This window comes from Anthonomus grandis, chromosome 1, assembly GCF_022605725.1.
Source record: "Anthonomus grandis grandis chromosome 1, icAntGran1.3, whole genome shotgun sequence".
Taxonomy (NCBI): Eukaryota; Metazoa; Arthropoda; class Insecta; order Coleoptera; family Curculionidae; genus Anthonomus; species Anthonomus grandis.
The window spans coordinates 23,409,863-23,962,551 of NC_065546.1; the positions used below are offsets into that span (position 1 = coordinate 23,409,863).

Consider the following 552,689-nt stretch of genomic DNA (forward strand, 5'->3'; position numbering starts at 1 on the left):
TACCGTCAGCTTCATTTCTTTTCTGAACTGGTAAATTTTTGGATTTGGTTTGTTTTCTTCGTAAATTCAAAAAGTAGGATGATTTTAAGAAAATACTACTGCATAATTGTATAATTTTAAATCGTATTTTTTCTAATAAATAACAACTATTTGTTTTCCTAAAAAGTAGTGTTGCGCTTTTGTCATAATTCATATTGTATAAGCGTTTCGATCAAACCTCAGCTACCACGGTAATGGAAGATATGTATTCATTGTCATCAATATTCTCCCCTCCCTTATGACAATTTTAGCTTCTTCTTTCGTTACAGTCGCCTTTGACTTCTACAGACTTTTACAAATCATCATGAGCATATTAATTCCTGCACTTCTTCTTCATTAGCCTTCTCCAATCCACATTTATGCCGATTTTGGGCAATTCTAAGCCAGTCTTTACCAACTATCTCCCTGATGTCATCCCTCCATCTTCTCTGTGGTCTTCCTCTGTTTCGCTAGGTCACCACTTTATCACTCTCGTGATTTATCATCGCTCATCTTGTCTCGCTACGTCACCCGTCCAGGTCCATTTCAACTCGGCAACTCTCTTGAATATATTAACAACTCTAGTTCTACTCCTTACCTCCGAATTTCTTATGACATCCCTTTAAGAGATACCCAACACTGCTCGCTCCATTCCTCTCTAAACGCATTTCCTGCTAAAAGCAGGAAATAACCAGACTACTAAGTTCTACTTCCCCAGCTTAACAAGCTGTGCGAGGTAAATGTATTGTAATATATATGTAAATAATTTGGTTATCTAGACCGATCTGAATAACAAGAATGTTAGTATTCATTTTTAAAGCTATGCTCTTAGAAGCTTCGCTCAACTATCGTAGCATTTCTTCCGGTTCTTCCGAGCTGTTTCAAATTATTACAATATCATCAGCAAATCACAAATGGCTCAAAAACATTTCGTCAATTTTAAACCCTTTCTGTTGCTATTCTAATTTCTTGAAGACATCCTCAAGCGACAAGGTAAACAACTTTGGTGATATTGTGTTTCCTTTACGCACTCCTTGATTCTATTAAATTTTTTCGGTTTTTATATTTTCATCAATTTTTACATACATGTTGCATTCTCCTATATATTTTTAATAAGAGTGCTATATCTTGCGTGTATTTTGGCATTATTCAATGCATCGAAGATCTATTTCTATTGAATCAAAAGCTTTGTGAAAGTCCACAAATATCAGACATATAGGAATATTGCTTTCGGTAGTTTTTTCTATTATATTTTATAATATAATATAATAATATATAATATAATAAAATATATTATATTATTTTCTATAGGGTACATAATGTCTGTAAATGGTCGATTAAGCTGAATCCGCTTCCGAAATCTGCCTGTTTTACTGCCTGGTAAAAATCTAGAAGTGTCTCTTTCTTGCGATTAGCAACAGCAACCATAAATATGTTCTTAGTTGCCCATTCGAAACCGCCGAATAACCATTTTCCGTCAATAATGCGCTCCCTATTATATTTACGTTTGAATAAAATTACATTTCATGTTTTTTTTTCTTTTTGTGACCAACAAGATCCTTTTACGCGGCTAACGCCAAAATAATTCTTTACTTTAAGTTTGCATGGTTTTCCATATTCTGTGCAATCCATTGACTGGTGTCATATTTTCGAAAATTAAATAACTGGTCTTAATATCGCGGTGTTCAATTGCGGCTAAATCTTGAAACGGAAAAAACCTTTAATAGGAGGAATGTTAAGTGATTTTTGAAAATTAATTTGGTTGATCCGAAAAAAGCGTGGTACATAATTAATTTTTTTTTTGAATGGGATCACTTATTTTTTTTATTCTAAAATGGGAGTCTCATTGGCTCTCTCTTTAACCCTAAAATTGTTTTGCCCTAAAATGCAACGTTGCCTAATTAATAAGAATTAAAAAAAAATTCACGAAAATCAATGTATTACTTAATATATAATATTTATCAGCGACGTTTTTTCCTTTATTGAAAAATCTATGTAGAGCAATTTTGTTGGTGAATGCTAATTTGATTTCTTTATTTAAAACTGTTTTTGTTCCAGTTTGTTTTTTGTACTCTATCCGCCGCGGAATATTCTGTTCATGATAGTAGCGTGCGTAGCATGATAGTAGCGTATCTGAAGATAACATTGAAGAAAAACAGAAAGAAAACTTACTTCAAAATTTTGAATCAATGATTATAAGTGATTTTGCGTTGGTAGAAGTCCAGGAAACAAACAAAGCCTTCTTTTCTAGCCAAAAATAAATAGCAATAATCTTAGTCATAACTAATTGCTATATCACCTGATTAAGGCTTGAAGTGCACTTTTGCTGCTTATAAATATTACAAAGTTATTATTCTCCTCATAATTTAAGTAATATATTAAGGCTCCCCAAATAGCCCAATGGTCAGCAGTACATTCATTTGTTTAACAAAGTTAATATCTTAATGAAAATAGCTAGAACATGCCATCTTCCAATTTAAAACAGACCCATAGAGATAAAAACAGTCACGATTTGCGTAGATCATTTTTAAAGCTTCCTTAAGCTTTCGGACATCTGCAAAACGCGTTTTTGTTTTGAAGACTTATTACTAAAAAAGGGCAATATGTCGTTAATAAAAGTTGTTTTAAATTATCTCAAGAAGATTGGATAAGTCAATATTTAAAAAAAATTAAAAGTGTTAGGAAAAAAATTCTTCCTATTTGTTAAACCAAATAATATACATTAATAATAAATATATAAATAATATTTATATATATAAATAATATTAACTTTCCAATATTCTACAGGTAATAATAAGAACATTTTATCTAAATAGTTTTCCAAAAAATAAACCACTATTTTGGTTAAATGAAAAATGCGATTTTCGTTTAAAAATTAAACACATTTATATCCATCTCCGTAAAGTAAGTAGCATAATATATATACGTACACTATAATTTTAATAACCCCACCACTGGGTTCGTCTGTCATTCTTGTCGGAAGTCACTTTAGTTTTTACTCAACTCGTATGTGCATGTTGCACACTGATAAAACTCTTGTTTTTGTAAATTTGGTTAGAATCTTAGAATATAAATTATTATCACATCTTCATTAAATTATGTTTATTGAGGAGAGCAAGAAACAAGCCAGCAAACCGGTCCTGGGAAGGCCCACGCCGACACATTGGGCTATCGAGTCGGATATATTCTGTCGGTTAGATGGAATATAAATAATTAATAATAATTATAGAAAATACAACAGGTTTATTAAATACAAAAGCAGCAATCAAAGTAAATTTTAATCATATTATCAATATACAAAGAAGCAATCTCTCGTTGAAAATAGCGAAAGGCCAGGAACAATCGCAGGCCGCGTCGTCGTTAGCATACGTTAAAAGACAAATATGCCCAGCCAATAAGAGCATTTCGGCACTACAGAGGCGTAGCTTGCGTGCCGCCAAAATTCAAAATACGAATTTTTCGATGCCTGTCGTTAAACAGCGAGATTTGGCATCTCTGACCTATATATTTGCTACTATAGGACTTTGTTTTGTTAGGCATTTAGATCGAAAAAGAAATGCGATGTGCATATAAAGGACGCTCAATAAAGAAATATTTGTAGCTGTTATAGATTAGTAAATTATTGATTTTTTTATTTATATTTACAGTGTGATCAAGATTTTTAGGAAAATAAAAATAGACAGTTGTTGCATGGGGTCAGAAATTAAAAAAAAAAACAGAAACCAGTTATCCTCAGGACACTAAGTCTAGGTTTCTTAATAAATAAGTACAAGTGCATGAGTGAGAACAGTATATATACCGTGTAACGGTAACATTAAACCATCCATAAATTATGGCATTATTATTAATGATAACACTTAAAGTTTTTTTGGTATTTTTATTTTAGCTTGTTTTATAGATGTTTTTTATGGTATTATATTAAAATTTAGTGTAGAATTACTTGTTAGAATTAAACCGATACCAATAGCCATATTCCTATGGGTATCGGTAATTTAAACTTTTCATAATATAATAATTGTCAATGAACATTTGAAAAGCATTTAAATTAAATAGCCAATTATACATTACTTAGGAGATTGAAATATGTGGATCAGATAATATCGAGTAGGTAGATGATAAAGATTGCCAGGCAATAAACAACTAAAACTATATGAATTTTTAAGAAAAAATCACCATATAAATAACATTTAAACTTTTATTTGACAATTAAAATCAAAATATATAAAACTTATAATCCTAAAAAATATGTGTATTTATTTTAATTTTTAAACTGTTTAGGCATTGTTTTGATAAAATCAATGATGACAAAAAATGATGATGCATCATCATAGCGGCCAAAAGAAGTAAATATTTCATAAATATTTTGAGGTTTGAGTATTGTGATGAAAGTTTTGAAATTAAACAATTCCCATCATATTTATTAAATATCTTAATGTCGACTAGCTTACTGAAATGTTTTAACCTTTAGCAAATATACTTTAAATTTTATAATAACATATTTTATAATAAACTATACTATGGACTCTATACTATATTAAAATGTATTATATTATATTATATCAACAACTTAAAACTAAAATGGTAGAGAAGAAACTAAATCCATCTAGCTTGGTTATAACCATATTATAAATATGGTTATATAATATTATAAACTAGCACTTCTGATCACAACTGATCCTACAAAGGATTAAAATTATGAATTAGTCTAGGAATATAAAAATAAATGCAAAATTACCATTCTTTAAAACCTTAACTAAAATTCTTGAGGAGCATGTCCCTTGATGCATATGCTTCCCCCAGACTTAATGTTTCTCATTTTACATAAGCTATTAAATCCTAAAAGTAAACAACAAAATATACAATTATGTCTGATAACTAAGAGTTTATATAACCTCTGATGTTTCTCCTGTTACAATTGTAAAATATATGTTATCCTCCATTCTCAAATTTATTTTGGATCTGACAAGCATAATCGACTTCCCTATTACTTTGTTCTCTATAAGAGGTATATTCTTCAAAATTCCTAAAATTTAAAAATGATTGTTTTATCTTTATTTTGTGGATATTAAACAAAAATGTTTGTTTAAACTATTAAAATAAGAAAATGTCTAGGTATCGTTGGTACACATTAATAATGTGTTCATACAATGTGTTCAATGTGACATATAATGTGTTCCTTGTATGCCTGGTCAAAAAATTCTGGGTGAAACTTCCTTCCTGAAACTCGCAGACTTCTCAGATTGCTTTTTGTTGGCTAAAAAATACATAATTCCGATTAAACCTAAAAAAATTATATCTTACCTTAGTGTTGCCATAATTATCGTAAACAGACACTGCAGCAGCTAAAAAAGAAATTATAGAGGAAAGAAATCACTGAACAGTTTACTAGAAATTAAAAATCAAACACTAAAATGTTTGTTTTTGAACTCAAAATTAGCGTAGCACCGAATATTATAGACAACGCCGACAACGGAGTCAACACTAAGCACTATGACTGCTGTGAGCACTGAAATAGTGGCAAATTCGATATAAATAATAATTATCGGCGATAATTAAATAATTCAGGAAGCAAAGCAAATAAAATAAAATTTGCAATCTAGGTTAGGGAAAACAAAACAAAATTAATATGCCAATGCCAATAGACACGCGAAATTTTACGGACGTAAACGAAGGGATCAATCGGTATTTGGTCCCATCTTCAATTCTCATTGGCTGGGCATATTTGTCTTTTAACGTATGCTGTCATCGTTTTGGTCGACGCCCATACCCTGCGATCTCGGATTACCAAAATGAATTCATATAAAGCTTTCTTCAATCTCCCTAGATGGCGGTAGTATGAAGGTAGATGTAGGGAACTGCGTTTCCATCACATGTCTATCTCTGTCCTCGGTTATATCTGTCTCTTTTTATTCAGGTTAATGGATGTGCGAGGTACGCAACCCACGATTATTCGTGTTTGAGAGCTCTCTTGAGCTTGAACTCTTAAAGTAACTTGAGCGTGTGGCAATAGGCTAAATGTCTAAATTAATTTATTAAGTTGCGAGAAATATAATAAGTTGTTGTGAGTTATGTGTGGTAGTTTCCATTGAACGGATTAATCCCAACATCGTAGCGCGTCTTAAACTGGCGATCACATTATTAGATTAGACGTAGTAGGCCGTCGACAAGAACCCAGATGCCTACATTTGGTGACCCCGACGTGATTTGCTAAAAATGACGCGATGTTTAGTTCCTTTGGGTAACTGCTAACATATTATGGACATTTTTCACAACCGCCGTTGGAATTTATGGTCTGGTATGAACAAATTATCCTAGTTTGGTTTTTGATTGCACGAGGTAGCCGCATGACGTATTTCCGGTCCGCCATTTTTGAATTTCCATGGTGACGTTGACATTTGATGACGTTGACAGCTGGAGAAGGAATCTGCTGTACCGGCTACATCGGTAAAACAGGAATCTACCGTCCGCCATATTATGCATATCGTGTATGCAACCCGTAATACACGCATGCATTGGTGGTAGTATAACCACAAAGTGTTCACCATAAAATGACTAATTCCACCATTTTGATATTTTTTCATATATAACTCGAATTTGAAAGCCCTGCTGCTGCATTTGCTGCTTTTAACTATCATTAAGGATGTTGACCTGGTAATGTGCTGTTTTGGACCTGGACTAGGATTACTGCTGCCCTGCTGACTGGTGTACTGGATCTCCTGGAAGCATTGAACTATTTTTGATGCTGAGATGATAGACCTTTGATGTCCCGCCCACATTCCTGCAGTTCTTCTGTGACAGCCTTCGCTGGATTTTATAGAGGTTTTCTTTAAAACTTATTTTTAAAACGGTTTAAAACTTAGGTATTTTTAAAATTTTGTGTATATTTTAGAATTATTTGTTTACAATGGCCGATGATGAAGCTTTGGCTACTGCTCTAGCGCAAATTGCTCGTTTGCAGGCGCAAGTAGATCAGCTCACGGTTGAGGCTGATCAGCCTGCGGTTGAAGCAGCTCCTGCTGCAATGCCGGGCATAAATTTTAATGGTAATGGTGAGGCTGTTGGTGCTAATGGTGTGAACGTGCAGTCTTCATTCCGCTTGGACCATTATAGAGTTCCCAAATTACCTCCATTCTCGCAAGTGGACCCTGCCCTTTGGTTTATTCAGGCTGAAGTGTCCATGAGAAATGCCCGTATTCTTATTGAATCCACCAAAGCTGACACTGTTCTTGCAGCATTAGATGTGGAAGTCTTAGGTTGTGTTAGGGACATTATAATCATGAATCCGCCACCTGTAAATATCTATGAGCAAATTAAAGCCCGTGTTATTGCAACTTACGCTGAGTCGGATGAGATGAAGCTGCGTAAACTGTTGAAGGGGCAAGTAGGAATTGATGGCAAGCCGTCGTTGATGCTAAGCCGTCTTAGAGGTCTTAGCAACGGCACGGTCGATGACAATATTATTAGATCAATTTTTCTTGAACAGCTCCCTCGAGAGCACCGTGCAATTCTCGTTTCAGCAGGTGTCTCAGACCTTAATCGTCTAGCTGAGGCTGCTGACCGCATTGCCGAATGTGCATCTACTAGTTCAGAGCCTTATATTGCTTCTGCCTCTAAGCCATCAGCTACCTCAGTCCCTGCAGTTTCAGAAATGAAGCAACTTATGGATAGTATTGCCGCTCTCAACAAGAAAGTATTACACCTTGAAAAAGAGCTTAAGAAAACACGTTCACGCTCGTCTTCGAATTCTCGTAGAGCGTCAAACTCTAGAGAAGATTCTTCTTCTCTCTGCCGCGCTCATACTCAATACCCAGATAATCCAACCTCTTGTCGGAAGTGGTGTTCTAAGTATGACGATTGGGTCAATAAACCAAAAAACTAAGTGAACCTTCCCGGTTGGAGATGGTCGGAGAAGGTGTTCGAATTTCTAATCGTCTCCACGTTCGTGATCGTACTAGTGGTCAGTTATTTCTGATTGACACTGGTGCTGACATTTCACTACTTCCTGCCATTCCTAAAATTAAGGGAAATCCCTCGGGAATACAACTTTTTGCTGCGAATGACACTCGAATCGACACTTTTGGAGAATCTTTTAGGGAACTTGATCTTGGTCTAAGGCGTCCTATCCGCTGGAATTTTGTTATAGCTGCAGTCCCTTATCCCATTATTGGTGCGGATTTACTTTCGCATTATGGTTTGACGGTGGATGTTAAGAAGAAATGTATTATTGATACTAGAACTTCCGTCCATTTAAAAGCAATCGACAGACCAGCTGCCTACCAGTCTATTAATAAGCTCAGTTCCGACTTTAGTTTTTGCGAGGTCCTTGCCGAATTTCCGCAATTGACAGGCGCTTCTCCTTTGAGCCCTCCTGTTTGCAGTGATGTATTTCATCATATCATTACCTCTGGTCCTCCTGTATCTGATCGTGCTCGTCGTCTCCCTCCTGCAAAACTTAAGGCCGCCAAAGACGAATTCCAAGCTTTAGTCGAGGCAGGTATTTGCCGCCCTTCTTCTAGTCCTTGGGCAAGTCCTATTCATTTAGTGCCTAAAAAAGATGGTTCTTGGCGGGTTTGCGGAGATTATCGACGCTTGAATGCAGTAACTCTACCTGATAAATATCCTACGCCGCACCTGCACGATTGCACAGTCAATTTGCACGGTAAGACTATTTTTTCTTCCTTAGATCTGCATAGAGCCTACAATCAGATCCCTATGGCCCAAGAAGACGTTGAAAAAACCGCATTAATTACGCCATTTGGTCTATTTGAATTTCTTTATATGACTTTTGGTCTTAGAAACGCAAGCCAATCTTTTCAGCGTTATATTAATCGTGCGTTGAGCGATCTGGATTTTGTCTTTATCTATATCGATGATATCTTAGTCGCCTCTTCTTCACTAGAACAACATATTGATAATTTACGAACAGTTTTCCAGAGACTACAGAAATTTCACCTTCGTTTGAATATTAGCAAATGCGTTCTTGGCGTTCCAGAACTTGAGTTTTTAGGTTATATGGTTAGTGCTGAAGGCCTACGTCCAACTCCTGATAGAGTGACTGCCATTTTAGAAGCCCCTAAACCTAAAACGATAGCTGACCTTCGTCGATTTCTTGGAATGGTGAATTTTTACCGCCGCAATATTCCTTATGCTGCGAAAACTCAAGCTCCTTTGAACTCTTTATTTGTCAATTCAACTAAAAATGACAAACGTGAGATTGCATGGTCTGACGAGCTTATTGAGGCGTTTGATAAAACCAAACATGATTTTTCTAACGCAACAATGCTTGTTCATCCCCGTGCTGAGGCAAATCTCCGCGTGGTGTCTGACGCTTCTGATTTTGCTATGGGAGCAGTGGTAGAGCAGGAGAATCAGGGTGTTTGGGAACCGTTAGCATTTTTTTCACGCAAATTTTCTCCCGCTCAACTCCGTTACAGTGCTTATGACCGTGAACTTACTGCTATTTTTGAAGCTATTAAATATTTTCGTTATTTGCTAGAAGGTTGCGATTTTAAAATCCTCACCGATCATAAACCTCTCATATATGCATTTAAGCAACGCTCTGATAAAGCTTCTCCGCGACAGTTACGACAATTATCATTTATTGCCCAGTTTACTACCCATATTGAGCATATTGCAGGCTCTCAAAATTTGGTGGCCGACACCTTGTCTCGTATTGAACCTGTACAGTTGCCTCCTGATTTTAATTTGAAAGAACTCGCGGAATTACAAGACGGTGATGATGAATTAAAATCGATTTTTACTTCGTTGGATCATCCATTAAAGCTAAAAAAGCTTCAGTGGGGTCCAGACTTGGTTAGTGTGTATTGCGAATTATCAGGTGAGACTATTCGTCCTTTTATTCCTGTCAGCCTTCGCCAAAAAGTTTTTCATCAAATTCATGATCCAGCTCACCCTAGTAGTAGAATTACTGATCGGATGGTTCGGCAACGGTATGTTTGGCCTAACATGCATCGTGACATTGCAACATGGTGCAAGAACTGTTTAGAATGTCAACAATCCAAAATTAGCCGTCATGTGAAACTTGTTCCTGAACATTTTTCTGCTCCTGATGGACGATTTGATCAAGTTCACATTGATATAGTTGGTCCTCTTCCATTGTCTGAAGGATTCTCTTACTGCCTGACAATGATAGACCGATTTTCTCGCTGGCCTGAAGCAATTCCTATTAAGGATACGTCTGCCCAAACTATTGCTAGAACTTTTTATGATACTTGGATTTCGCGTTATGGTACTCCTAGATTGCTTACCTCGGATCAAGGAACTCAATTCGAATCACGCATTTTCTCGGCCCTACTCTCTTTAATTGGTTGTCAGCGTATTCGTACTACCCCTTATCACCCTAAATCGAATGGAATGATTGAGCGTTTTCACCGCGTACTAAAGGCCGCTATCATGTGCCATACTGAATCCAAACAATGGACTCGTTCTTTATCCACCATTTTGTTGGGAATTCGTTCCCATGTTGGAGCAGATATTGAAGCTTCACCGGCAGAATTTTTGCTTGGCTCTACTCTACGTCTTCCTGGAGAATTCTTTCTTCCGGACGACGTTACTCCAGATCCAAACATTTTTATCGAAGAATTTAGACAATATATGCGTGAAATTCGACCTGTGCCTGTTGCACATAAATATAAAAAGCGAATTTTTTACTTTAAAGATTTGTATAACTGTACTCATGTATTTTTTAGAAACATAGCTAAGAAGTCTCTCGAAAGGCCTTATACTGGACCGCATAAAGTTTTAAACCGCGTCTCTGATCGTGTTTTTGATATTGACATCAATGGTAAATCGAAAAGTATCTCGGTTGACTTATTAAAACCAGCATTTTTTATTGCTGATGAACTCAACGGCCCAGTGGAACCTTCCGAAAGCACTTCTAATCGGGATGGTACTGTGAAACCACCTCTTCTTAGAACTTACCCTCGTAAGAAAGTCACTTTTGCACCCAGTGTAAAATAATTATATTTTGTTTTTTTTAGTTGATAACTATATAATCAATGTTTATTTTAAGGCGATTTTATTTTAAGACCTAAGTATGTTACATCTCATCTAACACTTAAGTTTTAAGCTTTTATAAACCTTTGTAAATCTATTTTATTTTCTTTAATGTCGTTGTCACTGGGGAGGGAGTGTGTAGGGAACTGCGTTTCCATCACATGTCTATCTCTGTCCTCGGTTATATCTGTCTCTTTTTATTCAGGTTAATGGATGTGCGAGGTACGCAACCCACGATTATTCGTGTTTGAGAGCTCTCTTGAGCTTGAACTCTTAAAGTAACTTGAGCGTGTGGCAATAGGCTAAATGTCTAAATTAATTTATTAAGTTGCGAGAAATATAATAAGTTGTTGTGAGTTATGTGTGGTAGTTTCCATTGAACGGATTAATCCCAACATCGTAGCGCGTCTTAAACTGGCGATCACATTATTAGATTAGACGTAGTAGGCCGTCGACAAGAACCCAGATGCCTACATAGAAGTCAGGCAACACTCGCGTACCTTTACTACAACCCCTATAAACTGTTTATCTATGTCGACGCCGCACTGGTTGTTTGTCCACCGCGTATCGCTATTGAAGAGAAAAAAAGGAGGCTTGAGCACGGCTTACCCACGTAGATGCAAAGGCGACAGCAACATATACGCTTAACCAGGAGGACTAGGAAGAAATATTTGTTAACGTAGCATAATAGTGTATTTGTTAGTTCTATGTTTGAAAAATAAGAAAAATTTAAATAACTAGACCAAGGCTGACTCACTGTTGAGAAATGTAGACTGTAATTTTTGTTTGAAAATAATAATAAAAAAAAAGGAAATGGTTGTGCGATCTTACCTGGTTTTCTCTCGAAAATAGTTCACCTCGGATTGCCTTTTCACTCATGTTATCTGGCCGCGTATTGCCAAATGATATTACGTTTCAGATCGCTGCACTCTGATGAGTAATATATTTTGGTTAGGTTTTTACACGTCGCATCTGCCTTTGCTATGCCAAAACATATTGCGATTCAGAACAAGAAATTTAAATCACTTACGTTAATAGGTACATAAAACGCTAAATCGTACCACAGTATAAAGAACAAGACAGTAGGTTCACTCTCTTGCGGCCGTTTGAAGTAGGGACTTCTAAACAGTGCCGACTTTTTTTACGCGGTCGTAAATCATTATTTAGTTTCGACGGCAATCCTTTACGATACGGGGGGGTTTGAAACATTTTTAATAAGGAATATTTACGTACATCGCGGCGGGCAGCGTGTAATATATGGAATTTTTTGAAATTAAAGGCACTTTGTATTATTGTTAAAATGAAATTGAAAGAATATTATTAAGTATCTCTTTTGAACAAATGACTGTAAGAAAAACACTTGGTAGATAGCTTTAAAATTAAGTTTATTAGAATGTACACAATTAAATCTTAGCTTTACGTTCCTTTCATGCTCTTTTCTTAACTGACCAAGAAGCTACCTACCTAATATTACATACACTTAATTAATAATAACTTCGTTAATATGCCCATTTTTTAAATATTTAATAAAATTTACATAATAATGTGATAACAACACTCAGCATATGGAACTCGGTAACAGTGAATTATAAAAAGGCAGTTAAATAAAAAAAACTTATTAAATGCCTAATTATTTGCTTTTTAAATAGGGGATGAAAGAACAAACCACTAAAATTCAAATAAAACGAAAATAGGTGTTTTACAACCTAGAATTCATATAAATATGAAAAATAAATATAGTTTTACATTGGGGATTATAGTACACATCAATATTTTGAAACTTAAACCCTTAAAAACCACCCTTAATGACGAAAAAAATGCAGTTTTAAGTATGGTTAGACGGTATAAGTGGCTAAAATTTATATCATTCAAATGATTGCAATGCAACTAATAATAAATCGGATAGCTTTCACTATTAAAAACCACCACTAATAACAGAATATTACCAAAAATTTTGCATTTTTTTAGATTAAAATCACGATTTAAAAAAAAATATGTACTCTAAATCGCTGACACTTTTTGAACATATTATTGGTACCTATATATAGTCCTTTGTAGAAGGCTACGCTTTAATTTTTTAAATAAATACATAATTTTTTATGATAAATGTTTTTAAAACTGCAATTATTTTTATTTTATTTCTAACTTTTTTAATTTTTATGCTAATGACTACAATCAAGTTTATTTTTAAAGTTTTTGATAGTACATACTTGAAAAAATGTGCTGGATATTTGTCTAAAAAACGTTATTTTAACAGCGTTTATTAAACGTTAAATTATTTCACGTTATTATTTTACGTCATTATATTTTGTTATCTAAAAAAAGGGGTTATGTTCACACAGTTGTATCTTAACGCCTATAGCACCTAGATAAATCAAACAAAAGCCAATCTTTTGTTTTTAAACCAACTTTTGTTTATTAGATTTTTTTGTAGGATCTCAATTTTCCGAGATATTTAAGAAATACTGAAGAAAAGCGTGTATTTTTTTTTGACTAATCCATTTTTATTTAAAAAAAATGTATATCCCCTTTTACTCCTGCAGCCATCTACGCAACATATCGCCGGCATTTTTAAAGTACAAAATTTCCGCACAACGCTATTATAGTTCTAATATTGACGCCCCTGTATAACGCAGTCGCCACCGGGCAGCAAAAAAGAGTAGCATCAGAAAGCGAGTGAGAAAGGCAACATTTTGGGCGGCGCTTAGAGTGATCCTTCTATTCTAGTTTATGTTCGGTGATCGTACCTACAATTAAGGGAACTATATAAATGTTGAAATTTATTTAGCGGATAGGATTTTGAGACAGAATGTCTCAAAATTATGTAGTTGATTTCTTCAGGTTCTCCTTTATTAAGTACCTACTCGTATATTTATGAACAAAAAAATATTGTAACGTAAAACAGAATAAAATTTAAAATATACATAATAAATAACAAACACTCTTGGTTAATGTTTTTTGGCATTAGGAAACTAAATGTTGGAATTTATTTAGCGGATAGGATTTAATGAGATAGAATGTCTCAAAATTATGTAGTTTATTTTTTTAGGTTCTCCTTTATTAAGTACCTACTTGTATATTTATGAACAAAAAAACCTTGTAACGTAAAACAAAATAAAATTTAAAATATACATAAAAAATTACAAATACTCTTGGTTAATGTTTTTTGGCATTAGGCCTGGATGATCCATTTAAATTCCTCGTTTCTTTCTGCGTGCCATAGAGGTTGGTTGGATTTTGATGATTTTGGATCTGTCGCAGTGAATTTTTTCTAAAGCGAAGCATTTCACCTAAAAAAATTAAATTAAAGGGTTTCTCCTTAAAACACAAACTAAAAAATAATATTTTACCTGAGATATAGTTTTCGTTTTGTTTAGTGTTTTCACAAGTCTTGCTAAAGTCAAGGTATTGTGTGGTGAAAAATTTTGTTGAAAAATATCGCATATGCGCATAAATTCACTGCGTAGCTCAGTAACATATTCATTATGACGTTGACGACTTTCCTCGTCATTTATTTTTATTATTTGTGGGCCGAACTCCTCAGCTTGTTGTATACTATTGGTTGCGAAACTTTCACCTTGAGATGTGCAGGGTTGAGGTTCTTGCAGACAATATTCATTACTAAGAGACATATTATTAGATTTTTCAATAGCTAGTTCTGCATAGAAATGCTCTGGTATATCATCGCCCAATGCGATTTTGGCAAACTCAATCCTATCTTTCATAGTAATATGGGGGGACGTCTTAAAGGTCATATTTACCCTTTTTTCAAGAACACATAGATGCTTACAGTACTTACCTCTTTTACCAGCGGGACAATCGCAGCATGCTATATCTACTATACTCTATTTCAGAAGTGTATAGAGCAATAAACTGGGGAATTCCGTTCTGTTTGGCTACATTTCGTGGTAGTTCATAGGCGCAGGTACTTATAATATTTATGAATTTAATTTTCACGGATTAAATGCCTTTATTTTGAAAGAGATTAAATACTAAATAAATACTTTTAATCCTTTTGTATAGGTACCTATCTTTTAACGCTTTGTAACATGCAAAAATGGGGTCAGGTAATATATACAGACTATAAATACTTTTAAATCATATTTTAAACGTTAGTAGTCACTGCTACGCTGTAGTGTAATCACAATATTATTATCCCAATATTTAAAAAATGGAGGTATTCAGTCCAACGAAAAGATGTACTAAAAATTCTTCACTATCGCTGAGTGAAAAAGTTATTATTTTAAATGTACATGATTGCATAAAACACGATTACCCTAGTTTTACTGTGCAAGAAATTGTTGAAAAATGTTCTCGAATGAGTGGAATTGGAAAGTCCGCCATTTTCAAATTGTTGCGGGAAAGAAAAGTAGCAGGTCAAGTGGAATCTCCCAAGCAAAAGCCAGGACGACCTACAAAAGTCCTTGATGAAAATGCTAAATGTATAATTCGAAGAAAAGTTCACTCTTTTTATTTTAAAAAGGAAATACCCACCCTAGACAAAATTTTAATGGAGCTTGGCCGAGATGACAGTATTCCGTTGATAAGTAGAAAACTTTTATGGAAAACTTTAAAAAATATGGATTTTGCCTGGGAAAAGCATAACCGCAAAGCACTTTTACTGGAGAGCGACGAAATTGTTTGTTGGAGACGACAATACTTGAGAAGTATCAAGCAGTACCGCAGGGAGCAAAAGAAAGTTTTTTATCTTGATGAGACGTGGATTAACGAAAGTTATATAGTCCAAAAAATGTGGCAAGACAAAAATATAACCAGTGCTCGCCAAGCTTTCATAGAAGGCCTGTCTACGGGTATTAAAGTACCTTCGGGAAAGGGAAAAAGACTTATAATCACACATATCGAAAGCGAAGAGGGATTTTTAAAAGAAGGCCTGCTAACCTTTGAGTCGACTCGCACAGGAGATTACCATGAAGACATGAACTCAGACGTTTTCGAGGACTATTTTGGTGAAATGATAAAATTTCTTCCGGCTAATTCGGTGGTGGTTATGGATAACGCAAGCTATCATTCACGGCGAATAGAGAAGGCGCCAACTTCAAGTTGGAGAAAGCAAGAAATTATCGATTGGCTGACTGCAAAAGGTATTGCGTTTGAAGCAAATTTGATAAAAAAAGAACTGCTGGCAATAGCAAACTTACACAAAACTCGTTTCATGAAATACGCCGTGGAAGATATAGCCGAAAAATACAATATAACTGTACTGCGCTTACCGCCATATCATTGCGAACTAAATCCTATAGAACTGATATGGGCGCAGGTAAAAGGATTTGTAGCAAGACAAAACACGACTTTTAAAATGAAAGATGTTAAGCTACTGTTTGATCAAGCCATTACGGAAGCGATACCAGAGAATTGGCGAAAAGCAGTCCAGCATGTAATTAAGCAAGAGGACAAAATGTGGGATCTTGACAACCTCATCGATCAGACAGTCGATCCTTTAATTATAATGTCAAGAGGTGATGACAGTTCGTCAGATGACGAAGAAGACTACAATCTATTATAATTTAAAATTGTTATACACTGTTCAAAAAGTGCCAGATCCAAAAGTGACATTTTCAACTGTTTTACTCTACATATTATGTTCAATAAATTTGTGAAAAAAATATATTATTCCATTTAAACAAAAGTAACTTTCTAAAATAAAATAGCATTTAAGTACATTAATTATAAGGTAAAAAACAAGTCCCAGTTGCACGCCTTTGGCGAACCGTTTTCAATGTTTATCAGTGGGTAACAATGGGCAAAACTCATAAATTGACCCAAAACCGGGTGGCACTACCTGCAATCAACGAAAAGAAAGAATTTTACATTGAAACTAATACCCAACTAAGGTAGTGGCATAAAATATTGGTGGATCACCAGGTACCACTTTTGCATACCTAATGAGGTTTTATTGCTCTACACACTTCTGAAATAGAGTATAACACTGTATAAAAAACCTGATCATTTTGGGTAGATTTAACTTTATATTCATTGTCGGATATCTGGTAAAACTCTTCAATAACAGAAGATTTTTCTAAAAATTTTGAGTACTGAAGGGCATTACTCCTACGCGTATTTGCAAATTCTAGTAAGCGCAATTTGTGGTAATTTTTAAATTTACCGCATATAAATTCTACTAAGGCGCAACTATTAAAAACTTTTAATCTGTGCAAAACGACATCTTCAAACACACCAATTGATGCTTCCATATAATTATTGGTATTATTGCCTCTTGTTAATACATTTTTCCTTAATGCGATACACTATTCTTGGTGCCGATGCCATAACCTTTTCATGTAAGACTGCAATGAAAAATTAGAAGTCACTGCGACACTACACATGATTTTTTCGCAATACTGTTCAGCTTGCTCTTGATTTTCTGCATAGAATATACTTTGAAATCCTTTCATAACATCTCGCCTATCAAATTTGGATACTTTATTTCCTATTTGCCATAACCAGTGCCACATTGCTTGACAAATGTGAAAGGTACATAGTAAAAGTGTCGAGTTAGGAAAAATACAACGTAATGCGTTTCTTTCGGCCGAGCAATCATCCGTCATTATAACTAAAGGTACAAATTTTTTTTAAGTTCCTTCTTCTAAAGCTTCTTTTGCCGCTAAAAATGATGCTGTGAAGTTGGCTTCAGTTTCTTCTGTATGTAGAATGCAAGCTAATGGTGCAGCAGCAATCTTGTGAGATGTAAAAATCAATGTAACTTGTGTACTGGTTTGATCGCATGATCCACTTGAATCCACATATATCATTTCATCACCTGAGCCATTTAAAAAAAGTCGCCTCATTATGGGTGTAATAATTACCACGATTGTTGGATTTTCTTTTATAAGAAATGTGCAACCTTTTTTAGATAGAATGTTTGCTTTTTTTTTAAGTATAGATACAACATTGCTTTTATCGCGATTACCATAGTTATCTTTCCGCCACATCTTATTTATGACCTCGCATGGTAGGATTTATTTGAGCGTTGGCAAGATTTATTGCAGAATCTGGTCCTTCTAATTCAATAATATTCAGCTCGTGAAATTGTTTGGCCACTGCTGGTATCATACCTTGTTCAAAATATTGTATAAATGTATTTTTTATTTTATAATCACATCGTAATAAACTAAACGCAGAAGCAACCTTAATTCTATGAGTATGCTGACAAGTTAAATTGATTAGAATGTTTAAGTTTTAGTAATTTATCGTTTTTTATAGTGTTTTTGTTTATTTTCTTTACTTTAAAATCGATGCTGGCGCAGCATTTCACATCTCTAATTTTTCCACTATTTTCTTCTTCGTGTTTTTTATGACTCTTATGTAATGAAGTATGCTGACAGATATATAACTTACGATATTCAAGTCGTTGAGCTGGTGGTGTTGACTAAACTATCCAATTAGTAGAGGAAAATAATGAAAACTTTTGCATAAAAATTCGACACTCAGCCTGTCGCGTTTCACAAGGTGGTAGTTTACACTGAACTTTTGCACAAAATGCTTACTCAGTGATGTTTTTGTATTCTACAATACGGAAGTCCTTGCACACCGACTTCAAGAAATGTTCAAGTCTCTTAATGTCATACATTCTGAAAGTCGAAGTCATATTTCCAACACTTTAGTCATATGTAAAAAAAAGAAGTTTTGCACATGCCATTGTTTGACAGGTGACTAAAATGTTAGTCATAAGACTTCTAAATTTCACAAACTTTTTATCAACAAATCAAAAAGAATTTGAAAAATAATAATATATCAATAAACACGCCGATCAGTGTTGCCAGACGTACCATAATTATGGAATTGTACCATAATTTTGCAACATTTTTTGCTTGCTCCATAATTTGTACCATAATCAGAAATGTATATACCATAGTTGTACCATAATTTTGTTTTTTTTTTGGGGTTTTATAAATTTCTATAATTATTTTTTATATTAATATGATATGAACAGTTTCGCAGTAAAATGCGAAATGTACATGAAAAATCCCATTAAATACACAACTACATTAAGACACAACCCTTCTAAACGTCAACGTCAACAGTCTGTCATTTGTTTTTATTATTTGAGGTTAAGTTGTTTTGTTATTATTTTTGTTTGCTTTTGGCCATAGAGAAAATAAGAAGAGGGTTTAGGCCCTCTTCTTATTTTCTCTATGCTTTTGGCTGTTGAGAGTTGGGGGTGAAATAGAACTAAAGAATAAAGCTTCAATAATTATTATAAGATTATGACCTTCAACTCCGGCTTAAAACGAAAACATAAATATTTCTGATTCTGAATCCGAAGATAAAAATAGTGAACGAAACTTAAAACAAGTAAAGTTTGGAAATAAAAATAGACGAGCAAATAGACCCCAAAGCTATCGAAAGGATTGGGAATTAGATAAGTCGTTTCAGGGTTGGTTAAAATTACAAATACAAATATTACAATATACAAATTTGTATATGTATTTGTGTTAATGTTTATCTATTTTTTATTTAGATTTTGAGTGCAATGTTTTGTTCATTTTTCAATAAATTACTATCTTTGTTAAAAAAGTATTTTATTTCTACTAGAAATCGTTCTTTTAATTAAAAGAAATGTTCAGAATAGGAAATTTGATTAAATTAATTTCTTTTTCGATTTTTCTGCATGAGCAAGATGGTGTCGCTTATATATAACCTAAACATCTTTTTTTTTCTTCCCTATTTTCTTTATTATGTATGCTTTAGGACGCGGCTGAACAAAAGATCCGTGCTCAAGTAATTTGTCCTTGTTTGAATTATTCTACCAATGGTTTTTAAGCAAGAATTTTTAATATTAATTATCCATTACTGTGTATATTTCGCATTCCTCTTGGAAAAAGGAAGCGGCTAGAATATAGGTCTGTGCAGTACATAGTATACAGTATATAGTCTATATGGTATATAGTACATAGTTTGTCTGTACATAGTATTTATGTTTTAATTTTTTCCAATTTTTTTATTTTTATCCAATGTAAATAATAAAAAGTTAACAACCAAAGTAAAAAGTAAAGTTTTAAGTAACACAACACAACAGACAACACACGAGAAAGTACACCACTGGAGTACCCGAGATGATTTTATTGGATTTATAAATAGTTAGCTAATTCCTATTTTGTGAAGAGCATTAATCTCGTTTGACAGGCACTGGACACTAAATATTAAAGGGGATAATAAGTTTGTATTATTTATTACTTTAGTATCTCAATTAAATGTCTTTAGGGAAAATATTGAAATCAAAATGACGTATGATGTAAGGATGGCGATGGCAATAGCAGCCAAAACAGAAGACCAATCGGAAAAAACCCAAGTTAAAAAATACAGAGTGCCTCAACTATGGGATAATAAATTAAACAAAACAGCTTCTGCAACATCGATCGGACAACCTCAAAACAACCCGACACGCTCCTTCCATTTAACTCTCTTTTCTAAAGGAAGATTTTCTGTGACAGAAACACAACCGGGATATAAATTCAAGACTTGCACATCAGGGCCCTAAGGGCTTGGGTGAAACACTAAAAAGCTTCTACTCCTCGATAGTTAGATAGCGCTAAGAATGCAAAACTACTGAAACCGCTTTTACCGATGCTGCATGGACTCTCAAATTTCGTTTCATTCCGGAAATATTCTTTTTTTTATATTTTAGAATTGCATTTATTCAAGTACCAAATTGCACAATTTTTCTCTAATTTCACTGACCTCGTCTACCGCTTCCAGCACCTCATGTACCTCATCCTTATCTTGAACACCCTGTATTATTAAGTTTTTGAGATTTTTGAATTTTGGTATTAAGGCAAGTTTAGCTAAACCGCAATATTCTTGGTGAATCCTGACTAGTTATTACTAAAAAGACCATAAAATTAATAAATTGGTTTAAGATTTTCTTGACGAATTAAAAGAAAGAGAAACAGAAAGTAGCTCTCATAGAAAATGAGAATATTATAAATCAGAATCTTAATTAATAACTGTAAGTATTTATCAATCTGCCATGGACATAGGTTTTATCTAATAATATTTTATACATTGACTTACATAAATGATTACTTACTTTTACAGCATGATAAAGTTCATTAAATGAGTTTATTGTTTTGTATATAAATTTAAAAAATTCCCCTGCCCAATGATTTCTGCAATCTAATATTAATGTTATATTACAAAGCAAGTCGAAACTGCTGAACATTTGACTTTTCTTTTTCTTTGTATCTACAGCTATTTCTTATTATAGAAATTAAATTCTAGAGAGGATCTTGATCAAGGTGGCTAGTTACAACATATTTACAATGTAAGGCGTTTGTTGAATATTCAAGTAAAACAAGGACTGAATTAAGAATCCAAATAAATCCATGAATGCAGTGAATATTTGTTTTTAAATTATTTTTAAATACTTCAGTTGAGCTAAAATAATTAAGACCAAATTTAAAAAAAATAAGAATTTAAATTACTTTAAGTAATCCATGATGAATAAATTATTAAATACGAGAATTGACTAAAATAAGTAAAATACTTTATTTATAAAACGACGTCTGAGGTATTGAACTAATATTTAAATAGTTTTAATTTTGCTTTTCTAAATCTATATTTTGTATAATTTTTTTATATCTAATTAGATCAGAAATAAGCTACCTAAAAATAATACCTAATTGATAATAGTACGATTTTAGAAACTTCTTTTCTTTAAATTTAATTAAACAAATAGCACTGTTCTGAAAAGGCTAAGGTATCTAAAAGAAAAATTGAAACAAAATAGCTTGTATTAATAGGTTAAATTCAATTCAATATTTACAACTACAGTAAAAGTCGCGCATAGCGACGTCGCCTATAAAAACGAGTCGCTTATTACGACGAAATCTAAGTTTGGTTGGATTTATATGTAACGCAAGTCTAAAAAAGTTTGCCTATAACGACGCCGGTTATAGCGACCAAGTCGCTTTTAGCGTCCTTATGTAAAAGATTTTTCGTGTGGAAGGCCGGCTTTTCTTTGTTTATGTACTCTTTATTTAGTGCAGGAATTTTGTGCATACGTATAGACGTAGCGTATTACGTAGTGTTAAAATGAATTTAAAAAAAATTTTTGTCCATTGAGGAAAAAGGCTTAATAATTTGGAGACTTGAGGAAGGTGAATCCAATATTGCTATTGCAAGCGAGTAAGGCTTATCGCATTCAAGTGTTTCTACAATTTGGAAGCGCCGGGATAGAGTAAAAAATGCATTTAATGAGAATTTGCTACCAAAGAAGAAACTTAGGTTATCCAGTTATGCAGATATAGATAAAGCATTATTTAACTGGTTTAAAGTTGAAAAAAGTAGAGGATCGCCAATTAGTGGTCCTATACTACAGGCAAAAGCGGAACATTTCGGCAGGGTACTGAATAAAGGACCGGAATACACCTGCACGGAAAGTTGGACAAAACGTTTTCGAAAAAGGCATAATATTGTTTATGGAAAAATAAGTGGTGAATCTGCTAGTGTACCTCCTGGAGTGACAGAAAACTGGCTTAAAACTGTATGGCCTGAAATAGGAAAAGGGTATACAAGTGACCAGATTTTTAACACAGATGAGACAGGTCTGTTCTACAAAATGCTTGAAATTTAAAGGTGAAAAGTGCAAGGGAGGGAAAATGTCCACAGAAAGAATTACTCTTTTTGTTGCTGCCAATATGTCTGGGTCAGAAAATCGTAAGTTGATTGTTATTGGAAAATCACAAAACACCCGTTGTTTTAAAAATGTTAAGACATTACCTGTTACCTACATATCTAACAAAAAGGATGGATTACTTCAGACTTGTTTATTAAGATCTTACGAGATTGGGACTCTGAGTTAATGAAGAAAAAAAGAAAATCTTACTCCTAGTAAGAAAGGAATAGGGTATCACAAGAACAATCATTAATTGTTTTAAACATGCCGGATTCCTAGAACAGACATTGGAAATTGCCGACTCTAAAGACGACATTCCTTTAGCCGAGTTGGCAAGAAGAATAAGTAATGACTTTGATACAGAAGATTATGTGCCTCTAGCTGTAATTAAAGAAAACTTTAAATTAACTGACGAATTATGGACTAATTTCATAGATGGACTAATTTCATAGACCCATGTTCAGTAGTCTCTTCGCCGTCGTTATATCTGACTTTCACTGTACATATTTTGGGAAAATTCTATAATAAATGAACTTCTCGATTTAGTGAACAAAAAATATATATTAAAGCTTTGTTTTGTATGTTCTTATATGTAAATATCATTTTAAAAAAAAATATTTTTGCATACCACTAATCTTTTGCAGTGTGTTCCCCATCAAAAAAATTTCCATATTTCTACAGATTTAAATCCACTCAAAAAGTATTTGACTTAGACCTAGAGTTGCCAGATTTTAAAATTTAAAAAGCGGGAGGTGGTTATAGTACCTTTGAGAAGAAAATAAATAGAGTCGCAGTAGGACAATTTTTTTGAGGTGACTCGCCTTGTTGCAGCATTTTAACTAAAAAGTATGAAAATGTAGTCTATTAATTCGGCTTTTAATGTTTTTATGTCCAGTCTGTTTCTCTCTTTTTTCCATGTCAAATCCATTAAATTAAAAATTCATTCGCTCATAGCATTTGAATGCAGAAGAGCGTATTTTAAAAAAAATTGGAGCATTATTTCTTTTGAAATAGGCTGATCTGCAGTAAGCTCCTCAAAATTTCTCGAAAATTGTTCTATGAAATCTAGTAAGGTCCATTCTTCAATTATTCTGTTATCATCCTACTTTTTTAATTCATAAAATTCTTGTTCCTTTTTTAATTTTAATGAGCCTCTAAAATCCTATACGTAGGTTGGCCGCCAAAACATTAAAATCCCCAACCGAACGACGCGTGCGCTGTTTTGTTTTAGTTTGTACTAGTATAGTATACTAGTAGTACTACTCGTACTAGTAGTAGTATACTACAACTCAACCAAATCCAAGTGACCGATGAGATGCGCAGACAAAAGGGTCAGTGTGCAGGATCAAAAAACTATAAACTTAATACAATATTGTAAATTCCCGTGTTTTTATTGAGTTTACGCTCGGCATTTATAAACCGAGAAATTTACGAATATGTTTAACTTTTAACAATATTTTAAAATAAATATAGTATCTATTATAGTAACTAAAATTCAAAGGTTTTATAATTTTTCTAGGTGTCAAGAAAAAAAAACCTTTGTCCTTTTTTTTAAGAAAATTATACCGGTTATAATAACCCAATAGGAACAAAATATGCTTAAAATAAAGAAGTTTTTATATAAAATGCTTATTTAAAAAAAAATCTGAAATATATCAAAAATTGCCGATGACATATTTTACAACGATTTTTTTTACAAAAATTTGTAAAATTCTTTTGTTCTATTTTTGCAGTTTACTCTCTAGCGTAATATCTTCCCAGGTAAAAATTTTTACAGTGTTTGTACTGAATTTTTTCTAATGTTAAATTCAAATATTTATCTAATAAATAAAAGAAAAAATAATATTTACAAATCTATATAATATTTTTAAGTCAAATAATGGTGAATAAAATACAAAATAATATTATTTACAAATATTATATATATTTTAAGTCAAATTTACAAGTTAAGTTAACCTTTTGCATTAAAGAGTTCATCTATTTTATAATGTTTATAGTTTGGTTTGTGAAGCTTTATTATACGGGGTGTCCCAAAAGTATGGATACACCCAAAAATCTTGGGAAATATGGGCGCTAGAAAAAATCTTTAAATACAAAAGTTTTGGGGAATCAATCGGTGCATCTGATGGTGACCTTAAACTTGACCTTGAGCTTGACCTTCAAGGTTATTTGAAGGTCAAAGCAATTTTTTTAAATGGGAATCCCTATTTTTGACACCGGATTCTGAAAGAGCGGAAAATTTTACGTCCGGATATGTATTGAGGTTTGAGGTTGAAGTAATCCCAAGAGGTCAAATAGAGGTCAAATAATGACTTCTTAAAAATCTCGCGAGTTCAGTGGTAAAAGAAAACTTCGTTTCGAAAATGCACAAAAAACACCTTTCCCTATTATTTAATTGATCTCGATTATACCATTCGGCTATAATACTGCGATGTAAACTAACAGGCCTCTGCTCCGGAGCTCTTTAAAAGAGCTACGGTGTTCATCAAAGGGTTTTTGACGATTAACGACTTGTCGACGAAACGCTTGGGTATATCGTTTCCACAACCTTCTGGTAATAATAAAGGCAGAGGAAGTATAGTTATCATTGAATAGGCAATTTTAGTATGTTAAGATTTTATGCCACAGATTGTTACCAAAGGAGCATTGGACAAGATTTTAAATTTGGAAATAGCGAAACGGCTACAAATCGTTGGATCGATAAAACTACTGAAATTATTAATAATCACCTTGCTGACCGATTCATTAATTTCCCAAATATAAGAGATGAGAGACAAATTAATAAATTAACATTTATCAAGAGATCCAATTTCCCTGGTGTTATAGGACCTATTGATTGCACCCATGTTGCCATATTAAAACCAAACGTGGATGAACACAACAAGTTTTTGTGATTTTTCATGAATTCGATTATTATTTCTCAATAAGTGTGAGTAGTGGTGGCTTTAAACGACATTTTTTTTAAATTTATAATTATATATCATATATTTAAATAAAAAAATATGGAGTTGGTTTATCAATAGAAAAGACAATTAACGTTTCCATCTGTTAAATATTAGAGAAAATAACAAATTTATACCAAGAAACATAAATCAAATCAAATAAAACGAGTTTAGCCGACGATTGAATCGTCTTTCTCGTCACGACTGAGTCGCGATCGAATCCGAATCGTGATCGTACCAAGTCGTGATTTTAGAATCCCAGTCCTGCACTGGGATTCTAAAATCACGACTCGACACGATTACTCGATATGACTGATTCTAAATAAAATTTTCAGTCGTGAGTGTCTTGCGGATTGCCTAGTTTTTAACGATTTGTCGACGACACGCTTGGATATATCGTATATACCAGACGATATAGCTTTTTCCTTTTTTAATACGTGCATAATGTAGCAGCATCCTTTTTTAAACGTATTTGTTTCATTTATTGTTTACCAATAGTTATACCAGGCATTTTTAGTTATTATATATTATCTATGATACCAGGTTTTCATTAGTATATCAAGAAGCTTTCTTAAACACAACAACTAATAGATTTAATTCGACCCTATTTTCCACAACCTTCTGTTAATAATAGAGGCAGAGGAAATAGAGTTACCATTGAATGGGCAGTTTTAGTACATATATTAAGATTTTATGCCACATATTATTACCAAAGAAGCATTGGACAAGATTTTAAATTTGAAATTAGCGAAACTACTACAAGTCATTGGATCCATAAAATTACTGAAATTATTGACAATCACCTTGCTGACCGATTCATTAATTTTTCAAATATAAGAGATTAGAGAAATTATTAAATTAACATTTCAGAGAGATCCAATTTCCCTGGTGTTCTAGGTCCTATTGATTGCACACATGTTGCCATATTAAAACGTTTAAACATACCAAAAGTGGATAAACAACAAGTTTTTGTGATTTTCCATGAATTCAATTATGATTTTCCAATGGATAGTGATGGTTTTAAACGACAATTTTTTATTTTAAAGAAATAATATGGGCATATATTTAAATAAAAAAACACGAAGGCGAAAAAAATTAACAAAATAAATGAAAACTCTTGTGTTTATCAATAGAAAAGACAATTGACGCTTCCATCTGTCAATTATTAGGGAAAATAACAAATATATCCCAAGAAACCTAAATCAAATCGAATAAAACGAGTTTAGCCGACGATTGAAATTTAGAATCACCCTTGTCGTCACGACTGGGTCGCGATCGAATTCGAAGTCGTGATCGTATCGAGATCGAGTCGTGATTTTAGAATCCCAGCCCTGGTCGAGGGAGTCGGGAGGTTAAGTAAATAAGCGGGAGCCTCCTGTCTAAATCGGGAGGGTTGGCAACCCTACTTAGACCCTGGGATTTAAAAAAACTTACATTATTGTTTTTTTCTTTCTTTTTATTATAACGTATAACGTCCCTTATAAACAATAATTATATAAAATATAAAAATTATATAAATAAAATTATTTTGATTTGTTGCCCGCATAACTGTGTATATTATCATGTTATTAAGAGAAACAGCTTTTAACTATGATACTAAAGGTAATAAATTAATATTTATTACCCAAAATGTCCGGAAAAATTTAAATAACCTTTCGAATTACATCTGTTAAAAACATATTTTTATAGATATTAACTCAAAGCGCCCGAGTTTTCAGGGCGAATTAAGCAAAGCAAGCAGATAGTAACTGTCACAGAATACAAATATAGAGATATGCGTGTTGCCTAATGAACAGACAGAAATTCTGTTGACGACTTTATTGACGTTGTTGACAAAGACGGAGGCAACCATCTTGGGTGGCGTGTGGCGGGAAATTTAATTATTAAATTAAATAAATTACAAACATACCTAAATAAAAAATTAAACATATATATTTTTTAACTATCTATACAATTGTAACAAAATAATATATAGCCACATATTATGCAAAACAAAATATAAACTCTTATAACAGAAACTGAACCTATCTCTTGAAATAAATCTGGCTTCTCATTGTAAAAAAGTTAATTAATAATGACTAGACAAAACACAAATACACATGTACAAGTTGATATGCATGTTTTTTCTTTTTTATTTTTTTAGTATAAGCCAGTAAAAATAAAATTTGACTTTTGATTTTTGGTTATAATTAGTTTGGTTATAGTCACAATCGGGTAAAGATGTCACAAGTCAGTAGAGTTGCCTCCAGTAAGTATGGAACATGAAACATAAGAAAACAGATTAAGACAGTATATTGTGTATACAATATTATATTCTAATCGGGTTAAATTTAAATATCCTAATAAGTATTTCATCCTAATGATTCAAAATACATAAGCCTTTATTATTAGTAAGTATTAATTATCACAGTAGTTATGATTACAATTAAGGTTCTAAATAATACATTAAAGGATTTTATATTAGTCTCTACTTTTACTTTAGGCAAATACCATGATTTTAATTATGGGTCGGTAAATAAAATAGGTGTGGTAAAATACGCTTCGTTGGTGTAAATTGTAGCAGAGTGTTCCTAAAACATTTACGTTTAAAGTTTGAAGCTTACTACAAGGCCCAGTGTTTTCTGAAGCCGGGCAGTTCAAGCAGTGAAGTGATTAGGACAGCATCAAATTTAGTTAGGGACTTTACGAAAGAAGATTTTTTAATAGTAATGTTAAATGAAATTTGTTCTTCATCTGATGTTTTAAAAAATTTAAATCAAAATCATGTTGATACAAACACTTTAGTGATGACAAGTCCTTATACTTAATTAAACCATAATGTTATCTATAACAGTAATAAGACCCTTTTCATTCATACCTATCGTACTTTTCATGCAAATAATATAAATCTGTATGGGATTTTAGAGTCTAATCACGCCAGTAACTTTGGTTCAGACTTGGCATCATTATTACATGCACATATTTTCAAATATTTTAAAATTAATATTTCATCGAATAAATTGTCTTTGAATCATCAAATTAATGAGTCTGAACTAATTACTGATAGTGAATTGAATTCTTCTTTTTTATAAACATGTCCACGAAGGTTGAATCTCATTCATGTTTATATTCTACTAGTAAGATTGAAATTAGCTCTTCGAAAAGCTTAAGTATCTTTATTCTTAATATACAATCCCTAAGAAACAAGATGGATGAGCTTCATCTTTTGCTGGACACATATAATTTTCCTGATATTGTACTTCTGACTGAGCACTGGTTGAGGCCTAGTGAATGTTTTTTAATATCTGGTTATGTTCCTATATCAAATTTTTGTCGTCAACAATCTATACATGGAGGAACCATGATCTTGGCTAGGCAAAAAACTGAAACGATTTTTTGTAATATTGATAAGTATGATAATCTTCTGTTAGAGAATGTTTTTGAATTCTCTCTTTTTTTTTGTAAGCGTTTTAATTTATATATTCTTTGTGTTTATAGGCCACCTACAGGAGATAATGCTATGTTTCTGGACAAACTTGATTCTCTTTTATCCCAGTTGTCCCTACACTCTAAGGTTATGTTGGCTGGTGACTTAATTATCAACTACACTGATAAAACCTTGCCACGTACTTCTCTTTTAAGTATTTTAAATTCTTACGACTTGAAAATGCACGTTCTTTCTCCCACACGAATAACTTCTTCATCTGCAACTGCAATTGACTATTTCTGTACAAATTTTGATGACGTTTTATGCACAGTACTCCCATCTGGTATTTCCGACCATGAAGCTATTCTTGCTGAAATGCCATATAATACTGTATCTTCATCTCATTATATGGGAAGAATCTTCAGCAGGAGAAATTTCAATGCTTTTTCTGCTGCTACAGCTTCGGTAAATTGGAATGCACTTGAAACGGCTTCTGACCCACTTACTTTATTTTTTCAAGTTCTGTGTGATAAGATCAATCAGTGCTTTCCTAAAATGAGGCTTAAAAGTAAGAAACGAAAATCATGGGTTACAAGAGGCCTTAGAATTTCAGCTAAAAACCTCCGTTTTTTGACTAAATTGTGCAAATATACCACAAATGAAAATATCCTTGTATATCATCAGAAATACCGTAGTCTGTACAGAAAGACAATTAAAGCAGCAAAATCTAATTATTATAGGGATCGCTTAAATATGTCATCAAATAGGCAAAGAGAGTGTTGGTCGATTATTAATGATTTTAGACATTGCCATAGAAAAGTATCTGAACCGGAGTTAAGACCTGACATTTTAAACGACTATTATTGTGATATAGCCCTTGCTCAAGGGCATTCGCAGTAACATTGATCCCTTACACTATCTTCAACAAGTGTCGGTTGAGCATTCATTTTTTTTCATCCTGTCGATCTTACCGAAGTAAAAAATGAAATCAAACGCCTGAAAAACCATAAATCATCTGGAGCTGATGGAATATCTTCGAGGTTGTTACTCTTTTTGCCTGATTCAGCCTTAAATGCTTTAGTTTCTGCCATAAGCAATTCTTTACATATTGGCATTTTTTCTTCATGTTTAAAAGAGGCAGTGGTTATCCCTCTTCATAAGGATGGAGATTTGGATCAGCCTTGTAATTTCTGTCCCATTTCTATTTTGTCTACCCTCTCTAAGATAGTTGAAAAACTTGCAAAAAGCAGAATTTTGTCTTTTTTATATCATAATGGCATTTTGTCTGCAAATCAGTTTGGATTTTAAGCCGGTAAAGGGACTCATGATGCTGTTTTTAGCTTTTTGGAGAGCGTCTATGTGTCCTTGAATTCTGGAGAGTCATCGACGGCTGTGTTTTGTGATCTATCCAAAGCATTTGACTGTGTGGATCATGGAATACCGTTATCCAAGCTCGATAAATATGGTTTTAGGGGCGTAGCATTGCGATGGCTTGAGTCCTATCTATCAAATCGTACTCAGAAGATTACAGTGTCTGGGCGTTTGTCTGCTTCTAGATCCCTAAAATGCGGCGTTCCCCAGGGTTCAGTGTTGGGACCACTGTTATTTTTACTGTATGTGGATGACTTGAGTTCATTGAAACTGCAGGGCAAGGTGGTTCAGTTTGCTGATGATACCACCATACTATGGAGCCATAAAAATTCTGATTATATTAAGACTTGTATCCTTGAAGACCTTCAGATTTTATCAGGGTGGTGTGCTTCCAACAGGCTCGTGTTTAATGTAAGAAAGACGTCTATTATGGGGTTTAAGTGCGATGTTCAGGGTCTGATGTATGACGAAAATGCCTTCTTGCAGAATAAAAAGTGCTGCAAGTTCCTAGGAATTACCATTGATGGTCGCCTTCGGTTTGAAGATCATATTTTACATTTAGCTGGGTAATTATCTTCTGGATGTTTTGCAGTAAGAATGGCAAAACAAGAGCTGGGAGGGGTGATTGCACGTTCAGTGTACTTTTCACTTATTGAATCTCATATTCGGTATGGCTTGCCTTTTTGGGGTTTAACCAATAAGGGGCTAGTTAACATTGTCTTTGTTATTCAAAAAAAAAAACAGTTAGATATCTGTGTTCTGCTAAGTTAAGAGATTCTTGCAAACCCCTCTTCATTTCTGAAAAAATCCTAACTCTTTTTTCACTCTTTATCTTAGAAACAGCTGCTCTTATTCACAAAATTCCCAAATTACCCTCTGACACTGGCCATTTGACTCGTCGTGTAAATGATGTTCCCCTACCTATTCCTACGTCTTCTCTTACCAAAAACTCATTAATTTACATAAGTAAAAAAATTTACAATCATGTTCCTCTATGTGTTAGACATATATCGGATGTTAAGAAATTTAAAAGAGAATTAAAGACGCTTTTATTGGCTAAGGCATATTATAACCTGGATTACTTGTCTAATGATAGGTTTTAACCTTGGACAAGTTCTTTTTTCCTTTTTTCTTCTCTAGTTTTGTCAACAAGTTTACCTTTATTTAGTAATTGATTGTTTTATTTAGTTATCTTTAATTCAAGTATGTTCAAAAAGTTTTGTCTTCTTGTGTTTAATTTTGTTCATTGTTTTGTCAATTTTTGAAATTGTATTTTTGTTTTGTTTTCTTAGCTTGTAGGATGCTTGCACACAAGATTATTCTTACGTAATATAGCACATTTTCTTTCTTTCTTTTAAATAAAGCATCTAAAAATGAAACTTTTTTGTCTCTTAAATTTTTTGCGTATAACATAGAATTTTTTGTTTCGTTAAGAAATAAATAATTAAAAATCATATCTCAGCACGTCTCGGGCCTCCATAAAAAAAAAAAAAATTCTTTAAAATTAACTGACAAATTACCAGCATGTTTATTATTTAACAACTAAGAAAAAAACCTAAATAATTTTTTTTGCAAAACGCATACTTGACCGAAAACAAAAATTAATAAGATGCTATTTTTGATGTTTAAATTTTAATGCAATGGCGTCGCAAATGGTTACCTATTTAAAATTTATTTGTTGTTTGTGTACGCCACCATTTTTTGTGCGAGATATTTGTGCAAATTTAAGCAATTAAAAATACGATCTCTTAATTTTTGTGAAAAATAATAAAAACTTACTTTAGTTTTAAATATCATCAACATTTTATTAAATCAAATGCTCGAAATGAGAACCACGACTGTCAATACAAGCACGCAATCTTCTTCCCATCGACTGGCGCACACGTTTGAAAATTCCTGGTGTGTTGCGTATGACATTAGATGAGTTTACAATCCGGTTTCTCAAATCGTTTCCATCCACAACTGGCGTTGCATAAACAAGCGATTTCAGATATCCCCAAAAGAAATAGTCCAGAGGATTCAGGTCTGGAGATCGTGCTGGCCATAGCTGAGGTTCCCCCCGACCTATCCATTGCTGAGCAAAAGTAACATTTAGATAGTTTCGAGCGACAAGACTAAAATGAGCAGGTGCACCGTCGTGCATAAACCACATGGTATTTCTTGTTGCTAGTGGTACGCCTTCTAATAAATCTGGCAATATTTCTTCTAGAAATTGTCTGTAAGTATCACCATTCAGCCTAGGAGGGAGAAAGTGCGGTCCAATAGGATGATCACCGATAATTCCGGCCCAAACATTCACGGAAAACTGCTGTTGAAATCCACCTTCTCCAATGGCATGGGGTTTTTCAAAGTCCCAAAGATGGTTATTGTGGAAGTTTTTGATGGCTTCCCATGAAAAACAGGCCTCATCTGTGAAAAGAATTTTAGCCGTAAAATTTGGATTCTGGGCAGTTTTTTGAAGAAACCACTGGCAAAACTCTAATCGTGCAGGAAAATCTGTTGGCAACAGTGCTTGCACCAGCTGAATGTGAAATGGATAAAGTAAATTTGTGTGCAAAACCCTCCAAACACTTTCGTGGCTGATGTTAAATTGTAACGATAATCTTCGCGTGCTAATTGACGGATCGTCTTCCACTGCTTGCAGAATTGCTTCCTCTAGTTGTGGCGTCATTATTACCCTCGGTCTACCAATGCGCTCAGCATGAGCATTGACATATCCAGTCTCACACAGACGGGCATAGAGTCTTATGAAAGTTCTTTCTGCTGGAATTGGTCTATCGGGAAAGCGTTCATGATAAATTCGGGCATGACGGGCTTCTGCACCATTTCCATCTGCAAGGCCATAAATGAAATGCATTTGAGCTAATTCGGCGTTATTCATAGTTATCTGCACTGTAAAACACATATATATAACACTACCCAGTACCTGGTGGATGTTAATGTAAGACATAGGAATGTTCTTATCAGAGAAATTTTTATACATACCTGCATAAATATGTAGTATTCCCAATAAAATCAATTTTGAAGCATTTTAGGTTTTTTTTATGGAGGCCCGAGACGTGCTAAAATATGATTTTTAAAATTTATTTCTAAACGAAGCAAGATACGAAAAAGAATTAAGAGACAAAAAAGTTTCATTTTTAGATTTAGTTTTTATTTTAAAAAAGTATCATATTTACAAAAAATGTACCGGGCGATATTTTTTTTACAAAAAAATCATCCGACTTAGCCCGTGGGTACGCCCCTGAAATTTCTAGGCCAGATGAGAGAATTCCAAAAGGTACCTTATAAAGTGAGTAACAAAATGTAAAGATTTCAACAAATTCGGTAAATGCGTTTATGAGATATTAATAAAAAATCGATTTCAAAAAAAAAGTTTAACACCCTGTATCTTGAAAACGAAGCGTTTCCGGACATATGTTTATATGAACTTTTTTACTTAAAAAATGACAAGGAAGCAACCCACGCTTGCATTCATTGAAATGAAAAACAAAGTAACAAACTCAAATGGTATGACAATGACAAATGATGTTCTATCAGTCAATGTCAACAACTGTCTCAGCTCCCTGTCAATTTTGCCAAGCAAGATGGCCGACATACGATTCCGATTTTCACCATACAAGTGCTTTCTATTTTGTATTTTTGTAAACATAACCTCTCAAAAACTTTAATTGTTTTGTTTCCGTACAATAGGCACAACGGCCACAACAGACGCCACTAAAAAGCACCCGATTCCCGTCATCATTCGGCTATCTCCGACTGTCCCATTCGGATATTTAAATATGTGAATGGCGGGCAACCAACAAAAGAGCAATGTTTGCTGCTAGAAGCAACGGTTTCTGGCAATAAGAATAATTAATGTAAATAATAATTAATGGAATAATTGAATTAAAATAAAAAAAAGCGTTTTTGGAATAATAATAATTATTGATTCTTTAAATAAATTAAATATAAATAAAGGATGCAAACAAGAAACTTGAATTATTAATCTTATACATAATACCCTAATATAAGTATCAAAAAAATGCAGTTTGGTTGAACGATCCAATGGAATGGAAATTGAATTATTTTTTTTTAATAAATATTTTGAAAAATTTCTTTGGGCGGACATGGATTTATTTGATTTTGGATATTATTTAAAATTACTATAGTTTATTTTTGAGGAAGTGTTATTTAAAAAATTTATTTTTCTACTACCTTATAAGAAAATTTTTAATTTTATTTCCCTGCATAATTGAATTTTTTTATTTGACTATATCTTGCGTACTATTTTTTATGAAATTAATGTTTACATTAAATTGTGCTTATTAATAAGAATGAAAGTAGAAAATTATGCACTGTAGAAGCAGTGTCATTTCCCCTCTGTGGATGCTTTTGCTGGATCAAACTTCACCCACTTAAGGAAATTATGCACTTTGCTCCCTTTCGTTATACAAATAACTATTATTTTTTTAAGTTCTCTATATGTGGACATATCAAAAGGAAAAGCCCAACTTAAACAATAGGGTATGTATATTTAGAAAAAATAAATAAATGGAAAACATAATTTATAAAATATTGTAGTATCGTACTTTAATTTTAATCTTAAATATATAAATGTTATTAATCTTTTTGAAATAAGTACCTATTTTTTTAAATAACTTTTATACCTAGGGAGAGAGGTAATTTTGGTAAGTGAAAACACAACGGATTTAATTAGTTATGCTGTTATATAAATGTATCATATATTAACAATTTTTATTTTATAAATGCTGCAAAGACATGTATATGACTGATTTGAAAAGAAACTTAATTATTTTATGCTAAAATACTAATTTACAATTCGCAGTTTCGATTAATACTCATAAGAAGAAACTGCAAGAAACTTAAAATATTTACTTCAAATATTTGCCTAAAACTTACATAAAAAATTATAATACACATATACATACATATATAGTTAAACCTATAAAAATATACCTACTATTATATAAAAAAAAATACTGATAAATAGAAAAAATATACATTTAATTATTTTTATTTACTGCTCCTTCTTCTTCTTTGATGGAAAATAAACTTGTTTGTCTATTTTTCGTTTACTTGTATTTGTCTTATTTATCTGTTCCATCATTGATGTCAGTTGTCTCATGCACCTAGACATTTACAGGTATATGTTAATATATTTTATATAATTTTATAAAAAGATAACTTACTTATCATAAGTTTCATCATTTAAAGATCTTAAAAAGTTTGATACACTTTCAATTTCTCTTGTTGATTGCTTGTTCAATCGTTGAACTGCTACTTGTTGATTTTTAGTTGTCTTTTCATTAACAAATGTTTCAATTTCTAGACTATGGCTAGCTTCAATATTATTGAAAGAACATTGCCCGAGGAGTTCACCTAAAACAGAATTGCTTCCCTTCCTTTGCTCACATACCATAATGAACAATTGAAATTGCTACAAATTACCTCTAAAATCACTTCGATTGCAACAATATACTTTTTTAATCTTGTCTTCAATTTTCCTTGTGCGAACAAGTGCATAGTTTGTGCTTATTTTATGCTCTCTTAACCATTCCTCAAATGTTTCTTCGCTGGAAAAATGGAAAGTTGAGGACTCTATTTTGATATCATGACTTAACCTTTAAATGAGCTTCAAGTCTTTAATAAGTCTCACAAGAATACTTAGTCTCTTTGCATAAGGGACAAGAAATGTGTGACTTTGGGTTATCTGGGAGCTGCTGCTTATGAATAACTTTAATATGTTTGTTCAATGCTGAAATGGAAGAAAACATTTTACTGCATAAGTGGCACAAATTTTTGTTGATAGTTTGGTCCTGATTCTGATAGTTTTGAGTAGGGCCGTCCATCTTTACAGCTAAAATCGCTGAATTGGAATTGATACAGCTTTTCAGGTATTATTTTAAAACACTATAAGCAACAATATGGTCAATATTTCACAAAGAAACAAATTCAGTATAATCGCAATAATTGATCAAATTAGTTGGAGCTTTTTTACGTAAGTAAACAACTAAAAACGCGGGAACATTCGTGTCGTTATTCTTGTCATTCACGTCAAACGACCGAATTTTTCTCCGAACATACACGATCACCGCCGGGAATCGGGTGCTTTTTAGTGGCGTCTGCCACAACTGAAATTTGTCAAAAGTGACCAACATCGAAAGATTCGAAAGGACACAGTCACGCAAAATGGCGGTCCCCTAGTAACCACTAGAACATCATTTGTTATTGTCATACCATTTGAGTTTGTTTATTGTTACTTTGTTTTTCATTTCAATGAGAATGAATGCAAGCGTGGGACGTGGGTTGAGTTTGCTATTTGTTTTAAGGATGTTATTTTAAATTCATTACTTTTTTTCTAAAAAGTTCTCTTTCAATATTGGGAGTAATGTTTTAATTCATTTGCAGCAAGTAACTCCAGGTTTCTGGGAAGAAAATCTGATTTTATTTATTACTATTATGTTTTTGTATTGTCGATCTTTAGTGTTTAATGAAATCGAATTCAGTTGATTTCAATGAAGAAGTTTCATTTTTCAAGTATTTCTTTTTTAATTTGGTTATTATAAATACATATTACAAAATGTCTGGCCTCTCATTTTCTATTCAACAATTAAAAATTGATTTAAAATTTTACTGACAATTTCCTTGATGTAAGAGTATGTATATTTTAAATGGTTCTGAGAAACGTAGTAACAAAAGATTTTTTTAGTTTCCTTCAGTTCCCATTACAAGAAAAACATGGAGAGCGATATGCAATGTAAATTTTAAAGACTTTAAGCTATAGAATTTCTATGATCAATTCTCTCCACAAATTTTAATAATGCTGATACTGCACGCTTTACACTACAATACACATTCATTTAAACATTTATTTTGTCTTTTTTTCACATGAATCATTTAGTAAATTAATTATTAACAGTGCCTATTTTTTTTGTTTTATTTTATGCTTGGATCATACCACTTCCTGTGTTCACTGAGGCGAGACATAGGTATAGAGACTAAGAGACCTGAGGACTTGGAATGGATCAGAATTAATATTTTTCTTACAACTTGTGTTTTTTTAAGAGTTTCTTTTTATTTTATGTAAACATTTGTCCTTGAATTAAGTTTTTATTAATATTATAGTTCCAAAATAGAAATATGTTGTTAGTTCAGTACTAACAAAATACTTTTAGACATTTTTAGATTAATTCTAATTTATATAATGTCTGTTATAATAAATTATTGTATATTAAGTATATCATTTTAAGTTTTTTTTTCAGGAAAATTAAATAATAAATGTATTAAAGAAAAACATTGTTTTATTTCCATTTGTCCGATTGGTAATATGTCATACACTATTGTTAATTGATTATTGCAGTAAATTAACTCATTTAGATATGTAAAATAAAGCTGAAAAGTTTTATTTTTATTCAATCAATATCTGATGCTAACACCTAATCAAAAAGGCTCTTTTCTCTATGAGTAATCTTTTTGATCAGGCGTTTGCTTTAGATATTACGATTAAATGATAAAAAATAATGATTAAAATTAGACAAGTTTCAATTAATTTGGGATAGTCAATGTAGTGTTTCCACATTAATAGGTACAACCATCTATAAAAATAAAAATATGGATGATTTTATGAGGGTTTGTAATTAGCAAGGGTTTGTAATTAGCAAGGGTTTATATATTAAAAATAAACAACTTATACAACTATATATTCACAATAATTCGGTTTTGAAAAACAAAACTGAACCAAATACGAAGGTGAAGTGAACCAAATACGTTTCAATAAGGATGGTGATACATTACCCACATATTAAATAAGGCAGCATCGCATGTTGCAGACGATAATATATCCAAGTGTCGTTTATACAAATCGTCAAAACTAGGCAATTCGTTATACTCACAATTGAGAATGTTATTTAGAATCAGCCATATCGAGTGATTGTGTCGAGTCGTGATTTTAGAATCCTAATGATGGGTTAAAAACAATGTCAATGAAAAAAAATAATTTAGTTTGCGACAGGTCACACGTCAGCGTCGTCAACTTCATTACCCTTATTTATAATATATTTTTTGTTGCCAACACTGAAAACATTCAGAGTGACCAATATCAAAAGGACACAAGCACTATAAAAAATACCGGTATAATAGTCTAGGTATATTTATTAAGTCCTTGGCCCCGCCACATTTAACCTCCATACTGGTGTAACTGATGGCACATAGACACATACCTTTGCAAACTTCGCGGCGATTGAGAATTCTCAAAACTCACCGAGAGCGACGTGACGTCACCAGTTCATTGTCGGGTACATTTTCGTTCATAAGGTTGCCCATCTTCTCAAATATTCAATCAACGTTATTACACACCAACAGTAATAAACTATGGATAACTTTTAAGAATTCGTCCAGAAGAAATGTAAATAAAGTACATAGATGCAAAATCAAATTAAAACTAATTTTTTTTCATCAACCAAAGGCAAATAGCAAATAAAGCGTCAATACTATTCGGCTAATCGGGTTCAATAAAACATAAACGATACGAACATTAAGAATGATAATACTAATTAATATTGTTGAAAATCAAACCTGGTTTAAAATTAAATATATCGTTCACACAAAACAAGACGGAGCTTTTCTTGGCTATAGTGATTTCCATTTCTTTTAGGATATTAAGTTTAACCCCATTCTTACAGTGAGGCAACAAGGTTGTATCCTCAATGCAAGAAGAGTGGCCAAAAGTGACAAGATGGTCTGCAAAAACTGACTTCGTTTCAACTATATCTGAATTTTTAGATTTCTGTAGTAAATTGAGGAGTTCACGAATCCTAGCAGAAACCATCCTTTCCGATTAGTTTACGTAAATCCCTGGGCAGTCATTATAATTACAATTCAATGCATATGCGCTCGAGTTTGACAGAATATGACCTTTGTCCTTTATTTTATTTCCTGATATTTTTTTCTTCATGAGGTTTGTTAACAGCAATTAAGACATTTAAATCCTTAAAAAAAAATGACCAGCCCTTGTAAGATATCCAAAAAGTTAGAGGCATCTAAAGATTTTGCTTGTTTTTAGGTGCATGAATTAAATTGTATGAAAGTTTATATTTATTTGAGAATTTATATGTAAATTCTCAATTCTAAAGAAATGTCCGTCAGATCTACTTCTGCTTTCATCTATAAGTTCTGGTCAGAGATTTATTTTAATCGAAATATTTGCTTGAAATAAAAATTATGAACAAAATGTCTTATCAAAATTATCTTGTTTTTTTTTGTCTGAGAAGAAAATTTGACTGACAAGAATGACTTGAGTTTTGGAACTTCATCATAAACTGGATTCAATTATCACTGTAGTTCAAGCAAAAATTTTTGCATTTGCAAATTTTTTAATACAGGGTATTACAAAATTCGGTGCTAATATTTTAAGAGCGTATTGCTGGAGTAAAAATAAGACGTTTTTTTTTTCTATAAACATGTGTCCTAAAATGCACCTCACAGCCTGCGCAAATTTGTTAAAGAAAATAGATTATTTGGAACACTCACTACAGTTATGCATTAAATCTCTGTTACCTAAATATTATTATGTACGCATTTAATTTGCCTTTCATATTCAGCGGTAGCCTTACTAGAATGTATTATGTTAATGAGATGTTGGAATGTGTTAATATCTGTTCCGTTTATTTGTTGTTGAAATCATCTTTTAAACTTTTCATTCTTATAATTCCTTTAACAGTATGTATCATTTTGACGTTAATCTCTTAAACTTTTTCATCTAAATAAATAGTTAATGTTTCATGATCCGATAGCGCATTAGGATCAGTTAGTACATGGTCTAGAAATTCATTAGTATTTTACGTAATTCGTGTAACATTTAAAATATTTATTTTGTTTTTAATATGAAAGTTGTTAAGGGTTAGCATATTTTTGTAATCAATTATTTCCCTATTACAATTGTTTAAGAAATCTACATTAATATCACCAACAATAACATGATTCTTTAAATAACAACTCATATTATTTTCTAATTTGCTTAATGATTCAGCAAATGAATATGTAGGTGGTCTATACACTAAACTAATAATTAAATTTCTGTGACCAACATCAATACATACCAAACTAAAATTATAATTGATATTGAATATATTGATATTTGCAGTACCTTAAAGTCTAAGCAATTCTTCAAATATATAGAAGATCCTCTCTTTTTTCTCTACATGAATGGATGGGATACCAATCCATTCAACTCAAGTAAATGCGTTTCATCATAAGAAAGCCAAGTCTCAGCAAACATAAAAAAATCTACATACAACTTTTGCATAACATTGAATCTCATCAAACTTATTCCTTATACTGTGTATATTTAAATAAACTATACCTAGCTTCTTTTCGGCTAGTTTTTTAAATCAGAATCCATTTTCGTGTTTCTATAATAAAATTGACCCAACACCAAAGTATTTAAATTGTACTTTTTAGGAGATTTCATAAGTTTTTTCTTAACATCTTTTTAAGGTTATTTTGATTGGTGTCTTCTTTCCTTCCTTTCTGGTTCCAATTCTAAAGCTGTGAAATTATTTTCTAGTTCCACTTGAAGTTCTCTTTCAATTTTACAGATCAATTGCTGCAGCTTTTCTGTAGATTTATACAGGACACCATGAACAATAATATTATTAGCCAGCTCATTTTGTTCCTTCTTATTTATTTGGTCTTTTATATTACTAAGTTCTAATTTTAGCTGCTCATTAATCTTAAATAATCTGCTCATCTTTCTGGAAAAGAACATCATACTTGCTTTCCATGCTTTTTAAGGCATCCATGACATCATCCTTGGGATCTCGTTTCTTACTTTTTTCACAATTAACGCAAATCCATTCGGTGTTGTGTTGATTTGCTTATCTTCTGAAAGTGCCTTATAGAGAGGCATAGCCTATGTTTCCCAAGAAGACATTTATCACATAGTAAACAATCTTCATTATCACCCACATTTTTATTACATATGTATATCACAAATTTCTATTTCAGGCATATTAGAAATATTCTATTATTACTATTATTATTATTACTATTATATAGCATATTCTATTAAATATGAGATAGGACGTCCGGCAACCTCGCGACGATGTCACATTCATAAAATGTAAACAAACACATATGTTTTCAGAAATATCGGGCTATAAGGGATTATTTATATCTGAACTTACACCTTACACCGTAACTATATTGCTTGGAAGTTTTATATATTTAATTCGCCTTATAACTTTGGAAACAACTAGTTATTATGCACAATGAAATTAATTAGCTACACACCGTCGCCACTAAATTACCTTAACATTTGGCGCATAACTGTAGTTGCGGTTCCAAATAGTCAATTTTCTTTGAGCAATTTGCACGGGCTGTAGCTCTGAGGAGGAGCATTTTAAGACACATGTTTATAGAAAAAAAACCTTACTTTGACTTCAACAATACGCTCTTAAAATATTTGCACCGAATTTTGTAACACCCTATATATATTATTACTAAGAAAAAAAGCAGAGGATGTCCGTAGTGCCCGGCGCTTTTTATTTTGCCTCTCAGTTCTTTTTAAATTGTCATTCATTTAACCATGCATTTTTGAACATTATCTTAAATATCCAAGTATCACATTATCCACAAGTATCAAGTACCCAGTGTGCAGAGCTAGTTCACCATCTACAAAAAAGGAGTAAGTGTTCTACAAGTATATTTATTACTAATTTAACAATAGACGTGAATAATTATTAGATAGTAATAGAGCCTAATCATTAAAACATTTCTTAACTAACTAAAGTTTGGTATACCTACTGCACATTATTCTTGTGTTACAAGACAAAAGCCTGTGAGTCAAAAAATTAAGGAAAACTGTATTTAATATCTAATAATGTAATATCTACTTAAAATAAATGCCACAAAAGTTTCAGCAGAATTTGCATAAATTGGCCTTCCTATTGAGTTGATCTCTTGAACAGCCCCTGTCAACAAATATTTTAATATAAGCATTTTTGAAGAAGTAGTCCATTCTTGCAGTGGAGTTAATAGATCAATGGATAACTAAAAGTATGTCGGTCATCCTCCACTTAATTTATTTAAAAACTATTAATCCAACATGTTTCAGACATATAACATGTCCATCAGGGATAACAAATTAAGGGGTTCTGTCAATTCATCTTATATGTTCTAGTTAGACAAGATAAAAAGGTTAAAAAGAATAATAATATGAATAAAAATGGCATATTTAATATGCCATAATACATGCGAATGGGACAAAACTTGGATTTACAAAAACTCAAAACGACATACCTAAAGCAATAGGTCAAAAATAATAATAGAACTATTGTTTTGTAAACAAAAACAGAGAACAAAAAAAGTTTTTTTTTTCATATTTTAATTTTTATTCGTTTTAACCTTGTCGGAGGCACTAGAACAATAAGGTGAATTGACAAAACCCCTTAATTTGTTATCCCTGATGATGGACATGTTATATGACCGAAATCCTTTTAGTTACCATTGATAAGCATTATTACTTTTTGTATGAAGAAAATTAAAAGTTACAAAATATCAAAGCCCAAGCCAAGATTGTAGTAGAAAAGACAATTCTAGTTTTCTGATCCTTTGTCATACGATTAAAGACTATTTATTAGCAATTTTCTTAACCACAAAATATCCCCCAATAATAATAACTATAGCAGTTGCAATACTGACCCCCAAAATAAGTGGCATTTGTGCTTTAAAGAAAATCTTAATAAGGCTGAAAGCTGAAGGCACAGTTTTTTTATAGGAGTCTCTTTCCTGGACCCTGTTGAAATACCGTTCACAATGTGGTCTTTTTCCATTTGTCCAATAGTAGGGTTCCATACCGATCTGGTATATGCGCACCATCAAAATTGATAAGGATATATCAGCTACTGTAAAAAGTTCTGAACATAGCCACCAGTTTTTCTTATCTGGAAAAAAAAACGGAACTAATGTAATTTTGCAATTTAATTTTTAAAGTTATACTGGATGTTGGAAAAATATGTTATATGGTGTTAAAAAATGGTTCGAGATGCCTTAAGACAACCAAAATAAAAAAATATATATTTTTATGAGTTTATTAAAAAACTAATATTAAAATAAATTATCTATCTGCCCTGAATTTTTCTCTACATTATGGCGTTTCTAATTTGTTTAACAACTTTGTCATCCAATGTTTCATTTTTTAACTTATTTTTCAATTTATATTCAGTCTTTGAATTACTTTAAATATTCTCGATATTCTTTTTCCTCGTCCTGCTATAGACAATAGGCAAATATTTATTTCCATAGGCTATAATTATCAAATACTGTTAACTAAATCTTATAATACTACAAATTAGTAGTTTAACACACAAACAAAAGTATCTAGTTGAGTTGCCACAATTCTCCTAAGATTTTTATTAAATAAACTTTTATAAGTACTAACACTTTCAATCAATCAGTTATATATAATTCAATTAGTAAAACCAATGTGGGATTTGCTACTTTGGTTAGTTTATATTTGGGTAAATTCAACTTTAGATTAACTAGAGTAAAAATGTAGTAGGTTTAGATCCTCAATTAAAACTAATTTTGTTCCAGAAGAAATGCCGAGGTTTCGGTCTTTATTGAGACGATATTCAGCTTGCTGGTTGCAAATTTCGCAACCAAATAAACATTTAATTGTATAAACGAATTAAATGAATAAACAAGAAACACTATAAAAACGAGCAGTTTTATTTTTTATGACCTTATACCGAATAAAAGTACAGCACAAGGATGGTGTTAAAGTGTAGATGCCTATTTCTGTTTTAAAAAATAGTTGTGTGAAAAAGTTAGATAAGAAGTGATGTAGATGTAGATGAGATGTAGATGAGAAGTGAAATAGTTGTGTAGAAAAAATGTTGAGTGACAAAATAAACATTAGGGAGCCTCTTACAATAGACATATGATAATAATAGAAATGTGCAGTTATGTTCTTTTATTGGTGGCTTCATGTCATGTTTATAAATATATAGCAATTGGTTATGTTGTGCCTTATTAATTTGATGGCTCTATTTCAAGGCAATTGCCTAGACGATTTGGACATTCAGGCAAACCGTCGGGTATGTACCCTGTTCCCTGAATCGAAAACTTTCTTGAAAACACAATTCTTACGATTTCTTGTACGATTCTTATTGTATGGTGACGCTTCTTCTACGATGCATCTGTCCTGGCTACCGGCGTAAATAGGGTCAGCTACCACCGACAAGGATAGGAAAGGAGAAAGAACAACCACGTGTTTTAATAATAGTATTTCTTATATTTTCTCGAAAAAAAAGTCTTTTGATGTACGGAAAATTGAAATATTATACTGATTCACATTCTGTATAAATAATGAAATTCTGAACTTCTAATGTGCCGTGACCGGTAAAGTAAACCGTTGGCTCCATTCTGAAGTGGAGTCCATATAACATTAAAAAGTTAGTACGGGAAGTCTTTTGTCCACAAATAAAATTAAACAAACAAATAAAATTAATACACACAAATTATAAACAATAAATATTTGTGATTGTTTATAATTTGTGTGTGTGTTAAGTAACTCTAGTCTGATGATGACAAGAACACTTGCCAAAATGCATCATTCCTGAAATTAGAGGATTAGCATTTTATTTGTGGAGAAAAGACTTCACCTACTAACTTTTTATTAAAGTTTAAGTGAAGTTTTAAGTATTCAAAGACATAAATACTGGATTCTTGTTTAAAATTGTAAAAAAATGGATTGTGATCTCGATTTAATATATGGAATTAATAAAGATATTGGAGACTTATATAATAAATATATTGAGAATTAGAACTGCATGCACCACATAAGTAGAAAGTTTATATTTATAGAAAAATATGTCCTTTTTTTATTTTTGCCACTAATTGTTATTTTGATGTGCGTAATTTCGTAAAAACAAACTCAAATAAAATCCACTAGAGAGTTTTTATTCTATAGAAGGTTGATCTGCAGTATTTAAGCACTCATTTTTATGTGCAAATTTGTAAAACTATGTATAAAAAAAATTTCAGATATATTCGGAACATTCGAAATCCACCTCGACATGAAACAGTAAACACCACTAAAATACTAAGTACGTTTATTAATTTTCAACTAATCACAATAAAAAAAAGCTACTTCTATAATAAAAAAAATTGTAGAATGATCAGAACAGATCAGAAATATTATTTAAACCATAGCTAAACCAAATGCAATTCTGGAACCTTATATTTAATAAGATAAATCGTACAGTTTTTGTACAGTTTTCTAAAAACTAAAATACAAATTGAAAAGTGTGTATAACCGACAACTGTGGTATGATCACGTGCTGGCGACTAGCTGGCGGAGATGTGCTGGAAATCGACTATGCAGTAAAAACAGGCTGATGACGATTCTTCAGCGGATCGCTGGCGCTTCGCTGGGAGTTTCTCTAGCAAATCGCCAGCGATTGACTATGAACACGGATGTGTTATTATTAAATAAAGTTAAGAAATCGTGGATATTTTTTGGGAGATAGACTAAAATCGTATCATCCACGTCTTCATCGTATCATCCACTACTTCAGGTCAGTACTTAAAAGAATATATGACTGCCACTACCAGAGGATTGGCTCAGACCGACTTTTGTTAGCATTCCTACGAAAAGTACCCCCAAACAGTGTGAGGACTTATTAGCCTAATGAGCTTAAGGCTTTCCTCAGAATAATTCATCATAGGATTCATGTTTACAGGATATATAGGATATATCATCATATATGATGTGAAGAAAGGAGCGGTGACACGCAGTACGGCTTCATTAGAGGATTGGGAACAAGAGAAGCTTTGTTCTCGCTAAAGCTTTTGGTACAAAACTGCTATGATCTACAACAGCACATCTTTCTCTGCTTTATTGATTACCAAAGAGCTGCCTATAATGTCAAACATGATTTACTTCTGTACTATGATGATTAGAATGATATTCAAATCATGAAACAACTATATTGGAACAAGAGGCCCGAGGTGAAGATGCACGACATAGTATCAATCGAGGCTTTCGATAAAACCAAGAGAGCGTGGCAAAGCTGTATTTTGTCTCCGATGCTTTTTAACATCCATGTGAAAATAAACCATCCTCGAAAATAAACCCAGGCTTCATCATCTATTAAACAGGATAAATAAAATCGGCGGTAAGACCTGCATATTAACATCTCCAACACAAAATCCATGGTGATCATTAGATGAACCCGAGAGGTTACTTTCGAGGTAAAGGGTGAAAACATCGAACATGTTAAGAGATTTATGTAACTCGGATCTATCGTTAATAGAGAGGTGTGTGACGAGGAAATGAAAGCTGGACATGGCCAAAACAGCAAATTGACAACTTCAGGGTATCCTTTTACAGAAATGCTTGCCCCTAAACCTCCGACTAAAAGTGATAAAATGCTATGTGTGTCATACCTGGGACACATCCCGAGAGAGTTTCGCTATACCAATCCTGAAGCTGATCCTAGAGGGCAAGATGGAAGGCCGAAGGGGACTCGAACGAAAATAGCACTAGTCGCTCCGAAACATCAGACATATGCAACCACCACATCTAGCCACATATATCGTTAGGCAGAAGACGACATCTTTACGATCATTTGAGGAATGTACGAAAGATCCCAAACGTGCAGGATGCATATAGGACTGAAAGAAGAAGTAAAGAAGTAGAGCAAATTAATATTTTATTACATAAATACCAGATAACATATGCATAATTGAGAGTTTCTTTAAGGCTATATAATAATAATTATTATAATACAATATAATATTAATATTTAAAATTGCGTGAATATCATAAATACATTTCTGCAAAGATATAAGGGAGGCAAGACTCTCGAAGCTAAGCTACCTAAGCCCTTTAAAGTAAAAAATAAAATATGCGATTTATTAACGAACAGCTATTTAAATGTGCGCTTATCTATAGAGTAGAAAAAACTACTTACAGAATGATTAACTTCACGATGTATTGTATTCTATACAATATATTGATATATTGTATTGTACTCTACAAAAGAAAGTAATTTAGAAGCTTTATCCAGTAGTAAGTATAGATTTTTTTTTAGGTAGAATGTAGATAATGAAATTGCAACAAAAGAAGTTATTTATAATAATATTAATAATAATAATAATAACTTTTATTAATCCACATATACATATGTTTACAAAGCTGTAAAAAAACATCATTGTAACAAAAAATGACAGACAAAATGCGAATTAAAAGGCATAATTTCAGCTTCCCAACGCAGTTGAGGGCTGTTGTAGCCTATAAAGTAGAATAAGTATCTAAGATCAAAAAAGTAACTAATAGTAATTACCCAAAGAAAAATAAATAAATAGTGCACTAAAATCGAGGAAACACATTTAAAACATTTTTAAATAAATAAAATGAAAAAGAGAATATACGAAAATAAAAACGTATAACAAATCCGAAATTCATATTTTTAAATGCATTGCTCTGTTTTTAAATATTATTCTGGAGGTTAGATTTCATGCATTTTCGGAAGCCGTTTGTCGTTAGCGAAAGATCAGTGATATATTTATTTACTACAGATGCAATATTATAAGAAAATGATCGTTTAAAAATTTCTTTTCAATGTCGTGGAATATCTAAACGCCGTTTATTTCTAACGTTAGCCTGATGATGAATATCAGCTCTAAATACCACCCTATCCAATAGATATTGTGGGCACCTCATCTTGAGAATATTGTAGCAAAATACCACATAATGTAACTTTCTCCTCAATTACATATTAAGTCACTCAAGATCTTTCAACCTGTGCCACACTCCATATGGCCTGCGAATACCAAAAATAAACCTTATACATGCATTTTGAACTTTTGTATACGCTTTTTATCTCTGTTATCTAAACAAGGGCCATACACAGTATCACAAAGTTAAAATGAGAAATAATGAGAGAGTCGCACAGCATTCGCTTAGTATCCACACTTAACTCATGGCGATGCGGATATAAAGTTTTCAACATTGAATAGGCTTTCTGCAATTTTGATGTCACAACAAACAACCGAGATTTTGACCTTTAAATTTTTCAATAGGTGTTGCCTTAAATTTTGTTTGGTAAACAACATCGCAACAGATTTCTTAGGGTTTAACTGTAAGCCATGTTTTACAAATAAATTATATAGACTTGACAAGCCTTCATTTAAACAGTCACCAGCATTGCCCGGATTTGATGAATCAAAAGACAACATCAACTGAGTATCATCAGCATAACTATGATGTTTACTATACTTTAAACATTTAAACAAAACGCACGTATAAATCAAAAAAAGAAGAGGACCAAGAACACTGCCCTAAGGAACTCCCATAACTACGGCCATGTCTTCCGAAAAATTGTCATTTAAACAAACTCTTTGCTTTCGATGTGTGATAAAGCTTTCCATGAGTTTCATTGCAGCATTAGAAAATCCTACAAAGCCAAGTATCGACAATAAAAGCTCGTAGTTAAGCATATCGAAAGCTTTGCTATAATCTAGCATCACTAGTACAACGGATTCGTTTTCATCTAAAGATCGAATAATATTATCCGTCACATCGAATAGAACGGTCGCACAGCTATCTATGATTAGAACGGCATCCGGAACGGACCACTTCAAAGGAAGGATAGAATTGCTGTTTAAAAACAACGTAATTTGCTGCTCAAGACATCTCTCTAGAACCTTCGATAATATAGGCAAAATCGAAATTGAACGTAAGTCGCTAAATTCTTTTGGATTTTTTACTTTAGGCGATGGAAGTATATTAGCTAGTTTCCAACTGGTCGGAAATATATTTGATGACGCATGAATTTATCAAATGAGTAACATGTGATATTATAAATGGACCACAGAGCAATTTAACCAGAGTAATTTTAACCAAGTTTAAATTATCACGACCAATTGCTTTTGACTTAAGTTTTCCTTAAATTTTTAATGACGGTATTTTGTGACTGAACATTAAACTTAAATGAATTATGTGTTAGACTATTAGTACGGTAATAATTAAGAAGCCCTATATCGATGTTAAATGGCTTGACAGAAATATTGGAAAAATGTGAATTTGCGTCATTTAAGTTTTTTGATAAATTATCAGGTAATGTAGAGTTTTTGGACTTACAAATTCCTATTTTTCTCATTAAATTCTACTTTTCCTTAGTATTACTATGTTTTAGTTCATAATTAAGAAAAGCCTTTTTTTCAGCATGAATAGCAGAAGTAGTATAATTTCTAAGTTCTTTGTAATACGACCTGTGATTATTATTTTTTGTCTGTCGAAACCTATTTAAAGCTTTATTTCGTAGTTTAATCATTAACCGAATATTCTTAGTTATCCACGGTGCATAGGGTTTCTTTTTTACCTTTGATGGTTCTTGTTGGTGCATGACGGTTAAAAGGCGGAAGCAATTTGTCTGTAACGAAATTCACCTTTTCGTCAATATTGTTGGTATCATAAAAAATATTCCAATTAATATTCCGCCAATCAAATTATAATTTATCTTTATCAATGTTTCGGATGTCACGATAAGTAAAACTATAGGTTGGAGGTTTTAACAATTTTTTCAAAATGCAAACTGATTATTTCAAAATCGATTCCAGTTCAGTATGTAACGCCAAGACCTGTTTAAAAATTTCTCAAATATATTATAGCATTAATCAAATATATTATTATTTTTTTTTAAATAAGTAGTACCTCAACATTTTTATTTCAAATGTCTTTTTAGCTTTAAAAATAAAAAAATTCGTTCTTATTTACAGTGACTGAGTTTGTTGATTAAATAAAAAAGAAACAATCGCGTTTTATATTTAAATTTCTTGGTATTAAATCTTTTAAAATTATCAGGTATGAAATTATATAAAGTGATTGCATTATATGAAAAGAATCTTTTATAAAGTCCAGTTCAGAGACCCATTAATCTTTGATGTGTGCAGATGCCGCACTACAGTCCGTGCGCCTATATCGTATGATATACATGTTTAAATGGCATAATTTTATATAATTTATATATGGAATCATTTTAAATATACGTAAAGCCCCATGTTTTACACTATTTTTTATTTTTCTTTCGAAAATATACATTTTTAAAAAGAAAATAATATCACAAGAAATTAATATAAAAAAATTGACCGCAGACTAAAATCCAAGCATTTTACAAAACATTTTAAACACTCCTAGCACTCAGAGACTTCCACCTCTTTTAGCCAGTCTATTAAACAAAGATAAAACACCTGCATTCTGGCGATTCCTACTTTGGGCTGTGCAAGTGATTGTGTATCTTTCTCTATCCCACTGATTTTGAGTGTTACGGGGCTGTACCCAGATAAATTTTTGGGCTGTTTTTGTACTTTCGTCGTGTTTTTAAAGATATCTTTAAGGATGGGTCTATCGCCTTTAAAATTGTTCTGTTGGATGGGCCTATCACCTTTAATAGTTGGGAGGGGGTCATGTGAGGTTATTATTATTTGATGGGTTTTGCTTTTTACACATTTATGAAAGTGGAGAATTTAGAATTTGGCCTGTATTCGTCTAAATTTTTTGCAGTTTTTACTGTGAGGAAGTGTGTTTTTTATTTGTGTCTGTGGATTTGTTTTGATATTATACTTAAAGACCTTAAAATGTTTCGACCCTGGGAAAATAGGCAGGAAAATGTGGCAAATGAAATAAGGACAGTGTTTGTGCGGGTTTATGGAGACCGTGGGTGCACAAGAAAGACAATAACATTTGTGGTGAAAACAATAAGAATGATCTGGACAATGATTTAGACTCATTTTCATTTTCCAGTATTGAGGAAGCAGAGGAAGAAGCCAGGGAAATAAAAGCTACAGGGAAAAATCAGGGAGTTTTGAAACGTAATTTGTTTAAGTACAGACGCCAAACAAATTTGTTTAAAGGTCTATACCAATCTAAGGAATGATCCTCAGTTCACAAATGATTGTAGTGCTTTGCAAAAAAATAGCGTTGTTAACAGGGGTTTCGCATAGTACAATATGCTATTTTGTAAAAAAAGAGATTAAAGACAGAAAAAAAAGGAAATATGCAGGACAATCAAAGGAACTTGACACGAATATTGCCAAATTGGTAAGTTGAGTTGTGTATTCAAAATATAAAAAACAATAAGGTTCCAACTATAGAGATGGTTAAGAACACCTTATCGACAAGGGACAAACATTTTTTAGTCTCAACTTGCTGAAAAAATCACAAACACATCTTCACATAAATTGGAAATTGAGACATTTTTATTAAAACATGATCTCTATTATCATGAATCTTATACAAAGAAAGGTTGTAAATACCAAATCATGGGAAAAGCAGTATGTAGTAGATAAGATAGCTAAAAAGTATGAACATACTGTCCTCAGACTTCCACCGTATTATTGTGTATTTAATCCTATCGAGTTGATTTGGGGACAACTAAAAAGGAGAATTTGCAGGAAAAAAAATCCAAAATTTGATAAAAAAGTTATAAATTTGATTAAGGAGGAAGTTATGAATTTAGGAGAGGAAGAGTAGAGAAAGCCTGAGAAAAAAATTATAAGTTATAAAGAGGAATATAAGGAGATGAAGTTGGAATCTATAGCGGCATCAGAGAAACTGTTCCTTAATGGAAGAAACTGCTAAAGAAAAAAATGCGTACTCCTTTTGAGTACGCGACATCTCCGCACCCAATCAGGCACAAGATTCCTATTCTTTTCACGTTCGGTTAATTTTCGCATATTTTCTACAATATCAGCTACACTAACAACACAATATCGGTAATAAAGTGTAGTTACTAATAAAACGCACGATGACAAGAAGAAGAAAAGGCGAAAGCAGCGCCTCTTCACTTTTTGGCACTGACAACAACAACGATAACAACTAAAAAACCAAAATACCAACATTTAATTTAGATAGGCATTTCTTTAATTTTACATTTTATCATCATTTTTTATTTAAAATTGCTTATGTAACCACTATTCATTTGTATCATATCCTTTGTAAAAACATGCGTTCTTTCTGATTCTGCACTAAAAAATTGTGGTTTCCATTTAAAAAAACATATTGATGACGTCATATCTTTTTTTGAGTCACCCTGTATATTTAATTTCCACGTAGAAAAACCCTAAACCCAATATTATAATCGACGGGTTCGGACTTTTTTTTTCAGAAACGGTCCATTTCATTTTTATTGAATTTATCCGCTACGTTAGGGATGCACTGTATATACTATATAGGGATAAAGAATTTATTTTTGTTCCTAATATTTTGTTTATGAATGATTGATCGTCCTTGGCAGAAATTTATTTTCAAGAGTATTCTGTGTGTTAATGGTATTAAGAATATTATGCACAAAATTTACGAGATGGAGTTTTCCATATTGGGCCAGTTCGATTCTACAATTTTGTGAGTAACATGATCATGCTTCCTGATTCTATAAACTAATCGACACCATACTTTATGTACCCTTTATATTTTCTGTTTGCCGAGAGCTGTAAGATATGGACAATATACAGTGTGTTACAGAGTAAGATGTTGATCCTTAAGGATGTTAATCTATAATATTGATTTTAAGAAGAAAAGTTCAAATGAAGCTCTGTTCTAAGCCCGTTAACCTTTAGGCTAGAGTGTGCTAAAATCTTAAGAAAAAAACGGTTTTATAACTTTAATACTTTCCTAGATACATATATGATGTGTACATACATACAGATCGTGTTTTCGTTCGTTACTTATAAGAAACCGCATAGAGGCGAAATTTTGCAACGTCGCGTGTGTACGAGTGCCTGCGATAGAGCACCGCCCCGGCCGGCCCGAAGACGGAATTAGTAAACATCTGACTTTCGCGGGACCTGCGTCGTTTGGCAAGAAAATGTCCCAAAATATTACGCGAAAATCCAGGCATTTTAAAAATATTTATTCTAATGCGGGTTTTATAGACATGACAATGTGTAAAACCCGCATAGAATTGTAAACTTAAAATGTTTAATATGCTGTGTTTTGCATAATGAAAATTAAAGCGTTATTCTAATAAAAAATAAAATATCAACTCTGATAAAAATATAATAAAAAATCAGAAATAAAACTCTAAAAAACAAACTTAACAACATATCATTTTTTTAAATAAAAGGCTCAAAAATAACGCTCAAAAATTATTAATGCAACGTGCGGTAACACAGCAAAGTGAGGTCTGCTGACTCCCGGTTCAAAAAATAAAAACAAAAAATTCCGCCGCCTGCAAGCCCCAACCAAGCGGTGTTGCTATTATTTTGGGTAATACGTAGCTCACGTAACACGATCTGTATATATGAGTATGCTGCTTTTAGTTTAAACAGTGGCATCCATCATTTTTTCTTAAAAATTACCTAAGGATTAACACCGTTAAGAATCACTATTTTATTCTGTAACACCCTGTATAAGGACGCCATAGTTAAAATGTAAAAGCTCTAATAAATTACATAAAATTTTGTTCATTATATAGCTAAGAATATGCTTATTATTAGGTTTATAATAATTTTAGTGCAGAAAAGCTTTTTCTTGTAATATTCTATAGGTACGTGCGCACTAAACCTGAGATGATGATTTATCAATCATTTATTTTTAGTTTGAAGTTATTTTTAATAGAGTTTCTTTTGATTTTACTTCCAGTACAAAATAGATAGTTTTCTCAGAATTTAAGTTTGAGTTATGTTCAGCAGATAATTCTTTAATTATTTTAAGATCAGCGTTTACTTTATTGGCCAATTCTTGGGATTTGTTATTTTTAGAAGAAAGATAGATTCGTGTGTAATCCGCGTACGCTTGTATTTGACTGTATTTACGAGCAAGAATTATATCAATTGGATAAATCATTAAAAGAAATTACACACCAGATAGAATATCCAATGCATCCGATATAATATTATTATAGATTACCTTGTGTGACCGGTTGATTAAAAATTAATTTTCTTATTGAACAGAGTCCATGTAGAAACCATAATTTTTGAGTTTAGCTAATATGAGACGGTAATCCAGAATATCAAATCTGTAAGAGATTTCTTTAAAACTATATATATATATATACTATAAGCCATAGTAAAACCAACTAAGATGCTCGTCGATTAATATACCTAAGTTTTTAATAACTTTATTTTGTTTTATTCTTTTGTTATGCTATTTAACGAGTAAACTTTTATTTAAATTAGGAGGTTGAAAAATTTCATCTGGGTTTTGTCTCATTAACGATTATACTGTTCGTATTGCAGAGATCCATCCTATGGTTGATCACGCTAGGTGACATTTTAATGACTGTTCGGACTCTCCAATTGATCAAAGGAAGAGAAAGTATCCTCAAAGTCAAAGTCTCACAAATCAAGCGTCTATTTAAAAGGTTACCCGTTTCGCCGCATTAGGGCATCATCAGACCTGTTTTTGAAGGTGGTAGACAATGGTACAGTGAAAACATCTTGTCGGACTTGCATTGTCTTATTTATTTATTGTAACACGACGTTTCGGTTGGTAAGTATCTCCAACCGTTATCAAGTGTAACCAGTTTACACTTGATAACGGTTGGAGATACTTACCAACCGAAACGTCGTGTTACAATAAATAAATAAGACAATGCAAGTCCGACAAGATGTTTTCATCATCAGACCTCATCTAAATACAAAAACTACTCACTTACTCTCAGTAACATAAATAAAAATATAAAATATAATATGTCTACATCATCGTGTACCATTATTGACTACTATTGTTGGTCATATTTCTAAGTCTCTTTGAGAATAATGCATGATTATTTTGAATCTCTAATTGATGTTTATATGATCACATCATCTGGAAATGCCACTAGGTGGCAAGGAAATTTATCAAGAAATATAATGAATAACAATAGCCCTAGAATGCTGCCCTGGAGTACACCACTAATAACTAAAACGGATATAGAATCATAAAATCTGTCATTACAATATTCAAATTCAACATTCATAATAATTCAATATCCATTACATCGAATGCTTTGTGTGAGAATTACTCCAAAAGCTAAGAGAAACATTTTTCAAATATGGTTGAAAATACGACAAATAAAGATATACCATATTACTAAAAACTCAAAAACATATTAAAACATGACCTAATTATGTAAAGAATTTCACAAAAACACCCTGCACATTATTAAAATGTCTATCGTTATTGTCAGTGAAATATTAAGGTCGATTGGAATACCCTGAATTATTGGTATTATTTTAATGCCATTATCAAAATTTTTGCACACAAAATTTTGAAAATGTATGTATGCTTAGCCATTTGAATTTTAAACTCCTGTTGTTTTTATAATTTTATGTCTTTTAAAATTATTTTTGTTATGTGGTTTATTTATAACTTTTAAATAAATGCCTTAAAATTTTTTTTACAAGATCATCTGTCATGCTCGGCTAGTAGGCGGTTAAATCTTTCCAAGAGCAAAAAACAGCCACAGCAGTTTGAGGTTTATTAATTAAGCTGTGAAATTTAGACTATGGAATCTGTGTACTATCAGGCTGCAAAAGCACTAAAATAAGCTGCATAAAGTGATCATATATTTTTATTTATTAATTCTTAGGTCACAAAAGGTAAATTAATTTTTTTTAATGCAATCTAGGCAAAATGCCTCCACCTATCATATCAAAGAGTAAGAAATAAATGTCATAATGATATTATGATAAAATAAATAGTCACAATGATAAAATAAATATTAAAAGAATTGCCCCTTACATAAATGGGACTTTTTGTTAATAATGCTTCTCGAATAATTCAAATGAAAAATCTTTCTTTGCCTTATGCTCCCACACTTTTCCATACAAGCCTGTAATGAAGTTACAAGATTTTGTTTTTATTTTATAAAAATATGGGTTAGCTCAGGCAATATTTTACCAGAGAATTCAGATAGTTTTGAACCGGTAACATTTCATTCCGGAATGGATAATTTACCTAAAAGTGATGTATATTTCAAAGCCTTACATATGCGTTGTAGGTAAATTGCACCTATAAGCTACAGGGATAAAGCAATTTAAAGAGGTTTTTGGACTAGTTAGTACCCAGAATAGATTAGATTTCTAATGGGTTGTACCCAGTTCTCCGTCAACTGTGTTGTGATCCCTCGTCTTCGTTATTTTCAGTCTTAGAACAATGAAGAGCACTGAATGCCTTAGTTTTTAGAACCGACAGTTTTTCATCACTAGAGTTTATGTTTTTCAGTTATTTTCATGAATTTTCTTTCATTTTATATACATTGTTCACATGTTATATACATTGTTCCCTCTGTTTTCACATAAAATACCTGGTTTTAAGGACTGAAATTAAGGTTATTTACTATATAATGTCTCCTCTTGTTCATTCATACCGCTTTCGCGATGAAAAACTCAATTTCCTTTGATTTTCCTCAATTGCATTTTTTTTGACCCGAATGTTAACCTCGAAAATGGTTCGTTAACGACGTTTTTGACTAGTTGCAGTAAACTGCACTTAATGCGAACTCGAACAGAATTACAATTTCGACTGGTAGAAACCAAGAAAGAGTAGTGTTAGTGCGTGTTCGACTCGCTGACCCGGTACGGATTGGTTTTTTGTTCGTCTGCATTAAAGCAAATTCGTAGGTTCGTTCATCATTAATCAAACATAGAGATAGGTAATTGTCGAGTTCATACGATTCATTTTCTAGGATCAGTTGTATATACAAAAAAAATCAGCCGTACCTATCTATATTAATATACTATATTATCATACAATTTTTTTTACAGATATAATGGCAATGATCTGCTTAATGATTTATCTTTAGAATACTCTAGAAATTTGAAAATTTTTGTTGGATTGTATCTGCAGATTTCGAAATTCTGGTGCAATCAATAGGCACATCTATAACTAAACGGACCACTAACATGAGGCGTACCATTTCGGCTAAAGAAAGATTAGCTGTAACTTTACGATTCTTTGCTTCTGTAGACAGTTATCAGAGTTTGAGTAATTTATTTAAAATCTCACCGCAGCTCATATCCTTCATAAGTATGTAACGCACTACAAAAGGCACTTCGAGAGCACTTCCAAGTACAGGTAAGGAATATGTTTATTGTACTTTTATACATTTATGTCCTTTAAGATTTAAAAAAAATTATATTGAAAAATGGCCTTAGTTCAGGATGCTTTGCTTAGTTCATATAAATATTTTAAAAAAGTAAAGAAATTATATTTAAATAAATAATAATAATTTATATTTAGTTATATCATCAACGAAACTTTTATAAAATTCAACAAGTATAGGTGTGCTAGTAGATGACTGCAATGTATTATAAATTAAATATTTATTTATTTAATAAATATTTAAGATGACTTTCTTGACTTATTATAGACACTTTCGAAATTGCTAGGACTGATATTAGGATATTCTTTCTTATGCTAAATATGTCTTTTTATTTTATTTTCACTTTCTAGATAGTTAATTACAGTGTACAATTCATGAAGGTTGTTAATGGATTTTTCGTGATCTCATATTAACTAATACATAGTCCTCTATCTTTTTGGACCTTCTTCAAAGCTTTAAAATTTGAAAAAGTTTCTAGGGCGTTGTCACTGTTGATGTCTACAGTAAGGTTGTGCACCACATTGGTTTATGAGAAACTATCATCCGATTATTGAGATTTCTTATTTTTCTCCCTTTTCTCTTTTTTTTTCCTTATACGGCTTCCTTATACTTAATATATTTAAATATTCTTTGTCAGCTTCATAGTAAGAAATCTTATTTTTTATTACAGTTTCTTTGGAGCATATTTCAGTGGCAAAATTCCATTAAATTCTGAAAAATATGGTGCCACAGGGATGTTGTTCTTTTGGTAGTAGGCCATTATCAGGGCTTTTAAATGAATGTACAAAAAGGCGTGAACAGGTTCAAAAAATCATTTAAATTTAATTTCTAGATAATTTTTTATAATAATTTTATATATATGAACTACTATGTACTACTACTATATATATATTCTACTATGTATTGCTGTAAAAAAATTATCTGGAAATTAAACTTCAATGATTTTTTAAATCTGTTCACGCCTTTTTGTACATTCACAGCCCTGATAATGGCCTACGACCGAAAGCGCTAGGCAAATATTAGATATATCAGTAATTCTTTCTTAGGCTGAATAGGTGTTTTTATTTTATTTTTACTTTCCCGATAAGCAATACATTGCCAAGATAAAAATGGAATCTTGTAGCATGTAGCATGTCTTTTAAGGCAGACCAATAAAGTAGCTGGGTTTTTCTATATCCACAAGTTGATGACATCAAGACAGTATATAGCAACACCTCCACTATGATTTGATTCCCTGGAAAAAGATGCTGCTCTTTTGTATCCAGTGAACCAATTTCTTCAGCAGACAACCTATAATTAACCCACACATTGTAAAAATCTTTAATTTTGATTAATAAAGATGTTAAATTCTAAATTCCTCTTCTATTTGAAAGCTTTTGAAAATGACTTTCAAATGGCTAACTTCTGTAACCAATACTTTACCAATGTTGGTAATGAAATGGAAAAGAAAATTCCAAAACCCAAAAATGTCCTATGCCTTCAAAAAACTCTCAGTCGGTCTGTGTTTTTATCTCCGGTTACTAAAAATAAACTAATAAAACATATTCAAAATCTCAAACACAGAAGTTGTCCAGTAATGGTATAACTCATTAGGGTAGAGTAGAAAATTATAAATTGTAACTAAGGGTACCTAACCCAAAAAATTATACAATTTTAATTCAAATGATGTTCCGAATAACTATTCTTAAATTTTGTTATACAAACTATAACTAAAAAACTTAAAATGTCACAATATACATTTAAGATTTTAGAACATCCTAGCATAGTTATCGGATATTCTAGGAGAATCCCGTGTCAATTATAGACATTTAAAATATCATTTTCTACTATATCCTATCAAAATACATGTTTTCCTAAAATTTTCGAGAAGAGTTTAAAAGATCGAGTATTAAACTTCCTAAATAGGCAAGGGCGCAATGACACTTATAAAAAATTATTTACAAAATAGACGACAATTTGTAAAGGTCAATAATATATTAAGCAATATTGAAATTATAAAAATAGGAGTGCCACAAGGTACTGTACTTGGACCACTTTTGTTTCTAATTAACCTAAATTCTCTTCTTGATATCAAACTAACAAATGGAACCATTGTTTCATATGCAGATGATACTGGCTTACTTTTTAATGGTTCGAGTTGAGATCAAACAAAACAGTATGCTATAGAAGGCCTGAATAAAATAAAAAACTGGTTGGAAACTTATAAATTAAGCTTAAATGTAGCAAAAACAAATTACATTGCTTTTTCTCTCACTGGGGTAAACAGACCAAATTATTCATGTTTTTCAATTGAAAATAGTTATGAAATAAAGGAAGTTTCACAGACTAAATACCTTGGAATTTTTATTGTCCAAAAACTTAAATGGCATATACATACTGCATATCTGGCAAATAGACTTAAAAAGTGAATTTACAAATTTGATATTATCAAAACATTTTTAAATTCAAAAGAACTTATCATTTATAAATCCTCAACTGAGTCTTATACAATAATGCATTGCATAAATTAAATATTGTACATTTTAAAAAATATATACAAGCCAAAACTTTACCCCACAGAATATCTATTTACGGAACAAACCATCAACATAAGAACTTTATATATAACATTTGTTCACACATTCACAACCATGATATTGCTAAAAACTAAATAAATCACAATCATAATACAAGAGCAAGAGCTAGAGGTAACTTAATCATACCAAATAATTTCAAGTATTAACCTAAAATTTTTAGTTTTTAGTGTTCTACCACCTGAGTAAAAGGGAGTAAAAAACAAAAAAATTAGAGAAGAATGTAAGTATGTGCACAACAAATATAATATTTTCTCCTCATTTTGCTAGGAATTTAAGTAGGTATTATAATATAGACCTTTTTCATAGATTGTTAAGTAGTGTTAACTAATAAATTAGATATTGTAGTATTTAAGGTACTTAAATTTATTTGTTTCTGTAAAAATAACAATCACAAGCGATATTTAAAAATTGTACTTTACCATTAATATATTGAGACAATTCTTCTTCTACTTTGTTAAATACTTCCTCAGTTTGGTTGCATATGGCTGAAAACTCTTCTTTTTTTAACAGTTTTTCTCTCTTTTTCTCCTGATTCTCAGCCTTTTCCAACAACATTTCCCTTGCTTCAGGATTTTCTTCTGCATACTTTCTTAAATTTTTTGCTAAGTTAGTGTCTGATTCTAAAAATAATAGGCATTCTTATAATTCTAGTTTTAAATGTTGTTTATGTAAGTCATTCTATCTAATATTATTACTCACTTATTAGTGCATTACGAACAGGTGCAATAAAAGGGACTTTCTTAACCCCAGCAGCAAACTCAGGATGAATGAAAGATCCCATTGTCAACACATTTCCATTTATTTTATCTATTAGATTTCGAAAATATATCACTTTCTGTCTAACTTCAGGGTTTTGGTGTGTTGGCATTAGTCTTGGAGTATCTCCTAAACAAATAGAATATATTCATAATATACAATATTTACATGGACACATCCTGTGAAAATTGTAGGATAATTTACCATTGCTAAAGTTATCCTCTAAATAATCTATAATTTTAGCAGAATCTGCTATAATTTTTCCATTGTTTTGTAGAACAGGCACTTCACCTTTTGGGTTAATTTGTAGAAATTTAGGATTGTATTGTTGCTCATTGTTTAAATCAATATCTTTAGTTTCAAATGGGAGGTTTTTTTCATGAAGAGCCATAACAACCTTAAAAAAATAAAACAACTTAATTTTAGAAATTGTGAAATAATTAATTAGAAATTAAATTAGAAATATATATATATATATAAAATATAAAATATAAAAATATATAGCCTATACTATACAAGCTAATGTCAGGTTCAACTGTTACTATAACATACCACAACATTATAAACAAAAAATTAGGCAAGCTGTGTCCCTGCCAGAAAATAATTCTAATTCTTACTTTTTGTGAATAGAAGGAAAACATATTGTAGTATAAGAGTAGTCCATTTTTCTCAGCACCCCTATTCATTTCTGAGGCTATTTCGGAACTGGCACTTGAACAACTGTTACCATTGGTGGCTGCCGTGCTTAGAGATATACAAAAGGTGGGTTTACGCAATAAGAAAATGAGAGGTAGTGTACGTCTGATGCTTACCAGATTGACGAAAAGAAACGACTTGCTCTTTCTCATATTTCAAGCATTAATGAATGGAGATGTTTGGTACTAATTTGTTATTGGAGCAAAAGGTTACTTCTAAAAAAAAATATGTGTGTGTGTGAAGCTAGCGCAGGGTTGCCAGATCAGTCAGCGGAATTTACCCAATTGATATTTAAAAATCCCCTATATTTAGGATTCAAAAGTAAAAATTCCCAATTTTTTTAAAATAATAATATATAGTAAATTCAACCGATTTTTTTGAAAATAATGTGTTTTCTACATTCGCATAAAATCCCTAAAAATAGGATGCTCAAATAAATCCCCAAAAGTAGAAAAATAAATTTCAATGTACCTATGCAATGTTAATACATTATTTATAGTAATACGACTTAGAAGAAACATAATAGTACCTAAATAAACAAAAGCTTACACAAAATATCGTTGGTCTATTGGTCTAAAACACAAATAACATAAAACTAATATCTAAGGACATACCTATATAAACACAAAAATACATAAAAAAAATATAAGTAATATAGGTAAAAAGTTTTGGTAAAATTCATACTTCTATATGTATGCATCTAATTATCATTAATGTCATAAAGCATTTTCGTTTTCCTTTTTATTAATATGCATGTCAGAATTAAATTTGTTTAGCATGGCTTTTGACGGTAGAAAAGCTACACAACTGCTACTTGGTTCGGTTTCGTAATTAATCTTTAATTATATAGACATTATTGAAAACGCCCGTTCTACTATAGCGTTAGAGAATGATAAAGAAAGAAGCGATAAAGCAATTTTGAAATATATACTGAAACCGATTTTCACCTACGGCATTTTTATTTTGGGCGACTTCAACCCAAAAAGTCTCAGGATCTTTGGAAGGTGTCCACTCTATTCCGTGACGAGCATTCCACTCGTTAACAGTGGAATTAATATCATCGCAGATTAGATTTTTAAAATGGCTGGCTAACTTTGTTATGTTTTCTAATTTTCTCTCTATTTTTTCTTTGTCAGGTTTAAAAATTTATGACGTGGCACTTTCTTGGTTTAAAAAGGCAATTTTTTCCAAAATGTCAATGTTTAATGGTAGTCGGCATTGAATTTGAAGACAGAGAGTAATTAAAAAATATTTACGTCTTTCTCGAATGACTGCTTTTTCGTTGCTGTGAAGTCCTATTTGCGACTCATTAAATGAATATCCGAAATTCATGATATCTGCGCTCATCACATACTCCTGAAAGTTAAAGGAAAAAAGATCCTTATCAAGAATTTTATCTAGGCGCATGGGTGGTACGAGAATGCATAGGTACTGTCTTAATAAATGCAAAAGCTCTTTCATTAGTTTAAGGGGATTTGCTTTCTCACTTTAAAAGGCGGTATTGAGTATAATCAAATCTTTTAAAGTTACATTCAAAAAAACCATGTATACCATATTCTGTTTTCATCTGTCAACATTTCGTAAAGTTGTTGGGCAGTATAGCATCTCTCATTATCCTTTGCTTGCTGAAAGTGTAGTTTTAAAATGTCCCACTGATCCAAAATTTTAATGATGGCATTATATCTTGCCAGCCACCTGGTGCCGCTTAATTTGTCAATTTTTGTTGGGGTTGCCTCGTTTATTGGAGTCCCTTGAAGTAATTCGGAATCACTGTCTAAACTATTAAGTAGTTCGCTTAAATGGTCCGCTGTTTTTGTTGAACAATGTTCTGCTATAAATGCAGCAATCTTTAATTAAGCAATTTTTCTTTTTTGAGTAATCTGTTTTGGCATAAATGCTGGTAATTTTTTTACTTGGACCAGCATTAAATCTATTTCCTATTGAATTATCAGTGGATAATTTGGGGATTGAAATGAAACGACACGCGGTTCAGATAAGATCGTGACAACTACAACTTTATTTTTAATACTGACAGTTTATATTACAAGCGGTTAGGCAACACGACATACTGAATACGGCACTTTACTCAAGCTACCAGTAGATGGTGTTAATAGGTTTAGATATCTAATATTAACACTCCCACTTATCTAAACCAATTAATCACAACTTAATCTAAGTTCACTGTAAACATCTAACAACCTAAGCCTAATTCTGTCGTAAACCTAGCGTGCTTTACAGAACATAATGCTTTTGTTAAGACATCCGCCAGCATTTCATCCGTAGATAAGTAATTTAACTCTACAAAACCATTTGCAATTAATTCTCGGACAAAATGGTAACGAACGTCTATATGTTTAGAACGCTTGTGACATATAGGGTTCAAAGCTAATTTTTGTGCACTTTGGTTATCATTAAATACACTTATGCACAAAAACTTATCGAGAATTTCAGATAACAAATTCCTAAAAAATACAGCTTCTTTAGAAGCTTCTGTAATAGCCATATACTCGGCTTCAGTACTACTTAATGCCACCGTTTTTTGCTTGTTACACTCCCATGAAATAGCCCCACCAGACAACATAAACACAAACCCTGTATATGACCGCCTATCCATTTCATTACTTGCAAAATCTGCATCAACATATCCCTTTAAGTCATAATTGCTATCTTTTTTATAAGCTAAACAATATCCCTTGGTCCCCTGCAAATATCTAAGTAACCTCTTAGCACACTTCCAATGTTGTTCGGTATAGCAATTATTGAACTGACTCAAAAAATTGACAGCAAATGTAATATCTGGCCTTGTTAATACTGAAATATACATAAGACTACCCAAGAGCTGTTGATAAGGCAGTTCCTTTTGACAAACACTAGGATCTGGCTTATCAAAGCAAAGTCCCTTTTCCATGGGTGTATTTACTGGCTTACAATCGCCCATATTAAACCTATCTAGAACCTGATTTATATACTGTTCTTGGTCTAATAAGATTTCACTTTTGTCATCATTTATTCTAACCCTCATGCCTAAACATTGTTTAACCTGGCCTAAATCCTTGATTTTAAATTTTCTAGATAAATGACCCCTGACAAAATTGATTTCATCTTTACAGTTAGAAAATAAAAAAAAATCATCAACGTATACCGCAATGATTGTAATGAAATTACCTATACGTTTTATAAATAAACATGACTCATTATCACATTTTTTATACTCTAAACCTACAAGTACAAGTTCAACTTCTTTATACCATACACGAGCAGATTGTTTGAAGCCATAAATAGCACGATTTAATTTTAACACACTCTTTTCATTTGTGCTGATTTTACTATTAAAACACTCTGGTATTTCCATGAAAACCTCTTCTTCCAGTTTGCCATTTAAAAAGGCTGTGACAACATCCAAATGGATTATTTCAAACTGAAATTGCACAGACAGTGCTAGTAACAACCTTAAAGTTGAATGTTTTACTACTGGGGAGAAGGTTTCATCGAAATCTATACCCTGTTTTTGACTAAATCCCTTGGCAACTAATCTAGCTCTGTAAGTCACATTATCATTGTCATTACTATACTTAGTTTTAAAGACCCACTTACACTTCACTGGTGTATGTCCCTCCGGTATGTCCACAATGTCCCATGCGCAGTTCTCACTAAAGCTGTCCATTTCCCTGGTCATAGCTCGTAACCACTGGCTGCGGTTAGGACTGGAAAGAGCCTCCTGGACCGTCACTGGATCTCCCACTGGAACTGAACTCTCTGGCCTCCCTGTAAAGTAGCTGACAAAGTCATCCCATGTCCTTGCCTTTCTGCGCCTTTCAGATTTCCGAACAGCCTCCTCCGCAGCAGGAACATCCTGATCTGGGGTGTAGCTCGGATCACTCTCATCACATACCTCGTCCTCAGTCTCCCACTCAGACAGCACAGGTGTTTCAAGTGTAGAGCTGGTCTCCTCCTGAATCTGGATATGAGCACCATTCAAATTCTTTTCCATGATATGGACATCTCGGCTTGTACATATTTGCCTTGTAGTAGGGTTATACAACCTATAGCCCTTTGTGGTATCAGAAAATCCCACCAATACCAGCTTCTCTGATTTTCTGTCCCACTTCACCCTCTTTTCCTTAGGAATATGTGTCATGGCTGTACTGCCAAACACTCTGACATGACTTAGGTTGGGTTTCTTACTATAAAACATTTCATAAGGCGTTTTAGGTAAGTTACTTACCATAGATCTGTTTCTAAGATAGCAGGCTGTGTTGACAGCCTCTGCCCAAAAATTCTTTTGAAGATCAGCCTCGTAAAGAAGACACCTAGCCTTCTCAACCAATGTCCTGTTTAGTCGCTCGGAGAGCCCATTCTGCTGGGGTGTGTACGGGTTTGTGGTTTGGTGTACTATTCCTTGCCTCTTCAGATACCTCTGGAATTCACCACTAATGTATTCGCCACCATTGTCGGTACGCAACACCTTCACCTTCCGGTCCAGCTGTTTCTCAACTAAACGTTGAAACTCCTTAAACTTCTCGAAGGTTTCATCCTTCGTCTTAAGAAAATACACAAACGACATACGGGTATGATCATCCTGCATGGTCAAGAAATACCTCGAGCCTCCTATAGATGGTGTCTCCATCGGCCCCGCCAAATCACTGTGGATGACATCTAGCGCCCCTGTAGCTCTGGTACCTTTATGGCTAAAAGGTTGTCTGGACTGCTTACCCTCGCAGCACACCACACAGTTCTGCCTGTCAATCTCCACCCGACCAGGATAATCAATGCCATCAACTAGACCTTCCTTCATCTTGTTTAAGAAGGTTGAATTTATATGTCCGAGCCTCCTATGCCAAATTTCACCACTGGTGACTTGTCCAGCAAAACCATCTCCTGGATATGTAGTGTCTAGTTTGTAAACCCCATTACTTAAAAATGCTTTAGCCACAAGAACATTCCTACTGTTGAAAATCCTGCAACAGTCCTGCCCAAAATCAACATGATTGCCCCTTGCTATTAACTGGCTGACTGAAATTAAGTTTGTTGTTAATTCAGGTACATACTGAACATCTTTTACCTCAATTTCAACAGTATCACTGCACACATTTGTGTAAATATTCACATCACCACAGCTGTGCACCGGCAGCTTCGTACTGTTAGCCACAACAATTTCTTTCAGGAATGGAGCTCTTGTATTCTCAAGCCAATCTTGCCTACATGTAAGGTGTACACTGGCACCTGAATCTAAGTACCATTCCATGTTGTTATACTGGGCACTCAAAAACACAACATTGAACGCACTTTTAATTTGATTTGGACTGTCCTTGTTCGTTTTTTGAGCAACTTGTGGGCATTTCGACATGTAATGTCCCGCTTTTTTGCACCGGTAACAGATTACTTCACTTAAATCCCGTTTTTTAACAGAATTTGTGCTTTCACAACTTTCCTTGGGTTTATTTTTGTTTTTATTTACATTCTGTTGACGTTTGTGAAACCCAGCGCTCCCTATAAAAGCACCAGCTGACGAGGAAGTCGCGAATATGCTGCCATCTGGCTGCATATCGAGCAACTTTGTCTTAATGGCATCGACGGTAATATCGATCCCGCTATGCTCCAGCGCCATCACCATCGGAGCGAAATGTTCAGGCAACCCTGCCAACATTAAACTGCCTATTAGCTCGGAATCCAACTTGAGCCCCGTACGACCAAGTTTCTGGGACGTTTCGATAACTTGGTTCACGTATTCTTCCATGGAGCTACAGTTTTCCAATCGCAACGAAATTAAACTTCGAAGAAGTCCAATCTTTCTCGTAAAGCCCTTGTTTTCGTAGAGATCTTTTAGTTTATCCCACACATCTTTTGCTGTAGTCGCCTCTTTAACATGGACGTATAAAGAAGGATCAATGGACAAAACAATCTTGGCCTTGCACTTAGCAACTTGCACGGAATCGGTCGCGGTTCCAGCTATGCAATTACTTAGGCTTTCTAAAACTAGGAAATTTTCCATCGCGAAGCACCATTCTTCGTAGTTTTCGCGGCCATGAAGCTTCGAAATTGACGACAAATAGTTGTTTGCTGCCATCTTGAAAACTGCGACACTGCAAAACCGCGGTGAACAAGACCCGGCGCGACGCTTTTCCGGCACAACTATACTGTTTTTCGACCAAAACTAGCCGTTTTCTGCACGAAAACTGAACAAACTCGCGTAACTTCGTTATTTTATCGCCCTGGGCCCATAACCTATTGAATTATCAGTGGATAATTTGGGGATTGAAATGAAACGACACGCGGTTCAGATAAGATCGTGACAACTACAACTTTATTTTTAATACTGACAGTTTATATTACAAGCGGTTAGGCAACACGACATACTGAATACGGCACTTTACTCAAGCTACCAGTAGATGGTGTTAATAGGTTTAGATATCTAATATTAACATTTCCGAACTAATAAGTTTTTTTGACTTTTTGTGTGCAATTAATGAACAATTACATAATTTGCATATGGCTCTTTTTTCATCGTAAGGGTCAGGAGCAAGCCATCCTATTAAAAACATATCATCGTTTAGTGAAAATGTAAAATATTTATTTAAAAAATATTTTAGACTTACCCTTAAAAGCAACATCTTGCTCCCACATACTTCTGTATTTATTAGACATTATATTACTTCAAAAACTAATTAAAATATAGCAATAGCCATTGACACATCGGCTACAGTTAAATAATGAATTAAGAAAATAAACACGTTTGGGAATCCCGGAATCCCGAAATATGCCGAACGCTGGTTCGATCTTATAGAATCCTAATTTTCTTGTTTAATGCATCAACATGAGATGGCACCACTAAGAAGCAGTTTTCACAGTTAATTTGTTTCAAGTTATATTTTCATGGCAGCGCTTTTATCGCTGGCGACAGGCCTAGGGACCCTAAAAAGCTGGTTTAGCTTTTTGGCGTGATTGTCGGTTTCTGACATCGTGTGCCGTGAAAAAAATTAGAATTAAATATATGTCGGATCGAAATTAACTTATAAAATATCAAAAATTATTTAAACGAAAATTGTCCGTGCAATTTAATTGTGGAAATGCCGAAATATATCGTATTTAAATGACAAGACACCTCGCATCACCATGCGTCAGATATCGCAAAAAAACCACTAGAACCAGCGACGGCCATGAAAAGGGCCCTTTATTGCATTAAGATAAGATAGCGCCTCGATGCGATGTTTGCATTTAATAGAAATTAGAATTTATGTAGAATAATTTCAAGAACATAATATATCCGGAAAGTTTAAATTATAAGTGATAAAATCTTAAATACCCCAAACAAAAATTATTTTCCTTAGAAGAAATCCCCAGAAAAATAAAAACCCAAATAAAAAAAATCCCCTGATTTTTGGGGAAAATCTCCTAATCTGGCAACTCTGAGCTAGCGTCTGATCGATGTCCAGCGACCAAAATCGAGAACGCCGCATATGTCGATGTCGATGTATCTCCTGAAATTTCCAAGGGATTTTAATAATTTTTTTGTCCAGATGTTATCAATGAATAACTAAATCTACTGGCAGTGGTTTCAAACCACTACAAACTAAGGTTTTGTTGTGAAAATTAATTAAAAAGTCAAATGTTAAAGAAATGAAAAAGGCTCTAACTTCCAAAATTCCCAAAGGATTTGGATAAAACTTTTTTATATAAAAGATAATAAATACCTAAACTGAGTTTAGATGGTTGCAAACCTATACAAACGAAAGTTTTTTGATAAAAATTATTGAATTTATAGATGTACAAAAAAAATAAAGGCTGTAACTTCTAAAACTTCCAAAGGATTCAAATGAAACTTTTTTGTGTAATTAATAATAAATATCTAAACCGATTTCAGATGGTTGCAAACCTCTCCAAAGGAAAGTAATTATTGGGTAAAAAATGACTGAATTGTTAGATGTACAAAAAAAACGTAGTGGCTATAACTTTCAAAACTCCCAAAGGATTCGAATTAAACTTTTTTATGTATTTATTAATAAATATCTAAATTGATTTCAGATGGTTGAAAATCTCTACAAACAAGAAAACTTTTTTGGTAAAAAATTTTTGAATTGTTAGATGAACAAAAATATAAACGGCTATGAGTTTCAAAACTCCCAAAGAGATTCGAATGAAACTTCTTTATGTATTTAAAAATAAATATCTAAATCGATTTCAGATCGATTTCAGACAAACGAAAGTTTTTTGGTAAAAAAATTATTGAATTCAGATGTACAAAAATATAAATGGCTATAAGTTCCAAAACTCCTAAAGGATTCTAATGAAACTTTTTTATGTATTTAATAATAAACATCTAAATCGATTTCAGATGTTTGCAAATCTCTACAAACGAAAATTCTTTGTTAAAAAAATTATTGAATTGTTAGATGTACAAAAATATAAACAGCTATAAGTTCCAAAACTCCCAAAGGTGACTCTAAAGATAACTATAACTATCATATTAATAAATATAATAAATACATATTATTTCTTTAAAATAAAAAAAAAATGTCGTTTAAAACCACCGCTACCCATAGGAAAATAATAATTGAATTCATGGAAAATTACAAAAACTTATTGTGTTCATCCACTTTTGGTTTTAATATGGCAACATGGGTGCAATCAATAGGACCTATAAAACAAGAGAAATTGGATCTCTCTATAAATGTTAATTTATTAATTTGTCTCGCATCTCTTATATTATAAAAATTAATGAATTGGTCAGCAAGGCGATCAAGTATAGATCAAGATAGTGATGTGCAACGATGACTTTTATAAGTATCGAGTAGATACTGATACTTTATATCTAAGTATCAGATACTTTGTATTCGTTACAAAGTAGTCATTACTTGTATTGTATATGTTACTTGTACTATAGTTGTTAGTGAATATACAGGCGAATATTAAGATTTTATATGAATACCTAAATTAAATTTAGGGCTTGCTTTGGCGTTTGTTATATTTTTGAGTATAATAGAGGGTTGTCAAGTTTTAGTAAGATATTACAAATGCTACTTTAATACTTATGCTAATAAAAAGTAATCAAGTAATCGGGCAAGACAAACGAATTCAAATACTTTTACCTAGAACAAGGTATCGAGTATCGAAGTATCAAGCAAGTACGTGGCGACTGGCGACAACGTCGGGTAAATATAAATAGGTGTTATTCATAGAGAAATGAATATTAAATACTTTTAATTACTTTATGGTGTTATTGATTAATTATTGTTGGACCTCTCGGCAGCGGTTTATTTCATTTTATTAACAATATTGCCATATTTTACTTATAAAATATATTTAGTACGCAGAAGCAGCCACCGATGACTTGGAAATTTAGGATTCAAAAAAGTATTCGAGTAACGAGTAGTTGGGGTCGAAGGATTCGATTACTTCAAATCTTCGCATGTATCAGATATTAAAGTATCGAGTTCGATACTATCCGCACATCTCTACGACTTGTAGTAGTTTCGCTAATTCCAATGCTACTTTGGTAACAATCTGTGGCATAAAATCTTAACACACATTAAAACTGCCCATTGTGAAAAATAGGGTCGAATTAAATCTACTAGTTGTGTTTAAGAAAACTTCTTGATATACTAATGAAAACGTTTGACTTTTGGTAAACAATAAATAATAAATGAAACAAATACGTTTAAAAAAGGATGCTGTCAGATTATGCACGTATTAGAAAAGGAAGAAGCTATATCGTCTGGCGTATACACATACCCAAGCGTGTCGTCGACAAATCGTTAAAAAATAGGCAATCCGCAAGACACTCACGATTGTCTAATTTTTGATGTACATCAAATATGACAATAGTGACGTTAATGACATTTTAACTATCATATTTAACGATTGTCTTTTTTTTTTTAAGTTTTCTTTGGGTCCGTGGAAAACATAGAGAAATGAATATTAACCATTATACTTTTAATTACTCTATGGTGGAAAACAAGCGAAGCCTCATGATTATTTCCCAATTTAAAGTTTTTAAGTAAATTTATAGCTTTTTGTAGTTTTTTTGAGTCCTGGGTTGATAAATTATTTTACGAACGTGCCAACATAGAATCATCGTGATACATAGAGCAGGAGAAGGGTAAATTTCAATTAAGACATATCTAAGTGTTTTCTAATAATGTTTAGGTGTATCTTCACAGATTTACAGAATATTGTATATAGTACATATATTGTATATAGTATTCTGTAAATCTGTGGTATCTTGTTGTATTATCATTTTCCAGGATATAATTATAGATTTAATCCGATTTTGGACACATCTATGCCACACTTCTCAATTTAACTTTTTTTTTACAATTCAGTTTTAATTCTTGAACCTTCACTGGGAAAATATCAAGTATTTCCTTTTCCTTGTCTTCATCTAGATTAAGATATTCATGCAAATATCCTTTATTCACTAGTTTGTATATTAGGAATTGTCCAGACAGTCACAGAAATCACAATTTCCATTGAATCCATCTTTACAAAAATCTTGTCTGTCATGTAAGTCTGATTAAAAATGTCACCAATTATTGAGTTTGCTCCAAACACTTTTCTGGTTCTTGAGTATAGTGCACATGGAGTAGAAACACAACATCTATTTGTTCAATTTAACAAAAATGATGACACATCCAGATTGACATATCCTTCTCAAACACTGATTTCCCTAATCGACTTAATCCACCTTAAGTTATGCACATTTATGGATAGCCGTGGTCATTAAGTCAATTTAGAGAAAAAGTTTCTGTTGGTTTATAAATATTTAAAGGATAAAATCAAAAGTCAACTTCAAAACCACAACAACAATCTTTAAGTGTTGGTCATTCTATAAAACAGAAAAAGTTTTGATAATCTAAAATGCCTTCAAAAAAACAAAAATCTTGAATATCCTCATTTAATACTCATAATACACAATCAGAACAATTTTGTTTTTTAACTTTTTAGATAATAATACTAAGATTTTAGTAACTAATATCTTATTGTTTAAAATACCTAAATTACCTGAGACATTTTGATAGTAAATGCTATGCTTTTTACACTCCTATTTCATTTACTGACCCATAATTAAAATCATATTGTTAGCAAAAATTATAGACTAATATAAAATTCTTTAAAGTATTATTTAGAACCTTAATTGCAATCATAACTAATGTGAATGATCGATACTTACTAATAATAAAAACTTATGTATTTTGGATTATTAGGATGAAATACTTATTAGGAGATTTAATTTTAACCCAATTAGAATATAATATTGTATACACAATACCATGTCTTAATTTGTTTTCTTATGTTTCATGTTCCATACTTACTGGTGACAACCCCACTCACTTGTGACATCTTTACCCGATTGTGACTAACCAAAAATCAAAAGTCATATTTTGTTTTTATTTGCTTATACTAAAAAAATAAAATGGAAAAAAACCTGTATATTAACTTGCACATATGTGTTTGTGTTATATCTAGTAATTATTAATTAACTTATTTACAATGAGAAGCCAGATTTATTTCAAGAGATAGGTTCAGTTTCTGTGTTTATAAGAGCTTATATTTTGTTTTCCATAATATGTGGATATATATTATTTTGTTACAATTGTATAGATGGTTACAAAATATATATGTTTAATTTTTTATTTAGGTATGTTTGTTACATATTTCTTATAATGTTTTATACATTTATGGAAACAAAAAAAAAGGTAATTTTTTCTGAAACTCCAGAAATTAGGATTTTCAGTTAAAATATGCTTTATACCTGCAACAATTCTATTTTTTACATAAAAGGTCTTATTAATACCATACTTACAGTTTGCAGTATTTAATTTAGAATATATTGTAACTTTTTTTATGCATTTTAAAACCCTTTGTTAAATTTATTTTAATTCATCTTAAAATAAAATATTTAAAAGACAATTTAGTTTTGTTTTTTTTTTATTTAAAATTTGGTCCCATATCAATCGTGCCAATTTATAATTCTTGGTAAGTATCTATAGCTAAATATCTTAAATAAGCAATGTCTTGAGAACCAAATTTAATTAATATTTTTGTTGATGTGTTAATTCTTGATTAAAGTGATGAGGGATGTCTGAGATGCAATATTTTTATTTTTTCTCAACATTTAAAACTAACGATTTTAATTAAATGTGGGTATTTCTAAACTGATAAGCAAATTGTTTTTTCAAAATAAAATAAAATTCTATTTAAATATATCTCATCACTCGTCAGTTAACGCATCAAATTTTGTAATTCTGCAAATTACTTGAAATTTAAATATCAGGCGATAGATCAGGCTTAAATTTCCCGCCACATGCCACCCAAGATGGTTGCCCCCGTCTTTGTCAACAACGCCAATAAAGCTATCAACAGAAGTTCTGTCTGTTCATTAGGCAACACGCATTTCTCTATATTTGTGTTCTGTGGTAATTATATTGTTTTTGCATGGTGTCTGCAACCTGCATCTATTTTTTATTCTGATTTGTTTTTATTAAGTAAAGCCTCAAAAATGGATAGTTTTATTATTCCGGATGATTATGGTTTTATAAAAGTGAAAACGCGATCAGATGTAAAATAAAAACGAAAAAAGAGGTAGATGTAAGTGTATTTTGTTTGTGTTTATTGTACGTATATAGATAGGCATCATCCACCCCGATGTCAGGCGTTAAAGTCCAGTTCAGAGATCTATTAGAATCTTTGATGTGTCGCAGATGCCGCACTAACTAGTCCGTGCGCCTATGTCATATTTATTGTTGCATGATATATATGTTTAAATGGCAAAATTTTATATTGTCTATCTATGAAATCATTTTAAATATACGTAAAACCCCATGTTTTATACTATTTTTTATTTTTCTTTCGAAAATGTCAATTTTTAGAAAGAAAATAATATCACAAGAAAATAATATCAAAAAATTGACCGCGGACTAAAATCCAAGCATCTTACAAAATATTTTAAACACTTCCAGCACTCACAGACTTGTCACCTCTTTTTTGCCAGTCTATTAAACAAAGATAAAACACCTGCGTTCTGACAATTTCTACTTTAGGCTGTGCAAGTGATTGTGTATCTCTCTCTATCCCACTGAATTTAAGAATTACGGGGCCGTACCCAAATAAATTTTTGGACCGTTTTTGTATTATTTTCGTCGTGTTTTTAAAGAGATCTTTACGGATGGGTCTATCGCCTTTAAAATACTTGTTGGATGGGTCTATCACCTTTAATAGTTGGAAGGGGGGCCATGTGAGGTTATTATTTGATGTGTTTTGCCGGTTATGCTTTTTACACGTTTATGAAAGTAAAGAATTTAGAATTTGGCCTGTATTTGTGTAAATTTTTTGCAGTTTTTACTCTGAGGAACAGTGTTTTTTTATTTGTATTTGTGTATTTGTTTTGGTATTATACCTAAAGACCTTAAAATGTTTCGACCCTGGAAAAATAGGCAGGAAAATTTGGCAAATGAAGAGGAAAGTGTTTGTGCCGGCTTATGGAGACCGTGGGTGTACAAGAAAGACAATAACATTTGTGATAAAAACAATAAGAGTGATCTGGGCAGTGATTTAGACTTACATAGTTTAGATAGTTCATTTTCTAGTATCGAGGAAGCAAAAAGAAGCAAGGGAAGTAGAAGCTACAGAGGAAATCAAGCAGTTTTAAAAGAACAAATTTATCTAAATATCTATAACAATCTAAGGAATGATACTCAGTTCACAAATGATTGTAGTGCTTTGCAAAAAATAGCGTTTTTAACAGGGGTTCCCTATAGTACAATATGCCTGTAAAAAAAAGGATTAAAGACAGAATAAAAAGGAAAGATGCAGGACAATCAAAGGGACTTGACATGGATATTGGCCAAATTGCTAAGGAAAGGTGTGTATTCTAAATACAAAAACAATGAGGTTTTGACCATAGAGACACCTTATCGGCAAGGGACAAACATTTCTCACTCTCAACCTTGCGGAGATACCTGATAAAACTTGGATTTAAGCTTAAGATGGTTAACAAAAGAGCTGCTGTAATGGAATTGTCAGGTGGTGTATAGAATATTTGAGGAAAATTAAAAAAATTTGGGAGGAAGAAAGATCCATATATTATTTAGCCGAAACATGATATGATACATTTATGATTGATGTATGATTTCCATTCTCTGGGAAAAAAGTCCCTTTTTTGCCATAGTAAGAAAACCATATTTTTATTAATAAAACAAGTTTAAAATTTTGTTTTTTACAGCTTACTGCCCCTGTTGTCCTTCAGTGATACAATAAAGACTGCTTCTTCCACCATTCTCTGGCAAAAACCCTTTTTTGCTATGGTAAGAAAAACACTGTTTTTAATAAGAAAACAAATCTAAAATGTTGTTTTTTACAGCTTACTACCCTGTTGTCCTTCAGCAACACAATGAAGACTGCTTCTTCCTCCATTCTCTGGAAAAAAGTCCCTTTTTTGCCATAGTAAGAAAATCCTATTTTTATTAATTAAACAAGTTTAAAGTTTTGTTTTTTTCAGCTTACTGCCCCTGTTTGTCCTTCAATGACACAATAAGGTATATATAATGTAATGCTTTAGAATCCATATGCTGATGTGCGAGATGAAGTTGGAATCCATGGCGGCAACAGAGAAACTGTTTCCTTCCTTAATGGAAGAAACTGCTAAAGAACAATGGCAAAAAAACAGAATTTACAAAATTTGTATTAACTTTTTGGGCCAGATTCAAAAGAGTGGTTAAATTTATAAAAGTATTTAGTATCCTCACTGTAGTTTTAGGATCCAGTATACTTAAAATGTAGTGTTTTGTATAAGATTTTTAGTTTTTAGTATAAGCATTTATTTTTGTTAATTTTTATCTAATCTCTCCTAATATGCATAATAACTAAATACGAGGCAAACAAATTAATAAATACGTTCAGGATGTAAAGTGTGTTTTTTTTTATAAGTAAAACTTGTGTCTTTTAAAGGCATAAAGTATAGACAGCCAGATGATTTTTAATGTAAAAGTTTATTTTAAAAAATATACTTCCAATTTTCTGACTACATAATTACTTTTTATCAAAAGAAGTTGGTACTAAATATAGAGATGGGGGTTTTCATGAGTATATTATTATAATAATATATCATAATATGTATTAATTAAAAAAAACTATAATAAAGGACATCGAATATGGCAGTCACAATCCCCATTAATAATCACCATCATGTAAAAATAAATCTCAATTCCCAAAAAAAGGAAATATATAAAATTTGAAGACAAACCAAAACATTTTACACTTTTGTGTCAAAAAGTAACTATTTAATGCCTTAATCCACAGAATAAATGGGCCTAAGTAATTTGTCACCTACTCTCTCATTAAACGCAAAAATGCTTTATTGTCAATATAAACATAGAAGTTGTAGACAAAGCCAATAGACTACATTAAAGGAATAAAAACGAGAAACTAATTTAAAATAAAACTAAAATTATATAAAACTTTGAAAAATACTTAAATGCTAATCATTAAAAATTCATCATAGTTTAGGTGCTACATAGTTTAGTACGCTTTACTAGCAAGAAATATTTTCTTCCTTGTACGTAGGCTTTTTTCAGTCTTAAGTTGTCTTATTTCTAGTGGAAGTTTATTAAACAGCTTTCTACCTCCATATATGATAGAGCTACGGACAAGTTCAAAATGAGGAATGGGTAGCCTCAATAAATAGTTTTGTCGCGTATTATAGTGGCTTCCTAAGTGGAGTTCCTGTTTATATTTTCTAAAAACTAAGCAAACTGTTTCGAACATACAACACAGGGTTAAAATATTATGACTTACAAAAAGCGGGCGACATGAATCACGAGGCTTGGCCCCACATAGATATCTAATGGCCCCTTTCTGGAGTACAAACACTGAACTAAAAAGTGAATTTTTACATGAACCCCAAAAGCAAATTCCATATCGAAGGTGCGACTCGATAATCGCGAAGTATGCAGGCGATGTAGAAATTAAGACTGGTGGCAATAACCCTTAGGGCGTAGCAGCCTGATGAGACTTTTCTACATACATTCACGATATGGTCTTTAAATTTAAGGAACTTGTCTATGGAAAGACCCAAAAACTTACTGAACGGTGGCATGTTGATGGCTTCATTACTTAAACATATATCATTTGTATTACATTTAAGGATATTTGTTTTGGAAACATTAAATGTCAAAAAATTTGCATCACACCAGTCTTTTATTTTTAACAAATCTGCACGTATATTGGCCTCCATTTGAGAAACATCAGAGTCGTGCCAGAGGATGGTGGTATCATCGGCACACCAGTTACCTGCAGTTGTGGCAGATCGTTCACATAAATGAGAAAAATTAAAAGACCAAGTACTGATCCTTGCCAGTGGCGAAGCGTGAACTTTTTTTTCGGGTAGACAAACAATAAAAATCGTTAACCTTTCAGCGGTCGCGCCCATTTTCAAGAAAATAGTGGTCGCTGCGGACTCAGAGTCCGCAGCAACCACTTGTAGCTAAAAAGATCATTTCTTTTAAAATAAAAACTAAAAATATTTTTGGTTTGAATAAAAAATACATTTTAACGTTAGTAACATTTATTTCAACTGTTTGTTTTTTATTCTAACATAATTGGCGAGTAATTATACAAGAGAAAAAAAATAAACGAGATTCAAAAAACCTAAAACTAAAAGGTCAATTTTCCCACTTCGCTGTTTCAAAGCAATCTGGACATGTGGTGATAGCATGCTCTAAGCATACAGCTGCATTGCATTTTTTGCAAAAATATCGGGTAGGACGATTTTTTTTTCTGTCGCATAAAATACAACGTCCGCGTAGATTTGGTTCATTTTCAACTGGATTTTTTGAAGTCTCTGTTCCAAGGATCTCGTGGATTCTGAGTTTGGTAACTTTTAATATATTTGGAATCTCTACACGAGCTTTAAGTTGAGCTTGAATGAAAGTTGACGTAAAAATTCTTTACGCTTTATTTTTGCATCTGGATCATTAGCTTTGTACACAACTAATTAATTTATTCCGGCAACATTTAACATACTATAAAATATGACCATTGGCCATCTTCGAGTAGCGCGGGCACAATTATAAACTGAACATAACTTATTCACCGTATCGACCCCTCCTTTAGTTTGATTGTACATTGTAATGATCTCCGGTTTTCCATTTTCAGAATCCAAAGCATCATCCTTGTGTAAACTGGACATTAGCAAAACATTTTTACTCCTCTTGGGTATATAGGATACAAGTGTACAGGTTTCATTAAATCCAAACATTGATGAAAATTCGATCGGAAGTTCTCTTTTATTTTTTCTTACTGTTCCCATTAAAGTTAGTCTAAAATTTTGCTTTAAATTCTCTATAAGGCTGAACCTGGTAAACCAGTTATCAGTTGTATTACATTCCTACCAGTACCTCTAATTGTTTCACACAATCTTTGTACAACAGCATCTGGAGAGTTGCTAGCTTAAAAAGGGCCTTCAGGTTGTTTACCCACATAAACTTCCATACTACATGTATAAAACACCTTTGAGTCACACATAGCGAACACTTTTAGTCCATATTTATTCGGTTCGGACTTACTTATATTTACTCGGTATGTATTGGAAAAAACTACACCGACCGCGAAAGGCTTCTAGTTTTTCATCCACAGTAACATAGTGAAATGGAGTAAATCCAGATTTACATTTTTGCACGAAGTTATTAAAAACAGCCCTTATTAACGACAACTTTTCTATGGCTCTACGAGTTCCACGTGTCTCAATATCGTCAAAACGTAAATGTCTTAATAAAAAGCGAAATCTTTGTAAGGACATTGTAAGCCTAAAAATTTTAACACCAGTGCCATCGGTTTTTCACAAATCTTCAGCATTTAAATGACTGCTTTTTAACAATCCACCTAAATAAAGAGACCTATCAAAGCAAGCAATTCAGCAGAATCTGTGGGTTTAGCATCTCCTTCGCGTGAATAATTGCCACAGATGGATTCAATATGCTGGTTTGTATAATGGACAATGGTATTTACTGTCTTTTCAGAAAAAAAGTGCTGCCATATTTTTGTTAGAGATTTTTGATTTTTTAAATCTCCTTTGAGACCAGGCAAATGCGTAACCAAATTTTCGGCCGGTGTTCGGACAGCTTTTGAAGGACAATGCTTTCGCCACTTTGTGGTCTTGTCTTTGCCTATAAAAAAGGGACCTTCATTGTATTCATTTACTTTAATTTCAGTATCCGAAATATCCTGTTCACTATCAGGATCATAAACCTCTGTTTCGACGACACGTTCTTCTTCATCATCAGATTCATCCAGAGGCAATTCTTTTTCAAAGTCATTTTCCAAACATTCCTGCATTAATTTTTCTAGTCTGTCTTGCTCCTTTTCATACAAAGCCATTCTAAAGGTTAAACAAAAGTAAACTATTAGTAAATAGATCGAAAATAGGCAATATTTACATGCCTTTTAGCAATAAAATAATTATTTACTAAAAATGATTTTCGACGCGCCGCTAGTCGCTGCGGACTGATACTCTGCAAATATAAATATCTCTCTAACGCACTACAACTGAACCCTCCCGAGTTTAGCGGTACACTAATAATAGTAATAATGCTATTTCATTAAGATTTTGAAAACCGCAGCCCGAGGTGCGCAGTAACTTTTAGTCAATAACCAAAAACATTTTAAAATGGAGCGAGAGTCCGCGCGCGACCATTGAAAGGTTATTTAGAAAAAAATGTGTATTCAATATTATTCACTTTATTGAAATAGAGAATAAAAGCGCATGAAATATTAACTCAAAGAGAAAAATTATGTAGTGACATAAAAAAGAAAAAAATTATTACTACTAGCATAAAAAGTTAGATAGATTAAAATAAATACTACTTACAAAAAAACACAACTAAAATACAATTGCCAATATCGAACAGTCGTTCATAAATAACCACTAAAAAAACCTTTTTTATACACCAAAAATAAAAATACTAATTATTAAATTACTATAGCACGCGCCCCCACCAAATGCCAAATGCAGATTCATCAAAACAAAACAAAACTGAAAATGTATTGCGGCCGACCAGATCAAGCGTGTCCATAAACAATAACCGTCAACAGCATAATAAAATAGCTGGTCGACTTCGATAGACAAATGCTCGAATGTCTTTCCCGCGAGTAAATTTTGTATACGTAATAGGCTGAATGCTGATGCGGCCGGACTCTATAGTCTGCTTGACGCGTATTTGGTTCGATTAGATGCTCCAAATTTCGGAAGACAAATATCAATGTGTCTTCCTGGGGCTCGTATACATTAATTGGGTGTCAGCCCTGCATTTTTATCTTAATCGGTGCGGCAGGCGGGGCGAGCCTTCGGATTAATCATGTTTAGATACTATATAATAATAGTAAGGATAGCGACTACGTTCTGTATTAATTTTTTTTTTAAATTTTTATTCAACAATTACGTGATAAATTAATGACAAATAACTGGATAATTTTGGGTAGACAGTGTCTACCTTGTCTACTCGTACGCTTCGCCACTGATCCTTGCAGAACACCCACATTTATATTAAGTTCCTTAGACATACCACCATTAAATTTGACAGCCTGGACACGATTTGATAAGTAGGAACGAAACCACTCAAGGGCAGTTCCCCTGAAACCATAGAGCTCCAGTTTCATCAGCAGCACTCTGTGACTCATGCAGTCAAATGTTCTGTTGGAGGAATTATTTATCCTCCTTTGAAAGTAGGTCCACTTAGCCATTCTGAGTTTCTGTAAATCTTGCGGTATCTGTTATAATAATTTAAAAATGTTGCATTGTTCATAGCGTATTTCCTAATGTAAAAAAGGAAGCGCATATTTTTCCCAGATACTCGTAAACCCTTAGTATATCAAGGTTTTCTATTTCGTTTCTTAATATTGACAACAGGAAAAGCAGTGTTAAAATTGTTTAATACTATTTGATGAAAGCTATGCAGTGGGTTAACAGTAGTCAATGCATTATTCCAACTTGACGTATTGCAAAGCAAAGAGACTTGACTTGTTATAAGGGACTGATGGCGCTAAAAACTAAACTTATGAAATTAAAATTTTTGGTTAAACTCATTTAACGTACTTAAATCTTATATTTAAATTAAATATTATCTTGCTATCAACTATCCTGAATTTCTAACTTAATAAAACTAGACCTAAAAATCCCGAATAATAAAGTTTTAAATGCAAATAAATTTTAAGGCCGGACCTGTGCAACTTTTCACGCTTGAGTGGCTGTGACTAAGGTCAGGCATTTAACAAAATAGTACGTGGGCGCATGTAGTCACATTTTACGAATCAAATGTATAAATTCTTAAAAAAATGCTTAAAACATTTATTTATTTAATGAAATGATTAAATATCGCTTAGAATATTACTTTATGACTCTTTCCACATAAAATTTTGCGATTTAAACATGCATGTCATGCATGTGTGACAATACAAGCAACACCGGCACACGGACTATTTGGGGTACATCAAAGATTCTAATAGATCTCTGAACTGAACTATAACGGTTTTCTTATTACTTTTATAAAAAGCCAATTTTTAATGACACTACACGCTACTACACACAGGAGTGTATCACTGCAAAACAGCTAATTCTTTAAGATAAATAAACGAAAAACAAAAATATATTTGAAAGGTCAATGACACATAAAGTAAACAAGAATCTTTCACCGCGTAACGTCAAAGATTCGCAAGGAGCTTTCGCGCGAGGAGATTTCTTACATTAATGTTAATTCATAATTTTTGTTAAACAATTAAAGTAGTCGTTTTACAAATATTCAAAATATAAGAAAAAATAATAGGGGTGTCAAAGGAGTTGGGGTTGGCTTTTTGGAGGATAATTTTGTCGGGAGTATTTTTTAAAATACTTGTGGGTAGTGCCCCTATAACTAAAAAAAAATATTTTTTATTTCATTTTCTTTAATTTTTCACAATTTTTATTCTTTTAAATAAAAAAGTTATAGCCTGTCAAGTTGATTGTGAGACACCCTCTATAAATCTATAATCTAAAATCTATTTTATTCGTTATGACGCGTGTTGTTTTAAGAATGGAAAAATCTTAAATTTTTAGAGCAGCCTTAAATAATTTAATGAAAATAATGTCTATTAAAATTAACCCTAGTGTAAGAATAACAGACAATGACCTAAAGGAACACCCCAATTCCAAGTTATTGTTATGCACCTTCCAGGTTCTCAAAGCGGTTTGGAAATGGCTCATGACTGCATATAATGGGATAAATAAAGACGACCGTCAGGGTTTATACAAACTTTTTCACTTGATATTAATGGCTCAATTTGGTTACGAATTCTGAAAAATATCCCGAATATAGAAAATATGTTCAAAATTTATTAACTAGAAAGAAATTGTGGTGTCTTTTTTATCGAAAATCTTTAATTACACGTGGCCCGAATATAAATAATTATGTTGAAGTCATGTTTAGACTTTTTAAAGATATACCCCTTGATCGGACAAAAGCTTATAGTGTCACGCAACTGACTGATTTTATAATAAGTAGTTTTTGTAGCTAGTACAAGCAAAGGATACTGGGTGTAATAATGGGTAAAATAGATAAGACAAAAATGCAAAAACTACCAGATTCCAAAGATTACTCCATTATAGCTGTTCCAGGAACCTTGCATTATTATGTTAAAACTACTATCTCTAAAAATACAAGTTATTTCGTCGATATGAGTGGAGTTTGTTCATCTTTTGAGGAAAGTTCCCGAAAAATATGCAAACATCAAGCAGTCGTAATTAAAATTTTTAAAATAGAAAATGGTTGCAATACTTTAACTACACAAACGAAGGCATTGTTATTTAAAATTACAACGGTACTGATGCTCCTCTAATTTTTTTCTACTTCTGTTAGAAGTACCTGGTACCCAATCTCTAGAATAGTGGAAATAGAAAGTCAACCCAGCACGTCAGGTATAAATAGTTCTTCCTCAAAAAATTAAGCAGTTTCTGAAACCAATGGGCACAATGAAATATCTGAAAATGTAAAAGAAATGGCTGCAAATTATGCATGTTTTTTAGATGAAATTAAAGAAATGATCTTGAAAAATTTGAAGGAAGATCCGGAACATTTTCAACCAGCCATAAAAAATATATTAATAACTATAAAACAAACGTCAAAAATCATTTACATTTGCAAAGCTTATTGCATACTTCCTTTAAGTACGTACACTATTCTGGACGTAGTCAAAGAGGGACTCTTAAAAGAGGAAAAAATATCCGTTCCGCCTACAACAAGAAGCAAGTCAAAATATACTGGTTAGCATAATATAATAATTTACATATATTTTAAATATAACGAAACCATTTTTAGGAAAAAGAAGATTCTAAGGTGGTGGAAGAAAGAATCCAAACAGAAGTCTTGTACCGCATTCCATCGCACAGCGCGTCGAGAGCAATGTAAGATTGGGAACAAGAAAATTTGTAAAATAGTTTTAAATTTTTTTTAACTCGTTAATAATAAATATCATTTACTTATTAATAATGTAAAATACATATTTATACCTTTTTTATTTGATTATGGTATTATGTATTTATTTGTTCATATATATATTGTATTTATTTGTTCATGCGTTTTAATATTTAGATATTATTTACACAATAATAAATTATGCTAATACTAATATGATAAGTAACACTCGATAGGTTTTCGAGAATCATGCTATAACATGTGCTACATTCAAAAAACCGAATGTGTTGCCGAATGGGTTTCGGGCGTCGTATTGAGCTATAATGAGTGCGACTTACCTCCATGCATCCCGGACAGCTATTACAATAAGAGAGAAATTCAAACAATTTTTTGAACACCTTATAAATAGGAATACATAAATTTGATTTTATTGTTAATAATTTTGTACTTAGCTGTCGTTCCCATGACTTCACCGACTTTTTTCTAATCTCTCTGCGTTAATAGTCTGTTGTAATAACTCTTATTTCTCTTGTCTTACAAAATAGGAAGTTTCTGTATTAAATTAATTTCTAGACCCATGCTTTGATTTAGTGCTTACAATCACGTGCGGATCGCGCGAATTTATCAACCCAACTGATTGTGTCGCATCCCTTTATATCGTATGTACGCCGCAGGTCTCGTGCAATTCCTCACGTACGCCATGCCATATTAATGACGGCCGTTTGATTTTGACACATCCCATCGCTTCGCTCAGCATCGCAACTGATCGCTCACGTAGGACAATGCGTAAGCGATAGCCTTAACCGTGACGTCATTTGACATTTTTGACAGTAACCGTTGGTTCTTACCAGTGCTGGGATTCTAAAATCACGACTCGATCTCGATACGATCACGACTTCGAATTCGATCGCGACTCATTTTCAATTTCAATCGTCGGCTAAACTCGTTTTATTCGATTTGATTTAGGTTTCTTGGTAAATATTTGTTATTTTCCCTAATATTGGACAGATGGAAACGTCAATTGTCTTTTCTATTGATAAACAGTAAACACTAATAATTTTCATTTATTTTCTTATTTTTTTTTCACCTTCGTGTTTTTTTATTTAAATATATGCCTATATTATTTCTTTAAAATAAAAAAATGTTTAAAACCACCACTATCCATTGGAAAATAATAATTCAGTTCATGGAAAATCACAAAAACTTGTGTTCATCCACCTTAGGTTTTAATATGGCAACATGGGTGCAATCAAAAGGACCTATAACACCAGGGAAATTGGATCTCTCTATAAATGTTAATTTATTAATTTCTCTCATCTCTTATATTTGAAAAATTAATCGGTCAGCAAGGTAATTGTCAATAATTTCAGTAATTTTATGGATTCAACGACTTGCAGTAGTTTCGCTAATTGCAAATTTAAAATCTTGTTCAATGCTTCTTTGGTAGTAATCTGTGGCATAAAATCTTGACATACTAAAACTGCCCATTAAATGATACCTCTACTTCCTCTGCCTCTATTATTAACAAAAAGTTGTGGAAAATAGGGTCGAATTAAATCTACTAGTTGTTGTGTTTAAGAAAGCTTCTTGATATACTAATGAAAATCTGGTATGACTATTGGTAAAGAATAAATGAAACAAATACGTTTAAAAAAGGATGCTGTCACATTATGCACGTATTAAAAAAGGAAGAACCTATATCGTATGGTGTTTACGATATACCCAAGCGTGTCGTCGACAAATCGTTAAAAACTAGGCAATCCGCAACACACTCACGACTGAAAATTGTATTTAAAATCAGTCATATCGAGTAATCGTGTCGAATCGTGATTTTAGAATCCCAGCCCAGACTATCGCTTGGAAAGGCTATAAGCAGGTGCACAAAAAGTGCACAGCAGTTTTTGTGGTTTTCCATGAATTCAATTATGATTTTCCAATGGATAGTGATGGTTTTAAACGACAATTTTTTATTTTAAAGAAATAATATAGGCATATATTTAAATAAAAAAACACGAAGGCAAAAAAAATTAACAAAATAAATGAAAACTCTTATGTTTATCAATAGAAAAGACAATTGACGCTTCCATCTGTCAAATATTAGGGAAAATAACAAATATATACCAAGAAACCTAAATCAAATCGAATAAAACGAGTTTAGCCGACGATTGAAATTTAGAATCACCCTTGTCGTCACGACTGGGTCGCGATCGAATTCGAAGTCGTGATCGTATCAAGATCGAGTCGTGATTTTAGAATCCCAGCCCAGGGTTACTCGCGGTTAAACCGATGACGTCAAATGTCGCTTGTATGAAGTGGTATTTAGAGTAATAATTTAAGTAATTTGACAAATACTTGGCAAGTGTCTATACCAGTTTAAATCAAGTTTACTCCAAGTGCCTTTTTCTATTGCGGGTAGTAAAAGTAGTTTTCTTTAAAGATTTGACGAAAAGACAAGTAGTTTATAAAACTAGAGAAAAGTAATCCAATATATGGAGCTGCTTTTATCCACTTTACGTTTAACTTTACTAAAGAAACACAAACAAAAAAGCAAACCAAGGGGAAGTAGGTATATATGTACATGTCAAGCTTATTTTAATATTAGTCAAATTATAATACGCCGAGGCTTTGCCTACAATTTGACTAATAATTTAAATAATTAAAGTACAAATTAATATTTTGGATTATTTCTTACAATATAGTCCGCGCTCGATTTGAGCATAACGCTGCTCTGTTAAAAACAGCAATCTAGAGACATAACAGACAACTTTTTTGTTTCCCGTGGAAGAAGCATCAGCAGAGATGATAATCTTCTGGCTGGCGTCAAAATATTTAAGACAAGGACTCTCTTGTAGTAATTTCTTAATTTTCTCGAATGCCTGAATTTGAGCGAGATTCCAAGAAAAAGAAATATTCTTCTTTAATAAGGAAGTAAGAGGTTCTAACACATCAGATCTATTAGGAATGAATCGACGTATTAACCATACCTAAAAAACGCTAATTTTTAAGTTCATTTTTATCAGAAGGCTCGGGAAATTTGACACTCGCGCTTATAGGCTCGCGATATCAGGTAAATTTCTTTACCTGATATTATGTAATGACTCAATAGTCGGGGCGTGTATAAGAATATCATCGATATGGGATACCACGTTATCAGGTCCCTTGAGAATTTTATTTATTAATAAAGAAAAATATTCAGATGCACAGGTTATACCGAATGGCAACCTCTTGAATTTTAAACATCCAAATGGTGTTATGAAGCACGTTAAATCCTGACATTCTTTTCCCAACTTAATTTGATAAAATCCGTATCTAAGCGACTAAAGTACTTAGATCCCTGAACCTGAGCAAGAAGTCTTGCAACTTTCCCTATAGGAAAATGCGTGCGCATCACGGATTTATTTAATTTAGTGTACTCAACACAAAGACGGATTTACTATTATTTTTTCGAACAATAACAAAAGGACTGACAAGAAGTATGATATTCGACATGTTCTATAATATCCAATTTTTGTAAACGTTCAAGTTAATCTTTTAAAGGTTTAAGTAATGGAATGGGTACGACTCTTTCAGTTTTGAAAATGCCCAGTTGATTAAAAATTGTAGGAAACTTTTGCTCAGTTTGTTCTAATTAAAGAAAATTCACAGAACAAAATCCATCACCCTATAAATAGTAATAAATAAATTGCAATATATGTAAATCAATAATTGCCCATTGACCCAAAATGGGTTTACATAGGTCTTCAATGGCATAGATATCAGTAAAACATTTATTTTTGGAATTACTTAATATACCATGCATAATGCCCCCATGATGAATATTTAATCTTTGGCCCTGTCACGACCTTAGAAGTCATATGTAATCTTTGAATTACATTTTCATGTAATAAAAAAACAGGTATACAAGTTATGTCAACACCAGTGTCAATCATGAATTTAAATTCTTTATTTAACTCTGCACAATTTTAAAGGAATTAACCATTCTTTCTGATTCTGAGATGTTAAATTTCATTTGATCGAACCTAAAAACTGGCCTGAAGGGCTAATATTGTTAGAACAATTTTTATAACATAAAGTAGAGTTTGTATTACAATCACTACTTTCTACAACATATTGAATAGATCTAACCTTTCTCCCTCGACAAACAGCAGCCCAGTGCCCTTTTTTGCCACAAGAACGGCATGTTGATTGCTTGGCAGAATTCTTTTCCCTGGAATGCTCTGCTAACCTACAAAATTGGCATTTCCTGGCACCATTCTTTTTATTTTCCTCTTCTCTCCTGTTTTTGTCAGAAAAACGGAAAGAGCATTTTCTCCTCGCGAACTGCACCCTTGTACTGCAATAGGATCACTGACGCCATCATGGTGCTCTCGCAGATAAATCTGCTTGTAAGCCACCTGGCTTCTTGTGACTGAGGTCACCGTACCTCCTCGCAGCTCCGCCTGCTTTACTGCTATGATGCAGTCTGGAAGACTCAAATTTGACTGTAATTCCAGCCTTTTCGCTGGTTTCGTAATCCAGCATGCCCACGACAATACGATCACGTATCAATTTATCTTTCAATTGGCCATATTGGCAGTGCTCTACAAGTAAATGTAAACTTGTAATAAATAACTCTATGGGCTCACCTACCTATTAGCATCGGTTATTAAATTTATAGCGTTCAAATATTAGATTTCTGCGGGGAATAAAATGATTTTCAAAGGTCTGCATTGTCGCTGCATAGATTTTAGAAACTTGCACAAATTGCAGCATAACTTATTCAGCTTCCTCGCGAAGAATATACATTAATATATTCTTCAGCTTGTCCAGACACTGACATGAAGCGCTCAAAACGTTTTCACCACTGGAACCATGCTTGAGGCATTGAAAAATCAAACTTTTGTGGTGGAGACACCAGCACAAAAAGTTTAGTAGCCATTTTAGCGTCGTCGATAGAGATATCGCCAGGAAAAATCCACGGTTTAGAAACAAAACCCTCGCTACTTTTTACGCGTAAACACCACAAACCAACAACATTAACACCGCTGCCACCATGTTCTGTTGGGTTCTTTTAATAAAACTCGATAGTTGTTGGCTTAAGCCTGACAGAACAGTTTTTATTTGTATTTTACAATAATAACTTAATGTTTTGTGTTGCCATGTAAAATGATTGTCGTATAGTTGAAACCTTTGGTGTGATACTCAAATTACGAGAGTGTTTTACCACTAAACTTCTAATTTCACGTTCTCTATAGTTTAATGTAGTCAGATTAAAAAAATAATCAAGTACGGGTTAGTTTTCGGGAGTACTTGCTTGACTACATCAAAATGACTGGTAATTCTTGAAGGAAATGTTTTTTTTTATATCAAGAATTTGATTTCATACTTTATGAAAATGATCGACGATCTACAAAAGGAGAGCATTTTTAAGTTGTCAAAAAAAAACACTTCGAATGTAATAATTATCTAGCTATTTTGAGGCAGAAGTGTAATTTATTTGAATATTTCCCGCATTAATTGAGAATTTGAATCAAGTAAGCCTAAATATTTTATTAAACAAGTTGAATTTAATAATATTTTGCTTTGTTGATGCAGTTAACGTGCGTGAGCTTATTAAGGCTGGAGTGGTTCTCATTCATCTGAATCTAAGGGGTCACTAACTGGATTTTTAAGTGTTCCTTGTGGAATTTGTAGGCTGAAACAAACTGAGTTTTGTTTTTCTGCAGTTCCTGTCGTAGTTATTTCTGCTTAGCATCCTTGACATCATGGGCTGATTTGATTTGAATGGATTGAAAATAATATTGTAATAGTTGTGATAATTATTTATCAAGAATTTAAGGATAAAATTATATAGCTTATTGATAGTCCTATACTTTATAGCGCTCATCATTTTGCTTTTTACATCATACGCTTAGTTTTTCAAACTATATGCCACTTTTGGAACATTAGCGTTTTATCAAGTCATAAACTGCGGTTAAACATTATTGTGAATTTATGCAGTATTTTCTGTTTTATTTTAGGAATAAATTCTTAGAAATTTTCTCAAAGCAAGAGGTTAGGTCATTATAAAAAAATCAATTTCAATCAATTTTCTGCTTTTGCAGTTCAATTACCGCTGTAATTATTCGATAAATACACTCTTATGGATTTTTTTAAATACTCACATATTCCCCTATCCCCAAAATATTTACATATTCTAGGCGTATAAGACTAATTTTACAATAAACCTGTGACATACACAGCAAAAATTCCGACCTGATTTGTATTTCCATTCTCCATCGCATCCGTACTACATTTAGGTACCGAGTTATCGCCGATTAGGCAGATGAAGTAACGCTAGCACGTAAACGTACGTAGGCGCACGTAGATATACGAATTATCAATTCTGTGTAAATTGTTACCTTTCCTTATATATTTATAGGTTTTGAAACGGAAATCAAACAAAAACTAATTATTTGATTTTTATTGTGGTGTTTAATTATGGACGAAATTCTCAATGCAGCCGCTATTGGAGATTCAGATTTCAACCACGATAATGTAGATCTTCTTCTTTATTGTTTATTTTAAAACGAGTCCTTGGGCAATAGCCTAAAAATCTATGTTTGGATTTGACAATCAAATAGCTGATGTAAAAACCCGACTTATTCGGTTATAACTTATAATGGCTACTGTTCTCGAATAATCGCAGCTAAACGTTTAATCAAGGAAAAAGTCAATTCTGAAGTAGAGTCAATGTACCTATTATTGAAAAGTTTTGTAGGGGAAGGCTATTAAGCTATTAGGGGAAGACTCCACAATTAAAATGACAATTCTAATATTCGAAGTGATGCATTTCGGCGAGTGTTCTTGCCATCATCAGTCTAGAAAGCTGCTAATTGCCTTTACACATTCACAAAACATATTCAACATTTCTGGGGAAACAGAATATAGTAACTTCTAATACAATTTCTTATAATTATCAGGTTCTAGAAAATCTGTCAAATTGTAACACTTATTTATATAACCATTTGACATAATGACTTGCTTTTTACTGACACGGGTGATAATAATCCTTTGTATTCCTCATGTGATTCATCATTTTCTTGTTTTTTTAAATAGGTATAAGTAGCCTTCCCTAAAAACCCACTAGCCGCCACTGATACATAGTTCTTTAATTCGTTTAACGTATCCGCATTGGTGCACGCCATATTTGTTAATCATTATGAGTATGTAATATTTGACCACACTTATCTTCTTTAAGTCGTCTAAGAAATTAAATTTACGGATTTAATTTCTTAATAATTAATAATTTAATGCTTTCTTCTATGACGCCGATTAGTCCAATACTAGCTCCAATACTTGGGGACAATTTAAATGGGGATCAAGAAAAGAATATATCTTCTCTACTGCTTTCTTACATGCCTTAACTGAAATATTGCCGCTACTGAATAAGCACTTTAAAAAGTTGTAAGCCTTAGGATAAAGCCTAATCACAAAAAACTTAAATTTAAAGTACCAACATCATCATGAGAAGAGGAATAGTCATAATCTATTTTTAAATCAATTTTATACAACGAATGGCACAGTATGTTCTATATAGAGAATACTTCATGGACGAGCAAGAATTGAGGTGTTGGCCTCTCTATTAGAGGTTTCATTGCTGTCTGCTTTTGTGCAATTTAGATGATGTCTAGATCTAATTTATTATAAGATAATACTATTTTTTTGCCTAGGACTAACAAAATAATATAAATTTAATACTTTTGTAAGAACATAGATTGAATCTGTCAAGCAATTATAGTTCGCTTATATAGCATATTTTCTTTTTCTTTTTATATTGATTATTGACTGTGTCACTGTAATTTGTAAAGGTATATAATAAACAATTAAATTTAATCTGGCAAAAAAAACGAACATAGATATATACATATATTAGAACTTTTATTAATCTAATTCTATTTATCAATTTTTATACAAATATTATTTTTGAAAGTAAGCCTTACAAAAAAGATTGTCTTTATGATAATCAGAATTACACATTGAGGATAACAAATGTCTTGATTTTTTTCAGAATTGTTATTTTGGTATAGTCTTATTATTTCCCTTCAAGGTCTTTAAAATAAGTCTAATCGAATGCAGCTCGTCGTTATTTAATTTCTTTGAAATATATGGCCCTGTAGATGTTAATGGATATATAATGGATCGTCTTTTTAAAACTTGTTGTTTTGTATGAATAATCTAAAAAAGCAAGTTGAAGAAATATTGTAAGGTTAGGAACTTAGGAACTGCTGGAAAAACTGTGTTTCTGTATAAATAAGAATAAAGCAATTATTATATCTTATTCAATTTCAGGGGCACTTTTCTACTGTCTCTACAACCAATCGACCAAAGCAAACAATTCACGTCGGCTATCGATCCTTTAGCTTTAGCAGTAAGCCGCCTCCGAGTCTGCTGCAGGTTTACTGGCCACTGGCGCCATTAAACATAGCGTAAACACAGCGTCGTCAGTTTATGTTGTAGCACCAACCTATACAGTGTCCTTAGATAATTACCGTGCGAAAAAAATTTGGTTTTACTTTTACCAGTGTTCGTGCAGTGTCAACAACATTGCTGACCTCGTAATAATATGGATCAGCATACAGATATTATTGGTGTGTGGAGGCTGGTAAGTGTGACTAAGCTATTCGGTTTGTAATAATTAAAGTTTGTAGTTGGAATGAGGATGGATATTTTCATTAACTATCAGATATGATAAATGGTATGCCGTCTCCCACTTTTGTGTCTAGATAAATTTGTGTAGGTGGTTGTTTTACCCTTAGGTTAAAGGATCCTAGTTCAAAGGATAAAGCTATTGAAAAATAAGTTTTAATATTTATAAAATATTTTAAATTTTTCATAATCAAAAACCGAATATTTTCTTGATCGAAAAATGTTATAAAATTTGCTTAAGACTAAGCTAGTCAATGCAATTCTATATTAAAGTCGTCTCATACTTACTTAAATGAGCAAAAAATTATGCATCAAAAAAACATACAGGGTTCTGCCGCCATCCCAGGTGTATCATTGTCAAAATAAAGCTTTAAAGCAGTACGACAAAATAAGATTTTTATTTTTTTTCGAAATAGTTTTACTGACTAAACCGCTTTGATTTGCTTGAATTTTCATATTTTTTAACGAAATTTCTTGGTAATAACAGATTTATTATTAATAACAGATTTGTTATTAGTATTTTTTTATCTTGCTTACATGAAATTTAAATAGAAAAAAATGTTATTGGTACTAACGTTATACACTAATTTAGTGTAGGAAACCAAACATAGATAATAAATAGCAAATAAATAATTCTCCAGATATAAGATATATTTTAAAATACGGATTAAAAATTTATTCAACTTCAAAACTTTTTTATTTGTCCTCAAGTTACAGAGTTATAGTTACAACACAATAATAATAAAAAAATGACAAATAGGAACCACCTCACGATTATATAACCGATTCACAAGACTCGTTTGAATACAAGATTGTGTGAAGTAGCCCTGCTTTCTATAATACTTTACAAGTAATATCGAGGTGTAGTTCAAATATAATAGATTAGAATCAGGTTAACACATAAAATAAAATTAAATATAATTCTGACATATATAAGTGTAAATTAGAAAGAAAACTTATCAACTTATACATCGTAAAGGAAAGAGACGCGAAAGGGAACAAGAAATACAGAAAAAAGTGTGCAAAAGGGAAGAAAAGATCACCGAGAAGCAGGCAAAAACAAAGTAATGAAATATAAATTTGAATTGTTAGTGGAAACTCAAGATATGCATAAGGCAGGCGAATATTACCAATAACAAAAAATAAATAATGTAAAAAATTATTTAAATTATAAGGAGCTTTTTTAAACCACTAAAGCATATGCAATATAAATATATCAACATGCTTAAAATAAATAAGTTTAAATTATCTCCTTTGCTCCTCCAGAAGACGTGATTTAATAAAGTCCTTGTAAAGGTTGGGCGACACTTGTTTCATATCATGTGGAAGACTATTCCACATCTGTATTGCAAAATAGCTAAAAGATTTTTGGAAATTGACTGATTTATGTTATCGAATATTAAAATCAGCTTTATTTCTAGTAGAGTGAGTATGGTCACGAGCACTAAAAAGTGCCTTTAGATATGATGGATCTCCACTTTTTATTACTCGGTATATAAACAAAAAAATATGATATTTGCGTTTATTAAACGTTGATAAAATCAAATTATTATTTAAATGTGGGGTAATGTGATTTCTGAAAGCTATATCAAATGAAAAGAGAAGTAAAAAGAAGAAAAAGTAGTTTATTTTCCTTAAACGTATATATGCTATACCAAGTTTTTGTTTAATGTAAGTTTGAAATGAGAGGGCATTATGCAAAAACATTCCCAAATTTTCGCTTCGGTAACTACTGGCAGAGAGGTGTTTATTTCAATATTAATAGTGTCAGATAATTCTATTACTTGATTTTTATTGTTACCAAAAAGAATAATCGATGATTTGTTTGTATTAAGTCTTAAGTTGTGATTTTCCGCATGCTGATTAATCACGTGAATTTCGTCATTAAAAATTTGTTAAAATATGGGAAAATCACTCGGAGAAAAAAAAAGGTATATCTGAGAGTTCTCAGCGTATTGCTGTATTTTAGCTTGTGTAAGGACGTTGTGCAAATCTACTACTACTACTTGACTGATGTAACTAAAATTATTAACTTTTTTTCGAATTGTAACAATGGAGAGGATATTTCCTCCCATGATGAAATTGAATTTTACAGACAAAATATATATCACAAAATGACAAATAATTTTTTTATATCATTATTAGTCAAAACAAGTCTATTAAAAATTGTGATTTCTATAAAAAAATGCAACCGGTGAAGATGGAATTTCTATACGTGATATTAAACTTTATTTTACATTTTGTAAAAAGCCTCTTTTAAACATAAATAATACTTATCATCTATCTTAGAAAACGTATTGCCAGATATATGGAAACAAGCAAATATTATACCGTTACCTAAGATATCCAATCCTATAAATTTTAAGGATCTAAGACCAATTAGTATTTTACCTACAGTTTCAAAAATATTAGAAAAACACACCTAATTATTCATCTTCACATCTAATCAATTTATAATTTTTTTTAAATCAATGTGCGTAATTCCTGATTGTCAGTCTGGTTTTCGACAAAATTTCAGTACTACCACATCTCTAGTAAAATTTATCAATGATATTAAAAAATATAAAAAAGAAATAACATGCGTTGGACTTAGATTTTATTAAGGCTTTTGACACTATTAATTATGAAATGCTTTTAGCCAAACTAACATATTTTGGATTATCTAAGGATGCAATATGTTTTTTTTAAATCGCATCTTAAAAACCGAGCGCACTGTGTTTGTTTAAAAACAGAATTTGGCAATACCATCAAATCCAACTTTTTACCTATGAATCCAGGGGTACCACAGGAATCCATATTGGGGCCACTCCTTTTCTCTGTTCGCAGTTCTCGATTATATTGTAAACCTGAGTCTCTTTTACCTTTCAGATAATTATTATAAGCTTTATCCCGTGGTCTATTTTCTCTTTCAGTAGTTTTTTTTTCTGAATAATAGGTGCAATGCTTATTGACAAAATTTAAAATGTTGGAGTTAAATAATTCTAACTTTATATAAACATCTCTCACGTGATAAATATCTTCCAATGGCAAATAATATGCATCTAATTCAAGGGTGTTATAATGGAGATTCTTATAGTTTCTATATTCCAAATACCTTTCCCTTACTTCAACAATTAGATCAAAAACAAGTTACTATTTGATATAATTACATCTAGAAGAATGTTGGTTTGAGCATTAATATTTATCCGAGTGGGGTCTGTAATATGCTGATTTAAATTAAATGACTAGAGTAAAGTGTAAAATCTTGATCTAGAGTTACTTTGCTGTAGTAAGTTAATATGTAGATCTCTTGTGAGAATTATGTGATCATAAAAGGGTACTGACAAATTTAAAAGATCTTCTAAACTATCCATGAATAAATTTATGTCGGAGGAGGATGGGCGGTAGATAGAGGCAAAAAAATTTTGCTTTTTGTTGTGCTGAATCTTAATGCCAATGATTTTACAAGCATTATTTATATTGTCGAGTTCTATTTTCTTAAATTTAATATGGTCTTTTATATAAATCCCAACTTCTTCGCCGTTCCCGCAAGATCATTTCTTAATAATGTATACCCATTGATCATAAATGTATTAGTCATGTTCGGGTATCAGCTACGTTTCTGGTAAGCCAAACAAATGAAAGTTATACTTAGAAATATAGGTAACAAGTTTATCAAACCTGGTATTTAGGGATCGAACATTAAGATGTGTACAGATGATCTTTTGTAAATATTCTTTGCCCATTTGCATGTAAAGATTCAAAATCATCCATTTCTGTCACCGAAATTCCAGATGTCCATCCCACCACCCACTGCACACACCAATACTCCCGCTCCACCAGCAAAGTCAAATTTACTTATTATTATAATTGTATTACAGTTACATCCTTTATATTTATCAAAATCGTGACAAAATACTATTATATTACCTAATCCTAATAATACACGTATAAATAATATTAGCAACATGGTAATTACCGAAAAAATAACCAAATGGTTCTATTAATATAACAATAAAAAACTATAATTATTTTGTAAGAAAAAAAATTAAATTTAATTATTTTTAATAATTTGGATATGTATATAGTAAAAAAAATTATGCTTTACAAACTATTAACCATTTAAGCCAATACGAAAGTCATAGCTTTTAAAATTCCATAATTTTTCCATGCTACTCATTGATTTCGCACTCACTACCCGAACCATTTTCAACAATTTTTTTAACTCTTCCAATGAATTCACAATCGTTTTTGACCCCTTAGAACACAGAAACACTCTACCCCTTGCAGTCCAACAAGAATTTTGGAAATCCACACGCGTTTATTTAAATAATTTAAGATTATTAGTTGTTAGCAGCTCAGTAAATAAAATAAAACTTTAAGTTTTGTTTTACGGTACTATATTTTGTCCCATAGCCACTGCTGACAAATACAAATGACAACTGGGTTACTGGGCTTGTTTGGTTTTGGTTTGATTTGGTTTTGATTCTGCTAGACCGTCTATCAGCACTTTGTTTTGGTTTATTTGCATCCGTAAATCCGTCTTTAATCGCGCTACTTTCTATTGCAGGCTCTTTAAAGACTCTATAACAGATTTTTCAAAGGCGGTAAACATCTGTGCCACTACTCATACTACGCAATTTAAGATTTTTTGATGGTTTTTCCTGTAGATCTTTTTTAAATGTCTCCAACTCGGCCGTAAACTAGGCGGCTATTTGCTCCATGCGTTCGCTGAGTTTGTGATACTCAACTGTTTGCTTCTTAGAAGGATCTTCGCTTTATTTGCACCTTAAGTCATTTTAAGAACTCACAAGGTTATCGTTCAGACACAATTACGTAATTAAATAACAAATAGATTAGCGAAAACAGTAATATTTTACGACCAATGTTACCAGTGAACTTATTCGTAACGCACGCCCAACATCTCTCACTAGAATTCATTCAGCATAGATGAGTTATACAAGTTCTCCGTTTTTCTTATAAAAAATATAGAAACAGAAACATAGTAGTTCTTTATTGTATCTTTTAATAGTGTAGTACTTCCATCACTATTAAACATATTTATTTCACTTATTTTCTTATGTACCAAAATATTATGATGTTTATGAAACAAAAATTCCTAACAGTAGCAAAAAAACAATCAAAGAGTTGTCGAGTGCAGCACTCTCCTGCTGCTAAGCTCCACGTCCCTCTCGCATCAAGCTCGATTTTGCTGATCTTACAGATAACGTAATCGTGGTCTTAGATTTAAAGATTTTTTATAACTTTGTTTTTTTTAGTGAAGAAATAACAATTTGTTTTTTTTTATTCGCCTAGGTAGTCCCTGATTAATCTACAAGTACATTATACATCTTGTATGCACTTGTTATATACACTATCAGACAAAAGTAGAGCAACTCTTTAAAATCCCTTATATTGTAAAAACCTTTAGTATTTAAATTACTATTTCCTGAAAATATTGTCGCGTTTTTCCATTACATTCCATTTTCGTATTATCAGCTTTTTATTTATAGCATGAATCCATATATTTTAGGTTGGACATAAATAGAGAAACTCATATAAGAATTAACCAAATTTAGTAACTTAGAAAAAAGATATGTATAGAAAAAGTTGTAAATGGTCATTTACATCATTTACAACTTCTAAGAAGCATCGTAAGTCGACTTAGGTTCTTTTTTACTTGTAAAAGCGTCGAAGATTGGCCTCAAATCCATCAAGTGCAAACGTGCATAGACTTAGATCCTCCTTCCCTTGCTCGAGCGTCACGTTTCGTTACACGAAAAAAAAGGCCTCTGTCTTCGTTCGGTCTCGGGAAACGAGCGAGGAAACCCGAGGGTCATCAGCTGTTTTCCTGTTGTCAGTGGCTTAGAACATTGAAAGGCTAGAACACATGGATGAAACTTGTATGGTGAAAAGCGGAATCGTATATCGGCCATCTTGCTTGGCAAAATTGACAGGGAGCTGATAGACAGTTGTTGACATTGACTGATAGAACATCATTTGTCATTGTCATACCATCTGAGTTTGTTTTTCATTTCAATGAATGCAAGCGTGGGTTGAGTTTGCTATTTGTTTTAAGGATGTTATTTTAAATTTATGATTTTTTTCTAAAAAGTTCTCTTTCAATATTGGGAGTGGTGTTTTAATTAATTTGCGGCAAGCAATTCCAGGTTTCTGGTAAGAAAATCTGATTTTATTTATTACTATTATGTTTTTGTATTGTCAATCTTTCGTCTTTAATAAAATCAAATTCAGTTGATTTCAATGAAGAAGTTTCACTTTTCAAGTATTTAATTTTCAACTTGATTATTATAAATACATATTACAAAATGTCTGGCCTCTCATTTTCTATTCAACAATTAAATATTGATTGGAATTTTCCTGACCTTGATGTAAGAGTATAATGTATGTATTATAATTATATATAACAAAATATCTGCATATATCAGTTATATATATAATTATATATTTTAATTTATATGTATATTTTAAAGGTTTCTGAGAAACAGTAATAAAAGATTTTTTTAATTTCCTTCAGTTCATATTACAAGAAACACATGGAGAGGGATATGCAATGTAAATATTATTAAGACTTTGAGCTATAGAATTTCTTCTGATCAGTTCTCCACAAATTTTAATCTGCTGTATAGCGTCTAAGAGACCTGAGCACCCGCAATGGATCAGAATTAATGTTTTTCTTACAACTTGTTTTTTAAGCGTTTCTTTTTATTTTATGTAAACATCTATCCTTGAATTAAGTTTTTAGTAATATTATAGTTCCAAGATATGTTGTTAGTATTATAAGAGACCAACAAATATATTCTATGTAAGTGATATATGTGTATACTAAAAAGTTGTTTTCATTTTGAAAGAGTTTATTTTGTTTGGTCGATGGATATATTGTTTCTTTTGATAATAAACTGTTATAGAATTTTTAATTAGTTTTAAAAATTAATATTTAGATTATAATTTAAATAATTTTAAAATCTGTTAAATTTTTCTTTAGGAAACAGATACAAGTACATATTAAATAAGAATAATTCATCCTCTCTTGACTCTATGTGTTAATAAAATGAGGATATTATTAACCTAATGGGAATGCCTTTAGATGTATTATGAGAAAATAGCACAAAAATGTTGACAACCTTTTCTAATCTGTATAAAATTAGGGTAGTTCAGTGCTAACAAAATAATTTTAAAAATTTTTAGAATAATTCTTATTTATATAATGTCTGTTATAATGAATTATTGAATATTATGTATATCATTTTAAGTAATTTTTTTTCCAGGAAAATTAAATAATAAATGTATTAAAGCAAAAAAAACATTGTTTTATTTCCATTTGTCCAATTGGTGATATGTCGTACACTATTGTTAGTACACTTTCGTAGATTATTGCAGAAAATTAACCTATTTAGATATGTAAAATAAAGCTAAAAAGTTTTATTTTTGTTCAGATAAATATCTGATGCTAATACCTAAACAAAAAGGCTCTTTTCTCTATGAGTAACCTTTTTGATTAGGCGTTTGCTTTAGATATTACGATTAAATGATAAGATTGTCAGATTAAATAAAATGTCATTTCCCGCCTTAATTTGGCCACGCCTTTCTACCATTTCGATTGGTCCAATTAGACACGTTAAACTGTCAAGTTAGTTACAACAGTTTCCGCTGCCAAGCGAGAGGCCGTTAGCTGATTTGTTAGAAGAATTTCTTTCAGTTTGTATGCAACCACCACTTCTCTATATATTTGTGTTCTGTGGGCTAGAAGTGGCATGTCGTGGAACTATGGGCAAATTTGTTTGCTTGCAACATCTCTGATGCAATGTGCATGATGCATTTCTATTTAAGCATTTGTTATATAGAAATGGCAAAAATCACTTAATAATAAATAAATATAATAATCTCATAACAATTTTTGTATAGTTGTTTCCGAAGGTACAAAACAATACTACTGCTCCCCAGTGGCGAAGCGTGAACTTTTTTTTCAGGTAGACAAACAATAAAAATCGTTAATTAGAAAAAAATGTGTATTTAATATTATTCACTTTAATGAAATGAGAATGAAAGCGCATGAAATATTAACTCAAAGAGAAAAATTATGTAGTGATATAAAAACGAAAAAAATAATTACTACTAGCATTAAAAGATAGAGAGATAAAAATAAATACTACTTACAAAAAACAGAACTAAAATACAATTGCCAATATCGAACAGTCGTTCATAAATAACCACTAAAATATCCACTAAAAAAACCTTTTCTATACACCCAAAAATAAAAATACTAATTATTATTAAATTACTATAGCACGCGCCCCCACCAAATGCAGATTCATCAAAACGAAACAAAACTGAAGATGTATTGCGGCCGACCAGATCAAGCGTGTCCATACACAATAACCCTCAACAGCATAATAAAATAGCTGGTCGACTTCGATAGACAAAAGCTCCAATGTCTTTCCCGCGAGTAAATTTTGCATACGTAATAGGCTGAATGCTGATGCGGCGGGACCTCTGTAGCCTGCTTGATGCGTATTTGGTTCGATTATATGCTCCAAATTTCGGAAGACAAATATGAATGTGTCTTCCTGGGACTCGTATACATTAATTGGGTGTCAGTCCTGTATTTTTATCTTAATCAGTGCGGCAGGCGGGGCGCGCCTTCGGATTAATCATGTTTAGATACTATATAATATTAAAGATAGCGACTACGTTCTGTGTTTTTTTTTTTAATTTTAATTCAACAATTACATGAAATAATTACGTGATAAATTAATGACAAATAACTGGATAATTTTGGGTAGACAGTGTCTACCTTGTCTACTCGTACGCTTCGCCACTGCTGCTCCCCTTTAATAAAATATCAAGCGACTAAGTACATTAGATTAAATAGTTTATTAGTAGTAATACACACTTTTACAAGTCAAATAAAATATGTAATGAAACTTATAAATTAGGCATTAAATATTAAAAAAAATAAAGTTGCTACATAGTTTGTACATATTGAAACGGTGAAATCATCAGTGCTTAGGTCCCCAGGATACCATTTTGAGTTTACCCTAGAATAATGTACATAAATATATAGTATTACCAAAATTTAAAATGTGTCAATTTTTTAAATAATTATATATGAACTTATATAAAAAAAAACTTACTTTTTGTGTGGTGGTGATATTAATGTTATTAAATTATTATCTTTCTCCAAGCATACCTCTACATCTCTAAGTCTAAAAGCAAAAACGAAAAGAAAAAACTAAAAAAAAAGTATTATGATATTCCAATTGATCAGTAAAATGTATGTTATTATAAAGAACCTTTATAATATCGCATATATTAATTGCATCTAATTAAACAAATATAACACAATGAAATACTATATCACTTTTAAATAAGAACTGCCATACTTAGCATAAAACTCTTATTTGTACTTAGAGAAAGAGTTGAACAATAATTTTGTAAATGAGCTATATTGATGTCTATTTTGAGAGTATTTTTACCTTTTTCTTGGCGGAGTCAGGGAGTGTGTAGCAGTTGAACTAAAACGGCTTAGATGAGAAATAGTAGTTGTTGACCTAGACGCCACGGTTACTGTAGAACTATTAATCTCAGATGCAGTTATCGTTGATGATGAATGATTCAGAATGCATCAGAAATCCTAGTAAAAAAGTACTTTTACACACATACCTAATTCAATAAGTACCAGAAGTCCTACTGATAATATCATCTCCCTCATGTAAGAAATCACTTCTAAGGAAGTAATCTGAACAAACAAATATGTTCTTTTTAATCGTGTTGATTTCCAGTAATGAAATCCATTGTTTCCTTTGGGCATGGTCATTAGGCAATCTATAATAAGTATTTGACATTTAATCAAAAAGCAAAAAAAAATACAGTAATAAATTAATATGTGGTGCCAATTACTATATATATTATTGTAAGTTTCATTAAAGTAAAAAAAAAAAAAAATTTACGGAAAGACAAAATTAACTTTATACATAGATATCAATATCTTAATAAATTTCAAAATTCTTTAAGGCGAATAAAAAATTAGTAATTTCATCTATCTACCTAATGTCTATATTAAAAAAATATAACTACATATACATGTCTTTTTTTAATATTATGCCTTTTTTCGCCAAAACAACAAAAAGAAACATAAAATCCTGTTAATAAAACCATGGACAAAACTCTAGTTTTAAATTTTTTATAGCCTATTAATAGATGAATATTTTCAAAAAAATATTTAGATTTAAAAATATAAAGATTTTTGTATTTAGCACACTTTCACATTTAAGGTTTTATTAGGTCTATTTCTATAAGATCCCCTCTATTCTACGTTTATGATCATGGTAGCCCCATGATATGATGTTATGAAAGAATCGGTACTTACTTGTGACAAGATCGGCTTTAATCGTCTTTTTATCTTGATGTGGCACAAACGACACACGTTTTTGCCATCCTAGCAATTTAAAAAAACACTAAAATGTGACCTTTTTCCTTTTTAAACCAAAAATGAAAGAAAATACACAAGTCCCAAATATAAACAAAAAGCCGTTTGACAGATGACACTACGCGTATCGCTCAGGCAATTAAGCTTCCGGTGTTGTCGCTTCAAAATTTTTAGAAACAGTTTTAGGAATAAGAATGTTAATAATTTTGTTTTTTTTTTGGTTAAGGATATTATATTAATTCTTAGAATAGGCTAATTCTATTTACACATTTTATTTTAAATTTTCCTGTAAAATACAATATAAATAAGTTAAATTAACTTTATAATGGTTGTTAATATATAGCTAAAAATTTCCTCCGTTGGAAATTTGTGTGGACTTGACAACAGAGAATCGGCAAAGATGTATGTAAACAAAACACCCCTCTTGCCCCTGTGCACATGTTGGACTCAAACCACGAACTTAATAAATATACCTGGACTGCCAATTCAATGCAAAGTAAATGACCACTACTAGGGGGCCGCCATTTTGCTTGATTGTGTCTTTTCGATGTTGGTCACTCTGACAAAGTTTAGTCGTGCCAATTGTATGGAAACCGCAGTGTTGCCAAGTCAAAAAATAAAAAATCACCAGGTCGGAGCCAAAAAAGTTGCCAGATTTACATTATTTTTCACCAGATTTTATTCAATCAGTAATAATTGTTTTTAAGATGTTTTAAATTATTTGTCGCTTTTTTTAAAGATGATTCAGTGGTACATATTATTATTATATAAGTTAAAAACGCTTTACTCGAAAATAAATAAATAAAAAAACTACTTTAAGTATTTTGTTTCTATTTATTTATTATTTAGTACAATATGCAAGGTTCTTTTTCCCTCAAAAATATTACAAAAAATAATATTCTATTAAAAAAAAACATTGAAAACAGGCCAACAAGATATTCAAATGTATATAAAGATATATTTTATTTAGGTATACATATTATCATTACGTTTTGATGTAACAATTTTTGGTATGTTATAATCATAGCAGTTTTTATCAATCAGTCTTTTAGTATGTAAAATACCACTTATGGTTACTTCTCCTAATTTGTTTCTCAATTTTGTTTTATTAAGATTGATAGTACTAAATACCCTTTCGACGCACGCGCTGCTATGAGGTAAAGTAAGCAATATTTTAACAAATTTGGACAATTCCGGATATTCATAGGTATCATCGCCTTTTTTTAATAAACATATTTTTTTCCATAAATCAAAATAATCTATTGTGAAGTCAATGGAACTATTTTTTAATAATCGAAACTCTCTATCCAAACTATTTATGTCATTTACCACATTTGGAAAATTAATAGCAGCAGACGCTATACTATCCACGTTTGGAATATTTAATGGATTCAAAAATTAAATCTGTTTAAGAATGTTCATTTCTCTACTATTAAACGGGAATCTCTGGTAAATTTGATGAGCTGCTTTAACGTAAAAATCCAGGCATTTGATCAAAAATGTTGTTTTTTCCTCATTACTTATCTCATTTTGTTGAAATGCGCTAACTATTTTGGGTCCTAAATAAATAGATTCTAAAGGCAAGAAATTTTCCGGATTTCTATACTGTAGTTTGGATACTTCAGTGTTTTTTAAATACTCCGGTTTAATATAATAGCTCAGTAAAAGTTGATATTGGGTAGTTATTTTCTCATATAGTAAATGAATTTTTGGGGTTTCAGCTTGAAACTCTAAATTTAAGTTAGTAAACGTTAGCAAAATATATTCCCAGAAAAAATTAGTATAATTTTGCCGTGGGATCAGAAAGGGCTGTATGGATCTCACTTGCTCCCAAAGATTGAGATTCAAATGCTTCTATTCTAAAATACAGCTTTAGAGCGTCAAATTGCTCAATAACTTTTACAACCACAGCATTTAATGACAACCACCTTGTTTGAGAGGGTTGCAAGAGCTTATGTGGCTTAATAGTAAGAAATTTTTGAAATTCTTGTTGCCTTTTATAACTATATTGCAAGAACGAAAAAATGTTCCTTACAAGTTTCTCTACGGAATTTCGTATTTTTTCGCAGGCATATGACGCACACAAAGCAAAAGAATGGCAAACACACTTAATTACAAATAAATTCGGAATATCTTTTATTAGTAGAGTTTTAAGAGAATGATTTCTGCCCATCATTGCATTTGCGCTATCTGCCGCGAAACCGACTAAATTCTGTTTGTAAGGAATAACATGTTCATTGAAAAAATCTACTATAACATTATACAAACCCTCGGCAGTTGCATTTTTAACAGGAACAAGTGATAGAAATTCATCTTTTATAGTAAAATATTCGTTGAAACGTACTACCATTGCCAAGTTTTTAATAGCGGATTTATCAGTAGATTCATCCACCAATAAAGAAAATTTGTTACATCTAAGCTTTTCTACCAAAATGTCAAAACTGCTTTTGCCCGTTACATTGTTTATAATAGCAGTACATTTCGTTCTTCCGCATGACATTTTCGAAATTTGCGTATTATTCATTTTAGAATTGCAGATGGTCTTAATAAGTTCTACTAAATGATCTGATACCATTATTGGAATATTATGCTCCGCAATAAAACTTGCAATTCGTATTTCATTTTCTTTAACAACTCTACTATCAGAAAGCTGAAAAGATGTGGATGAAAGTACATGTTGTTTTTTTAAAGCAGACATATTTGTCATATGTTTTTTCGAATTTGCATGTTTTTTTTACTGCCGCTATCCCGCCGATAAAATGTTTATCACAAACCTTACAAGAAAAATATATGTCACCCTTATTACTACTACAAATCCAAGATTTGAATTCGTTCATTTCCTCCCATGATAGATTGTATTTGTGGGCATATTGCTTCTTTCTAGCACGAGGGGAACAACATCACAATCCGAATCTGAGTCGTCAGAATTTTTCTTACAACGGATTTCATCTTGCTTCTATTCTGTTTGACCTGATGACTGGCTAGTCGACGGTTGAGGATCGTCAGATGGAGATTTTTTTTCCTGACATTTCAAAAATTTTCTTATCTTGACACCTTAAAAGATTTATTATAAAGTAAATGACTCCGTATAGCTCGATAATAAATTAAAATTTGCACATTAATTTTTATAAACTGCTAATTAATATCTACCTATATAATATTACAGAATTCAATAAATAGCCAAAAATCATAAACATATTTTTTAAAATTACATACCTTCTTGTATAACACGTGCAATGTTGAATTATTTTAACACAAGACAGACAAAGCGATGCAAAAATTGCAGCTATAATAATGAGAGTACGAGAGACAAGAGACGAGACGCGACCTGCTAAGCTAAGCCATGAACAGCGTTTTTGCATAATGCATAGTACAGCGTTTGCGAATCCCGGGAATCCCCGGTTATATTAAGATTACCTTAGTGATGTATTAAATACAATAATAGGAATGGCCAATGGGCAAATTCGCTCTAAAATAAAAATAATTCTTGTAATTAAATATATAACTACGATTTTGTTAAATACGATTAAGGAAACCGATTTATGTTTACACAAGTTGGAAAATCACCAGATTTAAGATTTTAGGAAAAGTTTTTCACCAGTCACCAGAAAAACCTAAAAATCACCAGATCTGGTGAAATTTCACCAGACCTGGCAACACTGGGAAACCGACACAATTAATGTTTTTGAGAGGTTATGTTTACAAAAAAACAAAATAGGAAGTTACATATAGGTAAGAATTTAAGATAGTTGCGTTAGAACTGTGATTTTCCTTGTACTTCCTTAAGAATTTCATTAAAATTTATGAAACAAAATAATTCTCACCTAAAATGAGACAAAGTTTCAATCAATGAAATAGATGCATGCACTTTAAAATATTTGTTTTATTATTCTGATAATCTTGAATCTTATAAATCTAAACTTAAATTTGAATCTTATAAATCCTAATACCATGAAAATGATGATCTTCATTTAAATTTTTGCTTGTATTTACTTAACATATTCAGTTAAAAACACTTTTATTTTATTTCTATTTTTACTATTAAGAGTTTTACTTTCCTTCCATGTACAGCGTGTTTCCACATTAATAGGTACAACCATCTATAAAATTCAAAATATAGATGATTTTATGAGGGTTTGTAATTAGCAAGGGTTCATATAGTAAAAATATATTATTCGGTTTTGAGAAAGAGTGTACCAAATACCTTTAAATAAAGATGGTGATACATTATTCACGTATTAAATAAGGAGAAAGATACATCGCCTGTTCTAGACGATATACCCAAGCGTCGTTTACAAATCGCCAAAAACTAGGCAATCCGTTATACACAAACGTCAAACGTCAGTGTCGTCAACTTCATTACCGTTATTCAATATATTTTTTATTGGCAACACTTCAGCCATCAAAAGGACACAACCACTATAAAAATGGCGGCCTCCAGGAAGTGGTCATTTTCGGGTATCGTGACCATATGCATTAGCAGTCCAGGTATATTTATTAAGTTCGTGACTCAAACAAAGTTGATGTTTACTAATTCTAGCCTTTCAATGTTCCTTTCAAGGTCACCGGCAAACATTTCATCAGCGAAATGAACATCAAATATTTGTCAATTGATACTCCGTGTTAATATAATCAATAATCTTTGAATCTTTATGAAATCCGTTTTTTTGTCACTCATAAATTCAGCATCATGCATTTAAATTATGAGACTTTTCGTGTCAAATAAGGTATAATTTTTCTTTCTTCAAATATTTATTAGAACGATTGATTTTGAATATTTATTTAAGCGAATTATCAATAGGATTACGATTTGCAATGTTCGTCAACATTAAACCGGGCGATAATTTCAATGAATAAAGAATATATTAATTAAGTGAATCGAGAATATAAATTTTAGGTTATATAGTAGCTGACGTCATCAGAGTTCGAACTTGGTAGTTCTTTGCTTGTAAGTGGACGATACTCGAGCGCTTTTACAAGCAAAAAAGCCCTATGTCGACTCGAGACTTTTTTCGCCTATTTTGATTATTGCACGGACGTAAGCCGTTTTTCTTAATGGAAATAACAAAAATTATTAAAAATTTTAAACGGAATCGAAAAGAGCATTATCATTTATTATTAAAAATGTTTTATCCAGTAGGAAAAGATAAAATTTTGATATGTATTTGAAAGAAAATAGTTTTTGTCGATTTTCTCCGTTTCCAGCTGACCAGACTATAGAATAGTAAAATCAAAATGTTTATTAAAAAATAAAAACTAAACCGTTATTCTACTAAATGTACATAAAAATAAACTTAACAAATATTAGTTATTTAAATAAAAGGCTTAAACATACTTTCTTTGTTAGCTAAACCTAAAAGCCATTTCCTATTTCGAAAAGAGTATCTGGTGAAATAGCATTTTTGTTTTTCTACAAAATGTATTTTTTAATGATTTTGAGACCCCAAAAAATTAAGTCTTTTTGAGACAAATCTGTACATCCAGAAAGTGGATAAGATGGATTAGGAAAAGCATTTTTTTAAAATTTTCTTACTATAACCGCATTGCAGGACAGGAATGCAATACAGGTATCTTGATGAAAATACACCGATCCCAGATCTAAATCGGAGAGAATTTAAATGGCAGGACGAACTTATTTTGTAGCAACCCAAGGTATTTTTCGGCGTTTATCATGAAAATGGCCCTATAATATGGTCGCCAAATATTCAATTTTTGAGGATACTGAGAACATTTCCTAAAAAAATGTAATTTTCATTTGCTTTTTCTATTTTGGTTTCACAAAATTCCTTTCTTCCTCACCGGTCTTCGAGAAATATCTCCTAAGTTTGGACATTCCTTGACACATACCTTCTTAATTATATTAAAATATTGTTCCTGGTATTAAATAAATAGTTTAAACTCTTTAAGGCGGTATTGGTAAACTAAAAAGTCAAATAAGCATACCATTTATCACGCCAGCCCAAGCATTTAATGAAAATCTATTATCTTGAAATTATCTAGAAAATCTATTATCTTGAAGTGTATTTTCTACGGTCTAAACAAGACTGTTATAGATATTTTACACTCCACCTTGTGTAGAGATGCCTTCGTCTATGCCAAAATTTATTTTGTAAAATCTCTAAAAGCTCCTGAAAAAAATGAAATTCTTTAAGGATGATATTCAGGTTGTAAGACCCCTGTACATCATAATAATAATAATACTGTTAAACTAAATTTACATACACGGGGCCGAATAATTTCTTCAAGAAAATCTTTCCGCATGCAACCTGCATGTTGCGGCTGTATTTGATTGGAACTCTCCATAGGTAAGTACTATGTTCAATATTTCATTGTTTTCTTAAATATGGGCTATTTTTACGCACAAAATAATCAGATAAATGAAATACGCACTATCAAAAGACTCATACAACTGATTGAACCAAAGATTCATTCTAAAAATCACACAATTACATAAATTTTGATAAACGGAAGATTAAATAGTAGTATACAAAAATCAGATATTTTTTCTTATGTTTTCAATTTTTTTTATGTTTTACTTTCTCTTTTATTATGCAAGTTTTAGACAGATTTTTGGTAGATCAACTCCTTTTGAAGAGTCCAGCAAGTAGTTAAAATAAATGACTTAACTTTCAAAACCCCTGTTGTACATATACTGTCACACTTTGAATCAAGAATTCATAGCACTAAGGCTTTACACAATATTCTCACTTTAAAATTTTTTGAATATGCCGTTTTTGGGGAAATTATATTAAATAAGATATAACATAGGAATAAGATATAAAACATAAAATAATAATAAATAAATAAATGCGTCTTTATTTTATACTCGGCGAAGTGCAGCATAGCTGTTTGCTTAACCGAGCATGCAAAAGGAAAATTAAATACAATTCATCTATATATAAGCTTTAAAATATCTAAAATAAATCTCTCAATCTTACTATTACCAAAGGCTAACTAAGGAATTATACGTTTTGTGTTTTAACTTTAATTTGACTAAATCAAATACAAATTGGCATTTATGCCCTGGCTCATCGAAATGTACACAGTTAAACACAAAAATACAGATACACAATTACCTTACATTAATATTTTGACAGTAAATAATTTTTAAATTTATTCTTAAATAAGTTACAGGATAAGCTGACAAAAACATTTTGCATATCACTATTAAATAATTTGGGGATAACATTTAAGAAAGAACGCTGAAAAAGAGTAGTTCTATGACAAGGTACATTGACTAAATTATTGTGGTGTATCTGGCAGTTATGAGTGCTGGAGCGAAATGTGAGCTTTCCATATAAGTACTTGGGCTTCCTTGTCTCAAACAATTTATGCAAAAGACTTGCCAAATGAAGCTTAAGCCTATCTTGCATATTTAGCCAGTTTAATAAGCTCAACTTGTGACTTACATGCTCTCTATTTGTAAGGGAAATTATAAAACGAATACAAGAATTTTGTATTCTTTGTAACCTAGCTTTAGAGTGGACATCCAAGCAGGGACCATACACAATATTTGCGCACGAACAGTGGAAAAAAACCAATAACTCAGAAAATTGTTTTTTAATGATAATATTTAATATGTCTTTATTTTTATAGAGATTGAAATGCAGGAAATAGATAATGAAATTGAATGAGTGAACATATATATATCTTCGCACTTTTTATCTTCTGAAGATAGGTGGGGAGGCCTAGGAATTTCCTCTAGTTCCCAGAATGTTCGCAATTGTATATCGAGATGAGCATCTAAGGATACGTGACAATTAACAAGAGTATGAGAAGGGGATGAAAATAAATTCGAAATGCAACTTGTAGTTTTGCTTTGTAAAATGTACCCGAAAATGGTTTCTAGAGCTATCGGTTGATTAGGGTATCCACTAATTTTTCCTGTCTTAAAGATAAAAGGAGTTAGTATCAAGTAGTACTCTGATGTTTGCAAAATTACCACGGTTATCCTTTATTTCAACTTCACATGTAGATAACAAAACCGTGTACTGAGGGACAGACAAGGCAGTTGTAATGCAATCATTGGTGACGTAAGTATTGGCAAGAGTGTTTGTCACGAGAATAGTGGGGTTAACCTCAAACGAGGGCTCAACAGAAGTATTGGTATGAGTTGCCAAATTAGAACTATTCTGTTGGGAAATTATAAAATTACATTTCTTGTCAAAATGCAGAGTAGTATGATGAGGGTTTATGCAAATACGACACTTATGAGGCGATCCACAATTTTTGAATGCATGAGGAGAAACTAAACAATTACTACTAAACAAGACACAAAGATTGTGTTGTTTAGCAATTCAAAACCTCTCTTAAGGTGTTTTAGAGCGAAATATGTCACATTTATAAATCACATGTGGTAATGAACTTAAAGTGCATTTCGCTTGTTCACATGAATTTTGGCCTGTGGAAATCATTAAATTAGAAAGGTGTTTTTTATTTTTAGTATAACGCCTGGGCTGGCCTTTATTATTATTATTAAAATATAATGATGAGAAAGTATATTGAACAGATTCTAATGCTAGACATTGCCTTTCTAAAAAGGAAGTTAATTGTCTATAAGTTGGCAAATCTTGACTGAGACTATTTTCAATTTTAAAATCAGATCTCGTTTTTATATAATTTATTTACAAGCAAATTAAATAATAAAGTATCCCAATGATCTACAGGCAACTTAATAATTCTGAGAGCTGTAACGTTTTCAGAAATAATATTAAGAAGTTTTCTTAGTTCAAAAGAATTGGCTTTAGAAACTACAGAGGCATTAAATATTTCATTATAATAATGACTAGCTAAAATTCGTTTATTTTGGTACCGCTTTTCTAATTTTTCGTAGGCTATCACATAATTAGAAACCGTAAGAGGTATTCCTTTAATTAGAGCCAAAGTTTCCCTATCTAAGGATGTAATGATGTAAATAAATACTGAAATTTTTTCACATTGGATAGGTCTGAATTATTATGGATGAGACTATTAAATAAATCATAAAAAGTTAGCCTTATCTTAAAATTACCATCAAAATGAGACAATGAGATTTTAGGAAGATTTACTACACTTCTGTGGTTGGAATCTATATATTTGTGTTTTGTGGTTGGAATGGTCACCAGCAGACACATTGGCAGATTGAGATGACGAGTCATTTAACAAAAAAATTATGTTTTAAAGATAAAACGCCCTAATAAGCCTTATAAGCATTAATTCTCATTTCATCATAAGAAGAAAATTATTTATCACTAATCAAGGAAATAACCGTTTTATGGTTCCTTTGAAATTCATTGTTTAGTTTAATTTTTTTGTTTTTTTTTCAAGTTTAGTAGTTAACGATAGTATTTGCTCTAACAAGAACTGTACAACATTAAGGCCACACTCGTGAGCTTCCAGTAATCTTTTAAAGGCAGTAGTTCTTTTTTAAATTAGCCTTTGTTAGTTTGTCAGCCATGTTTTAGAATTATTAGGATTAAAAATAAATGCCTTATACAACTTGCTCAACTGACAAAAAAAAACATAAATGGTCGTACTCTACCAATAATTTAGTTTTATGAAAAAAAATCAAATAAAAAAGAAAACGCTTGATAATATTAAATAATTTTCACGCTCGTCAAAATCAAACAAAATCTGCAAATGCAAATGGCCCGCGATTGCACACAAAACAAAACCAGATTTACCTGGTACTTGGGCCTATGAGGCACTTATAAAAATTTACAAATAAAGATAATAATTTCGTAGTCCCTCAACGTGAATTAGTAGTTTAAAGAAAGAACCAAGCGACCGGTTGGATTTTGCAATTTAAAATAAAATAAAATAATGATTTCTAAACAGAGATGTATGAGTGAAATATAATATGATTGACCTTTGCATAACTTTGCTTATTGGGTTTTAAACCTTAAATTATGATAAAAAATAACTCCAAGATTTTTATATTTAAGAACATTTGGAATTAAAGTACTGTTCATATAAAGTTGCATATTTTGTTGAGCTAAGTCTTTGTCTGGACCAAAGAACATCACAGCTGATTTGGATGGATTAAGTTTTAACCCAATATTGTGAGAATATGTGTAAATAGATTCGAGACATTCATATTTTATAATTATAGCGGTGTCATTAATTTTATTTTTATTAAAGCTTATACGCAATTGTGTATCGTCTGCATACCTTTGTATATCACAATTTCTCACTCACCAATCCATATCAAGTGTATATTAAAATCAATGGGCTAGTATGGATCCCTGAGGTACTCCTCTAATCACAAAAAGTGGATCAGACATTTTCCCGTCAATAAGTACCCGCTATGTTCTATCTATGAAAGATAGTTCCTGAAAAAATCTAATGTATTGTCAGAAAATTCGTAATAATGTAATTTTGCACATAAAACCTGTGGTTTAGGATATCGAATGCTTGCATCTATTTTTATTAGTACTGAGGCTGTGCTATAGTTCTTTCGAAATCCTGACTGAGTCTCCGGTAGTAAATCATTTTGTAGCAATTATTCTAGTACCTGTGAATAAATTACTTCCTCAAACAGTTTTGATACAACCGGCAGCAAACTAATGAGACTTAATTCGGAGATGCAACTAATATTAGACTCTTCGGAAAGTGGTAAGATAACAGCTGTTTTTCATGTTATTGGAAAAGATGAAGTACTTAAACATTGGTTAAAAATATGGGTCAAAAAAGGCGTTATAACAAGGGCACAAAGCTTTATCATTTGGAGAGAAATACTATCGGACCCAAAAGCATTAGACTTGAGCTGCTTAACTGTATTAACAATGTAAAGGTCGCTAATTTGTTTAAAAAAGAAACTGCTTAACGTGATTTTATTTGTTAGAAAATTTTATATAACACATTTTATAAACCATTTTCGCCATTGAATCTACAAAAAATTGGTTTATTTTGTTTGCATTTTTTAAGGTATTTGGAATATCACTAATATTTCTTTTTTTATTATAGACGTTTATCTGAGATGAGGTATTCCAAATCGATTTTGAATTTTTCGTCTGAGCTACATAATTGAAATAGGCTTTCTTTTCATTTCTCATGGCCTATTTAAATAAATTTCTCATCTCCTTGTAGACATTCCAATCAGATAAAGCTTTAAGTTTAAAGCTTTAGTTTTTTTATATTTAGGTAAAAGATTATAGCGATGTTTTTTCATAATTCGCAGTGTATCAGTAAACCAAGGCGTTTTGGGCCTTGTTACCTTGTACAAAGGCTGATTTTTTAGGGGCATTAACGTTTAACAGAGCGATAATTTTGCTATTTAAATGTTCAACATATTGGGTATAGAGCCAGCTTCAAATATTAATGCCCAATTCATATTTACAAGATCAGTAAAATAATCATCATGATCAAAGTTTTTAAAATCCCTATATTCCAGAACTTTGAGTGCCCGTCGCGACGGGGAAAATTGCAGTTTAACTTGCAGCTAATAACCTGATGATCAGTACTTTTATGCATATTATAATGCCGAACTTCGCCTTTAAGTAGAGTCTTATTCAACAAGATGATAAAGTCAATGAGGCTATGAGAAGTGCCAACTGAACGAGTCGGAAGAGTGACAATTTGTTCTAAATTATTTATGTCGGCTCTACGTATTTTGCTAAGAACATTAAGATAAGGATTTGTTTTGATTAGTAATAGGCTTGGTGTTAAGTTACTGCCAACGATCGGCGGATCGCGTCCATTAATTATTTTTATGACTCTGGGTACATGTTGATTTTTAGTGAAGTTTGTTTAGAAATAAAATAAAGGTCATGACTTAATATCTTTTAAGAGATATCGAGAGAGTGGAACGAAGCCGGGAATGAATGCTTGGGGAAGCATAAAGAAAAAAAGGCAGTCTTTTGAGAGAACTGATGATAGACAGACTGGCTTCGGATCACTAGTTCTTTTATTTTATTCGCGACGGTACTTGTATTATTTTATTTAGTTGTAGACGTTAGTTTACTTTTTTATTTAGTGTAATTCGTGTTTATTTGTCAATATAGTAATTATGTGTGTTTTTTCACGAATAACGAATTTTACTTACTTATAATGAACATGTCCGCCAAAAATAATGAAAATGAGTCTCCGACATATACAGCGTGTCTCAGGATGAGCGAATTTATACGTAAAAATGACAGAAAATTTTGAGGTTGAAAGTTGACCGTTTGGCATTCAGCCCTGTTTGATTAAAAAATAAAATTTAGCATATTTTTATTTTTTAAAAATCAAGCATGTCGATATGAGCATTTTTTAAATTTTATGAATAGGTAAAGAAGTATTTCTAGGCAAGATATAAAAAAAGTTTATAAGAAAAAGTTATTTAGAATGCAAAATTATGACCGAATTTCGAATTTCACAACCAGTTTGATTTTTGCGTTTAAATTATTTATTATTATTTATTAATTATTATTATACTATATATATTATTTATTATACTATAAAACATTGTCACTGTCGAAGTTATTTACAAAAAACGTACTTATGTCATTATCTTATTGTAAAGTTTATAAAAGTTATTAATAATATTATCAGAATTTACAGAAAAATGTTTAGACCAGAAAATTTTCATTGTGCAATCGTATGGCAGTGGAAATAGTATGTGGTTAAAGTACGTTTTGAATCTTTTTCGTGAAAAATATCGGCAAGTTGAAGTAACAATATCTTCTGCGAGACAACTAATTAAACTTTTTGAGGCCACGTGTAGTGTTGAGATTAAAAAAAGCAGAAAAAGAGATACGATGATAACGATGCTGGTACAATCCTTACTTTGGAGTCAATGGCTGAGAACCCTTGGATGTCATTGAGAGCTCGGCGGTGCTGAACATAAGCAAATCTGAATTACAAAGATTTATCATGCTAACAATATTAAAACATTCAAACCAAGGTATTCGCATACTTTAGAAGAAGCGCGCCGTTTATTATTTTCTGCTTGGTTAGGCGATAAAATTTTAGAGAACAGAGATTTTCATTAAAAAATAATATTCTCGGACGAATCTACTTTCACGACAAATTGTGTAATTTCATCCCAAAATTGTCGGTTTTGGTCCAATGAAAAGCCAAACTTTGTAATCCATGGCGAGAGGCAATATTTTCAAAAAGTCAACGTATGGTGCACCATATCTTACCATTTAGGTATTATTGGACCATACTTCTGATTCCTATTTATGGGGCCGGCTCAAGCAAATTTGAGCAAACTGTTTATTCTGAACCATTACTAAATGACAGGGAATTACTAAAACAAAGAATTAGAGATGTTTGTAATTTAATTTTCATTAAAGAAATTAGAAATTCTTTTTAAATGTTTAGGAAAGATATTGAAATATGTTTCTGTAATGGAAGTAGCTACCTACATTTAATAATTTTAAAATAAGTATATGAAATAAATTTTCCTGTTATATTAGACGTACTACATTTACATTTTATTACAAAAATATTTTTGAGGATGGTTTGTAACTCTTAGATCAGTGGTTTAACTATTAGATAAATAAATTAGTTAGTTTTTCTCTAATAATTAAATATGAATAAAAAAAATTAATTGGTACACAAAATATAAAAATCAAAGTAGGCCTATGAATTACGGTATTCGGGCATAATTTTGCATTCTAAACAACTTTTTCTTATAAACTTTTTTAATATCTAGCCTAGAAATACTACTTTACCTGCTCATAAAATGAAAAACATGCCCGTATCAAGGCATGCTTGATTTTTAAAAAATAAAAATATGCTAAATTTTATTTTTGAATCAAGCAGGGCTGCATGCCAAACGGTCAAATTTTAACTACAACATTTGTTGTCATTTTTACGTATAAATTCGCTCATCCTAAAACACACTGTATTAACAAAAAATCTTTTAGAATATCAGAGCTACTAAATTAACGAAAAAGATTTATATGTCTTAAAATCACCAAGCATTTTATCACTCAACCACATTAAGTTTAGGCGGCCTGTAAATAATACTCAGACTAAATCGAATTTTGTTAATGCAGAATATGACCCGAATTTGTATAAGAGATTCTAATTGCTCGCTGACATCTAGCAGATTAAAGGATAAGTCATTTCTCACATACACTCCCACTCTACCGCCACGCGATCCTGGATCCACTCTGTAAAAATTAAAACCATTTATACACACGGCGTCATTAGGCAAATCATTCGACAGTTAAGTTTCTGTTCCTCCCAAAATATCAATATTTAAGTCAATTACTAGATTCCGCATATTTACAACGCTTGGTAGGAGAAAGTGAATATTAATGTGAGCAATATTAGATTCATTTCAAATAGATGTAAACATAAACAGTATAACAGTATATAGTACCTAATGCCTAGAACTAAATTTATTCTAACAATTTGTTTAAAATATTTTCGTTTTTAATCCATATTGCTTTTTCGCCGTCTTCCTTACGAACGAAGGTTCTGCCGCTGCGATGCCATATGTATCTGTAATTTTTTTCCTTGAGATTTTGAATAGAGCATAACTTTCCTTAGTAAGTTCCTCATTTACAATAAATTGACGTGGCTCTATTCCGAGATCCAACTTACGGATTGTAATTTTACCCTTTTGGTACCTGACATACATACATATGATTTTTTAGATCCTGATTTGGCGGCACAATGGTAGCCTTAAGTCCAGATTTTGTCTCAAAAAGACGAATGTTGTTGACGTCTTTTTATGATATTGAAACCTCTAAGTAATTCATAAGTGCAGTAATCTGTTCGTTGACATTATTTTCATTGTTGTTATGAATTAAGCCGCTGATACAAATATTATTTTTAATATTTTCAAGTTAATGCACATTTAAGGCGGTTTCCAGCTTCTCAACTTTTTCTCTTAGCTGCTTATTCTCTTTTGAAACTTCAGTCACCATGTCTGAAAGTATTTCGTATCTTTACCTTTCATCTTCGAATTTCTCATTTAGAAAATCTATTGAGTTACGAAATTCACGTAACTCCCCTTGCAACTCCCGAATCATTAGCTTGAGGTCGCTAATACCTTGATTGTCATAATTAGGACCAGTAAAAGTTGTAGAACGTCGAGAAGAAATATCCCTCTTGCATTCCTCACACTCTCATGGAGTTTTTTCTTGTTGCATTAGCCGCGTATCGACTTCGGAGACGTTGCCACACTCTAAGTGAAAAAATCTTTTGCAACTTTGAACCACAGTTGAACTTTGCACCACAGTTGAACAATCAGATATTTAGATGGACGTGACAACGTCGCAAGAATGCTCCTGCAGCGCAGATATGAGTCAAGGTACTCACAAATCGATATGAACTGGGCGTCACAAATTTATTTCCATTTTTACTAGAGATTCTTGGATTTTATGGAAACTCACTCACCAGCCAAGTCTCAGAGCTTCTTAGGATTTGTCTATGAAGGCCAAGCTTATTAAACTTTAAAGAAGCACACGAAAAACTAGTTTCATAAGTAGAGCAAATTCTAAACAAAGCACATAGCTTGGAGCCAATGTTGCCAAATAAAAACCGTAAAGCACAAATCAAAAGTTACGTTACGAGCCAGTTGGTAATTATGGAGACAATATTAGTTTTTGGTTGAGATTAACACGAACTGAGATCGAACCTTAACAGAGAAGAGAGATCAGCAGACACGCCATTTGGCAATTCATATGCACAACCCCAACATGATCGTGCATTAGAGGTACGCGGAGATTGATCCGTTAAAAAAAGTTAGTGCTAATTTATTTTCAAACTTATTATATAAAGAGTTTTAATATATTATAATTTAAAGAATCTTTCATTATCGATTTCAAAAACTTATTTAAAGTTTACCTAAACCTACTTTAAACAAACTTATCAATTTTCTTTTGAGTAGACTCGTTAATAGGAATTTCTAGTCACAAAGTTATACTGGGAATTTAAATTACTAATTGATAATTAATAATGTTATATTTATTAGTATTCGCTAAAATCTTAAGTTTCATTCAAGAATTTTTCACAAACCTAAATTGAAAATTCTAAGGTAACCTGTTGACTGACGACGGTTCGAATAAAATAAAAGGCCTAAAGAAATTCAACTCTTTATTCGCTTTATGGTAACAGTTTACAAATGATTCGCACTGAACGCTTAACAAAAAACAGCAGTTGAGCTGACAACTAATTATCAAAAAACACGTGAACGTCGGAAAAACAGGCAAAACGCAAAAAAGAAACGACATTCTCAAAAAAACGCCGCCGTTCCGTACAACCAAACCATGTCGCGCTTACGTGTCAACTAAAAACGATCGATTTTCCGAGCGGTGAATCACTGAAAGAGCAGGATTGTCATATTACCGATAAATAATTTAAAAAATTAAAATTACTGAACGGCTCAAAGATGCAAACTTAAAAAACATAATTTTCTATTTATAAGTACCTGCTATTTAGGCACTTTAGTTTCATGCCCACTACGCGTCACACGCGATTTAATTACGGGTATTCTGCTTTTCACTCCAGAACACTAGTTTTCATTGATTTTTACACAGGACAATGTCCTTCCACACATATATCCTGTTTTCTTAGTGAAGGAGTCCTACAAAAGTTATCACCTTCCACCACGAATCTATCCAGGTCACATTTCAAAGAACATAAGCTTTGAATCAGTCTTAACAAAGAACTTTTGGCAGTACCAACTCCAGTGGCGAAGCGTGAACTTTTTTTTCGGGTAGACAATCAATAAAAATTGTTAATTAGAAAAAAATGTGTATTCAATAATATTTACTTTAATGAAATAGAAAATGAAAGCGCATTAAATATTAACTCAAAGAGAAAAATTATGTAGTGATATAAAAAAGAAAAAAATATTTACTACTAGCAAAAATAGATAGATGGATAAAAATAAATACTACTTTTAAAAAAACACAACATAGGTATAACAATTACCTATAAATCCATAATATCCATTATTTTAAAATTAATGAAAGACAAATAAAAACACAACTAAAATACAATTGCCAATATGGAACAGTTGTTCATAAATAACCACTAAAATATCCACTAAAAAAACCTTTTCTTATACACCCAAAAATAAATAAATAAATAATAATAAAAAATAAAAAAATAAATTATTATAGCACGCGCCCGCACCAAATGCCAAATGCAGATTCATCAAAACAAAACAAAACTGAAGATGTATTGCGGCCGACCAGATCAACCGTGTCCATAAACAATAACCCTCAACAGCATAATAAAATAGCTGGTCGACTTCAATAGACAAAAACTCGAATGTCTTTCCCGCGAGTTAAATTTCGGAGACACTGATGCGACCGGACCTCTGTCACCTGCTTGATGCGTATTTGGTTCGATTAGATGCTCCAAATTTCGGAAGACAAATATCAATGTGTCTTCCTGGGTATCGTATACATTGGGTGTCAGCCCTGCATTTTTATTTTAATTGGTGCGTCACGCCTTCGGATTAATCATGTTTAGATGCTATATAATAATAGTAAAGAGAGCGAGTGCGTTCTGCGTTAATTTTTTTTTAAATTTTAATTCAACAATTATATAAAATAATTACGTGATAAATTAATGACAAAAATGACTGGATAATTTTGGGTAGACAGTGTCTACCTTGTCTACTCGTACGCTTCGCCACTAACCAACTCTCACCAGGCAAACCCTTACCAGGAATCACTTCAGGAACACGTCCTAGCGGCCATTGAAGACGTTATCAGCACCTTTTTCTATAGACGCAATTTCTCTTACGTAAATTTGCATACCAGGTTTTCTGCAACTCTATGACTTTAACTGCCCCAAGTATTCTGCTCTGAACCTCTGTCTCAAATCATTTCTGTTTGTGCTGAAACCGTTTACATAGAAGTTTACCATCAACTTTATCGCAATCCGGCACTCCAGCACCAATTTGCTCTTACAAGAACATCGTACGCGTTAAAGCAGCAAGTTGTTTAGTATCAGTAGATACATAAGTGAGTGGTCGTAGGCTTATGATCGATTCGCAATCACACAAAATAGTTATCAGGTCCTCGTATGTTACACAAGCCTTACTAAGAACCTTGCGTAGAATTTCCTTCATTGTCCGACCATTCTTTCTCAGAAACCGCCACACCAACTCGCAGTTGAAGGGTTAAACCGCCACAAAACTCTGTTGACACAAAAATCCGCGATTTTTCTTTGCCAGTCCAGTCTATTAAATGCATTCTTGGTATCGACAAAATTCGTGCCACTGTCACTGTATATAGTTTTTGGATGGCCGCGACGTGCTTGTATAAAACTAGATGTAGACAATCCTGTGCACAATTCAAACTGTACCACTCGACAAACGGCACAAGTAAAAAGGCATACCTATGCTTTTCCCCCATCTTTTAGAAAAAGTGGTCCTGCAAAATCCACCCCCGTTATTTCGAATGCAGTAGCATTCCGAACTCGATTCAATGATAGCGGAGGTAAACTTGCCAATATTGCTTTCCGTTCTGTCGCTTGCAAACTACGCAATTTGAAATGGCTGATTTAATAACACGAAGCCCTCAGAGAAACCAATAATTCTCCTGCAAGAGACAGATCAAAACTCGAGTACTGCTCAAATATCAGCCTACACACCAAAGTATGTTTTGCAACTACCAAAACTATCCAGCAAAACTACCGGAAAACGACAATGTTTACTACATTTTCGATTACTAATTCTAGGGCATCCACGTTCATCTCTAAAAGAATTCAAATTTCTAATTTCAAATTTCTAATCGAGAATTGTTTTAATCAGTAAAACATTCCTGTTGAATTAATTTTAAAAGTCTTAGCAGTCTCTATTTCTTTTACAAAGAGCTCTCCTTATAACTTGCCGGGTACCTTATATTGTACAAAAATCTAAAATCTACCCAACCATTCTCTAAGTCATAGTAAACTTTAAAAAAAATTTCAGCCTAGATTCAGCAAGGGCAAAAAAATTGGGTAAGGGTGGATGACCCTCCAACCATGCCAACAGAACCTCATACCTTCCCTCATTATTGATGTCGACAGTCTCTAAGAACATTGGTTTAGTCGCTAGGGCCAATCCGTTGCGTGACATCCTCTCCACATCTTTCATACCCAAAGTGTCCATTTCCAAAGTTGAGGCAATGACAAATCCTTATGAAAAAGGGCTATAGCAAAGATTTCAATAGCGGAATCTTGCCCATCAACGTCCGGGTTCGACGTTGATAAATGTCTCAACAACTACTAGCTAGAAAGTCCGAAAGTCCGCTAGAAAGTACATGTCTTTTTCCCGTATATAATGTATCCGCTACATCTTAACCTAGGAGTATATCAATGTGTGCACTATCATCGTTAGAATTATCTGAAGGTTCAACACCAAGCGAGTTGTGTTCTTCAACCCAATCGACCCATAAAACACAGGTGGAACCTTGGAACAGATGACAGACTGGCCCAAAACCTACAAAAGGACAAGTTAAAAATGTCCCAGTGTCAATCATTATTGCCTTCTAATCGAATTCCCAATGTCTTCATAAAAACATGGCTAATGGGGCTATTGACACTAACTAACTCATTAGATGACACCAAATTACTAGCCGAATTATTTACAACCCTCGGCGTTTCTGGATCGTTCTGCTTGATACAGGTAAATTCGGACACATCAGGGAGACATGGGCCTTATGACAAACAACACGCTTTAAAGGCACCCTATATTTACGCGCTTGATGATAGAGTTTTAAGCTGCAGAAATAACCCTTTTATTCCCTAAGACGGACTTTCTTTCATCAAACGATAAGTCGTAGGATTTAAAATAGTCGGCGAATTCATGTGAATTATTACAAAAAATATATTTTATCACACTCGAATTAAAATTAACAAGACCTGCAGCAGTGAGTACCCCTTGATTTGAAGATATAAATTTATGCTGAGATAACCCCCGCCCAGATTCTCTTTGACCAACAAATGTCTAAACTCTTCTCACGCTAAACTAATTCTTTGATCATTTTCCACTTCGGTTTGCAAAAAGGACCTAAGGCTATTTAGCTTCACTTCCCTACTTGGATGTAATGAATCCCTCCAAATTAGTTTGCGAGGAATTAAATTCTAAAATATGCGGCGAAAGCTCCCAAACACGCAGTAAACTCTCAGACAAGCACGACCCTATCAGTGGTAAAAGTATGCCTGCATATTTATCTCATTTTATACCTAAAGTCTTTAAAGCACTTAGCTGTGTCTCTATACAGAGAAATCGCAATAATGAAAATCAACTTGAGAAACTTCTGCGTCGTCATGAACTTTTTTGAACTGTGACCAAAATGGCAATCACTCTTATGTTTCCATCAAAAACTTTAGGCTGGATAGTAGGTAATTTTAATTTTCGGTTCTTACCTGGCATGCTGACTGATGAGTTATTACCTGGTAACGAGCCTTGGGACTGACGATCTCCATTCTTAGATTTTGTGGCATTCTGCACCATCTCTTCATAGCACTGTAAAAGACATATATCGCTTGGTGCTTCGCTTCGCTCGCGCTTCGCTTCCTTCCATTTCCTTAAGCAAATTGTCCTCAGAGGCATCTTCTTTCAACAGTGTATCGTACACCTCACCATCAGCAATTTAAAGCGCTAATGCCCTTGGAAAAGTTAGTAATTTTAATTTGCCGAATCTTTTTCTCATCATTCTCAAAATCGTGAGTGCTCTTGGAAAACACAGAGCATAAAACTTTTCTATGTTTTCTTTTGGTATCTATTTTTATAAGATAATGATAAAAGACTACGTGACTTACACTCGTTTGCCTAAAAAAAATACAAGAGCCCGGTGCGTTAAAATCTGTAACCCAAAGCCCGATAAACTGTTCAAAACTACACTCGTTGGCATAAAAAACTTACGGCAATCCGGTGTTTATCTATCAGCATCTCAGTTCAACGAAAGCACAACAAAACTTACAACGCGGCAGAAAAAAAACACTACTGTGTGTGTGCTTTCGTGCTGCTATGTTTAGTTAATTCTTCTTTTTCACGCTTTCGTTTTCTGTACTGTGCTCCAGAAAGCTTTTTTCGATTATCAGACATCTATAATAAAACAAATCCAAAATTAAAATATATCCAAGTTATCCTATATTTTGCCTGAATGAATAAAGAGATATATTTTTAACGTTTCAAATTAAAAAAAAATAATTATTAAGGTTAAATGCTACTTTTTTATTAAGCAAATAACTAATATTTGAAAGGTGAGTACCCAAACGGAATTAGTGGAGGAGTGCGACTACTGGCTATTCATAACGCATATCATTTTTTCCTCAAGTTCAAAATTAATTATTTTTTTTAGCTATTATAATATTTGACTCTAAATAAGTCAACATTACTTTTTAAAATAAAATTAATTGTGCTAACAAAAATTTTAAAAATCTCAAGAGTAAAAAAATTGGGAGATTTCTAATAGGAGTAATAGGTATCTAAAAAAAGGAAAAAAAACTCCTTAAATTTCAGGAAAAATAAAAAAAATATTATGCATTATAAATAGGCAGTAGGTTCAATCATCCACTATTTCCGTTTGGCTACCCATTTTCCAAACATCCTATATATTTCAAAAATATAAAAACGATATTTAAATTTTATATGACAGCTCAAAAAAAAATGTAATCAAATTAACGAATGTGTAGAGATACTTACCTTTTTAATTTTTACTGTCTGTTTTACCACAATGTTAAACAAAAGCTTTTAATAACGTTGCGATTTACAGGACTACATGCTACACGCTTAAAATTTAAAATGAAACAAGTGCACGCACTACACGCATTTATATGCCTTGACCACAGATAAATATTTTCCTGAAAAATCTCCGTCGCGACATATTTTTTCCAACTCGTTGCGACCTGAAGCGCACTAAAGCGTATATCTAGGTATACCTATTAAATTTGAATCGGAAATATAACTAATAATATTTAGAATGTTATAAAGTAACTTTAATACATTAATTAATAATTAATAATATTTACATATGTATAATATTTTAAAATAATGTGTGTATAAAAGTTTTTGAAACAAATTATTAAATTTTAAAAAATATTTATTTAGTTTTTTTTTAAAAAGCATTTTGAACGGAAAATAATATAATATGGAGTTTTCTGATATGAACAACATAAAAAATGCAAGATAAATGAACTGAAAAAAAATTAAAGCAAAAACCAAAAAAAAAAATCACAATAAAGCGGAAAAAAAAACACCATATTCAAGTTGTTAACTTTCTTTGATCAATTCAACACATTTAGATTTTGAACCCAAGTTAAAAATAAAAGCACTTACAGTAGTAATTACTCGGGTCCTGATTGTTGTCCTTCTTCCTCGTAAGTTCACCCAGTTTGTCTTCGGAATTTATTAGCACTTTAACACCTTTATGCACAACAAACACTTGCCCCCCTTTGGTCCAGCAGGAGTTTTTATATTGAACTTGAACTTTTTTTAACAAACTATGCTGGGAAACCGTAAGCAGCTCGGATAACATGACTTTTGTTCCCTTCAACGACCGTTTACTGTAGAAAATTTTATCGCGCAAACATCTCTGGCAAAATGAGACCACAACTGGCCTAGGTTTTAAGGCTAGCTATAAAATTTATATCATATTTGCGTACCGGAATATTTATTTTTGTAGAAATGAGATCAACAATACCGTCGTACAGATCGTCATTTGAATTTTCTTCGATACCGTGTTGTATTATTGGTCGCTGTACTGTGTTTTGACACTTGAAGGTTTAATTGCGTAATGTTTTGACGGATATTATTTTTGTTTTCTAATACAGTTATTTCAAAGGTAGAAAATCTTACTGATAACTCAGCAATACCCTCCAAATAAGAGTTATCCTTTGAGGTGGATGTCGATGTGGTTCTTGCTTTTAGATTCCTCTTAAAGCTGTCAAATTTGGTTTTAAACTGGGACGCCATTTGCTCTACTCGTTCATTCAACTTTTGGATTTCGGGATTTTTACTTGGCCGTTTGACGAATTAACTGTATTTCTCCTCATGACTGGAACTACTTAAAATAACACCTTAAACACTTGTAACTAATTATTTTTACATTAATAGGACATAAATTAATGAAATCTACGGACCGAGGTGACCGAACGTTGTACTATCTACGCCGGCGCATAATTTTTTTTTATTTGGTACTGGTAACGCAAATAAATGGTAATATTGAAATGAGTCTTTGTCAACCAATGGAAATTCAAAAATAAATATTATTTCGAATTAATTTTCACTATTTACTTTTATAGGTAATTTATCATTCATTGTGTAAATGTTTATTTAATTATTCTATTTTTTAAAGCAATTCACCTGGATTGATTATTGAATTATGTAAAGTATTTAGTTTAGAAAATGTCGAAGCGACTTCACTTTTGTCCAAGAGGTTATAAATCTATTGATAAATAGAAGTTATTTGACTAGTTATAGTGAACATTCTTAAATATTCATGTAATTCAAGATTATGGAGGTCATTATTTTTAATAGACTCTTCGATTTGTGAAATTCTTGCCTTTATAATTTGTTCATTATAAGTGATGTTTGAAATCATATTTTTAAATTTGTCAATTGCTTTATCCAACAAAGAAATTCGATTGAGCGCATCGATTTTTAGTTTATTTTGATTAGCTTGTAATGTTTCGATATTTTTATCGATTAATTCAGCGTCTGTTTGATCTAAATTTCCTGTTATACCTTTTATAAGTGATCCTAATGGATTAAAAATACCTCGTTTTTATCTCTGTTGAAATGCATAGAGAAATATTTGATTTAACAGCATAGAAATGCGGTTTTCTAAGGTTTTTAAAGGTACTCTTCGTAAAATTCATTGTTAATTTTTAGTTTTAATGATAAAACTTTCAATGTCCTTTTATTGAGTTAAATTCATTAATTATTGGTTTTAGGTCAATAGTCTGTAGAAATGTCCAGTGATTGGTTACTAGTTGTGTTGTACCTAGTTTGTAAGGTAGTATTCGGGAATTATCGTTTAGGTCGTTGAACTTGACGCTGCTGGCATAGACTGTCCAGGTCCATCTGCAATAATGAGGACTAATTTAGTCTCGTTCAGGTGGACTACTTCTTTCTTTTTAGTTTTCGGGTTTTCAATTTCAATTTTATTGTTTTCTAAAATTTGAGTTATTTTAAAAGAACCTAAATAGCGATTTTTAATTTTTCCGGATCTTTTATCCACTTTTTTATAAATTGTGGCACCTACTTCTGGAATTAATAGTTTTTTCGATTGATTGGTTTTATCGATAATTTTTTGTTTTAATGCTGTCGAATTTTCTGCGATTTCATTATATAATATTTGGGTTTTATCTTTATGATTTTGAATGTATTCAGTGTATACGTGGGAGGCAACTAAATTCATGGGGTCTCTACTATCAGTATGACCATGTACTAACTCAAAAGGGGTGAAATGGGTACTCGAGTGAATTGTGCTGTTATATGCTATTATCGCATATGCCATGAGTAATGCAACGTCACTATTAGAATCTGTTTGTTTTAATAAGCGGATATGTTCTATAAGAGTTGAATGTAATCTTTCTATGGGTGAATTGGATTCATGATGGTTAGGGGTTGTGAAATGAATTTTTATATTATATGCTTTTAGTAATCCACTGACTACTTCGTTTTTAAAATCTGAACCATTGTCAGATATTATGAGTTTTGGTACACCTACGAATAAGAAAAGTTTTACGAGTTGTTCACTGCAAGATACAATCACTGCAAGTACATTCATTAATATAGTCAGTTACATACTTTTTCATTGCTTTCCAATAATAATTGGCTTTTAAAAATGTAAGAGTTTCATCGATACCTCGGTGATTAGTTTTTCTTTCGTGTCTATACTTAATCATTAAAGTTCTCTCATCTATTTGTACATTATTAATAAATTTTGTACATTCAATTAGCTAAAAATTTTGAAAGTGATTAATTAAAGCTTGATGAACGTATGTTCTCAATTCTTCTGAGAGGAAATATATATAAGATGGTGAATGAGTCAAGTATTCTTTAAGGAATTTTATTATTTGGGTCATATCAGTTGGAATTGTTGCGTGTATTATTTTATTTTCGTCAAATGTTTCATGAGTTATTTTTACATAAGTTGGATCAGGAGATTTTTTGAAAATAAATTGGTGTGATTTATTATTAATTATCTCATCTAATAGGGTCATAGAAACTTAATTTTGAACAGAATTTGTTGAATGTATGCATAGTTTCATTGTTTTAAGGTAAATCGTTAAATATTAAAAAATCTTGGTTTGTTATGACAGGATCAGGGGGTCATATTTAGATATTTTGTAATATTTTTTATCTTTTTTGGAGCTTTAGGAATCTCTAAGCTCTTTAATGTTTCTGCTACTGATTCAGGGTCAAGTGATTGTGGGTCAAATTGTTCAGCATTATTTAAAAATTTTGCTATATTAATATTAATGTCTCCTGGATTATTAAGGTTAGACTCAGTTTCTATAGCGTTTAATTCTGTGTCAGTTTCCATTTTTTTTGATAAAATTAAAATCAGGTTGGTGTGAAATTTCAACTTGAAAGGGTTCTAACTATGTAATTTTTGTTTCTTTTTCAGATGAATTCACAATGGTTGTGTATGCATAAAAGTTATCAATGTTAAGTAAAGCTTCTGGCATTTCTGCTGGTCCAAAATTAAAATATTTTATTATGCCTACTCCGGATTTAAAATTTACTGGGAACTTTAGACGTTCTCGCGGGTATAATAATTTTGCAAGGTTCGCAATGTGTTTGCGTGGCTGTTGAATTCCGATTCTCGAAATGCAAGGGCAAGATTGCATTTTGCGATTCTAGTGAAGAATTTTTTAAATTAATATTCGCATTTATTTTTGTTAAAAAGTCAATTCCTAATAATCCATCAACTTTTGGAGAAAAGTCAAAAAGATAGAATTTATAATATTCATTTGAGTTAAATGAGGGAAATATAGGAATCTGCGCGACTTCGTTATGGGGTGAAGTTGGGTGTACAGTTTTAATAGTAAAGAGTTCATAAGATATGGAATTACTATATTTTTTATAGGCTAAATCGGGTTTATTGAAGCTTTTTCCGCTGCCTGTATCAATTAAAAATTTAACTTTAAGTTCCGGTAAATAAATTATTGGTAGATCAGAATTTGAATTGGTATTTAATAAAATTATGTCACATCGTTGGCTTCTGGAGGTTCTGGAATTTTTAAATAATTAATATGTGTATAGATAAAATATACAAATAAATCTTTACAAAAATGATAAATATAAGGTTTAAAATTAAGCAATCAAATCAATAATATACTATCTTGCGTACATAAATATTTGCAAGTAAATATATTAATAAATCAATAATTTAAATTCTTCAATATTACTTTCTTTCTTGTTAATACACCAAATAAACAAAAATCAAATCACTTACAGTGTTAACAAAAGTATCTTCATTCCAATAGGACGGATGAGCGATGCTGTCTCTTCCCTGGAGTACTACTTATGAGACTTGGACGATGCTTGTTCCGCCTCTCGTACCAATAGGACGACTTTCCTAGGAGTATGGATTGGACGATGCTGTTCCTCACTCAGTACCGTCGTATCTTCGTATCTTCCCTGGTCGTTGATCCCTTTGAAACGCACTACCGTTCGCGAAATTTTTATTTTTCAAATTTGGGTATGCACCATTAATTGTTGAAACAAAAGCGACGATTGATCAGATCGCTTGATGCATCATATTCCGACTGCGCCAGTTTTGTTCGTGAGGTTCAAAACAAATTTTTTTAAAAATAATTTTATTTCGACTGACAGCAAGTACGTTAACAAATGAGCTGGTTAAACTTAAAGGTATTCTAATTTATAATTAAAAAGTGCTTAATAACTAAATCTTATCTGTGCAACCAATGCATCCGCCTACGTCTGGTTTATACAAAGTATTTATTATATACAGAGCGTATAACTGGAGCAAGACGCCATACTTTAAAAATCGCGTACGTCGAGTGCCGATAAGGTCCCGACCACTTTGACCCCGAAATTGCGTCGTCTAGACCGTTGTTGCCACTTATTAGTGATTTGAAAACGAAATATTCCTTGGATATTTTAATAAAAACTTTAATTTACCAAATAGACTATTGATAGTATAAAACTGACAATAATATCTAGATATTTTTAGCGAGGTTAGTCCTATCCGAAAGAAATTTTAAGACATGTTTAATACAAAAATTTATAAATTATAGATAACAAAATACATAAATGAAGCCTGACAATCTTGTAAATGCCACAGATTTTTGTTTCCGGCATTCTTTAAATTCTGTCCGTCCACGTCTATTCTCTGGGCGAACAATAAGCTTTACAACAATATTATAATAAGATTTTAATAATATAAATTCTAAATTTGTTAAGCTAAAAAATAGACCTAGAATTAATAAAAATTTAATCAGATCAAAGTAGACAAAGATAAATAGTAAAACTATTATAAAAAAAACTGAATTGAAAATCTGATGGCGGCAGGGTTCAATAATTTTTTTTGCGGTCGCTCAATATTTGGCTCCTTCAAGTACGAATAAAAAGACTATACTAGGCTATAGTAGACCTTTGATGTTAAATTCTGGATTAAAAATGAAACGTAAAAATAGATAAATCTTAAATATAACAACTTCAAAACGCAAAAAAATATAATATTCTTATTCCTAAACATTCTTATTCCTTATTCCTAATGGCAACACCGCAAACAATGTTGTCATCAATTCAATTCTGATGTCATCTCTCGAAATGTCATCTTGTCAAACGGCTCTGTGGTTACATTCGGCATTTGTGAAGTTCTGTGTTTTTTCTTTAGTTTTTGGTTGAAAAATTTTAAAGGTTTTTGTGAACTGGTATGTACAATGGCAAAAACGTGCGCCGTTTGTGCCGCACCATGGGAAAAAGACGATTCAAGCTGATCTTTTCAAATAAATACCGATACCAACATATCTTCATATCAAGGGAGAACCGTCATCATAAACGCAAAATAGGGTATCATAGAAATAAACCAAAATGAAAACTTATTAAGAAACCGATAATAATTACATAATTATAAAAATTTAATTTCTATAAAAATGCTTTCTATTAGATACTTTAACTCTAATGCAGTACGTTAAAGCAACGCATAAAGAGTTCAGAAACGATAACATTGTTTATATTATAAAGCATAATCTATTGTTAATAAATATTTATCACGTGAATATTTTTTGACGATGTCAGTGGTAAAGATTCCTTGTATCGGTGGAATCAACAGTGTTGAAGGTAACAATTGTTTCCTTTTTCTCTAATATATGTAATCTGCATTCATTTAGGTTGAGGTTACATATATTGGAATTCTAAAGCCTTCAGTTCAGGAATAACTCACATCTCCTGCTTGTTTGATGTGCATGATATGTTTAATGAAACAACCTTATACGTCTGTTATGTTAAATCGTAACTAAGAACAAAGAACTTAGAGCCAAAAAGTAAAGTCCAGTTCAGAGATCTATTAGAATCTTTGATGTACGGCGAATAGTCCGTGTGCCGGTGTTGCTTGTATTGTTACATGTCATGCATTTTTAAATCGTAAAATTTTATGTGCTAAGAGTCATAAAATAATATTCTAAGCGATATTTAATCATTAAACAAATAAATGTTTTGAACGTATTTTTTTTAAATTTACACATTTGATTCGTAAAACTTGACTTCAGACGTCCACGTACTATTTTGTTAGACGTCTGACCTCAGTCCTAGCCACTCAAGCGTGAAAAATTGCACGGGTTCAGTCTTAAGATTTATTTGTATTTAAAATTTTATTATTCCGGATTTTTGGGTTTAGTTTTATAAAGCTAGAAATTCAGGATAGTTGATATCAAGATAATATTTAATTTAAAGATATGATTTAAGTACGTAAAATCAGCTTAACCAAAAATTTTGATTTAATAAGTTTAGTTTTTAGCGCCATCAGTGGGGTGTTTATAATAAGTGATGAGAAAATAGGCGGTACAAATTACTTAGGCCCATTTATTCTGTGGATGAAGGCATAAAATATTTACTTTTTGATATTAATTTTTATTTGCTGGTTATTATTAAGGGGGATTTTGGCTGCCACATTCAATGTCCTTTATTATTGTTTTTTTTTAAATTTATACATATTATGATATATTATTATAATAATTTACTCATGAAAACCCCATCTCTATATTTAATACCAACGTCTTTTGATAAAAAGTAATTATATGTAGTCAGAAAAATGCAAGTATATTTTTTGAAATAAACTTTTACATTAAAAATCATTTAGCTGTCTATATCTTATGCGTCTAAAAGACACAAATTTTACTTATGAAAAAAAAAGACACTTTACATCCTGAATGTAATATTTATTAATTTGACTCATATTTAGTTATTATGCATAATAGGAGAGATTAGATAAAAATTAACAAAAATAAATGCTTATACTAAAAACTAAAAATTTTATACAAAACATTACATTTTAAGTATACTGGATTATAAAACTACAGTGAGGATACTAAATACTTTTATAAATTCAACCACTCTTTTGAATCTGGCTCAAAGAGTTAATACGATTTTCTAAACTCTGTTTTTTTGCGATTGTTCTTTAGCAGTTTCTTTCATTAAGGAAGGATTCAGTTTCCCTGTTGCTACTATGGATTCCAACTTCATCTCGCACTAAAGCATATGGATACTAAAACAGATTTTAAAAGTGTACACGAGTAGCAGAAATAATTTTTAAATTTAATTAATAATAATAAATTTACAATATTTTTTTTTAAATAAATACAACTCAGATGTAAAATAGGCTTTTTTCTTCCACTGAATAATATTCTATTCACCACCTGATAATTCCATTACAGTAGCTCTTTTGTTAATCATCTTAAGCTTAAATCCAGTTATCCTTAGTTTTATCAGGTATCTCCGCAAGGTTGAGGCTGAGAAATGTTTGTCCCTTGCCGATAAGGTGTCCTTAACTATCTCTATGGTCAAAACCTCATTGTTTTTTTATTTAAAATACACACATTCCCTTAGCAATTTGGTAATATCCGTGTCAAGTACCTTTGATTGACATTATTGATATCTTTCCTTTTTTTCTGTCTTTAATCCCTTTTTTTTACAAAATAGCATATTGTACTATAGGGAACCCCTGTTAAAAACACTGTTTTTTGCAAAGCACTATAATTATTTGTGAACTGAGGATCATTCCTTAGATTGTTATAGATATTTAGATAACTTTGTTTGGCGTCTGTACTTAAACAATTACGTTTTAAAACTGCTTGATTTTTCCCTGTAGCTTCTACTTCCCATGCATCTTTTTGCTTCCTCAAGACTAGAAAATGAACTATTAGAACTATGTCTAAGTCTAAATCACTGTCCAGATCACTCTTATTATTTTCATCACAAATATTATTGTGCACCCACGGTCTCCATAAGCCCGCACAAACACTTTCCTCTTCATTTGCCAAATTTTCCTGCCTATTTTCCCAGGGTCGAAACATTTTAAGGTCTTTAGGTATAATACCAAAACCAATCCACAAACACAAATAAAAACACACTTTCTCACAGTAAAAGCTGCAAATTTAGAAAAAAAATTTAGACGAATACAGGCCAAATTATAAATTCTCCACTTTCATAAACGTGTAAAAAGCAAAACCTGCAAAACCCATCAAATAATAATAACCTCACATGACCCCTCTTCCAACTATTAAAGGTGATAGACCCATCCAACAATTATTTTAAAGGAGATAGGAATCGCCAGAACGCAGGTGTCTTATCTTTGTTTAATAGACTGGCTAAAAAGAGGTGAGAAGTCTGTGAGTGCTGGAAGTGTTTAAAATATTTTGTAAGTCGCTTGGATTTTAGTCCGCGGTCAATTTTTTGATATTATTTTCTGTCCAAAAATTAACTTTTTCAAAAGAAAAATAAAAAATACTGTAAACATGAGGTTTTACGTATATTTAAAATGATTTCATAGGTAAAATATATAAAATTTTGCTATTTAAACATGTGTATCATCATAGTGCGGCATCTGCGACATATCAAAGATTCTAATAGATCTCTGAACTGGACTTTACCTCTTATTTATTTTAAAATTAAATAACTAATAGACCAAGTCCTTCCAACAACCTTTCTTTCTTGGCGTGATCAGCAGAAAAAGAACAAATCAAATTAAGTCATCTGTCATGACTGTCATGTCAATTATAAACGAAATGCAACGAGGTAAGTACAAAATAGTACAGGCTAGAAATGGCGTTCTTAATTTGTAAGTTTAGGGCAAAGTAATTATTATAAACTTTAACACTCCTCCTTAATCATTACTTTACTCTTTAGTCTTAAATTTTCAAAAGTAGTTCGGCTTAAGGGTTTAGTTAAAACATCGGCCAACTGATCAGAACTTGAGACATGCTTTAATTCAGTTGTGCCAATGTGTTCTTGAATAAACCTAGAAATTTCAATATGCTTTTTACCCTTAGTTATCTTTCCTTCATGCACGTTCTGTAGCATATGTATAGCTGATCGATTATCAATACACAACAGTGTTGGTTGGCTTGTATCCAAAAAATGTAACTCTCCTCCTACTCTTCTAATCCAACAAATAACATCAATTGATGAAACAGCCGCCCGATACCCTGCTTCCGCACTTGATGTAGCAACAACTCTTTGTTTTTGTGTGCTCCAAACTATTGGACCACCTCGCAAAATAAGAATCCCAGAAGTTGAATGCCTTGTAGCTAAATATCCACTATAATCCGAATCATTATAAGCAACCAATTTGTCATTAGGATTAAAAAATAACCCATATTCAATAGTACCCTTTAAATACTGAAATATGGCGTTTTACCATTTGCCAGTGACTTGTCACTGGACTGCTTGAAAACCTACTTAAATAATTGACTGCGAAATTTATGTCAGGTCTAGTGAGTGTTGCCAAATACAATAGGCTTTCAATTGCTTCCCTATAAGGTTCGGTAGGACAAAACTCTCTTCGTTAGTTGCATTCCCTTTTTTATTGGAATGGATGCCTGATTCGTTAGGTCAATATTAAAACGTTTTAAAATCTTCTCTGTATATTTAGGTTGATTGACAAAAATACCTTTACTATCACACTTAACTTGCATACCCAAATAACAAAAAAAACTCCACTTTTAGCTATATCAAAATTATAATCATTATAATATCAAATTTCAAATTTAACTTTTAACTGATTGAGAATTTTAATCATTTCGATCTCATTATAGTCGGCTAGAATACCGTCATCCAGAAAAAGTGCTAATATTATAGTTCTATTGTCGTTATGATAAACACAAGGGTCGTCATCCGTATTACAAAATCCAAAGGATCTTACAAAAGAAAAACATTTCTCATCCAATATCTTTGGAGCTGTTTTAAACCATAAATGCTTTTGTTTAATTAACTCTGTCTGTTTTATCTTTAAATCCTTCAGGCTAATGCATAAATATGTCTTCTTGATCTCCATACAAAAATGCAGTCTTGATATCAAATTCATTAATTTCATTTGATTTGAAGCTGCCAGACTGAGAATTAATCTAATTAAAACATAAAGAGCTACTGGACTAAAAGTTTCTGAATAATCTATATCATACTTCTGCTCAAAACCTCTTGCGACAAGCCTTGCCTTAAACTTGCCATCCTGCTTTTGTCTAAGAACCCAAAAACACGTTAATGGTCTTACATTCTTTGGTTTCTCTACCAAATCCCAAGTTCCCATGTCAATCAATGACTTGTATTCATCTGTCATAGCTTGTTGCTAGTTTTTATCTTCAAGAGCTTCAGGGATAGAAATGTCCTCTACTTCACCAATCATGGCTTCATCTTCAAATGAGCCATCCAACAGATAGTCTTTAAATTTCACCGGTCTTTTCAAATTTCTTCGTTCACACAAGTTTATTGCAGGATTTTCTTCTTCCTGTTTGTGATTTTCCTGATGTTCCAGATACTGCCTGATCGTCAGAGTTGTCAGAACTTTTAACAAAATGTTGACTTTGCTTTTTAGCTAAAGGCAGATCAATTTCATTCAGAATTGCTTCTTTATGAATCTTCTTATGAAAAATGACATTATCAGAACAAACTATATAATTTTTCTCTGGAATAAAAATTCTGTAACGTGGTGAATCTAAGTCATACCCTACAAATACCTTTTATGGATTAAAGCACAATCCTGATACCATAGTTCATGACAGTTTTGCTTCGACTTTCTTGCTGTCCATGTTTGATGATGTCAGACCTATGCCCTGAGGTTGATGTTCATTTTATTTCTTGCAACATTACATCACTAGTCTTTCCTTTTTGGCAATCCTTAGCGAAATGCCCTTTTGTTTGCATGTATTGTAGCTATAATTTTTTGTACAGTATTCAACATATATAGCACATGATTTGTTTGTACATACTTCGTTCTAATTTTTTGACATGGCCCTTTTTGCCACACTTAAAACTCTAAAGGCTTGAGGAGTTTGACTGATGCTGCTGAGTGGCTTTTTTTATTAAAAGTGCATTCTGTGATAAAATATTTTGGCATAATTTATCTTCTTCTAACCGTAATTTATGAAATAAAGTGGCTAAGTTTTTGTCAGCTGCATTTGCATTGTCATTGTGCAACCCTTGTCATCACCTAACCTTCTTTGACCTCGTCACATTTCTAAGAGTTTTTATTAGAATCTTCAACTAAAAGTTCAATTTGTGATCTTAATGTATCCATTATGATAACCGACTTACACTGGCAAAATGTTATTAACAGTCCCAAATAATACCCAGACTAAATTAAATATACCGGTTTAAAAAATTATTACAGGCTGATAAAAAGCTTTTTGCTGCGACACCTATATTTACTTTCTCACATTACTTACTATAAAAAGTTATTTTATTTTAAACTCCTGAGAAATTAAGTACAACAAACACTGTTTAAATTATACTGACATATAGTATTATATTTATCCTTCTGACTACTTCTTACTGGGCCCTTAGAGTGCTGCCTGGGCCCATAACCTGTCGAGGTTACATATCGTGGAATTCTAAAGGCTTCAGTTTAGGAATAACACAAACATATCTCCTGATGATATGTTTAATTAATCAACCTTATACAGCCTGTTACTATCTTAACTTCCTTTCTGTTATGTTAAGTTGTAACTAAGAACAAAGAATTAAGAGCCAAGAGGCACCTCTTATTTATTTTAAAGTTAACTAACTAACAAAGTCCTTCCAACAACCTTTCTTTCTTGGCGTGATCAGCAGAAAAAGAACAAATAAAATTAAGTCATCCGTCATGTCAATTATAAATGAGATGCAACGAGGTAAGTTTATAAAACAGTACAGGCTAGAATGGCGTTTTCGGTTTGTAAGTTTAGGGCAAAGTAATTATTATAATTTTTAACAATTTATATATTATATACTTTAAATATTGACTTCATTATAGAGTATCATATCATATTACATTAAAAAAAAGTACTTCATATTTTATTAAAGATGAACACTAGCATTGATCTGTACTTGTCTTACTTTTATTTTTATAATTTACTAATTTTTTACAACTATTAATTTTTGTAATGAAATATATACGTAAGTGCGGGACCGCCAGGTTACCAGGTACACCACTGCATGTGCCGGTGCCATTAAACAAAAATCCTTAGAACATTCAAAGGCTAGAATTAGTAAACAACTTTGTTTGAGTCACTGACATAATAGAATGGATGGGCCCTCATTCATTACGCGCCGTGTAATCTTTTGGCTCGAACATATGAGAGAGAGAGGTCCGAGAAAGAGTAGGAGCTAATTTGGGCAAACGCAGGTTGAAAGTCGTTATTTTAAACGGTGTTTCCTATGTTTGTTTGTCTAGTTAGAAGTGTTTGTCTTCTAGTACCAAAGGAAGCTTGAAATAAGCACAAAATAGTTCAATATTATGCTGCTATAAACTGTACAAATAGGTGGAAAAATAGGGGAAGCAAATTTCACAGGTATAATAGTACAAATTATGTTTTACTGTTTTAAGTGTTTTATTGCTAATTTTATGAAATTTGTTTGTTTTTAATGTTAATTAACATATATTTATACATATTTTTAAACGTAACAAAATACCTATGCTCATAAAACTTTTAGTACTTAAGTTTGATCATCCTAATAATAAAAAACCATACCTTATATAAAAAAGTTTATAATAAAAATCTCTCATTACTTAAATAATGTGTTTTATTTTAAGATACTTTATTTATATACCTTTAAATATAAGTAATAATATTTGTGGGTAAAACATCTCGCATATGATCATTAGACTTTATATAGAATTATAACCATTCAATAAAGCCAAAAAAATGATAAAACCTATAAAAAAAATCAAAATTCCATTTTATTAATTAATACAAGATTGTTCTTATTTCAGTAAAAACTGAAAGAAATGCAAGAAATAATAGTGACGGACACCTGAAAAACACTAAAAATTTCAAAAAATACTTTGTTAAAGAACCTTGGTAATTAGATATACCTATATGATGTTAGAAGACAAGAATTGAAGAATTTCAGTTTTTAATTCGTCATAAAATATTGGTTAAAATAATTATTACGAATAAATTAAATCTAACACATCTTTATCTTCTCAACAAATAATTTTTTATTACATTTTCATCATTATTGGTCACTTCCCACACATTATTGATTTCTTCTAATATCACTTTCTAAATTTCTTCTATTTTCTGAATGTCTATGGGGAGCAATAATAAGGAGGAATAAAAATTTGCCCAAATTAGCGCTATCCTTCTCATGCTCTCTCTCTCACACTGCGATGGGACCGATGTCGTCGCGCGGGGGCCAGTCCATTCTATTATGTCAGTAGCTTGAGTCCCGGAGGTTTGAGAAGCGGCCTCTTGCTGGAAATATATTTCAGACGACGAGTTTCCAGATAAATGGATAGGGCGAAGGGGGCCTATAGAATGGCCTGCTAGATCTCCTGATATAACGCCGTTAGACTTTTTTCTATGGGGTCATTTGAAATCTATTGACAAATCTCGTTTTTAACAACTCCTCGACCTGATGATGCGATAAGATTGTAATCGCGAAACGGTCGTCATAATAAAAAAGGAATTTCTGGTGAAATAAGACGTTTATTTTCTACCCTATTTACTTGCAAATACCTACCTAATGTATAGATGAAATTACTAATTTTTATTGCCTTTAAAGAATTTTAAAATTTATTTAGATATTGATATCTAAGTATAAAGTTAATTTTGTCTTTCCCTAAAATTTGTTTGATTTTTTTTGTTTTACTTTAATGCAACTTACCATAATATACATGGTGTTCATTTGAAAACTTCCTACCACGGATTTATCGAAAACCACTGTTTAAAAAAAAAAAGTCGAAATACGTCAAAAGGTTTGTCAATGGGGACAACTTAAATTACTTCACTTAAAAATTTTAAATGGCAAGGGGTATCGAATAATAGCTTGTTCGAAAAGGTCTTTCGAAGTCTTTTATTTTGACGTTTGATTTTTTAAATTGTTGGTCGATTCGTTTTCGAGAAAATTAGAAAAATAAAATTTGTTTATCTAAATAACAATCTTAATACGTGTTCAAAATGTTGCCCGTTAAGGTTTACCAAATCTACAATTTGCTTATAATTTAAAACGGAAACTACCATAATAACATAAATAGCAAATAAATAAACAGCAATTCCGAAGATTAGACGTGGAAAAAACTAAATAACAACCTGAATTTTTTTTCTGCATTCTTTTCATCAACACAGATATCCTGGGCGAACTGTATTTATTGTTATACCTGCTTATTTATAGTTGCTAAGGAAAATAAAGAATTTATTTTGCCGTCAGTTTCATTTGTGACAGTCTTGGAATAGTGAAAATTTATGTTAGCAATAAATGCGCCGCCTTACGAAAAAAATTAAGAATAAGCCAAATAGGTCACGTAGACCTAACTCGGTACGCGAGGTCAGCGAGAAAGAATAAGTCAGTCGTTTTCGAGGAATCGAGGAATTTGCAAGCCAGCTTCGCGGTCGCCATATCCTAACTGATATTCTTATTTAGTGTTATTTCTCGACGTGAGAAATATATATTTTTTTTAATAAACATTCGTTTTGGGTTTTATTCACTTTTAGTTCAGAAGTGGGATAAACTTACGGCTCTAAGACATTGCTAGTAGTTGTGATTTGTTTGTGATTGTGTAGTGAATTGTACTTAACAACATGCCGAAATCAAAATAACATTCCCATTCTCGTCACGGCGGTAAAAGAAGTAGATCCACTTCCTCTTCTAGTAGCTCCTCAACTTCCAGCGGGAATACTGAACGAGAAAGGTTATCTCGCTCTAAGCGACGCAGCTTTATTCAAAGTCGAGGTGAACGGCAAGTGATCCTGTCTCGAATAGAGATACCTAAAACTTGCACAAGTGTATCTACCGAGAGAAGCGTAGATCGATATGAGCAGCGAATTAAAGATGTAGAGGAAATGGTTCGCGACTTAAAGAACCAAAATTCAAACAACAATATGCAGCACAAAATACACCCGCGTGTCGATGCAAATTGTGTGCCTGAATTTTCGCCGGAAAAATCTCATCTTTCGGCATTGAAATGGCTGGACAAAATTGAGTAATTGGCACTCATCAATGGATGGGATGATGCAATTAAAATTTATGTCATGCAACTTCGATTTGCAGGAATTGCCAAGAATTGGTATGAAAATTTGGATAATTACCACCTGCAATGGGATGAGTGGAAAACGCTAGTACTCAAAAGTTTTCCGGATTATTCAGATTTTGCAACCATAATAAAAAAATGCATCGCACGAATAAAGTTATCAAACGAAACGATGACTCAATATTACTATGCAAAAATGTTACTTTTGCGGGCTTGCAAAATTACTGGTAAAAAGGCCCGTATTATTGATGGGTTGACAGACCCTACTCTACAAACAGGAGCTAAGGCAGGGAGGTTCGTTACTCCTGAGGCACTTTATGAAGAGTATTTGTCGATCAATAATGAAAAATCTGACGGTATGGTCAAACTAATGAGGGAAAAAGCAATTGCTAATATCAATACAAGATTTGACAGACGCTCAAATTTTTCCCATAATCAGCCAAGTACTTCTGTTTTCATAAGAACATCAGAATTACAAGACATTAAATGTTACAATTGTAGAAAGAAAGGACACCGCTCCAGAGAGTGCCCTAAACCACGGTTGGAATGTTCTCGCTGCAAAAGACTAGGACATGAAATAAGCAAATGCAATCGCCACCACAAAACAGGCTCATTTATCAATGTGATTTGTAATGAGAAGTCATTAAATAGTACAAAGTATAGTTACTATACCGATTGTCATGTCAACGGAGTACTGGCAAAAGCATACATCGATTGTGGCAACGAAGCCATTACCATCACGGAGGAATTTGCAAATGATTTAAAAATCACAATGTTACCTACAAATACTATTGTAAGTAGTTACGGAGGTGGTAAAAGTTTGGCAATTGGAGAAGTTAATATTAGTCTTCAAGTGGACCAAGCAGAGGCGAACGTAAAAGCCCTGGTTGTGCCCAACAATATACAGAAGATTCCTATTATTATTGGACAACCATTTATTAATCACAAAGACGTATTATTTATGGTGCATGAAAATCAGGTACGTCTGCTACAATCTCGCACCGCACCACTCTCGCACAGATCCCTAAAAAGAAAATTCCTATTTGGGCAAAAGCTGCCACAGTTATTCCTCCTAATCATGTTGGCCACATTGAGGTGAATACTGATTGCGATCACGGTGAAATTTATGTGGAATTAAATGTCCGCTCTTGGGATATAAATTTTTATATTTTACCACGATGCATCATGTGAAACAACAGTTAATAATTAATTAGTCATAATACCTGTAATGAATGCAGGTAATATTCCGTTAACGTTTTAGCGGAATCAAGTTATTGCCAGGGGTGAAGCGTGTCAAGAAATTGCTGAGACATCAAACGAGACCTCGTGGATGTAACGACCCAGTTCTCTCGGCTGAAGTGACGGAGATCACACCAGATGAAGATATCCAAAAATCTCGGGCTAACGTTAGCCTACGAATCTCTGCTGATCAAAATAAGCAAAAGAAACGCTTTGATCAGACAAGACATAAAGTATCGTTTGATGTTGGAGAACAGGTAATGGTATTACGAAATCGAAGTAATAACGATGGTACAAGTCGAAAGTTAATGCCAAAATACGATGGTCCATGCGTGATTAGCGAAGTGCTAGATCATGACAGATATGTTGTAAAAAGTATTGCAGGTTCTTCACGATTTAAAACACCTTATACGGGAGTGAACCCCAGGCAGAAAATAAAGAAATTTTCTATTAGGTGCACTAGCCCAGAATCAGATGTGTCACAAGAGTCAAAAGAGTAGACCACCAGCTGATTGGCCATCTGCTGAAAGGTGCACGGCGCCATCCAACCTGGATATACGAAGATGTAAACGATTGCGTCACTACGATGGTTACAACGAAGTAACGAACTCGATTTGGTCTCAAAAGACAAGAATATGACATATCAAATGTAAAACCTCTAACGCGAAATGAGGCATTGGAACCGCTAACGACAATGTGGTTCTACATGACTTTGTTGTTTATTTACGTACTAATAATTGTCTCTATTTACGAAGCTGATGCAAAGCACGAGGGCGTGAAAAATTGCAGGACGGCCGACTGTTAGCAATAAATGGCGCCGCCTTACGAAAAAAATAAAGACTAAGCAAAATAGGTCACGTAGACCAACTCGGTACGCGAGGTCAGCGAGAAGGAACAAATCAGTCGTTTTCGGGGGATCGACGAATTTGCAAGTCAGCTTCGCGGTCGCCATATCTTAACTGATTATTCTTATTTAGTGTTATTTCTCGACGTGGGAAATATATTTTTTTAATAAACATTCGTTTTGGGTTTTATTCGCTTTTATTTATTTGTTGAATTGAAGATTTTACTTCCAAAATGGTTTACACACTAACCGAAAGAGTGGAAATTATTCTAATTTATGGTGCCCAAAATCAATGTGCTCGGCAAACTGCCGTCACGTTTAACGCCAGACATCCGGAGAAGATAACTTCGCATAGGTATGTTTTGGACCTTGTTACTAAGTTTACTAAAAGTGGATCTGTTGCAAATAAAAAACGTGATCATCGGCGAATTTTGGATGAAGCCGCTTAAGTTGAAGTTTTGGGTCATTTTGGAATAAATCCTAATACTTCATTATGCAAAATTGTTGCTGCCACTGGTATTTCATTAGGCTCTGTTCACACAGTTACCAAATTTCATAAATTTCATCCATTCGAAATAAAAATATTGCAAGAGTTAACCGAAGACGATTTCGATAGGCGAGTTGAGGTTTGTAAAAATGACTGAAGCGATAAATGATAATACTATTCATGTAAAGAAAATCTGCTTCAGCGATGAATGCACATTTTATCTAAATGGATTTGTTAATAAGCATAACTGCAGCTATTGGAACAATGAAAATCCTCATGCATTTGTAGAAGGGCATACCCAGTACCCTCAAAAAATTAATGTATGGGCAGGCATTTTAGGAAATAGAGTAATTGGGCCATTATTTATTAACGGAAATTTAAATGGAGACATTTATTTGGATATGTTGGAAAATACCATCAATCCGCTTATCACTGAATCCATTGAAAACCAAATCGATGATTATGGAAACCCTATACTTGATGAAGCTGAAATATATTTCCAGCAAGTCGGCGCTCCTCCTTACTATGTTCTTCCCGTTCGGCAATGGCTAGACGACGAGTTTCCAGATAAATGGATAGGGCGAAGCGAGCCTATAGAATGACCTGCTAGATCTCCTGATATAACGCCGTTAGACTTTTTTCTATGACGTCATTTGAAATCTATTGTGTTTACTTCCCAACCTGAAAGTTTGGATGAACTTCGTCAACGCATCATCGACTGCTGCCATGATATCCTACAACATGTTTTCGAAAATGTCCGTCAGGAATTTGAACATTGCCTGAATGCCCTAAAGGGAAAAAGCTTGACCTTCTGGAGAGGATGGAAATTACTAAAGCCAAGAAGAGTCCTTTTCTTGTCTGTGTTAACGACGTATTTAATTTTGAACCCAACCTTATTTTTAATAATCTTATTTAATCAATTTTATATTTACATAATCTTTTCCAGCTGAAATAAGTTTAATATTGTGTTAAAATGCCTTGGCTTAACAACAAATGTTTTGAACTTCTCCTCAGCGTTCCGGTAGCCCTTAGGTTATAGTCTCTGGCTTGTAAGGTTGTTGTCGCGGGTTCGATTCCCAATAGGTGTGATATTATTTTACAATTTTTTATTTTTTATTTTTTGATTCTAAATAACTGTATAGTCATCCTAACCTTAAATGTATGTGACTTTGTGTTTTTCATTGTTTTTCGTCTGTCGAACAAATTAAGATAAACAAAGATTTTTCTAATTTTCTCGAAAACGAATCGACCGATTTAAAAAAATCAAACGTCAAAATAAAAGACTTTGAAAGACCTTTTAAACAAGCTATTACTCGATACCCCTTGCTATTTAAAATTTTTCAGGAGATGACCCTCGGGGGCAATGGGTGAAAGGGGGTGAAGTAATTTTAGGTTAGATAGTTGTCCCCCTTGACAAACCCTTTGACGTATTTCGGCGTTTTTTTTTAAACAGTGGTTTTCGATAAATCCGTGTGGGAAGTTTTCAAATGAACACCCTGTATATAGTAATTGACACCACATATTAATTTATTACTGTAATATTTTTTTGCTTTTTGATTAAATCAAATACTTATTATAGATTGCCTAATGATCATGCCCAAAGGGAACAATATACTTCATTACTGAAAATCAACATAATTAAAAAGAACATATGTACAGGGTGTTTCAAATTCGAGCCACATCATTGGGATTTCGGAAACGGTAAGAGATACAGGGTCGGTTAAATTGGAGCAAAGGTGCGTATTCTTATGCTTAACAAAATGCCGTTTTAAAATTTAAAAAATTCCGACTACGTACGAAGTTATTCGGAAAATACCGAAATTTTGGAAAATCGTTTTTATTTTTTTGTGAGGTTATTTGAAAACATATTTTAAAATAATTGACACTTTATTATTGTCATTTTTTCTCCTCTACCAGATGGCGTCATCAAATTTAAAATCCGACGTTTCGTCTTTTGGCAACCATCATCAACTTTATTTTTTTAAATACGGCCCTGGAATTTTTTTTACTCATTTTAATTCCCCTTTTTATTCTTAGAGAAATGACATATCACATAGTTTAATTTTCCAATATTTTGTAAAAATTGTCTTGATGTTGTTTTTCAATCAATAACATGGTAAAAATATTGCTAATATGTTATATTATATTATATTTTCACAAATTTTTCTGCAGGCCTGATGTCTAAGTCTCCGGCTGAATAACTTGAAAATTCTTATTAGCAAAGATGGCTTTGAATTAGAAAAAAATGGACGACCATCTGTCATTAATTGTTTATATCTGTTTGACATTTGGCTTTTTCGATATTTTGTGAAATCAAAAATGGTATTCTCCAGTAGCGAACAACGTGATATGGTCCAAATTTACTATTCTTTGAATAGAAATTCGCAACGCTCCTGCCAACAATATCTGGAGCAATATCCAGAGCGCCCCCAACCTAATTATACGTATTTCGGAGCTTTGGACAGGAACCTTAGCCTCTATGGAAGTTTCACTAAACCTCGAAATATGTATGGGACTCGAGTGCATCCTGAAACCGAGCAGGCGATTATTAATGCTGTAAGTTTTATAACGATATACTTTCACAATAACTTTTTATCAAATAGCTTTCGTTAAAGGTTACCCAAAATCCGCAAGGTTCAACCAGACAATTTTCCCGTGAATTGAATATGCCAAGTACCCGTATCCACAGAGTATTGAGAAAAAATCGCTATCGCCCCTATAAACTTCATATCAGTCAAGAACTTAGGCATGGAGATACCGATAGAAGGCTTCAGTTTTGCAATTGCTTGAACGAAAAACTGCAAGATGATAAAGACTTTTTAAACAAAATAATTTGGACAGATGAATGTAACTTTTCGACCAACGGGCTATTTAATCGGAATAATGAACATTTTTATTCAGTCGAAAATCCGAGACAAAACCGCGAAGTAAGAAGACAGGGGCATAATTCTTTCAATGTTTGGGTGGGTCTTTACTGGAATCGAATTTTGGGACCTATTATATACGACGGTATTTTAACTGATGAGCGCTATTTAGATTTAATTCTGCCAAATATATTCGATGTTCTTGAAAATGAATCTCTTGATATTATCCGCGATTTGTGGTGGCAGCAGGATGGTGCACCACCCCATAATGGAAAGAATGTCACACGATTTTTAAATCATAATTTTCCTAATGAGTGGATTGGAAATCAAGGGGTGGTGCGCTGGCCAGCTAGAAGTCCCGATCTTTCCCCGTTGGATTATTTTCTTTGGGGCTATTTAAAGAACAGACTATTTAAGAACACCCCAAATGATATAAACATTCTACGTGCAAATTTATTGACAGAATTAAGGGGTATACGAGCCAGGACTATCCAGCGGGCAGTGTCTGGAAATTTACGTAGAAGGATACAGAAATGTATTGAGGTGCAGGGTCAACTATTTGAATATTTACTTTAAACTTAAAATATTGCATTTTTTCGCATTAAGTTCTATTATTTTTAGTTTGTGTTGTTCAACATAAAAATTAGTAATAAATTATAGTTGTTACTATTATTATTGTTAAAATTTAGTATAATATATCAAATTTATACTATTTTTACCATGTTAATAATTAAAAAATTTCGTCAAAAACATTGATTTATTCAATAAATGATAGTGTTAAGATAAATTATTACTTTTTATTTCAAACAACAGGACAGTATTAACTTTTTTTTAATAAAAGTAAATTTTTGACATCAAAATATTGGAAAATTAAACTATGTGATATGTCATTTCTCTAAGAATAAAAAGGGGAATTAAAATGAGTAAAAAAAATTCCAGGGCCGTATTTAAAAAAATAAAGTTGATGATGGTTGCCAAAAGACGAAACGTCGGATTTTAAATTTGACGACGCCATCTGGTAGAGGAGAAAAAGTGACAATAATAAAGTGTCAATTATTTTAAAATATGTTTTCAAATAACCTCACAAAAAAATAAAAACGATTTTCCAAAATTTCGGTATTTTCCGAATAACTTCGTACGTAGTCGGAATTTTTTAAATTTTAAAACAGCATTTTGTTAAGCATAAGAATACGCAAGTTTGCCCCAATTTAACCGACCCTGTATCTCTTACCGTTTCCGAAATCCCAATGATGTGGCTCGAATTTGAAACACCCGGTACTTAGAAGTGATGTCTTACATGAGGGAGATGATATTATCAGTAGGACTTCTAATACTTATTGAATTAGGTATGTGTGTAAAAATACTTTTTTACTAAGATTTCTGATGCACTGGTTAAAAATACAGCAGCCGATAATTCAGTTAATTTACCAAGTGATTTACTCCTGAAAGTTCCTATTAGCAATAGCATTATTCAGGAAAGTTCTTTAGCTTCCAAAACAATACATAGTACAAACAGTGAAGCTAATATAGACAAGTATGGATAATCAAAATATTCTTGATACACCAAATTTTGTGTAATTACAGATCTGATCATTCATCATAATAGTTCTACAGTAACCGTGGGGTCTAGGTCAACAATTATTATTTCTCATCCAAGCCGCTTTAGTTCAACTGCTAAACACGTAAAAAAAACGTAAAAACGTAAAAAAAAAGAAAACGTTAAAATACACTCAAAATAGACACCAATATAGCACATTGAAAAATTATTGTTCAATTCTATTTCTAAGTACAAATAAGAGTGTTATGTTATGTAGGGCAGTTCTTATTTAAAAGTGATCATCATTAGTTCTTTATTTAAAAGTGATATAGTATTTTATTGTGTTATAGTTGTTTAATAAAATGCAATTAATCGTTAAAATGTATGATATTATTAAGATTCTTTATAATAACATACATTTTATTGATCAATTGGAATATCATAATACACTTTTTTTATTTTTGTTTTTAGACTTAGAGATGTAGAGGTACACTTGGAGAAAGATATTAATTTAATAACATTAATATCACCATCGCACAAAAAGTAAGTGTTTTTTTATACAGGGTGTCCCGGGTCATGTGGGAAATCTCTCGGATTCAGGTAGAACATCGAAAAATAATACCGAACGTTCCTATAAAAAAAATTCCTACAGACCTTCTTTACGAAGATACAGCCTCCTAAAGGACGCTGCTGGAAATTGGTTTTTCATAAATTACTTTTAAACTACCCAGTAGAATTTAATAAAAATTTTAGGTGATGAACACTATTAGGGACCTCTTAAAATGACATCCTCAAAATACATTTACCTTGTTTACTTTACCAGAGGCGGACTAGGTTGTACACTTTAATGCGTATATTTTTAACACCCTGTATGTTAATGTTAAAAAAAAATATTTTGGATACCTTGAACCCTAGGCTAAAAAAAAGGTACTCTTGTTCATTATCGATAAAATGAACCGTTTTGGAGAAAAAAAATAATAAACGAGCCAATGTTTTTTTTTCTTATTTTTTTAAATGAGATAAGTACGCTAGTTATTTAAAGAACAGAGAAATTTCGATGTAAGTCATTTAATTTAAAATAATACATGTTCCTAAAAATACAGTGGTGTCCTAAAAAATACTTTTACAAAATAATTAAAAAAAACCTATGATGAGTGTATGTTTTTAAATTAGAAAAAACAACTTACAAAAAAATGCCAAAAACCAAGTAAACAAAAGTTAAATTCTTCAATGCGAGCAACAAACAATTAATTATTAAAAACTTCATGAGTAGGTTCGACGTGGGCTCCGTGATTTCATTCGCGGGCACGACGAATCGAGGACTGCTGCACTCGCCACAATAACCCAAGATTGTTTTTTATATTATCACAATGAAATGTAATTCTTTGGAGCAGTTCTTCCCGAGTATCGACTGGGGTGGAATACACCAAGGTTTTGCGGTGACCCCATAGATACAAATCTAATGGCGTTAGATCGGGAGACCGAGGAGGCCAAGCAACAGGTCCTCCTCTACCTATCCAACGGATTTCAAAAGTATTATTTAAGTGGTGTCTTACAGCAAGGCTAAAATGGGGTGGGGATCCATCATGCATTAAATACACATCTCGGCGGGTTGCAAGAGGCAAATCTTCTAATAAATCTGGAAGATTGTTCTGGAGGAACTCCAAATAAAGTTCTCCGTTTAAACGTGGTGGTAGTTCAAATGGCCTAATCAAAAAATTGCCAATAATTCCTGGCCAGATGTTTATTGATTGGAATTGATGTTGATGATGAGAAATAATAGTATCACGGGGATTTTCATCAGCCCATACATGCGAGTTATGTAAGTTTTCAATTCCATTTTTGATAAACCCTGCTTCATCCGTAAAAAGAATCGTGCTGATAAGGTTAGGGTTATTTCGCTGCTGATCTAACAGCCAGTTTGCGAAGTGTATTCTAGGAGCAAAATCTCTGGGCAGTAGTTCATGCACTTTTTGTAAGTGATATGGGTACAACAGTTCTTGAAGTACCATATGTACAATTGTTTTGGACGAATGAAGCTGAGCGGCTAATTTTCGAGTACTCGTTGTAGGAGTGTCAGCTACAGCGTCTAAAATATTTTCTTCCAATTGCACTGTACGTGCTGTTCTCCTCCGGCCACCATTATTCTTTTTTTTTCAAAACATCCTAAAATTGCATTAAGGAAATTTAATAGTATTACCTCATTAAGTGGAAAACAGAAACCTACCAGTTTCCCTTAGACGTTGATCAACACATTGAAATGTTTTCTGATCCGGAATAATGCGATTGGGAAATCTTTCTCCGTACAATCTTTTTGCTTCCAATGCATTGCAAGACGCCAGACCATACATAAGATGCATATCTGCATACTCAATAAAAGTAAACTCCATATTTTGACGTAATTTAAATTAAAAGTTACCAAAAAATACAAAAATTAAAAAAATATTATCAAATAAAGGATGAATATGTTGACAAAGATTAGGTTTAAATGATAGGTATTTGCTAAATTTGGAGTATAGCAACGTTTGTAACAATAATGCGTTCAAAAATGCAAAAATTCCGATAAATAAGTCAGGTACAATACAATTGGTTTGCATTATTTTTTTTGTTTTTTTTATGTTTAGTTTTTATCTTAAGAATAACAAAAAAGAAATAAACGTATAATAATAATAAGAAATATTTTGTAAAAGTATTTTTTAGGACACCACTGTATTTTTAGGAAATTTTCTGGTCTTTGAATAACTGGCATACTTATCTCATTTAAAAAAAAACATTGGCTCGTTTTTTTTTTCTCCAAAACGGTTCATTTTATCGATAGTGAACAAGAGTACCTTTTTTTTGGCTAGGGTTCAAGGTATCCAAATTTATTTTTTTTAGACTTTAACATACAGGGTGTTAAAAATATACGCATTAAAGTGTACAACCTAGTCCGCCCCTGGTAAAGTAAACAAGGTAAATGTATTTTAAGGATGTCATTTTAAGAGGTCCCTAATAGTGTTCATCACCTAAAATTTTTAATAAATTCTACCAGGTAGTTTAAAAGTAATTTATGAAAAACCAATTTCCAGCAGCGTCCTTTAGGATGCTGTATCTTCTTAAAGAAGACCTGTAGGAATTTTTTTTATAGGAACGTTCGGTATTATTTTTCGATGTTCTACCTGGATCCGAGAGATTTCCCACATTAACCGGAACTCCCTGTATAATAAGTTCATATATAATTATTTAAAAAATTGACACATTTTAAATTTGGGTAATACTATATTTTTATGTATATTATCTCGGGTATTAAAACGATATCCTGGAGACCTACATATTCTCAAACCTATTAAGTCACAATTTGGAATAATTTACGTGTAAACTTGTCAACTCGCGCACGTTGAGTTTGAGAATAGGGGATTGGGTCCGCGTATTGAATATTTGGTACTCGCGGTGTAAACTAGGCTAATGAATCAAATAAGTATGCATTTAATAAGGAATTTTGGTAATTGGTTTATTTCGTTTTTTTAAAGCAATACGATGTTTTAAAAATCATGAAATTTAGATTTTTCAATTAATTATTTAATAACTACTTGTTTACTTTTGAAACCCCATAACTTTCATAAGTTTATGTTGTTTAACCAGTTAGCAGCCCATCAGAGCAAACTTTTTGCCTTCAATTTTCTCGAAAACCATCGTTCTGGGCGATGTGCAACAAGAGTACCTTTTTTGTAGGAAAAAGTATGTAGTTTTTAAAAAATGAACCCACGTTGCGAAGAAAATAACCTACAAAAAGTTATTCACGAATTAACCCCCTACCCTTGCAAAAACTACCCTTTCCGATTTTCCAAATTATTTTTCAGTATCACCATTTGATTTTGGGTCAAAATTTATGGCAGAGGATTTTTTTTCGAAATTTTATCTCGTTTTTTAAGCCTACAATTTCAAAAAACCGTTTTTTAAATTTACCCTTTCAGTGCCCCTAACTCCCTTAATATGCATTTTCCGCCCTATAGTTATAGGAACTTTTTTTAAAATTTTTAGGAGTACTATCACCCCCCGAATTTTTTTACACCATTTCAATGACACCCTGTATATTATGAACTTATTATATCAAAAAAACTTACTTTTTATGCGGTGGTGATATTAATGTTATTCAATTAATTAATCTTCTACATCTTTAAGTCTAAAAACAAAAATGAAAATAAAGAATAAAAAAAGTGTATTATGATATTCCAATTGATCAATAAAATGTATGTTATTATAAAAAATCTTTAAAATATCATACATTTTAATGATTAATTGCATTTAATTAAACAAATATAACAGAATAAAATACTATATCACTTTTAAATAAAGAACTAATGCTGATCACTTTTAAATAAGAACTGCAATACATGACATAATACTATTATTTTTACTTAGAGAAAGAATTGAAAGCTAATTTTTAAATGTGCTATATTGGTGTCTATTTTGAGTGTATTTTTACGTTTTGCTGGCTTGGATGAGAAATAGTAATTGTTGACCTAGACCCCATGGTTACTGTAGAACTATTAATCTCAGATGCAGTTATTGTTTATGATGATTGATCAGATCTGTAATTATACAAAATTTGGTGTATCAAGAATATTAATCTATTTTAATTATCTATACTTGTCTATATTAGCTTCACTGTTTGTACTATATACTGTTTTGGAAGCTGAAGAACTTTCCTGAATAGTGCTAGTATTAATAGAAGCTTCAGGAGTAAAACACTTGGTAAATTAACTGAATTACGGCTGCTGTATTCTTAACCAGTGCATCAGAAATGCTAGTAAAAAAGTACTTTTACACACATAATACCTAATTCAATAAGTATTAGCAAACCGGTGGCCTGATTCCTTTACCATGGGAACCGCTGACACCGCTGTGTAAGTTTTAATAATTATTTTAATTAAATAATAATTATCTTATTAAATAAACCTCTTTTCAAAAAGCGAAATCGAGTTTCAAAGTGATAACAAATATATTATTGTAAGTTGCATTAAAGTAAAACAAAAAAATATATTTAAAAAAATTTTAGGGAAAGACAAAATTAAGTTTATACATAGATATCAATTTCTAAATAAATTTCAAAATTCTTTCAAGACAATAAAAAATTAGTAATTTCATGTATCTACCTAAAGTCTATATAAAAAAAACATAACTATATACAGATAGGTACATAGGTATTATGCCTTTTTTCTACCAAAACAACAGAAAAACATAAAATCCTGTTAATAAAACCATGGACAAGACTCTAATTTTATATTTTTTATAGCCTATTCATACATGAATAATTAAAAAATATATTTAGATCTAAAAATATAAAGACTTGTATTTCAGGCACACTTTCACATTCAAATCTTTATTAGGTTTATTTCTATAAGATCCCCTATTCTACGTTTATGATGATGGTAGCCCCATGAAATGATGTTATGAAAGTATCGGTAGGTACTTGTGACAAGATCGGCTTGAATCGCCTTTTTATCATGATGTGGCACAAACGACATAAGTTTTTGCCATCCTAGCAATTCAAAAAAACACTAAGACGTTGGCTTTTTCCTTTTTAAACCAAAAATGAAAGAAAATACACAAATCCCGAATATAAACAAAAAGCCGTTTGACAGATGACACTATGCATATCACTCAGACGCTTAAGCTTCCAGTGTTCTCGCTTCAAATTTTTTTGAAGCAGTTTTAGGACTAAGAATGTTAATAATTTTGTTTAAGGATATTATATTTATTCTTAAAATTGGTTAATTCTATTTATACTTTTTATTTTAAATTTTCCTGTAAAATACAACACAAATAAGTTAAATTAACGTAATAATGGTTGTTAATATATAGCTAAAAATTTACCTCCGTTAGAAATTTGTGTAGACTTGACAACAGAGAATTTATGAATATGTATGTAAATATAACCCCTCTTGCCCCTATGCACATGTTGGAGTCAAACAAAGTCGTTGTTTACTAATTCTAGCCTTTCAATGTTCTATGTTAGTCCCTAATTTATAAGTTTCATTACATATTTTATTTGACTTGTAAAAGTACTTGTTTGTATATTACTACTAATAAACTATCTAATCTAATCTCATGTACTTGTACATAGTCTTTATTCTTAGGTAAGCTTTGTTTTTTAGTATACATTAATATGATATAATTGATATTAGGATTATTAGGTATGATAAAGGTCAGTGTTAAATGTCGCAACCATTGTACAGACTAAATACCCCTTAATAAAAATCTTATAACCTGTAAAAAACCTGCAACTCCTTCACAATTTGAACATCCTTGTAGTTCTACCTGTTTTCGCTGTAGCAATACTGTCCCTTTGAAAAAGTACGCACCATAGAAGTATAGATTATGTGATATAAAATAAGTGATGTAAAAATGAGTTTTGATCAATACAATAAAATTTTGCAAAATGTTAAAAATTTGTGTGTTAAAACATGATTTATTAAGAAATCTATAATAATAATAAAATATGTAATTTTCATGAAAATCCTTTTTATTAGGACCTTCCTCTAATGCAGTCCGTTAAAAAAACATAAATACCTCATAAATGGTAATAACTTATACCCGAACTCTATTTTAATTAATAAATATTTATCATGTAAATATTTGTTGATGACGTCACTGGTAGAGTGCTTGTATCGGTAGCATCAACAATGCGATCGAGCGGCGTTGCCATGCCATTACCGTTTTCTCTATATTATATTATATTAATATACTTTATTTACATTTATTTAACGTTGTATATTGATTCGATATAGAGTATCTTATCATATTTATCAGGATGACTCAATAATACACGGATGTGCTTTTTATGACTCGTCTATTAAAACTAAAAACTCAGTATATTTTCTCAGCCTGTTTCCAAATAAAATCATAACACTAAAAGTCTTTCATCAGCACATCAATACGATTCCATGAAACCCATCTTAAGAACCGAAATTAATAACCAGCCTAGCTTTCAATAAATATCGGGTTACCACTTGAGGACCGTGGGTCGGTGTCGGGCCATATTTTACTTTGCCTGACAGTCGGCCATCCTACATTTGTTTCGTCCCGAAACAACCTTTTCTCCAAGTGGACCAACCATCCTGTATCTCAACTCATCAGAAACCTGCCGACAATAAAACTATCGTTACACCGAATCAAAGACAATATAATTTATTCGGGCCAGAATTCTAATCCACATTAATTTATACTAATATTCATTTGACATATGTAGAATACAACATTGTCAATCTCTTTTCCAAATCATTTCCAGTACCTACTTTTGTAACTAGAAAATGCGACAACATTTTCTCAAACAGGGTTCTCTAACTCATACTTAGAGCAATCCCACCAGCTTTATCCAAAACCAGGATCTACCACTTAGTGTGCTATACCATGCTTTAACCATCAAGAACAACTCAACTTCATTTAAAGCAAGAATCAACACTAAGATACTTTACACAACCTTATTAACACTCTTCATGTTACAGCTTTGGCTAACACATAGCCCCTCTCAGTATAACAGAATACAGATATACTAATTCACCTTTTCGCATGAACAGAATACAGTCATGCCTTTGATAGCCTTAATGTCGATCAGAATTCTGACCGATTTTATTATTATATACACTCCAGTATACTTTTATTTAAATTACACATCAAAATAAAAAGGAAATATCAAGAACAGCCAACTGGGATTCTCAGAACCTTTCAATCAATTTACTCAATATAGACATTAATCATTTATCCATACCATAGAAATAAAATAATGTTAAAATAAGAATCTGTAACTTCTTATTTCCAAACCTGTGGATATTACTTTAATTACTTTATAACCTTAAGTTTTCTTCGACAAAATCGGGGATCAAAAACTTTTCAACAGATAAACATTATATTTACCATGTTTAATATAGGTACCATGTAGTACATCATACACTACTTAATATACCACTATACTTAATTTTTTTAAAAAATTTTTTTTTTAGTACATATACTACCTAATCTAAGTTTTTATCATCAAATGGCAAATCGTTATCACTATTTAATACTACCCAAGGTTTAATTTTATCTATTGCTACAACGCTAATACAAGCCCGCTTTTTATCCCTTAAATCTTCTACTACATAGTGATCATTTGGCAACACCGCCTTTATTTTAAAAGGCCCTTTAAATATTGGTTGCAACTTTTTACTACGGCCCGTAGCTACATCACTAGTGATTTTTACCATTACCAGATCTGCCTCTTTGTATACCTTGGGACGGAACCTTTTAACATCAAATTTCACTTTCTGTTTTCGCTGAGCCTCTGTTATTCTCTCTTCCGCTCTCTCACGCAGTTCTTTTAAATCGGTTTTCTGTATGTCTATCGCAATTTCTTGCACTATTTTTGCATCAGCAGGACAATTGGGAGTTATTCCCATTAACAACTCATAAGGGGTCTGTCCTGTAGTTTTGTGCACTGAAGTATTAAGACTTAATTGGATCAATGGTATATGTTTATCCCAAGAACAATCGTCTTTGTCATTGGCACTTAGATACCTTAAAGAGTCGAGTATCGTCCCATTAAATCTTTCGCACTGGCCGTTTGCTCGGGGAGTGCAGACTGCATTTAAAACATGTTTAATGCCCATAGAATTGCAGAAATTATTCATTGTTTTTGATGTAGAACAAGAACCTCTGTCAGATATAATCCTTTTAGGGACACCAAAAAGATAGATAAAATGTTCAAGTGTCTTGTTTACGTATTTTATTTCAGTAGATCGCACCGCTTCTAAGAATACAAACTTGGTAAATCCATCAACAATTACCAATAAATCAGCTTTTCCGCTAGTCAGTAAGATATGTCAAACGTATACTCTTGCAGTTCCAGCCACCATCTTGCTATTCGCGGCAGTAGATCTCGCTTCGTGCTTCTCGCTTCGTGCTTGTTAATGGACTTGTAATTTGGGCATAGTTTTTAACAAACTTTCTGAAATATCCAGATAATCCTAAAAATCGTTTTTAGGATTCCTAAAACTCTTTTTTATTCTTAGGTTCATGTAAATTAATTAAAGCTTGTATTTTTACCTTATCGGGTCGCACTCCTTCATGAGATATTTCTCTTCCCAGATAATTAAGCTTCTCCATAAAGAATTTGCACTTTTTCAGTTGTAAGGTAAGATTATATTTTCTAAATAAACTAAGAACTTTTCTTAATTGTTCCAAAGAATGTTCGTAGCTTTCTGCAGGCACTATGACGTCATCAATGTATCCAAATGCCGTTTCAGGTGGTAGTTCTTGTAGAATTTTATTAATCATTTTTTGAAACAGAAAAGGGGCATTACACAGGCCAAAACTCATGCGTAAAAATTCAAATTTTCCATCCGGAGTAATAAATGCGGTTTTTTCTATAGAATCATTAGCCATCGGAATTTGGTAGTAACCAGAAAACAAATCCAATGAGTTGAAGATGGAGAATCGCCTTAGTTTGTCTATTTGGTCATCTATGAGTGGAAGGGGAAACTTTATTTTCTCCGTTATACTGTTTAATTTCCTGTAGTCGATACACATACGCAGCGATCCATCAGGCTTAGGAATTAGTACTACCGTACTAACTCAATATATTTTCTCAGCCTGTTTCCAAACAAAATCATAACACTAAAAGTCTTTCATCAGCACATCAATACGATTCCATGAAACCCATCTTAAGTACCGAAATTAATAACCAGCCTAGCTTTCAATAAATATCGGGTTACCACTTGAGGACCGTGGGTCGGTGTCGGGCCATATTTTACTTTGCCTGACATATTTTATTTTAAAAAATGCTTGATATTTTAATAAAGGGGAGCAGTAGTATTGTTTTGTGCCTTCGGAAACAACTGAACAATTTTATGATATTATATTTTGTGAAGTGATTTTTGCCATTTCTATAATATGTATAAGCATTTGGCATCATTGAATCAGAGATGTTGCAAGCAAACAAACCTGCCCATAGTTCCATGGCATGGTACTTCTAGCCTTTCAATGTTCTAAGTAAATAATCAGATTTTTTGCTGAATTGGCTTATTCTTCAACAAAAATTAGGGATATTTTTTACAGAAAATTAGATTAAACATGGACCCGAAATGAACGCCGTTCGTTCATTCAACTTTTTCTTCAATTTATTAAAAAAATCAGTTTCTAAGGTCTGTACCACCAAGTGGAAAGGTGTGTTAACGTCGCCTTCTACACTCCTCCATCGTTCCATCTCGCCGGACGTGTTCCCACTCCACGCTAGTGCAATTCACCGTGAGCACCGCGAGGCAGGAGCAGTGAGTATTTCATTTACAGTTTAATCGGTGCGCGTTATCATAGTATTTAAAAATGATACGGTAAAAAGTATGTTGGGTTGCAGATTTCGAGTCAGGCGCTTTGTTTTGACGTTTTACCTGTGTTGTGTGTGAGTTCGACATTTAGCCCATAATTAGTAGGTTTGCATTATCTTAGATCTGCCTAATCTAATCTGTAGCCTATAGGCCTAGTGATGTTTTTGGGTGGTTAGGGTGAAGTGACGGTAATACCTATATGTAAGTGAAACGTGGCGTACGTGCGTAATGTTTTGTTTTTGTCTGAGTTGCGGTTTCGGATTTTAAAGCTTCAAGAGGAATTTAATTATTTTTTGGTGAAATTGGAGGTGTTTTTTAAGTATCTACCTAAACATCGGGTATGTATTTTATTTTTTTTGCTATGATGAACGTTTTTGCAATGCATTTAAGTTGTAAGTATGTGTACCTAATAGGTTTCAATCAACTAAGATATTTGTATTCAAGTAGAGCACTTTCATATTTTTACCGCCTAATACCAAGGAAAATAAACAAAATTAGGTCAAGTGTCTAAGTTCAGCATAATTATGAGAGGTTATGTACCAGGCCTTTATCTCTTCATTTTATTTTCTGTTATGGATATGGCATTATTTTATTTACTTCATGTCAGCTGTGTGCGACAATGTTAGGTTGTGAGGGAATAATTGATTTAGAAATACCTATATATATTATTATATATATTATATTACTATATATATATATATATATATATATATATATATATATATATATATATATATATATATATATATAGTATGGATAAATGATCTAATAATAACAAACTTGTTACTTTGTCTTTCGTTAATGGATACGAAAGACAAAGTAACAAGTTTGTTTATTTTCAAAAGAAAGTACATGACAAAAATTAGCACAAGTTAAAACAGTTTTTGGAATAGGAATCCCTGAAGTCCTAGGACTATAATGTTCGAAATAGTATATTCAATTATGGGAAACATAAACAAAAAGTCACCATGAGATATATATTATGAGATTTTTATACAGTATATGTGCAAACATGGTTTTTTAGGGCTAACAACAGATGAACAATTTGATTCCTAAGTTATTAGACTTTAATGTATCATTGTACTTATTTATGTTGTGTTGAAACCATTTATTAACTACATGGCTCTATTATACCATAGTAGAAACAGCAAACATTTACTTGAAAAAAACACAACTTCAACAAAAACTTTGTTTTTTGTATTGTTTTTAACTTTATTTGTTATTCACATAAGTAAAAACTCTTATTGGCTTAACTCCTTGATCTACTGAATCCATTTTTGTTCTACACTTGCACACTTATGATTCATCATAAATTATATAATAAGTATATTATTCAATTTGACAGTTACCATTTTAAGTATTTATTAACTACATATGACCTCAAATAGTATTAAATTAGAATTATAATATTTATTGACACATTTTCTTTTGTAATAAGAAACATTTTTATTCTAAGGTACTCAGTTGTGAAAGATAACAAGTTGCAGTAAATGTGCAATATTATTCAAGATGTCCATTTTGGAAGTCGAATGATTAGTTGATGTTTCCTTGTTTCAAAAGTGATGCATTTCAATAAGATAATTCATCATCATTGGACTCAACTCTTAAATATATTTGTTTTACAAAAATATAAATCCATGTCTTAGTATAAATTAATATAAATACTACATAATTAGTATAAACAAAAATATTGTGAGAAACAAAATAATGAATAAAAAGCAGGAAAAGTAACCAATTATGCAAATATTTAACATTATTTTTGGAATATGCTAATGCTACTAATCAAATGTGTCTGTGCCTACAATGTACTTCACCTTAGCTGAAAACCCTTATTAAACCTTATTAATTTAATTGAAAAACTCACACTGATTAACTGACTTGCAGATTGCCTTTTTGCATAACACTTTAAAGTCTTTAATTAGACAATTACTTTCAATGGCATTGAATTGTATAAATAATAAATCACAAAAAAGATTATTGTATTTTTCATAAAAAATAGAGTGTCACAGGGCACAGTGTTAAGTCCTCTCTTGTTTTTACTTTACATTAATGATCTATCAAACTGTCAGGATGACTCTAAACTTTTTGCGTATGATACAATCCATTTTATAAAGTATCACCTTGCAGATCCATTGGTTTATGATATCCTCGAAGTGACTAAGAGGATTGGTTTATATTCAATAAAGTAATCTCAACAGGTCTAAAGCTCAAAGTGAATTTAAAAGTTCACCATTCATCAAAGTAATCCTATTCTGCCTTTTTAAGGTTTCTTTTTTTCTAAGTTTCTTGAAATTACTTCTGATCTCTCCTTAAATTGGGAACAGCATGTCCTGCAACTAAGTAATAAGCTTTCCAAGATCATTTTTCTGTTAAGAGCATTATTGGGCTTTGTATCTCTTCCCATTCTTTTAACAGTCTACCATGGGTACATATTTTTCTTCTCATATGTCATATGGAATATTGAATTAGGAACATAGTCCTCATGCAAAGAAGATTTTGTGACTGCAGAGAAGGTATGTGAGAATTCATCTCTCCTCCATCTCTATATCTATATATGTCTAGTCTATATTAAGGAGAACATTCCTCAATCTTCATTGCATAGTTAAACATAATCCCTGATTTCTGCAGGCTCTCCAGCACTTCGAGAGGTACAGACTATTTTTGCATACATTTCTTTAATGCCTATATTATTACTATAATGCTTATTTGTGTTAAATTCCAATATGTAATAGGGTATGTATAACTTTATATTTAACTGTGTTTTTATGTTTTACAATGAATTTTAACCACATATTATGTGAGTATTCCAATATATAATAGTTTGGTGATGTTATTTAAAAAAAAATTTATGTACTTAATATGTGTAACATGAAATTATATGATTATCTATGGTGTACAATTTTATGTATTGATCCTAATAAATATTCGATTAGATTAGATATTCAAGAGATTATAATTTGGTGCTGTTTTGATTAAATTTAATTACATGAGTATATAAAATATTTTATATATCTTATCTGTAATCAAGTTGGGTACAAGCAGTTTTTATTAAGAATAATTTTGAGTATGTATCTTTGTATTCAAATAAATTTGTCAAATTCATTATTATAAAATCTACCACAACAATATTCTAAAAAAAAACAATTATTAATATGTTTATTGTTTTATCATGGTTATAAAGTAGAGAAAACTATTTTTTAGTATTATTTACATATTTAAAATCTTATTTAGAGTTAAATAAAAAATGCTCTGAATCATAAATTTTAAAATGAAAAATTCTTTTACTTTGTATCTTGTATTTGGTAGAGATATGAGAAAAAGGTCCAATATTACATTTATTTAAGATAAAATAATTTTTCATTCATTTAACATTAATGACAGGATTATTATAGCTAATGGAATAACTTTTTGTTTGTTTGTTTTTGTCTTTTCGTTTGTTTAAAAGGAAAATTTTTTAAAAACAAGATCTAGGTTTGCTAGGGAAGGGTGAAGGGAGGGTTTCTAATTCTCGAACTAGCAAAGGTTGACAATTATTACAACTGGATTAAATTTGGTATTTTCATTTCTAGCCTATTGCTAAAACGAGCAATATTTTTTATTCTAATTTTAGACAATGTCTGTATTCTATGTCCCCGTTACTAAAGCAAGTAAAGTTACAGGTTAGTTTTGGCAGTGATACCTCTGTTAACCCTTTGTGGCCTGAATTATTTCGTGTTTTTTTGAAAGTAATATTTTAAAGTTTTTTTAGGAAATACTATTTAAAGGGATAAATAAAATGAAATTATGACTCAAAAAATAAGTTTTATTATATAGAGAAAAGAAAAAGATGTGGTTCCACTATGGAACCACTAGGAATGTACATGAATGCATTATTTTTTATGAAATGCGTGAAAACAATTGGATTTATCAGACAAAGTCCAACTTGACACATACTGCAAAACCACCTAGTGGTCCACACTATGTGGTTTTGACCTAGTACTGCAATGTGCACAACAAACCTTCGGACCATGAATGGGTAAATGTGCAACTTTATCGTATCTTACCTCTGACGGCACTATTACTTTAAATTTATTTATGGGTGGATCTGAACTTCTTCTGCCTCTTTGTGGAGTTTCTGGATCTGCTCCTATAAGGCCACAAGCCACAGCAAAGCGAAACTCTTTTAAAGTAATAGATTTGCACAAATTTTATATTTTTGCGCACGATTTTTAAAAATAATGTATGCATTGACAGTGGTAAGGTCTAAAAAGTTCCAAAAAAGACGGTGCCACCACTTTCTAGACTTGCGGTCAATTCTATACGTAGCAATATGCATATCTGATTTATCAACATAATTCATATGTACGTTATAATCTTTAACTAATTGTAAACAGGAAAATTCTTTCGAGGTTCCATCTTTTTGTTTTCTTGAAATAGTGGTAACATCGTCGGGATTATGAAAATTACTTAAAAATCTTACTGATTTTGAATCCATCCATTTGAGATAGATATGCCCTTGTTTGTAATTCTCCAATCCGAATCTCCTCTCTTCATAACCTTGTCCTCTTTTAAATCTTTTGGTTCCAGTTTTCTTCCCTTTCTAATGGTTCCGCAGGCGTAAATCTTATTGCTGAGTAAATCTTTTTGTAGTTGGATATCATTAAAATAATTGTCAAAAAAAATCCTGTGATAGTTTCTCATTAAAGAACGGGTCAAGTCTTTGACAACTCTTGAGCCTAGATTCCTCTCAACAGTATCAATTTTACCAGTATAAACTTGGAATTGTGACACAAAAGCCGATTCATCGGCTCTTATCCAAATTTTGTATCCTCGCTTTATAGGTTTCATTGGTAAGTATTGGCGAAAACTAATCCGTCCTTTAAATTTTACCATTGATTTGTCTACTGTTTGATTTTCTTGTGGCTTGTAAGAGTTTAAAAATGTATGCGACAATGTTTCTAGTAAAGGTCTAATTTTGTACAGCTTATCATATCCAGGTTCGTTTTTTTTGGTTGAATGGAATTATCATTCATGTGGAGGTGTCCGAGAAGCCAACTAAAGCGGTCACGTGACATAGCCGACGATATAAAAGGATCTCTCATTTGCATTTTTGAAGACCAATAGTCCTTGTAACTGGGTTTCTTTGTTAGTCCCATTATTAAATTTATTCCCAGAAAACACTTAATTTCTTCAAAAATTGTAGGAATAAAACGGTTATTATTAGTCACCTGTGTTGCATATAAATTTGTTTCAAATGCAATTTTTTCTATAAGCTCTTTTGTAAACAAATAGAAAAATATATCAATAGGTGATTCTGCATCTTCGGGGATATTTGGTCCACTGGTTTGTTCAAAACTGCGGGATATTAGCCTGTTCTCAATTACTAGTCCACTGGTGTATAAATGTTGATAAGGGAAGTTCATCCTCCATCACTCCATGGACTATGACTCCTGTCATAGTCCAAACTTTCTCCGTTGGTTGGCAATGGCGAGTCAAGCATATTTTCTTGCAAGTCTTCTTGAATTGGATTCAACTCATCTGCGTCAACTGCATCGATTTCATCCTGTGATGGTGCCTCTGAAGTGATGGAACCCGAATCGGACGGGATCTCATCCAACATAGTAAATGCCAAGTCAGAGGTCATGTTTCCCAAATTCGAATAATAATTTCCTAAAAATAAGAAAAGTACCCAATTGATATATTATTATGGCCTAGTGGACACAAATGGAACCACATTCATTTTAATAAGAAATTATACTTCTATAATAAAAAAACCATAATTATTTTCACAAAAACCTACACTAAAACTAATATTTAAAAAAATAAAACAAAAAACTTACGTGACATGATGTTTTTTCTTTAAAACTCATGCATAAGTAAACACGTGTAAAAAGAGTTATGCGAGACTGACAGACAACTTATCACAAAACACCGACAAACAAATAAACAGATCGCGCGGCATTTGAAATAGAGTGGGGAGGTGACGCGTAGCCGATCGAGAGTTCTAGCCGTGACACTGGTTTCGTGGCGTCAAAATTGAAGCCGAGATTTGGTGGCGCACGCCGTACAGTGGAACGACTAAGTGGAGATACCGCGGGACCTAATATTTTACATTTTAGTGCGGGTATACACGATCCGGTTTCAACGGATGCGGTAGAAACGGATGCGTTTCTACCGCATAGGATATACGCGATACACACTGCGTTAAAAACGGATAGGTATTAAAAAAAATTCAAAAATTTGATTGCTTCGAGACTTTCATCGGGAAATAATGTTTTCATTGCAAGATTCTTCATCAAGAATTATTTGTGGTCTTGAAGCAAAAGATTTTTTGCGAGAGTCAGTATAACGTGAAAACATTGAAGGCATCCATATTTTGAAAGTGGTGTAGAAAAAAATCGACAAATTTCATACAAATATTCGGCAGTATCATAATAAGTTTTTTAATTATTACAGAATGTCTAAAAAATCATTTGGCGAATTGTTGACTGTGTTAAAACAAGATATATAATGTAATAATTTGGGTGAAAATAACTAAAAACGCGCGTTACAACCGGAACGTATATCGCGATACATTGAAGTACGTGTGTTGCCCAGGATGATCCGGTTATCCGGCGCGCGGTCTTGCCGCAGCAAGCTGCGGCGCTGATCCGTCGATCCGGCATTGACGCATCCATGTATCGTCTTCTATTAAAACCTATGTGTTGTCGTGACGATCCGGCGCCGGACTGTTTTCGCCGGACCGTTCATACCGGATCGTGTATACCCGGCCTTACAAGATAATATATTTTTTTTATTATTACGTATTTTTAGGTATATGATAAATGTTTTAAATATTTTTTATTATTTATTTTATTGGAAAAATATACATAAACGGTGTTTCAAATTCGTCTACCCTCAAAATACGAAAATGGATAATTTACCCCAAAGTTGCACATTATTTACTTGTAGAAGAATATGCCATATAAAAAATATATATATTATATTTTATGTAGTTTTGAAGATTATTGAAAAAAAAAATTTTTTCAAAAACTTATTCTTGACACTTTTGTGGGTTATCTTGGTTGCTATGGGAAAGTTTTTGCATTGCTGTATTACTTTTTCGTAAAAATGTTAATGCCGAAAACAAAATTAGGTAGGTATCTACGCCAAACTTTTGTTGCTTATTTAAAAAATCGAAAATTTGTATGATTCCAGAGATAATTAAAAAAAAGCAAAAAAAAAATTTTAAATCCATTTTAATTTTTTCTGAGCTTAAACAGGAATGCAGCAAGAGGTAGGCATCATTCTAAATAAAATTAAGATTGTAAAATGTAAGTTAAAAATAAAATTGTAAATTTACCCACCTAATTTAAATACCGAATTTGTATTCTTTTTAAAACTCAAAGCGAGTATCAAAATAGTTTGGCAGTTTAAAATTTTAAATGCGTAATCTTACTATAAACTACAATAATAACTGCAGTAAAATATTATTTCGAATCAACGCAAAATATGTGCCCCAGCGCGGAATTTTTGCCATCGCGATGCGGTCGTCGCCTCGCATGATTTCGGCTTCTGTTGTGAGGTATCGATGGAAGCGGGGATAAGTGTCCAGGCTAGAACTATCGATCGGCTACGGGTGACGCCGAAGCGTTGATTGAATATTTGGGAAGATACGCAATCCTGTGTTAAAAAGTGTACCCGGTCGACTATCGGATTGCCGTTCAGTTTCGTGCACCGTGTGGTGCTGCCGCAAAGCGTCAAATCTAGGAACGATTTATTTTAGCTGCGTGGACCTGGCTTTTGGCTTCTTTGAGTCAGGTTTTCAACGACGATGGAATCTCCGGTTACGCGGCCGTGTTGGATATTTTTTTAAGATATGGGATGATGCTGCCAACTATGTTTTTATTATTTTTTTTGAACATACAACACAGTGTCATTTATGTAGTGGTCAAGTGATAAGTGATATACTTAAGGGTGGAGGCATATTGAAATTTCTTAAAAGTTAAATTTTATAAACAAATAATTACTTACCAAAATATGTTTTTGAGACAAAAATTAATACAAAAATATATATAAAAAGCTATTTTTACAAAATTACCAAAAAAGTTTAATACAAGTTATAATTCCAACAAACATTATGTTTCCTTCATTTTGTGTTCAAGAGGGTCAAGTTTTTAAATAAAAAGCCCGTTGCACTTAATTAACTAAAAACTAATATACAAAAAATATGTGGAACAAATTTTAAGATATAAGTAGGTTTCACGTAAATATTATAAGGAATAATTTAAATAATTCATAAGACTTAATACCGATGGTAATATAACTTCTTGATCAATAATTTTTTGTAAAAAGTAACCCATTTTGTCATGTGATTCAATATCTGAAAAATTGTGCAGCTTAGTGAGATCTGTAAAGTAAGGGGTTGTGAGTGAGGATGTTAATAGAAATAGAAAATAGGCCACATTTTAAGTTTTAAGCGACACAGGAAAATTCTCAATTACCAGTTGTTACAACTATACCTAAAACTATAAAAAGATACCTAGTAACAAAAAAAAAACATTTTGTTTAAAGACCCCGCATCACGGTTATACAGGACGTCAATAGAGATGGTCAATTAGAGGAAAGTTGAGCAATATAGTGTCCTTTTATAATAAAATCTAAATACTTCCTAAATTTTGCAAAAAACTGAAATTTGGCAAAATCATTTTATTTTTTTTCTGGCGTTATTTCAAAATATATGACAAAAGTATTTATTAAATGAATAAATTATTGGGACCACTTTTTCTTGCCTATACGATGACACCTTTAAATTTAAAATACGACATTCTGTCTTTAAAGAGCCATTATCAACTTTGTTTTTCTTTGTCGGCGCTATATTGACCATTTGCAGTTTAACGACGCGGGAATCTTTGGGCGCCCGGCCGTTTTGTTATTTTTTTAAGACAAGGGCGATGATGATAACAGCGCTTTTATTTATTTTGTTATTGCCGATATTTAAATGTGCTGTGATCTCGCATAAATAACTAGATAAATGTGGTGGTCAAGTAATGTATTGGAAGGTGCTATCTCTTACAACTTAAATTTTATTAACAAATAATAAATTACTTACCAAAATCCTTTTTTGAGACAAAAATAAATAAATAAAAACAAAAGAAAAATTCAATAAGCTTTTATTTATTAATTAGAAAATTAACAAAAATATTAAATAAAGGTGATGATATAGGTAGGTTTCACGTAAATATAAAGAGTAAATTAAATAATTAAAGATTTAATATCTATATACGATACTATAGTTTTTTAGAGTGAATAATTTATTGCAAAAAGTAGCCCGTAATATGATTTTTGACAATACGGGTTTGTGAAACCAGCCAATATCTCAAAAACTGTGTAGGGTAGTGAGATCTGTGAAGTACACTTTTTTTGGACAAAAATATTGAAAAATAGATACCTTTAACTGAAATTAATATAAAAATAAAATCGCAAAATTTAAAAGGTTTTGAATAAGGGTGTAACAACACTATAAAATATAGAAAATAGGCCACATTTTAATTTGCAATACAGGCAAACACTTAATTACTAATTCTTAAAACTAGAAAAAGTTAATAAGAAAAAAAACAAATATTTTGTTTAACAGTATGAACGGTCTCATCGCGATTATACAGGATGTCCAAAATAAGGATGAGCAGTAAATGGTTTAATTAGGCGAAAGTTGCGCAATATAAATGCAATGATTGAATAAATGCAATCTAAAAATTGGAAAAATGCCAAATACTTCCTAATAATCAGGAAAAAGGTGAAATTTGGCAAAATGGTTTTTTTATTTTTTTCTGGCGTTATTTGAAAATATAAAATAAAATCATTTATACATTGTTGTAAACACTTTCTCTTATTTACAAGTTAACATCTTTAACTTTTAAATACGACGTTCCTTCTTTAGAGAGTCATAATCAACTTTGTTTCTTCTTGTCGACGCCATGTTGGCCACTTGCAGTTTTGAATAACCCTTTTAATTACTTTATCAACGAGGTAATTTCTAGCTAGTAGTTGGAATCATCCCTATTTCGAATTTCAAAAAATTCAAAACATACTTTATTCATAAATACATGGTACCTACTTGTTGACATGGTACTTTTATGATATAAAATAGGCACATTAATCGACATATTACTAACACATAATTTAAAAACAATACACAATAGTGGGTTCAACATACTAGTATAAACACAAAATGTATTTTCAATTTCAAAGCAAGACGACTTAAAATTTTTTTAGAGTAACATCACAAATTCAAACCTTTACATCTTTACTAAAAACTAATTATATAATATTGGCCTATTCCTAACTATCTTCAAAAAATTCTAATGCTATAAAAATATTTGCTTTTAAGAAGTTTTGTTAAGGACTTTTTAAAGCGAGGAGACTTTTATGACATTTGGAAAATGATTAAAAATTTTTATGCTCAAGTAAATAAGAGAATTCTTAGTTCACTTTTCGGGATGGGCATTGGAATATTGTATTTTTTTCTGATATTATAATGTTTTAAGGAGCCATTATTTTGAAGATACAATTTATATTTTTTGTATATTAGTCAAGCAGACTCAACAATAAACAAGCAACACAAGGAAAGTATCTTTAAATAGGGGTCTGCATGTCCTGTGGAGATTTATGACACATATATTTAATGGCTTGTTTTTTAAAAACAAACATCGAGTCAAAAAGCCGTTTACTAATGCAACTCCAAAATGTTATTCCATACTGTAGGTATTTTTGTATGAAAGTAAGTTCCAACTTTCGACAAAAAAAATATCAATCTCAGTTCATTTAAAACCATTCTAACAGCATAACATCGTCTAGCCAGTTTTTGCTTCCTGACATATCTCCATAAAACTTAGGTTTATGATCGATAACAATTCCAAGAAATCTGTTAAAATTATTCACTTCCAATTCTTTGTTGTGAATCATGAACTGCTCTGAGCATAAAAACTTAACAATTTAGTCTTATCTATGTTTAAAGACATCAAATTAGCATCAAACCACTGTTTAATCATTAATAAATCTTTAGAAATTGTTCTAGGTTAATGTGCTTTTATTATTGTCCATAAGATAGTGGTGTCATCTGCAAAAATAGTGAAGAATCCTCTTATCTGGAGCGACCCCAGGTCATTTATATACAATAGAAATAAAATAGGACCGAGAAACGAACCCTGCTTACTACACAAAGTTCAGACAAACTGCCATTTGGCCAAACAAACTTTTTTCTGTCTTACAAAACAAAATTTTAACCATTCTAGAGCAACTCCCCTAAACCCATATCTAGAAAGCTTACCGAGCAATATTCCATGGTTGACACAGCCAAAGTGTTTAGAGAAGTCGCAGAATACCGCTGCAGCAAAGTGACCTTCTTCAAGCTCAAATATAATCTCTCCAGGAATGAAAACATTACTCGACATTCATTTAATATGTTATTTTTTTAATTAGGAAAGCTACCATTCGTACTATAACCAGTTTCTCAATAACTTTAAAGGCTTTTTAGGCTTTATTTTTATCTTTTTCATGAATGAATTTCATCATGAAAACAATTATTGAAAATACTTAAAACACTAAAGACCATAAACATAATATATTGATTTAAAATTTTCTTAAAGTAAAAAAAAGAAAAAGAGAAAATGGCTCTCATAGACATGAAGAGACAGTATTTTTAAGAGTTCGGATTGATTTTTGTAGATAAAATAGATAATTTTCTGTGAGGTTTATAATTAGATTTTTTTAAAGATTTTCTAATAAGATTTTGAGATTCCCATATTAGGTTGTTATAAATCAAAGTCTTAATTAATATACGCACACTGATTAATTTTGCCTAAAGAAGCCATCGTCTCACAAACTAAACACATTTACATATATCTATCTATTTGTGATTATGATATCCAAGAAAAATTTTTAACAACTACCAAATTGCAATACGGCAAACACGAACCTGTGCAAAAACTCTCCCACACGACTCGGACGATCGGCCGATTACTAATGAGAAGCGACGGACGAAATTATTTTCGCGCATACTGGAGAGAATCGCCATCTATTTTTCACGCATATTTGCGGTCACGTTTTAGCCCATAAGGTTGCGTATCTTCCCAAATATTCAATCAACGCATTTACTATGTGGTCCCGGCATGCGACTACTAGGCCGCTATACGACAGCGTTTGAAATGTGGTCCCAATAAGGCACCACTAGTACACAAAGTGTTAAAGGGTGCATTTTTTTCTAAATAAGCCAGAACTAAAGAAGGGTTCCATATTATTTGGTATTTGGGTTGTTGCTGGTTCTTAAAAGTAATGTCACCATAATTGGAAAATTTTGATTATTATTATTATTATTGTTTAAACTGTTACTTAAAAATCACTTTTTTTCCAAATTCTAATATAACTGACGCACATTTTTCGTCCACTGTCCTGGCATCTTAATTATTATTAATTAATCAATCTGAAATTATGGTATCAGATTTAATTACTCGGTTCTTTCTCAAATTTTATTAAAATGGCTCTTAGAACATTGAATGGCCTTTCAAATGGCTATAATTAAGATTTATCTTCTTCTTCTGCTTTATTTATGAGCTCGCGTCATTTTAGACGCCCGCCAAATTCGATCTAATAGACCTACAGTTGGGTTCCGAACCACGAACCAATTTTTTGTAAAGACAAACATAAACAGTCATGCCAGGATTCAAACCTGAGATCACATGATCGCATTACGAATATTTGCCCACGGCTAAGATTTTGTGAAAATCCCATTTTGAGATAGCGATCGTTCTAGAAACGGGAAAATAATTTCCAGTAATTTCTTATGGTCTCTTTGCCAGAGGTAATTTACAATATTTTTTTTCCTGAGGACGAGGCTGATTCTACCCGCTAAGCCGATGCGATTCTCAGTGAGACACCCGGTATATGTAAATCAACGAAATCAATACGAATATTGATTCTTGTAAAACTCCAGACAACTTTGGTTTTCAAATGTATATCATTGTAATATTATAATTTTGTTTATATGGCTTACATATATTTATATTATAATTTATTAAATTAATAAAGACATATCGTTCAATGATTTTTTGTTTTTAAATGTAAGCCAAGAGGAATTAACTTGATTTTTTTTTTAAAACTTTCTATATAGGAATTTTACTTCACTATTTTATATTTATTTTTGTAGAAGTAGCATAATTACAAGTCCATAGAGTAAAGGCCCATAGGTTTAAGGTAAAACAGTTTATGTTGCTAAATTTTCAGCAAAGGTTAACCTTTCATTTATCACAAATTTCCAAAGTACCATCAACCTGTAACTGAAACCTGTATTAAAACATGTACAACATGAATTTTAAAATTACTTACAAATTGAATTTCACAATGTTATTAAGTCTTTTCCTGGGAGCAGAAGGGCGCAACCTGCCTTTAGCTTCTTTTTTCTGGGCGGGCTTTATGATATAAAGTTCAATACACAATATAAATTGTTGATATATATTATTCTACTAAATACCACAATAACAAATTTCAAAAAGCTAAACTTAAACACTAACACCAACTAAAAACAAATACGAGTAAAAGACGCAGACTTCTCCGTAACCTCAAGATCGAGCTAAAGTTATCGTACGACTGACATTTGCAGTTGGTGGCCTAATAGCATATTAGGCAAATGATACAGCTTTTTTTTTCCAGCTCAGCGCCGCACGCTTTGAGGCTTACAAAAAATATAATTTAATTAATATTAAAGTTAAATCTACGTCCGACAGTATACAAAATACTTCCACAGAAAACACAAGAAACCACAAAGAAGAAAATACAGCTAGATCGGCGACATAATATATTCGGATTAAATTATATCAGGAAGGGCTCAGTAGTTCTGTAATTTCATTGTCTAAATTTCATAAAAATAGGTAGTGTTTGGTACTAAGCCGTTTTTGGATTTACGACTCCAACATTACACAATTAATTTTTGAAAATAGGGTTTTAATTTAATTGTTTTACCAGTCGATTTCTCAAATTCCAAAACAAAAATCCCAATTCTGATTCAACAGAGACATGAGAAATATGTATTTTTGTTTAATAGTTTTCAAATTATACTTTTAGCTTAAACCGTGCAGAAAATATACCGGATATTCAAAACATTATAAAGCCCATATATTTATTTTGGCGAGTGGTGGTCTCTTAAAGTAGAAATTTATTATATTTACAAATTTTCGTTGTACCTTTTCAATTTGGTCAATATATTTGTGATACATCGGATTACAAACTATACTGTCGCATATCCTATAGTCGGTTTAACAATTGCATTGAATAGCAATATTGATGTTTGATTAGTGAAACCCTTTCTAATTCGAGATATAAAACCTAGATTTTTTAGAGGTTTTCGAATAATGTTTTTTATATTAATTTCGAACAGCAGTTTGGAATCCAATGCCACAGCCAAATCCTTAATACTTGATTACTTGGACTATATTTTGACATAAGATAGAAGACATAAACTCAGAAGTACCAATAAATTTTAAAAAATCCTATATATTGCATCAGAAACTTATACTAACTACTCCACATGTCTTTTTTAATTATTATCATAAGTATACTAAAATAATAATAAAATAGTTTTTACCTGCTGTAGTGCTGTATGAGCTAGAATATATTTAAAATTCTTTGAAACAATATATAGACTAGACCAATTTATTTTTAGTACTATTTCATGGTCTAAGATTTTATAAAAGAGCCTTATCACTTCAGGGTTATTACTACCACCCATCAGCATGGGCAACTGACTAAAAAGAATATAATAAATATAAATATAAATAATGAATAAATAATATAATGAATAAAAACTTTTTATTATTTTATAATTTTAAATTTGTTCTTCAAATCATCACTCAATCATCAAATTGAGTACCAAATTTGATTGGAAAATTTTCTATTAAACTTTATGCTTCTAATTTCTGAATTTGCCAATTTTGCAATATTTCTCATATCCTCAGATATAAAATGTAACTTTCTGTAGTTATCAACACACAAGCAATAAAAATATTTATGAAAATATTAAATATGTAACTTTATTGTGTACTTATATTGAGAAAAGTCAATGTTCTATTGTAGCATTTTTACAGTTCGTTTGAATTAAAACACTTAATGCCCAAAAACAGTAAATTGATTTTACACAATATACACAATACCTTAGGACTACTAAAAACACTTAAGTATCCTGCATTTATTTTCTACTATTTACTTCGATTTTAGAACATTGAAAGGCTAGAATTAGTAAACAATAACTTTGTTTAAGTTCAACATGTGCAGAGGGGCAAGGGGAGTGTTTTATTTACAAACATATTCATCGATTCTCTATTGTCCAGTTTACACGCATTTTCAAAAGAGGAAATTTTCAGCTATATAGCATATGAACACATATAATAATCTTAATTTTACTTATTGATGTTAGATTTTCAATTAAAAATACAATTAGGTATATGTTATTCTAAACACAAAAATAACATCTTCAAAGCAAAAAAAAATTATTAACATTCTTATTCCTAAAACCGATTCTAAAAAATTTGGAATGGTAACACCGCAGGCATAGCTGATGTCATCTTGCGAAATGTCATCTTGACAAACGGCTTTGTGTTTACATTCGGCATTTGGGAAGTTCTGTATTTTTTCTTTCGTTTTTGGTTAAAAAAGGAAAAAGGTTGAATCATTTCAGAATTTTTGTGAATTGTTACGATAGTAAAAACTTGTGCCGCACCATCGGAAAAAGGCGATTTAAGCCGATCTTTTCACGAGTAAATACCGATATTGTCATAATATCATATCAATGGACAACCGTCGCCATAAACGTAGAATAATAAAAACTTATTAAGAAATTTATTATAATTATAAAATATTTAATTTCCATAAAAATGCTTTTTATTAGATAAGTAACTTTATTCGAATGAAGTACGTTAACAAAAATGCATAAACAGTTCATATACAGTAATATTATTTATAATTTAAACCATAATCTATTAATAATAAATATTTATCATGTAAATATTTTTTGATAACGTCCCTGGCAAAGATTACTTGGGTCGGTGGAATCAACAATACGATCGAGCGACTTTGCGATGTTGTTGCCTTTTTCTCTAATATACGTTCTCTACATTCATTTAACTTTGAATGTTGACTTCTTTATAGAGTATCTTATCATATTTTAGGAAAAAAAGCTTCAAGACGAATAGTATTGCTTTGCACCTGTCAAAATAAGTGACAAATATTTATGATATTATAAAGTGTCTTTTTTTTGCCATTCCTATATAAGCATTTGGCATCATTGTATTAGAGATGTTGCAAGCAAACAAACTGCACATAGTTCCACGGGAATGCTAATTCTAGCCTTTCAATGTTCTACAACTTCGATTTACAAGTCGCGCCAATATTCCGACTTGAATTGGTGTCCTATCGGCGAAGGTTTTTTTATATATTAGCTAGCTTATTAGACAGTTATCAAAGATGCATATGTTTTGACGCTTAACATAGACATAAACATTATCTTAACCGCTGTTTGACAGGACCCCAAAAAGTGTTTTCGGAATAGATGGCACCTTTATCGCTAACCTTACGATAGCAAAAAGCTTTATTTCCAAGAAATTCGTTTTCATGGTTTTCTTTGTGATTATTACTGCTAAAAATTTCTAACCTCATTTTTATTTGATATTAAACAAACTATAGATATTTTATTAATATTTGGGCTACAATATTATATCTAATTTAATTAGGTAGCATTATTTAAAAATTGAAAAGTACCCAAAGTTATAATATGATTGAGGATTTTGCAGTCCTAGAATCCTCCAGCTATGACAGCGACTTAGATTATGCCCTGTTAGAAATAATTAATCCAGCTATTAAAAATCTAAACCGAGCCAATATCTATGGCATAACCAATATCTATAGCATGTTTAAGATGGACTCTGCATTCTTTTAAGGAGATGATCCTAGCCCATTAGACCAAGTGAATTAGAACCCTTCTTTGGTAAATCAGCTCCAGCATTATCCAAAATAATTGATTATAGTCCAGTTCAGAGATCTATTAGAAACTTTGATGTGCCGCGAATAGTTCGTGTGCCGGTGTGGCTTGTATTGTCACATGAAATGCATGTTTAAATCGCAAAATATTATGTGGAAAGAGTCATAAAGTAATATTCTAAGCGATATTTAATCATTCCATTAAATATATAAATGTTTTAAGCATTTTTTTAAGAATTTATACAGTTGATTCGTAAAATTTAACTACATGCGCCCACCTACTAGTTTGTTAGACGTCTGACCTCAGTCACAGCCACTCAAGCGTGATAAGTTGCACAGGTCCGGCCTTAAAATTTATTTGTATTTAAAAATTTATTATTCGGGATTTTTGGGTTTAGTTTTAAGTTAGAAATTCAGGATAGTTGATAGCAAGATAATATTTAATTTAACCATATGATTTAAGTACGTAAATCAATTTAACCAAAAATTTTAGTTTAATGAGTTTAGTTTTTAGCGCCATGAGTGGGATGTTTATAACAAGTGATGAGAGACTAGGTGGTAGGAATTACTTAGGCCCATTTATTCTGTATGCCCATTTATTCTGTGAGTTATTTTTTCTTGGTGGTTATTATTAACGGGGATTTTGGCTGCCACATTCAATGTCCTTTATTATTGTTTTTTTATTTAAATTATTACATATTATGATATATTATTAAACCCCCATCTCTATATTTAGTACCAACATCTTTGGATAAAAGTAATTATGTAGTCAGAAAAGTATATTTTTTAAATAAACTTTTACATTAAAAATCATCTAGCTGTCTATATCTTATGTGTGTAAAAGACACAAGTTTTACTTATAAAAAAAACACACTTTGCATCCTGAATGTAATATTTATTAATTTGTGTACCTCATATTTAGTTATTGTGCATAATAGGAGAGATTAGATGAAAATTAACAAAAATAAATGCTTATACTAAAAATCTTATACAAAATCTTAAAATTACAGTGAGGATACTGAATACTTTTATAAATGTCACCACTCATCTGAATCTGGCCCAAAGAGTTAATATGTTTTCTAAACTCTGTTTTTTTGCTGTTTTTCTTTAGCAGCTTCTTCCATTAAGGAAGGAACCAGTTTCTTTGTTGCCGCTATGGATGCCAACTTCATCTCGCACAGTCGCACTGAAGCATATGGATACTAAAACAGATTAAAAAAGTGTACACGAGTAGCCGAAATCATTTTTAAATTTAATTAATAATAAATTTACAATTATTTTTTTTAAATAATTACAACTCAGATGCAAAATAACCTTTTTTCATCCAGTGAATTATGAAAGAAGTAGTCTTACCTCTCTGGGACAGAACAAGTGTGGCAGTAACTGTAAAAAAACTAATTAAACTGGTTTTATAGTGCCTCTGTAAGACCGATCATGGATAAAAAAGTGTAAAAAAAAATAACTTGTTTAATAAATTAAAAAAAGGGTTTTCTTACTATGGCAAAAAAGGGACTCTTTCCCGGATAATGCAAGAAGAAACAGTCTATTGTGTCCCTGAAAGACAAACAGAGGCAGTAAGCTTTAAAAAAAAAATTAAACTTGTTTAATTAATAAAAAAAGGGTTTTCTTACCATATGCAACAATAACTAGTTTAGCCACAGATCTTCAATTTCTGCATCAGACTCATCATTATCCCAATTTATAATGAAACGGTCCCCTCCATTGAAAATAAGCTGATGCAAATTACGATATTCCTCTTCATATCTTATAATTTTTTCCTCAGACTTTCTACTCTTGGTAAATTCATAACTTCCTCCTTAATCAAATTTATAACTTTTTTTTATCAAATTTTGGATACTTATTTTTCCTGCGAATTCTCCTTTTTAGTTGTCCCCAAATAAACTCAATAGGATTAAATACACAATAATATGGAGGAAGTCTGAGGACAGTATGACCATACTTGTTAGCTATGTTATCTACTACATACTGCTTTTCCCATGATTTGGTATTTACAACTTCTCTTTATATCCCATATCTCCAATATCTCTTTGTATAAGATTCATGAAAATAGAGATCATGTTTTAATAAAAATGTCCCAATTTCCAATTTATATGAAGGTGTGTTAATGTGGGATTTTTTTAGAAAGCCTTGAATGGTATGATGCATTATCCATAACAATCACACTATTTTCCTTTAAATTTGGAATTAACGTTTTCTTAAACCAGGTTTCAAATATATCTGCATGCATCTTTCTATGATAGTCCACATTGCACTCTTCTATTTTTTTGCCACACACTTTCAGTCCATCTTTCACCCAACCTTCTTTTGAACCACAATGAATAATGATCATCCGAGATCTCCTGTTTGGTGGAACATCTTTTAGGACACATTTGTTAGAACTATCAGTCCAACTCTTTTTTACTATGTCATGTGCATCATAACATGTTTTGTCTAAATAATATATGAATCTTTCTTCCCAAAATTTTTTAATTTTCTCCAAATATTCTATACGCCACCTGACAATTCTTAAATCTTAAATTTTATCAGGTATCTCCACAAGGTTGAGACTGAGAAATATTTGTCCCTTGCCAATAAGGTGTCCTTAACGATCTCTATGGTCAGAACCTCATTGTTTTTGTATTTAAAATACACAACTTCCCTTAGCAATTTGGCAATATTTGTGTCAAGTCCCTTTGATTGTCCTGCATCTTTCCTTTTTTTCTGTCTTTAATCCCTTTTCTTACAAAATAGTACATATTGTACCATAGGGAACCCCTGTTAAAAACCCTGTTTTTTGCAAAGCACTACAAGCATTTGTGATCTGAGCATCATTCCTTAGATTGTTATAGACATTTAAACAAATTTGTTTGGCGTCTGTACTTAAACAATTACGTTTTAAAACCCCTTGATTTTCCCCTGTAGCTTTTTTCCCTGGATTCTTCCTCTGCTTCCTCAACACTAGAAAATTAACCATCAGAACTATCTGAGTCTAAATCACTGTCCAGATCACTCTTATTGTTTTCACCACAAATATTATTGTCTTTCCTGTGCACCCACGGTCTCCATAAGCCGGCACAAACACTGTCCTCTTCATTTGCCAAATTTTCCTGCCTATTTTCCCCGAAACATTTTAAGGTCTTTAAGTATAATATTTATCAAAACAAATCCACAAACACAAATAAAAAAACACCCTTCCTCACAGTACAAACTGCAAAAAATTTAGACGAATACAGGCCAAATTCTAAATTCTCCACTTTCATAAACGTGTAAAAAGCAAAACCGGCAAAACACATCAAATAATAACCTCACATGACCCCTCTACCAACTATTAAAGGTGTTAGACCCATCCAACAGAACTATTTTAAAGGCAATAGACTCATCCTTAACGATTTCTTTAAAAACACAACGAAAGTAATACAAAAACAGCCCAAAAATTTGTATGGGTATGGCCCCGTAATTCTCAAAATCAGTGGATTCAGAGAAATCAGAAGTCAGAGAGAAATCAGAGAGACATACACACTTAAACAGCCTAAAGTAGGAACCGCCAGGTCGCAGGTGTTTTATCACTGTTTAATAGACTAGCTAAAAAGAGGTGACAAGTCTGGGAGTGGTGGGAGTGTTTAAAATGATTTGTAAAATGCTTGGATTTTAGTCCGCGGTCAATTTTTTGATATTATTTTCTTTCTAAAAATGTACATTTTCGAAAGAAAAATAAAAAGGAGTCAATGGAAACATGGGGTTTTACGTATATTTAAAATGATTTCATAGATAAATGATATAAAATTTTGCCATTTAAACATGTATATCATGCGACAATAAATACGACATAGACGCACGGAATATTTAATGCTATCTGCGACACATCAAAGATTCTAATAGATCTCTGAACTGGACTTTATATGTTTCGTTATGTATATGATAATTTTGGGCAAAAACTGTCTAATCTAAGAGATTTGCAATGGTTGAATCTTGATAGATTTAGGCTTTATGCTAATGCAATAAATATAAAAGCATACCAATTCCCAATTGATATGCTATCGCGGCGTACCCCGTTAATATGCCGTTTAAGTGTTGTGCACCGGGATACCGCGGTAATTTCGATAACGGACCCAAAAATGCCGAGTCAAAACAAAAATGGCTGCGAGCTATTCCGCGAGATGATTTAGTGCCTAATAAAAACATTGTATCCATACAAAGCAAGGTATGGATAAATTCCAAGCAGAATCCTGTTACAGGTAGGATTATTTCAGTCACTTTGAAAAAAACCTCGCTTGAAGGAAAATGCCACACCAACTATTGTTCCAAATTGCCCTAATTACTGCTCAAAAAATCTATTATTTCGTATAAGTAGAGATAAAAAATCTAAGCAACTAGAGGAGCAACAATTTCTTAAACCATTAGAGGAAAGTAAGGAAGATTACCCTGCTTTTAGGGTAATCTTCCTTACAGTTGTTTTGCTAGGCCAGTTGTTTTGAGACTTTTGAGGAAAGTATATAAAAATTTTCATATTAAAGGAGGATGGTTCTTAATAAAGGGTTGTCCCTCAGATTCTGAAAACACTATTGAAAATTTGACATTGTTTAAATTAAAACATACACCGGCCCCTACAATAACATAGGAAATTGTTATAGATTAAAATTTAAAGCTAGAGTAATTTTTATATGGCCAATCTGTTTGTGTATCAATTTCTAATTTAAAATCACAATACAAATAAATTTGAAAAAGACTTAATGCTTCAGAAGAAAGGTATAGGTACTCACCCAGCAAAATTGTCTTATGCTTTATTTTATTTACTATTAGTCCTCATTCATACAAATATTTAAGAAATCATGCTCCTATTACTTTACCACATCCTGACACTATCAAATCTATCTGCAATAAATTTTTGACCGAACCGCATGTTGATGAAAGAAATTGTTTTAACTTATGCTCATAATATTCATCAATATTTAACAGAAAAGACAAATATGTTGTGTTGCTCCTTAATGAAATTTACATTGTGCCTTATTTAGATTACAAGGCTGGCAATACAGTAGGAACAGCAGTAAATAATCATAATTTAGAAAAATCTGCAGTGGCATTTATGATAATCAGCTCATGCTCAAGCCTTTATCACTCAAGAAGTTATTCATATATCTCCTGTGTTTGTGATAAATTCTGAAATGTTATATATCTTTATAACAATAGTAGAAAATTTGGAGATTGGTTACATAGTTTTGGTGTAGTAAGTGATAATGCAATAAACAGTAAATCAATGAGCAATTTTTCACCCCTTAATCAGTTAACTATAGTTTTCCTACATCCTATTGACTCCATAAGGCCTCTTTTTTACCTTTTTGACACTGTTAATTTACTTAAGTGTATTTTCATTAACTGGCTTAATTCCAAACCTGGACAAACATTTTCTTATCCCAACTTTGAGACAGGTGAAACAAATTTTTCACTGTTAATTTTTTTACACTACTTACAATAATAACACTAAGAAAATAAACTTTTAAGTTATATAGTCACAGTTTTTAAAAATGTTAAAATAAAATAAATTTGGTCTACTATTTAATTTGATGAAAATATATCTTAATTTTTTGAGTTGGGTTTTTGGTTTGAAATTTCGTTTTCCTGGAAAAAAAATCGAATTGTGCGCGACTATGGGTTCAGTTCATATCTGGCAGCCCTGTGTTTACCTTTAAACTCTTAATACCTATTAAATATCCCATATCAAACTCCTTTATCATAAATAATATCTTAGTGCTCATTTATAATGCTTAATAATATCAGCCTACGTTAAATGACGTCACGCGCAAGCCCTGAGGCCTTTATTCTTAAGGAGGTGTTGATACTACTCCGGACATAAACGACATCATTACATAAAATTTCAAGGTTTTACCTGTCCAGATGGAATAATTGGAAATTTAAAAGGTACCTATGAGGGTAGAAAACAAGATTCTATCGTTCTAAGGGAATCTCAGCTTCACAACCAGCTAGAAGAAGGTACAAGATTTCCTGATGGGGAGAGCTTTATTGTTTATGGTGAAGGGATATAGAATCAGGCAGTTGCTGTTAACCCCATTTCCAGCTGGTCTGAATCCAGAGAAAATTTAACGCAAGAATGAGTCCGATCAGAGTTGCAGTAGAGTGGGAAAGGTTATAACTGAATTTGCATTCCTAGATTAAAAAACAAGCACAAACTTCTCTTGCAAGAAGTAGGCCTCATCTGTAGTGCTGCAGTTATTAAAAAAAAATGTCATTCCTGTTTATACAGGGTGTCCCAGAATGTAGAAAATCTCTCGGATTCAGGTAGAAAATAAAAAAATAAGATACGATTTGACTTGAATACTGTATATATAGTAATCAAACAGCCCAGTCATTAATATTAATCCTCTAGAATTAGAAGAATATCTGCGGTAACCAATATGTAATTTATATATCAATGTTTGCTCTACAGTTATCTCAATATGACAAATATTTTTTAATATACTCAAAAACTCTAGAGTTTTCTTAGACAAATCATGTTACAGTATTTTATAATATAGTTTTTTGTGAATGTTAAATGTTAATAGAAATAAAATTGATAAAATTATAGATACATTGATTTTTATTTACTCTTATCTAACTTAAGATCTAATGTTTGATAAAAAAGGAACATTAACAACATATAAAAAATGTAGAGCTAAAGGCTTATCCTTATCTACTACCTATTTAGGTAAAACCTTTTTTAAAATATCATTTACAAGGGCTTGTTGGGTTTTTAATAGATGCCTCAAAGCCTGTATTTCTTCTTTCGCTATGAAAAATTTTGCCTGCCCAAAAACCAGTCTTGTTTTTTTTTATTTCCCACTTCTCTGATTCTATTTGTTTTTTTCCTCCAAAAATTGTAAAGTATTCTTTTTAAATTCGTTTGTACTGCTATGCTTTTTTTTTTCGTCTTGGGCCTGAAATACACCAAATTAATGACAAGTTTTTTTCACTAAATGAAAGGATAACATAACAAAAAATTATTATAAATAATAGTTGGTATTAATCATAAAACTATCTTGAATGTTTGATTGTGCTTCTCTCGGAAATTCATTAATTACTGGGCGATCCAAAAAGTGATCCTTTATTGGTATTGAAGATTCAATATTAATTGGAGATTGAGGTTCATTATTTGGAATCTCTTCTCCTGGAGGCAAAAATATAGTAAACTCTATAGCTAAATGTCTATATTTAATTTCTTATTAACTCCAAAATTTGTGAAGGTGAAGGCTTTGCTGTATTAAAAGTTAATCAAAAATATAAATACCAAATATATATTTAATATTAGGATAGCCTGGATTCCAATCAAACTTCTGCTGTTCCCGTTTCTCTTCATATGGAGAAGAAAAAATAGACCTACAACTGTCTGTTTATCCAATATATAAATGACCACATAAAATATATTTTCTATATAATAATTTTTTTAATAAGTTCTAAAACTTCTTGAAGTAATACGTTCAAGCCAGTATATAGTTCCTAAACTCCTGATCGTTTCAAAATTATAAAATTAATATTACCAACCTTAAAATTTGCTGGATCAACATAGGGATTATTTGCTAGGATATCCATTGGAAGTATTTGGTCATCTTCATCATTAGATCGGACAATACTTAAATTTTGTCAAGACACTGGAATTTGATTTGGGTTGTTGGTGGTCATTGTTAGGCAAAACAAAATAAAAAACCAATTTCTTTTTACTGTTTCAGACAAAAGGAGACTAAATAAACTTGAATTATTAATTATTATTTGACAATAATGTAAACAACATTTGTTCGGAACTTTTATATCGATAACGAACCTCTTACTATTGCGTATCGATCGTGGTCTATCGGTGAACCAAGCAGCTGAAGCGCGGTAGCGAAGTCCGTTCATCGCAGCCATCGGACGTTGCGCTCCAAACCACTAAGCAGTTGGCTGACTTTAAAGGGAGAACTGCGTCGCCTTGCTCAGCAACTAAACCACGTGATTTTCTTTAAGTTAATGTTTTATGTTTTGAGTTCCCTCTTTTACCAAATGTTTAGCTGTACATACTAACGAAGTGTGTTTCATTGGTAAACGGGTATGAGTAACAAACAAGGAAATAACTAAAGTATAGTCCACTGTGAAAGTAAAAGGGGAATAATTTTCCCACTATATTAATACGCATGCGTTTCGCTATGTTTATGGCTGTCTATCGTCCGTAAGATAGTGTAGGGTGCCGGTAGGGATATACGATAAATGCTATACATGTCAATTAGTGGTTCCCGGTAATACTTTTTAATGGTTTCGAAAACGGTATTGTTACGGATAGTTCGCTACTTGTGCCACCGAGATGATTTCCGAATGATGGAGAATAGCTGGTCTATTCACGGCGGATAAACTGGATAATCTGCCGACTCCCTAAGACTCATTTTGCTCTGAAATGGTTTAAAAGATGATGGATGTTGATATTGTCAGAAGGTCCTCCTCTTATAACAGGACCTCTTGTCCAAATATAAATCCACGCTTTTCTCCAGAGAAGGATGTTGAGGAGTGTAAAAGCACTTCAGAACTTTCTTGTCTGGAAACTTGAAGACTGGTTGAAAAGGACTTTTTACGCGCTATTTTACGACGTATAAAAGATTTAGCCCCATATTTTGAAAATCCCTGTAGTTATCGTGGAAATTAATGTCATGTTTGATTGGGCTTGGAACAGCGCAACTTTTCCCCTATTTAAGTTATTTACGAAATCTCCGTGTATATCATTTTATCTGAGACACACTGTAAGTAGTCCTCATTTTCTTGACTCCGAGCGCCATGCAGATATTTTGAAATAAATTGGATTTAAAATTTTTCCCTTGGTCCAAATGAAGCTTCAAAGGCATACCGAAGCAGCAGAACCATTTTTTACTAAAGCGTACGCGTCATTAGAGGCTTCCTGGGTTGGTAGAGGTTATGCCTCAATCCACTTGCTAAAGTAATTTATCGCGACAAGGATGTACGCATTCTTTGCTTCTGATTCGGAAAACGGGCCAAGAAAATCAATAGCAATTATTTTTAAAGGACTCTACGTTGTAATGACGTATCAAAACCTTCTGTTTCTTCTGCGGCCGAAGACTTCCTCACATACAACGTATTTCCTGGACCAGTACGTTATGTCTGCCTTGCTTTTGGCCCAGTAAAATCTTTCCCTCATTTTTTTCTCTTCGTTACTTCAAGATGTCCTCGTGACACACCGGTATGAATTTCCAATATCCATTCTGAAAACCGACATTTAGGCACAACGATTTGTCTTGTACAGAGCATAGATGGTCATAATTTTCTTATACCTAAAGATGCCACGACATGATTCTAGAAAATGCGGTCATTATTCTAATAAGACGTTTCTGTATTAAAATAATTTCTTGAGCCATAGAGTTAGAGGCCCAAAAAATTATACCATACCATGCCTGACACACCGGTATGGATTTCCAATAGCAATTCCGAAATCTGATATTTAGGCACAATGTTTGCCTTCATTTTTTTTGCCATCGTGATCAACTATTTTCCGGAGCAAGAGTAGGGGATGGTTCAGGTTAGGTGTGCTTTTTAGACCCTTTTTTATGTAATAAAAAGCTTCCTAACAGTTTTGGGAATTTTCATACTCCTTATGTCAGCCTGGTCAATGGTGTTACGATGTTGGTATAATCTTAAGAAGCTCCGTAGTTCATGCTAGCCTTTAGGAACTGACCAATCTTGCTAGTCTGGATCTTTGCCTTGTAAACTGCATAGCCCTTTGAAACAGATGACGGTTCTTTGGGGTCAACTTCGGTCCAAAGTTTTTTAGACTCAGGAACACTCAAGGTTTCTCATGTGGTCCTCAAAGAGTTTTCCAACCACAATAATGTCATCAAATAAACCAGACATGTCTTCCAGGATAGTCGTATTAAAATCGCTTAAAAAGTTACAGCATTCGACAGCCCAAATGCCATTGCGTTAAATTGCCATAATTCAGCACCCACCGTGAAGTAGTCTTTTCCCGATCATCAGGGGCTAACTTAACTTGCCACTATCCACTTTTCAGGAATAGCAAGGAAAAGATCTTTGATTCTGCCAGGGAGTCCAAAATGTCAATGCGAGGAAGAGGATTGCTGTCCTTTTTGGCCACGTTATTAAGGTACCGGTAATTTACGCAGACTCTAGTCGAGCCTCTTTTTTTTTACCAGTACCACCGGTGAAACAATAGACAGTGAAACCATGGTCCTCCCTTATTTTGCAGTATCCAAAGCATCTGGATATTCTTGAAGATTCTATTCATTCTTTCCAAATGGCTTTCCAGTTGGTTTCTTTAATAACACAGGATAGACAGGATTGATATTTATTACCCTCACATGAATACTGTTTTCAGCACGTTCAAGAAGCTTCTTCCGAAGTTTCTTTCTGACTACTATCCCTCGACCAATAGTCATGCATTGTAGGTTCGAACATGACTATTTTACATCTGTGGTGCCATCAACGCGGCCGGCCAAACGACTTCACTTCCTTGTGGTATCAAAGTTTCCTCCGGAAGTAGGACTCTTAATAGGTACTCACGATGTAACACAACTTCCTAATCAGGACTCCCTCCTTAAAGTTTAACTTGAAGCCCTTGGTATCCATTATGTCCGTCTTGATTATTGATTGTTAAATTGTGGCTTTTCTTATTGTAAACGTGACGGTTGTTTCTACAAGTACATCAGTTTAAGTTAAAGCTGCTAGATTCTATACAGAAGAGAGCTATTCGATTTATCGATAAACCAGAACTGACAAAGAGTCTGGATAGTCTGGAGCACAGGAGAAAGGTGGCTGATCTCTGTTTATTCTACCGTTATTATCACGGTAAGTGCTCCTCTGAGCTGGCAGGCCTGATTCCACCCAGGGCTGTTCCGGCAAGAAGGACGCGTCTAGCAGTGGCGGCTCATCAACATCGAGTCCACCTGCCTACCCCAAGAACGTCGCTGTATCGGGACTCATTCATCTAGAGAACATCTTCTTTGTGGAACGGGCTTCCACCTCACATATTTCCCGACGCATACAACCTGCAGCGATTCAAGATAAATGCCCACAAATATCTTCGCGCAAGCACCACTCCAAGAGTGACATTGGACTTTCCTCTTGTGCTTGTGTTTACAATAAAAAAAAATAAAAAAAAACTTTTTTTTGCCCGATTTGCCGTCGATGTTCGTAGCGTTAATTAGGCGCATATCAGCTGCAAATTTTACTTTGTTTTATTATCGTCTTTGTCGCACCTGTATCTAGCGGTAAACACGGTTAATATTATGTTCCGCTCTATAGCGGAGTCCACCCAGGAATGCTTGCACTGCCAAACGTTTCATGATTTTTTCCTAGACATCTGGATATAGTCGAACCAAACGTCGAATATCAGCTTCAAATTTTTGCAAGAACTACACTGACTTCTGCCAGCGGTTTTTCAACTGCGTGCGGTAGACATGTTTCAGGTGGGATAGCTCATCGGAACTCTTAACGCCCAATATTGCGATTTCGTTATAAATTTTCTTGATTTTGTTTTCCTCCAACGAAAATATTCGCTTTTTCACTAAAGAATATTTTTCCGGAGTTTCTATTTTAATTCTTTATTGTTTTCCAAAATGTTTTCTTCCAACCTGGCACAATTTTTCAGCAAATTTGTTTTCAGACCTTGCAACATTTGACCGATATCAATCAGTCATCGTCTTCCTCAAGTAATGAGTCAAGTAATGTCGAGTTCGGTTTATTTCCCGTCGTGTTGCAGTTCTTTTCCTCCAGCTCCTTTAAGCTCAGTAAGTTTTAAGTCCAGCTTTGCCATTTTCAGATACTAATAGTCCGATTTATGTAGTTTTCACCAATGTTCAGTTGACTAACGTTTTTACTTGACTTAACGTTCGTTTAGGTGTGAATTAAAATACTCGAGGTACCAAATTGTCAACTGATTTTTTACACATGTCACACTACTAGAAATATTTATTTACAGTGTATTGTTTCGATTTAAAAGTCGCGCCAAGATTTAGGCTTGAACTGGCCTAACGAAGGCTCCTGATATATCATTTAGACCATTGTTCCGGAATATTTGCGCTGATTAAAATATAATTAGGATTTATTTTTTTGTACATGAATTTTGTTGAATTTTTGCAGTACAGTAAACAAATAGCCGCCGTTTGTTCGTCAATTGCTTGAATAGACAGGACTTTAAAAGTATCTATATACGAAATCTATTTGTTTAATTAAATCAATAACGTCTGAGGCGATTCAATTATTATTTAAATGTCATTTAATGTTACTTGTTTTTGAAGAATCTTTTAAGGATTTACAATTAGATTAGTTAATTATTGAAACGTATTTATGTCGTTATTATAAGGGTTACTTCTGCAAATTTGTTCTAAAATGTTGTAATATTTAAGCCTTTTATTTGAAATTTTGAGTTTTTTTTTTCAAACCTATTTTTTCCTTAAACTCTCTATCTAAAGCTCTATGATCGGAAATTGAAGAGTCAGCAATACCAACCTGACATCTATAGTTTTTAACGATGAACTTAGAACGTGATTACTTAGGTCTTAGGGTATGAGAGGAGGCGGTCACGCGTGTTGAATTTGCTATCATTTGAATTTTCGTCAATCTTAGCAACTATGTGAAACCATTCAGAGCTAGTAAATTATTATATTCTTTAGTATTTTTGGAATTAGATATCAAGACTATTTACATTAAAGTCTCCAATGATAATGTGATACTAGGATGTCGGTTGAACATGATTAATAAAATTTGATCTTGCTGGTCATTGATGAGTGTAACCTGTGTGTTTCAGATTTCCTTAGAAATATTTTTCTAATATTTATACAAATACATTTACAGTTCCCTTGTCTTGTTTTCTATTTTTGATAAATGTTTGCATTTTCTATTCAAGAGAGATTTATTATTCAACATTTTAGAAAATGAAATAGAAATAGAAACATTATATTAACAAGTTTGCATGAAAGAGCAGACTTTTTGAAAGAATTACGAGTACCTAATTCCACAACTTGTCAAACGTTTATAATTTGAAATGCACTAAATAAACTGGATCTCAGATAAAGTAGGTGTAAGTGTTAAATTTAGGCATATTCCATTTGGAAATAATAAATAATATATTATTAGGAGATAGAGGATACAACAACAATTACTATAACATCCCAAAGCCTGAGTAATTTTGCATTTGAAGAGGACACACGAGGGAAACAACCTCTAACTGAGGAATCAAATAGTAAATCCAAGGTGAAAAATACCATTTTGACACCTTTGCTGTTAAATGAAAAGACGCCTATAGACATTATTAATCTTGCTTTGTCATTCTTCAAAGAACCTTTACCCGATTTTGACCTAAAGAGCCTTTTAACCACATCCCCATGAGGAAAAAGTATGTTAATATACTATGAAACCAACAAAATGATAGACAAATGCCACAGAAATCGACTAGTCAAAAGTATTGTTCAGCATACAGTGCTTTCATTTCAAAACGATCCGCCCTTAATAACTTTCTTAAAAAAAAAAAAAAAAAAACACGTCAAATTAGATAGATATACGTTTAATTATGCATTTACTGAAGTTCTGTCAATCATCTCCTCACCTCCAGCTAACCTCACTTTAATATGTCAAATGGGAACCCCCATCGTGTGATACATCATAGTAAGGAGCATAAAATTCTCTATTCAACGGTACCAAAAAAAAAATGAAATCGGTAAATGTGTAAGCAAATAGTTAGCGAAAATGTCTAGAAATAATCAATATTTTATTTACACCAAACTTTGGTATGTCAAATGGCTACCCCATGGTGTGATACATTATTTTAAAGGGCATTCATTATGCTATCAATGGTTGTAAAAAAATTAAATTGATTAAGAAGCAATTAAAGTGTAAATCAGTAGGGTAGAAAAACAAATTTAATTAGTTTAACAAATTTATTTTATTAAATGTTCAAAATGCGTGCCGTTATTAACAAGACAATAAAAAAGCCTATTTTCAAACTCCTTACGAACATTGGCAAGGGTCTGCCCGCTAATTTCTCTGCATTCTTGAAATATTCTATTTTTTAAATTCTCAATACTCTCAGGTGGGGTTTTATAAACTTTGCTTTTTAAGTAGCCCCAAAGAAAAAAGTCTAGTGGGGTTAGGTCCGGATACCGCGCAGGCCGATTGCACCACGTCTGCCAATCCACTTTTCTCGAAAATTTTCATCAAGCCACTCTCGAACTACCAAAGTGTAGTGCGCGGGAGCTCCATCCTGCTGAAAATGTATATTATTTTCATTCAATAATATAGCACCATGTTGATCTACTTGATTTTCCATAGATTGGATGATGGAAGGGTATATTGCATTTTCTAAAAAGTTTAAATAAATTTCGCTAGTCAAATTTTCTTCCAAAAAAAATGGCCCGATTATTTCATTCTCATAAATTCCTGCCCAAACATTAATTTTTTGGGGATATTGGGTATGGCCTTCCCGAAAAACATGCGGATTTTCATTATCCCAGTATCTACAGTTATGTCTGTTGACCAGGCCATTTAAAAAAAGGGTCGATTCGTCACTGAAGCAAATGTTCTTCAATAAATGGGGATCATCGTCAATTCGCTGGCACATCACTTCACAAAATTGAATTCTCCTATCAAAATCATCTTCTCCGAGTTCATGAAGAATATGAATTTTATAAGGAAAGAACTTATTTTTTTTTAAAACTTTATGTACGGAACCAGTGGAAATATTTGTTAGTTTTGCGGCCTTTGGTATAGACAAAGTTGGATCTATAGCAAATTGTCCTAGTACTTCAACTTGGCATGCTTCATCGACAACTCTATTTTCATATTTTTTCTTATTGCAAATCGATCCCGTCTCTTCAAATTTTCGTATCAATTCTAATACGTATTTATGGCTCATGTTTTTATCTTGATACCTTTCATTAAATGCTCTCGCGGTTCTGTGAGCACACCGATTTTGAGCTCCATAAAGGAAAATTATTTCTATTCTTTCGGCTAGCGTATACACCATTTTATTAACTCACTGTTTTAACTAAAATTGAAAAAATGCACGCGTCAAACTGACAGTTTTAACAATAATAAATCGCCTGCTTTTTAAACGCCTTAAAAATGTAAGGTATTGCAGTGTTTTTTTGTACCTATTAGGTAGGTTTTGCAAAAAATATAAGTGAAATAAATACACATACAAAGTTATAAGACTGCAAAGATTTTTGCCAAAAATTTGAGGACACTCTTTTTTCTCGCAAATAACGGTACACATTCTTTACTTAAAAAAAATAAATAATTTGCTTGAACTAAATGTACTGTTTGTTACCACACATTTTAACTTCTAAATTGCTTGTATTTTTTTTTTTTTTTTTTGATGATCTATTATAGAAAATGTAAGAATTTTAAAATGATATAGGTACCACACTAAAAGTATTCATTTAAAATACAAAAGTTTGACGTAAATAAAATATTCATTATTTCTAGACATTTTCGCTAACACTATTTGCTTACACATTTACCGATTTCATTTTTTTTGGTACCGTTTAATAGAGAATTTTACTGCTTACTATGATGTATCACACGATGGGGGTTCCCATTTGACATATTAAAGTGAGGTTAGCTGGAGGTGAGGAGGTGATTGACAGAACTTCAGTAAATGCATAATTAAACGTCCCCCTATATATCTAATTTGACGTGTTTTTTTTTTTTTTTTTTTTTTTTTTTTTTTTTTTTTTTTTAAGAAAGTTATTAAGGGTGGATTGTTTTGAAATAAAAGCACTGTATAAAATTCTTACAAAATACTGTATTGTAAAAAAACTTAATTTCTGTCTAAACTACACAAAATTCGGATAGGTATTAAAGTTACCTTTATTTCTCCCAAGGAACCTAAAAATATATGGGGCGTCCCATTTTAAATTCTGGTGTTAAAATCGGTGCAGCACTTTTTGAATGCCCTGTATAAATGAAACTCAAATAATTTAAAAACTCGCTTAAAACAGAAACACTTGTAAGAAATTTGTTTTGCACAATCTGTAGATTCGGAGAAAAGGTATATGCCTCTAATAAAATGGCCACCCTGTACTTATGCTACATACGAAAAAAATGTACTTACAGGTACGCAATATGCAGAATGCCAATATGCATCTTTTTTATTTTTTTGACTTTTTATTTTTTCTGTATGAACTTGAGGCTATCGATAATATTTTGTGAATATAGGTTTAGTATTTCCTGTATCTATTGAATGTTTTATGTCACGTGAAAATGTAAATTTGAAAATCTAAACGAAGGTTGGTATTTGCTGCTTTTTCTTCAGAATTTAGAGGGTCGAGTCTTAATTGTTGTTTTATTGAATACAGATGGTCTTTTTGTTGAAAATTGATATTTTGATAACATTTATAATTATTTAAATATTAGAAAAGATTAGGAAGATATGGATATGCAATATATCTGGTTTTAACAGGACAGTCGTAGCTGCCACGTAGCAGGGTAAAAATATACAGAGTGTCCTTTTGTAGGTTGTCTGGGTTGCTATAGGAGATAAGGCCTTGCGCTTTTTGCAATACTGTGCTACTTTTTTATGAAACGAAATATGCCATTATCAGAAATTTGACAGATATCATAGTTTGTTTCGTTCTCTCTCCTTTTGTTACTTTTTTGTTAATTTTATTTATTTTTAGTTAACATAAGTTATCTTTAAAGTTTAAGATATTGAATAATTAATTCGGTAATACTTTGTTTATTTTGTTTTATTTACATTGCTTTTGCATATAAAAGTTCACCGGGTATAACATACGCGTTTCTTGGTAAATTGTTAATATTTAAACTCGACCTATCTTACATTTCCTTACTCTCTTACTCCAATGTCTCTTCGATAAAGCTCTTTTCTCCTACTTTACCTTATGGACCCCTCGCGGCGAGAGGAATGAGCTATTTGACCGAGGTCATCCGCGAAAACTTAAAATACGGAACATGTGTGCGATACCGGAAAGCAGTAGTACTACATAGTGATGGGCTAAACGGTTATTTTGGACTACCAGTTATAACCGCGACTGTTATTCATAAATAACAGTTAATCTTACCAGTTATCCTGTTACTGGCATAATATAGGTATACTAATGACCTAATAAGATAATACAGGTTCAGAATTTAGATTCTATACAGCTGTTACTGGTTGAAGTGGTCCTGTTTTATTTGGTTTTTAGTAAATGCTTTGAAAGGTTATTGAAATGCAATATAGATTTAGATAAAATATTTATCTACTAATAACATGTGACAGTGGCGTATTGTATATTATATTATACAGGATTAATATTTTTATGCAAATATTTTTATTAATTTAATAAACAAGTAACATAAAATTATTAAAATATTCTGATGTCAATAAGTGTATACATAAAATAATATATTTATTTCTAACAAAACAAAACTTTAAATAAAACAATCTAAACTTAATAGCAGACTAAAAGGAATTTTATCAATAACTTTATATGAATTATTGACAAAATTTACTAATAACGTTTAAAAATAATAATTTTTCTACCTTTGAAGCACTTAGACGACTTCTTCTGTCACATATACTCTTCTCTCTTCGGCAATTAAATTTACAATATGTTCAATTATCCTTTTTTTGTGTTTTCTGCCACTGCTGTATTTGAAAATGCCAACATTTTAAATCTTGGGTCCACGAAACTCGCTGTGTCCAAAGTATTACTAAATTCTACCGTTTCAAGACGCTCATAAAATTGCTTTTCAATAAGATCTATAACATTATTTATTATTTTTAAAAAACCGTTTTTGCTTAGATTTTTACAATTTTAATAAAGGCCATTAACTATTGATATAATATAGGAGGCAGTGGCATAGTTTTCACCACTAATCATTTTGGTAAGTTTATTATTTATTCAAGAAAAAAATTTCTTACAAATATTGCAGCTTGACAGGCAGTCGGCGTTTTCCAAAGGCGTAAAAAAAGTTCCATATTTCACTTGTTTTCGCCCTCTTTGCCCTTGGAGCACTTGACCAAAATTTTGAAAAATATCATGTGTTAGTTTACTTCGTACACAACAATACAGGTCTCGCGATCTCCTCAGAAAAACGTCTATTTAAACCATTTTTTTACTTTTTTAATATGTTAAATAATAACGGGAATACAAAAGGAGTCCCAAAATCCAAAATGTTCAAAATCACTCTGCAGATTAAAAACTATGACAGCCGTTAAATTTTTGACAATGCCATATTTCGTTTCATAAAAAAGCAAAGTACTAATAGCACCGTAATGCAAAAAAACACTATCTTCTATAACGACCGGGATAACCTACAAAAGTGTCTAATTTTGAACATTTTGTACAGTTACTCAAGTTTTTTTCTAGGTCGCAATGCTTCACGTAACGACACGCGACATCAGTTGGTTGCAGCGAGTTTTAAACTCAATTGCAGAATGCCTATCATAATAAGGTATTGTTCCGATTCCTAGTAAAAACATAAAAATAAAATATGTTGATATTGCTTATTCTGCAAATTGATGCTATATAATTGTAAGTGGCTTATACACATAACTCTTGTCCCGAAGAGTAGTCTTATTTCGAACGAATTGATCACGTGATGCGACCTTAGCTACGACTGTTATTTACTTTATATTTTTCAATTATCTTCAAAGAATTTTTAATTGTTATTTTTGAACACCTTTAATGTGGAAATTCAAATTAAATAAGTTTTTTTCTTGTTAATAAATACTATGGGTACAATAAAAAGGCTGTCTAGTATAATTAAAATTTTATAATAAACATATTCATTGACATATATGTTAATATTTAATACATACATAATCATAAAAGATAAAACGTAATTTTCTGTCCTAAAGGTCAAAACTACCACGGTTCAAACCGAACATGCATTAAAATTTGAACAAAAAATTACAAGTTCTCCTTTTATTTGCAATAAACTATAGTTTTATTGACCTTAAAAAATCCGGCGTTGAATAAATAAAAATAATTTTCCTTTTTCTTACTAGATCGAGGAAAATCTTACAGTTTTGAAAGCTGTTAAGCGTAAAAGCCTTTTTTAAGTCAACGAGATCCTTATAAGTTGTTAGCTAAACTGTCCTATTTCAATTAGCAACGGATGAAGGTGATAAATATTTACGAGAAAATTATGATTTTAAAAATCTAAATATAGCAACATTCATATTGGAATTGTTACGTGTGTGTGCATATTAAATTTGAAATCCGTCATTTTCTGTTACAGGTCTACCTTGAAGTGGTACGGAACGTATTTGCTGATATCTATAATGGTAAGTTCATTTTTCCTTTTTTGGTTTACATATTACCGTAACGAAAATATCAAAACATAAAGCGATGTCTTTACCTCAAACAAACTATAAGGGTTTATTAAATAAAATATCACAAGTGCAGTTGAATTCGGCTTATTTTCCGGAGGCTGTTTTACATCACCAATATTTATTATACAGGGTGTCCCGAAAGTAATGGGACATATAACAACAGTAGATTCCTTACGTCAAAATAATGTGGCTGAGGTCAACTTGCCTTATCCTAACTTTAATAGTAACTAAATACATGGTGTCAAAGTATTATTTGATTTATCGTTTTTTTCTCATAGGTCCTGAACCAAATGACATACTTACATGAAATTTAGAACATACGAGTCTTTTAAGAAAAAGAAAAATAAAATTTCGTATACAGTTTTCGTGTTTTCGGTAGAGGGCGCTCGTTGCGTTAGTTTTTACTTTTTTAAATCGCACAACTTTTTTGCAGCTCCGTATATATCCATATTGGTTTGAAAAGCAACAAAATAATTTCCTTTTTTAATATTACATAAAAAATTTATTCCTTGTTGAAGTCGCTAGGAGCAACCATTTTCGAAATGATCGCACTTTTAGATTTTCATAATATGTGAATGACTTAAATTTACTAGATTTTTAGCAATGCAATCCTATATAAAATTAATACCTAAGATTATTAATATTTATGTAAAATTAGAATAGTTACTAAATAAAAAAAATATTACGACTTTTTTGTTAAATCTAATATTTATTTTTTTATATTTTATTTTCAAACAAATATACCAAAAACAATAATAAACAAAGAAACATACAAATAACGCTACTGTAACAACTCTTCAAAATGCTCTCCATTATTTTCAGTGCATTTTGAAATACGTTTAACAAATGACTCTAAACTTAACTTATGACGTTAAAAAATAATGAAAAGATCTTCATTATTATTTAACATAATTTCAGAATTTACAATTTTTACATTTAGTTCATTTAGATTATTTAAGGGCTATCATAAACAATTGATTTAAAATATCCCCAAATACAGAAGTCTATGGGGTTTAAGTCTGGACTACGCGTAGGCCAAAGCAAAGGTCCTCCACGGGAAATCCAACGTTCGGCATATTGTTAGTCAAAGTAATTGCCTACCTGTCGAGCAAAATGCGCTGGCGCCCCATGTTGCAAACATGTTGCATGTTCTGCCTAATATTTAATAGTATATCTTCTAAAAGACCTCCAAGTTCATTTCGTAAGAAATTTAAGTACGAGTCTCCGTTCAAAGGAGGTGGTAGTTCATGGGGGCCTATTATATGGTTTCCAATAATACCACACAAAATGTTAACTTTAAATTCATGCTGGAAATGATAGCTGAATGGGGGTTCTCAGTATCCCACATATGAGCATTTCTAAAGTTAAATACGCCGCATCTAGTAAATGTAGCCTCGTCTGTGAATAACACTCTGCTATTAAGCATTGGATCTGCGGTTTGCATATTTTTAAACTGACGACAAAACTGCGTTCTGGCTGGCAAATCTGGTGGGATCAAACACTGAACTGGTCTAAAGTGGTATGGATAGAGGCCTTCTTTCTAAAGTACTTTACCAACACATATGCTACACCCTTAGCTGCCACTATTCGCCTAGTACTTAACCAGGGATTTTCTGCTACGCGGACTAAAATTTCTTCTTCCTGTTCTTGGGAAATATTTTTTGGGCGGCCCAAAACATGCATTTTTTGCCGAAATTATCCAGTATCTCCTAGACGGCTATAAATTCCTTGGAATAATTTATGGTTTGGTTGTTGTCTAACTGGAAATATTTCCTGATACCTGCGTCTTGCATGCCGACCATTAAAATTTACTTGCGCGTAAACACGAAGCATATCACGTATCTTCAATTTGGTAAACAAATTATGCCTAGGCATTACTTAAAATGATTAAAATTAAGAGAAAAAACTTTTTTACTTTGAAAGTTTTATATGACATTCAAAAAGTTTTACATAAATAATACAAACACTTGTCTTCAACGCTAACTGCCAAAGATGCGATTTAAACTTAGAACATTGAAAGACTAGAATTAGTAAACAACAACTTTGTTTGAGCCCATGTGCATAGAGGTAAGAGGGCTGTTTTGTTTAAATATGTAAATATGATTCTCTGTTGTCAAGTCTACACAAATTTCCAACAAAGGAAATTTTTAGCTATATATTAACAACCATTATAACGTTAATTTAACTTATTTGTGTTGTATTTTACAGGAAAATTTAAAATAAAAAGTATAAATAGAATTAACCTATTTCAAAAATAAATATAATATCCTTAAACAAAAAAGAAACTAAATCATTAACATTCTTATTCCTAAAACTGCTTCTAAAAAATTTGAAGTGATAACACCGGAAGAAAAAGGTCACGTTTTAGTGTTGTGTCTGATGTTCTGTCTGTGATGTCTCAAAACTGTTGTAGAGGCTAAATACCCATAACAAAAATCTTATTAAATAACTTATTAATAACCTGTAAAAAACCTGCAACTCCTTCACAATTTGAACATCCTTTTAGTTTTAACTCTTTCCGCTGTAGCAATACTGTCCCTTTGAAAAAGTCAGCACCAAAGAACTATATATTATGAGATATAAAATAAGTGGTTTTAAACTTTTGAGTTTTGTTCAATAGAATAAAATTTTGCAAAATGTAAAAAATTTGTGTCTTAAAACATGATTTATTAAGAAATCTATAATATTAATAAAATATTTAATTTCCATAAAAATGCTTTTTGTTAGGTAGGTTACCTTCCTCTAATGAAGTCCGTTAAAAAAAAACACATTTGAGTGAGGTTTGAGGTTGGAGTTAAGGTGAGACGCTGGAAACTCCGGTTGCTAGACGCTGAGTTGGTTATTTCTTAAAGATAAAAGCGATGTTGCTAACTACGTTTTTAATTATTTTTTTTCAAAGAAGCGATATGTAAATAAGCTGTGATTGGCCATACATATTATAAATCGGATAACAAACAATATAATGCTGTCATTTAAGTGGTCAAGTGATGTATTTAAGCCTGGAGTGCTTAAATATCTTACAAGTTAAATGTTATTAACAAATAATTAATTACTTACTAAAATCATTTTTGTGAGACAAAAATGAATAAATAGAAAAATATTAAAAAGCTTTTATTTATTTACGGAATCTAGTAGCATTTAAAACTTTATGCATAAAACATAAGTTGAATAATGTTTTTCGTGGCTCTAATGTGGGTGAGTTTAGGTTTATCCCTGACCCACTGATAGTAATACTCCTGCCTCCTGTAACCACATCTAGAAGCAGCCACTCTTAAAAAAATATTTTCAGTTTTTCAATCTGTTCAATGTAGCAGTTATATGAAAGGGACTACACAATTAAGCCATATTCCAAGATGAGCCTAACAAGAGAGCAATAATTCAGTCTAAAAGTAGACAAAGACTAATGAGCTATAGAACGCTGGATAAAACCGAGAATTTACATTGCTCTACCTACCGGTTACCTAATTGGTGTGACTTTTAAAAGACAACCCGGAGTCAATAAATATTCCTAAGTTAGAAATCTCTGTTTTAACACCAATTGCTACATTGTTTATTTTTATAAAGAACAGTAATGGGGTCTCTTTGCTTAGAAAAAGTAATCTTATCGCACTTTATTAATATTAAGGAACATTCTATTCAAGTGGCATCAATCAAAAAACAAATTAAGGTCTTCCTGTAGGAGCATAACATAATATACGGATGTGATCAGCCTAAACAGCTTGGCATCATCAGCGAAAATTAGCACACGACAATTTTCAAGTTTATAAACTAAATCAATCAAAAAGAGGCAAAACAAAATAGGGCCAGAGTGGGAGCGCTGTGGAACCGCAGGTGGCACCAAAATTTCAGTGGAACATGTGCCTCCAAGATTAACAATTTGGGTTTTATCTCTGATGAATTCCGAGATTCACTGAAGAAGAGGCTCCACAATACTTAAAGCCCTAAGCTCCTGCAACAGTACTCCATGATTAACCCAATTAAAAGCTTTGGAAAAATCTGTATATATCGAGTCAACCTGAAGTCATTTCTACAAGCAGCTCTAGAGGTAGTTGACATACAGCACCAAATTAGAGTCAGTAAATCTACCTTTTATAAATCCAAACTGCTTAGGATTAAATAAAGATTTAAACGTCCATGCAATCCTACCTTTAACCAGGCAATCACGCAGCTTTGGCAACTCAGTTTGGTCACACACAGCCCGATAATTGGAAATTTCATTTCTACTACCAGATTTAAAAATGGGTTTTAGAAAACGTCTTTTCCAGAGAGTGGGAAAAGAACCACTACCCAGAGATTTATTAAAAATGAACAGCATCGATTTCGTAAGAACACAAACACATTTCATCAGGAAGAATGTCGGAATCTCGTCTGGTCCACCACAGAGCTTATTCTTAGAAGAAGTAATAACCTCATAAACATCCTGCGTTGACAGAGTTAAAATGCTCAAACAAATTGATTTATCAAAATCAAAAGATGGTATGTCATTAACCTGCTCATCTGAGTAGACGGATGAAAAGTATTCTGCAAACATCGGCAGTATCCGAGATAGTGCTAGTCCTGTCATACGATGCTAGTCGTGTCATTGTATATTATTCTGGAGGGAAGGCTAAAACCAGTTCTTTTATTTTGGGGTGTGTTCGAAAAAAAAACGCTCGGACACGTCGATTTTTATTTTTTTTCGCTCGAGATTTTTTTCATGATGAATTCATTGCGAACCAAAATAAGTAACGACCTTCAACTTCAATTTTTTAAATTTTAATACCTATTTTTTATTCCATTTTTGAATTCTGCATAGAATTTTAAGAATATTTTGTATACCATGTCTTGTACCTAATAGTAACATTATTAATAAATTTGAAACTGGGTCATTTGAGCGTAATCAAACATGTTTTTTCATAATTTTTTATCAGGTATATTTGATTGTTGACACCTTGTCACGATTTTATCGCATGAAAACAGTATGTATTACTTAAATGTCAGTAAGTGCAGTTGCAAAGTTTAAAAGTATGGCGCGTTGAACTGAAAAACAAAGAATTTAAATTTTGATGGATTTTTTATGGCGACAAGACTCAAACACAGGCCGAAGTTTGCTATCTGTTTAACAATAAGTACTCGGAGACGCCTATTACACGTTCGGTAGTAAGCAAAATTGAAAAAATGTTTAGAGATTTTGGTCATGTTAGAGCAAAATATGACCTGGACCGTCCCACGCTTCCAGAAAACAGACAATTAGATATTCTGCTCGATTTACAAGAAAATCCACATAAATCAACTAGACAAGTTGCTGCAGATCAGTCGGTTAGTAAATCATGTGTTCTAAAATAATTGCATGAGAATAAATGGCATCCAATTCATTTAATTCAGAAGCTTATTGAAAATGATCACATCCGCAGAATAGACTTTTGCGAAATAATGATGAATAAATGTAATGAAAACCCACAATTTTTAGGTAAGATTGTTTTTTCCGACGAGGCAAGTTTTTTTTAAATGGTTCTGTAAATAGGCAAAATTTTTATTATTGGGCACCAGAAAATCCTCTCTGGAGTATGGAGAGTGATACACAATTTCCCTAGTATTAAGTTAAACGTATCGGCGGGAATTGTGGGATTGACGTCAATTGTGGGTCCACATTTTATTGAGGGCGCACTTACCTCTGAAAAATCATTAGTTGCTTCAAAATCAGATAGTACCTAGTTTAATTGCACTTTATCCAAATGGTGAAAACCCATTTATACCGGCAGATTCGATATGGTTCTAACAGGATGGCGCCCCCTTACACTATTCGCGAACAGTACCAGATTACCTTACCAACATTTTCCCAAATAGATGGATTGAAAGCGGGGGTTTTATTGAGTGGCCAGCAAGGTTGCCAGATTTAACATTGGATTTTTATCTAATCTAATTTTATTAAAATCTAAAGTTTATTTTGATAAACCTGAAAGTTTAGAAGAATTAAGAAATAGAATTAGAGCCGAAATACAACAAATCCGGCCTCAAACAATAAGTAAAGTATTACAAGAATTTGAATATCGACTTGGTTACTGTCAGGAAGTTAATGGTCAACAATTTGAACATTTATTTAATTTTTTTTGTCTTAAACTGTTTCAAAATTTCATAGTTATTTATAAAAAAATTAATTGTAAATTTCTTAATAAGTATTGAGGTTAGGCATAGGACATGGTATACAAAATATACTTAAAATTTTATACAGAATTAAAAAATAAAATAAAACATGGGAGTTTCTATTTAAAAAACATAAGTTGATATTCGGAGCTCATTTTTGGTCCACCCTAATACATGAATTCATCATCAAAAAAATCGCGTTTTTTCTCGAACACACCCCTGAATTTTAAATGAATTTGTTTCAACTTGCGTGTCCTCACTGTATAGCTGAAAGTACCTCGGATTACCAGCGCGATTCATTTCCACCTTATTAAAGTATAGCTGATAACACAACTCTCTTAAGTCGAAAAATTCATCCATTATCCCAAATATGCTGGTCATACACTTTTATAAAAGGTAAAAATCTACAGCATCACAAATACTTTCTTAAGTACTCACATTGATGTCTCAAAAATACAAATTCTTGTGAATTCGTTTCTTTCTTATGATCAAACTGGGAAGCTCTAAAGAAAATCAAGATGGAAAAAGAAGAACTTTTGTACTTCTTTAGAGGAATAAACCTTTCCATCAAGGAGTAGATCACATTATAGAAAATTGAAACTATGACATATATCAATAAACTCCCAAAAACAATTGATCGCAGTCTATACCAGCAACACAATCATTAATTGCCATGGAATCTCCCTTACCAAAATCATGAAAAATATGCCTCATATATCGTACCAGTAGAATTTTCTGCACAACAAAAGTCAAAACTAATTGCTGTATGGTGGAAGCTATTGTCAAAAATCTTGTCTACTGCACGTTCAACAATAATTAAATCTGAGCTACTAAATACTAGATCTAAGGCAACCCCATTGGTATTTAACACCCCATTTACCTGAAAAAACTTATAGAAACTAAAGCAGTTGGCCAGAGAAATTACAAACTCCCTGTCATTCTCAAGACAACCACCAACCACCAAACCAAGATCATGATTTTCCCATCTAGCATGTGATAAATTGTAATCACCTGCCAAGACAAACAAGCTATTTCCATATCTACTGTATATACATGTTCAACGGATTCACAATGGCTTAAATAGGCTTGAACTGTAGGTGGAGATGGTATATAAATAAACCAAACAACAACAAAGCTTTGATTGTTTATTGTGAAAGTCAAATATATCTGATAAGTATCTTCATCAAGAGGTGGGATAACAATTCTTTATATACATAAACTCTTTTTAGGCGCAGTCAATACACCCCTCCACGAGCCTTGGTAGTATTCATACCCATTTGACATATCTATATACATCATAGTTTGATACTTCAATTTTGGCATCTTAATATTCAGATGTTAACCAAGTCTCTGCAATCATAAGAATATCATAGCAGCAGCAAATAAGTGCCTGCTCATAATCTTTTAATTTAGTTCTCATACCACCCGTATTAGCATAATACGTTGCCACTACATTTTATGTTCGTATGCGAATGAAATTTCGAATGCTGTTCAAAAATGCACTTTTTAATTCGTATGCGAATTATGCCGCTCTTCGTTCGCATTCGAAGATCTTCGCATTGATTGAAAAATACGGCTCCAGGTCGTGATTAAGATTGTTAAAAATTAAATGTGATTCGGAGGTAAAAATATCATTCACACAAGACAGTACAGGAATTATTTTTGCCCTTGTGATCTCCGATTTCTCTAATAAGTCAAGCTTCTTTCTTTTGGGGCGAAGGATTTTTACATTTTCCGGGATGTCAAAGTAAGTGTTTGAAGACAATAAATGGCTTGCAAAAGCCGATTTAGTCTCGGTGATTTCCGTATTTTTGTGTTTCTTATATTTTTTTAAGTGTTAAGCAGTTAAGTGAGTAAACTCCCGATTGGGTTAAGGGTTCTGTTTTATATTTAATGTTTACAAGCTTGTTAAATAATGTGTTATAAGTTTTAAATGCTGTAAATTATAACCAACTCTTTTTGAAAGGCGCTTGCTGATAATGGTATTTTAAATAACCGGTAGAAAAAAGAGTTGAATGCAGTAAATTTATGAGAATAGGGGGAATTAGAATCAAAATGCATAATGTTGTCTGTCAAGGAAGGTTTTCTATAAATCTCAAGGTGATTTTGTTTTTTTCTCTAGTCAGCAAAAGGTCAAAAAAAGGAAGCTTACCGTTTTTTCCTTTTCTAAGGTAAAAGTTATGTGAGGAGAAGAGAGTTTAAAGAATACAAAAAATTATTAAGTCCGAGTTCACTCCAGGCCAAACAGACATCATCCACATACCGTTTGTAAAAAACAACGTATCGTATCTTAACATTGTAATTCGTGTTTATGCATTGTTGTTTTTTATGCTAGGGTTGCTTTCTACTTTTAGATCTGATGATGATGATGATCGCCTTAGGGCGAAACACGTGTAATAGTTTTTTTAAAAGTTATAACTTGGTCTGGAGTGATCGCACTACTGGGTGGAGTTATATTTTATGAATAGGATTATATCGATTTTCTGTGATTAATTGTATAAATAATAGTCATTCGGAACAATTGTGTCTAAAATTTATGATTGGTAGTAATAAATATACATATTATTGGACTGTTTTATAGACCTCCTGCTGGTGGTCTTAGCGTGATGTTTGAACACCGTACAGATATTTATATTTGTCTAGATCAGGGAAATTGAATTAAATAAAGGTATGATCAAAGGTTTGAGATCTTCTAAATACGTAAATGGGCCTATTTTGCTCTTCTTTTTAATAATTGAATAAATGAAATGATTCTAAATTCATTATTTATTAAAATAATGACATATGAATTTGTCACAACAATATCATTTTAAATTAATTTGTCCACTTCCATAATTGGGTAATTGGACACATTTTCTTGTATTTAACTATTTATTTTGAAATAATTTTTCTTTTTTGTGGTCACGATTTTCCTCGCAAAATAATTATTATATATATTTATAGAAATTAAATTAGTTTATCACGTACCACTTATTTTTTGGAAAAATTATCAAACTTTCTCATTGTGTATTTATTTATCAATGCAGCATTATATAGCAGTGAAGAGCAAATTCTAAGGTAACTACTTTCGATTTTCTACGTTATAAAATATCCACCGTGTCTAAGCGGTATTACGGTGCGATGACCTCAAAAATAAAAAAGAAATTTCCGCTCAGATCATTGCCACGATCATTACCATAATTATTATTGTATTTATTGTTTACATATTTGTTAAATAAAAATATAAGTTTAAATGAACCGACGCTGGTTTATTTCCTACTCAGCGAACAAACTCTTTTTGACCAAATAATTATTGAAACATGAGTATGATGATTCGATTTGTCACTACTAAACTGTTAGTTTTCATCGATCTATCGTCTGTTGGACGTGTTCATTGGACATGCAAAAAGATTCCCTCAGATTCTTTGGTAAGAGAAGTATTTTTTGCTGATATTTTGCCAGGATTACTATCTACTATGGTTTTTTCCGTAGGAGCAGAAAAACGGATTGCACATCAAAAAAGCCATGTTCGTATGAACAATGAAGGACCAGAATTTATCGTTTTTTTATAGTTTCCAGTATATTAATTTAAGTCTAAATCTGCGAAAGGACGCAAATATATTCTTTTAAGCATATATTCATTTTTTTAACATTAATTAGTAGGTAACCAAACAGATATTGACAGATAAGAGAAATATGACTAGGAAAACATTGTTATTAAATCTTGTAACAATAAATACTTATTTGAGGCAAGCCATTCGGTTAACGCGCTAAAATAAACGACCTGTTTAAAATTTAACAAAAGTTAAGATTTCCCCTTTCTTACCATGAACAATTATTTTATTTTCATTAAAAAATAATGTTTTGCTTGAATTATTTAATTTTGTCAGTGCTTCGAATGAATGAGGTCAGTTACACGCTTCAATTTCTAAAAATAGTTGAGAATGATTTTAAAATCCGGTTGTAGAATACAAAATTCGAATATTTTTTTCAATTCGATATACTCATTCATTACAAACAAAATAAATCACCTTTAATTTCATCTAACTAGACAACACCTAAACAGACTTTGATCAGTTATCACAAAAAAGAACATTGTATTTCAAAAAATAGAAATATGACGCTTTCGACCTTGAGGCTATATGCTTGCTTATATAATTTGTATGTTTATCATAAATTCAACAATACCATGTTGTTTTTAAAACTACTTGTCTCTATGATAAAACTAACGTGCCCGGTTGACCATAAACTGTTTCATTATTAGCCAAAAAAACGATGAGAAATGTTTTACAAAACAATAAAATACAGTATTACAGTATTGTAGTAGAGAAAATGTTTAATACAGCAAAAAAATATTGTGTGCCGATCTGTGATTTGTGTGCTGTTTTTATTACTTGCATGCCAACTCTCTCTTGATCTTCTTACGCCTACTTCTGCGAACAAATAATCTTAAAGGTTTAAAATTAATTTATGTGAAATCTATATAGAATATTGTTGTGACGATAGGAAAGGCAAGATATCTCAGCAATATGTGGTTTAATTTTACTTTTAAAAGTAATACAAATTACTAATTACGCATATATTAGTAATTTATTATGATTCGAAGTGATTTTGAAAACTGAAAAATTACTCTAAACATTTTTACAAATCTATCGCCATATTGGTTAGGTAATGTATATTTTCTGTTTTACAAGAAAAAAATGCTGTCTTAATCCGGTACGCAAACGAAAATCACACGTTTCTCTCCGACGAAATAGCAATGTTGCATTTCAGCAAGTGTCAGCAAGGATTTCTTTACTATTAGCAAGTCGCTAATAGTAATGAAATCCTTATAGTTAAAGTCAAAACAACGTCTTAAAAAAAGTGAATAACTAGGCTGCAACTATCCACAACATATTATGGATATTTGGATTTGCGACCTATAAGCATCTCGTCTTTAATTTCAACAGTGTTAGAAAGTGTCCATCCAGTCCTACAAGTGTCCTTTTGAATATTACTGATAATATACCTACTTAGCGCCTTAGATTAAAAAAAAACTTGCAGCGGTCCTAATGCGGTGTTAGACTACTCCAAAGCTTTTGATGTAATTGATCATGCTTTTTATTTCCAAGTTGGCTTATTTTGGTTGAGATTATCTATATTTATCTTTATACAACTCTTATTTGTCCAACATACCGGGTGGTGCGTCGCCGAGCGGAACATGGGAAATCCCATGTAAACCGAAAATTTGGTAATTTTGCAATTACATTTATATGAATAATTCAAGATTCGCTTATTAAAATTTTTTGAAACTTTGCACGAGGGTTTGCTAGATTGGTCTCTTCAAAAAGTTATGTTACATTTTGTCTGTAAAATGTACAGGGAAGCCAATAATTGACCTCCTTAAAATTTACATGGGATTTCCTATGTTCCGCTCGGCGACGCACCACCCGGTATAAGCATTGATAATGATTATTCTGACCAAAAGGGGGACCTAAGAGCTCTGTAGTCACACCATCCTTGTTTTTAATATACGTATCCGATGTCCCAAATGCTACGTTTGAGATACATTCAGGTTGTACATTCCTTCGTTCCTAAAATTCTGAGTTAGCTGAAGAATGTATAAATTTAGATCTTGAGCAAGTTATGATATTTTCCAGGGACCACATCTTGCAGATTAATCCGAATAAGACCAAAGTTCTGCTTTTTGCAGCAAAACTTCAAAGGGCTTGGACCTAAATTGTTATTTTAGATGACAACGAGTACGAAATAAAATTTACTCTCGGTTTGTTAATAATTTGAGGAAATATGATCATGTGTCGCAATCCATGCACAGACCTAAATGGTTAAAGGTTTTTGAGACTTTCAAATAGCAGTTTGTTTGTTTGTTTGTTTAATATGCTTACAATGCCGAACCATACCATATGCCTTGTGTGAATGTGCCTTTACCTTTCAAGATGTTAGTTTTTATAAACGTTGTAAACCACACTATATCATTTTTATTTCTATATAGCTGGAGGGTTAATCGATATAATGGACTGTATAAATAAATGTAATCAATAAAAATAGAAATAGGTATCTACACTTGACTGGTTATAATATTAAATCGAATATATTTTATGACAGAGAAGTTCAGAGGCTAACTTAAAACTAAAACCTATAATCACATACATAAGCACGCGCACACAAAATTGTCCGAAATCTATATTTAGTACAAAATAGCCCACTACGATGGTATCTGGACCCCGCCAAACACGATAAACAACGACAGCGTTGTCGGCTTTAATTCTTTGGCAATAAATGCCAACAAACCTGCAGAATACCAGAAACTACAAACTAATAATTCTTCAATAGCTATCAAAAGATGTATATGAAGCTATTTTTGGATAAACAAATTGCCATTTAGCCACTGTTCATATTAACATTTGTTTTTTCAGAATTGCTTGATCTTTTACTGAGATGTCTTTGTTCGTACTTTTTTTTTAATAATAGTATATCATTAATTTTCTTTTTCTCTCCCCTTTTGGTTTAGTTTTCCTTTAATGAATTTGTCTATTTTTTAGTTTTTAAGTCTGTAAGCTAGTTAAAGAATAGCTCAAAGCTAATCTTCTCATAATGTAATTTGCTGAATAAAGACGATCTAATATTATAATTTTGCCAAGATGCCCGACGATGGCCTCGATTTCCGCTATTCATACCACTGTGATACTAAGACGGTTGTTGCAACCTCTACTTACTTCTCTGAAGTAGGTACAGGTGAAGAGTCAATATGCTCTGAGCAACCAAATACCGAAGTAGTTGTAAACAGTTATGTAGTAACTTAACACGTTAACTGCCATGTGTACCATATATGGACACAGTCAATTTTTATTCAGCGCCATGTGTACCACCAGTGGACACAGAACTTCTTACCTTCCAAGTTTTTCGAAATAATATGACACAAAATATTGACGTTTTTAAATGTTACGTTTATTTTTTCAATTGGCAGTAATTTAACATATAAAATTGTTATTTATAATTATAAAATAAACAAACTAATTTTAAAAACAAAATACTTCAAAATGAAAAGATTATTTTATATTTTTAAAAACATGTTTTTGGAAAAAACAGTCCATACAAATAAAAATATTTTCGTCTCAACCTAGACATACGTAGGAAACTCTTTTGGTTGTTTTTTACAGCATAATTACGCCCCTGTTCTTGTGAGTTTTTTTCGTAGCAATATCTGCACCTGCCTCTTTTTAGCTTTTTCTCGTTATCTGTCTTTTCGGAAACTTTGTGCTCTTTTGAGGGATTCTTTGGGATTGGCGGTACTGCCGTTTCCAAAAGTTACATGGCAAGATTTTCTTTGAAAGTCGTTATTGAAATTTTTTTCTCGTTAATTTTATTGTACAGATTTAAGGCATTTACGACTGAGGTACCTGTGATAAATTCAAAAGCCAATATTCTGTACCATTTAATTGACTTTCTAAGAGAATTTGAATAAGCTGACATTTGGTCTGACATATCAACAAATGATTTGGCCTTATTATAGTCGATTATTGCAGAAGGTTTGAGCCTAGGACCCTCTCTATGGTGTACTTCCTTTAGTTCATCTGTATGTTTTGTCGATAAGAAGAGCACGTCCCTCTTGTCATGCCACTTTATAACAACAACTTTATTTTTATTTTGTTTTGCAACAATTTCCCCTTTTTTTAATTTTGCATCAACTACAGACTTTGGTAGGTTTCTTCTGTTTTTACGAATCGTTCCAACTAGATGAGTTGATCTATTTTGCAAATTTTCCGCAAGAGGAATAGTGTACCAATTGTCTGCAAAAAGGGTCCGGCCACTATCAAGCAATGGTTGCAACATTTCCATAACAATAGATTCCGCAACCGATTGTCCATTTTTTTTCTCTTTACCATTATATACTTTCAGGCTGTAAGTAAATCCTCCATCTAGACGTACTTTATAAAATTTAATGCCGAACTTATGTCGTTTTCCTTTTATATACTGTCGAAAGGATAATTTACCTCGGAAAGGTATCATGGTTTCATCGATGCAAAGAGACTCTTCTGGAATAATGCAGAAAGAAGCATTCTTGTTCAGCATATCAACAAGGCATTGAATTTTATGAAGCCGGTCATTGGGAGGACAATCTTCATTATTTGCCAAATGAAACATACGTAAAAGCAGCTTAAATCTATTCCGCGGCAAATAGTTTGATATTTCGTTTTTATATAATGGATGTTTGCGCCAATAATCTTTTAGTGATGGTTTTTTATCCAATCCCATCCAAATTAAAATAGCAATAAATGTTCGTATTTCGTTATAATTAGTATCCACCCATGCATTTAGGCGAGAATATTGGCCAATATTTTCATTCGTTATGGCAAGAATAATTTGCTGTTCCGCGTATCTATTTGTTTCGACAACGATCTTATTAATAACATCGTCGGATACAGGTAATTCAAAAAAATTAAGTTCATCCTTACCGCGCATTTGGGTCTGCAAGGCTAGTGAAATTCCAATATTCATTGGTAGAGTGAATGTCGAAAAATTTCCTGAAGCTGGTCTCCACTCCGGTCTTTCATCATTGCCTAAAGAATCTATGTCTATATCTAACTGAGCAGATGTTGAAGGCTCGGAAGTATCTAAAAAAAAATGGAGGGTAGTGTATAAGAAAATAATCATTACTAGGAAGAGAAAATATGAATTTTAGACGTTAAATTTGATATACATAAGTACTCCACTTAGTTTTGTACGCGAGTTAGTATATTGAAACTTTTTACAACACTGTTTTTTTCTAATAACATTTTAGAAAACAAACTATGTATAAAAAATGGAATTGCCAAACCTCCTACGTACCTAACTGACGTACATACTTCATCTTTTTCTTTTTAGGGCGGTCTTCTTCAGAACTGCTTGAAGATATCTCGCCGGCCAAATATGTCAGATCCAAATCAGAATCTGAGATATTTGAAAACTCGTCACTCATGTCGAGGTCTTTATAAATCTCTATTTCTTCTGCTGCAGCCTCCACTGCTTGTTGCATCTCAGTATCAGAAATAATTCTTTTTTTTGCCGCCATTGCTCCTCCAAATTATAGCCCACAAAACAACGTGTTTTTACACCGATTTTTATAGAAAGAATGACTGAAGAAGGCAACAAACATAAAAGGCATGTGGTATTTGCGCTTCTAGTGAAAACTGTACAACTGCTGCCATCTCTCCAGGCGAATCAACATTGGCCTTGTACGTGTCCAGATAAGGTACACATGGCACACGACATCAAAAAATAAAACCTGTACAATCAGGTGCCATGTGTACCATATTTGGACACACCTTTTTTAAACTAAAAAAAGCAAAAATTACATAAATTTTTACACATGCATTCGTTTTGATGCACACAGACACCGTTTTTAATAAAAGAGTTACGTGGCCCGTAGGACCCGGTAATTTTTTTTTCTAATTGGGACTGGCAGTTAACGTGTTAATTGATTGCTAGGTGAATATTCAGGAAAGTAGAAATGTTCAGGGATCAAAACATATTTTTATACTTCGCAATTCCTTGTCAGAACCTACTTTGATAAAATTCGAGATGATTTTTGCCACTATCAACTACTTCATTAAAAACTACTTTCGGTTTTACAAGTTACGTTAGTCGGTTTCGTAACTTTCACTAATATATTCCTATGAAAGTCTTTGCTGGTGCTCGATCATCAGTTTTATAGCAAGTACCAGTTGTCAAAATGTTTTATCATCGTCTGTTTCTAATTAATATTAGAAATTTTACTTCGATTGTATAGAAATTATTAGAACACTGCTAGACTATTTACGCCTATGATTGGTGGGAAAATGTACATTATCCTTTTGGTTATTCAATTATATTCATTAATGGTTATTCAGTTAAAATACAATTTTAGATAAGATAGCTTTCGATCCTCAAAATACTGAGTTAGCTGAAAAATGTATAAATTCAGCTCTTAAGCAAGTTATAAAATTTTCCAGCGACCACAACTTGCAGATTAATCCGAATAATACCAAAGTTTTGTTTTTTGCAGCAAGACTTCAAAGGGCTAGCATTGGACCTGAATTATTAATTTAGTTCAACGAGTACAGAATAAATTCAGCAGATTTCAGAAAATCAGGCTACGCGAATTAAAAAAAAATAGCTTATTATATTTTGGCGAAAAGGTGCGCTGCAAACACTTATTTAATGTAGACGCAACTTTAATTAAGGTGAAAAACATGAAAATACATTTATTACGTACGTGGCAAATTTAATTAAAACCTCATTAAAGTTTCTATTAATTTAATGTATTATAGTTGCCGTCAACGATAATCTACATATTTTCTTTGATTTGGGCGGAATAGAGCCTGTGTATCAGCATTTTTGTCCGCTGCATATTTAGATTGTTCCCAATATTTTTTATGAAACACAACCCAAAGTGTCCTTAAAACCTATTTTAAACAACTCCGAAATCCGTATAAACGCAGATTTAACTCTTTTGCAGCGCCATGAAATTAAAAACGCATAAGAAGAGCTGAAAGTCTCTCATATTAATGGGATGCCAAGGGTCTTGAACAATAATAGCCACAAATAAGAAAACTACTAAATTGCGACGTAGTGTTAACTCTTGTGTTTATGACATTTTAATGATTGTCGAGTCCTGGCTTACTGCTGATATTACTTGAATTAAGATTTCAAGATTTTAACATCTTTAGGAATGATCGTAATCCAACCATAACAGGGAAGGCCAGAGGTGATGGTACAATGGTGGCCTTGAGAAAGTATATTATGAGAAAAAGGCTAGTGAAATTAAAGTAAATAATACCTCAGTTGAACAACTATTTGTGTAAATATCCTATGTTTGTAAAAAGATTGTTCTAGCTGTAGTTTATATTCCACCGGCGTCTCCTATATCGGTCTGTGAGGGTTTTGCTCAGACTATGTTCGAGGTAGCCTGTATTTATGCGGAATGTGAAATGTTGGTTTGTGGTGATTTTAATTTACCGGATGCTACTTGGTTCAGTGCTGAGGGCAAGTTATGTGTAGACAGTTTGCAATCAACAAGCGCAACTAATCGTCTGTGTTTAGTCTGCAATTATATGAAATTATGATACTGATTAAATATTTGTAGCAATAAATTGAAATTAAAGATATATTAATAAAAATTTAAATAAGTGAGACAAATCTATGGTTAATAATATTTAAATAAATGGCATAAACTGGCCTGTATATTCCTCCAAGAAATGAACGGCTAGCCTTCAAAACCGAGGCTGTGAATGTATGCCATTTGTAGCTCAGCTATCTGGACTGGGAATCTCTAATACTAGCTCTAACTCTGGCTCCAGCTCCACCGCTTTCAGCAATTTCCCGGGGAAATCAAAAGCTTGCAGTCATCAACAATTGAAGGAGAATAAAGAGGAAAACGGAAAAGTAAAACCCTTGCTAAGTTTCATTCTCTATCCATCGAAATCTTAGGCATCCTGCACCAGAATTATAAATTAAACGGTTCCCTAAAGGAACAAGATTAAGGACTATAAATTACAAACCATATTGGCCACTTCCTGCTTCACAAACTTCGGAAATAAAAAACTGAAACTGGCCTTTAACGTGTGCTTCTACCCGCAACACGGGAACAAGTCCTCGAAAAATGGATGCAGTAACGACCCCACCTCTCGCCTAAGCTGTCAATATCAGCCAATCAGAGAAAACATTAATTAAGACCAACCAGAAGAGTGACGGAAAAATTTGTCAAAAAAATTGTCAACAGAAAGCATGAATAAATTAAACCATGAGAGTGATGCGTTACAGTAGTAATATGTCATTGACAGTGTGAATTTAAAGAAATAGGAATAAAAGAAGTTGACTGAAATTATTAATATAATTATTGAAATTAATGAAATGTCAATGGAGCGTTAGTGAACATAACGAATAAAAAAATAAAACGCTACATCCTAACTCATACGGGAACTTTTTTAGATCGTTTTTTTACATTGTGGGGGTAGAAAGTCTCAATTGCGTCCGAAACACACTCCTAGCTTATGAACTATCACTTCCTGTTAATAACCTTAGTAATTTCGAATATGTTTATTGTTATTTAGATTTTAAAAACTGTGATTACTATTCTATGAATAACTTTTTGCCTCTATTCCTTGGGAACTGGGGGTTGATACAAATGACGTAATAACTATGTCAACTATTTTTACAGTATTCTCTACTACGCTCTTGAAAGGTTTGTTCCAGTGTGAACTACAAAAATTAATCACAGAGAAAAGCAGCACATAAAAAATATAAATCAACCAAACTTGAAGTGGATTACATAGTATTTTCCAATTTAAGAAGTAGGTCCAAGGTTATAAGCGATAATTCCTATACATCCTACATTGCTAAAAATAATCATGATGTAGCCCAAAATTCAAATATTTTTTGGAAACATGCATGTAAACAATTTACGAAGATCAAACTCCTATCCCAATATTATGCAGCTGAATGGCAGATTTGCTGAAGGCAGTCAGGATATAGTTAATTTGTTTGCTCATAATTTTTCCGCAACTTACAAAAAACATAAAGGTACAGTCCCCAATTATAATTTTGGTTACAACTTTACAATTTTGATTAAATCTTAATCAAGATTAAAAATCTTAATCAAAATTAAGATTGTAACCAATTAAAACCAAAATTTTGGTCGTTCTCTAAGATCAGCTGTTACACAATAAGTGGCTTGGTTCTCAGATCTTCTACTTCTGTTAGAGACTTGGGTGTGTTACTGGTCAGTAAATTGACATTTGTGCCTCATTATGATGAGATTGTCAATAAGAGTATGCGTAATCTTGGCTTTGTTGTGCGTAACTCTGGTAAATTGTCTGTCTTTTGTTTATTTAAAGTTGCTCTTTGTTTAAAGATGCTCTACTAATTGTTCGTTCTGGACTTAAATATGCCTCACCTCTATGGTCACCTTTTTATTCTAACCACGTGGAAGCAATTGAAAAGAGAGTTCAAAAAGCATTTCTTCGTTCCCTAGCCTTTAAGGATGACATTAATATTTATGAGAATTTTCAAATTAATTATAAGATAATAGAGGATATATTTAACATTTATAGTCTTACAGCAGAAGGACTCGATCAGATTTACTCACATTTTATAAGATATTAAATGGTATTTTTTATTGCCCTGATATTTTGCAAACTGTACCATTCAATATCAATATTAATAATAGATGTCAGAATCCTGGCTATGTTCCGTTTGCTTTTCTACCATTTACAATTACGGATTCTTTTCTCCAATCACCAGAATGACGAGAGCATTTAATAAGTTTAATCTTGACACCTTCGTAGATAGGTCTGTTAATACATTAAGACTTAAAAGGCTAAAGTGCTGAAATTATCTGAACGGTTATGATTTATGTCTTTATATTTTTTGTTTTTTTTTTGTTCTTTTTGCTATAATTCCATTTTTATATTTATTATTATTTATTTTAGATTTATATTATAAGTTGAGGTAATTCAAGCCAATGCCCTAATATAGCGCCATGTGGTGACGGTTCATTTAAGTGTAGCTGTCTGAAACAGCCAGATTAGGGTTCCAATACTGCTTCCAACAAGTGTCTTAAAGGTCTGCGTGTTCACATATCATTTTCTTTATTGTTATTCTAGCCGATAGTGACTGTTAAAAAATTGAAGTTAATTTTTCTGTGGTTTTTGCTTTTCAATCAAGTGAAATTCAATATTTACCTGATATTTTTATTAGTAAGAAGTAATGTAACGACTTAACGTAGTGTGTACTCGTTGAATAGGTAAGCATATAAGTATTGTCGCTTGTAAACTATTATTCTTGTCCTTATTGTTGTATATACCAAATTAAATAAAATATAAATTGTATTATTGTATAATTTAATTAAATGATGATTTCATTTAAATTTAGTTTTATATTTGTAATTTTATTCTAGTAAAAAATATAAATTTTTTAAACCACCCTTTATCCAAAATTACTACGAATAATGTATTTATTAATATACCGTTCAAAAAAACCATAGATGATCATGCAGGATGAAAAATGAGATAAATTAGGAACTGAAGCAGTAAAAGACTGGGAGTCATAGATAATAATAATTCTATTTAAGATTTATATAATTTTTTAATCTTCATACATAATGATGATATTAGCATTAGTAGCCGGTTTGCGTACAGAAGTCGATAATGCATTTAATGTTTTTTATCATTAAATATATTGTTAGATTTTCTCTTCCCAATCGCGGTCAGTGTCAGGCTCAGGCAGTGACTGCCGCGGCGACGTGAGCATACGTTAAAATACAAATATGCCTAGCCAATGAGAGCGCTTCGGCATCCGCGAGGGCGTGGTATGCGAACCGCTAAATTCAAAATAGGAAATTTTCAATGTATGTAGAGTTTTGCTATTCATATTTATATTTAATTAGGTTTTTATGATGCGTATATATTTTAGATGAAGAAAAGTGCAATACGCATTAAAAACATTTAATAAGAAGATATTTTAGCTATTATTAGTAAATGGATTATTGTTTTTTTTTATTATTATTTACAGCGTGTGGTCAATTATTATTTTAAAAATATTTTATAAATACTTGCCAAATTTGGTTTTTATAGCAAATTATCTCTTTTATTGACGAAATTTGTTAATCATTTGGTATAGCGGTACGTGTAAGCGCAATGTATGAATTATGTAATTATTATTGTTAGTTAAATATTAAAAATGGGGTGATACGAAATTGAATTGGTGTGTAGAGCTGATAAATTAATTGTTTAATAGGTGGATGAGTGGATAAATAAAAAAGTTAAAAAATAAAAATAAATGGCAATTAAATTTTTTAACAATATACGGTGAACATTTTAAAGTTCGCATTTTTACATACCTCTATGTCATAATTCTAATATGCACCTTAGTAATATAATAATTGTCAATAGTTATTTGAAAGTACAGTGAGGTCTCGATAATCCGGATCAATAAAAACAACGCTGATCCGGATTACCGAAACACTATGTTAAAATTGAGGATATTGCCCTAACCTATTATAATTATTAAATTAAAAACATGGAAATGGTGTTTTATCAAATTTTCTTTATTTAAAACAAAACAAACACATTTTTTATAACGAATAGAAAATTATTGGGTAATATACATATAAATACATATGTATGTATGTACATAATGTACTTAAATGCAGCCATAACACATACAGTAGGTCAATTTTTTTATGACAATAAAATTAGTTTGGGTTAGTAAAAAAATGTGTAATTTGGGTCTGCCTACAGGTTTTTAAATTTTTTATCACTGCTATCTCTCTCAGCCTCCTTAAGGTGACAAGTTCTGGCAGTTCCACGTCATTTTCTTCCGCCCATTGCAGACACACATTGAAACTCTTAACTGCATCCTGATGCTTCACAGTATTTTTAAGTTCAGGAACAATTTCCACCTCTTCTTCTGAATTCTCCCCACTTGCTAAGTCTGGAACTAGCTCCTCATCTGCATCAATCCACTGATTTACATCCAAATGTGTAAATGAAGTTTCTTTTCCTCCTAGTTGATTAAGCATGCCAGATATGTTATCTTGAATGTTATCGGTTAAGTTTTGTTGGCCAATTTTTTCCTTCAATACACTTAGTGGCATCAAATCGTCGGAATCATACTCTGTATCAGATGAAACAGCTTGGGTGGTTTTTGATAAAATATTGCACCAGCATTTTTCTATGGTCTTTGAAGGAATTTTGCTCCATGCATCATTTAAAATAAACATAGCATCTTTAAGAGTCACTGACTTTAAGCTTTTGGTAATGTCTTGTTCGTCTGAAGAAATAATGGTAGCCAAAATACTATTGCGGTAATGCATCTTTGTTAAACGGATAACATTTTGATCCATTGGTTGGATTAATGCTGTGCAGTTGGGAGGCAAAAACATTGTCACTATATTTCCATCTTCACTAACTAATTCTTCTTTTGTTGCATGAGAAGGCGCATTATCAACAATCAACAAAGCCCTTTCTTCCAGGTTTCGACTTCTTAGAAAAGTTTTCACTTGCTTTACAAACGATTCGTGAAACCATTGTTTAAATAAAGCAGATGTCATCCAAGAGTTCTTAGTTGACTTGTATTCAAGTGGAATCTGAACATTCTTAAATGATCTAGGGTTCTTAGCCTTTCCAATAACTAACAAGTTTAGTTTGTGGCTACCATCTCCATTGGTACATACCAAAAAAGTTATTCTCTCTTTACAAATTTTTCGGCCTGGGGCAGATTTTTCTTTAATATGTGCCAACGTTCGGTCAAACAACATTTTCCAAAATAGTGCTGATTCATCAGCATTGTAAATTTACCGGGGCGATAAATTAAGTTCTTTAATCTTATCTTGGAGCTCTACTAAAAATGGCTCAACGGCTTCTGGGTTATTGCTTAGTTTTTCGCCACTCACTTTTAGACAACGCAAGCCATGTCGCTTTTTAAAATTTGTTAGCCACCCTCTACTTGCAAGAAATTTGTTATCACCATAATGTTTTTGATAAAGCTGTTTAGCCTTTTCGGATAGTATATCTGAGGTTATAACAGCATGCCTCTGCCTTTGAATTAAAAACCAATTCCGTAAATACACCTCCATTTCGGGATATTCCGCTTTGCGTAAGCTTTTTTTGGTGCCTGGTCCAGTAACACAATGTCCAATAAACCTAGAAACAATAAAAACAACTTGAAAAACCCCCCACATATAAACATGCATGCAATTTATCTTTTATCATGAAAACTCGTCCATGCAAGTCAAATCTTTTAAAATAAAATGTCATGCGTCCACATTTTTATCTGTCACACAACTTTAACTCTCAGAAAAAAAAAACAATAAAAACTTACTCTTTTATCTTATCAGAATGCTTCTTGATGTCTGATATTGTCGATGTTCCAACGTTATATTCCATAGCTAAATTTTTAGCCATATATCCTTTCTTTAACTTTTGAACTATATCATATTTCTGCTGAATAGTTAAAGCCACGTGTTTCCGTTTTGGAGCCATCCCTACACTGTCCTACACACGTAATGGTCAAGCGACTAATAACAAGTAATAAGCTGGAATAAAGCGTTCTATATTGTAGCAATCATACGAGCAAAATCATAATTGGAAAAATTCTTGATTCGGATAACCGAGGAATCCGGATTATCGCAATTCGGTTTATCGAAACCTCACTGTATAATATTATTTTAATTCTTTTAAATTGTCCACTATCACTATACATATTCTGTACATTATACTTTAGTGGTTGATATAAAGTATATATATGGTTGGAAAAGCTGGATAAAGGGTAAATATGACTAAAAAGGCAAAGTATAAAAACAGAAAACAAAAAAAAAACGTAGAAATTATATTTTAACTTTGTTTATTTCAAATAATAAAAATCTATAAATTTATTTGTTATTTAAATATAATAATTTATGGTATTTTTAATATCAACAACCTCAAAATTAAATGCAAAGAGGCAAAATGTATTAATCTGGTATATAGTATGTAGACTCGCACTTCTTTAGCTTGTTTGTCATCTCTGCTGGTCATGTATATACAGCCCAAACCATTCAAACTTCCATTCAATTTTTCATTCATTCAGTTTTTTTGTAGTAACATGAAAAAAAATTACTGCTCTGTATACATTTTAATTAATAAATATTGTTAGAGATAAATAAATGTTTTATTTTTGACGAATTTTAAACAACCATGTAAAACAAATAAGTGTATTATAGAACTTAACAATTTAAACGTCACGTAAAGACTGAAAACTAAACTAAGACCAGAGCTATTCATGTTTTTTTCCTTGTTCAGCATTCTCGCCATTGTTTAGACTGCGATGTGGTTAAGGAGACCGCCAATTGATAAAGAAACATTTTGTCCTGATGAAAGAGAATTATATTCGGCCTTGTTCACAATATATACTCCCAGAGGATCTTCCCCCTCGTTCCATGTCAATTTCAAGTGAATCCAATTAGCTTTTCTGCACTCCTAAAAAATATTAAAAAGATAGCAAACAAAATGTAATAGAAAATGATTAGTTGAATATTAACATACAAAATAAGCTAACATTTTAGTCTTAAAATAAAAGATACTCATATAAAAATAGTTATACAGAAACCAACACCTATGACGTCTTAAAATGTATATTTACAATTTGAAACCTGCACTAAAACCTTACAAAAAATATACTTAGTTATATTATACTGATTATAACACAAATCAATTTTCAAAATTTTAAATGCCCTGAGAATTTTCTTCCTCCAGCTCTTTATTTTTAAATTTGTTGATTACAGCCATAAATCTGGCAAATGCATTTTTATCTAAACTTCTACCATAGCTACAAATTTCTTGCAATGCAATCTTAAAATAAGTATAAATGATGTAATAAAAATGTAACTTATATTTTACTCAAACTACTTCTCGATTTTCTTCAATTTTTCTTCCATTGCAGAACTATTGACTTTCATTTTTGAACTCTCCTGAATAAAATGGTTTATATATATATTATGCACTATAATACCATAGTGTTCAAGCAAGTGGAAAAATGCTTCGACAAAGCCCACAACACCAAAAAAATATATATTTTTCTCAAATATTTTTTATTTTTATAATCGTTTAAAATGATGGGGATTCCAAAAATCATGCAGTTTTTTCAAAATATTCTGGTATGGGCTTTATTAAATTTATTAAAAAATAATATCCTAGAAAGAATATAAGTAAATCAGGAGCATTTTATAACACAAGTATCAAACTTAATGTATACCTTTTGTTTAAAATTATTTTAAAAAACTATATAAAGATCTAAAATACCCTAAAAATAGGTCAAATAAGTTAAAGAGTAAAACCTGTCTTTTTAAACCATTAAAATTTTAATTTTCATGCTAACTTTCTATTGAGATTTGTTTTATACCGATTTAATTAATTTTTATCTGTGGAGTTATTTTTTAAGGGATTTTAAAGAACATAAAGAACTTTTGAAAAAAATACATAAAAAAACGAGTAATTTCTATTAGGGTATCATTTGAGAAAATTGATTAAGCTCCAAAACTTGAATTGTCTTTTAAAAACAGAATAATGAAACATCAGTCAGTAGACATATTTTACAATATTTTTATATTTCTCTCTACATTAATTTCTCACTACATTTCTCCTTTTAGTGATATAAAAAAACTAGTAATTAATAACAAATATCACTTGTTTGTGTTAACCTGGATAAGTGACCAATACCCTGGTCATATAGTTCGTATCTCGTAGACTGTGCAAACCTTATATAATGGGTACTATACAAGATGTTATAAAATTGGAAAAGAAAACCATTAATAAATATAAGCGCACACTTACTCAGGCAGATAAGAATTATTACCTAGATCTTAGATTTGCAATAGAAGTGGAAAAACGAACTTATATGGCTTTAGTTGAACAAAGTTAAAAATGATTTAAAAAAACTTAATCAAAATTAAATAATTGGAGTATTCTTTGCAAGCAGTCTTCTGACATAGCCAATTATCTAAGGGATGTCACTGCTATAAGTGATCACTTTACCAACATAGGTAATCTAATAGGGTATATAAGGTAATAGGTAATGCTATTGCTGCTAACAGGGCTCTTTTAACTTCTTACTCTTTTAACACTCTCTTAGCCCCTAGTAAAACTTTTCACTTTAAAGTAATATCTGAATATGTATTTATAAATCATTCTCTCGCATGAAATCATAATGCAATAATATTGACGAAATAGGGTATGATATTTTTAATCTTTATTTGGAAATGGAGAAATATCCAGGCAAAAAAATCCACTGAGGCCTCTTCCCAAAGCGCAGCAAGGATTACCGCATTCGATGAGCTTAGACCTATAAGCATTCTACCTATCTACTATCTAGAGAAATGCTAGAAGTGCCGAATCGGACATGATCAATGACTTTGTTGCACCTAGACATATATTGCCTACAATTCAAACCGGTTTTGGCTTGTCATAATTCATCAACAGCATTTAGCAATGTTACCGGTGACATCTCCAAGAACATAGATGCCTCACTCATATATTGCTAGACTGCAGCAAGGCATTTGATCTCATCAATCAAAAGGTGCTGGTATAAGATGCATTATTTTTTAATAAACTAAATAAACCTAAAACTATAATCTAGTAAGTGCGCATCTTAAAAACTAAGTGTAGATGGTTGCCTAAAACCGCTGTTCATGTAGCCAGTACCAGCTATGCATACTATTGATTTATATGTTCATCAATTTATGAGTAAAAATGGAACATACAACATGGAGATTACAGTTAAATATTGAAATATTCCACTGTAAAAATGACATGTGACATTATATTGGATAATTTGTTCGTCGATCTATAAAGAACGCACTAAATATAATTAAAAATCTTTCATAGATAAAACTTCATAAATTATGAAACATGAATATATTACCTAACTACTATATTTTTTTCTAGGCCCGAATTATATCACTTGGCTTATCTAAACCGCCGACACAAACTTGTCTGTCCCCAGCGCAACGATTCGAGAATTATGACACTACCGGTAACAGTACGTCCGCTGCGCACTGCCCCCGATAACCGTCCTACGGCGCATTTAAACCGGCGCAAAACCGCCTCCTGTCAGACGCGCGAGGACGTGGTCAGCGGCGGGAGGGTGCAGCCGCCCTTAACAAAAATCACCAATCAGACCCAAAACCGTAGATCGTGGCACGTCGGATACGGCGCGCTTCACGACAGAGACACAACGATCACGACAAGTATTACCATCGAAGCCGTGGCGGGGGCGATTAGTGGTGCTAGCAGAAGAGTCGAAGGTTGTAAAAAGGGTAAGTGTAGTATTGAATAAGATTGATCACAAAGAAAAAAAATAAAATCATGACTTCACAAAAAATATATATAAGGATGGCATCCATCAAGCTTTGATGCCGGTACTCGTTCAGTACGAGGCCGTGGTTTCGGGCCGGAAACTACGAAATATGAATGACAGAATTTAACCCTGGAACAGAACAGTTATTTTATCTTACGTACAGTGCACAGTGGGGTCTCGGAACCCCACTTGTTTTTTACGTTTAAATAACTATTATTCATTGTTTTTTTTATGTGTGGATTACAGAACAAAAAACATTGTTTTATTATCAATAAATGTTTATTAAAAGAAAAATCATAGAGTACAAAAATAAAAATAAAAAATATATGTAGGCAAGTGCCTTCTCTTGCATTTTTTACAAATATGAAGCTATAACAAAAAAATATAAATAAAACATCAACAAAATGTAACTAGTTTCTCAAAAAACCTTAAAACTAAAGGAAAACCTAAATTTTGTGACGAGAAAAGTATTTTGTTTTCTTAGCCAGGCACTTCAATTTTTGTTCTGACACTCACAGCATAGTTCAGCCCTATGCTCCAAACAGTATGGTTTGTGGCACATTGCACAGGCAAAATTTGTTTTTCGATCTTTACCATGTGGACAAAAGCAGCATCTGACCTTTTTAGGCAAATTAACATCGAAACGTTCCCTTTGAGGTTCATCTACTCCTAATATTTCGGTTATTTTTAGACGTAGCGAGGTTTGCAAATTGGTAACTTGTAAGCGTTCCTTTAGGTGCGGTTCGATTAGTGCCATTGAAATTTCTTTTAGAAATGTTTTTCTATTGTTTTTTCTTTCTTCTTTCCATTGAGGATTTGCAAGTGAAAATAGTACCATAGCATTTATTCCGCTAGCATCCAATATATTAAAAAACATTCTAAGAGGCCAGCGTCTGGTTTTCCGAGAAGTGGTGTAAGAGTGACATATCTAATCAAAGATCTGTATAAACTTCAGAGGTATTTCTCTTTTATTTTTTCGCAAAGTTCCAAGGATTGTTAGCTGATACTGTTCCAACATTTGTTCACTTAGAGGTATTGACGTGAATCAATTATCAATCGTAATGTTACGGTAAGTACCGTGTATTGGTTCAGAAAGTTTTCTAACATAATATGTACGTACTGGCTCATTATTCTCAACATTAACTTTTCCAACGTATGGGATAGCATTGAGCAAATAAAATGTTTTTGAATCGTTAATCATCATCACTTTCATTCCGTATTTATCTGGCTTGCTTGCCATGTATATGCGGAATGGACATTTTCCTCGACAACTCACAAGCTGTTCATCAATGCTGTTCATCAATAGTATGATTTGCAGTTATTTATAAAAATATCCCATATTTGTCGAATATGAGTAAACTTGTCTACCAGTTTTCTAGCATTTCTGTCCATTTTATCGTCAAATCTTAGACAAAGAGCTATAAACTGAAATCTTTGCTGGGGCATGGTTGCCCGAAATAGTCCATTGTCGTACTTTATTGACCAAAGTTCATCTAAATTACAATTTGAGACACGTAACGCACCAGCAAGATACAGTAGACCAATGAATGCCTTCAATTCTGTCGTATTAGTTATTTTTTGTAACTCTGAGGCAAGTCGCTCTGACATTTCCTACGAATTTCCTGATTGGTATGCAGTACAATTATGTCCAAAATCTCCTCGGTGAACAGTAAATTCCATGATTCGACAAGGCTGTGAAAATTTCTTGCCTCTTTCTTTGTGCTGGGCAAATGTAAAACAATGTTGTCTCGTCTTGGACGTCCTTGGCGTGCTGGCGCCTATGTGGTCCAACGATGCCCATTTTTCCAAGTATACTAGTGACATTTCTTTGTGACGTACTAGGGCCTCCTTGTTCTTCCTCTTCATCTTCACTTTGTTCATTATCGGTGTCAGACTGTTGTTCAAGAGCATCGTTTTCTTCTTCATCTGATAAGTCTCCAAAAATATCTTCAATGATCTCGGGTTGTTCTTCATTTGTCCACAGATTTTCAGCTTCAAACTCTAACTCTTTTTCCGTTAACTTACGACAATTTTCCCTCTTAGAACTATCCATATTAAAAAATGACAAAAAAATCACCTCGAAACTTTAACAGTCCTTAACTGCACACTGGGGTCTGACGTTCCCACAGATCCACTAATATCGTAATTGCAAAGTAATGGATTAACGTATTCGGCGTAGCGACTGGCTCTTAACGCGGTCGGCTCTCTACTAAATTTACGTGAAACGGTTGGTCAAAAAACGCACGACTGCGCGAGTTACATTGAACAACTTGAGCGCCTGGGTTTTTTAGACCCTACTGTGCAGTTCTAGGGTTAATGATAACAGAGATTTTATCAGACCATATCTATTTTTTTTAACAAAATAGATGGTCCTCTAACATTTGCGGCAGATCTTCTTCTGAAGAAGGTGTAAATATAATTGTCAAAAGAGTTGTAAAAAAGTACATATCAAAAATTAAATATTATCGCAAATTTTTTTCCTCCTAGATTCGGGATTCTTCTCTTTTTGAATAAGTAATTTTGTGTAAAATTATACTTCTTTAAGTTTCGGTGGCTTGTTTTTTTTTCAAATATTCAATATCATGCCTAAACTCTAAAACATAAATCGGGATTTCAAAAACATCTTTAATTTTTAGAAAATACGGTGGCGCACTATTTTTTTCTTTGTCAGTTCGAACTCTGTACGGACGCCACTGATGAAAATGTAAAAAACTACTTTATATCAAAAAATGCTTTTTAATGACGAAAACCCTTTTTTTTCTTTTAGTATAAATTGTTGGGGTTTTATTATAATATATCAATAATATAAACTGTAAAATGTCTTAAACGATAGAAAAAAATTAAATTATTATTTTTTATTTACATTATCAAATTAAGGAGTAATGGAAAAACAGTCAGAATTAGGGTCTTCGTCGAATTTTTGTTTCGTTAAATATTGTGTATTCTGAAAATATGCTATTCTTATCGAATTAACATTTTCAAACGAAAAATAAAAGGAAAAATATAATAAAAAAATTATTAAAGATTTTAATTTACGTTGTTGTACCTTTAGTAGTCGTGTAATGTGTTTCGGTGTAAAATTAATTATTACATTCTGATAGATATTAAAGTAAATTTGTTTTACATATTTACTATATTTTACTTTATTTGCTTCTTTAATACTGGAAACTGAACATAGGGAGTTTGATATTGGGGTAATACAACTTTTAATAATGCATAACTCATAACTTTTAATTTAAAATATAGCGTATCATTAATTCACAACCCATAACAGCCTAGTGATAATTCATAACCTTTTTTCGAGGGCTATTTTTTAATTGCATGATTATTAACTCATAATAATTAAATAAAATTTTTAAAGTTCTATAAAAGAACTTCATCCGTATTTCTTTGATACAAACATTATTAAGTTAAGATGAATTTAAAAATTAATAACACCCATATTCATAGTCGTTGGTCGAGCGAATCGCCAGCGCGTTGTCAACGGCCGCCTCGCCAGCGTGTTCGATATCAAGTTCATATAGTCCAAGAGCTAGTGAACCCTCCGACTAACGATCTTCCTGTAAGGCTAGAAATTTGTGGAGTGATGAGTCATAGTACACCAAGGCCAACAACAATGACCTGGCAGGCATCAGCCCTGCACGCCATTAGCCCTTTTATTTTTTAAAATGTAAAATAAATAAGATAAAAAAAACTTACTTCTGTAAGCTTCAAAATTTAATACAATTTAGTTTGTTTATTGATAATTATGGAAAAAAATTTACGGGCGATTTTAGTAAGCAAGAGTATCTACCAGGTGAATTGAAAGGTGCATAGTTTAGGGGATGAAATAAACTTTCTCCTGTAAAGTTGAAATTTAAGTATGTGTTTGAGTAAGTCTTTTCAAATAAATGTGTACAATGACAGGCGGTTCTGAACAGCATAAGACCTTGCCAGGCGAGGTGAAATTAATTCGTAGCACTACAATATAATACGTCTGCGCACATAGAAATCATTGCCACAACTGATGACAACTCAGCGTTGCCGCGACCAAAATCATCTGATCGATTAACCGTTAGTCGGAGGGTTCACTAGCTCTCCTACTAATAGTGAAACTTCGGCGAATTGCCAAGTGGAGGGATCTCCGGCGCATACAGCAACTATTCATCCTAAATATATTGAATTGTTCTATGAGAATCTTGGGGGACCGATGTTTATGTAGTTTAAGGAATGCATTTTAGCTAAAGAATTCGAAGTTGTGCGTTAAAAATGTCTCAAATAATTGCCTATACAGCTGAAGAAAAAGAGATTCTCAAACAATTAATAATAAAATACCCCACTATTGAAGAAAAAAAGACTAACGCAACATCCATAAAGAAAAAAACGGAAGCATGGGATCGTGTAATGCATCAATTTAATGCGTATTCCCAAAATACGAAGGTATGCTATACAGAGTAGTCTATTTATGGCGGAGGTCCACCTATACCAGAGAAGAAAAATCAAGTTGACGTTGCTGTGCCGCATTTATCATATGAAATTCAGCATACACTTGACAGCGATGGGCCATATTTTAATATTGAGAAAAATGTTGCAACTACATCTTCGTTGTCGGAAGAAACGCAAATTACTTATGCTACCTTGCAAAACACACGAGAAACAATAATCCCAAGTAATTTAGTCATTGATGAGGAATCAAATTTTACCAATAACCAAACTATTAGTAATAGTGAAAGTATTATCAAAACGAGTCAAAACACGACACGACGCAACTGATGCTATATTATCAGTCCGAATTAAAAATTCAGAAACCGAAAGGCTTCAGTGCGAAGAACTGCACAAGTTGGAAATGAAACGGCGGAGGATTTTGAAACTGCGAAGTTAAAGCGGAAAGCTGCTGAATTGAAGTTACAAGCTGCTGATATCAATGAATAACTTACGTTTGGCGGAAATAGCATTACTATTTTTTTGTAAATATAGAATGTCAGAAATAAGACTTTTATTTAACTTATTAAATCTTTTCTTATGCTAAATGTTAGGAGTAAGAACGTTAACTTGACATTTTTACCTTTTGAATATCTCGTTTTGTTATATAAATTAATGTACTACTAGTTTTGGGAAAATGGATTAAAAAATATTGTTTTCAGTTTGTGCCTTTGAATTTACATTAAATCTAACAACAAAATAAACAATATTTTCTTAGGTAGGTACATATTATATTATACATATAGTTCTTAGCGTAATTAATTAATTGTTGAAGTGACGTTGTATTAAAGCACGCCTTACACCAAATCCTAAACCTGCATTCAATGCGCGCCTATTAGGAATTTGTTGAAGCTCATTTACAGCATCGTGTTCAAAATCAATAATAAATTCATCATTTGTCATTTTTCCTATGTTATATAAAACTGCACAAGCAACTATTATTGTGCAACATTTTTCTGGTTTGCTGTTTAACGTCCTTAACCAGGCACGGAAATCGGCGTTTCCATACTCCAAATAATCTTTCTATAGCGTTTCTAGTTCTTATTTGAGGACGATTATATGTTTTCAGCAGCAGTAATAGGATTATCCAGTGGAGTCATAAGATATGGCAAACAAGGATTTCCACTATCTCCTAAAAGATATCCTCTCAATATTCCGCGTTCAAATTTAGTCCTTACTGAACTAAAATTAAAAATAGTTGAGTCGTGTTCCCTTCCTGGCCATCGTGCAACAATATCGAAAATTTGTAAATTTGGGCCACAAACAACTTGGACGTTTATTGAGAAGTAGCGTTTTCTATTTCTAAAGACTTCCGCAAAAGGTCCTCCAGGATTTTTGATCCGAACATGGGTGCAATCAATACATCCTGAAACTTCGGGAAATTGTGCAATATTATAAAACATCTGTCTTGTCTGATTAATTTCTTCCGCTGAAGGAAATCGGATGAAACGTTGACATTTTTCAGCAATTTGTCTGGATACGAAGTGAAACATCACAAAACAGTGGACACATCTACAAACAGAAGGCTGTGAAATCCCCTTCAGTCACCACGCACAATCGTATAATTAAAATACGTTATTTATATGTATTTACATCACAGTATATAAAACAAAATAGTACCTGAAAGTTACTTGTACTGTAGAAACGTAATGTTGCAAGAAGTGACAAGATAGGTGGTAATGGTAAACCTCTATTGTTTACGAACTGCGGCCAATTTATCAAATGCATAATACAGTCCATCACTGTGTGCTTCTCAAAACGATAACGCATTTTAAACTCTTCATTTGAATAAAATTCCACAGGATTAGCTGCATCTCTTATATATCTTTTTGGCAATCTGTTATATTCCGTGTCATTAACAACATTAAAATCGACAATTACGGCATGTATTAAATTTAAATCACCTTCCATTATTAATTTTTTCGGTTCGCAAAAATGTAACTACTGCAAGGTGGCGAGTGACTGGAGAAGGTAAAAGCTTCCTCCGGCGAATTGCTAAAAGTTATTTTAATGCGCATGTTACGTTTGGCGACGCACCGTCTATGAAGTGGACGGGACACACATGCCCGCAACGAGTCCGCACCGAGCACGCACCGTAGCACGGCCGTGTCTCGGTTGTGAATTGTCGTTCGTAATCATATGAAGTAGTCTTAACATGACCGCACCGTGCCCGTGCGCCGACTCCGCAACGAGTTAGAATAGTTTTGTTTAATTTTCAACGGTGACGGTGCGTTGTACGGTCTCGAACGAGCAATAAAATTTAGCTATTCAAAATGTAAATTGAAAGGTTAATGGAGGAAGTAAGGAAGTTTCTATCACTGTATGATTAAAAAAATGAAAAATATAGGAATACAGGTTATAAAGACAGAGTGTGGAAGAAAATTTCTTTAATTAAATTAAATTATTTAAATATTAAAATAATAAATAATAAAATTAAAATAATTAATTATTATTATTAATTAATAATTAATTATTATTAAATCATTTTATATTAAATATTAATAAAAAGTAAAATAATATAAGAAAATTAAATTATTTAAATTGCCAGGGCTGTATTTTCCTGCCAATCTACGCTGCCCTCTATAGAACTAAAGAAATCATTTAGTTGTTCTCGTATTGCGAATTGATTTGTTGATCATTACCAAATTTCGAAAACATTTTTCTTTGAAATAAATTTGATGTACCAACCCAATTAAGTTTCGATCCAAACTGAATACTTTAAAGTGCGTCATGACGGTCCAATGCGATGCGGGATGCGGCCGTGTGTCGGAGATGTGTGTTTTGGGAGATAACGCACCGAGACACGGCCGAGCTACGCTGCGGGCACGGTGCGGTCTCGGTACGGATATGTGTGCCCCGACCTTTAGCCGTAGCCGATCGATAGTTCTAGCCTGGACACTTATCCCCGCTTCCATCGATACCTCACAACAGAAGCCGAAATCATGCGAGGCGACGACCGCATCGCGATGGCAAAAATTCCGCGCTGGGGCACATATTTTGCGTTGATTCGAAATAATATTTTACTGCAGTTATTATTGTAGTTTATAGTAAGATTACGCATTTCAAATTTTAAACTACCAAACTATTTTGATACTCGCTTTGAGTTTTAAAAAGAATAAAAATTCGGTATTTAAATTAGGTGGATAAATTAACAATTTTATTTTTAACTTACATTTTACAATCTTTTAATTTATTTTTTTGTTTTTTTTTAATTATCTTCGGAATCATACAAATTTTTGATTTTTTAAATAAGCAACAAAAATTTGGCGTAGGTACCTACCTAATTTTGTTTTCGGCATTAACATTTTTACGAAAAAGTAATACAGCAATGCAAAAACTTTCTCATAGCAACCAAGATAACCTTAGAACATTGAAAGGCTAGAAGTAGCATGCCGTGGAACTATGGGCAGGTTTGTTTGCTTGCAACATCTCTGATACAATGATGCCAAATGCTTATAGAGAAATGGCAAAAATCACTTTATAATATCATAAAAATTTTCAGTTGTTTCCGAAGGCTCAAAACAATACTATTGCTCTCCTTTAATAAAATATCAAGCATTTTTTAAAAATAAATTTGATAAGATACTCTATATCGAAGTCAATATACGATAAATAAATGAAAATAAAGTATGAAGAAACGAGAAAACGGTAATGCCATCGCAACGCCGCTCGATCCCATTGTTTATGCCACCGATACAAGCACTCTCTACCAGTGACGTCGTCAACAAATGGTATATAGTACCTGTTAAATTTTTATTAATTATTATAGAGTTTGAGTATAAGTAATATTACCATTTATGAGCTATTTATGTATTTTTTTAACGGACTTCGTTAGAGGAAAGTCCTAATAAAAGGCAGTATTTTTGTCAAAGCATTTTTATGGAAATTAAATATTTAATTAATATAATATTATAGATTTCTGAATAAATCATGTTTTAAGACATACATTTTTAACATTTTGCAAAATGTCATTGTTATTGTTATATTGAACAAAACTCAGTTTTACATCACTTACTTTATATCACATAATATATACTTCTATGGTGCTGACTTTTTCAAAGGGACAGTATTGCTTCAGCGGAAAGAGTTAAAACTACAAGGATGTTCAAATTGTGAAGGAGTTGCAGGTTCTTTGTAGGTTATAAGATTTTTATTATGAGTATTTAGCCTGTACAATGGTTTTGAGACATTTAACAGTGACCTATATAATACCTAATACCAATTATTATATCATATTAATTTATACTAAAAAACAAAGCTTACCTAAGAATAAAGACTATGTACAATAGATTAGATTTGATAGTTTATTAGTAGTAATATACAAACAAGTACTTTTACAAGTCAAATAAAATATGTAGTATGTTGGGCTTTTTCGAAAATCATGTTATTATTTCTTAAGTATTTTAATAATGACTTGAGACATCTAATTCAATTTCTTTGGCGCAAATTTGTTGCAATCGTCGAATGTTGCTTTGTTGTTTTTTGTTCTTTTTTTTTCCATAATTTGGTGACAAGTGATTTAGCTTTTGAAACGGTGGAATCATCAGTGCTTAGGTCCTCAGGATATCATTTTGATTTTACCCTGGAATAATATACATAAAAATATAGTATTACCAAAATTAAAAAGAAAAAAATTAAAAAATGTATTATGATAATCCAATTGATCAATAAAATGTATGTTATTATAAAGAATCTTTGTAATATCATACATTTGATTAATTCCATTTAATTAAACAAATATAACACAATAAAATACTATATCACTTTTAAATAAGATATATAGAATAGGATGTTACATGGCATAAAACTAGTAGTCTATTTTGAGTGTATTTTTACCTTTTCCTTGGCAGAGTCAGGGAATGTGTAGCAGTTAAACAAAAACGGCTTGGATGAGAAATAGTAATTGTTGACCTAGACCTAGACAGTAACAATTAATCTCAGATGCAGTTATTGTTGATGAATGATCAGATCTGTAATTATACAAAATTTGGTGTATCAAGAATATTAATCTATTTTAATTATCCATACTTGTGTATATTAGCTTCACTATTTGTACTATATACCATTTTGGAATCTAAAGAAGTTTTTGCACTCTTCAAGAAAACTACCCCTGCAGCTTTGAAGGGTAAATCACTTGGTAAATTAACTGAATTATCGGCTGCTGTGTTTTTAACCAGTGCATCAGAAATCCTAGTAAAAAAATATAAAATATAAAAATTTTACACACATACCTAATTTAATAAGTATTAGGTATAAATAAAGCTTATATGAGTAACACTAATACTTTTTGTGACGATTTTTTTATACTAGGAAAATATATTTTAAAAAAAATTACCTTTAAGGTAGAGCTGATTTTTTTAATAAAGTCTGGCTACTGATAATATTATCTCCCTTATATAAGAAATCACTTCTAAGGATGTGATCTGAACAAACAAATATGTTCTTTTTAATTATGTTGATTTCCATTAATGAAATCCATTGTTCCCTTTGGGCATATATTAGGCAATCTATAATAAGTATTTGATATTTAATCAAAAAGCAAAAAAATTACAGTAATAAATTAGTATGTGGTGCCAATTACTATATATATTATTGTAAGTTGCAATATGGTAAAACAAAAAAAAATTATCGACCAAATTTTAGGTAAAGACAAAATTAACTTTATACATAGATATCAATATCTAAATAAATTTCAAAATTCTTTAAAGGCAATAAAAATTACTAATTTCATCTATTTACCTAATGTCTATATTAAAAAAACATAACTATATATAGATAGGTACATGGGTATTATGCCTTCTTTCTGCCAAAACAACAAAAAAAAAACATAAAATCCTGTAATAAAACCAGGGACAAAATTCTAGTTTTATATTTTTTTATAGCCTATTGATAGATGAATATGTTCAAAAAAATATTTAGATTTAAAAATATAAATATTTTGGTATTTTACGCACACTTTCACATTCAAGTTTTTATTAGGTTTATATCTATAAGATCCCCTATTCTACGTTTATGATGATGGTTACCCCATGATGTGATGTTATGAAAGTATCGGTACTTACTTGTGAGAGGATCGGCTTGAATTATCTTTTTATCATGATGCGGCACAAACGACACAAGTTTTTGCCATCCTAGCAATTTAAAAAAACACTAAAATGTGGCCTTTTTCCCTTTTAAACTAAAAATTAAAGAAAATACACGAATCCCGAAAATAAACAAAAAGCCGTTTGACAGATGACACTACGCGTATGGCTCAGGCGCTAAAGCTCCGGTGTTGTCGCTTCAAATTTTTTAGAAGCAGTTTTAGGGATAAGAATGTTAATAATTTTGTTTATTTTTTGCTTAAGGATATTATATTTATTGCTAAAATAGGTTAATTGTAGTATTTATACTTTTTATTTTAAATTTTCCTATAAAATACAACACAAATAAGTTAAATTAACGTTATAATGGTTGTTAAAATATAGCTAAAAATTTCCTCCGTTGGAAATTTGCGTCGACTTGACAACAGAGAATCGGCAAATATGTTTGTAAACAAAACACCCCTCTTGCCCCTGTGCACATGTTGGACTCAAACAAAGTCGTTGTTTACTAATTCTAGCCTTTCAATGTTCTAAGAAGATAACCCACAAAAGTGTCAAGAATAAGTTTTTGAAAATTTGTTTTTTTTTTTTCAATAATCTTCAAAACCACATAAAATATAATATATATATTTTTTTATATGGCATATTCTTTTACAAGTAAATAATGTGCAACTTTGGGGTAAATTATCCATTTTCGTATTTTGAGGGTAGACGAATTTGAAACACCGTTTATGTATATTTTTCCAATAAAATAAATAATAAAAAATATTTAAAACATTTATCATATACCTGAAAATACGTAATAATAAAAAAAATATATTATCTAAAAAATATAAAATGTAAAATATTAGGTCCCGCGGTATCTCCACTTAGTCGTTCCACTGTACGGCGTGCGCGGGACCGTCGACAGTCTATCGGGCCGGAGACTGTATCCCCTCTACAATGATTGCGTCACACTAGTGGCCGGCGGGAATCGCGCATCGCACCTCGCTTTTTAAATATTACTATTTCAATAATACTACACAGTGAGCGTTTTGGCGCCCGGCCCAAATGGAAAATTCGTTTTGAAACAGTTTTTCAATATAACCGATACTTCAATACTCAAAGCATCAGTGATTAACAGTACCACTACTAATACTATTATTAATACATTTAATGATTTTTTGTTGTATAACGAAATAAGCATATCTGATAATGATTTAAGATATGACTCGAGTATGCCAAAGATTATTTTAATAATATAATTATAACCATGTACTCTTTGTTTCAAACTATTATTTCTGAATGATACGAAAATACATTTTTAAATTTCACTGAATTTTCCTACAAAATCATTTTTAAAACACTTGCGTTAAAAAAACTGGAGGTAGCAAATTTTGAAATGGATAAATACAATTGTGACTGTGGTAATGACTTAATGAAAAATGTATTAACACCTTTGCAAATATCCTTTTAAATAATTATAGCAAGGCCAAAAATAATATTATCGAGGAAGATTTATTAAAAAAAAGAAAGTTGGAAAAAAAAGAGAATTCGAAAATGTACTGAAGGCCAATAATCCTTAATTTGCTATTTTTTAATTTGTTTATGTTTTTTTTATGACTAATTTACCCACCTTTTCACTTGATGAATTTAAACTTTTATTTGATTTAGTTTTTGTAGGTAATTATTTTTGTTTAGATAATTATTAGGTATATTTATAAATTATTTTTTTGTTACCTATATATTTTTGTTTTTGTACAAACACTTTAAATAGGTTTGTGTATAATATTTTGAGTTAATTTTTTTTTCCGGAAAATATATTATTTGAAATAAAACGTGTCTAATAATTATCTTGTTTTAACATAACTTTATCCTAGGCAATTGTGAGATATTATGTTCATTTTCTTGAAATAATTAGCAGTTCAAAATTTTAGATATTTTTTTTTACTTACTGTTAGGCTTAAAAATAAAAAGTAACTTTTTAAATTTATGGCTAAAAATATTCCATGTCCAATAATTTTTACTTCAACTTACTACGAGTAATTGTTTCCAAGATATTTAAATTTAAATATATTTTCGACGCCGCTCTGTGTGTTAATTAAACGGGGCAAAGCTGCAATACACGGCCACTAACGTGACGTCACGCCAACCAGTCTCCGGCCCGATAGACTTTCGACGGTCCCGGCGTGCGCCACCAAATATCGGCTTCAATTTTGACGCCACGAAACCAGTGTCCCGGCTAGAACTCTAGATCGGCTACGACTAAGCGCGATTTCCGCTGGATTTCCACTAGCGAATCGCCGGAGATTGAATATGAATATGGGTGTAAGATTAATGGATATGCACATGGTTGGAAAAAATAAGCCAAAAAAAAGATTTGGCGTATGGATCTAAAAAGCCATAAACTCTTTCTATATGATTATTTTTCTATATGATTTGTTCTTGCTGCCAAATTAAATTTCGATCTTCCTCCAGAGGCAATTTTTGTGGGATTTTCTTTAGCCTGGTGATGTGCATTATGTCTACTAAATATTCCCAAGGTGGAAAAAGTAGGCTCGTGTGTCCAAATACTTTTTCTCTTCAAGAAAATGCAAATCTGTTTTTTACTCATATATTTAAACCTAGCGCGCGGGAGTGCAGGGCACTCCGCATTAACATGGTTTGCAGTTTCATCCCCTTTTCAATATCAGCGGCATACCGGGATGTCTGCAATACCTATTGTGTGCAGATGACATCTTAAATGCCATGTGAATTTCGCGTCTTTTTAAGTGCAGTGTTGTCTGGTGAGATACGCAGAGGGCCCATCTATGTGTGCCTTAGCCTGTTTTAAGCCAGGTGCTTCCATCTCCACTTGTCCAGCAGGCTTTTCGTTAATGCGACAGTTACAGTATACATTTGGCTATACCGATTCCAGTCCAGTGGGTTCGCAGAGAGTCCGCTTCTTCGTTTCCGACCACATGGCCATTTCCACATGCCATTTGATACTAAGCATTCCCTTTTGCTTCAACGAACTCATAGGATCACAGAACATTTTGTTGAATGTACCCATGAAAAAATTATCATAGGGGGATTAATACTTATTACATCAAAAGTAATAAATAAAATATGATAATATACAAAATAATTTCTAAGAAGATGCGTTGGCAAGAGTTAAATATAAACTATTTTAATCTGTATAATTTTGTTTACTCAATAAGAATAAATAGATATGTACATTGAAATTGTATCATTAACATCTCAATATTAACGTTTTGGTGGTACAAACACTAAAATAAGGTCTAGTAAAATAATTATATATTAGCCTAGGTGGATCGAAATAAAAGGAACATTTAATAACTTCTTTGCATTTTAAACCAAGGAAATTATATTAGATATGTATGGCAATCGAATCTAGGGTTGCGGGGCATGGTAAGACAGGCCCAGTTGTAAATAAAGCATGACTGATTCCATTCATAAAAAACCCATCGACGTATGCAATATAATCAAGATCATATAACACTAAACCAACTAACTTAAAAAAAACCCGAATGGATAGGAAACCCCGACAATACTTAATACTGAATGTGGGAGCACGCGGGATCTACAGTTGTGAACAAAATAACAGCACAACGAAGCTAAAATGTCGTTTAAATTGGTTACGTATAAATAAAGCGAATACATTTATATGTAATGAAAGACGCAATAACATGAGATAGGTCAATATTGAGTAAATACTATTAGGAAATTAATAATTAAAACAAATATATAATTTATATGTTTGTATAAAAAAAAAAATAATAAATATTCTTCTTATTGTATGTTCGAAAAGATAACAGTGTTTCTAAAAAAATATATATATTATCTTATAAAAATGAATAAATTTGCATCCAGAATTTAGATTACCCTTTAATATTTTATTGCAAAGCCCTTGTTTGTAATTACTGCTTCACATCTGGTGTCGTGGCATAGAGTTTACAAGATCTTGGCATCTTGATAAGGGATACTATGCCAGGAATTTCAAATAACTGTCCACAGTTGTGCTATTTAATATTGACAGTGCCACTAATAGAGTGGTTAGGAAAAGTATTTGTTAAAAATTCTTTTACTCTAACCGCATTATGATCGGGACCACTATCTTGTTGAAAATACACTTATCCCAGATCTACACCAGGGAGAAGTTGAATGGCAGGAACAACTTGGTTTTGTAGCAGCTCAAAGTATTTTTCGGCATTCAAAGGACCCCCAATGAAAGATGGGCCAATAATATAGTGACCCAAATTACCAGTCCAAACTTTCAACTTTTGAAGTACGGAACTGAAAACTTCTGTGCTCGTTTTCTGAGACCAGTAACGATCAATGGAAGAATTGAGTTTACTATGCAATGGAAAAGCGGACTCATCTGAAAGAAAATATTTTATTTTAATAAAAATTTAATATAAATTTTTATTTTTATTTGCCTTTTCCATCATGGTTTCACAAACTGTCATTCTTCTCCACTGGTCTTCAAAAAACACCTCCTGAGTTTTGGAATATTTGAAACATTTGTGTCTATGTTTTTTCCAAATACTCGTCACAGTTTTATGGTGCATACCCAGTTCCTCTCCAACACTTCTGCTCGATCATATTGAAACCAAAACTAAAGCGGTACAAACCATTTCTTCCCGCCGTTCTCCTCGACCCTTTCAATAGGTAGTTCTTGTGCTTTGATTTGACAAATTCTACATTCTTGGAGGTAAAAAGATGTCTCAAAATTTGACACGCCATTTAAAATAGTCTTAGCATAAGGAATTGGTCTATTTTCAAAATTTACTGAGATAAATCCCAGCATTGTACTGCCGAATTGCGTCCATAAAATCATTGGACTTTTTCAGACGGGGTATATAAACAGCCATAATGATAAAAATGTTAAAAAATTAAAATAGGGTTTTAAGAATCGACAGTGCAGTATGCAATCACACAGCAAAATGAGGTCTGCTGATTATGCGTGCCGAAAATAGCAGTAAGCGGAGAGACATCAACCAGAAAGTAAGCGAAAAGCGGTGTTGCCATTTATAATGTCTACGTGTAGTCTTCTATTCGCCTACCTGTATATCAAACATACTCAGTAGATTAGAAGAACTAAGCGAATCCTACAAGCACCTAATAACAAATAATAAACTTTATTATTTTGACCATCTAAAACTCACGTATAACTCCCAATCAAAAATATAGATAAAATATGTTGGTTATCGTCTCTTAAAACCCAGGTAATTTTTTAGTACTTCGTTGAGCGATAGTTTTCAATATCGTATTTTTCAACAAATATTCTATTATCTTAAAACATTAGATTATCTGATTTTGGCGAAATTTAGCAATATAATTTTTAGTAATTGTGACAAAATATTGGATCCACAACCCAATTGTTTTTGTGTCTCGCTTTATTATTTATAGAGAAAAAACAATTTATTACACCTTTATCACAAATTGGGTGCAAATAAAATTCGAAAAATTTAATGACACAAGCCTTATTATTATAAACCATACTTGTATAATAATGTATTAAAGATGTGGTTCTTAAAGGTGTTGCTAAATAATTAAATATAAAATAATTTAGGGCTTTCGAGATCTGATTTCTCTCACGATCATTACTATAATTATTGACACCGTTTCCATTATAGTCTTATCATGCAATGGGATATCTTTTTGTTCATATGATTATGTTCCGAAGCTCCGTCGTATAATATCTAAATATAATTCAGATAAGATATAAGACAATTGCGATCGATAACAATGCTCGGCACATTTATGTTTACTCTATTGTACTTTGCAATTGAAGAAAAGACGATAATTTGACAATCGCACTTATGAGTTCTTATGATATATACGTTAAATTTGCGGTCACGTGATTCAAACGGTCTGCGTGATGAATACCTAAAACCAATGGACTATCGTGGTAATATTGTTCTATTAGACCGGTTCTATAATTTTTTCCGCTTCAATTGTTAGTGATTATAGTAATTGGTCTAGTTCAGTTTTTATTTATCGGATTTTAGTGCCTAATTATGTTGCCTAGGATAATACCGGAAAAAGGTGTTTTTTTAGTTTTTTTTTATAATTTAGGGTAAATATAGTATACATATATATAGTTATAAGTTTATATAGTAAATATATAAATTAAAGGTATTCTATCCTATATATGATCTGTCCTCTTTGTAATATTCTATTCTAATTTTTAGGATCTATTGAGTGTATACTACATATATAGTATATTTTGTTCGCGCTTAGGTAAAATCTGTATTTTAAAGAAGTTTTAAATTATTTAAAAGAAGAAGACCAACATTTATATTCTATATAATTAAAAAAAAATACTATGCCCAAGCAATATATAAGACTTAAAAATGATATACAGGTTGACCAATAGAAGACGACACATAGGCATTATAAATGGCAACACCGCTTACTTTTTGGTTGATAAGCAGCAGGGCGATTCCAATCATCTGATTTGCTATTTTCGGCACAATCAGCAGACCTCATTTTGCTGATGATTGCATACTGCACTGTTGAGTTTTCAAGAGCTATGTTATTTTTTTTTTATTTTTTTTTTAATCATTAAGTCTGTTATGTCTTCCGAAAAAGTTCAATTGGTTAAATGGTTTTATGGAGGCAATTCGGCAGTACAATACAGAGATTTATTCTAAGTATCTTTTGAAAATAGACCGATTCCTTGAGCGTGCTAAAACTATTTTAAATGTCGTTTCAAATTTTGATACATCTTTTTGCCTCCAAGACTAGACATTTTTACATCAAAGCGCAAGAACCACCTATTGAAAGGGTGCAGGAAATAGAACGGCGGGAAGAAATGGTTTGAAAAATAAATAAACTAAATACAAAAAACACCAACGTTAGCCTTAAGATTAACAAAGATAAACATTAAGAGTTACAGTGCGCGGTGATAACAAAAATATGGAACACATTAAATTACAAATATTTAAGAATATAAAAAAAATATATATATTGTAACGAAATTCGGGAACATTTTTATTGTCAACGTCAAAAACACTAACCTAACTCGCCTTGACTATCGTTTAATTGTTTCCAAGGCAAAAACTGACTAATTAATTAAAATTGAATGAATTGTTACGAAGCGCGTCCTTTTTAAAACCCGATGGAACAGTTATTGTTCAACAATATTTGGAATTATCTTCATTGTTTTTGCTGAAAGAGACCAATAATTTTAGGAGAATACTGACAGTCAAAGCAACCAATTATACAAATTCTAGAAAATTAGAACTACAGGGATATAACCTATATAACCTAAATAACCTAAATTGGGGCCAAAATGGGGCTCTCGAACAAGATGAATTACTTAAAAACCAAACATTATAGATAAAAATAATAAACCAAACGTAAGTAGAACCCTAAAGAAACCCTACGAATCAACTTTAACTACAGAATACTAATAAAAATAGTACAAAAATTAGGAAAATAATTAACGTATTTACATTTTCATAATAATATATATACGTTGTAGTTTAAAACTGCAGGAGAGATAAGTACACGTACTAGATAAGCAATTATGGCAGCCGATGTTCATTGGTTTGTCTGATTCAAAAGAGGCACTACTTTAAGCTTTAAAATAATAAAACTTCTAAACTCTATTGACAACTGGTTCAAAAGAGAAATTGAGGTAAAAACAAAATACTTTTGAAAAAATGAACTTCTAAATTTAGGAAGATTGTACAAAATTTATGCCTGATACTAACACTATGAAGTGTAGACCTTGTAACAAAAATACTATCTAGTTGGGTATTTCCGGCGGAAAAGTTGATAATTGATGCAGAAAGATACCCAGATGAAGTCCACCGGTTTTCCATTCTTAGCCATCAAAGTAAAACCAATTTCTGAGATATGTGGTCGCGCCTGTTTAGACCAAAAATCAGTCTACAACATGCATTTTGCATTACTTGAACCTTATTTCGTTCAAGGAAACTAAGGCAAGGATAATATATAAAGTCACAATAGTTGAATTTGTAGAGCTTCAGTTTTGGTTTTAGTACGATCGAGAAGAAGTTGGAAAAAACATAGACACAAATATTTTAAATATTCCAAAACTCGGGTTCCTGAAACCCAGTGGCGAAGAACGGCATTTTGTAAAACCATGATGGAAAAGGCAAATGAAAATAAAAATTTGTTAGAAAATATTTTTTTTCAGATGAGTTCTCTTTTCCATTGCATAGTAAATACAATTTTTCCATTGTTCGTTACTGGTCTCAGGAAAACGAGCACAAAAAAATGCTTTTTTCGTTCACTGTGTGATCTGCCGCGAACCGGAAAATCTAGAAAAGATTCATTTAAGCCGCTTGGACTTGGCTTCTTTGAGTGAAGTTTTCAACGACGCTGGAATCTCCGGCTACGTGGCCTTGTTGGTTATTTTTTTAAGACATGGATGATGCTGCCAACTATGTTTTTATTATTTTTTTAACACGCAACAAACACAGTGGTATCATTTAGGTGGTCAAGTGATGAGTGTGTACTTACGGGTGAAGGCATGTTGACATTCCTTACAAGTTAAATTTTATAAACAAATAATTAGTTACCAAAATATGTTTTTGAGACAAAAAATAATAACAAAAATATATAAAAAGCTATTTCTTATAAAATTACCAACAAAGTTAAATACATGCTATAACTCCAACAACAAACATGATGTTTTCTCCATTTTGTGGTCAAGAGGGTCGAGTTTTTAAATAAAAAGCCTGTTGCACTTCATTTACTAAAAACTAAGATCCAAAAAATATGTGGGACAAATTTTAAGATATAAGTAGGTTTCAGGTAAATATAAAGAACAATTGAAATAATTCATGAGACTTAATAACTATGGTAATATAACTTCTTAGTCAATATTTTTTGTAAAAAGTAATAACTCATTTTGTCATATGATCAATATCTGACAAACTGTGTAGCGTAGTAAGATCTGTAGAGTACACCTTTTTTGGATGAAAAATATTGAAAAATCAATACCTTTAATTCAAATTAAAATAAAATTAAAAACAAAAAAGTTAAAGGGGTTTTGAGTGAGGATGTTAATAGAACTTGATAAAATATGGAAAATACATATTTAAGTTGCGATACGGGCAAATCCTTAATTACCAGTTGTTACAACTACACTAAAAACTATAGAAAGTTAGTAAGAACAAAAAAAAACAAAAATTAAAGTTTAAAGATCTCGCATCATGGTTATACAGGATGTCCAAAATAAGGATAAGCAGTATCGATCTCAGAAACAGTAGAAGATACGAGGTGGTATATTTAGAGGAAAGTTAAGCATTATAGTTTCCTTTTATAATAAAATATTATAAATTCCCAATTCTTCCTAAATGTTGGGAAAAAATTATTTATTAAAAGAATAAATTATTTCTCGCCTATACGATAACACTTTTAAATTTAGAATACGACGTTGTGTCCTTAGAGAGCCATCATCAACTTTCTTTTTCTTTGTCGGCACTATATTGACCATTTGCATTTTTTTTTTGAATAGCCCATTTAATTACCTTTTCAATGAGGTATCTTGTATTTCGATTTGAAGAATGCAAGTGTGATACACTGTCGAAAAGTTAATAGGGTCAATTAACGGATTATTATAATGGAAAGTATATACAGGGTGACCTCTTTGGACAGGCTGAGATACACCCCCAAAATCTTAAATAGAAAGATACATGGTCAAATGATACATCATCTTGCAGCTCTTGAAAAATGGTTTTCAATGATATTATAGAAAGCCACATTTTAGAAAATTCTTCTCTGTTTATCTAGGAAACCACATTTTTGACATTTTTTATTATAGGTTAATTAAATTTTTAAAAGGAATCAAATAATGGAGTTATTAAGGAGACTTTAAAGTGTTCTGGTAACTTTCCCGTTTTAAAGATTGGATTAACTACGTGTTGTAAGGGTAAAACAATAAAAAGGTGAATTATCATTAATACCCTACTGGTTATTCCGACCATCCCTGGACTACTATCTGATTTTAATGATGATATATATAATATAAAGTTCTTTGACTGAAACTGGTTTTAAAAACATAGACAAGTTGGCACTTTTAGTTCTTTTTCTACTTCTGTGCTGACATCCACTAAGTATTTGTTGCAAATATTTGCCATTATGAGAGGATAGTTAAAAGGTTGGTCTTGTTCATCCTTAATAACCAATGTATTGCTTTTTTGCCCTTGCCTCGACCGGTTATATTATTTATGATTTTATATACTTTTTTTATATCATTCTTGTTACTATTTATTTTGTTTTTGTAAAATGTATACTTTGTTATATTTATTAGTGTATGTAAATGATTTCTATAAACTTTGTAAATGTTATGTAATTCATGATCGTAATGTTTTTGTAGGTTCTTCTACAGTCTATCACTGTAGGCAATCAATCCTCTTGTTATCCATTTCTTTACCCTGTTTTTAATGTTTTTAAACACTTCTATTCTTTCGGATGCCTTCATAATTTTTTGAAGTTTCTTGATTTTTTCGTAAAAAAAATATATATATATAGAGTCCTGAATTTCTGTAACCTCCAGTCATAGTTTATGAAGTTTATTTTCAATAATTCCAAGTCATTAATTTTTCCTTTGGTATATTTATCTTGTTTATTTGTTAAAAGAGAATTTTGAGTGTTGTGTTGCGATATATTGACCATAATTGGATAGTGATCTGTGACCCAAGTATATAATATGTAAGAATTTATCTGTTTTGTTGTGCTGGTGTTGATAAAAAAATGGTCCAAACAGGAGTCTGAGTCATATCTAGTTGTTAGTTTAATATAGGGCAAAAAACCAACTTAATTTGAGATATATTCATTTACTTTACTGCTATTTACGTCCTTCAAGTCAATATTTATATCACCAGTAAAGATTTCTATATTATTTTGCAATTTGTCATCAAAAAACGCGTTTATCCTCAAATAATAAATTAATATTTGAGTTTGGAAATCTATACAGTATATTTATCCCATAGTTTTTTTTTAATATAGTAAAAGTTATTCTGCTTATTATTATTTTGACTCAGGGCGATTGGCAACAAGATTTACCACATTTTTAATTAGAATTAAGCGCGCATCATTTCTATTAAAATTCCTTCCATATAATATGCTCTATAACCTTCAATATTAAAGCATGCACAAGATGTTAATTGAAAACATTCAGTAAAAAAAACACATCACAAAAATTCAATTTTGCTTGTTCAAGTAAAAGTAATAATTTATCAACATTTTCTTGGTGAATCCTGACTAGTTATTACTTAAAGACCATAAAATTGATTTGAGATTTCCCTAAATAAGTAAAACAAAGAAAAACAGAAAGTGGCTCTTATAGAAAATTGAGAAACAATTTTGTAAGACCTCGGTTTACTTCTTGTACATAAAATAAATAATTATTGGTGAGGTTTATCATGAGACTTTTTTAAGATTTGCTAATAAGGTTTGGAGTTTCCCATTTTTAGTTATTATAAATCAAGATCTTAATTAATAACTGTAAATATTTATCAATTTGCCCTAGACATGGGTTTAGTATATTTATTTTTGTTTTATCTAATTATATTTTATAGATAGTATTATAAATATTAAAAATTAAGTATGAATTCATTAAATCATTTTATTGTTTTCACATAAGGTTAAAAATGGTCTCATAATCTTATTAGAGAAAATACATTATTTGATTTAGTAATTTTTATGAATTTGAAACATTTCTTTCTTATCGCTTATTTCTGATTTATCCTTTTTCAAAAAATATTCACGATTGGTTTCACAATTTGTTTTCTCTATTAACATTTTTGCGAAATATCCAGAAAACATTACATTAGAACATGTTTCCAAACGCGTTTTATTTGAATTATTCGATATTTTTTGATTGGAAGACGTGAAACTCCTTATATTGCTTGTAGATGCAATTTCGGAATAACAATAATTAAGGATTTAAATAAATCCTTAAATGCAGTGAATATTTTTTATTAACTATTTTTAAATCCTTCAGCTGAGCTAAAATTATTAAGACCAAATTTACAAAAAAAAAATAAGAACTTAAATCTGAATTAATTTAAACAATCCATGATCAATAAATCTTTAACTACATTAATTGATGACTAGAATAAGTATAATTTATTCTTTATAAAACTATCTCTGAGGTATTGATCTAATACTCAGTTACATAGTTCTAAATTTGCTTTTTTGTAAACCTGTATTTTTTATATTTTTGAAAATCAAATTAGATGAGAAATAAGCTACCTAAAAAATAACACTACACTGTTCTGTAAAGGCTAAAGTATCTAAAAGAAACATTTAAACAAAATAGCTTGTATTAATAGGTTAAATTGAATTCAATATTTATAACAACATATTTGGTGAAAATTCTATAATAAATGAAGCTCTCTATTTAGGGAAAAAAAAAATAATTATACATAAACCTTTCCAAGATACCACATTTTCGTACATTTCTTCTTAGTAATTTTGTTTGGTATATTCTTACGCAAAATATTTTTTTCAAAATAGTTTTTAAGAATAATTTTTCAAAAAATTATTTTAGCATATCCATTATTTTTTAGTAATGTGTTTCCCCTCAAAAAACATCCATATTTCCACGGGTTTGAATCCACGGGTTTGAATGGTATTTGATTTAGAATCTAAGGTTTAAAGAAACTTACATTAATGTTTTTGCGTTTTTTTATTATGAAGTCCTTTATAACAACACTGGTGATTGAGCAGTTTAAGACCCAACGATTTTTTTTTTTTTTTTGGTATGTTTAGGAAGTTTTTTTGTCTTAATTTTATGTATTTTATGTATTGTCTTAATTTTATGACAAAAAAATTTTGGATGAGCAAAACGAGCAGCAAGAGTTTTGAAACAAACGTTTTTTTTTGTTTAAAAACCAAAATGGACCACGATTTTCCTATGCTTCTATTTACTTATGTACACAAATATTAAAAGTATACTAGAGTATTATTGCGGACTAATCACTTTTATATTGATCTAAAATATTTTTACTTTAGTCCTATATTAAGTAAAGAAAATATAACGATTAAAGACACAACACTTTTTTAAAGTTGTTTACCAAATTGCCTCCTTTAATTTAGGAACGTTGACGTTTATAACTAAATGTCAAAATATTGACATTTGACACACAACTAATTCAGGAGAATCAAACTAATCACTACAACGTTGCCGGATTGTAAAGCTATTTTCTTAGATTTCATTCCTTAAACAGGGTGTCCGGAAAAAGGAGGCCAATCCGCCGGCCACCTATAGGGTGGACCAAAATAATGCGATTTTCGTGATGCCATTTTTTAATTGGGCGCTCGGTATTCAATATACGGGGCGTCAAAATGGAAAATATAAAATCGTTTTTTTTTTTAAGTAAGTCGAGTGTTTTATAAGATTAGAAATTAAACAGGAAATTAAAAAGGTTTTTTGGAACGAGAAATTGAAATCCGTTCACGAATTTGCTATACCTTGCAGAGGACGCCACCTGCGGTATATTACATGTGTTAAAACTACCAAAACTTTTTTGTACCCCTGTATAATAAAGTTTTAGTAAGAAATTATCCAATCTTTTCTTTAAAAAAAAGTATTCTTAGTAAATGTCGGCCTGAGAATCCGTTTATTAGATATCTTAATTTTAAAATCTAGATACATTTTAACAAGTTAATAAAATAAACGTAAATTATTTTTTCTAAATTAATGCTAAATTACTTATTATAATAAAAATCATAAAATAATGACCCTAAATTTTTTGTTCTACGTGACCTCCATTCATTTGTATACGCCTACGGAGCCCTCTTTATTAAATAAAATCTAAGGCTTTGAAAAATATTTAATTTCAACCTGAAATGCTCTTCAGCTGCAATGATTCTTTCCCTTAAATGATCCTCGTTTAAAATCGGAACCATATACACAGTCTTTCATACATCCCCAGACTGAAAAATCCAAAGGTGTAAGGTCGGGCGAACGGGGTGGCCACGGAATAGGAGCATCTCGACCCCGACGAATCCAGCGATTAGGAATGTAAATAGTTCCTAAAATTTATAGCAAAATGAGCCCGAGCACCGTCAATTTGAAACCAAAGATTTTGTCTTAAATTTAGAGGCAAATCATCAAGCAAATCGGGCAGTATTTCTTGTAGAAACAACAGAAATTAATCACCAGTCAAATTACCTGGTAAAATGACAGGTCTTAAAAGAAAGTTATCCACAACACTTGCCCACACATTGACTTTAAAATTTACTTGATGATGTGTCTTAACTATGGCCCTACGATTCCCTTCAGCCAATATGTGTGCGTTATGGATATTTGTCATGCCGTTTCTCGTGAACTTTGCTTCGTCAGTAAACGGAATCACCCCTATAAAATCCAGATTTCCATTATTCATTTCACATAACCATCTACAAAAAGTAAGTCTTGCCTCGGGATCGTCTGACCGCCCAATATTTTTCAAATCTTTAGATTTTCTTTAATAAAAAAGGCTCGTTTGTGTATTCAAATGAATGGAGGTCACGTAGAACAAATAATTTAGGGTCATTATTCTATGATTTTTATTATGATAAGTAATTTAATATTAATTAAAAAAAAATACGTTTATTTTGTTAACTTGTTAAAATGTATCTAGATAATTAGAATTATTTAGATACATTTACATACAAAGATACATACAAAGAGACATACATACAAAGAAACATACAAAGATTAGATAATTAGAATTTTTTACTAGAACTTTATCATACAGAGGTACAACAAAGTTTTGGTATTTTTAACACATGCAATATAGTGCAGGTGGCGCCCTCTGCAAGGTATAACGAATCCGTGAACGAATTTCAATTTCTCGTACCAAAAAAAAACCCTCACACCAAATTTTAATTTAATATCTTATGAAACACTCGACTTACTTCAAAAAAGCGATTTTATATTTCTCATTTTGACGCCCTGTATATTGAAAGCGCCCAATTAAAAAATGACGTCACGAAAGTCGCATTATTTGGGTCCACCCTATATGTGGCCGGCAGATTGCCCTCCGTTTTCCGGACATCCTGTATATTATTTTATTACATAAAGGTGTCAGGCCACTTGGTTTACTTTGTTTAAATTGTTATTTCCATGTCGATTTTTTATACAAGGACTTTATGGTAACTATGCGAATGCGACATAATGGGATGGGATGGATTGGGTTGGACACCTACCAGCCCTTACACTCTTAAATTTTATATATTAAATGAGGAATCCCTACCAATTAATTTTTTTTTAATTAATAAAATTTTTTAAGTAAAAAGAAAATATATATAAACAGATGTTTCATGATAAAATACTAATATTGATCAATAGAAAATTCACTTACAACTTAGTAAGTTTTCCAAGGGAAAACCGAAATTTATTCCTTCTATTAAATTTGTTAATAACTGCCGAATTTTAGCTAAACTTTATGGATTTTTGTCCAGTATGGCAACACTGTCGCATATTGCAAAATTGACATATTGGAGAGTTTTCGCATAGCAATGTTTTGAAAATGACGTCATTTAGTAAGAAGTTTTTTTTTATTTTTTAGGGCAAAATAGGGTTCATCCAAAATTTTCTTTTTCTACTAAGAAAAATTTTTTTTGCAAAATCGTTGGGTCTTTATTTGCTCTAGCACCACAATACTTATTTTGATTTGTAGCCAGCATAACTATGTATATTATAGAAGGGAAGCAGCTTTTAACTACGCTGCTAAAGTTAACAAATTAATGTTTATCGCGCAAAATGTCCACAGAAAAATTAAATAATCTTTTGAAGTACACCTGTGCAAAACATTAATAGATATCAGCTCAAAACGCCCGAGATTTCAACGCAAATGATGCAAAGCAGGTAGACAGCGATTGATTGGCACACGTCTTTGGCAAAAATCTCGGGTTCACTTATGGTGGCTACACACACAACTGCAAGCTTGACAAGCATGCATGAACAATCTTTTTGTACAGGGTGAGTTTTTCAAAGCGCGGAGTAGTATTATGCATTGATGATATTATTTATCGATGACGTGCTCCTGGACTATTATTTGGTTAAGCATTCTTCACATTTTAAAAATATTTTGGACTATACAGAGTGCTCCGAAAAAGTAGGGCACTACAAAAGTTAATTTTTTTAAATGGAACACCCTGTATTGCAAAACATTTTTGAATTCTTTGCGTAATTACCAATCTTTTTTGATAATGGTTTAATATGCCAAAAATTAATAGTTTAGGAGATAAATCAAATTTTGTTAAAAATTTAGAATTTGCACGCATCTCTTTAATATTAAAATTTAGCACCTAAATTTTGAATACAGACTTAATTTTTATCATCAGAAGTAAAATAAAGTTACTTTGATATGCGTGCTATGTAAAATTATTCATTTTGTTGTACAGGGTGTTTTTTTTGAAAGGCCAAACTTGCCCAACTTTAAATATAAAAATCTCTCTTATTTTAAATGAAACACCCTGTATATTTTCATGTCATCTAATAGCTTACTTAAGAGCCTATAAATTTAATTAATAATGTCCTATCTCTATATCTAACAGTTTTGATTTTTGTTTTGGGTAATATGATTTTTGTTTTGGGTGAAGCAAATAAAAATTGTCTGCTAGCTCAAAGGCTATATAGAGAAAAATATCCTCAACGGCGCACACCCGATTCCCGCAGTTTTCGCGTTGTTATGGACCGATTTATGACGACTGGTAGCGTGGATCTGCCAAAACGTAATGTTGCTAATAGGGTGGCAAATGAAGGTAAAGAACTTGAAATTCTTTTGCAAATTGAGGAGGATCCCCACATTGGTAGCCGTAGGTTAGCCTTACTTTCTGATGTTTCGCAGACAACGGTAAACCGGACAACACGGAAATATAAATACCACCCATATCACATTAAGTTGCATCAAGAACTTCACAATCAAGATTTTCAGCTACGTGTAACTTTTTGTGAATGGTTACTTCGCAAAATTGAAATTAATCCAAATTTTGTTAACTATATTATGTATTCCGACGAGGCGACATTTAAAAGCAATGGTGCTGTCAATAGGCATAATATGCACTATTATGCAACAGAGAACCCTCATTGGGTACGTGAGGTTCAGCACCAGAATCATTGGTCCCTTAATGTATGGTGCGGCATCCATAATAACCGTATAATTGGACCATATTTTTTTAATGAACCTTTGAATGGGCATTCATATCGAGTATTTTTACAGCAGCAATTGCCTGAATTATTAGAAGAAGTCAATCTCCAGGAACGGCAAAGTATGTGGTTTCAACAAGATGGTGCGCCTCCCCATTTTCATCGTGCAGTAAGGGAATATTTGGATCAAGAATATCCTCAAAGATGGATTGGTCGCGGAGGATTTGTTGCATGGCCGCCAAGGTCTTGCGATCTTACGCCGCTAGATTTCTTTCTGTGGGGTTATCTCAAAGATAAAGTCTATGCAACAAAACCAAACTACAAGGGAGGATATGATTATTAGAATTAGGGATGCCTGTCAAACCGTAACACCAGGAATGTTATACCATATTCGACAAAATATAATTAAAAGAATTAATATTTGTATCGAACAAGGAGGACATATCTTTGAACATTTGTTGAACAGAAATTAACTTTTATTATATAAAAATAAGTGAATTTAATAAAAAGAAACGTCCATAAATTTGTTTCATTTTATAAGAAAAAAATAACACGAAATGAAGAAATATAAGATATTTCAAAAACTATTAGAAATAGGGATAGAATATTATTAATAAAATTTATATGCTCTTAAGTAAGCTATTAGATGACATGAAAATATACAGGGTGTTTCATTTAAAATAAGAGAGATTTTTATATTTAAAGTTGGGCAAGTTTGGCCTTTCAAAAAAAACACCCTGTATAACAAAATGAATAATTTTACATAGCACGCATATCAAAGTAACTTTATTTTACTTCTGATGATAAAAATTAAGTCTGTATTCAAAATTTAGGTGCTAAATTTTAATATTAAAGAGACGCGTGCAAATTCTAAATTTTTAACAAAATTTGATTTATCTCCTAAACTATTAGTTTTTGGCATATTAAACCATTATCAAAAAAGATTGGTAATTACGCAAAGAATTCAAAAATGTTTTGCAATACAGGGTGTTCCATTTAAAAAAATTAACTTTTGTAGTGCCCTGCTTTTTCGGAGCACTCTGTATAGTCCAAAATATTTTTAAAATGTGAAGAATGCTTAACCAAATAATAGTCCAGGAGCACGTCATCGATAAATAATATCATCAATGCATAATACTACCCCGCGCTTTGAAAAACTCACCCTGTACAAGCATGCATAATTTTCCTTCGCCGCCACACGGTACATGCATGCTTTAACAAGCTTCAGTTTATGCCGCGAAAATGTCTGATTCAGACGATACCTTGCTTGCTTTGGCCGCTTTTTACCTTATCCGTAGAAAGAAAATGCGAAAAAAGAAACGTGATGTATAGTGTAAAGAGTGGTGTAAAAAGAACCTATTCCCATATTAATTTACTGTCTGAATTAAGCATATATCCGCGTGATTGGCATAATTATCTCAGAATGAGTGAAGAAACTTACCTGAAGCTTTTGTCACTTGTAACACCTTTAATTAAAAAGCAAGATACGATTATGAGACAAGCTATAACTCCCCACGAAAGGTTAACAGCAACATTACGATTTCTCGCAACCAGAAGGAGCTATGAAGATCTTAAATATTCAACTATAATTTCACCACAAGCTCTGAGTTATATAATTCCTGAAACGTGCCAAGCTATCTACGAGGTGCTGAAAAGAGTTTTTTGAAGGTAAGTAAAATCCTTGTTGTTTTTAAGTAATTTATTACAAAAGTTATAATTTCAAGTAAGTACAAAACAGGAAAATAATTGTCAAAAACAAAATATTAAAAATTTAGTTTGCGAAATTTGAATAATACGAAGATAGGGACTAAAGGGAACTATCGCTTTCCTCACTTAAAGCAGATTGCAACTGAAAATATGTTGATCCAGACTGCTTGGAAAAACCATCGTTATTATTATTATTATTATTAATATGCTGACGAGATAAAGAAACATTCTTGGGCTCACTGTTACCAGATTGACAAATAGAATGTGTCTGAGTCAACTGACCCATTTCAGCCATAAATAATTTATTATTTTTTCTGCTACCAATCTTTGAGTGTTATCTGGTATATCTCTCATTTTTAGAGCCACGTTTTTTTCCAAGAATGTCGTATCTATCTTCTTTCGGCTTAGGTTTCTTAAAATGTTGTTCAATTGTTTCTAGCATAGCGTCACATTTGTCTCCACCTCTCTTAGTAGGTCTAGTAGAAGGCATTGTTTTCGGAGTTGATTGAATAGATGAAGTGGATGTGTCTTGTGCTGTTGAAGTAGTTGCTTCATTTCCTTGGCAAGATTCTTCTGAATCTTCTGTAAATGGAGTTGGTTCTTAATTTTTTTCCTGAAAATGATAATGATATTAATAAAAATAGTTATTTATTCATGACAATTATATATCCTATGAGATATTTACATGTTACACGTTATATTTAGATAAAAATTGTGATGTAATAATGAGTGCGTTTATTTCTTTTCAGTTTCCACAAAATGAAAATGACTGGATCACGATAGCGAGGGATTTTGAAAAGAGGTGGAATTTTCCACATTGCCTTGGCAGCCTAGATGGGAAACATATCGAGATTGTTCCTCCAGCTGGAAGTGGTTCATTTTTTTAAAATTATAAACATAGACATAGCATGGTGCTACTTGCTCTTGCAGATGCAAACTACAGAATAATTTTTTTTGATTTTGGTACGAATGGCAGAGTATCAGACGGGGGCGTTCTTCAGAAAACAGATTTTTTTAGGAGACTACAAAGTAATTCACTCAACATACCAAGAGAAGTAGAAGTCACTCAGTTCACGTATACTGCCCTATGTTTTCGTTGCAGATGATGCTTTTTCTTTAAGGCCTGACATGTTAAAACCATTTGTACAGAGCGATTTAAACTGCATGGAGAAAAAAATTTTAACTACCGATTTTCTAGAGCACGACGAATTATAGAAAACGTATTTGGGATTTTAACAGCGCGTTTCCGAATTTTTCATACAGCTATCAATTTAGAATTAGAGTATATTGATGAAATAATGAAAGCAACTTGTGCTCTGCATAATTATTTAATGTCAACTGTACGTGAAACCTACGCTCCGTCTGACTCTTTACATATCTGAAAACATCGAAAATGGTGCGGCACGTGTTGGATTAACACCAGAGAATTCCAATATGATTCCTCTACAAAGATCCCATATCGCTGAAGGTATACCCTTTGATGCTAAACAAGTAAGACAACAATTCATGGAGTACTTCAGCATTATAGGACAAGTTCCATGGCAGCAAAACTTTGTACATTAAAAAAAAACAAAAATATACGTGTAATTAGGTTATATATTTTACTTTTTGTGTAAATTTAAAAAAATAATTAGCTAAAAATCGAAAAGTTGTTTTTTGGAACGTAGAACCTTATAATTCCCAAGAAATTTGTGTTTATATTATAAAAATTTATATAATAAACTTACGTATCATTCAAATTGGACGTAGAAATTCTTGGAGTCTCTTGATCTGCCAAAGAGCTAAATAAGTGGTAGTACCATAGTGTAGGTTCATATAAGCTTTTATTTAGTTCATTTACCTTTTTAATAACGGCATCCTTATCGGCTTGGCTGTCAATTCATTTATACTTATTAAGTAAGATTTTGTATGCGGCATCCTTCTTCGTCCTATCATGATATTCTGGTGATTTTATTCGCCAAAGACACGGCAGATTTTCGTATGTACGAATAAAATTTTCCAATAATTCTCGATTGCTCCTTTTCAAATCGCTGGACATGATGATGGCGACGCCGACCGACGTAGAGCCATTCACGGTCACGGACTGACTAAATTGTTTGTACAAGCCGAATACATGAGGTACACACGTACCGTTTCGCTTGCGTACGCATGGCTTATCCAAGCTTGCATGATTCAAATTCAATCAATCATCAAGCGGCTTGCACAATTAAAATGCTTGCGCAAAATTTCCCTACAGATGCTACAGTTTGCTTGTACAAAAAGATTGTTCATGCATGCTTGTCAAGCTTGCAGTTGTGTGTGTGTAGCCACCTTTAGGGTAAAAACACACGAGGCTGTTTGCAAGCGGTTTGCGCCGCGACGGTTGTCGCGCCGTGGTCGAGCTCGGCGCCTCGTTTATGGCACTTGTGAGCTTTGAAACAGACGGCGCCGCCTAATCCCATAAAACGCGGCGTCCGACGCGCGTACCCTGCTCGAGACCAGGGGCCGCCGGCACGCCGCTTGGTTTTTATTGCTTTAGCGGCACTACCGCGGCACATCATTTACTTATCTTCTGTGTTGCAAACCACACGTAGGGTTTTTTGGTGTGTTTTTTTTTGTGCAGTGTTGAAAATTGTTCATTTATTATGGAAACTAGGGAATTCAACATAGAAAAATTAATTACTGAGGTTCAATTGAGGCCAGCGATTTGGGATTTGCGTGATGATAATTATTCAAACAGAATTAAAAAAAACAGGCATGGGGAGAAGTTACTACAGAATTTCTAAGCGCAGCTTCTTCTGTTGAGGAAAAAAAAATTATAAGTATGTACATATTATATGCTATATATTATATGTATATTATATATTATATGCTATTATATTGATTCGTTATCAAAAGCTTTTCTTCCACTGATATGCTATCTCTCATAATGGTATTAGCTTTTGTACATGGCTCTTGGATCAATAAAAGTAACTCCTGGTATGATTCCTTTGACATTCTGGTGAAATTTAAAAAATTTTCCGGATCTTCACAAATCTCCTTATAGATGGTATTGAAATATCCCTTCTCGTTTCTTTCCATAACTATGGGATGTATCCATAGCTTACGTTTCGTTCTATTTTTTTTTTGGTTTTTTGCGTAATGCCAGTGCCGATGCCGCCAACAAAAATAAAAAATCATCTTCACTGTCGGAGTCCATTTTGCTCACGATAAATAAAAAACTGTGAACTGTACGCAAAGCTTGGCAACATCAAACTGATCTTGTAATTTTTCGTGCCGTTCGTAGTTGCGAAAGCCGTCGCGTGTGTTTTAAGTCGAGCGGCGGTCCACCGTCGCGGCGCAAACCGCTTGCAAACAGCCTCGTGTGTTTTTACCCTTAGGCATTCTGCACACGGAGCTTATCGTCATAGACGCGTACAAGATTCGTCTTGCAGCAACGATTCCTCTAAACCTTGAAATCCGCAAACGAATCGGCTCTCAAGCTACATTTTCATAGTACTCTAATGAAATATATTTCACATAATAACTTTTGTAGTAGGTTTAAAGTGATGAAGAGGATCTACTTTTGTTAACTTACCTTAAAACGTACGTAAAAAGAAAAAGAAATCTAAGAAATTTTGGGTACATCCCTATATCTACAATAACTTTAATAGAAGGTTATTTATTGCCGCCAAAAAATTATCAGATGACACTAAATTTCATACATTTTACAGAATGTCTAAAAATACATTTAAAGATTTGGTGTTAATTGTGGGTCCTACCATTAAAAAGCAAAATACTAATATCCGAGAATGTGTTAGTCCAGAAGGGAGAATTATGATAACACTACGGTAAGTAAAAAAATCTATATTTATTAACAAATCGTGTTCATACATACATAAATATATTAGTTATTATCAAGATCATATATAGTATAACTAATATCATTTTCTTGTGCTGTAATAAGTATCGGTTGAAAATGGAGACGATGCTACGTCGTTGGGCAAAGGAGCAGGCGTGCTGACTGTTCTGCGGGTAGAAAATGACCAAGATGACGCGACCCTCAGAGGTTGCTCTTGCTGCTCATCCCTGCCAACAACATAAGAGTTTTTAATTTAAACTGTCTTAAATCCCTATACGACAGACTCATCAGGGTAGTCAACTTAAAAGAAACATCTTTCCATCATCACTTGGTGCCTTTAAGGTCTTGTTTTACTTTTCTTGGATATATTGTAAAACAGCCACGTCAACTTCATCTTTTTGTGGTGGAATTTTCCTCTTTTTTCTAATTTGGCTGGAAGTATCTTGAGTATGATGTTTAGAAGATTCCACTATTGATTTATTGCTAGAATTTTCAGTATCATTTTCAGATTCGTTTTCATTTTGAGGTGCCTCAGATTCTGGTTTTCTACCTGATTGCGTTATTGACTCAGTGTCTGGTAAAGAAATATTTCCAGTCTCTCCTAATTGTTGGACTGGCCTTACATACGGCATTACAGTAGGGTTTTTTTTGCTTTTGTCAAAGAACCACTTGCCGCTGGTTTCAGGCTCCGGACAAAGCATTGCGAATGTTCTTCCATTTTTTTTCCAATCAGTCACTGCAAAGAATACATATTGTGAATTTGAATTTGAATTTGAATACAGACTGGTTTCTAAGTAATAGGCGAAAATTCACGAGTGTAATTTTAAGGTCAAAATATTATTAATTTAAGTACTAAGATAAGTTTCTATATGGCAATATTTCTTTTAATTATAAAACTGAAGTCAGTGTGAAGTACAGAATCAGGTGCATTACTGTAATTGAATGTGAAAGAAAATATTAAATATTAAGCGTGTAAAATAAACCTCGGTGTTTACGTTCGGCATTCAACAGTAGTAATAAAGCAAGTCGTACTATAGGGTTCGTCGCCCGCAGTGTTGTCGAGATGCCGAGAAAAGAATGTTTAACTTGCAATAATTGTGAAAAGAAAGTCCTTGGCAATCAAGACAGGCTTCTCTGCATACCCTGTGCGACCATAGTATGGAAGCACAGGGTATGTATCGATATGTCTACAAGGGCGTATCAACAGATTAGTAATTCTTCGTACCCCTGGTTTTGCGACAAATGTGTAGAAGACAAGGAAGCTAACGATGTTACGCTAAGAGATCTTGTGGAAAAGTTAAATGAGATGGATAAAAAATATGAAGCACTTCTTAGGAAATATAACGAGCAAATGAATATTAATGGAAAGCTATAGGAACTTTCGCAAATCAAAGGTCAACTCAATAAACAAGAACATCTTACCCTAAAAAATTATCTATTTATACAGGGTATTCCACAGAATCAAAACGAAAATCTACTGAGCATAGTAAGAAAGATAATAGAAAATTTTGAAGTTCGGAAGGAGTCAAAATTCAGTGTATTCAGAATAGGAGATAAAATCCAAAAAGAAATTTTTATTAACCTCTAAAGAGCTGGATTTTAGTGAAAATCAAAAAATCTTTTAAGCATAACTTAACAAAACTAAATCTCGTATAATCCAAGGCTGCAAAAACTTATCAGAAAGAAAAAGGATATAAATATATGTGGTTTAGTAATGGAAATGTTTTGCTTAGGAAAAACGACAATAGTAAAGTCTTACTAGTGCAAAATGTTGACCAACTAAAAAACTAGATGCATCTCAAAATACACTAAACATGAACATACAAAGCATAAGAAATAAATTTGTTGAAATACAATGTTTTGTTATTAACAAAAAATGTGACATTTTAGTATTAGTAGAAACATGGTTGGCTATCGGACATTCCACTCAACTAGAGAGGGAAGAGGTGGAGGTGCAGTAATTTATGTAAAAGACACTTTTAAGACTCTGGAAGTGAAAAAATGTGAGTGCTGTGTATGAACCACCATCATGCCAGGAAATGGCTACGCGTATCACGGATCACTCAAAAACTGTAATAGACTACGTCTTATCGGATTATGCTGTTGGTGAGTTGGGACCAATTTTTGTTCACGGTAACTTACTATCAGACCATAAATTGTTAACCTTTTATGTAAAAAAAAATATATTTAACGTACGAAATAAGTACCAAAAGAAATGAACTTGTAAAATTATAAAAAATTTCAGCATGTTTTTGAGCAGTGTATTAAAAACTGTAATATTTCGTCATTTCAGGATATTATAGCTGTAAAAATCAATGCCAAATCTAAGAAAATAGTTAAAGCACGTAGTAGTAATAATTGAATTATTGGGGAAATACTGGAATGATGAGAGAGAGAGAGAGAGGGACTTTATGTATAAAATGAAAATAAAAAATCCAGTTTGTAGGGGTAGGTAAGAACATTAATTCAGAAATTAATAACGAGATCCTTGCTACGCATAGCTATCATATATTTGAAGATATTATATGTAATGAAACAATAAACTTAGAATTAACAAATGAACAGGAAATAAATGAAATCATATCTAAATTGAGAACAAAAATTCAGCCCAAGGGCACGACACTGTAACTGTAAGAGATGTGTTTAACTTAAAAAATTATATTATAAAAACTTTGACAACCCTAATAAATAATGTTTTTATAAAAGGTGTTTTTCCTGAAGAACTCAAAATAAGTAAAGTAACACCAATTTATAAAAATGGGAAAAGTAATTGTGTCAATAATTACAGGCCAATCACAGTTATATGGAAGTACTCGATAGAAAATTATTTAATTAAAATAATTTCTTCTTCTTTTCAATTTTTGAGCGTGTGAGATAAAAATTTCTAAATTGATTTTTGCTATAAGTGACGTAATACCCAATAAAATAAGTAATCTCCGATATTTACTTTCGATATAGGGGACACGTGGAAAACCCAATTTTAATAAAATTCTAATATTGCAAAATAAAATCTCGAAGGTATTATTTAATTATGATAGACTTACCAATACAGAAACTTTATATAGAGAACTTAGTATACCAAGCATGGACGTAATATTTAATTTAGAGCAAATAAAGCAAATTTATAAAATTGTATGGAGATCTCAGGACAATATTTATCAGTTAGCTGTAAGAACAAATATAGGCTTAAATAATACAGTCGTACAAGCCAGTAAGGGATATAATAGAGTACCTGAAAATAATAAAAATATAAAGAATTATGGACTGTTCATACGAAAGTTGAAAGTATATTTAAATATATTGTAGATTGTAGGATTATTTTTTCGACACAGAGTTATAGATTGTATTCTCGAGACCAGAGCTTAAAGCACTGTTTAGGGAATTATTTTATTGTTAAGCCGGTAAAGTTTCAAATAAATAAAAGATGTTTTCAAAAAAAAAAGGCTACTGGATGTACATTTGCTGCCCTAGCTTTACACTTTTAAAGAGTTGAACGTACGATTGGTTTAATTATAGAAGAAACTACAAATACCATATGGAATACATTAAAAGGAGTTTATATGAGTCTACCAAATGTAGAAGGATGGAAAGATATATCAAAAAGACTTTTTGAATTATGGAAATTACCAAATTGTTTAGGAGCAATTGACGGGAAGCATATTAATATTCAAAAAAATCCAAATTCCGGCTCTACCAATTTTAATTATAAAAAATCATTCTGTTATTTTGCTAGGCTGTTACCAGTAAGAAATCTGTACCCGGAAAGAAATATTAATAATCAAATGCCGAGATAATAAAAAGTCGAGGTAGAAAAGTTCCAGATTTTTCTGACATCTATAAGATGTCCTGAATACGAAACTATTGTCTCAATAATTCAGTGTAGTTGCGTGTTACACAACTTTGTTAGAAAAAAGGAAGGCTCAATGTATACAATTACTTCAACACTTGCAACAGAAAATAATTAACAACATGCTAGAATAATACCAGATGTGGGCAACTTAAATATAGATGAAACTTCTTCACCTCAACATCTACGAAACTATTTGGCTAATTAGTTTTTATTACCAAATGTTTCTTACTTTACCGTAGCAGTGGAATTATTGTTTATAAAATATGAATAAAAGCAATATAAATAACAAAACTTATATTTTAATACTTCCTTACCTGACCATTTCATCTCTTTAGCTATAGTTGTCCAAGCTTTTTCAGTAACATATTTTCTCGAGTATTCTTGTGGGGTATTATTATATAAACATTGATAATTTTCAATTACTTGTACACATTTTCACGTTTCATCGGCCACTTTCAGCTATTTTCATACAAAACAACGTGTTTTTAGGCCGGCGTATCGCAAGCGACTGCCATCGCTGTACGCCGAGCGATTTACAGCTTATCTGCTTTAACGAATCCACGCCGCGGACATCTCATGTACAGATTTCTATTAAAACACAAGTGAGCAGCGCAAAAGCGTATACGCTTCGTATGTAATACGCTTTGCATCTAATACGCATCTACGACGAGAAGCTCCGTGTGCAGAATGCCTTAGACCGACGCGACGGTGTCGCCATCCCATTGTCGGGTACATTTGAAGGTACATTTTCATCCATAAGGTTGGGCATTTTCCCAAATATTTAATCAACGGTATTGGTGACTATTTTTAGACCCAACCAAGATGGGAAGACCACGGGATGTCCAATCGCGAGTCGCATTTCTCTATAGAGCGTAGAAACCAATTACGTGTAATTAGATCGCAATAACACACCCATTTACTATGACCTGGCCAGTTTACCCCATACGGGATATTTTTCCGAAACTTTAAATTACATCCAGTAATAAGAGCATATAAACATTAGATACAAAATAACTTTAAAGATTATATTTAATTTCCCATTTTCGATGTACGTTTACCATTAAACGTTAATGTTCCTTATTTGTATATAAGATATGTCATTTAAGAGAAAAATGCAATATTTTGCTCGGTGTCAATTTAATGTGAGAATAAAATTTTTGCTTAATATTTTAAACATAGAGTTTGGAATTCGTAATAGCGCCATTCATTCAGCATTGACACAGGAGCAAGCAAGCACGTTCCCTTATATGGTGCTTTCATTTTAAAACGGACCACGTCACTCTAGTTATACAGGGGGGCGTTTACTTTTATATTTGATAAAGTAATGCCAATCACCTCCAGCTGATTTCACTTTGATATGTCAAATGGAAACCCCCATTATTTGACACCTCATTGTAAGCATTAAAATGTCCATTCAACAGTGCTAAAAAAAATTAATTGTCATAATCGTCATATTTTGGTATATCAAATAGCTATCCTATAGGGCATTTCAATGTAGATTTCAAATCACTTTTAATTGAAAGTAAATCATTAAGCTTTATAGGCTTAGAGAGATTTGGTCACTTTTGTCGCTTTTGCAGGATATTTAAATATTTTCTATAAATCATTGCACTGTAAATTGTGTAAATAATGACACAAATTTATGATTTCAAAACTTTCGCAAAACTTTCGTCTGTGGCGATAAAAAGGCCACAGAATGGTTGGTATGATTTTGGTTTTGCTCGTTTTGTTTTGAAAAAACAAAACAACACGTGTGTGTTGTAATGTTAAATGATGAAGCGTTTTTAGACCTGGATGCAAATATTTATTATGTTCGTTCTGGAATTACTTTTAACAGTTCTGGGTTATTTGAGGCTCACGTACCTATAATTGGACTACCGAAATTTAATAACTTTATATATACCAAGGGATAAAGTTATATTTAATAACTTTATCCCTTTGTAACAAAAGGGCTGAAGAAATTAAATTGCTGTTACTATGATGTTATGAATATAATTATGATTTATGGATTTAATTAGAATTACTAAAACAACTTAGCTACTTCATATCACAAAACATAAAAGTATACGAAGTGGAGTTTGCATACAAACTGATAGACTTTTGACAAATCTTCTAACATCCTCTCGCTTGGCAACGGATACTCTTGTTACTCACTTGACAGTTTGACATGCCTAATTGGACCAATCAAAATGGAAGAAAGCGGTGGTCAAATTAAGGCGGGAAAATCAAATTTCATTTAAAAAGAAATATCATAATTCTATTATTTAATCGCAATATATAAAGCAAATGCCTAATCAAAGAAGTTACTGATAGAAAATAGGGCCTTTTTGATTAGGTGTTTGCATCAGATATTGATCAGGATAAAATGAAACTCTTCAGCTTTATTTCACATATCTAAACAAGTTAATGTATTCCAATAATCAGTTAACAAGGACACTATTGTTAACTGATTATTACTAACATATTACTAACTTAAAAAAAAACAATTTTTTGAAGTATTTTGTTAGCACTGAAGTAACGCCAACCCAAACAGATGAGAAAAGATTGTGTAGATGTTGGTGCTATTTTACCTCCGAAGACATTACGGTGGTCCAACCGACGGTGTGAGTGCCATAATAAAATGCAAAAACAGTGACAGAATTATTTTCTTTTTTGGTTTCATTGACTACTACGAAATTTGAAAAAAACAATTTTTTTTAGCAAATTATGTATTAAATTAAAAAAAAAGCTATAGTAATTTTTTGTTGTAATCTAAGCGAAGACTTCAGAATTAGTTTTTATTTAAAATAATATATTATTCTTCAATGAATAATCTTTCACTCTCTCTCTCTGCCTTTGACAATACTTTATTTTTAATAGAACTAGTGCCCAAAACTTTTCAAGTTGCTCTTGAATCTGAATATCAGAACTATTTATCACCTACTAAAATGGTTATCAATATTGATTGAACCAGTTGCAACCCAACCAAAAACCAAAGAGAGCGTGCTGAGCGCTAAAGGAGATCGTACGCTTAAGGACTATTATTTATGCAACGATGAAACATACCGCCCCCTTTGAAAGGATTAACTTTCAAAACAAAAAAAAACAGCATAAGTAGATATAAGATACGTAGGTATACCTTAAAGTAACAAAGTGTTCATTTATATACATTATAGAACTAGAAAGAAACAGTTAGAAATTATCGACATTCAAAACGACCAAGATTTACGCAACAAATTAATCGAAGCAGACTTGCTGAACTTTTACCGCTGCATTGATAAAAATATGTACAAAGAGTTGCGCATAAACGCTCTGAAATATGCCAGCTTATTTGGTTCTACCTATATATGTGAAGAAACTTTTTCAATACTAAATAATAATAAAACAAAAACTCGAAACCGCCTTGCAAACGAAAGTTTGGAAGCAGTTTTACGTGTTGCTACAAGTAAATTTGAGCCCAATGTAAAAAAGATTATAAGCACTATGTTTCGGGCCTGTTTATAATATATGTTTAATTACTTAAATCAAGGTTATTTCGATCTTAATTATTTATCAAGTTATCAAGGCCAGACTGTAAAGAAATAGGGACGCTGCTCCAGTCACACTGAAATAAGGTGATCCTTCTGTTTTCGACGCACACCCTTAGTGATTATGTAATGAGCGGAATAAAATAGAAACGAAATAAGAAGAGACACAATTTGACGTAAAAGGAAAAAGAATGACTCGACTTACCCAAGTAATAAATGAAGTAAAGGATGTTGATATAAGGAACACCCCAATCAGCTTTCATTAAATCGACAGAGACGTGATGCACTGCGGTATTATCTCGCATGAGATTTAGGTACCGATTCAATAATTGCCGTAGTACTACTGCTTTCCGGTATCGCACACCTGTTCCGTATTTTGGCGGATGACCTCGGTCAAATAGCTTACTCCTCTCGCCCCGAGGGGTCCATAAGGTGAAGTAGGATAAAAGAGCAAGGCTTTATGGAAGGAACATGGGAGTAAGAGAGTAAGGAAATGTAAGATAGGTCGAGTTTAAATATTAACAATTTACCAAGAAACGCGTGTGTTATACCGGGTGAACCTTTATATGCAAAATCAATGTAAATAAACCAAAATAAACAAAGTATTACCGAATTAATTATTAAATATCTTAAACTTTAAAGAAAACTTATGTTAACTAAAAATAAGTAAAATTAGCAAAAAGTAATAAAACAAGAGAGAACGAAACACACTATGCAGTGCCACGATTCAAATTAAGAAATTCTTTTTCAATTTCAATAAATTATTATCAATTCTTTATTGTCTTTATTTACCTGTACTTCTGGCGGCCGGCCGGCCATCAGTTCATGATTTGCTCGAGTGGCCCCTAGTCTTAATAAGTATGTGCAACCATGCTTTACGACACCATGATAGGTTTGAACTACATCGTCTTTACCCGGAAAACACTCCGTAACACGACCGAGCTTCCAAAATAGTGGACCTATATTATCGTCTTTTATGATTACTAAAGTCCCTACCTTAATGCTAGGAAACAAAGTGTCCCATTTGGACCTTTCTTTTAAAGTATTCAGATAACTTTGGGACCATCAAAGGTTGGGTCACCATACAAAGTTGGTGCCATTATCGCTGTAAAGATTAGCACAAATGCCTCTTCCAGAGATAAATCTCTTGAAGCATTTAAGGAATGACTCAGATGACAAATCAGCAGCTAGTTCAAAATGTACTGCTTTCGTTTTAAAGCATACAAAAATACAGAGATAGCACTTTACCTTTTCTTTTCATATCCTTCACAAGAAAGGGACCTGCAAAGTCCACACTAGTGGCGTTAAAAGGTATTTGTGGGGTCACTCTACATTTTGGTAACTCTCCCATTTGATTTTGCAGGGGTGTTAGATTAGATCGGAAACACGTTATGCAATTGCGAATGACCTTTTGCACAGTATGACGACCATTAATAGGCCAAAAATTTACCCGTATTGCACATAAAGTTGTTTGAGCACCTGCATGTAAAAGTTTCAAATGCTCATACCGAAAAATTAAGGTTATAAAATATGAATTACTGGGTATTAAAATGGAATGTTTGCCATTAAAATTCATTTTTTAACACTTTAAACGATCTCCGACTCTCATCACACCGTTAGGGTCAATGAAAGGATTGAGACGAGATAGTTTGCTCTTTCGTTTCGAGCTTGATGTTTTAATATTTTTTAATTTTGTTGAAAAAGTAATGATTTTGGATCATTCTACATAGTAAAATGGTTGCATTATTAAGCTCTTTTTTTGACAATGGCCCTGAAAAATGAGCGTTTTTTTCTGTAGTTTTGGAATTATGGATAAATCTTAAACAAAATCCTGTCGTTCTCTGAAGTCTAGAGAATGATGAATAATTATCAATGAAAGTAAGATGTTTGGATACAGTTAAAACTGTTTGACATTTCTCTTTAAGTTCTGGAAAGATAGTTGCTGGGTTAGAGGATAAATTAGGCAATTCCTGCTTATCGCATTTTAAATATTCGGGGCCAAACCACCAAAGCTTGCATTCTTTTAGTTTGTCAGGATCCATGCCTCTGGAAATTACATCAGCAGGATTATATTGAGATAATACATGACACCTGGTTGTTTGTTTAATTTCTGATATCCTATCAGCGACAAACGTGTTTAATTGATTAGTTTCTAGGGCTAGCCATGAAAGAACTATACTAGAATCTGTAATGTAAATTTATTGGAATACTTCGATCGCAATCTAGACCTAGTTGCCATAATTTTTGTAAGATGATCTTAGCCTTTATAATGGTTGGACCGACAAGACCCATTCGATCAAAAATCTGCGCTGTGATTGCTAAAATCGATCTTTTAGTTACTGGATTGATGTCAGGAAGTGAAATGCTATATTGAAAATTATCTCCTTTAGAATCCCACATTATTCCAAGAGTTTTAGTAGTGTCGTCTTCTACGAGAATCTTTTGACCTGAGACCGAATTTGAAATATAGTCAAGGATTTGATTGTCACTGGCAACCCATTTTCTTAAGTTGAAACCTGCAGATTTGAGAATTTGATCAACTTCCTTTGTAAGAGATTTGTACTCTTCTACAGTGTCTGAGCCACAAAGCCAGTCATTCACGTAAAATGGCGACAAAATTTTATTACATGCATGAAAAAATTGAGCTTGATTTTCTATAGCTACCTGATGCAAACAACGAATGGCTAAATATGCTGCACTAGCTGTGCTGTAGGTTACAGTGTTGAGTTGATGCCTGCTAATGGATCAGAGTGGTCAAAACGCCAGATAATTTTTTTAAAACATCTTTGGTTTTCCTAAATCAGGACAGATCGGTACATTTTTTCAATATCCGCTGTGAAGCCATATTTGTAAGTACGAAAACGAATATAGTTCAGTTCAGAGATCTATTAGAATCTTTGATGTGCCGCGAAAAGTCTGTGTGCCGGTGTTGCTTGTATTGTCACATGACATGCATGTTTAAATCGTAAAATTTGACTACATGCGCCCACGTACTATTTTGTTAGACGCCTGACCTCAGTCACAGCCACTCAAGCGTGAAAAGTTGCACAGGTCCGGCCTTAAAATGTATTTGTATTTAAAACTTTATTATTCGGGATTTTTGGGCTTAGTTTTATTAAGTTAGAAATTGAAGATAGTTAGTAGATAATATTTGATTTAACCATAAGATTTAAGTACGTAAAATGAGTTTAACCAAAAATTTTAATTTAATAAGTTTAGTTTTTAGCGCCATCAGTGGGGTGTTTATAACAAGTGATGAGAGAATAGGTGGTACGAATTACTTAGGCCATTTATTCTGTGGATTAAGGCATTAAAGATTTACTTTTTGACACAAAGGGGTAAAATGTTTTGGTTTGTCTTCAAATTTTATATATTTCCTTTTTTTGGGTATTGAGATATTTATTTTTACTTGGTAGTGATTGTTAATGGGGATTTTGGCTGCCATATTCAATGTCCTTTGTTATTGTTTTTTTTTAATTAATACATATAATGATATATTATTATAATAATAAACTCATGAAAACCGCCATCTCTACATTTAGTACCAACCTCTTTTGATAAAAAGTAATTATGTAGTCAGAAAAGTGGAAGTATATTTTTTTAAATAAACTTTTACATTTAAAATCATCTAGCTGTCTATATCTTATGCGTGTAAGAGACACAAGTTTTACTTATAAAAAAAAACACACACTTTACGTCCTGAATGTAATATTTATTAATTTGTTTGCCTCATATTTAGTTCTTGTGCATATTAGGAGAGCTTTTTGCTTCCGCAACACTAGAAAATGAACTATCAGAACTAGGTAAGTCTAAATCACTGTCCAGATCACTCTTATTGTTTTCATCACCAATGTTATTGTCTTTCTTGTGCACCCACGGTCTCCATAAGCCCACACAAACACATTACTCTTCATTTGCCAAATTTTCCTGCCTATTTTCCCAGGGTCGAAACATTTTAAGGTCTTTAGGTATAATACCAACACAAATTCACAAACACAAATAAAAAAAACACACACTTCCTCACAGTAAAAACTGCAAAAAATTTAAACGAATACAGGCCAAATTCTAAATTCTCCACATTCATAAACGTGTAAAAAGCAAAACCGGCAAAACTCATCAAATAATAATACCCTCACATGACCCCCCTCCCAACTATTAAAGGTGATAGACCCATCCTTAAAGATCTCTTTAAAAACACGATGAAAGTAATACAAAAACAGCCGAAAAATTTATTTGGGTACGGCCCCGTAATCTTCAAAATCAGTGGGATAGAGAGAGATACAAAATCACTTGCACAGCCTGAAGTAGGAATCGCCAGAATGCAGGTGTTTTATCTTTGTTTACTAGACTGGTTAAAAAGAGGTGACAAGTCTGTGAGTGCTGGAAGTGTTTAAAATATTTTGTAAGATGCTTGGATTTTAGTCCGCGGTCAACTTTTTGATATTATTTTCTTGTGATATTATTTTCTTTCTAAAAATTGATATTTTCGAAAGAAAAATAAAAAAAAAAATTATAGAATCTTTTCAGAGAGTTTTCATAAGAAGTTTCTAAGTCAAAAATATTCATTCACTCTAAATCTACCTGATTCGTTTCTGATGGTTGTTCCAGTGAAGTGAGCTTCACTTTCTTGCTCTTCCTGCGAAAAAATTGCTTAGGTTGGTATTCTTCAATGTGCCAGAAAGCCTCAAGTTGATTATGTAAAGTGTTTGTATTATTAATAGAAAGATTGCAGACTGAGGAATTCAAAAAAGAATTAATTACCAATGAACCTGATATTATCCAACCTAATTTAGTTTTTTGGAGAACGGCATTATTACCTTGTAGTTTTATTTGTCCCACGCAATTGTCATCTGCAAGGTTAATATTCTTGGGTATTTGTAAATTTGATACGTTGATTGAGAGATCTGGTAGATTTTTTGTAATTCTGTCTATGATTAGATATTCAATATTTTCCATTGAAAATGCATTTATGCTGGATTTGATGTTGATGTTCGTACTTTTACGAGTGTTAGTCACACTATTACCAAAACCTTGAACTGAATGTTTTATGTTTAACAAAATAAGTCCAAGTTGTTTTAATAGGGATTTTGAAATAAAATTCAATTGGCAATCACTGTCAAGAAAGGCACAGCACAGTGATGATTGCCATGTTTGTCCTGAACCAAAACGCAAGCTGTGGGTCATAAAGTATATTGAGTTTCAGCTGATAAGGCTCGGTTGGTGACAGATACAACTTTAGACCCAGGGCTCTGTATTTCATCTGAGGATTCTGTGTTAGTATTTAAACTATGTTGATTTGAAACCGGTGACTTTGAAAAGTGCAACAATGTGTTGTGTTTAGAAGAACATTTTCTACATGTGAAATGACTTCTACATTCTTTGAGAGAGATCAGGTGGCCAGGTTTCAGACAATTGGTGCAAGCTTTAAGATTCCTTATTTTGTTAATCCTGTCTTGAATACTCAGTTTGAGAAAATCTTCACAAGAAAATATGAAATGGTGTTTCTTGCAATTTATACAGGTTGGAACAGTTACTGACAGGTTTGAGCTACGATTAGGATTTCTAATTTTGTATTTTTTTGTGTTTGAGTTTAAAGAATTGATGTTTTCAAGCACTTGGCAACGCTTGTTCAAAAAACCAAATAAATCTTTTGTTGTGGGTGTATCCGAAGGCAGTTTTGGGGAAAATTCTTCCCATTGACGCCTTGTGGCAGGATCCACTTTAGATGAGATGTGAAAAATAATAAAACAATCCCAGTGGTTCACAAACCGAGCGATTTGAGAGCTCTTGTTGCCGGGAAACAGAAACCGCATTTCAAAAGTGGTTGTTCTCAATAATGTGCTATTTAAAAAAATAAAGTAAATGCCAAAATTAATGGTTTGGACATTTTAAATAGGCGTGTAAAAGATTTAGGTCATAAACTGCAATAAAAATAATTTTTCTTGATTACTTGATTAAAAATTAAAACTTTCAACGTATTCACAGCACTCTATTTTAAAATTTAAAAAACTGATTTTTCTATGAGTATAAAACAAAAAGTAGCAAATAGAGTATCATTGTTTTCAGAATATTATTTTCTATCGAAATACGTAATAATATACCAAGTGTCCCATTTAAAATAAAAAAGTTAGTGTAAGTGATGGTAAACAATAGAATATGTCAAAAGATACTCTTATAACTATTCTATCGATATACCAAATTTCATTTGTTTATGTTGAAAAATAAAAAAGTTATTAAGTGTTCCCTTTTTTCTGTGTCACCCGGTATACCCCCGAACTTATTGATAAGGTATGCCAATATTTCAAGCAACAATCCAGAAGCTCGTTTTAGATTTTTAGTGAACAGCCTACGGTTTGACAATAAAGATACCAAAAGCTAAGTAACTAAGTTAAAATAATTTTAATTATAATGTTTATGTGTTTTGTATTTTATATTTTTTACACAATTTTTCAAAAAAGGTAATCAAAAAGATCAAAGTCGAAGATCATACTGGAAACTGGTTGGGTATATTTAGCATTATTTTAATTGGAATATATGGAATTTTGGAACTTCCGAATCGGATGAACTTCACGTGTAAAATCAGCACAATCAGGTCCTTCGTACAGCCATTAAGGTAAATTCTAAGCTGTCTACATAAACATTTATCCTCTTTAAAGAAAAAAATGATTGAAAAACAATATACACGTCATCACATGCAAGCAAAACGTCTACCGGAAAAAACCCATTAGGCCGGGTATACACGATCCGGTATGAACGGTCCGGCGAAAACGGTCCGGCGCCGGATCGTCACGACAACACATAGGTTTTAATAGAAGACGATACATGGATGCGTCAATGCCGGATCGACGGATCAGCGCCGCAGCTTGCTGCGGCAAGACCGCGCGCCGGATAACCGGATCATCCTGGGCAACACACGTACTTCAATGTATCGCGATATACGTTCCGGTTGTAACGCGCGTTTTTAGTTATTTTCACCCAAATTATTACATTATATATCTTGTTTCAAAGCAAAGCAATCAAATTTTTGAATTTTTTTTAATACCTATCCGTTTTTAACGCAGTGTGTATCGCGTATATCCTATGCGGTAGAAACGCATCCGTTTCTACCGCATCCGTTGAAACCGGATCGTGTATACCCGCACTAAGTGTTACCGAGCGAGGCCGTCATTGTCGCCAAGTGGCAAGTGCATAAGGACGCTTTTGGTTTGCCACAGCCGCGGCGTCCGTAAGCAGGTTGGAGAAGTCATCATCGGTTTGATTGGCTAGATCGATCGAACGTTACGTCCGCGCATTACGTCACGCGCACCTGGCAGCCAGTAGGGAGCGAGCATAGTGGATAGAGGGGAGAAACAGCTCGCGACGGTAGAATTCTTGTTTAGCGGTAAATATAGGGTATGTATATTAAGATTTTTTTTCAAATTGAAACCAAAATCACAGGGTTTATTTTTGCTCGTGATAAAATATTTAATGCACTCTCTCGATTTACAAATTTTGTAAACGCATTTTCCACTCCATCACCAATAGGTCAGATTAGAGCGAGTACAATCACTATGGTCTGAGTTTGTAACAGTTCAAGGAGATCTTGAACTATTTGATAATACCCAAGATCATTCTCAATATCGAATTGATTTTGAAGATGATTTTTTTGAGTCGGGTTTCGCTAAAACCATTTTAGATCAACATTTTAGAGATCTTCAGAAACAAGACAATTCACAAATTCCCCAAATTACACTGCAACATACTCAAAGCGCAGCTGTACAAAATAATACAAGTTTACCTAAAATTAAGTTGCCAGAATTTTATGGGTCCTATGAACTTATGGTTGCAATTTGCAGACTCATACAAATCGTGTTTAAAAGGCGATGATGCCAAACTTCTTCTTTCGTTAGAAGTTATTGACTCAAACTATGACGTAGCTTGGGATATTTTGTGTAATCGGTATGAAAACAAACGAGTTCAGGCTCATATGAAATCACTTTTTGATATGCAACAGGTTCATAAAGAATCTCACGTTTTACTCAGAACAATAGTAAACAATTCAAATCAGTTCAATCAACAAGAGCTCTCAAATCGCTCGGTTTGTGAACCACTGGGATTGTTTTATTATTTTTCACATCTTCACTAAAGTGGATCCTGCCACAAGGCGTCAATGGGAAGAATTTCCCCAAAACTGCCTTCGGATACACCCACAACTAAAGATTTATTTGGTTTTTTGAACAAGCGTTGCCAAGTGCTAGAAAACATCAATTCTTTAAACTCAAACACAAAAAAATGCAAAATTAGAAATCCTAATCGTAGCTCAAACCTGTCAGTAACTGTTCCAACCTGTATAAATTGCAAGAAACACCATTTCATATTTTCTTGTGGAGATTTTCTCAAACTGAGTATTCAAGACAGGATTAACAAAATAAGGAATCTTAAAGCTTGCACAAATTGTCTGAAACCTGGCCACCTGGTCTCTCTCAAAGAATTTAGAAGTCATTTCACATGTAGAAAATGTTCTTCTAAACACAACACATTGTTGCACTTTTCAAAGTCACCGGTTTCAAATCAACATAGTTTAAATACTAACACAGAATCCTCAGATGAAATACAGAGCCCTGGGTCTAAAGTTGTATCTGTCACCAACCGAGATTATAGACATATTTATCCACCGATTTAAAAAATAATCATATCAAATTATTGGGAAACAAATATATATATATATATATATATATATATATTTGTATTATATATATATATATATATATATACAAATATATATATATATATTTGTTTCCCAATAATTTGATATGATTATTTTTTAAATTATATATATATATATATATATGTATATATATATATATATATATATATATATATATACAGGGTTACTGGTAATTCGATACATTATATATAGATAGATTCGATACATTAGAAACGATGTGATAGGGGAGGGGGTAAGAAGTAAATTGAACCCTTATATGTATTATGCAAAGGTTGACAGTTTTCGACATATTTAATTTTTTCTGTTTTTCTTCAAAATGTAGACCTTAGTGGTTTAAAAGGCAGTTTCCAGAAAATCCGCTGTATATCTTTTTAACTTTTTAGGCAAAATACATGCTCAACACAATAGTGTTACGTTTGTAATGGCAAAAGTCCCGCAAATAGTTGTAACCATAGGTAAATTCTCGATGCAAAGTGTAATTTTTTTTTCTTAAATAAAATACTACACTTTCTAGTGGATATTTTTTGAAAAAAAAATATGCTACATTCTTCAAAATTTACGTAAAACTCTCTTATTATCTAAGCTAACTCATAGGCTATAAATGCTACCAAAAATTTTAACAGAATTTTGTATTTTTATTATTAATAGTAAGAACGCAGTTGAAAAATGCCAAGTGGTATTTACTTCTATGGTATTTAAGTAATATAGCAACAATTTGTTTTTTTAATTTTATTGTTAAAAATTTGATGTGTAGATAGTCTGACAGCAATAATTGTTTTGGAAAGTAGTTAAATTACGAGTTTCGAGTTTATTTTTCTCGTGTTTTCAAAGAAGGTATTCTATTGGTTTATGCGCTATGGCCACGTTTACTAACGCTGAATATGCAGATATTATGTTTGTTTATGGGTTTTGCAATAGTAATGCCGCGGAGTCTCGCCGAGAATACCAACGTCGCTTTCCGAACCGCCGCATTCCAAATGTCCGTGTTTTCGCTTCGACCTACCGAGCTATCGCTGAAACTGGATCCGTAAAACCAAGAAGAGGTGACGCTGGCGCTCCTCGCGTATATCGAGCAGAAGATGAGGAGGAAATATTAAGACATTTTGAAGACGATCCAACCACATCCACTAATGCCGTAGCGCAGCAAACAGGATCATCGCAATGGAAAGTTTGGTCCACGATTCGGCAAATGGGAAGCCATCCTTACCATTATACGCCAATGTCCAAGGATTGGAAGAAGGGGACCCGATAAGAAGGGTAGAATTCTGCAGATTTATTATAAATTCTGATGCAGACAATAGAACTTTTTTAACCGAGATTTTGTGGACGGACGAGTCAAAGTTTAGTCATGAGGGCATTACAAATTTTCATAACCTTCATTTTTGGGCCGAAGAAAATTCCCGTTTAACAAGAGAAACCAGTTTTCAAAGAAAGTTTTCTGTAAATGTGTGGATGGGACTTATTGGCCGGGATGTAATAGGACCACATTTTTTCCCAGACCATTTTAACGGGGATATTTATGAAAATTTTTTACGACATGACCTACAAGATCTTTTTGACGATATTCCTCTCGCCGTTAGAGGACGAATGATATTTCAACATGACGGCTGTCCAGCTCATTTTCGGCGGTCAGTTCGGCAGTTCCTGGATGAACGTTTCCCGAATCGTTGGATTGGTAGGTCAGGTCCAATAGCTTGGCCAGCACGAAGCCCTGATTTAACCCCGCTTGATTATAGCATATGGGGTCAAATGAAAGCACTGGTTTATGCAACCCCAATAATTACCCGGGAAGATCTTATCCAAAGAATAACCAACGCTGCCCAGCAGATCAAGAATACCATAACAACTAGAACAACAAAGACTGAAATGAGAAGGCGCTGCCGAGCCTGTATTCGCAATAGAGGCTCTCATTTTGAACAAGATTTGTGAAGGTAAATACTGATAAATGCGTTACTTTACAATTTATAATAAAAATACAAAACCATGTCACCTAACTTTTAAGCATTTGTATCCTGTGAGCTAGCTTAGGTAATAAGGAAGTTTTAAGGAAATTTTGAAGAATGTAGCATAATTTTTTTTCAAAAAATATCCACTAGAAAGTGTAGTATTTTATTTAAGAAAAAAAAATTACACTTTGCATCGAGAATTTACCTATGGTTACAACTATTTGCGGGACTTTTGCCATTACAAACGTAACACTATTGTGTTGAGCATGTATTTTGCCTAAAAAGTTAAAAAAATATACAGCGGATTTTCTGGAAACTGCCTTTTAAACCACTAAGGTCTACATTTTGAAGAAAAACAGAAAAAATTAAATATGTCGAAAACTATCAACTTTTGCATAATACATATTAGGGTTCAATTTACTTCTTACCCCCTCCCCTATCACATCTCCAAAGGAATGTATCGAATTACCAGTAACCCTGTATATATATAAATATATTCTATCGATATACCAAATGTCATTTGTTTTTTCTTGAAAAGTAAAAAAGTTATTAAGTTTTAATTAAAAGTAAAAATTTTATAATTAAAATTATAAGTAAAATTAAAACTTTTTTCTATGTCACTCGGTATACTCCATTCATTTTCATTACTCCAGCATAATAAAATAAGACAAAGAGTACGTATTTAGATTGGTTGGCCTTTTAGTTTTGTGGGAACTATTAAAATTTTAACATTGGTTTGATATATACGCTGTAACTGTTCTAATGGTATATTGTCATCAGATTCGACCTCAGAATAATCATTCCTCGTCCTTTTCGGGATCCGCTCAAAAGTTTGGTATAATTACGTCTTCCTCATCGCTATCATTCTGATAACCATTACCGTCATAATCATAAAGAATATGATGAATTACATCTATATTATCCAGATTTGTAAGATCCAAATTCTTTTTTTGAGAAGCCATTTTGCGTCTCCTAAAAAAACACATAACTATTAAGAAAAGACATTTTTATCATATTAATTTTAATAATCGCTTAATTATTTAATACTTACAAGCAAACGCAAAACTAATTTATTCTTCTGCACTGGGGTACACCTGTACCCGTGCTACCCAATATCTCATGACAAAAGCACCGCGCGACATCAAGATCACAGTTGAACCGTTAATTGAGAATATGGGAATTGTTAGAACTTTTTATTAGGAAGTAAATAAAAGGCGAGTTTACTGCGAAAAACTACCGACAAACAAGATTTATTTAAGTAAAGTCCAGTTCAAAGATCTATTAGAATCTTTGATGTGTCGCAGATGCCGCACTAACTAGTCCGTGCGCCTATGTCATATTTATTGTTGCATGATATATATGTTTAAATGGCAAAATTTTATATTGTCTATCTATGAAATCATTTTAAATATACGTAAAACCCCATGTTTTATACAATTTTTTATTTTTCTTTCGAAAATGTCAATTTTTAGAAAGAAAATAATATCACAAGAAAATAATATCAAAAAATTGACCGCGGACTAAAATCCAAGCATCTTACAAAATATTTTAAACACTTCCAGCACTCACAGACTTGTCACCTCTTTTTAGCCAGTCTAAAACAAAGATAAAACACCTGCGTTCTGACAATTCCTACTTTAGGCTGTGCAAGTGATTGTGTATCTCTCTCTATCCCACTGAATTTAAGAATTACGGGGCCGTACCCAAATAAATTTTTGGACCGTTTTTGTATTATTTTCGTCGTGTTTTTAAAGAGATCTTTACTGATGGGTCTATCGCCTTTAAAATAGTTGTTGGATGGGTCTATCAGCTTTAATAGTTGGGAGGGGGGCCATGTGAGGTTATTATTTGATGTGTTTTGCCGGTTATGCTTTTTACACGTTTATGAAAGTAAAGAATTTAGAATTTGGCCTGTATTCCTGTAAATTTTTTGCAGTTTTTACTGTGAGGAACAGTGTTTTTTTATTTGTGTTTGTGGATTTGTTTTGGTATTATACCTAAAGACCTTAAAATGTTTCGACCCTGGAAAAATAGGCAGGAAAATTTGGCAAATGAAGAGGAAAGTGTTTGTGCGGGCTTATGGAGACCGTGGCTGTACAAGAAAGACAATTACATTTGTGATAAAAACAATAAGAGTGATCTGGGCAGTGATTTAGACTTACATAGTTCTGATAGTTCATTTTCTAGTATTGAGGAAGCAAAAAGAAGCAAGGGAAGTAGAAGCTACAGAGGAAATCAAGCAGTTTTAAAAGAACAAATTTATCTAAATATCTATAAGAATCTAAGGAATGATACTCAGTTCACAAATGATTGTAGTGCTTTGCTAAAAATAGCGTTTTTAACAGGGGTTCCCTATAGTACAATATGCCTGTAAAAAAAAGGATTAAAGACAGAATAAAAAGGAAAGATGCAGGACAATCAAAGGGACTTGACATGGATATGGCCAAATTGCTAAGGAAAGGTGTGTATTCTAAATACAAAAACAATGAGGTTCTGACCATATAGATACCTTATCGGCAAGGGACAAACATTTCTCAGTCTCAACCTTGCGGAGATACCTGATAAAACTTGGATTTAAGCTTAAGATGGTTAACAAAAGAGCTGCTATAATGGAATTGTCAGGTGGTGTATAGAATATTTGAGGAAAATTAAAAAAATTTGGGAGAAAGAAAGATCCATATATTATTTAGCAGAAACATGATATGATACATTTATGATTGATGTATGATTTCCATTCTCTGGGAAAAAAGTCTCTTTTTTGCCATAGTAAGAAAACCATATTTTTATTAATAAAACAAGTTTAAAATTTTGTTTTTTACAGCTTACTGCCCCTGTTGTCCTTCAGTGATACAATAAAGACTGCTTCTTCCACTTTTCTCTGGGAAAAACCCTGTTTTGCTATGGTAAGAAAAACACTGTTTTTAATAAGAAAACAAATCTAAAATTTTGTTTTTTACAGCTTACTACCCCTGTTGTCCTTCAGCAACACAATGAAGACTGCTTCTTCCTCCATTCTCTGGAAAAAAGTTCCTTTTTTGCCATAGTAAGAAAATCCTATTTTTATTAATTAAACAAGTTTAAAGTTTTGTTTTTTTCAGCTTACTGCCCCTGTTTGTCCTTCAGCGACACAATAAAGTATATATAATGTAATGCTTTAGAATCCATATGCTGATGTGCGAGATGAAGTTGGAATCCATGGCGGCAACAGAGAAACTGTTTCCTTCCTTAATGGAAGAAACTGCTAAAGAACAATGGCAAAAAAACAGAATTTACAAAATTTGTATTAACTTTTTGGGCCAGATTCAAAAGAGTGGTTAAATTTATAAAAGTATTTAGTATCCTCACTGTAGTTTTAGGATCCAGTATACTTAAAATGTAGTGTTTTGTATAAGATTTTTAGTTTTTAGTATAAGCATTTATTTTTGTTAATTTTTATCTAATCTCTCCTAATATGTATAATAACTAAATACGAGGCAAACAAATTAATAAATACGTTCAGGATGTAAAGTGTGTTTTTTTTTTATAAGTAAAACTTGTGTCTTTTAAAGGCATAAAGTATAGACAGCCAGATGATTTTTAATGTAAAAGTTTATTTAAAAAAATATACTTCCAATTTTCTGACTACATAATTAGTTTTTATCAAAAGAAGTTGGTACTAAATATAGAGATGATTATATCATAATATGTATTAATTAAAAAAAACTATAATAAAGGACATTGAATATGGCAGCCACAATCACATTAATAATCACCACCATGTAAAAATAAATCTCAATTCCCAAAAAAAGGAAATATATAAAATTTGAAGACAAACCAAAACATTTTACACTTTTGTGTCAAAAAGTAACTATTTAATGCCTTAATCCACAGAATAAATGGGCCTAAGTAATTTGTCACCTACTCTCTCATTAAACTCAAAAATGCTTTATTGTCAATATAAACATAGAAGTTGTAGACAAAGCCAATAGACTGTACATTAAAGGAATAAAAACGAGAAACTTATTTAAAATAAAATAAAATTATATAGTAAAACTTTGAAAAATACTTAAATGCTAATCATTAAAAATTCATCATAGTTTAGGTGCCACATAGTTTAGTACGCTTTACTAGCAAGAAATATTTTCTTCCTTGTACGTAGGCTTTTTTCAGTCTTAAGTCGTCTTATTTCTAGTGGATGTTTATTAAACAGCTTTCTACCTCCATATATGATAGAGCTACGGACAAGTTCAAAATGAGGAATGGGTAGCCTCAACAAATAGTTTTGTCGCGTATTATAGTGGCTTCCTAAGTGGAGTTCCTGTTTATATTTTCTAAAAACTAAGCAAACTGTTTCCAAAATAAAAATACAACACAGGGTTAAAATATTATGACTTACAAAAAGCGGGCGACATGAATCACGAGGCTTGGCCCCACATAGATATCTAAAGGCCCCTTTCTGGAGTACAAACACTGAACTAAAAAGTGAATTTGAACATGAACCCCAAAAGCAAATTCCATATCGAAGGTGCGACTCGATAATCGCGAAGTATGCAGATCTGGCGATGGAGAAATTAAGACTGGTGGCAATAACCCTTAGGGCGTAGCAGCCTGATGAGACTTTTCTACATACATTCACAATATGGTCTTCAAATTTAAGGAACTTGTCTATGGAAAGACCCAAAAACTTAGTGAACGGTGGCATGTTGATGGCTTCATTATTTAAACATATATCATTTGTATTCCATTTAAGGATATTTGTTTTGGAAACATTAAATGTCAAAAAATTTGCATCACACCAGTCTTTTATTTTTAACAAATCTGCACGTATATTGGCCTCCATTTGAGAAACATCAGAGTCGTGCCAGAGGATGGTGGTATCATCGGCACACCAGTTACCTGCAGTTGTGGCAAATCGTTCACATAAATGAAAAAAATTAAAAGACCAAGTACTGATCCTTGCGGAACACCCACATTTATATTAAGTTCCTTAGACATACCACCATTAAATTTGATAGCCTGGACACAATTTGATAAGTAGGAACGAAACCACTCAAGGGCAGTTCCCCTGAAACCATAGAGCTCCAGTTTCATCAGCAGCACTCTGTGACTCATGCAGTCAAATGCCTTGGACAAGTCACAGAATACCGCTGCTGCAACTTCACCAACATTCAGTCGGTTGTACAGGTGCTCTAGAAAGCTAAAGATAGCATCATTTGTGCTCACAGACTCACGAAAGCCAAACTGCTGAAGACTCAATAGGCCAAATCTATTTGAAAATGAAACCATCCTCACCTTAACGAGCCGTTCCACTATCTTGGCTAAAGTAGGCAATACCTATCTTGGCTAAAGTATAGGTCTAAAGTTAGAAGGACAGTCGCGATCGCCACCCTTGTAAAGAGGAACAATCATTGCTCTTTTTAAGCACTCTGGGAAAACTCCAGACATAAATGAAAAGTTAATTGACTCGGCCAAGACTTGCAAAGCAACAAGAGGTAAAACAGAAAATATTTTAAGAGAAAGCCCATCCCAACCTGATGAACTCTTATTCTTAATATTAACCATTAACTGTTTAAGCTCTTCTACACTTGTGGGGGCAAAAAAGAAAGATTCGGCTACTACCACATTGCTGAGATAGCTCCTGGGATCTATTTTTTGTGAGAGATTGGCTGCAAGGTTACTAGCAATATCACAGTAGAAGGAATTGAGGACATTGGAATCTAAGGTACTTGGAATAACCAAGACATTATTTTCACCCCTAAGCTCATTTAAAATCTTCCAAGACTCTTTTGCTCTGTTGGAGGAATTATTTATCCTCCTTTGAAAGTAGGTCCACTTAGCCATTCTGGTTGAGTTTCTGTAAATCTTGCAGTATCTGTTATAATAATTTAAAAATGTTGCATTGTTCATAGCGTATTTCCTAATGTAAAAAAGGAAGCGCATATTTTTCCCAGATACTCGTAAACCCTTAGTATACCAAGGTTTTCTATTTCGTTTCTTAATATTGACAACAGGAAAAGCAGTGTTAAAATTGTTTATTACTATTTGATGAAAGCTATGCAGTGGGTTAACAGTAGTCAGTAGTCAATACATTATTCCAACTTATTGCAAAGCAAAGAGACTTGACTTCTTATAAGGGACTGATGGCGCTAAAAACTAAACTTATGAAATTAAAATTTTTGGTTAAACTCATTTAACGTACTTAAATCTTATATTTAAATTAAATATTATCTTGCTATCAACTATCCTGAATTTCTAACTTAATAAAACTAAGCCCAGAAATTCCGAATAATAAAGTTTTAAATAAAAATAAATTTTAATGCCGGACCTGTGCAACTTTTCACGCTTGAGTGACTATGACTAAGGTCAAGCGTTTAACAAAACAGTACGTGGGCGCATGTAGTCAAATTTTACGAATCAAATGTATAAATTCTTTAAAAAATGCTTAAAACATTTATTTATTTAATGAAATGATTAAATATCGCTTAGAATATTACTGTATGACTCTTTCTACATAAAATTTTGCTATTTAAACATGCATGTCATGTGACAATACAAGCAACACCGGCACACGGACTATTTGCGGTACATTAAAGATTCTAATAGATCTCTGAACTGAACTATAAAAGCAAAAAAAAACAAAATTACACGCACAGCTCACACAGCTGATCATGACACAAGTCATATAAAGACAAACCAGAAAACACTCCAGATAACGACAACAAATGAGTACATTACTGGAATGTGCAATGTTGCCACGTTCCTAAATATTCTTTGAGATAATATATTCAACAGGAATATATTCAATATATACCCAAATATTCAATCAACGGTTGAACTAAGTCTGCATTATAGAATGGAAGAAGAAGAAGAATAGATTTTAGAATGGAACTACTCGGAAGGCCACGCCTGCAGCGCTATCTATTGTCGATTGGTCTTACGCAGAGTCTTGACCCGGGTTTTAATTATATTACAGGATAAAGAAAACAATATAACTTCTTTGCATTCTAAGCTAAACAAATAAAATTACGTATGTACAGTGTGGCAGACGGATCTGAAACACTTCGGCCTGAGGTAAGGGGAATGCAGTAGTGGAGACAACATGACCGACTTCATTCATAAAATGGACAGTGGCGTGTGGTATTATGTGAAACTACTTAAATTCGATTTAAGGAAAATAATTTTAAAATTTATCAAAATAAATTTTCCTAATTAATTATTCATTTGTATGTTTTATGGTTTTAGAAATAAGTTCTTTTTTTTTGGTATGCAGGGTGTCCCACAATCAACGTCACAGGCTATAACTTTTTTATTTTTAACTATAAAAAAATATTAATAGCTATAGGACCACTACACAAAATTACTTAAAAAAACTACCCCCAACAAATACATCCCCCAAAAATGAATTTGTCGGGGGTAATTTTTTTAAGTAATTTTGGGTAGTGATCCTATAGCTATTAAAAATATATTTAAAAAAAAATATACTTAAAAATAAAAAAGTTATAGCCTGTGACGTTGATTGTGGAACACCCTGTATACAGGGTCGCACGCAAATATCTATGTTGCTAAGCCGAATTTAAAAACAAAGGTTAAACAAAAGTTGCTAAGGTCACAGGGGGCCCACGTCACTGCAATAGTACGTGTATTTTGAAGGTCATTAAAAAAAGCAAAACAAAAGTCAAACGTCGACTAAAATGAGCCACCTGGTATGGATTATAAAAAACGAACAGCATAAGCGTTTTGGCAATGATAAAAGTTTGGTTAAACTAGGAACGGGAATTTTTATGTTTTTTTATGCGAAATTTTCACTCTTTTTGGTATTTCCGAAAAAGTAAGGTAATTTGAGAAAAATATAAGGTAAATAACTTACCTAATTTTTCGTTTACTGTTATTTATGTTAATGTTGTTTTTAAGTCTCACACACTTCACTTAAACATGTTTTTATTTTCACTGGTGAAATAAGCGAGCTCGTTTTCTTTACCTTCAGCATCGTATTCACTATCGTCTTCACTACTACTGCCATTAGTGTCACTATCCTCATCTCCTATTGTGATGACAAGGGACTCGATTTCTTCCATGATTTGGTCAGTTTCCCAGAATTTATCCTCCACAGTTCTGATGTGCTAAACTCCTTTAAGTTGTAATGTTAAAATTGCCAGTAGTATTCCGACTTCTTACTAAAAATTTGAGTCTTGCCCAAGCTAATTCAATTGGGTTTAACTCGCATAAATAAGGCGATGTTCTTAATGGAGTATGCCCATGGGACCTTATAATCCGATCTACTATATAATTTTTTTGGTCACCAAGTGGTTTGTGGCGTAAAACCAAATCGAGAAGATTAAATTTTCTGGCACTTATACCTATAACATATAGTATATGTAATACATAATAATATACAGGATAAACCTTATTCCACCCCATTTTTTTCAGCCATTTTCTTAAAAAAAAAAAATTTTGCCAATCAATATTAGACTGCAAGGGACAAATTTATTTGGTATTTTTAACCCCTTAACTTTAACCCTACGCAGGGGTGACTCTCAACCCCAAAATCTTAAATGGTAAGGATATCACTCGACACCCCTTCCTATTTAAGATTTTGGGGTTGATAGTCACCCCCGCATGGGGGTTAGAGTTAAGGGATTGAAAATACCAAATAAATTTGTTCGCTTGAAGTCAAAAAACGATCATCAAAAATTTTTTTAACCCTTGTCGGAACCTGCATGAACAATTATTAGCCGACCTAAAATATCATTTAAAATATATATATTTCTCAAATTTAACGGGTCCTTGCCCGTGAAAAAATATATGACTGTAACTTATACACACTGTTTTGTATTGTATGCTTACCCGTTGAACTAATATTTTTTAAAACACCAGTAATCGTATCGCTCTGCCAACATTTCTTGAACGTCAAATCGTTATCCACCCAAGTTTCGTCCAAGTAAATAATGTTTCGGGCTTCTTCACGATATTTTCGTATTTCGCGAAGATATTTGTATCTCCAGGAACGAATATTGGGCCTCTCCATTAAGATTTTCCTCTTATTTTGACACTTACGCAAAAAAAGCCATTTGACTTTAATAAAAGCCGAAGCGTTTCCCTGGAATAAGAAAAATTTGCCTCTTCTTTTAATTTTATTAACAACTTTCTAGTTGTCGGAACCACCCACTTTATATTTGCCTACAATGCCTAACTATTTGAAAATGAAAACTCATCTTTTTCGACGACAGCTTTCCGTGGCCGTTTTTTCCGTGGACTGGCTAACATTTCATCAGGGTTATTTTGTCGCCTTTCTTCATCTTCCTTGTGAATTTTTCTCACAGATGATACGGAGACTCCGGCATAAAGGGAAACGCAATCAAGCTTACGCTTAATAGGCAATTTCATGGAATTATTTGCAGCTTCTTTATCGCAAATTCTAATAACAACTTTTTGAATGCATAGTTGGTATACAAAAAGCAATAAAATATAATATAAACTACTGTTTTTTTAAGAGGCACAATGTATTTCACTTTTTTTAAAATAAATTATTATAACTTACCTGTAAACGTTTGCTATCACTTCCCTCGTTTGACTATGAAGGACCTTACCCTTAGTGAATTTATTCATTATAATAAATGTTATTATTCGTATATATGTAGACAATAATAAAACAAACTAAAAATAAAACATGAAATACCTAATATAATAATAGTAATAAAACAGTGAAACTCCAAACCTACGAAAATTACACTGCCTACTTATAGGTATACACAACACTAATATCAATTTTTTTAATTAATAGCCACAAATAAAACAAAATTATAAATAACATATGAAATAAACGGAATCCAAAAATCAATGATAAAACCTACGCCACTGTCCACCCTTCAATAGTAATCAATGTTTTGAATCGGCAGCAAGCATTGTAGATAGGTGACAAAGACGCTGTCCAATGAACTGTCGAAGTAATTCATAACAAAAACACGTGCGGAGTTATATACCCTGTATAACGTATATTCCTTGTATAATATTGCTTACTGTTAATTCCCGTAATTGCATAGTCAGTATATTAATATCTTATAAATATGGGTGAAACCAATTATATGCAGCTCATTTGTTAGTAGTACTTGCTGTCAATCTGAATAAAAGTTTTTTTAAAAATATCGTTTCCTTTTTTGAGAAGAAAACTGCGGCGAGGAAAACCAATCACAAGCGTTCAGGTTCATAATGGCTGACCCCTATTATACAAGAAGTAGACGAGTAGAAGTAGGAATGTAGAGGTGAACGTAATGTTGCCAGATTTACTAAACATGATCCATTTTTTGGACAAACATTTAATTGTACCATATTTAATGGTAAAACAATTGCGTATTAAAGCCAAACTGGAATAACTATTTAGATTATAATTCCTAACATTTTACCCTCTATATCTTGTGATTGTAAAAAATCTTATATTACATATTATTAGAAAGTAATCCCGCACAATTACGTTTTGAGGTTAAACGTGGCAACGTCGAATATTTTGGCCCACATTCCTGCCGCTGTTTCAGATCCACTTGCCAGACTATAGTAGGTATTGAAAGAACTCGTCCATTATCTCAAAGAGACCTACGTAACTAGAGAAAAAAATGAAAACTCCAAGTCTCAGTCTCAAAATGTCTTTTTAATTATTCAGGTGACATGTTTCGCTAATGAAGCATCATCAGACCTACAATAAACAGAAAAACACACGTAACTACAATAAAACCTTACACTAAAACAAAATCAAATATTAAAAATTAGATAAAATTACCTTATAGCTTAGATGACCTGCTAAGTACTGATAAATATAATTTAAATATGAGAATACCCACATATTTTGTAATAAAAAACAATAACACGGCACAAAAATTCAACAAAAAATATAAAAAGGGAAAAACGTGACAGGTGTAGGATTTGAACCCACGCTCTAAAGTCGATCTCGGTGAAACAACAGACCGTTAACCACTCGGCCAGCCCTGCCTATGAATATTAGAGTCAAAGGTATATATGCGTATCGTGAGCAGAAACAAGAGGTTAGATAAGATTATTAAAGATAAGTCCTGGCTCAAAGGTGAAAACATCATTAACGCATGTCAAATTTGGACTCTTTTTGGCTTTGGTGATTTCCATTTTCTCCAAGAGATCCAACTTTCTACTCTTAGGGCACTCGTGAACAATGGAAACATTTTCAGGGACGGAAAAACTATGACCCGTTGATAATAAATGGTTAGCAAATGCTGTCTTAGTTTCTGTGGTGTTGGTGTCCCTGAACTTATTAACGAGGCTTAGGTACCCTTGTGGATACTCTCCTTCCTGATTGTCCTACATAAACGGCAGGGCAATCCTTACAATTAAGACAATATACACCCGATTTAGATAGAGGATCACTTTTATCCAACGTCTTTACTAGGTTCTTTCTTAGCGAGTTAGTCGTTTTGAAAGCTATGGAAAGGCTGAAAGGCTTAAAAAATTTTGCTGAGAAATGCCGCCGAAATAACTAAGGCATCTAAAATTATTATTGTTGGTGATGTTGTTCGGTGGGTGGACGATGTGATAGGACAGTTTATATTTATTATAAAATTTGTAATATAATTTGTTCAAGCTGTGAAGTGAGAAATTATTATTTACAGCAATTATTTTTATACTATTATGTTCTTTTTGAAAAGCGTCTTTGGACAGAGGTAATTTAAATAAACGGTAGAACATTGAATTAAAGGCTGCATATTTGTGTTGATAAGGGGAATTGGAATTAAATTGGATTATATTATCTGTTGCAGAAGGTTTGCGATATACTTCAAAAGAAATACTGTTATTATTTCGGTATAAAAGAAGATCTAAAAAGGGTAATTTTCTGTTTGTCTCTCTTTCCAGCGTAAAAGAGATTTGATTATGAAGGGAGTTAATAAATGACAAGAAATCTAATAAATCATTCTCGTCACCAACCCACAACACGCACACATCGTCCACGTACCTCTTATAAGCTCTCAAAAAGCCCGCAAAACGACTTTTTCTTTTGAAGTATATCGCAAATCTTCTGCAACAGATAATATAATCCAATTCCCCTTATCAACACAAATATGCAGCCTTTAATTCAATGTTCTACCGTTTATTTAAATTACCTCTGTCCAAAGACGCTTTTCAAAAAGAACATAACTCACTTCACAGCTTGAACAAATTATATTACAAATTTTATAATAAATATAAACTGTCCTATCACATCGTCCACCCACCGAACAACATCACCAACAATAATAATTTTAGATGCCTTAGTTATTTCGGCGGCATTTCTCAACAACTTGCAAAATTTTTTAAGCCTTTCAGCCTTTCCATAGCTTTCAAAACGACTAACTCGCTAAGAAAGAACCTAGTAAAGACGTTGGATGAAAGTGATCCTCTATCTAAATCGGGTGTATATTGTCTTAATTGAAATTTCAATTTTTTAGGATCCCTTAAAAAATTCGGTAACTCTAGACTAAATAAATAATTAAGTCAATTTAAAACAAGTCTCAAATGAATGTTAATACGAAAATTTAAGTGGTAAAAGGATAGGATTAAAACTTTGAAAAATATGAGATGAATACCTGCTTCATATTATCTAATGAAAACGCAGAAACAGGTCAGTTAACCTTTACCTTAAGATTTATATTTTTTTTGAAATGCCTATTTTGCCATATATAAAAAAAGATAAACCGAGATAAAAATATTTCAAAAATTTAAATTTAATCTTGGATGGGTGATTGGACAAATCGCGACACCGAGTTTACAACAAAGATAATGAGGAATCAAAGATCAACAGCTACTTAGCAGTTCTTTAAGGCACTTCCTAAACCTGGTGCAAGTAAATAGATCAAGAAATCGGTGTTTGAAAACAACAGAAAGTAAAAAGGATTGAAAAGAAAACATAAATTGAAACCTTACCAGAGCGCCAAGGCAGATCCGAACTTAATATCACCTGCTTTATCTTTAACTGAAAAATAGTTTACAAGATTTATGAAGAAAATCTAAACTCTAATGGGTACTTACAAATTTTACAAGAAAATATTTCACAGCCTCAAGTGAACGATATATTCTTTCGGCAGGATGGAGCGCCATCCGGCAATGCTAAAATAATACAAAACTGGTTACATGAACATTTACCCAGGAGTTGGACCTGTTGGAAATGGACCTGTTCGATGGTCACCACGATCCTTGGTGTTGGATTTTTTTGTAGAGATATTTAAAGAATAAAATTTATTTACGGCAATATGTCAACATGCAAAAATTAAAAAATTGCAACAGAAAATCCTTTTGCAGAATTACAAAGACAATAATTTATTTTAGCAAATACTATTATCTATATTATATTTGTATGTTTATTTAATTTTTTTATAGTATTTGTATAGTTATTACTTTTTTTGTTATTATTTTAAAAAACTTGTTAAATAAGTGCTGGCTATTTGGCTTTTGAAATTTAATAAATATTTTCCAAAATTAAATATCTAAGTAATGGCGGACGTTAATTATTTAATTTTTTTGCATTACAATGCTTACTTATGGCTTTTTATTATTATCAATGTAAATTATAGAAAAAAAAAAAATTTATTGCGTTATTCATAAAAATAAATACGGACTATGCTATATTTTTGTAAAGCTCTTGACAAGCGGAAGCAGATTTAAAAAAGAATATAGAGGGTGTCCCATTAAAAAAATAGTTATGTCAATATCTCAAAAACTGTGATCACTAAAGAAAATTTGAGTACATCATTGGATTCTACGTAAAAAAAATGAAACATATTTTTTTACTTTTTTAATATGTTCGACAATAACAGTTAGAGTTACAGGGGATGCCTGTCTATACAGGATGCAAATTTGATTCGTGCATTTTTGGTTTCAAATAAAAGTAACACGGTGTCGCGAAAACTGCATCTGTCTATTTCTATTCATATGCCAGAAACTCCATAAAACATACGAAACTGGGACATCCTGTACAGCTCCGGTTTTAGCCTTAGTGCGAAACCATTTTAAAGCTAAGCAAATCAGAACTGATGTGTTTAAATGTTAAGAACCTTTTTGTGATGTATGCAATGAACCGTCATTTGTTGTGAGTATGGGCGGTTTTTTTGTTTTCCAGAATTTTGCAATTTAAACACGTTAGTATTACTATTTATTTCCAATATCTACTTAGTACATTTTTTATAGAAAAAGTGGCCGAACAAGCAACGCTTCTAGACTCAACACAAAAACGTCCAGCGATAGTGAAAAAAAAGACAAGAGATCGACCTCCAGTGCCCATTCACACTGAATCCGATGCCGCCGCCAATTGCGGTGGCGGCGGCATGCTGCCGAGGCTGCGTCTAAAAGGGCGGCGCGAAAGCGGCAATAGCGATGAGAACGATAAGCTAGTACATAAAAATGGCCAGCCGCCTACCATTTTAAAAACCGCTGCTAGTTTGGCCAGTTTGAGAAATTGCGAGACTGTGTTGGCTCTTTCCGGGATTTTAAGGTAAATTTAATTAGTTGCATTAAATAATTCATTTCTCAATTTCGATTTTCCATTGCTAATTTCAAAGCTTTTGTCTAGAAATCATTTATATAAAAATCACCATCAAATTGATATTAAGGAATTCTTTTTCGAACATTTGAATGCAACATTTTGTTATTTAGTTTGAGACCTGTATTTAGTGTAATATTTTAAGAACAATTATTTTCTTTAAAAAAACGACATAACCAAATACTACACCGAGAACAAGGTATAAGGTAACTGATTAATATTCATACGCATCCTGCTTTGCTAACTGTACGAAGCTGAAGTTAACTAAATTGTCTGAAATATTAATAACATTACCGCATTTTTACTCAAAAGGCCTAGGGCATTATTGAAATTATTTTATTTTATCAAGAGGACAAAAATATGGAAGCATAAAGATAATATTTTTCAAGTCAATCGTTTACTGCTCCTTCCGACTAATAAAGAAGGTCTTGTGTGTAATAACAGCCAAGTCAATTTTTTTTCAAATATCTTAGTGGCGCACCCAGTACAAGTATCTTTTATTTATATAAAATTCACCCCTTCGTATGATTAAATGTGCTTTACAATCAAAGAAATTACAGGCAATACATAAGTAAAAAAATAGGTCTATTGACTTATTTATTGTATATTGATTTAATGCTTGGTACTTATTTGATATTATACTACTAGGGTAAGAAATCTGAGATAGATGTTCCAAATTTAAAAAAAGAAACTAAAAGAACACGCCCTAATCATATTAAGCTGATATTTCTCTCTATATTAAAAACACCACATTTGTAGCTTTTTCTCAAGGACTCAAGATCAGTAACCATCCACAATTTTTAAGGTGATTTTTCCAAATGGTTTTATTAGGCTTTCCCAGACAGTAACTGCTGGAACAGCAAGATGAAAGAACCAACATACCAAAAAGTCAACACGAACAACGAAATCTACTCCCAAAATAAGTTCTAAACACTGAAAAAGGAAAGCAAAGCAGCAGCTTAGACCTAGAGAGACTACTAATGCTCTACAGGGATACAAGAAAAATATGTCGAAACCATAATCGGACCTAATGAAGTATAAAACAAAAGATAAAGCATACATAAATATATTTATGCAAGAAAAATAACCGAAGCAGGATGCAGTATTTCTAGTTCATTCTCTTATTCTTCAGTTCTTCTTATTTCTAATGAACAATTACCATTGAAATCAATTATGATATAGTAGGAATATTATACCTATCTTGTATAATTCTGATGAATATCACAAATATATTACGTTTTTATTTTATTGTTAATAAATTTCGAAAGGTAAGATATTTTCTCAAGGATACTTTACTTCTGCAGGTATGTAGTGGCATCAACAAGGATCCTAGTCCTGGCATTAGCAATTATATACCGTTTAGTTGTCATAATTTATTATTACAAGTACGATATTTTATAATTTTGTTTTTAATGTTTTGTTGACTCATAATATTTTGACAGAATTACAAGATATTTACTAATTAAACAGAACAAAAAAATAGTAATTAATATGCCCGTTAAAATTTAACTCGCATTACTAAACTTTAAATTGGCCTGGCCAACGGAGATCTTCTAGGTGTGGAAATAAATGTATTTGCAGTCAAATCCAAGACACTTGATTGTTTTTAGAATTTTGGGTCATGTTGTTAAAACTAGCCTCCTGTCGGAGAGGGATTTATCTAAATTAACTATATTTTGTTGACTATTATTGCCCAAGGAATGCGCTTTTCAACGATACCAAATTTGTTAAACTCGGTTAAATCGTTATGAAAGGTTATTGCAAAAACAGTTGAATGCCCACCAGCGTCTTTATTTTTGAAATAACTGTTTTTTTTTTACAAAAATGATAAACAGGATTTCTTAAAAAAAAATTTTGTTATTTTGCGAAATTTAAAGAAACTGCAATTTTAAAATTTAAGATGGCAGTTGCGCTAAGGTAAATAAGGTGGTCATTTTTAGAACTTAAAAACATTTTCCATCGATTCTTCATGACCGATACATTTTTTTCCACTAAGTAACACGACGAACGGTGCCCGAGGTGTGGCGGAGAAACATATCTATGGCCGAGAGTCTTATTGGATCACCTTAGGCACTTTGTTATATAAAGAATAAAGTTTCTAAAGTAGAATTTATATGAAATCTTACAAAAAGTTATAGTAGATGAAGAAAGGTCAATAGAAATTTAATAAAATTACCTTCTACTTCACGAGTAATGTATCTTAGTAAATATTAGTAAATTAAATAATTATCAACAAACTAGCAATGAAAGAGGCAATAAGTAAATATTATGTTAAAACTAAAATTTACAGGAGTTACCAGTTTTCCATTTACCTTTGAAAATTTCATAAACTTCATGATTTGGATAGAATTCAAAATTGCTCATTCACTGAAACTGGTGGAATTTCTCTTCTACCAGATTTGACGCCGGCTTTAGAGTAAATTTTGACATTGAGGCTGTCAACAAGTCTATACAGAAACAAGATTAATTCTGCTATGTATTGAACTACAGTGGATAATTTATTTTGTTCTCCGATCTCTAGAAATAGAAACCTTATTTCGAAAAATTAATTTTTAAAATCCATTAAACAAATAAAATTTTACCCCATTTTGCAATATTGTCGATCTAGGATTCTATGGTATTACTAAAAACGTGGGTGCAGTTTAACTATCAATCCATCAGGATATTCTGTTGTCGGTTGCTGCTCTAGGTGACCAAAAGTGGTCAGTTTTTCGTAATCATGGCCTGAAAAAAGGCATTTTAAATTAAATATTCTATATACATTCTGGACTCGACTAAAGAAATAATATTTTATTGATTTCAAATGTATGATACAAAATGCCAGTTGGGCATACAATAGTGTTGTTAGCGTAAGAGAGACATTACTAAGTTAAGTGTAATATTTTTGTACTATGATAAAGGTAAATTATTAAATAAAGAGTAGGTTTAATACGAGCAGTTTATCATTAATAATTAAGTTTACTAACTAACTTACCTCGTATTAAGCCTGGGAGGTTATCCGAAGGCGTGGCATCTGGATGGGCCTTAATCCAGTCCTCGAATTGAGTAGGAGTAAAAATTGTTCTCGTACATAGAATTTCAAAAAAAAATGTTTATTGCAGACATTTGAATTGTTTCAAGGCTTAAGAATATGAACCAAAGTATTAAACATATTGGGCATGTTAAACTAGAAAATCTGTGTCTTTTACTGTCCACAGACTTAAAACAGCAGCTTCTTCTCGGGATCCATTTCCCACATTTGTTGTTTACATTTGCATTTTCAATTTTCACAAAAAAGTTTATTGCAATAACTACTTATGCAAATGTAATGTCGCTAATGTCTATATTCGATTCAAAGTTTTTACTGTTCATTGCTCAGTTCTTATACAATTATTGAAATACAATTTACTGCTTTTTAAGAAATTTTCCTCTATCGCGCGTGTCAGCACACTTAAATAAAATCTAATCATAGCACATCACACTTCACTAAATATCTGGAAAAATTTGATAATAACTCAATGTTGTTAAGATTTTTCGAAAATTTTGATTGATAAGTTAGTTTTCCGGCAGAAGTAAAAAAAGCGTGTGCAAGCTAAAATACTAACATAAGATATGAAGACTATGAAAGATAAGCCACATTTTATTTTGACATATTAGATGTCGAGGAGTAAAAGCTTTTTTAGCGTTCTCTCGATCGCCCAAGCTTTCAAAGTCTTGATTATTGTTGTCTAACCTAGCGTAAATTCCCAACCCAATCCTTTAGCTATTATTTTTTTCTAGTGCATATTCTCAGCACGTTTAGATTGTGGTTGTGTTCAATTGAATTAAATTGACTTAAAATTATGCTGCAAAAAAGTGATAATAAAAAGTTAAATACACCAACATACAAATAAATATGTTCATATATTTGCAAAAAGCTGAGAAATGCTATTATGTCACCTAGTTACATACCTTTTATGGATGCAGTAAAAGGTCCTTAAAAACAAATATACGAATACGGATTCTCAATGATAAAAATATCCATTTCTTGGAGCATCCTGGCTCCTAAATGAATTTGCTATCCCATCTGAAATTACATAATTCGACGACGTATATTTGTTTACATTAATTACAATTTTTAGTTTTATTTTTTTTCTTTGAGTAATTGTTACTATTGATAATAAAATAATTTTCAGATGCAACTATTTTTATAATAATAAATTAACATGATACTGTTATTTTACCGTCAGGCATAGTGAGATCGTCATTACCCTGTTTTGAAGAGATCACACAATACCTCTTCATTTTGTTTAGAATAATATTTCGTAGTGTATTGACTTTTAGATTTTGAATATAGCGGGTGTTTTCAACCTGTCCACCAATATTAAATAATTTGGCGCAATAACATTCCATCAAATTGTTAAGCTTGCTTAGAAATCGGTAAAATTGTATTTATTTATTTATGTATTGATTTATTTATAGTGACATTTTCAAAAAAACGTTCGGACACGTCGATTGGTATTTTTATTTATTTTTTCACCAAAACAAAATTATACAGGGTGTGTCATGTAACAGTGGTCAATATCAACTTTTTTATTTTAAATACTACATCCTGTATACTACTTAATTTTTGGATTTTTTAGAATATTCTAGACATATTTTTTGTGCAATATCCTATACCAATTTTTAACTGTTTCGGAGATATTAAGTGTTTTACGATTTATTGCAAAAATTAATATAAAAAAATATTTTGTTGCATAAATTCGTTACAACACTCTCAAAAACTAATAAGTAATACTGTTTATCTCTTAATTAAATAACAAACAACATTAAGATCAATATAGGACGTGTTTAATATGCTCGCCATGAACGTCCTGGCAATACACTAATTTTAAAGGGAAATATCTTCTAACGTTACTCAACATCTCTTCGTTCATCTCTGACCGAACTAATTGCAACATTCATTCGTCTTTTTAAGTCAGCTAAGCCGAGGGGTTTGTAGATAATAAATTTGTCGTATCCCCATAAAAAAAGTCTAATGATGTCAGATTAGAGGATCGTGCTGGCATTCCATCGGTCCTTGTCTCCCTATCCACCGATTTGTAAATATTCGGTTGAGGTACCACCGGACATTGATTTGGTAATGAGGTGCTCTGGAATTTGGGTTTGGTGGATGAGGGTATAAGTTTGTCAAAGTTGGCATGACATTATTTTGCAGCAATGTTAAATAATTATCACCTTTCAAATGGCTATCGATGAACAAGTTACCTATGATATGACCTACATTCTACAACAATTCCTGCTCAAAAATAGAGCTTTTTAGAATGTTGAGTATGTTGTTTCATCCAGTGAGCATTTTCTTTAGACCAATAGCGGCAATTTTATCGATTAGCATGGTCAAGAAGTGTTTCCTTTTTTACATTGTCCCTTGGGATATAGGAGCAAAATTGTGAAATTTTGTATGCAATAAGCGAGCAACTTGCATTTGTGTGCGTGTGTTATCTCTATAACATTTTGTGCGTTTCTGTTAAATGAACCATTCTTCTGATCAGCAATTGACAAAATTCAAACATATGACACTGATGGTACTTAGAAACAATTCAGTCAAGTTTAAAGCGAAATTGAGGACGCTATTGAATAGGGTTGCCAAGTTTTCCACAAGCCAAAGGAGGACTTTTCTGGAAAGAGGGGGGGAGGGGGTGTGCATGCCTGCATGGAAGAACGAGAGGTTTTCGTAGGGCGGGAAGCATGATGTAATAAAATTTAATAAATGTATAATTTCATGCAAACATAAATTATATTTCTTATATTGCAATTTGCAAACATAACGTAAATAAATTTTGTAACGAAAATAAATAAATTCTAACGAACAAATAATAAAAATTAACAACACAAAAAAAAAGGAAAATATTATATGCAAACTTAATCTAATAACGCAAAACGAATCAGTCTAAAAGAAGTGCCTATTGTGGCAATACAAATAAAAAACGAAACTTAAGAAAAACTTGACAGAAATTAAACAGATACTGATAAAACGACATACAATAATAATTATCAGCTCTTAGGGAAACAAAAATTTATATTTCTGCTCAGATTTTGCGGCAGATAATAAAGAATTATTTGATTTTATTTTTTTGTAAAAATCAACACACTTTTCGGGCTGATTAAAAAAAATTATAATTTCGCTTTTAATTAGCTCTTTTGAAGCTTTGTTTCTTTCATCTCGCCACTTCGTGTTCATAACAGAGAAAACCCTTTCGGGAAAAGCGGAACTAGCTGGCATGCTTAAAATATATGATATCACTCTAAAAATATTAATAATATTGGGAATTTCGATTGCATTAAAAATGTTTACATATTTGGCTACCGTATCACAATTTATAAAATTAGGATCTACTGTTTTCAGCCTATCAAAAACTTTTTCAAATACCTGGCACTCGTCAAATGATTTATCACAGTCTAATCCTATTATGTCCTGCAAACGCAACCGCGTAATAACATTAATAATGTCATCATAATTAAAGCATTTTTCACTTAGTGATATTTTGCTTAATAAATGTGAAGTTGAATTTTGGTCCAGTTCACATCTATCTTTACAATATTTTATGGCAATCTCTAGAAATGAAGCAAAATTTGCCTCAATACTTTTCTTTTCGCTTTCAGGTATTTTTTTCAAAAGCTCCATAACCTTAAATCCAAAAAATTTCTTATTGACCCTATCAGATAATTTAGTTAAAAATGTCTCTATTATTTGAAAGATGTTTAAAACTGTTGTGTCATTTGATTCTAGTTTTAATACCGTGTCTTGAAAAATTTTTAGAATGTGGGATAAAAAGTTTAAATATATTAAAACCTTGTCTGAAATTTCATTATCAGTAGAGATTAACAAGGCTGATTTAACTACCTTTGGTAAATCTTCTGCCGATAGAAAATAAGATTTTAGAGCATCCCATAACAACACAACTCTATCAATAGCCGGTGCCATTGATAGCCATCGGGTTGTTACATGACGTAAAATTTCTTTAAATTCTGTATCAGTAAAATCGCAAAATTCACTGAATTTATCTCTTCTTTTTGCCGAGTTGGAAAAGTGAGGATAAATTTTTAGAATGATATTTTCCACATCTAGATTTAAATTTCCCAAAGATTTTTTTAAACTGTTATGGATTAAATGAGCATGACAGTTAGCTTTAAAAACATTCTTATTTTTGTCACATATTAATTTGTATAAAGAATTGTGTTTTCCATAGTTGGAATTTGTATTATCCGCGTTAAAGGCTGTAATATGGGTAAAATCTAAGTGTAGTTTTTTTAATGAGGTTTCTAGCATTTTAAACATACTCTCGCTACTTTCATCATTATTCTCAACAAAATCTAGAATTACGTTTTGAATACCGCTTTTATCAAAATATTGTATCGAATTGGAAAAAACTTTCTATTTTTTTTATTTGATGCGTCGGTCTGTATAGCAAAAAAAATATCTTGTGACTTTAAATTAGAAACAATATTTTCCAAAATAAAAGGTGCTTAAACATTTTGAACTATAGCAGTAGCTTTTGTTCTTCCACAAGATATTTTTTTTGCTATTTTAGAATCTGAAAACATTTCTGAGTCTACTTTTAAACCGCAGTCCAATGAATTGTATGACATGCTATGTTTCACACAATGATAAATATTGGCAACTTCTACAGCAATGACTGTTAATTCCTCATCAGTGTTTGATTTAACATAAAAATTTGTTATTGATTTGCTCGTTGAAGCAGCTTCACTCATTGAACGATGACTGGCAGGTTTTTCGTGGTTAGAAAGAGCTGTATATCCCTTATATTCTACACTAAAATGCGATCTACATATTACACAATATGCCTCAGTTGTTTTTTTATTTTCTTCTATATTAAAAGGATATTTTTTCACCCAGGAAAACTCTTTAAGCCAGGCGTCATTGAAATAGCTGGAACGCTTCACTTTCTTACTTTTTGGAGTCGAAGTTAATGATTGATCCATAATTCAATATATAGGGCCTGTAGTAGCCCAAATTGCGATAAATCGCTCAATCTGGCCACACTGCTGATAGATATTATTAAAACAGAGACAAGACAACACTAAAATCTAAAATCACCAAAAAAATCAGCCGGACCTACACCGCCGCCACCGGCGCCGTCTGTTACAAACATAGACGTATAACCAAGGACATATCCTTGTTTATACGTCTATGGTTATTGGTTACAAAATACCGCCGTCCGCCGTACGGTACCTACGCTACAAAAATAAAACAACTATACGGGCGAAGGGCGAGACATCTATCGACTGCTATATGAAATGTTAGCGTAAGAAACTCTTAAATAAAAGAAAATAATAGCGATAAATATAGTAAAATAAAGATAGTCGCTAAATAGCCGCTAAATTGACTTGAAAATTAAAAGCAGGATTTAGTGTAAAAGCAGTTCAAAAGGAGGACATTTGGGTAGAAAAGGAGAAAGGAGAGCTCACAGCAAGAAAGGAGGACTGTCCTCCCGAAAGGAGGACACTTGGCAACCCTACTATTGAGCGGGCAGATTTGGAAGAAGAATGAAGAGTACGATGAGCGGGCTACGTTTGAAGATTTATATTTTCAATATATCGCCATCGCTAGAAACCTTCTTTCAACCGAGCGTGTTCAACAATCGTCTGAGCAGTTGAATGTAAGTAAAAGTACTCACATTTGTGCTCCAAGTAATAACATTTTGTCGGTGTCAAATTGCCAGACATACATTTGCCTACTTTCGACGGCTCCTTCAAAAAATGGTTAGAATTTCGCGACACTTTTTAGTCCCTCATTAATAAAAACGTCGAGCTAGCCGAAATTCAAATGTTTCATTACTTAAGGGCTTCGTTGGAAGGTAGGGCTGCGGAAATGGTAAACGCGATAGAATTTTCTGAAAGCGGTTATGCGGTGGCATGAAGGGCACTTCTAGAGCAATACATCAATCATAAATTACTCATTCATAACCACTTCAAGGCGATTTTTAGACAAGCATCTAAATTCGATCACAACAACTAGGACAAGACACAAATAATTGAGATACTCTTTTAATTTTTATGATAAGCTTCAAGTTGGAACCGAAAATCATTATGGATTGGGAAAGACCTTCTGCTAGCTCTAACACTCCCACGCTAGACCAGTTTACTATATTCCTTAAAAATCGTGCGGACGTATTAGAAACAATCGAGTATAAAGGTAGCCCTAACTTAAACCGCGGTAGCGTTTCTAAACTTGAACGGGACAAATATTCTTCTAGAGACAAGCAGCATATTAAATAATTTGTAGCTAGCAAGTATTCGTGCTATTTTTGTAGCAGAAGTCATTCCATTTATTCATGTAGTAAGTTTGTCAATTTAGATGTTAGAGATAGGATTGCCTTTATTAATAATAAAAGGCTTTCTACCAATTGTGTTCGAGATAATCACGTAGGTAAAAAATGCAATTTGGGTCCTTGCAAGACGTGTAAGGGGTGGCGCAATTCATTGCTTTACATCGAGGTACCTATCGAGTCGCCCACAGAGGACCTAAGCGTTTTGGAAAGCAAGAAGCAAAGAACAGCAGCCTTAAGCAAGCAAGTACTTTCAAGTAAAAGTATTTGACATGCAAGGAAAACCTCACATGGCAAGAGCTCTGTTGGATTCCGGTTCCCAATCTTGCTTTATATCTAAAGAAATGTCAAATCGTCTTTGTCTAAAAAAAGCCCGAGCCAATATTTCAGTTCTAGGTATCGCCAATATTGTTGCTTCTATTCAGACTAAATGCCAACTAAAAATACATTCTACTTTTAAAGATTTCAAGGCAACATTAACGTGGTTTATTATGCCAGATATAACTAGTATCTCCTCTAGCCGGCATGATAGGTCAATCTTCCTCTCTTACTTGTCCATTTTCATGTAATTTGAGCACAACTTCCGAACTGCAAAAAACCATTGTAAAATTCTGGGAAACTGAGGAAGTAGGCTCTTTAAAAGCTCTTTCAAAGGACGAATTAAAGTGTGAAACTCTTTTTACACATTCTACTCAAAGAGATTCTCAAGGTCTCATTGTCACTTGGCCTTTAAAGCAAGCTCCAGAGAAATGCTTAGCAAAAAACAAAACTTTGCAAGAGTATTATATAAATTTTATGAGTGAGTATTATACATTCAATCATATGTCCTTACAAGAAGGTCACTTAGCTAGCCCATCCGATCCACCATAACCGATCGCAGATGTACTAAACGCAGTATGCTCTCTTTAACCGCTAGAATATTTTACCCACTAGGTTTTTTGAGTCCTTCCACTATAATATCCAAGATTTTTATGCAGCGACTGTGGTCGGAACGATTCAAATGGGATGATCCTCTACCGTTATCATTAGCAACGGAGTGGAACCGTTTTCGCCAGGATTTGGAAAATTTAAACTATCTTGAAATCAAACGTAAAGTTCTCTGTGATAATCCCTCTGAGATCCAGCTTCATGGATTTGCAGATGAATCAGATAAAGTTACGAAACTTACGGTGCTTGCCTCATATCTATCTATCTTCGTTCAGTCGGTCAAGATTCATCTGCAACAGTAAATCTTCTATGCGCTAAAACCAAGGTAGCCCATATCAAGTCATTGACAATCCCTAAACTAGAATTATGTTAGCTAGATTAGCGCACAAGGTTTTTAAGTCCAGTGGTCTAGATTTCAAGAAAGTTATTTTTTGGTCGGATTCGTCCATCACATTGGCATGATTGAAAACTAGGCCTAACCTTCTGAAAGTGTTTGAAAGCAATAGAGTCGCAGAAATCCAAATGTTAACCGAGACCTTTGAGTGGAAATACGTTCCAAGTCAAGATAATCCTGTTGACTTTGCTTCTCGAGGTTTACTTCCCGTCAATTGATTGAGACATTTAGTTGGTGGCATGGGCCTTTTTGGCTATCAGAACCCGTATCCAAATGGCCATTCTTAAAGCATCACGTAGAGGAGCTGCCAGGTCTAAAGCCCTTCAAGACCGCGACAGCGTTAGCCACTGTTTCTAGAAACTGTTTTCCATTCGAGCGATTTTCTTCTCTTTCGCGATTGCAGAGAGTCGCTTCATTCATTTTAAGATTTAAGGTGTCAACTTCAACCATAGAATATAAAGCTTTCATTTCCTTAAAGGAATTGCGTCAAGCTTCAAAATGCGTTCTATATGCCTCACAAAGGCAAAGCTTTCCAGCTGAAATCTTACAATTAAGTACGGGTAGAGCTTTGGCTCAGAGCAACCTGTTGAGTAGCTTAAATCCCTTCATAGATACTGATGCTTCAATTCGCGTGGGCGGTCAGTTAAATTACTCTGATTTACTAGTTAACACAGAACAACCCCATTCTTCTGGATTCTAAGAATCATTTAACCAAATTGATTTTTGAAAATTACCATCAAAATTTACTGCATCCAGGGCCTCAACTTTTACTGTCTTCCATTAGGGAAAGGTACTCACCAATTTCAGGTCGAAATCTAGCTCGATGTGTAACTAGAAAGTGTCTACAGTATTGGGCAAGGCATCTGTAAGCCATCCCATTATGGAGGATTTACCGCGAGAAAGGGTAACGCCTTCAAGTCCGTTCCATGTTACGGGCATAGATTACGCAGGGCCGTTTTTAGTTCATAATAGTTCGTAATGTTCGAGTCGCCCGTATGAAAAATGTTATATAGGAGTATTCGTGTGCTTTTCAACGAAGGCAATTCATTTAGAATTGAGTTTAAGCCTTTCATCTAACTCTTTCATGCAAGCACTACGGCGCTTCGCATCTAGGCGAGGAAAACCTTTAAAAATATATTCCGACAACGATACTACATTCGTAGGAGCTAATCGTGAGTTAGGTAAATTTTTGCAACAAAGCTAAAACGAATTAATAAATCAAAGTATACAGGAAAATATTGAATGGTCGTTCATCCCTCCGTATTCTCCTCATTTTGCGGGGTATGTGGGAAGCAGGCGTGAAGAGTCTTAAACATCACCTTAAAAGGGTATTAGCGGATGCTCGATTAACCTTTGAAGAATTTGCGACCGTTCTTTGCCAAGTAGAGGGAATCTTGAACTCAAGGCCTCTTTGTCCTTTATCATCCGATCCCAATGATCTCCTTTCTTTGACCCCGGCATCATTGCCGTGCCAGACGAGTCCGTGAAGGATCAGAAAATCAACCGAATAATCAGGTTTCAGTTGATTCAGAAAACGTGTCAGCATTTTTGGCGCCACTGGGAACGAGAATACTTAGCTGAAGTACAACAACGATGCAAATGGAGGACGAACACTGGACAACTCTCTGAACGAGCACTGGTTCTAATGAAGGAGGATCGCACTTTTCCAACTAGTTAGATGCTAGGCGGCATAGTTTCTTTGCATCCTGGAGCTGATGACGTTTGCCGTGTGGCTTCTATCCTGACGGAGCATGGTATCGTGAAAAGGAGCTTCTCCAGAGTTTGCCCACTTCCAGTCGATTTAAAGAGTGGGCCCTTTCAAGGCGGGGGGCATGTTTCCGCCAATACTATTACAAAAGCTGGCAACCTCTCCGATGTGCCTCATCTCGACGTGGACCCATGGCTCGCTCGAATGTTTGGTAGCGATTTTATTTGTCCTCCAGTCTTGATTTTATGGAAATAAAGTTTATATTAAACTTAAATACAGTACATCAATACAACTAAACATTACATTGCACAATCGGGACTGCAGCTCATGGATGACGCGATATTACATACCTTGAAAAAGTAAAGTATCGGTGAGCAACTATTTTACCTTTTTGAATGTAAATATGTAATGAAAAAATAATGTGTATTTATTAACGCCATTTATCAGAATAATGCAGTATATGTAAGAAACACTTGGGTTCATTATTTTTTAATAATTTAATATAGCGGCCTTGCCGACCGAGCCGAGATCCAGGAACTCATTATATTTGTTTATGTAACGATATCGTTTTTTTTTGATGTTTCAGTTTTAAGATTTGGGCGTTTGGTTGTTGTGTTTAAAAAGAGTGGATGAGAGTCTTACGAGTTTAGCCATACGAATAAGTACCTTATACAATTTGATAATTATTTTATGTCATTATATTGTTTTGTTTTGAGAAGTATCGCGTTTTATTTTGTTTACAAGTCAGAAGTGGGATAAGAATTTAAACTGGGAATTAACCGACCTCCTTACAAAATGGGAAAAACTCATAAAAAGGGCGAAAAATCGAGTCGTAGTCGCGACCGTGAGCCTCGCAGAAAACTTACCCGTGACTCGTCGTCGTCGAGTAGTACGGACAGTGATACAAAAAAAAACAATTGAAAGTGCTTAAAAAACAAATTGACGAACTTAGAAATAAGCCGTCGACGTCATCCGCCACAGACGCCGCCGCTTTGTTTATTAGTGACGAACAAGCGATTCCGATATTTGATTCCTCAAGGGATGATATTAGTATCGAAACGTGGGTGACTAAAGTGGACACTTTAGGTGAACGATATAAGTGACGAGTACGTTATAAGGATTATAGCAAGCAGACTTAAGGGACACGCATGGCAGTGGTATTATGAGCAGACGAAAAACGACGTGACGAATTTTTAATTGATGCTGTAATTGGAGGTATTAAAGACGAGAATATTGTTAGAACGATACGCGCGGCTCAAATACAAACTGCTGATAAACTTTATTGCTATTTAAACACATTAGGTTGTATGCCAAGTGCAGGTTTAAAACAAAAATCTGTAATTTTTCAACATAAATCGATACCGATGGAGTCGCAAAACTTTAATGTAATTCAACCTTTTCAAAAAAAAATACAATACTCGTGTTATAACTGTGGTATAAGTGGACATAGCAAAGGATTGTACGAAGAAACCATTAGAATGTTTTAAGTGCAAGAAACTAGGTCATATTTCCCAGAATTGCCCTATAAAAGAATCAAATGTTAATATTGTACAAAATCTGGTTCAAAGTCTACCTAAACGAGTGGTACACATTTTTATTAAGAAGGCATTTGTGAATGGTCACAAATCACGTTGCATGGTTGACGCGGGTAGCGATAAAACTCTTATAAAGAAATCTGTTGTAAAGAAATTTAATCTAAACAATATTTTTACTAGAGAGAACGTTCTTCGAGGCTATACAATAAACACTTTATTTTCAAACAAAAATGTACGTATTACGATAAAAATTGCCGAAGTTTCTTGTGTTGTCGGTTGTCGACGCAGTAATTATAGAAGATGTTTATTTAAACCAAGAATTTTGGTCGGACGTGATTATATTGAACAGCCACATGTTTTGATGATAAAGGAAAATACCTCTGTTACTTTTAGAACCTTGCCGGTACTTAAAGAAGTTGTCGTGAATGTTGTTGATTGTTTATGTAATTCTGCGCTGAGTGTAAACGATCTTTCTTTTGGATCCATTGATGATTCAGATAAACTAAGGTGCTTAAAAATATTAAATGACTTCATTGATTGTATATCTTTTTCTTTAAAATGTTTGGGTAAAACCTAGGCAGTGAGCATGGAAATAAAGACAATAACTGATACTCCCATTGTTTATCATCTATACCGTCTACCAGAAAAAGAAAAGGTTATATTACGAGAAATGATAGCAGAATTACTGAAAAATAATATTATAAGACAATCAAATTGACCTTATGCTAGTCCAGTAATTCAAGTAAAAAAGAAAACTGGAGATTATCGGCCACTAAATTCAATAACGATTAAGAAGAGAAGTATTTTACCAATGATTGATAAACAACTTGATCAATTAGGAGGTGCATAGAAATAATAGTTGAAAATATAGTTGAATAGAAATAAATATTTTACATCTTTAGACTTGGTTTTTATCAAGTGCCCATGGAGGAAAATTTGATTGAAAAGACTGCCTTTGTTACGCTCAATGGATACTTTGAATTTTTACGAATACCGTTTGGTTTAACGCACCAGCTGTTTTCCAACAACTTATAAACAATGTATTAGGAAACTTGAAAAATACAGTTGCTTTCCGTTTACAGATGACATTATTATACCATCCGTTACCATTGACCAAGGACTAGAGAGGCTAAATCAAAATTTAGAGAACATAATTTGACTTTGAAGATAAGTAAATGTTCTTTTCTTAAGACAGAAATATCATATTTAGGACGAGAAATAAGTGCTCAATGAGTGAAACCTGGTAAGGAAAAAGTAAAAGTAGTTCAGGATATGCCGGCCCCCACTAATATAAAACAGTTAAGGCAGTTGACATAGACAAGTTTGATAAGAAAACATGCCAGATGGATATGGACAAGTCCTCAAAAGAATGCTTTTAAACAAATCAAAAGGGCATTTACAAACGAGCCAATCCTTACTGTATTTGATCAAAAGTTAAGGACCGAGTTACACACCGACGCATGTGCGATAGGTGTAGGAGCTATATTACTGCAAAACAAAGGTAAGAACACAGAGTGACGGTCTCATCAAATCCATATAATTTATTTGTAATGACTGTAATGCCATTTACATAGGGCAATCGGGGAGAAAATTTCCACCTGAATAACAGGGATACTGACATGATTGAAACTAAATCGGCGTTTGCAAATCATTCAATCCTCACATGGTTTTTCTTTAGCTCAGGGAGCGGATATTTTGCATGAGTGCTCAAAAGACAAAAAACTAGACTTGTTAGAAAAAATGGAAATAACTAAAGCTAAGAAGAGCCCTGTCCTTGTGTGTGTGAACGATATTTTCACGGTTGAACCTTACCTCATTTATAACAACCTCTCTTGAAAAGTCTTTTCCTTTTCGATTTTAGATATTAGTTTTTGTTAAGATTGTTCCCCATGTTTGATTATGTTACTTGGTGGCCTATGGGTTAGAAGCGCGCCTGTGAATCTAAAGGTTGCTGGATCGTTCCCCACTGCTGACATTTTTACTTTTTAATTTTTTTATGATTTTTATCTATGGTGGGAATTCTTAATTTAACCTAGCTTTTCTTTTGTTGTTAGTTGTAATGTGATCTGTCTAGGTAATGAGTTTTATCATAATTTATAAGCGTTCTTTTTGTGAAAAATATCTTAATGTATTTTTTTTTAGGCCTGATGATGCTCCGATAGGAGCGAAACACGTGTAGCTTTTAAAAAATTATATGGATTTGATGAGACCGTGACTTTGTGTTCTTACCTTTGTTTTGTTTTCGTTTGGTCTCTTAGAGAAAAATGGATGACGTTTCTATTATATTACTGCAGTTTGACTTAGAGGGAAAACAACACGTAATATCATATTTCAGCCAGCAGACAACAAATGATTAAAGACAATATCATGCATATGAACTGGAAAGTATGGCAGTGGTATTGGCCTTATGGTATTTTCCAGTATATCTATTGGGAATACATTTTATCTAGATAGATATCGATTTTGTTCAGATAGAAAACTGAACATATTAAGATAAACAAAGATTTTTCTAATTTCCTCGAAAACGAATCGACCGATTTATAGAAATCAAACGTCAAAATAAAAGACTTCGATCTTTTCACGTATTTCGGCGTTTTTTTTTAAACAGTGGTTTCCATAAATCCGTGGTGGGAAGTTTTCAAATGAACACCCTGTATATAAATATATATACATATATACATTAAATCATCCTGTACCTTAAAGACGTGCTAATGTTTAAGAGGGTGATTCCTGGACCCATTTTAAGAAAAAAAGTTCCTATGAACATATGTCCTAAACGTCTTAACTTTTGAGATACAGGGTGATAAAGTTTTAAAAAAAAATCAGTTTTTTAATAATAACTTAAACAATATTGTTAACATGTTTTATGAAATTTTCTACATATATTCTATGCATCAAGAAGCATTTTTTGATGTGCAAAAAAAATTTTTTCTCTGTCAGTGGCGTCCCTACAACTTTCCTACGTCTTCTATTGAATATTTTTAGTGAAAAAAATACTACGCCCCTGTTTTTTTTCAAAATAAACATTAATTTTAAAATCCTAAATTATTTTTTAGCAAATTTGATCTCTTGGTTTTTTTTCCGTCCGACGCATGGTTTTTGCTTAAAAAAATAAAAACAATTTTACTTCCCTAAAAATCTGATGCGGTGTTCGGCGATTGCAAGCAAATTAAGGGATCAGATTTATTACAAGAAGTATGAACAGTTAAAAAATTTTAATAATTTAAGAAATTCTCATGTTTTTAATGCATTTAAAAAGTAAATGGGAGTAAAAAAGTGCCGTAACACGTCTTTATTTAACGCAAATAAAGTCGTGAAGTCAGTCACCTATGCATGTTTCTTATTGCTCCTTGCTATGGGCAACGAGCTGTGATTTTAAATGTCAAATTGTTAAAAACCATCACAGCGCATCATTTATTTGATTTTTAACTATTTATTGAAGTTATTTCGTTTCCACGCTATTTTTCTGAATATCACTAATGGCAAATTTCGTATAGTTTCGTACCATCGGCGAGGCTATGCCTATGGTAACGCAACAGAAGCCAGATGTATTTTTCAGTAAAGGTATCCGAATCATGTCCTACCAGATTAATAATCTGACATACTTAGGGAAACTGATTGTTGCAAGAAAAGTACTCCGAAAGGTAGACCTTGAACTATCAGAACCCCTGAAATTGAGAACGCGGTGCTACAAGCAATCAAAGAACACCCTGTAGACAAGACGTACGAGGAAGATCGCTAGAACTGCATATCTGTCATCAAATTGTTTGGCGCATTTTGGTTGATTTTTATTATACCCATAGCATATTTTAAGAGTACATGCATTACTTTCCGGAGATTTTCCGCAGCGAGTGAACTTCTGTCATTGGGATCTCCAGAATATTATACTAAATCCGCAGTTTGAGTCACAGATTTTGTTCACAGACGAAGCAAATTTCTCTCGGAACGCTATTCAAACTTTTCATAACAATCATTTCTGGGCAGAAGAAAACCTCCATGCCATAACAGAAACCCATTTTCAACACCAATTTTGGGTTAATGTTTGGGAAGGAATTATTGGTGATTACCTAATAGGCCCATTTTTTCTACCAGAGCGCCTTGATGGTCGGTCATATTTAAATTGCTCGAAGAAGAACTGCCTGAGGTTCTTGAAGATGTGCCACTTCTGTTAAGAAATCGAATATGGTACATGCACGATGGTGCCCCTGTTCATTTTAGTTTAATTGTCCGAAACCATTTAAATACCGTTTATCCGAATCGATGGATCGGTCGCGGACGCGGAGTACCACAACAATGGCCAGCAAGATCCCCCGATCTCAATAGTTTAGATTTCTTTTTATAGGCGTACCTGAAAACATAATAATAATGGCGAAATACGCCGGGAATATTTGAACGTGTGCGTAATTCCATGCGGAAGCATGTCTACTTAAGTGAAGGTGGCCATTTTCAACAATTTTTGTAATCAGTGTAATTAAGATAAAATACATTTGAGCCGTTCATTTAAGCTTAGTTTCATTAAATAAAACTCGTTTTTTGCACTTAAATCCCTGTTGTTTTCAAAGTAAAATTAGGTACGTATTTCAGAACTAATTGCCAATTGATATTAATTATACTCAATAGCTCAAAAAAGGAAAAAAAACATTTAATGGTATTTAACACCAACAATTTTTTTTAAGACAACAGCTATTGCCATCATCAATGTTTATGTAAAAGAACGTCATTTATTCATGCATAACTAGATAAAGAAAAATTTGACATTTAAAATCACAGTTCGTTGCCCATCTCATGACAACGAGCAATAAGAAACATGCACTCCCATTTACTTTTTAAACGCGTTAGAAACACGAATATTTCTTCTTCAAATTATTATTTATTAAATTTTTTAACTTTTCATACTTCTTGTAATAAAGCTGATCCCTTAATTTGCTTGCAATCGACGAACAAACTTTCACACCGCATCAGATTTTTAGGGAAGTAAAATTGGTTTTATTTTTTTAAGGAAAAACCATGGGTCGGACGAAAAAAGACCAAGAGATCAAATTTGATAAAAAGTGATTGAGGATTTTAAAAATAATTTTTATTTTTAAGGAAAAGCAGTGGCGTGGTATTTTTTCATTAAAAATATTCAATAGAAAACCTGTAGGGACGCCACTTGCAGAGAAAACATTTTTTTTGCACATCAAAAAATGCGTCTTGATGCATAGAATACATGTATATAATTTCATAAAAATGTCTATAATATTGTTTAAGTTATTAATTATAATATTTATTTCTACTTACAATAATAATATTAATACTTTTATGAATTAAACTAAAGTCCTTTATTTGAATAGCCCAAAAAATAATACATATAATATGTGTAAACAGGAAAGTGGCTTTAATGCTTATGGCGGCGAAGTCTAGCTACAGTAGCTATTCACACTTAACCACCAAATTTAAATTACAACAAATTTAAAAGAAAATCTCTATATCGGAATTAGTTTTCATAAAATATAAATAATAGGATCTTTAGCTCTAATACAATACAAAAAAAACAATAATGAAAACAGAAAAGTTGCTAAAATGATAACAACGTACACAAAATAAAATTATGTACAATAAACTAAAATTAATCAAATTTGCAAAACAACATTACTTTTCAGATTTAATATAATTTAATTTTATTTGGATAAAATAAGCTATTTATATATTTTCTTAAACTGACCATGATTTCAAGCCTTTGTAAAGGAATTGTAAACTTAAATAGTAATAGCAGCAAGCAATAAGTAGTAATAGCAAGCCATCACATTTCTACGGGCTTCCTAAAATACACAAAAAAGGGATGTCTATGTGCCCTATCACCAGCGCCAGGCATTCGGCAACATCGAAATTTGACAAATTCATGTCACGTTTCTCAAGGACTCCCTTGTATGAAACTCAGCTCATTTCGTCAAACTCGTTTAGAAACACCAATAAGCTAGTAAGCTTTGGTGTTGAGAGTCTTACAATGCACACAAATCAGTACAATTTATACAAATGTGCCCATCGGATAATTTCTTAACATTATCAGGGAAAGAAGATAAGATGCAACACTTGCAGAACGCACTGGTCTTCCCGCTACTGGAGGGAGTGATGGAACTTTTTGAAGTTTGTCTACTTACAAAGAATTCCAATGGCCTCGTTCTTACCTCCAGTAGAGTACCATTCAGCCAAGCCTCAATTTTACGATGGAGTTTCAAATTATCGCACAGCGATACACACCAAACAATACCTCCATTACAAGTCCTATGAACCTGTTTCAATAAACGTGGGAATCGTTAAAACCCTGTATATGAGGGCAGCCACAAAATGTAACAGTAATGTTAATCTCAACGGGGAAATAGAAAACATACATGGAAGATCATTGTATGGAAGACCAAGCCAAAATGCCTATTCGACACCAAGAACTGTATATACCAAAACCTCTAGGAATGTGGCAAGTCGTACAAAGACAAGACAAAGCGACCACTGCAAGTCAGGACAACAGCATATCCAAGTACACCCGAATAGAAGAGGCTTCCCTATCAGGAATGTAGAACACACTTGGTCCAATGGACACAACATAGATTAGAAAGAAGTAAAGATTTTGTGCAAGGAGCAACATTCGGAACAAAGAAGACTCCTGGACGTAACTTCTACCACGCAAAACCAGCCCAGGAATCTTCAGCCAGCCCAGTGTGCGCGCCCATCAAGTATGCTATACTAAAGTGAGTAATTTTGGTGTCTCCCAAAAGTATCAATTCATTTACCGTAGTTATCATACTGGCGAGAATTTCACACAATTTGTCGATTGTAGCAGTGAGTTGCAATAAAGTAGTCGATAGATCGTTGCTTTAATATATCCTTGGCCGTTAATATTTTTAAGAACAAATATTTAAAATTACATTTAACGAGGTTATTCTTAATAACAGAATAACTTATTTAAATTTATATTTATGTCAATAACAAGACCCCCACCTCCCGAATCTTTTTATGTAAAGTGTGTATGTAAAATATTTTAGTAAACAAATACTATTTCTATTTTCAGGTCGGCTTCAAGTTCGTCTTCGATAGGGCCCCTTCAGCCGCAAAACAGGCTTCGAGTAGCACCAACTAGCGGCCACTCACGCCTGTGCTCGCGTTGCTCCAGCCTCCTCACGCTTGCTTCCGGGTCCAGGTATTCCCTCGATTCCGTGAACGGATTTACGCGAGTTCCGACTACTCCCGAGGAAACTTTGCCTCCTATATTATGCAAACTGTGCTTAGATGAGGTGCCTCTTCTGTGCGTATCGAGGATACGGCAGTGTGACTGTGCCTTTTGCTTGAAAGTAAGTAGTATAAAAGATTTATTCTTGTGTCAGACTTGTTGACAGAAAAGTATTTAAAATTTGATTTCAAATACCGCAAACAAGCATTGCATAAATTATGGCTATAGTCGATAGAAAAAGAAAAAGCTTTAAAAAATTTGCAAATACGTACAGGGTGGCCAGATAAGAATGCAAAGTGCTGTATTTTGGAAACTATTCGTCGTAGAGACTTGCGGTAAAAAATTTCATGACTAAAGTGGCCAAAAGAATATCGTGAAAAATATTTTTAGATTTTCAAGATGGTCGCCAGGGGGCGTAACCGCCATATTAAATTTTTAAGTGATTTTTCACTGAAATCTACCCAGTAAATGTTACGAAAAAATATATGTTTTTTAAAGCTCAGCTTTACTCGAGTAATTTTTGTTTAGCACTCTATTAAAATAAAGTGATGACGTATCTATTAAAATAAAGTGATGTGTAATTCAATGTTTTTTTAAAATAAACAGCTGTAACTCTTAAATCACTGAACGGACTTTAACAAACTGGGTCTCGATGGAAAAAAAAATTGCTCCATCAAATCCATCTATCTGAGATATGTCTAGTTCTTAGTAGCGCCGCTAGAGCGCATTTTTTGATCTAATAACAGAAAATTGCAAAATTCTCTAAAAAATTAAATGCAATAATATGAGTTTTTTTTCATAAAAATGTAGTAAAACGATAGCTAAATAGGCCAGTGAAAACCGTATCTCGATATCTTATTCGTAGCCTGAAATATCGAAAATAGAATATTTAGTTATCATATAATTTTAATGCCCCTACGCTATTACCCCGATATTTATTGTTATATATTTGTCTTTTTTCAAGATTCAGTGATAAAATGTCTTAATTTAATAATTTTTAAATATTCTTGGTTCGAAAAGTTTAAAAAAAAAACGCGTATGGGCATAATAACAAAAATTACCAATTTTGAAATAAAACTAATGCCTCCTTAAATGCTCGAACTATCTTCCATCAAACTTAAGGCATTGTTGGAGCCGCTTATGCGTAGACATTACAGGAGCTTCAATTTCTGCTCTTGACAGGCTGTAAATGGCTTCTTGTATTCGTATTTTCATGTCGTCTCTAGTTGTTGGTTGAACTTGGTAAACAATATCTTTCAACCGACCCCATAGGTAGAAGTCCAAACAGGTGAGGTCTGGGGATCGGGGTGGCCAAGGAAATAGACTTCCTCGCCCAATCCACCTCTGTTGAAATCTTAAATCTACATGTTCTCGCACATTTCTGAAAGAGATTTTGAGAAATGTGCTGGGCAACCGTCTAGTTGCAAAAACATATTTTCGAAGTCGAAATTATACCCATTTGTAATGACGTCATTTTTGTTTATCTTTGTTTAGCATATTCCAAACAGCGGCGACAACAAACTTTTGAAAAAAATTGGTGTCTGATGATTATTCATCTTCTATATACTAGGTTATGTGAAATATCCGTCACTGTCAATCAAAAATATTGGTTTGTCAACTTGTTCTTGAAAGTTATTTCGAAAAGTGTTAGATAATGCCTAAAAAAAGATATAATAGGTATAATGAACAATCGCAGCTGATGATTTTAAATATATTGGCTTTTTTCCAACTGGAAAAGGAACAAGTCCGAAACGGAATTGCACTTCAAATTGAGAATGTGATACAGCGAGCCGCAGATGCAACAAAATTGAGCACAACAACGATCGCAAATATAAAGAAGAATGGGATAAAATCAGATCAGGATTACGCAGCCCGTATATCTTCCAAGCAAAAGACAGCAAAAACCAAAATTACAACATATTTGAAACATAGAATTCGGGACACAATTTATTCTATGTACGCCAGAAAAGAATATGTAATATTGGCAACAATAAGAGAAAAGTTCAGGGAAGAAATTGAATATTTTGAGTTTTCCATTGACTCCTTAAGAAGATGGATCAATAGTATAGGCTTCAAGTGGAAATAATCAAATAACAGAAAATATTTGATGGACTTGCGAAATATTGTTCATGAAAGAACCAATTTTTTAAGGGAGTATATCAAAAATAGAAATGTAGGTCCGGAAGGTTTTACTCCAGTTTTCATTGACGAGGCGTGGATTTTTAGCAAGGGATCATTTCGTAGTAGCTGGCAAGATGACACCAAGCACACGTTAAAGTTATGTTCTAGAAGAATGATTTCTAAAAGAAGAGAATTGAATTATCTTTTATTTTTAAGGAAATCGTTATATCGTGGTCCACGCCGGAACCCAAGATGGCTTCATCAAGGGTGCAAATTTAATATTCAAGACTGGATTAAAGACGGGAGATTATCATGACAATAAATGGTTCCAAATCTTCCCCAAAGTCATTTATAATCATGGACAGTGCAAGTTACCATTCTGGTTTATTAGAAGAAATCCCGAGAAAATTTTGGACAAAGCAGAGACTGACCGAATGGTTGAAGAAAAAGAATATTGGCTTTCCAGAAAAAGCCATGAAAGATAAAATATGAAATATTGCACGCAGAAACTGCCCTAGTGAAAAAAAGTACTTCTTTGATGAATATGTTGTATATGTACTAAATTTCTATAGATCATTGGCAAAAATATGTTTTTCATACAGAAAAGGTAATTGAAAAGGCTTGGGAGGCAATACAAGTGTGATGCCTATAACATTCTGCCACTTGTGATTACGACTGACGAAGGCGACGATGACGAAGACAATATCTCTGATTTCAGTTCTGACTCTGACAATACTGACGAGATTGATTAAGCTTTCTTTGTTCTAGCAAATTTTATTTTATGATCATCGTTTAAGTATTCAATCATATGCAATTTCATTAACTTGGTAATGCAATATGGCGTGTTTTTTTTTGAGTTTGTATGTTTTATTTTTTGGAATGGTATTTTCATTTTAATGTGTTAACATATTCCTTCAAGCAGCATTTTTTTCATGAACAAGTAAATTAAATTGTCAGTATTTAAATTTTTCCCAGTGAGTTAAAATAATTTTATACCATTATTTATAATTTTTGTAAGCTCGGTTTTGTTACGTCTACTGCTTGTGCCGAATTCTACTTTTCAAATATTTTGTAGATTTGGTTTTTGCGGTCTTTTGTTTGGAAAATATATGAGCAGCGTAATACTGATCTAATTTTATCCCATTCTTCTTTATATTTGCGATCGTTGTTGTGATCAATTTTTTTTGCATCTGCGGCTGGATCTATCACATTCTCAACTTGAAGTGCAATTCCGTTTCGGACTTGTTGTTTATGTCCCATTATTTATGAATAATTATAATAATATTTGTTAATTGTTAAGTTTGTTAATAATACAATAAATACTACAAGATTTTTTTAAATTTTTTGGGAATGAAAGTATATACACGAATATAAAAATATAATAATATGCTGCTAAAATAAATCATTTGTTAATTTCTGAACGTATAAAAATACATGACAGATTATTAATTTCTGAAGGCGATGGTAAAGTTTCTAACCTAATATTGATTGGCAAAAATATCTACGCCATACGTTTTTTCTCACCTGGATGACGTAACTACAAATGGGTATAATTTCGACTTATCTTCTAATAAAAGAGGCAATTGGTTCACCAGAAAATTAAGAAATACGGCACCATTTAGTGGTTGATTAAAGAAATAGGGACCTATAATAGTTTTGCCCAGAATGCCACACCACATTGAGACTCAAATGGCCTTGATGTTGGACCTTCCGCAACCAGTAAGGATTGTTGTCACACCAATAATGCATATTATGCAAATTAATGTTTCCATCACTCCTAAAAGTGGCCTCATCTGTCCAAAGAATTTCGGATAAAAATTCTCTATTTTCCCTAAGGTGCAATTCACACAGAACGGGCGTATGGCGGGGGCGTGGGACTGGCATGGAGCTGGAATGGAGGGGGCGTGGCGCGCACAATTCACATAGAAAGGGATTCAATGTGATTATTGTCATTTATTTGTTACTTACATAACTGTGTAGTAAAATTACAATGCTTTCGGATGACGAAGATGATCAAGATATGTTGAACCTTGTAAATTTAGCTAACATTCAATGGCAGAGGAGTTACTGAATACATCCCTTGTGATTAGATAAAGAAAAAACTGGTGGTTCGTTTAATGTTATGCGGGACCTCAATATGTACCCTGAATATTTTTAAAGTTTCTATCGAATGTCTGTTCAATGTTTTTATAAAATACTAGTAAGGGTTTAGTAAGGGTTAATATTGAGAAGAAACCTACAAATTGAAGAGAACTTGTCAATTCAAAGGAAAGCTTGTTAATAACGCTGACCTAAGTTGAAGAAAATATATTTAAGTGAATCTATTTCTGTTTAATCTAAAAGAACAAAAATAACGATAATGTTACCCTAATTTTAATTATTGTATTGTATAAATTTACTCAAATGAAATTCATCCGTGTTCCTGTGCGGTACTGAATCTAGATTTCTATTTACCGAATCTTCAATCCAAGATTGAGAACTATCCATTGAGATAGTAGAGGCTTCAGGAATGGTTGAGGATAGTAGTAATGGTTGAGAATGGTTGAGGCTCGGTAAATTCAAAATTCAAATTTTGAAACGCCGCTTCTGAACAAAATTCCTGGACTTAAAAACGCCAAGTCTGGGTCAGGAGGATCGATTGTGGCATTCGTTTTCGTGCTGTTTTGAATCTCCAGCAATTGTTGTTTTTTTTTAAAGTACTGGTAAGCTTGCTGGTTGGGCTCATTAATAGCGGTTGAGGCTGCTAACTTCTTTTTTTTTAAATCATCTTTCTGTAATAGTGTTTTAGGTGCTCTCATTGCTATCGGTTAATCATCGATAGACGTACTGGAAGATGGTATAGGTGACCGAGAGGAACGATTGGATAGAATGTTATAAGGTGAGAGTACATCAGCATTGGAGTTGTCTTTAGACTCATTAGAATATGACCCCGTTTTAGCTGCATGGTGGCTCGATGATCGCGTCGGCAGACTCTTGATCCACGTTGCTCTTACAAGACTTGTAAGAGCAACAAGAGGATCCAAAAAGGAGAGATGTGGGGCCAAATAATATTCTTTGACTCGTTTTGTTCCTTGTCCTGATTTTATTTTTAATTTGGCTTTATATTTTGAGTAGCTTCCTCGTATGTTTTTCCAGCGGTCTTTACACTCGGTTACTGAAACAAAAGTATAATTTCTAATGTAAATACAAGTTTAAACATCATTTGTTAATAAACACTGCTTACTACACTTACCATTTTCACTGAATTTATTTGATATTTTTTCCCATGCGTGATCTTGTGCACTTCTATTGCAGTAATCTGACCTTTTATGGTCGTATAGAACTGCATACTGTTGCACGTCTTCACAGAACTCGTGTTAAATAAATAATCATCCCTCATTTTACAAAATAGACAAAAAGAAGCAATATAAACCGCTGTTTGGTATATGGCATTTACCACTAGTGTAGGCCACTCGTGGCGTCGAAGTGACGTGGTGGTGGCGTGACTTATCACGCCTGTGCCGCGCCATTTCTATCTGTAGTGCCCCATAAGCGAACATGCAAGTGGCACATGCGTCTACCACGCCAGTCCCACGCCACCCCCATACGCCCGTTCTGTGTGAATTGCGCCTAATGCTGCCCAACATCCAATGACAATAATCTAATCGTCGGTCAGTCTCCCTGATTCAAGGCTTGATGTAAAACCATGTGATATGGGAGCAGTCTAAAAATTTTAAAAAAATACATTGCGAAATATGTAAAGTAGTATTTTTTGTGACATAAAAATTTATCTGTGATCCTTTAAAATGTTTAGAATAGTAGTACATGATATACCCAACGCGCGAGACATTGCTCTCAGACTAACGTAGGAATTTAATTCCACGTATGCTAAGATATTAATAATATTGGCTTCCCTTGTTCTAGCCGAGTGTCTTCGCAACTGAGGTCGAAAGCTGCCAGTATTACGCAAATTTCGCACTAAACGCGGAAAAATTCTGGCATCGCGTAAACTCCGCTTTGGATATCGAGCTCTGTATACCCTTTGAGCCAATGCCGCATTTTGAAAACATTCAAAATATACCGCAATCATATAAAGAGCTTCATCATTTGTAAAAGGCATTTTAATAGTTTTAACGCTTTACTTATGTGTGCGAACACAAATTGGACTGCTTAATTTTAATATTTGTTGACAAGTTGATTGTAGGCATTTGTTTTTTCCTCCATGGCCTACTCTTCAATATTCTGCCTACCTTGCACTTGCATTTTATATGCATTGATTAATATGCCCCTACGCGTTTTTTTTTTATTTTTTGAACAAAGAATATTCCAATTTATTGAAAATTATTAAATTAAGACATTTTACCATTAAACCTTGAAAAAAGACAAACATATAACAATAAATATCGGTGTAATAGCGTCTTATTAAAATTTGATAACTAAATATTATTTTTTCGATATTTCAGGCTACGAATAAGATATCGAGATACGATTTTTTCACTGGCCTATTTAGCTATCGTTTCACTACATTTTTATGAAAAAAAAGTCATATTGCATTTAATTTTTTAGAGAATTTTGCAATTTTCTGTTAATAGATCGAAAAACCCGCTCTAGCGGCATTACTAAGACCTAGGCATATCACAGATATGCCGGATTTGATGGAGCATTATACTTTTCTATCCGTAAAACTTGTACCACGGTCACTTATAATACGCGTAGGGGTACCAATAATCGTTATCCCGTTCTCCAACTTTTTACACATTTCTGCTTCGGTTAGCGTTTTTAAAGGATATATCCGAACGTAATTGGTAAAAGCGTCACAATAATTAATGCGTGTTTAAATCCATCCGCGGTAATTTTAAACGGGCGAACACAGTCGATATGGATTGTGTGAAATGGTATATTTATGTTTTCGATAGGATTAAAAATTATTTAAAAAAGTTAAGCAAATTAAAAGTTATGCAAATTAAACATTTTGAAATATACTTTCGAACAAAGGAGGACATTCTTGGAAACCAAACTAACTCTAAACTTTTCCAAAGTTTTTTCTCGACCGACGTGAGATTGTTAACGTGGCAAATATGCCCATACCCATGTCGTGGTAAATACGGATCAAGGAGAGTCTATTACATTTGGGTAAGTACATAATAACGGCAATAAATTTTGACCATTTTTAAGAATTTTACGATAAAGGTATTCACCTTTTATTATAAAATCGCTAACAATAGATTCTCCTGCTCGTACTTTAGCAATAATTGATTGAGTTTCTGGCTCTCTTATTTGTTGTAATTCTAGCCATGTTCCCTCATTAATGATATTAATAGCGTGCGTCGCCAATGACGGATTCCGGCTAAGAAAATCTACGTGAGTTACATATTTCCCCTTTCAGTACTCAATTTTGAAGTCAAAATCTTGTAAATAAACCAAAACAATTTTAAATTTTAAGCCTAAAAGGTAAACTTGAAAATGTTTTACAGCATTGATTATCGCCAAAGTTTCAACCTCGTAAGAGTGGTATTTGGGCTCTTCGGTAGTGGTTCGCTTGCTGAAGTAAGCAACTACTTTTAGCTGATAATCGTGTCTTTAGAATAAAATAGGTCCATATCAGAAAATTCACTTTTCTTAGTCAGTTTTGTAATACAAGCGATTCTTGCGGCAAATTCAGGGATGAATTTTCGAATATACCCTGCAAAGCCCATGAACTGACGGACCTGCTTAACATTATTAGGAATTGGGGAATTGATGAAAGCGTCAACTTTATTATGTCTAGATTTGATGCCATGAGCGGAAACATTTCTGCCCAGATAATCTACAGAGGTTTTAAAAATCTTAAATTTTTTGTTTAGGGAAAAACCGGCCTTTTTTAATGCTGTTAAAACTTGCTTTAATGAAATTAAACCCTCCTCAATTGTCTTTGATGGGATCTAAACGTCATCCATATAGGCTAAAGCTACCGTATTTTTTAAGGAGTCCAAAGTTTTATGAATAGCTCGCTGGAAGTCAGCGGGAGCATTAGACAGACCAAATTGGACACGCAAATATTCGTACTGACCACCTGGGGTCACGAACGCGGTTTTGTCTATGGAATCTTCCGCAATAGGGATTTGATGGAACCCCGCGGTCATATCGAGCACAGTAAAATATTTTAAATGTCCAAGGCGACCAAGTTGATCGTCGATAAGGGGAGCGGATATCGATCTTTAATAGTGATTCTATTTAAGACCCTGTAATCAAGAAACTTATAATCAACACATAAACGATCGCTTCTGTATTGTTTTTTCACAATTCGTTTGTCCGTGCTTTGTCAGCTAGAATGAAAGAAAATATTAAATAACCATAATAATCCGGATTTGTTTATGTTTATGTTAACTGGCAACTGAAGAGAGGATGTAAGTCCAGAATAGGTATTAAAAATATAGTTTTGTGACGGGTCACGCCGAGTTTAGTTCTTTTAATAAGTAAACGTTTTCTGTTGTCGATAATATAATTTTGTCTTTTTTTTTTAACTTAAACCTTACATAGCAGCGGTGGGATAGGCTCAAGTTTTCGAGTTGTGTATTGTATTGAATTACTCCGGCTTACTCTTGTTGTTGAAATAAGATTTTCAACTATTGTTAATAGTTATCTGTTTAGTATTTAGTGAAGTTATAAAATATGAAAATCTAAGCGAAGTAGATCGTCTTCCTCCAGCTCGTCCTCAGAGAGTTCCATACAAAGGAGGACAATTAGAAGACTGAAAAGAAAGTTAAGTAAGCTGTCACAACAAGTAAGTTCAAGTAATAGTAGTCGAGTTTCGTCTATAAACAATTATTCAGCTTTTAATGAGACTGTCATACGATATTTGACCCGAGTGCTGAGACGTTGACAGTTACTAAGTGGATTCAGAATGTTGAAAAACTAGCCTTTTATGACTGGGATGAATTATTATTATTAAGACTAGCTACTAGTAGATTTCGGGGGAATGCTCGCCGGTGGTATGATAGTGCTAATATAGCTGGTTCGGGTTGGGAAGATATTAAGAAACAATTAGAAGTTAATTTTTCAAGAACTATAAGATTTGGTAAATTATTAAAAGAAGCCGCAAATTTTTCTCCTTTGACAAACCAAAATTTAGGAGATTATTGTTTTGAAAAATTTTCAAAGTTAAATAAACTTCACTTGTCCATTCCTAGTTTGTTCCAAATTGATAGTGTTATAGAAAGTATCACTGACAAAAATGTAGCTTTAGCGGCTAGAGTTGCGAATTTCCAGTCTATTGGGGAACTATCAGTTATTTAAGTATTGTAGGAAATGTTAGCTCTAAAAATAATAGTTTTAGTGTGCTAAAATCTAACTTTCCGCCAACTAAGAATGCTTTTGAACCACGCCCGTCAACTTCTTATGAAAATAAGGTTAAGGAACAAGAACGAAAAAAATAGTGTGTTTTAACTGTGGTGGTGACCACTTTTTAAATCAATGTAGAAACCCTAAAGTTAAGTGCAGGTTATGTAAAAAATTCGGACATACTAGTGAAGGTTGTAAACTGTTGATCGGAAAAGACAGTAAGAGTGTTGCTGTTTGTGACGTTTCTGATAAGGTTGCTAAATTATTTCTGAAAACGGCACGTATTAATGGACATAAAGTTAAATGCCTTATTGATTCTGGTAGCACCTGCACCCTATTGAAAGCATCAATTGCTGAACATTTGAAACTTACTATAGTTAGTGGATCTTCTAAAGCATTAAAAGCATTTAATAATAAGTCAGTATTAATCAATGTGGAGGTGGAAGTAGTGGCGGCCACTGTCACATCTTTAATATTAGATGATTGTCAGCTAAGTTACGACTTACTACTGGGTGTTGATTTCATTCAACATATCGTACTTAACACAAATAGAAAAACTGTAAGTCTCAGTTTGTTAAAACCACTTTGTACGGCTGCCTTGAATGGTTTTGATGTAAACCCAATATCTGTTAATACGATAGATATATAGCCATATCCCTGGATATGTTAAAAGTGAGCAAGGAAGTGAAAGAAGATGAAAAATTAAAGCTAGTAGCTTTAATGAATAGTTATCGTGATTGTGTTTCATTTTCTTTAAGAGACCTTGGTAAAACATCTGCCACAAAAATGACATTAAAGTTAAAATGTGAAGAACCAGTAGTTTATAATCCTTACCGGATGTCCGTTTCTGAGAGATCAATTTTACGGGAACTTATTAATGAATTGTTGTCCAATAAAATAGTCTGTGAATCTATTTCACCCTATGTCAGTCCGGTTATTTTGGTGAAGAAGAATACTATGAGAATTCTATTGAAATAACAGCTTTTATAACGCCAGAAGGGCATTATGAATTCCTAAGAATGCCTTTCAGTTTAGCGAATTCTCCTACAGTTTTCCAGCGATTAGTTAATAACGCTTTAGGAGACTTGAAAAACACTATAGCGTTTCCATACGTAGATGACATAATCATTTCAAGGAAAACCTTCGACCAGGGTTTAGAAAGTTTACAACTGGTACTTTGCGCTTTACGCAAAAATAATTTAACGCTAAAGTTAGATAAATTTGAATTTTTCAAAATATCTATTAATTATTTGGGTAGAGAATTAAGTAAAGAAGGTGTACGTCCAGGGAGTCAAAAGATAGCTGCTTTAGTACATATGCCTTCACCTAAGAATGTAAAAGAAGTAAGGCAATTTTTAGGACTGGCAGGGTATTTCCGGAAATTCGTACAAAACTTTGCGTATATTGTTGAACTACTAACGCGTCTTACACGCAGAGAAATCCGATGGTCCTGGACTAATGAACAAGAAGAAGCTGTAAATAATTAAAAAAAACATTTGTCATCTAGACCTGTCTTATCCATATTTCATCAAAATTTACCTACTAAGTTGCCTACTGATGCCAGTGCTATGGGCGTTGGAGGAATCCTGATGGAGGGAGTAGCTAAGGATAAAAAGGTTGTGGGTTATTTCAGTAAACAAACAACTGGTGATCAGAAGTGTTATCACTCGTACGAATTAGAGACATTAGCCGTAGTATTGTCTTTAAAATTTTTCAGAGTTTACCTAGTAGGAATCCAATTTAAAATAGAAACAGATTGTAACGCATTACGAACAACATTTTCAAAAAAATATTTGATTCCTCTAGTTGGACGTTGGTGGTTAGAGGTACAAGACTTTGATTTCCAGATAGAATATCGCTCAGATAAAAATATGCTACATGTGGATGCATTAAGTCGCCTGCCTATGTTGGAAAAGAAAGAAGAAGAAATTAGTGCAATAGATTTGACTGAATCTGATTGGATTGTAGTGGCGCAAATGCAGGATGAGAAGATGAGAAAAATAAAAAGAATCTTATATTAAGGAAGAAGTCTATTCTGAAGTGGAGTCAATATAATATTGAAAAGTTAGTAAGCGAAGTCTTTGCTCCACAAATAAAATGTTAATCCTCTAATATGCAGAAATGCCGGAGTGATGCATTTCGGCAAGTGTTCGTGCCATCATCAGACTTGGGTTACTTAACACACACACAAATTGTCTTTTAAATTCTCGAGAGTTTGATGTTTTAAAATACCACAAAATAAAATCCATTTAAATAAAATTGTGCAGTTAACAATACAGTAATGTAATCATAGTGTTTTTTTGATAATACAGTAAAACAGTTGTTTAAAGCTTTAGTACAGTTAGTACTATTTATTATTTCATTTTGCAGTTTGTGAAATTTGGATAGTTTGTTTTACTTTTGTACAGTTTGTACTAAGACCGAAATTATAGCGCAGCTAGCGATGTATATTTAGAATTATTTGCAGATGGCCAATTTTGATAGAATTATTGGCAGTTTACATTTTCTAAGTTATTTCGCAGTTGGCGAAATACCTAATTTGTGCAGTTGGCATAATGTTGGTTATTATAAGTCGCAGTTTGCGATATCTTCCTTAGTGAAGCGTTTGCAGTTTGCAAACCTATTTGTAAAATTGTATACAACTGTCAATATTTCTACTAGACTAGGGAATAACTTTAAATAATATTACATTTAGTTGTTGACAGGTAATGTTAGTAAGTTTAGTCTAAAATGCAGTCTGCAAGAAAAAAAATCTTAAATAAGATGTTAGATATAATGTTTTAAATTAGCTTCCTGAGGACAGGACAGAAAGCAGGATGGCCGAATGTAAGATTTTCTAATTTTTATTTTTTTATAAATGTACCATTTATTTTAAATTAAGAAATACGTTCTCGTTTGTCAGCTAGAATGAAAGAAAATATCAAATAACCATAATAATCCGGATTTAATAAACCAGCCTAGCTTTCAATAAATATCGGGTTACCACTTGAGGACCGTGGGTCGGTGTCGGGCCATATTTTACTTTGCCTGACAGTCGTCCATCCTGCATTTGTTTCGTCCCGAAACAACCTTTTCTCCAAGTTGACCAATCATCCTGTATCTCAACTCATCAGAAACCTGCAGACAATAAAACTATCGTTACACCGAATCAAAGACAATATAATTTACTCGGGCCAAAATTCTAATCCACATTAATTTATACCAATATTCATTTGACATATGTAGAATACAACATTGTCAATCTCTTTTTCAAATCATTTCCAGTACCTACTTTTGTAACTAGAAAATGCGACAACATTTTCTCAAACAGGGTTCTCTAACTCATACTAGAGCAATCCCACCAGCTTTATCCAAAACCAGGATCTACCACTTAGTGTGCTATACCATGCTTTAACCATCAAGAATAACTCAACTTCATTTAAAGCAAGAATCAACACTAAGATACTTTACACAACCTTATTAACACTCTTCATATTACAGCTTTGGCTAACACCATAGAATAACCAGACAAATAGAAAAATACTCCAATGCATTGTAAATGGCACCTATTTGGACACCCAACTCGATCAGCTGGGACGGTAGTTGGGCGGCCAAGGAATTTCGCTCGCGATGCGAGCTGCTGATTTTCTAATTAGAATAATTTTATTATAGAATGAAAATTTAAATTAATTTCGCATTATTTCATTACAGTTGGGGCATTAAATACGCACTAGTATTATAATTATCCCATCGGCATTTTTGCAATGTGGTTTTATTTTATTGATCTTGATATTTATAATTTTTAACAAATGAGTTTATGTTCGAATTGGTTGAATGAAGCAATTTCATAAACCAATTTTTATTATAGTAGTGCCTCAGAATTTAAAGAGAGTCGCTTAGAAATTATTATTAAATAGAAAATTTCATTTATTTTAAATTTTTAAATAATCGAACTTAATTTGTGGACTAGGCCTCTAGGGGAAACCACCTAAAAAAAAAACGCACCGTGAACTCTCTCAGGGATGGTGTGGAAAAGAGTATACCAACATTGTAAAAACAGAGGTAGAATTTCATGACTCTGATCAACCACCCTGAAGGATTACAACACGTTATAATGAGGGCACCAAACAATTTCATAACCTTGGTTTTATTATTAAAAATTAAATCCCCCAGAATGGTTAATCAGACTTTAATATTATTGATTAGCCACTGGCGTCTATTTGTTTATTAGTAGACACATACCTATGCCTAATAAAACATTATTCGATTGGTTAAACTGTTCTATTATGTTATTCTTATTTTTTATGTAAAAAAATAAAAAGCAAAAATTTTGAATGTTCCTCACCGAATAAAATAGTCTTTTTTTTGCAATATAAAACCGCTCAAAATTTACCCTATCTTTTTTTTATTAACTTTTACCCATAAAGCCAAGAATTACCTAATGGCCAATAAAAAGTATCAATAGTAATAGCAAAATTACTAAATTCAAGGGTTTAAATCACTTAGGTTTTAAGTTTGCTAAACATATGTACATATATTTGAATAAGTGTGCAATGAGGAAGTTGCATGAAAAACAAAATCGGTTTTTTAGTATTAAAAACCGAAGAACAAAGTAAAATAATCAATACGTATTTTTTTATTTTGCTTAAATCCGATTATTTCAAAAGATATTCGAGTTTTTAGTTTTGTATATATAGATATACAAAGCATGGAGTGACGACATTAAATTATCGTGTTGTGACGTCACAGGCACATTTCAAACCGCTGTAACTGTCAATTTTGGAACTATGAAAAAAAGAAAAACCACGTGTTTATTTATTTTTCATTCCCTATCAAAATCAAAAATAAAAAAAATTGATGCAACTTCCTCATTCCATCTTTCTTCTTTCTAAACATTTTTTGAAATTGTGAGATATTTGTAGGAATTTGATAATTTTTTATTAACCATTTTTTAGGAGGCGCAATACTACGCAATAAAATAATTTTCTGTAAAACATGAATTCGCCTCAACAATTTAGATTTTATTTAATAAAATTTAGTATCTAAATATCTTAAAAACCTTAATACCTAAACTATATGATTTCCACTATAAACGTAAATAAAAAATAAGTAATCAAATAATCTACTCTACAAAAAAATACGCGCTAATACAGATAAAAATATCTTACTGGGCGAATTTCTGATCATTCATCTGTAGCAGTAGTTTAATTTTGTTAAATTTAGCAGAATCCGGCAACCCGCTTCATCGCTCCGTCGAAACAAAACGGCGCGATTTTAAAAATTTCTAATTTAATAAGGCCGGCCGACGACAGCGCCAAGTGCGGCGTGCGCCACGTCCCTTGGTAAGATTACGCATCTATTTTCTCGTTAGCCTATGTTAGTACTAAATTTCTATTGTGACAGACGATAGGTGTTCGACATTACCGCAGACTGAAATAGTGCGACAATATGCGCGTTCCAGTCTGGGTCATCACGACGTTGTTACGTATTGCTGAAGTATAATGTTAAATAAGTAATTTGAGAAAATATGTATTATTTAAAATTAGCCGTTTGTTGTCGAAAAATTTCAATTTAGGATTACGTTTGGATGCACAATTTATTATCCCAGACTATTTTGTTTGTTAAATTTAGTCATGACTCATCGTATCTTGACATTTGACATTGATAATCCTTCTTCCTGATAGGTGCTGCCAAGTTTTAGTAGAGCCTCTAAGAATCTGATAGAAAGTTGGCAACAGTGCTGTCATTGGTTCAACTAGTTCTAGAATTACCTGTCAATATGCGATGCGATCATCGTTCTTTTTCAATTAAAACTGTAACGAAAAAAATTGGCAAAGTAGCCCTCCGGCTTAGACCAGCAGCGGGAACCAATCCCGGATAAATTTGTTAAATTTTGTTAAGGGAATTTTTGGAAAGGGCACGTGGCACATTACTAGTCTTAGTTTTCTGGTTAGTTTCCTAATTTTGATATCCGACCAGCTAACCACCATCAGTTCCAAACAAAGAGTGTGCTGAGAGGCTGCTAAGGGAAGCGAACAAGGGGAAACAAATGCGTATTTAAAAAAAAATTATAAACTTATTTTCTATTTGTATTTTCAAAACTGGCGGGTGCACCAAGGAGATACCAAGAGTTTTGATAGGATGATGAGTAGGATTCATGTCATTGCGTCCCAATGATAATGCAGACCAAAAAATCTAAAAGAACTAGATAAAACCTCAGCTCCCTGATATACAAAAATATATTATTCCTCAAGTAAATTATTGTATTTAAGATTTATTGGACTTAAATTAAATATAACGAGAGGTATCGCTAAAGATTTAAATTTATATTTCTTCTAAATACGTGAATAAACATATTTTCTTCTTCTTTTTAATAATTGAGCGTATGAGACAGTATTTTCTAAATTGAGTTGTACTATACAGTGACATAATACCCAAAAAAAATAAGTAACTCTTAATATTTTTTTGATAATACGTTTATTATTTATACATGTATTTATCAAAACATACCATTCACATTTTTACAGTGTATGAAATCCTATGTTGAATTCGAAATATCGGAAGGAGCCTACGACATTTCTTGTCCAGATGCACAATGTTCATCTCAGGGTGTGTTGGAAGAAGACGAGATCCAAAGACTGGTTGGTAGTGATTTACTAGAAAAACACAACAAATACAGGCTTAATAGAGGTATATGTTTGATTGAAAATCTTTTTTTGTTTTGATATTTTCTTTGTAATTGCAGAGATAGAATTAGACAAGAGTCGAATGTGGTGCCCCAGGGCGGGTTGTGAGACAGTTTGCCGACTGTGCCCTACTCAGCCTTGCTCGCCCCAATCTGTGCAGTGCCCAACTTGTTCGACCGATTTCTGTAGTAATTGTAAATTGGAGTGGCATGAAGGTGAACAAACATTTGTTTTTCTTTGTAATAAAAATATGGCATGAATAACCTTAAACATTTTTTAATCAGTTGTTTTGTTATTTTGGAGACTTTTTTTTCCATTTTCAGCAATAATTCTCTTTTATATAGGTGTAACCTGCGATGAACACACCAAACGTCTAGCGAAAGAAGGTAAGACAATACCAGACGCCGGCATACCCTTCGATCCAGATCTAATAAAAAGATGTCCAATGTGCGGCGTGCCCATCGAGAAGGATGAAGGATGCGCGCAGATGATGTGCAAACGCTGTAAACACGTGTTTTGCTGGTACTGCTTGGCTAGTTTAGATGTAAGTTTTAAAATTTGTTAATGGAGCCATAACAATACATTTTTATTTGCTGAAACCAAAGTCAAAAGAGCAAATTTGACGTAACTATATATTGAACAAAAAACAAATTACTTTTTCTATTTTTAGGCTAGATAATTACTTTAATTACCAAAAGAATTCTAAATAATTTCAAATAAACGTTATCACTAGTACTAAGGCCTAATATTTAATTCTTATTTTTTCAAAACCTAAAGAAAGATATATCATCAATGATATCCGATTTTAAACTTAAAATTAAAATTTTAATCTTAAAGACGGTAAAATTACAAAAATTTACAATTTCCATTTAAGAGTTTTGCCAATCATTTCAACTCAATTTTTGCTCTTCTGTTTTAATGTTCAAACGATATTTTTTACACAAAACTTAAATTAAATCAAAGACTGCTTGTCTAATTCATTGATGCAATTCCCAGATAATAATAGCTCTGTATAGTGTGCATCCTTTTATACCTCTTTATTCTATCTCTTTTTATTTAACTTCTTAAAACTGTGTTTACTCTTATCCTGTGCTCTTTTTCATGCGAAGCGCTTTTTCTCTTTTAAATATATATAACACTATGCATTTATTTTCAAAAATGACCAAATAAGAGACAATTTTCGTAACTTATTATTTTGTAACTTATGACAGATGACACAAAAAAATATTAATTTTAAAAAATGTTGTGTCTTTCTAGGTGTGCAGTGGAAGTTTTATTTGTTTATATCTAGAATGATAATAAAGGAAATTTTGAAAAATATGATATGCTAGTTTGCTACATACGATGTAATGAAAATTCGCTCCAGACGGCAGGCTTATATTTTAGGTACCTAAAATTTTTTTATCCATTATATCCCTATTTAGTAATGGGTTGCATTAACTATTGAGGTTAGAAGAAAATTTAATTAATCAAGGTGCCTTCTCAAAACCAAGACCAAAAAATTATCAAAAAGGAAATCAATTGGATGAAATTAATATTTTGGCATGCATAGCTGGAAATCCATCTACATCTTGTAGAGTCATTGAGTAATTTAGTCGAGGAGAAGTTAAGCACATTTGATATTAAAAAAACTCAAATTCAGCCTTACAGCGACGCTGAACGTCGCATATTTTTCTGTAATTGGTATATTGCCAGATACAATTGAACATTAACTTTGGCTGATTTGTAATATGGAATATGGAAAATCCTCACATTACTCTTGAACGTCGACGGTATGAAAGGTTTGGCTTTAGCGTTGCATGTTTTATTCTGGATGGGTAACTAGTTTTTAGAATGTTTAAAGGTGTGATAATAGATCGGATATTTAAACATACTACAAGAAGTATTTGTAGTATTTGAAGTATAATTCTTCCTCTGGCAAATTTAAACAATATATTTTTATACCAGATGATACACCATCAGGACATAATGCGAATATTATTTATCCATTCCTAAAGGATTCGTTTCCGCAAAAATGGATAGGAACCAATGGTCTCATAAGGTAGCCAGCAAGATCTCCCGATCTTTCCATTTTAGGCTTTTTTTTTTGTGAAAATAAAGTTTATATGGTGTGGTATACAAATTCAGAACAATTACAGTAATCAATAATAACAGCTATACAGAATTTGCGTGAGCGTCCCATTATACTTTTAAATGCGATAAAACGCATTACGAGATTATGTGAAATTTGTGTAAGAGAAAATGTAAACAATTTTGAACAATTTCTATGCAAGAATTGGATAGAATTTTCAAAAAAAAAAACAGCAAATAATAAAAAATAAATAAAATACAACATTGTAGAAATAATTAATATTTATTTTTTTTTAAATTGACAGTTATATAAGATTCTGTCATGCCATTCTTGAAAACAATACGGCGTTGTTTCCATAGGAATGACCATGACCTACTATTGAAATAAAAATTTTAAGTTACAAAATTATCTTTACAGTTACAATTATTTGGTTGCAAAATCCAAAAATTTTAAAATTGCTATGTAGAATAAAAACTATGACAGCCGTCAAATTTCTGACAGTCGCATATTTCGTTTTATAAAAAAGGAGCATAGTAATGCGGAAACCGCAAGACTCTATTTCCTATAGTAACCGAGATCGCCTACAAGTGTCTAAATTTGGACACCCACTTTTTGAATTAGAGCCACACTAGTTGCTTCAAGATCATCCCCAAGCATGCACTAACTTATAACGATAGTTATAAGTTAGTGCATGCCTTTTCGTCCAAGTAATTTTAAAAAAGAATTTTCTGTACACTTTTTTACTTACTTTTTTACACTTTACAAACAATTAACAAAACATGTTGATTGTCTTTTAGGACGATTTTCTACTACGTCACTACGACAAAGGGCCGTGCAAAAACAAACTGGGACACTCTCGTGCTTCTGTGATTTGGCACCGGACACAAGTGATCGGGATATTCGCGGGTTTCGGTATTCTTTTATTAGTGGCGTCACCTTTGCTACTTTTGGCTGCACCCTGTATAGTGTGCTGCAAGTGTCGCATTTGTAATGCCGGTACCACCAAATTAAACCATGACGATGAGATACACGAGGATAGATGATTTGTAATGACAAAGGACTAGAAGGTAAAATGTTTTAAAAACTCAAAAAACACTATGAAGAAGTTTTAAACCTTTTTCCTCAATAGATCTTTGACTTTAAGTTTTGCTGTTACTTTAGATTTTTTAAAATATCCAGTTGCGGTGTGGTTCCTCGTAACTTTCTTGGTTAAAAGATGAAAGATTCTGTTATTTTAAAGTCAGTATTTTTTCAGCAAATTTAACGAATGTTACATACTCACGTAAGTGTAGGGGAAAGGCGGGCAAAATGGGGGAGTTTGTCTCCAAATAAAGATAACTTTAGTATTAATTGACACAGAAACTTAAATTAACGAAAAAATCATTTCTACATATCATGCCTAAGTTATAAGAGCTTAAAAGAAAATAAAACATATACAAGTTTTTTGTTACAGTAATTTTAGCAAAACAATGCTAATTGCCCTGTTTTGCCTGCACGGTCAGGCAAAATGGGATTGGACCTTACTTGTATAACTCACCAACTAAAACGGCTTTGTCATCTTCGTCTTCAAATCCTGCGCATGAGTTATGGGGCCAGTGGTGACACGTTGAGCAAGCTATCCATCCTTCCGTTGACGAAGAGTAAAAATCTTTACTTCAAAACTTCACTGTCACTTGAGTCATTATTTTTCAGAATAGTGGAGGCTTTAGTAATTTTTTTCTTTTTTTGGTGATGGTGCAAGGTTTTCCTTCACAAGAGTTTTCCCTTTAGAATTTTTATTCTTTTTTTGCTCAGCTTCCTCTAGCTCGTTTTTGTAAGGCGAAGACGATAAAATAGCAGTCTTTCCTCTTTTACGAGAAACTCTTTTCTCAGTTTGTTTTATTTTAGGGATTGGAATTATACCCTCAGGACTAACAATCTTAAAGCTCATCTCTGAACCTTTTGATGTACCTGATTTGGAAATATCAATTGGTTCTGGAGTTTTTTCTTTAACTAAATTAATTTCCGATAGTTCTGTTTCATTCATAGTTTCACTATTATTATTTTTAGGTGGTTTTTTCAATATTTTCATTTTGTTCAATATTTATTGTTTCGGAAGGCAAAAAGTGTGCATCAGTGAAAACATCCAGGATACACGACCAGGATTAGCTCTAAGCCATGTGGGTACTTCTTCAGCGTTTTTTTTGGTTTCATTAAAGCTACATCTAGGGCTTGTAGCCGATGGGTGCAAAGGGGAAGGTAGCAGATCAAAATAACTCCATGTTCCCTGGCGTAATTAATAACTTCCAGGTTTTTTGTGTGGGATGAATGTCCATCCAAAAGAAGCAGAATTGGTGGGTCTTTTGAGGGCTTGGCAAATTCAACAAATTTTTTGAACCAAATGAAGAATAAATTTTTATTTATCCACCCAACCGCCAGTAACAATTCCATCCATGAAAGCTTGTTGAATTTTTTTTCTACCAAATATAAACATGGGAAGCATGTATGCTCCTGAAGCCGAAAAGCATATTTCAACGGTGACGATCTCACCCCTCTCCCCTGACGTCAAGGCTCCGACTTGTCTTTTCCCTTTAGTTGCAATAATTTTAGACATTCCCTTTGGATTAACTGACACTCCGGTTTCGTCTACATTATAGATTTTATCGGCTGTCAGTTGATATTTATCTACAGTTTCGATAAGTAAGTTAAAAAAATTACCTACAACCACTTTATTAAACCCCATTGCTCGAGCTCCAGGTGTTGCTTCTGGTGTTCTGATTGAAAGTTCCGGATGTCGACGCAAAAAACTCTGCATCCAATCCTTCCCAGCCATGCCAAGTTCTTTATTAAACGGATGATCAAGTTACGAGCTCAGCTAATTGAAATGCTAAACGTCTGCATTCAGTCATCGTTAAACTAAACAATCTTTTTTCCATGTGCATTAAATAATTTGCAAGGTCTTGTTCCTATTCAGGAGTGAATATTGCCTTAAATCGTCAAAGATTTAGTAACAACATACCCGGAATTTTCCCTAGCTTTTTTAACGTTGCGCTCTAATGTAGATTGAGGCACATTAAAACTGGTAGATGCTCTGTAGTACCCCATTTTGCCATTTAATACTGCTATTACAGCATTCTGCATACTGTCCGTGGATCATTCGTGTCGGTCAGAATGGCGGTTGTACTTAAACACCATCTGAAAATAATAATTCTTATTATTGTTTTATATTGGGCGGGTAAAATGGGGTAGTACCCCATTTTGGCCTACCCCGTTTTGCTCAAATGCACATTTTGAGGTTAGGTATATGTCTTCCCTGTTCGATTAAAAAATTACTAAACATTTTTACACAGAAATATGCCTAAATGTGTATACTTTTCCATAAAGAATAACAATTAAATATAAATTACAATTATGGCTTACTTACCTTTTATTAAATTATTGACGAAAATATACCTGCACCTCTAAAACAAACACCGCTCGACTGACCGATATTCACGCAGCTTCTGAAGTGACAGCACTTTTTGCCATCGATCGGGCAGGGTCTTAAACTAAGCTGTACGAACTTTCGGATAGATGGAGCTGGCTGTACTAAAAATAATCACGGCACCCCGTTTTGCCCGCCTACCCCATCTTGCCCGCCTTTCCCCTACCGGGAGGGATCAGTCTCGAGCCTCATCACCAGGATCTCTAAAATCATAAGATATATAAAATTCGATTAAATTATTTATTAATTATAAAGATGTAATCTGATAATTAGGGATCCATTTTAAATTTTGATATATGAACATTTTTACTATGTCGGCTCGCTTATGATCTTCTTGTGATTTAATTTATTGAGGACGTGCTATAAACTGTATAAATACGTGTATATAAAATGTTTAATGTTGTTATTTTAGTTTAAATCTAGTTTTTACTTAATAGAAATGTATGCAAATTTACAAAAAAATAATAACCTTAAATATACAAAAATGTATAGAGCTGCTGATGGTGAACTTCATGATTCAATTATAATCGATGAAGTTGTTTATTCATAAGTAAGACTAACCGAACTAAACCGGGATGAAATATCAAATATCTATAGAAGAGAATATATATATATATATATAGACCTAATAACTTTTCTATTTTTTAATTGAGTGTTTACATTCTACCAATTGTTTTCAAAAATAAAACTATGCAAAAGTAAAGAAATGTATTTTTATACTTTTTAGAATTTTAATTGACCGATTTTTATGCCTTCAAATCTCAACTCTCCTTAAATTATTAAAAATGGGACCTTTGTGGCTTTAATATATTTTTAAAATAAAATAATTTTATAATTTTTCTTTTGGTATTACTACTTTATTTTCTTCAATAGTCTTAAAATGCATTTTAAGATATAGCGAATAAGCTTTAACCTAAGAGTTACTTACATTTTTATTTAAGTTATACCTTTTGTTCGTAGTTTCGCAGCTATAACGATCTTTTGCATTTAAAATGAAACAAGTAGATAGGATCAAGATAACATTGTTTACTACTAAAAAAAATATTCGATTTGAACTTAAAACATTGAAAGGCTAGAATTAGCATTATTATAGAACTATGGGCAGTTTCTTTTTGCAACATATCTGATGCAATGATGCCAAACGCTCATGTAGAAATAACAAAAAAAACACTTTAAAATATCATAAAAATTTGTCACTTATTTTGACAGGCACAAAACAATACTAGGGGAAAGTGTTGTACCTTGGGTCATTTTTTGGTTTTTTACTGTTATACATTCTAGAAATATATATTTACGAAATGTATTTCATACATTAGTTATACTAGCTCTTTGTATACGTAATTTAGGTTTTTAAACATTTACAAACAAATTTTAACTTTCAAAAAACTAACCAGTTTTTTGAAAAATACGTTTTAGCTAGCCCTTAAAAGATGACCCAAGGTACAAACCAGTAATGTACCTTGAACCAGTATATGTTGTACCTTGGGTCAGTTATAAAAAAAATAAATGGAAACGAATTTTTAAAGATTTTTCTTAAATATCTTAAAGACATAGAAAAAGTTATTAATCGAATGAATATATTTGCAAACAAATACTTATTTAACATTAAATCCACTAAATTCAACATCAAACTGAAGGTGAGCATCATGACGTGCAGTTCCGTTTATTTTGTGTGGTTGCGGAAGCTTACGTATAATATCGCTACGCAAAAAATCATAGGTCTCGGTTGAGTCATTTATAAATTGAATGGTGCTTAAAATTCTGCGTACATATTTGAGTTCGTTATGAGTCCCACTATTAAGTATTTTGGCAACATAATAAGTGAATGATTTCTTTCCAGCAACTTTCACTAAAACGAAGTCTCCTTGTTGAATATCAAAATCTTTAGGTAAGTCGTATATATTTTGGTCATTTATTAATTGTTCCTCTCTAGCTACTAAGTCCTCAAATGTTTCTTCACCACTACTTTAAGTTGATCTATCCTCATATTTAGCAACGCTTTTTGGTACATTTTTCAAAACACGTTCTTCAACTATTCTCTTAGTAGCTGCATAAACCAGATGATGCATTTGCTAAAGTCTTTCTCTTTTTAAGGCCCTCTATTTTATCTTTCTCTGGAGTGTCAGTAAGGATACGTGACTTTCCTCTAGCTCTACCTGACTTCATTTTCTGTCGTTCCTCCTTGAAGAAAATTTGATATAGAGGGATCTCCATTCGGTTTAACGTTGACTTATTTACGATTGTCAGTAGACTGATCTAAAGGACGATTGGTCATATATGATGACAAAAACTCGCTCTCTTCAAAAATATTTTCATTGACTGGATAAATACCACTTACTTCAAATCCCTTCTTAGTTAGATGTAGTAAATGTTTTTGGAAATTCCTTGCCTGCAAGCTCAGCTACATCATAAATCGTAATGGTTCGTCCAGGATGCATAATCGGATGATGACTGTAGTCTGACTCTGATGCGGCATTATAATAAGTTTTCATAGGCCCAACAACTGTTCTGTCGAGCGGTTGCATATTGTGACTAGTATGGGGGTGGAACGTAATCAGTATAATGCAAATATTCTTTGCAAAAATAAATAACTGGGAAATTCACATGGCTATCCTGATTGTCTAAGACTAGTAAAACTGAATCTTTAATTGATGGTTTCACATGATTCTTGAAGTGATTGATGCAAAAACAATATTTCGTTTGACCAACCGGATGGATTTGCACCTCCTATGGTTCCAACTGGACAACCCTTCAGCATATGCGCCTTAAAATTTAATCTTGGAAATATCATCATTGGCGGGATGTGATTGCCAATTCCATTTATTGAGGCTATAAGTGTAACGTTTTGTCCTCGTTCTGCACCGGTCTTTTGACCCAACTGTTTTATTCCCTTGACTCCGATTATTTTTGGTGGCTTATGGACAGTTGTTAGGCCTGTCTCGTCCCAGTTCCAAATTTTTTCTAGTGTGAAATTGCCGCAAGATAGGCCTTGTTTGTAATTCCTAAAGAAGATGGGGAACGATGTTTGTTTTATTAAAGGCCGTTGATCGGGCCAAACTCGTAGGCTCGGGTTTCCGAAGAGACAAATCTGCATGTCTTTTAAGGAACTGCCTTAGCCATTCCTTTCCAGCTATCTTATTTTGGGCCCAAGAAGGCGGATGTAACTTATTATTTGTAATTGCATACTGGTATGCTAAGGTAAGAACATCCATTTTAGCCAACTCATAATGCAGGCGTGCAGCAGTGAGAAGAAGGTTTTTAACTCAACCTCTTCTTTTTTATTAAAAACCTGTTTCACATTATTAGCAGCAACATATGAAAGTTCTGCAGCTCCCGAATTTCTGAAGGATTGTACGTGTCTGATAAGCGTATTTTTGGATATGTTATAGCATCTTACCGCTTCCCTAATTCATAACTCCCCACTGATGCATTTATTAGCTGCTGCAATTATATCCTGGGAGTTTATGTGCGCTCTTTTTGCACCTACTTTACTTCGAGGCATTTTTATATGACTATCTGAAACAATAGAAAGTCTTTTAAGATATACCTATATAATTAAAATAAAAGTAAAAATGATATTATTTTCAATAAGATTGTGCTTTGTAATAAGTCATGTACCTTGGACCGGTCCAAGGTAAAACAGTTTTTCTTCACGACGCCCACGGACAAGCATCACAAATTTGAACGTAGCCGCTGTCAAGAAGTTTATTTTGAAAAACCGCCGTACTACAGTGCAGGAAATTTGTCAATCTGAAAATCTTGAAAAAGTGCGACAGTCTTTCCGACCAAAGAGACATGGTTGCAGTGTAAAAAAATGCTCCTACTCCAAGATAACGCCATACCGCATACTGCCAAAATTACACAACAAAAAAATTCTCAAATTAGGGTGGACTACTTTGGAACACCCTCCCTAAAGTCCGGACCTCTCTCCCTGTGATTTCTACTTGTTCGGGCCTCAGAAGGAAGAGCTTGGAGTGAAGCGAATCAGCAGCAACCAGCAGGTCAAAAGCTTAAAGTGTAAATGGCTAGAGAGCCGACCTCATTCATTCTACGAAACGGGCATGAAGAAACTTCCAATTCAATGGGACAAATGTATTCAAAAGGGAGGGAACTATGTAGAAAATTTTATTTTTTGTTGATAAGTTTTTGCAATAAATTTAAAAAAAAGGTTGGTTAATATTTGATCCACCCTCGTATTTTCGAAATTTTTGAAATAACAATAAAATTGAATTACCTATTAAGGTTATAACTAATGGTAACATTGGTAACAGTTTTTAAAATTAACTAAAGAAATGCCCCTTTTATTTTCATAATTTTCTGTAATATTGGGAGTATATTTACGAATATGAATGGGTCGCTGGGTCATTTCTTGGCAAAGGCTGCAAAGGAATTTCTAAGGAAATGTAGGATGACGATGACTCCACAGACTTGTATTTAATTTCTACAGACTTTGTAACATTCTTGAGATTTTTGGGTAATGGGCTCAACGACATACAGCTATTTGCGGCTTGCTCCGTCAGTTCCAAAGGATAGGTGGATTCAATTGTGCGCTTCATTACCGAAAGGGAAAAATTAAAAGAAATCTGATATTTAATTTGAATTACTTTTCAATCAAATAAAAAAATGAAACAATATGACACTGATGTGTTTTTGAAGGTGGTAGACAATGGTACAGTGAAAACATCTTGTCGGACTTGCATTGTCTTATTTATTTAATGTAAGAAAACGTCAAAAAAATTTTTGACAAACTATAAAATGAATGTCAAATAAACGTCAAATTACTTTTTACGCAGTAGTGCCTAAAAAGACTTTTTCTTCGGAAAAAAATTGTATGTTACACGTGTGTTAAATCCTCTTTTTCTATTCGTTCATAAAAAAAGAATCATTTTACACACTTATTACATAAATAACTATCATGCATTAGTTTTTCTACTGTTGTTTTGTGTTTTTTTTGTTTTTTTTTTTTAAACAAAAATTTTTAAAACTGTACAAATTCATCGAAAACAATGATTTATTTTTTTATGAGATAAGGAGTTTTGCACCCTTAATGATGGCGCAATTGGAAACTGGTCATTACTATTTTGAATAGGCTCGTAATGTATTTTTTTGGTATTACTTGGTGTTGATTCCCACGTTTCAAATTCACTTTGAAAGCTATTTCTATACTGTGTTACAGGTTGTCCTTTTTATAAACAATATTTTTTGCTTTTGTGTAAGGAATAAGACTATACTGTAAATCTAAACATTCGGGAGAGTAGTTTTTATAGCAAGACTGATTCATTTGCAAGATTTTAAATTTCATTTTGCCTTCGAACAGTTGTAATAAAATTTTCATTTACCTTAGTGGACCATGTATAAGTCGTACATGTTTCTCAATTACCCTGTGTGCGCGGTCTATCTCTTTAGCTTCAGAGGGAGCTAGAAAATTTTGAAGTACGAAAGACATAATAGATTATTTTTTTTAATGCATTTATTATCTTCAACCAATTTTGTCAGGATCCGTACTAAAGCATTGGCGAAATCTACCCCTCACGACGAGTTTACCGCCCTCACTCCACATACTGTAATGGACTGTTTTAATTAAATTGCAGTATGCCTAATTAAATTATAGCAATTTAGCTTTTACTTATAGAAATGAGATGAGAGAACTACTGCTATACTTTTATCATTTTTTTTGTCACTAACTTTTTCTTGTTTTATTTTTTTATTAGTTACGTGTGTTTCGTAAATCTGAACAGTCTCTTCTAAAGGGTTAGTTAGTAATTTCAATTCTGTAAATTTATTGTATATATCTTTTTTAGGTTTATGAATGGAAATATTAAGCTCAATTAATAATTTTCGAATATATGTTAAACTTATTTTCCCAAAATGTGTCATGAATAACTTCTCTATCTCGAGCACTAAAACTATTGCTACAACAACTAAATTTCCAATTTTGTGTTTTACAGTCATACTTAATACTTTTTTTGGGATGAATATTTGCTTTGATATCTACGCACTCTTCCCCAGCCTCCCACTTCCTTTTTCTTATATTCATTTTCCATTTATTGGAGTTACGAGACCTTTTCCTGATAATTTTTTTTGTCGATGAAGCATTGACCATATCCATGTGGGTTTGAGCTTGTTCCTCAATGGGTATCCCCCCATGGAATTCCGTTTCTGCTCGCCTCATTTTGCTGATTGTCAAATTCTTTATACTTGACTTATTCATTTGTATTATCATTCCTATTTTATTGTAGGTTTTATATAGTATAATTTTCCATAATCAAACTGTATTTATCTACGACTAAGTATTGGAAATATTTAGACTCTCTTTGAAGATATTTCTTTTTATGTTCTCTGAAATGAAAATGAGAAAGTGCAATTTATTTTTAAATATTCCAAAAATCAATATAATAATTTTTCAATTTTCCTGGTCAAATTCGAGCGACCCAGTCATGGCCTAGTTGCAGTTTTATTATATTAGGTTTTTTATTTATTTGAACGGTACAACCAATTTACAAGAATATAATAAAATACCTATTTTTTTACCAAACATTAGTATTATATTAGTCTAACGGGAAGTTCCTAATAATAAGACAGCATATGTCATAGGAGAATTTTAATTATTAGAAATAATTTTTTGGGAGGAAGAAAAACCTTCTGTTTTCTGTCTTTTAGGCACTGGTTTTGTTTAGAGCGTTGAAAAAATTAAACCACAAACCCTGCTGTACTACAAATTTATTTGCATGAACCAGCAAACAATTTGACTCCTTTTCCTAATAATGAGAGTAGAGATATAATCGATGTCGAGAGAGAGAGAGAGAGCGAGATTACTTTTTTCAGCTGAGACGCAAGATGACCCTTGCCTCTTGAGAAATTTTAATTGAGTGCCGAGTTATCTCCGTTACGTCGCACCCTCGCTACTGGAGCAGGTAACGTACTTAATGCTGATTGGTGCGCCAGGGAAGAATAATATTGCCGATTTTTTATCTAACGGCGAGCAGAAAGATATTCTAAGAAAGTCGGCAGTTCTGATGCGGTTTTTTGCTTGGTTGATATTTTGGGTTAAAAAACTATTTAAAATGAGAACTGAAAATATATCCATGCGCGATAATTTCGAACAATATGTTTAACAGATATTATACAAAACCAATAAACTGAAAAAAGCTAAAAACTAAATACTTTAGGTAGCTTAGATAAGCAGCATATGAAAAAAAATAACAGTCTACAAAAATTGATTTGACTCAAAAACAGCCGAAATTTTAAGCTCACAACTTCGCGGTATACTATACACAAGAGAACTAAACGGAGAGTTTATATAAATATAGAAATATTTAATGGTTATAAGGTCATAATCATTGGAGCAATTTTTCGTTTTAATGTAGCTATAGTGCGAATAAACAGGTCAGTATCATTATTTCTGTGTAAAATATTAAGCCATGAGCAAGCTCGATATAAAAATACATTTCTTGCTAAGTTACTAGTTCTATTTTCTAAATAAAAATTAAGGTGTTTTCTAGTGTGCATAGGGGGACAAAAAGTTTAGGTCCCTTAAAAGTGAGGTGCATGAATTTTATAGTTGCATAGTTTAAAGAAAAAAGCTGGCTGCTTAGAATAGCGCAGTGCTTCAGAGATAAAAAATATAACTGTGCTTAATTTATAAATGAATATTTGAGATTGACATACACTCGCACTTTTTAATATTCAGAGGTAGTTTATTTATTGACAGTACAATAAATAAACTGCTTTAGCATCAATGCCTCTTTGCAATAGATCATAATTCTCTTTAGATTCTATTATGCGAAATATTTTTAAGTCACCTGCAAATAAAAAATACTCAGACATAATGGTACCAGTGATATCATTGACAAATATAGAAAAAATTAATGCTGCAAGATTGCTTCCTTGGGGGGGCACCACTCAGTGTGGGATAACAATTTGACTTAAAACAAAGCTTTTATGCATTGGCGGAATTTTAGAAAATTTCCAAACATCTGGAAAAGTGGAAGTTTTTATAGCAAGATCGAATATAAGGAGCAGGGGGGCTGTGAAACATTATGCACAATCTCGAAGAATAAAAGGAGGGATCATATTATGTCCAGATGAGTGTTTGTTTTTAATTTTTTGCAGTGTAGTCTTCACTTCATTTTCAGTGGGTTTATTAATATATTATGGGAGCAGACATCCGGGCTAAGGTGTGTAGGCACTGGATGCGATGAGTCGACGTAACACTCTTAAAAAAGTCAGCAAAATCTTTGACAATGCATTAGGGTGCTATAAATGAGGAACGACCCAGAATCACCGAAGCAGGAATTCAGGAAATGTTTATCCTTTATTCGTCATTAACGTATTTCCAAAATTGTTTGGGATTATTTTTTACAAATGACTCAGTTTTATATATATATAGGCATCTCATGTTTGTTAGTCTTCTAATATTAGAGAATGCAATATAGTTAGAATGAAGTTTATTTTTCCTGCATATTTTATGTTTCCTGCAAGTTTTCATTTCTTTCGTAAATTTTTGGTAATTTCATTTGTATACCATACAGGGTATTTTAATTCGTATTTGTTAAATTTGAAGAGAGGCACTGTTTGGTCGAGTATATCTTATAGATGTTCATAGAAAAGTGATACTGCTAGATTGACATCAGACGCAGTAGTTAAAAACTGCCAATTGGTCTCTGAGAGGAGTCTATAAAGCAGAGGGTAATTAGCCTTTTTAAAGTTGTAGCATTTGCTATTAGGATGGGTTTGAAAGGAGCCACATGATAATTTATTCTCCAAGACCAGAATGACATTGATGCTGGTATGCGATTTACCTTCAGGAACAAGTGTTCGATTTTCTTTAGGCGCCTCACACTCAAAATTATCAGGGCGTTTGTGTATGCGGGTTCACACACGTATTTCTAATTAGTTTTTCGATAAAAAAATACACTGTTTTACCACTAAAGGTATACTTTGTTATGTTATCTTAAGTGTTCATTTTATCTACATTAGAGAAGTAAAAAAGAATTATACATAAATATAACTTAGTTACTTAAACTAACTAAAACAAACTTAAGTCTAAAATGTGCATCTTAAGAGCTATGCTTACTCTACTGATAACATAAATTAACTAAGGGTTAATTTACAAAATGATATTATATGTTTAACATTTGAATTGAACTCACCTACTGTAATATTTAAATTTTGCCAAAGTCATTATTGTATATTGGCAATACACCAATTTTTGAAATTGCACGCTTTACGGCACCATGGAGCTGTATTATCGTCTTTTATGATTACTAAAGTCCCTATTTTTTTTTTGCGGGTGGAAAATGGATTACGCACACCCCGCCAGTTGAAGACCAGGGTAGTGTGGGACTCGCCCAAAGATGGGCTGAGGGGTATACCCACTAAAAACCATCCAGAATTGTCACTGAGATGGCAGTGAGCACCGAAAAAAGAAAAGAATGGGTGTTGGACTATGGACATAGAAAAAATGTTAGTTGCGCGGCGGTCGCCATAGTACGTTGTTGGATGTACTGAAAAGACGAAAAGCGGTGACGCCACCGCAGCGCGCAGTTCCTTCGCTAGGGCGAGGTTGGCGGCGGGAGTACTATGGAGTTTGAGAAGGTTGATGTTAAGGCGGTTTCGACGTAGCAATGGCGCTGACCATCTAACGGAGGGCACCCCAAAGCCACCATCACGGATCGACGCATGGAAGAAGGCTGTGGGAGTGTCGGCTGGGAGATTTAACCAAGCCTTCACTGCCCAGCGGATCATTCGGTTCGTTTTGTTCAGCGCCACTAAGAGAGAGAGGATGATAGAGTTTTGGGATCAAGAAGCATCTAAGGATGTGCATCCGCTGTTGTGGCTTCAGTGGGGCTGTCCTGATCCTGGTGAGGAGAGGCTCTACCACTTCATGGAGCTTGCAGGGTCGGAATCGGCATACCTCCGACAGTAAACACCTGGTTGAGGTCAACGATAGTCGTCTTCTGCTTCGGCCGGCCTTTTATAGACATAGATAAGCACTTCCCTGGGTTGAGCCATGCCGGAAATTCCGAGAAAGTCGGAAACGACATCCAGCAGCTCCTGCATACCTGCAGGAGTCCTCACAGCGACGATCAAGTCGTCCGCGATTGCGAGAGCGTTTAACCTAGCGTTGACCTAGTGAGCTCCGATATGCACCGACAGAGACCGGAGCAGTCTGTCGATCACCAAGTTGAAGACTGGTGACAGTGGATCCCCTTGCTTAACACCCCCCTGAGAGCGGATTTCATTGGACTGCCAGGTGTCTCCCTTCAAGACAGTAGAAGAGGACAAGTACAGAGTCCTGGCAAAGTCGACAAGGCCAGGATGAAAATTGTAAGACTAAAGGGTCGACACGATCGTGGGATGTGATACCGTGTCGAATGCCTTCGAGACATCCAGGGAGGCAATGTAACAAAATAACTGCGTTGTCCGCACAGACATCAGTTGAAAGGAAGGCCCGCTGACGAGGGTGGAATATGAACGATTTGGTGATACGGGCTGCAAGGATTGAATTTATTATCCGTAAAAGGACGGGAGCCGCTGTGATGGGCCGGTAGTCGCTGGGCTCAACGGAGATTTTTTTTTGGGAATGAATGATGTAACGGAGAGTCTCAAGGAGAATAGATTTCCGCGACACCAAAGGATCATATTTCCCAAGATGGCCAGCACTTCTGGGAAGACGTGGCGTCAGGTTTAGGGACCGAAGCAAGCTTAGGTCTATGGGTCTTGACGTCATCAACTGTGTTTGAACACCAGATGGCGGCCAGGTCCTGCCGGTGGGAGGGGTCAACTGGAGAGGAGGCAAGATTTTCGGCTTTCATGATGGTTCTCCAGAATAGTTCCATGATGTGCTTCTCCGGTATTGTGGCCCGAACGAGCCTGTCGAGAATGGATTTCGCGCATCTGGTCTGATTCTTAGCCCAATGCCTCTGCGTGTTTGCAAACTCCATTTATTTCCAACAGGTTTGTTACCCAATTACAGAAAAGAATAAAAAAAGAGACAATAAAAAACATGTTGAAGTTTGTACTTCAGCACATGCAAAGCAGGAAAGAAAAAAGAAAATACCAAAATATGTATACCGGAGAGTCAGTATTATTATTTTCGGCGGACATATTTGTTATAAGTAAAACTCGTAATTCGTGAAAACATACACTTAATTACTATATTGACAAATAAACACGAATTACACACAGTCAGTATAAAGTAGCGTCGCGAATAAAATAAAAGACCTAGTGATCCGAAGCCGGTCTATCTATCATCAGTTCTCTCAAAAGACTGCCTTTTCTGTTCCTTTATGCTTCTTCAAGCATTCATTCCCGGCTTCGTTCCACTCTTTCGATACCTCTTCGAAGATATTGAGTCATGTCCTTTATTTTATGTCTAAATAAACTTCACTAAAAATCAACATGAACCCAGACTCATAAAAATAATTAATGGACGGCCGTACCGCCGACCGTTGACAGTAACTTAATACCAAGCCTATTACTAATCAAAACAAATCCTTATCTTAATATTCTTAGAAAAATACTTATAGCCGACATGTATAAAAATGGAAAATCAAAATGCTTAACATTCTATGTATTTAAACAGACTATCTATATACATACTAGAAAGACTCTGCATCACCTATTTACTTTATACTTTCTATAAGGAACCTTAAGCTGTCAACAAAAATATCAAACAATTCTGACACATTATATTAATAGCGGATTTAAACTAAATGTTAGTCCTAGTGGGATTTACATAAAATAATCTAAAATACTTGGGGTTTATTCTTGGTATCCGAAAATTTAATCTAGCCAATAAGGCGGGACAGTCAATCTTGTTATGAATAAGATTATATAAGAATTTTATGGAAAAAATTTCTCTTCTTTTTGCTAAGGGTATAATATTAAATTTATTTAAGTATAATTGACTATCCAAACTTCTGGCTGGAAAGACACCTTCCTCTCTAAACCAGAGATACTTCATAAACTTGCGCTGAATGCTCTCAATATTATCTATCAGGTCTCTATCAGCTATAAATTGGGTTCCAAATTAGAGATCTCTATTCTATTTTTGAGCCTGAGAAGAAAAGTAGTTTTAAAGTATTAATATTTTCAAAATGCCGACAGTTTCGATAAATAAAACCCAACAATTTGGCATAGTCAGAAACTATTTTTGCTACATGCTTGGCGAAACTTAATTTCGTATCATAAGTAATTCCCCGATCAATCGCCTCATCCACTCTGACTAACACAACATTATTTGCTCTTAGTCAAAATTGATTGGCAACAGTTTTCTAGAAAATGAGAGAATAGCGCATTTATTAACATTTAAATATAGTCTATTGACATTGCACCAATTCTCTACTTTATAAAGATTTACCTGAAGGAATTCGCAAGTATCTATTTTTGTAAATATTGGATATGATGGAATTTTAGGACGGATGGCGAGTCAAACAAAAACACAGTATTAAGAAACACTTCTAGTTTATTAAACATCTAAGATCAATCAATAGGTGGCGCTACCTGAATAAAGTATGTGCAAAGCACTTTATTTCTGACACTCCCTCCCTTTGCGCATACTTCATTTACAAACAAAACAAACAAAAAAAAAACTCATATCTACAATCGATATACGATTATGAACACATAACATTTAACATATAAAAATAAAAAATAACTCTATCATCTACTGCGCTACTTCTGCTTGGGAGTTAGTTCACTGATCTGTAAACATAATATATAAAAAAAAATATCACATAATTTGAACTTCAAAGAAATCTATATTATTCATCAATCTATTTAAACTTCTAAATTGAATAATTTATTTCGTAATTTAATATGAGAAGTTGATGCTAAAGGCTTTGTCATGATATCAGCTATGTTTTCTTTAGTTGATATCCATTCAACATTTATTTTACCCTGCAAGACACAAGATTTTACATAGTCACCATGGGTCTCAGCCATTGGTGGTTTTCGACCTGTCTTTTCACGTTTTTCCAGGTTTGACTTAATATTTTCAACATCATCGTCAAAATCTTTAAGTTTGTGACTACCTTGCTTCTTAGTGCAGACTCCAGCTGACTTGTTGTCACACCAAATAGTGATTGGATAATTAGTTCTACCTGTCATGTCTCTAACAGCTTTGTCTAAAGAAATAACTTCTTTACAAGCTTCACTCATAGCAAGATATTCTGCCTGACATGTAGAAGTAGTAGGTGAAGATTGTTTGTGACTTCTCCAAGCTACTGTATCACCATAAAGTTGGATTACATATCCACTTGTTGATGCTGAATTTTCCTGATCTCTAAAGCTAGCGTCTGTCATAGCTTCTAACTTATCAAAATTACTAGTATATTTTAAGCCTAAGTTAGTTGTTCCTCTAAGATATCGGAAAATTCTTTTTACTTCTGTCCAATCTTCCTCTGTTCGCTGGTTTTGTTTTCTAGACAATACATTCACAGAATACGCTATATCGGGCCTTGTAGCTCCTGCTAGATACAACAAGCTGCCTATAGCTTCTCTGTAGGGTATATTTGTTAAAACATACTTATTTTCCTTTACTTCATTTTCTCTACCTCTAAGGTTTCTGTTTTTGACTTGTCTAGTTATCATAGGTGTGTCTTGCGCATTACATGTCTTCATATTGAACCTCTCTAAAATCTTCTCTGTATATTCAGATTGGGTAATCATCATTTCTTTCTTTTCTCTATTTCTTTTGATCTTTAAACCCAGAACATTTTCTGGTTCACCCAAATCTTTCATCTCAAAGGTGTTATTGAAATGAGTAGTAATCTCTTGTAGCTTTTCAGGATCGTTACTCGCAGTGATCATATCATCAACATATAATATAACGAAAGCAACCTTTCCATCTTTTCTCCAAGTAAACAAACAAGGTTCATTTATGTCGTTTTCAAGACTTAATTTGACTGCTTCTTCTGAGAATCTTTCATACCATCTTTTTGGACTAATTTTTAATCCATACAAGGCTTTGTTAAGTTTCCATACTTTTGTCTTTTTAACTTCTAAGTTACATACATAACCTTCAGGAATTTCCATATAAATGGGATCTTTTAGTTCACCATTTAAGAAGGCAGTTTTAACATCAGATTGTTTTGCATCTAGATTTTCTTTATTAATTATTGATAAAGCTGACCTTACTAATGGAAGTCCTGATACAGGTGCATATGTTTCTGAAATTTCATAATCATTTTTATCTTGAAATCCTTTGATAACTAATCTACCTTTGTATGTAACATTTCCCTCTTTGCCCGTCTTTTTGAGAAAAACCCATCTAGAATCTAAAACTTTTATGTTTTCAGGTCGATCAACAATCTCAAAGACATTATTACTTTCTATAGATCTTATTTCTTCTTTTGTTGCTGCGTTCCATTCAACTCTCTCCTCACTTGACATTGCTTCATTATAATTTTGAGGGTCTTTGTTGATTGAAGCTAGCATGGCATGTCTTATTTCATCATCTACTTTAAATGTTTCTACCTCTTTAGTTATTGTGGCATATACAAAGTTATCATCTTTGTTGGATTTTGCTTTTCTTAAAGAGATTCTCATTTTCTTTGAAGAAAGCTCATTTTGTGCATTAACTTCTAAATTATGCTTGTTAGGTCTACCTCTTTTAGCCTTTTTGTTTGATAAACTCTTGTCAGTATTTTCTGATTCTTCCTCAACATCTAACTCAGCCTCTTTTCCATCTACATCTAACTTGTCTTCTTCTTCTACTTCTATAACTTCAGTATTTTTAGTTGTACTCACATCTTTGTACACTAATTTTTCATTAAACCTTACATGCCTCGAGTTTAGAAATTTGCCAGAACTTGGTTCCCACAGGGTGTATCCTGTTCGTGAGTAACCAACTAATATTGCTTTTATGGCTTTCTCAGAAAACTTTGTTTCAACCATAGGAAGTTTTGCATAAGCTAAACAACCAAATCTTTTTATTTTGTCAAAGTGTGTATTGAGTTTCGGGTTGAGTTTATTTATTGGTGGTTCAAATTTGTTGGTTTTATGTGGTGTTCTGTTATACATATTCACAGCTGTTTCAGCGGCAAGGATCCAAAATGTTTTTGGCAATCCTGAGTCAATTAACAAGGCTGTTATTTTGTGCTGTATAGTTTTATTAAATCGTTCTGCAACCCCATTTAACTCTGGTATATATGGAGGTGCATAATCTCCCTCTATAGATTCTTTTTTTCATTACATCTGTAAACTCACCACCAACAAACTCTTTTGCATTATCTGTTCTTATATAACAAACCTTTTCATTTGTATCTCTTAAATTTCTAACTGTTTTAATAAACTCTTCTAACTTACTTCCTGCTTCATTTTTATTTTTAATGGAATATATTTTAGCAAACCTCGAATAATCATCTATAAATACTATCATATACTGAAAACTACCTGGGAACGAAGTTATTTTAAATTTTCCCATAGTATCTACATGAATAGTATGTAATGGTCTATCTGCTCGTACTCTATTTTCTTTAAAAGGTAATTTTTCCATTTTAGCTAAAATACATGTTTCACATTGTAAAATATTTTCATCAAATTTTATATTTTTCAACATTTCGTTAGACTTCTTTAATTCTTTTAAATAATTCAAACTAGGATGTCCTAATCTTATGTGCCATAACATGCCTTCATCTAATTTTAATGTTTTGTTAACATGTTTTGTCTTCCACTCAGTAGATTTAATATTATTAAATTCTTCTATGGCATTAGTTGAATTTAAATCTAAAATCTTTCTATTCAATATGTGTTCATTTAACATGAAATCTGTGCATTTATTTATTTTGTTGCTGTTTACATCGTCCTCTATGAGTTTCTCTTTTTGAATCTCCCTCCCAATCTCAGACGAATTTAAATTTAAGGAATCTCGATTTTCTCCCTCCGTCTTTTGCACTTGTGCATCATCTATATCATTTAAAATTGTATGAGATTGTTCAGGAAACTCATCTAGAGACACAATTTCAGCAATACATGAGTATGTTGTATAATCAGATATTGCATCGTCTATATTAGATTTTACCTCTAAAGTTATGAGCCAATTTGGTTTAACATATTTACCTGTTAGATATTTTTCACCAGTTTCTTTCTCAAAAATTTCTAACTTATCATCATCTAAATATATGCCTAAACCTGCATCAGCGAAACGTCTTAAAGATATTAAATTATTAGCTATGTTTTCAGCCGACAATACATTAGTTAATTTTATTACACTTAATTTTGATTTTAAATACAAGTCACCTTTGCCATCGATCTCTATATCAGCTGATTTATTTTTATTTGCACTTTTTATTACCTCACCTGTACAATGTTCAAAATTACTTAAAATTAAGCTTTTGTTAATAATATGCTCAGTTGCTCCTGAGTCCGCAATAAATGTAATGTTGTTAGTGTTATCATTAATAGTTAAATGTGTACCTGTGTTGTTTGCGTTTGGTATTTTGTCCCCTTCTTTTTGCTTTATTTTCAAGTTCCCTCGACCTCTAAAATTGCCTCTAGCTCTGCCTCTAAAGTTTCCTCGGAACGTAGCTCTACCATTGCCTCTAACTCTACCTCTATCAGTTGTGAAGTTTTGCTTCTTCATCAATCCTCTATTGGACGTACCAGCATTAAATTGAAAACATGTTTTTCCATTATGATTTGTTATCTGTTTGCATTTATAACAAAACCATTGGTTAGTGTCTTTCAATGGGCAATCATTTTGAAAATGATAATTTTTATTACATCTGAAGCATTTTAGTTCATTTTCTTTGTCAGATTTAAATCGTTTTGCTTGATGTACTACTACATCTTGCTGATAATTTTTATTACTTCCAGACTGTCTTTCTGCTTCTAGTTCCAATAAAGTGGCTTTTAACTCTTCTAAAGTCATGTTTTTCTTTGTGACTCTTCTATATGTTACATCAGATGCCCTGATCTCTGGAACTGCATCACAAACAGCTTGATAAAAAGCAGACCTCTTTTCTTCATCTTCTAGAGGGACAGCATTTACACAAGCTTCATATTCAGTTATAATGCTATCAAATTTATTACAAAATTCTTCTACTTTCTCATTTTTCTGCAATCTTATACTGTATAATTTTGCTCTGACTGATGAATGTGTTACATTTTTCTCAACACGTTTAGATTCTTTTAGCATTTCAATAATTTCTCTGGGATCTTGTGTATTAAGAATCTTCTTGTAGTACTTATCATCTATATGACCAGTAATAATTTCTCTTACTATTTGTTTTCTCTTCAGAGAAGTTTGTTCATCTATATTAACTGGACCTTCTACAGTTCCATCTATTACATCTAACAACTCTTTAGAATTCAAATCTGATTTAAGTTTATCAAACCAGATATTTATGTCACCCTTTTGAGTTAAAATGTAATTTCTTTTAACATGATAATTTTGCGACTTTTTATTTGAATCTAAAGTTTCCTTTAATGTTGTTAATGATTGACTTAAGACTTTTGTGACATCTAGTTGTGTAATATTTTGGTCAAGAACTTCATCAGTCACTTGTGGTCGTATTTCTTCTACTCTAGATGAACTCTCCATACGGCTCTGTCCTCTATTTGTTATTCTGAATCTTTCGGCTTCTAGAAAATTTTCTGAAACCATCCGGACATGCTCCATCAAGATTTTCATTGATTCTATACTTTTATTTTGTAACTCTAAGTTCTGCCTTTGCATTTGCAGCAACTTAAACATTTCTGAGCTGGTAGAACTTCTATGTAGAGTCTCTGTAGCCTCTTGGTCTGCAGTTGACTCTGTTGTGGCTGTTGATGTTGTGGCTACGGTGGTTGTATTAGTAGCGATTGACATGACAGAGCTTACAGACACTCCTTGCTCTAAAAAGGACAGTAAACAATTTCATCTATAAAGTTTGGATTTCATACAAACATATGAATTAAATTCATATCCATACGTCTATTAAATTGTTTACTCATTAAAAAAAATTTACCTGCATTTATTTGGCCAACTGTCAGGTTTATTGGAGTATCAGTTTGAATTACCTCATTGCCATCGAGTGTTGGTTGCTCTGCATTTCCACTCATGATTTATTCTTTCTTTTTTTTTTTTTCTCTTATCTTCTACAATCTAAGAAAAAAAAAATACCAAACTTATTTTGAGGTAATTATTTCTCATCCGTTATGATCGCACAGCAAGTCATAAAAGATTTGAAATCAGTCGTTATTTTTACGTACACCAATATGCAACACGCACACCTTCTTACCCAGTAACGTAGCACAGCATACGAAACATTTGAAAAAGGCCGTACGGGCACATGTAACACATTAGCTGAACGCTCGAAATAACAACTGTGTAATCGAATCAAAGCTACTTTCTGTACCACAGATTTCACCATGAAAACGATTATTTTTATTTATTCATTTTACAATAACTATCCATTTACATACTCATGTCATACTTTAAAAAAAATATATAACTAAATATGCAATGCTCAATACTCTATTTGTAAAATAAAATTAAAACTTTTGTTTCATTTTTTTTTTAAATACTAGATACAGTTTTTAAATTGCGTTTACTTCGAACAATTTACTATCTAAACTTCTTGAAACATCTACCACAGCCATCTTTATTTTAATTTAGTAGTAAAGGGGCTGTGCATCTACATCTACAAGTCTATACACATAATAGTATGTGGTAAGTTTTATTTACTTCAACCAATCGATATCTATACTTCTACTTCTAAAAACATCTATGGATATAGTATGTAAATTGCATTTACATCTAACAATTTACATCCCAATTTCTATAAGCCACTTAATAAAATAAACTATATCTTTTGCATGTCAATTCATCAACAATTTTTGTTTTTATTAAAACATTATTTTAATCATTTCTCCTTAAAGATTTTGAAAATTCTCTCTTTTGTGCAACCCACTATCGTTATTTTACTTTATTGATACATAAAGTAAAACTAAACCACCAATTAACGATAGAATATGAGAATTTTTTTTTTTTTTTTTTTTAACTTTCTGCAAAAACTTGTGATTTTTCACACTATGTTTTTAACCTCACACTTTTCTTGGAGAACTTATGTTCTATTTTTAGATATAAAAAAAATAACTTTTTATTCTAAAAACTATAAATTTTCGTCTAACCTTCTAGAATAGGTATGAACTATGTTTAACTCTGCCCATCCTTTTTTTTTCTTTAATTTAAAAAAATATTTTCAGTCCTAAGCGTGGTCTGAGGCCCATAACCTATTGGATATGATGGAATTTTAGGACGGATGGCGAGTCAAACAAAAACACAGTATTAAGAAACACTTCTAGTTTATTAAACATCTAAGATGAACTTAATTTATACTTATTACATACCTTAATTATTATTTAGCACAGAGCATCAAAACAACAAAAGAACCAAAGCCACACACCCACTATATAATTGTCAATTACCACCCTCGCAGCTGTTCAGCATAAGATCAGCCCAATTCACATCTGCAACCATCGCCACGGCATACGTTGTATTAATAAGCCCAATCAATAGGTGGCGCTACCTGAATAAAGTATGTGCAAAGCACTTTATTTCTGACAGTAAACAATTTTATATCACCCGCAAACAGTAAACTCTGACAAGACAGTAATTTGGCAAGATCGTTTATAAACAATAAAAAAAGAAGCGGGCCCAAATTAGATCCTTGCGGAACTCCCGAGCACACTTCATGTGTAGGAGACTTAAAGCCGTCACATTCAACAAATTGTTTACGACCTCGTAAGTAAGATTTCATTAAAGCAACTAAATCCTTAGAAAAACCAAAAAATTTTAGCTTAAGAAGAAGTACAAAGTGGTCAATTTGGTCAAAAGCTTTGCAGAAATCAAGGTATATTACATCAACCTGACCTCTATTATCCAAATGCTGACACAAATACTAATTTAGGCAAGTTACTGTACAGAAGCGATTTTTGACAAAACCAAATTGATTAGGTGCTATGTCTAAATTGACATAGGCATATATTCTATTATAAAGAACTATTTCAAAAAGTTTGGAGAAATTACATAATATCGATATAGCTCTGTAATTTTGAATGTCGTTCTTCGGTCCCTTTTTGAGTATCGGGGATATTCTTGCAGTCTTCCATTTATCGGGAAATGCAGTTGAAGACGAGATAAGATTAAATATGTATCAATAGGCCCTGACAAAACGCGAATAGAATCTTTAACGACAAGACTTGGTACTCCATCGGTATCGGAGGTCAACTTACTTTTTAGTTTATTAGAAGCGGTGACAATTTTATCTTCCGAACAATTATAAGGGCAATTTAGAGAGTTGTTAATAGTTTGGCTCGATTCAATACCAACATTAATACTAGATGGACTCAATATATACGCTTTGAAGCAAAGTTCCAAATGCATCAACAATTTGCTGTGGATTATTTATTGTACGATCCTGAAACAGCATTACTCTAGGAATACGTGAAATTCCTTTCTTATTCTGCACATAGTTCCAAAAATCGGAGGAGTCTACATTAATTCGATTTTCGGCTGTTCGAGAAAATTCTAAAAAAGCAATCCTAATTTGTTCTTTAATATTGCTTCGAACTATTTTAAAATGATTTTCATAATAATGAGTTTATATTTCTTGTTTTATCCGAATTAAATTATTTAGTTAGATATTTTTTATGATATCAGAATTAAACCAGACTGAAAATGTATATTTTTTAACGATTTTAAGCGGAACAGCTCTATGAAATATTTCATTAAGTGTACTGTAAAAGCTGTCGCAAGATACATTAGGATCTAAAGAGGCAAACACCTCCTGCCAGTCAGCAGCTTCAATTAAGCTATATAACAGTGAGGTAATTTACCCTTAAAATTCATAATTAATGAAGGATGATAAGAATCACATTCAACAAAAAAAACTACTCAAATGAAAAACACACTTAGACAAATTGGTTATCGTCAAATTGCTTAAGGATGTTATTACATTGTACGAATTGCATTATATTCATAAATGCCAAAGTTGATCTCACAATAGAGTCATCCTGGTGACTAAGAAAATTGGGAATATTAAAATCACCCATTATAGAAAATAATTCTTGTCACATAAATATTCCATTGTTTCAAAGTAATCGTACACCATATCATAAACCCATTTACTACTAGCAGGAAGTATATAGATAATAAATACAAAGCACGTAAAATGGTCAAAGGACAATTGCGCACCTACAATCTCGATAGAATTTACAATTTGAAGCAAATCAGATAAATGAGCTTGGAAACGACGATTCGATTATTTTTTAGCAAAAAAGAGCAGGCTCCAACTTAAATTTAGCAATTTATTTCAGTTCTCTAGCATTTATAGTTACTTCACAATTAATTTTTAAAGTTCGAATAAATATTCAAATTCAAATTCAAATATGCTTTATTGTTTGAATAAAAAATTGTTATAAACAAAGCTTCATCTAATCCTTAAGAGACAGAGTTACAAGGTTAAAACTTTTCTTAACTAAGCACAGTTCAACATCTAGGGATAAAAAAAGAAATCATTTAAAACAAACAGGTTAGGAAAAGAGCTAGGTCTCCCTTAATTAATTAAAATCTGATTGTCGTTGAAATATTCAGTCACAGAGTAATAAGCTCGACCACTCAGAAATCTCCTCAAGAGAAAATTAAATTTGATGAGAGATTTTGCCTCTCTAATGTCTCCTGGTAGGTGGTTAAAGATTTTTATACCTTCATAAAAAATTGATCTCTTTACCAAGGCAGATGTTGGAATAGTAAGCCGCAAATTATTCCGCTGACGAGTGACATATCGTGGATTCTGTAGGACAAACCTGTCCCATCTGTATTGATGGGAGAAAATAAGGCATGCCACCTCCTGTATGTATAGGCAGTAGATTGTAAGAATGCCCTCCCTGATAAAATATGGTTAAGTTCCTTCCAAACTTAAGTTCCTTGTCAATCACCAGACCCAAAAACTTATTGTTAGAATAAGGCGGGACAGGGCAGTTAGCAATAAGAATATTATCAAGACTACGGTTATTTGTAAAACAAATTAGTTTGGTCTTCTCTGGATTTAATGATAGTAAATTTGCCTTAAAGTAAAATTCTTCTAATTTTAACTTCCATCGAATTAATCGAGAATTAGACTCTTTGATCTTAGAAAGCCAAACTAAAGGGTTGTGATCAGTTTCTATTGTGAATTTTTGGCCATAGAGGTAGGGTCGAAAGTGTTTTGTTAAGTCAACAATGGCAAGAAGTTCTTTTTCTATGGTAGAATTTCTTTCGGCTGAGTTAAGGGTTCTTGAGTAATATGCTATTGGGTGATCGTTTTGTGATAATACACTTCCCAGCTCGATGTTGGAAGCATCGGTGGTTAGTTTAAATGGTTTCTTAAAAATTGGAGAATTTATGATGTGTTTATTAAGTTCTTTGCATTTTTTAAAGGCTTTAATGTATTCATAATTACCTATGAATTTTTCGCTACCTTTTCTTAAACACCTAGTCATGGGAAAAGTAAAGCTCGAAAATTTTTTTATAAATCGGCAGTAGTAGCCAATAAGACCTAGAAAGGCTTTAATCACTTTTTGGGTTTTTGGCATGGGGTAACATTGGATGGCTTCGATTTTTAATGGATTTGGTTTGATGCCGTCGGATGGCCTAGAAATGATACCTCTTTGCACAGGAATTCAGATTTATCGGGTTGAATTTTTATGGTTGAAGGTTTACTTCTTTAAGCCTTTTAAGAATTAATCGAATGTGATTTATATGTTTTAAAAGAGATTTAGAAAAAATAACAACGTCGTCAATAGAAATGAAAAAAAAATTTTAAAGATAATTTTTTAAGATCTCATCTTTTATTCTTTGGCAGATTCGAAGATATTCGTAGTGACCTTGGTTAACTGAAAAAGCTGTTTTTTTCTATAGATGCTGGGTCCATTTCGATCTGATGGAATCCCTGGGCCAAATCTAGGGTTGTGAAATATGTACATTTTTCTAGATTATCTAAGATTTCTTCTATTCGAGGAAGGGGATATTTCTCTTCAACAGTAACGTCGTTCAGGCGACGATAATCAATGACTAGCCTAAATTTTTGTTTTCCAGAAGCGACTTTTTTCTTTGGCGCAATTCAAACAGGGGCGGAATAGGGAGGCTGGCCTAATAATTTTATTGTCTATTAATTTTTGAATTTGGGATTTAATTTCAAGATTTCATGGCTGGTGGCAGTCTATAGGATTTTACGTGGATAGGTCTATCACTTGGTGCGTATGATGTGTTTGGTTTGACTCGTGAAAGTTAAGTGGTACATGATGTCTCTAAATTCTTGATAAAGGGGAATAATGTTTGATTTTTCTTTTAACCCAAATTATCTGGTATAATATGTTCGTTACGGGTAAAATTGCTATACCGCTTTCATAATTTACTGGAATGATAAGATAATTATTATAAATTATTACAGCTGTTCTCAATTGGCTTTTCTAGTCGTTTATTGAAAGCAAGAAAAAAGAGAATTTTTGTATTTTGCACTGTCAAGGTTTTATTTACATGTTGTTGTTTCAAACGGTTCATAAAAGATATCATCTTCAAAAAATTGTGCAATATTTGGGTTGATAATAGAGTTGGAGGCTCCGGAATCTGTAAGTATGGTTAGGTTTATTTCAGGGAGGTAAATATATGGTAGTTCTACTTGCTCAGCTATATTATTTAGGTCAATTGTTGGTCGTCGGCTGATATCTGAAAATTTTCTTCTTTAGAATAGGTGTATTAGTAATAGGTAATATTTTTAGGATGTTCCGGTTGCTGATACTCCTCTGTATAGTCTACTGAGGGTGTATTTTCGTTAGTATAAGGACGGTTCTCATGTTGATATTCTGGAGGTACATGTTTTAGATTCATCACTTCTTGATATATAAAGTTAGGAGGACCCGAAGGTCTAAAGAATTTTTGATTATAAGGAGGATTTTGGCGAACTCTCGAAGGGTCAGCAGTGGATATAGACATTGGTGTTGGTGGTTCTAATATAGGTTTGTTATGCGGAGGGAGTAAAACATTTCTCGTCGTTTGAGAATTATTAAGAGGTAGAGGGCCTGGTTTGTACCGGCATGGCATGATTACTAAATTTAGGAGATTGGTCAGGAAATCTCATTAGTGGAATTCTTGGGTTAAGGGTCTTCACGATTGTTTGTGGTGGGTGAAATGAATTATTAGAAGGTTGTTTAAAATAGGATAAAAAATGGTTAGCGTTCGTAAAATTAATTTGTACCATATTATAATTCAATACATATTTTAGGGCCTCATCTAAAGTGGTAGGTCTTTGTAACATAAGCATTGTTTGTAACGTTTGAGGTGAATTTGCAGTCAATATTAATACAGATGTGTTTTGAACTTGATCATTAAAAATTAATCTTGAATTTAAATCTGACACTTCGCATTGAATTTTAGCAGAGATTCTTCGGACAAAAGTTTTTAATCTTTCTTCAAAATCTAATATATTTTCATTTTAATACATTTTGAGCTATTGTAATTGTTGTAAGAGAACATGATATGTTATAGGGTCTCCAAATTTTTGTCTTAAAGCTTCTTTTATATATTGCCAACATGTCTGACCGAGTTAATAAAAAGTCGCAAGCTTCGTCTACTAATTTACTTTTTATAGCTGCTAAAACTACTTTATTTTGATAATTATTTTCAAAGGCTATAAAATTCATCTATTGATATGATAAAGTTTCTTAAGTGCTTCTGTATACCTGTGAAAGTTGGTTTGTAAAAACTTTGCTTTTTACGGAATTTCCTTAGCATTTTTCACTGACTCTAGGAAGTTTGTATAGGTCGGATATAGCGCATTAAGATTTGAAAATCACTTCTATTCAACGATATACGATAGAAGATAGAATTGCCCCATCCTGTTTGCAGCGCAAATTAAATACACAAGCCGGCGAACTTCCTTTTAAAAAACTTTTATTATTTACTAAAAGATACACACGATATTCTTATATTAAAATTTTAAAATTAATTGAACGATTATCCGAACAGCAACTGACACTGGCGTAATGTTCCCTGTAATTATTTCATATGTCTATTTATACTATTAATATGATTATTCGGCGTTATTCTTATGGTTTGTGGATATCACTAGCGTTATTTTTAGTGTCAGGCTTTTAGGCCCGTATTATACATATTTTATTAAAATGATGCATTTTTTGATGTATGACTAACATAGTTATTTAGTAGGTTTGTAAAGGTCAGTATTTACAATTATTTCTAAGTCTTTTTATACTATTAATAAGGTTGTGACCTTATAACAATGGTACCATTGAAATCATGCATGAAATTTGTATAGCAGACAAATAGGTAAATCTAAAATTTTAAACATCACTTTAATTTAGACCATCTTAATTAACTTCCCATAGCCCAACTAAATCACCAACATACAGGGGGTCATTGAAAATTAAATAAAAATTTTCTATTTAATAAAATAGCGAAAAGTCCATTTTTTTAAATAGAACCTTATATGTATATTATAATAGGCAGTTAAACCTTAAATTTATTATAAAACATTTCTATACCTAAGAAGCCACGTTTTAGGAGTAAATATTAATTTTTATGAAATTGATAATTTTAAACATTTTTATTTTGTAAATTATTTAGTTTTCAGCGAACTAGGTAACTTAAATGTCACAATGATTTAATAAATGACATTGAAAGTTTTAGTTATAGTATTGCTATTATGTTTTACAATAAACTTAATTTTAAAAAGAGGAAAATTAATATTCACGACTTAAATGAAGTTTTGATGGGACTATTTATTTTCCATGGACATTTTGCTGAAATAATAGCAAGAACATGCAGAATATTTAACACATTGTATCTAGATTTACAACCAAAAACCGGATAAAAAAAGCTTGTTTATACTACAAAGTACTGCGTTAGTTATACGTAAAAGTAACAAAAGAAAAAAGTATTATGATAGTAAATTTTCGGAATGACTACCATTATTCTCTAAACATTTATAAAATCGTTTTCTGGTGGATATATTCGTCACTCTTTTAATTTCGCTTTGCTCTAGCTTTTCAAAACAGGTAATAACTCGCTAACGTAGCTTTTATTTACTGTTTACTGGTGTTGCGTACACCCTTTCCTTTTTATTACCCCACAAATAAAAATCAAAGGGTGGCATCCCATGGTCGCATACCTCTAAACCATCTGTCATCGAACATGTCGTGCAGTTCTCTTGTTGCACTGTCTCCATAGTGAGGCGGGGCTACGTCAAGTTGAAACCAACAAGTAAGAAAATCTTGAAATTGCAGATTTTCCAAAAAATTACTTACAACACTTCTTAAAATTCCTAGAAATTTGGCGGAATTTAGTAGTTTATCATAAATTGAAAATTTTACTTCACTATATCTTTTAAAAGGCAAAATACACTGAAACTTAATAATTTTTCTTGAAAACTCATTTCTTTTGTCGTGTATGGACTTAAATCTGCCCAAAAAAATTATTTTCCTATTGAAAATTCTCTGCCTGGAAAATTTTGCTTTGCGAACCAAATTATTTTTCTTAGAAAGTCAGCATCTATCCATCAATATGGATCAAAATGTTTCCACAGAATTCTACCCGTTTTAAAACCTGACCTTTGGTTAACTTGTATAAATGCATTTTACGTTTGGCTAATATTTTTTGCATTAAATAATAAAACAAATCTGAATCATCCTTAGTACGTTTAATTCAAGCTTGCGGATATGCAGTAGAATATATCAATGCTTTTAAGCCCTAGCTTGGATTTTATGATTTTAACCCCTAGCTTGGATCACTAACCTCTATATACATTCTTGTATCTCCTGTTTTTGCTAACAGATTGTTTTATCGGTGGATATTCTATGGTATAATTATTTTTTGTATGTATACCATGTATTACCAAAATCTGCGTCATAATGGTTATTAAATAGTTCAATTTATTTAGAAATGAAAAAAATCTTTGGATACTTTTTTTTGGATAATTGACTAGCAGCCAACACTAGTTTTAAATTATGTTGACTTTATTTAATATACAATTATTTGGTATGAATGAATGTGATAAGTTAAACGGGTATTATTATCCTATGAAATGGTAAATTTAATAATTGTTGTATGATTTTTTTTTTGTTAATTCCCGGTTCAGTTACGGAAACTCTATTGAAACGTTGGTTCAACACTTTTAAAGGGATACTTTAAATAATATTTAAAAGAAATATTATTTAAAATATTTTAAATCAATATATTAAAGCATCTAACATTATATTGTATATAGAACAGCAGTATAAACGTGCCTTAAAAATCAAACCATAGAAATACTTTATGTACATACTCTATTAATCTTCAGTTAGAATTTTTACTCTAGTATATTTGAAAGGCTGGAAAAAATGTTTTTAAATTTTTGTCAAAATTGTAATTCTTGCGACTTTTACAACGGCGGTACCTGTGACAGTTATTGGTATAGTTCAAAAGCCGCTTGTATGTAAAACTTAAACTTGTTTATGCTTTTTAGTTTTGAATTGTTATTAGTTGTTTATTATTATGTTTTAGTATTGTAAAGCATAGGGTATACCAAAAAGGAGAGCAATAAAATCCTTTTGGAACACTCTGTGCTTTTAGTGTCAAGGATGTCGACCAACAAAAAAGCAAATCGGGTTCCAAATAGTGCATAAAAGCATACTATTTTTACAAATATATTAATGTAGATTTTGACATTCAAGCGTTGTCAATTTGTTGTTGAGAAACTGTGATTGCTTTCGGATATACCACCTTGGAGCTAGATGGATGTAGAGCAATTAAATCAGTGGCTGTAGGAACTTAAATACATTGTAGACAGCATCCATAATATGAAATTGCAATTTCACATAATTTTACTCGATATTTTAAATTAAAGCATAAAAATGTTTTGATATTATAGATAATTACTCTGGCTAAAGCTTTGTTAAATTTGAAATATATTTAGGTAATTGTATGTATATTATTTATATATAAAAGTTACTAATGTTTTATATAAGTTATACATTTAAATTATAAATGTAAATAATAAACAAATAACTATCCTACGTACCAATAAGTAGCTATTTAAAATTATTATTCAATAAAAAACGTGTTTAAAAAAATTATTTTTTTTGCATACCTACCTATGCCTGCATTTCAGGTGTTATATTTTATTTCAAGTTTAATATCATACGTAACCACCACCGACTGGTACTTTGCTATTTGACATAGTGTCAAATTATTATTATTTTTTGTCTTCAATTTGGGGCTAAATTTAAGAAAAAAATACATGATGAAACTACGACAAGTAAAATCGGAGTGTCCTTCAAATTTTATGAATAAGAAGATCAAAAAAGAAAGAACCAAGACTCCCTTAAGATATTCAAGAAGATTAAGAAAACTCCCTCCAGAAAAAATTCAATTTTTTGATAATATTCGAGATGAATTAAAACGTAGCAGGAATAATGACAAGATTGTTATTTCCCAACCCTCGTAAGTAAAAAATAAATTAATTGTTTTGGTGCTTGAGCAATTAAGAACCCAACAATTTTCCATTTTTTGTTTAGTAGAAAGCACGATTTAAAACAGAAAAAAATTGATGAGTCATATTTTGTGCCAGAAATCAAAAAAACTTTTTAATAAATGGCGTAAAGAATTGCAATGAAAAAACTATCCAATATGTCAATTTTTACAAGAATATTTGGCAGTGTTGCCATACTGTCGGCTTTTATTTACAAGTAGAATGATATATTCTGGTTTTCACTTTGAATTTCCTATTGTTCAATTTTATTATTCCTAATAAAACTAAATATTGAAATAATTTCTTTATTTTAACACGCACGAATTGTATACATATATTTTAGACATGATTTACATATACGGAATGAGTTAATAAAAGCAATTGTGAAACAATTTAAAAAAATTAAATAGAACTAAATTACCTGTAACTAAAGTCGAAATTATACCCATTTGTAGTGACGTCATTTTTGTTTATCTTTGTTTAGCATATTCCAAACAGCGGCGACAACAAACTTTTGAAAAAAATTGGTGTCTGATGATTATTCATCTTTTGTATACTAGGTTATGTGAAATATCCGTCACTGTCAATCAAAAATATTGGTTTGTCAACTTGTTCTTGAAAGTTATTTCGAAAAGTGTTAAATAATGCCTAAAAAAGATATAATAGGTATAATGAACAATCGCAACTGATGATTTTAAATATATTGGCTTTTTTTCAACTGGAAAAGGAACAAGTCCGAAACGGAATTGCACTTCAAATTGAGAATTTGATACTGCGAGCCGCAGATGCAACAAAATTAAGCACAACAACGATCGCAAATATAAAGAAGAATGGGATAAAATCAGATCAGGATTACGCAGCCCGTATATCTTCCAAGCAAAAGACAGCAAAAACCAAAATTACAACATATTTGAAACATAGAATTCGGGACACAATTTATTCTATGTACGCCAGAAAAGAATATGTAATATTGGCAACAATAAGAGAAAAGTTCAGGAAAGAAATTGAATATTTTGAGTTTTCCATTGACTCCTTAAGAAGATGGATCAATAGTATAGGCTTCAAGTGGAAAAAATCAAATAACAGAAAATATTTGATGGACTTGCCTAATATTGTTCATAAAAGAATCAATTTTTAAGGGAGTATATCAAAAATAGAAATGTAGGTCCGGAAGGTTTTACTCCAGTTTTTATTGACAAGACGTGGTTTTAGCAAGGGATCATTTCGTAGTAGCTGGCAAGATGACACCAAGCACACGGATTCAAGCAAAAACAGTGAAGGTAAAAATTATCTGGTTATCTTTTTAGATTTTTTTTTAATAAAAACTATTGCCCTTGTAAGGGCCCTCTAACTTCATAATTTCATCTGTTTCATAGTTTCATATAATTTCTCTCTAAGACAATATGAGGGAATTTAACTCCATACACTACTCGTATGTGCATGGAACATTACTTATTAATTATATTAAATTTATGTTCTGGAAGAATGATTTCTAAAAGAGAATTGAATTATCTTTTATTTTTAAGGTCATCGTTATATCGTGGTCCACGCCAGAACCAAAGATGGCTTCATCGAGGGTGCAAATTTAATATTTAAAAGTGGATTAAAGACGGGAGATTATCATGACAATATGAACAGGAAAAACTTCGAAAACTGGTTTAAAACTAAGCTGGTTCCAAATCTTCCCCCAAAGTCATTTATAATTATGGACAATGCAAGTTACCATTCTGGTTTATTAGAAGAAATCCCGAGAAAATCTTGGACAAAGCAGAGACTGACCGAATGGTTGAAGAAAAAGAATAATGGCTTTCCAGAAAAAGCCATGAAAGATAAAATATGGAGTATTGCACGCAGAAACTGCCCTAGTGAAAAAAAGTACTTCCTTGATGAATATGTTAAATCTTTAGGAGACAAAATTTTGCGACTGCCACCATATCATTGCCAGTTTAATGCAATTGAAATGGTATGGTCGGAATGTAAACGAAAATATGATCAATATATTTCCAATTTTAAGGGGTCACCTTCAGAAGTTCTGACTACATGGGAAAGGGTAATAAACGAAATTTCTATAGATCATTGGCAAAAATATGTTTTTCATACAGAAAAGGTAAATGAAAAGGCTTGGGAGGCAATACAAGTGTGTGATGCCTATGACATTCTGCCACTTGTGATTACGACTGACGAAGACGACGATGACGAAGACAATATCTCTGATTTCAGTTCTGACTCTGACAATACTGACGAGATTGATTAAGCTTTTTTTGTTCTAGCAAATTTTATTTTATGATCGTCGTTTAAGTATTCAATCATATCGTTGCAATTTCATTAACTTGGTAATGCAATATGGCGTGTTATTTTTGAGTTTGTATGTTTTATTTTTTGGAATGATATTTTCATTTTAATGTGTTAACATATTCCTTTAAGCAGCATTTTTTTTCATGAACAAGTAAATTAAATTATCAGTATTTAAATTTTTCCCTTAAAATAATGTTATACCATTATTCACAATTTTTGTAAGCTCGGTTTTGTTCCGTCTACTGCTCGTGCCGAATTCTACTTTTCAAATATGTTGTAGATTTGGTTTTTGCGGTATTTTGCTTGAAAAATATATGAGCAGTGTAATCCTGATCTGATTTTATCCCATTCTTCTTTATATTTGCGATCGTTGTTGTGCTCAATTTTGTTGCATCTGCGGCTCGCTGTATCACATTCTCAATTTGAAGTGCAATTCCGTTTCGGACTTGTTATTTATGTCCCAATATTTATGATTAATTATAATAATATTTGTTAATTGTTAAGTTTGTTAATAATACAATAAGTACTATAAGATTTTTTAAAATTTTTTGGGAATGAAAGTATATATACACAAATATAATAATATGCTGCTAAGATAAATCATTTGTTAATTTCTGAACGTATAAAAATACATAGCAGACTATTAATTTCTGAAGGCGATGGTAAAGTTTCTAACCTAATATTGATTGGCAAAAATATCTACGCCATACGTTTTTTCTCACCTGGATGACGTAACTACAAATGGGTATAATTTCGACTTTAGATTGAACCCTAATTAAGGTCAGTCAATTATTCTATTTAAACAATATAAATAAATAGGTATGTACAAATAAATTTAACTCATTTAGGTTATATATTTCCATACTCATTAGATGTAATTTAAGGCATTGTTCGAATAAGTTAAAATCGTTGATAAATTTAAGATTATCGGGTATAACACTTTTAATCCTAAATGGTGTGGTTATAGTGGTAATACTTGTTTTACGTTGAGGCCATAGAATCTAATACTATGTGCCATAAAATGTTTGGTCATTTCTGGTGAAAATTCCTTATGGAATTTTGACTAGTATTATTCTAGTAAATTCTAGTCAAAACAATTTACATTTTGGGCAGTTTTTGCATTACAATTTTTTGAAACTTATGCCATTTAGAAAAGGTTTTTTTTCCTTCTAGTATGTACCGGGTGTACAAATAAGAGAGGTCGCCGGCCATATCTTAGTAACTAGTCATCCCACAGCAGAAGGAAAAAAATATTTCTTATAAAAGCGGCAAAGGAAATCGTTGGAAATTATTTACTTATATACTGTGGTATAATTACTTAGCCGACTTAGTTGTTTTGTTGAGCGCTAGAGGGCGGTTTGTGTTATTTTGGACTTTATCAACGATTTTCTGGCAAATATTAAATACAACGATATAATTTTTTTCATTTAGGATCAAAGAGCATGAAAAAACATAGAAACTGGTGCAAACCGCAACTCGATATCTTATTTTATTCCGAAAATATTAATTACAATGTTTTTAAACAATAAAAATAAAACTCCAGAACTCAAATTTTTGTAATAAATAAATTGTTTTATATGTTTAATAATGTCTTAGATGCTCAAACTGTTTTTCTTCATTTTCAATACACAGTCGAGGTCGTTGCGTTGACAGCCGCTTCCGCCAATAATTCCGCATCACACATTTATAGTCCATCTGCCTTGGTGTTGAATCTCGCAAATCCAACAGGGATTTTGTTCTGCCCAATAATGCAGATTATGAAGGTTTACACTACCATCACTGCTAAATGATGCCTCGTCCGTCCATAATATCTTTGAGATAAATCGGGTATCTTCTCTAACCATGTTCAACAGCAATAACAGAAATTGAGTCTGTTATTAAAGTCTTTTTCGAGAAGCGCCTGGTGCAGAACCACGTGATATGGATGAGGTCTAAGTAAAAAACAATAAATATAAGGTAATAGGATGCTTATTAGTGTTGTAACAGATAAAAATAGGTACCTGTGCTCTTTCAGAATATTTTCTACTGTATCGAGGGACACTCCCAATTCCCTAGAAATATTTCGGATGCTTATGTGAGAGTTTATTTCAATATATGCCAAAATATTTATAACGTTTGCCTCTATGCGCCCTCGCCTTCCGAAAATTTGGTAATTTTGCAATTAAATTTAATTGAATAATTCAAGATTCGCTTATTAAAATTTTTTGAAACTTTGCACGAGGGTTTGCCAGTCTCGTCAAAAAGTTATCTTACATTTTTTCTGTAAAATGTACAGGGAAGCCAATAATCGACCCCCTTAAAATTTACATGGAATTTCCTATGTTCCGCTCGGCGACGCACCACCCGGTATATAAGCCTTGTGGCATCATCTAAAAAATCAAATTATTTTATATAATAAATATATAAGATATAACATATATAGCAATTTACATATATAACAATTTGCATACTCCTATTTCTACCTCTTCCAGGGCCTACTCGTATTTCTTCAGTTCAAACAAAAAAAGGCAGCTAAGGCTTCCTCAAAAAATTAAAAATTCAAAAGAAGTTATCAGTATATTTAGTGCACCCAAGATTTGCATCAAAGGCTCTTCCATGAGAAAGTTAGTATTTTACATTTACGTGTATGTTATAAGTTGTTATGTTGTTGAAAAAAAAACTAGTAATTTGGTCATTTTTGTTTTATAAGTGATAATTATATACAGGATAAGCGAAGAAATGCCAGTGAAAGTCAAAGTAAAAGGAATTACCGTCCAGCCAAACATAACGTTTAAGAGACCTTTGCATCCTCTTAGCCCAAATCCGTAAGTAATAATTTTAGAACTTTTTATCTTTGGTTTTAATATTGTCTTAGACGTTGTGGACGTTATCAACAGAATATTTTTTTACAGTTCCCGAGATAAATTCACATTCTTTTATTCCCAAATAAAATGTGTGTTAAAGTATGTTATTTAAATAATAGTTTTCGCTCGACGAATTGTAATGCGTAAAAGAGGTATGTCATATATTTTTTTTATTTCCTGTTTTACTGTTCTAAGACATATTTTTCTATATAATTGAGGGTTTGCAACTAAGAATTCAAAAAAGCAAAATAAACACGTTTGAATTCGTAAATAAATAGACGAAGTTTTCCTTTCCTTATACCTTTTTCGGCAACAAAATAGAGCAGAATTTGGTATATATGTCCTAATAGGTAACTCCTAAACGTAAAACCTAAACGGTTACAACGTTAAAAATCAGTATGCATAGCGATTCATTGTATTTTGATAACATCTTTTAGCTGTAATTGCAGGTTGTATTAAAAAAAATAAAAAGTTTTATGATTTTTCAAGTATATTGGAGAAAAACAATCCAAGCCATATTTTTTTAATGGAAATCTAATAGAATAAAGAAATACAAAATTTGAAACTAAAAACATTAAATCAAAAAGTATAAACCCCTTTTTAAATTATTTCAGTTACCAAATGTTAACTATGCTCTTATTTTTCAGATTAAAAAAGATATTATATTCGAGTTATAAAATCATAAATTACTATAACCTCTATGCGACAGTCTGAGAAAAACGCGAAACGCTTCTGTGACCTAGAGTAAGTAGTCTTCGGTAGTAGAAAATCTGAGAAAAACGGGTGCAGACAAATCGAAGTTTCATTTTTATTTATATTTAATTAAAGTAACACACATATCTGTATATCGTGTGATGCTATAAAGCTATTTACTTACCTTTATTTAATAGTAAATATCGTATAAATTGGAACATAAGCTATTTTGTCGTTTGTTATTATTGACTTGTCTCGTCAGCTTTTCGAACGGCTTCCATCTTGGCCAGAGACTGTCAGGTAGTTGCCGATTCTACGGATGGTAACTATTTACAGTTTATTAAATTTAAAGATAACCAGATGAAATATCGAACAACAAAATAGGAGGTGTGAGCGGAATATATGTAAGAATTTGTGCTAAATTGCAGACAAATCTGATGTAAGGTATTTTGATCTTGTACTTTTTTATACTTTTATTAATTTTACAGACTACGTCCTTGCTCTCTTCGATTTAGTAGATTCCTGCATTTTATACGTTCAAGCAGTTTTTGAACGGCGACGCCAATACAAATACTAACAAAGTGAGATTAGGTTTGCCTGGTTTATATTGGCATTTATGTAATTTATTCTGCAGTTCGTTAAAAATTATTAATTTTCAAACTAAAATGTCGATATCGTTTGATCCTTATAAGTATCTCGTGAAAAGATGTATTTGAACAACAGTAATTGTAAATTGTTATGGAAAATATGGATAGAAACTTGTTTATTTGGTAAATTCTAAAATTTGCTATTTATGTAAGATGTAAAACTACAGAATAAATATGTGTGAGCTTTAATGATGCTATTGATACTGACTTCAGGATGCCAAACCAAGATTTTGACTCAATAAGCTCACATTATAGTTAAAGATTAGTTTCCAGAAGTATAAATACCACACCAAGAAATAAAAACTAAGCAACAAATGATGCAGAATCAATGCAAACCTACTTTATATATTACTAGCCTAAACTTGCGGTGCCGCCCGCGTGGTAGCAGATGGTGGGAAGCTAACATCTGTAATAAAAGACGAGCATTGAAGAGACTCCAGGGTAAGCAATACAGAACACAAATATAGAGAAATGCGGGTTACCTTGTTAACGCGAAGAAATTTTGGCCCTCTACTGAAGGTGCAATAATTCGAACTAATTTTGACATATGCAAGCCCTAACTATTGGCAACCCATTTAATCAATCAGATTTGAAAAAAAGCGTGATCAAATCCGACAACAATTTTAATTCAATAAAGCGGGGGAAATTCGATTCCACAACCTGCGTGTACTCCACTCGATTAAAACGGATTGTCATCATTACTTGTTCTTTCCAACACATTTTCGCTTTATATTTTTTATGTTAGAAAAAATATAAAAATTAACACAAAAGGAAAGAAATTTTCCTTATACAATTCTATTTTAACCAAGCAGAACACCAACTAACTGCAATTAGAGATAGTTTCCTAAATTGGGCAAATATGTATAGGAGTTAAATTTGCAGGTTGCAAATTTAACTTTTGTAACATTAAACAACTTTTTCTACTTCAAAAAATGTCCCTTAATATAACAAGAGTATTTGCCAATAACGCTCCAAACTCTATTAACATTAATCAAAAATTATCAGCGACATTTTTGAATCTGTAGACAAATAATTTAACTTCAGTATAAAACATTCAGGTGTAAGGTATTTTTGAATGCTATAAAAAATATTTTATGGCCAACTGCATGCATTCTTTAAATTGGCAATATCCGTTTTAGTATTCTTTTATTTTTATTAATCGTTTTTTTTTCTTTTTGTATAGGTCATACACATTTTAGTTCCATAGTTTCCGCTATTTAGGTTTGGTATTGTCTTTCATAATGCCGCAACTTTTTACTCCAAATGAATATGTCGATATGCTTCATATTTACGGAAAGTGTATAGAAAAGATTATCGTGAAGCAGAAATGATGATTTATCGAGAACGTAGGAAAACGTTCTAGCCTACACTCTCATATTGCGCACCGGATCATTTCCAAATGTATTAAGTATCATTCATAGAATTCTTCGAAAACACCAACATCGCCTGTTTAAAATCCACTTAGTACAAGGACTTCGCACTACTAATTACCAACGAAGGTTACAGTTTATTTCATCCCTTCGGGTTTAAATTCATGACAAGTCTTGTCACAAATCTGAACATTATTGGTTTGAAAACAATCTCCAATGGATAATGGAAACTCGTTATCAAACTATAATTGGCATAAACGTGTGGGTCGGTGCATTTAATGGACATTTTATTGGACCGTACTTTTATGAAGGTACATTAACTTCAGAGCGTTATTTAAATTTTCTTCAAAATTCACTGTGTGAACTATTAGAAGACGTGCCTATTTTAAAGTGCAATTTAATAACTTGGCAACAGGATGGCGCTCCACCATGTAATGCCCAAACTATTACAGGTTATTTAGATAACAGATTTCCTCATACGTGAATTGAACATAGGAGTCCTATTAGGTGGCGAGCCCGCTCTCCAGATATGACTAAAATGGATTTTTTTGCCTGCGGTTATTTAAAGCATATTGTTCATTCACGACCGTCCAATAATCCTGAAGAGCTTAAAAACCGAATTCGTGTAAAGCCTGGCGAATAACTGTTTGCATGATTACTGCAGGTTGCACAAAACCATTCTTTCGGCGATATGAAGCTTGCATGGAAGCTGATTGAGCTCAATTTAAGCATTTAACTAAATAATAGATTTAAATTTTGTAAAACAGATTAATATAATGTTAAAATATTGTATAATAAATTAATTGAATTAAAAAACTAGGTAGTAACCCTATAACTATTAAAAATACATTTTCTTAAAAAAAATATATTTAAAAATAAAAAAGTTAAGGCCTGTGACGTTGACTTCTTAGATAGACTGTTTAGACGTGTTGGTTTCTTATTACTTACGTTGAGCTTTAGCGTAATAATTATATTTAATATAGAAATACTGCTAAATTCTCAAACTTTTTTTTCACATATGAAATGTGAAAAAGTTTGACAATGTAATTATCAATGGCAACATTAAATAGTCTAGATATATAGATATATATCTATATATATAGGTTTAGACCCATATTATTTTAGCATATTTTAAAAGAATAAATTTGAAATACTTAGTCAATAAGATCCCAGGTCTCTATTTAGTTAAAGAAAAAATTTATATAAAAAGCAAACGAAAATTTGGAAAATATTATATGATGTTGCTCCGATAATCCTCCGATAATATTATGATGAATACGTCCAGTAATCGAATTGTGGAAAAAGTCCGTTGGGATTTAACTAAACGCCCTTGTAAGTATATTTCAATAAAATAGTTATCCAAAATTTAAACAAATATAACCTGGATAGCCTGAGCCCTTTTTTCCATATAAAAATAATTTTCAGTATTTTGCTTGTTTGTATGTCAATATGGCAACATCGCCCTAGATCAACGAATAAGCAGAAAACAAGTTTCATTTGTTGAGTTTTTGCATTGTATGTTTTGGAAAAATGTGCAGATTTTTTATTTCAAAAACTTACGTATTGTCCATAATTCAAAAACTAGTAAATATTAAATTTTAAAAATTCGTGGTATAATTTAACTATACGCCTATTTCAGCGTTTTATTAATTTAACTAAGTAACCATATCTCAAAAACCAAGAAAAATAAAATTCAGAATTTATATCCATATTCCATTAACAATTTGACTGCACCCTCTTTTAGTGTTTTTCAAAAATTGACAGGGTTTTAAGAAAATAGTATATTGTATACCTAGTAGGAAAAGCTTAACATTCCCGGGCGATCGTAAAAATTGCCAGTCGAGGCGCAAGCCGAGAATACGGAGTCCGGGAATGTGGCTTTTCCTACGAGGTCTACATACTATTTTTCCGAAAATCGGGAATCATTAAAATTACGGTAAATTATTACTAATCATGTTAAAAATTTCAAATCAACATTATTATTTTTCCCTTAAATAAAAGAAGCCATGAAACATTGTTTCGGAACTACGGAAACGAAGTACATAATTTTAAATTGTCAAACTTGACGAGTGAAAAGTTTATTTGTGGCGTCTTTCCAAAGTGTTGATTTTTTAACGTTTTAAAAAGCCAAAGTAAAGTGATGATGACTGTTCCATTTCTGGGGGCGTATTTTCGAAACCATGCGAGAATCTTCGAATGCGAACAAAGTCGAGCGGCAAAATTCGCACACGAATTAAAAACTGCATTTTTGAACAGCACTCGAAATTTCATTCGCATGCGAACATGAAATGTAGTGGCAACGTAGCAAAGTCGAGTGCTATTGGAGGCCGTGTCAACCGGGATGAAGACGATGACGATAAAGATTTAACCTAACCTAAAATTTAAGTTTTAAAACATCAGGGAATTTTGAGGTTTTTTCATGGCGTTTCTTGAGTTTTTGCGAATTGACTTTTTTTTTTAATGAATTCAAAAAATAAAAAATATTGCGGTTTTGTATCGAGCGAGCGAAACAAAGAACTAATTTCATTTATGGAAGAGCACCCGGAATTAAAGTCGGGCAAATTCACCCAAAATTTTTCGGCTAAAACTGCACAAGCCTTGTGGATAAAACTAGCGGACAGATTACACACTTACACAGTCTCTGGAGCACATAAAGAGCACATAATCGTAATAGGCTTAATCATTCTATCGTAATAGGCTTGTTTAATCTATATTATTAAATTGAGAATCTGAATACATTTCAAATGGGTTAAGAAATGAAGACTACATCCTATTCCTTCTATCTGCCACAGTTTTAGTCTCTTCCAGTGCATCGACGACTTTTCTTTGTACAATATTGTTTAATCTTGCTATTTGATTATTCTTATTTTTTTTTTCAATAAACAACAAGAAAACACTACAAAAAAACTTAACCAACTCACAGATTAAGAAAAAAAACAAAGCTAGTTTAAAATCAAAACAAGACAAGCGGGCAGAATCGCATACGAACTTTGAAATTCGAATGGTATATACCCATTCGAGACACCGCATGCGAAAAAGTTCGCATACGAAGCGGTCGAAAATACGAATATCGATTTTTCGTGCGGAATCCTCTAATTTCGTATGCGAATCAAAGTCGAATGGTTTCAAAAATACGGCCCCTGGAACCCCCCCAGAACTCACGGAGGCAGTAAATGCTGCATCATTGGAATTGTTTCCAGTAAAATCTAGAAATAAGTATAACTATGCATACAACCGCTTCATGGACTACCGTACGAATAAAAAAATGTAACTTCTTTCTCGGAAAATGTTGTAATGGCATACTTCTTGGTTCCAAGATGAAATCTTCAACTTTATGGGCCAATTATTTAATGCTGAAGGCAACCCTTGCAATAAGACATGATGTAGATATATCTAAATATTCAAAACTTCGGGAATTCCTGAAACGGCAAGCACATGCCTATAAGCCAAAAAAATCCAAGACTTTAATTAAAGAAGAAATACACAAATTTGTTCAGGAAGCTCCAGATAAGGAATATTTAATGATTAAGGTAACTTACAAAACTTCAAATTATATTTGGATTCTTTACATGCTTATTTATTGTTGTAGGTAGCTGTAATATTTGGAATTTCTGGAGCTTGCAGAATGGACGAGCTTGTTAAAATGACTGTACAAGATATACAAGACCTACTATCTAAATTTTTAGTTACCATACCGGATTCAAAAACCAATACATCAAGATCATTTATAGTAAACGAAATATACTTAAATCTATACCGCAAGTATGTCTCTTTAAGACCAAGAGACATGAATACCACTCGGTTTTTTTTTAAGTACCAAAATGAAAAAGGTTGTAGACAAGTAGTAGGAATTCACCAATTTAGAAACATGCCTAAAATAGTGGCCAGTTATTTGAATTTGCTAAACTCGAAAGAATATACCGGCCACTGTTTTCGTCGTTTCGTCTTCTGCCACAATGCTTGTTGATTCTGGTGGAGATATTACTAGTTTAAAGAGACTGGGTGGATGGAAATCAACAAACGTCGCTGAAGGATATATAGAAGAGTCTCTTACTAATAAGGAAGAAGTGGCAAATAAAATTTTCACAGCAGAAAAAAATCAAGAAAGTAAATCTAATATTTCTAATACTGCAGTAACGCCCAATATTAGTTATTGTCATACAAATAAAATTATTAGTTTGGAAAATATTCAACAAAATAATGCTATTAGTTCCCAAGTTCTTCCAGTTTTCAATACTTGTACTAATTGTCAAATAACAGTAAATATAACAAATAATAAGTAATAATTTTAAATTATAATGTTAACCTTGTTTGTGCTGAAAGTTTTAAAAATAAAATTGTTTAGGAAAAAACCTGTTCGCATTTATGTTCTAAAGTTTACTGTATGGCAATAACATTTCCTTACAGTACAGAAATGAATATTTCCTTACTGTTATTTTCGGTTGCCAGGCAACAATCAAGTTGGAGGAAATATTGACTTTTTCTTTCAAATATGTTGTCAAAAATGTTATTATTTCTTATCGATTTTCGGAAAACATTATTTTTGAAAAGGTCATTTTTTTTCTCAAAATTTATCTGTATACCTAATATAGCGTTTTCCAAAAAATTCACAGAATTTTGAAAAAAAAAATTTCTACTACCGTGACACACACAGTTTTATAAAGTTTCACTTTTTACGCACTAGTCCCTTAACTTTTTTAGGCACTAGTGTGTAAAAGTCTTTTTAGGCACTAGTGCATAGAAAGTAATTTGACATTCATTTTATAATTTGTCAAAGAAGTTTTGGACGTTTTTCACGCACTAATGCGTAAAGTAATTTGGTATTTTAATTTTTTTCTTAATATGTTCTTCAATACTAGAAAAAAATTTGCATGTTCCACGTGGGTAAGATATCCTTATTTTATTCATGGAAATTATCGCACTTACGGCTCAAGCGACAAATTCCCCATTCATAAAAAAAGGATCGTTTTACACAGTTGTTACATAAATAACTATTTTGGGAGAGGTCTTTTTTTTTCAAAAATTTTACGAAATTTTCATGCTTCAAAAAACAATAACATTTTGAAAATTTCTATATACTTCCTGCAAGAATTTAACTGGACACCTATTTTAACGTTTTTCAAAAAGTGTACAGAATTTTCATTAAAAAAATTTTTAGAAAGGTTGATTTTTTTTTCCAAAAATTTCACAAAATACCTATAACTTAAAAACCAGTAAAAATTAAAATTTGAAAATTTCGACACATATTTCTGGTACAATTTGACTGGTACAATTTATCAAAAAATCAACAAGGTTTTGAGAAAAAAAACTATTTTTGGAAAGGTCAAGATAATTTAATTAATCGCCCATTTAAGCATTTTTCTGAAAATGTACAGTTTTTAAGAAAAAATAATCGGAGAGGTTGATTTTATTATTCCTAAATTTTGTAAAATGCCCAAGAACAAAAAAAAAGTGGAAAAAAATCTGATAATTTCCACACATATTCCTGAAATAATTTTACTACACATCTGTGTAGTTAAATTATTTCAGAAGCGTTATTTATAAAATTAACAAAGTTTTGAAAAAAAAAATTTGGGAGGATCGTTTCTTTTTCTAAATTTACAAAATGGCTATAATTTAAAAAACCAGTGGCAACAAATTCTGAAAATTTCTATACATATTCCTGGAACAATTTCACTAAATACCTGTTTCAGCATTTTTTTTTAAATGTACAGTTTGAGAGGTAAAATTGACGAAAATTATGAAACTTTCTATACATGGAGTAATTTGACTGAACACCTATTTCAGGGTCATTTCAAAAATTTGCTATAATACTTTTTTTTTACTTTTACGTATTACTAACTAACTAACGAAGCATTTTGTTGTACAAATAAGCTTTTTTTATCCATTGGTTGTAAATCTAGATACAATATGTTAAATTTTCTACATGTTCTTTTTCGTTTCGTTTCACGCAATTTTTTTTTGCTCGAACACCGCTACAGGTAGTTATAAGGAAGAATGATTAAAAAAGGCAGGAAGTAATTATGGCCGCTTAATTGGTACTGTTATACGGTATGGTACTGGTACTATTATTTATTTTTCATAAAATTTAAATGAGTTATGTATTAAATTTAATAAAGTCTCGACACATGGAGCACAAAACAAATAATAAATATGCCTACGCCTCTGTTTGTCGTAGGAGACCTCCTCCTAAAAAAACTTGACGATGACACGTTAAAATACCCTATATAACTTATAAGTAAAACACCTGCGCCACGAACACATCTGGATTGGAGCCACAGAATAGCCCCGAATAGAAACGTGTTCCTAAGTTTGACGCGCCATCTAGTGAATGGCCGCATTATTTCTTAATATAATGGCGAAGGCATTGGAGCATTTTGTCATATACCAACATTTACTAATTATTTCAAAAGTTCTTAACTACTTATGCGCACTGGAATATCTTTACATGTGTTTTGATATTAGAAAAACTATTTTAAATATTTAAAGTTTAAGAAAAACATAATTTTGCTGGAATATTTTTTAAGATATTTGATTACATTTTATATATCAAAACGTATTTATCTAAACTCCCTATTCCAGTGCGTGTAAGTGGTTTAAATTTTTGGAATAAATGGTAGATGTTGCTATAGAACAAAATACTCCAATATGACGCCTTCACCATTATATTTGAAGACTAATGCGGCCATTCAGATGAACCAAAGCATTTCTATATTCTAAACCAATTCCCAAATTAAAACGAAAGTGAAATGATTTTAAATATCTTTTAAGTAAAATCTATAAAAACGTACACAAAACAAAACACATAAATAAACCTACAAAGACTTAAAAAATACAGACAGGTTAATATAATACATAAAAATATATAATTAAATACGTAATTAAAAAAAATTTTTTGTTTATTTATAGTGGTTAAAATAGAGAATAAAAAAAATTAAACTAATAGGAATGAAACATCCTGTGCAGCACTTTTTAGAATCTGTATGTAAGATATGAAAATGGGATAATAGGATTTTAGGTCTTATCTTACATGCGTCTTCAATATGTTTCTGGGCTTAAAATAAATTATATAGTAATTAATAAATTATATATTTCTTTGATATACATATAATGGGGTTTGCAGATTAATGATTGGTCCTTTTATCTTTTAGTGACCATTTAATTTACTATTAAAATACAGTATTCTTACTAGTAAGACATAATTATACTAAAAATTTTAAATTTTCTTAATGTTTTTTTAAGGCTTATAACTTCTTAGTTTTGGCGTAAAATCTTATAAGAGCTTTTTTTTTATTGGATATTTTTATTAAAATTGGATTTGGTTTACTATTTAAAAAAATTTCATCTCTGCCTTTTGCTATAAGATTTACTGTTTTACACCAAAAATATAAGCAACATCTGATTATAAATCAGTATTTTATGTGTATTTTGATGTTCTGTGCAGTTTATTAAAGACAATTTTAATTCATTACATAAATTATTTTCTCAGTGTATTGATATTTTGGGCTTGTAACACAACCTAGGAATTAAATAAAATAAACGCGCAATACACTGGTATATGAGAAAACTGAGATTTACCGGGAGTTTCTAATTTAGAATTTTGATATTGTTGAGCCAAAATGAAATCGTTATATAAATTATGTTTTTTATAAGTCATATTTTTAGTACAGTTAATACACTTAATTTTCTTACTTATATTTTTAACAATTTATCCTGCAATGTAATTTATAGCGCATTTTTGGATTTTACTCTGTTATGGCCTTATAGGCCAGAATAGCCGACAGAACTTCTATTTTGACAACTTCTGGATCTAAGATATTATTTCTAAAAAATTGAGAGTTACCATTTTTATTCAAAAAATCTCCAATAAGCTCGCTAAGATTACTTAAGGATCAATCAGTTAAATATTTTTCGCAATTAGTACCTGGAACTGGATATGAAATTGTTGGTTACAAGTGATTTAAATAATGTTTGAAAATGTGAAACACTAGGCGTATTTTTTCTAAAACCATACCCTCTTATAGCACTAAAAAAGTTTTCTAATGCATCTAGTTGAAAAGCCCTTGTTATTATATATTTATCTTTAAATTGACTAAATATTTTCTTAGAGAGATGAATGAAACCTTTTAATGTAAATATCAAATTTGTTATTGTTGGGGCACTAGCGAATTGTCCTTTCTTGTTACCTTCTATTATTTTAAATTTCATAGTCTTTAGCACTGTTATGGCATCATGCCAAAATGTGTTCTGATGTTGGAGTGACTGCACCTTTTAAGGGCTTCCCAGGAAATCTAAATTTTTTGCTGGAGTTGAGGCTGTCAAAGAGCTTATCCAAGAAAAGGATCAAATTAGATGTGTCCACAGCTTCTTTGTCCAGCTTTTCTTCTAAAGCTATAAATGATTAAAAAATACAATTACTTTTTTTTTATGTTTTTTTTATTATGTACTTACTCCATTCAACAATTTTTTTCATTTGAAATTTGAAAAAAAATAAGTATTTTACCAGGATGGTAAAGTCTTCTATATGAACATATCTCGTTTATAGGTATACACTTTAGTAAATTTTTATTATATATAACTTCATATCATACTTACGTTTTGGTAAAAACAACTTAGGTATTGCATTCCATGTAACATCTCTCCTGGCTTTTGTGTCACAAACAATAAGATTCTCAGGAAAATTAAGCACACTCTGTAGGTTTTATAAATACATATCCTCAAGACTCAAGTTATGTAGAGAAGGATTATTAACTTTCTTTAACCACTGTTTAATTTTTTCAGCTTCTTTCGGAAAGCGAATTCGGCTACCAAATTTGTTGTCGCACATAGGTACACAACATTTTTGCTTTGAAGGTTTTAAATTATCCATTATTAGGTAAATCTGATAAATACAAAATAGACAAATCAACAAACACAGAATACTTAATACAGACTAGAAAGAATCTGGGGAAAAACCAAAACACTAGTATGTAAATAAAGTATGGTAGGATATGTGGGAAAAACCCGAATACTCATATCGACCGACATCATGGCCCTATCTAACGTAAACAAGCAAAAATAATTGATTCATCGATGTCGCCATCTAGTGATTGGTCGAAACTAAAACGATGACACCACCGCCTTCCATAAGTGTTACCTTTCTATTCGGGGCTATTCTGTGATTGGATCCAATCAATTTAAAAGTTGGCTCGGCGCGAAACAGACATGATTTTGTTGTTGTAGTAACCGAGCCAATCAGATAACCTGTCGATCGCGCGGCACCTCTACTGTGCTATGTTGTCAGATTAGTTTTATTTTAATAAATATGCGGACATAGTCGTCGTATGCAGCATTGGTTTAATTTGGATTATTAGTATGTATCATTGCCAATCCAATATTGTAATTTTTTTATTCAAATTGAGTAACAACCTACAAGAAGGTTAATTATTTCTTGGTTTTTAATTAGCATATACAATGATAGTTATATTATATTTAAAAAAGGTTGTATTTTTAAAGGATCAATATCACAACTTTGCTTTAAAACTCTTAATAGAGTTAGTTGTATTAATAAGTTAAGCTTAATAATTCATTTTCAAGACACATATAAGGTTGTCGACGAATAGTGTTATTTTAGTAGATCAAATGTGTAATAATAATAAATTTTTAAATAATTTACACAATATACCTTGGAATAATATATTTTTACGAAAATAATATTGACAATAAAATTATAATGTTAAATAACTTTTTCTTGACCATATTTAACATGCATACTCCTTTAAAAAGTCAAAACTACAAGTTACTAGACCCTACCTTTATACAACTCTTTACCTAGTCATCTTAATACTCCAAACAAAGCAGGTTTAAAAATATGTTAAAGAAAATTTTATTAGAGAAACAAGCATAATCTTGTTCAGTTCAGTTTGTCCTTCCTGCTTTGTTCATTGCGTGCAACTCCTATTAATGTTATGTAATTTTTTAGTCTTTCCTTTTATGTGCATAGTATCTTTCTAAGACAATGAATGGTTTTGTATGGTTCAATTGAGTAGCTACTTAAATCTAGACCGCCCTACACTTACCAGTATATCTTTTATCTTTTGGATATTCTTAAAATTTTTCATGTATTTATTTATTTAATAAAAGTCATTTATTATCAATATCATATTCCGCCGACCCCGGTGTGGTCTCAGGTTCGAACCAGAATCTCATAAGCATGGTTGTTTGTGTTTGTCTTTACTCCTAAAAAATCAAAATAAACAAGACTGAATTGGGCGGCCGCCGATAAAGGGTCGAGTCCATTGTAAAGAGGAAAAAACTAACAAACCATAAAATGTAAATTGTAATAGATGGCCAAACCAAAAGGGAAGCGTGAGCGGAATCAAAAGTATCAATTTTCACCTAATTCCGATATGAGGCTTCTTTTTTCTTGTATTTTTCTAGGATCCGAAGAATAACCAATCACGAGGGCAGATCAGTTGTTCTAAAATACCGCCATTAACCTACACATTACCGGTACTTTCGTCTGCAAAGGGCCCTTGTTGGTTTTGTAAGTGATTCATGTTTTTTCTTGACAAACAGTGCCGCATTTCTAATGCGTCTAATTAGTGCTTCCTGAGTGTCGACTTTCATTTTTGTAAACCTCATTTTTAAACCAGTCCCACAAATAATCCAGTGGTGTGAAGTCTGGAGATTTTAGAGGGCAACTAATAGAACCACCGCGACCAATCCAAAGTCCTGAAAATTACTTGGACGCGTCAAAGACACTAACACATGTCAGAACAACAAAACCGGCCAAACATTTGGTACATACCTACAGCATTTGTGATAAGAAGCGGTATTCTATTTAAAACATTTTAATTACCCTGTATCTTAAAAACAAATCAGAATCAGATAAGAACCTTATTTATTTTTTTCAATTATTTTCACGTGTGCAATACTTAACTGGAATTTGGTGGGTTCCTTCCGACTCACAGAACTTTTTAATAAATTGAGTCACCAAGTGGGTGTCAAATATAATAAATCTCTCTTAAAGTGCATACTTAACTTATTGCAAATTTTAATAATCAAGTTCAGATAGTAAGTTAAGCCTAAATGGGGTAACAATGATAGGGGGTTGATGCTATTGTGTTGCAAAAAAAAATTACATTTACAATTTTCTCAAAAGTGAAAATAAGTGAAATGAATGTTTTTCTATCTTGAAGTCTATTACTTTTTTCAATCAAATGTACACTTTTACGACAAGTGATGCATTTCTAAATGGTTTACCGTAAATAAGTCCTAATCCTAAATCCTAACCTCAATTTTCCAAATCCATTTTAGATATACATCAATATTTTTAGTGTCATGGTTACCAAAGTAAAAAAAGAACGTACATCCGATGTAGAGAAAATTTTAAATCAGAGGAAAAAGTTTGTATTGGAAGTGCTAAACAAGGGAAATATCAAAGACATCGAAAAATTACCGACTATTGGGAGTAAAACAGCCGAAATGATAATATTATACAGGTAATAAATAATAAGCTTTTAATACCTATTAGTTCTAAAAGACATCGCAATCACACTTGTAACACTCTATACTGCATTTCAAATAGGTAGAGAGTAATAAAAAGTAAACTTCAGAGTTAAACCTTAGAGTTTAATCCATGGGCATAGGTAACTTACGCCGGTAAGATTTTTATTGTAACACAGATTAGCATAATATGTAATATACTAATTTTAGCAGGTAATGTAAACGTAGAGTAATACATGTAAAGGAGTTGTAAATAAATAAATACGGCTGATAAAAAAACTAGTATAAATATTATTATAAATACTAAATATATTATTAAAATACTAGTAAAAATATTACTTCAAACAAGTTAATGGTGTTTATTTAAAATTTGCTTTACCCCGTGTTATATATAACATACAGATATACCGTACTAGCAAATTAATATTATAGATAGGAAGGAGATCAATGCATTAAAAAAAGAAGTACATACATAATAATCTATAAAAAAGACTGTATCCCCACCAGATCTCGTTTCCGACGCTCATACTGTCCCACAATTTTAGCATGAAATGCTTGATTGGTTACTGTTATGTACTACCTTTTACAATACGTTAATCTCCTATCTTGTAGCATTTTTTTATTCTGATATGATATTCTTAAAAATACTACAAGTTTTGGTTTGTTTAATCCTATGTAAATTTACCTATTTATTATTGTATAGGTTTAAACTCTTATTGTATAATTTTTAACTAGTGGCAACAGGGCATCTCCACCATATTACCGTTGATTGAATATTTGGGAAGATACGCAATCAATAATTTTTTACCAAAAAACTTTTGTTTGCAGAGGTTTGCAACCATCTAAAATCAAATAAAAAAAAAGTTTAGATATTTATTATCTTTTATAGAGAAAAGTTTTATTCAAATCCTTTGGAATTTCAGTACATGCGGGCATTTATAGATTAAATAACAGGGAGCGCGGACTATAAATTGGTTGCTGGCAACCGACATATGCTGTGATCTCGATTTCGTTCAAGTTTTTAATTAAAAAGCTGTTATAGTGTAGGTAGTGCCATCTAGTTTAAGACAATGGTGTATCATTAATTTATACATAGAAACAGAGGTTTCTGTAATGTCGGTAATTAAAGAGTTCTGTAATGTCTGTCACTAATGTCAGTCTCATAAGTTTTTTAGTTCTTCCTTCTTGTAAAAAGTTAACATTCATTCACAGTTCATGTTCTAAAAAAATAGTAATAAGTTTTTTTTATGTTAAAACTTTTCGCTTACATTAAAATAAATATAAAAACATTCGTGAATGTGTTTATTAAGATCCTCGGCCATCACAATCCCAACAAAAGCCTGTTTCATCTTATTAACTAAAAACCAATATACAAAAAATATGTGGAACAAATTTTAAGATATAAGTAGGTTTCACGTAAATATAAAGAACAGTTGAAATAATTCTTAAGACTTATAGCACAGATGTAAATAAATAGCTCGATCTATGCTATGCTTAGGTACCGGGAGATACTGCTTAAAATAACTAATTAATAGTATTAATACCTTGATATAGTTTTGAATTGTTGAAAAAATTATTTTTTTTTAAATAAAAAATTATAAAACATATTCTCTAAATAGTGCTTTAAGGACTGTTTAGAGAATTATTATTAATTAGATTTTATATGTTAGGTGTTTTGTATACGTTATGGTCTGATAATGCTCTAGTCGAGCGAAACATGTAACCTTTGTCATTTTACTGAATCCATTTGTGATGCTGTAGATTTTATGTTTTTATCTTTTACCATAGAATAACCAGACAAATAGAAAAATACTCCAATGCATTGTAAATGTCACCTATTTGGACACTCCATCAGCTGGTAGTTGGGCGGCCAAGGAATTTCGCTCGCGATTCGTGTTGCTGAGGTGCCAAATTTATTTTCTAGCGTGTCGACTTTGATTTGTCTGGTTATTCTATGATCATATAAACCCTATAAACTGTTTATCTAACCCCTATAAACTGTTTATCTATGGATCATATTGAGTTGGGCGGCTCACCGGCCGGCTTTGTGTGATTATTTTGTTTTTGGCATGTGATAAAGCCCGCAATTTGTTTCGTAAACATTGGCCTAAGGGGAGTAGTTAACTTTTTTTAGCGTTTTTCATTTTTGAAACAAAACAAAAATGTCTAGTCTTACGCGTTTTACGGGTGGCGATAAATGTTATTATTTAAATTGCGACAACCTTAGGCGGAAATGCAGTTTGAAAATGTTTAAGTTTCCCATTAAAAGACCAAATATTTGTCACGATTGGGTTTTTAACTGTGGTAAGTTCATCAAAACAAACTTATTAGTTTCCTAGATTTTTGTTTTCGTTTTTTGCTTTTATAAATTCGCTAATATTGATAATTTTTTAACTGATGGTAAATTGTTTTTGAGGTTAGAAAATGTTAATTAGGCAATCCAGGGACCTGTTCAATAATTATGGTCACAGATTTAACCAGAGAATTCTCTGGTTAAATCCGTGTTAAAGTAAATGGTTTGGGGGGGGGGGGGGGGGCAACAGCACACTACTTGATTTGGAAGTTTTGGAACTAATATATATAATTTACCAGGCCATACTTTATTTGAAAGGCCCTTATAATATACATAGGTATGTCTTTATGTTGCCGTTTACATTTTTTTCCCAAAAAAAAGGTTTTTACTAATTAAAAAAAGTTTTTACACCTGGCCCAAATGACCCAATAAGTTAAATGTTATTGTAGTTGGTTACTGGTTAGTGAAAAAAAAGTGGTTGATTTTTGTAGATATTTTATTTAGGGTTAATCCCCTATATAATTTATTTTTTATCATTAGGAATTATTATTATTTTTAAGAACTTCCATAAGGTCGGATACCACCCCAATGGCAGGGGGTAAAAGAAAAAACGGCACATTTTGATTAAAAAGTTGTACTCTTCAATAACTAATTTGACGTGTCTTAACGATTTTTTAAAAAATCTTCAGCTTTTGAAATATTCGTATTTTTGGTCACTATGTAAAAAAAATTTAAAGGTAAAAGATGTAGAGGGTGACATATTTCTTTTATAGTCTTTATTACACATAGTTTTAGATATATACAAAGTATTGTAAAAAGTTAAAAAAAAAAGAAAAAAATATTTAAATTGGACAGCCTTGTATTTTATTCTTATTATAGGTTAGGTAGAAATTTTATCTTACAATTTTTTTTATACAAGTTGGTCAAAAAAAGTTAAATCAGATAAGTAAATATAAAAAAATAAATCTGTACCATGTAACTAATGGTTAATTAAATTGCTCCTTAAACAAGCATTTTTTATAATTTTTAATCTTTTTAAAACATAGTTTTTGGTCGATTGGTAACTTTATTTTAGGGTTGCCTTCCTTTTAATAATTAAAGTGGTTTATTACAAATAATTTTAAATAAAAGTTTAGTTAGAGACAAAACTAATATAAATTGATTAATTAAACATCAAACTCTTTCTTTCAAAAAAAAATTAAATAAATTTGAAGCAAAATTCTGACGTACTTGGCAGATGTCAAAAAAAGATACACCAACAATTTTCTTTTTTGTCGAGCTTTTACAGAAGGTGTTACGTGTTACAAGTGGCAGTAAGTGTCGAAAATAGCCTGTAAAAATATTATGGTAATGAACCTAAATTTTCAACTTTTTTTTATGTGATGACTTAAGAATTTTAGAAATGAAGTAACCTGATATTCTTCTAAATGCAACGATATGTAGGTACATACTTTATTTTATCAATTTTGCTAACAGTTAAAAAATATCTGAAGTGATGTAGAGAAACTTTTTATTTGCAGTTTTATTTGAAAGATCATACTTCTTGCTTTCTTTAGATCAATTTATTTTTTAGGAAATTCACAACTAGTCAGTCTAACCGAAGACTTGTTAAAAAACAAGCATATTTGCGCAAATCATTTTACTGACCATGACTTTAAAACTTTAAAAAAACATAGGTTAAAAGATAATGCGGTCCCTGTCCATTATAAGTCTTTATTAAATAATGATGGCACTTTACACGTTTTGACTCCTAAAAAGACTTATGCTAACGCAAGGAATTATGATGGACCGACTACAACATCAAATAGTCCTTGCGCTACTCCGTGCAATAGCCCTATCATATTTGAACATGAGGAATCTGATTTTATAGATGAAAATATCGACCTTCCATCTAGTAAAACTTCTCCCATTACCTTGAAGCTTAAAAAAAATATCATGTCAAAAGAGAGAAATTTATAATATGCGGCGAAAATTGAGACGTTCACAAGAAAAATTACGCCAGTCAAAATTCACAGTTTTTACTCTTTTACCTTTTTTATCATTTTTATCTGTTACTGCCAAAACATTTGTAGTTATGCAAATAAGAGGTAAACGACGCACTCTATTCTCAATCCGAAAAACAGTTGGCAATATCTCTATACTATAAATCGCCATCTTGTTATAAATTTTTGAGAAAAAAAGGCGTCATATTACCATTTACGTCAACCATTCAAAAATGGATTGGACAAAATACATTCAAGACTGGTGTTGATGACAATATAAAAACCTGTCTTAAACTAAAATGCGATGGCATGGATAAAAAAGAAAAAAAATGTCTGATGGCTTTTGATGAAATGTCAATTAAAAAATGCCTCGAATATAATAAAAAACTTGACGTTGTTGGAGGTTTCGAAGACTTAGGTCCTTTGGGTCGTCAGCCAAAAGAGGCTTCACATGTTTTAGTTTTTTCAATTCGAGGTATATATTCATCTTGGAAGTATCCCCTGACCTACTTTTTCTCTCATTCAGCGACAAATGGCAAAAATCTACAGCGTGTAATTTTGTATATTCTTAAAACTTTAACTGAAATAGGATTTATACCAAAAGCGGTAGTCTGTGACCAAGGTACTCCGAACAGGGCAGCATATAAATTATTGAAGGTTACGAAAGAACAACCCTATTTCCATTTTAATGATCCTAAAATTTTTGCTTTGTTTGATGCCCCACATCTTTTTAAAAGCGTAAGAAATAATTTGCAATCAGGGACTAAATTGCCATCACAAAAAAGCATAGCTTTTAACGTAATTAGAAAAACGTACGAAATTGACAAATGTTCCCTGACTGCTAGAACACTTCCCAAAATTACGGACATAAACCCCAATGCTTTCGAGAAAATGTCTTGCTCATTGGCTCTACAAGTATTTTCCAAAAGTATGGCGGCTGCCATAAAAACTTGCGTGGAGAAGGGATTGACACCTAAAAAAGTAGGCCGCCTTCATACAGCGGAGTTTGTAGAGTTAATGAACAATTTATTTGACGCATTGAACAGCAAGCGCCCTTTTACAAAGAATCCTTACAGTTGCGCCCTAAATGAGCATAGCACATATGTAAACCTTATTTTACAACAAGGGAAATCTGTTTTTGGTTCTTTATCTCAATTGGACCGTAAAAAGGGTAAGTCCGGCATTTTTGAAACAAGGCCTCCATGTTTCGATGGTATGGTACAGACTATTAATGCAATAGAACAACTTTTTAATAGCGAAAAGCGGGATAAGATCCAGTTTATACTCACGAATATACTAAATCAAGACTTTTTAGAAAATTTATTTTCCATGGCTAGACAACGGGGAGGGTGGAATTTAAACCCAACTGCTAAATCTTTTAGATTATTTTTTAGAATCAAAAGTATAACAGGTTTATTAGCACCCTCTACTTTATCCAATTGCGAAGAAGACACAGGCACAGACCTTTTATTAACGGAGTTGACAAGAACCACAAATTTGTCTAAAAACACCAATATTGATACCTCTAACTCTAACAAGACTAACATACACATGGATGAGGATAATTCCAATGATATGTCCAATGAATCAATGGAGGTTGCTAAAGTAGGAGAAACTGTAACATCAAAAATTAGTTTAGAACAATCTGCAAATCATTATTATGCTGGATATTTAGTAAGACGTGTTATAGAACAATTTAAGTGTTCAAAATGCAAACTTAATTTTCAGACTAATATAAATTTGTCAGAGCCTTCACAATCATTTCTCCTTAATAAGAGCTTCACTGGGCAAGAAAGGACATCACTCATTATTCCAAGCCCCGAACTCGAGCAAGTTATTATCAGATCAATGGCCACATTTAACATTTATTACAATAAATATAAGCATCAAGAACTAGTAGCTACAAAAATTAAAAATAAAGTAATTTCGAAAAACATGATTTGGTTGGGTCTTAACAGCGATGAGTGCTATCCTCATAAGCTATTTTTAATTAATAAATTGGTTCAGAAAGGCCTATTTAAATTTTGCAAATGGTCAAAAATCAGATCGAAAAATAGCATGCAAAAAATTGCAAATTTACAAAGTTTGTAAAGAATCAAAATATTAATTATAAAGATGTTAGGGGGCCATTTTAGCCATTTATTTATTATGTAAAGTAAAACTATTTCTTGATGTTAATGTTTTTATTTAAAATACCCAGAAAAAGTGAATTTTGAGTTTCTAGTAAATTACAGTCCGAAGTAAGAAGAACTTTATTACTTTTAGTTTCTATTTCTTTAGATTTTTTTTATTATATTTTCTAGAAAATATATAGAATTCTATATATTTTCTAAATAGAATAATTTTATTATAGAATAATTATTTGCTTTGTTTAAATTAATTATAAAGATGTTAGGGGGCCATTTTAGCCATTTATTTATTATGTAAAGTAAAACTATTTCTTGATGTTAATGTTTTTATTTAAAATACCCAGAAAAAGTGAATTTTGAGTTTCTAGTAAATTACAGTCCGAAGTAAGAAGAACTTTATTACTTTTAGTTTCTATTTCTTTAGATTTTTTTTATTATATTTTCTAGAAAATATATAGAATTCTATATATTTTCTAAATAGAATAATTTTATTATAGAATAAAAATTTGCTTTGTTTAAATTAATTATAAAGATGTTAGGGGGCCATTTTAGCCATTTATTTATTATGTAAAGTAAAACTATTTCTTGATGTTAATGTTTTTATTTAAAATACCCAGAAAAAGTGAATTTTGAGTTTCTAGTAAATTACAGTCCGAAGTAAGAAGAACTTTATTACTTTTAGTTTCTATTTCTTTAGATTTTTTTTATTATATTTTCTAGAAAATATATAGAATAAAAATTTGCTTTGTTTAAATTAATTTCGGATTATTTCATCACAGTTGGGGCATTAAATACGCACTAGTATTATAATTATCCCATGGGCATTTTTGCAGTGTGGTTCTATTTTATTGATCTTGATATTCATAATTTTTAACAAATGAATTTATGTTCGAATTGGTTGAATGAAGCAATTTCATAAACCAATTTTTATTATAGCAGTGCCTCAGAATTTAAAGAGAGTCGCTCAGAAATTATTTTTAAATAGAAAATTTTATTTATTTTAAATTTTTAAATAATCGAACTTAATTTGTGAACTAGGCATCTAGGGGAAACCACCTAAAAAAAACGCGCCGTGAACTCTACCTCAGGGGTGGTGTGGAGAAGAATATACCAAAATTGTAAAAACAGAGGTAGAATTTCATGACTCAGATCAACCACCCTGAAGGATTACAACACGTCATAATGAGGGCACCAAACAATTTCATAACCTTCATTATTAAAGATTAAATCCCCCAGAATGGTTAATCAGACTTTAATATTATTGTTTATCCACTGGCGTCTATTTGTTTATTAGTAGACACATACCAATGCCTAATAAAACATTATTCGATTGGTTAAACTGTTCTATTATGTTATTCTTATTTTTTATGTAAAAAAATAAAAAGCAAAAATTTTGAATGTTCCTCACCGAATTAAATATTTTTTTTTTGCATTATAAAACCGCTCAAAATTTACCCTATCTTTTTTTTATTTATTCGTTTTATCCATAAAGCCAAGAATTACCTAATGGCCAATAAAAAGTATCAATAACAATAGCAAAATTACTAAAATCAAGGGTTTAAATCACTTAGGTCTTAAGTTTGCTAAACATATGTACATATATTTGAATAAGTGTGCAATGAGGAAGTTGCATGAAAAACAAAATCGGTTTTTTAGTATTAAAAACCGAAGAACAAAGTAAAATAATCAATACGTATTTTTTTATTTTGCTTAAATCCGATTATTTCAAAAGATATTCGAGTTTTTAGTTTTGTATATATAGATATACAAAGCATGGAGTGACGACATTAAACTATCGTCTTATGACGTCACAGGCACATTTCAAACCGCTGTAACTCTGTCAATTTTGGAACTATGAAAAAAAGAAAAAACACGTGTTTATTTATTTTTCATTCCCTATCAAAATCAAAAATAAAAAAAATTGATGCAACTTCCTCATTCCATCTTCTTTCTAAACATTTTTTGAAACTGTGAGATATTTGTAGGAATTTGATAATTTTTTATTAACCATTTTTTAGAAGGCGCAATACTACGCAATAAAATAATTTTCTGTAAAACATGAATTCGCCTCAATAATTTAGATTTTATTTAATAAAATTTAGTATCTAAATATATTAAAAACCTTAATACCTAAACTATATGATTTCCACTATAAACGTAAATAAAAAATAAAACTAATCAAATAATCTACTCTACAAAAAAATACGCGCTAATACAGATAAAAATATCTTACTGGGCGAATTTCTGATCATTCATCTGTAGCAGTAGTTTAATTTTGTTAAATTTAGCACAATCCGGCAACCCGCTTCATCGCTCCGTCGAAACAAACCGGCGCGATTTTAAAAATTTCCAATTTAATAAGGCCGGCCGACGACAGCGCCAAGTGCGGCGTGCGCTACATCCCTTGGTAAGATTACGCGTCTATTCTCTCGTTAGCCTATGTTTTTACAAAACTTTAAGCACTGGTCTTAAGCACCTTAACCTATATGACAGTGCCTTAAACATAAGAATTACAATACTAAAATACCTTACCTACTTGTCTGACCAAAGCTTAATTTCGCGTACAATTTCTGAAACCTCTTAATATTTTTTATTTCTTCTGGAACTTCATTATATACTTTGCAAGCCTGATATAAAGGATTTCTTAGACCTGCATTAGTTCTCACTGTGCCTTGGTAAATATTAAATTGAGCTCTATTATTATAGTTATGTACATCATTTGTTTTAATAATGTCTACATTAGTTCTTTGTTGACAGTTTAATATTTTATATACTAATTTAGTTTGTTCTAAGTATAATTACTTAGAACAATGTTCTAGAATCACATCACAAGTTTTGGTATATTTAATTCTCTATATAGAGTGTTTGTACTAGTTAATCGTATCTATATTTTAAGAACTTTATTTTGTAAAATTTAAGCTGCATTAAAATTTAGTTTACCACATGTACCCCAAATTAATAGTATAGTATATATATAATATATATATAAGTATTAAAAATCTAAAATGCGAGAGAAAAAAGCATTATAAATGTTAAATTTTGTTTTGTTACTTTTGTATATAATTGGAATCATTGCTAACATTTTTTTTGAGAGTTGTTTAATGTGTTGTTCCCAATTCAAGTTAATTTGTCTATAATAAGACAGTATCGTCGGCAAAAGTAAAGTACCGTGCTTGTAGGTTTGCAAGTTGAAGACTAAGTACATACAAGAAATATAATAAAGGACCTAAAATAAAGCCTTGAGAGACTCCATACTCATTAGTTATAAGATCACTATTAGTGTTATGTAAACAAACATATGGGGCTTTATTGTACAAATATGATTTTATTAGATTATGTGCTCTCTAAATCCCAATTTATATAGTTTTTCCAATAAAATTTTTATATCCACCACATTAAAAGCCTTACTAAGATCAACAAACACAGCAACAATTATTAATATTACCTACTGATTATTAAGATATAATTCGGTTAGGATTCCACTAAGAGCCACTATTATGGAACAAGTATTGGTTTCTGTGTTTTTCATCAAAGTACGAATTTTTGTTGTTGCTATATTCAATATTTGCATTGACAACATTGGTTATCAAGCTTTTCCTCAACGTAATTTTTCCAAAGATCTTTCTTTTTGCGCCTCGACTGGAGGATCTGATAGTCGTTCCTTGCGACCTATCCTTTAAGACCTAAAAAAGGGAAAGTAAAAGTAAAAGATGGGCAAACCAACTAACAAAGTTTTCCTTTCGGGATATGTGAATGATTAAACTTGCTTTCAGTTAGGTCTGTTCTATTTGCTGAAATTGTTTTACGGGGACGTGAATTCTTTGTGTGTTCCTCTGGAATTTTGACGTCATGTAAGTGCACATGGTTCATTTTTATAGAATCTGATTTAAAGCTCAATTTCTCTTTATTTTGTTTATTTATGCATTTTGTCATTTATTGCTGCCCTATTATGTTCTGCATTGCCCATGATGATATTTTGCCACAAAATTAGATTTTAGTCAGAAAACTGTTTTTTAGGGTAATTATGTAAGTTATTCATATACCGTTATTTCCTTTTTAATCCTTACCACTTTGTTTCTCATTTAGGGTTCTCTTAATGATCTTTTCGTGTTCTCGTCATGATCTCTTTAAAATCTCTTCAAGATCTCTTAGTTCCTCTGGTTACTTCCTATTCTCCTTAGTTGTTTGCTTAGGCTGGACTATAAATAACCTGGGATCGAAGGCTGCTACCAGTATACTTCAACCTCCAGATGATCTTCAAGACTCTTTAAGACCTCACCATCGATTACCAATCGTGTCGAGAGGTATATGATCCAACGAGGAACAATACTAGCACTCTAAAGTCCGTTCTAATTCTATTATAGTTATATTTGTTGTTACCTTCACATTTTGTCTAAAAACAAAAATTTTAAACTACTGTCTACTAGTATAGTATATTAATTTACTAGTTTTCTTAAGAGTTTTAAAGAAAACTTTTTAACTTGATAAAAGTCTTATTGTTTTATTCAAGTGTAGATACATCCAAGTTAAACGGATTAAGAATACTATATTCTCAGTTATGTAAATAGTCCTGTTGTCTACGGTTTACCTTATTATAATAATCCATGGTACGTGAATACTTCGTACTTATCCCCTGCGCAGAAAGTTCATGAATTTTCTCAGATTCTAAAATAGTAGTTATTATTAATCGTTAATACCTCGTGCCCATAGAATTATAATAGGAAAAGTTTTGAATATTTTATGATTTATTTCTATTAAAACTATGAAGTAATGTAACAGAACTTCTATTTATTATAACTTCATTGTAGTAATTACATAACACTGTTTGGGAAAACCCACCTTGTTTTACTTGGGGTCAACAAGTGTAAGACAATTGTTTATAAAATAATTAACTTTTCTTAATTATAAATAACATAATTTTTGTGTAAATTTAACTTGTAATAAATTAAGTCGCGTCCAAGGTGGAAATCAGTAGGTGTAAGGACGCAAAGGATCATCCACCCACTACCCTGCTCACCTGACAAATAGCTGCCGTGCTTATGTGTGGTTAAAAATATCCTTAGGGTAAAAAAATTGGCTACAATCTATAATATTAATTTGCAGACGCTTTATATAAACAGTGTATAAAAATATAAAAAATGAATCAGATTTTGCTCCAATGAAAAGAAGTTCTAATAATAGATCTACTACTCATACTCCTGGATTGTCAGTCAATGAAAAAGTTGTTGTTTTAAATGTGAAAGATTGTTTAAAATACGACCACCCTAGTTTGCCTGTAGATAAAGTTGTACAGAAATGTTTCCGAATAACTTCAAAGAAGAAAGACCAACTTTGCTAAGTTTCGAGTCGTACCCGATGAGAGATTATCACGAGGATATGGATGCAGATAATTTCGCAAATTATTTTCAAAAAATGATGAGACTATTGAGTTTAAATCCAACATGATAAAAAAAGTTACTAGCCACCACAAATATTCACATATCTCGCTATCAAAAATATGCTGTCAAAGATAGTGGAAAAACATAAAATTACCGTACTTACCATCATCATATCATTGCGAATTAAATCCTACTGAATTAATTTGGGCCTGTTAAAGGATTTTCCTGGTGTCCCGTAAAATGTGGGAAATCTCTCAGATTCACGTAGAAAATAAAAAATAACGTGGAACTTTCCCATAAAAAATTTCCTATAGGTCCTTCCTACAAAGATACGGGTCCCTTAACTTTTGAAGTACTTGGTATAATTTAATACAAATTTTACATGATCAACACTACCAAGGACCTCTTAAAACGGAGTCCTTAAAACACATTTACCTAGTTTATTTTACCAGGTTGGATGGCACCCTGTATGATAAAGCCTCTGAAGTAATAAATATGGATAGCTCGAACGTTAAACTAAAGAAAAGGCACTCTTGTTCATTACCGATAAAATGAACCGTTTTGGAGATAAAAAATAATTAAGGAATTGATTATTATACACTGATTTATTTAAATTAACAACATTTTTCCAGAGATGCGACAGTTATTCAAACAACAGAAAAGTTCCATTTTAAGTTTTTTAATCTGAAACAGTGCATGTTTTTAAAAATGCAGTGTGGTTCTTAGAAAGGTCCCTTAACGAAATTAAAAAAAAAATGTAAACCTATGTTTTTCTTGAAAGGAAAAAACAACCTGAAAAAAGAAAGTAACAAATAAAGAAGAAAGAAATAATTCGAGATAATTAATTTAAAAAAAAATCCATAACAAGATTCAACATGGGCTCCATGACATATGCTACACTCACAGGTACGACGACTCGTGGAATGCTCTACTTTCCACAACCCTGGATTGTTCCTTATCACATCACCATAAATCCTGATTCTATGTAAAAGTTCCTCCTGAGTATCGACAGGAGTTGAATACATCAAGGGTTTGAGATGACCACATAGGTAAAAATCCAATGACGTTAGATCGAGAATTATCTTCCTCTACGTATACAACTGTTTGGATAAAAATATTCAGATGATATATTATTATGGTGATGGATATATTAAGGTGATATCTAGTATTCCCCACATGATTACAGCAACGCTGAAATGAGCTGGGGATTCATCATGCATAAAATATATTCTTTGGCGGATCGCAAGTGGCAAATGCTCTATTAAGTCCAGAAGACCGTTCTTCTCTTAAGAAGGAACTCCAAATAAAGTTCTTCATTCAATCGTGGCGATAATACGAAGGGACCAATCAAAAAATTGATAATAATTCCTGCCAAGATAATAATTGATTGGAACTAATTAATTAATTGATAATAAGTTGATGATGAGAAACAACAGCGGCATGAGGATTCTCATCAGCCCATACCAGTTCTATAAATTCACAATACCACTTTTGGTCAACTCTGATTCATCGGTAAAAAGAATAATGCTAATGAAGTTTGGATTAGTTGGTTGCTGATCTAATAGCCAGTTCGCGAACTATATTCTACGAGGAAAATCTTCAGGAGTTAGTGCATACACTTTTTGTTGAGATAGGTATAACAGCTATTGTTGAAGTGCTATATTATTGTTGTTGGTTTATTAAGCTGAGCGGCTAATTTTCGAATGCTCGTTGAAGGAGAATCAGCATCCAAAATATTTTCCTTCAATTGTACCGTACGTACTATTCCTCTGACCAGCATCAGTACTTTTTTTCCAAAACTTCCTAAAATTACAATAAATGAAGTCACTACTAACATCATCTTAATAAGTGGAATCGCCTACCAGTTTCCCTTAGACGTTGGTCAATTCGTGAAATGTTTTTTGATTTGGAATATTGCCATTAGGAAATCTTTCTTCATACAACATACAACCTTTTTGCTTTCAATGCATTGCAAAACGCAAGACCATCATGAGCAGGCATATCTGCATACTCAATAAACGTGAGTTCCATATTTGGACTTAATTCAAATTAAATTCACCAAGAAAATCTAAAAATCAATAAGTTATTATCGAAATAAAGGATTAACAACGTGAAAGATGCCAAGTTTTTAAAGATAGGTATTTGTTTATTGTGTGACATAGAACCGTTTGCAAGAATGGTGCGTGAAGAAAAACACAAAATTCCGATAAAAAGAGACAAAAACATTTACGTTTACATTCTTTTCAGTCTTTTTTTAAAAACCACACTGCATTTTTAAAAACCAATATCTTTTCAGATTAAACAACTTAAATTAAAACTTCTCTGTTATTTGAATAGCTGTCGCTGGAAAAAATAATATATCATGGCTCTTTTTAATTAAAATAAAACAATGATTCCTTAATTATTTTTTTCTCCAAAACGGCTCTTATTGCTAATGAGCAAGAGTGCCTTATCTTTAGTTGAAGGTTCTCAATCTATCCATATTTATTATTTCGGAGTCTTTATGATACAGGGTGCTAAAGATTTAAGCATTATTAAGTACAACCTAGTTCGCCCCAGGTAAAATAAACAAAGTAAAAGTTTTAAGGACTGTTTTAAGAGGTCTTTAGTGGTGTTGATCACGTAAAATTTGTATTAAATTACACTAGGTATTTCAAAAGTTATTCAAGAAAAACCGATTTCCAGCGGGGTCTTTAAGGGGCCATATTTTCGTATGGAGAGTCTATAGAAATTTTTTTATAGGAAAGTTCCATATTATTTTTTTATTTTCAACCTGCATCCGAGAGATTTCCCACATTTTCCGAGGCACCCTTATATTTAATATTTTTTAAAATAAATTATGTTCTTTTATTAATTTTTATGAAATAATTCTTTTTTTAAATGACGAAAAATAGAATTTTTTATGATTTAAAATATAATATGTATTATTATTCATATATTTTTTTTACTTTCAATAAAGTTTTAATACTTGGTTTAATTTATTTATAGTATCCTTATTAATTTATATTATAGTATCCTGCCTGTACGCCTTTGTAGTACATGTAAAACATGTACAATGTTTATCCGATGGATGACAATAGAAAAAGCTCATAAACCGACCTAAAACCGGGTAAAACCGGGTGGTGGTACCTGGACTCCGTAAAAAAAATTAATTTCTCAATGCAAACTGTGAAAGTGGCATAAATTATTGGAGGTTCACCCTATACGCCTTTTGCATAAGCATATCTTATGGAAAAAGCGTACAGGGTGACTGCTTAATAAGACTTTATTACTCTCTACCTATTCGAAATAGACTATTATAACCATAGAGAAGATCCCTTAAATCTGGAACAACCTGTACAGTGACTAGTGCCGTAACGCAGAGGTCCGTGGCCCGTAATCATATTTAAAAAAAAGGTTAACATAAAGAATGCCTACTAATAAAATTTTATTATGAAAATTGTAGCAAGAGGCGTTTTTACATATTTTTATAATCTTACAAAAACACAAAATAATATGTACGGGCTGTCCCATTTTGTATCCTTTTTCGGGGAATCTCCGTTATTTTTAACATTAGCGGGAAGCACTTTTCGCGACAGCTTGACTCAATGAGTAGTACATTTTTTTCATGCAGACACAAATAAATGACAATTTTATAGTAGGCCATGGCTATTGTTTATGACAAGAAACAAAAATTAATCTGAAATATTGAATAAACCTGTATATCTCATAGGTTTTTTGATTGACTTTTGCGTATTTTCCAGAACCAGTTGATTTTCGTTCTTTCGGTATTTTTATTCAATTGATATTTACCAAGTTCTTTGAATAATGGCAGCATATGAAAATTATGAAAAACATATGCTGGTATGTTTTATACATAAAAATTCTGACGAAGGTTCGGAACTATATTTCCAAAAGTAAATGAACTATTATAGCTACGAAACCTTGTTACATATCCAGAAATAAGACATCAGTTTGTTGAAATTAAAATTTGCACGTTTTTAAAAAGGCAGATCTAGTTGAGCAAGAATTCTTTGTTCACACGCGTCCTAAACCATTCAACAAAGAGAACAAGAAAATGACGCACAGAGGATCTTGGCGAAATATAAGTATTAGAAGAAATATCCATACAAATTTCATAAGTGCCAGTTTTTGTAGCAAATCGATTGTAACGATTTATTTGGCAGGCAGTGAATGAAAAAGGCTAGGCTTTCCTCAAAGATAGATAGACTACCAACGGTCGGTGAGATGGCGTCCGCGATCTTCAGATCTCTCAATTTTTATTTTTTTTATTGGCTTATATACAAAACGAAGTATATAAAAAAACCCAATACGATGGCAGAGCAGAACTTCGAGAGGCAATTCATTTAGCCTTTCAAAATCTGCCAAGAAGACCAATGGTTCTTTTTAATGCAATCACAAAAATGTGACTATTTTGCATTCGAGAAAAAGTCATCAAATTTGTTTTCTTTTAAATAAAGTTATTTTCTTTGTTTGTTATATTGTTACTTTATGCTACAGAACTATTGATAGAAACATACTGTTTACCTATCTGGAAGGTATTCAATTTTTCATTAGTAATATGGAGGTAAAAATGTTTATTGTTAGTCGTCGCCTACTATCAAATTGTCGTTTATTTGCGTGTTTATAAGAAAAATTGCATACTATTACACATTTTTGAAAAGTAATGGGTAAAAAAATCAAATTTTTTAGTCTATAAATATACAGGGTGTTGTATTTAACATAAGTTGGGTTTCTAACTCAAAAATAGTAAATATGTAACAAAAATTATCTGCATCACTATATTCTACGGAAAAAATCTATAACAACCTTATTCTCCGTTTTCGATAAGTTGAAGAATAACCGAGATGCAAGGAGGGTCCCAAAATGCAATATTTTCCAACGTGTTCTGTTTCTCTATGGACTATGAAAATGTTGTTAACGTCATCTTAAGCTTTATGAAAAATTAGCAATGTCTGAAATGTGTTGCTTTTAATTGTCCCCCTCCCCTCCTCCTTATCTCTTGAATCCTCCTTATCTTTTGAATGTGTTTATATAAAAATTTGAAATTTGGCACACATCATCAACACCTAAAAACTACTTTTTGGCCCCTAACTCATTTTGAAAAACTTCAAATAAAAATACACTTCAACAGAAAAATAAAATTGAATAGAAAGGAGGGGGTCATGCGATACTTTTTTTGAAATTCCTAGAATATTAAATCATCGCTTCTACCCACAGCAATGGCAGGCTTTCAACATTTTATTTTTCGCAAAGCTCTCTCTTGCTCCTATAGTGAGATAACTGAGATATACAGGGTGTTTCCTAACTATGAACGTATGTCGGGAGTTCCTTTGTTTCTGAGATATAGGGCGATGAAGGTTCAAAAAAATAACGGTATTTTAAAAATACTATAACTATCCTTAAAGCGATTTGGTTGAAATTTGGTGCAGTTATTTGAAGTTATAAGACGCTTATTTAGCTGTAACTAGATTGAAATTATTAGGTCCAGTGGCGTGTCAGTGGGCACCACATGCTTATTGTTGAGAAAAAAACAAGGCTAATAATTGTTTTGCAGCTTTTTATTTATTTTTGTATTTAAGCAACTAAAAATACAACTTTTTCGTATCTTATATTATCTTCATATCTGGCTTTGTTTTCGAAAAATAAAATTTTAAGTATCTTTAACTCATTCTAAAAATTATCCATGGACGACAACATGAAATAAAAACCAATTAATTCGATAAACAATTTCGACCTTAAAGTACATGAGCAAAATGTCAACCCTCCAATGCACGACTTTTTGGTCTCTTGTGTCTTGTTTACTATGATGATAAACATTTAACTTCTGCGATTTTTATTATCAGATTTTTGAAATACAACAAAATAACAAATACATTGCTTCTTATGACAAATAATTGGCAAGTCCATTCAAGTACCTCCTTTGTACCTACCTGCTTTGAAGACCAGCTGACAGTGATAGAATTGCTACAAGTAAAATTCAGCTGTCAATTAGCAGTGATTCATTACTCCATCATGAATAATTTTACTAACCATGAAATGACCGACATGCACTTTATTTACGGATTAGCAAATGGAAATGCGGATGAAGAACGAAGAATTTACCAGGACAGATATCCTAAAAGAGTAATTCCATTTAGAAATGCAAAAACATTTAGAAAACTACATGCAAGATTATGTGAAACTGGGAGTTTTAATAAAAATATAGGTGGTAGAAGACCAGAAACTATAACAACGCCTGAACTGGAAGAAGCTATACTTGATGCGATAGAAAAAGATCCTTCCAATAGTATCAGGAAGATTGCACTGCAGCTTGAAGTCAGTTCAAAAACCGCTTGGAAAGTTCTAAAAACAAACCTCCTGCATCCATACCACATACAGCGTGTACAAGCTCTACTGCCTCGGGATTTTCATCCAAGATTAATGTTTTGCAGATGGTTGATTCATACGATGACACACAATAATAATTTCCTACCAAATATTGTATTTACGGACGAGGCAAATTTTTCAAGAGATGCTATTATGAACTTCCACAATGATCATTTTTGGGCCGACGAAAATCCCCACGTTATTAGAGAAACTCATTTTCAGCAACAATTTTCGCTGAGCGTTTGGATAGGAATTATTGGTGACTACCTAATTGGCCCATTTTTTTTACCGGCAAGATTAACAGGTGAATCCTACACGGATTTACCCAACACCATTTACCCACTTTATTAGAAGAAGTACCCCTACAAGTAAGAGTCAACATGTGGTTTATGCACGACGGGGCTCCAGCTCATTTCAGTGTTCTTGCTCGTCAACATTTCAACGTCATCTACCCTAATTGCTGGATTGGACGTGCAGGACCTCAAAATTGGCCGGCTCGCAGTCCTGATATGAATCCCCTGGATTACTATTTATGGGGCCATCTGAAGGCTCTTATTTATAAAACTCCTGTTCTAGATGTGAATGACTTGAGGAATCGGATAATTGTCAATTGCAATATCATAAGGCATACTCCAGGTATTTTTGAGCGTGTCAGACACTCAATGACAAATCGTTTGCAGTCGTGTATTTTATCAGAAGGTGGGCATTTTGCTCATTTACTTTAAGGTCGAAATTGTTTATCGAATTAATTGGTTTTTATTTCATGTTGTCGTCCATGGATAATTTTTAGAATGAGTTAAAGATACTTTAAATTTTTTTCTCAAAAACAAAGCCAGATATGAAGATAATATAAGATACGAAAAAGTTGATTTTTTAGTTGCTTAAATACAAAAATAAATAAAAAGCTGCAAAACAATTATTGGCCTTGTTTTTTTTCTCAACAATAAGCATGTGGTGCCCACTGACACGCCACTGGACCTAATAATTTCAATCTAGTTACAGCTAAATAAGCGTCTTATAACTTCAATTAACTGCACCAAATTTCAACGAAATCGGTTTAAGGATAGTTATAGTATTTTTAAAATACCGTTATTTTTTTGAACCTTCATCGCCCTGTATCTCAGAAACAAAGCAACTCCCGACATACGTTCATAGGAACTTTTTTTCATAAAACAACTCAACGATTCACCCTGTATAGTTTCGTACCGTAGTTAGGAAACACCCTGCACTGGCTAGAGTTTGTCTAGCTAAGGAAAGTTACACCATCTGTTTCAAAGCTGCGCAAAGTTTTGTCCCCTAATAACGCGCGATTAGCGACAGTAGCGCGCCTTTTTTTAATTTTAATGTTAGAGCACAGAACACAAATATAAGAATTAACGCAACGGCACTGTTTATATGCAAATCGGGGCGATCGATACCGTTGCTTTGGCAGCGGCGTAAACAAATTTACTGCGCAACCGAGCCGAACAACACGTGCTGTACCTTTCCTTAGCTAGACAAAGTCTATGAGAGGAAGAGAGAAAGAAAATGTGCGTGCGCACGGCTCTCTCTTGCTGCTACAGTCATATACGCACCGCATCTCTCTCTCCAACTCCACTACCTCATATTTCCTTCTCAACTACCGTTCGCCTCGCCCGATCACACTTTTCGTAACGCATTTGTCAGCTTACTCTCCACTCAAGTGTGCTAAAGAAGTTTTACTTCAAAACAATCGTTAGCATCCCGTTAACTTTATATAAAAACGGAGATACCCCGCAATTATATCTAACCCCGGACATCTTGTACATTGAATGAAAAAAATTACAATGACAAATTACGATGTCGTAAAATATATTCTTTATGTTTTAGGACGTTAAAAGGATCAATTAGTACAATATCGGAGTTAGCACGAATGCCAAAATTTCCAAAAAGAAGATATAACAATTTCGTAGCTCAAAACTACTTAACTCGTAGACAGATTTAATTTATAGGGAGACAAATAAATTGTCTTCTAAATAAATTTTAAGCGTTTTTTTTTATATTATAACATAAATTTATTACTTAGGAGGTATGAAGTATTTTATATAATTAAAAGGCAATATTAATACATAGAAGTAAGAATAACAAACAGGATCACTTCTTGCAGCCAAAAATGTTATTAAATTTTGATAGTAAAATGTCGATAAAAACATCTGTACAGTTAGCCATAAATATCCTCTTACTAGGCACCAGATGTCAGGAATTTATATAACACTAAATGATATTGTCGACAAAATATTTTACTATTTTTTTAAAATAAAAATACTCCTATACAAATTTAAATAAATAAAAAAACAAAAATTGTCAAAATGTAACAAAAAATAAGAATTTGCAACACCTAGTTTCGACATTGGAAAAATATAGGAGGATTTCACGACGACACGGACGAAATGTTTGTTTTCGCAATAATTAGACTTGTCACTATTTGTCGAGTAGTAGCCCTTGAGGATCAAAATTATTTCTATAAAGGCCCCACACATTAGAAAAGCGCTAAAATTATATTTATGACAAATTCGGAAAAAAAATATGTACGCTAGTCAATAAAAAAACCAACAATTAAAAAAAAGGTATTCTATTTTAACATAAGACGATAAATATTTTGAATTAAAAGCAGCTATGAAGACTAGCGTACGCATACATATTAGAAAAAGTATATTAAAAGAGAATTATTAATCGCCTCTTACCAAGTGCAAATTCGGTACTATACTTTTTTTTAATTGTTAAACAAAAATTTGAATCTCACTTGGTTACCATCCATTTTCATATACTAATTCTTAGAGCAGTTAGTAAATTTAAACCTTAAATAGTTAATTAAAAAAAAAAATAAACGTGACAGACTTATTGACGTGGTGGCATATAACCTCCGTGTTGCTGAGGGTTGGACTGCTGAGAAAAAGCCTTAGAGTAGGGGTTGGCCTGACCGGGCGGATAGACCACTCCTCCCGGCGGGTGCCCGTATTGTTGCGTGGGATACGGTATGCTACCTTGGGGTGGGTTTGTAAACGCGTTTGAATTTGCTACTTGGGAACTGTCCATCACTTGGGGAACGTATCGGCTGGAATAAATAGGAGAACATTATCAAAATGCATTTGAATTTACGAGATTTGTCATTGATGATATTAGTCTCAATTGTCATACCGAGAAATCCAAATATAGCTAAATTTTGTTTGGTTATAATTTGTCACATACAGAGTAATTCAGCAAGTGTGCACAATGAAAATAATTTGGAATAAACAGGGTGCTTTCAAAAATCAATTTGCTACATATGTACGTTTTTTTTAAGTTTTTCAGTTCACCCTTATTTGAAGACTTTGAGAATCTTTAAATTGTATGTATAATTTCGCGTCTTGTCATATAAACTACTCAAAACGAAAAAAGAACTACTTGAAAAAATTGTAATAATTTTTTGTGAACAAAAAGTCAAATTGGTGGATGGTTTGCATAGGCTGCCGCTTCAATAATCTTCGTCCCAATGTATCCCTCAGATGTTCAATAGGATTGAGATCTGGACTGTTAGCCGACCATTCCTTAACTTCAACATATGGTCATTTAAAAAAGTTGTTGTTATCCTAGCCACTCGTGACGTAGCATTATCATGATGTAAAATGAAATCTGCTTCCATATTATCCGCAAAAGGAATCATGATTCCTTTTGTGGGGTTAAAATTTCTTCTAATTAACGTAATGCTGTTAGGAAACCGTTTGCAATTACCACTAAGTCGGTACGCCCATTTAAACATATACCAGCCCCTAACATAATAGACCCTCTGCCAAATCAAACAGTTTCTTGCACAGCAGAGTCCAAATACCGCTCACCTGTTCGTCGCCATACCCGAACTCGTCCATATTTAAACTCATACGTAAACAAAACACTACTCCATTGTAGTATTATCCAATGACTATGTGCTCCGGCAAAAATTCTTCCGACTTCTTTGATGATCTGCTGTTAAACGAGACACTAACCGGCCTCCTAGCACGCAATTGAGCTGATAACTGATCTTGAAGCGCCCGTGCAGTAGTGGTTTGTTACCTAATCGCTAACAGACTTTTCGAGGTGATGTGTTCCTTTGAGTATAGGGCCTCCTTCTGGTAATACCATAAATTAAATACCGAATCCATATTCGGTTTTTAGCGGCCCGAATCACATTGAGAATTTCTGCGACTCTTCTAAAATAATCTTCCTCAATTAAATTTACGGCCTTAGCGATTTCAATTTCATTTAGGTGCACTTCTTCGGCGGATTCTTCTACCTAGCACATCAACATTCATGTTTTCACTGTAAAATTTTAACTAAGACTGATAAAAACAGGCGCAAATTTAATATGCGCTGATAAGAAATTCTTAACACTAAAATGTCTACATTTTTTCTGAGGATATCCAGACAAAAAAAAATTGTTTAAAACTCTACGAATAATAATATTTTAGTTAGAATATACGGTATATAAGCTTAGGGAGTAGTGGCTCCTTTTTCGTTTTGAGTAGCTTATTTAACCTCCAAAAAACGAACAGTTTCAGAGATGTTTTACCATTTATATTAGAGATTATAAGTAAAACCTAAGTAAATAGCAATATCTGCAATAAAAAGTAATATACAGGGTGGTTTATTTGTAGGGCAAAAGTCACGTAACTAATAACAAAATCTCCCTTATTTTAAATTAAATATCCTGAATATATATTTTCTGTTATCCTATCGCTTATCTAAAACAAGTTCAACTTTAAATAACCTAATAAAACTTTAATAAAGCCGTTGTTCTGGAGTTACTCGCATACATTTACACCGAACATGTTCCTTCAATGTTCCAAATTGGCTGTCTCTTGTGACATTATTGAGTATAAGAATTTCTCGCAAAAAACTTTTTATTTCAACTTATAGAGGTATAAGAAGTATTCTTATATCGTAATTAAAGTTAGTGCTATAAGCATGGTAAAAGGTCAAAATTATATTAATAAAGAAAGGTTAGTAACAAATTTAAGTTTTTTATATTGATAAAAGTATCACTTTATAAGTTTGCTTTTTACAGCACAAAAAATTAAATTTAGCATTTAGGTATTCTGGTTAAACAATTATTTCTGTTACGTTTGACACATAATGTAAAAAAAAAAAAATATTTTAAATTTTGAACAAGAATGCTATGAACAAAAGTTAAATTTTCATTAAGTAATATAAAAATAAGTGTGACCATGTTTGGCACTTATCTTGGTTTTTTCATAGGAACAATCACTTATTAGACGTAGATTTGTGTACAATATTTTGGTGTAATCTTGTAAACTTTATTAAAATCAGCTAAAAACACAAAATTCACAAAAAAATTACTAAGGTATGACCAAGCAAAAGACTAAAAAATGCATGGAATATTTTCCTTTAAATGACAAAATGTGCGCTTATTTTCTTTTAAAAATTGAAACATATGTAACATTTACAAAACTCGTTTTGAAAGTATTTTAAAAAATTTTAAGAAAATTGAAAAAGCATGAAAATATGCCAAGTAAGTTAATTATTTTTAAGAAAATATGCATAGTTTAAAATAGTACTAAGATTCCAATAATGCTATATACAGGGTGTGCCAACAAGGTGTACGGCTAAGATAGCGCCTTAACTATACGAGGTAGAGCAAAAAGTTCTACAGCAAAGTTGTAGAGTTGACAAAAACCTACGAACTAAAAATATTTTTATGTATACTGGGGTGTCAAAAAAAAGTTACTATAAAATATGATTTTTTTTAAATGGTACGCCCTGTATATTATGGTACTAAAATATGAGGCAAAAAGAGTACTTTACTTTGGTATAACGTTTTTAAAATTTCCGTGCGGCGTTGCAACGTAATTAATTTTTTTATGTTATTGTTTGCCTTTTAAAGGGTTCGTTTAAAAAATCATAATTAACTTAAAATTTATTCTGCGCCTATAAAACTTGTACCACAGTTAGTCTAGGGTACCTCCTCTAGGCTGACTATGATAATTTGTAATTTTTTAATACAGGGTGTTTTTAAAGAACTTTCAAACTTGCTGAAATTAAATACGCAGTATCTCAAATTTTTCAAACGGAACACCCTGTATATTTTTATCAAATTAAGTTTGTCCCTCAAATACCTTAATTTTTTATTTAATATGTCCTATAGCTAAACCAAGTACTTTTTGAGATTTTTACTTTTCTGTAAAATACTATGCATAAAACGGGTATTCTTTAAATTTTGATCAAGATTGCTTAGAAACATTGGTTTAAACGTCAAATAATAATTATCAGATTATTAGTTTTATGACAGCAGTAGACAAGATCAATGTTTTTTCTTCGAAAACCATTTTAAAAATTATTATCAGTAAGTTAGTTAATCGATTTTTAATTTTTATTGTTCATTTTGTAATCAATATGAATTTTCCTCGTGAGAAATTTATTGATATGATATATGCCCTTGGAGCTGCTGAAAGAAATAGCCTTTTGGCATCTAGAATTTATGCCCAACTTTATCCTGAAAGGAGACATCCCCTAGCACAAGAAAGATTTGAGAGAAATTAAACATGAACGGGTGAAGCCAGTTACAAATGAGGAAAACAGGATGACAGTTGCTTTAAGTGTCGTTGAAGATCCTCATAAAAGCGTAGGACATATTAAATAAAAAATTAAGATATTTGAGGGACAAACTTAATTAGATAAAAATATACAGGGAATTTGAAATTTTTGATTGAAAATTTGAAAAATTTGAGATATGGCGTATTTAATTTCAGCAAGTTTGAAAGTTCCTTAAAAATACCCTTTATTAAAAAATTACAAATTATCATATTTAGCTTAGAGGAGGTACCCTAGACAAACTGTGGTACAAGTTTCATAGGCGCAGAATAAATTTTAAGTTAATTATGATTTTTTAAACGAACCCTCTAAAAGGCAAAAAATAACATAAAGAAATTAATTACGTTGCAACGCCGCACAGAAATTTTAAAAACGTTATACCAAAGTAAAGTTCTCTTTTTGCCTCACATTTTAATACCATAATATACAGGGCGTACCATTAAAAAAAACATCATACTTAACTTTTTTGTGACACATCCAGTATACATAAAAATATTTTTAGTTCGTAGGTTTTTGTCAACTCTGCAACTTTGCTGTAGAACTTTTTGCTGTACCTCGTATTGTTAAGGCGCTATATTAGCCGTATACCTTGTTGGCACACCCTGTATACATAAGCAACTTAAATTATGATAACTTTCTGAAAACTTTAAACATATTGTATTGTTCAAAATTAATATCATTCAGAAAAAAATATACATTGAATAAATGATTGTTCTCATTAGAGGGTCATTACAAAAAGTTGATTAAATGCCAAAAAATATGCTGTCCTATTCGTAATAAATGTGAAAAGCATATAAATAAGAAAAAATTCAAAAATAAAAATTATTTTCAAATGCAAACCTAATATATATTTTACATTTTTAATGTATTCATAGTACTTTAAAATTAAAAATATTGTTTTTTGACGAGTTATTTAATTATGTTTATGTTCTATCGTAATATAAAAAAAAAATTGATATCTCAATAAAAAATTTAAAAAAAAAATAGGGCAAGTAATAATATCACTAAATAGTAATAAAATAATGACCTAAGAATAAAATATATTTTTCAGAACATTTTCTATAAATAAGATAGGGTTTCCATTGGTGTAAATTCTCTAAATTTAAAAAACCATTATACAGGTCCCACCGATAGAGTAAAATAACTTTTTGCATAGTGCATATTCTTTATGTAAATATATTATTAGCATTGGAGTAGGGGGAAGGAAATCGATAAGAAATACTAAAAATATTAGAAGTTACGTGTGAGAAAAGTAAGGTATGAAAAGATATGATCTGAAAAGTGAATATTCACCTTTAACTACCAAAATTTTAAATTGTATAGTATTGAGGAAAATTCCAACCTATTAATAAAAAAAAATTGCTGCAAATGTAGGAGATCGGTAATACGTAAAGTCCGCTATAAGAAAATACAAGTCTAGAAATAGTTTCCATAAGTTCATTAAATCGTTTTACCAAACAAGTACTGATTTTTAAAAAGGTTAATGTTTTTTTTCAAATAATCAAGATTATTATTATCATTAAGCTCATGTGAACTTAGACGGTATTATGACTAGTAAATATAAAATATATAGTATTATTGACTAGTAAATATAAAATTTAAAAAGCTTCCCTGAATACGGAATTATACTAACTAAAAAAAATATAATATATCATTTAAAGTTTAAACATTGAAAATTTGGCGTAAATTCCCAGCACATTATACCCTAAAATAATGCTAAATAAATGCGTAGTAATCTATTGGATATCATGTAAAACAGTAATAAACGTGTAACACAAAATGCCTTTAACAGCATAGAACTTCGCCATTTTTGGAAACAGCAAAAAATTTCTAAATGGGTTTTTTATGGGAAACAATGCTCTTCTCAGAAATATTTTCAAAATTACCCATAACTAAATACTTTTGTTCAAATGGTACCCCCATTTTTTTTAATAGCATTTTTAATTTTGAATACAATGGAAAAGTTATTTTTCGTTAATACGATGGAACGAATAAACTGAATACGATTTAATTATTAATATCAATACCTTTCACACCAATATTATTTTCGTATTGAAATTTAAAACCCAGCATATTTTTGGTTTATTAAATAAATAATTATTTGTTGATTTATTTATAAATCAATAAATAATAGTTTTCTTCAAAAATATGAGAATATTGCGTGTAAAAACTTTGTATTTTTTTAATGAAAAAAAAACTTTTTTCATTGTATTCAGAATTAAAAATAATAATTAAGAAAAAAAAATGGGTGTGTCGTTTAAAAAAAAAAGTTAGAGGTGGTTTCTTAGGAATAAATAAGTTAGGGGTAGTTTTGAAAAGAGCATTGTCTTCCATAAAAGGCGCATTTTTAATTTCTTTCCTATCTTCAAAAATGGCGAAGGTCTATGCTGTTAAAAGAATTTGAGACACCCGGTATAGACTAGTTTATATAATTTAACTAGTATATTACGGTTGTAACTTTGGTTATTGGTTAATAGCGCTAGAAAGTTAAAATGAGAAATGAAAGCAATTTTTTAAAATCTTAAACAGTGGATCTTAGAAAACTGACAATTTAGAAAATAATTTTTTAGCTGTCAATAACTCAGAAACAATTGAAGTTGGGTTACAACATGACATATTTTAAAATTTAATAAAGATAACAAATCTTAAAAAAAAGCCATGAAAAATTGTAGGAAAATTATTTTCAGGTTCCTAGAACGGTCGCTAGGTGACGCATGTTCTATTGGTAATAAGAAAATGGAAAGTTTTTACAAAATGTGGCATAGGTAACAGATATTATACGTAACCTTTAGTGTCACAATCTACAGAAAATGTGCTGATTTTTTTGTTTAAACCATTATATCCTATCTGTTAAAATAAAGTCCTGGGGAAAGTATATTTATTGAAATGTTATTTTTTTTTCGAATTGAAAAAAAAAAAAAACATTTTTCTATTCGCCATACTCGCAACTTAAGCACCATAGAGGCACTTATAGGCACACCAATTTCTAATGCCCGCATTGATAATACCTTTTGTTCACCGCACGCCATACGGCTATGATTTGACGAGATACAACTGAGAAGCAGAATGGGAAACCTTTTTTATGATTTAACCTTTCTTATCTTTTATTTTAAAGTATATGGGCACAGTATTTTTAGAGACTGGTTCTTAGATATTGTTTGCAGCTTCTAACTAGATAAATAGCTCCCACACCATCTAAACTCTACTCATGCCATGCCCACACAACAATAAAATAGAAAACAATGTGAATACATACAACATACCCAGTTGACGGAAAGTTATAGGGGGACTGTTGGGTATAGCCGGACAATCCTGGAGGATATCCCAGGCCCAAGGAACTTCTTGCGAAGTAATCGCTCATGTGAGGACTGCCAGCTGCAGATGTGGCCACTGGCTGCTGTTGTTGTTGCTGCTGCTGTTGATGTTGAGATAGCATTGACGCAGACTGAGGTCGCGAATTTGAGCCTTCATTGGGCACCTGAAAATAAATGCTTTGGTACTTTGTAAGAAAATTAAGATTTTTAGTTAACCTGTGGAGTAGAGGGCTTAGAGGACTCCTTTTGTTCTTCAGTCCCATTTTTCTGATGTTTATCCAGTAGGGGGTCAAACTCATTTGAATTAACTTTGTTTATAGTATTGCTTGAAGTATTCGTATCCAGTGCAGATTCAGTCGACTCTACAATAATAAAAATCTTTTATCAGTCTATATTCCTAGGAAGTTTGAAGGACATACCCTGTTTGAGAGCAGGCTTAACAGTCTTAATGGTATCAAAGTAGTCAAGTAATTTGGTGACTTGATCTCTGATAGTGCATATTTGGTTTTTCAAATTTGATACTTCTGTGGAAGATATTACATCGGTTTTGTTTTTCACCTCTGAATTGAGCAATACTTGTAAGGATAATATTCTACTACATTGAATGGCAAAACTAAGATCTGTGCAGTCAGTTATTGTTACATAATCACCATCTAAAAGGAAAATACATTATTTAAAATATTTTTATTAGGTATATATTTCAGATTTTTATTAAATACACTTATAGTATACTTTTTAAAAGCACTTATAGTATACAAAGACTAAAGTGGTAACCTTTCTCTTTTTTGCCCAGTTTCTACCATCAACTTTTTTTTATATTATAGACACCATAAAAAAATCATAGTTTTGTTAAATTGTATTCAAAAATCTTATACTTTTACTAACAAAAAAGTCACATTTGTAAGATGGCATTTGTATTTTTGGCGGTAAAAAGAAAATATTTTTTTCAGAAAGATTCTAGGTATTTTTTAGATACAAATGTTTTTAACATCGTAAAAGAATATCCTGGAACATTGTTTTATAAAATCTTTTATTATCAAGAACGTTTCAATAGTCTGTTGACAATGAATCAAAGAAAAAAACAACAAAAATGATTAACTTCATCATTTAATAAAAAATGTATTTTCAAGTGCTATCTGTCATTTTATTTATATAATAGTAGGGAAGCCCAAGCGGAGATTTTGCGCCTTACTGGAGCGTGTCAGAAAATCATATAGGAAGAAACCTTATACGTACTTAATGTAACTGTACCACATATGGATCCTTACTATAGAGGCGTGCGTTGACAGCAGTCCGTCAGATTAGTAAAATAGTAGTATCAGATTAGTAGTCATCAGAAAAACGCGTTAGATTAAGCCAAGGTAAGTTAAGTACATGAAGAAGAGTGTACATTTCAATAATCTGACGATTTGAGCATGGCATAAGGAAATGGGCGAGTCACAAAGTTGTAAAAAAAATCTTGGAAGACTCGAGCGTGATTGATTTTTTTTTATGTTGAAGGAAACCCTTTAAGAATTACGGAAAAAATATTATCTGACGATTCTCATGATGCGACGCAGCTAATACTATAAAAATAGCGTGGAGCGTACAGCTACTGAAAATTGTCTTTATTACTTCGCGTCTCTCTTTCCTTCTCACACTTTCTTTATCTCTCACTCTCTCAAGCCACCCCCACTCAATCGTCTGCCACCATGATGAGATTTCAGCTGATCACAATAGTAATTAGTACGTGTTTGACGCTCCGATTTGTTTATTGTGTCAAAACAATTATGTTAATTTAATGTAAAGAATTTTAAGTCTTACAATAATGAGTGATGTAAGTGTAAAATGTGAAGAAAAAACTTGGTTTGGTTTTTTTGGGTTGAACAAGAAAAGAAAGTATAATAATAAAAAGCATAATTTAAATTAGTTTAGGAGGCTATTGAGAAAATTTATCAGTGTGTGAATGTCTTATTTTATTTTTTTTATGTTAACATCTTATTCTTTTCGTTTTTTTATTTTATTTATTCCCTTTTAATCAGTGATTTTTAATTATTTTTAAGTTTTATTTGCACTATTTGTACATACTTTGTTTTACCATTTTAGTCTTCATATTACCTTTGTATAGTTATAGTTTCGTATGTGTATTTATTTTATTTTTGTTTTACAATTTAAACTCGTATTTTGTTTTATTTTCACAATTTTATTTTAGACTTAAATTTTATTTATACTTTTTCCTGTATGTGAGACTTTTTGTGTTTTTGTACACAAGCACACACTTTTTTCAATTTATTTACATGTTTTAAATATTTATTATATTATTTATGTTATGTATTACCTTTGTAGCTGAAGCTAAATAAATACATTATTATTATTAAAAAAAAGCTAGAAGCATAGGAACATATCGTCATAGCACCTGCCATTTTAAGAGATATAAATTTACATTCAGGTACGTTTTCCTTTTAATAGTATACTATAAAATAAATAAAAAAGTATAAAGTTCATAACCATGTTTACTTACATACGAGATGACAAAAATATTGAAAGTGGAAGTGGAAATAAATTTGGTAGAGGAATCCAGTGAACATGAAAAATTTTTATATTTTTAATTTTTTTTCTATCTAGTTTTTATTAATAAATGATTATATAAATAAATGTATATTGTTTAATTACAGCTAGTAAGAAAAAAATTTTTTTTTCTAATTGTCAGATTAACAATATTTCTCCATATAAGTAATATATACATCAAGTTGAACTGTCTGTATAAAAATCTGACGCGCTCGAGTATTTCAAGGTCCCATTTTTTTTTACATGTGACTGCTTAGTTTTATTACATTTTTGAAGATTTGTACATGCTCACCTCCCCAAAAACGGCAAACCTAACATAAACTTTTTTTTTTGTTTTAGGACCTAATCTTCTCAATCCAATAGATCTCCATGGAGCTTTAGTAACTGCAAATTTCGGATTTTAAGTCTTTGTACAATTATTATTTAACGTACAGTGTTTTTAAAAAATTACGTGCGAAGCCTTTGAGCTTCAAATGGGGTATTATTAAATATTTCGTACATACAGGGTGTCGTGTAAATTGAGGGTTGATACTTACTCTGTTATTGTAGATAGGATACCCTATAGTATACCTCATTACAGTATTGTATTGTAGTTTGTTTTTGAAAGGAACAAGTTTTGACGCAAAAAATATAACAAAACTTTCAAAACTTTAAGTGGCCCCCACTTCTGTCTTCAAAAATTGAGGGAATGTCATTCCTCAATTTTTTTCAAAAGTTTATATGATTATTAAAAACTACTTTTAATTCCCCATGCATTGCTGCGTAGTTTTTGAAAATTAATCAACTCGTTTTCAAAACACAAAAATCGATTGAATTTTACTTCAAAACTTACCGCATTAGTCAAAGTAAAGTAAAAAGTTTTAGGCTCATTTTAGTGAGTAAACAAGTATTAGATTCATAGCTAAATATGAAAGTGTTTGGAAATTGTTTAACCTTTTAAGTTAGTCAATTACGGTACTCAATTGCAGAACAGTAAAAATTATTGTTTTTTTCAAAAACAATGAATGTGCAAATCGGGTCGCTGACAAGCAGGTTCTAGAAAAATGATTTGCAAATTAGTGTCTAAATTTTGCAAACCAGGCTCTGTTCATACCAAAAACAGAAAGCTTATAAATCCTGTACTAAATTAACCTACGTAGATAGCAGTATTGGGTGGGGTAAATTGCTATGAATATTACACTAAGTACAAGCAAAGAAAATTATACTAACGTATAGAAAACCTATGTCATGCAAATAATTCTCCCCCTCCTCGGGGTCCCACCGCTAGATCAAAATTATAATAGCTTTTTCATTTTAGCAGTACAATAATTAACAGTTCAAGAAAAGTAAATCTTAAAAATAAAATGTCTTATCCGAAAAAAATGTATACCTGGCATCCCGAAAAATGTGGAAAATTTCTCGGACTTGGAAAATAAAAAAATAATATTGAATTTAATAAGGCCCAGGACGCCGCTGGGAATTGATTTTTCTTGACTAACTTCTTAAGTACTTGGTATAACTTAATAAAATTTTTACGGATCAACGCTATTAAGGACCTCTTAAAACGGAATTCTTAAAACACATTTTTATCTGAAAAATGTATAATAAATTTATAAAAATAATCTGAAAAAGTACATTTTTTAAAAAACGCAGTGTGGTTCTTAGAAAGGCACCTTAACAAAATTGTTTAAAAAATATAAAGCTATGATTTTCTTGAAACGGAAAAACAATCTGAAAAAAGAATGTAATAAATAAAGAAGCTAATAATTCGAAACAATGAATTAAAAGAATAAGTATAATCATAAGTAGATTCAACTTGGGCTCTGGGGCGTCTGATACACTTGCGGTTACGACAAATCGTGAAGTGCTCTACTCGCTACAACAACCCTGGATTGTTCCTTATTACATCACAATGAATCCTGATTCTCTGTAGAAATTCGGCAGGAGTTGAATACTGCAAGGTTTTGAGGTGACCCCATAGGTAAAAATCTAATGGCATTAGATCGGACTGAGGAGGCCAGACAATTTATCCTCCTCTAGGTATCCAACGGTTTTTCCAGGTGATTCCTTACAGCAACGCTGAAATGAGGTGGGGCTCCATCATGCATAAAATACATGTTTCGGCGGATCGCAAGTGGCAAATGGTCTATTAAATCCAGAAGAATGTTCTGAAGGAATTCCAAATAAAGTTCTCCATTCAATCGTGGCGGTAATACGAATGGCCCGATCAAAAAATTGACAATGATTCCTGCCCAGATATTAATTGATTAAATTTTAAATATTAATTGATGTTGATGATGAGAAACGACAGCGGCATGCGGATTTTCATCAGTCCATACATGCGACTTATGTAAATTCACTATAACATTTTTGGAAAAACCCTGCTTCATCGTTAAAAGAATAATGCTAAAGTTTCGATTAGTTCCCTGCTGATCTAATAGCCAGTTCGCGAACTGTATTCTACGAGGAAAATCTTCAGGAGTTAGTTCATGCACTTTTTGCAGATTATATGGGTATAACAGCTGTTCTTGAAGTAATTTATGTATTTTTGGTGTATTAAGCTGAGCGGCTAATTTTCGAGTGCTCTTTGAAGGAGTATCAGCTACAGCATTCAAAATATTTTCTTCCAATTGTACCGTACATACTGTTCCTGACATACTTCTTCATGTACATACTTTTCTGACCAGCATCAATACTTTTTTTCCAAAACTTCCTAAACTTACAATAGAGTCAATAATATCTTAATAACCGAAATCGCCTAACAGTTTCCCTTAGACGTCGAAATGTCTTTTGATTTGGAAATCTTTCTTTATACGGCTTTTTGCTTCCAATGCATTGCACGACGCAACACCATACATAAGATGCATATCTGCATATATTCAATAAACATGAATTCCATATTTCGACTTAATTCATATTAAATCCACCAAGAAATTCAAAAATCAATAATTATTGAAATAAAGGATCAATGTATTAACAACGTGAAAGATAGCAAGTTTTGAAAGATAGGTATTTGTTTATTATGTACCATAGAAACGTTTGCAACAATGGTGCGTATAGAAAAACAGAAAATTCCGATAAAAAGATGCAAAAATATTTTCTGATAGTCTTATGGTTGAAACCTTTGGTGTGACACTCAAATTACGAGACAGTTTTATCACTAACCAAAACACTTCACTTTTACTCTCGACGCGTGTTTCGCTAACAATATTAGCATCTTCGGGAAAAGATTATGACTAAACTAAAACTACTTACAAATGACCTAATATACTAATCGTGTGTAACCATATACTAATGATGTAACTAATAGAGCGGAAGGTGCAATGAAGCATGGCCGAACAAATCCTAAACACTAACTAAACTACAAGGTGCTCGGTTGATCATGTTGCAACTTCTAGGGTAGATAGAAAACGTAAAAAAAAAGTTCCTTTCTTCCTCAGGAAGCGAACCTTTAAAAACGAGTTTTCGTTTCATAGCTTCAGAACTACTTTAGCTATCGCAACCAATTTTGGTACATAAATTATTGTTAGTACGTTTATTCTTTTGAACCTACTAAACCAACATATTTTTAACCAGGCGTGGAAACCAGATTATGATGCTCCTGTGCCTTTTGCATAAAAAAGGTGCTCTCAGCAAAAATCGCTAATTTATCTTCTGGGTTTCCTAAAAGATATCGTAAATTGGCCGAACTTTGATAGACCATTCTTAACCACTCCTAATTCTTTGAAAAACCCATCAAAGGCTCTCATCAATATAGGATTATAAGGTATTACAAAGAAAGTTCGCTTATTTTCATCTTTTGTGATAAAAGTCTACCATATTTCAAATAGATGAAAACAAGCAAACTTTCCCTGACAATTAATATTAGATTTAAAGAATATGTAGCTTATGTGAAATGTGGAAGAGTTGAAAAGTCAAGTGTGGCTGAACATATTTTAAATACTGGTCACTTGGTAAGGATAGACAACTTACAACTACTTAAACCAGTTAATAACAATAGAAAATTAGATGCATACGAAAGTTTAGCAATATTTAAAAATCAAAAAAACATTCTTAACAGGGATAAAGGTCCAATCCCTTGCAGTCAATTATATAGTTTACTTAGTTTTCTCAGGTTTTCTTAGAGGAAAGTTTCATATTATTTTTTTATTTTTTACCTGAATCGAGAGACTTTTTCTATATTTTCCGGGACACCCTGTATAAAACTAAAAGTAAAAATATTTCCAGTCCAAATTTACAACTTAAAAGGAGTTGAAAGAAGGATTTAAAAGAAGTTTTTGTCCCTATATAATAAATCACAATCAATTTACAATAAAAAAAAAATTATATTGCTATTTACGTCAAGCATTCAAAAATGAATTGGACAAAATGCATCTAAGACAGTGTAAAGGATAATAATTTTTTCGATAAAATTTCATTTTAAAAGTGACTCGCAAAGTAATAATAAAGGTATTATAAAGATATTGGCAACGCCTCGAATATCAGCTATTCTCCGTCGTTCCTAAATCATCGCGGTGACGCAACCGGGCACCCCCCACGACATCTATCTCTAGAGGCACGCGGGAGGTTAGCGAAATCTTCCGAAATCATGGAATCGTGTCGGAATATTGGCGCAACTTAAATCATAAGCAATCCTGTCAGAGGAACTTCCCACTTTGTATTTGCGAATAAAGCATTCTATTTTCTCTGCGGCCCATTACTTGCCGCACATACAACGCACTTTTTGCACCAGAATTTTCCAGCAATTTAGTTTTCAGACATCGCAGTACCTCTCCTCTAGCTCCCTTTTCAGCTCAGTCACTTTTAAGTCCACCAGCTTTGACATTTTTACAAAATACTAATACGATTTATAGTTCACTATTGTTTATTTTTCACCAATGTCCAGTTGACTGACGTTCAATTTTTACCTCACACCAATTAAAATACCATTAAATACCATTCGTTTAGGTGTGAATTAAAACACTCGATGCACGGAAAATAATGAACTGATATATGATACCAAGAAAAGAAACATTTATTTAAATATATTAATGTCCTACTATTTATTTCGCCAATATTCAGACTTGAGCTGGCGTTCCAGCGGCGAGGGCTCCTGATATGTTAGGTATACCATTGTTCCGAAACATCCGCTAACTTTCCACGTGCGCCCAGAGATGTCTCAAGTTAGGTTCACCGCTAGCATCACTGAGATCTTTCCCGAATGCTGAAGAACAACTGGTATATTCGCGACAATTAAGATTGTTACAATAATTTGTCTTCTGTATTTTTCATTAATTTGATAAATACTAGATACGATTTAAAATTTAGACATTTCTCTTGGATGTTATTGATACAATGAGTTTGGAAATAAATAAGATAAACTAAAGGCTTCAGATACCTTTTTAAATGTAGAACCATTTTTATGTCCAACTAATAGAATACAGTTGCCTATATTTAAATCAAGTACAATTGTGTAAGTGAACTCTACCGCGTCTACATTATTAACTAAATATTATTTACAAGAATAAACTTATGCTCTGGATAATCTTTTTAATATTATTTGGGCAGACATTTCCATTAAAAGATACTTTGTGATTATTATTGTAAATTTCCAGATTCACAACAGAAATCCTTTTCATACCTATTAATCTATCCACTGTTTTAATGTTCCAAATATTCCTAAATTTGTTTAGGTGTTAAATGTTGAAATGTTTCTTTATTTGTTTTTTGTTTCACCCTATATAAATCTTTAATTATTTTTATTTTAGGATAAATACCTTCTTTATGGATATTAAATAAATACTAATTTAATGCCTTGAACTTATGACATTTGGCAATAAGCAAAACAAGCAGGACTTTAAATGCAAAGCAAACATCAAAGAACTGCCTTCTGATTGATAAAGAGTTGTTAAACTTGCGCTGAACATTTTCAAGCCTCTCAATGTAAATGAGAAAAAAGAAGAGGTCTACTAGGTAAATATATAGTGACTTCAATGTTGACACATTGGTGAAGTCTTTGCAAGATCTCTTGATAAATCTAAGCAGTTTATTAGATCTATTCATGGTATAATCGAAGTGGTGGGAAAAAGTAAGTCTCACATCCAAAAAGACAACTAAATCCTTGACTGAGTTAACCTGCTTTAAGAAGATTCAAATTCAATTCAAAAATATATTGACAAGGAGGGGAGACTCTAGTGCACCACCTGATCCTGAGAGGAAGAAATCCATCGAAAAATCTTTAAGAACTCAGATTCCAATAGGGAGCCAAGGCGTTTAATAAAGAGGCTAAACAATGGTCCTAAGTGGGAGTCCTGTGGGACCCCTGAAGTTGTCAAAAAAGGGTTTGACAGAAAACCACCAATCTTAACCCGCTGTTCTCTATCCATCACATAAGACTTAATCCAAAGTAAAAGGGACCCGCTGATGCCAAGATCTGAAATTTAAGAGATAAGAATATTATGGTTGACCTTATTGAAAGCTTTACTAAAGTCCGTGTATATCGCATGTGTTTCATTACCGTCGGCAAAGGATTTAAAGATGTAGTTGCTAAAAATAAACAAGTTTGTATCCACAGAGCGACCTCTGGTGAATCCATGTTGTTAACCCCAATTACACAGTGCTCAAATTGCTTAGAAATTGCAGAGAGAATACTAATGGGACGATAATTAGTTATATAATTTTTATTCCCAGATTTATAAATAGGACATGCATGAGATGAAGATGAAGAAGCTTCCAAACATCTGAAAAAATTCCAGAAGTGAGGGACAGATTGAAAATATGAAGAAGTGGAAGGAAAAGGAATGGCAGCACGCTTTTAAAAGCCTGTTTGGAATTTCATCAGCACCTGCTCCCTTTCTGTTATCCAGTTTAGCTAATGCTGTTTCAACTGTAGTCGGACTAAGGAAGCTGCCTGAAGCATTAGAAGGGTTAGTATTCTTGTTAAATACAGATGAAAGTGGGTGGCAAAGAGGGTTGCAATAGAAATACCGGTATCAGCCCTAAGATCATGAAGGAACATCTCATTTGGAACAGTAGAAGCGCCTTGATTGAAATGAAGCTTTACAAATTTCTAAAAAGTGTTGCTATTGTTTTATATTGTATTTTTAGCTCTCTCAATGTCTGTAGCATTCACTAGATAATGCACGACACTCGCATAGAGCACTAAAATTTGAGTAATCAGTATTTAATTTTGATTGTCTGCACCTCCTCTGTGCAATTTTTTTCTGAATAACGAGACTTCTTAATTATCTCAAAAACCATGGTGGGTAGTGTTTTTCAGAAGTGTGTTTTTTTTAAAGGCTCATACTGATCCAAACAATCATGAACAATAAAATAGAAGTTTGCAACAGTGGTATTTAAGTTATCGTTAATAATTATAGAGAGCCAGTTAAATGTAAAAAAGTAGTTATTTATGGATATGACATTAGCTTGATTAAAATCGCAATAGGTTATTGGTAGATCGAAGTAATTGGCTTTACAATTTGGTAGTTGCAGCTCAAGAGCAGGATGATATGGATCTGGCCCTACTAGACCATTACATTTAGTTGTTAACGTGGAATGAAAAGTTGTAAAACAAAGGTTAGTAATTGTTCCATAATCATTAACCACTGCATTGGGCTGCATTAAACCTAGAAAAGCGAATGTGTCACATAAAAGTTTTCTTTACCAGATATAACATTATTTCGGCTTAAGCCATATATATCTCCACTTGGTAACCATGCAATATTTGAAAGGTTAAAGCACCAACAATAAGAAAATTTTTAAAGCACTCGGAAGCTTTGGTAACAGAGTCACAATGCTTCGCGTATACAGATAGATCCATGGATAGAGGAATGAAAATGCAGCCAATGCAATACTCCTCACTATCACCAAGACGCACAGAGATCCAGATTTCCTCAAGTGAGTGGTCAGCATTTGGCAAACGATGGGATTTTAGGATATTGCTTACTACTAGGAGCACATCCCCGCCTCTACTTTTCGAGCTGTTGCTAGTGTTGCGGTCTGTTTTATACACGCAGAAGTTGGAGCTAAGGAGTTCACCGTCGTTGACTGCCGCCGGATCCAGCCAAGTTTCAGTTAGGTCAAGAGAATGTAGTAGTCTACCGATTGAACAGCACAGAGAAATTCCTTTAGTTTAGTTTTTAAGCCCCTCACGTTCTGATAAAAGAACAGCCTTAGAACATTGAAAGGCTAGAATTAGTAAACAACAACTTTGTAGTTAAACATGTACACGGGGGCAAGAGGGGTGTTTTGTTTACATACATATTTGCCGATTCTCTGTTGTCGTCGACACAAATTTCCCACGGAAGAAATTTTTAGCTATATATTATCAACCATTATAACATTAATTTAACTTATTTGTGTTGTATTTTACAGGAAAATTTAAAATAAAAAGTATAAATACTACAACTAACCTATTTTAAGAATAAATATAATATCCTTAAGCAAAAAAAAAACAAAATTATTAACATTCTTATGCCTAAAACTGCTTCTAAAAAATTTGAAGCGATAACACCGGAAGCTTAAGCGCCCGAGCCATACGCGTAGTGTTTGTCAACCGGCTTTTTGTTTATATTCGGCATTTGTGTATTTTTTTTCATTTTTGGTTTAAAAAGGAAAAAGATCACATTTTACTGTTTTTTTTTAATTGCTAGGATGGCAAACACTTGTGTCTTTTGTGCCGCACCATGATAAAAAGGAGATTCAAGACGATCTTTTTACAAGTAAGTACCGATACTTTCATAACATCACATCATGGGGCTACCATCATCATAAATGTAGAATAGAGGATCTTATAGAAATAAATCTAATAAAAAGTTGAATGTGAAAGTGTGTGTAAAATACAGAAATATTTATATTTATAAATCTAAATATTTTTTTGAAAAATATTCATCAATTTACATTAATTTAACATTCATCATTAATAGGCTATAAAAAATATAAAACTAGAGTTTTGTCTGTGGTTTTATTCCAGGAGTTTATGTTTTGTTTTTGTTGTTTTGGCAGAAAAAAGGCATAATACCTATGTACTTTTATTAAATGTCAAATACTTATTATAGATTGCCTAATGACCATGCCCAAAGGGAACAATGGATTTCATTAATGGAAATCAACACGATTAAAAAGAATATATTTGTTTGATCAGATCACATCCTTGGAAGTGATTTCTTATATTATAAGGGAGATGATATCAATATCCAGACTTTATTAAAAAAATCAGCCCTACCTCAAAGGTAATTTTTTTTAAATATATTTTTTTAGTATATTTATAGAGTATGACTATATATGTTACCTTAGAAATATTGATAAAGGTTTGAATGCTTTTATTTACTACATTATGTAAGCTAAAAAACAACCTTTTAAAACTTGTGCTTGGGCTGTGTTGTAAAACATACAGCTTCGTCACAAAATGTATTAGTTTTACTCATATAAGCTTTATTTATACCTAATTCTTATTAAATTAGGCATGTGTGTAAAAGTACTTTTTTACTATGATTTCTGATGCACTGATTAAAAATACAGCAGCCGATAATTCAGTTAATTTACCAAGTGATTTACCCCTCAAAGCTGCAGGGGTAGCTTTCCTGAAGAGTGCAAAAACTTCTTTAGCTTCCAAAACGGTATATAGTACAAACAGTGAAGCTAATATAGACAAGAATGGATAATTAAAATAGATTAATATTCTTGATACACCAATTTTTGTATAATTACAGATCTGATCATTCATCATTTCATCATCAACAATAACTGCATCTGAGATTAATAGTTCTACAGTAACCGCGGGGTCTAGGTCAACAATTACTATTTCTCATTCAAGCCGTTTTAGTTTTACTGCTACACATTCCCTGACTCCACTAAGGAAAAGGTAAAAATACACTCAAAATAGACACTAATATGGCACATTTAAAAATTATTGTTCAATTCCTTCTCTAAGTACAAATAAGAGTTTTATGTCATGTATCATCTTATTCTATATATCTTATTTAATTAAATGCAATTAATCATTAAAATGTCAATCAATTGGAATATCATAACACATTTTTAAAATTTTTGTTTTTAGACTTAGAGATGTAGAGGTATGTTTGGAGAAAGATATTAATTTAATATCAGTACCACACAAAAAGTAAGTTTTTTTTTGATATAATAAGTTCATATGTAATTATTTAAAAAATTTACATTTTCAATTTTGGTAATACTATATTTTTATGTACATTAGTCTAGGGTAAAATCAAAATGATATCCTGGGAACCCAAGCACTCATGATTCCACTGTTTCAAAAGCTAAAGTTAGTCGCCAAATTATGGAAAAAAAAAGAATATGGAATTTAAATTTGAAGGTTGCAACAAACAAATTTGCGCCAAAGAAATTGAATTAGATGTCTCAAGTCATTATTAAAATCCTTAAGAAATAAAATGATTTCCGAAAAAGCCCAACATACTACATATTTTATTTGACTTGTAAAAGTACTTGTTTGTATATTACTACTAATAAACTATCTAATCTTATCTATTGTACATAGCCTTTATTTTTAAATAAGCTTTGTTTTTTAGTATAAATTAATCTGATATAATTGGTATTAAGTATTATATAGGTCAGTGTTAAATGTCTCAAAACAAATTGTACAGGGTAAATACCCATAATAAAAGTCTTAGAATCTATAAAAACCTGCAACTCCTTCACAATTTGAACATCCTTGTAGTTTTAACTCTTTCCACTGCAGCAATACTGTCCCTTTGAAAAAGTCAGCACCATAGAAGTACATATTATGTGATATAAAGTAAGTGATGTAAAACTGAGTTTTGTTTAATATAACAATAATAATAAAATTTTGCAAAAAATGTTAAAAATTTGTGTATTAAAACATGATTTATTAAGAAGTCTATATTATAATAATAAAATATTTAATTTCCATAAAAATGCTTTTTATTATACTCTATTTCAGAAGTGTGTAGAGCAATAAAACCTCATTAGGTATGCAAAAGTGGTACCTGGTGATCCACCAATATTTTATGCCACTCCCTTTGTAGTTGGGTATTAGTTTCAATGTAAAATTCTTTCTTTTCGTTGATTGCAGGTAGTGCCACCCGGTTTTGGGTCAATTTATGACTTTTGCCCATTGTTACCCACTGATAAACATTGAAAACGGTTCGCCAAAGGCGTGCAACTGGGACTTATTTTTTACCTTATAATTAATGTACTTAAATGCTATTTTATTTTAGAAAGTTACTTTTGTTTAAATGGAATAATATATTTTTTTCACAAAATTATTGAACATAATATGTAGAGTAAAACAGTTGAAAATGTCACTTTTGGATCTGGCACTTTTTGAACAGTGTATAACAATTTTAAATTATAATAGATTGTAGTCTTCTTCGTCATCTGACGAACTGTCATCACCTCTTGACATTATAATTAAAGGATCGACTGTCTGATCGATGAGGTTGTCAAGATCCCACATTTTGTCCTCTTGCTTAATTACATGCTGGACTGCTTTTCGCCAATTCTCTGGTGTCGCTTCCGTAATGGCTTGATCAAACAGTAGCTTAACATCTTTCATTTTAAAAGTCGTGTATTGTCTTGCTACAAATCCTTTTACCTGCGCCCATATCAGTTCTATAGGATTTAGTTCGCAATGATATGGCGGTAAGCGCAGTACAGTTATATTATATTTTTCGGCTATATCTTCCACGGCGTATTTCATGAAACGAGTTTTGTGTAAGTTTGCTATTGCCAGCAGTTCTTTTTTTATCAAATTTGCTTCAAACGCAATACCTTTTGCAGTCAGCCAATCGATAATTTCTTGCTTTCTCCAACTTGAAGTTGGCGTCTTCTCTATTCGCCGTGAATGATAGCTTGCGTTATCCATAACCACCACCGAATTAGCCGGAAGAAATTTTATCATTTTACCAAAATAGTCCTCGAAAACGTCTGAGTTCATGTCTTCATGGTAATCTCCTGTGCGAGTCGACTCAAAGGTTAGCAGACCTTCTTTTAAAAATCCCTCTTCGCTTCCAATATGTGTGATTATAAGTCTTTTTCCTTTTCCCGAAGGTACTTTAATACCCGTAGACAGGCCTTCTATGAAAGCTTGGCGAGCACTGGTTATATTTTTGTCTTGCCACATTTTTTGGACTATATAACCTTCGTTAATCCATGTCTCATCAAGATAAAAAACTTTCTTTTGCTCCCTGCGGTACTGCTTGATACTTCTCAAGTATTGTCGTCTCCAACAAACAATTTCGTCGCTCTCCAGTAAAAGTGCTTTGCGGTTATGCTTTTCCCAGGCAAAATCCATATTCTTTAAAGTTTTCCATAAAAGTTTTCTACTTATCAACGGAATACTGTCATCTCGGCCAAGCTCCATTAAAATTTTGTCTAGGGTGGGTATTTCCTTTTTAAAATAAAAAGAGTGAACTTTTCTTCGAATTATACATTTAGCATTTTCATCAAGGACTTTTGTAGGTCGTTCCTCATTCGAGAACATTTTTCAACAATTTCTTGCACAGTAAAACTAGGGTAATCGTGTTTTATGCAATCATGTACATTTAAAATAATAACTTTTTCACTCAGCGATAGTGGAGAATTTTTAGTACATCTTTTCGTTGGACTGAATACCTCCATTTTTTAAATATTGGGATAATAATATTGTGATTACACTACAGCGTAGCAGTGACTACTAACGTTTAAAATATGATTTAAAAGTATTTATAGTCTGTATATATTACCTGACCCCATTTTTGCAATGTAGATTCCTTTTGCATTTCGAAATGTAGCAAACAGAACGGAATTCCCCAGTTTATTGCTCTATACACTTCTGAAATAGAGTATAGGACCTTCCTCTCATGAAGTTCATTAAAAAATATAAACATAAACATAAATAATAACATAAATAGCTCATATATCAATTGGTAATATTACTTATACTAAAAGTCTATAATAATTAATAAATATTTATCATGTAAATATTTGTTGACGACGTCACTAGTAGAGAGTGCTTGTATTGGTGGCATCAACAATGCGATCGAGCGTTGCGATGCCATTACCGTTTTCTCTAATATACTTTATTTACATTTCTTTAACATTGTATATTGACTTCGATACAGAGTATCTTATCATATTTTATTTTAAAAAATCCTTGATATTTTATTAAAGGGGAGCACTTGTTTTGTGCTTTGTGCCTTCAGAAACAACTGAAAATGTTTATGATATTGTAAAGTGATTTTTGCCATTTCTATATAAGCATTTGGCATCATTGCATCAGAGGTGTTGCAAGCAAACAAACCTGCTTATAGTTCCACGGCGGCATTTCAATGTTCTAAGAGAACCACTCATCGTCACTGTAGACGCTGAGACAATATTGGGTCTAGCTGAAAATTTGCTCCTCGGCCCTGAGTGCGCCCCGAGACAAAATTCCTATTCCTGGTGGCCAGAGATCGTTGGTCAAGTAGTCCCTTCAGTAGGGACTCTTTTACCCCTATCTTAAAGGATACAACATCCTTATTCTTAATTGTTGCCAGCCATTAAAGAATTACTAGGCCTGGATGTAATTGGCTCAACCCTTTTTGCATTGGTATAAGCAACTGTTTCTGTTTCTACAAGCAAAGAAGCAGTATTATCTGGAGATGTTCGAGAGGTTTTGTTAGTTGGGAGGCTGGAAGACTTTGATGGGATAAGATCCTTAAGAAAGCCTAAATTCTTTTCCTGTGTTGTCAACCTGGCCTCTAGTGCTTAGTTTTTTGCTTCTAGTGGCTTTATTAGTTCAGAATCGCTGTTAATCCCTCTAGCGGAAACGCCATTTCCTCCATCCTTGACTAATTTTTTAAATCCCTCCTGGAATGCAATATTAGCATTGTGGAAACAACAAATTAATAATTGTGTTCTGAAAGGATTGGAAAGCCTCCTTCATTTGGGCTTCTAGAATAATAGCAGCACTCGTTGCAAAGCTGTTTTTCTTACTGGTTATCTACAAGCTAGGTTTTCACACAAAACATACAAAACACATAACTACTCTTTTGAGTGACTTGAGCCTCTGACGTAGTAAATTTTAAACAGGCTAAGTAATGCATGACATTGCAAAAATCACAAACAATCCTATATTTAACCTTTTTATCTGTTAGACTTGCACCACACCTTCCGCAAACCATGATATAGAGCAAAATAACAATTTGGCACATTTCCAGAAAACTCCAAATCTGAGAGCATCTTAACTTGTAGATTACTATTAAAAGTCAAATAAATCCAGTTCTCCAAATTCCTTGGTTTAAGCAGAGCAATAAAATAAATATCAAGAATGTTCAAGTATTAATTCCAATATACACATAAGAAAATAAAAAATAAACTTATTGTAATCTGAGAATGTCTGTTGTTTCCACTGAAAATCACAATAACTCACGAACCACTTACTATTGACAGTACTACACCAGTGTAATGCAAAGACAAGGCTGAGAAGTAGAAAATTTGTAAAAATCATCTATTTAGTTGTGTAAAATAAAGCAAATACGCGGAGCGTAAGATGCGTGTGTCGACATAAATGTATGTCGCTATAGTCAGGCCAAATGCAGACTGTGATATTAGAAATGTTCTTTGATACAATTTGGCATTATTATTAATTATATTGGAACGATAAAACGCCTTGGCCCGCAACTGAATGCAATAGACCTCTTGAAAATGTTCACGAAATCTTAAAAGGAGTCTTTAATATGGCCTTTCCCTTTTGTGAAACTAAAAAATAAAACAAGGAAATATTGAATAACAAAAGGCAAACGAACTTCTTCCAGAAATATGATTAATACGGGAATGAGTTCTTTCAGTCTTATTATAACTTACATTTATAGGAAAGCCACTAGATTGGCAAAGTCCTTGGATTTTTGAGTAAACATCATATACTAAACTCAAACCAATTTGATTTTAGGCAGAAGAAAGGTGCTACTGCTCTTTTTTGTTTTCTGTAACATCTATGTTGGTTTGAATTGAGGTGAGGTTCTGGAGTGGTGTTCTGTGACTTGAGAAAAGCTTTTGACTCTGTCAGTCATAAAATATTTCAGAAGCTTGAAATATATGGTTTTTGAGATGTGTCATTGAATTGGTTGAGATCATACCTTTCTGACAGAGCTCAGTGTTTTCTATGCAGGTTGTGTTTCAGACAATGAGTATTAATTGTGGTTGTAACAAGAGTCAGTCCTGAAACCAATGCTGTTCCTTTTATATGTCAATGATATCTGTTCAGTAGAAATCAGTGGCTATTTAACTCTCTTTACTAATGATACCAGTATCTTGTGGCAGCATTTTGATTGTCTTGCCTTGCATGATAATACCAATAATGATTTGCAAAAAGTAAAGATTTTCTTCAATAGACAATAAACAAAAATAAAATTAAACAATCCAGGCAGTTTAAAATGTTTAGGTATTATAATGGACCATAGACTTAAATTTCATTTAAATAAAAATAGATCCCTTCTCCAATTACTTTATTTTAGCAGATAGGACAAAATAATTCAAACTAAACAAAGTGGTATCCGATAAATTAATACTAGCATTTCGCAAGTTTTGCAACGCCCTAACAAACTGAGCAAAAAATAAACAAATCTTCCTAGCATGCAACAGAATATCTCTAAAGTTCACCCACCTGGTTTCAATATTACCCAGGTTTTGAGATAGGTTTTGATCTCCAATCACAAAATTGATCAGAAATTTAAGACTTCTGTGAGTTTGGTTTTGCTTTTTTGTAATCTACATGAATTATTTTCTTTTATTTAAGTGTTAAGCTTTAAAAGTACTGATTTAAAATCCACAATACCATCATATACATAACTATCCTGTACTAGCACTGGTAGCAGGACAATAAATAAGTACATGTTATCTCAAATTAAAGTACCATCCAAGATGTGCCTCTTAATATTTACAGCCCTTTACACATTGTTATATTCATAACTCATAATTCATATAAGCCGAATCAATAAGTCTTAAAGTTATCTTAATATGAGAATTATGTTAAAAAAAAAAGAAAACCAAGAGAAAAACAATTTTTAGGAACATTTTTGGATGATTTTCCTATTGTTGTTTCATGTTCATATTCCTAATATTATTATTGTTAATGCTAGTATCTTGAAACCAGTATTGTTTTTTTTTAATTATGTGTTAGTAATATGTCGATTTATAATCATGTTTTATATTATAAGTAACTTTATCAACAAATACCATGTATTTATGACAATAAAGCATGGTTTGAATTTGAATTACTCTGTTCCAACTCTAAATATAGAGGGTATATACAAATTCAGAGCATATTATTGGAGTCAAAATAAGACTTGTTTTCCTATAAACATGTGTCGTAAAATGCTTTCCCTCAGAGCTACAGCCCGCGCAAATTGCTTGAAAAAAATTGATTATTTGGAACACTGACTACAGTTATAAATAAAATCTTTTGAAAATTTACAAGTAATTTTTTTTATTGTCTCTTGTCTTTTTCCGTCTTAAAAATCTCTTTTGTTTACCATAGATTTTCTTAAAAACGGTTAATTATATCGAAAAGATGCAAGCAACCAAAATTTTAGATTTTTTCATGGCTAATTAGATGGTGTTGCTAGATTTTTAATTTTCTTATTGGAAACATAAGATAGGGGCCATTAGAACGGTCCGAATCCTCCCTTAAAATTGGATTTACATAATTTTTTAGGACGGAAAATGCAAAGAGCGCCCAAAAAAACGGGCACAGCAAATTTCCAGGAGATTTGAAGCATAACTAACGTTCCAAATAATCGATTTTTATCATCAATTCGAGTTGCGCGGACTGTAGCTCTGAGGGAAAGCATTATAGAACACATATTTATAGAAGAAAAAATCTTATTTTGACCTTAACAATATGTGCATCAAATTTTGTAACACCTATATATTTCTGCCCCTGTATAAAATTTAAATATTTCGAAAAACCCGTCAAATTTATTTTTGAGGGAGATATTTTTTAGGTTAGCTTTCAATCAAATTGCAGCAGTCCCCTGGCGAGGGCGGACATAACCTCTAAAATCTTAAATGGAAAGGAGAGTCGAGTGATAACTCATTTTAAAGGTCTTCTAATTACCTTGTAAAATACCACATAATTGACCTTTTGATTGAGAATTTTGCGAAAAATTAAGCAAACATGATAGATTTTCTCAACTAGTACTTGCGTGATAGTCACTTTAGTAACGATTGACAAATTAGTTAAGTAGGTGTCAAAAAAACTCAAAAAAGTCGAGCGTTGTGCGCTCTCAAGTATTTTTTAAAAAATGGTGTTTAACCTTGAGCAAAGAACGGAAATATGAAAAATTTACGGGGAAAGTCAAAGATGTGCAAGAACGGCAGCACTGTTTAACGAAAGATATCCTAATAGTCAATTAAATCATAAATATGTTATTTTATTATGTGTGTCACGCCAGGTAGAAATGTCTCTTTCGAAACAGTAAGAAAAGCACTAAAGTTACATCAATTTGACCCGTATACAATGCAAATTCTTTAACAACTTTTTGATGACGATTTTGAGAAAAGAATTGAGTTTTGTGAAATAATGACTAATATTATAAAAGAAAACAAAAAATTTTTACAGAATATTTGCTTTACTGATGAGTGTTAATTTTTTTACACGGAAATGTCAACAAACAAAATTGTCGCTACTGGAATATCGAAAGACCGTGAATTTGTAGAGAAGATCACACGCAGTGGCCAGAGAATATAAATGTTTGGGGTGGTATTCTTGGAAATTCTATTATAGGACCATTATTTATTGAAGAAAATCTAACCGGTGAACTCTACCTCAATCTGCTGGAAGACACAATAGACCCTTTAATAACACCTAGCTTAGAAAATCAAACTGATGCAGTGGGTAATATGATTTTGCAAAAAAATTTAATAGTAGTTAAATGTTCACCTTTAGATTTTTTTTGAGGCATTTAAAATCAATTGTTTTTAAAACACAACTTAGTAATGTGGAAGATTTAAAAAGAAGATTCACAGCTGCGTGTAGAGAAATCTAGGCAGAAGTTTTTCAAAATGTTAGAAAGGAGTTCGAGAGCACTTTATTGCTGTTTGGGAAAGAATGCACAACATTTTTAACATTTTATAAATTATACTTATATTATTATAAGTATAATAATATAAGTAATATATAAAAGGTAACTAATATTATTAGTTACGTTTTATTACTTTATTATGTTCTATTTCATTACAATAGTTATTTATACAGGGTGTCCCGGTTCATGTGGAAAATCTCTCGGATCCAGGTAGAACATCAAAAAATAATACCGAACGTTCCTATAAAAAAAATTCCTACAGGCCTTCTTTACGAAGATACAGCCTCCTAAAGGACGCTGCTGGAAATTGGTTTTTCATAAATTACTTTTAAACTACCCGGTAGAATTTAATAAAAATTTTAGGTGATGAACACTAATAGGGGCCTCTTAAAATGACATCCTTAAAATACATTTACCTTGTTTACTTTACCAGGGGCGGACTAGGTTGTACACTTTAATGCGTATATTTTTAACACCCTGAATCGAAATTTCTCTGTTCTTTAAATAACTAACGTATCTCATTTAAAAAAAAATAAAAAATAAACATTGGCTCGTTTATTTTTTTTTTTCCAAAACGGTTCATTTTATCGATAATGAACAAGAGTACCTTTTTTTTAGCCTAGGGTTCAAGGTATCTAAATTTATTTTTTTTTAGACTTTAACATACAGGGTGTTAAAAATATACGCATTAAAGTGTACAACCTAGTCCGACCCTGGTAAAGTAAACAAGGTAAATGTATTTTAAGGATATCATTTTAAGAGGTAGTAGTGTGAACACCTAATAGTGTTCATCACCTAAAATTTTTATTAAATTCTACCGGGTAGTTTAAAAGTAATTTATGAAAAACCAATTTCCAGCAGCGGCCTTTAGGAGGCTGTATCTTCGTAAAGAAGGTCTGTAGGAATTTTTTTTATATGAACGTTCGGTATTATTTTTCGATGTTCTACCTGAATCCGAGAGATTTCCCACATGAACCGGGACACCCTGTTTTCAGGTGTTTTCAGGTTCACCCGGTTTTCACACTCCAGATTTTTCGGCTGCCGAGATTAGTATTGACCATTTTTATATTTTTAGGCAGGATAGACAGATTCAGCAGGTGAGAATACTGTAAAGACGCGTGGAGGTGTGGTATTGATTACTATGAGAAAAGACCATATCTACTAGGGTAATTGGGGTTCCTTCTGTAAACTCGGATATTTATCAGGTTTATGTAACTTTTAAGCTAAAAGATCAGAATTTTATACTCAGTACCCTGGGGGTTCCTTTGTCTTGGTAGGGGACTAAAACTTGCCTAGGGCCAAATGGAATAAGGATAGTATGAAGTTAATTGTGGAGTGTCCAGAAAAAGAACTTTGCTCATTGTATAGCAAATAATTTTATCTTTTATAAGCTTTTTCCTTAGAACATTGAAAGGCTAGAATTAGTAAACAACAACTTTGTTTGAGTCCAACATGTGCACAGGGGCAAGAGGGGTGCGTGTTTACAAACATATTTGCCGATTCTCTGTTGTCAAGTCGACGCGAATTTCCAACGGAGGAAATTTTTTGCTATATTTTAACAACTATTATAACGTTAATTTAACTTACTTGTGTTGTATTTTATAGGAAAATTTAAATTAAAAAATATAAATACTACAATTAACCTATTTTAAGAATAAATATAATATCCTTAAGCAAAAAAATAACAAAATTATTAACATTCTTATCCCTAAGACCGTTTCTAAAAAATTTGAAGCGACAACACCGGAACTTAAGCGCCTGAGCCATACGCATAGTGTCATCTGTCAAACGGCTTTTTGTTTATGTTCGAGATTCGTGTATTTTCTTTAATTTTTTGGTTTCAAAAGGAAAAAGGCCACATTTTAGTGTTTTTTTAAATTGCTAGGATGGCAAAAACTTGTGTCGTTTGTGCCGCATCATGATAAAAAGGTGATTCAAGCCGATCTTTTCGCAAGTAAGTACCGATACTTTCATAACATCACATCATGGGGTAACCATCATCATAAACGTAGAATAGGGGATCTTATAGATATAAACCTAATAAAAACTTGAATGTGAAAGTGTGTGTAAAATACCAAAATATTTATATTTTTAAATCTAAATATATTTTTGAACATATTCATCTATCAATAGGCTATAAAAAATATAAAACTAGAATTTTGTCCCTGGTTTTATTGCAGGATTTTATGTTTTTTTTGTTGTTTTGGCAGAAAGATGGCATAATACCCATATACCTATCTATATATAGTTATGTTTTTTAATATAGACATTAGGTAAATAGATGAAATTACTAATTTTTTATTGCCTTTAAAGAATTTTGAAATTTATTTAGATATTGATATCTATGTATAGTTAATTTTGTCTTTCCCTAAAATTTGGTCGATAATTTTTTTTTGTTTTACCATATTGCAACTTATAATAATAATATATATATAGTAATTGGCACCACATATTAATTTATTACTGTAATTTCTTTTGCTTTTTGATTAAATATCAAATACTTATTATAAATTGCCTAATATATGCCCAAAGGGAACAATGGATTTCATTAATCGAAATCAACACAATTAAAAAGAATATATTTGTTCAGATCACATCCTTAGAAGTGATTTATTATATAAGGAAGATAATATTATCAGTAGCCAGACTTTATTAAAAAAATCAGCTCTACCTTAAAGGTAATTTTTTTTTAATATATTTTTCTAGTATAAAAAAATCGTTACAAAAAGTATTAGTGTTACTCATATAAGCTTTATTTATACCTAATACTTATTAAATTAGGTATGTGTGTAAAACTATTTTTTTACTAGGATTTCTGATGCACTGGTTAAAAACACAGCAGCCGATAATTCAGTTAATTTACCAAGTGATTTACCCTTCAAAGCTGCAAGGGTAGTTTTCCTGAAGAGTGCAAAAACTTCTTTAGCTTCCCAAATGGTATATAGTACAAACAGTGAAGCTAATATAGACAAGTATGGATAATTAAAATAAATTAATATTCTTGATACACCAAATTTTGTATAATTACAGATCTGATCATTCATCATCAACAATAACTGCATCTGAGATTAATAGTTACTGTGGGGTCTAGGTCAACAATTACTATTTCCCATCCAATCCGTTTTTGTTTAACTGCTACACATTCCCTGACTCTGCCAAGGAAAAGGTAAAAATACACTCAAAATAGACATCATTATAGCAAATTTAAAAATTATTGTTCAATTCTTTCTCTAAGTACAAATAAGACTTTTATGCCATGTATCATCTTATTCTATATATCTTATTTAAAAGTGATATAGTATTTTATTGTGTTATATTTGTAATTAAATGCAATTAATCAAATGTATGATATTTCAAAGATTCTTTATAATAACATACATTTTATTGATCAATTGGATTATCATAATACATTTTTTTAATTTTTTCTTTTTAATATTGGTAATACTATATTTTTATGTATATTACTCTAGGGTAAAATGAAAATGATATCCTGAGGACTTTTTAAAAGCTAAATCACTTATCACCAAATTATGGAAAAAAAAGAACAAAAAATTAAAATTCGAAGATTGCAACAAACAAATTTGCGCCAAAGAAATTGAATTAGATGTCTCAAGTTATTATTAAAATACTTAAGAAATTTTACATATATTACATATTTTATTTGACTTGTAAAAGTACTTGTTTGTATATTACTACTAATAAACTAATCTAATCTATTGTACATAGTCTTTATTCTTAGGTAAGCTTTGTTTTTTAGTATAAATTAATCTGATATAATAATTGGTATTAGGTATTATATAGGTCACTGTTAAATGTCTCAAAACCATTGTACAGGCTAAATACTCATAATAAAAATCTTATAACCTATAAAAAACCTGCAACTCCTTCACAATTTGAACCTCCTTGTAGTTTTAACTCCTTCCGCTGAAGCAATACTGTCCCTTTGAAAAAGTCAGCATCATAGAACTATATATTATGTGATTTAAAGTAAGTGATGTAAAACTGAGTTTTTATAATATAATAATTATAATAAAATTTTGCAAAATGTTAAAAATTTGTGTCTTAAAACATGATTTATTAAGAAATCTATAATATTATATTAATAAAATATTTTATTTCCATAAAAATGCCTTGACAAAAATGCTGCCTTTTATTAGGACCTTCCTCTAACGAAGTCCGTTAAAAAAACACATAAATAGCTCATCAATGGTAATATTACTTATATTTAAACTCTATAATAATTAATAAAAATTTATCAGGTAAATATTTGTTGACGATGTCACTGGTAGAGAGTGCTTGTATCGGTGGCGTCAACAATGCGTTCGAGCGGCGTTGCGATGCCATTAACGTTTTCTCGTTGCTTCGTACTTTATTTTCATTTATTTAACGTATATTGACTTCGATATAGAGTATCTTATCAAATTTATTTTTAAAAAATGCTTGATATTTTATTAAAAGGGAGCAGTAGTATTGTTTTAAGTTTTCGGAAAAAACTGAAAACTTTTATGATATTATAAAGTGATTTTTGCCATTTCTCTATAAGCATTTGGCATCATTGTATCAGAGATGTTGCAAGCAAACAAACCTGCCCATAGTTCCACGGCATGCTACTTCTAGCCTTTCAATGTTCTAAGGCTTTTTCAAAATAATTCTGTATTGAATAGTAACAGTGTTCAGACTTGGTTTTCAGTAATTTTTAAAACCTTGTAGTTCACCCAGCTGTAGATCAAATCTTTGATAATAGCCTGAGTCAGTCAGGTATATGTTTTGAACTTTTGCAAGACGAGTCACTGGAGTCTCTGGAATATGAGGAATACTTTTGCGAATTTAGAAATGAGGATTATATTTCAATTAATAATTATTTAGCCTCTGTCAACTGGTATGACGTATTTCTGGAAAGACCTGTTAAGGAGATGGTTGATTAGTTTTATGAGATACTTTATGTGTTGATTGATACATTTATTCCATTAAAGAGGTATCGCACATCTACGTTTCCCGTGTGGTTCAGTTCCGAACTCCGTAAATTAATTACTAACCAGAAGCTAGCTCATAAAAATTTTAAAGAAAATAAAAATCAAGCTGAATATATTCATTTCTCAAATCTAAGAAAACAATGTGAGGAGTTACATAAGACCTGTCATCAACAATATATAAATAAAATGGTCATACATTAATCGTCCGGTGGTGATTTTCCACAGAGAATATCTTATGCAGATCGAGCGGGTGATCGCCTAGAAATTTATTTGCTGAGTATTTCTCTTCTGTTTATGTGCATGATATGGGAGATGAGTTACCAACTTTCAATTTTAAAACTTCGGTGGGTTTGAGCAAAATTCACTTAACATTGGAGGAGGTGTAAGTCTATTGAGGGCTGCAAGGGTAAGATTGGTGCTGGACCGGATGGGATCCCTGCATTTTTTCTTAAGCAGTGTATCTGTGTACTAACCCTGCCCATCTCTCAGATATTTAACAAATTTCTGGATACAGGTTGTTTTTCAACTTTTTGGAAGAGGAGCTTTTTTAAAACCAATATTCAAGTCCAGGTTGGTTATTGGTTATTATATTGGTTCCAGGGAGGAAGTTACTAACTACCGAGCAGTTTGTTATCAGTCAGAGATACCTAAGTTACTTGACTTCTTAGTCAGTAAAAGATTTTCTTGGTCTTTTCAAAATCTTATTAGTCCAGAGCAGTTCGGCTCTATTAAGGCTAGATCTACTGATTCAAACTTGCTTTTATTTGTTAATTTCATTTTGAACAGCTTGGAGAGGGGCTCTCAGGTTGATTCAGTCTATGTGTATTTAGCTAAAGCATTTGACTGTCAATCATGGAGTGCTTCATGGCAAACATAATGCTTTGGGGGTTTTAGATCATTTTCCTTCCTGAATCTATGATTATATAACAGGTAGAACCCAAGTGGTGAAAGTGGAAGGGTTTTCTTTCTGGGGAGATAGAGGTTGCTTCTGGGGTGCCCCAGGGATCCCATTGCGGTCCTGTACTTTTTTTAATTTTCCTGATAGATTTAAGTCAGAGAATTAAAAACAGTAGTTCTTTATGGTTTGCTGATAATGTGAAGCTTTTCAGGGAGGTTCCCTGAAAAGTCCCTCAATGATGCTATTGGCCTCGAGGTGTGTAGAAAATAAAATGACTTTAAATATTGGGAAGTATCATAAAGTCACCACATTTTGAAGACAAAGAAATCTGATTGACTTTCTATACTCTGTGGATGATACTTCACTCACTGTTAAAATGGAGGCCTCTGATCTTGGCGTCCTAATAGATTCTAAGATTACCTTTTCTAGTCACATAAACCAAATTACTTTAAAAGCAATGAAGGTATTGGGATTTATTCAAAGGTCTTCAATGGATTTTTCATTACTTTCCATTTAGGAGGTTATACTGTTCTCTAGTATGTCCCATTTTGGAATACTGTTCTGTTGTATTGTCTTCTTTATATCACTGTTATGTCCATCAAATAGAAAGCGTGCAATAAAATTTTAAGAATTGTAGCTTTCAGGTGTGGTTATCAGAGAGAGGAATATTAATATGAGTGGGTTAGATCAAGTCTGAATTTATATTCTTTGAAAGCAAGGAGAACCCTAATTGACGTGTTTCTTGCATAGGGTTCGCAATGCTATCATTGACTGCCCCAAATTATTGGCTCTGGTTAAACTAAAGATACCCTCTGGAAATAGATGAAGCGAAAGTTCATTTGTACCATTCCATTGGACTAGCTTTGGTGTGAATGAGCTAATTTCACGTTTAGTTTTTAAGGCTAATAGTGGCTGATCAGATAAACTTTTTTGACTCTAAGCTTACAAGCTTTAAAAGAGATTTGAAAAACATTTTATCCAACTTAATGCGTGTCTAAATGATTTGTAGTCTTGCAACTTTTACGGTTTATGTAATTTTGAATTTCTATTGATTTTAACTAGTTTGGATACTTGTTTTGAATTACGAATTCTTATTGGCTGCTTTGGCAATTTGTTTTACCCAATAAAAATGATGCATTTATTGCTTACTGTGATTTTAAGTGATATAAGATGAAGTTTTTATATAGTGATATGTAGTGTGAAATTTTTCACAAGCTTAAAAGCTTAAATAAATAAATAAATAAAATGAGGTATCACTCGACCCCTCTTTTCATATAATATTTTTTATGCCTGCCCCCGCCAGAAAGCTGCTGCAATTTGATTGTAAACTAACCTAGCCTGCCCCACCGACAATATGTAGGTGACTCAAAATAAGTGACAGATTGTCATGGTGAATGTCACAAGAATCAGCAATAGTGTTAAAGTTTTGACACATAAAGTGAATAGGACTCTGGTACAGAATGTTGGACCTGGCTGTGTCCAAGTTAAAAGCTGGACAGTGTCTAGATCCTGGGCGTGGTATATGAAAGCAAATCCTTTGCAAAAGGGATGGGCAGTCAATTTTATGGTTAAGTAAGTTAATAATAATATTTCTTTATTTTATTCAAGAATTTCACTGAACGCATTTCTCTCCTCTTTGCAAGTGACCGTTCAGTATATCTAGAAAGCAGCAGGTTATGGTCAAACCCCCTTGGAGGCTAGATTCCATCATCGTTAAATGCCAAACATTTAAGGAATCGCCGTTGGACTGATTCTAATAGGTGAATGTGCTGGTTGTAAATGGGAGACCAAATGAGGGAGCTGTAGTCCAGCCTGGATCTAACAAATGCATAGTAGAGAGTTTTGGCAGTGGCAGTGTTGAAAAAAAGTTTGCAATTTCTAATAATAAAGCCTAGCATGCAAGTAGCCCTAGAAACAGTATCTTTGATGTGAGGGATAAAAGAAAATTTTTGGTCAAAGGTGACTCCAAGATCCTTAGAACAGGTAGATCTTGCCAGAGAGTCTCCATTAACTGAGCAATTAAAGACAACTGGACTTTTGATTCGAAAGTAGCTGGCCACATTACACTTAAAAACATTAAGGTTAGGCCTGTTCAAAGTGCACCAATGGTGTACAGTATTGATATTCTCTTGCAGTTGACCACAATCTGCTATAGAGCGAATCCTATGGAAAAGCTTTAGGTCATCAGCATATGCTAACCAAGACCAATTGAGGGTGGAGATCAAGTCATTAGCGAAAACGTTAAAGAGAAGGAGAGAAGGAGAGGTGGGTGAAAAACAAGCAGATCTAAAGCCTTCGACCACTACAAACTGAGAGCAGTCAACTAAATAGGAGTTAAGGAGCTTTATCAAGCGATCGGAGAATCCAAACTGGCGTTCAAGCTTATTTAATAGGATGAAGTGGTCAATCTGGTCAAAAGCCTAAAAGAATGAAAAGAAAAGATAAAAAATCCACCAAGATATCGACAATCACATGAACCGGAGAGAAATTTATATCGCACATGTGACAGATCCGTTTAAATATAGCGCATATTGTATATAGTGGCGATTTCAACAGGATGTTAGTATGAGGCCTTGGCAGAAAGAATGTTAGGGGATGTCTAGCATTAAGCCTAGGCACCATGAAACGTACACCAGAAAGAAATACAGGACTATCAATCAATCCATTCAGTAACCCATGCAGGAATTTTACAGAGAAGATCATTCTTCTGAAATGTAATGGATGTAGATTGAAGCGTTCCAATAGTTGCCGATGATCAAACCCTCTTACCGGATATAAGCCATCCTGCCTGAAGGCCAAAAACTTAGCAAATCTACGCTGAACAGATTCAAGGAGACCAACATGATTCTGATAGAGTGGGTTCCATATAATGCAGCCAAACTCCAGTTTTGATCTCACAAAGCAACTGAAAAGCAGTCTTAATGTAGATTCCAAAGTAAAACTCTGAGAACTTCTAATTATGAACCCAAGCCTTCTCAGGGCTGACTTGACTATGTTGTTGAAGTGTGGAACGAATGTAAATTCAGAGTCAAAGGTGATACCAAGATCAGTAATTTGCTCTAATCTACTCAAAATAGTATCATTAATAAAGTAATTAAAATTTAAGGGTGTTTTTGATTTAGAGTAACTGACCACACTACATTTAGCCGCATTCAAGCCTAACCTGTTAACAGCGCACCATACCTCCAATGTATTTAGACAGTTTTGAAGAAAAACACAATCCTCCAAACCATATACATTAAAATATAGCTTCAAATCATCGGCAAAAGCCAGCCAGTGAGTGACTCAACCAAGTCATTTATAAAAAAACTAAACAGGAGCGGACCCAGGTTCGAGCCCTGTGGCACACCCGACGTTACGTTAAAAAGTTTCGATTTAAAGCCCTCATATTCAACATATTGAGATCTACCAATCAAGTAGGAATGAAATAAATTAAATAATCTCCCTGAAAAACCATACTGAGTTAATTTATGCAGCAAAATATAGTGATCTATCCGATCAAAGGCTTTTTGGAAGTCGGTATAAATAACATCGACGAGATTGGCCTATAGTTCACAATTTGATCAGAGTCCCCAGCTTTTAAAATAGGTATTATTTTAGCAGTCTTCCAAATTTCAGAAATTTGTTCTGTTGACAGTATTAAGTTGAAAAGGTAGGTCAGCGGATCAGCCAGGACACCAATGTAATCTTTAACCAAGAAGCTAGGTACACCGTCTACACCAGATGTTAACTTATTTTTGAGTTTTTTACTAGCCAAAATAATCTGGGCAGCATCAACGTTGGAAATGTCAAAGTGGGGCACATTATCAGACGTTGACGAATGGTTAATGAAATTTGATTGTATAAATGCCTCACCAAAGAACAGTGCAAAAGCATCAACTATGTCTTGTGGGTCTTTAATTACCATGTCATCGGATAGCCTCATCATACCAGGAATCCTGGTGCCAGCCTTCTTAGAACCAATAAAATTCCAAAAGCTAGATGGGTCCAAAGAAATATTTCTTTCAGTGTTTGATATATACAACTTATATTCATAGCGTATTTGTAGTTTGATAAGGCGTCTAAGAGAATGGAATTTATGAAAGGACTTTAAAATGTACAATTCTCCATTCTTTGAAAGCCTTTTCTTTCCTATAAATGTTCTTAATCAATTCTCGAGAATAATAATTTGGAAATCTTCTTTTACGTTGCTGCTTAAGAGGAATGTGTGCGGCAAATACGCCATTCAATATATCATATAGGGCTCCACATGATTAACCATCATTAACACTCCACATCATTAACGTTAGAGGATAAATACACAGTAGACCAGTCAGCTTCAAGGATCGAGCCATAAAGGAGATGGAAGTTGGCCTTTCTAAAATTAAAAGAATGAGATAAGTTTTTATTAAGCTGAAAATTATGGACACGTTGGCCTGAGACAGTAAAATCAATTTCCAGTGCAGGGTGATGCAAAGCCTCCAAGACAAAAGGCACGTCACTACGCGAAACCTACAGGTGAAGTTAGATAAATTCAATAGTCTGTTATTATAGTTTAGGATGTGATTACACTGAACAAGATTAAAAGTGTTAGCAAAATTATTCACAGCAATAGACTTTTGACTAACATGATTACCTGTAGGTGAGTTAATAGAGAAATCAGACACGTTAAAATCGCCCACTATTATTACATTATGGTTTAGCTTTGATATTAAAAGTGTAAACAAAAAGAGGTATTTATTTCCAACAGGTTTGTTACCCAATTACAGGAAAGAAGAAAAGGAAAAAATAAATAAAAAAAAAAATATTTACCAAAATAAGTATAAAAATGAAAAATCAAAATGCTTAACATTCCATGCACTTAAACAGACTATCTATATACATACTAGAAAGACTCTGCATCACCTATTTACTTAATACCTTCTATAATGGACATTAAACTGTCAACAAAAATATCGAACCGTTCATGTAAATTATTATTAATATAATTCTGACAGATTATATTAATAGGGGATTTAAACAAAATATTAGTCCTAGCGGGATTTACATAAAATAATCTAAAATGCCTAGAGTTTATTCTTGGTACCTGAAAATTTAATCCAGCCAAAAGGGTGGGACAGTCAATCTTGTTATGAATAAGGTTATATAAAAATTTTATGGAAAGAATTTCTCTTCTTTTTGCTAAGGGTATAATATAAAATTTATTTAAGTATAATTGACTATCCAAACCTCTGGCTGGAAAGACACCTTCCTCTCTAAACCAGAGATACTTCATAAACTTGCTCTGAATGCGCTCAATATCATCTATCAGGTTAAATTGGGTACCAAATTAGAGATCCGTATTATATTTTTGAGCGTATGTAAGTGAAAAAAAATAGTTTTAAAGTATTAATATTTTCCAAGTGCCAACAGTTTCGATAAATAAAACTCAATAATTTGGCAGTCAGAAATAATTTTTGCTATATGCTTTGCAAAACTTAATTTTGCATCATAAGTAATTCCCAGATCAATCACCTCATCCACTCTGGCCAACACAACATTATTTTTTTTTTTTTTATTATTTTTTTTTTTTATTTATTTATTAACGGAATCCATTTACAAAAGTATTACATAGCATACCCATACAAACATATATATTCAGAAACATTATATACAAAACTATCTATAAATCAGTGTAAGGTGTAGATGAGTTAATTAATTAAAGCCCCTATGAAATAATATTCTTTAACTGCCCCTTAAAAGATGTTATCCTAGAGTAAAAAAAGTTTATCTGTCCTGACAGACCATTAGCACTTCGAACCATTCATGTAATTGGCTCATTAATGTCATAATTGGTGTGGTGGAATGGGACTGAAAATATTTCTGATTGTCTATTCAATCTGGAAGGCACCCTAAGTTTAAAAAGAGACAATAACTCGGGACAATCTATAGTAGCATTTAAAACCTTATGCATAAAACATAAGTCGAGTAATGTTCTTCGTGACTCCAATGTGGGTAAGTTCAGGTTATCCCTGACCCACTGATAGTAATACTGTCTCCTGTAACCACATCTAAAAGCCGCCACCCTTAAAAATTTATTTTGAGTTTTTTCAATCTGCTCAATGTAGCAGTTATATGATGGGGACCACACAATTGAGCCATACTCCAAGATGGGCCTAACAAGAGAGCAATAAAGTAATCTAAAAGTAAACAAAGACAAATCAGTTGTAGACCGTTGGATAAAACCCAGCATTTCATTAGTTTTAGAAAACTTCTCTTCCAGAGAATGGGATAAGATTTATTTGCTCTATATAAGAAATTATTTGCTCTATAGTCAAAATTGATTGGCAACAGTTTTCTAGAAAATGAGAGAATAGAGCATTTATTAACATTTAAATATAGTCTATTGACATTGCACCAATTCTCTACTTTGTTAAGATTTACCTGAAGGAATTTGCAATCGTCTTCAGTATCTATTGTTGTGAACAATTTTATATCATCCGCACACAGTAAATTGGCAAGATCGTTTATAAATAATAAAAAGAGAAGCGGGCCCAAGTTAGATCCTTGCGGAACTCTCAAGCACACTTCATATATAGGAGACTTAAAGCCTTCATATTCAACAAACTGTTTATGACCTTGTAAGTAAGATTTTATCAAAGCAACTAAATCCATAGAAAAACCAAAAAATGTTAGCTTATGAAGAAGTACAAAGTGGTCAATTTGGTCAAAAGCTTTGCAGAAATCAAGGTATATTACATCAACCTGAGCTCTATTATCCAAATGCTGACACAGATACTCATTTAGGCAAGCCAGGTTTACTGTACAGGAACGATTTTTGATGAAACCAAATTGATTAGGTGCTATGTCTAATTTGACATGGGCATATATTCTATTATAAAGAACTATTTCGGTCCGACTGGTAAACATCATAAGTGTTTGGAAATATTTCACCACTAGATATCTCTGGCCTCAACCATGTCTCGGTGATGCATATGGTGTGAAAATCCTGAGCAATGGCGGCAAGAAAAAAAGTCTCAGTTTTAGTGTTAAGACCAAGAACATTTTGATAAAAACAAGTTGTGATTACAACACAAGTGGGCATCACTAGCATGTGAAAATAAAGGCGAATCTAGTTTTTTGCTACAATTCTGCCTTAAGCTCATTGCTTAAGGCAGCCAATAGCAGCAGCTAATAAAATAGCTTAACAATCTGGCAATAATATGGTAGTTGTTAGTTTGGTCCTCCTAACTAGGTTATGTCAAAAATTTCTCAGTTAATAAATATAAATGACAAGGTTCCAAAATTAAAGAACACAATTTAGAAGACAACTTTAAAAAGGTTTGTTTTTTTTAATTTTTTATTTATTTTAAGTAAGAACAAAATAAAAATATTTTAGATCGATGTAAAATTAGCCCATGATAGTACAATAACATATTCATAATATTTGTGCCCATAAGTAAATAGGAGCATAAGTTAATAAAGAGCATAAAATGTTTTTTTTTATCACCAGCCATATTTGCTGATAAAAAAAAAAACATTTATTTCCAATAAGCTAGTTACCTAATTAATTATGGGACCAATTAGCTTGTATATGCTGAAGTATATACAAGGCATACATCTCAAACTGTGAAAGAGTACTGTGGGGGAGCTCCACCTTGTTGGAAATACAAATGAAATACATTTAAAATAGTTTGTGATACCATTTGAAATAATGTATGAGGCAACCATTTGACCTACCAAATTTCAAGTTGATAAAATGTCTTATTACTACACATTTTTGCCTTCTAGTTCCTTATACATCAATATTTTTGATTTTTATAGGAGTTATTTAAGCAACAAACTAACATAAAACTAATAAAAAACAGTAGGACAAGCAATTATTAATAACAGCAACTATTATTGGTTTTAAATTTAAAAATAAGATAAGCACCAGTTATCAGAAAATAAATACAAAAGGAGTAAATAGTTGACATACCACAAATATGTCATTAAACCTCAAATATGTAATTGAACTAGTTACAGATTGATCCTGAACAAGTAACAAAACATCTGCGAACAGCAAGATTTCAAACTAGAAGTTCAGGACTGGTCACTGTGAACACTCTTTTTAACAATGTGCATGTAAGTTAATTCTGTCCAGGACTGTCACTGGGAAAGAAGTTATTTTGGCTCAATATTCACTGATCAACTATCAACCAATTAAGTTTTTTTTGACACTGTTAAATAGACATTTTAATGCCCTTTAGAACAATGTGTCAAATGGAGGTGACACATCATTGTAAGCAGCATTAAAATGTATGGGGTTTCCATTTGACATATCAAAGAGAGTCTGAGGTTTTTTTAAAAACTGGTTATTAAGGGCGGTCATTTTGAAATGAAAGCACTGTATAATTTCAACATCCATACACAGAATGAAAAGTTTTTATTGCTTAACAGTCCCATATGCTAAATATATTTTTATTAAAACATGAATTTTAAATGTGATAACAGTTACTTTGATGACTAAAACAGACAGTGAAATAACTAATGTAGCTGCCATTGAAGCAGAAATATGGTAATGGAAAAACAAAAAAAAAAAGGAAACAAGTGATTACATACCTTCATCTTTGTACTTAAGGGTAATATCGTCGTTTGCCGTTAATTTTCCTCTGAAAACTCGTTGCATCATTAAAACTAGTTCATCGTATGTTATAGCATCGTTGTGTATAGGAAACCTGCGAATATCGTCACCGAACTGAACTTTAATTATTAATTTACCGCTTAGATCCAGGTCAGTCTTCATGTCCATTTTGTCCTGTAAACGATGCTGTTATTTATTCTAGTTGGAGCGAGAAAAGATTACTTACCCCGTCGCTTTGAAGCCGTTTTCTCATTAAAAACAGGAATAAGAAGCCGGAATTCCTTGAAAATGAGAATTAAAAGTGCTAAAACTTCAGAAAAACATCAAACATAAAGCCAACGTTTAGCTATCTTCTCCTGTCAAAATGGACCGGGCGAACTGCTGACTTGCTGTCTGTCAAGTGTCAAAACTGCTCGCATCTGCCGACAAAGGTAGGTCTTCCAACCAGGCGGTAAAAGAATCTCACCAATATAGCAACACTCAAGTTTTTTACTCAGCCAAGTAGCAACGAAAATCAATTTAACTTTAAATCGCATTCACCTAAAATAGTTAGCTTATTTTAAAGAAAATGAAACTAAAAAAAATTATTTGAATAATGAATTGACAGATGGATAAATAGAAAATTTAATTTTTATTTTGGTTAAAGCCATGTGATACTTTCGGGTATGATTCGCGTCACTCTAAACTAAAAGCAAAAGCAGTTATATTTGAATTGTTTATTAATAATCATACAAAAAAAGATAGATACAGGTCCACTTTAATACATGCATTCATTTATTATGACTGGTGGCGGAGCCCTACCGGAGGTTTCGCGGAGCACACTTTGAGTAACGCTGGATAGGCAAATTTAATAACATAAAAATTGCTTTTTCTTCTTAAAAATTCTTTAACCTGAATCTTAATGATGTAAAAAAAAATTAAAAACAAAGGCCTAAATAGAATGTCTGTAGAATTCATTAATTTTCAAGCGGCAAATAACTTTGTAAAAAATAAAACTTTACTCAATAAAGGCTATAAAATATTCATTCCTTTTAATTTTGCCACATGCAAGGGGTTAGTCAGGCAGATAGATTTAGTAATAGGGGAAGGAGAACTCTTAGGCTAGCCGCATATTGAACGTAGGGCAGCAGAGCACAGCACAGCCTAGGGCAGCAGAGGATTTTGTAACACACGCAATTAAATTAAACGCCGCATATTAGACGTAGCAGGACGTAGCAGAGGCGAGGCCTGTGCGACATAGTAACAGAGTACTTTATCCGGCCTCAGTCGGTTGTGGAGTGTGCACAGTTTTCTCTGCAGAGTGGCAGCTGTTGTAAAAAAAATGGAACTCCTAATTGACCTCGTGCGGGAAAATAAAGTATTATATGATACAAGTCATAAAGACTATATGCGTATAAATATTGTTTAATTTAAACGTCACTTAAATTACTTAGGAGATTAAATTCTCCATGCGTTCTTCTTTTTTTTAAATGAGTACTTTCACCTAAACACTTTTTTCGCCGTTTTAAATAGAAACACAACAGAATATTCTCGATTTCCGAATCCGATTCTGAATCTAAACAAAGTTCGTCTTCTGTAGACATATTTAATTCTAATAATTAATAGGTACCGTCAATTTAATTATGCTCTTTATATGACAATATAGATAAATATATACATAACAAAAAAAGACAAATAGCTACGACATGCAAAGGTCCTACGTTCAATATGCGCTCGTCGCAGAGGCAGAGCAGAGGAATAGTTTTCCTCTGCTATGTCTCGGCTGTGCTGTGCTCTGCTGCCCTACGTTCAATATGCGGCTAGCCTTATTCTGGTCAGCTGCTTCATTAGGAGACCTGCGAAGACGAACTATTGATGTTTCTCGCGAAGTGAGCCCGCAAGTTCTGCAGAATGTTCGAGAACAGTTTGAAGATAATTTATTTACTTTTTTTTTTATTTTAATTTATTTTAAGGTTGGTGGACAACATTTTCAGCATTTTCTTGATTAGTTCGGTAAGCTTTTTTTAAATTGATTTAGTTTATTTGTTTTTAAAAAATCTATTTTTCGAATTTCAATCCTCTATATTTTCTAAACGAATTGACCGATTTTCAAAAAAGTAAGCAGTAACCTATAGAAGATTAATAGCACTTTTTAATCAGATATTATTAAACCCTCATTCTTCTTTAAAAATTCTTGGAGATGATACCCCCACTTAGGAGGTTGAAGATGTTGCAATCATCTTTTCGGCAAAAGTACAAACAACATTGACTTGTTTTTGGGTTTCGCGTCTTTGAAAGAACAGGAATGGTGGTTGGTTTTACCAGAATGGCGGCATTTACTTCCTCCAGCTTCCTGTTGGATGGACTTCTTGGATGGTTTATTATTTCTTTTGTGTGTGCTATTGGTGTGGCCTGACTTGAATTTTGACACCTAATGCAGATTTCCAGCTGAGACTATGAGTGCGGAATTTATTTCCGCGGCTTCAATGCTAATTGCAATTTCGTAGGCTTTTTAAGTGTCAACTTTTTTTGACCATGAGCTCAAAGGTTTCATCCCCTACCGCGGTGATTGGAATTGCTGCCTTCAAAATATCCTTCATTTCGTTTTTTTTAAATACTGCTCCATACGAGTTATATAAAAACTCCAATTTCCTGAATATTGAAAGTTTCTAATCTTCCAATTGACATTGTATTTATTTAATTTAATTTATTACTGACTGTAATAATAATTTGAGATTTAATTTTTACAAGGTGTATAGAAATAAATAACTATTTATTCGTTGGCTTTAAACGAAGTGCTACGTCTTTATTTTGCATAGTAACAGGTAAACGACAATACATATATAAAAACCAAGAATGTTCGCATTTTTACTATATACTGCTGAATCATTAAATACCTTTACCACACATTCATAAAATTATTTTTTTAAATTCTAACTGATTTTTGAAAATGGGAACCGACTGATAATAACCTTTTTTTACCTTTTATAAAAGTGTATGACCAGCATCTTTGGAATAATGGATGAGTTTTTCGAGTTGATAATATTAAACCATCTAGCGATCTACTTAGTATATACTAAGTTTATATAAACTAGTATTTACTGGTAATGTAGGGCATTATTTAAGGATGGGGGATGTCTGGCAACAATTATAAACGTGTCGTGTTCGTCTTGTAACATCATGAGTTATTTTATTAATGAATTATTAATATTATTGGTACAATTTTGAAGGGATTTTTGATAAATTACTAGGATAAATAAAATAAATATAAATATATAGTTGAAATATACAGAGGGTATTGATATTACGGGATATTTATGCGGATAATAATAGTATAAAAATAGAATTATACGGTTTTAAGGTTGAAGGCATATATAAGGAAAATATTATTTATAATAAGAGTAATATAAATCTACAGGGTGTTAAAAATATTTACAAGAAAGATAATATTTATAATAATAGTAATAGTAGCATAACAAGAAGACAAGCATAAAGACAGTATAAATATCTGAAAAAAAAATAAAAAATGCATTATGAGCAATTTAACCCCCGCTTAAGTTCATCAATCCGTTTAAAAGTTACAGATAATTCTAGGTTTTGGTGTGAAATTGATCACTTAGGGGGAAATTGATCAGTCATAAAATTCCACTAATTGATTATTTTTTTAGGTAAAATAAAAAAGAAACATTGCAGTTTTTTAATACTTATATCATTATAGCTATTATATCTGCCAACTCTATGGAAAACGCGTCGCCTTCTTGTGGTTTAAAAACACTTTTTCTTCCATCGACAGATTTAAGTCCCAGAACTTCGAATTCGTTTTCATTGAAATTTTGAACTGTAGCTATGTAACGATAGCTAATACTTTTCCGCATGCCCCCCAACACTTTAATCAATAAAAATGTACCAATTTTGATCTCACTTTGACTCACTTTCAAATATTCAATTTCTTCGTTTTCCTGCAATTGGATAAATAGATCTTCGGCGGTCATGTCATCGTCGGAATTATCATTTGTTAGAGGCTCTTCAACGTCGCTGTCTGAACTGTTGGAATCATTTTGGGCTGTCACACTTTTCCCTGGCTGAACATCAAGTTTTGTTCTCTTCTTATTTCGTCTTGTTGGAGCATTTGAAAATCTCTGTTGTTGTAAGTAATTTACCAACACGTTCTGCGCTTGGTCTTGATTAAAATCTTCTCTAGGCAGCTTGTCTAATACTCGGTTTGGATTTAAAGGGACTGTGCGACTTGCTTCAAAAGAAGAAATAAGATTTCGTTTAACCGCATGAGGTATTTTATTTTTGGATAGTTTACTATCCATTGCCACCAAGGTTTTTTACAACAAATGTGGGAAATCCTTTTTGTCAATTGATGAATGTGTCGGATACGTATTTTTCTATTCTAGCAAGACTTCTCTCCAGGCCATTTTAAATAGCCTGAAAAACCCTACGTCCAACGGCTGACATAAATGTGTCGCGTTCTTTGGCAGGCATACAAATCCAATGTTATGTTCTTCACACAGTCTAATAACTTCTTCTGTGAAATGTGAGGCTAAGTTATCGCCTATTAGAATTTTTCGCCCTTGCTGTCTTTTGGCATGTGGAAGAAACACAGACTTAAACCAGTCATTAAAAGTTTCGGCGTCCATCCACCCATGTGACGTTCGGTTGTATCGTGATCCACCTGCACAGCATCTCTCTATGCAACAGGGTTCTAATTTTAGTCCTTATTCAGTCCACTGCGCCCACATTTTTTCTGCTCGATAAATTACATATGGTGGCAAAAGAACTCCTGCTGCAGAACCACACATCATTACTGAGGTTGCAGATTTAGTAAAACTGCACACTTGTTCAGGGTATTTTACTCCACGGGAATATATTAGTTTTTTGCGCCCAGGGTCGTCAAGCAAATTAGTTTCATCATAATTATATACGTTGCACGACGGAATACCATTTAAAGTTGTTTTAAGGTTTTCAAAATATTCAGTTAATGTTTGCCTGAAAACATCAGCACGAGCCCTTTTAATATTAGCTGCAAGCCTTTGAGCTATAAAATTGTTATGTCTTTTTAACAGCGAAAATACCCAATCGGTACCGGGTAAATTGTCCTTAAATTTTGCCACTGAACGACCTTGGGTATCTAGCAGGTTTTTTTGTCATATGCCTTAAATCTGTTAAATTAAGAGGAAACCCCCATTCGCCACAAATAGCAACACATTTAAGAATTGATTACTCTTCATTCGAGCTAAAAACGGTTTACCCGCCGTTACTTTTAACATGACGCTCACGGTATCTATTATTTAAGGTCCCGTAAGAAATCTTGAACCATTTTGCAGTTTTGCGTAAATTCCACCCTTCATTTATGACCTTTTCTAACGCTTTTTCTATGGACTCTTGACCGTAGCCTTTGTACCTTCGTGCCCCAACTTTTCTCTTATAAACTCTCGGCATTATGTCAATATTCTAAAACCAAAAATATTATTATACTAGTAGTACTATACCCTTAAAATTATATAAGCTTTACAATCTGCTGATCAATTTCACCCCATCCAATAAATCTTAAAATTTGACAAAATCCGGCAAAGCCGCAAACTTCATTTTGAGGTTATGAAAATACAAGATATTCAGGATACTAAATATATCACGCACATATCCACAATTTGCATGTATTCTTAAATAGCAGTCAAATTTTGGAAGGTTATATTTTTGTCTAAATATTATTTTTACAAATTTTGGAAGGTTTTATTTTGTCTAAACATGTTTGAGAGCCGCCAACTCCAAAAAAAACGTTCAACTGACAAAAAACATGCACATGGATCACTAGCAACACCATTACTGAATACGATTTTTTACCGAACGGAAAAAATCGGCAAATATGCGCGGGAAATTTAAACGTAAAATAGTTTGATATGGTGATCAAAGTCGCCCCGCGAAATCAAATTCACCACATTTCACGGTAATAATAGTTTAATTTTAGTCAGGGTTCTTTTAGTGAAGGTTGCCAAATTGGTAATAAATTTATATTAATTAATAATAATATAATTTATTAATTAATAATAATAATAGTTTACCAATTTAGAAAAAAACACATTGATGCGGTGTCAAAAAAAGGTGTATTTTTTATATTTTTTACTATATTACTGATATCACGGCTTTTATAGCTTCTAGTCAATACGTTGATAAATTCTTTCATTCTTTTTTTTCCTTTAAATTTTTTGAAATTTTAATATAATTGCCTTTTAAAATAAAAAAAAAATAAAAAACAAACCCATTTGTCCTATCCCAATACATAGCTTCTTATAGGACTTGATCTTTCTCTTTAGATTGTGGCACTCGTATGAATTGTGGAAAAAATTGTCATAAAGCTTTTTTACTACTTTTTAAATCGTCTTTAAGCAAAAAAAATAAATTTTAAATTCGGAGCGTATTTTGAAAAAATGGTCATTTTGACCCCGGATTTTGTTCGAAAATCGAAAAATGCAAAGAAATAGGTTTTCAGTTCGTTTTAGAGTCAAATCGGTAATAATATTTTTTAAAGGTACTCTGAAGTAATGCAGCTTAGAAAAATAAAAAATTTAAATTTTTCCATAAGGCTCATGATAATTCGATATTTATGTTTTATAGTTTTTTTTTATTTTCTCCGATTCTATGATAGCTAGAACCGATTTGTTTTAACATACGGATACCTCGTATTATTCCTGAGAACTTTTATTCGAAACAAAAAGTTATCAGGGTTACAGTTAATTTAGAAAAAAATAAAAATTATTTTTTCGAAATTTTTCGTGGGTATTCGATTTTTGACCAAAAAAAAATATTTTTTTATTGGATTTTTTTACTGAAAATTGCTAGTTTAAGGCTTACTTTAATAAAATTTGCCAATAATCATTTTTGGAAAAAAAATGGTACCATGGAAAAAAACATCTTTTCTTTTCTTTTTTCCACATTTTTACTAATATCTCGGCTTCTATAGCTTCGATTCAATTCGTTGATTGTTTCTTTTATTCCTTTTTCTTCTCCTGCCAATTCCTCTTATATTTTATTACAATTGGCTTTCAAAAATAATACTGAAGAATCAAAAAAATCTGCCTAAAAACCCTTTTGTTCTATCTCAATACATAGATTCTTATGGGATCTAATGTTTTCTTTTTATTTTGTGTCACTTTTATCAATCTTGGAAAATTTGTTTATAAAGCTTTTTTACTCGAAAATCGAAAAATGCAAAGAAATAGGTTTTCCGTTCATTTTAGAGTCAAATCGGTAATATATTTTTTTAAAGGTTCTCTGAAGTAGTACAGGATACTAAAATAAAAAATTTAAATTTTTCCATTTTCTCATGATAATTCGATATTTATGTTTTATAGTTTTTTCAATTTCCTCCGATTCTATGATAGCTAGAACCAATTCGTTTTGACATACGGATACCTCGTAACATTCCTGAGAACTTTTATTTGAAACAAAAAGTTGTCAGAGTTACAGATAATTTAGAAAAAAATAAAAATCATTTTTTCAAAATTTTTCGTGGGTCTCGTAAACTTTTTTGCTCTTGGTTTAACCTGGCTTCTTAGGGCAAAGCCTATTTCCTTCACCAAAAATGTAGGACATAGAGAAAATAATATTGTCATTTGCCAATAACGACCTTTATTCTCCTTAATGTTTTTAGGCTCTAATGTTAACATACAATCATAATTTTTAATAAAGATAATACGTGTGTGTCTATATTATGTGTTATGCTTAATACATGTTGTCCTTATCTTAATAAAAATTTTTATATATGTACATATAACTTCTGCCTATTCTATGTGAACTATACAATTATTATTTAAATAATATATAAAATTATTAAGCAATAAACTTAATAAGGTTACAAAAATATTTATTACATGGCAAACCTGTATACAACTAAACTTTGTTATGACTATTTTTTATATGCTCATAAGAAGTTAATTTTAACTTCTGCACTTTTTTCTTTCACATCCTCCAACTTTTCACAGCAAAATGAATTTCAGTGAATCATTCACTGAATTTAAAAAAAAAACCTTTGTATGAGTATAACTATGATACTTATATTTTATTTTCATATAGAAAAATAAGAAAGATGTGGAGATTTAAAATATTTTCCAACATTTGTTTGGATTTTGGAAACTCCCGTTGCCGGTGGCGTTTATGTTTGTGGGCACAAAATATTAACCCAGGGGAAATAGAAGAGGAACTGCAATGCTAACGTCAAATCATAAAAGATTAGTTCCCGGCCGAACCGCATTTATTTCGCATGGCGTGGTGATCGCGGGAATTTTGAAAGCATGATATCTAATATAGTTTATTTTAAGATCGCTTTTTTAAAGAATTTAAACTGAATTGGTGCCAATTTAAATGTATTGTATTCATGATTGTTTTCACGCACTTAATTTTGGACCAATTAAGTTTAAATTTGATTTGAATCGATTAATTAAATGTAAAAGTATCTACATTATGTACGAAGTGATTTTTATATTTCATACAATGGCATTTTTTTGTTTAAAAATATAAGGTTTAAATTTTAATTTTTTTTTATGTTGATTAATAAAGTGGCAACAAAAAAAAACAATTAAACATCGCGATAAAACCAAAAATTTTTTTTCTTTTTAATTTTAAACCTATTTTAAAAATTTTGGTATATAAACCCTAAATATTTGAAATCAGGAAGAATTTATCTTTTGATTGGAAAAACATTATAAAGTGTGTTTTCAAAATATTAGGTAATAAAGTATTTAAATTATATACTATACTTTGAAATCGCGACGTTCAATTGTTTTTTTTTAAAGATTCTTAATCAGCATTAAAAGTTAGCCATTGTATGAAATAGAAAGAATTACCCTGTAAACGTTAACTAAATTAAATCGAAAGCAAACTATCAGAATTAAAAAAAAATAAGAGTAAAAGTATTTTTTGTCAACCCAGACCTTTTTATTACAACCTTTTTATAACTAAATAAAAAAGGATTACACAAGAAATAAGTGCAACGTAACAACAATTTTACTGACAAGAAACTAGAAGAAAATTATGAAATTGGGATGGGTTTAAATAAAACACATTATGAAAAAGTATCTATTTATTATAATAAATGGATGTAAGAACTACTTTTTCTTTCTTCTCTTCTCTAATTGTTTATGCCTGTTATAGGCATGTAGTCTTACAGGGTCAAAGTTGGCCGCAGAAGTTTGATTTTACTAGATATTTAAATTTTTCATCAATGCCCCTACAAATTTTATTTATTCTCTTGCACCACCAAAATATGCAACATTTAATTATAATTTTTCTAAGAAGTGCATCCTGTTGAGGGTGATTTGAACAATTAAGAAATTTAAATGAATCCATTTTGCTTCTCATCCAATATTTTCATTAATTTTTCTTTATAGCAAACTCTTGGTATGAGATAGAACAGGGTCAGGGTTATTGATCTGACTTAACCACATTTGTAAACGCTCTGGGTCTTTAGGAACATCTCGGTGCATCACAAGTGAACCAGGAGCAACTTGGAACTGAGCATTTCTTCTTTGAGTCCACATTCAAATGTTCCATGTTTAAAGAAACAAAATATGACAGTAATCTGCAAGAAGTATACAAAGCTTATTTAATTGCAAAGAAGTAGTTACCCATTCATATTGATATTTTTAATTTTATGTAAAAATTGATACTGGAAGATCATTACAAAATTCCAAGTTAACAAGCCTTACATCCAAGCTTATTTCTAATTTAAGTTGGATTATTGTTTTCACAATGAAGCAGCAAAAAAATATACTTGAAAAATGGTCAAAATCAAAAGTCATTTTATTATATCAGGCAATCCAAAACAAGTAAAAAAATTGGGAGGCAGGCACTTTTTGGGTTGGAATTTTGTATGAAAATTTTTTAATTCACAGTTGACACTACTGAAAATTGTTATAATTAGTGTTTTTGGTATTTGTTACATTAGGATCGAATTGAATTAACTTGAAAATACTATATTTATTTAGTTTATTACTCAATTTATTTACTTTGACAAACCACATTACAGACTTTAAGCTGCCCATAAACAACGATTTTTTACAACCTACTGGATTGCCATTGGGATTGCTTACATTGAAGTGCCAAAGTCCTTTGGGTACCCCTGCCCCTCCCACCCCCCGCAAGTTTTTACTCCTGGCGTCAAAAATTTCTTGAGCATTTATAGAGGCATGTTGTTTTTTATTACTATTTTTTTAAAAATGGTCGAGGGGCCCCTTACATCTTTGGGGCCCCCTCACAATGCAGATTGCCTAATTGGAAACCCGAAAACCCTATATAGTAGGACAGCCAACTGCAAATTTTTGAGCTCATCCAATAACAAGATGGCATAAGCTCTACAATATTGATTTCAAATAACAGGATACAGGTATGACACATGTGAAATTATTGTTAATCTCTTCCAAAAAAGTGTGCCATGAATTTAGCACAGGGTGATCCCTTACACCCTAGCACAGAAACATTTCTACTTGTATACCTATTTTGATCAGTCTCCAATGGCATAGTTAGTTATTCCTTGTTACCAAATAAAATTGATTGGGTAAAGTATAAAGTATAATAAGTATTAAAAAGAGTCACTGTTTTTATAACTTTTCACAGGATAAGACAATATGCAAAGGAGCGATTTGACCATAATATACATACCATAAGATGAGCTTGAGAATTTGCAGTCCGCTAATGACTAGTAGAATTAGTTCTATGACCACTAATTAGGTTGGTATATTGATACCTATAGTATCAAAGGCAAAAACTATTACTACTACTATTATTACTACTTAAAAATCAAACATTTCTCTTTAGGTGAGTTTTCTGAAGTAAAAATAGGTCCTATTTAGTCTATATTTAACATTTAGTGGCGTGCCAATAGGGCCTGCATTGTGAGGAGCCCCGGAGGTTTAGGGAGCCCCATAAAAAAAAATTGTAAGAGGGCCCCAAAAGACTTCAGCGCACCACTGTTTAATACATTACTTAGTATTAATTGTTATTTTATAAAATTTATTATTTTTTGTATGATGACTAAGCAAGCAAAAGAAAGGAACTAATTTATAATTAAACTATAATTTTAAATTTTAGGCATAAACAATAGGTAATAGGGAGTAAAATATAAGTAAAATCAAACCTAATAGTAGGTACGTACCTATTTACTTTCCTACTTAGAAAACCAAAGTGGATTGGATGATCGCCCACGTAGTATCGCACTATCACAAATAGTCTAAAATGTCTAATTAAATAATACCACAGATCTAACGAGACAAACAGATACGTAATCTTACGGCGGTATATGGAACACGGTGTTTGGCGGCGTTTTGATCAAGCGATCAGTTAAATTCTCAATATTTCAAATTTTGCTTCTCTCGCGGCAATACGATATTAGACCACGTTGCCAGATTATAAGCCATATGTGAATTATTAGGATAGAATCTCTCCTGATATCTACAGACGCGATTTATTGATTGTTTAGTCGAAATACGTATGCTGTCCGGCCAAACTAAAAAGACTTTCTCGTCTTTTTCGTGGGTTGCGATGCCGTGAATATCAACATACCTACATATATTGAAGTTGTTATAATTATTATAACTTATTAGATGGATGGATGGATCGATTTGGAGGTGTTATATTAACTTATTAGATGTTATTTGGTGGTAAAGTACTAATGTGTGCTTGGTGTTGAAAGACGTTATTAAAATTATCAAATAATTAATTGTTTTTTTTTTTGTAAAATTTAATTATTAAAAAGCTTTTTGGAGTTGTATAAAAAAACAATAAAATTAATTGAAAAACGTAAAATTTTTATCGAGATAGGTATTTAAAACCAGCCATTGTCAAATTTAACAAATTGTCTTAATTTTATTAAAATTGGTGGTCATTAATATACCAGGCGTTTTAAGAAAAAAAATTTTCAGTGTTATATTATACCTTAACATGAATCCTAGCCTTTGTCTATTCAAATTTTGATCTCCGCTATTAAATTTAAAATGTTTAAAATGATAAATCAAAAAATAACTTTTTTCATGTAAAATCATCCATGTAAGATCATCTATGATGATTCTTAAAAAACGCACTATAGATAAAGTATAGTATAAAAAATATTCTTAGGTAAGTTAAGTACACTATATTTTTCTTACAAATTTTGCAAATTTCTAATTTTTTGTTTGTGATTTTTTGACATTTTCCGTGACCATTTGCAGAACTTAAATAAATCTATTTGAACAAGTTTGTTATTATGGTCATGACAGTCGTCAGTTTTTTCCCCAACCATATTAGATGTTTTGAAACAATTTTATTTTTAATTTTTGTTGCCACAAACTGAAAGTGAAAACAGTGAAACTTTTATGAAGGGAAAAAATTTGAGAAGGGTCTGTAAATTTTGTGCTGTTTTGAAAATTTAATTTGCATTTTTTAAATTGTTCGATAACACGTCGAACTAAATACCCCGCATAATAGTTATTTGCCGATTCTTCCAAATTTATCTTAGGTTCTTTGATTGCTGCAATTTCTTCTAATTCAGAAACCGGACTTTCAGACCGATCTTCTTTAGTATTTAGTTCTTGTGATATATGAACACCTTGAGTGGTTTTTTCGCTGTCACATTTTGTATCAATATTCCTTGTAATTCCTGACAACAAAAGTTGAGTATCTGTATCATCTTCGCAATTCGATAACTTTGATGGAGTTAATAAACCCGTTATAGATTTAATCCTGAAAAATAGTCGAAATGACTTTGCAGTTGGATTTAAATTCCAACCACCTTGTTGCCTGGCCATTGAAAACAAGTTTTCCAAGAAATCTTGATTTAATCTATTTGTAAGAATAAACTGAATATTTTCCTTTTTTTTCACTTTCAAAAAGCTGTTCAATTGCATTTATAGTATGAATAATTCCATCGAAACATGGAGGCCTTGTTTCGCTAATTACGGTCTTTCCCTTTTTACGGTACAACTTAATCAATGCTTCAAAAACAGATTTACCTTTGCCAAAAACCAGATTCACACAAGAACTGTTTTCGCTAAGACCACGGTTAAAAGGATTTTTGGCAAAAGGGCGTTTGCTATTTAAAGCATCGAATAAATTGTTCATTTCCCAACTTAAAAGTTCCCGACAACAAATTGTTCCTAATACTTTTGAAAAGATGCGGAGCATCAAATAGAGCAAACATTTTTAAATCATTATAATAAAAAAAAGGTCGTTCCTTACTAACACACAATAATTTAAAAGCTGCCCTAGGACTTCCTTGGTCACATACTATTGCCTTGGGAATAAAACCAATCTCATTTAGAGATTTTAAAACGTAAAAAATCAAAAGTTTTAAATTCTTGCCACTTGTAGTGGTGTGAGAGAAAAAGTATGCAAGTGGAAATTTCCATGATGAATATATGCCTCTAATAGAAAAAACTAAGACATGAGTGGCTTCCCTTGGTTTTCGTCCTAGAGGACCTAAGTCTTCAAAACCTTCTATTAGGTCCAGTTTTTTATTATATTCGAGGCATTTTTTGATTGACATTTCATCAAAAGCCACCAAACATTTTTTTTCATTCTTATCCATACCTGCACACTTCAGCTTAAGACAGGTTTTTATATTATCATCTACGCCAGTCTTAAATGTATTTTGACCAATGCATTTTTGAATGGTTGAGGTAAATGGTAATATAATGCCTTTTCTTCTTAAAAAATTGTAACACGATGGTGATTTATAGTACAGGGAGACCGCCAACTCCTTTTCGTTGCGGGAATATAAAGTACGACGTTTACCCCGTACTTGCATCATAACAAACGTTTTTGCAGGCGCAGGCATGGATAAGAATGATAAAAAAGGTAACAAATTAAAAATTGAAAATTTGCACTTGCGAACTTTTTCTCTCAACCGAGTAATTCTTCTCTTAATATTATGATTTTTTTCCTTTGATAAGAGATTTTATTTTTAAGTTTTACTTTTCTTGGACTGTTAAGAGTATCCGGGAAGTCGATAATTTTTTTAACAAACTCGTTTTCTTCTTCAAATTTCATTTTTTTCTTGGAAGGTGGACTTAAACACGGACTATCACTTAATGACACGTTAGTCTTGATATTTGTATAGGTCTTTTTGGGCGTTAAAACGCGTAAATTCTGTTCACTGTCCAATAAACATTTATAATTAATAGGAACGGCACTGTCTTTTAATCGATGTCTTTTTTCCGTTTTCCAGTCATTCTCTGTAAAATGTCTTTCGCAAATATATTTGTTTTTAAGCATATCTTCCGGAAAACCGACTAGTTGTGTATTTCCTAAAATAACAAACATCGTTAAAAAATAAATAAATAAATAAATAATATCTTTATTTAGCAAAAGCTACATTCAATAAAAACATAAATAAAAAATAAAGTAAAAGTATAAGTTGGCCATAACTGTATCAGGACACTCCGGTTTGTCCATGGATGGTCTCGGTAATCCAGAAACAGCATCCCGGTTCCAGAAATATCCTGTCAGAGGTAGACCATAAATTAAAACTAGACTTAACCTAAACATTATTTTAAACATTATTTCCTTGCCCACTTATTAAAAGCACAGTTAATTGTTGTTTGCCTTATAATAATGAAAATAATGTCGACTCTGAACAGGTTGATCGAGTCGGTTCGGTTGCAATCAGCCGATGACACACATTTGGAACTTGGTTGACCTTGCTGACCAGATACATTGGTCCCCTAAGGTTTTACACTTTTAATTTCTAAGGTGTAACACTAAGAAATGCTTCGGTAGTTCCAAGAAGCTGTAACCAGTATCCCGGTTGGCCCAAAAATACCCAGTCAACAGATAAACCAACAATCAAGATGATGATTGGAGCGGAAACAATGCATACTATAGTAAAACTTAATAAACTACATAATTAAAATAACATAATAAAATAACAAACACAATTTTACTTATTCATAATAAATTTTCTCAAGAGCCCTCTGAATTGATTCAAAGTAATACAATTTTTGATGTTAGCAGGCAAGTTGTTAAATAGGATTAAACCTTTGTATAGAACTGAATTATGCATTTGGGTTGTGTTACATCTGTCGACTAGTATGAAGTCTATACGATTTCTCGTTTGGCATCGAAAATTGTTCCCAAATATTTAATTTCCTTGGCATACAAAATACTTTCCCCATTAACAGAAATCTGTATATTGCCCATGTCTATAGAACTTAATCTAGATTTCTTGCCAAATATACAAAACTTGGATTTACTTGCATTTAAACTTAGTTTATTTCTACAGAGCCAGATGAATAAGTTATTGAGTTCAACGTTCATGACCTGTTGCAGTTGATGAATGTCTTTACCCACCACATATAACATTGTATCGTCCGCAAACAACACCACATTACACCCCCGCACTACCTCCACCATATCGTTGACATACAATAAAAATAGCAAGGGGCCCAAGACCGTTCCCTGCGGTACACCATGCTTTACATTAACACTTTCAGATGAACTATTTTTGTACATGACTCGCTGAACTCTACCACTTAGATAAGATTGAAACCACTTCAATACATTATGTTTAAGGCCTAACCGTTCTAATTTCCTAATTAACATTTCTCTACTCACGGTTTCAAACGCTCTCTTAAAATCCAAAAATACAGCAAGTACTAGATTATCAGAGTCAAGGGCCCTGAGAAAATTATCAACTATATTAATAATGACAGACTCACATGAATGATTCTCACGGAACCCCGATTGGTTAGGCACAACTATTTTATTTATATTACAATGTTCGAGTAGCTGTTCCTTAACACATACTTCAAGGAGCTTCTCATAAATAGGTACGGTGTTAATTGGCCGAAATTCATTACACAAATTAGTGTTTTGCACTTTTGGAATAGGAACAACAGTAGAAAGTTTCCAGGCTTGCGGAAAAATCCTAGTACTTAAGGATGTATTGATAATATCCAAAAGATCACCCACAACATAAGCAACATCGCAAAGAACCTGCTTAGAGATGCCACTCTCCCCACCACCAACGTTTTTTAGATTTTTAAGTATTTCCTTCATTTTAGTCATCGAAACTTTATTAAATTGTGTCAAGGTTTTCTGGACTGAAGGTGGTTCAATGAAATATGTTTGGCCATTTGCTGCTGGTGGAATATCTGCAAGAATAAGATCAATACTATTCACGAAATAATTATTAAATCTATGTGCAATATCATCCTCCTGTGTAATGATTTCATTTTCAAACTTTATTTCATTAGGCATGTTTTGGTTTTTTCCTGGCAAAAGCGGCTTCAGATTTTTCCAGAGTTCTTTTTGATTATTTTTATTTAGATCTATGGTATTCGCAAAAATTCTATCCTTTTCTACTCTTATCTTGCTTACTATGTTATTTCTTATAGCTTTATATTCATTCCAAACGTTGTCGTTGTTTTCTATGGCAGCCCTTTTATATAATCGATCCCTTTCCTGCATTTGCTCCCTTATATCTTGAGTTATCCATTTTTTATCGGCATATTTCTGTTTTTGCACAATTTTAATCCTTGGACACATACTGTCAAGAATTGTTCTAATATCTCTGACAAAAGTATTAGCTAGTAAGTCAACATCTGAACTATTTCTATTCCAATTGCATGTAAGCAGTTCTTCCTGAAGTTTATGGCATTTGTAGGTCTTAAAAGACCTAGTATAATAAAATATAGAATAATAGTATATAAAAGTAAATATTATCATAAGTTTAAGGAGGTGTCTAAAAAGTTTTGTTGTTTTAAAATATGCATTGTGCAAACATTTTTGCTTAAAAAAAATACTTCAAAAATCTCGCTACGATTCACCCTTTTCGAAATATTTATATTTAGGGTTTTCAATGCTCTCAAGATAAAATTTTATTTTCCCACTTGAAGTTAAAATATTTTTTAAATAGACTGTGCATAACAAGATGAATTATTATAGACGTCATTGTCACTGTTATGGTTTATGTTCTTGTCAGTTACTTTGATGCTTGGTTATAAAAATTCAAATTCACATACGTTTAGTAACGTTATTAAATTTATCACTCTGAATCATGGATGCCTTGACTTTCGGACAAGGAAAATTTTACCTAATCTTACATTTTTTTAAAGAAATCTACTGTTAAAATATTTACCATTATTTATGGGACACCCTGTATTATCTGTTTATTGTGTAAATTAACATATTATTTTTGTTAAAAAAGATGTTTTAAAAAAAGTTATATTTATTGCTAATATAGTTAAATTATATTTGTAAAGTATTAATAACAATAAGATCTTTTTAAGAAGTTTATTTTTTATTATTTTGGGGGCTTTAAGTGTTGTTTCTACTGTAAAAATAATTTTAAATTTAAAATAATCGTATAATATGTGTACTAATTTACTAAATTATTTTTGTAATAAGAAAGTAGCTCTGCATTTAAGTTTATTATTAAAAAAATATTTTGATAAAATAAGGTTTTGCCTTTTTCAATTTTTTTTAAAAGGTTAAGAGACAAAAATGTGTTTGATAATTGTTCTAGATGTCTAAATTACATTATTATTTGGTTAGAGGATAAATTTTTGGTGTCTCCGAAAACATAAATTCGAGCATAAATAACTCATATCAATAATTATTTCAATGTTCAGGCAATTATATACTATAGCTTCTATTATAGCTGTATTTACTATTAGAACTAAAGAATAATTTAGTTTTAATTTAAACATAGCATTTTAAAAAATCTTAGTTTAATTTTATTCATATGAAAACACAAACTGTGTGATGTATATGGTAAAGTAAACATAAATTTATTTTGTAACTTACCACTATTAAAAATCCAAACATCACAAATTTCTTAGCGTTTTATTGGAAATTTAAACATTTTTATTTTTTCAATACGTCTAGTATTTCCGCAATTGTAATAGTCGCATTTATTGCCTGCTGCAGTAACCCTTGAACGTGGAAGCATATTGAAAACGCAATTATGTCTTTTATAAAGATCAGACTATCAGACCCATAGAACGCACGGGAGTAAAGTGAGAAATAATCATTTACAATAATTTTCAATTTGCCTAGTTCCTAAATAAAAGGGTAAAGACGCTCATCGACTCGACGCCGTTCATCGCCGACGGCCGCAATGAATCCAACCAGCGCAGACCGAAGCAGGCATTTTTCCTAAAATACTAAAAATAGATAAAAACCTTCCTCATACAAAATTGTATTGGCAACTAAGCACGGACCGAGGAGCGAATCCGTCGGGTCGAAGTCCAATGGATCTCAACTTTTTAAAGTTGGGATCCATTCGGTGTACCGTTTTTAATGCATTGCTTTACTTATCTGTTTGTCTCGTTAAATCTGTGATAATACTAAAGAAAATGGATGGAAAATCACAAAAGTTCGCATTCGCAAAGGGACGAACAAACAACAACAAAACCGAAAACCAACCAAACGACTCCAATTTCGGGATTCCCGAACGGAAGTGGGAGGAGCCATGAGAAATCGATAATGCAGAGGAAGTGCCCTCACTTCGTGGTTCGGCCGGGAACTAATCTTTTCATTTGACCTTGGTTGTAAAGGATTCTTTTCTATCTCCGTAGGTTAATATTTTGTGCTTGTGAGCCGGAAAGTGACAGTGAAATGACAAGTGAAAGTTTCTTCTTTTCTTATGTTTCTTCTATTTTTATGGCTTAAGCCCGATAGCAACCATCGTGAGTTTTAGTTATTCAAAAACATGTTAAGGTGGCTTTACATAAAGGAACTAAGCTGTTTACAAATGGTACTACGTTGGTACTGTTTCCAAACAATACCAACGTAGTCAATTCGTTTTTCTTTTTGAGACATAATTAACAATTAAATTGTAAATAATGGTTGAGAGTTAAACGGTACGCTTTATATTATTAAAATTAATAATAGACAGAACTGTATAACTTAATTGCTACAGAATAGATGTAACTATTTGGTAGTATAGTATTTTTTTCAATCAGACCAAAGCAACTTTTTTTAAATATTTCTAATGTTGATCTGGTTTACGATTTTATTGCGGATACATCTTAGAACACTGACATAATTTTGATATTTAAAAGTTTTGAGAGTATTTTTTACTTAACTAAAAAGAGCGGAGCGTATTGTAATACATCATGGTTCTCTGAAGTATGATACCCCGAAATAATTAATATTTAAATGAAATTTATTTCTGATTTTAATATATAATTAAATTTATAAAGACCTTTCCTTTTCTCTCTGTATTTACTATAGATGATTATTTTTTCGAAAAACTAAAAAAAGAAAAAGTTGGGCAGAGCACCATGCCGAGGCTAAGGTTTAAACTCAGAGCCTCACGAGGATACGGCAGGTTTCTTCCCCACTACGTGTTTAGAGCACTCCTTGGATAATTGTGGAGATGTTTGTTTGTAATACTAACAAAAATTTTAAAAATTTCTACTGGTCCCTACGGATAAAAGTAGATGCGAAGCGTCTACTTGTTGTTAGTAGGCCTTATTTTACTATCCTTAAGTTTGTAGTACCTGAATTGGTTCCAAATCCGTCTGAGGCATCGTTCTATCTAGAATCAACAAAAACGATTCAGGTGAGTAAAACAGGTACCTATTTGTTACATTATTATTCAAAATAAAAACTAAAATGTAAACGTTTTAGGGACGAAATATTTTTATTAAAATTTTTTAACTAATCTAAACTTAAAAAAAATACCGGATGACACAGAAAAAAGGAAACACTAAATAACTTTGTTACTTTTCAAGATAAATAAATAAAATTTGGTATATCGATAGAATAGTTATACGAGCATGTTTTGACATATTCTACTGTTTGCCATCACTTCGGGTTTAACAGGAAATGACACTAACTTTCTTATTTTAAATGGGATACTTGGTATATTATTAGGTATTTCGATAGAAAATAATATTTTGGAAATAATGATACTGTATTTTCTACTTTCTGTTTTATTAATTTTTTTTCTCAATTTTAAAATAGGGTGCCATGAATGCGTTGAAAGTTTTAATTTTTAAGCAAGTAATCACGGAAAAATAGTTGTCATTGCATTTTGAAACTTAAATCTTTTACAAATTAATCAAACTAGATGTATTCAGAGCAATTTATTTTTAAAAGCTTAGCAGAGCGCTTTCGGCGTATGAGCCATCACCAGTGCTAACTGAAATGAGTTGGGTTATATGCGTAAAAACATTATAGTTAAAGGTGAACGAATGGAATGTACTCACTTGTCAGTTAAGCCCAGGAGTTTTCCATATTGGGAACACATTTGATAGTATTAAAATTATACATATAAAATTAACATTTAGACACACTTAGGACTATACAGAACACTAAACAGGACGAACAGTATTTAAAAAGGGGAGCACGTTAGTCTCCTTCATCTTTTGTTTACTTTTTATTGTGGTTTCTTAGATGGAGGGAAATACTATGTCAAACTAGGTTAACCTACAGTTAACTTCACTTTAAAATTAATATTTATATTATGCAAACCTATCAGAGTGGTAGTAGCGACAGATCGGTCTAGATGTCATTATCGTAAATGATGTGCGGTAGTACGAGTTGGTTATAAATTGGTGGTAGAAATTAGACTACAACAGTGAATTTTTGTTCGGATAAGGAAATTGTTATCCTTTAACTATGTAAAAGCAAACTTTTAAATTAGAAAACTTTGTTAATGCTTATAAAATTTTTTATATTAATTGTGGAGTCTCCTATGTAATGGAATGTAAGGTCTGTTAAGGTTTACTTGTATATTTAAACAAAAGGGATTTTTTATGAGCTAGTTGGTAATATAAATGTCCTCAAGAAAATCTAGTCGGTTGTAGTTTTTAGAAGTAACCTGCTAGAGAATTTTATAATTGGACTTTGGACTTAAATTATGGTTATTAGATTTTATATGTTTACCAAATGCAGAAGAGGGTCTACTTAAGTGCTCGGCTATGCGTGTTTTTAAGGGTCTACAAGTTCGTCCTACATATAAACAATCACAAGAATCACACTGCAATCTGTAAATACCACTCTTTGATAATGTGTCAAGTTTATCCTTGGTATTGATCAAAATCGAACCCAAGTTGTTTTTAGTTTTATAAGAAATTTGTAATTCTGATTGGTGTTTAATGAAGCTATTGTTGATTTTCTTATTTAGATGAGAATTAATGAACGGTAGAGATATAAATTTACTATCTTTTTTAACATCAGGAAAGATCTGTTTTTTAATTTTAGCTAATTTAATTTTTCTGATTAAAATATTAATTAGCTTGGGTCATAGATATTATTATAAGCAATTTGTTTAAGAATATTTATTTCGTTTTGAAAATTAGAAGAAGATAGAGGAATGCTTAAAAGACGGCGAATGTAACAATTAAAAGCAGCCACTTCGTGTTGGTGAGGGTGGTTGGAAACATTTGAAATTATGTGGTCTGTTTGAGTGGGTTTCCGGTATATTGAAAATTGTAAACTATTTCGTTGTTTATGTATTATTAAGTCTAAAAGATTCAAATTATTATTTGTATCTATTTCTAGTGTGAAAGAGATCTTAGGATGTATTTGGTTTAGTTTGTTTAAGAGTAACTGAGCTCCTACTGTGTCACAATTCAAGAAACAGAGACAATCGTCAACATATCTGTACCAATTGAAAATTTCTTTATTGTTATCAGTCATTATAAAATTTGATTCCAAGTGATCCATAAAGACCTCCGCCAAAAATGAAGATAAGCAACTGCCCACGACCAGGCCATCTGGCTGTTGGTAAAACGTATTATTGAAAAGGAAAAAATCTTAAGAAAGGCAGTGGTTAAGTAATGTTATTAGGGAAGTAAGATTATTGTTATTTATCTTGTCCTTAAAAGATATTTTTAATGATATTCACACTTTCAGATTTAGGCACTGTAGTAAAAAGATTAGTTACATCAAAAGAAACCAATAGATAATTATTAGGCAATTGTGAGTCTGTTAGTTTATTTACAAGATCAGTAGAATTTTTAACACCAAATTTAGGGCAGAAGTCTGTTAAATTTAACCATTTAAGGATAAAATTAGATAGAAAGGAAATTGGAGTGTTGGTGAAACTAACTACTGGTCTTATTGAAATTCCGATTTCATGTAACTTGGGTAAGCCGTAAAGACGTGGGGTTGCAGGGTTGCTGGATAAGAGGGTGTACGGAGCATTGTGTTCTTCTAAAAAGCGGTCAAATTGTTTTATAAGAATGGAGGTCTTTTTGACAAAGTTGTTGAAGGGACTGGACTGTGGTAGTAGATTTAAATTTATGCAATATAATAGATAGGTCGTTGCGAAGAGACGTTTTTAAATTGATGTTGTTAGAAATTTGCTCTTTATTAAAATTTCTTTATTAAAACAATATTCTAAGCCAAGTTTGAGAAGGTCCATATCAGCTCTATCAAAATTAACGTTAGAAAAATTCATAACCCTATCATGAAAAATAAATGCAGAGAATTTGTGGAAATTTTTTTCTTACCTATGTTGAAGAAAATTCTTATGACTGATAAGATTATCCAGTTTTTGTCTCAATTTATTGTATTTTATTTTCTTTTCAGTGATGATCAAGTTTTGTGGTAAGCTTGGCAAAAGCTGGAGTGACTTGTTCCTTAATACAGTTGTTGAGAAACCAGATATCCACACCTATGGTTGCTCTTTTAACTTTTAAATCTTTTACACGCTTATTTAAACTGTCCAAACCATTCATTTTGGCATTTACTTTATTTTTTTAAATAAAGCACATTATTGGGAACAACCACTTTTGAAATGCATTTTTTTTTTCAATAATTTGATATCATTATCTTTTAAATCAGTTGACAAATAAGCCCATAAGAAGAATAAGGAGGAGTCACATAAATCAACTAAATTAACGGCTCAATCATGTATACCAGATGGCATCACGTTTACGACGCATCTGCGGAGCGTCCTTCGCAGCCATTGGAACTATTTGAAAAGTAAATAGATAATCGCTATTGCAGTAGTATAATACTGAGGGTAAGTTCTGATATATTTGAGCTCCTGCTTCTAAGCAGTGATGAAAGCTCTAGTAGTAGCGACGATGAGGAAATATGTATCCTGTGCGTAAGTGTTTTTTTCAAAAATTGGCGTTTGTACCTTTTAAAAAATATATATAAATACATACCTCCATTATATCAAGACCTGGATTTAAATTGCAGTCAAGTGTATTGAATGCAATGATTTGAATGAAACAATCAAATGATCAAATTTCATAAACAGGAAAAAACCACGAAAAAATCATACCAAAACTTCATAACATAACCTTAACCTACAAATACAGGATTTCCGGATGTGGTAGATTAAACTTAGAATACGTTTAATCCAGGACATCCGTAGGAATAACCGAAGATACCGAAAAAAATGATCGGCTGTTTCGGTTGACATTTGCAACCAAGTTTTCAGGAACCGCGTTTCATAACCGAAACAAATTTAAGAAATTGTATAGTTATGGAACGGTAGCCAGCACAACCGGTTAAGTTACGAAACTTACCCTGAGTTATGTCAAAAAAACGCGGGATATTCGAATTCAGTATAAGACGGGAGATTTAAATTTAAGGCGTAAGTAAACATTCATTACCAATATATCGCCCAAATTATTAGAAAAAAGAAAAATGTTATATTTAGAGAAAATATAAGCATTTTAGACAAAACGAGTTTTTAAATCTTAAAGTAAAAAAAATCAATTCAAATCTATTTATATTTTTAACATCTAACAATTCAATAATTTTTTCAAAAATTGCGTTTTTACAGTTTTGCAACCATGTCAGATTTTTTTTAAATAAACAATAAACATCTAGATGTTTATGGTTTATTTAAAAAAAAAGTGTTAACCAAATCCTTTGGGAATTAGAGGCTTTTTTCATTAGTTGTAACATCTGACCATTTAATTAATTTTTAAAACAAAAATTTTCACAACACTGCATAAATCGATTTAAATATTAATTGTTAATATCTGGACAAATAATTTTTAAAATCTCTTAGGAATTTCAGGAGATACGGACATTATATCGATTAAATAACAGCGGGCTGCAAGGTTGAATGTGGCGGGGCCATATTCTGCCAATAGGCTGCCACCGAAGATGGCCGATTGATTCTGATTGTCTAATTTTTGACGTACATTAAATATGACAATAGTGATGTTAATGACATTTTAACTATCGTATTTAACGATTATCGTTTTTAAGTTCTCTTTGGGTGGACAACAAGCCAAGCCTCATGATTTTCTTCCAATTTAAAGTTTTTAAGTAATTTTATAGCTTTTTCTAGTTTTTTTGGAATCCTGGGTTAATAAATTATTTTACAAACGTGCCAACATCGAATCATCGTGCAACTACATAGAGCAGTAGACAGGTAAATTTCAATTATGACATACCTAAGTGTTTTCTAATAATGCATCTTGGATTTATTATACAGTGTGGTGACGTTAACTGGAAAAATTCAGTTAAAAGTAATCAAAATTTATCTCGCAAAATTCCTGAGACCCGCCGTTTTTTGTTTATTTTTTTAACATTTCAAGATAGTTTTTGTATTTTTTCACCTACAGGGGGGGGGGTCGAAATTAACCCCAACTTTTTTTTTCAAATGGAAAGCCACTTTTTTTAAACTCTCATTGAAAAGAGCCCTTTTTCTTGATTAAATTGGCCTATTTACTTTTGTGATTATCTAAAGGAGAAATACGAAAAAAAAATAAAAACCATTAAATTATTAAAAGTTGTGTTTAATGTATAAGATGCTCAAAATGAGCACCATTTACTTGTTGGCAAAGCCCAAGACGATAATAAAATTCATTTCTGACATTTTCTAACACTTCTAGAGATATTTGTCGAATTTCTTGCCTAATACGTTCTTTGAGTTCGTCTAGGTTTCCTGGTTTGCTCATATAAATTTAACTTTTCAAATGTCCCCACAGAAAAAAATCAAGTGGGGTGAGATCGGGAGAACGTGCCGGCCACTCGATTGCACCCCTTCTACCAATCCATCTGTTTGGAAAATTGTCATCTAAATACTGGCGTACATTACGGGCATAATGTGGGGGAGCACCATCTTGTTGCATCCAGATTCTTTCATCATACAAATCTGGATCGAACTGACTCGGATATAAGGCACGTAAGACTGGAACTAGTTCATGTTCAAGAAATTCTAGATATCTTTCCCCATAAAGTATCATTGAAGAATATGGGCCTATAACTTGCCTGCCAATTATGCCAGCCCAAACCAAAGTTTACTGAATAAAATACAAGTTGCTTCACTCGGCTCCACGCGCCGAATTACCTATTCACCGCCCCTCACTTCATTTGCCGGGCGACGCTCCTATAATCGAATCTGTTGGGTTACACAGTGAGTAGAGTTTAAATCGTTTTGATGTGCGAGCGTTTTATTACTAGTTGTACCGGGTGGACTCAGTGGACTGGCAAATTATTATAATCTATTATATTAAAATGTCGCCTTATTGTTCGGTAGACAGTTGTTTTACAAAGCGTGGAAGTGGTTTAATGTTTTTTAGATGTCCGGAAAATGAAAATAGGTAAGTACATTGGAATTAGTTGTTTATTAAATTCATGATTACATTCCTAGTTACTTTAACTCTGGAAAGGTATTTTGGGATTTACTGGCGAACATAGATATGCCGATCTTACTCCGGAACAATATTATAAAAGGGTTAATATCTGCAGCTTGCATTTTGCGGAGAGCAGTTTTATGTCCCCTTCAAATCAACGTCTTAGACCCGACGCAATTCCTACATTGTTCCTGACCGCATCGACAAGTATATTTTATGTTTTCTTCTAATTTGTGCACTTAATAATGGCAATATGTATTATAGAAGGTACCTTTTAATATTTGCAATTTTTTGGTGTGTAGGGAAATCAGAATTATTTACAAATTTACGTACTATTTTTCCAGGCACAGATAATTCTAACATCATTGCAAGTCACACATTAAGGAATTAGGAATTCAGTAACGCTTCCGACGAGAATTAATGCGAAAATAAACGATCATGGTGCATTCTTGTGTAGTAAAGAGAGTAGAGCATTAAAATCCAAATTTCATCGGTAAGTTTATTTGTTTACGTTTAAACAGCAAAAGACTTTTGTATTTTTACCACCAGCGTCGTCACATGAAAAATATTACGGTTAATTAATTATGTAATGACATTTTTCGCCTCTATTTAAAATTGCACAAGAGCGACGAAAACAACACGTATAGATATATAGAAAATTATTTGTACACTACACAATCCTTTCTCCATCCTTTTCTCTCTTACTACTAATTTTAAAACAATAAAATTCCACATTATTGCGCTGGTTATGAATGAAACATTACGTTTATTACTTATAATGTCTTTGGTAATGCTATTATTAGTCTGAATAAATAACAAAAACGTCAAAAAGTGTAGTAATCAATCATTTAAAATTCAAACATGTCATTACTTAGTAGTTATGTCTATCTTTAGTTGTTAAGTTTAGTAACAGTAATATATGCATTTTTTCACACAAACTTTTGACTTTGATTTAAAAATAAATCCTAATGAAACCAGTCATACCAAAACAACCTTTAATAAGATACCTAAGTACCTAATTATTAACAAAAAAAAAATTTAATCATTTAGTTCTTGAATTAGGTTAACTTTGATAATGTAAAATTTATTTAGTTTGGTGGTTATAAAAACAAATAAGTTATAGTATTATCAATTTACATATTTTTTCCAAGTAGGTACATTAAATAATAATTTTATTCCAGATAATAAAGTTATTATAAAATCGTGCTCCGTCTTCCCCTACAGTTCGAATTAGACGAAACTCGTAAAATAATAGGTATCTTTTACCAGAATTCCCCTTTACATTTTTTGCTAGTTCCCCGTTGGCGAGGAGCTCGGCGGCCTGCCTTTGAGATCGAAAGATAAAAGGTTTTTCGCCGAGTGAAGCAACTTGTATTTTATTCAGTAAACTTTGCCCAAACATTAGTTTTCTCGGGATATTGTGTATTAGTTTCCCTTACCCAGTGTGGGTTCTCATCAGACCAGTAGCGACAGTTCTGCTTATTAACATGGCCATTTAGGGTGAATGTAGCCTCATCAGAAAAAAGGATCCACTCCGAAGATATGCGATTTTGGTCAATGGCGTTCATCATTAATTCACAGAACTGAACTCTGCGATCTGGATCGTCTTCCAATAACTCTTGAACGGGTTGCATTTTATAAGGTCGTTTGTTTGCACTTTTTAAAATTTTTAGCACATATTTATGATGAATAGAGTTTTCGCGAGCTACTCTTCTGGCTGCAGTTACCGGATTTTCTTCCTAACAATACATTTAATTGGGTGTTTTCATCGATTTTAGAAGACCTTTGTCTTGAAACATCCCTCACGTGCCCAACTTCTCGAAATCTGCTTTCGATTTTACTAACTGTACCTTGGTTAAAAGGTGGCAAATCTGGATATTTCTGCCTGAATAAGTGGACAATCTCTAGCTGAGTACGACTTTTGTCCCCATAACCAATCATCATTAAGATTTCAATCTTGTGGAATTCGGATAAATAAGGCATTTTTTCAATATAAGTTAAATTATTTAACAGCTGGTTGAAATTCACTTTAACAGTGACACTACAACAATGTCAGGAAATGTCTCGATACCAATAAAATAAACAAACACGCCAAAAATTTACCAACACAAAATATTTCGAGACTTTTAATAATGTAATGGTTTTTTTTTTCGTATTTCTCCTTTAGATAATCACAAAAGTAAATAGGGCAATTTAATCAGGAAAAAGGGCTCTTTTCAATGAGAGTTTAAAAAAAGTGGCTTTCCATTTGAAAAAAAAAAGTTTGGGTTAATTTGGATCCCCCCTGTAGGTGAAAAAATACAAAAACTATCTTGAAATGTGAAAAAAAATAAACAAAAATCGACGGGTATCAGGAATTTTGCGAGATAAAATTTGATTAGTTTTAACTGAATTTATTCCAGTTAAAGTCACAACACTGTATATTATATTTTCCAGGATATATAGATTTAATCCTATTGTGAACATATCTATGTCACTGTTCAATTTAACTTTTTGTTACAATTCAATTTTAATTCTTGAACCTTCACTGGGAAAATATCAAGTATTTTCTTTTCCTTGTCTTCATCTAGATTATGAAATTCATGCAAATATCCTTTATGCACTAGTTTGTATATTAGGAATTGCCCAGACAGTCACAGAAATCATAGATTTTTTTAATTGCCATTGAATCCATCTTTACAAAAATCTTGTCTGTCATACAAGTCCGACTAAAAATGTCACCAATTATCGAGTTTGCTCCAAACACTTTTTTGGTTCTTGAGTAGAAATGATATTCACATGGAGTAGAAACGCAACACCTATTTTTTCAATTTAAAGAAAATTATAACACATCCAGATTGACATATCCTTCTCAAAAACTGATTTCCCTAATCAACTTAATCCACCTTAAGTTATGCACATTTATAGTAGTAGGTAGCCGTAGTCATTTAGAAAAAGTTTTGCTTGATTTACAAATATTCAAAGGATAAAGTATATAGATAAAATATAGTAAATGTTATGCTTTTTACAGTCTTATTTTATTTACTGACCCATAATTAAAATCATGTTATTAGCTTAAAGTAAAATTATAGACTAATATAAAATCCTCTAAAGTATTATTTAGAACCTTAATAGTAATCATAACTAAAGTGATAATCAATACTTACTAATAATAAAGACTTATGTATTTTGGATCATTAGGATGACATACCTATTAGGAGATTTAATTTTAACCCGACAACACACTGTCTTAATCTGTTTTCTTATGTTTCATGTTCCATACTTATTGGGGGACAACCCCACACACTTGTGACATCTTTACCCGATTGTGACTAACCAAAAATCAAAAGTCATATTTTGTTTTTATTTGCTTATACTAAAAAAATAAAATGGAAAAAAACATGCACATTAACTTGTACATGTGTATTTGTGTTATATCTAGTCATTATTAATTAACTTATTTACAATGAGAAGCCAGATTTATTTTCAAGAGATAGGTTCAGTTTCTGTCTTTATAAGAGTTTATATTTTGTTTTCCATAATATGTGGATATATATTATTTTGTTAGATACAATTGTAGTTATAAATGGTTAAAAAATATATATGTTTAATTTTTTATTTAGGTATGTTTGTCACATGTTTCTTATAATGTCTTATACACTTATGGAAACAAAAAAACGCAGGTAATTTTTTCTGAAAATCCAGAAATTAGGATTTTCAGTTAAAATATGCTTTATACCTGCAACAATTCTATTTTTTACATAAAAAGGTCTTATTAATACCATATACCATACTTACAGTTTGCAGTATTTAATTTAGAATATATTGTAACTTTTTTATGTATTTTAAAACCCTTTTGTATAAAGTCTCTGCCCGCCAGGTCGTGTATTTTGGTAGGCAAAAAAAACACTTCGATAGCTTAGCTATTATTTAATATAAATAAACACTGCTGGTTCAAAACGGCTCTAACATGGGTTGTATATAAAATTAAACGTGTTTTTGTGGTTTCGATAATATGGTTACAGAGTCGCGCCAGAGGGACGCACACTGACTTTTTTCCATTGCGCCCTCTGGTGGCGCTTATCAAAATGAAATTGGGCGGCGTTGCCGTAGTTAACAAAAAGAATAGTTTAAATAGAATTTTTACATTAAAGTCATATTCGCTCCCTTGAAAGGTTAGACTTTCAAAAGATATATAAAATTAAATTATTCTAAATAAAATACTTAATTCAAATAAGCACGTATGGATAAACACAAAAATGACTAGTATAGTTCTTAGTTTTTAGCTGGTAGGAGAGCAATACGTGCCACGGCACGTTTGAAAAAGTCATTGCTTATCCGCAGGCTGACTACACGAGTGACGTTGTCCTTTTTAGGATGGAGGGCTTCAATCCGGGGCAAAGGCCAGTTCATCGGTGGACGTTGTCCTCCTTTAGTAGTACTAGAGAACCAATGTGGAGGTTTGAGGATGTGGTAAATTGCCACTTGTTGCGTTGTTGCAAATGATGTAGATACTCCTGCACCCATCTTGACCAAAAATGCTGACTAAGCATTTGCAAATGCTGATAGCGTTTGACATGATTCACGGGCATCTTAGTTTGGTCTTGAGAAGGTAGAGCGGTGAGTTGCTGCCCAATCAGGAAATGTCCAGGGGTTAAGACTTCTAGACCATTAGGATCGGACGACAAAGGAAATAGGACTCTCGAATTTAATATTGCCTCAATCTGAGTTAATAAAGTATAAAACTCTTCATACTTTAACCTAGTTCCATTCAATACGCGTTTAATTTTGTGTTTACATGACTTCACAGCCGCCTCCCACAAACCGCCAAAGTGTGGGGACCTCGCCGGAATAAAGTGCCAATTGATTCTCGAGTTCATCAAATAATTTTTCAATTGAGACGATGCCAATATATCGTTTATTCTTATGAGTTCATTGTTACACCCAACAAAATTTGTAGCATTATCCGAAAATATGTCTGTGCATAAACCACGCCGTGACACAAATCTTTGTAATAAGCTTAAAAATCCTTCAGCAGATAAATCTGAAATAAGCTCAATATGAACTGCCTTAGTGGCAAGACAAATGAATATACAAATGTACGATTTAATAATTTTATTTGTGCGCGTTTTTCCATCTTGTTCAAAAGGCTCTGCGTAGTCTACTGCCATACATAAAAATGGTTTAGTTGGCGTTACTCTTGCGTCCGATAAATCAGCCATTTTCGTTTCCAAGAGTTGAGGCTTAGCCTTAAAACAAGGAACGCACTTTGTGATAACGTATCTCACGATTTGTTTGCCATTATAGGCCAATACGTTTGACGAACGTGAAAAAGGGTTGTTTGAATACCTGAGTGCAAACATTTTAAATGTTCATGGTCGATGATAAGCCTTGTAAATGGATATTTACCAGGTGGGAGAATAGGATGTTTTGCTTGAAGAGATAATTGTGAATGTCTTAATCGGAACTCTAAGAATTCCCTCAGAATCGAGAAAGGATCTAAGGATTTTAATTTGCTTTTTGGTGAGACCGATTTGCCGCAGCTTAGGGACTGGATTTCCCTTTGAAAACATTGAAGCTGAGCTAATTTTATCAATCGATTAATGGTACTAATAATGGTTTATTTCGGAAATCGTTAAATTTCCATAATTTTTTTTGCCTTTTAAGTTGTGAATGAATCTCACAATAACTGAAAACTTGAGTTAGTCGAGAGAAGGACGAGAAAATATATCAAAGTTTAACAAGACAAACAAAGTTAAACGTTTAACGAGATGGATTTTGTCTTAGCTTCAGGAAGCTGTACATTAAGTTTTGAAAAATCTATAGTTTCAGGCCAATGTTTAGAGGGAGAACAAAGAAACTTAGGACCATGCCACCTTAGATTGGATTTAGATATATCAGCAAGTCTTGCACCTCGGGAAATGATATCCGCGGGATTGATACTTGAGGAAACGTAATGCCAATTATTAATGTTTGTCATTCGTTGAATTTCTGCGACTCTATTTGACACAAATGTCTTCCAGTTACGAGGCTCGCTATTAAGCCAAGCAAGAACAATTGTAGGGTCCGTCCACAAGAAAATATTATCGATTTGGATGGAAAATGTTTTTAAACATTTGGAGACAAGTTGAGCGAGTAAAAAACCACAAAGTTCGAGACGGGCTAGTGAGATTGCCTTGAGAGGAGCTACTCGGGATTTAGCACACAAAAAGTGCGATTCAATATTATCAGTTGCATCCATTGAACAAAGATAAATGCAACATGCATAAGCATAAGCACCAGAACGGCAATACGAGATTCTATACCCAAATCTTAAAAAATTAGAACACAAAGCCATTCTTTTAACCTCCGAGATTCGTTTATCGATCGATAATTTTTTTAATTTATCGCAATAATAAATAAAGTGAGGGTCTTTGCAAAAAGGACATGTGATGGACCTTTTATATTCAGTATTGCAAGAACTGAGAAATGAGCCTAAATATGAATGATCTTTTTTAAAAGACTTAGTCGACGACTTTTGTGTGAACTGCCTCTAAGAGCTGACATCGCTGTAAGAGAAATTCATTAAAATGATTTATTTTTGGAGAGGTTATATCTTTACTAAATATTTCCCACTCTTTACGCGAGTTAAAATCTAATTTATTGGTTAATAAAAATATTAAGATTGTGTTCCATTCACCTACATTTTCTCCTATCGATTCCAAAGAACGATAATTTTTTAAGAATGTGCTTAGAAATTGTCGTAATGAAGCATGCGATTAGATGAGCATTGAAGATTAAAAATTTCACGAATGTGCGAATTGATAAAGATTTTTCTAATTTCATAACGTTTGATTAACAACTCCCACGCTGTGTTGTAATTGGAATCCGATACCGATAATGATGCTAAAATATTAGCCGGTTCTCCCTTTAATGACCCCTTTGAGTAATAAAACTTTTCAACATTTGATAATGTTTTGCTGTCGTGAACAAGCGCACGAAACACGTCTGAAAATCCCTGCCAATCCCCATAAGAACCTGTGAATTCCGGTAGACGCAATTGTGGCACTTTGGCTGTAACACTTGGCAAACGTGGTGTCGTTTACGCGATTATTTGTGACGTCAGCTGTACTGTGCATGAGAGCGTCATCTTCCCGAGCAGCCGCGGCTTTCAGAAAGTCTTGTGCTAATCCCATGGCGTCAAAATATCGGTTTTCGAAAACTGCGTCTCCTGCTCGGCGTCGTTGAATTCATCGGGACAATCATTCAAGTAGATTGCCCCACCTAGGCACGTAATAAGACATTCGTTTTGCACCGTGAAATGAAATATAATGTAAACATAAGTATTATGTATCGAGAAAATACTTTATGCTTATAAAAATCGAGAATCAAATGTAAACCCTTATTTTGCCAAAAAATGACAGTTGCGAAAACTCTCCGTCGTGAAATCGTGTAAAACAACAATATAAAAATGGCTACCGTGGTACGAGCAGAGCCATCTTTACTCTAGCCGCGAACATCGCAACACCGCGAACCGCTTATGCTTCCGGATCGATTTAATAGCCATATTTAACGGGACTCGGCAATGATTTTAAGTTTTTTTACTAACAGAAATGCCCGTTTTATTGAAGGCATTATGCTATTCATTGGAAAATAGATTTGATATGATTTTTTAACTTTATTTTCATAATATCAAGATTATATCCCAATTTATACAACCAAAAAAATATTTACCTCTGGATGTTTACTTATTATTGATCAAATATTTTTTTTGGCTTTTTTTGAATAATAATTCTACATATGGTAAATAAATGGTGGATACAAAATGTTAAATTGTAAATTAACATGCAAAGCCTGAATTATTACATATTATACATTGTGGTACATAATAAATGTGAAACAATGATTGTTTTAAATTGAAAGTTAAGTATCATCAAAAATGTCGTCAAAAACACTTACAGAAATAAGTATGAGATTGAGTGATTCTGAACACAAAATAGCCAGTATACAGGGCAGATGAAAGCATATTATCAGTTTTCTTAAAGTAAATATAGGTAGATATGGTTGCCTCCATCTATAATCCGTTTTGGTCACCTGTCAAAAAGCCAGCTTTTGACTAGTCAAAGAATGGAAATAGCAGGTGGATGGCAACCAGTTTTTTGACAGGAGACCAAAACGAATAATTATCGATAAAGGCAACATTATATTATATATTTTTTATAGGTAGATATGTTTGATATCGGTTTGATACCTTTGATACCTCTATAAAATTCAAAGAACAGTTTTCACTTGAATTTTCAACATCAAAAAAATTAAAAAGAAGAAGAAAAATGGAAGGTCCTTTTTTATTTATTTGATCAATTAAAAGTAAAAGCCTGTTACAAAGATTGTTAGTTTTCTCAGATACGTCCTCATTTGAGTCCTCATTATTATAAGAATTGGCTAATTCCGAGGCTGATTCCAAATCCCAATTATTATTAATTAAAATAATGCCTCTCTTTAAGCAATTTACGCTTTTTTTTAAGAATATCGCTAAGTGATTCTTGAGCTGATGGTTCACAGCTAGGAGATTTATATCTAGACAACAAATTCTCTAGCTTAGACCACCTATTTAGTGTCAATTCAAAAGGTAAAATCCATTTCAGGTCAATATGGGTCAGTTCATTCCTATTTATAAACACTTTTACTTTCATGTCGCTCTCTATGACTTGATTAGCGATATTTAAACAAGTATTAGTCAAATTTACGGTGTAAAAATATATTTTTAAATTATCAACTATTTTTACATTCCACAACTCTGAAATATTAATTTTTTTAAGATAAATATTTATTATCATATGAAAATTTGTAATAAGATCTGATTGTTCAAATTCAAGATTGTTGAGTTCAAGACGATGTTCATGTTCTTTATTTCTTTCTTCTGGACTTTTTCGAGGGAGAGGAACCTTTTTTGAAAGATATCCAGATAAATTTGGAAAAATTTGAGGAACTGCTGAAGGAACTAATCGGGTTTTAGTAGGTATTTTTGTTGTTGTGCCATTTGGCAAAAGATAAATATCCTCCCGAATGATGTCAGTGGGGGCAAAATGCTTAGCACAAACAACAGAATGCTTAGTAGGAGTCCAGTTGTCTCTAGGAATTGCTTTCAGCCATTTACCTTTAATTTGCTCATCTTTAGGAAAACCAAACACCGATTCAGCTCCCTCTCCTGCATCTAATGAAGTTTTGTAATTGGATTTGCATCCAGGGACACAGCATGGACTTGGCATGTTAAAAATGTACAAATATTACACAAATATTATATAAACTTACCTACTACCGGCTACTACAACTCCTAACCCTGACTTAAACTACTTACTTACCACATATTGTTTACAAGTAGGGAGACAAATACCTACACCAATTTTCCATATTTCTCCCTATGTATATTAAGCTATAAAGCAATATATTATTATCCACAGACTAACCAAATAAATGAACTAGCACAAGTTCAAAATACGTCACAAAACCATTTTAAGCAAGAAAGCCAAGAAACACACAATAATAACAAACCCACTTTTAAAACGTCATTTAGCTAGCCGGCCGGTAAATTTTGTTCGACTTTTAAGTTCGATTATTTAAATAACTACGCAAAATCCACATTAAACAATATAACTAGAACTTAGAGTAGGTTTTTAAAATTGAGTCTTAACGTTAGTAATTTAAATTTAATCACAAAAATCCGGAATTTTAAGAGAGAAACGAGGTAAACACCCACGGAAACCGCGGCGATTACCTACTAATATATGGGGTTATGGGGTTTCAGAGATAGCGGCGTCGCGTAGCGAGTCGATCGTAGCGATCGACTCGCTACGTTGCCGATGTGATGATGCTCTTGGCTAGAGATAAAGAAGGTTGTGGTACGAGATTGTTTTTGTTGATTGTGTTTGTTTACAAAAAAATGTCGAGTTAAATAAGGTAAAACAAGATTGCTTAGTAAAGCAATAATTAAAAATACGAGACGAGAAGGATTTAGGCAATGGATATAATTATTTAATGGCAATGGAAAGGACTGACCTGTACTGTCGATCCGTCTTGTTCGATTTTCCTATAACGTGATCGGATAGATAATGGCTCCCATACCTACTAGATCTTGTTGTATCCCTGGAGAAGGCCCATGTATAAAGTCTCTGCCCGCCAGGTCGTGTATTTTGGTAGGCGAAGAAAACACGTCGATAGCTTAGCTATTATTTAATATAAATAAACATTGCTGGTTCAAAACAGCTCTAACATGGGTTGTATATAAAATTATACGTGTTTTTGTGGTTTCGATAATATGGTTACAGAGAGTCGGGCCCTCTGGTGGCGCTTATCAAAATGAAATTGAGCGGCGTTGCCGTAGTTAACAAAAAGAATAGTTTAAATAGAATTTTTACATAAAAGTTAACGTTATATTTATTTTAATTAATCTCAAAATAAAATATTTAAAAGACAAATTAGTTTTTTTTTTATTTAAAATTTGGTCCCATATCTATCGTGCCAATTTATAATTCTTGGTAAGTATCTATAGCTAAATATTCTAAATAAGCAATGTCCTGAGAATCAAATTAAAATTAAATAATATTTTAGTGGATGTGTTAATTCTTGATTAAAGTGATGAGGGATGTCTGAGATGCAATATTTTTATTTTTTTCTATTTAAAATTAACGATTTTAATTAAAAGTGGGTATTTCGAAACTAATAAGCATATTGTTTTTTTCTTAAATAAAATTCTATTTAAATATATCTCATCACTCGTCAGTTAACGCATCAACTTTTGTAATTCTGCAAATTACTTCAAATTTAAATATCGGGCTTAAGTTTCCCACCACACGCTACCCAAGATGGTTGCCCCCGTCTTTGTCAACAACGTCAATAAAGCTGTCAACCGAATTTCTGTCAGTTCATTAGGCAACCCGCATTTCTCCATATTTGTCTTCTGTGTGGGGCTGACTATCAATCAATAGGTTGTTGGCAAACGACATACGCTGCGTTCTCGATTTTTCGCTGGGAACAATAGGACGCAAGTGCCAAGTTCACATATTGTATATGACAAGTGTACTTGACGAGTTTTGCGGATTAATTTTATCCTACCACTCAACCACTGACAGTAAATAGTATGATAATCATAACAAACTATAGAATGATTAAAAACTAATGATATGTTTATTAAATGAATTTCATCTAAATATATGGAATCAATTTAGAAAATAGCACTTTAGATTTAGCTTGGCCAAAATGGTATTGTCATTAGCTTTAAGTACTTGCAGGTGTAGGGTTAGTTTCACTAGAGCAACTCCATCCCTATTATGCCCAAGGTAAGACTATGAGAGAAAACTGCTCAATTTATTTAATACTGTACTGTTGCTTTTAGCTATCAAAAGTATAATCAAATAAAGTATTTGCATGACAAATCAGTGTATAAAACTAAAGAAGCAAAGAGAATACAATTCTACATCCTAAACAGATTCCTCAAGTATCTAAAAAACTATGATAAAATTCTGGAAAAAAACTTTCCAACCACTATGAAAACATATAGGGTGTTTGTGGATGGTATTAAATACTTTAGCATAGATACCAAAGAATATTTTAAAATAGTAATGTAAGTTTATATATTCCAATTATGAAGTATTTACTGAACTGAAACTTTCAGGCTTCTCAATAGTGCTGGGGGCAATTACTCAAAATTGCTTAGAAGAGAGATAGAGTTATATCATCAAATGCCCAAAGATATGATGAAGGTTGCACCAGTGATTATTTTTTCAGCCTTGCCATTTGCTTTTTATATTCTCCTACCCCTTGCATATGCTTTTCCCAAACAAATATTAACAACACATTTCTGGTCGACAGAACAAAAGGAAAACTTTGGGATTGATTACATGCATAACACCCTTATACATAATAAACCAGTTTTCAGGTAAGTTTTTGAGAATATTTATATTATTAAAAAGAATGATTTTTATTTATAATCCTAGTAAATCATTGGTTTATAAAATGTTTGACTTAAAATAATAATTATTTTTACTCGGCATTGGCATTTTAAATTTTACACACAAAATTTTAAAAAGTGCATGTCTACATGTGAACATCTTTATGGACAGTTTTAAAATTAGTATTATTTTTTCCATTCATAAAATTGTTATTTAAGGATTTCTAAGAAGTTATCCTACATATGCATTTTTACAGAAACGCTCTGGAAAAAAGGTGTATGAAATAATTTATTTGTTAAGTGTGTACAAAACCAATTATTTCAAAACTTGAATGAGAATTGAAAATGGGAGAAGAAATATTTAAATTGATTCCATTTTTCTATGATTATATGCCTACTATGCATGTTAAAATGTTTAATATTTTAACACTCAGAATTTTTTTACTCTAGGTAAGAATTTTATATTCTGGAACCAATGTAGTTAGGGTCTAAATTATTTTTAGGTACAGAAAGCTGCAAATCTGTTCTATAGCAATAGAATTATGTAAAGCTTTGTTAACCTGTGTAAAAGAGAATTCTATTTATGTTATTTTTGTTAAATTCAAGCTTAGTTTATGATTTTAAACTTAAACTGTAATAAATTGGTGATGAGTTTCATTTTGAATATTATCTTCCATGATTTCCCAGATACAATTACTATATCATCAGCATAAAAAAACTACTAATCCTTCAATATTCATTAATACTGTAACCCTCAAGAAATTCAAATTAATGCTGGCTGATAGTTGTTAATATCCTTTTGGTAATCAATTATAATACCACTTTCTAATATGAAATTATAAATATGTACCAGAGGCTCAATTTTTTATAGCATTTCTATAACACCACATTATCCTGTAAGACTGTTACTGTTACTGACTGTGTTAATATTTACTTATTTTAACAAACAGGGCCACCTAGCACTGGATGGCAGAATATGCCATAGTCTAGTGAATGTAAGTAATAAGACATACTTATTTTCCTATCAAGATTTTGATAGGAAAATAAGTGGGAATAGTGTTTGTGAATATGATGTCGAAAATAGGTGGAAGGGTTGGTGTTTATGGGAATATTCAAGAAATTCAGAGTCACATATAATTTTATAAATACAGAGTAGTATCGTAGTAATTGTGCGGCAAAATTATTTTGGTCTGTTTTGGTTTTCTGAGGTTTACCGCACTCGTGTGTTTGTTTTTCGACGTGCGATTTATTTCGAGTATTGCTAAACTAATCTGACATCCCTAAAACTTGACCTTGTTCCTCTGCTGATTTGAGTAGGTGGTTGACCTAGGCAGGGCTATTGAGAATTTATTTGACTTGCTGCAGTGTAATAAACCTATTGTGAATACATTGCATATATTCGCTGAATTAAGTAGGTGAATTATTACTAAAATTTATAGATTTAAATTTTATTACAGCCCAATGTCCGAAAAAAATTTAAAACTTATATGCTTTAAATGTCAAAATACATGTTTCTATAAAGATAGACCGGTAAAAGGTTAATTGTTTGGATCCACATGTGATTATTGTCAACTAAACATTAATTCTGGAACTGCGAATTCAGGAACAGGAGATGGTCGTAGAGGCAAAGAACGCAACAGTTTCAAAATTGGGTAGAAACACTTTGGAATTTGAGGATGAAGTATTTGAAGCTGATCAAGCAAATCAAGAAACATTTTATTGAAATATTTTGAGAAAATTGAAGTTCTTAAAATCGAGGTACAAAATACTAATGTAAAAAATGCAGAAATTAAAAAATTACTTAAAATTACAAAAAGTTGACAACAAAGGAAATGCTGATGTACACAAGATTGATATAAAGTTAATTGAAGAGTTGGGAAAAAGAAACAAATAAAAACAATGAAAGAAAAACATTTTTGGAAGAAAAATGAAAAGAAGAAAATAAAAAATTTAAAACTCTTATTAAGGAAACCGAAGAAGAATATAATAGTAAACTTAGAGAAAAACAATGAGAAAATTCTAAAGGAAAAAAATCTACCAAGGGAGCAGCTCATCAAATATAAAAAGGAAATTGATGCCTACAAAGCTACACAGGAAAACTTGAATGGAGTAATTAAGACTCTAGAAGATGATATAAAAAATGGCGGCATTGAACTAAAAACACTTCAAGATCTTAAACAAAACATAATGTCAACCCATAACAACGATCAAAATACTCCAAGGATAGCTGACCTACTAGTAGATTTAAAGGATCAAAATAAATATGATGGTAAAATTTTAATATTGACAGACGAATATGGGAGTCACCTTGACGGTTTATTCAGAGTAAAATACCCAAGTTTAAAATGTCAAGCTATTATTAAACCCGAAGCATGTTTTTCCTCTATTATAGAAGATATCATTGCTCTCACACAAGATTTTACTCTGAATGATTATGTTTTGGTGATGGCTGGCTCCAATGATTTTAAAAAGAGACAACTTCCATATTTTCGCGAAATTAATAGTAAAATGAAATATTGTACACATACAAATATAATTTTTACCTCTATTCCCTACTTTAAATATATATTTAAAAATTTGGAAAATATAGTTAACAAATTCAATAACAAACTTAAAAGCTATGCCCATAGATTAGACTATTATAGCGAGAGGAAAATAATTTTTGTTGATATAAATATGTAATCAATTTGGAAATCGACTTAATAAAGCGGCGATTGTTCGACAGATTGACATGATTATTTGTAATTCTAAAGTAAGTCAAAGTAGGTCAAACCTTATATATGTACCAACTATGTCTTTGTTTATAGATGTTGAATTAAATAAAAATAAGGTGGAAGAGGCAAATTGTAATAATCAATCAATAATTACTGTAAATCCTGCAAATGATAATTTTTTAGAAGTGGGTGTAGGCGAAATTTTAATATCATAGGTAAAAATAATAATATATTTTTATTATATCTTAATGAATCTAGTTTAACAGTCCATTTTGATGAAATTTGTGACTTGACCATTAAAAAAAATCCAGTAGTAGTCACATTGTCTGAGACATGCTTAACAGATAGTATTTTGGACACAGTAATTGACATTGCTGGTTATAATGTGTATAGAGTGGATAGTGACAGTATAAAGACCGGCGAAGCATTAGTCTATGTTAGAAATAATCTAAAAATTAAACAAAAAGTTCAGGTGTGTACACAGAAAAAACATTGGCTAGTTGCAATTGAAACAGTTTATAATAATATATTTTAATATTTTATAGTTTCTCTTTATAGGTCTTCTAGTTCTTCAAAGGTTGAGTTCGAAACTTTTTTGTTGGGGTGGTGTGATGAAAGCATTCTTGATAATCAATCTTCTGTCATCATAATTGGTGTCTTTAACATCGATTTTAAAACTCGGAAAATTTTTAAAATATTTTAAATTATTTGAATTTATTTCATATTGTAGATGACACAACCAGGTCAGGTAAAGGTAAGAATTCGATTATTGATTTAGTGTTAACAAACCATCAGAATATGTTTCAAGCCAGAGTATTAGAAACTGCAAGAATCTACACTAATCACTACATAATTAGAATGTTGCCCAATAATGTATGTTCAAGAGAGCCCAAAATCTTGCAAAGTAGAGAAAGATATATTAATTTTATCAGCTTAAACAATCTACTGGATCAGCGCAATTTTAATTTTGATCATGCTAATATGAATGAAAATTATAATGAATTCATTAGTATAAGTTATATAAAAAAAATAAAACTTCTGAAAACTTATAGTTATACAATAATTACAAAGAAAAAAGAAATTTGGCAGTAAAAATAATAAGGGATAAAAAGAGAAAGTATTATGAAGATAAAATATATGGAAATACGGGAAATCCAAAAGAGATGTGGAAAACTTTGCAAGAATTTATACCAAAAAATAAACAAGTGATGAATTTACAGGAAGTGGAAGTTAATGGCGAAGTTATTGATATGGAAAATAATTTACCCAACAAATTGAATCACTATTTTATAGACAGTATAAATTAAATTCTATTAGATGTAGACAAAAGAAATATTGCAGAAGACTTAGTAAACCAGGATCGTAATTTGGATAGTAGATTTTATCATTTTAATTTAATTAATTATACAGCTTAAAGAAATTTTGTTTAACATGACGAATAAAATAAGTCCTGATGAAATTAATCAACCTACTTAAGAATACTTTTGAGAATATTAAACAGCCACTGCTTAATTTAATAAATTGTTCTCTTGAAACTGGTGAATTCCCTGAACTACTAAAATTATCAACAGTTATTCCGATACAAAAGTAAAGAAATCTAGTTTAGTTAATGATCTAAAACCGATAAATATTTTATGTGCGTTGGATAAAATACTGGAAAAAGTAGTGTATACACAGCTTGTTAACTATCTTAATGATAATCGCATATTCAGTTGAAAGTCACTGGCTTTAGAGAAAAGTTTAACTGCGAAACTGCTGTTCAGGGTGTGTTGGCTGATTGGAAAAAAAATATAGACTGTAATTTAGCTACTGGAGCCATTTTTCTGGATTTAAGAAGAGCATTTGAAACCACCAATAGAAAGATATTAATAACAAAATTAAGAAGTATAGGTTTAGAGGGGGTTGTTTTGAAGTGGTTTAGTATGTATTTAAAAGATAGAAAACAGGTATTAAAAATGAATGATGTTTTATCAGAACCGTTAATAAATAAATATGGCGTTCCACAGGATAGTGTATTAGGACCATTGCTATCTGTAATATTATATTAATGATTTAATAGATTATGTTAAAGAATGCACAACTTATCTTTTTGTAGAGGATTGCTTATTTTATTTTGGATGCTTTATTTTATTTTACTATATTAAACACTCATGAGCTTCAAGTTCAATTAAATAATATTTTAAAATCAAAATATTTACTCCAGTTTTTTTATTACGCCTATATTATTTCAGAACAGACGTAAGTCTAGAATGTAGGAATAGCAAGTTACATGAAGATGTCTTATCAACTTCTCTTGAAGACATTTTTTTTACAAAATTTTATTATTTTAACAAAACAGCCTATAGCTATTTTATTGCAATTCTCAGAAAATGTTTAGATCTTTTTGGCAAGTCGCAATTCGGTTATTGTGAAAATACGTGAGTATTTGCTGCTCTCTGTTATTGTACCTGATTCATCGCTACTATAATGTTGCTATAGAAATGTTTTTACCTGACCTATCTGTGATTGTATCTATACAATTATATTACCATAATTAGATAGCTGTAATAAAATAGATATATCCTTAAGAAAGCACATAAACGAAACGATTTGAAAATGTTTTGCTCAATTATCTAATTTAAGGGTAATATTTTGCTTTTTCCTTTTTCTATTCTTTCAACGTTTATACTTATACGTATCTTTAACGTTTCTAGCCCAATTACGTACTAGTTTATTGAGCTATATATAAAAGGAATCTTATGAAAATTACATAAGACATATCCTACAAGTACAAATTTTATTTTACACTTTATGATTTTTTAGGCACTTACAGTCGCAAGTAAAATTCATAAAATATCATCCAAAAAAGAAAATATTCTTTGAGGCGTGGAATAAAATTGTGGCCGAAATAGGCAGTGGTGTGCAACCATCCGTAGATGATATTTTGTCTTGTAAAGAACTGTTTCAGGATGAACCCTATCATTTATCGTATCTGAGTAGAAACCATATAGTAAGGCATTTACTAACATAAATACTGCCCAAGATTTATAATTATTTTTAGTATCACCTTCTAAAAGTGCATGGAATACATATTGGTTGGTTTAGGAGAACCAGACTGGCAGATCGGGCTCAGATTTTAATAGAAATGGATAAAGCCATAATGCGAGAGGGTGGTGTTCATAATATGCCATTAGAGGCCTTAAAAAAATGTTGCTATATTAGAGGTACCTAAAATAATATAAATACTAACTATAAATACTAACTGCTATCTACTAAGTGTTTTTCTTAGGACTTAATCCAAAGTTTGCTACTCAAGAGCATATGATCAAATGGTTGACAAATTGGATAAAAATATCTAACGACATCGACAAAAATACTCTGTCTTTGCTGCTACACTGTCCTGTATTACTGGGCTACAATGAGCAATCAAATTGGTGTTTAATTTATCCACAGAAGTAATTATTTATTTAAATATTTTAAATTGGATCCTGTGTAAATATTAAGATTATGTTAATATACTTCCATAAAGTATGTATAAAAATGTTGTGTAATAAATGATATATTGTGTTTTATATGGAGTTTCTCAATTACCTATATAAACCCATAATTTTATTTTATTTAGCTATTTCACTCATTTTTTTTGTCAGCCCACCTAAAAATATTAACTTGAAAGCAGCAGAAAGCAGACTTTCTAAGTGATATGCATGTGCTATTAATAAAAATGTATTACACTTTCTTACCATGTTTACTACACTTTGATATAGGAGTAGGCTTTTTTTGAGATCTCAATTATACATCTGATCAGGAAAATAATTCATAGTGAGCAGAGTCATAACGAGGGAATTTTATTACTAATGCCTCAAAACAATTCGCAGAGATAGTTACCGAAGCCAGTACCGGTAATATCATGAAGATAACATTATAAATGTTTTGGTTGTTCATGAAACCTTCTGCATTTTCTTGCTATTATATAATCACCTGCACATTGTTTATGGAGAATAAAGATCTTTATCAAAACTTCTTTCGAATAGTTATTTTGTTAAGTATTACATCACTATTTCAGTAAATATCCAATCTAACATTAAAAAAATCCAATGCAATATCTACCAAACTAGGCATATAATTGTATGAGTTCGTCACAATACAATATAGATTTCATCTTATTCATGCGAATAGTTATTTCTTTCTATTCTAATTATTTTCGAGTTACTTTACCTTAAAAATATAACAGGCATATATAATTATTATTATGCAACAAATAACGAAAGAACTATTATTGAAATCATTCCCGGTATCTTGTTCCTGAAACTAAAAAAATCATGGGTGAGACCGTCTTAGTTGGATTGTCAGGAAGTATTAAGATCAACAATTGGATTGTCAGGAAGTATTAAATAAAAAGTGAAGTTATGACAGTTACATGAAACTATTTTTCCTGCTTGGACCTAATTTTTAAAAATATGAATAAAAAGATTCTTATTGAACCTGATGTTCAAAAATGTGGGTGAAAGAACTTATGCATATAAATATTTTTCAAATACATCTTGCTTAAAACCTTATGAAGAAGCATTTGTGTTTCTTTATTATCTACCTATGCTTCAATTCAAGTTTACTAAAGATCATGAAGTGTACTCACTACTACGGACAACCATGAAATTCAGCCATACAGAATTCTGCATTTTATTACTCTATACGTTTTTGAAATACACGTGTTTAATTCATATAAAATAATATATTATCATCATAAGGGACTTAACAAAATGTTATTTACAATGGCTAAAGCATTTAAAAAAGTTCACGATTATAAATACCTATGGATTAATGATGGGACTATGTTTTTTAATGAAAGATGATAGGTCAAAAGTTCAGTGGGTTCTGAGAGTCACTGGAAAACTATAAAGAGGTCTCTCAGACAATTTAGTGTTAACTATATGAATATTAAAAGCCTTTAAATTGCCTTTTAATAATGTAAATTATTAAGTACTTCAATTCAATAGTTTTGGAAATTTATTGATTTAAATAAAACTAATACATCATCATTAGTGGAGATCAATACATTTGGCAGGAAAGTAGTTTAAAGATGAAGAATGAACTGACCAACCAGGCAAGTAAATGTTGGAAAAGACCACCATGACTCTCCATGCAGTAAAAAAGATTTTGCTCAAAACGTTGCCGCATATTTGGCAATATTTAAGGAGAAGTTAGAATCCGTTGGATACTACGTCGACTAACACCACACACAGAAACGAATTTGCGGGTACACGTAGCATATACATAAACTTGCCCTAAAATTCCCACTTCTATTGCTTCGTTCGCGATTGACCCAGTTTGGATAATTTCGATAAGTTGAGAAATCCTCCAAAATGAAATTTGTCTTATATACTTGGATAACATTGTCATTTTTAGCAGTTCGAATTTCAAAAGCCAATTGGATAAATCAGAATTCATGAAAAAAGAAATACAATCTTAAGGAACGTTGTCACAACCAAAGGCGTTAACCCAAACCCCAAAAAAATTTCAGATATCACGAACTTCCCTATGCCAAAATCGCGAAAAAAGGATTTAAAATCTTCCAGGCGTACTAGGCTATTATAGGCGATTTATAAAAGACTTCCCAAAATAACAAAACCAATGACAATTTGGCTAAAAACAGTCTCGAATTTATTAAAGTATTCAAGCATTGCAAATAGATTTCACCAAACCATTCATTTTGACCACAGATATGCCAGCAACTCTTGGAGCAGTCCTTTCTTAAGGAAAATATCCCCAACGCTAAACTTATTGCCAACGCCTCTAGAACACTAAATGACAGAAGTAAAATATACTACTATAGAAAAAGAATTACTTGCGATTGTTTGGGCATGCAAATATTTTCGCCCTTATACTTGTTTGGCCGTAAATTCAAAATATACACCGACCATCGACCCTTAGTATCGACGCTCTTTAACATGCGAGAACCGAATAGTAAGCTTATAAGGTGGAGGTGTAAATTAAGAGAATACAATTTCGAATTTCGAGAACGAAAAAAAAACACCAGATCTCAATTCAACTTATATAATGTAGTATATAGTAGAACTAATATAGGAATGAACAGCCCAATTGACCGCGCATCTAAGACATATAATGAATTGCCTAATAATTAAAAAAAAATAAAAATTAATAAATTATTTGTAAATAAATTAAAATATTTCCTTCTACATAGTATATTATAGTTTTATGTAGTTTATTAGAAATAGGATTAATATCGTATAATAATGCTAATAATGATCATAGTGATAATGGTAATATAATGTACATTATTTATCTTGGGAATAACACTAATTTTTGTTAAATATTCTACAGTTCTCGAGGCCAGAGCTATATGCACTGTTTAGAGTTGTTAAGTTTGTAAAATTGAATTGTTGAAGTTGAACTTTATTTTCAGAAATATATGCTTGTTTTCAAAAAAAAAATCATCTACAAAAAAAGAACTCAAAATACCAACGCAGGTGCACTATCCCGAATTTCCTAAGTCCCCACAACCCAGGTGACATAAACTTAGACCAGTTCTTAGATTCCTATGACCCAAATAACGTTGTAAAACCGAATTAATATCGATTTTACAGACGATTACCACGCCCAAAACCAAAAATTAAAATTTTACAAAACATTCAACTAGTTGCCCCAAGAAATTTAGATCCCAATATACAATACCCACCCCAATTTCATACAATTTCAAAAAGACCCACCCCAATATCATACACAAATAACTAACTATATTATAAATAACATAACTCCACAGCAGGATTACACCAATATACCATTGAAAATTTCAATAGTCGTTTCAAAAACTATCAAAAAATATAACAATAACCAACTGCAACCAAAAGTCTTTTGAAGTGGTTATTCAGAATTTGTTATTGAAAAAAATAGGGGTGTATTATTGGGTCTAGGAAGTATCTATTTAAAGCTTATAAGAACTTATTTGGAAAACCGAATATGTTAACCAAATCGGTGCTACAAGTGAGTTATTAACAAACTAAGGTTCGGTACTATACGTATTGTACGCCTTATAGCCTGAAATATGTTCAATTAAGAGCACGATATTTTACGCTCGCTGATGATAGAGCTCATAATATACATGGTAATAGATGAATCTCTAAACCGGCAAATGCACATGTATACATAAAAGTGAAAGGTATGTATAATACATAAAACAATGAATGTCTATAATTCCTTTTTCTTATCACATATAAGATATCTTTTATACCTTATATAAGTTACATGTTGTAAAACACAATTTCAGGAACTCAGATTTGATTGTGATGTTTTCTGTCAGAAATATCTACTTGTTTTTAAAAAAAATTAAGTATCGCTTTTTAGCGACCGACCATCAACTTTCTTTTCGGACACCGTATTATACCAAATTAATATTTACCCTCAAACTGTTTTTAATATGAAAGAGTCTAGCGAAAAAAACAAAAAAAAAACTTGTGAGTTTGAGAAAATATAATAAAAAACCAACACTAATTTAGGATAAGAATTAACCAAAATCAGATGAGCAGAAAAAAATTGTCATGGTGAATATCACAAGAATCAGCAACAGTGTTAAGGTTTTTACACATAAAGTGAATAGGACCTGGTACAGAATGTTGGACCTGGCTGCGTCCAATTAAAAGCTGGACACTGTCTAGATCCTGGGCGTGGTATATGAAAGCAAATCCTTTGCAAAAGGGATGGCCAGTCAATTTTATGGTTAAGTAAATTACACCAAATACATTTCCCTCTTCTTAGCAAGTGACTGTTCAGTATATCCAGAGAGCAGCAGGTTATGGTCAAAACCACTTTTAGGATAGACTTCATCATCCTTAAATGCCAAACATCATCACTAACTTTAAATCCTTTGTAGGGTGAAAAAATAACATTTATATTGCCCTACTTCACAAAAAATAAAAAAAACTTTTTTGAATATCTTGAATTTTGTTTCTAATTTTTAAAATACAGGCATCAAACATTACCTTAATCTCAGTAGATCCAATATCCCAATGATCACACTAAAATTTGGACACTATATTTTAAAATTTTCATGCAAGTCATTCAATAACAATAATGTAACAATCACATGCTCACAATGTGTGTATAAGTTTCTTTATGTACTAATTCATATTGGAAAAAAGAATTCATATGTAAAAAACCTCAATAGAATTAAAAGTCAAGAGGTTGACTACCTACCACAACCTAACTGTATTTGAAAACTGAACACTACAGACATATAGAGAACTTCTGTCAAAATAAAACAAAATAATTTTAAATAAGTGTTTATTCATTCTTAACACAAATTTTATTTCTTAGCAGGTTTGTCCTTCTCAACCTTGACCTTTTTGGATGGCCTTGGTTTGTCTCCTCCCTTTGCCATCTTTTTTTTGCCATAGAGTGTTCCATTTCTTGAAGCAGTTTTTCTGAGGGCAAGGAATGTTTGAGTTCTGATCTTATTTCTGCGGGTCTTTGCTCTCCTAAGCTTGAACCTGTCAAAGTCTGTAAGTTGACTCCTCTGAAAAAAATTAAAATATGGCTGAGCATAAAATTGTTTTAATGTATATGAGGAAAATATGCAGTCAAAATATTCAGATGCAATTTTGGCTTCAGTTATATATCAGCCGGCAATTCCTATCAAAAAATGGATCATCATGTATTACTAAATGAATATAAAAACAGTGATAATATATTGCCTACCTTTTCTTTGGCAGCAATTTTCTTAGCCCAAACTGAGTTTTCCCAGTTTTCAAGAACCTGGCCATCTTTCCATGCCTTACGAACAACTCTGGTAGAGGCAGTGAAAGGGTACTTGACTCTGAATTTGGTCAAATGTAACTGGTTTATCCTGATTTGACCTCTTGGTACATTGGTTTCAGGCCCATCGACTAAAACCTAAAAGTTTTGAGAGTGAAAGAACACAAAATACAATGCTTTCTTTTAAAATATAAGAAAAATAATTAATGACTCAGAGCAAGTTTGGCTTCAGATATGTATCAGCCGGCAATTCCTATCAAACTTGGGATCATCATAGAGAAAAGATGACCAACATTGGACCCTCAGTTAAAATATACACACGGATAAAAGATGAACATAACCTCAAAGAAAACTTACTCTGGTTTGGTCAATAACGTCCACGATGCTAACAAGTTTTCCCTTGTTGGGGCCATCTGAGACGACGGCCACACGGCCTGTTTCCACAAACCTTTGGAAGGGCTGAAAATTACATGACTTTTAGTGAGTATTAGAGACCATGTGGCATAACAACAAAGACTTTAAGAATAACAAAATGTTTACAGGAAAATAAATTATTAACATAAATAATTAAATTGCTTAGAATGAAAACTTTTAGAGCATTTCCTGTCTAATTTTTCTAAAAACGTGTGTAAAACCTCCTTACCATGATGAACGAGACGCGAAAAGGGTGATGACGGGCGATTTACCGGAAGTTGTCAAACTTGTCATCAGCCTAATTGCAATGTTGCCGATGCCACTCTGTGTCAGAAGCCAAGGATCTAGCGACTGAGTAACCTTATCAATTCCAAAGCTTCACGCAAACACGTTATGTATGAAATTTGAATGTCGCGAACCGCGTAGACAGTCGAGAGGTTGTGTGCTGTTTGTAGAAATCCGTCGACATATCTAAGACCTTTAATATTCTTCTATGTTGGAAATCGCTGTTTGCTGTTGAGAAAATATTATGATTTATTTATTTTGGCTTGTTCTTACATTTGAAAAATTTTTGGTCAGTTATAAGTTTAAACAACAGTTGAGTTTCTGCTACGCATCATTTTCGTTTTCGTTAAGGTAGATCCACATAATTGATATATGCCTTATATTCACTCCTTTCACCCCATATTTATAAAAAGAAACTTTAATATAAATCGCTGTACAGAGTGTAACATGAACTTTTTCACAACTTCGAACGTAACAAATGTGAAAAAGAAACATCCAGATAAAATACAATATGACAATAATTATATATATATATATTTTTACATCCTTTAATATACAACACATCCAATTATTATTATTCAGATATGGCCCAAATTTTGGCTCCAAAAAAAATGAAGCAGTCAGTCGTTGTCGGTGCCTTGCCTAGAAAGTAATAAAACCTTTGCAAGTTTTGGCAACCTCAGGCTCTATGTAAAAAGGCTGCATCCAGGTAAGACTGGACATAAACTTTGCCAATCGTAACAAAATTTATTAAAATATTGTCACACCGGGGGTTGGCCCGGTCTAGGACAAGGCCGTGTGACGGTTACATACATTGTATGTAACTGGGACCTTAAGGTACGCTTTAGCATTGAAACAAAATATAGTTTACTAAATACCTTGTATTGACAGCAAAATATAATTATAACGATTTAAGTAGAGTTACCCAAATAAAAGAGCTAATTTGACAAGAGATAAACTAAGATCTACATAACAGGATTAATAATTTAAGTACATGGGAATATGTAGCGAATTCTATAATTAAAGTGAAAGTAATGTTACGTAACTTAATAAAGTGACAATAATTGTGATCTTCTTCGATATGATAAAATGTTGTACTTACATTATTATTATTCTTGGAGCAAACATTTCACAAAGCTTTTCCGCACTGCTTTCGGTTACCTCTTCTTGCCGAGACCCGGTCGTAACTCTGCCAAATTTCGTTCGTCGTACCCTAGTGTTAATTTTCTTTGTCAGCAGAATTTCCGGTTTTTTCCAAACCATCGTTCTGTCGACAAAGTACTTTTGCAATCTTTTTACGATGGAAATGACTTGGTTATTTCATCATGCAATCAGGAAATTGTTACTTACACAATTTGTGGGTAAATGACCTGGTATACCGAACGAATATTTTTAAGTGATTTTTATATTAATAAAATAAAATTTAAAATGTTTTTTAATGAATTCTCTTCGTTTGACATATCCCCCGGGCATAGAAAAGCTGGCCTCCAGCTTTATTGTTAACAATCGAAATCATGATCGAAGAAGACCCAGAAGAAAAAAAAATTTACAATTAGTAAGATCAGAACAACGATGTACCTAAATAACGTATAATTAATTAGAGCTGAACCCTTATTATTCATTAAATTTTAACTACAATTAATGTAACTATCGCTTTTGATGTCCACATTTTTTAATACTACGTAGTCTCTGAACACAAAATGTCTTCAGCATCCGGGTCCGGTCGCCGGGTAAGGTGGCGACGTTCATAGCGTTGTCGCCTGCCCCTCGTCTGGGACGCCTACAGGTTTGACGCCTCCATGTGTCGTCCTAGGACACCTTCACCCATGTATGTCTGACTCCTCTTCTGGAACGCCTACGGGTTTGACGCCTCCATTCGTCCGTTGGCAACCCTTGCGACATCACATGACACCCCCTTGTATGCCTGACTTCTCCCTTGTTTTGTACCAGTCCTTCAACGCCGTCGGTTTCCTGGAACCTGTAGACAGAGACTCCTTCATTGCAACTGCTGTGGCGTGACAAAACTTTTGGTTTTTGTTTTGTCGCTTCTTGACCATTTCCAGTGAGCTATCCCATAAGCTTACTGTGTTTTATGGATGGCCCCTGCCGTATCTTCAGCTGAATCCATGATTCGTAATGTTGGCATCCCCTACTGGAGATCATAGGTTGAACACTTCAACCCGCTGCTGGTAGCGTCGTGAGTTCGGGCAAGTTTGGACTTTGACCATTGGCGCAGTGGTAACTTAGCTTGTCCTGGGATGGCCATGGCTCTGGCATCACCCTGTCTGCGATTGGGATGGTCAGGACTGACAACAAGGCAGTGCGCGGATGTGAGGTGTTCCTGTTTGGCTCTGGTTCTGGTTCCAGCGGCTACTTTCTGTGGTTCTGGTAGGAGCGTACCCTTATTTTCTGTTCAGGTCGAATTTGTACGTGTGGCATCTCATGGTATGTTTACATGTAAGAAAGAACAAAGTGTAAGTATGTGCTATTATATGGTGCTTAATGGTTTTATATTTAATCATTTTGATATCATGTTAAATCTTTATATTATATCTTGAGAAATTGTTGACTTCCTCGCAATTTTTGTATTATATATTTTAGGATAATTTGACTCATAATCAAATTTTATTAATTTTCCTTTGTCTCAGATCTTTTGAAGTTTCTTGTATTTCGAGTTTAGATAACAAAGTGTTTTATTTATAGAAAACCCAAAAAAAATATATTTTTTATTCATTAATTGTTTATCCCCTCTCTTCTAAATAACTTTTATTTATGTATGTCTTTTTAACTTTTATAGATTATTAATTAGACCCTTTCTTTTACATTATTTTTAATAATATGTTTTCTTTTTAGCTTCTACTTAAATATTTATGTGCCTTAGGCTCGCTGTCCCTCGCCTACCGGCGATATATTTATAATATTTCCCCATTATCATCTCATTTCAATATATTATTATTTCAATAAATTTCATTTCGAATATGTATATACGCGCGTAAATCAAAATTATTTATACGTTTTCTGATGTTATTTGCAAATTACTATGATATTTATCCTTAAATTGTTTAGATTGTCATGACTACAATTAAGGCTTAAATAACATGGTGAAATGTATCATCTTCAGAGGGGCCCCAGTATATACTAACTATATGCAAGCTTGCGTAAAATAATAAGTAATTATTCTATTTGGATGCGTTCTATACTAGCATCTACTTTTTTACTAGGGGACAGTGATAAAAGGCTAGCACTATTTTTTATATCTAGCCGGAACCTTGACATGGCGTTTGGTTCGACGCTCAGTTCGGGGTCATTGTCTGGGTCGGGGATTGGGTATAATATTGTTTCGTCAAATGTTTTTGCACTTCTAATGGACATGGGATTTTGGGTTGTAGTTGAATTTTTTGGTTTGTTTTTGAAGTATCTGAGCGTTATATATAAAATATAAGTAAATAAGAATAGAAGGAAAAGTAAACATGAAGTGTAAATTATTATATAGAGAGCCTCGTGATTAACACTTGTTGAGGGGCTTTTTTCATGACAGTCTATTTCTCCACGTATTTGTGGGACTGCCGCTACTATTGCTATTCTATTTTGTTTAATTAGGATGTACGCTACCAAGATTGAAATGGTTATGTTTCAAATTAGAAAAAATGAGTCCCCGTGAAAGCTATGTGTATCACCATAAGTGATTACATTTGGATAGTTTTTCTCTACTGATTTTAGAATGTTTTTTAAGGTGTTATCGCTGGATGTGAGGTTAAGATGGGGTATCTCTAGTGTCCAATTTGTATTTAGGCATTCGGAAATGTTTTTGTAGAGTGGTGGGGTACTAATAATGTTGGGATTGAGGATATAGGAATTTAGATTTGACCAGGTTGCAGGTATTATGTGGGTTACTATTGCATTGGTAGTGATGTTTTCTGGACAAGGGAAATTTTCAGGTATAATAACTGCATTGCCTACGCTGAGGTGGCATTTGCATGGGAGGAAAATTTTGATAGAGCCGTGACGTGCTAATGTCGTGTCTAATTTCTGAGGCTTACTTTTATCACAAGAGATGGTCATGTCCTGTTTCGGGTGGGTAATGACATAAGTTTCGTCTTTAATTTCGGATATTGTCATCGATGTTGCTGAGTGGCAGTCCATTGGGCAGTATTGGCTTAGTTCTTTTACTGTTGCCCCTTGATATAGGATTTTCGCACATTCAGGCCCTTGTAGGATGTCTGCTGAGAATCTGGGTAAATGGCATAATTTATTTTGGTATGGCTTACATTCATGTAGGCCTGTCCCCGATATTTGTCTTAAGTCGCCCTCGTTATTTCCGTTTTTGGACACTGCAATGTATAGCGGTTGGTGGCGTATAATACAGGTCTGGTTATACCAAGCAAAGGGTGTGGTTATTAACTCTAGTAGTTGCCAATTTCTGTTTTTCTTAATTATTGGCATTTTTTATGTGAACATATATACTTGATTTTGTAAAGGAACAGTCACATATGGGCATTTCGAAGTATGCTGCTAGTTCAGATATAGGGATGGCCAGTCCTTGTTCTGAATTTGCGATTTTTGACTCGAAATTCTCCAGATCCTTTTTTAGGACTTGCGGGTTGACAATTTCCGCCGGTATTTTATGGTGTCTACATGAATTTACGATAGCTTGTCTCCTGAGAGTCCTTACTAGTAATACCATCCTTTTTAGGTTTAGATATCCGTTATAGAGGTTTGTCATTATTAGTAATTCCTGTTCGTTTGTCGTGTTTGCCACCTTATTTTCCAGTTGTTTAGTGAACCTCTCTATGCTCTTTATCCTTAGCTCCGTGTCCGAGAACGTTGCTGCGACTAATTTCTCATAGTCTTGAAAGTGTTTGGAGTTTTCGCTCATTTGTTTTACGGTATCGGACAGTCCCTGTGACATTGTGTCTAGCCTTTTCCTGATCTCGTCATCTGAGTTTTCGACCATATTTAGTTTTTGCAATGTTGCCACTCCGCAACACCATGATAATCCTGAGCCTATAAAGTCTAGAGACCTCTTCTCTCTCTTAGATGGTTTGTTGTTTCTTAGTGGTGCTATGCCCCAGTGTTCGTTAAGTAAAGTTAATTCTTTGAAGAATGCTTTATTTAGTCCATTTATACTATTTATTACGAAGCATTCGTTCGTTTGCAATTGGCTGCATTTGAGATTTCCTACATCCATCGTGTGGTCATCGGTATCCTCGGTCCATTCCGTTTCATATGTCAATGGTACTGTAGCTTCATAGATTCTTGTCGCTGGGAGTGGTTTCCAATAAGCTCCCGCGCTTACCTCAACTCTGTAATCTTGTTCTTCCTTCATGTTCTGCGCCTGATTTAGCACCATAGTGATTAACCTAATAATAGCATTAAAATATATATATATTTTTTTTTAAATAGTGTTCTTTATATATCCTACCATTCTAAAGGATTTATAAAGTAATTTATTATAGCCTATGTCGTCTGTATTATCTCAAATTAACTTGTAAGGTATTTTGCGTTATATTACATTTTGTACTCTATGTATATTTGTTTCTTTACGTATCTAAACTAATCATTTATCTACTTATTTAAAGTTAATTTAATATACCTATTGATTACTTTGAGTTTATTATACTTAGTATATATTTAACGTTTATATATATACGTATTTAATTTCTTTATTTATTTATTTCATTTAAAATATGAATGTTATTCCCTTTGTCTATGAATTAACCTATATATTAGTTATATGTAATAAACTTAGGAGTGAGTCAATATGGACCAGGTGTCCCACTCAAATCAAACCTAATCTAACCGTATGTAACAATACTATAATATTCATGCATATAATGAAATAATATTTCCCAAGCTATGAGCTTATCGTATTGCATGAACTTATTATCTATTTATATCTATATATCCGTTATATATACCCCTTATACTTATTATATTAAACATTTAGCGTTTTTTGCTTTTATAACTATATATTGCTACGAATTAAAAATAAGCTATGTCGTCAGGAATTTAAGTGTGTAGGGTTTCGCTTTGTACACCTTAAGTTACTAATTAACCGACTATAGTCTTAGGTTCTTTAATTTGTAGTGATATGTTATTTTTGATTATTTTGCATATTGTAATGCGGTCATGATATTTATGATTAGCATGATATTTATCTTAGATGCTAAAAATAATGTAATAAATAAGTTGAGTTGTATCTCCTGTTTACAGAATCCATTAAGAAAAGAAAAAAAAATGTTCGTATATATTTTGTAATATAGAACATGTACCGTAAAAAAAAAGAATCTATAAGAGGTACTATATATATAAATTTATATATGTCACGTATTTACATTACAGAGTTTTTCGATTTTTATGGCGATTATTGTACATTTGGGGTCGCGTCTGGGGTCCAGGGGTCGTTATAAGGGAGTATTCTACTGACATGAACTATATCTCTTTTCGCGTTTTTATTTGAACCCTTTTGAATTTCGTAATCTACGTCTGAAGTCTTCTTAGTTATATAGTATGGACCGAACCATTTTAAAAGTAGTTTTTCGCTTCTCCCCACTTTTCTTATAGGGGTGAATACTTTCACCTGGTCTCCTACGGCGTATTCTATATGTCTATGTTTGGTGTCGTAGCGTAGTTTATCGATACCCTGTCTCCTCTGGATATTCTGCACTGCCAAATTCCTTAATAGTAGTGCTTTATCTCTTATTTCACTACTGTCCTGGGGGTTGGGAGGCGGCATTAGGGTTGCTTCGATCGGTAGGATGGGTTCTCTGCCGTATACCAGCATAAAAGGCGAAAACCTTGTAGTGTTTTGTTTCGATGTATTGTAAGCAAATGTCACATGGGGTAAATACTGGTCCCAATTTGTTTGGTTGGTATTGGTATACATGGCAATCATATCCGCTAGAGTTTTATTGAGCCGTTCTGTTAGACCATTAGTCGAAGGGTGGTAAGCGGTCGTGAACTGACTAGCTGTGCCCATTCATTTTAAAAGTTCTCGTACTATTTCTGACTGGAAAACTTTACCCCTGTCGCTTAATAAATGCTTTGGTGCACCGTGTCGTGTTATTATTTTTTCTAGTATAAATCTGGCTACAGGCCCTGCTTTTCCGCTAGGTAGGGCCTCGGTTTCTGCCCAGCGTGTGCAGTTGTGTCCGTGGATCGAACTTCTTCTGAAGTCGTGTTTAGTGTTGATGTGTCTTGGACTAGTGTATCTTCTTGTGAGTCAAAATCTGGGTTTGGCTCTTGAAAATGTGTTATTTTGTTTGATTGTTTCAAATTTAAAATATCGTTTGATTTTGTAGGTGTAGGTCTGGGTGTCGAGGATCTCGGTGTTTGGTTTAGTGTAGAACTGCTTTTTGTGTTACCTGTTTTGTGTAATGGCAAATCAAATGTAAATTGGCTACCACAAACTTTCGCTAAATTTGGTGGTGTCCTTTTTAATGACACTGCCGGAGCAAATACATTAGCACTCGAGCTTTGGTGCTTGGGGTTAAATTCGGAAATATTTGAAAAATCTAAGGGACCTGGTTTTTCGACTTTATTCTTTGTTTTACTGCGGGCTACAATCCCGTCTTTGTTCATTAGCGTTAACAGAATAACGACATTTATTTGTATATTTTTTTTGTATTTATTTTTATTCGTTAATTTCCGAATAATTTTATGATATATTGCTCTGTTCGATTAATTTTGGATTGCACGGTTTCTTTACTAATTTTGCAACCCATTATTATTATTTAAAAAAAATAAATAAATTATGAAATAAATAATAAATGGAATAATAAAATTCGCTGAATTAAAAAAAAAACTTAAATTTAAAGTATCACCTATATTCACATATATTCGATATATCTACTGAAGTATGTCAAAAAAAAAAAAAAATAAAATAGACCTTAATGTCGAAGACCGCAATTATTGTATTAAATTTTATATCTCTAAATTATTTTTTAAAATTATTAATTCTGTCATTTCCTCTTTATGTCGCAAATCAAAAATAAAAATAAAAGATCTTAATTAAATTTTTAATCATACTGTATAGAAAAGAAAATAAACTGTGCCTCCACTTTATGTCTAAACTGTATAGTAAAAAAAAACTAACATGTCTCGCTAAAAAAAAGGAAAAAGGGACGGCACCTCCACCATATGTCACACCGGGGGTTGGCCCGGTCTAGGACAAGGCCGTGTGACGGTTACATACATTGTATGTAACTGGGACCTTAAGGTACGCTTTAGCATTGAAACAAAATATAGTTTACTAAATACCTTGTATTGACAGCAAAATATAATTATAACGATTTAAGTAGAGTTACCCAAATAAAAGAGCTAATTTGACAAGAGATAAACTAAGATCTACATAACAGGATTAATAATTTAAGTACATGGGAATATGTAGCGAATTCTATAATTAAAGTGAAAGTAATGTTACGTAACTTAATAAAGTGACAATAATTGTGATCTTCTTCGATATGATAAAATGTTGTACTTACATTATTATTATTCTTGGAGCAAACATTTCACAAAGCTTTTCCGCACTGCTTTCGGTTACCTCTTCTTGCCGAGACCCGGTCGTAACTCTGCCAAATTTCGTTCGTCGTACCCTAGTGTTAATTTTCTTTGTCAGCAGAATTTCCGGTTTTTTCCAAACCATCGTTCTGTCGACAAAGTACTTTTGCAATCTTTTTACGATGGAAATGACTTGGTTATTTCATCATGCAATCAGGAAATTGTTACTTACACAATTTGTGGGTAAATGACCTGGTATACCGAACGAATATTTTTAAGTGATTTTTATATTAATAAAATAAAATTTAAAATGTTTTTTAATGAATTCTCTTCGTTTGACAATATATTGCAGCTTAATATTTTTTTCTTTTTATACATATGGTAAAAGAATATAAAGGGTGATTTTTATAAGAAGGTCATGCTTTTGGGGGATGATAGGGGACGTTCAAATATAACTTTTGATATAAGACACTATGGGTCGGAAATGCCTCAGAAGCAACATACAGGGGGTTAAAGTTTTTAAAAAAATTAAGAAATTAATTTTTAGTTTTTTGACTGTTTAAGATATCGGTGTCAAAATCTCTCAATAAAGCTACCTAAATGTTTTAGTTTCAACCAGTGGCGTAGATCAGATAGGCATTAGAGTAATTTTTTAATAAAAAAAAATAGTACGCCACTGATGATCAAAAATTTTAAGAATCCTTGGTTTATTTAACAGAAAAAAAGGTATCCTGCATCTTTTTTCCCAAAAGGCACCATTTTATCAGAATTTAAAAATAAATAACTTTAATAAAAACTAAGGAAAAAAAATTTATTGGATAACGTTAAAAAATACTAAATAAAAAATAATAATAATTAATAATTAATTTAAAAGGTGCTCAAAGTGGCCGCCATTTTGTTGGATACAGAGCCTGCAGCGTAATGTTAAATTGTCATGAATTTTCTGAATAACTTCACCCCTATCTTTAATTTCGGTATTTGGTCTCGCACGAACAACTCATCGGATTCGCCGAGTGTGCATATCCGCTAACTCAATGCCACGCAAATTGCAAAGAGGGGCATGATAACAAAATAACTAATAGCTTTGACGGTTGCTAGGATATTTTTGACATACGAATCAAAACTTTGTTATAACGTCATCTTCCCGATTCATTTAAATAAGATAGTTGTTCTGCCGTTGCTTTATTTTGAATGTTATGGAGCGATTTACGTGGAATGAATTCGCCGATATGCATTTAACCTTTGGTGAATCCAGAGGAAATGCTGTATTGGCTCGCGCGATATATGCTGAACGTTTTCCCAATCGAATGGTCCCAGAAAGAAGAGTACGTAAGAGAGGACAATTACAAGTAAGTACCTACTTAAAAAAATAAAAACAAAAAATTAACATGTACTTTTTGTTTTAGGTGAACCCAGGCATAAGAGTTCGTGCAAGACCTATTCGTGATAATCTTGGATGAGGAAATACTCCACAATATTTAAGAGGATCCAAATACAAGTACCCGAAAAATTGCTGATCACCTGAGAATCAGCCAAACGTTGGTTTGGAAAGTTTTGCATGATAACCACCTTTATCCATTTAAAAAACAAAAGGTTTAGCATCTGTTGCCCCAAGACTATGCTAATAGGTTCGCGTTTGCCACTTGGTATCTTCAACAAGGGGCTGAACACCCAGACATGCGCCAAGCTATTTTGTTTAGTGACGAATCAACGTTTTGCCGAGAGGGATATTTCAACCCAAGAAACAATCATGTCTGGGTTAATGAAAACCCTCATGCTAAATTTATCCGTGGCTATCAACAAAAATTCTCTGTGAATGTTTGGGCAGGCATTGTAGGGGAGAACTTGATTGGTCCGTACATTTTGCCAAGACGTCTCATTGCAGGGAATTATTTGATTTTTCTTTGAGATGTACTGCCTGAACTTTTAGAAGATGTGCCATTGGATGTTCGGCAAATCATGTGGCTTCAACATGATGGTTGTCCGGCACACTATGGTCGCGTTGTCAGGGAATATTTGAACCGAAGATATCCTAGACGTTGGATTGGGAGGGGAGGTCCAGTGGCTTGGCCAGCGCGCTCCCCCGATTCAAATCCCTGTGATTTTTATTTGTGGGGTCATTTGGACCAACTTATTTATTCTACACCTGTGCCAGATGAACATGATCTTTTGGCTCGCATTGCAGTAGCTGCAGGCGAAATTAAAGATAGGGGTGAAGTTATTCAGAAAATTCACGACAATTTAACATTACGCTGCAGGCTCTGTATCCAACAAAATGGCGGCCACTTTGAGCACCTTTTAAATTAATTATTAATTATTATTTATTATTTAGTATTTTTTAACGTTATCCAATAAATTTTTTTTCCTTAGTTTTTATTAAAGTTATTTATTTTCAAAATCTGATAAAATGGTGCGTTTTGGGAACAAGATGCAGGATATCTTTTTTTCTGTTAAATAAACCAAGGATTCTTAAAATTTTTGATTATTAGTGGCGTACTATTTTTTTTTATTAAAAAATTACTCTAATGCCTATCTGATCTACGCCACAGGTTGAAACTAAAATATTTACTTTTTACATTTAAAGCATCTTTATTAGGTAGCTTTATTGAGAAAATTTGACACCGATATCTTAGACAGTCAAAAAAGTAAAAAATAATTTCTTAATTTTTTTAAATATTTTAAATCCCTGTATTTTGCTTCTGAGGTATTTCTGACCCATAGTGTCTTATATCAAAAGTTATATTTGAACGTCCCCTATCATCCCCCAAAAGCATGACCTTCTTATAAAAATCACCCTGTAGATAAGACTCGATCTAATATGTCATATAAAATGTGACCAACACGAACTTAATATATAATATACCTGGACTGCCAATCAATGTTGGCAGTCCAGGATGTTGGTTACTTACAAATTTCAGTTGTTCCAATTGTAGGAAAACAAAACAACTAAAATTTTTGGGAGGTTACGTTTACAAAAACAAAAGTTACATTTAGAATTTAAGATAGTTGCGTTAGATCTGAGATTTTTTTTGTAATTGTTTAAGAATTTCGTTAAAATTTATGAAAGAAAGTAATCCTCACCTAAAATAAGACAAGTTTCAATTAAGTTGGGATAGATGCATGCACTTTAAAATATATAATTTATTATTCTCCTAAACCTGAATCTTATAAATCCTAATACCATGAAAATGATGATCTTCATTTAAATTTTTGCTTGTGTTTATTTAACAAATTTAGTTAAGATCAAAGGTTATTTGAGCAAGTTATGGCCACAATATTGACTACTCTGTATATATATTTGCTCTGTATATATGTTAACGTTGCTTTGTATTATCTTTCGCTGTATTTGTTAGTTTAAGTCTATATAATATCATGTAACGGCCGTATGCCTTAATCTTCGTTGTACCATACTTGCTGCTTGTACTTATTGTCAAATAAAAACTGTTTTTTAAAACGTGCGAACGATAAGAAACATAACTGGCGTAGTCGGGTAGGATTGGAGCAGTTTGTGTGATCCAGTATTCACGTCATCGGGACGGCGTGATCACTGCAATCGAGTTTTAATTCTTCAGCTCCAAACGAACATCGAAGCTGTGAATCAACCCTGAAGTGGTCTACCACGGGAAGAAGAACAGTCGAGACACCATTTGGCAATTAAGGCACAGAGAAGAGGTGGCTGACACGGAGATTCACCTTGAGTAAGAAAATGTTGACATCTCTCCGTCGAGGGGTAAGTGCCCAATCCTCTCAGATCCTTTCCCTTTCTCCGGTTGAGCAAGTGGAAAGTAGTTTTAAGTTTATATGTTATTTATTTAATTGTCTTGAATACAAAGTGTATGACAATTTATGATTTTTAATTTGAAAGATTTAATATTCCAATAATAATATTATTAGATTTTATATATTTAGTCCTTTATTAGTTTTAGTATAAAATACTTTTATTCAGTTAAAAGTACAAAATTAATAACTAGTACAAATCAGTTTAATAGGCGCGAAACTTTAAAATTGATGAGTGAACCACACATAACAGATGTATTAGCAGCTAGGTTGGCTGAAACTTTAAATTTAGAAACTATTCAAGAAGAGTCAACACCAATAATAAATAATTCTAGCACAATGCCGAACATCACTGTAAATTACAACCTTTTAAAAATTTATGTAGACACCATTCTACCATACAATGGTGATATTAACACTTTAAACAGCTTTATCAGTGCAGCTGATTTTCTTTTTGAAACTTACAATAATGATAGTGATTCTATTTTAAAACATTATTTATTAAGGACCATAAGAATGAAGCTCATAGACCATGCTCAAATTTTAGTAGGTAGTCGCATGGAATTAACAGATTGGTTATCCATTAAGAATGCACTAATTACTTGCTTAAGCGATAAAAGAAATTTAGAATGCTTAGAACAAGATCTTTTTGTGGCTTCGCCCATACGTAATGAACATCCACTTGAATTTGCTAAAAGATTACAAATTATAAGTAACTTAGCTCAAAAAATTAATAACTTTGAATACCGCGAAATGGATGCAGCTACAAAATTATTACATTTACGTCAATATGACACCATTTGCTTAAGAACATTCATTAAAAATTTAGCAAACCTTTGCAAAGTATTATAAGATTGAAAAACCCTGACTGTATTGAAACAGCTATGACCATGATCATTGAAGAAGAAAACTTTCAATACACACAGAATTTATATAAACCTTATTCACAGCAATTCTCACAAATACAAAAACAACCACAACATAAACATAATAAAAACCATAATAATTCTAATCAGAATCAATATAATCATTCAAGTCAGTTTACAAGTTCACATAAACATTAAAACCATTCTTATAATCAACAACAATAATATAGACAAAATAACCCTTAAAATAATCAATATTTCCAATAAAATTCTTCTTCAACATTTCCTAGAGGCCCTGTACCTATTCAACCAGGATACATACCTCAAAGACCCCTTCCAACAAACGAACAAATATTTGGAAAACCCAAGAACGTGTTTAAACCTACAGGCCAAGTGCCAAAAAATAAACCTGAGCCCATGTCAACTCGTACAAGTTATACGATACCCAGAGATCCTTCTAACAGAAGCTTTAGGTCTCAAGAAATCTTCCAAATAGATAACTCAAATCACGATGACTTCAAAAATCATGAATATGATGACCCCCAATACGATCCATCAGATTATCAGTCAGATTACCCTCATGAAAACTTACCCTATGAAATTATTAATTGACACTGGATGTTATGATGTTATCCTTTCATTTTAAGACCCTCAATTGTTGAAAAATATTTCCCAGACAGAATTTATCATTTTTTCTCAAAATTAAAAACAGGTGTAGGAGAAAAAGAAACTCTTTTCAAAGCAGATATACCAGCATTTAACGAATTCAAAACAAATAAACCAATTTCATTTATTTTGTATGATTTTCATGAATTTGATGATGGAATATTAGGATTAAAAGAATTAACTCGATTTCATCTCAATATCGACCTGACTAATAAGCAACTCATTAATTTAACTGGAAACCTTATATTTCCCTTTAAATATCGTGAACCTGAGTCAAGTTTCAAGATAACGGTATATGCACACGAAATCCTTGGTGCAAAAATTCCTGTTACCACACAAGAATTTGTCGATGTTGTTATTCCTAAAGGTACTCTTGATAAATTATACGTGCCCGACACGATATGTACCGCAAAAAACGGTTTTGCCCGCGTAGACATTTACTATAATGTTATCTTGTTAACTTGTAAATGTTATCTTTTCCCCAAAATTATAAAAGAAAATTATGACTTTTTACATATAAACGAGTTTATTAATCAAAAAGAAGATGTTGAGAAGAGGAATAAATTCCAAAACTATCGACGATAGATATCCGATTCCTAATATAACAGATATATTAGATAACTTAGGAAGATGTTCATATTTTTGAACGATAGATCTTTCCTCAGGATTTCATCAAATTGAAATGGCACCTAACTCGATAGAAAAGACAGCATTCACCGTAGAGAATGGACACTACGAGTATGTGAGAATGCCATTCGAATAGAAGAACGCACCCGCAACCTTCCAAGGGATAATGGATTATTTACTACGAGGTCTTAAATTCTGCCTAGTATATATGGATGATATCATAATATTTTCTGCAAGTCTAGAAGAACATATAAAAAATTTGAGAACAGGTTTTGAAAGGCTAAGAAATGCCATGTTAAAAATACAACTTGATAAATCGGAATTTCTTAGAACTGAAGTAGAGTTCTTAGGACATGTTATTACCAAAGAAGGAGTAAAGCCAAATCCTAAAAAGATCGAGGCCATCCAAAAATTCCTAAAACAGATAAAGAAATAAAATCATTTCTCGGACTATTAGGATATTATCGAAGATTCATTAATGGATTTGCAAAGCTGACGAAACCTTTTACACAATGTTTAAAAAAGGGCGTAACAATTAAAGTAACGCCTGAATACATAGATTCATTTGAATCTTTTGTCTAATAATCCAATTCTGCAATATCCAAATTTTGGGAAACGATTTATCTTCACCACCGATGCATTTAACATAGCTATTGGAGCAGTTTTAAGCCAAGGTAAAGTAGGACAAGATTTACCATCCGCCTATGCTTCGAAAATTTTAAACCCAGCAGAAACAAATTATTCAACCATCGAAAAGGAATTATTAGCCATTGTTTGGGCTAAAAAAACACTTTAGACCTTACTTGTTTGGAAGAAAATTTACAATAATCACTGATCATAACCCCTGCAGTACTTATTCAGTTTAAAAGAACCAAATTCCAGATAAGTAAGACGCAGATTAAAACTTGAAAAATATGATGATGTTACATTAGAAGAATTAGACCAACTAACTGAAGTATTTGATTCATCTTTAAAACAAAGTGATCCTCCAAAAAAAGAAAGTAAAATCAAAATTTTAAAAAATATTCAAATAAGACCCCCCTGATCAACAAGTGAAGAAACCATACACTCTGCAACAGAAAATCCAATTCTAAATATACCTTTTACAGAAAATTGTTTTAATACCTATACAAATCAAATTTTAATAACTCATGGCTTCGATAAAAAATGTCATGCTTTTAAAACAACTTATTTTATAAATAAAAATCTATACCATTTAACTTTAACTGAGAATTATGAAAATGAAATAATTTACTTCTTTAAAGAATATATAAACCCCAAAGTTGTACATTGTTTATTTATTAAACAAACTGAAATCAATAATCTAGAAAATAAAATAGCTACTATTTTATCGAACACATTCAGACACAATTCTTATAAATTAGTGTTATCTAACATCTATTTAAATGATATAGTGGATACTCAACATCAAAGAAGTTTAACAGAAAACCACCATGAAAAATCAAGTCATAAAGGTATTAATTAATGCTTAATGTCTCTAAAGAAAATGTATTACTGGCCTAACATGAAAAATGACCTAACTGAATATATTAATAATTGTGACATTTGTCAACAGGCAAAATACGATCATCCCTTAAAATTAAAGTTTTCATTAGCCCCAACTCCAAAAGAACCTTTAGAATCAATTCACATAGACACTTTTCAAATATCCAATATTAAATTCTTAACAGTAATCGATGTATTTTTACGATATGCACAAGCATACCCACTAGAGCCTACCAATAATGCAGTAACTGTTTTAGATAATCTATCGATATTTATTAGTCATCATGGAATACCCCAATTAATCACTTGTGACAATGGTACTGAGTTTAAAACATCCCTTATAATAGATTTTTGTAAACTTCATAATATCAAAATCCACTATACCACACCGGGCAACTCTAATAGTAATAGCCCTGTGGAACGTTTACATTCAACCCTTATTGATTCAAATTCCAGAGTTATAGAAAATAAACATACCTTTATACATTATACAGATATAGTATATATATATATATATATATATATATATATATATATATATATATATATATATATATATATATATATATATATATATATATATATATATATAGAATTAAAACCTCTACAATTTGAATTAGAAAACATGCAATGAAACTAACATAATTAACTCTCTGCTTATGCATCATATTAATACTATTGACCTGCTTACTCATGCTAAATATTTCATTAACGAAGTTAGAATTAAGCTTAACAATATTAAACGTCACAATAGAGCTAAACGTGGCTTAATTAACATATTAGGAAAAGCATCAAAATGGCTTTTTGGTACCTTAGATGCAGACGATGGAGAAATATATGAACAAGCAATAAATGAGCTTAAACTTTCTCAAAACTCCTATAAGAAGGAGCTTATCTTGCAAATATCATTAACAAAAGACTTAATTAATAATTACAATAGCACTATCACTATTCTAAGCAAAAATCAAAACTCTTTGAGCAAACATGTTGCTTTATTTGAAAAACACATGAACAAAACTGTTAATGATCTTTCAATTTTATTAAAACTTTAAAATACAAAAAATCAGCTAATAATAAATTGTCCAAGTTTCATAACATTTTTAGATAATCTAGAAGACGCAATGTTTGCAAAGCTCAATACTCTTCATAGTGCAGTAATTTCAGCTAGTCAATTAGAACAGATAGTTTTTAATTTAATTACTCTTTATGGTAAAGAAAAAGTTATAAAGTTTATACAGGTAAATTTTATTACAGGTAAATTTCTCAAAAGACAAAATTATATTTGCCATACATTTTCCTTTATTTATAAAAGAAAATTTTAATATTTACCACCTGTTCATCATTCCTATAAACAATTCAATTATTGTTCCCGAATTACCTTACCTTATACTTGGGCCTTACTCGCACCAATATCAAGAAGAATTCTGTCCTGAAGAAGAATTCTGTCCAAGATTAATACGAACAATTTAGGACCACCAAAAGCTGATCCTCCTCAAATGTAAAAATCCAGATGCGGTTCGAGAAGAATTTTCTTTGCAACTAGACCCAGTTTGATCCAGATACCATACAAATGTGGAATGGAAATCCTAGGATCCCAATTTTGGAATGAAAAAACAATCTTACATTATGTACCCTTCCAGTTACCAGAAATATCCTTTACTAATATTGAATTCCAATTACCCATGGGAACGATCCAGCTCGACTCTATCGATCCGATCTTAATAAAAGCACTTCAAGACCAGGCAAGAGTTATTAAAACCCTTCCAGAAGAAGATGACCAAATCCATCCAGCTACATGGAGTTTTGCCCTTGGAGTCATAATTTGCAGTATACGAGTTATTCTTCAAGAAAAGAACAGTTCCAGAAGATCCAGAGGACCCAGAACAAAAAGAAGATGCCATCAAGAATGTTGAAACAAACATGACATCCTTGTTCTTTCAATCTTAGGAGGGAGGAGTTATGGCACACAACTCACAATATTGACCACTCTGTATATATATATTTGCTTAATGTTAACGTTGCTTTGTATTATCTTTCGCTGTATTTGCTAGTTTAAGTCTATATAATATCATGTAACGGCCTTATGCCTCAATCTTCGTTGTACCATACTTGCTGGTTGTACTTATTGTCAAATAAAAACTGTTTTTTAAAACGTGCTTCGCACGATAAGAAACATAACTAACACTATCATTTGGTTTTGATTATACCTATTTCATCAATTCGAATCTCTGACACATATGTTTTAATTTAGAATAGGGACAGGGAATCTAAAATCACCACTTTGAATTCAATCGCGAGGAAGGGTGATTCTAAATTCGTCAGCTTTGCGAAAAATAAAAAAAAATCAAATTTTGCGAAAAATCTTCACAAGATTGATTTGTTCTCATATTTCGCACAAAATTTTTCGAGGAATTTAGTTCAGTTGGTTGTCTGTGATTTCTTTTTTTTTTGTAAATGTGTTGACACGTGGAGTAAATGAAAATGACTAGTTAAAAAGCAAACTACAAAAGTAAGAAATGGATCCTGAGAAGAAGAACAAACAGCAAAAAACATAGATTTCCTGGTTTTATTAACAGGGCGAATAGTTTAATACTTGATTTCAGATTCTTAAGCCTAAAATGTATGAAAATCTCAGCAATAAATAAACCTATTTGAAATTCTCTGTTTGTAAAAATAATTTTACTCTTGATTAATTTATGCCCAAGGTGCTTGAGCAATTTAGGACGCAACGAGTTTCCGAAAAATTTATTTAGTAGAAAGGGTACGACCTATAGAATATTTTAAAACTTTCGGGTTATATTTTCTACTAAAAAATAAAAAAAAAATGTTTACTACATGAAGTCATTTTTAAAACATTCTAAAGTCATGCTATAGCTTTGTAATCTATCAATTTTTTACCAGGATATTCGTCAGTGTTCGAAAAGTCGATAAGGTTAAGGTAAAAGTTGGCAGTTATATTGTAATAATTACACTATTTTAAAACGTGCTTACTGTTGATATAATTTATTTTTTAACTAAAAATGCTAAGGATATTTCATTTGATATGTAAAATTTAAGACACTCCTTTTTTATGGTAAATTTGCTACCAGACCCCACATGCATTGATGTTGGTCACATGCGTCCACGTACCGTCTTACAGTATATTTGCCATCTGTAGCATAAAAATTTCACATTTTCTGGCGCTTCAGTTGACATTACTCCATCGGAAAGGACATTTTACAGAGTTGGTCCCAGCATGGATTCTTGTGGTACTTCACCGCATACTCTTTCCTCTACTTTTTTGCTATGATAATCGTTCTTTCGTAGGTATTAGCCTATGATCCTGGTCAGATATGGACTAATTTTTTTTTCGTGGGGTAACTCATGATTATTTTCCAAGAGGATTAGTCCATATCTAATACGTATCTATTATTTGAGACACTATGTTGTAGATGTTTTCTATAGTGTGGATTGTCAATTTACCTTTAGTAAAATCATATTGTGTTGTGCTAATTCCGGCCTTTTGTTTGCACGGCTAATAAGGATAGCCGTGCTTTTAGTAAATTTTCCAATATTTTGCCTAAGTTAATTAGGCAGATAGGTCCATATGTTGTTTCATATGTTATTATTTTTTCGGGCTTTTCTCTAAGGGTAAAAATATAGTGAGGATTCGAGCTTCGCGTCAAGCTGCGCTTCAGGCGGCCATTTAAGATTTATTATACAGTTTCAAATGGAAGAAGACATAGAAAAGAGTTGCTGCACGCATCCAGATCCGATGCCTACCGCGATGTTTATATTTCAAGATTCCTTGCCTCTAGAATCCGCGCGTTTTTGGTGCCATTTTGCTGCAGGCTTCACTAGTACTAACAGGTGGTGATAAGTTATACATATAATTAGGCAATAAAACCGGAAGAAATTATAAATTAAGTATTCCATAGACCATCTATTTGGTATCAAACCCAAAAAGATCGGTATGTTCTAGATAAATTATGGGATGAGGTGGCCAAAGAATCTGATTTGACAGGTAAGTTATAAGTTTCAAATGCAGGGCAATGTTTACTAATTTGAAAAGTGAATTTTTCTAAAGTGGTTTTAAATTTGTAGTTAGTAGATAGGTCGTATCGTTTTTTTTTAGTTCAACAATCAAAATATAACGTTCTGTATCTCAGAAATGAAGCGTTTGCGCATCCATGTTATTAGGAACTTGTATCATTTTTAAGCGAGGATCACGCCCCCAAAAGCATGCCGCTTATTTTTGAACCACCCTGTAGAGATGGGTTCAGAAAATCGCTTTTTTTTTAAATAATTGTATTATTTACTACTTATACAAAATTGTTATAAATTTACAATTGACAGTTCGCATTTTGATATAAATATATAATTACTTTATAATAATTAAAGGTTAAAGGTTAACGGAATTATCTGGAATTCTAAATTCATTTCATTGAAACTCAATAGGATATGCATTTACATAGTCCTTGAACGTATCCCTAATAAAAATAGCTCTTTGTGGTACACGTCCCCTAGGATTTTGGCGTTGCCTTCCCAACCGTAGATTCTCAGGAAGCTCTGTTACTTTTGTCAACTGTTTTTCGTGACCTTCTTTGTCTATTATAGTATTGTGTAAAACACAAATTGCTTTTATATGAAATCAGCGGTTTGCTCATCTGTTTCAATCGCTTTAGACAAGATTCTCCATTTCGAATACATAATTCCAAACGTACATTTTATGGTCTTTCGTGCCCTTGAAAGTCGTTGAGTGATATATAAACTGACCGGAGTTAAGTTTTCTCTGGTATATGGTTTCAGAAGTTCAGCTTATCAGTTCATATGCTTCATCCGCAATAAAGACGAATGGAATTTTAATATTTGTTTTCGGCAAATTTTCTTCTTCAGGTATTTGTAATTCATTTTTAACCATTAGCCTGTACATAGATGAATTTTGGAAGGAACCTCCATCACTTTAACGCCCATATGTGCCAACGTCTATTATTGTCAGCCTATAATTTGCGTCACATACTTCCACTGTTTTTAGGATACTTAATTCGAATATGTTTACCGTCAATGGCCCCCTATAACAATGGGAAAATTCCATTGCCTCATAAATCCGTCACTAATTTTTCGAAAATCTTCATTTTTTGGTGCAGCTAGGTGATTCGGTTTTAAAGTACTCCAAAGAATCTTCAGGATTTCTTTCACTATTTTTCCGATTGTTGTGACCCCCATACAAAATTGAAAAGAGAGACTTTTAAAAGATTCTGCTGTTGCCAAATTTACAAAAAAAAATTATTGAAGTAGTACAAGAGTAGTTAGTTATAAATAGATATAAATGATGAATGTTGAAGTAATATATTTGCCTAACAATGATAAAAAGGAGTGTAATGTTTTTTTCAATAAACGGAGCACGCGAAGTGGAAAAGTTTGCGAGACTATTTCCGAAAAGAACTGAAGAAAATTCCTACTCCTTGATCTGGAGATGCTGGAGATATCAGGGATGAATCATCTTGGCCCTATTTAAAAAATTTTGTATTTTCTTAAGGACCAATTTACATCGAGACAGACGGAGAGCAATCTAACTGAAGATTTTGTTGCAGAAACTTAAGATTCGCCTAAATAAATTAATCCAGAAATTTCTAATGTGCTAAGCTCAGTAAATGAAAATGAATATTCATTACACATGGATTCACATCTTGATACACCTTTAACATCTACTTCAGAAAATGTACAAGATTTTTCCGCCAAAAGACGCAGAACTATATTGAACTCTTCTGCAACAAGCAGTCAGAGATATTCTAAACGTAAGAACCAGGTAGATGCCCTTGTAGATATCGAACAACAGATATTATTTACTTAAAGATTAAGACAAATCAAGGATCCGTTAAAGAAACTGAAGATGATCACTTATCATTTTTCAAAAGCATTTTGCCTTATGTGAAGAAAATTCCAGAAAGTAGTATCTTAACTTTTCGTAATGGAGTTCAAGGATTAGTGCAACATTATACTTTTCCGCATCCAAGCCGCCAGTTACAAGGTCTGAACTATGACAATCAAACCAGTCCTGACCAAGGTACCAATGATCTTCAATATCCCACTTCCGGAATTCGATATTAAATAGAATACGGACAAACAGGCAAAGCGAATTAATATTAAGTTTACAGTGACCTTTTTTACTTTCAGGTTTACAGTATATTTTTTCTTTTATTTTCATTTGAATTTTATTTTAGTAAAAAGGCTGATTTACCTTAGCGTCACAACAAGTTTTTCTTCTGTGCCAATAGGTTGACACACAAAATTCGTCCACGTCGACTTAATATGATGTGAATTTGTCTCTAGAATATAGTTAATTGTAGTAATATTCATTCTAAGATATTCAAAAAAGCGTCTAGGATATTTTTTTAGTTCTGGAAATAGAGTATAGTACTGTCCCAACTGGTTTTTTCTACTGTTAATTGGATGGACACTATATTCTCTGTTATAGAACATAGCAAGTAGAATACGCAAAGCTGCACCACCAAAAAGAATTTTACCCTCACTATCTGAACTCATATTGCTTACTGATGTTTGAATTCAAAATTAGATCGCGTTCTTGAAACGCTCCACTATGTATACTTGAAGTAAGCGTTAACGCGTGAATTGCCTTTTGATGCATAGCTGGAAGCTGCACTATGTTTTTACCCTTAGTATTAGTTTTGCCTGTTTTCATTCTATTGGAAACAGGAACGTACCTTTTCGTAAGATTTTGTTTAAAGGTTTAGTGTAGTATGCCGTGTTCTCCTTGACTAGGTGTTTAATTGTTTCTGGCTTTATCCCATAAGGTCCTAGCGCTTTCTTTGGTTTTAAGTTGATAGCTGATTCAAGAACTTTTTTTGCTTCTGATATATTTCTTTCTTTCTCGTTTGATACCTACCCATAATAATTTTCTCTATATTTTCCTTCGACTAGTAAGAGATTTTGTATGCTTCCCCTGAACTCCTCCCTCCTTAAGAGGCAAACATAATGGAGTGTATTTGCTCTTCTGGTTCTTCAGGGTTGGAAGTGACAGGTCCAGGTTTTGGCTTCTGGCATCTTGGAAGCAGCTTCTTTTGGGCAACCACTAGTAAAGTTATGATTATAATAATAACAATAATCAGGGTACTGTTGATTATTGTTGAAGTCTGGATTGATGAAACGTCGTCAATGGGATGTAGCTGGTTCGCTAGGCTCCTGAGTTCATATAAGTCTTATATGTTGACTTGACTTATATTGGGCAACTTGTAAGGTCTGGATACTTGAGGTTTGTAGTCCTGGATTTCTGGTAGTACCAAAGGTTTCCCTTTTACTAGTTTGACATCGTTGGAATATGTTTTTTCATCAAGCTTTATTCCTCAGTTTGCAGGAACTTGGGTAAGGCTTGGTTCTTCCAGAGTTATATATTGGTCGGTCGTACATTTGGTAAGGACTTGTGTGTTTTTGGTTGGGATGATTAGGAATTGTCCTTGGGTAACTTGTTCAGCTAGGGGTTGAACAAGATGGGTTTGCAGGGGTGTGCAACTTGTTGGTGGACGTTTTTCCAACAACTCAATAGTGCATGAATTGCGAAAATTATTTTATTACTTGAAAAACTTACTTGTGTTCCAAGGAATTGATATTACGAAATAATGTTCTTAAAATTTGGCAAAGCTCTAGAATCGTAAATAGTTTCCAAGCATTCCATCATTTATCTGATTTTGTTTCCCGAAATTACAGAATTGTGTACAGCATTAAGCTTTGCGAAGGTGATGGCATTTTCTAGATTATCCAAAAAGTTTATTAAGTTTTGGCAATCTAAATTTATCTGAGAAATTACACCTTCAAAAGAAATATAAAGATACGTATTATTTATTTGATTTTCTATATACATTTGTAGCATGTTGATCCCTTTTTCTAACTTAATTTGGTTATTTATAAGACTAGATATTGTGGAATTATAGTTATTAATAAGTTTCATTGACAATGACATTTGCGAGTTTACCGTCTTGACTAAATTGTCTTTATCTTTTTGCAAACTTATTATAGCGTCAGTATAGTATTTTTCATCGTCGGCATCAAGAGTGCCAAATAGCCATTTGTTTATTTTCCCTACTATGCAGACCTCTTTTAGTCCTGTCTGTGGGTTCAAGATTTAACAATTTACTTTGAGTAATATTAATTAAATACTCGGTTCTGAGTATTAAGCCATGGGTTAGGCCAATAAAATTTAAAGGATGAGTCGATTTTCCTTTAAAGGTTTCAGCCTTTAATTTGTTAAAATATACTTGTATATTATTTAGTTGTTGTTTTAATAAATGTGTGTCAATAAAATGGAGAAAGGTGTGTTTAGTGTAAATTATCTTAGATGGTCCTAATGGAATAGGAAGAATGGGGTTTTTGATAGGGGTTAGTTTAACGTCGTCGCTATTCTGTGTGTCAGTTGAACTACCTGCGTTATCAGTAGTGTCAGTATTGAAAAGGTCTTCAGGTCCATTTTTGTCCTGTAAAGATTGATTTTGTTTAATTTTTGGTTTTCGTTCGATGTTTTTATGATAAGTTCTTGAGTTAGTTTTTAACTTTATCGAGGACTGATCTTTTATTATAGTCTTCCTGAATTTAGGAAGGGCTTTGCTTCGTAACTTAGTTCTAATATAAGCAGGTTTAGACACGTCGAATTTAGGGGCTTCTTTACGACTTTCATTTCTTTTAGATATGATCCTTTCTTTAATAGCTTGGTTGTTTTCTGCTATTTTATCGTAAATCTTTTGACATTTTCCTTTATGATTTTGAACATAGTCGGAGACAATTATGTGGTCGTTAAGATCGAAAGGATTAGTATCATTTATGTGACCTTTGATGATTTCGAAAGGGGTAAATTTGGTTACGCTATGAATGGAATTATTGTAACCTAGGATAGCACGTTTCATAAGTTGCTCAGTTGTGAGGCGATTTTGTTCCTCTTTAAGACAACGATAACCTTCTATGATGGAAGAATAGAATCGTTCCACAGGAGAGTTAGAGTTGCTATTTTTAGCAGCAGTATAATGCAATTCTATTTTATATAATTGACAAAAGGCTTCGAAATCCTTGTTTTTGAATTCGGTTCCACGGTGATTTTAAGAGGTAAACCATGATGGGTGATGAAGTTTAGGAAATACTCTATGATGCTTGGGCCTGTTAGGCTTTTAAGATGATAAGCTTGTCAATATCTAGAAAAAGCGTCGATTACTGTCAAGAATGATTCGTTATCGATTTTGAACGAGTCCATGTGAATTTGTTGGAACGGTTTCGAGGTAGAAGGGGTCAGATTGAATTTTATGGCGGGTGGATTCCTGTCATATTTATTCTTTTGACATACCTCGCAAAGGTTAATATATTGTTCGATATCTTCAACGATTTTGGGCCAATAAAATCTAGCAGTTAGAGCACACTTCATTTCTGAAATTCCTCTATGGTAAGTAGTGTGATAGAGTCTAAGTTTTTCTTGCTGATCGTCCTGAGTTTCGATGTCTTCTAGGAATATCGTACTTTAAACAAACTTAAAGGAAGTTCTTGTATGGTTCTTGTAAAGGTTTGAGCTAGAGTTTCCGTTCGAAAATAGAATGCGTATAAACGTCTTGGCTCAATAAATTCTTGTAAGAATCGAATTATATTGGAAATTAGGTTATTTCTAGGGATGACTACTAGAATCCTGGTATTTTGAAATACCTGTGAGATTTGGTATTTGAGTGATTCTATATCACCTTCGGTAAGGAGAACTTGGTTTTTATACCCGTTGAGTATTCTTTCAGTAAGGTAAGTTCTATAGGTAGGTCGTTTGATGTTCGTAAAAATCGGTTTAATGTTTCGTCTATATCGCCATGTTCGTTTGCAACAGAGGAGGTCGCCATCGTGAAATATTTTTGGGGTGGTAACTGCCTTGGGGGTGGCATGTTAACAGGGCCAGTTGGAAATTGGGAAGTTTGCATTTGTGGTATGAAAGAGTTATGTTGATTAGGGAACTGTGGTGTTTCATAGTACTGTTGTTGATTGGGATGTGAATTAAAGGAGTTATTGTAATTTTGTCTGTTATATGACTGAGGGTTACTCGGGGGATTATTATTCCTAAAGTTATTATATACATTATTATTAGCATTATGACTAGATTTTTGTAACTTATTTGTTTCGAAACTGTCATAAAGCGTTTCCAAATTTTCGAACTCTTTAATATAGGCCATTTCATCTTCAAGACTGGCGGGCCTTTTTAGATGCATATTATTTTTTTGAATGCCTGTACAGCCTGCAATAAAAGACTTTAGGGCAGTTTTTTCGTAATGATTAATGTGGCATAGTTTTTCATTAGTACTATAGCTAGAATCATTACCTATTTTTTGAGCAATATCGCTTCTTAAAAGTTAAAGCCTATTACCAAAACTTAACAAATGTTCATTTTTGTAAGGTCTGGTTCTAACTAACTCTTGAGTTAGACAATCCAGATTTCTACGGTCTGAAAAGCATTGTATAAAGCATTGTATAAAATACATTCCGTAAAGTAAACCAATCAGTTATTTCGGTGCGGTTACCGACTAAACTTTCTTAAATTAATTACTTTTTCCTGGATACATTCGAATATATGTTTATTTAATTCCTCGTCGTTGAGGTTCCTATAACTATCAATAAAGCTTTCTACTAATAAATTTATTAAGCTTATTACAATCACCATCGTAAGGCTTAATATTGCTTAATTTAGATCTGAAAAGATCCCAATTTACTTTAGGGGTAGTGGATGGTGGAGTCATTTCTATAAGTTTTCCTATTAAAGATAAATCACTGAGTGAAGTACTTAGTTCTTCTATATCGTTCATAAGAATTATAAAAATGTTCTAAAACTAAATGTGATCCATGCACTTGAGATTAAAATTAAATTCGATCAATTCGCTGGAACTATCAACTAAAAATGCATTCAATGTGCTGGCAAAAAATCTATATGCGTTTAATTCGCGAAAATTCCTAAATATCCCTATAAATTCCTTAAACAGAGGGTTTATAGAGGTAAAAGGAAAATGCACTTACTGTGACTTCTTCTTCCCGTGATCTCTTGAGTCGGCCTACAGAGGTGTCAGGTATCGCTGGTTCTTCTTGATTGCACTATTAGTGTTGGAAACACTCCTAGAAGTCTTTGTTTTTCGGCACGATTTCCGTACGTTACGAAAATTTTGTAGACCGAATTTCTTGACGACTAGGGCACAATTCTACCGACGCGACTGCGCCAAATACGAACGTTGAACGACACGGAGAATTTTTAAAAAACAATTTTATTTCTAAAGTTAACAAAATTTATTGTTCCTTGCTTGGCGTTCTTGAAAGAAGAGGGAAAAGTCGAGGTGTCCCGTCAAGGGCGCTATGGTCTCAGTTCAGCTAATAACGTTGAGGGTACACTCGCAGTCCGAACATCCCATCGCCTTTGAAAGGCTGACCTTTCAACATAACTTGAGCGTTACAAAGCATCAATAGGCAACAAACAAATCTTCGTTGTTGCTCTCTTCAAATAAACCATTCTTAGTCTTAATGGTGACCACCCTAACGAAGCAATCAGCACCGGGATGGACTGCAGAAATTCTACCCAAGGTCCAGTAGGCTGGGGGAGTATTTTCTTCCTTAACAATCACCAAGGCACCAATTTGTAAGTTGGAATCCTTATTGAAACGCATTTACCGCGTTCCTGGAGGGTGTGAAGGTAATCATGGCTCCATTGTCTCCAGAACTGCTGGAAAAGCTTCTGAACATAAAGAAGTCGCTTTACCAAATTAGTGTGAGAATCTTCCAGGTTTCTCTGAGGCAATGCCGTCATTGGCTGCCCAATAATGAAATGGGCTGGAGTAAGAGCCTCCAGGTCATTAGGATCAGGAGAAAGGCGTATAAGGGGCCGAGAGTTTAAGACGGCTTCTACCTATACCAATAACGTATACATTTTCTCGAAATTAAGAGGATGATCATTATGTAAAACACGCTTGAGATGATGCTTGCAAGATTTCACAGCACTCTCCCAAAGACCTCCAAATGTTGGGGATCTAGCTGGAATAAAATGCCAATTTATCTGAGTTTGGTTCAAATAATCTCTTAAGACATCGCCATTAACAATGTTTTGCAAACGTTTCAACTCAATGTCTGCGCCAACGAAAGCTGTAGCGTTATCTAAGTAAATATCCGTGCACAAGCCTCTACGCCAAACAAAACGTTTCAGCAAATTCAAGAAAGCATCTGTGGACAAGTCCGTGACTAAATCTATGTGCAAAGCTTTCGTAGCCATACACACAAAAATCGCGACATAACATTTTATTATTTTTCTGTTTTTGGTTTTGCCATCCTTTAAATTAAAGGGGCCTGCATAATCGATTCCAACAGAAAGAAATACTTTAGAAGGTTTTACGCGGACAGAAGGCAAATCGCCCATTTTATAAGTCAAATTAGGAGGGTTGGCTCTAAAACATTTGATACAATGTCTAATACAGGATTTGACTGCCATTTTGCCGTCAATAATCCAATATTTTTGGTGTATATGTGATAGCGTTCCTTGATTTCCGGCGTGTAAAGTTCCTAAATGCTCGGAATGTATTATTAAACTGGTAAATTTATGTTTTTTCGGCAATAACATTTGATGTTTTTGATCGTATTTTAAGTCAGAAAACTTTAATCTTCCGCCCACTCTCAAAATACCATCAGGGTCTAAAAAGGGCGCTAAAGCTTTTAGCTTACTCCCTTTCAATACTTCACGGTGGGTTCTTAAATGACAAATGTCCGGATCAAACTCAGAACTTTGAATTAATTTGATTAGACGTAAAGAAGTTTTTGAAAATTCAGAATTTGACACAAAATTATCAATAAAATTTTGAATATCATGTCGACCTTTAGAGCGATCTATGAATCTAAAGACGTAGGCCGCAACTCTTATTAATTGAGTAAAAGAAGAAAATTTAGAAAAAAGTTCATCAAAATTAAACAGGTTATCGGTCTGACATAGAAAATTCACATTTTGATTCTTGAATTCGGGAACATCTACAGGATTTTTGTAAAAATATGAAATATTGGTGGCTTCAGGCCAATTTTCTTTATCCTGTCTAAGGAACGAAGGACCATTCCAATATAAACTATTGGACAAAAAATCGTTAGTTTGAGAACCTCTAGACAATATATCAGCTGGGTTTTCATGAGTTGAATAGATCGCTCCATAGATATTTATTCTGAATCTCAAAGGAAATAGTGCTTAAACACTTGCTCACTAATCTAGCTAAGAGCATTGCAGCTTGGAGCTCAAGTCTTGGAATACTAATTGCCTGTACAGGAGCTACTCTTGTTTTGGCAAAGTACAAACGACAATCTATGGCTCCAACATTATTAATAGATCTTAGATAAACGCTACAGCCATAAGCACTCTCACTAGAGTCAGAAAACCCATGTAATTCGACCAAATTAGCACCTTTAATTAAAACTTGTCGAGGTATTTGTATAGTATTAATATGACATAATTGTTTCTTATATTCACACCATTGGGAATGTAATTCTATGGGTAAATTTTCATCCCATGATAATTGAAGTTTCCACAACTGTTGAATGATTAATTTTGTTCGGATAATTATGGGTCCAAGGAATCCCAATGGATCATATATTTTTGAAATGAAACTCAATATTGATCTTTTGGTAACAGAATTTGTCATAGAATCTTCAAGTTGAAGTTTATAAATAAAACAATCAGACATGGGTATCCAAGAAATTCCCAATGTTTTAGTGGTATTCTCATCTGATATGACATATTCTGATTAAGAATAATCATCATTACCTTCTAAAAACACACGGGAGTCATTTGACTTAAATTTTCTAATTTCAAACAAAATTTTAGTAATGTTGTTTTTTACTTGAATTAAAGACTCTAAAGAATAGTGACTAAGTAGAAAATCATCTACATAAAAATTTGAGCCTATAAAATCACTTTCAATAGGATTATGGATTCGGATATCATCAGAAATTTGCTTAAGGCATCTAGTGGCTAAAAATGAACTTGAAGCTAAACCATAAGTTACCGTATTTAGGCAAAACTCTTTAACAGGCAATGAAGGATCTTCACGCCAAAGTATCCGCTGCAAATTTCTGTGTTCCGGATGAACATTTATTTGTCTGTACATTTTGGTTAAATCTCCTTTCAACGCATAATCATGATGACGGAATTTCAAAAGAATGGAACATAAGTCAGGTTGAACAGTGGCACCAACCTTTAAAACATCATTTAAACTTATATTGGTTGATGACTTTTGGCTTCCATTAAAAACAACACGCAATTTAGTAGTGGTGCTTTCAGCCTTTTGAACACAATGATGAGGCAAATAGAAACATAAATCGTTTCCAACATTGTACTCGACTTCAGACATGTGAGTCAAGGTTTCATATTCTCTCATGAATGAAGTATACATTTCACACATCTGGGAATTTTTTGAAAGTTTTCTCTCAACAGAATACAAAGTACGTAAAGCTATACCTTTAGTTTCAACTAAATCGGTATAATTATGCTTTAGAGGTAATTTTACTACAAAACGCCCTGCAACATCTCGTGTTGTATTATCTAAAAAATGCTTTTCAACTTCTGCTTCTTCTTTGGTGAGTACAGGCTTATTTAAATGAATCTCTTCGACAGACCAAAACTTTTCCAGCTGTTTAGCCAAATCAATAGTAGATAACATACTCTGAGAAGCAAGATGATTTTTCCTTTGAATTTGCAAATTTTCACTGACAAGATACCCAAATAAAGACTTTTGCAAAACAGGTAAATTCCTACCTAATTTTATTTGTCCTACAGATAGCAAATCATAAAAAATGCTTGCACCAATAAGCATGTCAATTTTTTGAGGGGAATTAAAATCAGGATCAGCAAGAGTAATGTTTTTTGGAATATGCAAATCTGAAATATTAAAGAGTATTTGTGGATAGTGCTCAGAGATTTTATCTATTACCAAATAGGAAAGTCTGGTCGAATAATTATTATACAAAGAAGAAATTTTAACTTTGATTCTTTTATTTATATTGGTGGAAGTTTGACCAATTCCTATTAGAGGAAGATTAATATTTTGATAGGGCAGTGATAAAATATCTGCAAATTCTTTGGTTGTCAAATTAGATTGGGAGCCTGAGTCCAAAAATATGTGACATTTCATAGGTCTGTTATCTTTATCAAAAACATGATCACAAAATTTTCCCTGGCAAACAAGGAAACTGGCTGAACAATATTAGTGTTTAGATCAGAAGTATATTCAGTAAAATTCTCAGTTTAAATACAATTGACTTTAGGGGAAATAGAATTTAATTCGTTTCATGTTGGTCTGATACCTCATTATTTTGCTTGCCAAAAAAATGCAACAAAGAGTTATGCCTTTTATGGCAAAATCTACAGGAAAAAGTAGTGCAATTTGAAGCTTTATGATTGCCTGATTTTAGACAGTAAATACAAATATTTAATGATTTTGCCCTTTCAAATCGATCATTAACGGACATGTCTCTAAATATATTACATTTGAACAGGAAATGACTTCCCTTACACAAAGGACAAATCAATTCTGACACCAAATTAACTCTCTTGGATTCATTTATTTTGTGCTTGGAACTATTGCTAGATGCTGTTTTATTAAAATTGCTGGGGTTATTATTATGATACGATATTGATTGCACTACTTCTAGAATTTCACAACGTTTAGTGAGGAATTTTTTAAAGTCTTCAATAGTGGGCTTTATGATATCTTTACTACAAGTTTCCCACTCACGACGAGATTGAAAATCAATTTTTTCAGTTAGTAAGTAGATCAAAATCAAATCCCAATGTTTAACAGACTCATCTAATAGTTCCAAAGATCTATAATTTTTTAGAAAATTATCCAAGAAACATCTAAGGTCCTTTGAATTTTCCCTAGGTACATTAGGTAAATTTAAAATTTCTTTGAAATATGAAAATTTGTTATAATTTTACTATTTTGATAACGATTTTCTAAAAGCTCTAAAGCTGTGTCATAATTATTTTCAGTTATCTGTAAAGAAGCAATTATATTAGCGGTTTCCCCCACTAAACAATCAATCAAATAGTGAAATTTCTCAATTTTGCTTCTGGGCTTAGAATGCACCAAAGCATCAAAAGTGTCTTTAAATCGACGCCAATCCCCGAAATCCCCAGAAAATTTAAATAAATTTAGCTTTGGAAGATTAGCGATGGGCTCAACAAAAATATTATTTTCTGGACTTAAGGTAAAATCATTAGCATTGACAGGTGGCCATATTGAATCATTTAAAGTTTGCCCCTGTATTAAATCCTGAGCAGAAGATACACAATAAAAAAATTGGGTTTCAAAATTTTCCCTTTCTGTGGCCCATTTATTCTCATCATGGACAATATTGCCCAAGATGTAATGAGACTCAATTTCACCTTGAACCACTTTAAACTCTTCAATAAGCTTGAGAGAAATTATTTTCAAACGACTTTTAATTTTTGAAAGAGGTTTAAAAAAGTCTCAAAACGAGTCAATTGCCTTAATTTGGTCTCTAGTTATATTAAGCCTTTTAATTTCACTAGTATGATCTATTTCTTCTGCTATTTTAAAATAATAAAAGATTTGTTTAAATTTGAGTTAAAATCAGGTGCATTAATAGTTAAACCCTGTAAATGAAAAATAAAAATACTTGTTTAATGTAAGACAAAATGCAAAACTAAAATGAAATAAGATAATCTGTAATAATCACATAAAATAGTAGGCGGCTAAATATATAAATTTACCACAATTTTCACCTTTATGTGTCACACCGATAAATAATTTGTACTTTATGTACAATGAAACAAATTAATAAAACCTGCCTTATAATGTGCAATACATTAAAACTTTTAATATAAATGATTGAATCTAAATTGTGTATTACAAATCTAGAATGTCCACACTACACTGTGCGGTTCAACTAAAATGGTCTGCACTACAGTATGCAGCTCGACAAAGGAATATGATTTTAATAATCTATATACTATACAGTACGCAGTACACAAAGATATAAATAATTTGCAACGCAATGTGCAATACAACAAATAAAATGATCTGCAACACATTGTGCAGTTCGAGTTATAAAGAATGAACTTGCTACTCTCCCAATGAAAACTAAATAATCTGTACAGGAGCGAGCAGTACAGGACAAAAATGACTCATAAAATAGGCGATATCTACACTTTATGTTCAGTATATAAAAATCTGTCGCTCTGTACAGTACAATATGTTTAAAACAAGCAACCAAATAGAAAATAATAAATGCATATGAATTATAATCTGCGCAGTAATACAGTACGTATGACCTCTCTAAAATAAAATACAAATGATCATCTCCCGAGCGCTGATACCATGGAAATAGTTTTCCACTTTTCTATTGTGAAAATATTGAAAAGAAAAAGGCAACAGGTGAATGCCCTCAGGAAGATAATGGGAACTTTAAACTTTATTTCCTTCGATATTGGGCTGCCAATCCTTCCAAATTACAATTCACAAGAATTTTCTTGTTGCTGAGCACTGCGTAATGGCTTCATCCGGCTCGAAGGACCAAATGGATGAACAATGCCTCCTTGCTTAGCTTTGGGTAATTGTTCTGTATTTTAAACGATGAGTAAACACTTTAGTCAGTTCTTGATTATTAATTTATTCAAATCTTTATACAAGAGTTTAATTTTTTAAGTTAACAAAATTTATTGTTGCTTGCTTGGCGTTCTTGAAAGAAGAGGGAAAAGTCGAGGCGTCCCGTCAAGGGCGCTGTGGTCTCAGTTCAGCTAATCGCAGGTAAAACAGGTTCATCAAGACAAGGTAAGTGGCGCGTTACGCCGTCCGATAGATGGCGTCAGTAGGACTGAACTTTGAATAAAATAACGTTGAGGGTACACTCGCAGTCCGAACAGTGGGAAAAATGGTGCTTTGCCAAAGGAAAGTGTTGGCTGGAGGTTTGTGAGGTGGAAGTTCTGGCAGTGGTTTTAATTTTGTTTTTATTATGATATGGAGAAGCGGGTAGAATCTTTTTTTTAATCAATTTTTTATATACAGTGTGGCCCAAATTACACACAAATTACATGTATGGGTATCTTGGAAACTATAAGCACAGTCTAACAATTGAAACAGTTGAAATTGATTGATTATAACAGTTGAAATCTATATACTTTGCTATAAGAGATAGAAAATTGGTTAAATGGGGAAAGTTGTAGGGCATTTAGTTACCAATTTAGTGCCGCTTTTAGAACGATTTTATCTTTTTCCGATTTTGAAATATTTGGAAAAAATCAAAAAGTTGCATTATGGAAAAAGGGCTGTATTTTTTTTATTTCAACGTATTTTTAAAATCTGAAAAAACATTATTAGGACAACTTTTTAAGGACAATGCATACCTGAATTCAGTTTTTGTTTGCGACGTTTCGGTTCTGAGATTCCATCCTCAACTTCTTTTTTTCTTATGGCGGCCATTTTGTTTTTTTGCTAAATTAAAAAGATCTTTTTTTTTCCTTTAAAATTATGTATATCACTTTATGAAAATATTTCATTCTTATGTCAAAAAGTTACAAAGTTCATTTTTCGCGGAGTTGGCCATGAATGCGGAGGCCATGACTACGGAGGCCATTTGTCGTATAAACAATTATTATTGCTTAATGATTATACTATAGCGTCATTTACTGACAGTTTTGCAAAATATTATTTATTTGATTTAACTTTTTATCTTGTTTAGTAGTTCTTATCTTGTTAATTTTTTGTTCTTGTTCTTGTTAGTGTTAAATAGTTTTTTCGTATCTAGTTGTTTTCGTTTGTCTTTAGTGAGTTTTGTTTAAATTTTTAATTTCCGAAAATAGCCATGCGATATTCCAGTGAAGAAAAATTTGACATATTGGAATGTTATATTACATGTAATAGAAATGCAAATCTTGCAATCGCTAGATTTTTGGAACTGTATCCTGAGAGACAACAGCCAGGTCCAAGACTATTCGCTAGGCTTGTCATGAACCTTAGAACTCATGGAAGTTTTAAAATACCGACGCCAGAAAATTATCAAAGGGACAATGAAGCTCGCGATGAAAACATTTTAGATCATTTTAATGCCAACCCGAAAACATCGACCCGAAAAGCTGCAACTGATATGAATATACCAAGGACTACCATTCAAAGAGTCCTTAAAAAAAATAAATATCATCCATATAAACCTACTATTATTCAAGGTTTAATGGATACAGACTACCCAAGACGATTAGAATTTTCAAACTGGTTTGTAAGGCAATGTCAAGAAATACCTAATTTCAGCAGGAAAAATATTTGGACCGACGAAACGTTTTTTAGCAACTGCAGAGTATTTAACAGGCATAATCGTCACTTTTGGGCTACTGAGAATCCTCATGAAGTAGCCGAACGTAGATTACAAGTAAGATTTGGATTTAATGTATGGTGTGGTATGTACGGTCAGTTAATTACCCACTCCACAAAATAATTTTCAAGTAAAATGCTATAACTGTTTTTAGATAATCACCTTATTGGGCCTTTTATTTATAACCAAACACTGACGGGTCAAAGATATTTAAATCTTTTGGAAGAGCAGATATTACCTGCCGTGAGAGCTATAATACCTGAAGAACAAATACGGAGTGATGTGTGGTTTCAACAGGACGGGTGTCCCGCACATAATACTCGGGACGTTCAAAACTTGTTAACGCAAGCATTTAATAATAAACTTATCCCGAACCGCGGTGCTGTAAATTGGCCAGCTAGGTCTCCAGATATTACACCCCTGGATTTTTATCTTTGGGGATATGTTAAAAATGAAGTTTACGAATTTGAACCTCCTGCGACACTCGAACAACTAGAGGATAGAGTTCAGAATGTCTTAAATAATATATATAGAAACACCCTGCGCAAAGTAACTAGAAGTGTTTTAAAGAAATGTGAAAAATGTTTTAACAAAAATAGCCGTCATTTTGAATAGTTTAATTTAATATTATTGTTACAAGTAGTTAATTGTTTTAGTTAGAAATTACGTAAAAGTATAAGTTAGCAAGTTAGTAAGTTAATAAAAATTGTGTGTATGACAAAATGCCAATAAAAGTCATGGCCAACTCAGCGAAAAATAAACTACCTAATTTTTTGACTTAAACACAAAATATTTTCATAAAGTGTTATACATCATTTTAAAGGGAAGAAAAAGATCTTCTTAATTCAGCAAAAAAATAAAATGGCCGCCATAAGAAAAAAAGAAGTTGAGGATGGAAACTCAGAACCGAAACGTCGAAAACAAAAACTGAATTCAGATATGCGTTGTCCTTAAAAAGTTGTCCTAATAATGTTTTTACAGATTTTAAAAATATGTTGAAAAAAAAATACAGCCCTTTTTTCATAATGCAACTTTTTGATTTTTTCCAAATATTTCAAAATCGGAAAAAAGATAAAATCGTTCTGAAAGCGGCACTAAATTGGTAACCAAATGCCCTACAATCCCCATTTAACCAATTTTCTATCTCTTATAGTTTCCAAGATACCAATACATGTACACCCAATTTGGGTCAAACTGTATATTTTTTTCAATTTTGGAGTGCGATTTAAAGTTATTAGATTTTAGTTTTCTTTTTTTGAGAAATTTAAAATAAACCGTTTATACATACTCGTAGCGGAATCTTATACAAATAGGTATTTAAAGTTGAAGAACGTTAAAGAAGAAGAAGTTGAGAACCTTAGTTACTCCGTTAGTTACCCATTGAAATAGGTTTTTGTTTTATTTTGGGAGTCTGGTTTTTAGTAAAAATTCTTGCTTGTCTTATTTTTGCAGTCTCTTAATATTTTTTAAATTTTTGTGTGTTTTCTTAAGTAAACATTCTTCAATTTTTTCTATTCTAAGACCGTGTATTTCATCGTTTCTTAGAAGCCACGGGGCACCCGTGATTGCTCTGAGAACTGTATTTGGGAATGTTTTCAGTTTTCCGATGTGTGTTTTTGGCGCTTTAATGTTTAAATTTTAACCATAACTTAGTTTGGGCCTTATTACTTGTTTAGAGATACGTGTTTTATTTTTTAAGTTCAGGGGACTTCTTTTATTGAGTAGGCTGTATAGTTACTGAAATTGTAGGTTACATTCCTGTATTGTTTTGTCTATGTGAGTTTTAAAGTTTTTCAGTTCATCTAGATGGATTCCTAGATATTTTGCGCTGTTTAACCAAGGAATTTCTGTATTTTCTAATTTTACTTGGATAAATACTGAAAAAACAAGTGCCTTTGTTTTTTTAGTATTTATTTTGATTTTTATTTGTTTTTACCAAAATACATGCTCCGAAAAATCATACTTATTTTAGATTTAACGTCAAGATATATATAATATTAAACATCAGATATTCTAGATATTGCGATAATAATGAACTTTGCCTCCAATCTAACAATAAGAAATGATGAAAGCCTTGTTTTATCAAACTACGCTCCAATAAATATGGACATAACAGAATTATATTATAAGCCAATAATAAACATCAAAAAAGTCACAAACTGGAAAAAATGTGACGATCATCTGCAACAAACACATCCCCTCATACTTCCAAGAACCCCCACTAAAATAGAAACTAATATCGACACTCTCACCTCCCAAATCCTCGAAGCATTTGAAAATTCATCATTCACAATCCCAATGAAAACCTCCCACCCAATCGCTTTCTCTAAAGATATAAAAAATAAAGGAGGAGAATCCTGGAAAAGACTAAAAAACAAGCCCAATGCTCCCTAGTCAAAATCAAATAAGATATAAAATAATTTAACAACGATCGTTATAATTTTTTGCAAACAATAGAAGAAAACGACGAACACAAAAAGAAATGTTGATGGCTAAGCAAAACACTCAGAGGAAAAACCAAATCTCACTTCCCCCAATAACATATTAGTAACCACAGAACAAGAAAAAGCCAACGCATTTGCAGAATCCCTAGAAAAAAAATCCGATATAAGTCAAATGATAAAAAATCCTGATCTTGATCAAAAATATAATAAACTCAATACTAAAGAAAACTCATTTCCCTTCCAGATAGAAAAAATCATTAATCTCAAAACGCAACAAATCACTTAAATACTCCAAAAACTGGCGCCCAATTAGTCTACACCTAACACTAAGTAAAATCACTGAAAAAATTATACTGGATCGTTTGTCAGAGGCAGCAGAGGAAGAAAAATAATCCGATGCTCAGTGTGGCTTTCAAAAAGAAATACCAATAGAACATGGTGTAATCTGTAATAAAATAAAAACAAAATAAACGCTTAATATTAATCGACGTAGAAAAAGCATTCGATAAAGTATTACACGTAGACCTACTACTAAAACTATACCAACAACAGCGAAATATAAACCTAACAAACTCCTACAAAATTTTCTCAAAGACAGATTTTTTCAAACAAAAATAAATAATACCAAATGAAATCCCCGAAAAATAAAGGCGGGAGTCCCCCAATCCTCTTTATCTCCAACCCTCTTTAATCTATACCGTTCTACAGTTCATTCCAGCAACAAACACAGCCCTCTTTGCCGATGATACATGCATATTTTCAATAGCGAAGAAAGAAAATAACATCTTTTAAAACTCAACTCGGTAACAGTTTACAAAACGGTTTTCTGCTATTTTACTACTATAAGAAAATTTTTCTAGATAGGCATTTTCTAGTGTCTTTATAGAACACAAAACTGTGGGCGCTGCTTTAAAAAGTGTTTTTTTTTTGTTTTTTTTTACCCTAAAAACTTTCAAGACCCAGGAGTCAATAGGGGTGCTGGGTGGGGTTAATTAACTATAAAATAGAGTGAAATAGCATCTGTACTACATACCTAAATATAAAAAGCAGCTACAAGTTGTTTTTGAACAAAATAAGAAAAAAAACTTTTAAAAAACAAAATCTACATATTTTTTTAAAAGATTCAATGCAAAAACTCCACAACAAATAAAACCTGTTTTCCTCTTATTCACTGATCTAGGGCGATGTTGCCATATTGACATTCAAATAAGCAAAATACTTAATATTTAAAATTATTAAAAAAAAAAAGCATAATAAACACTAGCATAACTAAGCTATAAAACTAAAACTAAGCACTTTAATAATAATAACTTTAATACTTAAAGTTATTTTTATATGGGAAAAAATGTTAAGGCTCTCCAGGTTATATTTGTTTAAATTGTATATAACTATTTTATTAAAATACACAATATAAATCCCAATGGACTTTTGCCAAAATCGGATTATTGGACGCATTGAGCAATATCATATAATATTTTCCAAATTTTCTCCCGACTTCCTTTAAAATATGCTAAAATACGGGTCTAATCTAGACTATTTGATGTTGCCATTGATAATTACATTGTCAAACTTGGGAAGCTTAAGCTCCCCATATGCTGGACGTTCCAACCCAACCCATTTAATCCCTTTTTATTTTTAATTTTTATTTATTTTCTTTTGAGGGGAGCTGGTATCTATAAGTACTATGACGCGGTTGTATAGATGTTACGGTCAAGTTATGTCCGACTCTGGTCTATCCGACGGATTAAACCCCCTTTCCTCATTTTAGTCTTCGGTCTCATATCTCGGTTCTATTCCGGAGGAATCTAACATCAAGATAGAGAGCGTTTTTTTCTTATTTTAGCTCTTCTTCTACTTGGATTCGTCTTTCATCCTTTTCTTTAGTCTCGATTATAGAAGCCATCATCTTCCCTATCGCATTTCAGCATTTTCTTGATTTTAGCATAGCATTCACAAAATTTTCTTTCGTCACTCTTAAGCCCAAAGAAATTTCCGTTTCTATTCTTAACCTCTTCAATCTGCAGTACTCTACTAGTATATGTTCTGGCGTGTCCTGGTTTGTGTCTTCATACATACACTCTGATGTTTCTTTTTTTTCTGAAACGGTGTAGATATGACCCGAAACATTCATGCCCGGATAGGAATTGTGAGATGGAATAATCTATTTCCCCATGTTGGCGATTTATCCAAGCTTCTATGTTCCGTATAACAGAATTTGTCCATTGAGTTTCTTTACCTCTAGCGCTCCATCCTTGTTGCCAGATGTCGATTGTAGCTTTTCGTTCGTTTTCTTTAAGACTTTTCTTTTTTGTCTCCGTCGCAAGCCGGCTTTTTTGTTCTTGAATTCCTCTTCTCTCCTCAATCAGTAAGTCGATTGGTATCAGGCCATTTATGAGTGTTGCTGCGGTTGCAGATATTGTGTGATATCCGCAGCAAGATCTAATTGCAATTTTTCGTTAGCAGGCCGCGAGTTTTTTATTTTATTTTAAGTGCAGTTGTCCATGTTGGTGTTGCACATAACAAAACAGATTGTATGGCCATTGCTAGTACTTTTCTCTTAGAATTTGTCTTTGTTTGTTTGTGGGCCTCCGATATTTGGAATAATCGGTGTTAAAAATAGGAAGAATAACCTTGATTATATTATTTGCTTTTTGTACTACGTAGTCGACATGGTCTGAAAAATTTAGGTAATAGTCGAGCATGACTCTCCAGTTGTTTTAGCTGGTTTTACCACAAGCTCTCCGAATTGGTATTTCTGACTTTTTCGCTTGTTGTGTCATCCACTGCAGAGTATTATGTAGGGCCGTATTTCCCATCAGGATATTTTCTTTAATAGTTTCGCCTATAACAATTAGTACCAGGTCATCAGCATAGCAAATCGGTTTCACGTTTTCAGAGGTACAGACACTCATCACATCATTACATTCCATAGAGTCGGGCCAAGCACCGAACCCTCTGGGACTTCTCCTTTGACGGGATATTTAGTTCTACTATCTAAAACTATCATTCTATTGTCCAGGTATTATTTGGTTATTGCTATCAGTTAATTTAGTATTTTTCTTCGTTCGAGTTTTTTGATAATAAGGGCCCAGTTTGCCGTCATAAAGGCGTTCTTTACGTCTATGCAGATTAAGCTAACAGTTTTGTTTTTGTTTTTTTTTTTCGTATAAGTGATATGTTTTATTGCATCACAGGTTGAACATTCTTTTACGAAGTCATATTGGTTAGTGTTAAGACCTCCAGAGTAGTGAATTTCGTTACTTAGTCTGACGTTTATGATGCTTTCAAGAGCTTTTCCGAGCGTGACTAGCAGACAAATCGGCATATATTTATTCTCGCCATCAGTGGTTTTTGCTGGTTTTTCTATCAAGACTAACTTAGGTCTTTTCCATTGATCAGGGATTTTATTATTGGTTAAACACTCAGTATATAGGTCCAAGAAGAACGTGCTGTATCTTATCAGGAGCGATTTGATATGTTCCGGCTTTATTTTATCGGGGCCCGGTGCCTATCCGAGTTTAACGCAAGCGTTTTTTAGTTCCTCCTCGGTGATAGCTGGGACGGTTTTTATGTTTTTCAAAGTTGAAAATTGTTAGTCATTATCGCGACTTTTATCTCATTTTGGCTAGAGGTATACAGGGTTGTGCGTCGCCGAGCGGAACATAGGAAATCCCATGTAAATTTTAAGGGGGTCAGTTATTGGCTTCCCTGTACATTTTACAGAAAAAATGTAAGATAACTTTTTGAAGAGACAAATCTGGCAAACCCTCGTGCAATGTTTCAAAAAAATTTAATAAGCGAATTTTGAATTATTCAATTAAATGTAATTGCAAAATTACCAAATTTTCGGTTCAGGTAAAACCAGATACCAGCCACCAGCAAACAATTTGTTATATGGCTTTGTCAAATCTGACGTACAGCCGAATACAAGAAATGTTTTTTTTTCATTTTATCAATCTCACAACCATACATTCAAAGTAAGACACGTTAACATTACTTTTTTATCTAAACTTTTATTTAATATAACGATGAAGTTAAACCAATAACAATTATTATTATCGATTATTAAAAAAATAATTTTATCATACTTAGAATTTAATTAAACCAATAGCAGTATCTGAAATATTTTCAATTTATTTCCCCATCAAGCCTATCTGGTCCATTTCAATCAATAAACCTATTATTAGTAAATTCGAGTCCAAAGAAATTGCAATAAATAATTGTAAATGTTTAACTCAGAAGATCGAAAATAGATCCAAAAAAAAGAGAGAACAGAACTCTTTATATTTTACTAAGTGTGGAAAAATAAAATAAAATAAAATAAAATACAATAACTTTTTTAAAAATAATAGAGAATTACATAAAAACATCAATTAATCAAATGTTTAAACAACTCCCCTTTAACAGCTAAACAATATCCTAACCGATCATAAAATTCATTTCTAACGTTACTAAGTTGATATTGGGAAATTTTATTACATTCTAACGAAATAGCGTTTTATAACTGGTTTAGATTCTCAAATTTTACACTTCTATAAATGACACTTTTTAAATGACCCCACAAAAAGAAGTCATTCGGTGAAAGATCAGGTAACCTGGCTGGCCAAAGTATCCGGTAGCGTGGACCAATAATATTGCCGTTAAAAGCATTTTCCAAGCACTCTCTAACCATACGGGCGTTATGGGCCGGGCAACCATCCATATACTGGGTATTCATTTGAAAACTTCTCACCACGGATTTATCGAAAACCACTGTTTAAAAAAAACGCCGAAATACGTCAGAAGGCTTGTTAAGGGGGACAACTTTCTAACCTAAATTACTTCACCCCCTTTCACCCATTGCCCCCCAGGGTCATCCCCTTAAAAAATTTAAATGGCAAGGGGTATCGAGTAATAGCTTATTTAAAAGGTCTTTCGAAGTCTTATATATTGACGTTTAATTTTTTTAAATCGGTCAATTCGTTTTCGAGAAAATTAGATAAATATTTGTTTATTTTAATTTGTTCACTTAGAAAACAAAAACATGAAAATATCAGTTTTTATTTTAATAAGTGTTCAAAATGTTGCCCGTTTTTGGCCAAACAATGATATACTGACGGACATTTTCAAAAACACGTGGGATATCATGGCAGCTGTAGCTGATGCGTTGACGAAGTTCATCCACACTTTCAGGTTGGGGAGTAAACACAATAGATTTCAAATGACCCCATAGAAAAAAGTCTAACGGCGTTATATCAGGAGATATAGCAGGCTATTCTATGGGCCCCCTTCGCCCTATCCATTTATCTGGAAACTCGTCGCCTAGCCATTGCCGAACAGGAAGAACATAGTGAGGAGGAGCGCCGTCCTGCTGGAAATATATTTCAGCCTCATCAAGTATAGGGTTTCCATCATCATCGATTTGGTTTTCAATGGATTCAGTGATAAGCGAATTGATGGTATTTTCAAACATATCCAAATAAATGTCTCCATTTAAATTTCCGTTAATAAATAATGGCCCAATCACTTTATTTCCTAAAATGCCTGCCCATACATTAATTTTTTGAGGGTACTGGGTATGCCCTTCTAAAAATGCATGAGGATTTTCATTGCTCCAATATCTACTAAGTATCCTGAAGTATTAGGATTTATTCCAAAATGACCTAAAACTTCAACTTGAGCGGCTTCATCCAAAATTCGCCGATGATCAACTTTTTTATTTGCAACAGATCCAGTTTCAATAAACTTAGTAACAAGGTCCAAAACATACCTATGCGAAGTTATCTTCTCCGGATGTCTGGCGTTAAACGTGACGGCAGTTTGCCGAGCACATTGATTTTGGGCACCATAAATTAGAATAATTTCCACTCTTTCGGCTAGTGTGTAAACCATTGGAGTAAAATCTTCAATTCAACAAATAAATTTTCACTATTCGAAGACTGTCACAAATGTAACTGACGGCAAAATAATATCTTTATTTTCTCTATCAACTATTAATAACTAAGCAGGTATAACAATAAATACAGTTCGCCCAGGATATCTGTGTTGTTGAAAAGAATGCGGAAAAAAATTCAGGTTGTTATTTAGTTTTTTCCACGTCTAATCTTCGGAATTGCTGTTTATGTTGGTAGTTTCCGTTTTAAATTAAAAACGAATTATAGATTTGGGAAACCCTAACGGGCAACATTTGAAAATTCTTATTGAAATAAAAACTGATATTTTCATGTTTTTGTTTTCTAGATAAGAATTCTAAGATAAACAAAGATTTTTCTAATTTTCTCGAAAACGAATCGACCGACTTAAAAAAATCAATCGTCAAAATAGAAGACTTCGAAAGACCTTTTAAACAAGCTAATACTCGATACCCCTTGCCATTTAAAATTTTTAAGGGGATGACCCTGGGGGGCAGAGGGTGAAAGGGGGTGAAGTAATTTTAGGTTATAAAGTTGTCCCCCTTGACAAACCTTTTGACGTATTTCGGCGTTTTTTTAAACAGTGGTTTTCGATAAATCCGTGGTGGGAAGTTTTCAAATGAACACCCTGTATATGTACCAGATCATTTAATATTCCTGAACAACTTCTTCCAAGGTGGGTGATCCAATTTGATTTTGAAATAAGTCCAAATAGTTTCAGCTGTTAGGTTATAGTTCATAAAAAAGGGTCCAATGATATGGTGTCCGATAATTCATACGAATACATTTGTTTTTTGGGGATATTGTGTCCGAGATAATAAAGCGATATTCATTTTCTTGGCTCCAATACCGGCAATTCTGAACATTTGGTTTATTGTTAAGGGTAAATGTACATTCATCGGTAAAACAAATATTTCTTAAAAAATTCTTATCATTATTTGCTCTTTCCATCATTTCAAAACAAAATGCCATTATTCGCTCTTCATCTCCTTCCTGCAGCTCTTGATGTTTTTCGAATTTATATGAATAATATTTGTGTTTTTTTAAAGTGCGCAATACCGTTGTATGATGTTTATTTACCTCTTGCCCAAGAACCCTCGTACTAACCATCTTGTTTTCCTCCACACTCAGTAGAATATTAAGATCTCTGTTTTCTTTTTCTTCGGCTCTATTTTCGATATCCTGAGTTGAACATTTACAATTATTTATTACGGTACCTTTGGACTCGAACTTAAGTCTAAATTTAATTTATATAGTTTTATTAATTTATTTAGTTTTTTTAATGTATATAGTTTTTTTTTCGCGTTTCCTGTTATTGCAGAAAGAACTTGCTTTACCGCTTGAGCCAATACGGGGTTAATATTTTCTTTCAGGGTTCTAAGCGTGTTCTAGTACGATTTCCCTTCAGTAGGGTCAATTATAATAGCTTTGCTTCTTTGTCGTTACTTGCTTGCATTTATCTTCAGAATGCCAGTATTGTGAACTAATTTCAGTTTTATCTGTGAATTATCGAAAGTGCATTCACATAATTTCCTAAAGATATGTAGATTTATATATGTCGGTGATACTACAGATATTTCGTCGGATTTAACTTCCTTAAGCATTATTCTTAGTTTTCTCAGAATTCCGTACAGATTCTCCAGAAAGTCGCTGTTTATTGGCCTAAATGCAATATTTACTGATTTATTTTTTGTTTTGGTTTAGTTTCTTGCTCTTATTTTATAAACTGTGTTTTCCTCAAGAGTAGTATATGAACCGCCTTCGCAGGCGATTAGTGTTTCTTTTAGTAATTCAGGAAAGATGTTTAATGCTTCTTCCTCTAGGCGGTTCTTCTTTCCAGATTCCTTGTCTTTTTGTTCCCTATTTGAAAAGATAATTAGGTAATTGGGTCTGCGACCCACGGTTACACGTTCTTCTTGTATGGTATTATTAAAAGCTTCAGTTGTCCATGTTAGCTCCAGTAATCTACCTATGTCTCAGTAGCTTTGTCTCAGTTGAGTCGCTTGTCTCTAACTAAAGAGATTGTTTTGTTTATTATGGTCTGGCATTTACTACATATATTACTTGTGAAGTTAGAATCGATTTGGCAAAGGAGTTTTTTTATTGTTTTCTCATTGTTTTTTAGTTTTTCTTCGTCGATTTTTTTAATTTTTTGTAATTGTCTCATTCAACTTTTCAATATCATTATTTGCTTCTTTTTTTGCAGCTTCTTTTGTGGTCCATTATTGCGCTTCCTTTAAGTGAATTTAGTTTATTACCAATGTTTTTGACCTTCTTATGGACATTCTGATTTTCCCGTCCGAATTTTATTAATTCCGAAATTTTGTTTCCTAGTTTTTGTAAGATTTCGCTCCGTGAAATATCTGAGAGGAGCTTGAACTCTGGTGAGTCTTTATATGATCTTCGTCTCTTTTTGGTTTTTTGAACTGGCGAGAAATATTCTGGGTTCGGTAGGTCATCAGTTTCCTTGCAGTTTTCTGCTTTATTCTGCTGTGTTGGTATTAGCTTGCACGGTGCATCCGTTCTGATATCTTCATTGACTGTAGGATTGAAAGTTGCGCTCGTTTCGTGTGCAGTCACCGGGAGGTATATATTTGGTAACCCGGGTGGAGTCCTTTGAATGCTTTGCCTTCGGACAAATTCCATCAATAATTGTTCCTCAAATGGTTGATTGTCTCCCCCCAGAATCCGTGGGACGGTCCCTCTTGTGGAAGGAGTGGAATTTTCCGCCTTTGCCTAAACCCACCTGGGGTATTTTCCTGTTTGCTTTGTCACCTATCATTGGTATTTGCAGTTTATACCTGCTACCAGGTAAGAAAGTAGGTAGGGATGGGAGAAAAAAGGAGCCTCCTAGCCCTCGAAAACCTCTCCACTCTATTTATATCCCCAGAGAAAATATTCTTAAAAGTTCTAAAAGAGACATGGCAATAGCACTTTTTAACAAAGTATTTAGAATCATTTAGACATGTAATCTAAGACATACGTAATTACACCTTTATAATAAGAAGAAAAGCTTAGACAAGAAAAGAGAGAGGACAGGTTACGCGCATTACAGATCGTGCGCCGAATTTGAAACCGAAAATCGAGTGGACGCCATTTTTTGGTGCCGATTATTAGGAGTGTCACCAAAGCTTGTTTTGTATTTTAATCTCTGAAAAACTGTGTTTAGAACTATAAATTTAGTGTGATAATAATGACAATTTGTTGTGCTTACAACTGCAAAAGTAGAAGAAGACAAAAAGGAGCCTGGAATCAGTTGCCACAAGTAAGATACTATAAACTACTATTTTTCTTATCAAATAAAACACATTTAATTTAATGTTGAAGGTATTACGTGATATTCTAATATTATTTGTAAAGTTGCGAAATAAGCCATATCTAACAATCTCTGTACAAGCAATAAGGGTTTTTATTTATGAATTTATAATTAATGACTTATGCCAGCTGAATAAATCGTTAAGGCAAATGCGGCGATTTTTTTTGAACTATTTTTACAGCTTGTAAGCAAAAACTGTAAGTATTAATAAAAAAAAATTGAAATAGCTTTCCTACAAATTCAGATTTTTTGGGTGAAAGAAGACGACTTCTAGAATCAACCATATTTGTGGAACTTCTTTTTTTATATAATGTTACCTTAGCGTTATACTATACTATTATATGTTACAGTATATAACTCCTAGTGAGACAAATTTGTTGTGGTGTTCATACTAAAATAGAAAAAAAATATACATATGTATAAAGTCATACAAATATACATATGTACAGGGTGGCCAAATAAGAATGCGAGGTACTGTATCTGGGAAACTATTCATCATAGAAGCTTGCGATAAAAAAATTTATCACTAAAATGGCCAAGAGAATGACCTGGAAAATATTTTCAAGTTTCTAAAATGGCCGCTAGGGGGCGCAACTGCAATCTTGAATCTAGAAAAGTGATGTTTCTGTAAATTTTGCTGAATTAACCTAACAAAAAAATAGCTGATTATTAAAGTAGAGACTAATCTAAACCTTTTTTATTTGAATAGTTTTGCTGTATCTCTAAAAATAAAGTGGTGGGGGGTGTTCAAAAGTTGGCTTAAAACACACCCTGTATACTAAAAACGCCTTAGCCTATTTTATCAAACTTGGGCTAGTTGAAAAGAGCTATTATTAAGCTACGAACATTATTATATTTCATGTTTTTTTAGTTTTACATCTCGCTGCTAGAGCGCTTTTTTCGGCTTTCTGACACAAATGACTAATTTTCTCAAAAATCTTAAATGCAATGGTATAAATTTTTTTATACAAAAAAATAGCTTAATGACGCCTAAATATGCTTGCGAAAACCGCATCTTAATATCTTCATCCTAACCTAAAATTCAGGCCAAAGAAAATTTTATATGGAAATCCCTTAATATTTATAAAAACTACAAAATAATTTATTTCGAATTTCTTTTATAATGTAAGTTGTGGCCCTATAAAGGACCGATTTCAAAAAGAAAACCCTTTATTTAATGCGACCGTAAATGCTCGAAATGCTGACCATCACGCTCTATGCATTGCTGAAGCCTCTCATGGGTAGATAGAACTGCAGCTTCAATTTCGGCTCTCGGTATGGTATGTATTGCATTACGAATGCGGTTTTTCATATCTTCTCTAGTCGTAGGCTGAGTCTGAAATACAATGTCCTTTAACCGCCCCCATAAATACAAATCAAGACAGGTTAAGTCTGGGGATCGCGGAGGCCATGGAAACAGGCTTCCTCTTCCAATCCACCGCTGTTGAAAAATGTTATTAATATGCTCTCGCACATTCCTAGCAAAATGTGCTGGACAACCATCCAACTGCAAAAACAAATTTTGCCGGACTTCCAGTGGCACATCTTCCAGCAACAACGGTAATTGATTTACCAAAAAGTCGAAAAAAACATTGCCTTTTAGAGATTGCTCAAAAAAATATGGTCCAATAATGTTGCCTCCAAGTATACCACACCGCACATTTAAACTCCAGCGCCCTTGGTGCTGAACTTCACGCAACCAATGCGGATTTTCTGCAGACCAATAATGCATGTTATGCAGGTTGACTCTACCGTCACTATTAAATGTGGCTTCATCGGTCCAAAGAATTTTAAATAAAAAATCTCTGTCCTCGCATATCATGCCTAATATCCAATGGCAATAGTCCAACCTACGGTCAAAGTCTGCTTCTTCCAATGCCTGATGTAAATTAACATGATATGGGTGCATTCTATAAATATATTAAAAAAAAAGCTGAACTTAAATAAATCCATATATGGCGATGGCTATTAGAATTTACCTATTGTCCTTCAAAATATTTTGAATCGTTGTTCTTGATATGCCTAATTCAAGGGATAATGCTCTTGTGCTAACATGAGGATTTCCTTCAATATATCCCAGTACGCTGTTAATATTGTCCACATTTCTTCTAATTCTTGGCCGTTGAAACCTAGGCCGAAAACTACCATTGGCTCGTAAGTTCGCCACTAATCGGGGAAAAAATCTAATATCGCAAGGACTTCGATTTGGATATCGAGCAGCATAAACTATTTTTGCTACTGCAGCATTTTGAAGACATTCAAAATAAACCGCAAGCATATCAACAGCTTCATCGTTCGTAAAACGCATTTTGCAAAAACAAAAAATGCTCAAGTAACGTAAAACTTTTGACAACTTACTATTGACAATTTGAGGAATGTTTATAATTTGAGTAGACATTTGTTTTGTTGCATTCCATGGCCTGCTTTCTAATAATTATTTTTTTCGTATTATATCCATAGTGAATATATAACATGAAATAGGTCTGATTTTTGATATAAGCATTATTAATACTTACCTTTTAGTGATATTAGGTAATATTTTCAAAAATGGTAAATTTTGTTTCCAAAAGTAGTGAATTTTAAAAAATTCCAAAATAATTAGTATAAAAAAATTAAAATTTAAGGGTATAAAATATTCTTTGGCCTATATTTTCGGTTAGGAACAAGATATCGAGTTGCGGTTTTCGCAAGATTATTTAGACATCATTTAGCTATTTTTCTATGAAAATCATATCAACGCATTTAAGTTTTTTGAGAAAATTAGTCATTTGTGTCAGAAAGCCGAAAAAAGCCCTCTAGCGGCGAGATGTAAAACTAAAAAAACATAAAATATAATAATATTCGTAGCTTAATAATAGCTTTTTTCAACTAGCCCAAGTTTGATAAAATCGGCTAAGGCGTTTTTAGTATACAGGGTGTGTTTTAAGCCAACTTTTGAACACTCCCCACCACTTTATTTTTAGAGATACAGCAAAACTATTCAAATAAAAAAGGTTCGGATTAGTCTCTACTTTAATAATCAGCTATTTTTTTGTTAGGTTAATTCAGCAAAATTTACAGAAACATCAGTTTTCTAGATTCAAGATTGCAGTTGCGCCCCCTAGCGGCCATTTTATAAACTTGAAAATATTTTCCAGGTCATTCTCTTGTTCATTTTAGTAATAAATTTTTTTATCGCAAGCTTCTACGATGAATAGTTTCCCAGATACAGTACCTCGCATTCTTATTTGGCCACCCTGTACATTTTTGGTTGCTCATCTTGTATTATTTTGGCACATACAGCTTGATAATTCTGGGAAATTTAAGGTGCACAATTATTAATGTTATGCCCATAATATAGATTTAATAAAACACAACAAACAACATTGTAACTATGAAGCAACTCTAAGTAGATCGGTACTGTTTCAGTGTAAATTTTACAGTAAAAATTAACGCATAGGTGTGTTGTTTCAGGCATTAAAGAAAGCTCTTCCCCATAAACGAGCTGGAGAGCCAATAGCATCAACCTCAACAGATGTGCAAGAAAAAGTGAATGAAGACACTCCCCGGAAAAAGAAGTTACGGAGGGAACTATTTGCGGAGATATCCAGAAGTCAGGAAAAAACAAGAAAAATAAAACTGTTAAGCCAGGTAAGAAGGTATAAAAAGATGGTATTTTAAAAATAAATCATAAAAGATTTTAACTAAACAAAATTTATTAAACTCTGTGGAGTATAACAAACCCAGGTTCGTCCATAAAGAATGGATGAGATAAGTTTTTTGTTTAATAAATAAGAAAAGATCGAACGAGAAAAAATAAATAAATAAGAAACCAATACCCTCCCTACGTTGTGTTTTGTAACAGAATCACTCTCTCTTTTACTTACCTGCGCTTGACAAGACAAAAATTAGGGAAATTTGAATTATTAGGATGGTATTAAAGAAAATGCAGTCTTGATAATACACCTACTTAGTTTATTTATGTAGAAAAATAATGCCGTACTCCTGGATATATAATATGGATATATAATAGCCTGGAATTCACGAGGGGAAAGAGCACGGCAGAAAAACCTCGATATCAATTCCCTAAAAATCGAATCATGCTGAGTAACAAGTTCCTCCTTCGGTTACAAAAAAAATAAAGATAATTTATTTACTGTTCCTTTATAATTCCTCATACATACTATATACTATTCATTTAAAACTGAAGAGAGTTGGGTTAGTTATCCAGCCATCACTAGAAGGTACTGAGGTCCCATACGGAAGGCTACCCAGCTATGAGTTGAATAGTTGAGTCAATATTCTAGGTATTATCACAGATAGACGGACAAATTCGCGAAACATATATTTATTTATCTGTAGTATGATTTACGCCTGAATATTCATCCAGTCAGGGTCGAAATGTTAGTTAGATTCAACAAGGCTCTAGCTTACTTTTGAAACACACAAATAATAAAAAAAAAACTAATTTCGAAAATATACTCAAAATTCAGTAAATAAATTATCTCAGCCGATCACTTTAAAAATTAATTTTTTCTTCAGCATGAAACAATTTTAGATAAATACATGCATAAGTTTTTTCTTCTTCTATTTACGTAAAATATCAAATTTATAAACATTAATAAAAATATATTTACACATTATCAATAAATAAAAAAACTAATAAGTTTTAAATTTACTAACCTGTAGAAAATCTTCAGAAAACCACTTCAACACAAATCAAATACGATTCTCAAAAATATGGAAAAAAAACAAAAATATACAAAATTAACGTTGAATTAATTGGTATTAACTCAACGTTTAAAGTTTAATGGTATTAATACCAATAAATTTTTTAAAGTAGTACCCTCAATAGCTGCGTTTTACTATAGAGAAAATAAGAGGTTTAGTAACTTTCTCTGTGGGTTTTACTTTCTGCCCTTCCCGCGCCACGCGACCGGAAACATCTCCGCAAGGCAACACCCAGAAATGCTAACACAAACAACCCTCGGCGCATGAATAGGACTGTCGTTATACAATAAAAAAAATTAAAAAGATTTTTCAGACGACGCAATATGCTGAATCCCAAATCCAAACGAATATAAAATACTACGCATATAATTTAAAAATAGGTGGTTTTCTTCATCTGGAAAAGCCCTTTTATTAAATAATATGCCAAAAATAACTACAGAATTGCAAAAACGTAAACTGAAACAAAATAAAAAATATTCTCCTGAAATTTGCAATTACTCTGAGTTTTTTTCCAATATGATTATGTTAGAAGGGTTTTTGATACATGTTTATTCCATCAAAGCATAATTGGTAAATAATCACAATTGGTGAAGAATCATTTCTAACATTAAAAAAATATGTACAGCTATCAGATAGGCCTGTTCTCCTTGCACGTGTTATTGGTGAAATTTCTATTAGAAAGCAAATAAAATGGAGTAAAAAATGTCATGTGTTTATTAAGGTGTTGATTTGAAAGATGATCAGAATGCACTAGCTAGAGAGGCATTTGATTTGCAATGATTGTGTCTATAAATGGAGCTTGGCGATTGCTAGTAGGGTACTTTTCTGCAAATGGATTATTCAGAATGCAAAAAACTTTCTAGTGTCACAATGTGTAGAGTTAATTCCAGAAACAGGTGCTAATGTCCTTTCATTGCCTTTAGATCGTGCGCCATCAAATATTTCAATGGCAAATATTTTAGCTTGCTAAACAGAATTTCCTAACCTTTAAACATATTTTCAAATAAATAATAAAAATATCTATATTTTGTACGATCCTTATGTTAAAATTAGCTACAAATATGTTAGGAGAGAAAAAAAGTTTAGTAAATTTTAATTCATAGAAGAATTAGAAAATTTGCAAAACAGCGAAGGTTCGCATTTACGAAATAAACTAAGAAAAGCTCACATCAGTTTTTTTTTTTTAAAAGATTAATGTCAGCCATTATATGGCTAAAATGGCTAAATGAATCAGTGGCCGATGCTTTAACTTTTTGTGAAGAAACATTAGTTCTTAATAATTTTAGAGGTTGCAAAGCTAGTGTATATTTTATCAAAATGATAAATAATATTTTTGACATCTGAAACAGTCGGTCTCTTCAGTAATATTGAAATAATTAGAGAATTTGTTTCTCATGCTATTGAATATTGATCTACTTTAAAATTAATTGCCGGAGAACTACTCATTCGCTCAAAAAGGAAAACAGATTTGTTGGGTTTTATTATTTTCCTCAAAAGTGCATTGTTATTGTATGAAGAAGTTGTTTCTCAAAATTGGTTAGTTTCTTGCTAGAAATTCAGTCAGGACCATTTAGAGTTATCTTTTTTATCGATTAGGTCAAGGAGTGGGTGGACAATAACCCTACCTGTCGACAATTCACTGCTGCATATAAAATAATTATTGTCAGGGCAGAAATTCGTGAGGGTGGGGTGTGGAATTGTATCCCTTTAGATGATATACCAATACTTGTAGGATCTAGTAGGTTTGAAAAACTAGAGCTTAATATTGCACAACCTGATATGTTAAAAGAGGTATCTCAAAATTACTTTAACTTACAAGCAGTTTGGCAAGGCCATGAATATATAATGAATACCTATGTTATTAGTGCGAGTTCTACCCAAATTATTATTTAGATTGCTGATTTTGTATGTACAGTTATTAATTAATTATGAGAACTGTGTACAATCCTTAATTGGGGATGAAAGCAATTATTTGAATTCTTTAACTTACAAAAAATCCCCCCAGCCGTGGGATAATGCATGCATCAAAAGATTTGGTTGAAATTTGTAAAATCAGTGACCATTTTTTGCGTATTAATGAGAATAAAATAAAAAATGAAAATGTTTTAAATTTCTTAAAAAGTACTATAATGTTTATTTGCATACAGGATCAATATTTTTCTTCTTTAAAAGAACAGGCCTTTGAGAACAACACCAATCATATTCATTTTCTAAACGAGTCTATTACAATATTTATGTATTCGTTCGTATTATAGTTTTATATTATTTTGTTATTATGTAGAAAAGTATATTATGTGAATAAATACCTTTGTTGCTTCCCTATTATTTTATACCGTTATTTTATTTGCACTATGTTAGAATATGTTTCTTTTACATTAAAATTTACTTAACGTCAATTTGATGTCTTGGACTTTTATTATGTTCTAAATGACATGAAATAAAAATAACGTTTATTTTTATATGTTTCTTCTTTTATTCAGGAAATAGTCTCCCTAAATTACACTTGTGCATTGAAATAAATTTGATAATTCATTTATTCCTATTTGTTGCAATAACTGCATTAAGATGACTGCATTCAAAAATGTTAATCTCTTTTGTTAAAATATGAAAATAAAGTCGTTCTGTTTTTTTGACTACTTGCTTTCATAAAAAAATATAATTTTGCTATTCGACTAACTCTATAAATATTATTATTATCTTCTCAAATATCAGTCATTTATTCTGCCATTGGCTGACTTGCCTGGTGCCACTTGGCTTCAGTTAACTACGAGGTGTTATTTGTCCCCTTTCTTTTCTTGTCTAGGAAGAAAAGAGATGAAACAGAACGAATGGTTACAAAATCTTGCCAATTTTATCGGAACTTTTTGTTTTTCTACATTCTCCTGGAGTGGGGATTTGTGAAAGTAATATCTAACATTTTAGGAAAAACGTAGAAAAGTTGTCGTCATTTAGTGAATTAATGCCCAAAAATTTGATTTTAAGCCACCCAACTCCCTTTTGCTTTAAATTTTGTTAAAAAAAAGTTTCAGTCCATTTAAAAAAAAAACAGGCTTTCATTTACAAAAAAAATAGGACAAATTCGTCTTTTCGCCATCACATCTATAAACTTGATCCTCAACACAAAGTGCCTAAACCAGAAATATTTTTTTATTTATACCGTTTATTAGTAAAAAAGCTAAAAACCGTTTTGTAAATAATTACCCTCAACTCCAAAAACACTTAAATCTAATAACAGAATGGGCCACAACGCCATTTTCGCTTCCGGATAGTAGTCGTAGTAGTAGTCAGGGTGGGGGATCTAGAGCTCGGCAAGTAGGCCTGAACAGTCCCTTTTCGCCAACCCCAGAATTACCCACCCCTACGCCCCAACTCCCAATGCGCGGTCTTCACTGAGTCGGCCCGACCTTTTAATAAAGGCTTGAACGTTGTCCCAGTCCAGATCTTTAAGATCTTCCGGTTAAAGCGTCGTTGCTCCGAAAGTTTTCCTTCTCAGAGACTCCATCTATATATATGTTCTATATATATTCATACCTAGTATGTGGTATGAAGTCTCCTCCCCTGTACCGCAATTCGGACAGAGTGGGCTTTCTCTTATACCAAGAAGATGTAGATGCCTGTTTAGACTATTGTGCCCAGTCAGGATTCCCACCACGTCTTTGATAATCTGTCGGCTCTTTGTAATCAGTCGCCTTGCTTTAGAGCCGTCATGGTCTGGTATCATTTCCTTAGCCTGTCTACATTCTTCTCTCCTTCTCCAAATCTCTTTTGTTTTTTCCCAGTCCCAATTATTAAGTGCCTGAATGATTTGTTTTTTTTTTGCTAAGACCGAGACAAGGTTCGGGGCCTACGAAGAGGTTAACGGAGCCTTGTATTGCTAGTTCGTCGGCCCGCTCAATGACCTTGACACCCTGGTGTTCTGGGACCCATCTCAGTCTAACTTCCCTGTGTGCTGCAAGCCTTTCCAATGCGTCTCTGAATTCCTGAACTAGCGCTGAGCTGGCCCTGGGTTTCTGAATTGGCTTGAGGGCAGCCTGACTATATGAGTAGATGCAAATCCCCCCGTTACCTTCCAAATGCGTCCCGTTTGTTTGCTACTTCGAGTATAGCAAACACCTCCGCTTGGAAAACTGTGGTGTGTTTCCCTAGCGGAAAGAATTCCCCTGTATTCGTTTCCATCCTGTACACTCCGGCTCCGGCCAAATTGGTGCTTTTCATCCATGATCCATCTGTGTACCAGGCCTGGAAACTACTTGGCTCTTTAATTTAGTTCACCGACCATTCTTCCCTTGTCAGGATTTCGACTTGAAACCCCTTCTTTAGCCTTAGTTTGCTACTTTCTGTAGTGCATCTGGATGTCAGAATTGATATGTTCTTACACATACTGAGAGCAATCATATCGCCTTGTCCTAAGTGAATATTGCGCCACTCTCCGTTATCCTTTATCCTCTTATGCGCCGCCATGGTCTCCCTCTCAATCCAGACTGCAGTCTTTACAGTCTTTACAGTCTGGTCAGCTTTTGGGCATTGATGTCCTTCAATACGGCTGGTCACTATATCACGGATTCGTACGAGATCCTCCGTCGTATGACTGCAGTATAAAGCTACTGCAGAATGTGAGGTTTTAGACCCCATTTTGTACCTATGGTTTGCCGTAATTGCCATATTAGGGTTATTGCCTTATTAACTGCCTGCTCTACGTGAGTTTTAAATGCGGGCTTGCTGCCTCAAAGTTAGGCGAGTCTGATACATAATGGGAAGTTTAAAGCTCGGTCTTTTCAGAATTGACCGACAGCCCTGTCTCCCGACACCACTGTTCCACTATCCCGCACGCGACTTGCATTCGCTCACAGACTGTGTTCACGAATTTACACGTGACCATTACTAGTCCGTCGTCCGCTTATGCCTGTGTATAGAATTCTTCAAGTTCTAGCTTCCTGAGGAGACTGTCCATCATCACGCAGGCACCAGAGGTGTGGCGAAAGGCAACTGTCTTACGGGCAGCCGCCCTTCACCCTGGTCTTGACACGACAGTCTCCTAGTGTAGTACTGATCGTCCAGTCTTCCAGCGCCATTTTGACCCACCTGACCAGATGAGCCAAAGTACCCCTGGTCAGAAGGGCTTGGCAAATAGTATATGTTTTTGCCTTATCAAATGATCTTTCCACATCAAAGAAAAGAGTAAGTGCTATTTCCTTGTTCTCTATGGCTTTTTCAGCTTTGCTCACTACAGAGTGCCGTTTCCGTCGACTTCCCTTTCATGTAGGCATGCTGATTTCTATATAGTGGCGATTTTATTAGAATATCCTCTGTTGTATACCTGTCTATAAGCCTTTCTATAGTCTTTAGTAGAAATCAAGTCAGGCTTATTGCCCTAAAGGCTTTGGTTGACGGTAGTCTTCCTTGCCCGGTTTTGGGATAAAGACCACATTTTCCGCCCTCGATGTTAGTGGAACATACCCCATTGCAATGCTGGCCTCAAAAACTCTCTTTAAGTAAGGCAGTATAATTTCGAGGCCTACCTGCCACATCATGAGTATGATTCCATCAGCCTTATATGGACTAAACTCTTCAACTGCCCAAGCTATGGCTTCGTTTATTACTATGTTTTGGGTGAAATTCCAGTCCGGCTCCGGATCTCGTTCCTAGCCCCAAGGTGCAGCATTTCCCTCTCCAGGAAAGTGAGTTTTAAGGCAAACTCGATGGTCTGTTCTTTGTTAGAGGTCCATAGTTCACCTTTCTTCAGGCATCCTATCTCGGTTTTCCTGTCAGAGCCCAGTAGCTTCAGAAGACTGGCTGTGTCTGAGAGAGATTCCATCTCTCCACAGAACTTGCGCCAGCAGTCTCTTTTGCCTCGTCGGACTTGATGCTTCCGGATAGTAGATATGGTCGTATTCGTATGATTCGTACCAATGATACGAATCTCATTGTACTGTCGACTCATACGAATCGTAAAAACCTTTTCGTATGCGTATAGATTCGTATCGCACAAAACAGTCCTAGTTCCACCGATTATGTTTAGGTTGTATTGGCAATCGCAATTCGTATGTATCGTATTTGTATATACTATTGGCGTCATGTCATATAAATACATTTATATAAATGTACAATATGCCGCATGTGAGGGCATATTGTACATTTATACAATACGGATGTCACGGCATATTGTATAATTATACAATATATATCTACGATTTAATTTTAGTACGAATAATATGAATTTTTTCAGTGATCCCAGTTTTCGTGTTCCTCCTTTTAAGTTTTTACATTCCATTTGAAAACCAATGCATGTAAGATTGAATCGAGTTTATGTTTCCACGCACCTTCGTTCGAAGACCGTGTCGTTTTAGTGCATTTATTAAATATAAAATATAGCGGCAGAAAAAAATACAAAAAAGATCTAGCTGCTGCTTTATCCATATTAAGCAGTAGCGAATAAGATACTGAAGATGAAATGGTAATGTTTGAAACGAAAATGGAAAATTTTATAGATGTGATTACCAAAGATTATCAATTCAAAGATAAACAGGTTTCCTATGTTCTGTTATATAATTTTCCCTGCATATCAATAACTTTGCAATGCATACAGGGTGACTCCGAATAAGTCGGCACTACTGAAACTTTGTTAATATTTAAAATATAGGATTGGTTAAATTAGCAGAATTTTTCTGTTGATTAATGAAAAAGTGTTGAAATCGTGAAATTAAATAATAGAATATTGCGTTTTAAAGAAAATGTGATAAATTTACTTTTGTTTAATAGAATTATTTGTATATTTTAACGTAAGTCAAAAGATAATAATTTTCTTAATAAAAAATGTTGATTTATACTTATAGCCTAAATCTAAAAAATAACTAGTAGTAGTCGAGGAGCTTTGACCTATATTAATTCTGAGAGTTTCTGGGATCAGTAAGAAAAAGATTTTTCCTGGGGACCAATAGTATACATTTTTATGGTTAAACATACCTTTGTTAGAAGACTTATGCTTCGCCGCTCCAAATTATATATATTAAAGTATTAAGCACTACGTAACCAGTTATAAAAAGCAACTCTTCCTTCGTTACCGACAGGCAATATTGTTTGTACTGGTCTATACTTATATGGCATAAATTTGTGTTTCTTTAAGACCCGCAATTTTACTAAGCTCACACCGTAAGCTCTTGCTAAATCTCTAATTGAGTTTTCTATATGAGCTTCAAAATATGCCAAAATAGACATTTCAACATCTTCGCTTACTATAAATTAGTTTCTTTAGTTCTTTTAAAGATGTTCGTTACCTGTAAATTTTTTGTCGAGAATTAAGCAGAATCTTCGGCTTGGTAAGTTACGAGTCTTGAATCTCTGACGGTAATCTTCTAGGTCCTTGTCGCTATTTCTTCGGCATATAAGGTAACATTCTACCATCACATTTTTAAATATGCGTAAAAAGTACTACTACTTACTAATTGAGATTTTACAAAGGCAGAAACTTTTTCAAATGTATTTATTTTATTAAGTCTCTATGTCTACTGTTATTTTATTATTCAAACAATGATTTATTTGCTTTGCTCTTAAAAAATTTGCAAAATTATTAATATTGCTATAACTTTAATATTTTAAGACCTATTAATATAAATAATTTTTTCTATGAAGACATTTTTTATCTTTTGATTTATTGTTTTCTAAAAAATACTACTAGTTTGCTAATTTACCCGAACCTGTACAAACAAAAATACCATCAATGGTTCCGACTTAATCGAAGGAACCGTGTATTCTTAATTATAATTAGCTACCATATCTTTTGCTTTGCTGTTTAAAAAATAAATAAATATAAAATAACTGCCAAATTAATTTAAACATAACCAAAAAAGTGAAAATGGCACAATTTGCACTCGATGTTAAAAATTATGATGATTTCGACTGGGCTGCACGATTTCTACTTAAATGATTTCGGGGCGAGCTATAGAGTTATATTTGCACGGTGATGGAGCGAGCTCGAAAGGGGAATTCGAAAAATCAAACCTCGTTTAATTCGCTTCAAGTACCAATCTGAGACCTAATCGTCTGTTTGGGTTTGAGGCTTTATACCGAGAGAACCGACCCTATGAGACAGTTTTAAAGTAATTGCACTGAGTGCTAGTTTACGAATTTGCTCTGATGCAGCTGAACAAAAAACCAATCCGCACCTGGTCGGTGCAAAGCGAGTTGAATACGCACTTTACACTAGTCTTTCTTGGTTTCTACTAGTGGTCGGAGTTTTATTCGAATAATTCGAATATTCGAATATTCGACTATTCTAAATTTGAGTTTTTTGTTAGTAAAAAAATTCCACTATTCGAATATTCAACAATTCAAATAATTCGACTATTTGAATTATTCGATTAATTCGACTATTTGAAATATTCGACTATTCGAATCATTCAACTAAACAGGATATTTAACACTTAAGGTTAGCGCAAAGAAATATTAGAACATATAAAAAAATTCGGAGAGTGACAATCTGGTAATATCTCAAAACCATTTAATTTTTAAAAGGAAAGGGAAAGGCTCTTATATATCATAATAGATAGTAATACCTACTATAAACAGGGTACATAATTTATTCCTAGTTTTTTAATGGCCATCATACCTATTGTCACGAAATACATTTTTTTTTTGTTTGGATTAGAACAGTATTATACGCCTTTCCGTAACAAGCAGTTTAGTTTAAAATTAAAATGAGTTCTCGCAGCAAAATTTGGCTATATTTTTCTAAAAACGAAAATCGCGTGCAGTGTAAATTTTGTAACTACAATGTAGCCAGTAAGAGCACAACAAGTAACTTGTGGACTCATTTAAGAAGCAAACATAATTCGCTGATAAACAGGTAAGTTATTTTATAAACTTTTACTTAATAATAGTATTAGCAAATAGCAACTAGCAAGTAGCAAAATGAATTATTGCGTAAGGGAACATATGGGCTGTACAGCTAAAAAAAAATGTAAAAAATACAAATTGTGCAAATCGTAGACCATAGATATCTTTATTTAGGTTCGAGTTGGTTCTAAATAAATTAATCTTTCAAACATTCAAATTTCAAACACACAGGCTGCTACAAGTTCGAGTGTGACTATTGGGATCTCGAAAACTATAAGAGCTACGAGGGAGGTTAAATTGAGGCAAAGTTGCGTATTTTGATGCTTAATAAAAAATAAAATGCCATTTTGAAAGTTAGAAAATTATGAATACATTTGAAGTTAACCGGTTCAAATTCGTTTTTAATTTTTTCTGATGTTATTTGAAAAGATGTATTGAAATAAATGACACTTTGACATTGACACAGCCACTTTTTCCTCCCCACAAAACTAGAAAACTCGATATCTTTAAGGGTCTTAGTCTCAACGATCATATACAGGCTCTTATAAATTCGAATCTGACTATTGGTATCTCGGAAACTATAAGAGCTACGAGGTTTTTACTTTTTACAATCCAGTAGAAAAGAGTTTACATTACCTATTTATTACATAAAATTTTCAATTTGTGACATTTTACGACTAATTAAATTATCAGCTTTTCCGATACAAAAACCAATAAATGATTGTTATTTTTATTTCTTTCATCCTTCTGCCTGCCTAGATTCCTAAAGGTCTTCAGTTAGGACAGTCTGTTAATAATTTATTAACTTTTATTACTTGCCCAATGCTTTCGTTTGAAGATAACGTTATTCAGCCGTCCAGATTTACAGATCGTACATATTTCTAATGTTAAACTTATTATTTTCAGTACTTCTTAAGATACAGAATCTGAATATTTGGAAGTTTCAACAAATTCGAGGAACATTTCGACAAGGGATGAAGGTGGATCCGAAAACGAATCAGAAATCTCCAGCGTAAGCCACACCACTACTTCCACAGTTGCTACTGCCACTAATCAAGTACAAAGTAAACTACAGAAAACACAATCCAAAATTGATAGCGTTTTTCCTACCGTACAAGTAACCAAGCAAAAACAAGAGATTATTACTCAGGTAATTAAAAAAATTATTTGCATTGATACCCTACCTGTTTCGTTTGTGGAAAATAAAGGTTTTAAGAAATTATTATCATATATTGCTCCCTCGTATAAAATTCCAGTAGCAAAGTCAATAATGCTAAAAATTGATGCTTTATATGAGTTTGAAAAACAAAAAATTTTAGAAGAATTAAGAGATGTAAAATGCATAGGCCTATATCAACAGACTGCTGGAGTTCAAGAGCAAATGAATCCTATATCACTGTGACTTGCCATTTTATCAACAATACTTGGCAACACATTACGCGCAACTTAACAACAGAAAGTATGGAAGAAAGACATACAGCCATAAATTTAAAAAATAAGTTACTAGATATAATAAATGAATGGGAAATCGTGGACAAATGTGTCGCTATAGTGCACGATAATGCCTCTAATATTGTTTTGGCAACTAGGGATTTACCGTTTGATTCAGTTTGTTGCTATGCCCATTCATTGCAGTTAGTCTTAAATAAAATATTGGATCAAGATGTTAAAACGGTTAATAGAGCAACATGAAGCTGTAATAGGTGTTTTATCTGACAGAACAGTAACTTCAAAAACACATGCTGGACAATTAATGCTTAACGAAGAAGATGGACAGTAATAGAAAGCATTATAATAATATTAGCACCTTTTGAAATTGTTACCAATTTGTTTTCATCGGATTCGCAACCAACTATTTCAATGATAATGCCTATAATAAAGTCTTTAATGGGAAATTTTATTTTGAAAACTATTCCTGAAGAACCTATTTTCTTGAAAGATATTAAACTTTCATTACAAAAAGAGTTTGAATATAGATTTAAAGATTTTTTTTGTATCTCAGTTACTGGTGCCATCGATATCAATATTTTTGACATGAGCACATTTTTGGACCCGCGCCCGTGGTTTAAAAATAAAGAACGGTTTATTGGTTCTTTGATTAAGGTACAATTTTCAAAAATATGTGTCCCTTGCAGTGGTGGAAAAATAATGAAACCAAGTATCCAAATCTTATAAAATATGTAAAACGTTATCTTTGCGTG

General features: G+C 32.3%; 9 protein-coding genes and 7 long non-coding RNA genes across 32 annotated transcripts; 5 read left to right on the top strand and 11 right to left on the bottom strand.

Moving 5' to 3' along the window:
• Nucleotides 1–4,300: 4,300 nt before the first annotated feature.
• LOC126739930 (uncharacterized) lies at nucleotides 4,301–12,090 on the bottom strand. The gene is made up of 6 exons (XR_007661736.1): nucleotides 11,866–12,090; nucleotides 5,320–5,360; nucleotides 5,165–5,272; nucleotides 4,911–5,041; nucleotides 4,754–4,854; nucleotides 4,301–4,695 (listed from the first exon to the last, which is right to left on the bottom strand). It is a non-coding gene; the product is annotated as an uncharacterized LOC126739930 (long non-coding RNA).
• A 29,838-nt stretch (nucleotides 12,091–41,928) lies between these two features.
• On the bottom strand, nucleotides 41,929–61,794 carry LOC126736464 (ganglioside-induced differentiation-associated protein 1). 5 transcript variants are annotated; one of them, XM_050440864.1, is made up of 6 exons: nucleotides 61,433–61,745; nucleotides 61,020–61,212; nucleotides 60,759–60,944; nucleotides 60,479–60,697; nucleotides 43,091–43,332; nucleotides 41,929–42,061 (listed from the first exon to the last, which is right to left on the bottom strand). In XM_050440864.1, exons 1-6 carry the CDS (start codon nucleotides 61,661–61,663, stop codon nucleotides 42,050–42,052), a joined length of 1,083 nt encoding a protein of 360 aa, XP_050296821.1. In that variant the 5' UTR covers nucleotides 61,664–61,745; the 3' UTR covers nucleotides 41,929–42,049. The 5 variants fall into 5 exon arrangements, with proteins under 5 accessions (XP_050296821.1, XP_050296823.1, XP_050296813.1 ...); XM_050440866.1 differs by lacking the exon at nucleotides 41,929–42,061 and having other exon boundaries at nucleotides 42,076–43,332; nucleotides 61,433–61,559; nucleotides 61,628–61,794; XM_050440856.1 differs by lacking the exon at nucleotides 41,929–42,061 and adding an exon at nucleotides 42,076–42,360 and having other exon boundaries at nucleotides 61,433–61,743.
• Nucleotides 61,795–75,454: 13,660 nt separating this feature from the next.
• LOC126734195 (uncharacterized) lies at nucleotides 75,455–76,467 on the top strand. Its single transcript, XR_007660011.1, has 3 exons — nucleotides 75,455–75,811; nucleotides 75,868–75,950; nucleotides 76,006–76,467. It is a non-coding gene; the product is annotated as an uncharacterized LOC126734195 (long non-coding RNA).
• Nucleotides 76,468–92,544: 16,077 nt separating this feature from the next.
• On the top strand, nucleotides 92,545–338,864 carry LOC126734085 (E3 ubiquitin-protein ligase RNF144A). Of its 6 annotated transcripts, XM_050437609.1 has the most exons (10): nucleotides 157,873–158,254; nucleotides 193,247–193,331; nucleotides 194,121–194,166; nucleotides 220,755–221,125; nucleotides 286,511–286,814; nucleotides 307,780–308,059; nucleotides 323,865–324,027; nucleotides 324,083–324,238; nucleotides 324,347–324,567; nucleotides 326,892–338,864. In XM_050437609.1, exons 4-10 carry the CDS (start codon nucleotides 220,831–220,833, stop codon nucleotides 327,135–327,137), a joined length of 1,665 nt encoding a protein of 554 aa, XP_050293566.1. In that variant the 5' UTR covers nucleotides 157,873–158,254; nucleotides 193,247–193,331; nucleotides 194,121–194,166; nucleotides 220,755–220,830; the 3' UTR covers nucleotides 327,138–338,864. The 6 variants fall into 6 exon arrangements, with proteins under 6 accessions (XP_050293577.1, XP_050293570.1, XP_050293566.1 ...); XM_050437620.1 differs by lacking the exons at nucleotides 157,873–158,254; nucleotides 193,247–193,331 and adding an exon at nucleotides 92,545–92,567; XM_050437613.1 differs by lacking the exons at nucleotides 157,873–158,254; nucleotides 193,247–193,331 and adding an exon at nucleotides 157,843–157,862.
• LOC126734188 (uncharacterized) lies at nucleotides 101,467–102,577 on the bottom strand. The gene is made up of 3 exons (XR_007660007.1): nucleotides 102,088–102,577; nucleotides 101,746–101,817; nucleotides 101,467–101,649 (listed from the first exon to the last, which is right to left on the bottom strand). It is a non-coding gene; the product is annotated as an uncharacterized LOC126734188 (long non-coding RNA).
• On the bottom strand, nucleotides 102,725–106,696 carry LOC126734140 (zinc finger BED domain-containing protein 5-like). The gene is made up of 2 exons (XM_050437673.1): nucleotides 106,257–106,696; nucleotides 102,725–106,094 (listed from the first exon to the last, which is right to left on the bottom strand). Exon 2 carries the CDS (start codon nucleotides 105,745–105,747, stop codon nucleotides 104,818–104,820), a length of 930 nt encoding a protein of 309 aa, XP_050293630.1. The 5' UTR covers nucleotides 105,748–106,094; nucleotides 106,257–106,696; the 3' UTR covers nucleotides 102,725–104,817.
• A 577-nt stretch (nucleotides 338,865–339,441) lies between the features above and the next one.
• Nucleotides 339,442–348,008, bottom strand: LOC126743433 (uncharacterized). Its single transcript, XM_050450535.1, has 3 exons — nucleotides 347,512–348,008; nucleotides 346,286–347,398; nucleotides 339,442–339,530 (listed from the first exon to the last, which is right to left on the bottom strand). The coding sequence occupies exons 1-3, from the start codon at nucleotides 347,603–347,605 to the stop codon at nucleotides 339,442–339,444; spliced, it is 1,296 nt and encodes a 431-aa protein (XP_050306492.1). The 5' UTR covers nucleotides 347,606–348,008.
• A 9,715-nt stretch (nucleotides 348,009–357,723) lies between these two features.
• Nucleotides 357,724–408,561, top strand: LOC126734149 (uncharacterized). Of its 5 annotated transcripts, none has more exons than XR_007659998.1 (6): nucleotides 357,724–358,019; nucleotides 362,814–362,945; nucleotides 363,048–363,146; nucleotides 377,214–377,378; nucleotides 406,589–406,790; nucleotides 408,316–408,561. XR_007659998.1 is itself a non-coding variant. In XM_050437690.1 (5 exons), the coding sequence occupies exons 1-5, from the start codon at nucleotides 357,817–357,819 to the stop codon at nucleotides 404,882–404,884; spliced, it is 681 nt and encodes a 226-aa protein (XP_050293647.1). In that variant the 5' UTR covers nucleotides 357,728–357,816; the 3' UTR covers nucleotides 404,885–404,992. The 5 variants fall into 5 exon arrangements, 3 of the variants coding, with proteins under 3 accessions (XP_050293647.1, XP_050293653.1, XP_050293638.1); XR_007659999.1 differs by lacking the exons at nucleotides 406,589–406,790; nucleotides 408,316–408,561 and adding exons at nucleotides 377,465–377,538; nucleotides 377,593–377,661 and having other exon boundaries at nucleotides 357,728–358,019; XM_050437690.1 differs by lacking the exons at nucleotides 406,589–406,790; nucleotides 408,316–408,561 and adding an exon at nucleotides 404,803–404,992 and having other exon boundaries at nucleotides 357,728–358,019.
• LOC126734173 (uncharacterized) lies at nucleotides 361,806–364,469 on the bottom strand. The gene is made up of 3 exons (XR_007660000.1): nucleotides 364,063–364,469; nucleotides 362,343–362,711; nucleotides 361,806–362,273 (listed from the first exon to the last, which is right to left on the bottom strand). It is a non-coding gene; the product is annotated as an uncharacterized LOC126734173 (long non-coding RNA).
• LOC126734204 (uncharacterized) lies at nucleotides 382,779–383,684 on the bottom strand. Its single transcript, XR_007660013.1, has 2 exons — nucleotides 383,148–383,684; nucleotides 382,779–383,032 (listed from the first exon to the last, which is right to left on the bottom strand). It is a non-coding gene; the product is annotated as an uncharacterized LOC126734204 (long non-coding RNA).
• On the bottom strand, nucleotides 398,108–440,805 carry LOC126734124 (protein TFG-like). Of its 2 annotated transcripts, none has more exons than XM_050437661.1 (6): nucleotides 440,657–440,805; nucleotides 440,409–440,604; nucleotides 405,849–406,082; nucleotides 405,646–405,791; nucleotides 405,379–405,593; nucleotides 398,108–398,606 (listed from the first exon to the last, which is right to left on the bottom strand). In XM_050437661.1, exons 1-6 carry the CDS (start codon nucleotides 440,681–440,683, stop codon nucleotides 398,390–398,392), a joined length of 1,035 nt encoding a protein of 344 aa, XP_050293618.1. In that variant the 5' UTR covers nucleotides 440,684–440,805; the 3' UTR covers nucleotides 398,108–398,389. The 2 variants fall into 2 exon arrangements, with proteins under 2 accessions (XP_050293618.1, XP_050293621.1); XM_050437664.1 differs by having other exon boundaries at nucleotides 398,393–398,606; nucleotides 405,372–405,593.
• LOC126734180 (uncharacterized) lies at nucleotides 439,310–463,211 on the top strand. 2 transcript variants are annotated; one of them, XR_007660002.1, is made up of 3 exons: nucleotides 439,310–439,931; nucleotides 440,633–440,861; nucleotides 462,928–463,211. It is a non-coding gene; the product is annotated as an uncharacterized LOC126734180 (long non-coding RNA). The 2 variants fall into 2 exon arrangements; XR_007660004.1 differs by lacking the exon at nucleotides 462,928–463,211 and having other exon boundaries at nucleotides 440,633–441,451.
• Nucleotides 463,212–476,878: 13,667 nt separating this feature from the next.
• Nucleotides 476,879–484,114, top strand: LOC126734110 (LETM1 domain-containing protein 1). Of its 2 annotated transcripts, none has more exons than XM_050437641.1 (6): nucleotides 476,879–477,238; nucleotides 477,295–477,522; nucleotides 477,574–477,837; nucleotides 483,366–483,552; nucleotides 483,604–483,766; nucleotides 483,820–484,114. In XM_050437641.1, the coding sequence occupies exons 1-6, from the start codon at nucleotides 477,159–477,161 to the stop codon at nucleotides 483,999–484,001; spliced, it is 1,104 nt and encodes a 367-aa protein (XP_050293598.1). In that variant the 5' UTR covers nucleotides 476,879–477,158; the 3' UTR covers nucleotides 484,002–484,114. The 2 variants fall into 2 exon arrangements, with proteins under 2 accessions (XP_050293598.1, XP_050293605.1); XM_050437648.1 differs by having other exon boundaries at nucleotides 476,881–477,238; nucleotides 483,832–484,114.
• Nucleotides 484,115–488,823: 4,709 nt separating this feature from the next.
• On the bottom strand, nucleotides 488,824–490,015 carry LOC126742024 (60S ribosomal protein L14). Its single transcript, XM_050448550.1, has 4 exons — nucleotides 489,952–490,015; nucleotides 489,666–489,767; nucleotides 489,252–489,446; nucleotides 488,824–489,069 (listed from the first exon to the last, which is right to left on the bottom strand). Exons 1-4 carry the CDS (start codon nucleotides 489,952–489,954, stop codon nucleotides 488,860–488,862), a joined length of 510 nt encoding a protein of 169 aa, XP_050304507.1. The 5' UTR covers nucleotides 489,955–490,015; the 3' UTR covers nucleotides 488,824–488,859.
• An 855-nt stretch (nucleotides 490,016–490,870) lies between these two features.
• On the bottom strand, nucleotides 490,871–498,844 carry LOC126739234 (uncharacterized). The gene is made up of 2 exons (XR_007661577.1): nucleotides 498,741–498,844; nucleotides 490,871–491,298 (listed from the first exon to the last, which is right to left on the bottom strand). It is a non-coding gene; the product is annotated as an uncharacterized LOC126739234 (long non-coding RNA).
• LOC126739224 (uncharacterized) lies at nucleotides 491,583–495,397 on the bottom strand. Its single transcript, XM_050444803.1, has 2 exons — nucleotides 492,092–495,397; nucleotides 491,583–491,985 (listed from the first exon to the last, which is right to left on the bottom strand). Exon 1 carries the CDS (start codon nucleotides 495,355–495,357, stop codon nucleotides 494,437–494,439), a length of 921 nt encoding a protein of 306 aa, XP_050300760.1. The 5' UTR covers nucleotides 495,358–495,397; the 3' UTR covers nucleotides 491,583–491,985; nucleotides 492,092–494,436.
• Nucleotides 498,845–552,689: the final 53,845 nt, after the last annotated feature.

What these genes read in the sequence shown, in the direction of transcription:
- LOC126739224 (XM_050444803.1), bottom strand. Translation starts at nt 495,357, where the DNA reads ATGGTGCTAAATCAGGCGCAGAACATGAAGGAAGAACAAGATTACAGA.
- LOC126736464 (XM_050440840.1), bottom strand. Translation starts at nt 61,663, where the DNA reads ATGAGAAAGAGCAAGTCGTTTCTTTTCGTCAATCTGGTAAGCATCAGA. An exon ending in TTTCCTTCTATTCACAAAAA is followed by an intron (nt 61,213 to 61,432) that starts GTAAGAATTAGA and finishes TATTTTTTTAAG; the next exon opens with GTTGTTATGGCTCTTCATGA. An exon ending in AGAGGATAACTTTAGCAATG is followed by an intron (nt 60,945 to 61,019) that starts GTAAATTATCCT and finishes CTATTTGTTTAG; the next exon opens with GAGATACTCCAAGACTAATG.
- LOC126742024 (XM_050448550.1), bottom strand. An exon ending in ACGTTATTGACCAAACCAGA is followed by an intron (nt 489,447 to 489,665) that starts GTAAGTTTTCTT and finishes CAAAACTTTTAG; the next exon opens with GTTTTAGTCGATGGGCCTGA. An exon ending in AAATTGCTGCCAAAGAAAAG is followed by an intron (nt 489,070 to 489,251) that starts GTAGGCAATATA and finishes AATTTTTTTCAG; the next exon opens with AGGAGTCAACTTACAGACTT.
- LOC126743433 (XM_050450535.1), bottom strand. Translation starts at nt 347,605, where the DNA reads ATGAGTGGAAATGCAGAGCAACCAACACTCGATGGCAATGAGGTAATT. An exon ending in AGTTGGCCAAATAAATGCAG is followed by an intron (nt 347,399 to 347,511) that starts GTAAATTTTTTT and finishes TGTCCTTTTTAG; the next exon opens with AGCAAGGAGTGTCTGTAAGC. An exon ending in TGAACTAAAATGCTTCAGAT is followed by an intron (nt 339,531 to 346,285) that starts GTAATAAAAATT and finishes TGTCTATAAAAG; the next exon opens with GCCGGCCGAAGCAGAAGACG.
- LOC126734149 (XM_050437681.1), top strand. Translation starts at nt 357,817, where the DNA reads ATGATGAAACTACGACAAGTAAAATCGGAGTGTCCTTCAAATTTTATG. An exon ending in ATTGTTATTTCCCAACCCTC is followed by an intron (nt 358,020 to 362,813) that starts GTAAGTAAAAAA and finishes TACCTCTTCCAG; the next exon opens with GGCCTACTCGTATTTCTTCA. An exon ending in GAAATGATAATATTATACAG is followed by an intron (nt 377,379 to 397,381) that starts GTAATAAATAAT and finishes TTTATGTTTTAG; the next exon opens with GACGTTAAAAGGATCAATTA.
- LOC126734124 (XM_050437661.1), bottom strand. Translation starts at nt 440,683, where the DNA reads ATGAGAAAACGGCTTCAAAGCGACGGG. An exon ending in CCTTAAGTACAAAGATGAAG is followed by an intron (nt 406,083 to 440,408) that starts GTATGTAATCAC and finishes TTTTCCTTTTAG; the next exon opens with ATGGTGATTATGTAACAATA. An exon ending in CTAAGCCCTCTACTCCACAG is followed by an intron (nt 405,594 to 405,645) that starts GTTAACTAAAAA and finishes ATTTATTTTCAG; the next exon opens with GTGCCCAATGAAGGCTCAAA.
- LOC126734110 (XM_050437641.1), top strand. Translation starts at nt 477,159, where the DNA reads ATGGTATTGTCATTAGCTTTAAGTACTTGCAGGTGTAGGGTTAGTTTC. An exon ending in CCATCCCTATTATGCCCAAG is followed by an intron (nt 477,239 to 477,294) that starts GTAAGACTATGA and finishes TGTTGCTTTTAG; the next exon opens with CTATCAAAAGTATAATCAAA. An exon ending in GAATATTTTAAAATAGTAAT is followed by an intron (nt 477,523 to 477,573) that starts GTAAGTTTATAT and finishes TGAAACTTTCAG; the next exon opens with GCTTCTCAATAGTGCTGGGG.
- LOC126734085 (XM_050437620.1), top strand. Translation starts at nt 220,831, where the DNA reads ATGACACTACCGGTAACAGTACGTCCGCTGCGCACTGCCCCCGATAAC. An exon ending in GCTCTTTCCGGGATTTTAAG is followed by an intron (nt 286,815 to 307,779) that starts GTAAATTTAATT and finishes TTCTATTTTCAG; the next exon opens with GTCGGCTTCAAGTTCGTCTT. An exon ending in ACTGTGCCTTTTGCTTGAAA is followed by an intron (nt 308,060 to 323,864) that starts GTAAGTAGTATA and finishes ACATTTTTACAG; the next exon opens with TGTATGAAATCCTATGTTGA.
- LOC126734140 (XM_050437673.1), bottom strand. Translation starts at nt 105,747, where the DNA reads ATGACAAATATGTCTGCTTTAAAAAAACAACATGTACTTTCATCCACA.